A 494,199-nucleotide genomic window follows, 5' to 3' on the forward strand; every position below is an offset into this window, starting at 1 on the left:
AGGAGAAGAATAAAATATTTAAGAAGTTAAAAATGCTTAGATTTATGATATTTTGGTTTAGTCCTAAAAGAATGAAATAACTTACTTTCTTTAAATGATTGGTTTCAACTGAATTTTCTATTTTTGAAACAAGTAATAAAAAAATGCTTAACCCAAAATGAGACTGATAAATTCAATGATGCAACGCTATACGAGAGACTCTAAACAGTGGTTTTGAAAGACACAAATACATGTTTTAAATATCTTATCAAAGCAATAACCTGTGTTATACTATACCTTGTCCAATATAGTGAGTGCATTTATACATGTTTTAAATATCTTATCAAAGCAATAACCTGTGTTATACTATACCTTGTCCAATATAGTGAGTGCATTTATACATGTTTTAAATATCTTATCAAAGCAATAACCTGTGTTATACTATACCTTGTCCAATATAGTGAGTGCATTTATACATGTTTTAAATATCTTATCAAAGCAATAACCTGTGTTATACTATACCTTGTCCAATATAGTGAGTGCATTTATACATGTTTTAAATATCTTATCAAAGCAATAACCTGTGTTATACTATACCTTGTCCAATATAGTGAGTGCATTTATACATGTTTTAAATATCTTATCAAAGCAATAACCTGTGTTATACTATACCTTGTCCAATATAGTGAGTGCATTTATACATGTTTTAAATATCTTATCAAAGCAATAACCTGTGTTATACTATACCTTGTCCAATATAGTGAGTGCATTTATACATGTTTTAAATATCTTATCAAAGCAATAACCTGTGTTATACTATACCTTGTCCAATATAGTGAGTGCATTTATACATGTTTTAAATATCTTATCAAAGCAATAACCTGTGTTATACTATACCTTGTCCAATATAGTGAGTGCATTTATACATGTTTTAAATATCTTATCAAAGCAATAACCTGTGTTATACTATACCTTGTCCAATATAGTGAGTGCATTTATACATGTTTTAAATATCTTATCAAAGCAATAACCTGTGTTATACTATACCTTGTCCAATATAGTGAGTGCATTTATACATGTTTTAAATATCTTATCAAAGCAATAACCTGTGTTATACTATACCTTGTCCAATATAGTGAGTGCATTTATACATGTTTTAAATATCTTATCAAAGCAATAACCTGTGTTATACTATACCTTGTCCAATATAGTGAGTGCATTTATACATGTTTTAAATATCTTATCAAAGCAATAACCTGTGTTATACTATACCTTGTCCAATATAGTGAGTGCATTTATACATGTTTTAAATATCTTATCAAAGCAATAACCTGTGTTATACTATACCTTGTCCAATATAGTGAGTGCATTTATACATGTTTTAAATATCTTATCAAAGCAATAACCTGTGTTATACTATACCTTGTCCAATATAGTGAGTGCATTTATACATGTTTTAAATATCTTATCAAAGCAATAACCTGTGTTATACTATACCTTGTCCAATATAGTGAGTGCATTTATACATGTTTTAAATATCTTATCAAAGCAATAACCTGTGTTATAATATACCTTGTCCAATATAGTGAGTGCATTTATACATGTTTTAAATATCTTATCAAAGCAATAACCTGTGTTATACTATACCTTGTCCAATATAGTGAGTGCATTTATACATGTTTTAAATATCTTATCAAAGCAATAACCTGTGTTATACTATACCTTGTCCAATATAGTGAGTGCATTTATACATGTTTTAAATATCTTATCAAAGCAATAACCTGTGTTATACTATACCTTGTCCAATATAGTGAGTGCATTTATACATGTTTTAAATATCTTATCAAAGCAATAACCTGTGTTATACTATACCTTGTCCAATATAGTGAGTGCATTTATACATGTTTTAAATATCTTATCAAAGCAATAACCTGTGTTATACTATACCTTGTCCAATATAGTGAGTGCATTTATACATGTTTTAAATATCTTATCAAAGCAATAACCTGTGTTATACTATACCTTGTCCAATATAGTGAGTGCATTTATACATGTTTTAAATATCTTATCAAAGCAATAACCTGTGTTATACTATACCTTGTCCAATATAGTGAGTGCATTTATACATGTTTTAAATATCTTATCAAAGCAATAACCTGTGTTATACTATACCTTGTCCAATATAGTGAGTGCATTTATACATGTTTTAAATATCTTATCAAAGCAATAACCTGTGTTATACTATACCTTGTCCAATATAGTGAGTGCATTTATACATGTTTTAAATATCTTATCAAAGCAATAACCTGTGTTATACTATACCTTGTCCAATATAGTGAGTGCATTTATACATGTTTTAAATATCTTATCAAAGCAATAACCTGTGTTATACTATACCTTGTCCAATATAGTGAGTGCATTTATACATCTGTATCGTTTAAAATAATGAAACAAATTTTCTCTAGAAAGTTAGTTGTGTGTTTATGCTCTTGACATAACAGCATATAGTGTCTATTATGTACTACTGATCTGGTAATAAAAAATGTGAACTTAAGTTTCTGGTTTAAAAATCGTGAAATTCATATAGATTTGATTAAATGAAAAGCTAACGACAGCGCTAAAAATTCCCCTTCCGAGATGATATAAAAAATCCATACCTTTCCAAACTTGCTTTAATCTCATTGCATGTTACTCGATGTTCTTAAGTAGTTGAACAGAAGGTACATTTGGTGCTTACAAATGAGCCAGCATTTATGGCGTGAACTCACAAGCAGAATTTTAAAATAAAAATAAATCTAAGTAGTTATTAGCCAAAGGCTAGGCAGAGATATTTAAACGGGGAAGTTGGCTCTTAAGCTTCCTTTATTTGGACGAAGAAAACTCTGAACTTTTCGCTAAACACCTCGCTCATCAGTTTAGCCAAACACCTTCACAGCTGATAGAGGTTCGGACAAGGCGGTCAAAGAATTGAATGCAAATTGGCTTAAATCACCCAATGGGAAGATGGTTCCGAACTTCGCTTTCCCGCACCAGGTGAATAGCATTATTAGGTCCCTCAAATCCAGGAAAACCCCTGGGTGTGATGAAATTAGTAACCTTATATTGGAAAACATGCTATTCAAGATTATCTCCAAGTTAACGAGTATTCTCAAAGCGTGCTTACGCAGTCATTATTTTCCTCATGCCTGGAAGCATGCGAAAAGTTTCATGGTTTTCAAATCCAGGAAATCGCATGACAACCTTGCAAACTACAGGCCGATTAGCCTGTTATACTCGCTAAGCAAAATTCTAGAAAGGTTAATTTACAATAGGATAAAAGTGATCTTCAATGCCTCGCTGACCATCGGCATAGCTTTAGTAAAGGACTTTCTACAAGCTCTCGGCTTGTTCGTATTACCGAATTCATCGGCTGTGCTATACATAATAAAATGAATGTTGTTGTCTTGATGCTAGATGTGGCCAAGGTATTTGACAGCATCTAGCATCCAGGTCTTGTCTACAAGCTAATCAAATTGGACCTACCTAAACATTTAATATTGAAAATCAAATCTTTTTTGGATAACCGCACCGTTGCTGTTAGACATAGGAAACCACTTTCCAGTGTGAAAAATATCCTAGCAGGAATCCCCCAAGGGTCAATCCTGGGGATAATGTTTTATATCCTGTATGGGAAGGATTTCCCTTATTTAAATGTGATATTAACTCGCTAATTGCCTGCTATGCTGATGATACCACGATAACTCAAGTCCAGGAATCCAAAATACCAATTATTGGTGGGTCAACTAAATAAGGACTTCATCTGGTCCATATGACTAACGTGTATGGGAAGGCTTATAGCATGATGATCTGGTTTTTACTTCTTCTCAAAAGTGACAGACTCACCTTAAATCTGAAGAGGAGACTCTATCTCTCTGTCATAAGGCTTATTATTACGTATGCTTTCCCCAACTAGGCAAACGTGAGCGAAGCGGACGTTAAAAACTCCAGGTTCTCCAAAACAAGGTTCTAAGGATCATCACAAACGCTTCCTATTTCATTCGAAATAGAAGCCTGCATTCAGATCTGAAGATGGAATATATTAAAGAATTCATAACCAGGATAAAGGACAATTTCTTCAACAGATCTATAAGGGAAAACTCCGCAAACTTTGCCTATGAGTTTCTGGAGAAGGATATACTTATTAGATCTTATACTGCTCATTTGCTTCATTCAAACCCATGTGACCACGATAACCAATGACAACATAATACTTCTATGCTTCGACAATTTTCTGTTGAAAATTGTGTTTCTTCAAAATTACGACTCTGAAAGACTCTCTCTTGTCTGCATCATATGGAACGTAATGTTCTGAGCATTGTGAGCTAGGATTCGTCGAAGAAACCTATTTGACAACTCTCAAGCTTCCGATCTGCTTTCAAGAGGAAAGTGCTTCAGACTTCTTCCCAAACAAATTTACCTAGAGGATATATTTAATTGCGGGTTTCACAAAGGTACTGATAAGAGCAAGAAAAATATCTTCTGCTGTAAGCCAGTATACCGACGAAAGTATCAAAGCATCAAAGTACATATTATTTATCTCTGCATTTGTTCACATTTCACTCACTGCTGTTGCGTCCTTGCAATGCATGCAAGTGTTTTTGCGATAACATTTCAGAAAATTGTCTTTTATACTATCCTTTTATAAGAGATGTGGGTTTCATTTTCATAGTTTTAAATGATAAAATAGATTGGTATAGAAATATATGAAATCATACATTAGCAGTTTAACATTTTTTAATATTTGCAGGTTATATCCTTTGCTTTATAACGTTGCGCGCCTACAACTTGCACGCAACCAAGGGTGACTGTGAAAGCTTGTATAAACCACAGAGTCTTGTAAAGGGTTTAAGTCCCTTTTTATTCAACGTAATGAATTACAATTGCGTTCTCTTGACGCTTACAAACGGTGCCAACTCGGCAGTCAAAATAAAAATAAGAATCTGAAAAGAAAGTAAAGACAATATTCTAACTACGAGGCTCTCTAAAATAACTAACTCACCGCGTTTTACAAAAGCCGCAGCTAATTCAGCAGACTTGAAGCTCACTGGAATAATTGCAACTACTTCCCGCCAAGCACATAGGCCGCAACGCGGGGTTCTTCAATTCTCGATTTCTACCTCCGCGCTCGCTAAGTAAGAATAACTCTCTCACCGAACTCGTTTCCTTCTATTTAAATCAGAATACTTCCGCTGATAATTTTAATGCTTGCGCGTTCTACTCAAATTTACATATTCTGGCATTGGCAGTTCCAGGGGAAAGTAAGGCTTGACAGGAAAGATAGTTTAAACTTAAAATAAATGTTAGTTAAAATAAATATAAACCCTACATTTGCCGCTGCCAGAATTTGGAAAACTTGGAAGCAGGTCCTACAAACGACCTGTTGTAAGTTTATCTAATTCTGAACTAACTGGCGAAAGCCTCGTTTACACAAAAAAAAATTTTATGTAACAATTATATATTAAAATTCTGTTATTCGTTACAAAGCTTTCTTCTTACAGCCACTTTTCCTGGACTTCATCAATCAATCTTGGTCTTTCCTTCCAGCATCTGGAAGGAATAAGTATCAGTATCTTTCTACATACATTATAATTTACACTTTCTTGACACAATAAATTTTTGTTTTTAACGTTTCGTTTTTCTTAGTTATTGCTTACTTCACATTCATTCAATTTTTCAAGCATTAATTTAACTTTACCCTGGCTCTCCACCATGTGTGGTGTCAAACGGGAATATTCGTGTTTTAGTCTTACAACACTTCCCCTAACCACCATGATTTGTTAGAATTCAACAACCAAATAGACACACCTTACTCGACATTCTACAACTCAATGAGCTACTTTAATATTCTTAAAAATTCAAATGTAGGTGGAGAACCCTACAAAACACATTCATTCTAACTTCCCCCTCATTCATCTTTAAACATGCAGGCTTTCGCTCTAAAGCATGACTTTACAGTTTAGTACTTAAATTTTGACTTCATTGCTTTTAAGCATTCACTTTTAGCATCTACAATTTTATGCTTCTAGACTAAATTCTACTTTTACATAACATGCAAGTATTTACATACATTTACAAAAGTTTAATACATATGCTTTTTACAATTTACCATAAAATGAATAAGAGAAAATAAATTTTTACTTTACTCATTCTTCGCCAAGCTGGCGGCACTGAAACTAAAATTCTTATTAGTACAAGAACACGAAGTTATTTTTATCTCCGGCCAAATTTTGGCTTTAACATAACGGAATTAGTCTTTCGACCAACAGAAAAATGCTTATTTTTAGCTTTTACACTTAAAGAAAATAATACTTTTGCCTTAGCTAAATAAAGTAAAACAAAACTAAGTCTCAACCGAGACATATTGACTTTCGTCAAAACATAGAACTTCGTACTTATGCATAACATTTCGGAACAACAGAGAAAAAAAAATTTATAGAAGGTTTTAACTTATCTTTGAGTTTTCGATGCTTGAAACTCCGTCATCCGTTTTTGACAAAATTGATCCCAAGTTAGAGGTGTCATGGATGTCAATCTTCTCCTTATTGGTCTCCGAGTGTCGTCCCCGTTGCTCTTTCTTTTGCGTCCTCTACATGCTGGCCTCTTGACGGAGTAATCGTCTGGTTGTTGGCCTTTGCGTTTCTGCCTGGGACGGCTGGTCTTGACGTCCTCCGGTCTGGAGTCCTTCTTGAATTTCTTCTGTTCGTCGTATTTTTGTGCCTCCTGTTGGCGTTTCAGTTTCCGGAACGGCGGCCTTGCTGGCACCTGACTCTGTGGCCGTGTGCGCGTTCTCCTTGATGTGTAATTTCTCCTGCCATCTTTTGTAGGTGGTGTTTTCGTCTTTACCACGGTTTCTTTACCCGGTTCATCTGTATTTTTGTTTTTCTTAAACGCCGGAGTTTGAAACTCATTTTTTCTTTTTGATACCGACGTCCGGGTTGTAGAAGTGCTAGGTCTATCTTCAGTTCTCCGTTTCTTGGGTGGTGGAATAGTTGTTGCAGTCTCTAGCCCTTCTATTTCGTTTAGACTTGAGTCCTGCAAGAAACTTTTAAGGATTTCAAAATCATTTGGATTATAGTATTTTTTCACCTGGTCGGGACTTGCTTTACAGATTTCCCTTCTCTCGTTTTTAAGATATAAGACTACTCCTTTGATTTCCTGAATTACATAGGGGCCCTCAAACTTTGGAGCTAGCTTTGCCATAAAATTGTCTGGGGCACTTGATAAAGAAAATTTCCGTTTCAATACTTTATCCCCAACTTTAAAATCTGCTTCACGGCGTTTTCTATCATAATAAATTTTCTGCCTATTTCATGCCGTATCCGAGGTTTTAAGCGCCTGATCAATTAGCTTTTGCACGTCCTTTTGTCTAAATTCCTGCTCTCTTTGTTGCACAAAGAATAATTTATCTAAAGGCGTAATTAACTTTCTGCCTAAAAATAATTCTGCTGGAGTTTTTCCCGTAGTATCATGATGTGCCGTTCTTAAAGCATAAGCTAATTCATTTATGTAGCCATCCCAGCGCTTGTGATGTGTGCTAAAGTAACTGCGAATTATTTTTACAATGTTTTTATTAACTCTTTCTGCTATGTTAGCCTGTGGTCTATACGGAACCATTTTGATATGGCGTATATCAAGTCCATTGCATATGTTTTCAAATATTTGACTAATGAATTGTTTTCCGTTATCGCTAATGACTTTTATCGGTGCACCGTATTTTAAAATGTATCTGTGTAAGAATGCATCTGCGACTGTTTTGGCTGACGCGCGTTTAAGTGGAACAATTTCTATCCATTTTGAAAAATGATCTACTATTACTAAAAGAAAACGATTTTTATTTAACTCGCTCTGGGGGAAGGGACCAAGGAGATCTATGCCTAAAATTTCATTCGGAAATGTAGCGCGAATGCTATTTAAGTACCCGGCCGGGCTGTAATTAATATCATTGATTAACTGACATTGATTGCAGGACCTGACATACGCCGTTACTATTTTGTATAATTGTGGGAAATATACCGCCTCGCGTACCCTTTTTATAGTCTTTCTGACCCCGAGGTGGCCCGCTGTTTTTTTCTCGTGCAACTCCTTCAAAATGCTTAATCGAAGCGAGGCTGGGATGACTGGCTTATACTCAAGATTTTCGTTTGTTGTTTTCGTATAGAATAATAAATTATCTATTATTTCATAGTTTTTTGCTCTATTTCTTATCGCATCGATATCTGTGTGCTCAAAGCTTTCGGGGTCTTTCAAATAAGCATAGATATTTCCAAATTCAGGATCAGCTTTCAGTTCAGTAATAACCGTATCTCTAGAATCTAAAATTTTTGAAGTCAACACAGCGCATTTAAGTTCATTACCTTCATCGTCCAGTTTTATACGAGAAAGTGCGTCAGCTACATTGTTTTCCTTACCCGGTTTATATTTTGTTGTGATATTATATTCTTGGAGTTTTAAAGCCCATCTTATTAACCTGGGCGTTAGGTTTTTTCCCGAGTAAAGTCTACCAACAGCCGCATGATCCGAAAAGACTGTTACTGGCGATTTGCCGAAATAAACGCGAAATTTGTGTACAGCCATTAATACGGCTGATGTTTCTCTTTCTGTAGCTGTATAATTCCTTTGTGTTTGATTCAATGTTTTACTAAAAAATGCCAGCGGATGGTTATTTTGCATAAGAACCGCACCCACCGCATAGTCTGATGCATCTGCCGCAATTTCCAGGTTTTCATCCCCCTCAGGGAATTTTAAAACAGGGGCATTAATAAGCGCTTCTTTTAATCTTTCAAAAGCTGTGCTCGCTTCCGCTGTCCACGTAAATTTACTCTTTTTTCTTTTGATTACTAAGAGTGGTTCAACAACATTAGCGAAATCTTTTATGAAAGATCGATAGTAAGAACATAGTCCAAGGAAAGACGAAAGTTTCTTGGCGGTGTTGGGCGGTGGGAAATTCTTAATAGCTTTTATTTTTGAATCTTGCGTTTCTATACCCTTTTGCGAAATTTTATAACCGAGATATTTAAGTTGTTTAGTTGCGAACTTGCATTTTGAGGCGTTAATTGTAAGACCGGCCTCTTTTAATAATTTAAAAACTTGTTCGAGGTCATTAATGTGTTGTTCCAACGTACTACTCGTTATAATTATATCATCTAGATAAATTAAAGTTGATTTTCCTAGGACAGGCTTTAGAACAATGTCCATAGCTCTCTGGAATGTTGATGGGGCCCCACACAACCCAAAAGGCATGCGTAAAAATGCATAAGTGCCCGATTTTGTTATAAACGCGGTTTTATGTATATCTTCGGGTCTCATAGCTATTTGATAGTAGCCAGACGTTAAGTCCAAAGTAGACATATATCTTGTCGATTTGATCTGTCTAATGATCTCGTCTATAACCGGCAAAGGGTAAACTGGGAATTTAGTTATGCTATTTAGTTTTCTATAATCGATAGCAAACCTCCAAGCCCTTTTATCCGAAGGAGGAAACTCGTTCTTTTTCCTACATAGTACGACTGGACTCGCGTACTCACTATTTATGGGCGTTATTATTTTATTCTTTAACATCTCCTTAATATGTTTTCGATGATTAAGTCTTTTTGTTTATCATAGCGATACGGTTTAGTCCTACAAGGTTTTTCGGCATTTAATTGAATCTTGTGAGTCACGATCTGACAGTTTCCCGGTTTTTCTGAAAACAAATGAGAAAAATTACTCACCACTTGCTGTATTGCTTTATGTTCCTGGTCATTCAAATGGCTAAGGTCCAATTCAGGTGTCTCCACCGGTTCCACCACCCTCTGGTCCATCTCCAGCACCACGGAACTATCTTGAAAATTTAATTTGGCCCTCGCGGCCCTTAAAAAGTCCATACCTAAAATAAGAGAGTGTTGGAGGTGTTTCACCACAAAAATTAATACTTTGAGATTTTCCTCTTTTATCTGTAAGTTTAATGATACTTTCCCGATGCAGTGACATGTTTTTCCTTGCGCCGCTATAATTTCCGTATTTCTGGTTTTAAAGAGTCGTATTCTAAAAAAATTCTTTTTGTAGAACTTTTCACTCATGAAATTTCCTTCTGCCCCTGTATCGATGAGGGCTTCTACTGGTACATCGCCAACCAGGACTTGTATAATTGGCAGCTGTGAGTTTTTTACGATGACTGTATTTAGATGTCTATTTGAGGGTTTTTCTAAAACTTCCGGGGTCTGGACCCTCCCTTTCACAGGCCCCTCTAGTCGTTTAAAGCTTTCCTTTCAATCTGTGTCTTCTGGGTACGCGGATGCTTATTTTCAAATTTTCTTTTTGGGCCTTGACTTTCGAGTTTCGATGCGTTAGCTTGATAGTTCTTTCCCCCATATGAGCGATTTCCATTTCTGGTTTCCTCCTTCCTTCTGGTACTTTGAGAATATGTTTCCCCTCTCGCTCTTTCCGCTATTCTGCGATTTTGAAATTTCACCGCCAATTCGAAAAGTTCCTGCAATGTGGTTGGGTTTCTAATTTCAAAGTAGTCTTGAACAGCGGGTAACAATCTTGGTAATATTATTTCAATAATCTCCGCATCGGGTTTCTTGCCATACAGCATATCCGGTAGCTTGATTTTTCGTAAAATAAAGTCCGTCAATTGTGCTGTATCCCGTTGATAGAAACTATATAGCTCGGCTTCCAGCCGTGCGCGATCTTTCACTATGGGGAAGGCTTTTACTAACGATTTTTTGAAATTTTCAGATGTATACGTCGGGCTTCCAAATTCACCTAGAAGAAATTTGCCTATATTTTTCCACCATAGCGCGGCCTGTCCTCTTAGTGCTGATGTGGCGATAGCAACTTTTTGTCTTTCAGGCACAGGATAGAGCTGAAAGTGGTTTTCTATACCTTCTAAAAATACGGACACCGAATTTTTTCCGTCGAAATAGACGTTTGGCTTGATTGATGCTCTCAAAGTCTGGACCAGGTATCCAAATCCTTCTAACTGCGTTGTCATTTCTTGGTGTTGTCAAGCGGCTTCCATCCAGTTTTCGGCCATTTCAGTTCGATAAGTGTTCGGGCGCCAATATAACGTTGCGCGCCTACAACTTGCACGCAACCAAGGGTGATTGTGAAAGCTTGTATAAACCACAGAGTCTTGTAAAGGGTTTAACTCCCTTTTTATTCAACGTAATGAATTACAATTGCGTTCTCTTGACGCTTACAAACGGTGCCAACTCGGCAGTCAAAATAAAAATAAGAACCTGAAAAGAAAGTAAAGACAATATTCTAACTACGAGGCTCTCTAAAATAACTAACTCACCGCGTTTTACAAAAGCCGCAGCTAATTCAGCAGACTTGAAGCTCACTGGAACAATTGCAACTACTTCCCGCCAAGCACATAGGCCGCAACGCGGGGTTCTTCAATTCTCGATTTCTACCTCCGCGCTCGTTAAGTAAGAATAACTCTCTCACCGAACTCGTTTCCTTCTATTTACATCATACTACTTCCGCTGATAATTTGAATCCTTGCGCGTTCTACTCAAATTTACATATTCTGGCATTGGCAGTTCCAGGGGAAAGTAAGGCTTGACAGGAAAGATAGTTTAAACTTAAAATAAATGTTAGTTAAAATAAATATAAACCCTACAGCTTATTTGGTTTCTTAAGTATTTCAAAACTATGAAAAGTGTTCTGTGTCATTCATCGAAGTATAACATCCGTACCAGCTGAAAATATTATACTTTAAGTATTATATTGCAATTTAATAGGGTTTAAATTGACGATAAATTGAAAATTCGAAGTTAATTTTTTATATCCAATTTTAACCTGTCTCTTTCAATATGATTACCTGTTTCATAACTCTAATATTGTTCACAGTTGTTATTATGTAAATGGATTACGTATTTGTATTTTTCGTGCAATTATGTGAACGTTTAGAGAGCTCTGTGATAAATCCATGGAAGAATCTGAATTAAAAACTTTAAAACTGCTGATTTATTTGATGTTAAACTTAAAATCTATCCATTTACATTGAAATCGAAATTAACAATTAGTTTTGCGGAAAGTGATATATTCAAGGGGAAAATAATGATTAAACTATTACACAGCTGGTCATTTCCTGATGAAGATTTTCGTTTATTTAAGTACGGCAAAGCACATTAGGGCTATCTACCTAAGGGGAGGGATGCCTTCGGATGCTAGGGATGCTAAGGGGAGGGACGTTTTAAGGGAAACTGGCTCGTATACACGTTACACATTGGGAAAGACACGAAAGCGCCCATGCAGCCGGCCCGTTCGCGGGATTCGAACCTCAGACCGAAATGCCAGTGTTCAGCGACTTTACCACTCGGCCGCTGGTGAGCCCATTTTCTGCTGAAGTAAAAGGAGTATTAATATAATTGCTTCGTTCACAATTTCGCAATATATATTTTAGAATGTATTTATAACAGATTCTAAGACATGCCTTAAAATATGTCTTGAACAATTTCAAGGTATTCTAATTTTGGTGGGAAATGAAGGTCATCCGCTTGCAGATTTTGGTGGGAAATGAAGGTCATCCGCTTGCAGATTTTGGTGGGAAATGAAGGTCATCCGCTTGCAGATTTTCAAGCACTGCTATTAACAAATTCATTAGAATATAATGATGACGAAACATATTTGTGAGCTCAACCCCGAGCGCCTGAGAACGCTTTTATTTCCGGAGGAAATGGAAACAATTAAGTAAGCGCTTCAGACTGAAAAAGCTCAAATTTCCAGAGCAACGCAATAAACTGTATTGCAGGAACGCCATACTTACAGTGCCTATATATTTGTAACACATTTAGAATAGCCCTTTTTTTTTTAACGCTTTTGCATTCTACAGTATAGAAGTATCACAATACGAATTTCGCACATTTGATAAGCCTTGCTTAAATGCACTTTATAATGTAGAAAATAATAATGGTCTGATTATCGATATTAAAGATCTTTACCAAAAACTATCCTTATCCTTTAATATTAAGTTTGGCTGGGTTAAATCTCATATCGGAATATTCGGTAATGAGAGAGCAGATATGCTCGCAAAAGAGGCTGCCTTAGGGAATATTTCTGGGACGCTCTATGTTCAGTGTAAAAAAAAAAAATAGCAACCAAAGTTATTTACTCGTATTATTTTAGCCAATGGCAGTTACAATGAAATACTTCTGAAAGGAAAAATCGTTATTTGAAACACTTAGAACTGATTAAGAAAAATAGTATTATTTTCACTGATTTTGAAGTTAACCAATTTCTGACCGGATATCGGCGTATCCTGGTATTCTTCGCAAGGTTTAAGTTACAGGACGACGATAAATGTAAGTTATGTGGCCTGTTTGGTGATGCTATGCACTTCGTCGAGGTCTGTCCCTACTATAATAGCTTAAGAAACAATAAAATTTCATTTTGAAAATCCCCTTTTTATGCTATAAAGATTTCTCAGAATTATGGAAATCTGTGATAATGGTGAGCGCCACTATTTGGTATATTTTACTAATTTGTTGTTCGCGGGTTTTTTTTTTCTTTTTTGTGTTTGGTGTCTGCTTTTGTCTAAATGCTTGTATTTGTTCTTTTTTCTTCACTTTTTATGTTTATAATTATTATCAGCACATGATTATTTTCATTTAGTCATTTTATGTTTATATTTTTTTCTTTTGTTGAAATGGGCGTGGCCTGTTATGACCATGAGACCAACTTGTTTGGTTAGGCGGATCGGCTGCGCCCACTACTGATCCTGATACATTTGATAAGTATTTCTGACCTAAATTATTTCCGACTATTTGTTAAATACGTTGAGGAGATTTATTTAATTTTATTAACAGTTAATTTTTAGTTAAGGCAACTTTCCTTTCATTCTCCTTTTCACCCAGGCTTTCTTGCCTGAATGCTAATTATATAGCGAGCGTTCATAACATTAAAATTAAGATAGAAAGAAATATTATTTAAGTGAAGTATTTGGAAGGTGATTTCAAAGGGTGTTACGCTTGATTGAAGGTCGCGTTGTTACTTTGTAATTAGCGATTTGAATCTGTGGCGTTGAGTGCTTCTAGCCATTAAGCTTGTTTACGCCACTTCTATGAGTCAGAGCCTTTCTGCGTGTTAAATTATCCTGGAGCAGTTAAGCTAGTTTAATATATTTTATTTCAAGTTACACATTACCTGCTTGAGTTAAACCAGATGCTTTGGCTATGTCTATACTGCCTTACAGCTGGAGATATTTTTCCCTTGCTCGTACCATTTGGCTTTACGTAAGACCAAGCGGAGGCATATGTTCAACCATATGTGATTGAATAAAGGGTCTTTTACACCCTTTTCCTGACACTTCTGTTGCAATAAGACCTGAGGATAATTCCTCATACAGTCCTTTAGAGCTCGTTGGTTTACGCTGCCTAAAAATACGAGACTCTATAATGTAAAAAGCTGATTGCGAAAGAAATTAAAATATTTACTATAATATATGAGGTTCTAACCATTGAACGACCTGGTCATATAAACTGAATCCTAAGTTTTGAAGTCGTGTTTGTAGTGAATACAATGTCCAAATATTTCTGTAAATTGCTTCAGTTGTAAGCTTCTTATTATTTTTATTAAATTGTTTAAACATTACCTTCTTTTGTGCTTTCCACAGTTACATCTGTGATGCTCTGAATGTGAGAAGAGTTCAGCTATGCAAATTTTCTGCACATTTAACAAAGCAGTATGAAGAAAATACACTATGCAGTGGTACCTCCGTGTACGTACGCTTGAGGTAAGTCCAACTTGGTATTCGTCCTGTTTGCACGCGAAAAGTTTTATTTGTCATAAAGTATTTGTCTGGAGTACGATTCGAGTTGGATGAATCATGACTTTGCGGCTTTACACTTGTTTACTTCTTTTGAGACAATGCTATGACTCTCCATGAGCGTTCAGTACGCCTGCTGTAAGTTGCATTCCGTAAACAACCCGTTGTGTAGCTCTGAATTTTCAAGCGATTTCGTGTTTTTTGAAGAAAACTTTCGTAGATTCATTAATAAAGAATTTTAGGTAAGTTAATGAGAAGAGGCAAGCAACGAAGAATATTGTCAGGATCACCGTGGAGGAAAAAAAACATTCTTACAAAATAGGAAGATGGCATAAGTATCCAAGGCTTGGTTACTGTATACCGTACGCCGAGTTCGATGATGCTTACTATTATGAAAAACGAAGACGCTGTTAATTGGCAAACGTTGGGAAAAGGGGATCAGTTTAGAAAAAGTCAGAGCGTGTCAAAAAATTGCTTTTGATCTAGATATGAGATATACATATACAGAGTGTTTACAAATTCATGGTATAAACTACAGGGAAGGTACAGAGTAAAGCTATGACTAATATTCACATAGGAAACCCAGGTCGCAATGCATTTGTTTAGTTATACAGGTAAATACAACTTAAAGCGCATTTACAATAAGAAAATTTAAAATGAAACTGAGATCCCATGATATCTCGTATGAATTGCTTCATACGAGGAATAGCGTGTACATCTCAGTAGGGGAAGACGCCATTCGCGATTGTACTGTCGTCGGTGATGGAAGACTTATGTCGTCAGTGATGGAGAGTGCAATAAAGCAAACGACGCCAGGGCTGTGCTACGAGTGTTTCACCCGCAGTTTCCGGATAGACGAATACCGGATCATAGAATGTTTCAGCGGTTATATCGCCACCTTTGTGAAACAGGCTCTTTCCACATCACCAGATAGCATGCTGGTCAACGACGAACTGTACGCGATCCAAGATTTGAAGAAAGTATCTTGAACATTGTGGCTGATAGACTCGAGTCAAGCACAATAGCTGTTGCACAAAACGTAGGTATGAGTTAATATACCATTTGGAAAATGTTAAACGAAAATCGCTTACGCCTCTTTCATTTTCAGTGACTGCAAGCTTTGAATCCGCAAGATTATTCTCTTTTGAACAGTTCTAGTAAACACCTTGTTTCAACTGATGTGAGGCCCCCTGTATTTACAACTAAATAAATGGATTGCGGCATCGATTTCCCATGTGGATATTATTCGCATCGTTTTTCTGAAGCTCCAAGTTTGTGCCATGAATTAGGAGATGCATAAACCAGCAACTTCCAGACATGGCCATTTCTAAACACAACTTTATTCCATGATAAATTGTATGAGCTCATTTTTGGTAGACATAGCCTTTATCCAATAATAGTTAAATATAATAATTTTTTTGTACATTGATTTTTCCATATGATACAGGCATTTTTAGACAGCAAAGCAGCGCGGAGGTGTTAGCAGAGCAGAAGTTAGGAAAAGGGATGATGCAGATTTTTGCGAGCAATATTTATAGTAAGTACGATACATAAGTACAGATAATCTGTAATTGGTTAATTTTAGGCTCTTATGTAACATGGAAAGGTCTCGAATTAGGGAGAACAGATGAATTTAGGTGGGAGAACAATCTAGAATAGTTAATTTTGAAGTCGGCAGTTGTTTTTAAAGCAGCCATCGTATTTTGTTATATCTTACATATATATACAGAGAGAGAGGGCATGTGCAGCTTCATTCATTTATGTACAGCACACTGAATTTATATTTTACTATTGAACAGTGTTATAATAATAACAATAGGAATTTTTTATAAGATTATTTCCCCTTTATTCGTGTATGTCCAAGGATCTGAAACTAATGGCACGCACCGAGGTACCATAACATTTCGTTAATTGCAAGATGGCATATATAGCAAGAAGCACCCTTTAATTTCAGTACCATCAAATTTGATTCTAAGACGGATGGACTGTGACTGGAAAGGAAATTTCTAAATAGAAAAATGCACGAAATACAATACTGAAACAAAATTTACCAAATAACATTCGACTTCGATTTGTAGAGTCATTAGGTTAATTGGAAGCCAGAGAAGAAGAAAAATATGCAACCGCCTTCGCCGGGAATCGAACCGCGGACCTCTGGAATACCGGCCCAGCGTGCTACTGTTACACCACGAAGGCACGCTAGGGAAGTGGGATAAATACTTTATATACTCCCCTTTTTAAAGGGCGACTAGGGTTTTAAGGGACCTAGTTGCCAAATCCTGGGTGCGAAGAATCATCATCCACAACCCTTTTAGTTCGGGCGCCACTTGTAGAGTCATTAGGATTTTTTGGAAGCCAGAGAGATGAAAAATTAGCAACCGCCTTCGACGGGAATCGAACCACGGATCTCTGGAATACCGGGCCAGCGTGCTACCGTTACACCCCGAAGGCACGCTAGGAAAGTGGGAGAAATACCTTATAGATTTATCAACAACAACTGTATTCTCATTTCAATTTTGAAAATAAATGGTGCTTCGTAATAATTAGAAATTTAGAGAAACAGGCAAGTTTAAGATTGTAAATTCATTAGTTTTTTTTGCGGGGGGGGGGAAGAATATGCCAAAAATGTGCAATGGCCTCGCCAGGACTCTAACGTGGATCTCTCGAATACGCGCCAAGTGTGCTACCGTTACACCACGAAGGCATGCTAGAAAGAGGGAGAAAATAGCTTATAAGATGTACCGCTTTCCTTTCAGCAAGACTTATAAGAAAAAAAAATGCGCGTGTCAATCAATGAAATAAGGTGTATATTTAAGAGGACTCATACACCTTAAAACCCATAAGATCTTCGAATAGGTGACTGTTGCAAGAATTGGGATAACTTATTTATTTTAAAAGCAATTACTTCCAACTTTTTACATCTGACTACATAATATAGCTGCTTTCTGAAATAGTCATCAGAAAGTTTGTGTTGCCACAAATATTTTTATAATTTAATCCGCTTTGTGCTAACATTTTTCGTCATTTTTCGTCACCGTGCGCGCACGGTTTAAAATATTCTGTTGCATAATTTAATTCCATATTTAATATATAGCTTTTATAATATTTGGAAACTACTGTGAACCTAAAATTATAAAAATTTCATGTTCAATTTTTATTTTATTTGGAGTTGAGTTTATAAAATGCATTTTATTAAAAAAATTTGTAATGTTTTCGTCCATAAAAGTTTTCAATATTAAAATATTTATCAGATTTTTGGTTCAGTTAGAAAATAGTGCCCTATCTATCAAATTTCAAGTATGTACCATTAGCTATTTTTAAAACATCATGCGCGCAAGGTGGAAACATGGCGAAATATTTTGTCACAAAGAGGATTAAATTACAAAAATATTTGTGGCAACACACACTTTCTGGTTACTAGTTTCTAAAGCAGCTATATTATGTAGTCAGCTGTAAAAGGTTGGAAGTAATTGCTTTTAAAATAAATAAAATATCTCAATTCTTGCAACAGTCACATATTAGAAGATCATGAGGGGTTTAAGGTGTATGAGCCCCCATATATATTGTAGCCGCTTGTAAGGCCAGCCTTCTAAAATAGCTAATGACTTTAATGAATCCAACTAAATTAATTTCAGGTTTATAGCTAGTAGTTAATAATAATTTCAATTAATTTGATTTCATTGCTTTTGGTACCAGACAAAATTTAAGAGGAAGATTAAATATTTTACACTTTGACAAATAGCAACCCACTTACGCATAGAAGATAAAAGTATTTTAATTCGGGCAGTGGTAATACATTTCTTTTAAATAGTAGAGTTCGTTGATTAAATTCGAAAAACAAATACATTGCATTTTGTCTCATTTATTTGATACTGCAGAGTTTACGGATTAAATTTGAAGCATAAATATTTTATGTTTTGACGAGTGGCAAGACATTACTTTTAAGTCGCTGAGGTTTTAGTAAAAAGTTCATTAAATTGGCAGAAATTCAAGATAAATAAGTTCAAAAATTCAAAGTTCAGGCTTCGAGGTAGATGATGGCTGTAGATGTTGCCATTTTCCCACAATGCGAGGTGTGCAGAGTCTTTGTTACTTAATTACAGAGAAGTTGTACTAAAATTTTCTTTAGCAATTGACTAATACACTCTTCGGTTACCATACAATCTATTATATTTGACGTGTCTTCCGTTTGAAAAAAAAAAAAAAAAAAAAAAAAAAGAGGTTTTTGAAAGAATATTTTGGACATAACGTTTAGCCAAGGAATCATTAGTGCCTCTTTCTTAAAATTAAATAGATAAGCTCGACAGAATGGAAAACATATCTATCTATGTTTTGAGCTCCCGTACATTCCAATGAAGAATACTGCGGGGAGACAGTTTTAAATACTGTGTCGAAATTGCCGATAAAATTGATCAGCCACCCGCTCAGCGTATGTAGCAATAATACTGACAGCATTAACACTGATTAACTGCATTCTAATGGAAATTTCGTTAACCTCGTCAACGGAATCCACTGGTTCTTTATTAAACAAATAAAGTAATAAAACAATAGAGTAAGGAAGGAAAATATATACAAAATATACAGATGGGAAGGAAGGGTTGATTAAAAATTTCTCCTGCTGTCTTGCTCTTTACAAATGTAATCAAGGCATGTTGTAAGGATCTTAAGTTTTACTGACGTTTATTTTATTTTAAATCTTTACTATCACTTCTTATTTTCTACTTCCGGCCAGAATTATAAGCGTGAAGGAGTTTATGCAAAGTTGTCTGGCGAACGCCAAGTATTTTAAGTGTGGCCTTTTTGCCAAGAGAGGGAGAGGAAGCAGTGAGTTCGAAGCAGGGCGCTTACCTTAGAAGTTACGCAGTTGCTATTTGCCTTCCAGGCCAGAGGTATTAATCCTCTTGATAAATTAAACGTATTGTAGTGTTCACAGTCTCTGTGCTACATACGCTTCCTGTTATTATAAGGCCAATCTTATTCTAAAGTTAAATTAGAGTTTAGTTTTATTTTGATATCTTTTACGTTAGACCCCGAGTGGAGGGTCATTGTATTCCGAAGTACGGAAGTCATTGTATATAAAGAAAAATAAAGGGTTTTGTATACCCTTCGTCTGTATCCTGTCTACTTACTACAATTAGTGAACATAGCTTTAGTAAGCTCTCTGTTCCTAGTCAGGTCCTTGTATGTTTCCGATAAAGGTTAGAAGAAACATTGAACCTGATAGTGGCGCCCGACGAAGAAGAATAACCATGGCCGAGTTTCAAGAAGAACCTGTGCTGCCTGCAGAAACGGCTCAGAATCCAGAAATGCCAGCTGCCGCCCTGGAAGGATTTGGGTACATCGTCCAGACCATGCGCGCTTCGATGAAACCAGAAGCAACATTTAACGGAAACTCACCGGTAACCAGTTTTTTGGAAACATTGGATGACCACTTCATGCTCTACCCCGTGCACGAGTTTCAGAAAGTTACCTTAGCTACCAGCGCTTTGAAGGGCCAAGCGCTTAACTGGCTCAAATGTATCGGCAGAAGTCTCTTGGGTCAAGCAGGAAGTCCCACCTATACTTACGAAAATTTCAAGACTGCCCTACTAAAAGCCTTCCCTGTTGTAAGGGATCGTGCGAAATTAGAAACAGAACTTTTCAGTATATATCAACAAAGAATGGAAAACCTCTCGAGCTTTATTTTAAGAAAAATTCACGTTTTCAAGCTCTTGTATGGAAACCGTCCGGATCCTGAAATAATTCAAGTGATTTTGCCGAGGTTACTACCCCAAGTGCAAGACTTTATTGAATTAAGAAATCCGACTACACTGGAAAAGTTATTTGAGCTAGCAATCCAGTTTGAAAGTAGAAGAACGGCGGACGTCGAAACAAAACGCCAATATCAACAGCGAAACCAATTTGGTACGCCAAGACTACAGCAAACTCAAGCACATGGCTACGGAGAAAAAGCGAATCAGTGGGCAAGGAAACCCGAGCATTCAAAAACAGCCGGCGAACGTCGACAGTTCAATAGCAACCCAGGAAAAAAGTCTCAAGGCTAGTGGAGAAAGGAGGAAAGCACGGAAAGGAAAAATAATTTAAACTAAAACGGATTTCTGCTGACGAGAGGGTGCGGAAATCCGAAGGCCACGAAAACCCCTCTTCCTACAAGTTAAATACAGTAATGGTGAAAAATTTAACTTTTCCGAAGATTGAAGTCTTTGTAAATAATATCCCGGCCACCGCACTCCTGGATACCGGCGCGCAGTGTTCCTGTGTGGCAGAAGTCTTTTTTAGAAAGTATTTTCGCAAATACCGCATATATAATGCGGATAATACGACAGTATTAGCGGCGCAAGGAAAAGAATGTAAGTGCGTAGGTAAAGTACCTTTATATATCCGTATCAAGGACGAACAAGTAAAGGTGATGTTTTTTATAGTAAAGAATTTGCAAGCACATTTAATCCTAGGAATAGACTTTCTTTCAGACGCACAAGCTACACTGGATTTTAATGAAGCGTCCCTTAAGCTGACGATGAAACCAGTGCGTGTAGAAAAGGTTGAACCGCCAAGGTTAAATCTTGACCACCTGCCTAATGACGAGCAAGATAGAATCCGACAAGTGGTAAGTGAATTTGCTTCCTTATTTAGTGATATTCCAGGATTTACTCAGGTTACTAACCATAGTATTGACACCGGAGATGCATTGCCGGTTCGTCAAAAACCATACCGGTATGATAAGAATAAGGAAAAAATTATAGAATGGCATATTATCGATATGCTACGTAAAAAGATCATAACGCCTATCTCAAGTAGTTATGCTAGTCCGGTGGTTTTATGTAAGAAAAATAATGATTATCCTTTGGAGCATCCAAAAAGGTGGAGATTCGCTATTGATTACCGTAAATTAAATTCCATAACGAAATATCCGGTATATCCGTTACCGATCATAGAAGAAATTTTAAGGAACATAAAATCAACCAAATTTATGACGACTTTAGACTTAACGAATGGTTATTTTCAAATAGGGGTCAGGCCTGAGGACGTGCCTAAGACTGCTTTTATAACCAAGTCTGGCACTTATGCATTTTTGCGTATGCCGTTTGGCCTTTCTGGGGCCCCAGCAACATTTCAGCGATGCATGGACATTGTGTTAAGACCTGTTCTTGGAAAGTCCACATTTATCTATTTAGACGATATCATTATTACTAGTGATAATCTCGACCAACATATACAGGATTTAAGACAGGTGTTTTCTTTATTAAATGAGGCCGGTCTAAAAGTTAATGTCGAAAAGTGCAAATTTGCAGCCCCTGAATTAAAATATTTAGGTTACAAAATATCGCAAAAAGGGATCGAGACAGATGAATCAAAAATAATCGCTGTACAAAAGTATCCGACTCCAAACACGGCTAAGAAGCTCTCTTCTTTTCTAGGACTTTGTTCATATTATAGGTCCTTTATAAAAGATTTTGCGGCTATCGCTGAGCCATTGTTAAAATTAAAAAGGAAAAAGGCAAGATTCTCGTGGACGGCCGAAGCCAATAGTGCTTTCGAAAAATTAAAACAAGCATTAACGCAAGCCCCTGTGTTGAAATTTCCTGAAAAGGATGAAAATTTAGAAATTTCAGCGGATGCTTCGGATTATGCGGTAGGAGCGGTACTTTCGCTAAATCAGCAGCCCGTGGCATTTTTTTAGCCGAAATTTAAATCAAACACAAAGAAACTATTCCGCGACCGAGAGAGAGGCACTAGCAGTTCTGTTAGCAGTGCAAAAGTTCCGAGTCTATTTTGGAAAGGCGCCGATAACAGTATATTCTGATCATGCGGCGGTAACTAGATTGTACTCAGGGAAAAATTTATCCCCAAGGTTAATAAGATGGGCACTCAAGCTGCAAGAATATAATCTGGTAATCAAGCATACCCCCGGAAAGGAAAATATCGTAGCAGATGCCCTATCACGAATTAAATTAGACGAACAGGGTAATACCGTAAAAGTTGAAATGCTTACAGCGTGTACAATAAATTCCCGAGAAACTGTAATAACCGAACTGGGTAAGGATCCTGAGTTTGGAAGTATTTATGAGTATTTGAAGGATCCTGAAAATTTTAGCCACCAAGATATTGTGGCGATAAGAAATAGGGCGGCCCATTACGAACTAATAGATGGTCTATTATTCTATACAAAAACTACGAATTCCAACAACGAATTTCGACCTGTTATCCCAGCTAGTCTTAGATTAAATATCCTGCAAGAGCTCCATGACAGCCCTTTAGCTTCTCATGCTGGTATTCGAAAAACTATCCAACGCGTATGCGAGGCAGTCTACTTTCCTGAACTGCAAAAGTTAACAAGGGCGTATGTCCAGTCCTGCCCAACATGTCAAGCCGTTAATTATATTAATTTCCGCCCGGACGGGTTTCTAAATAGTATTAAATCCGAATTTCCAAATGAAATAATCGGCATCGATTTATTGGGCCCTTTCCCAAAAAGTCAGTTAAACAAAAGTCACTATCTCCTTGTTATGGTTGATCATTTTAGTAAATGGACCGAAATTGTTCCCTTAAAACGAGCCTCCGCGAAATTAGTTACCGATTCTATTTTAAATAAATATATTTTAAAATACGGGGCGCCCCTAAAAGTTATATCGGATAATGGTCCTCAATTTGTAAGTAATATATTTGAAGACATGTGCCAAAAACTGGGCATACGTCATTTAAAAATGGTCCCGTATCGGCCGCAATCAAATATAGCGGAACGGGTCAACAGAAATATAGTGAAAATTATCCGTAGTTATGTTAAAAATTTTCATAAAAGCTGGGATAACTATGTCAATGAATTTGCTTTCGCCCTTAGGACCGCAAAACATGATACAGCGGGCAAAACTCCTGCTGAGTTATTTCTAGGCAGAAACGTTATAACACCGTTAGATAAACTATTTTATGTGCAACAAAGAGCCCCAGAATTTAAAATGGGTGATATAGAAAAACTAATAAAAGAAGCAAAAAAGAATACGGAAGTAGCACAAAGAAAACAGAAGTTATACTATGATCTGAAACGACGGGGAGTAACTTATAAAGTAGGGGATGAAGTTTTAAAAATTAAGCATTCACTTTCTTCAGCACCAGAAGATAAAACTGCCAAATTTTTTCCACGCTTTGAAGGACCATATGTTATAGAAAAAATAACTCACGCTGTTGTAGTGTTAAAGGCAAGAAATGGTGAAACCTGTTCCGCAAATATTGATCAAATTAAGCCCTACTTCGATCGTAATAAAATGCAAATCTTTTCAGATCTTTTGCAGGATCCGGTACGGCAGACACCGCAGGTACAAGTTCCAGAGGTGGGAAAACGACAAGTACAAGGGCAAGCCAATGAGAGACAGAAGCAAGTGAAAAGAAAATTGCCCTGCGGAAAAATTGAAGGTAAAAAGAAAAAGAAGCCGTTCCACCGTCCAGAAAACAGAGTTCACGAACACCCCCAGAATGAAGAAGGGAGAAGGACGACGTATGTGGAAAGGACCGGGAGAAAGGACGGCAACTATAATCCGACTTTAAAACGGAAGATCGACTCATCCGACATAACTCTCCGCAGCAAAAGTCGCCGAACTGCGGAAGGGCCATCAGCGGCGGAGGAAAAAGTACAAGAAAAATTTGAACGGCCAACAACGAGGTCCAAGCAGGATCACGACAGAAGTTTCCCGGTTCCGCCAAGACCAGCTGCCTTCAAACGGCCAAGACCACAAGCAGAGGACAAAAGGAAGGTGTTCAAGGGTGGCCGTACTGGTGAAAAACGGAAGCTTCCAGAGGAAAGCACTGAAGGGCGAGCCCGTACAAGAAGGAGGATCAACCAAGCTACTATCTGCTATACCTTTAAAGACTGGGCCCAGAAAAGGATGTCTGAATATTACAAAGATAAGTAAAATTTTATGTTACTTTGCAAACTTAAGTTAATCTTTCATTCTTACTGCAAGTGGCAGATTTCAAGAAGTTTTACCTCATGCGAGGTCTACCTTTATCGCCGAAAGGGCGAGAAATGAGCTATGACCGATTTTCGTATTATGTTTTTAAATTACTCGTGCGTAAAACTAAAGTTGATGTATAATAGCGTTGTGTAAAAACTTAAATATTGTAAAAAAAAAAAAAAGTTATTGTATAAATTTTATTTAAAACATTCTAGCAAGAAAGAAGTTTTAGTCTGAAAGACTTTTTGAAATGTAGTATTATTTCAATGTAGAAAGAATTGGCACTTGCTTTAAAAAGAATAGAAGTTAACAATGTACTACTAATGTATGTTTTCAAATGTGTAAAATTAACGGCATGTTGATATGTTCTTGTATACATGTGAACTGTTATTTTAAATGTTAAAAAATACCGTGATATGGTAAAAGTGAAAGTAATGTTAAAAATTTGTTATTCGTGTGACTGTAAAGATTAAATCATGGCGAATATGTGGTAAAGGTTGAATGATGTAGTTAGGCTCTCTGACGCTACACTTTAGAGTTAGCCACTTTTAGAATAGTACCTCAGGGTTTAGAGTTGAAAGTAGGGTGTGTTAAGAGGTCTCGCTATGTTGAATTTTAACATGTCAGAGAGCACGGGGAGAGATAATTAAAATAGTCATGAATGAAATAAGAATGTTAAGTGAAATATAATTATACATGTTGCTTGCCATTTCATTGTGTAACATTTCATTAAACTAGTTTTCCTTCCAGATCTCTGGAAGGAACCAGAATTGAATAAAAGCTCCTGTTTAGATGCAGTACAGATGAAAAAAAAAAAAAAAGATTGTTGTATATCCCGGGAGCTGCTATTGTAACAAATTTCTTTCTTTTAAATTTTCTAGTTTCTAGCTAAGTTATGATTGTAAAAGGTTGGCCTCGCGTTAGTTTCTAGAGCTAAAAGTTTTCAACAAAGTCGTTTTAGACCTCAGTTTCAAACTAATTAACTCTGGCGGGAAGTATGTAATGATCTTAAGTTTTACTAACGTTTATTTTATTTTAAATCTTTACTATCACTTCTTATTTTCTACTTCCGGCCAGAATTATAAGCGTGAAGGAGTTTATGCAAAGTTGTCTGGCGAACGCCAAGTATTTTAAGTGTGGCCTTTTTGCCAAGAGAGGGAGAGGAAGCAGTGAGTTCGAAGCAGGGCGCTTACCTTAGAAGTTACGCAGTTGCTATTTGCCTTCCAGGCCAGAGGTATTAATCCTCTTGATAAATTAAACGTATTGTAGTGTTCACAGTCTCTGTGCTACATACGCTTCCTGTTATTATAAGGCCAATCTTATTCTAAAGTTAAATTAGAGTTTAGTTTTATTTTGATATCTTTTACGTTAGACCCCGAGTGGAGGGTCATTGTATTCCGAAGTACGGAAGTCATTGTATATAAAGAAAAATAAAGGGTTTTGTATACCCTTCGTCTGTATCCTGTCTACTTACTACAATTAGTGAACATAGCTTTAGTAAGCTCTCTGTTCCTAGTCAGGTCCTTGTATGTTTCCGAAGAAGGTTAGAAGAAACATTGAACCTGATAATGTTATAATCTTTACTCGCTCTTAAATAATTGCTAATTCACTCATGTAATATGATGAATAATTTATAATCACCGTGACTACGTTTTCAGCAATACACTTCATAATTTAATGAAGCGCAGACACACAGAATAAATCTTTCGCTGGAGTTTTTGTTGCAAATACTGATCAGTGCTTTGTTTTAATAATTGTAAATAATGAACATTGCCAAATACAATGATTAACATCTGATAGATATGCTGGTGTTCCACACCTACATCTTACATTTCTTTCTAAGAATCAATAGGTCCACCACCGGCCGAGCGGTAAAGTCGCTGAACACTGGTAGTTCGGTCTGAGGTTCGAATCCCTCCAACGGGCTGGCTGCATGGGCATTTTCGTGGTTTTTCCCATGGGTAACGTGTAAACTAGCCGGATTATCTTACAAAGTCCTTCTCGAAGGCATCCCTCCACTTAGGCCAATAGCTATGTAGACTTAATCAAACTAAACCAATCCTACGAATCGCTGAAAATAAGATGGAAACTTCTTATGATTAGTTGCAAATTATACAAGCAGGAAAGTTGGTTTTATTCTTTTTAGAGATGTGATTAAGTATATCGATGAAAGACTTTAAGTTATCGTGAGGATAGTTTCGGTGTAGATACTTTACAGAATTCTACGTACCGTGATCTGAACTGAGTTTAAGCAGGAAGCTGTGATTTCTATTGCTCTTCTTCTGGAATGCCTGTGGTCCTGAAGATGGTTGCAGTTCAAAATACGCAAATAATAATGTCACAAGAAGGATGTTTGTGTAAAAATATAATTTTCACTGAGACGGAGAGTAAAACGACGAATGCGGGAAAACATTCAAATCGGAAAACTATTACATGCCGGAAGTTAATGATATAATGTAACTAAAAGAACACTTTCTAATTTTAAATATTGTTACGAATTTTGTTCATAGCTAGGTGATTTTTGTACAATTATATGTGAAATTACTGTATTTTTCTGTGTAATGTAACATGAAAATCTTCAGAGACCAGGCTCTGCCATAAAAATAAAAATACAGGAGCATGTCTATTTAACACTGAGCAAATGGCTATGTCGCTAATTTGGTGATGTATCGCCAAGCTAGCAACGGTTTTGGCGATCAATTTTTGTTGCCAGATTCGGCGAGAATTCACCAAAAGTCGCCACACCTCTCGACCGTTTGGTGACATTTTGGTTCGGTCCCTGTACAGTTGTAATGAGTATTGCAATTGAATAACTTTACATGATTCTAATTTTGTAGGTATAACGCTGATTTTTGTTGTTTGACTTCTGAATTATGATTCTCTATGTTGCGAGAAGCAGAAAGTACTGGAAATATCTCGGCGGCCGGGTTAAAACTATATAAGACTGGAGAGATCATCCGCTGCCAGTTATTATCTCAGCGGGAGTTCCGAGTACTGAGATATTTCTGGGTTAGCTTCGCTGTTTAGATGCGTTTTGCATTGCGCTGTGTTTAACGTTCACAGCAGTTTGAAGTGTAACTACTGATTGTACTCGTGAACACCTGTACGAGTATTTCTGTGGAAAGTTCCAGAACTCTGAAGTGTTTCTTTTGATAAAGTAAATTTTATCAACCTATCATGGAACCTGTGTGCGTTCAATCTATTGCGAACCCGTACGTACGAAACAATATATTCCATTAAAAGTTACCTTTAAATTTATAAGGTATTTCTACAGCCTTCCTAGCGTACCTCCGTGGTGTAGTGGTTCTGCACGCTGGGCCGATATTCCAGAGGTCCGTGGTTCGATTCCCGGCGAAGGCGTTTGCTAATTTTTTATCTTGCCTGCTTCCAAAAAAAAAAAAAAAAGTGCCTAAAAATAATTAATGCAAATTAAAAAATTTCCCCACTGTTTTTTACTTGTTTGTTGAATTTTGTCTCAAGTGGAAAGGAAACGTTTCGAGACTTAAAGTGCTTCCAGTTTGCTCAAAGTGTTCTTATAAAACACTCACTTTGAGCAAACTGGAAGCACTATAAGTTTTTTCGTGAAGCTTTATAAGAGAAACTTGGCAAAGTATCATATTATTCATTTTTATTTTCTTCTTAAGTACTCCATGGAGACTCAAGATAAAAACTAATCCAGAAACCTCTGAAAACTGACAAGAACAAACCAGTGAAAACTGACAAGTATAAAACTTGAACGCGAAACTGAGGTTAAGAGACATGCATTACTGTGGTTTCAACTTGTATAACCTAAAATGAAGGTAACGCTAATAACATTGTTACGGATTTGTAATTAGTTAGCTATTTAGTAGAATTATAATTAAAATTGTTTTATATCCCCGTGCAATGCAGCACGAAACATATTTTAAGGGAAAGCTACGCCGAAAAGGTAAAAATACAAAAGCACGCGTATCTAACATTTAATAAATAGATGTCTCGTAGTTTATATTAATGGACTACTGTGTTAGCTGTGACCGCAATTATACTCTTTTGCTTTCCATCTTCAGGAAACAGAAATTACCAGAACTTTCTCGTGTCGTTTCTCGTGAGAGAAACACCTCATGTCAGTAGTTTAGATAACTTTTGTTGGCAATTGTAGCGAATTCGTGGTGCGATCGGATTAGCTTTCTCTGCGCTTTGGATTGCGTTCTATTTAACGTTTTAGTAGCTTTAAATATAGCTATTGGTTATATTGCGATTATGTACTAATATCTCTGAGGAAAATTCCAGCGTTTAGTTACATTTCTTGTGATAAGAATAAATTTTACTAACTTTTTATCGGACTTGTGCATTCAATCTGTTACGAACCCACGCAACAATATTATAAATAGGTACATAACCTCTAATATTTTCACCGAATAATCCATACGTTGGGGTTTACAAATGGTAAAGATGGGAAAAGATAATTCTGGGAAAGAGTGATGTGGAAATAAATAATGTTACTTTATATGGAACTTCAATTACGAGGAAAACTGGCAAAAAATATAAGCTGGGAATGAGAGCAAAAATTGAAATTTATTAACTCAGATCACGTCCTTGTAGCCTGTAAATATATGGTAATGTAAAAATAACGAGACATTAAAATATTTCGATTAAATACATAATGCTAAAAATTATTTAATCTTTCCCACTATTGAAACTCTCTACTGAAAGTTTGTAGTACCTGTTATTTAACTCATTATATAGTTAAGCATCGCATAAATGTAGAATGTTGTTCCAAGTCTTTTGCTGTTCAAGCAGATCTGGCTATTAAGCCGCTCCAATGGTGCTATCATATGTGGGATATTGCATCGTAATAAAGTGATACACCGTATAAGTACCTCTTTTTAAATTGTTGCCACCAAATATTATTGCTCTGTATTATTTTTATTAAAACTAAATTATGAGGAATCTACATGAATGTGTTTATATTTCTCGCATTCAAAAAAAAAAAAAAAAAAAAAAAAAAAAAAACTACGATATATAGACCCATCTAATTTTGAATAACGTAGACCTGCACCTGAATATGAGCATATGGAATTTCGAATTTTTTTAATAATTTATTTCATATTTTATAAACCTTTAAGGAATTTTTGATTAACTATGTGAAAGCCAGCAGTGGCGACACTGTGCGAAAAGAATATTTTTATCTCCAGCGCGCCAGACTGTGTATCGGAAATTCTAAGGATTTGTTTATTATTAAATATTTTGAGATTTTCCTGTTGAATTGGATTTTATGTGACGTAAGTGCGAAGAAGATGAAACTTTATAAATAAAGTCAACACGTAAAACGATAATAATAAAAAGGCAAAGAAAAATTTTGCACTTCATCATATTGAGAAGACTAAACATTAATATGATAATAAGACTATAATTTTTTTTTTCTTAATGGCGCGCACGAATCATTTTTAGGCTTTCGCCGCTACTAAGACCGGAAGTGGTGGTCATTTTATTACGGATGCATCTAATAGAAGATCACCTTTACCTCCTATGAGGGGACGGAGAATTTGCATCCATGTTTTTTTCCGAGATTCGAACCCAATCGCATCGGTATCGCAGTCAACTCCCCTTACCACTATACCGTTTGGGTAGCCTGTACATCGGGAAGCATATTTCACAAGTGCACATCTGTGTAGCCACAGAGGGAGTGGCTTCTAGGATGGACCAATGAGCATCCAGTAATATTTCTGTCATGTCACGTAACCTTTCACACGCTTTAAGATTTAAACAAGATGATTGAAAATATTTTGCCACGCAATTTTCTGTACATCGTCTATTTCTTCTGAAAATTTTCATTGTGAAGTTAGATCAAATATAAGCAATTATGAAGATTTCACTACCTGGTTGAAAGAATTTGAAATAAATACAAACACATGTTGGATACTCCGCAAAAATATTCATGCGAAATATTACTTAATAAGTGATAAATAAGACGAAAGAAATATGTGATGCACATCTGAGCCCAAATGCTATCTTTACATAACACTATGCATATGAGAAAAAATATTTACACCAGTTATAAATGTAAACAGTCAGCACTTTTTATTGCAGTCTATATGGAAAAGATGTTCTATAATAATAGCCAACATAGAATTTTATTCAAAGTGAACTTTACTAATTTGCAATCGTAATTCAATAATTTGCATATAATGTGTTAAATTTCGCATTTAATAACTGCTCACTCTTAAATATATACTGTCTACACAAGAAATATTCATAAAACCGAATGAATTTATCTATTCCCTACTAACATATTCAATTTATTCACTTATAACTTTTAATGTTAACAATGAATATAATCAGATCATACACAATATGTATTCTGAATCTTACACTTTCAAAATCAAAAGAATGCAAGCACTGAAATAAGAAAACGTTAGAATCATTGTAACATCTGAATCTTACACTTTCAAAATCAAAAGAATGCAAGCACTGAAATAAGAAAACGTTAAAATCATTGTAACACATCCAGTCCTTCTCAGCTCATTAAAAAATAACCATACATATGAATTCTCTTAATCCACATTTGTTAGTAAATGCATAATAGTCGAGGCTAATTATAGCTTGAGTCATTTTCTCGGTCTAGAGAGCGATAATATGCCATGAACATCAATCCAAATATCAATGCGTGATAAAAATCGCGAAATTGAAATGCCAGCGATTCATTAAATTCAGAAAACGAAAGCTCTACAAGATTTTCTGCTTTTATGCATGCATTTATAACTGCGAAACAAATGCAAATTAAAACGTAAACAACATACGCTCACATGCACGAAGATTTAGCTTCACAAGAGCAATAGCAGCTCATTGATCCATTTTCTAAACCCCTCCCTCAGTGGCTACGTTGATGTGCACTTGTGAAATATGCCACCGGGAATTCTAAACAGATGCTGCTATGCAGCTTTTGAAAATCTTGCGATTTTGTTGTTGAACTATATGCATGGACCTTATAAGAGATAGACTAACCCAGTGGGCGGGGCGCGCGTCACCGATATGTCGGCAAGAAAGAGTAGGGACGATCTGGTTTACTTTAACACTGAAACCTATGGCGTTTGTATCACATAAATCTTTTTAATTATTAAATGTGATACGTTGTATAGTGATGAGATTATGAAAGCCACAGTTTTTACCAAATACGATTTAATATATCTCCTTAAAGCACTTTTTACTGCATTTCGCGCATTTTTTTCACGCGTAATTCTTGTACAAACGTCTTTACTTTGGTAAAACGGTAAAAACTCTAAGCACAAAATTTATGAACTTAATTTTGCGTAAAAATAAAGTAAAATTAAATAAGATTGATACTTTGAAATAAATAAGGTAAAATTAAACAAGATCTGATAATTTTTTTTTTTTTAAATTTAATGAACATTTTCAGGCAGGGACTTTCCAACCTATAATAACATTACAAAACGATGATATTTATTTGATTATATGACCATTAAATTATTAACGTTAAAGTGGATTAGTTATTTTAATAATTCATAAAATTCGGAGCATAAAATTTTCTGAACGTAATGAAGGGGAAAAAAAACGATAAAATAAAATCTAGAAGCACTCAGATTTTATATTACGCGCAAAAGGAACCTTTTTTTTAAAGTTTTGTGTGTTACCTATATTTATTGAATATCATGTTCTTCGCCCGTAAACCACATATTTGAAACAGCATATCTTTAGAACTTCCGCACTGGAGATAAAACTGTTATTTTCCGTACAGTGCTCGCTCTGAACTCGTTGAGTTTGTTAATCCAAAGTTCCTTAAAGTTTTACAAAATATGAAAAATATTGAAACAAATTCGAAATTCGGCCGTCCAGATACCCATGTTCGGGTGGAGGATTACATTATTCAAAGTTTGATGGCTCTAGATACCGTCGTTTTTGTCACAGTGCGAGAAACATACATGTATTCATGCAGATTCTTCATTATTTAATTTCTTTACATATAATACAGGGCGATAATATTTGGTAACAACAATTTGCAAGGAGGCGCGGACATTTATAGTAAAACAGCGCAAAATGCCGCTTCGAAACTAACAGCCTTTCTAGGCTACCGCCCCTTTGGACTAATAAATTAAATTAACAGTAAATAAAAAAAAATCTTACGCTGAACTAAAAATAAATTAAAAAAATATAATCACTCTAAAATGCAAGCAAAATTAATTATTACGGTTAAATACAATTTTAATATTAAAATTAAATGTATAAAAATTTTTAAGGCGTCAAAAGTGTTTATCACTCTGATGTATTGTGAAATATAATTGAAATAAAATTCCTTTATAGAAATTGTGTTATAATAATCATCTATAATTTTAAAAAAGCAGCACAATTTAGAATTTTAAACAAAACTTTCAAAAATTCGTTTTGAAATATTTTAGTATTTTTTACTTATTTACACCAATAAAAAACATAAAAATTGCAAGAGAAAATTGCTTGTTTGAAATTGTCTATTAGTTCAGATTTAAAATATTATTTTCTAAAAGAAGTAGTTAGAAATTTCTTTACAGCATAGGAAAAACTAAAAAAATATCCAGTCCTGAAAGCATGCAATAGCTTTATAATTATTTGGAACGTTAATTATGCTAGATAAAATATGCTAAATTTTTAAAAATCAATCTCAATTTCAAAATTAAAAATATGTAGAAATTCTAATTTGTGAAATGAGGCACTACAGACAGCTTTTTCTTGACAATTATACACGCTGCAATAGGCAACCAATGTTAAATTTTTGCATGTCGTCCCTACTCCTCCGGATGTGATCAAGGTGACAGCCGGCAACGCCTCAGACGAGGGAGAAAACCCGTTTGGGTTAGTCTATTTCTTATAAGGTCCATGACTATATGTATGTGACGTAAGGGCGAAGAAAACGGTGCTAAATAATAAAGCTAAAAAGACAAAACAAAAATTGGACTAGCAGGGGTAAGTGTAAGAGCAGACTGGTAGACGGCGAGCTCAGCGAGAGCTTAATAAAACCTTTTAGGCGACCGTTGAAATCTGAAACATTTCATCTATCTATCTATCTATCTATCTATATACATATATTTAAACTTCTATAGTCTGGTTTAAGCTCTTAGTCAGATCTTTGAATCGAAATATTAGGCCATTCTTACTTGTTAGTAAGTGAATTATAATCATCGTAGCATCTTAAGCCTGAAAATTGTGCTGTGATTTAATATGGAGGTTGATATGATAATTCAAAAAGATTTTAAATGTGTGTTTATGCATATTTGTAATGCATATACAAATGCAAGCGTACTTTCCTTTCATGTGCGGATTAGTTGCATTTCAGCATTCGTAATATATTACTTGAGGATACTCATTAATACCGTTTATGAGAAAGCTACATTGCTTGTTAATAAAACCTACAAAATTAATTTCATTTTGAACATTATCGCATGAGTTGTTTGTTCAAACGGTTTCATTTACTAGTATATGAAAAAGAAAGAACTTTCCGATTTGGTAAGTCAAATGGGAAGTGCAGCCATTTAGCTAAAATCTCACATTTTCAAAGCATTCAAAAGTTATTCTCCAAGTTTGCGTTGCTTTTACAAACGACTGGTAACGACTTCTGTCTCTAAAAGCAAAGTTTTTGTATGCATGGCTCAGTGTTTCCGAAAGAATACAATACTAGGGTTGTTTTGACTGAATAACCCATAGAGTTAAATGTTTTCCAGTAGAAGAAGACGTTATGTTTGTTTTTCATTGTTTTGGAGTAGAGAGTGTAATAGCTTCTTCTGAGGAAAAACATTCAGTTCGATGGCATTCAAACACAAATAAATGAAAAAAAAAAAAAAAAAAAAAAAACTTCTGTGAAGCGAAGGTGTGCCCATCTTGTTCAACAAAACTGCTTTCTTTATGTATTTTTAGAGAAAGACAACTCATTAATAATTTTTAATAATTATTTATAAAGGAAATGCAGCCGGTTTTTCGTATCCCTTATATGAAAAATAGGCTTGATTACTCAATTAAGAATGCACCTCAATGGAATAAGAGGCCATAATTTTGTAAGTAAAAATTGCTACCGTATGCGGATGACAATCGTAAATCATCTTAAATTTTTGTTTCAAAAATAATTAACATACGGTTGTAAAATTGCTAAGGTGAAATAAGTATAGAATAAGTAAAAATATACATGCCTGTCATTTATACATTGTAAATATTGTGGAAATAGATTCTCGACATATATTAAATAAGTATACAAAATTCGTTTAAGAAATATTTTAAATTATATAAATTACAAAAGATATAAAAGATTATATAAAAGACAAAAGAATATAAAAGATATAAACGATTCGTACAAAATATATAACATATAAAATATTATTTTGAAAATAGTACTCCCCACACTAGAAAGAGGTTAACGAAGAGTCCGACTTCGAGTACTGGAGAAGGCTTGAAGGAATTGGTGTATTGGTGTATTTAATTATGGCAAAGCACACTAGAGCTATTTGCCTAAGGGGAGGGATGCCTTCGTGGAGGACTTTCTAAGGGAAACTGGCTCGTATACACATTACACATGGGGAAAACCACGAAAAAAACCCATGCAGCCAGCCCGTTCGCGGGATTCGAACCTCGGACCGAACTACCAGTGTTCAGCGACTTTAACGCTCGGCCGCTGGTGGGCAGGCTTGAATGAAAATTGTCTGTCTCTTCATGGGAGGCAACGGTGGTGTACCTATTAGGTGCCTCCATAATAAAGTGACCATCATTTCCGGCCTTAGTAGCGTCCAACGTCTATAATGGCTAGTGCCCGCCAATGGAAAAAAAAATGTTTGAGGACAGTAAGAATTTTTGAAAAGATGTGGGAAAAATTAAGATTACCACAGCTTACTAAATATGCGCTTGATTCTAGAGAAAATATTGCAATAAATAAATAGTGGGGGAATTTTAAAGGACAGAGCACTGGAAAGAAAGGGCACCCAGACTTGTCAAACTCCAAGTTTAACACAGTTAAATACCCCGATTCCTACAGGTGATCCACGGAGGCATACCTACCTGGTCAACCCAGGGGGACAATTTTGTTTCGTCAAGTCTGAGTAAAAGTCACAAAGACTATGGTTGACGACTGGGCATCCAACCGAGAAAGCGACGAACAACATTGATCATCCTCCAGAGTTGACCAAGGGGAAGCAAAGCCCCAACGACAACTTGCGATATCAGAACCATGTAATGTCCCCACAGCCAAGGGGCAGACAAGACAGTAACATATGGTCCCTGCCGAGCCTGAACCTACCACCGAATAAAGGATGGTTCTAGTCACTGTGAAGACTGTTAGAAGACTGGGCATCCACCGAGAAACCATAGAACACAGTTCAACATGGACCATCCTCCAGAGTTGACCATGGGGTGCCAAAGCCCCAAGGACCACCTTCGATATCAGAACCATGTAACGTCTCCACAACCAAGGGGCAGACAAGACAGTACCATATGGTCTCTGCCGAGCCTGAACCTACCACCGAATAAAGGATGTGTGAAATAGTTACTGTGAAGACTGTTAATTTTCTCCCAAAAGTCGAGTCTGTCTAGATATTGACTTAGCCGGAACGCCGGGAATTCTCCCAGTTGACCCCCGGGGGGGGAGGGAGAAATAGTGATAATTTAAAGAGTTTTCTACCTCATGGAAAACAATCTCACAATCAAATTTTGAGAAGTACATAAAGTTTAAAAATTGGACTAATTCCTCTTTAACAAAATTTTTCATTATATTTCGAAAGACCATTTCCTTTCTTCAGTATGTAAATTACTATGCTGAGTTAAATTTTCATTACCTATAGATTTATTAAGATATTACTAGCATACTTGCTTAAATAGGTTTGTGAATAACAGAGACAATGATATTTGATTCTCGAAATTTGCAGAGCTAGTTTTTGATTGTTTTTGATAGTGTTTGCAAAGTTATTAAAGTTATTGTTCCAGTTATTAAAGTTGAAGGTAGTGTGAATTTCTTACTTGCATTAAGTTTCTAACGCGTTTTCTCCTCTCTCTGGACCTTCTTGGTGTATAAGGAAGCATTTCCAGCTAGAAGACGGGTCTGGAGTTCGAAACCGGTAAATACATAATGATTTTTTTTCTTGTTTTCTGTTTCAAAACGTTGACTCTGCAAATGGCGCCCAAACTAAAATGTTACCACTTGTATTTGGTAATTGGATCCCCTCCTTCCCAATCATCATTCACATGGAGGAGAATGTAAGGAGTTTTTTTTTAATTAAAGAAACACAACAAATTCCCAATGTGCCACGTAGTATCACATGGGGCTTACAGAAGTAAGTATGAAACACAATATATAAAAATATAAAAATATATAAAAATAAACAGAATATAAAAAAATAAACAGAAGAAATTATATAAAAATAAACAGAAGAAAAAACTGAAATAAATTTAAAGATGATTACAAAGTTTCACAATAAATTGACAAAAAGTGTTAAAAGCACTTCTCTTGGAAATAAATTGGTAAAATTCTGCAGGCCAATTAATATTAAGGTTTTTCAAGAAATTTTCTCCTTTCTTATTGTGTACCTTTGTAGTGTAAATGGAAGCACATCCGGCTAGCAGTCGGAAGGTCTGAAGTTCGAATCATGGATAAAGAATAGATGATTTCTCCATTTAAGTAAATGCTTAACTGTCCTACAAGATATCTTTTAAGATTTACTTTATGATTCCTCGAATTGTTTTTGACATAAAAGTGGTTTAAACATTATAATCACACTGCTATAAAACAAGGTGTAAATTCAGTTTATCATGCTTAAATATATCAGTCATTTTGTTTCAAGTTAAGCAAGGAGCCATTTTTAACAATCTATATGAAGCTTTTTTTAAAAAATTTAGTCATAAATAATCCTAAGAGAAAGTTATAAAATACCACAAAACAATTTAAAAATCTTAAAAAATATTATGCTGTAAATGTGCCTTCATGTAACTGAAAAAGGAGAATCAGCATTATTTGGGGAAGTTTTGTTACCTTCGAGATTGCTTCCATCCTTACAAGAGCTATTGCATACAAGCATGCAATCTGGGAACTCTCTTTAGCAATGGATATTATTAGTACCTTAAGAGTTTCGTATTTTATTTTGAATGAGTGATGCTAACATTATATATATCCCTATAACAATGAAAATAAATTCAAGATATTATAGCGTATCTTTGCATTGTTTAAAAATCTTCTATATTTAAGGATATAAATATTCCAGATATATTTTCCATTTCTTGTTGCTCATTATATTATATCATAATTTTGCGTAACTTAGCTTCCGGTTCATAAACAGCCAATGAGGCGATAAATATCGCCAAGAGGAACCTATCGATCACTTCAGCGCATATTCTAGCAACCCTCCTCCTACAACCGCCGGAATCTCCGAAGAGCGGCAACATTCTTCTCGTATGCACCACCCCTTCCCCCTTTTCGTCGTCAGTTGCATCCAAGTCATATTTCGGAACGAACGCAAAAATAAAGCGCTTGGCGTCGGGCCACCGTTTTTCGGCAGTTCTATTTTTGAGGACTTTTCCACCCTCGCATCTCGTCAAGCCAAGCGATGGAATTCCTCTCTGCACTCCGTTGTTTTTCTACAGATGCGTTGTTGCGTTCGAACGGCTGTTGATCCGATCGCTTGGTACCTGGATCACTCCCCCCTCCCTTACGAAAGAGCTGCTCCCCTGGGCGGTCTGAATCTCAGACTGTCTTTTGCAAAGGAAAGATTGACATGTGCACTTAATCGAACTGTGCTTTCTTGTTGACTTCGGACAACGTGTTCTTTGACCTACCGCTTCACTGGAATACGACTGGACATCACGTTGAAAAAATTTGTTGAAAGCATTTGGCAACATAGTAAGATATTTAAACACGTTCGACAGCGTAAAGAATAAAAGAAATGCTTAGTTAATTTTATATAGCTGTTACGCAAATAAAAGTATATTATGCATTGAACATAAATGAAAATTATTATGAAATTTAAGTTTTAATGTTTGTTAATATTTAATTGGAAAACTGCTTTTTGAATTGCCGTGCTTTTTATATTCGTATAAAAATTTCAGTTATGAGTTATATATGCATGTAATTGTCGCTAAAATTCAGCGATTGTAAATTATTTTGAAAGGAAATTAATTTAATCGAAAAGTATATTTTTGCTATGAATTCAAATAAACATTTTAGCATAAATTCTTTTTCTGCAATCAGAATTTCATACAAAAATTAAACATTGTTTATGTGTCTTTTATAAAGTGAGTTAAATATTTAAGCTGTTAACATTTATTAATCTTTGCATATACCAAAAATATACTTGTTTTGAGCTCGAAAAAGTGTATAGAAAGATAAATTTCATTCTTAAACAATTATCATTTTAGCATAACTTGAAAAATTTAAGAATTTTCCTCAGCTTTGTACTTTTTAAATTTACAAAAATTACGAATAATTATAAAAGGTTTAAAAAAAATAATTTTCTTTTGTATTTCTGCTTCATTAAAAAGCGTCTCAGCATAATTAAAGAATTTGGATAGAAAATTTTATTAATTAAATGAATGAGATTCTTTTCAAATGAGAAATGCTTAGAAGATGAAGCTGATTATAATGCATTTTAAAAATGTGATTTGAATAATTAACGTACATAAAATTTTAAGATTAAAAAAATTTTAACGAGCTTTTGCTGAAACTGAAAACATATTTATAAATATACATTACGTTGAATTAATGACACTATCAGAAAACGTCAGCTGTGTTTTCTGTACTACTTAGCAGTTTTAAAAAGTGCCAATATCTTCTACAATTTGAGAAGAAAGATTAAAAGATGTTTACTTTCTGAAGGAAGTTAAACACGGATTTTTAAAAATTGTTACGCCTTAAAAAACTTGTTGATTGCATATTTTTACTGAAATTATATTGAAAGAAGTTTACGAAAACATTTTACTCTATTTTTAATGTATGATAACTAAATTCAATTATTTGTTTTTAAATGCAAATTTAATGTTGCCGGTTCAAAGCATTTACGAAATTTTATAAAATTTATGATATAACTATATCTTACGTAACACCGTCCAAAAATTGTAAAGAATTCTTAGCAAAATATTTATGTTTTCCAAAGAAGGTGTATTCTTAAAACAATTTTAATAAGAAATCTCACAAAATTTTAAACTATATATATTGCAGCCTTAGAATTTGGCATAATTTTATTTTACGGTTTCGAACGAAAGAATTTCTTGCGATATGATATAAAATTCATTTTCATATCTGCATTTCTGTAATAACTCGACAATTTGTGTTTTTAAATAGTAGTTCCACCTATAAGTAGAAACAGATAAGGTACTCGTTTTGTCTTAATGAACATTTGAAGTCATTTAGGAGGAACGAATTCAGTGGAAAAGAACATTGCAAAGCAAATTGACAAAATAATTTTCATAATTTAAGTACTGAAATATAAGATATTCTTAATCAGTTTACGCATTGATTCCTGCAGAAAAAATACATTTTTTATTTGAGTGTTAAACGGACAAAAATATGGGAAGATTTTTAACAATTGCTTACTGTCCTGTCTTCCTTTCCTGAGGTTCTCTGGATGGATCCTCTTTAAAAAGACTGCAGCAAGTGCACATGATCTGTACATTATTAAAGTTATCTCACTCACAGTTTCAAAGTGGAGTCCGGTAGTGACCACCCGGACTCAGCTATGGGTAAAGTGCCTAAAAAGACCCGGAAGATATTTCAGAAAAGAACGTCTTCCGGGACAGTAACATCTTTGAAGAAACTGCAGTTGTCTTTATTGAACAGTGATATTTTACGGAAAGCATGTACTGGAAGAGCGTCTGCTGTGCTGTTGCCAAAAAAACCCATAGAACTTTCAAAATACCCGCAATATATGGAGATGATCCGCAAATATGATGTTATTCTGAAAACAGAATTTCAGGTAAGTTCATGTTTTAAACTGCATACTGAATGATTTACCAAAATTTGTGCTTTGTATTATTATTTTGTTTTTGTACAAGAAAAGGACAATACCTAATATCGAAGATTAAGGAAAAAACCTTTCTTTTGTTTCCGCTAGTTTCTTTAATCACACGAGTATAATTCGGCAACCTAAAGAAATTTTCTTTTCAAGGGTTAATTTTTTTATACCTGAAAAGCTGCAAAGTTACTCTTTATTTTACTTGCACACATAAACTGTTTTTATTTCAATGTAAATATCATATTAGTATATTGAGAGTTAAACTGTTTCAGAATGGAACAGTAAATAAGCATTGGTCTTTTCTTTTGTAATAATATTCATGATTCCAAGATGATTGAGGTAAAAATCTCAAATTCTATTATTTTGCATATAAGCTCTTTTAATATTAAAACGCACAGTTAATTCTGATATAACAGTGCTTCTTAGTCTGTGGTTTCACGAACCACAAATGTTCTTCGAAGCCTGTCCTTATGGTTTTTCTAGATTTCCAAAAAAGACTAAAAGCAAAATTCACTATAGCTGAAGATCTCAGAGTTTGGAAATTACATATGATAATCGTATATTACTTTTTCTTTCAAGGTTAACATTCTATGAAATTTATTATTGTTTGCCCTTCTTACGGACTTCCAACTATACTTTTAGTAACAAAAGAGAGATTTAAAGCACTATTATCATGATTGTTCATACCAGCATACATCCAAACATACAACAGCTATGCAGGAACCGACAGGCTGGTTCATCTCATTAATGTGAGTACCAGCATATTTTAGTCTATAAAGTAGACGTTATCCAAACTGTAATTGTATTGAATTATTAAAAACAAATATAAATTTTCTTCTAATAACTTAATTACTTAATATTACATAAAATGAATTGAAAGCTCTTGAATCAGGATAAGGAATATTTTACTTATTGGCACTTTCTTTATAGAGAGCAATAGAGAATATCACTTTAGCAAAATTATCAAAATGAAAGCTATTTGATTAAGTTCTTAAACTCGAACCGGCAGTTACGAAGCAACTTATTGAGAATCATTTAGTCGCACAATCTGTTTGAAGGACTCTATGTAAACCAGGAGCGAAAGCGAATGTCAAGCATGATGTAATCTCCCATTCTAATTTACATTTTCACACTGATTAAATTACCTGTGTGTGAAACAATTCTGCCTGTGTGAAATGCTGAGCAGTACCTTTTTGTAATTTATGCTAAACAAAGCCCAGTTAACTTTAATTTTAAGTGAAAATCGGTAATGTTATTCCTTGGTTATGACTAGGTATTGTTGCTTGTAAGTTCCTCAAATAGTCAGTACGATCTATTTATGTCCAGTATTATCTGTAATCTAAGTAAGATAGTATACCAATGAATTTATGACAGGATTTTGTCTTTGCCCACTGAAGGTATTTTGCTGGGTAATGATGGTCTGGTAAAAAAGAATGAGAAATTTCAAAACACTATTTCCAACAAATCATACGTAACCAAAGCACAGTTCGCATATCACTTGATGGAAGAATGCTCAAAGTCCTTGAAGGATCAGGAACTTCGCATGAGCATTATCCATGTGGAACTAGAACATCAAAACGTGTTCCAATTCTTGCCATATACGAGTCAATAGATACCTGGTTAGGGATTTCCTAGTTTCAAGAATTCAATAGTTCAGATTTTGATGATTAGTAGATTTATGTGTGTGTGTGGGGGGCAAATATCCTTATACTTTTGTATTCTCACATGTAAAAAATGCAAAAAATAAAATTTGGTGCCCCAAAGATGTTCTTAATCTCTCCCATTCAAATATCAAATATCCAGCTATGGTGGTGATGAAGAGGGTTAGTCTTGCATGAAAAGTTATTCAGAACTTCCTGAATTAGATGACAGGTGAAAGCAGATCCAGGCACCCGGGCGGCTTGCATAGGCCAGTGGGGTATCGTCCGGATCCCGCAGCTACCTAGAGCTACACTTCGAAACAACCAGTTTTTAAGCATATTTAAGTACGGAATTCTTCTCATTGGCTGATAAAAAGGATGCAAAAGACATTTGCCTTTAGCGAATCATTTTCATGTTTGATGACTACAGGTGGATTTTCTTAGCTCCATATTTTCAAATTGCTCTTATTAATTTTACAGGAAATATTAAACATTATGTCATTAGAAAAAAAGGTGGTGTGTCAAGTCAATGCACAAACGAAAAACAACTGTGTTACTTAAAATCATCAAACTTCCGCTGTTTGGTGATGTGTGAATTATATTTTAGCCATGTTTATTGGCAATAAAATTTTGAAAGCTGTGTTTTCGCTTTGGCTAGGCTAGTACATTGTGTTTGCAATTCTCGGCTTAGTTTCTTGAATTGTGAGTAAGGATAATATTGAGAGCTATCTACAAATATGACAGTTTATAATTTAAATATTCTTGAACCATTAATATTCACAGTTATGGAAAATTATGATATAATTTCTCACATTTCAGTCCTGCAAGCGAAAAGGAGCCTTAAATTTTAGCCTCATGATTATCTTTAACTCTTTTTACGTTTCTACTTTACATGCTATATTATGTCATTAGTGGTAATGGTATAACACTTCGTAGATGCCTATATTTATTTTCATTCTTTACCTTGGAAATATAGAGGATGGGGCAGAAAAATCTGAAGATATTTCAAATAAAATAATACATGAAATACATAAAACTTTTCCATTTATTCGTATTGTAGATTTGGATAGATCGCAATGCGATTCAATTGAGGGGTAAAAATGAAAAGGCAAAGGGGGATTAAAACATACATAAAACGTTTTAAATTTTAAAAAAAGGAAATTTTGAGATCACAATCTTTTAGATGTATTTTGTTAAAGTTTGTCAGGAATTTTGTCAAAACTTGATTTGAATGTAATGTGTAAAATTTAGGAATTCATGAAAATATTCAAATCAATTTTTTTCTCTAATGAAGAATATTTTATTTACTTTGTTAAAAAATTACAGGAGTTCAAATTCCGGCAGCCCACCAGCAGCCAAGCGGTAAAATCGCTGAACACTGGTAGTTCCGATCTGGGTTCGAATGCCGGCGAACGGACTGGCTTCAGGGCCGTTTTCACGGTTTTCCACATGTATAACATGTATACAGGCCAGTGTCTCTTAGAAAGTCCTTCCCGAAGGCATACCTCCTCTTAGGCAGAATAGCCCTCGAGTGCTTTGCCATAGTAAAGTAAACCAACCCAAAGCTACAAATATTAATTCTTTGTGATTATTTTGTACAGAATCAGCATATCATCGAGTTATAACTGAACTTTCGGTTCGGATTGCTGGAGAAATTTTATAAAATGAATTTAAATCAATGAAATATTGGCTGTTAAATATTTCTTAATATCGCTGTAGATTCTGACACATGTAATTGTGAATACTTAAGATAACTAATTAAATAAAGATGTTTCTTTCCAGAAGGCATAATAGAATTTTAAAAAAAAAATCCCACTTATAAACTAAGAAATATTACATTGACATAAATTATTAATAAACCCAGATCCATGAGTCTATTTTCATTAGGAGTTTTTCAACTGCTTTGCATTTTTACAATTAGTTTTGTATTTGTTGTGGATCTTCAAATCTTCGTTTGTTCGTCAAATGTTTCGTTATTATACTAAAGTATGTTACATTGCATTATTGCGAAGTATTTTTAGTAATTGTAAATTAGTAATTTAGTAAATTCCTGTAATTGGAAGAGATTTACCATAGAGATTATTAGATTTTAATGTTCGGAATATGTAAAATCAACATAAAATCGAAATACGCATTTTCTTACTTCGATTTGAATGTGTTAGCTACTACACTAAAAGATGGCGAACGAAAAAGAACGCCACTTTATCTTGAAACGCAGCTGCTACAAGTTTCTGTGTGTCCTATACCAGTACCTAGTAATTCCTAATATCTGCATTTAGATTGCTTCCTTTATTGTTTACCTTCTTATCCATTAACCACACTTCTTCGGACCCTTTTTGTTGCTGCTCCGTATGACTGTGTTGCGTCTGCCCATATTACTGAGCAAATGATAAGATGGCTAAGTAATTCTTTATTCGACTTTTGAATTTTTTCGTAGTTTCAAATAGGGTTTCCTTTGAATATCTTGGTCAGATTTGAGGTTATTCGAACACAAAAGCTCTAGTGCACATGTGTATTGTCACTAGTGTATTAAGATATACCAATATTTTTCAAATCATTCAAATACAAAACCTTAAATATCTCCATATAATATAAAATGGAACTAACTTCACTTTCAGAGAAAACGGCTCATATGTAAGGTATATCCTTCCAGTGCGGTTTCGTGTGTAATTCAAAGCACACCGTCTAGTAATCGGCAAACTCGAAGTTCGAATCACGACGAGATTATTGGACATTTCTTACGTTTCCAACTTTAACAAAGTTAATGAGTCTACCGTATAACTCTCTTCTTTATAATTTCTGAGAGAAGACAATGGCAATTGTCCAAAGAATAGAAACTAAAGAAAAGAAGATATACTTATCCTTGGTTAAACACTTTTTGTTTTTGTCTTGAATTCAACTAGTCTGAGCGTGTCAATGGATTCTATTCCACCCTTGCAATTTGGTAGAAAAGATAATTTTTCACATTTCAGAAATCACATATTATCAGGTCAGCATATATTTTTATTCCCCAGAATTTCAAGAACTCGAAAACCGAGAATTTAAAATTAAAAAAAAATTTTTTTCAAATTAAAAAACATCTGCAATTTTTTTTTTCCAAAAATCATTTTAGAATCTCGAGATTTCTCTGGAACGCAGTCGCTACATTCAGCGTTTTCTCTAATTATCTACAGGCTTGACACATTTCTTCAAATGATTAATTTTCGTAACGTCTTTTTTCAGTTCCAAAAGTCCTGGAGTGCTCTGGTGATGTACAGATGATATTTACACAGTTTTAGAAATATTTTGATAAATAACAAAAAAAAGCAAATGTTTTGGAAAACAAATTTTTGACGACAGTTTATTATTTGAAGTGATAAATATCGTCTGCTGGTTTTCAATTTGTTCTTCTTTCACAATGTCGCATGTAAACAAGGTATGGATTGAAAAATATGTTTTCGCGCTCTCCGAAGAGAAATTTTCCTTTTCCATAATTCAAAAACATTATGAAATGAATGGTACTAAAATGTCTAAGTTGAAAATAAATAACATTTTAACCGGAAAGTGGAAAACCATCAATCATTATTTCTACATGAAGAAAACTCCAAACGAACGCCCGAAAAATATACGTACTGTTTCTATCTAAAGTTAAATCGTTGGCAGCAAGAGAAAATCCGCCGACGCAGAAATTAATTACATAAAATACATCTATAGCAATAATAAATAAAATAATAAACCACGATTTACTACTTAAAAAGCTAAAAAACATAATGATAAATAAATATATTGTTTAGCAGGAGATACATAGAAATATATTGTGGGTTTTACCGAAATGACTGCAGCAAAGAAAGATCTATTTATTATCGAAAACGAAGAGAAAAAAATGTACAAATGTCGCCCTGTCAATGCAAAGAAATTTTCAGCGAGGGATATATGATTGTCGTAGGATTCTTTTACAATGAGAAATTAAAAATAGGGAGAGTGAAAAAAACTGTTAGAATCAAGTCAACATACTATCAAGAGAAAGGTTTAGTTCAATATTTACAGAAGAAATTACATTCTTTCATCCCAGTGTCTTTCAATGAGTGAAACTTCATCGAGGCAAAGCAAAAAGGCATATTCCGAAAAGTACCACTGCATTCCATGAGAGAAATGAAAACTGATACAGGTATTGCATAATACATTTTCAAGGTATTTCTGCGAAGTCACCTGACATTTCATCTTTTTGTGGCTTGGGTGCCTTGATAAGCTTATGTCTTGAAAGTTCTAAGCTCGAATCCCACCACGATTGATGGACTCAGGACAGTAGTGGAAGAAGAATGGATACCAGTACTCCTGGAAATTTTAATAAAAGTGCTTTTACCATGGAAATCACGATGGAGATTTGTAGTCCAAAAAAAGGCTATTAAATCGACTCATTCAAAAAACAACTCTTTGCATTTTAAACATAAATTAAACGGCCCCTAAAATCTTTCCAAAATCATATAAACACCCTTTATAGATGAAAACACAGTAACGTCCCGGCTAAGTCTAAAAAATAAAATAAAAAATAGCATTAAAAACGATGTATGTTATAGCCCGAAAAGCAAACATTCGACAACATAATAATTGTTAGCGTTATAAGCGTCACCGATGGTATTTAAATATTTACAGATATTTATAACAATATCGATTCTATTAGCGATTCTAAAACACTAGAGTGGCTAACTACTGCAGCTATAGTACATATAATCGACTTTTGATTCGATAAGTAGTGTAGACAATCGACTTTTGATTTGAAAAGAGATATAGACAGAAACGTAATTCAATTCAAATGTGAGAATCGAAAGTAAATAGACCCTCTGAGTCTATAAACATCCCAAATATACTGCAAAGTGGAAGTGTTCTAAATAAATGCTTGAAGTAAAGTTAGTAAGGAAAGTCCCGAAGGAAAAGCTTTGTGAAGGAGTCGCCTTCCAGAATATCAAACTATAGAGTATCTGCGTCTATCAACTACCTCAGGCTGCTTATTTTCACTTCACCAATCGGATGGTTTCACTACAACATGGATTCGTTCTTGTAAACGACGGAGAAACTACCAAGAGTTCCTTATTTACATAATGCAAAAGATGATGATAAATAACTTATAAAACCGTGGATTAAATAGCAAAATAGATGCAATAATAATAAACTTATATGGTATTTCTCTCGCCGTTTTGGCATGCCTTCGTAGTGTGGTGGTCTGTACGCTGGGCGCGTATTCCAGAGGTCTGCGGTTCGATTCCCGCCGAAGAAGTTGCGTATTTTTTATCTCTTCTGCTTCCGAAATAAACCTAATGGCTCTATAAACTGTCTTTCTTAAAAGTTCGATCAAAAAGGCAGAGATATACAATTAATTCGCGCTACTTTTAAACTGTTAAGTGCCGCTTCAGTTAGAAGCAGGAGTAAACCAATAAGTTACTGCATGATTTTTCTAGCCTTTGTGAGCATGGAGGTAGGAAGTAAGAAGGAGTCGCCCTAAACAAGTTTCTCCGTACCCTGCTCTGAAGCACCGGCGATCCCTACGTGGTGACCAAAACATTGGGTCATTTACCATTGAGTTCTATGGGATTTGACGCGTTCGGGTGTAAATATTTTGTAATTACGTCGCAAATATACATATAAATGTATATATTTTCTTTTTCTACAACACTTCAGAGTCCTAAGTATGTGAAAACAACATTTCATTCTGAACGGAATTAAATGCTATACTTTTCTCAGAATGGTTTAATTTAAATGAAATATTTTCACAAGTTTTCGTTAATTACATTAGAAAAAAAAATTAAGGTAGTTCGATTTTATTCGGTTAAGGTACAAAAATTAAGATCAAAGTTTATTGTATTATTAATATTAAAATTATGCATTATTTCTTTTCTATTTATAGAGCTTCTTCCTAAAATACTTTCTTAAATATGACATGATTTTTTGGCTTCTTTTAAATCGAAAAATGTAAGTCAATTTATAATTAATGCTCTATTCGGTTTATTTTAAATTAGAGAAATATTAGGAAAATAGTATTTGACTTTCTCTGAACATTTCTGAAAGGGAATAAAATAAGTTTTTTTTTTTTTTTTTTTTTTTTTTTTTTTTTTTATTATAAAATGTAAAGGGAATAATTCTTTTAATTATACTTATCAGATTTTTTTCTTTTTACCCTTCATTTCAACAATACATATTCCAAAACTCTTTATTACGTTCTTAAGTGCGCATCTCATAGCATTTGCTTTACAATACCTTTTAACAGATTGCTTTCCAATACGAACAATTCTTGCTTAAATAGTTTTATAACTTATTTGTCAACAGGATTTCAATTTATGTTTACTTCAATATTAAGGTTATTATATATTTAGATAACATTTATAATCATTATAAATTAGATACATTTAATCATTAGATTTCTTCACAGTACTATCACAGTTGTTTATAAGTGAATAAATTCTTCATTTCAAATACATTTATAAATAATTTAACGAATATTTAAGTATTTTGTCAAAGGCAGATACATGCTTTTTGCAAGCACATGCATAAATACCCATACATATTTCCTATTTATCATTTCCGGCATGTGCAAATCTTTAATTTCTGTGCATTCACTATATTTTTCGTGTAAAGTAATTTACACTAATTTAGCATACACCCGAAAGTTTTACATAAAAAATATATATGAATATAATTTGAATGAAAATTATAAGTATTATTTTTAATACCCACTCAAAGGTCAGTTTTTCTTCAAAATTCCCCCACGATGGCATCTCTCTCTTTAGGCAGATAGCCCTTGCATGCGTTACTCTATTTAATAAAAACTTAATCTGACCTATGTGCCTAATTACAAATATTTTAACATACATAATTTTATATTTACATTTAGCCATCAAGTTTCAAACTTTTCAAATCTTCTAGAAAATAAATTTTGGCAGATCTCTTTTAGCAATTTTCTTAAAATCTATATTTTTGTAGTGCAACAGCTTAGAATTTTATAAAACAAATTCATAATCAAAATCGCTGTTGTTAGTTATCGAAAAATAACCAAGATGTGATTTTTGCGTAAATGTCACTAAACTATACAAATTGCTATTATCCATCCCACCATGAATGTTTCTTTCATGCGAAACTCTTTATTACGTTCATTAATCCTTTATTACGTTCCCTTTTTCGATTTCTATGGAACTGTCGTGTGTCGAAATACTATCAGAATTTTGTCAAGGGAGCTTCTGAATGTAAACAAAAAACACCCCGTCTGGTGACCCAAGCTTCAAAGCAGTGCTTCACTTCTAGCGCGGAATGGCCCCTCCTCCCTTTCCTACCTCCATGTTTGTGAGAGATTGCTGGAGTTTTACAGCAGTTGCGGTTGCTTCTGGTCAACGTGGGTTTCGCTGTTGAACCCTCTATCCTCAAAGTTCTTTGTGTTGAAATGAAGTCGGAGAGATTGCTTTGGATACTTTTCACAACCTTTCAAACTCCGAATGTGTTTTTCTAGACAATTCATACATGTGTAGACTCAAAAGAAGACTTTAATAGAAGGAAATTAAGAGATTCATGATCGCCGGCACACTTCAAATGCTTCGGGAGGGTTGATGGCATGCCGACTGCAGATGATGAAACTATTGGCAACAGAACAGAGACGAACTCTTGCCCTGGTTTAGTTTGAGACAATCGTAGTCTTAGCTCTGAAAGAGCATTCTCGTTGTGTTTCCCGTCTGTTAATATAAGAGGATTCTATCAAGAATCTGAAGTGAGAAACTTCTCAAGACGTATTTTTGATTGGCTGACTGTGAGCCTTCGTCTGGTTATTCGTTCCCGATTGGTTGCTAAACTTTATTCGGTTCTTCCGCGGATGGAGTACTGTTTTCAGCTGGAGAAAAGGCATCTGCGATGAGTGAAGAAGTTTTCTCAGGAGAAGGTGCTTCCCTCACCATATTTCTGGGTTTCCGAGTAATGAGGATGTCATCATACGTTTGTCATCATTCATTGCCAGTTCTTCCTTTTCCCGTCATTTGGTGGTTTTGATAGTCCTAGTTATTTTGGTAGTATCATCAATATCTATCAATAGAGATTTCGACTCACAGGCGATGCTACTTTTAAGATGGAGGCACTAATCTCTGTGAGTATGGATTTGAAGATAAAAATCTCCGCTATTTCTTGGACTAAGCTGACGTTTGACATTTGCAAATATTGAAGGAACTGACCGGTTAGTCTCAAGAAGATGTAGATTGGTCTCATATTGGGGAGTGAGCTCAAAGACCATTGCGCACAGGCCTCGTATTGGAAAGAACCTTTCTCGAAATCTGACTGAGAGAAAGTCTGGAGAGTAAGAAAGGGCATTCTCTTTGACGAAAGGCAAATCCAAGTAGCACTTTATGCCAGAGATATCGCACAGTTGGTGTGACGTGTTCCAGCTCTATAAAATTAGACCCGAAAGGCACTTCAGTGATGGGTTCGTGAGCGGGGATCTCTGGAGGGCAGCAGTGAGGGGAAGAAAGGGGCCGCAGATCATCAGATTCCAGGAGAAGCAGATAAGAAATAGGTTTTATTCGTTGCTTTTAAACTCAACGAGTGTTAAAGTTCACACACCACTTGCCATGCAAGAGCCAATGAGTTGATCAAGGATAGAGAGAAGTAACAAGAGCAATTGGAATTCGGGTAACATCTGTGAGAGTGGTACGAGATATTATTGGTGGTTCGCAAATTCTGGCTTCTCACACTTTGCGTCAACAACAACCTGAATGCTAACGTTTCACTATACTTATCTCTGAATAGAGGAAATTGCGAGGTTTTTGACAAATAAAGTAGTAGCAAAAACTCAAAATTGAACTCGTGAACAGAAACGGAATATCGAATCCGTAATATAACGCAGTCAAAATTAATTTATAAGCTAGAAATTATTTTATGTAGAGAAATGTGAAAGATTTATGATTAATATTATTATTTTTAAGAAATGTACTACTTGTGTTTCAGTAGAGGTGCTAGAAGCATTTATCACAAAGATACAAATGAATTTGTTTACGCCTGAAATATTATTGTCGAAATAAAGAGTAAAAATATCACCCGAGACAAGGTTACAGAACGGGCGCCAAAAATAAGACGTGTTCATGAACACGTGGAAGATTAAACTGTTCGAGATGGTCGTTTCGTTGAACAGCTGTGAAATGTTAGATAACAACGTTAGCAAGATGTGTCGCATCAGAATTTTTAAAATTAAAACCGCAAAATGAATATTATCCTTAAAAATAAAAATGTTTTCATAAATTTAAAATACGTGTACATATCATCGGGTATTTTGGATTAGAAACATTAAAAATCAATGTGCCTTCCTCGGTATTCCAACCACGGATCTTCCAATTAGCTAGGTGGGCATGATAACCACTTACACCGCGAAAACATGCATGAGGTTATAAGGTATTTTTCCCGCCTTTATAGCATGACTTTGTAGTGTAGGTGTCAGCACGCTGGGAGTGTATTCCAGAGGTCCTTGGTTTGATTCCCGGCTAAGGCGTTGCTTATTTTTCATCACTCCTGCTTCCAAAATACCTAATGTCTCTACAATGGCGTACGTTCTATTCAGATACTATAATAAAGCTAGAACTATGTATAAAAGAAATTAAGCAAATAAAACAAAAAAGAAACAGTTTTTCACAGACGATTGAGTATTTCTCATTTAATTAATTCAGTTCCTACTTCGCGAGAAGGCAAAAATACATAAAAACTCAAAATATCTATATTAAAAATTACGAAGTAAATCTCAAACGCTTATTTCCTCGAAAAAATTCCAGAAAGAATTAAGCATGATTTAATTGGCAATAATAAATGAAGGCGTTTTGTTTGTTGTTGCGAAGCAAAGTTTCTCTAGATTGGCAACAAATCCACTAGTCTCCTGTTTCAAATGTAAACATCAATGGCCGCCATAAAAAAAAAAAAGGCTTAGGGGCACTTAGACAACTTTAAAATTGTTGATAATTCTAAAAATATTGCATACAGATTTACTAAAGGCATAAAAATTTTAACCGGAAGATAAAAACAACATAATATAATCATTTTTAAAGCAAAAAATGTACAATTTACAAACATATAAGAGTAAAGCAGCTGAGATCACTGAGCCGGGTAACAGAGTGGATATATATATAAATATATTTATATACGTTTGGTGCGGCCGATTGCAACCAAAATGCGAGGTGCACATGTACATGTTATAGCAGTCCTATATACAAAATTTCAACGTTCAGAGGCTACTCGTTTTTGAGTTATGCGAGATACGTACGTACATACGTTCGTACAGACGCCACGAAAAATTCTCCTCAGAATTAATTTTAAAGCAGTTTTATAATTTTTTTGAAGGAAAAGAGTATTTTATTCTGTCCTTACGTACAGATATCACGCAAAAACATCGTTAAATTGCATTCGATAGCGGTCAAAATGGATATTTTCGTTGAAATATGCTGCCTGAAACTTTTCGCGATTACAATACTTCCTTTTTACTTCGTGCAAAGAAGTAAAAAAGGATTATTTTTTAAAGCAAAAAAGGATTATTTAAAAAAAAAAAAAAAAAAAAAAAAAAAAAAAAAACGTCAAAATTCTGCAAATTATGTTAGAGGTCCGAAATACATTCACTTAAAAGATTAGTTTTTTTCCTGTATCTGATAATAGAAAGAACGAAATTTGCCGATGATTAGATTTACAAATAAAAAGTAAAATCGAAAGGCTTTCAGATTTCACATTATGCCCAAACAAATTTTTTATCATTCACAGCCACATACGCATTTCATGGGCATCTGGGCTAAAGCCGCATTACGCTAAAACTATTTAAAAGCAGCATATCTTTAGAATTTCCGATGGACACTCTCGCACGCTAGAAATAAAAGTGTTTTACTCCTTACAGTATTTCCACTGCTGGCTTTGACATTGTTGAGATTTTAACCAAAAATTCGTTAAAGTTTTTAAAGTTCCAAATTCAGGCTTCCAGGAGCCCATGTTCGGGTGGAGGACTATGTTATTCAAACTTTGATGGCTCTAGGTATCGCTGTTTTTTTATAATGCGAGAAACATGCATACATTAATGTAGATTCTCCATTATTTAATTTCTTTAAACATTTTACTGGGCGATAAGATTTGGTGGCAACAATTTAAAAAGTGATTTAAAGTGATTCGACGTAAAATGCCGTTTCGCCCTTCTGGGCTAACGCCCATTTGGGTTAAAAAATTTTTACCGAATCTTGAAACCCTAATCACTGTGGAATATTGCATTGTTACCATAAATTTTCAATGGCTTCGGCTTTTCCGATTATGGCAAACCACGTAGGGCTACCTGCCTAAGGAGAGGGATGCCTTCGTGTAGGATTCTCTAAGGGAAACTGGCTCGTGTATACATTACTCATAAGGAAAACCATGAAAGCGCTCATGCAGCCAGGCCATTCGCCTGGAATCGAGTGGCATTGAGTGGTACGAGTAGCCTGGAATGGAGTGGTACAGACAGTGTTCGAATCCCGAAGAAAGTATGGGTGTTTGTAAAAGTATAGTGTATTTGCAGCATGAAGGCACTCTAAATATATAGCGAGCCGAAAGTCCTCTCGAGATGTTGTTGGTAAGGGAAGAGATCCTTGGATTCGTCTCGCTGGGGGGCTCATTGGCGTGGGTCAAAATTAATTTCAAGTCTTGACCCACGCAAACAACAGCAGAAACCAAGTTAAATATAATCGCATTAAAATATTGACTTTGTATACCATTATAATTGTTGCATAACATCGTAATATGAACTATTTGGTGCATATTACAATTTTAAGCATATAATTAGTTATAATCAAATTGTGGACATGACGTTTTGTATTTTGGCAACATTAACAAAATCGTTTGTAATATTTTATGAAGCACAGCTGAAATGGTGGACTTTTAACACCAGTTTTTCAATATTAGAAGTTATCATTTCTATTGAACGTCTGCAATATGAAAGGACTTCTAAAATGAAATAATCTTTAAAAAATGGCACAAATTTAAGAATTTTCTCGAAGATGCATTTCTTAATTTTGTCCAGAGTATCAAATGAAATCATGGCTTAAAATTAAATCGATCTGTTTTACTAACTTAAAGACTTATCCTCATTCTTTCAAAATAAAAATAACTCATAAAGATGTGTTGCGAGGGAAAGAGAGTGAGTTGTTAAATATTGTCAGGTGCATCGGTACAATTGTTGCCAGTTAGTCATCTTGGATGAATATAGCACCGGTCGTAGAAAACAGATTACTGGCTGACATTTAATTCTGCTAAGGTTCTTTTTTGTCAAGAAGGCAAAAATTAAAACAGTCGAATCGGCATTTCTAAATTCTAACTTGCATTAAGAATGTTGTGGTTTAGTAACATCCAGCTCACATGCTTAGAAATCGTAAAATACTTCAATTCTGAGATTTTAATAAACACATTTGAATAGTATTAAGTGTTTAAATACGATTAATTTATGATTTTAGTCTTAAGTGTATGGCAACACGTTCAAAGATTTAAAAAACTTGAGCTTTAATTTAGTATCTGTATCATTAAGCAATTTAATGCACAAGTACTGAGCAAGAATTCGTGTAATTCGTAGAATTCGTGTACGAAATTGCTTAATGAAAGAAAATTGGTTATTTGAGGATCAAAGAAATGATTCAAATGAGTAAGAATTACAAGAAATTGTACGAATGCAAACGATAGAAACTAAAAGATTATTCTATGATTTATGAAAACCAAAATATAATTTAAAGAATTACAGAGAAATATTTAGCTCATTGTGTCGAAACGGGCTAAAGCTTTGCAGTATTGTGTACTTGTATTCGAAAACCTGTGTTTTCAATTTTATTTGTAAATATCAGTTACTAAATAAATGCTTTAGTTAAACTTACTTAGTTTATTTAGTAACCTTAGTTTATTAATAAGGAAATGCCTTAGTTTTTGTTTTCACATATACTATCGATCACCTTTCTTTAAACTTGCATGTTTTCGCAAAAGCTATTCGAAGTGTTTTTGGTAAAAAAAAAAGTTTATTCAGAATATTCTAAAAATAAACTCACTTAAATATTCGGGCACTTTAAACAAGCAGTGATATTTGATATTAACGTGAAGATAATGGTACATCCAGTAACTCATTCTTTACTTAAAATTAAAACTTTTCATGCGCTTTGGCAGGGATTCAACTAAAGGTTTTAGCTAAGAATGTTCCTTTTATTCCATGCCTCAGTAAGAAATACCTTTCTTAGTTTTTCAAAGAAATATCGTGTTTCTTTATTCTTTTGTCCAACTGACTTCATACATAATCGATATATCCTATCGAATAACATAATCATAGCAGATAACTAGCTTTAGCACCTGACGAAATGTAAAGGCAGCAAGCCTTCATTCTTATATATATGTAAATATCTCTAAACTAATTTTTTTTGCTAATATTGCACTAACATACCCAAAACACTGTAAGTTGAGCATTCAGCAAAAGTAATACACTAATATTAAATCTGTTTATTAATAATAAGTTTGAAAAGATAAACAACCAAAAACGGTTGCTGTTGCAACGATCAGGATAACATCAGATCAGACTTATAGTACCCATTGAGAGATGAAACAGGCAGAATAATAATAAATAATATCCTATCGAATATCCGGAGAATATGTTCGATACATCCGTTGTTGTAACAAAAATGTGGAAACCACGTTCGTGTCTTTCCGAATATTTCCTACACTATTTCAGTTTTGTCAATTTGTATTGTGAGTCTTCTATTCCATTGTTTACGAGAAGGGAATCAGTGAAGTGCAGTTAGCGAGTGATTTAAATGGAATATTTAGCAATCCACGAAATTAAATGTATGTGAATTCATGCCAAATTCCAACGCTCCTTGTGACACACACCTTTGCTATTATATTTTGCATATTTAAGAAGGTATTTACTTTCTAAAAATACAGTAATTCTCTCAGAATCACTTAATTTTCATAGATTACGTTTTCCTCCCAGGCAAAGATGTAATTATCAGTTCCTTCACAGGAGACAACAGTGGCTGCCTATTAGGTGCCTCCACAATAAAATGGTCACCACGTCTGAAGGCCTTGCACCAAAGACAGGACATGTTTTTTAGCTTATTTAGTAAGGTTTATCTGAATATATTCACTAGATCCTATTATATTTAATATATCTGGGATTTTCTTTCGCGTTTCTCCCCAGCAATTTCTGCGGAGGTGAAATTTAAGTCACGTCTTTCTCCTTGACAGAAGGCCAAAGGTGACCTTGACAAAAGGGATTCTGTTGTTTATTGCTCAATTTGTATGATACAACGATATCAAGATTTTCTGACTCATTCTTTCGGACTGCACTTGTATTGTGTATTTCTCCTACTTCAGAGATTTAGAAATATCTAGACTTATCATTGAATTCTTTATTACCAGCTGATGAAAGAAAAAATGAATAAAAGTATTAAATAAACAAAAGAATTCAAATATAACGAGCGGATCTCATATTTTAAGCATCCCAGTTGCATCCTATTAATTAATATGTTTTATAGTTATGCAATCGAACATAAGTAGTGCGTTTGTGATTAATTTCGACGTAAAAAAATTTCATATATTCATCTTAATCTTGAACAAATAAAACATTCTGCATTTAATTTTTGCTTGCAATTTATGATTAATATATTTTATGCTTTCAAATTTTAATGAACTAATTTAACAGTTTTTTCGTTCACACCAACTTCTAATTTTACAATTTCTATTATCTTGCTATTGACGTATGTTATATGCGTTGCTAAAACTTTGTTTCCTAGATTATGATTATTAAAATGAAGCTGGCAAAATATTAATACATGCTTCTGCCGAATTTACTTCTATATAACTTAGAATTACTACTGTTCAAATCTCCGCACGATCTCATACTAATGGTATATGATAACTGTGGAACTGCAGTTTCTCTTGGAATATCTCAGAATTCCAGAAGTCAGTTTTAATTTAACTAGATTTGCGATAGTTGTGTTGTAGTAGTAGAGTCAAAAAGTTGTTCATTTACAGAACCAATTTGTTATACAAGGGCCAGACCGAAATATCACCAGATAGTCATCAAGTTTGGCAACTTTTGCCAATTTATCGCCAAATCTGGCTCCAAAAATTAGTCCCAAAACCGCTGCCGGCTTGGCAATATCTCGCTAATTTGGCGAGATACCGCTTACTTAATATTAAACAGACTTGTCCTTGTATTCTTATTTTTCCAGGAAGCTTTGCTGCTCTAGATTTTCATGTTATGTTATACAAAAAAATACAACAATGTCATATATAACTGCTCTAAAATCATCTATTTATGTGCAAAATTCGTAACAATATTTGGCAAAGCAAAAAGCTATTTATAAAAAATGAAAAATAGAAGAAGAGAAAATTCTGCAGCAACAGTACTAATCCCTGTAGTACTAGTCCTTCCATAAAACAGTACTAGTCCTTCCATAAAATCTCAACAGGAAACTTTTTTAACTCAAATCACATTACCAACCATAATAACCCAAATTTCACAAACATGTCAGTTAACACAACATTGTTCTAGTTGAAAGAAATTATAGATTCTGCTTTTATACAGAAGTCTTCTGAAAACGAGCTTCAGTCGGTGAGATAAAAGCATTTCAAATCCAGAGGAAGACGACAGTTTTGCTACTAAAGAACTGCACAACATAATGAAACTCCTTTCAAATAAAAAGGCACCAAGATTGGACGAGATAAAGTCCTAAAATTTGTTTCTATGACAGCATATATCACCCCTTTCACCAAAAGGGGCCTAGATGTAGCAGATCTCTGTTCAGTCTTCTGCCAGCAGTTGGTAAAATTATGGAAAGAGCCATTGTTTGAAGAATAAGGCACTATTTCTATTAATTTTCTGCAAGAATCAGTATGGATTCGTGTCACGTCATTTTACAACTCATGCTGTAGACGAAATCTCAAGGAAAATACAATACAATAAATCACAAAATCTTCATTCTGATCTATTTGATTTAAAAACGGCATTTGATTCCATCTGTTGATCTGCCATACTTGAAGTTCTCATTTCTTTTATTGGGAAGGTCTGAGGTTGGATGTTCAGAAATTTTGTGAGGCATGTAAAGATTTCCATTTGACCCAGATAAGTTAAAACTGCCAATAGGACACCAATCGCCCCAGTAACAAGGCCTGATCTGCCCTTCCAAATTGTAAACATTGATGTGATAGGTCCGATTGATCCTCCCAATTCTAAGGGCCACAAGTACATACTAAGCATGGTAGACAAACATACCAGACAGCTAAACATCCCAGAAAGCATCTTTATTATTATACAAAACTATCTATTCAACTGCAGAAATATAATCAACCACTATAACCGAACAACAGAAAGTGGCATATTAGAAGATGTCCGCAAGGATCCTGCTTGACCGCGGATCTCTAGATTCTTATCTTTAAGTTTATCCTATCAAATCAATGGCCAATAATACAAAAGTCTTGGCAATCGCAGACAAAGCCGCGTTCACCTTCTATGGCAGAACAAGAGAACAGCTTAAGGATAATATCAATCATACTCTCGCAATCTTTAATCAAATATATAGCGATCAAAAATGACCTATTTCAGAGTAAACGACCAAAGCGATGATAATTCACAAGTCTGGTCAAATCACACAAAGAAAATTAACCTCCGAAATTGCCGAAAAAAGAATAAAGTTTATAAACAAATTGAAATTTCTGGGGTTTACAATAGACGGAAAACTCAACTGGATAGGATACCTTCAAGCTATTAGAATAAAAACTTCAAAAATAGCCATCTTAATGAAAAGAATGAATGAATCTGATTGGGACTTAAATCCTCATATCCAGAAGCTACTGTTCAACAACGTGATAGAAAAATTATTAATTACGGAACTGCTATCTGGGTTATCCATATGACAGAAAGGAAAAAAACAACAGCTCCATGCCACTCAGCGATCATTTCTCCTCAACATAACACAATCTTTCCAAACCATTTCTGACGCTGCACTGTTCGTACGCTGGGGAATACCTCTTCTACAGGAGCTAAAGGTGTTTAAAAAGAAAATATTACAGCTTGGTAATAAAGCTTTCTTATATTGACTAATTTTCGATCCGAATAACTTTAAACTTTCCATTTTCTCGATACCCTGCAAAACATCAAAATTTACTTATAAGAGCCTATAATTATCAATGCATTCCCAACAGCATTTACAGATAGTTAAACAAATGGGATCAAGCTGTATTTGCCATAAAGCAGGAAATCTAAAAATACGCTGGAAAGGACGCCTGCGCCTAGAAAATGCAGTTTTTCAAGCGGACATTTTAGCAGTTAGAAAGGGAGTAGAAATTGCAATTTATAATAAGTGCAATCAGCTCAAAACTACACTCATGTCCATAAATTAAGGATAATTCGGAGTCAGTCGGAAATGGAACTCTAAAATACATATATCACCTGTAAAATCACTACACACATCTTCAAGAATCATATGCGAATTTCAGGAAGTAACCTAACCAGATTACACCGATGGTACGTCACAATGACGAGAGTGTAAGAGAGTGATATATAAGGAATAGAGGCAAAGAAGTAAAATTGTTCGCAGGCGCTTTATAAGCATTTCAGTGCAATAACCGAATAGTTATGACACAAAGGACGCATTTGGATGATTTTTTACGTGGTAGAATTATCGGCCGTCTGGAATGTGGGCGTACCCAACTGGAAGTATCAGACGAACTTGGAATTGCCCAGAGTGTCATCTCCAGGCTTTGGCAACGATTCCAAGATGATGGTAATGTGAGTAGACGTACAGCACAGGTCCAGAGTTACAACGCCGAATGAGGACCGGTATTTGGCAGTTACTGCCAAAAGAAACAGGCGGAGCACAGCCTCAGACCTGTCTCGTCAGCTCTCTTCAGCCACTGGTACGACAATTTCAAGGCAGACCGTGTACAGACGCTTAGGGCAGATTGGTCTATATGCTCGTAGACCTGTCAGATGCGTTCCACTTACTGCAACTTACTGTCGCCTGCAGTTAGCCTGTAGTAGAGAGAATGCATTCTGGACACCGCGACAGTGGGCTTGTGTGATGTTTTCCGACGAGTCCAGGTTTAGCTTGCAGTCTGATTCTCGCCGGATTTTCATATGGAGAGCTCCAGGTACCCGTTACCACCAAGAAATGAACGACACTGTTACGGTGGTGCAGGAGTGCTCGTTGGGGGTGGAATTATTCTGGGTTCCAGAAGTGATCTGCATGTTCAAATTGGAACCATGACAAGCCAAATCTATCGGGACGTCATTATGGAACAACATGTACGTTTGTTTCGGGGCGACAAGGGCACACAATTTGTGTTTATCGATGACAACACCCGTCCTCACCCTGCAAACATCGTAAGCGAATGCCTTCAATCGGAGGATATCACCCGTATGGACTGGCCAGCATTCTCACCGGACTTGAATCCAGTAGAACACGTGTGGGACATGCTTGGCCGACGAGTTGCAGCCCGTCAACCTCCTTCTAAATGTCTACCGGAACTTCGGAGAGCATTGCTTTTTGAGTGGTGTAATATCCCCCAAGATCAGATCGATAATTTGATACTCAGCATGCCTAGGCGTTGTACGGACTGTATTGCATCGTCTGGGAGACATACAATGTATTAACAATCATACCAACCATGTAATATTGGTTTTTTGTAAATAGGTTTTTTTTTTGTAATTTGCTCCAGGGAGAAAAAATCGCTATTTTTTTTAATAATATCAAACATACAGTATCATGTTTTGCTCTTTACCTTTTGTTTAATGAATAAGCTTTACAAATAAGTCAAATTTGTTTTGCTTCTAAATCTTCCTTTGCTTGATTTTGCATTATCCTTAATTTATGGACATGAGTGTAATTCAGATTACCTTTCTTCGCTACATGCAATATAGCTTCAAACATCCTTCTCCAATAGCACAAGAAATCTTTCATCTCCTCCAGAAAATAGCCAAATGAAACTTTTGTTTGGTTGGGTGAAAACATAAGCAGGGAAAAAATGGAACAAAGACGTCGGCACTCTTGCTTACAAGGGGTCGACAGGTATTACTTCTTTTCGACCCCTTGTAAACAATGCAGGTACTACTCTTGATTCCACACACAAGAAAACAAATGAAATTTGACAAAGCGAAGGGAAATCTGTTCTTCAAGGCAGTAGGAATATGAACTAATCTACACATGAACTAATCAACTGAATAAATGGGAAATCATGACTCAATAACTTCCTTTTGAATCATTTCATACCTGGACATGGACACTTCTCCACTTATTAATATGAGAGAAATATCTCTTGCTCAGGCGAAAGTGTATCTTCAGAACAGTATATTTCATTGTGCTCATGCTCATGCTCATTATCTCAACCACATCAACTACACACGAGCTCGAATTTCAAAGAAAGATCATAAATAATCCAAAATTTAATCACAAAATCAACAAGACTGTAAAAAACCTTTCGGAACAAGGGCAAGATATTTATAAGCAATAACTGTTACGAAAATGTCTTTCTATTAGTATGAAAAATTTGTACAGATCTTCTATAGAATCCTTCATTAGAATTAATAGTACCACGGAACAGTGCCTGTATTACCATATGAGTAAGTCCCGGTGTCCCGTATACGTGTTCTTGTCCTGTCTTATTAACAAAGAAATTCCTTCTTGCTGATCGCCTTCTGTATCCATGTGCCCTAATGAATTTTCTAACAAGTTTTGAGCTAATTTTTATTACAAACCATTCTTTTAAATCCGCTGCAAGTTTTACAACTCTAACGTTTTAGTCTTATATGATTTTTCTTAGGATAAATCTCTGATTCCTTGGCATTAGCTTGAACTTCGCTCACGGAATTTTTAACAGTTCCACGCAATTTTCATAGTTTTATTACATCAAAGATAATTTGCACGCTTTACGTCAATGATTTTTTTTTGGATATGTCGAGTACATTTACCAGTTTTTAAATGCTGAATAATTAAATTTCTAATACAGCTTTTTGTTAATTTGTAGCGTCGTGCAATGTTAACTTCCGACCCGGAAGTATTAATGTATTTTACTAGACAAGTAAAAATTTCTAAATGCAGATGATAATTCGTGCGATGTTTTTTCATTAAAAACAAAACTGAACAAGAATCATCAACTTGACAAGAAACATCCTATGTCAAAAGATCTTAACTACGCTTCTAAGTGTTCGACTTATGAGTTGTTGATACTTTTTGAATGAATTATTTTATTCAAAGGAATATTTTGCTGGCATTTGTTTTTCAACAAGTAAAGCTTGAAACAGAAGAAAAATAATACATTTCCAAAAAAAAAAAATGAGATTGTAATATTTAGTATAAGATCTTTGCAAATAAACTAAAAAAATACGAATGCTGTAAATAAATATGAGCCATTTTATCGCACCAAATATTCTATACAATTATATTGATTTATTATCTAAAATGTTTACTCATTGGCTAACTCAGATTATTCATTAAGTATGAAATTCGGTATATGACATGAGATTACCTACTGATTGTATCTGAATACAGAAATTCCCCTTTGGTTCAGATCTTTTAACGCAGAATTTATGCATTTCAGTAACTAGCGCTTTAATATTCATAATGACTCAACAGCAGTAGTAAGCATCAACCTCAGATGATGGTAATGGACCAAAGCGTCATCCATGTAGTTAAAAATATATTTAAATGAAGAGGTTTCTGAATCGAGTTTTGGAAGTTGAAAAGCCAGCTGCTAGTGTTGGGAACAAGAAAATTCCGAAAACGTAAAATAATCTAGAAACGTTCAGCCTGAGTTAAACAACTTTGCATTTGATATAAAAGTTATTAAAATAATTTACGTTCTTTAATCCAGTTCTTAGGAAAAACTCTAAAGAAAATGAGATTCCAAATTCTGAAGTAGTTAAGTGTGAGGTAGAAGAGCTTTACGAAACATTAAATCAGTGTGGCGAAGACAGAAGAAACTTCATTCAGAAAGGCTGAGAGAATTAACATGAGCCATAACATTCTCAGATTCATAATTAACATTCTCAGATTTAGAATAAGGCGATAATTTTTCGATTAAGATCTAGCTTAGTGTTTAAGCGTAGTCTTAGACTACGGTTAATTTCGATTGATTATTTTCCTTATTTGCATCACCACGGGCTGTGGTTATTGAGCACAACAGCGTGTCCTCGTGTTTTAAGTTATGTCTAAATAAAAAGGTTATTATAACCTTATTAAGACTTTGTCGTCTATTTCAGACTTAGGGATAATTTACTTCCTGTCTGTTAGGGTTATAGAACTAGAGTAGTATAACGAGATCTTATATCTATGAGAAGCTCTATTAACAATATAATAGCTATGATTCACAGTTAATATTGAATGCATAGAAATCAATTATCTGCAAGATAAGCATTGTCCTTACTATGTGGGGATTTTGTTAGAGGTTAAGAGTGTCTCTAGTCGAAAGTCTAACAGCGTTCTGTCTACTTGCTCTGTCTGGAACAGTTTTCATATTGAATCAGTCATGCTTTTTTTTTTAATTTTCGATTGTGTTTTACGTTATGTGATTCGTTATAGTTGAAGGCCATATCAGAACAGCTACAGGATCATTGTTCCGTCAGCTCTCCTGGAATCGAAATGGCTTTGATGACAAACACAGCGCAGATCGCTAAAATCTCCTGACACATGTCGTGAAATTATGACTCTTTTAATGCCAAATGATGGCATTGCTGCTTCTGTAATAACTTGTTCAGTAAGCATGTCGTCTCACCCTTTTAACACATTTCACATCTCACATGAGCATATCGTCTCAAACTTCATTACAGCAGCGCGAAGACTGTGACTTGTGAGCGGACAGCGGATACGAATTCCTTATTTTTTGTGTAGCCCGCCACAGTACATACAGTACTGTATATAATGTATACAGTACTGCGGTACGTATACAGTACCGAAGTATAAACGTATCAAACATTTCGACAATTCCGTTGCAAAAAGTGCTTTGCTCCTAAATTTGATTCGTCGCATGAAGACTTGGTAAAGCTAAAGTTACATACTTTTATTACAGTTTCTTGGTCGTTTAACTTACAGAGAATATTTTCTAACTTTGTACTTGAAGCAGGTTTGAAATAAAATTGGCTGATGGCTTATTTTACGGTTTTTATGTGAAATGGCATCACTTAATAGTTTCTATAAATAACATAGAAAATGATTAAACATGAAACTTTTTATCACGAAAGGCAGACTTTCTGACGAATTCTGGAAGAATTTCGAAAATGGCAAAACAGCATGCATCGCTAAATAGTTTTTTATTTACAAATTATTAACTGCCTTAATAGATTTTGCAGTTAAATTTTTAACATTATTTATTTTTAAATAAAATTGTTTGTAAATATTTTGTGCTTTACCACAACCACCGATTATTTTAGGATACACGGTAATAAAAGACTTAAGTAAGTAGAAACACACACACACTATATATACTATATACATATGTGTATGTGTAAGATAAAAATATGTAAATCAAAATTATAATTTAAATTAGCAACAGCCCTTAGTTCCTCCTCTCTGTTCTAAAAATGAATCTTCTCTGGACTACGCCATTTCTAGATCAATCCACATCATATGACTTGCTTAACGTTGATGACCTAACTACTTCGGACCTTAAGTTGACACTTTTCTTAATAAGCCGTCATACTGGATAGCTGCGCACTTTTGCTCCTACTCCTATTCTTGTTAAGACGCTGTATCGCTGCTCTCTTTCTATCGCAAAAGTATCAAAAAGGTAAATGTTCTTGGCTCGATTAGAGTGCCATGTAAATTGTGGCCGCAAATGTCAGCTAAAATAAAAATGAAAATTTAATCTTCCTCGGCTTCAAAGTTTGTTTTTGAATATGGATCAAAATTCTACTCCATGACTATTGAAAAATATTCTTTATTACATCTATCTATCTCTATATATTTAATGATATTTTAATTACATAACGTTAAACATGAGTGCATGAGTTACACGTTAAGTTAAACACGAGTGGATGAGCAACGTTAAGCACGAGTACAGTTTAATTACATAAAGTTAAACATGAGTGCATGAGTTACACGTTAAGTTAAACACGAGTGGATGAGCAACGTTAAGCACGAGTACAGTTTAATTACATAAAGTTAAACATGAGTGCATGAGTTACACGTTAAGTTAAACACGAGTGGATGAGCAACGTTAAGCACGAGTACAGTTTAATTACATAAAGTTAAACATGAGTGCATGAGTTACACGTTAAGTTAAACACGAGTGGATGAGCAACGTTAAGCACGAGTACAGTTTAATTACATAACGTTAAACATAATTTACATTACATAAAGTAATCATAATAATAATCTATTTAAGTAAAAAATTTTAAAAGTTACATAACTTTTAATATGTTCGAAAGAAAATATTTTATCAAGTAAAACACGAAAAATACGTCTAACGTATTTATTGAAAATGATTGTTTATCTTGACAAATACCTCAGACGAAAGAAGAATATATCGAGATTAAAGAGCTTAAATTTAAAATAATATAGAGCAAGTTAGTTCCAGTCAAAATAGCGGACGATTTTATTATAAATTATGGTCTTCCAAAGTGGCAACATAAATACTCACAGGCAAGGGAATAAAGATGATTCAGACTATAAAAGAACTTTCTCCGTTAGCACCTCCAGGGATATTTTCATCGTAAGCACAGGTTATAAGGTTTTTTGTCGTCATGGCAATGATTTGAGTGGCACTTACGGAGCCACGAAATGGTGCAATATTTCCGAATATTTTTCTAGTCACGTATACCATATCTATGTTGCAACTGCAGCAGTTTCAAACGAATTTTTCTCTGTGTTATTTAGCTTTCAATGGAAATCGAGGTATAAACAGTGTGTTGCTGCTTTGTATGTTTTGTTATTTTAAACGGAAAGGGAGTTGAGAAAGCTTTGTCTTGAGGTAAATTTTGCCAAATTTGTGTAATTATTTAATCATACGCACTTTTAAAGTACGAAAATTCTAGCATGATTAAATGTAAATGTAAGTCATTTAAATACATTTGATAGGAATGTATTTTATTCTTAGTCAAACATGATTTTATTTTTCAGAAAACAGTTACTTATAGGTATTTTTATAGAATATTGCCACAAGAGCTAAACTAACTCAGAAATTAAAAAAAATCCAATCTGAAGAACTCTAATTATTCTACTCTAATTACTAGCAATTCGAAGAGTTTTCCATCATAATTTCAAAAAGTTAAAAAAATATTTTTAAAATTTAAAAATTATAAAAATAATATCCTTGAAAAGAAACTATAAGCTGATATTAATATGCATATCTCAATACATACCTAAAATAATTTTAAATTAATTAAGATAGACTTATTTGTTTAAGACTTGAGACATCGTCTCCAATTAAAAAAAGTAGATCATGATATTTAGAGTGTCTCGCATTTGCTTTCGAATAATTGTGTTTTTGAAGCTTAAATGCAAAAACATCTGCTAAATATTAAAGAAATGTCTTCTAATTGTTTTTTCACATGCACTCAGACTTATTTGTTTAAGACTTGAGAGATCGTTTGCAGTCAAAAAAAGTAGATCATGATATTTAGATGCATTTTGCAAAAACATCTAAATGGTAAGGAAATGTCTTCTCATTTTTTTCACATGCACTCAGATTTATTTGCTTAAGACTTGAGAGACTGTCTGTAATTAAAAGAAGTAGATCATGATATTTAGAGTGTCTCGCATTTGCTTTCGAATAATTGTGTTTTTGAAGCTTAAATGCAAAAACATCTGCTAAATATTAAAGAAATGTCTTCTAATTGTTTTTTCACATGCACTCAGACTTATTTGTTTAAGACTTGAGAGATCGTTTGCAGTCAAAAAAAGTAGATCATGATATTTAGATGCATTTTGCAAAAACATCTAAATGGTAAGGAAATGTCTTCTCATTTTTTTCACATGCACTCAGATTTATTTGCTTAAGACTTGAGAGACTGTCTGTAATTAAAAGAAGTAGATCATGATATTTAGAGTGTCTAGCATTTGCTTTCGATAATTGTGTTTTTGAAGCTTCTTTGCAAAAACATTTGAAAGAATTAAAGAAATGTCTTCTCATTTTTTCACATGCACTCTCTTTTATATGAGATACGTCTCTTTTATATGTTTATTCTCAAAACCTGCTTTTTTTTTTTCGAAAAAAAATTTAAAATGTCTCTTCAATATAAGATGCATTAAAGGCCTTCCCAAACCACTGTAATCCGCCGATAGATGGCATTGAGAAAAAACCGCCTCCAAGAGGGCGCAAAGGGAAAGAGATCTTGAAGCGAATGCAGTGGCACTATGTTTTGGAAAGACATCTCCAAGTATCCGGCCGGTTTTACATATGTATAAGGACAGTACTATAGAGACGGAACTCAGACCTAGGCTAATGCCCACACACGAATTTATACTCCGGTCTAGGGAGTTCCAAGGGGGCGCGGTCCCTCCGAGCGGCCGGGGGGGGAAGAGAGCAAAGCCACGTTGAAAGTCGCAAATCAAAAGCATCGACTACATCAATCATCCCCAGCATACTTCAAGTCAAAAACAAAAAGCCAAGCTAAGTTCGTTATCAACATATTATATTGATATATTGTTGATTGTTGTTATATTAGTTATCAACATTAAACGCTAAGGCGACCAAGCCACCAAATAGCAGCCAAAGTGGGGGCTAGAATATCGACTATATCAATCCTCTTCAGCACCTCAATAGTGAGAGAAAGGAAAGCCGAACTTGACGCAAGTCGAGGCAACCAGGCACCAACTGATCACCAAAAGCAGTCAAAACCATAACTAGATCGGTTTCCCAAATCACATCAACGGGGGGGGGGTGCGGAGAGGCGATACTCACAGCCTTAGTACCAATACAGTCCCTCTGAGCCTGAACCTCCTACCAAATAATCAATGGTTCTAGTTCTGTGAAGAAAACTTAATTTCTCTGGTGCCGAGGCTATCCAAGAACAAATCCTAGCCAGCATCCGAGGGCATCTACATATGTATAATATAAGTTCTATTAATAAACCAAAACAAATAATCGAGTGTAATCATTTTGAAGAGTTAAGCCAGAGAACAATTTACATTGTTATGCCTGTAGCTCCGTATTTAATAGCAGCAGCAAAGTTTTTGAATCCAGTTCTTCGTTAACATAGTAATTCATTCTTCTGATCCAGACATAATAATTCAGCAAATATTACATCATGCCAATGAGAATAATCGTTACTTACCATGGATTCTGAACACGCTGCAGAAAACTTTTACGGTTCCTAAATTCTACCTCCCGGTGCAGTTGTATCGATTGCAGAGGCTCTGGCGCCAGCCCTGACTAAACATTAAAGAAACGAATTCAAATATTTTTACATATACTTTTAGTTACCTATTTCAAAAGCTTTTGTGCTAAAAAAATATCTAAAATGTTTTTAAACTAGAACAATTCGTTCAAAAAGTACTAAAAATGGACTCGTATAAAAATTCGGACACTGAAAGGTTTTACTAAAATGTTTTTCAGATGATTGTTTTTGTTGTTTTTTTATTTTAAATAAACATTCGTCAAGAAAATAATTGCCTGCAGTTTTGAGCAATAAGCTCTTAAACATATTATTTTAGTAACTTTAAATTAGAAATTAGAATGGGAAGGGAGGATAGAAATGAGTATGCTTCCTAGAAATAAGAAATTCTATTAGAAATTTAACTTACTAACAATGTCGTAAAATCCATTAATATAAAAAGTTGGGCTCTTTTTAATGCTATGAAACGAAGAATATTGGGTGGAACAATCTAAAAAGTTTTAAAATATCTAGGCAACTGAGTAAAATTTCTAAGGTAAGCGGCCTGCTTCGACTAACTGCTTCCTCTCTCTCGCTTGGCAAAAAGCCACAACTTAAATACTTGGCGTTCGCCAGACAAACTTTGCATAAATACGTTAACGCTTATAATTCTGGCCTGAAGTAGAAAATAAGAAGTGATAGTAAAGATTTAAAATAAAATAAACGTTAGTAAAACTTAAGATCCTTACAACTACATTAATTTCAAGTTAAATCTTGTTTGGAATATAAGTTTAAATGCAAGAATTATTCCAATTCGTACGAATAGCTTCCTCAGAAATTATGTGAAACCGCCGTGCTTTACTTCGCTAGTGCATTCTCATTAGAATTGATGAATTTAACCCTTGACTTTGCCTCTTCTATAGTTTCGCCTTCGGGTGAGCGGTGTGATTGCACTAGATGATCCTTCTATATTTTCTGCAATTCAATAATCCAGAGTAGGCAAACCTTCTGTTTACACTGAAGACAAAAATTCATTAAAACCTTGACATTTGCATGTACTATATTATATTCATATATATATATATATGATACAATTTTTCAGAAAACCAATATAGCCTTGAATATTTTATTACTTAGAATACATAAATAATAATAATTTTGTGCAAGCCTGTTTTGGTAAAAACATCGCACATTGTGCATACCATTGGCATTTAAACCTTACAGCAGTGCAGATCCATAAAAATGCAAACGACCCCAAAAAAATAATTTAACGACCTTAATCATACCCTTGACCTTTATATATACCACCTTTATATATACGACCTTTATGTACAATGGTGTGCAAAAATTAAGGACGAAGTCGAAAAATTAGCATATCAACTGAACGAAGAGGCAGAGCGGACAGAAAGACCAATCAGGAGATTAAGTAAGGTGATGTACGGTAGCACATATGCAGGTAGACGTAATGGGGGAATGTCTGAGTAGTATAAAGCATGTTGTCGGTGTAATATCAGTATTTCTGGCAAAAATATTGCACGCCGTATAGCAGTTAAAATCACACCGAGTTGCTGCCTCAGCGAGAAATGGCGAATAATCAATCTTTTAGACGACATCTGGATGCTTCTACCCGAGGTCGAATCATTGGGAAGTTGGAGGAAGGCCGCAGTGTGGCAAGTGCGGCTGCAGAGTTCGGAATTGCTCACAGCATCGTTTCACGAGTTTGGAGACAATTTCAAACTACAGGAACAGCTATCCGGGCTATATGGGGGTTTAGTAGTGGTCGTCCACGAGGAACCACATCCGCAGATGACCGGTATATTGCCTTACAGGCCAGAAGAAACAGGCGGCAGACAGCGGGAGAAATCGCTAGACACACGACGCAGGCGACTGGACGACCGATATCGCGTTTTACCGTGGCCAGAAGACTGCACGGTGGTGGTCTGTTTTCACGACGCCCTGTACGGTGTGTACCTCTAACGCCTGCCCATCGGAGAAGGCGTTCTCTGTGGTGCCGGGAACACCTGAATTGGAGAGACAATGAATGGGAACGAGTACTCTTTACAGATGAGAGCAGATTCAGTCTGAGTAGAGATTCTCATCGCATACTCATCTGGAGAGAGCGGGGAAGCCGCAATCATCCCTCGAACATCATTGAAAGGGACAGGTATGGAGGTGGCGGTGTTCTCGTTTGGGGAGGCATCATGCTTGGTAGTCGTACAGACCTTCACATCTTCGACGCAGGTTCAGTCAACGGGACCCGTTATTGTAACGAGATTCTTCTTGCATATGTGCGTCTTTTTAGAGGCGCTATGGGTTCGCAGTTCCTTTTCATGGACGACAATGCACCATGTCATCGCACAGTAGCTGCCGAACAGCTCTTAGAGAGTGAGGATATTGAACGTATGGATTGGCCGGCACGATCTCCGGATCTCAATCCCATCGAGCATGTATGGGATTTTCTAGGCAGACGCTTGGCAGCTCGTACCTTATCACCAGTAACGATTCCGGAGCTTCGATTGGCGCTGCAAGACGAATGGGCAGCAATGCCTCAACAATTCATTGACACCCTCATTCTCAGCATGGGCAGACGCTGTGAAACCTGCCTAGCCAGTCAGGGGAGATCATATCCCCTATTAAAGACCGGATGTTTCTTGCTGGACACCCATCACAGGCATGTTTCGGCCTTCAGTCGCATTGCGCTCCATGCTACTTTTTCAATAAAGCTTCTTTTTATCCCTCTGATTTCTCTTTTAGTAAGTGTTGCTTACATGACTCATGTCCTTACGTATTGGGGATCTTACGGTATTAAATGTGTTGATTTGGAAAGCTTTTGTACAAAGTTGTATTGAAAAAACCGTCTCGTCCTTAATTTTTGCACACCAGTGTATACAACCAACTCAGATTTTTTAGGATCCAATCTGCGAACCCACTATATGTACATTTTCGCGACTCATAGTTTGAATACCACTGGTATATACATTCTTTTTGCAGTTACTAAAGTGCTGAAATAATTAACTAATTATTTTAATCTTCAAAACCTATAAGCAATACAGTTTTCTTTTTACTTCCTTGTACGAAGTAAAGGAAGTGTTGTAATCACAAAAAATTCTGGGTATCATTTTTCAACGAAAATATCAATTTTGACAGCTGTCGAATGCAATTTAACGATGTTTTTGCCTGACATCTGTACGTAAGGAAAGACTAAAGGACTCTTTTTCCCAAAGCGGACTATAAAATTCATTTAAAATTGATTCAGAAAAGATTTTTTCGTGGCGTCTGTACGTACGTATGCATGTATGTATCTCGCATAACTCAAGAACGAGTAGCCTCAGAACTTTGAAGTTTTCTACATAGAACTGCTATAACATGAATTTCGCTATATATATTACTCATTTACTCGACTCAGTTACCCACTCAGTTACTCAGCTCGGTGAACTCAGTTTTTTTAATTCTTATATGTTGGTAAATTGTGCAATTTTTTTCTTTAAAAATGATTGAATTATTCTGTTCTTATCTTCCGCTTTAGGTTTTAATGCCTTTAGTTAATCTGCATGCAATAATTATGAATTATTAGCAATTTAAAAGTTGTTTAAGTGAGGCTAAGCCTAATATTTGATTATCGTAGCAGCCATATTTGTTTACATTTGAAATTTAGCAGAATAGTGAATTAAGTCAGTTTCTGCACCTTTAATGTTTTTCCGCGGAGTGAGACCAAATGTAAATTTCCAGTTTTGTGCACCGAAAAATATGCTTTCTTGACCGCTGGCAGAATTGCTTGTTTTTGCGTAGAAATTGTATAATTTTTTAAAAATTGTTTTAACTCCATTTGGTATTTTATGTTTTTCTTTATCTTTCAATTTTTAATATAGGAATTTTGAGTTTTTATGTATTTTTGCCTTGTCGCGAAGTGAGAACTGAATTAGTTGAATCAGAAATCTATCTCTAATGAAATTCGAGAAAATAAATTTAAATGAAATGCAGCATAAATGCGTATAATTAAATATTACAAGGAAGTCATGTGGTGTCTCTATCAGATTTTTTTAATCGTCGTATTTCTGTAATATTGTGTAGTATCCGATGGTCACAGGTTCTGCAGTGATTAGCTACTTCAACATAACAACATTCAAATAGTGACTTGAGATGCCTTTTTTTCTTCTGTCCATTAATCTTATAAAAATGAAACTTCTCATCCAACAACAAACGATTTCCGACGAGCAGTGAGTGGATAATCTAAAATCGAATTCAATTACACTGCGAATTTCTCACCTAACACATCTCTCACAACAACCTTAATTTAAGATATATCGATAAAGGCTGAAAGGAAATATCGATATCTCTTTTGAAACACTGTCTTTCTTCTTGGACTTGTTAGCAAAGCAAACATTTCCGTTGCGGATATCGAAAAAAATTTTCGATTTCGGAAAATATCGATATTCAGCTCTCGTGGGTGAAACAAACATTTCCAATCCAGCTTACATGACCTTAAATCTTAGATACATAACTATCGATATATTGATCGATTGCGTCAAACACATCTTATAGCTTAGCATAAAGAGAAGGTTATCAATTTAAATCCTCTCTCAACTCGAAAGAACTCTGACAGTGTCCATTTATCAGAATCGGACGGGGCAAACTGGATTAAGCTAAGTTCTTGACACTTGCATTCATCAGAACTTAATGCTCTTGAATAAATATTCAGGATTCATCTAAGGTTGGGATAAACATACAATGAGAGAAGCACGAGTCTCACATTTACGCTATCATTCATGGACTTTCTTTGACACCTATCAGCAGCAACAGCCCTTAGAATTGTCGACTCAAGGCTATTTGTTTTATGTCCACATTTATGAACATTGCCTCCTAAGGTCTCACAAGTTTGTTTCGACGTAAAGACTAATTCTGGAAAATAATGAGCAGCTATGTTTAGTTGGAAGAATATGCGATTTAGAACATGCTAACACTAACAGTCGATATTATTAGAATCAGGTCATCGAAGTGTTTAGGTTATGTCCATATTTATGAACATTGCCTCTGTAAGGTCTGACAACTTTGTTTTAACGTAAAGACTAATTCTGGAAAATAATGAGCAGCTATGTTTAGTTGGAAGAATATGCGATTTAGAACATGCTAACAGTAACAGTCGATATTATTAGAATCAGGTCATCGAAGTGTTTAGGTTATGTCCATATTTATGAACATCGCCTCTGTAAGGTCTGACAAGTTTGTTTTAACGTAAAGACTAATTCTGGAAAATAATGAGCAGCTATGTTTAGTTGGAAGAATATGCGATTTAGAACATGATAACACTAACAGTCGATATTATTAGAATCAGGTCATCGAAGTGTTCAGGTTATGTCCATATTATGAACATTGCCTCTGTAAGGTCTGACAAGTTTGTTTTAACGTAAAGACTAATTCTGGAAAATAATGAGCAGCTATGTTTAGTTGGAAGAATATGCGATTTAGAACATGCTAACACTAACAGTCGATATTATTAGAATCAGGTCATCGAAGTGTTTAGGTTATGTCCATATTTATGAACATTGCCTCTGTAAGGTCTGACAAGTTTGTTTCGACGTAAAGACTAATTCTGGAAAATAATGAGCAGCTATGTTTAGTTGGAAGAATATGCGATTTAGAACATGCTAACACTAACAGTCGATATTATTAGAATCAGGTCATCGAAGTGTTTAGGTTATGTCCATATTTATGAACATTGCCTCTGTAAGGTCTGACAAGTTTGTTTCGACGTAAAGACTAATTCTGGAAAATAATGAGCAGCTATGTTTAGTTGGAAGAATATGCGATTTAGAACATGCTAACACTAACAGTCGATATTATTAGAATCAGGTCATCGAAGTGTTTAGGTTATGTCCATATTTATGAACATTGCCTCTGTAAGGTCTGACAACTTTGTTTTAACGTAAAGACTAATTCTGGAAAATAATGAGCAGCTATGTTTAGTTGGAAGAATATGCGATTTAGAACATGCTAACAGTAACAGTCGATATTATTAGAATCAGGTCATCGAAGTGTTTAGGTTATGTCCATATTTATGAACATTGCCTCTGTAAGGTCTGACAAGTTTGTTTTAACGTAAAGACTAATTCTGGAAAATAATGAGCAGCTATGTTTAGTTGGAAGAATATGCGATTTAGAACATGATAACACTAACAGTCGATATTATTAGAATCAGGTCATCGAAGTGTTCAGGTTATGTCCATATTATGAACATTGCCTCTGTAAGGTCTGACAAGTTTGTTTTAACTTAAGTTAGTTTGTTTTGACGTAAAGACTAATTCTGGAAAATAATGAGCAGCTATGTTTAGTTGGAAGAATATGCGATTTAGAACATGCTAACACTAACAGTCGATATTATTAGAATCAGGTCATCGAAGTGTTCAGGTTATGTCCATATTTATGAACATTGCCTCTGTAAGGTCTGACAAGTTTGTTTTAACGTAAAGACTAATTCTGGAAAATAATGAGCAGCTATGTTTAGTTGGAAGAATATGCGATTTAGAACATGCTAACACTAACAGTCGATATTATTAGAATCAGGTCATCGAAGTGTTTAGGTTATGTCCATATTTATGAACATTGCCTCTTTAAGGTATGACAAGTTTGTTTTAACGTAAAGACTAATTCTGGTAAATAATGAGCAGCTATGTTTAGTTGGAAGAATATGCGATTTAGAACATGCTAACAGTAACAGTCGATATTATCAGAATCAAGTTATCGAAGTGTTTAGGTCACGATCTGTAACTCTAAACAAAGCTTGTTATATACTTTAAAATATTCACGAAGTAAGAGTTTGTGAGGTTTATCTATTTATTTTTAACTAATAGTCCATTTTAAGTTCACTTTCCTATTACACTCTTTTTTCACCTATGCTTTTCATGCCAGAATTTGAGTGAGATAGCGAGAGTTTTATTCAGATTAAGGTAGAATGAAGCGCTACTTAAGTAAGAGGTTTCGGAATTTATTTTTAGAGCGTGTCTGTCCATTCTAGGCCACGTTGTGCTGTGATTATTAGCGACTTGCTTTAGCGGCGTTGATGTGTTCTCGCAATTAAGCTTGTCTCGCCAGTTTAATACAAACCAGAAGCGTTAAAGTATTTTGTGAGCCGTTAGGCTAATCTACCACACCTTGAAATTATGATTCGTTATGTATTTCTCTTAAGCCTGAAGTGCTGGCTTACTGTAACCCAAGTTGGGCCATTATTTAATTTTATGCTTGAATAAAACGGTCTTATACACCCTTCTTCTGATCTCTGTCTAGTTTCACAGGCTAGAAGATAAGTCCTTTTAAAAGTTTATGTTCCCAAAGAAACACAGACTTTATACGTTCATGTACCAAACAGATAAAACAGTCAAGCCCGGATGAAAAAAATGTTCAAATTCCAGACAGCTAGCTCTTACAATAAGCCAACAAAAGATATTTAAGATGCACCAAAACATCACAATGCCACTGTCTTTTGTTAACTAGATGTTACATTAAGCTTTTATGTATTCTTTCTGCTCTTTGAAAGGGAACTGATTTAGTTCTAAGATTTCAGTCTTTGTTATCTGCTAACAGTGAATTATAATACGAATATACGTATACAATTTAAGTTCGTTATTGATATAACCTTATTTTACAATACGGTGTCCTGCGATACGTATTTAACCGAAAAGGTATACCTACATATCTTTAGCGGTGCATTTTGTGGTATATTTAAGAGTATCTTTAGAGGTATGTGTCTAACAAACATGCGTATAGGTTGAAAAGTTTTTAAATTTGGTAGCGGCAACATTCCGAAGGTTATTTTCACTGAAAAACTACAATATAAAGATTTTCTAAAATCTTAGATATTAGCTACAGTTGGAATACTTAATACGCTATGAGGTACTTTCTCTCTTCTTTCTTCATGTCTTCCTGGTGTAATTGAAAGCACACCAGGCACGTATTTGATAGGTCCAGTGTTCGAGTCGCGGCGACGGCACAGCACATTTTCAAGCCTCCTGCTTCCAAAATCCTAATGATTCAACAGTGGCACCCGAATTAAAAGATAATGTCTTGAGCAAATATTCTTACTTTTCCCACCTGACTGCTCCGTCCGACATAGAATGTATAGTCAACATCTAAAAATTTAAATCCTCTTCCATATTTTTTGAGAATGTATTTAATAGAATTCTAATCATAATTGTTGCGTTTTTTCCCTTTCTGCTTCTGACACCAGTTGTTACGTTATTTTCTTCCTTCACGTTCGTACTTGGTTCGTAGATTTCGAGTGAATAACGACGACACTTGATGAAGTATCGAATAACACACTTTATTTAGCCAATACTGATCAGGACAGCTCCAAAGTCACGTTTTACAGTCGTCGAAGATCTACTATAAACACGCTGACACGATCAGGGACACAGCCTCAAGGTTATCAGGCTATCATGGTGGAGACGGCTTCACGGCAAAGTACTCGAGTACAGCTTCTGACTCTGTTTGGTCGTTCTCGGAACTCCACTTACTCTCGAGACTCTCCACGCGATGCATTCGACGATACACAAAAGTATAGCTCTCGACTCAGCACAGTCTAAGACAAAACTCGACGATGCACTAATTCGCAATGCACTAAAAGACTCTCTCGATGCACTCGACGACCAACTCGGCGCTAGACTTCGAGACACTAGCTCAATGACTGACTATCAGCTCGCTAGACGAGGCACACACACACACTGACTGCGGACCAGCAGGGTTTATATAGCTTTCGGCCTGTGTTCGAGAACATTCTGGGCTAAATCGGTAAGAATTCGTTTCAGAAGGTTCTCCATCCGTCCATGGTATATCGCCAATTTTGTCGCCAAGTATCGCCAATTGGGCAATTTCTCGCTAAATATGGCAACACTGTCTTCCCTCCATCTTTTTATGGCAACCCTAAAACTGCTTTGCGGGGAAGCTATCTCACCGCGCCTGTACATTTCGTAACAATATTTATATTGCAAATTATATGTAACTAAAATAACATAAAATTTCACTTATCTGAATAACGAGAATAAGCCCAGCATAATTTTTTCTAAACTTGAGAAAACTTTTTAAATTTAAATACCGCAAATTTAAACATAGGAGTCCTCATCTTCTCAAACGTGGCCAGTTTGATATATATCACTAATATCCGCAGCGGATTCCATTTCATTCACACCCAAACTCAATTTCGTAACGCAATAATATCGCAAGAAGAATTGACTGCCTTAAAAAACAAAATGTATGTAATCTCATCCATTGTTGCCATTCATGGGATGCACAATTGTTTCTACCACAGTTGTTGCCAGACTTGTTCTCGGTGTATGTGTGAAACATAACAAGTAGTGAACGATAATCCGTCGCCACCAGGATTTGGTGATTGGGTCCCCTAATCTCCAGTCGCCCTTTAAATGGGGGCATACATAAGGCATTTTCCGTCTTCTTTCTGCATGCTTTCATGGTGTAATTGGAAGCATACTCGGCGCATATTCGAGAGGTACAAGGTTCGAGTCCCGGCGAGGGCATAGCACCCTTTTCACATCTTCTGCTTCAAGAAACATAATAATTCTATAACGCAATCATGAGAAAAGTAAATTATACTTACGAGAAATCCTATTGAATTAGACTACGAAATTTCTATGAAATTAGCGTATTTGTAATCTTAGAATGACCGTGAACCATTCTATTCCAGAAGAAAATAATTCCCAACTACACAGTTATGAATAGACACAAAATCATCCTACAATATATTAGTTTCCAGTAGACATAAATTGAGCTGAAAGTGGTACTGCTTAAAATTATCCAGTTTTTTTAATTCATAATAACTTAATCAATTAGCAGCGAGAAAATGTCATTGGTCTAGATCAGAACCCAACACAACTAGCAACTGTTATGCAGTTTGGTTTTGTTGTGCAGCAAATTCCCGATTAATCGAGGAATACCAAGAACATTGAAAGTCAATGCCGAATCAAGCAGCTAAAAATCTCAGGAAAAAGAATCTATATTATAATTAACATAAAAATATTATAAATAATTTGGTGATCTGGTGATGGAACGGAAAGAAGTTAAAGCGGAAATTATAAATGAATGGTTAACGCAAAATAATAATAATTCTACAAAAAAAAAAAAAAAAAAAAAAAAAATCTGAAATGTTTCAGATTTTAAATTACGTCCAAAGGGGCGTTTTTTAACATTTTGTGTGTTACCTTTCTTTATTAAATATCATGTTCCTCGCACTTAAACCATAAGATCCAGTGCAACAGCAATATCGCAAAATAGTTTTAAAACGAGCATATCTTTAGAATTTCCGATACAGACTCACGCGCTGGAGATAAAAATGTTTTTTCTGCACAACGTTGCCATTGCTCGCTTTGAAATCCTTGAGTTTGTTAATCAAAAATTCGTCAAAGTTTTAAAAAATAGGAAATCGATCATAAAACAAATTTCAAATTTCAAATTTGGTCTTCCACATGCTCATATTCGTTGGAGGATTACGTTATTCAAAATTCGATGACTCTATGTACCGTTGTTTTATCACAATACGAGAAATATACATACATTTATGCAGATTTTTCATTATTTAATTTCTTCAAATATAATGCAGGACTCTAACATTTTGTGGCAACAGTTTGAAAAGTGAACCGACATTTATGAGTCCGACGCAAAATGCCAAAACGAAACTAATAGTCCTTCGGGATTCAAATCCCTTTGGACTAAAAACCCATAAACACAAAGAACCTCATGAATTTTTCTCAAAAGGCTGTGGAAGAATAGTTTGTAAGTTGGAAGACCTCGGATTCGATGACCTATTATAGCCTTTCTCAAAACTGTACCAGAAACATGGAAAAATTCGTATGATTACCAATGATATATTTGATGATATCATTGGTCATGCCATAAGGCATGATATGTGCAATATATGTATATTTAATTAAGTGCCTTTTATTTGAAGATAAACTAATTTAAGCAAATGCAATACGTATTTTAACAAAGTAAATATGACCTTATCAACCCATCGATATAGGTAGAAATATAATTTTCATATATTATTAAAAATTTATAACTTATACGCACCTGTTATTGCGTATATTTAATGATGGAAGCTTAATTACGGTATTGCATGTTGTTTTATGTGTGAATGAAGAAGAAAAAAGCAATAAAAGAAAAAAAAATCTCATTACGGTAGAAAATAATACTATGGTTGTTAAAAGTGGTCACGCACGTATGCGCGTTATTGACATTTTGTAAGATTTTCTATAGAAAACAAAGTGGCACTTGATGCATTATTACATATTATATACTAACATGAAACTTTATGACTCAGAATGCACAAAATTTTTATCAGCTGAAGAATTATCTAATCGTTGCCACATGTTCTATTCAAATAATATAATAAATCTAAAATGGTGTATAAAAATTAAGCAAATAAAAAAAAAAGAATAGAAACTGTTTTTCGCAGCCGATTCAGTATTTCTCAATTAATTAATTCAGTTCTAACTTCGCGACAAGGCAAAAATACATAAGAACTCAAAATATCTATATTAAAAATTACGAAGTAAATCTTAAACACTTATTTCCTCGAATAAATTCCAGAATGGCTTAAGCATGATTTAATTCGCAATAATAAAAGAAGGCGTTATCTTTGTTGTTGGGAAGCTTACTTTCTCTAGATTGGCAACAAAGCTACTGTTCTGCTACTTTTCAAATGTGAACAAACATAGCCGCCATGGCAAAAATAATTAGGCCTAGCGGCACTTAATTAGGCCTAGCGGAATTTTAAAAAAAAAGGAGTTTTGAAATTTACCACACTGAAAGCTTCCAAAGGGATTTAAATAGATTTGAACCTAGGGTGTGGGCAATGCATACTTTCTAAACAGTCAAAATAAAATATTGCTTGATGAAATCTTGTATAATATTTTATTAAATGGAATTACGCTCTGGCAACTCTTTTATAATGTTTTATAGCATATGGAGCCCAAATCTCATCTCTATTTCTCTAATTATTTATGGAACTATCTCGAAAGACATGCACGTCAATACTGCTATTTGACATCATTTCATCCGAAAATAAAATTCCAATATTTTTAAATTTTACATTTCCGGAAATGTTTTTATTCTTTAATTTCTTTAGATAATTTAGGATTGCTTTTCGATAAAATCTAGATTCATCCCTGAAACAAATCGGATGCATTTCATGGATTCTACAAAGAATGCTATTTACACCATTGCAAATTTGTAGCTATTATTTGAGGTGAGAACTCATGCATGGGTGTTTGTTTATGTCTAGCTATGCGAGTAAGCTACTGTATTATTGTGGACTTGCTCCTCTTCTCTTTTAAATTCATACAGTGATCTTTTGAAGCATGGACTATCTCGATGAAGTTGTGGATATTTGTAGTCCATGGAATATTTGGACAGTCAGTTTCAGTTTTAACATACGAGAAACCATATCCTAGGTGATGAGACGCTTTTCCTACCTCGTAAAACTGTTTCATAGATGTATAGAAATTAGCAGACTTCCATAAGATATCTATTTATAGAACTAATTATATGTGGCAGACGTAAGCTAAAAGCAAAGAGATAAAGCTGCCGAATATATTAAAGAAAACTGAGCTATGACGTCTTTTATAGTTTCCTTTCTTAACTGCTTTTTTTAATCTCGATAAAGAGAGTCGTTAGTCTGTTATACAAGCTATTTCCCAAAAGACTGCATGTCGTAAAATCTCTTGAAAGACTTGTTGTAGATCCATGGTTCTAATCTAATGAATGAATCAAATAAAATAGTAGGTTCTTGTAGGTACTTGTAGTACTTATAGGTTCTACAGTTATGATAATTTTGATAATGTTATTTCTTTTATCGAAAATATACAAAGTTAAAAATTTTGTGCCCCTATAGGAAAAAGATAAAATTAATAACTTATTTCTTACCCTAATTAAAAAATTTTTGGCGGGGGAGGGAAAGAGATTCGCAGCGTAGAAAACTGTTTATGAAAAGTATATTGGAATTATATGACTTTAAGCTTCTTCTATCTAAGGAAAAAGCGTGGTTTTAGGGGTCATATAAAAATGAATAACATAAGATAGAGTACTTTCAATTTGTAGTTATCTACAAAAATTTGAAACCATCGTTCTGAAATATTTCCCCTTCTTACATTAAAGGTACTTTAAGAAATTTGAATTTTTTTCGTGCTAACATTTCGTGCTTAACATGCGTAAGAGAATTATGCATAACTTTTATTAATAAGATTTATATACAGATCAAAAAACATTTATCCGACCAATGGCTAAATAAATTCAACTGACCACTTGTAGTTCTCATCTTCATGAACGGCTGGCTAGGTGCACGTTTTGGATGTTTTCCCATGGGTAACTTGGACACGAATCAGATTCTCTGAGAAAAATCCCCCATAAAGGCATTCCTTAATGGACTGGTTTGTTTTATTTGATTATGGTAAAGAACTCGATGGCTATCTGCCTAAGAGGAGGGATATCTTCGTGAAGGACTTCCTAAGGGTAACTGGCTCCTATGCACATTACACATTAGGAAAACCACAAAAACGCCCTTATAGCGAGCCCGTTCGCCGGAATTTGAACCCCAGACCGAACTGTCAGTATTCAACGACTTTATGCTCGGCCGTTAGTGGGCCGAAAGCCCTAGTGTGTTTTGCTGTAATCAAAGAATCCAATCTCATTGCTTAAAATTTAAATCGTAACCTCTCACGTGATTTTGATTACATTAGGATTATTTTTCCATTTCCCTAGGTCGATTTTCTAAAATAGAATTACGACCGCGGGCACCACTGCGCCCGCCAGCGATTTTACCTGTTTCCTCCGCTGGGAACCACGATAAAAATGTATTTAAATTTTCAATAAAACATTGTTTAAAACTATGTTACAGTTATTATTTCATTAGCGGAATGCAAGCGTAATTTTTTACAGTTTTAAATAGACTCCCCAGTCGTCCCGGTTTAAACGCGATTGCGCAGTTTGAAAATATGGTTCCCACCAATTTGCCATTTTAACTCGGTTATTGTTAGAAATTAATAAATGTCAAATATCATCGTTTTCAACAAATACTACAAAATCATAATTAATGTATTTTAAGTAATATAAGATATGTTATCTGATCTGGCCAGGATGGTTAGTGGTAAGTTTCGATTACTCTTTTACTTCCTTGAACGAAGTAAAAAGGAAGGATTGTAATCGCGAAAAGTTTCAGCCAGCATATTTGAACGAAAATATCCATTTTGACCGCTATCGAATGCAATTTAACGATGTTTTTGCGTGATATCTGTACGTAAGAAAAGAATAGAATACTCTTTTCCTTCAAAAAATTATAAAACTGCTTTAAAATTAATTTTGAAGAGAATTTTTCGTGGCGTCTGTACGAACAGATGTACGTACGTGCGAACGTACGTATCTCGCAGAACTCAAAAACGAGTAGCCTCAGAACGTTGAAATTTTGTATATAGGACTGCTATAACATGTAGATGTGCACCTCGTATTTTGGTTGCAATCGGCCGCACCAAACGTATATAAATATTTATATATATATATCCACTCGGTTACCCGGCTCAGTGATCTCTTTCTTTACACTTATATGTTTGTAAATTGTACATTTTTTGCTTTAAAAATGATTGAATTATGTTGTTTTTATCTTCCGGTTAAGGATTTTATGCCTTTAGTAAATCTGTGTGCAATATTTTTAGAATTATCAGCAATTTTAAAGTTGTTTAATTGCTGCTAAGCCTTTTTTAATGGCGGCCATTGATGTTTACATTTGAAACAGGAGACCAGTGGATTTGTTGCCAATCTAGAGAAACTTAGCTTCGCAACAACAAAGATAACGCCTTTATTTATTATTTAAATTATGCTTAATCCTTTCTGGAATTTTTTTGAGGAAATAAGCGCTTTAGATTTACTTCGTAATTTTTAATATAGATATTTTGAGTTTTTATGTATTTTTGCCTTCTCGCGAAGTGAGAACTGAATTAATTGAATGAGAAATACTCAATCGTCTGTGAAAAACTGTTTCTTTTTGTTTTGTTTGCTTAATTTCTTTTATACATCATTCTAGCTTTATTATAGTATTTTGAAGAACATGTGGCAACGATTAGATAATTCTATTGTTTAAATGATATAAAGTTTGTGCATTATGAGTTATAATATGAATGAAATATATAAGTTAACTGTTATATAATTATTGGATTATATAACAATAATTAGTTTCCGTTATAAAATTAATATATAAGTTAATTATATAACTTAACTGTTATATAATTATTAATACTGTTAAGTGAATCTAGCGCCAGAGTGTCGCTATGGTAAACAAATACTAGAGTGAATTTTAAAGAATGCATTTATTCTATTGTGGTTTATGCGCTGTCGGCAAAGTAGATTTAATTCAATCCAATAAGTTTAAATGAAATGCAAGAAAAAATGCGTATAATTTAATATTCCAATACAAGGAAGACATGTGGTGTACACATCAGATTTTTATTATACAGGATAATTCTAACGTTTTATAAATTTTTTTATTACTACACTTTACATTATAGTTCAGGAATAATTGTAAGCTCGCTCACATTCTCTAGACTCCCGATTCTCGATTACAATCGTGCGCCCTCTATCGGCGGCTTTTCTACAATGCCATCTATCGGCTCTTTACAGGTAATATCACATTAATTAATATTATATAATTAATTGTTGGAAAATTTGAGAGTATCACAGTACCAAAAGGCAAAGAATTATTTAGACCCAGATATTTTAATCATTTTTCTGCACTGCTGCAGCAATAACCCTAAACGAAGAGAATAATAACATTTGATTCTGGCTCGACTTAATAACCTAAAATTGGATAAAAAATATTGATTTATTCATATACAACACCAAAACATTACGCGTAATATCTTCATCTGTGAAGCGCGTATTTATCCCGAACATTAATGTTGTAGTAGAAATTTACATACACATTTGGTCACAAGAAACCTACATAACACCAATTTATTTACATAATGACATTTGCGAGCTCGTCGTAGAAGCGCAAAACATCGAAGGAAATGAGATCTTGAAACATCCCAAAGTCACTCGTTCAATTTCAACGCCATGCTTGCAGAATACTATAGGACTTGGTAAGAAAGAAAAATATCCATTTATTTTTTAAGTAAATGCGTTGCTTGGTTGACCTAGTTCAAAGTTATGAAAATAAGTCATTATGAGAAGAAGCATGAGGAAAACTGTATCGTCGAATCGGCGTGGCATGAAAAATTACCAGATATGTCTTGCAGCCTTCAACCATGCGTAACACTAAGGAGCGAGAAGGGAAGAACTCCAAAGCCGGTCTACTTACAGGCTTTTTAGCCAACGTCCGTTGTGACAGTCAAAATGGAATTAGTAGTAAAAATGGGAAGCTTGGCTTCACAATAATATCATGCAATTTCAACGAATACTACAAAATCAGCCTGTGGAAAAAAGACGGTAGCCAGAGTGTTTAACGTTGTCTTCCACCCGAAAATGGGCACCTGGAAGCGAGAAGTTTGAATTTTGTATTTCATATTTTGTAAAACTTTAATGAATTTTTTATTCTCGGCGATTTTAAAGCGAGCAAGGACAACACTGTACAAAATTTCATAATTTGTAAATTTTTTAATGAATTTTTTATTAACAAACTCTGCGATTTGAAAGAGAGTAGTGTCAACATTGCACAGAATAAAATATTTTTATCTCCACCTCGCGAAACTGTCTGACGGAAATAGTAAAGTTATGCTGTTTTTAAATATTTTGTGATTATGCTGTTGAATTGAATTTTATGTCGCGTAAGTGCGAAGAACGTGATATTTACTACACAAATTTAGCATAAAGCATTACTAATAAAAAAGAAGCGAAAAAAAGTTTTATAAACCATCTTGCTAAGAAATTTGAACATTGATATGATAAACTGAGAAAATACTGAAAAAAATTAGAATGACATATGCCAACACTGCACTGAGAATTCGAAATATATGCTGCTTTTAAAATTTTTGTCATTTTGCTAATGAATTAACTGTACACTCTTTTGCAAAAAAATCGAAGCACCAAGGACTTTTGCGATCGTGACGAAATTTGGTATGCAAAAATATCTTGAAAGAACATGCAAATGATCAAAGTTTCAAGGCAAATGAACAGGAATTACGATCATAGTGCGCAATTCGCAAAGTATAAAACCAGTAACAGAGGCGGAAAATTTATCTTTTTTGTTGCTGTCATTGTAATTCCGTACAGAAGCAACTAAAGATGCCAATACGAAGATATCAAGCACCTTACGGACAACTAAACGACTTCGAACGTGGTTGCATGCGTGAAGCTGGGTGGTCATACCGACTTGCAGGCAGCCACCTGCAGCGTTACAGACACTGCTGTGCAAAGATGTTGGCAGCGATGGTTGCTACAAGGAGATTGCCGACGAAATGAAGGCTCTGGAAGGCCAAGGAGCACAAATGCGAGGCAAGATAGGATGACTGTTCGTCATTCGAACCGCTCCAATGGTGTCATTGTTGACTATTCAACTCACTACAACCACGTCTATACCTCCCGTGGTATCGTCCACCATCTCACGACGCTTGCTCTGAGGCGGGGTTACGCTCTCTGAGGCCTTTAAGACGTTTGCCTTTGACGGCATAACATCGGCGAAGTCGTCTGGAGTGGTGCTGCAGCCTATCATCATGGCTGCCATCAGACTGTCATCGTATAGTGTTCAGCGATGAATTCCGCTTCACTTTTGAAGCAGATGACCACCGTGTCGTGTCTGGAGAGGACAGGGCCAGCGGTCCCAGTCAGCCTTTGTTTTACAAAGGCATATAGCCATAAGCCCTGGTGTGATGGTGTGGGGCGCTATTTCTTATGACAGCAGGCCATCTTATTCATCCTCCGTACACCTTTAACAGCTCAACGATATGTTGATACCATCCTGCAGTCGGTTGCATTACCCTTCATGGCACGTCATTCTGGGGCCATTTTCCAACAAGGTAATGCCAAGCCACATACCGCTCGCATATCTCTGGACTGTCTCCGTGCGGTTGATACTCTTCCTTGGCCAGCAAGGTCAGCAGACTTTTCACCAATCGAGCAGGTCTGAGACATGGTAGGCCGCCAGATTCGGGCACCACAAAATATCGCAGATCTGGAGCGACAACTGATGAATGTCTGGCAGAATGTGTCGCAGGATGACATTAGAAACCTCTACCACTCATTGCCTCGACGAATTCAAGCATGCATTGCCGCCAGGGGCGGTTCGACCAATTACTAATTTGACCACTCAATGGGTGATTATGAGCCGTGAACAGGTATTATGTACTTGATTTTTTAACCATTTTATTATCTGTGTATGAGCTATACACATGTTCAATGTCATCAAAAACAAACACTTCCTTCATGGTGCTTCGAATTTTTTGCAAAAGAGTGTATATGGCGAAAGACGAAGAAAATAATGCTTCATAATAAAGCTATCGGAAGTGAGTGTCACAATCGACTGGGAGACTTCGAGCTCAGCGAGAGCGGGAAAAACCTTAACAAATCCTTTCGTGTGATCGTTAAAATTCGAAATCGTTTGGATTCTTTTAGATTCTTTTGGATTTCTTTTTTTTTAATGATACTTTTGAATATGGTAATCTTTTAAAACCTGTATTTAGGCGCTCAAAGTTACGAAACGCTTTTTTGTGGGTAGCTGTAGTTATAAAACTGATAATAAAATATTAAAAAGAGTATCCAGAAACAATTTAAATTGCTAAGTCAGATCCATGCTTCAAATCATGTTGTATAAGAGTTTTAAACAGGAAAGTAGAAGTTAATTTTTGTCTTCCCTAATTTGTTTTGTTTGTTCTTATGCAGGCATTTTTATCACACATTTTTGCTGTCAATTTGATCCACATACCGACTCGCATATCTCAACTAATAAGCATATAACCATCCTTGGGTGAAGGCAAAAATCTCCAGCATTTTTATCCTCGAAAGTTCTCACTTAATTATAGCTAGAAAAGTTGCTTTTAATGGTAGCAATAAATAAATAGCTATATTTGTAGCTACGCTATGATCGTAATTTCTGGGGGTAAAGCTGTTTATTTTATTATTATTATTCACAACTCTGGAGTTCGTAATATCGTATATCGGATGCTGCCGAAAGTTTAGGCGATAATGTATATAAATGTGTGAGAAATGTTTTCTAAGCGTGACCTTCAACGTCAAGAACGTGGCGTCATTTATAAACTTTTTTTTTTTCAACATGAATATAAATCCTTGTGGGAAAGAGAACGACTGAATGATAATTAACTCTTGATAAAAGTAATCAGTAATCACAAAAAAATAATACTGTAACTGGAATGCCATAATTATGTTGGGTTTAACAGATAATTAAAAAAAGAAGTACTACCTGTACAAAAGCACTCCACTTGAGTTTTAATTAGTTTTAAATTGCAAAACAGAATTAAGGACATTACAGTTAGGGACATAAAACTTATAAGTACAAAACATTTAAGGTAATATGAGTTAAACATTCAAGTTACAAAATAACTTTCGAGGTAGAACAGCACGTTTAACTTTTGGATTTAGAATAAAAAACTATTGTCTCTTACACTGTTAACTCTTTCGGCGGCTGCTAGGTGGCGCGCTCGAGAGCCGTGTGGTTGCAATAATATTTTTTAATGTTCCGAAGTCATTGTGATGCCAGATTCATTTTTAGGAAAGAATATTCTAGGTAAAATAAAAGAAGTTTTTGCTTCCTTGCATTAACATTATGCTCAGTTTTCTCTCCATGAGTTATAAACATAATATTTTAATTATTATCAATAAACTAAACCAACTGAAAATTCTTTAATAACAAACTCTAACTGACTAAATAATTTAACTAGTTCTAACTGACTAAAATAATTTAATCGAAGAATATGTTAATGCAGGACTTAATATTAGGCAGGGCAGCAATTTTAGAGCAGCTAGCATATAATTTTTGCTTCAGATAAAGAGGGAACTACGTCTGATCGCCTTCGACATCCACAGACTTTTATTCAGTACTTTCATACAAGCCATTTGCAAACGATTGCATGTCGTAAAATCTCTCAAAAGACTTACTCAAAAGATCCAGGGTTCTAATCTAATGAATGAATCAAATAAAATAGGTTTTACAGTTATGATAATTTTGATCATGTTATTTATTCCTTTTACTGAAAATATACAAAATTAAAATGTTTGTGCCCCTTTACGAAAAAGATAAAAATAATAAGGTATTTCTTACCCTAATAAAGATTTTTTTTGGCGAGGGAGGGAAACAGATTCACAGCATAGAAAACTATTTATGAAAAATATTTTGAAGTTCTATGACTTTAAGCCTCTTCTACCTAAGGAAAAATGTGTAGTTTTAGGGGTTATATAGAAGGGTGAATATTAAATGAATTTCATAAAATACAGGATTTCCAATTTTTGGCTTTGTACAAAAATTTAAAACCATCCCTTCTGAATTATTTCCCTTTCTTACGTTAAAGGTATTTTTAAAAAATTGGATTGCTTCCGTGCTTCCTAGTAGTATCTAAGCTAATTTTAGATCGCGGATAGCTTTTTTTTTTTGTCTAATTTTAAATATTTCAGATTTAGTTTACCTGTTCAGAATCTTTAGAATATGAACCCAGTATTATATAGAAAGCAGTGGTTGCAAAGTAAGGAGTAAATAACATCATAAATCACAAGAAAAAGACAAGTTCTAAAAAATGACAGATACGTAAGGAGTTTTGATCTACCTTGCCTTGCGCGCACCTTCCTGTAATTGGAAGCACGTTCGCTTAGCAATCGAAAAGGCCTGAGTTCGAATCCCGGGGAAGGGTTTCGGATCATAAATAAACTGATATACTGCACTTCTGCTTCATTACTTTTCTTTAGCAAATCACAAAATAACTTGACGGGATAAATGCATTTATAGTGCTCGGAACTCACTCTGACAACAAAAACAGAGAGCAGATTCTCTCTTCGGCTTTATATAGTTCCCACCCGTCCGTCGAGCTATTTCTAGTACTTTATGCAAAAGAACTAGAAGGCACTATGAGGGTCGAATTAGGGTTACAACTGATAATAGTGAACAATTATATTTATTCAATTACAATACCTATTATGGTGATGCAAGTACCGAAACAAATTATCGCCAAGCGGTCGCCAGTTTTGGCGATTTCTCGCCAAATTACCGAGATACCTATTTACTCAATGTTAAATTTACGTCCTCCTGTATTCTTACCTTTTCGTCATAGCTTGTCTCTCTTAGATTTTCATATTATATTATACAAAAGAACTACAGCAAATTCACATAAAATTATATTAAAAATCCTCTATGTTATTTCCCCAAATTCGTAATACTATATTTGCTTTTATGACTCAATAAAGCACTGACACGGCTAGAAATGTTGTTATTCATGAGGATTTGCATTTAAGTAGAAGATGGATTGATACATTATATTGTACACACGTTAATATTTTTCTTCGATCTAGAGTTTGCTATCCAGAAACCCAGGCAGCCTAGATGCTTTTGAAAGAAACGCATTGAGAAAAGTCTTTGGTATTCTAAACATTAAAGGCTTGTGGCGACATAGATATAACAACGAATTATATAAATTATCTGAAGAAATAGATGTTGTTAAATACCGTATTTATGCGAATCTAATGCGCCATCGAATCTAATGCGCATCCCCATTTTAAAACTTTAAATAATAAAAAAAATTTTTGTCGGCGAATGTAATGCGCATCAATGATATGAGGAAATTATTAAATATTATTTTATACAACAATGGATTTGTATATAAACTATCAATTAATGGTATGATAATTTTATTTAAATTTAGATACCATATTTTATACAACAATGGATTTATACATAAAGTAGCAGAACATAGAATTAACCTATTAGTGGGCTATTGTCATGTGAAACAATCATTGTTAATTAGCACTACCGTTTATACGGTACCTATCGTAAAATATGAACATGAAATAAATCGTAACATTTCTATCTAGCTAACAGTTTCTACAATCAGTGATTAATAGTAAACGTCTTTATTCACTAATGTTTTCATCACTGGAATCCTCGCAGCTCTCTTCGTCAGAAGCAGATTCATTTCTTCTTTCCTCATCATCGTCATCGTCATACTCGGCGTTCCAGAGCACGTCATCGTCACTGCCATTCAATGAATTTGAAATGCAGCATTTCTTGAAAGATTTCACAATCATTGGTGCTTCGATGGTTTTCCAGGCAGCAGAAACCCAGTGTGCAACAATGTGCGGTGCAGCACGCTTAATTTTTCCTGTCGGGGTCAATACACGGTTTGGCTCATAAAACCATTTTTCGTACTCCGCCTGAACGTACCCCTTAAAAGGTTTATTTATACTAACGTCCAGGGGTTGTAACACAGACGTCACCCCTCCAGGAATGATAACAAGATCACTGCCTAGGCTGTGCATCTTCTTTTTTACGTCGTCGGTGAGATGACCACGAAATGCGTCCAGACAAAGCATTGATGGTGGATTAGAGAGCCCACCGGGACGGCGTTTCCATACATTTCGGAGCCAATCAAGCATTAATGATTCCGTCATCCACCCCTTCTCTTGCTTTCGTATCAGGACATCATCTGGGAACAGCTTTTCATTCTTAGGGTTTTTAGGGCATGTTTTCCGTTTGAAGATTAAGAAAGGGGGAAGTTTGCACCCATCTGCTGTTATTGCCAGCATCACTGTTACGCGTTGTTTTTCACATCCCGAAGTTTTGATGATAACTTCCTTAGTCCCCTTCTCCGTAATGGTGTAGTTACGAGGCATATCAAACCAAATTACTGTCTCGTCAGCGTTGCCAATTTTCCCCATTGAAAAATTCTTTTCCTTCCGAAGTGTGATGACATACCACTGAAATGTTAGTAGTTTTCCCTCAAAATCTGCAGGAAGCTTTTGACATATTGTTGTACGGCGTCTTAGAAATAAACCCATCCGCTTCATAAACCGATCCACCCATCCACGGCTAGCCTTAAACTCTTGTTTCGGTATTCCAAGAACTTCAGCCTCCTCTTTTGCTTTATTTCTTATGGTGTCACTAGTCACAGGTTGTCCATTCTTCCTCCTTTCACGTACAAATTCCAAAACTTTTACTTCAATTTTAGGGTGTCTTCCTTTGCGAGGGCTAGTGAATTTCTTTCTACTAGCTTTAGTTGCAAACAGTGCCAATTTCTGTTGCCGCCACAAGCGAACATTGCTCTCAGCTACATTGAACTCTCTCCCTGCCTTTCTATTGCCATTTTTTCAGCATAAAGAATTACTTTACGTTTGAAAGTAGCGTCATATGACATTCTTCTCTATTTGCCCTCCATTTCGTGACTATGTACTCTGCAGGTTGTATCCTCTATGCAATAATGTGTCAACGATAAATGTAACGGTAAATGTAGTCGAGAAATTTGGTTGACGTCATCGGCGAACTTTGCACTCGAATCTAATGCGCCATCGAATCTAATGCGCACCCCAATTTTGAATACTACATTTGGCCAAAAACGATGCGCATTAGATTCGCGTAAATACGGTACTTTAAAATTAACGCATAAAACCTGCTGATCACACCTGCTTAATATATTCTTCCTTTTTAACCATAAATAAACAGGAAGATTAGTTTTCAATGGTTGAATTGTATCAATAATGACTTTAATGTCATTAAGATAGCCAGTTAGAAGAGGATAACTCTGGCCAGGCGGAATATGAAGTGGAAGAGGGTTTTAACGAAGGCCACTGCAAACCCTTGGCTGATGTGTGATTAGAACAACAAGTGCTTGTTGTCAAAATAACACCATTTTATACTGGAAAAAAGATCGTTCGACATCGAGACACTGTTTGGAAATATTCAATATTATTGTAAAGAGATTTTACGTTGTATTAGAAATATGCTTGAAGCTTGATAATTATTCGCTTAACAAATGCTAAAAGGTAAATTCAAAGTTTTTGCTATAAAACTCGGAGTTCAATTTTTTTATGTTACAATTTTTCGTATAAATTTTCATGAATGCAATGTTAAAACTACTATAATGTGAAAAATTAGTCTAAAATTGCTAAAAATATTTGAGTAGATCTAAAATTTGTGGATTTATTTCATACACATGGAATAATTTAATGTTTGCAAAATGTAAGGCAATCCCCTAAAATTCAAGAAAAAAGTTCCCCGCGCTGCGTAAAATTACGGCTAAGAAAATAACAAAACTGAAAGAGAAGAATACTACTGAGTAGTAGAGAGTACTTCTTTTCAGTACTACGAGCTAGTAGTACTAAAGAGAAGACCACTTTCTAAGACTGGAAATTAACCGGATACGGTTTTGGTTTATTTAATTACGGCAAAGCGCTCGACGGCTATCCTGCCTAAGGGGAAGGATGCATTCGTGGAGGACTTTCTAACGGAACTGGCTCGAATACACGTCAGACATACGGAAAATGACCAAAACGACCACGCATCGGGGCCGTTCGCCGGGCTTAATGGCAAAACGCACATTGAGTTGAGTTGATCAATGTTAACGAATTTCGCTTACTGCGCATGCTCAATGGTGTACCCCTGGCGCGGGAGAAAAGACCGGCGACTAAGCATAGGCAACCCTACACAAGCCTGTTCTCATGTAGGTCTTATCGACTGTTAATTGCAACAGTCTATTTCATTTGCTTACAATAATTTATTTGACCTTTAATTCACTAATTTAAACAAGATTTAATCCTTAATTTGTTAAAGTATATATAAATGGAACGTATGGTAAATACTCAATTGTTTTTATTCATCAGAAGTATAATCAGCTAATGTATCTTGTAATGTTTCCTGTTTTGTAATTCTTTTTAAAATTTGGGTAGTTTACAATCGACATTTACACTCCAAGTAATGAAGCAGCTTATAATCTGACATGTTTTAAAACCTCGAACTGTTTACGCCCAAGATAACACAATATCAGCCATATACCGTATTTATCTTTTTTTTACGATTTCGCCAAAGTGGTAACTGCGCCAAATTCTCTTTTGGGCATGCGCAGTAAGCGAAATTGGTTTAACATTGATCAACTTAATGTGCGGTTTGCCATTATGCGTTCGCCGGGATTCGATCACCGGACCGAACTACCAGTGTGCAGTGACTTTACCGCTCGACCGGTGGTGGGCTCTTTACCGGATACGAACAGCAAATCGTAAACAAGATGAATATGCTTAGATAAAAGCATGCTAAGTAAAGAGTACAAGCTCCAAGTGTTGTAGCAGATGCCACAGTCCCATCCATCTATAACCCACCAACGGCTGAGCGGTAAAGTCGCTGAATACTGGTAGTTTCGATCTGAGTTCAATTCCAGGAGAACAGGCAGGCAGCATGGGTGCTTCCGTGGTTTCCCGAAAATGTGACGATTATAATGATTATAACGTGTATACGAAACAATCTCCCTTAGAAAGTCCTCCAAGAAGGCAGCCCTCCTCTTAGGCAGATAACCCCCGCATGCTTTGCCATAATTAAATACCCCCCGACCCCCTTCATCTACAAGCAATGCAGTAGAAGCAACAGAAATAGCGGGGAGGGGGAGTATATATTGGGTTTTCGAATTTGGTATTTTATATATAATTATATTTTTTTAATAAAGTAAATAACTAATTAATATAAAATATGCTACTTCAGCTTTCATTCGAATACTTTTATTTTTCATTCACACCATTCATTTTTAAGCAGATTTCAAACTCTGCACGTCCACTTTTAATAGAGGCAAATGGGGATGATTTTTTTTCTTCTCCTTGTATCTTTTTCATCCAAACTATTCATTTTGATAAGTGAAGGATGCTTCACTTAAAGATAAATAAACTGTTAAAATCTGCCTAATAATTTCCTTATTTCATATCGTATTTGATTAAAACTTGAAAATCTTTAAATATAATTTCGGTTTGACTCTGGAGTTTTCTCGCTACATAACATAATTTAGGCCTTTTATTTCGTAAAGCAAACAATGTTCGAATCTTATTCTCATTTTTTATTTACTTATCGTTTAGATCATGGTTTTGAAAAAGTAGTGGAAGAGAATTTATAAAAGTAAAATATATATATATAATTTATTGTTAGACAAAAAGGATTAATTACGACTATGTTTCTTAGTTTAATTCGATACCAAATACTTAAATGAAGACAAAAATTGAATAAATTTAAAAAAATGGAGAAGTTTAGATTTTATTTCTTAAAACATGAAGAAAGTATTCAAAAGGGAAAAAAAATCAGAAAGCTTTCAGAGTTTATATAACGCCAAAAGGGATTTTTTAACGGTTTTGTGTGTTATCTTATTAAATATTATGTCCTTCGCCCTTAAACCATAAAATTCAGTTCAACAGCAATGTCACAAAATACTTAAAAGAGCATATCATTATAATTTACGATACACAGTCCCGCGCGCTGGAGATAAAAATATTTTTATTTTCGCACAGTGTTGCATTGCTCGCTTTGAAATCGGTGAGTTTATTAATCGAAAATTCGTTAAAGGTTTACAAAATATGAAATTGATAATAAAACAAATTTGGGCTTCCAGATGCCCATATCCGGGTAGTGACGAACGTTATTCAAAATTTGATGGCTCTAGATACCGTCGTTTTATCACAATGAGAGAAACATATATAAATTTATGCAGATTCTTATGTAATTTGTTTAAATATAGTACAGGGCTCTAATATTCGGTGGAAACAGTTTGAAACATAAACCGATATATAAAGTTTTTAACGCAAAATGCCAAAGCAAAAATAACAGCCCTTCTGACCTAAAAAAATAACAGAAAAAAAATCTGAAAGGTTTCAGATTTTAAATTACGTCCAACGGGGCGTTTTTTTTAACATTTTGTGTGTTACATTTATTTATTAAATATAACGTTCTTCGCAATTAAACCATAAAATTCAGTTCAACAGCAATATCGCGAAATAGTTTTAAAATGAGCATATCTAGAATTTCCGATACAGAGACTCGCGCCTTGTTGACAACTTGAGTCCATGGCTTCATGGGGTCTGCGCCATACTCGAACCATACCATCAGCTCTTACCAACTGAAATCGTGACTCATCTGACCAAGCCACGGTTTTCCATTCGTTTAGGGACCAACCGATATGCTCACGAGCCCACGAGAGTCGCTGCGGGCGATGTCGTGCTGTCAGTAAAAGCACTCGAATCGGTCTTCTGCTGGCATAGCCCAAGGAAGACAAATTTCGCCTCACTGTCCTATCGGACACGTCCCTCGTACGTACCACATTGATTTCTGCGGTTATTTGGCACAGTGTTGCTTGTCTGTGAACATTGACAACTCTACGCAGACGTCGCTGGTCTCGGTCGTTAAGTGCAGGTGGTCGGCCACTGCGCTGTCCATGGTGGGATGTTATGCCTGAAATTAGATACTCTCGGCACACTCTTGACACTGTGGATCTCGGAATGTTGAATTCCCTAACGATATCCGAAATGGAATGACCCATGCGTCTAGGTCCAACTACTATTCCGCGTTCGAAGTCTGTTAATTCTCGTCGTGCGGCCATAATCACGTCAAAGCCTCTTCACATGAATAACTTGAACACAAACGAAAGCCCTGCCAAAGCACTTCGCATTTATACATTTTCTACACGATACTACTGCCATCTGTATATTTGCATATTGCTATCCCATGACTTTTGTCACTTCAGTGTATATATGATATTTTCCCAGCAGTCATGATAAAGCTTGGCATTGCTTTTGCAGAGTGGTAAGGCGGAATCCAAATGGCGAGACAAGATGATTAACTTTTAATTGCACATCTTTATTGAATAGCTTTAATTCAAATTTCACCATAGATCATGCTTTACTTCATATGAAATTCTCCAAATTACATATTCAATAGTGGTTTAATCCTTTTCCTTAACTTGCGTATTTAATTTAACCCTTTCGCCGTCCTCTCCTGTGCGCGAAGATTTCTCCCCAGCGGCCGTCTGTTTTTCGTAACGTGTAATGTTGTTTTCTCTGTACATCATAACTTTCCATACATGACTTTCGTAGTGGATGAATGTCAATGAATATCAAGTCAAATTATAAGGAAATAAAGCATAATGGAAAAATAATAATATCTCTGCTTATTTCTAACAGCAGGATAATTTGATAACATCTGATCCAGGCGGTCCACTCCTCCCATTTTGTTGTTGTAATCTTTTACAATTATTGTTCTTTTCCGTGTCCCAACATCAATCATCGAGTTATTATGGACTGTAATCATCAAACGTACTCATCGTTCTTGTCTTTCCAATTCACAACCTCATTTTTTCTCTTTTTCTGCTGAGTAGACGTCGAAGCCATCTCTCACTGTCTTGTATCTTATGTGAAATGGCGCTAATATTCATCAAACCCGAGGAAAATTGAATTAGAAATAGAATGCCTGATTAGTGCTACCCTCTAGGAGGTATTAGAACAAACAAAAATAAAAACTCAAACATTTAGAAACATTTAGAAAACGTTTTAAACATTTAGAAAGCGTTTTAAACGTTTAAAAGTTTTTAAATGTAGAAGAACGCTTGAGGCGCGTTACAACCGCCCTGCGGAAGTTTCACTTGAACGCGCTAGACGCGTTACGGACGACGAAGAGGTTGGTACTAAGAACGATTGAATTTAAACTTTCTGCGTCATCACTATTTCTAACAAAGAAAGATAGGTTAAGCAGCAGCGAGATGTATAGCACAGGAGGAGAAGCGAGGTTCTGTTCGCAAAATGGCGCGTATTCGTTATTTATAGTAGCTGTTACGTAACGTAATAGGTTAGAATGTTCTCGAAGGTACTGGTCTAGGGAGAGATTCTAAATTGTGGAAAGTTAATTAGAGGTTGCCTATTCGCGTAGAGCAAAGACATCGTATTTTTTATATTTTACACGCACACACACACACACACACACACACATATATATATATATATATATATAAATGATGAAATGATACTGAGGTTGATTGAATTCCTCTTCTATTTTTGTTCATTTTTCACTAAATTTCAAAATAATTTTAAAGTGGGGTTTTGCTTGTTTGAAATGTTTTGGTTTTAACATTTTTAAATTCTTTGTTGCATTTATATGCTTATTTGAAATTTCCTAATTTTGAATTTCAATTTCTAGACTTTGTGAAATATTAGTTCTAAATTTATTACATTGAAGTGACAAAAGTCATGGGATAGTAATATGCAAATATACAGATGGCAGTAGTATCGTGTAGAAAATGTATAAATGCGAAGTGCTTTGGCAGGGCTTTCGTTTGTGTTCAAGTTATTCATGTGAAGAGGCTTTGACGTGATTATGGCCGCACGACGAGAATTAACAGACTTCGAACGCGGAATAGTAGTTGGACCTAGACGCATGGGTCATTCCATTTCGGATATCGTTAGGGAATTCAACATTCCGAGATCCACAGTGTCAAGAGTGTGCCGAGAGTATCTAATTTCAGGCATAACATCCCACCATGGACAGCGCAGTGGCCGACCACCTGCACTTAACGACCGAGACCAGCGACGTCTGCGTAGAGTTGTCAGTGTTCATAGACAAGCAACATTGCGTCAAATAACCGCGGAAATCAATGTGGGACGTACGAGGGACGTGTCCGATAGGACAGTGCGGCGAAATATGTCTTCCTTGGGCTATGCCAGCAGAAGACCGACTCGAGACCTGACAGCACGACATCGCCTGCAGCGACTCTCGTGGGCTCGTGAGCATATCGGTTGGTCCATAAACGAATGGAAAACCGTGGTTCGGTCAGATGAGTCAAGATTTCAGTTGGTAAGAGCTGATGGTAGGGTTCGAGTGTGGCTCAGACCCCACGAAGCCATGGACCGAAGTTGTCAACAAGGCACTGTTCAAGCTGGTGGTGGTTCCATAATGGTCTGGGCTGTTTTTACATGGCATGGACTCGGTCCTCTGTTGCAACTGAACCGATCATTGACTCGAAATGGATACCTTCAGCTACTTGGAGATCACTTGCAGCCATTCATGGACTTCACGTACTCAAACAACGATGGGATTTTTATGGATGACAATGCGTCATGTCACTGGTCCACAATTGTTCGCCATTGGTTAGAAGAACATTCTGGACAATTCCAGCGAATGATCTGGCCACCTAGATCGCCCGATATGAATCCCATCGAACATTTATGGGACTTCATCGAGAGTCAGTTCGTGCCCAAAACCCTGCACCGTCAGCACTTTCACAACTATGGACGTCTATAGAGGCAGCATGGCTCAATATTCCTGCAGGGGACTTCCAACGACTTGTTGAGTCCATGCCACGTCGAGTTGCTGCACTTCAAGTCGATTTGGCAAAAGGAGGACCGAGAAAATATTAGGAGGTATCCCATGACTTTTGTCACTTCAGTGTACTTGTGTCTTATTACTTATGTCTTTAATGATAATTTTTCTGCAGCTTAAGCGAGAAAATTACTAGGGATGTTTGTGTTTTGTTTTCAAAAGAATTGTTTTGTAATTATATATATATGTGTGTGTGTGTTTGTGTGTGCATGTGAGATGTGTAAAGAAGAACAAGGAGAAAAACATTGAAATTAATGAATTTTAAAATTTATTTCAAAAAACTTAAAAAATAAAATTCTGGGCTATTGCTGCAAAGATAAAACTTAATTTAATAGAGACTAATAAATGAAAGTAATTTATTTCCAAATCCCAATTTTTAATTTCCACATAGTACACATTTACTATATAATTTCAAATCACATTTCATAGGAGATAATTTTTCATTTATTTACTTATTCTCTATCATAGAGATATATATAGGTATACATATTATGATTATAATGAGTCCAAATAATACACATTTACGAATCTTAATTAATTATAATAAAGACGATGAACTGTGTTTATTTCTTTTACATTGTTTAGTTTTTTTAATCAGTAAAACACGAGTGTTTAAGTTTGAAAGAATAAATATCTTATGCTTCGCCAAAGGGCAACGCACTGATGGATAAAAGATAAAAATATTTGACTTCGAGCAGATGTAACACGTTTCTTTTAAATCGCTCAATTTGTTTATTAAATATAAAAAACAAAGGTTCTTAGACTTCCCAGTTTGGGAAGACATTTCTTTTAAACCGCCGCGTTTTCTGATTAAATTTTAAAGGAAGTTACACTTTGCTTAGGGGCAATATATCATTTTTAAATCGTAAAGGTATAACGTTGCGCGCCTACAACTTGCACGCAACCAAGGGTGACTGTGAAAGCTTGTATAAACCACAGAGTCTTGTAAAGGGTTTAAGTCCCTTTTTATTCAACGTAATGAATTACAATTGCGTTCTCTTGACGCTTACAAACGGTGCCAACTCGGCAGTCAAAATAAAAATAAGAACCTGAAAAGAAAGTAAAGACAATATTCTAACTACGAGGCTCTCTAAAATAACTAACTCACCGCGTTTTACAAAAGCCGCAGCTAATTCAGCAGACTTGAAGCTCACTGGAACAATTGCAACTACTTCCCGCCAAGCACATAGGCCGCAACGCGGGGTTCTTCACTTCTCGATTTCTACCTCCGCGCTCGCTAAGTAAGAATAACTCTCTCACCGAACTCGTTTCCTTCTATTTAAATCAGAATACTTCCGCTGATAATTTGAATGCTTGCGCGTTCTACTCAAATTTACATATTCTGGCATTGGCAGTTCCAGGGGAAATTAAGGCTTGACAGGAAAGATAGTTTAAACTTAAAATAAATGTTGGTTAAAATAAATATAAACCCTACATTTGCCGCTGCCAGAATTTGGAAAACTTGGAAGCAGGTCCTACAAACGACCTGTTGTAAGTTTATCTAATTCTGAACTAACTGGCGAAAGCCTCGTTTACACAAAAAAATCTTATGTACCAATTATATATTAAAATTCTTTTGCTCGTTACAAAGCTTTCTTCTTACAGCAACTTTTCCTGGACTTCATCAATCAATCTTGGTCTTTCCTTCCAGCATCTGAAAGGAATAAGTATCAGTATCTTTCTACATACATTATAATTTACACTTTCTTGACACAATAAATTTTTGTTTTTAACGATTCGTTTTTCTTAGTTATTGCTTACTTCACATTCATTCAATTTTTCAAGCATTAATTTAACTTTACCCTGGCTCTCCACCATGTGTGGTGTCAAACGGGAATATTCGTGTTTTAGTCTTACAACACTTCCCCTAACCACCATGATTTGTTAGAATTCAACAACCAAATAGACACACCTTACTCGACATTCTACAACTCAATGAGCTACTTTAATATTCTTAAAAATTCAAATGTAGGTGGAGAACCCTACAAAACACATTCATTCTAACTTCCCCCTCATTCATCTTTAAACATGCAGGCTTTCGCTCTTAAGCATGACTTTACAGTTTAATACTTAAATTTTGACTTCATTGCTTTTAAGCATTCACTTTTAGCATCTACAATTTTATGCTTCTAGACTAAATTCTACTTTTACATAACATGCAAGTATTTACATACATTTACAAAAGTTTAATACATATGCTTTTTACCATTTACCATAAAATGAATAAGAGAAAATAAATTTTTACTTTACTCATTCTTCGCCAAGCTGGCGGTACTGAAACTAAAATTCTTATTAGTACAAGAATACGAAGTTATTTTTATCTCCGGCCAAATTTTGGCTTTAACATAACAGAATTAGTCTTTCGACCAACAGAAAATGCTTGTTTTTAGCTTTTACACTTAAAGAAAATAATACTTTTGCCTTAGCTAAATAAAGTAAAACAAAACTAAGTCTCAACCGAGACATATTGACTTTCGTCAAAACATAGAACTTCGTACTTATGCATAACATTTCGGAACAAAAGAGAAAAAAAAATTATAGAAGGTTTTAACTTATCTTTGAATTTTCGATGCTTGAAACTCCGTCATCCGTTTTTGACAAAATTGATCCCAAGTTAGAGGTTTCATGGATGTCAATCTTCTCCTTATTGATCTCCGAGTGTCATCCACGTTGCTCTCTCTTTTGCGTCCTCTACATGCTGGCCTCTTGACGGAGTAATCGTCTGGTTGTTGGCCTTTGCGTTTCTGCCTGGGACGGCTGGTCGTGACGTCCTCCGGTCTGGAGTCCTTCTTGAACTTCTTCTGTTCGTCGTATTTTTGTGCCTCCTGTTGGCGTTTCAGTTTCCGGAACGGCGGCCTTGCTGGCACCTGACTCTGTGGCCGTGTGCGCGTTCTCCTTGATGTGTAATTTCTCCTGCCATCTTTTGTAGGTGGTGTTTTCGTCTTTACCACGGTTTCTTTACCCGGTTCATCTGTATTTTTGTTTTTCTTAAACGGCGGAGTTTGAAACTCATTTTTTCTTTTTGATACCGACGTCCGGGTTGTAGAAGTGCTAGGTCTCTCTTCAGTTCTCCGTTTCTTGGGTGGTGGAATAGTTGTTGCAGTCTCTGGCCCTTCTATTTCGTTTAGACTTGAGTCCTGCAAGAAACTTTTAAGGATTTCAAAATCATTTGGATTATAGTATTTTTTCACCTGGTCGGGACTTGCTTTACAGATTTCCCTTCTCTCGTTTTTAAGATATAAGACTACTCCTTTGATTTCCTGAATTACATAGGGGCCTTCAAACTTTGGAGCTAGCTTTGCCATAAAATTGTCTGGGGCACTTGATAAAGAAAATTTCCGTTTCAATACTTTATCCCCAACTTTAAAATCTGCTTCACGGCGTTTTCTATCATAATAAATTTTCTGCCTATTTCTTGCCGTATCCGAGGTTTTAAGCGCCTGATCAATTAGCTTTTGCACGTCCTTTTGTCTAAATTCCTGCTCTCTTTGTTGCACAAAGAATAATTTATCTAAAGGCGTAATTAACTTTCTGCCTAAAAATAATTCTGCTGGAGTTTTTCCCGTAGTATCATGATGTGCCGTTCTTAAAGCATAAGCTACTCGTAATTCATTTATGTAGCCATCCCAGCGCTTGTGATGTGTGCTAACGTAACTGCGAATTATTTTTACAATGTTTTTATTAACTCTTTCTGCTATGTTAGCCTGTGGTCTATACGGAACCATTTTGATATGGCGTATATCAAGTCCATTGCATATGTTTTCAAATATTTGACTAATGAATTGTTTTCCGTTATCGCTAATGACTTTTATCGGTGCACCGTATTTTAAAATGTATCTGTGTAAGAATGCATCTGCGACTGTTTTGGCTGACGCGCGTTTAAGTGGAACAATTTCTATCCATTTTGAAAAATGATCTACTATTACTAAAAGAAAACGATTTTTATTTAACTCGCTCTGGGGGAAGGGACCAAGGAGATCTATGCCTAAAATTTCATTCGGAAATGTAGCGCGAATGCTATTTAAGTACCCGGCCGGGCTGTAATTAATATCATTTATTAACTGACATTGATTGCAGGACCTGACATACGCCGTTACTATTTTGTATAATTGCGGGAAATATACCGCCTCGCGTACCCTTTTTATAGTCTTTCTGACCCCGAGGTGGCCCGCTGTTTTTTTCTCGTGCAACTCCTTCAAAATGCTTAATCGAAGCGAGGCTGGGATGACTGGCTTATACTCAAGATTTTCGTTTGTTGTTTTCGTATAGAATAATAAATTATCTATTATTTCATAGTTTTTTGCTCTATTTCTTATCGCATCGATATCTGTGTGCTCAAAGCTTTCGGGGTCTTTCAAATAAGCATAGATATTTCCAAATTCAGGATCAGCTTTCAGTTCAGTAATAACCGTATCTCTAGAATCTAAAATTTTTGAAGTCAACACAGCGCATTTAAGTTCATTACCTTCATCGTCCAGTTTTATACGAGAAAGTGCGTCAGCTACATTGTTTTCCTTACCCGGTTTATATTTTGTTGTGATATTATATTCTTGGAGTTTTAAAGCCCATCTTATTAACCTGGGCGTTAGGTTTTTTCCCGAGTAAAGTCTACCAACAGCCGCATGATCCGAAAAGACTGTTACTGGCGAATTGCCGAAATAAACTCGAAATTTGTGTACAGCCATTAATACGGCTAATGTTTCTCTTTCTGTAGCTGTATAATTCCTTTGTGTCTGATTCAATGTTTTACTAAAAAATGCCAGCGGATGGTTATTTTGCATAAGAACCGCACCCACCGCATAGTCTGATGCATCTGCCGCAATTTCCAGGTTTTCATCCCCCTCAGGGAATTTTAAAACAGGGGCATTAATAAGCGCTTCTTTTAATCTTTCAAAAGCTGTGCTCGCTTCCGCTGTCCACGTAAATTTACTCTTTTTTCTTTTGATTACTAAGAGTGGTTCAACAATATTAGCGAAATCTTTTATGAAAGATCGATAGTAAGAACATAGTCCAAGGAAAGACGAAAGTTTCTTGGCGGTGTTGGGCGGTGGGAAATTCTTAATAGCTTTTATTTTTGAATCTTGCGTTTCTATACCCTTTTGCGAAATTTTATAACCGAGATATTTAAGTTCTTTAGTTGCGAACTTGCATTTTGAGGCGTTAATTGTAAGACCGGCCTCTTTTAATAATTTAAAAATTTGTTCGAGGTCATTAATGTGTTGTTCCAACGTACTACTCGTTGTAATTATATCATCTAGATAAATTAAAGTTGATTTTCCTAGGACAGGCTTTAGAACAATGTCCATAGCTCTCTGGAATGTTGATGGGGGCCCCACACAACCCAAAGGGCATGCGTAAAAATGCATAAGTGCCCGATTTTGTTATAAACGCGGTTTTATGTATATCTTCGGGTCTCATAGCTATTTGATAGTAGCCAGACGTTAAGTCCAAAGTAGACATATATCTCGTCGATTTGATCTGTCGAATGATCTCGTCTATAACCGGCAAAGGGTAAACTGGAAATTTAGTGATGCTATTTAGTTTTCTGTAATCGATAGCAAACCTCCAAGCCCTTTTATCTGAAGGAGGAAACTCGTTCTTTTTCCTACATAGTACGACTGGACTCGCGTACTCGCTATTTATGGGCGTTATTATTTTATTCTTTAACATCTCCTGAATATGTTCTTCGATGATTAGGTCTTTTTGTTTATCATAGCGGTAAGGTTTAGTCCTACAAGGTTTTTCGGCATTAATTGAATCTTGTGCGTCACGATCTGACAGTTTCCCGGTTTTTCTGAAAACAAATGAGAAAAATTACTCACCACTTGCTGTATTGCTTTACTTTCCTGGTCATTCAAATGGCTAAGGTCCAATTCAGGTGTCTCCACCGGTTCCACCACCCTCTGGTCCATCTCCAGCACCACGGAACTATCTTGAAAATTTAATTTGGCCCTCGCGGCCCTTAAAAAGTCCATACCTAAAATAAGAGAGTGTTGGAGGTGTTTCACCACAAAAATTAATACTTTGAGATTTTCCTCTTTTATCTGTAAGTTTAATGATACTTTCCCGATGCAGTGACATGTTTTTCCTTGCGCCGCTATAATTTCCGTATTTCTGGTTTTGAATAGTCGTATCCTATAAAAATTCTTTTTGAAGAACTTTTCACTCATGAAATTTCCTTCTGCCCCTGTATCGTTGAGGGCTTCTACTGATACATCGCCAACCAGGACTTGTATAATTGGTAGCTGTGAGTTTTTTACGATGACTGTATTTAGATGTCTATTTGAGGGTTTTTCTAAAACTTCCGGGGTCTGGACCCTCCCTTTCACAGGCCCCTCTAGTCGTTTAAAGCTTTCCTTTCAATCTGTGTCTCTGGGTACGCGGATGCTTATTTTCAAATTTTCTTTTTGGGCCTTGACCTTCGAGTTTCGATGCGTTAGCTTGATAGTTCTTTCGCCCATACGAGCGATTTCCATTTCTGGTTTCCTCCTTCCTTCTGGTACTTTGAGAATATGTTTCCCCTCTCGCTCTTTCCGCTATTCTGCGATTTTGAAATTTCACCGCCAATTCGAAAAGTTCCTGCAATGTGGTTGGGTTTCTAATTTCAAAGTAGTCTTAGACAGCGGGTAACAATCTTGGTAATATTATTTCAATAATCTCCGCATCGGGTTTCTTGCCATACAGCATATCCGTTAGCTTGATTTTTCGTAAAATAAAGTCCGTCAATTGTCCTGTATCCCGTTGATAGAAACTATATAGCTCGGCTTTCAGCCGTGCGCGATCTTTCACTATGGGAAGGCCTTTACTAACGATTTTTTGAAATTTTCAAATGTATATGTCGGGCTTCCAAATTCACCTAGTAGAAATTTTCCTATGTTCTTCCACCATAGCGCGGCCTGTCCTCTTAGTGCTGATGTGGCGATGACAACTTTTTGTCTTTCAGGCACAGGGTAGAGCTGAAAGTGGTTTTCTATACCTTCTAAAAATACGGACACCGAATTTTTTTCGTCGAAATAGACGTTTGGCTTGATTGATGCTCTGAAAGTCTGGACCAGGTATCCAAATCCTTCTAACTGCGTTGTCATTTCTTGGTGTTGTCCAGCGGCTTCCATCCAGTTTTCGGCCATTTCAGTTCGATAAGTGTTCGGGCGCCAATATAACGTTGCGCGCCTACAACTTGCACGCAACCAAGGGTGACTGTGAAAGCTTGTATAAACCACAGAGTCTTGTAAAGGGTTTAAGTCCCTTTTTATTCAACGTAATGAATTACAATTGCGTTCTCTTGACGCTTACAAACGGTGCCAACTCGGCAGTCAAAATAAAAATAAGAACCTGAAAAGAAAGTAAAGACAATATTCTAACTACGAGGCTCTCTAAAATAACTAACTCACCGCGTTTTACAAAAGCCGCAGCTAATTCAGCAGACTTGAAGCTCACTGGAACAATTGCAACTACTTCCCGCCAAGCACATAGGCCGCAACGCGGGGTTCTTCAATTCTCGATTTCTACCTCCGCGCTCGCTAAGTAAGAATAACTCTCTCACCGAACTCGTTTCCTTCTATTTAAATCAGAATACTTCCGCTGATAATTTGAATGCTTGCGCGTTCTACTCAAATTTACATATTCTGGCATTGGCAGTTCCAGGGGAAATTAAGGCTTGACAGGAAAGATAGTTTAAACTTAAAATAAATGTTAGTTAAAATAAATATAAACCCTACAAAGGTATTTAATTAAAATTTCATTAAGTTCACGCAAAACATAAAATAGATCAAAAACTAATTCGAAATTAAAATTCGGGGTCCGAGGTGCACATTCGGGTAGAGGACAACGTACGCACAAAATTTGGTGGTTCTTGCTGCAGCCTTTAACAGTGCGAGGAACATAAGTAACATCCATATAGGTTCTTAATTATTTAACAAGAGAGATAAATAAATATTTTATTCTCCGAAAAATTAAAATAAAAGTTTCATTCTGCTTAAAAATATCCCTTGCTTTTTCTTACTTTAATTCTTGCTGTAATTATCAAAATTTTCAAACTACAGTAAAAGTCCAGAAATCCGCAGAGGTTGTGGAGATTTTAGGATTTTGCGGATTTCAGGGCATAAAAGATAAATCATAATATTCAGACTAAAAGTGCAAAATAAATATGGCGTATTAAATACATTTAATTAAATTATTATATACATTATTGCAATAACTTATTATATGCGTTAAATTATTATTACATCTATAAATTGATTATATTATTCATTGTATTACTATGCAGTACACAGCATCTAAGTTTGCCGATTTCGCCTCATGCAAAGATTTCCGGTTTCGGATTCCGGTGTTAGAATCACTGTTGCTGTAAAATTTCAACAGCTTTTTTTTATTATTATTTTTCCGTATATCATAGACAACCGTGTCGCAATTCCATACCATTCTGCTATAAGCCGAGGAGTAGCACCTGCTTGGCTTTTGGAGAATTTGCACTTTTTGCATTACCGTCAATGCAATGTGTTTACGTTTTTCAATGTTGCAAGCAATACAATCATGAGTGCGTTTCTTATCTGTCATTGTATAAAAAGAGCTGAAATTTAAAATATTCTTAATTTATCCACAAAATATCCGGATAAAAAAAAGAAGGCAGCACCAAATAATCTCGTGAAATAACAAAGCTTATAAAATACAACGTGAATCGTGAACTTGAAAAAGAGTTGAGTGAATCGTCTGCTTTTTTACCTCGATGCAGGTTAAAGGGGGGGGGGAAACTTCTATCATGATGTCAATAATTTAATATTTCCGTTATGACTCATTATTATTCGGTAATTATGACGTCATTATTCGGTAAGTATTTTTTCTTCGATATTTCGTACTGAATGTTCATATTTTGAGAGGCAACGCGAATTTCAGGAGTTGGCGGATTTCAGGACGGCGGATTTTCGGCATTTGACTATATTAGCAAATGCTTCAATTTATAACGCATGAACTATCATACATTTAGGTTACGTAATAATGACTAGGCCGCCCAAAGTCCTCTAGCATAGTTTGGTGGAAGGGTAGAGGGGTGGAAGACGTTCGGACCCGTCCTCCCGGGGTGCTCTCCATCAAAGTTGGAGGCGGAAGTGAGCCAGATCGCACTAACACCTGTAAGGTGCTTAAGGCTGTTGCCAACGACAGGCGAGTGTTTTGTCGTAATTAAATTAGTCAAACCTTGCATCTTTTGAGGTAAAGAAAACTACTTATTACTTTTTTAATTAAATATGCAAGTTTAGGGAGAAATCTTATAGCTCTATTAGGGAATCTTTTGTAATTTAAAATTTTCTTTGACGAAAATTTTCATAGCTTATCGATTAGAAGTTATTTTCGCGTTATCCACAGATGTTTTCCAAAGAAAATATGAAATACATATGTAATAACAACAAAATTAAATTAAAGCGAAAAAGATTAAATTTCTTAATCAAGTTTCATTGAGCAAAATAACTATATTACAAAAAAATTCTCCATTCTAAACTCAATGGTATTTTAATGTGTAGGAACTGAATTTCAATCTTTTCCTCAAAGTTATAAAATAGCAGCAACGAAATCACGCTTTAGTCCTAAGTTAAATTTCTGCAGAATTGGAGTTTCATATTTGTCGTTTTTTTCTGTCATTTCTGTAAATAATAAATTAATAATTTAACGAATAAAATGATTAAACTAAATCGTTTTTTCTGCCTGTAAACCAGAAAGGCAATGCTTGCAATGGCTCCGATATTTCCCTTCAAGCAATATTAAATCGCAATCCTGATATGAATTTTCGAGTTGTTGCATTTAAAATTTCAGAGCATTTCATGATTTGATGCATATCTCTTTGCATCTGTTCCTTGAAGGGGAGAATACCAGATTTTCGTAAAACACACAAATGTTCTGTGCAGTTTTATAGAGAAATCCATAGAACATTTATATAGAAAGAGTATAAGGTTTTTAAAGGCGTGAATTCTTGAAAAATCTGTTATACGCTTCCTGGGATTCGAATCGTGGATCTCCCTGTTAGTTAGTTGAATATCTTTCTACTGTCTTCTTCTTTTCGGAACAAGCACGCGAGGAATGCAATGACTCCGCCCTGTTCAAAGGACTGGTGGTGGTGGGGAGAGGCAGGCAACTCAGTCGACCAGGTGGAGACGATTTATCATCTACAATATTTGTTAGTTCGGGAGTACGGTATGGGTTATTAAGCTTTTCGATATGATAATCGTGAAAAATCACCACTGCGGATGTTCAAACCACGAATCGTCCACATTTCTTTCTTTCCACCGACGGTTATGCGGCCGATCTACTACGGTAGTTAGCACATCGTCCAAGTGCACCCGCTGACGGAATTTGCTGCTAAAGTTCCTGGATTGCAGGCTCCCCCTTCTTCCACCATGCCTTCGTGGTGTAACAGTTAGCACACTCGGCGTATATTCGAGAGGTTCAGGTTCGAGTACCGGTTAGGGCATTGCTGATTTTCCATGTATCCTGTTTCAAAATAGCGTAATGTCTTTACAAGTCCTTTTCAAAAATTCACAAAACATTTCGGAGTGTTTCTTGCAAGACGGGTGCTTTTATGAGTGCTGAAGAGTGCAAAACAGAATCCTGAAAGACTCAGTAGTTCAGGGAAGAAGACGAAGGCAACTCGAGTTCAGGAGAACAATTTCAGTATCCATACTTACAGAACTAGAGGTGGATAGATGGAACTCAAATACTGCTAATGGACTTCCAGTATATGACTAGTTAATGAGCTTCGCAGATAATTACAATACAGATGAAGGTGTGACTGAGTTACAGGGATATACTTGGCATAATTTAACAGAGTTACTGATGCAAAAATATGTAAAACAATACATTAACGAAAGCAATATACATAATTCTTTTTCCTCTATTGGCAGGCACTAGCCTTTATAAGCGTTGACCACTACTATGGCCGGAAGCGGTGGTCACTACATTATACGTTATACGTCACTACATTATACGTAAGAAATACGTTTTTACAAAACTTCTAAAATCGCCAAATTGTCGAGAAATTATCTAACGTCACAGTCTGCAAGTTTCGTCACCAGGTTTGATTAGAAGCGTTCACACCCAAACTTAACGTTGTGCTTGATGTTCTGCTTGTTTATTTTCACAATTTAAAAGATTTGTAATCAAAATTACATGTTTTACAATTCTATACAAGAAATAAACCTCTATATACAAAGTATGTAGCCACAATTTAATTATGCAAAAATATATCTTGAAATTATTATCTAATTGCAAAAGTTGAACCAATAAATAATTAAAACAATTCACGATATTTCAACTATGCAATCAAATAGATTTAAATATTTACAGAAATTATGAGTAACATCTTCTACGTGCAAGTAAAGTTTACCGTTCCTGGATAAAAGGCATAAGTCTAGTATGACTTTTTATTAATAAATTAAGTGCCTTTTTCATTTGTCTTTCAGCATTAGTCTGAAGAGAAGAAAAATCGTTTGATTTCCTTTGATGCTAAATGAATTATTTTTATGCCTCGTTGGCTTAAAAGCGTTGCATTCAAGTTCCAAGAAAATACAAAATCTTTTGTTTGTTCTAAGTTAGAAAGTTCATGTTTTTTCTTAATTTGATAATAAATGTCATTTCAGATCAGTTGCATTTTTCAGACTCATGATTAAATAAAAGCTATTGCTTAGTATGGATTGTTGGCAACATTCTGTGTTTTAGAGGCATGATTTTCTTTTCAAAGTGAAACAAAGTACCTTTTTCAGGTGTTAATTATCTGCTTAATTAAAGATAGAATAAAATGATACGCTAATAACTGAAAAAAATGTATTTTAAGAACTTTTTCTTTTGTTATCTTATTGATACTGCATTATTTTCCCACTGCATTCGGAAAGAACATTGATCTCTTCGAACCTTACGAAATGTGACAGAAAAGCAAGAAACCATTGCAAAAACAATGCTTGCTTGCTTAAGCTCAATAGCAAATGTTGGGAATGGAATATTGCCAAGAAACAGAAAACTTTTCGAAGAAAGGTGTATTTTACATTCAAAAGACAAAGCAAGGCCGTTGAACCAAGCAATTCATTTATTCAGACAAACTTTCGTGAGATTACATCCAAAGAAAACAGCTAAAATGTACTCATTATTTTTAATTTTGCGAATTTGTTTCATTTTCCGTGGAATTCTGAAACACCGGAAGAAAAAAGCATTCTGATTTGATTAGCCCTTTTGAACTTAACTGCAACTGTATCTTTAAATAAAAGATATTTAGTTGAGGAATTCTTCAGAAAAATATTCACCGTTTCAACGAGTTATTGCCCTCAGGCAATGAACTTAATTGTTGAGGCAGCTAAACGGAAGCATGATAAAAATAATGTTTGCTTGCTTATAGTAGCAATGAACTGTTGCCAGTGAAATAATCAGAATTTTAATCCAAGAACGATGGAGTCTTCTTCGAAAAATTACTTAGTTATGTTTTACCGTTTGGGCGTTTGCCAACAGTACAAATACGAATACACAATGAACTTGTTCCAAACTGCGAAACGATGGCATGCTAGCAAAAATAACAATATTTTTTATTTATGTATTCAAATTTTTCATTCTTATTGGCATCCAGAGAGCTTAGAAAATTTTTTCAATATGAGCTTTAGGCGAGGAGCTAAGCATAGTTAAAATTGCTAGATTGTCTGGGAAAGAAATACATCCGGATAAAGACATACTGTAATTTGTTATCCGTCTAGATGTTTTAAATCTATAAGAAAATTTAAACTTCACTCTTGGAACGACGCGCAAGAAGATATATATTATTATATTATATTCTTTATAACCGTTAGAGCATAAAACATATAGCGTTTTTACCATAAATTACATCAATTAGAGCTATTGGCAAACGTAAAGGTATAAATTATTAAAATGTGAATAATGTATAACAAGATCTTAAATTTAAAAAACAAATAATATATCTGGTTGTAACAAAAGTTTTCTACAAAAAAAAAAAAAAAAAAAAACGTTCTTAATGACGTCAGGAAAAAAAAAAGCATGAAAGCAGTATCTTTAGTGCGGTAGTAATCACCACCCAAATCGATCATTTTCTGACAACGTTTTGGAAGTTTTTCAAAGTCTTCGGCCAGAAACCTGGTGACAGCGAGTCCAAAAACAGACCAACCTCATTTCGGACGTCCTGTGCAGAAGGGAAGATAGCTCCAGCAAGATGTAGCTGCAGATGTGAAAAAAGGTAGCAGTCCTAAGGAGCTCTATGGTGGGTGTGGCAAAATATCCCATTCGAGGTTGTACAGTGTCCAGCCGGTGAATGCAGACTTAAGTGCTCTTGCATTATCTTGATGGAACATTACCTTTTTGTGGCGGAACTCACTTCGACGCTTTTCCTTAATAGCAGCGTCAACACGGACTAGCATTTCGCTGTACTACAAAACTGTCGAGGGTTTTTAACTCTTGCCAGTCACTCTGTGTGGATAATAGTGCAGGCTCGAACAAGTCTGTCCTTATCTGCTTGAGTCAGCTCATGCGGCATGCAGCGATTGAACTTGTACATCAAGTTTATGCGATTCATAGCGCGACTAATGGACATGGCACTAGCTTCTATCTCCTTAACAAGTTCTCAAATGGTTACATACTGATCTTCTAAAAATTGCCGTAGGCGGGCCTCATCAACATTAGTAGGCGGGCCAGAGCTCGGTTTATTGAACGTCATGGTCCATGTTTTTGAACTTTTGATACCAAATCTTCACGGTATCATATACAACATTAGTACCTAAAACTGTACGCATAATTCGGTGACATTCTGTAGCTAACTTTTTGCAACAGAACTGGAAGTAAATGTTCTTTCTAATCTTTTAAAACTCGATATAATAAGATTATTAAGATGTAAACAATAAAGATAATTATTAAGATATATTATTTTTAAATTGTTTAGTTCAGAAATGTACTGGAAAAAAAGTAAATACCTACGGATTGTTAAATGTTATGAATTTATAGCACCCGCGGTTAGGTGGCGCACCAGGCGTCCTGTCTTTGGAGTTATTTAACTTCTACATAAAGAAGGAATGTGTTAAGCCTAGCAATACCAAGGGCGTGCTTCTAATAATTATGCTTATAAACATTGTAGTATATATAAATAAATTTATCTGCGATAATAACGAAGCGGAACTTTTACTTGCCGCTGGATTTTATACTCGAAACGAAATCTAATGTAAATAATTATCACAGTAGCAACTCTGAGAACTTGCACTTTCCCAGACCGTATGAATGATAAATGTTTTCTTAACATTATGTAACAATTTCTGTTATTTATTGTTAATAAAATTCTAAGTTATACATGTTTTTAATGTCAAAACACGCAACAAAAAAAATTATTTAGTCTAGGAAAAAAAAAAATGAAAGGATGGGATGGAGGGTTTTTTTTTTTTTTTTTTTTTTTTTTTTTAATGACGCTACATTCATCTTTTTTCCTAAGTAAAATAATAAATTATAGATAAATAGAAAATTTAAAACCAAGCTTTTTACTTCCTTGTACGAAGTAAAAAGGAAGTATTGTAATCGCGAATAGTTTCAGGCAACATATTTCAACGAAAATATCCATTTTGACTGCTATCGAATGCAATTTAACGATGTTTTTGCGTGGTATCTGTGCGTAAGGACAGAATAAAAGACACCTTTCCTCCAAAAAAATTATAAAACTGCTTTAAAATTAATTCTGAAGAGAATTTTTCGTGGCGTCTGTACGAACGTATGTACGTACGTATCTCGCATAACTCAAAAACGAGTAGCCTCAGAACGTTGAAATTTTGTATATAGGACTGCTATAACATGTAGATGTGCACCTCGTATTTTGGTTGCAATCGGCCGTACCAAACGTATATAAATATATTTATTTATATATCCAGTTTGTTACCCGGCTCAGTAATCTCAGTATCTTTACTCTTATATGTTTGTAAATTGTTCATTTTTTGCTTTAAAAATGATTGAATTATGTTGTTTTTATCTTCCGGTTAAAGTTTTTGTGCCTTTCGTAATTCTGGAAGCAATATTTGTACAATTATCAACAATTTAAAAGCTGTTTAAGTGCGGTTAAGTTTTAAATAACATGGCGGACATATTTGTTTACATTTGAAACAGCAGAATTATAGATTTCTTGCCAATCTAGAGAGACTAAGCTTCGCAACACAAAAATAACGCCTTCATTTATTATTGCGAATTAAATCATGCTTAATCCTTTCTGGATTTTTTTCGAGGAAATAAGTGTTTAAGATTTACTTCGTAATTTTTAATGCAGATATTTTGAGTTTTTATGTATTTTTGCCTTATCGCGAAGTGAGAGCTGAATTAATTGAATGAGAAATACTAAATCGTCTGTGAAAACTGTTTCTATTCTGTTTTGTTTGCTTAATTTCTTTCATACATCGTTTTAGCTTTATCATAGTATTTGAATAGAACATGTGGCAACGATAATGCTTCAAATGATATAAATTTTGTGCATTCAGAGTGTCGTTATAGTAAACAAATGTAGTGAATTTTAAAGAGTGCATTTATTCTATTGTGGTTTATGCGCTGTCGACGAAGTAGATTTAATTCAATTCAACCAATTTAAATGAAATGCAAGAAAAAATGCGTATAGTTTAATATTCCGTACAAGGAAGTCATGTGGTGTACAGATCAGATTTTTTCCGTATGATGTTGCGTAATATATAGTGAATAAACATCTTTTATTAATTACGATAATACTGCAAATGTCTATTAAAATTGTTACTTGCCTGTATGATAAATTATATAGTAGATGATGCTTAAATTATATAAATAAGTGGTTAAAAATAAAATTATATAATGTTAAGGAATAATATTGTTTTTAAACATATCCGTTGTTTAGGCTTATTCAAATTTTATTGAACTGGCTTACTGCATGGGAGCGTACGTCGTTTTGCCCATGCGGGTAAAAGAGAATACAAAAAATTTACTTTTCCCTTAAAAAGTTCTCCATGATGACCATCCTTCCCTTAGGCAGATAGATTTTGCATGCTTTGGCATAAACCCAAGCAATTCGAAGCTTAAGTCTGTTAAGCAACTATAGTTATACTTCGGAACAGAAATCAAAGATATTATAGAACATCGAATGGCAACATTCTACGAACTGGGGTTGTATCAGAGTGCACTAAAGATAAATGTAAGAAAGGCTTTATGTCCCTTTCAATATCTGTATTTATCGGATCACGTGGATTGTAATTTCTTTGGTAACGTAACATAATATCGCGTAACAGTCCAAAAATATGTAAAATTCCGCTTTAGGTGTATAAGATGTGCGGAAAAACAGTAAATCATACATTACATAATTATTATTTGTTAACAACTACTGAAAATCGTTTGCCATTATTGACTTTAGAAAAATCCTTAGCAGAGTCAAACCAAAATTTTTAGACCGTTATATTACGTTACGTTACTAAAAATATCATCTCCACGTATCGGTAAATGTTTCCCCATGGAATTTAATTTACATTTCCCGCGATCTCGCCCTTAACAGTTCTCAGAATGTTGCCATTCAACAAAAGGTAAGATTTTCTGATTTATCTATAGAATTAAATTAATCTGTAACTGCTTAGCAACTTGAGAGATATAAAAGCATTTCTTTATAATTCAGGTGATTATACTGTATTTTATTAATTGATATAATTTAAAACACTTTCAACGTTATTGTAATTACTAAAAGATGTGTCTTGGTAATTAACCTAACTGGAACACAATAATTTTGCTTTTTAAAATCTTTGGAATAACATTCAATAAAACGCTATTGCCTGAGAAGACAGAGAATGCTTATTTCAAAACTACAGAAATATTTTTGTTAACATACTGAAAGGGATTTTAAAACAATACCACAAGTATACGGTTCGAATAACCCCAAAAGAAAGCGAAAAGAAATAAAATTCAGAATATAGCGTACAACATAAGAATGTTCGAAACTCAAGGAAAAAAAACGAAAAGCTTAACATTTACATATCTTTAAGAGAAGAGAACGCTTTTGTGCAAAGAAGGAAAAGAATATTTCTTCTGAAAATTTTTAGAGATCGTGAAAAGAACTAAATGTTAGAAAATAAAATGTGAAAAAAAAAACACCTATAAAAAGAAAAAAAAGAGGGACAGGGAACATTCGTAGAAACTAAAATAATACATAAAAACTAAAATAATACGTAAAAAGTTTTGCCTGGCGGATATCGGCAGACGATGCGATGTCTCTGTGAAATGAAATTCATTGAATTTCTACTTTAAAGAAAGCCTTTGGCGAAAGCATATATATTTTTTTATCATTATTTCTCTTTTTTATAACGAAGAACTTTACAATGCATAAAAATACAAAAATGAAAACTTTAAATTAATAATACGTTTCTCTTAGTAACTTACATGTTAATTAGTAATATTACGATTTATATCTATATACTTACGAATTTTAGTATATATATATGTAAATAATTTTCGTGACGTTTAGTTTAAAATTCTAATATTTTTACTTCTTTGTAGGAAGTAAAAAGGAAGTATTATAATCGCGAAAAATTTCGGGTATTATATTTCAACGAAAATATCCATTTCGACAGCTATCGAATGCAATTTAACGATGTTTTTGCGTGACACCTGTACCTAGACAGAATAAAGGACTCTTTTCTCCCAAAAAATTACAAAACTGATTTAAAATGGATTCAGAAGAGAATACGTGCGTCTCTCGCATAACTCAAAAACGAGTAGCCTCAGAACGTTGAAATTTTGTAATAAGACTGTTATAACATATAGATGGACACCTCATATTTTGGTTGCCAATCGGTCGCACTAAAAGTATATGAATATTTGCATATATATATATCCACCCGGTAACCCAGCTCAGTGATCTCAGTTTCTTTATTCTTATATATTTGTAATTTGTGCATTTTTGGCTTTAAAAATGATTGAATTGTATTGTTTTTGTTATCCGTTTAAGGTTTGTATGCCTTTAGTAAATCTGCATGCAATATTTGTAGAATTATTAATTATTTAAAAGTTGTTTAAGTGCCACTAAGCCTAATTATTTTTACCATGGCGGCCATCTTTGTTTACATTTGAAACTTGGCAGAATAACGGATTTGTTGTCAATCTAGAGAAACTAAACTTCGCAACAACAAAGATAACGCCTTTTATTACTGCGAATTAAATCATGCTTAATCCGTTCTGGAATTTGTTCGAGGAAATAAGTGTTAAGATTTACTTGGTAATTTTTAATGTAGATATTTTGAGTTTTCATATATTTTTGCCTTGTCGCGAAGTGAGAACTGAACTAATTGAATGAGAAAAACTTAATTATTTGTCAAAATTGTTTCTTTTTTAAAAAATTTCTTTTATACATAGTTTTAGATTTATTATAGTAATTGAATAGATCATGAGGTAACTATTAGATAATTCTTCAGATGACATAAATTTTGTGCATTCTGAGTTATAAAAATTAAATGAAATGTAACACTGCTATGTGAAACTAGTGCCAGAGTGTTGCTATGGTAAACAAATATAGTGAATTTTAAAGAGTGCATTTATTCTCTTATGGTTTATGCGCTATCGACGAAGTAGATTTAATTAATAGATTAAATTTTAATGAAATGCGAGGGAAAAAAATGCGTATAATTTAATATTCCGTACAAGGAAGTCATCTGGTGTACACATTAGATTTTTTGTATAATGTATCATTAAATACTTGAAAGAGATAATACTGGGTCGAAAAAATAAATTACAGGAGCAAGTCCATTTAACACTGAGTAAATGGCTCTTTTGCTAAATTGGCGAACTATCGCCAAGCTAACGCCGTTTTTGGCAGCTAATTTTTGTCGTCAAATTTGGCAAAATTCGCCAAAACTTGCCTAATTTGGCGACATTTTAGTCCGGTCCATGTATAACTGTAATTGGTATTGTGATTGAAAAAATGTAATTAATTCCTATATGCAACTGTAACCATATCCGGCTCTCATATGCCTTACAGTAATTTCGAGAAATGGAAGGTACTAGAACTTTCTCGTCTGCCGGAGGAAGACTATATAAGACCGGAGAGAGTACTGATTGAAACTTCCAGAAGTGTAAAGTGTTCCTCTTGGTGAAACAAATTTTATAAAACTATCATAGGTTCTGTGTGCATTCCATCTATTACGAACTCATACGCACGCAACAATATTATTACTTATGTATAGTCCTTGTCTCTGTGTCTACAGGATACGTTTAAAAATAAAACTCTTATGCTGTATTTAAAATAATTACATACATTTCAAATTTGTATGAGAATAAAGTACTCTGGAACTATGCACCAAGCAATTCGCTACTGCAGCACCAAGCAACAGATATTTAAATTCCGCATGCCAGAATTATGATATTTAATAGAGTAGCGTAGCTTTTTGTTAAAGAACTAGAAGGCTCCTCTTTTTGCTCCCATCACTTCGCCTTCGCTTGAATTTAGCTTTGAAAAATTTTCTATTTTAGGTAGATATTCTTAAATCTTAACAGGCACTTTGCCCGGGGTTGAAATAATAAAAGATATCAGTATTTTGAATGAGACCAAAGTTTCTTATTTTTTCCAAATTGCTTTAGAATCATAAAATTGGGTGGTAAAATAGCTCAGATTTGTTTTCATACACTGGTGGTTTTTCAGATTTATTTGTAAGTATCAGTTCCTAAATATTAGCCAAATTAATTAATTTTGCTCTCGCATATTGTTGATCATCTTTTTCAAAACCTGCTTGCCTTGGTTATTCAAAATGCTAAAAATACAATTTATTCATAAAGTTGAGAAAATGAACTCGTTTAAGTATTAGAACACTTTGAACAGCTTGTATTTAATAAAAACATGGAAATATGGGGCCATTCAATATCCGTTAAGGCCAAGTCAAATTTTTCTAAAATTTTGAAAACAATATACAAGTATTATAATTTAAATATAATGAGACGAATGTAATTGCGATTTCCTTTTTAGAAGTTCCTTATATTGAGGTTCGAAGTGAGGTGTACTGATTCTAAGCAACGAAGCTTTAAATGCTCGCCTGTCAGTCTACTTCTGACTTCTAATTCTTTCTAAGGTTCTTAGATGAAAACACTTTAGCACTGATATTCTGAGCGTGAAATATTATTAATGTGTGTGTGTGTGATTATGGCAAAGACTCGAGGGCTATCTGCCTGAGGGGAGGAATGCCTTCGTGGAGGACTTTCTGAGAGAAACTGGCTCGTATACACGTTACTCATGGGGAAAATCAATACCTCTTTTGAATAATACTAATTGAGCAGCACCATTTATATCGGTGCTTTCATCTATAGCTATGGAGCAAAATTTAAACAGACCAATCTTTGACTCTAATTGTGCTGTCAAATTTTTACCAATGTCTTCGATTCTAGAAGTCACCGTTTTTCGAGATAAGCTTACACTTTGAAAATTATGTTTCTTCTCTGGTCACAAAACATCACAAACTCGAAGCATGCATTGTTTAACGAACTCCCCATCACAGAGAGCTTTGCTACTTTTAGCAGTATTGTATGCTACAATCTAACTTGCACGTGTAGCTGCTTCTTGGATACTGTTTATCTTCTTGAAACATTTTGTCGACCTGGTAATGTTTTACAAAGACTTTCTGCATTTTTTTTCATATTCGATATTGCTTCGTAATTGGAATTCGTATGATTGGACGTGAAATGACGGGAAATGTTATATTCTTTGAAGACTGTTACAGCTTCATTGCAGATGAGACACACTGGTTTATCTTTTACAACGGTAAAAAATATTTCCAAGTCCATTTATCGTTAAAAGCACGGCACTGTGAATCCTCTTTACGATTTTAGTACCCATTTTCGGGTTGAAATATTTTACACCCAAACAAGCACTAGCTTCGCTATACTTTTAATAATTTTACCACTATTCACAATGATGCTATATGTCCGCAATCTTTCCATACGCAGTCAATAATATTAGAACTATATTTTCTATTTCCGTCGATTTATGTTTTGTAGAACAAAAATAGAGAAAATAAAAAGATTATCAGTCCTTTGAAAAAAGGGGAGGAAAAAATAATATTTAAACAATGTAGAAAAGGAGAGGGATATATAATGTATGAATATATATTTCTTTTAATTTGCCTCGAAGCGGAAAATCAAAATTCTATCCGCAGATTGGATAGAACCTTCCGGCTTGCCCATCCCTGCGGTGGAGGATTTCGCTCTCATAAAACGGACTCTAAGTACTATCCCCGAAGCTAAGAGGCCTCTCACATCATGTTCCTGGTTAGATCCATATAGTATGTCGCCTCTCTAAAGGCACCCAGAAGAGTTAAACACCAATTGACCAATAAATCAACCACGGCCCAGGTGTCCACACATTCATATTGATCCATATAATTTTCTATAAAAAAATAAGTTTCGCATTCCATTCAAGAGCGAAATATCCCTAAAATATTATGTTTCTTTCCCGTGCTAGACAGAAACAGTAGGTGTTTTGGGATTTGGTTCTTCATTTAGCTTTAGAAAAAATTAATTTCGTCCATAAAATTCCGATATATTAAATATTGATTCTTTTTCAACTATGTTATTATTTAAATATGGTAAATGTTTGTTTACCATTTCCTTCTTGATATAAGCTATTATATCCATGTGCACTAATGATTCTTCTATCAGTTTCAGAGTGAATCTTTACTGCGAACCGGTCTTCTAAATTTGCTGCAAATTCTAAAATATTACTGTTTAGGTTTTGTTTGATATTTCGCATGCTAAATCTCCGCTGCCTTGGTATTAGTTTGGAATGTTATCTAGATTTCAATCGTCTTCCAACACATCTCAAGAAAGTTTCCGAGTGTCCGTATTATTATGTGAGTTACTGATTAACACTTTTTAAATACTACGTTATTTTATTGTAAGGAATATTTTATTGCCATTTATTTTGCAATAAACAAGGCTTAAAGTAGAGAAAAAGCTATAATTTAGAAAAACATTTGAAGTCTAATCTTGTAAATTCTTCTTCTTATACATTCAATCTTAATCTTATACATTCAATAGCAATCTTATACATTCAATAGCATGTATAAGATTTTCGCAAATAAATTTCAAAAATACAAGTGTCCGAAAATAAATGCTATCAATTATACATGTACAGACCTTTCAGTTACCAGATTTAGTTCACGACAAAGAATGTATTTAAAATGTAACGTGCTTCGAAACCTATAGATGTTTTTTTTAAAGAAAATATTATTTTTCTTTTGAGGGGAAAATATCATTCATTTTGCAACAGCTATTCTGTAAAGTGTTCGTGAGATATTTAATATTCTCGTATGTAGAAGAAAAGAAAGCTAGTCATTTGCAGAAATATGTAATGAATATGAATGAAATTAAAAGAAATTTTATCTATAGAAAAATTTCATTTTATTTTAGAGAAAGAGCTTGAAATTGCTGGCGGCAAGAGGCACTTTTATGGGATAATAATTTTAAAATCTTTTCATTTTTATATCGATGTTGTTTTCGAAATATACTATATTACACGTTTAAAGATATATTTGTTATCTCAAAATCAGTTAATATTAAATAAGTTGTATTCCATTAAATTATATAGTAAATGATTAATTTGAAAGTCAAACAACAAAAATCAGCGTTACATTTTCAAAGTTTCACAGAACTGGTTTCGATGGTTATACCGAGCATTATCCTCAGCTGCAAAATCGCAAATGAACGATATAAGATATAGTGATTAGATAAGATAAGAAAGACTGGACAAGAGTTAAGCTACTGGCGCCATCTTTTGATGAAACGAGAACTAAAACATAATTCCCATAAAGGCTAAGGCAAAGATGGATTGGAATTAGGCTCATTAATTAGAACAGAAAGTTTTTATCAATATGAAATGCCTCTAGAAAATCTAATTCACCAATAGGTTTTTTGAATAGAAAAATCAATGGAAAATGTTTTTTGAATACGTTTGGTTGCAGAAAAATTGTTAATTGACTTCTCAATTAATATTTGTTCTGAGTGTTATTGTATTTTAATTATAGTAAAGGAATTACAACATAAACATATAAGAGTATGCATCTTTGAAAGAAACATTACTAACAAAATATATAATATTATTAGGAAAATATCTCTTGTGACGAAAACCAAAATCGGATACAAATGATTTTTAAAGGTATTTGAGGTAACCTGCAATACAAAATTAATATTCAGGATCTTCTGTAAACATCACTTTAATACATATTTTTATATAATTCTCAATGGCAAAGCATGGCAGCAAGTAATTTGTGGGAACATGTGTTCAGTTCGGGGAAAATTATGGCGAAAGTCTTTTCCAAGCAAGGATATTTTTACAAACAAAGGAATATAGATGTAAATAAGAATAGGACTGAGTCGTCTTCCCATGGTTAATTCCTCTTTTCAGTTTGGTGATAATATTTATTTTGAAAAACGAAATGCATTTTGATGCTGAAGAAGTTTTTGGCAGCATCTTTGTAACTTGTAGAAAATGAGGAAACCATTAGGAAGCAATGAGGAAACTTGTAGGAAATGAGGAACTTGTAGAAAATGTAGGCATCAACTTGTAGGAAAATGAGTTCAGACCGGAGAAAATTATGACCAAAGTCTTTTCCAAGCAAGGATATTTTTGTAAGCAAAGCAATATAGATATAAATAAGAATATGACTGAGTGGTCTCCCCATGGTTAATACCTCGTTTCAGTATGGTGATAATATTTATTTTGAAAAACAAAATGTATTTTGATACTGAGAAATTTTTGATAGCTAAGGTATAGCACCTTTAGGCAAAACTAAAAATAGAGATAAGGAGCAATTACTGGAGGTTTGAAAGAATGAGCTTAATGTGGAAGGGTTGAAAGATTTTCAAAGCTGTTAAAAGTGGCAGTTTTTAAGCCCTGTTAAAAACATGTCTCTAATAACACCAGAGGGATATTAGACTTTATCCTTCCTACGGATTAGTTACTAGTATATAAACACTGCCTACTGACAAGTTTATGAACAGTATTTTCTGGCAGAGTACAAAGTCTATGATCCCCACTTGAAGGACTTCGGTGGTTCGGGATTTTGAATCTTCACTTTAAATAAAACAAGATTGCAAACTTATGTTATATCATCTCCATTTATTACTTCTTAACGTTTCTTCACAAATTCCATTGATTGGATAGTTTTGCTTTTTATTTGCAATATTCAAAACGATTTAAAATCACGGCTATCAGCTCAACCAGCATCTACTATACAATTGGTGATATAAATACGATTGCCGACGAAAGAAATGTTGTTTACCTTGCTTTTACTGGATAATAAGGAAGTCAAACCTCGACTATATTAGCTATTTACTATACTTAAGCCCTCCAAAGAAGTTATAAGGTAGTTTCCCCCCTTCCTTTCCTTCGTGATGTAACGATAGCACACTCGGCGCGTATTCGAAAGGTCCAGGTTCGATGCTGGCGAAGGTACTGTTCATTGTTCACGGCTCCTGCATAAAAAGAAAATCTAATAACTCTACACTGGCGTCCAAACTAATTCGCCACTACCAGGATTTGGCGATTTGGACCCTTAATTCCTAGTCGCCTTTAAAAAGGGGGAATATATAAGATATTTTCTTCCTCCTTCCAGCACGCCTTCGTGGTGTAATGGTAGCATACTCGGCGCATATTTGAGAGGTCCAGGGCTCGAGTCAGGCTAGGGCATTGCATATTTTTCCCCGTCTTCTGCTTCAAAATACACTAATGATTCTACACGGTAATAAAAGGCAAGTATGGAAGATTACCTTCGAATGAATATAAAGAGAGATAAGATGATCCAGTTCTTTAATCTGCAAAATAAGATAAATTAAAAATGATTATGTAATATATGATCTTGATAAAGCAATAGCAAGTTACAGAGTAAGCATTTTCAATAACAATGCTGTGTCAGACTTTATAATCATTTTGAAACGTTGACAACAATAAATCACATTTCAGAAATTTTGAATGAAACGATCTGAAGCAGAACCCAAAGGGCTGAAGAAGGTATAAAGGAAGATGCTCCATAAAAAGATTTATCTAATTTTGTATGGAAGAAGGCTCCTCATCCAAAGAATAATGTCTCTTTCTTTTCTATTCCTCATCATTTTTATCTTAGGTCACCTACTATTCTTCTTACAGCACGATGAAGTTAAATTTTCCTTTTTTATCCGTTTTTTCATGTTTTAATTTTCTCTTAAATTTAATTATTCCAATTAATTTTTTATTATGAACTTGTACAAAAAAACAATTTGTTAATGCGTAAAGTTTAAATGAGCAATCACCATAAACATTATTGTTGTAAATATAATAAACAATGCTGTAAACTGGGGGTTGTAAAGTTTAAATAAGCAATCACCATAAGAAACATTGTTGGAAATATAAAAAAACACTGTTATAAACATAGGCAACACCGCTGTAAAATTTAAATAAATAATACCATAAGAAATATTGTTGGAAATATAAGCAGCACTGTTTAAAGTTTAAATAAGCAGTCGCAATAAGAAACACTTGTAAATTTCAAATTAGCAATCGCGATAAGGAACACTGTTGTAAATTCCAAATAAATAATCACCATAAGCAACATTGCCGTAAATATAAGAAACACTGGTATAAATATAAGCGACACTGTCGTAAATATACGAAACACAGTTATAAATATAAGCGACATTGTTGCAAGTATAAGAAACACTGCTTTAAATATAAGAAACATTGTGGTAAAGTTTAAATAAGCAATCACCATAAATAATATTGTTGCAAAAATAATAAACACTGCTGTAAACTGGGATTCGTAAAGTTTAAATAAGCATCATCATAAACGCTGTAAATATAAGAAACGCTGTTGCAAATGTAAGCAACACTGTTGTAAAGTTTAACTAAGCAAACAACTGTAGCCTAAGACTTAATGAATTTGGCTTAAGAATTAATGGATCAAGCCACTGAGTCTTGTGATTTTTAAAATGTTCGGTTTACGAGTATTTCAGATAACGAACGACCTTCAAGAACGCATTATATTCGTTAGCCGAGGTTTCACTGCATAAGGTCCGTTTTTATGCATATGGTCGTTATTTTTTTTTTTTTTTTCGAATACAAAAAAATATATCATAACTAAACGGAATAAGGCTTCTGATGCATCTAATAATGTGAATACGAGAGCAAGTTTGCCTTAAAACATCCTCCACGAATATATACCTTCCCTTAAGCAAACAGACGTCTGTGCTTTGCCATAATCCAAATAACTCAATACGAGTACATTAAATAGACTGAAATATTAAGATAACTTTCAAAAAAAAAAATCTGAAACGTTTCACATTTTAAATTACGTCCAAAGGGGCGTTTTTTCAACGTTTTGTGTATTCCCTTTATTTGTTAAATATCATGTTCTTCGAACTTAAACCATAAAATTCAGTTCAACAGCAATGTCGCAAAATAATTTTAAAATGAGCATATGTTTAGAATTTCCGATACACAGTTCGGCGCCCTGGAGACCAAAAAGTTTTTTTTCCCCGTAGAGTGTTGCCATTGCTGGCTTTTAATTATCGTTGAGTTTGTTAATCAAAAATTCTTTAAAGTTTTACAAAATATGAAATCGAAAAACAAATTCCAAATTTCAAATTTGGGCTTTCAGATGCCAATATTCGCAGCAGGATTACGTCATTCAAAACTGGATGGCTCTAGGTACCGTTGTTCTATAACAATGCAAGAAACATACATACATTTATGCAAATTCTTCGTTATTTAATTTCTTCAAATATAATACAGGGCCATAGTGCTTGGAGGCAACGATTTAAAAGTGATACACCGTTTATAGGGAGGGTTCCAACTCAAAATCACAAAACGAAAACAATAGTCCTTCAGGGACAAAGCCGGTTTGGACTAATAATAAACATCAATATCTTAATATTTTAATTCTTTTTATTCAAGGTAACTTAATAATAAAAATTACCATTTATTAATTAGTAATGGTAGTAACTATCATCACTACCATTAGCAATTATACTAAGAATACCAAGTTCGGTAATAATCCAGTTTCTTTAAGCAACGCTATCAAAGGATGATGTTTCACAGTAAATCTCTGTAAGGAATGAGGATTAAGGTAAAGATTCCGTGATCACAAAGAATATTGCAAAGCTAAGTCATCAAAGAAAACCTTCCTCAGCCTGAAGAGAAGTTAAATATTAATTAATCACCGTGTAATTCGGTACATTAAGAACTTAACTCTTTCGCATCGAAGTCGCCCGTAACGCCCGTTCATTCAGGCAACGGTAAACCGCCCCAACGCCTCGTTTATTTTCTACCTACTTCTTTTCCCCTCCACGTTAGTGTATGGCTCATTGGTTTCGCGAGTTGTTAAAAGACATGTCAATCATTCTTTTGAAGCAAATAAAGGAGAAATACGGAAAGCTATTGACGTTCGCAGGTGCAATCCGGCCCCAAGTGAAACTGCACACAATGGATGAAACCGCAGGGGAAAAGGAAATCTATTCCAAGACAAATTCGTAAACACGGGCGTTTTCGATGTTTGTTGAAAACAGATTTGGTCGTCTCTGGATGCGAAAGAGTTAAGAGAAAGGCGAAAACGTAACTGGTTAGTTCTCTCATCAAATGGGAGATGAAAGAGAAACAGAGTGATGTTTTTCTTTCATTTGTGTCTTGCGTTTCAAAAAAATAAAAGTAGAAGACTAAATATCTCGAATATCAGGGACTACAGCGTCCGCCTATCAGTTTCTTGTGATTACGTTTTTCTGAAGGCCAAGGCCATTGTTCCTGTTTTATAAAAGATAGACGTTTATTTCCTGCTTTTATAAGAGATTCCAGAACAATAACAGAACTTTTTTAAAAAGCTAAAAATATTGCTGCTTTCGTATGGGTTTGTAATAGATTAAACGAACAAGTACGATAATAAGTCAATAAAAATTTATGTTTATCAAAAGAAATATTTCAGAACTCTGGAATTTGTCACAGAAATATTCCTACAAGCGTTCACACTCTCGCAACTGAACTCAGATACTTGTGTGTTTTATACAGTCATTTACTGCACCATACAGTACATTCCTGTTCTGTCAGTTTTATCCACACTGGGCCTTGTGATGAAAATTCCTCAGTAAAGCGTTTGAAGCACGAACGTGTATGTGAGAAATTTGAGACACGTTGTCTCAGTAAGAGTTCTATGTCCAGAGAAATCATGAAGTAAACTGCAGATGTGACGCCATCTGCCGGTCAGTGTTTCTTGCAGTAGCTGTTAAACTGTATTTTCAGAAAAAATACAAAATCGGAAATCAAATCAGAAGCTCTCTCTCCAGGATTTTATAGCTTTCAACCAACGGCCGAGATATTTCTAGTCTTTACTGGAAAGCAATAAAAGTGTGGGATTACGGTTACAGCTAATATAGCGGTCAATTACATTTATTCAATTTCAATGCATATTACGGTGACACAGGAACCGGACCCAATGGTCGCCAAATGTGGCATATTTTGTCCAATTCTTACCAAATTTGGCGACAAAATAAGTCGCCGAAACCATTGGCAGTTTGGCTATATCTCGCCAAATTACTGAGATACCTATTTACTCAATATTTATTGTACTTTCCCCTGTAATTCTTACTTTTCGGATCAAGCGTCAGTACGTCAGTACATTGCGTTCAGGTACCCGAGCGTGAAGCGCTACCCTAGATTAACATACTATTCGATTTTCGAGCACATAAAGTTCCTAATTTGGAGTAGGTACGAATACATGCATGAAGTGAAGTTCATGGTGATAATCCTGTGTGATCCTAAGAGACTGGGACACAGCTTTCTCTTGAAACTTGTCTCGAACTACTTTACACAGAAAAGTACAACAATTTTTCTTATACTAAAATTACCTATATAAGTACATAATTCGTAGCAATATTATTGGAGTAAAAAGAGAAAGTTCTGTGTAACGAGTTATTTATTTTTATCTAACCAGTTATTTTATTATGTTAAATTTACGTTAAATGTTATTTTATGATTATGTTAAATGTTATTTATTATGTTAAATGTTACTTTATTATGTTAAATGTTATTTTATTATGTTAAATTTATTATATGAAATATCTTTACTGCCATTCCCCTTTTCCATTTTCCCACCAGAATGCAAATTGTTAGTTTTAGCGTATTCAGATTAGGTAGAAAGAGATAGTACCTAAAATAAGGTTTTAGATTATTTAATCAGATAGTGTTCTGTCTGCTGAAGGCCACTTTGCTGGTTGAATCTCTTCGATAGCAGACTGTCTTCAGCGATTCGTTATTCTTGCAAATAATATTTGTCTTGCTGATATACATTTGAGCCAACTTTCGCGTTATTCATTGCTGTCTAGCCTTCCGCTAACCTATGACTTGACTTCGTTTTAATTTGAAATCATTCCTTTTAAGGTAAGCCGTAAATGCTGGTTGGTTTCACAAGAAATTATTTTCAGTTCTGAATGAAAGGGTCTTTTACACCTTTCTTATGAAATGAACATTAACCTAAATTAATCTTATATATATATATATATATATATATATATATATATATAAGATATATTATCTGTATATATAAGATTTTACCTATATATAAGATTCTAGCTATATATAAGATTAAATGTTGAATGATCGAAAATTCATTTTTGTTCGAAAACAAGTTTTTCTAATACTTGCACAATAGCTGGAAAGTAAGATAATAATAATGTATTTACCAAAGAAGTATTGATCATATTACAGTGGATGGACAAAAATATGGAAACACCTTGTGAAATGCATGTTTGAAAAGAAAGATTGCTTTTAATGAAATATGTAGGTGGCGCTGGCGTTTTTGACTACTGACGCCACCTATACAACTTCGTAAATGTGCTAAACAGTTCAGTTGTTGTCGGAGTACTGTTATGTGAGGTTGTCATTGCATTACGTCAGAGTTAACAGACTTCGAATGTGGGCAAATTGTTGGAGCACGTATGGTAGGTGCTTCCGTAAGCAAGGTTGCCGAGGTGTTTAGTGTTTCAAGAGGTACTGTATCGAAGATTTATTCCGCCTATTTGAAAAGCGGAAAAACATCATCTGCTAAATCACAGCGCGGACGAAAGTGTGTCCCGAGTGATCGTGACAGACGATCATGAAGGGCAATTGTGACGAAAAATAAGAAGACCACAGCTGCAAAAGTTTCTGCTGAAATGAATGTTGTGTTACCGAACCCTGTGAGTACCAAAACAATTAGAAGGGAGCTTCATAAACAGGGAATTGCTGGCCGTGCTGCAATTGAGAAGCCACTCATCAGTGATGCTAATGCCCGTAACAGGAAAAGGTGGTGTTTAAGTCATAAAGGCCTGGACTATAGAGCAGTGGAAGCGAATAATATGGTCTAACGAGTCTTCTTTCACATTGTTTCCCACTTCTGGCCGAGTTTACGTCTGGAGAACGCCATCTCAAGCCTATAATACAGACTGCTTGTTGCCAAGAGTGAAACATGGCGGGGGTTCTGTTATGGTTTGGGCAGCTATATCGTGGTTCTCTGCTAGCCCCATTATAACTGTGTCAGGGCACATGACTGCCAAGACTTATGTGAACATTTTGGCCGATCAAGTTCATCCCATGGTACAAACTTTGTTCTCCGATGGTGATGGTGTCTTCCAAGACCACAAAGCCCCTGTTCACACAGCTCACATTGTCCAGGACTGGTTTTCTGAGCACGAGGATGAATTGTCCCATCTCCCCTGGCCACCACAGTCACCAGACCTGAATATTATCGAACCTTTGTGGTCTACATTGGAACGGAAAGTGCGTTCTCGTTATCCACCGCCAACATCGTTATCTGAACTTGCCACCGTTTTGCAGGAAGAATGGTATAATATTCCCTTGGCAAACATACAGGAACTGTATTTATCCATTCCGAGAAGACTGCAAGCTGTTTTGGATGCCAACGGGTTTCCTACACCATATTAAGCAAAGAAACATGTTTTTTTAAAGGTGTTTCCATATTTTTGTCCAAGCCCTGTATCTCCTAATATAAATTTAGTAGAAGTATCAAAAAAGAGGGAACCCATGTGTAGGAAGTGTAATTCCGAAAATTGTGTTTTAAAGTAACTTGGATGTAAATTATAAAAAAAAGTTTTACGGGGACTTTAAAACACAATTTTCGGAATTTAACTTCCTACATATGGGTTCCCTCTTTTTTGATACTTCTACTAAATTTATATAAGGAGATAGTATAATCAGTTTTTCTTTAGTAAATAAATTATATATAAGATTATATAGATATCTATATATAAGATTGTCATCTATCTCTCTATATATAAGATCTATAAGATAATCTATAATCAATAATCTATAATATATATCTATATCTATATAATCTATATAATCATATATCTATAAGATAATCATCTATCTAAGATTATATAGATAGATGATTTTAGTGCAGTTATATGTGAAACTGTTGCATTTTTCTGCGTAAAGTAACACGAAAAATCTAAAGAGATAAGCTATGCGGGAAAACTAAGAACACAGGGGCTAGACTATTGAGTAAATGGGTATCTCGGTAATTTGGCGAGATATCGCCAAGCTGGCAACATTTTTCGCCATTTATTTTGTTGCCAGATTTGGAGAGAAATGACCCAAACTCGCCAACTTTGGCGACATTTTGTCACGGTCCCTTTATCACCGTAATAGGTATTGTAATTGATCACTATATTAGCTGTAACTCTAACTTTACCCTCATAGTTCCTTCCAGTCATTTTGAGAAGCTGAAGGTGCTAGAAATGTCTCGGTGGCCGGATGAAAACTATATAATGCAGGATAGAGAGAACCTGCTCTCATTTATTTTGTTGTTGCGAGTTCTTAATTCAATCGGAGTGCTGAGATATTGAAGGGTTAGCTTTCTCTTTATATGCTCTTTACATTGCGTTGTGTTTAACGTTCTGAATAGTTTGAAATGTAACTTTTGAAACATAACTCTGTGATTTATTGTAATCTGTGAACACCTGTACGAGAATTTTTGTGAAAATTTCCAGAACTTCGAAGTGTTTCTTTTGATAAAAATAAACTTTATTAACTTCTTACCGGACCTGTGCATTCAATCATTTAAGAAACTGTACGTACACAATAATGTTCTTCAGAAAGTGTATTTACAGTATTACGATTTTTTATGAGACTTAAGTAAAAGACACATAAAATCGTTCTACGTCCAAAGAGGCGTTTTTTTCATTTACGCATATATACACGTTTCGAGAGTATTTGGGCTAACGTCCCCTTGGGCTAAAAATATCAGCATATGTTTAGAATTTAGGATAGACAGTCTCGCGCGCTGGGAATAAAATATTTTATTTTGTTCAGTGTGCTGCCACTACTTGCTGTGAAATCCTTCAGTTTTTTTTAATAAAACATTCGTTAAAGGTTTACAAAATATGAAATAGATGATAAGACAAATTTCGAAATTCAAAATTCGGTCTTCCAAGTGCCCATGCTCTTGCGGAGGACTACGTTATTCAAAATTTGATGGCTCTAGGTACCTAGGGATTCGACGCAAAATGGCGTTTTGAAACTAATAGCTCCGTTGGTATAAAATCTTAAATGCTTTAAAAATTGAAGCTATAAAATATGTTTTTCCCTAAATTTATTTAGCATACACCTATGCATAGATAATATCCTAAGAAATGATATAAATCTGAAAGGTATAAAAACCGTATAAAAAAGCTAAGAAGTTCTGTTTTAGATGGCCGACTACATTACTAGATCATTTTTAAAAAAGCAATTTTTTTCCAAGGAAGCGAAGCATTTTTCACCTAGATGATAGTGATCTTTATATTTTATTTCAAGCGCAAAGAAAATTGACAGGCTGAACTGAGAATTTACACTTCATTGACCAAATGTTTTAGACATATTCCAGCAGACATCCATTTATTTCGATTTCACCCAAGCCATTTTGATGGAAAGTACTTCAAAGAAATTGAAAAATGAAATTTCCCATTAACTCATTCTTTGAATCTAAACCAAATTCGTTTTACAGGAACGGGATGTATGAGCTCATGCCAGCGATCACTAAGTTACGATTATAAATTAATATCACGTTATGAGTTTAAGAAAATTTTAATCTATTTTTATATTTGCCAGGTTTTATTCCTAAAAAATTACACTTTACATTTCACCGAATGCAAAGTAATTACACTTCACCAATTACGTTTCTGCTATACCATTTTACGTCAGGTTACATAAAAATGACTCATCTAGGCTCGTTACTACAGACAGAAGTGGTTTTTCTGTATTATTACTTCGCGTTCTTTTCTTACAGTAATGAAAATTGATTGCAATTACTGTATGAGATTCCTGCTTGCCTTTAGATGTCGAAACAGCTATGGTCTCTTCCTCATCTATTTAAAATTAAACAAGCTAAAACTACAATTCATTTCTTTCAATATTAGACAAAAAATGGTGAAGTTCTTGAAATAAGGTACAGAAGATATTTGCACATTTTTAGCAAGATTTCGAGAAAGGATTTAAAAAAAAAAGCAAATGTTTTGGAATAAAAATTTCTGGCAACGGGTTATAAGGAATTGTTACATTTTTCTTTGTACTTACAGGTTCGTGGATTTGGGTGAATTACGACACTTGATGAAGTGTCAAAACACAATTTATTAGCCAGTATTATTCCAGACAGCGCCAAAAACCCTTTTGCAGTTGTCGAAGAACTATTACAAACACGCTGAAACAATCAGCGACACAGCCTCCAGGCTATCAGGTTATAAGATAGCTTCACGGCAAAGCATCAGAACACAGGTCCCGATTTTGCTCGGCCGTTCTCGGAACTCCACGTACTCTCGAGACTCTCCACGCTACAACTCGCGATGAACTCGACGATACACTAGAGTAAGCACCCGACTCGGTTCAGTCGTTCTCGGAGCTCAACACATTCTAAGATAAAACTCGTCGACGATGCACTAACTCGCGATACACTAAGAGACTCTCCCTCAGTCGGTCTGGGACAGTACAGTAACTCATCACAGGCCACTAAGCTGACGATCAGCTAGCTAAACGAAACACTGACTGACTCACTCGCTAGACTGTCAGTGACTGTTAATTGACTCGACTAGGCACTCTCCGCGTACCAGCGGGTTTTATATAGTGTTCGAGAACATTCTCGGCTAAACCAGTAAGAATTCATTCCAGAAGGTTCTTCATCCATCTATAGCATGTCGCCAAGCGAGCTATTTCTCGCCAAATATGGCAACCATGCCCTCCTTTGTCATTTTCTGAAAACCCTAAATCTGCTTTGTGGGAAAGCTATCTTACCGTGCCTGGACATTTCTTAGCAGTATATTTTCCCTCGTATCTGCATGCCTTCGCGGTGTTACTGGAAGCCTGTTCCACATGTATTCTGGAGCTACGGAGTTGGGACTCCGGCGATAGCATTGCATATTTTTCGTATTCCTACGTCGATATAACTTAATGACTCTATAAGATTATTTTTTAAAATGAGAGAAATATCGTCTGCTACTAAAACATTTATTCTTCTTTCATTACATCGCATTTAAACATGCTGTGAATTGAAAAATATTTTTTTGAGCTTTTCGAAAAGAAGTATTATGAAAGGCTGATTAATCTATAAGATTCAAGCCCACCTGCGTCCAAGCAGTAAAGTCGCTGAACACATCCGAGGTTGTTTGAATCCTGCGAATGGGTTGGCTGCATGAGCGTTTTTCATGATTGTTCTCTTGTGTAACTTGTATACGATGCAGTTTCCCTTAAAAAGTCCTCCACGGAAGCATCCCTTCCCTTAGGCAGATAGCTCTCGAGTGCTTCGCCATAAACAAATAAACCAAACCTGTAACATTCAAGGGCACTAAATGCCTTATTCGGCTTCAGGATCCGTGTTACCGTTGCTGTCTTCTTGACGTTAGGGATGTGTTGGTTGGTATTCTAGAATGATGTTGAATATTTTTTGTCAAATTAAATATCACTTTGGTAAGGAGCATCTATATCTTCTTGTTGTTTATGCAACAGATACCTGTTCACTCATAGATGTTTTACGTAGGCAAACGCTTCCGACGGAAAGAGGGGAGTAATGTTGATTGTGTGTGGTATTGCAGAGTACTAAGACATGAAATTCAAAACGATGAGTTCTGTTGCACTTACCAGAGTCCTGTGGCAATCTCCTGTTGTTGTTACCTCACTTGTCTGACAACGGTCCGCATGAGCCCACGTCATTTATTGTAGCAAGGAGTCATATGCCCCTGCCGTTGGCAAGAAGCTTGACCACCAGGTAGATGACAGCCTGACTTTATCTTAGTTCTGCCCCCAGTTTTGAAAGAGAGCATCTCGGGGGGGGGGAAGGACGGGTCCAAGGGATTTCCCTACCCTGAACTTCTGGAGAGGAGTTTCGGTTCGTCGTATATTTAGACTGTCCTAGTGCTTCACAGACACTATTACATTTACAAACACTATACACTATACATTTAGGTTGGGTGGTTTTCACAGTGTCTTAAATGTTATATATGCAAAATTGGGATTATGAGCTAAAAGATCTGCTTTCTGAGTTTCTGTTTAATGTATCTTTTGAGAGCCTTTATAAGGCGCCGTGATTAGCACTAAGAATTAGCCTTAGAATGCCTCTCCAAGTAAAATTATGGACAGAATGGAGGATGGCAGAGGGGCATGAACACTTTGTCACAAATGCAGCTGTCGACATCGCAACTGGTTGTGTAACTTTCAGATACTTGCGCTGAAAGTTACAAATGGGTGCAAATAAAAGATAAAAATAAAGCAAAATCATTAATTAAATATAGTACATAAATACGCCATAATGAGTAAAAAATGAAAATTTAGTATTCAAAGTCCAGTAAAAGCAGGGTAACAAGTCACAAATGGAGAAATCACGTGATGCACGTGCGCAGTCTTTTCTTAGCAGTAAGAATGGAAAGCATATGCAGTCCTACTAATTTCGAAACAATTAATATAGCTCGTTAGCGAAAGAATATAAATATTTCTTGAGCAATATAGTGTATATACATATTTACAGCACATATCCAGTAGTAATCTACAAGATTGGAATACATAATATTGCTAGATACTTGATGCTTTAGATGCGTATTTCTGGTGTTCAGCAGGAATTTATCTTGCTTTAACCAGAGCTAATCACAGAATTCCACTAGGAGCCTCACACATAACGGCTCTTCATAATTGTTTCACCGTAAAGATTTAGACACTGGAGATTAATAAAATGAGATACGTTTGTCTCTGCAGTCTCATTGGCGGGTGTGAGTGCGATGAGCTGAAGTCCAATCACGAGCGAGAAAATTGTCATATGAATCCTACTGTACATTCGTCAAAAGTAGTAAAGTCCTGAGGACGGTTTTCAATACAAATAAAGTAATACAAGTAATATATGAAAATAATGTAGAAAATAAATCCATTATTAAAAAAAATAACGCTATGCACAACATGTATAAAGATCTGAAGTAAAACCAATTCTCAGCATCTTAAGACTGAGCATTGGCCAATCAGCGTGCTGGAAATGTAACAATGTTAACATTATTATATGACATATTAACGTTAATAAATACACAAAATGAGTGGCAGGTGTAAAAGGCAACAGTAAATCAACCCATTTTTAGGAAAATTTCTTAAAATGTAGTACTGAAAATGTTTAAAAAATATATCTGATTCTTTTTTACAGTATAATTGATAAGCTTTCGTCATTATTGGGTTCATCAACATTTCCCTATTCTTCACCCATTAATTTATTAATCATTTTCTAATCTATAAATTTCATTAAAATTTCTAAAGAAAAAAAACCATCAATAAAAATGTTAAATATTAATATTAGTGGTTTCTATGCGGGAACTTCCATGAGATTTCTTTGCCAGCTGAGAAAGTTGAAAATGGAAAGTAGGCTTAGCAGCGAATATAAAATAGAGGCTTCACTTAGTGGTAAAATTGAAAGCTTTTAGTACAATTCAAAATTTATCTTCGTATCGCCAGATGGCTCTCTTCACACCAGATGCCCAGTTTGAAAATCGTCTGGCACCCGTCCGAAATAGGATGGAAGGCACGTTTTTGACTTTTTGTTTATTTTTCGTCGGGAAAAAGAAAGCAAATGTCTGGTTAATGGATGTATGTTGTTTCTCTGCCTGAAGCAGACATTGAGACAACAAACACAATTCGGAATTTGTGGTACAAGCTAACATTTAAGAAATGTTATGATAAATTGCCAGGATGTAGGGGCAAAAAATTCGAAGATTTTTTTAGTTATTTTGCACTGCGGTATTTGCGGTTACATCCTGCGGTTGAATGAGGCTAAACACAGATTTCGAAGCAGAGTTTCGAGCGACGTGGCAATTTGTATTTCGGAATTCTTTATGTTTCTAATTTCTTCAACTGGGTTGAAATCATTTACCAAGAAACTGCTTGCTGTATTATACGACTGAGCCTGACATAATTTTTTATACTGTTAGAATTCAGCTGACGGTTAGTTCTTTGAACTGAATGTCTTTCACTCAACCTTTCCCACAGGATAAGAAATCAAAATAGTTATTTTTAATTATAAAACCCTTTCCTTTGAATTCTTGTTTTGCATCTACAACTCCCTGTCAGAATGAGATTTTAATATAGAATTTTATGTAAATGAAGTAGAACCAGTATTTAATGGGGAGTTCAGTCACTTCAGTAGAAGAGCTTAAAAGTTCTCAGTAGAGTGTGTTTTACCTTTGGGCCACGTCATTGTTTTAAGCCTATCTTACTACCTACGGCCGTAGTCTTAGTGCCTAATAGTATTCGCCGGTGAGGTTTAATTACGGTCCAACTCGGTTAGTTATCCTTGTAAAGCTTCGGCTAAAATTTAGCTAGTCAGAATTAGTTTAGGTTCTTATTTTCTATCCTTAAGTTAAAGTCCAAATGGAGGCTTTCCTGTAAGCCTGAAAGGGAACATTTGTTAGTGTTTCTTTGAGTAAATAAAAACGTATTTTAACCCTTCTTTGGACTTACATTTTATAGTTGTAAGAAGACCAGAACGCCATCGAATAATCGCTAGACACTTCAATAAAGTTCTAGTACTCAAAGGACACGTAAATTAACTAGAACTTCATAATATAATCAGTATCCTTATGACATGATGATATTCTAGAATAATTATGTACAAATTAAAACGAGTTTTAAACGTTTACTTCTATCTATCTATTCTATTAAACGTTTAACTTGCAGACCGTTTACTTTTAATACCTTTTAAACGTTTAACTTTTAATACCGAATAAATAAAGGCTGATTTATTATAATTCTTTAGGGCCTAAGATTATTTTAAGACTCTAAGGTTTACAAATGATTCATCCAATTTCAAAACGTTATTAATGGTATCTATATGTATAAAGAAAGAGTCTCTCTGTGTGTTTTTCGTTCGTTCTGCGCGTAAGCTAATAGACACAAGGCTACGAATTTTGGTACATAGGGTGCATCTAGACAAAAGCCAGTGCACGTCGAAGCAGGTTTTTCAAAATTCGAATGAGATTTTTTTTTTAGTTTATGTTTTTTGATGAAATCGCATCAAATCGGTAATTCTCTCTCATTATATCAGCAACAATGGCACGCAGCCATTGTTGTGATATATCACTGTTGCCACTCGGAAAAATGAGGGCGATAATTCTGTGCAGTTTTTAATTTTGATGTTTGTCTTGGATACTGGACGTTTCTCTAGAGAAGGCGACGAGAAGTTAGTTAATTTATTTATTAAGATAATTAATATTCGTATTAAAGGATATTGCTTACTTAAATTGTAACTTTTTTATAAATAATACATTTTTTTTTTTTCGTTTCTAGTCCAAAGTGGTTTTGACCCTGAAGGACTATTGTTTTCGTTTTGCGATTTTGCGTTGAAACACTATAAATGTCTGTTTCACTTTTCAAACTGTTGCCACCATATGTTAGAGACCTGCATTATATTTGAAGAAAATAAATAATGAAAAATCTGCATAAAAGTATATATATTTATCTCATTGTGATAAAACAACGGTACATAAAGCCATCGAATTTTGAATGACGTAATCCTCCTACGAATATGGGCATGTGGAAAACCAAATTTGAAATTTGGAATTTGTTTTATGATAGATTTCATATTTTGTAAAACTTTAACGAATTCTTGAGCTACAAACTCAACGATTTAAAAGCGAGCAATGACAACACTCTAAGGGGGAAAAAACCTTTTTTATCTCCAGGGCACGGAACTCTGTATCGGAAATTCTAAAGATAGGCTCATTTTATTATTATTTGGCGACATTGCTATTGAACTGAATTTTATGGTATAAGTGCAAAGAACATCATATTTAGTAAATAAAGGTAACACACAAACGTTAAAAAAAAACGCCCCTTTAGACGTAATTTAAAATATGAAACACTTCAGATTTTTTTATTTTGTAAATATTGTGTTTTAATCCCTGCACTGTAGCCAAAAGTGGAGCAGTCATTGATTTTACCAGCGCAAGATAAATTTCGTTTTCACATTCGCCTCGTTTCGTTCCGCTGATGTTACTTTCGGAAGAAGAGGTGAGCGTAGTTCATTGGTGATATGATAACATGCGATGTTATTTTCAGAATAAATTTGAAAGTGAGGTTACAAGGATGCTATTAATATTTTCACACAAAGAGGAGTCGCGCCAAGGCCAGCTTCAAACAAAGGCTCGGTGAAAAAGTTGAATATGATCATGCTACAAAAACTTCTTTTTCTGTTACGTTAATCACAATTATGTAAATATTTTAATAGAAGTGATTTAGAAGCTTTTCAGTTTTATATTATTAGCCCAAAGGGGCAATTTGCCCAGAAGGGCTATTAATGTTTGGTATTTTGCGTCGGTCCATTACAAATGTCGGTTCACTTTTCAAATTGTTGTCACCAAATGTTAAAGCTCCGCATTATATTTAAAGAAATTAAATAATGAAGAATCTGCATGAATGCATGTATATTTCTCGCACTCTGAAAAAACAACGGTACCTACAGACATTAAATTGTGAATAACGTAGTCCTCCATCCGAATATGGCCATCTGGAAGCCCAAATTTGGAATTGGTTTTATTATCTGTTTCATATTTTGTCAAACATTAAAGAATTATTGATTAACAAATTCAAGATTTGAAAGCGAGCAATGGCATCATTGTACGAAAAAAAAATTCATTTTTATCTTCAGCACGCGAGACTGTATATCGGAAATTCTAAAGATATTATGCTCTGTTAAATATTTTGTGATTTTGCTGTTGAAATGAGTTTTATGGTTTAAGCGCGAAGAACGTGATATTTGATAAGTAAGGTAATACATAAAATGTTAAAAAAAGGCCCTTTCGGACGTAATTAAGAAACGACTCTTTGGGCGTAATATATAATCTGAAAACATTCAGATTTTTTTTTTAAAGTTTTTTTTTTTAAATTTAGGCATTTTTAACTAAAACTGAAATTGGGCATTTAAAGATTTTTATTACCTTTTCAGGTCTGGTATTTCTAAATGAGGACTTGGTTTTCTGAAAAAAAAAATCGAATTTACTCAGTCCAAACATACTGCGGATAGGAATAAACAGCCAAAAAGTTCTAAATTATTTGTAATAATCTGTAATGTTTCACAGGTGTTTATTATTCTCTGAGTAAAACAAAATTAAAGCTACCTATTCGAGAAAGCGATGTGCAAACCATAAATTTTCAAATAAAACAGCATAAAAATATTCGCTTTAAATAAATGAAACCAGATCCTAAAATTTATTCACCTTAAAAATCTTTGTGATCTGAGCTCTTAAGGATAATCACTATGGATAACAGTTCCAAGATACAGGGGTTGGACAAAAATATGGAAACACCTTTAAAAAAACATGTTTCTTTGCTTAATATGGTGTAGGGAACTCGTTAACATCCAAAACAGCTCGCAGTCTTCTCGGAATGGATAAATACAGTTCCTGTATGTTTGCCAAGGGAATATTATACCATTCTTCCTGCAAAACGGTGGCAAGTTCAGATAACGATGTTGGCGGTGGATAACGAGAACGAACTTTCCGTTCCAATGTAGACCACAAAGGTTCGATAATATTCAGGTCTGGTGACTGTGGTGGCCAGGGGAGATGGGAAAACTTATCCTCGTGCTCAGAAAACCAGTCCTGGACAATGTGAGCTGTGTGAACAGGGACTTTGTCGTCTTGGAAGACACCATCACCATCGGGGAACAAAGTTTGTACCATGGGATGAACTTGATCGGCCAAAATGTTCACATAGGTCTTAGCAGTCATGTGCCCTGACACAGTTATCATGGGGCTAGCAGAGAACCACGATATGGCTGCACAAACCATAACAGAACCCCCGCCATGTTTCACTCTTGGCAACAAGCAGTCTGTATTATAGGCTTGAGATGGCGTTCTCCAGACGTAAACTCGGCCAGAAGTGGGAAACAATGTGAAAGAAGACTCGTCAGACCATATTACTCGCTTCCACTGCTCTATAGTCCAGGCTTTATGACTTAAACACCACTTTTTTCTGTTACGGGCATTAGCATCACTGATGAATGGCTTCTCAATTGCAGCACGGCCAGCAATTCCCTGTTTATGAAGCTCCCTTCTAATTGTTTTGGTACTCACAGGGTTCGGTAACACAACATTCATTTCAGCAGAAACTTTTGCAGCTGTGGTCTTCTTATTTTTCGTCACAATTGCCCTTAATGATCGTCTGTCACGATCACTCAGGACACACTTTCGTCCGCGCTGTGATTTACCAGATGATGTTTTTCCGCTTTTCAAATATGCGGAATAAATCTTCGATACAGTACCTCTTGAAACACTAAACACCTCGGCTACCTTGCTTACGGAAGCACCTACCATACGTGCTCTAACAATTTGCCCACGTTCGAAGTCTGTTAACTCTGACATAATGCAATGACAACCTCACATAACAGTACTCCGACAACAACTGAACTGTTTAGCACATTTACGAAGTTGTATAGGTGGCGTCAGTAGTCAAAAACGCCAGCGCCACCTACATATTTCATTAAAATCAATCTTTCTTTTCAAACATGCATTTCACAAGGTGTTTCCATATTTTTGTCCATCCACTGTAACTGTCAGATAACTATTCGCATGAACCGAAGTGGCGAGTAACACTTGATCTGTAAGTTAGGATTCTATGATCGCCGTCTTTTCCACGCAGGAAATGTGAAAAGTTGAGTTTTAATATCTTTGTTCTTGATATTGGGAAATGTTTACTTTTCCTGTATTAGAACTCGTAGAATTCATCTCAAATCTCAGTTTATTATGTCGTATAACCGGAATATGAAACTTTTAATCCGAAAGATTTCTCACCTTATTTCCAAACTGAGACAGCCTTATTGCACTGTCTTTGGAAGATTTTGTAAAGTGAGCTGTAATTCGTTAGATATAGCTACATTATATACTTGAACTGTTAGTTTCCTATAGTTTTATTGACGCCCAGTATAAGCGTCCACTGAAAAAAGAATGCGATTGTCGCAATTTCAATAGTTGCTGATTCACCAATGTCCCCCTTCCTGGCGGTTTCAGATGCTAATGGGATTTCAATATACATTCTAGCGAAATACACGGCAAATTCCACTCTCGAACTGTCTTGATAATTCTGGGACATAAGCAACCTACTACGGACAGATTCTGAATACTTCTAGTAACTCATTTGAAGGTATACAAACGCCACAGACAGACAAATATGCCACAGAAGAAGGTATACAAACGCCACAAACCCTTTGTTTAACAATTGAATTACTCAGATATAACTTTTTAATTTTGAGATGTTAAATAGAAATTTTGCGTTACGTGTAATTAAAGATTTAAGTTTAAAATTTTATTGTAAAAACGAACCTTAATATTCAAGAGTTTTAATCATGAATTTTATTTGCTAAGCTTCATTTGTATTTTCTTCATAAGTACTGATGTACTTTCTGTTTTTAAATATATATTATTTAAAGTTCTTTATAAATTCACTAAGAGCAGATTTCAAATTTTATTTTAAATTATTTATTTTAAGACGTTATTAATTATTTTATTTTAAGATATTTAATATTTAGTAAAAAAATTTCCCTTTGTTATTATTTAAAGGATTCGAGAAATTCATGAACTTTTTATGTCTCGGGTTGGAGAAAATTTAGGGTTAATCGCTAATGAAGTTGACGGAGGAAACAGAACAGGAAAAATTTATCTAAAAAATAATGCGTTAATTAAAATAAACCTTCAAGTATAACACTGAAATTTGTCTAATTTTAAAAGGATAATATGATCATTAAATGTATTCATACATGTATAATTTTTTGAAAACAAGGAAGTGTAACTAAAATGCACTTTTTTACGCGAAATCAAAAAAATCATGGTGTTCTGGATAAAGCATTTCTTTAATTAATGTATTCAGTTTCTTAAATTCAAAATATTAATTCAAAGGCTTTTTCTTTAACTTTCTTTCATAAAGGCTTAGAATGATCATGAAGGTACTTCATTTTTAAAGAACTCGCAATGATTAAAAAACAATCTGTCCTTTGAATCAATGAGAACAGTGCTTTGACTAATGCTTCTTTACTGTAACAGTTTCAGATTATTCATTATAGAAAGCTGTTCGCACATATTTTAGACAATTTTCATTGCTTTTACACAAATATTTTAACTAACACGTTTGTGTTTTAAATTTTCTGTTTGATAACTCTAATTCTTTACTATCTTTCTACATCGTAATTTAAGAGACAATAAGGCCACTTTTAGCATCGTAAGAGGTATTTTATCCCATTCCGCTTCAAGAGCTTGACAAAGTCCAAGGAAGATTGTAAGTCGACGTTTGGATAATCCGCTTTTAAAAGTACAAAAGCGTAAAAATCCATGGATATTATATCAGTATATTTAGTAGGAATATGAGTGGAAGGGTATGGTTTTGATACCCGTTTCTTGTTTCATTTTTCCCAGGAAATTAACAGTGAATTTTTCATATGTGGCTGCTTGCTTTGTCTTGATGCAGTTCTGTTGATTGATGGTACTGTGGGTAAAGAGAAGGTATTTCATATTTGAAAATTGAATATAAATTATATTCCTGGTGATTCCTGGTGGAGTTGATTTTACCCTTTCCCTTCACCCTATTTATTTATAATTTGCAGTTATACGAAAAACCAGCAACAATCATGCATCCCTTAAAACTTTCTTTTGATTTCTTGAACCATGTTTTAAGATTTTTTTCCTCCTCTTTGATGATAATAGATGGATCTCTTTTTATTGCAGTCATCTGAGTACATCCAAGATTCTTGTATTGTGACAACTATTTTTCATTTTTATCCGGATAAATGTTTCTCATAAAGAATTCTACAACTCGCTCTGCTTTCGGCAATATGTCGTGGAAAAAGATGATGCACATTATGTTTTTTCGTCTTTTTAAGTTTCAAATCAGTATTAATCACTTTTTTTACAGTTAACACTGAACATTTTAACAGTTTTCCTACTGCCTTTTCACTTAACAGGTTTTCCTTTAACAGTAAATATCTTAACTTTGGAACACTCAAAATATTCATTGGATATCTAATTTGGAACAATTTTTCCACTTGATGTCAAACTCTGACGTTTTTTCCGTTTCTCATTTATAATATTACCTACCTTGGCTTTAAATATACAAAAACCATGGCTTTCGTAGCGTTTTCCAATAACTAAATACGAATAATTTTCTTCGGAAATAGCACGAACATAGTCTTTCATCCATTGCTTCTTTGGAAGCGCCATTTTGCATGAAAACCAAACTATTAAGTAGCAGACGATAATTTATATTTTCAAAAATATAGTTTCAGTTAAAAAACTTCCAAGCAAACAAACTTTTATAGCAAAACAGTGTCGTATAAAATTGTGCAAACAGCATCTTTATTAAAATAATGTTTATATTAGTAAAATATCTAATGATGAAACAACTACATAGAAATGTACATTGAAATATTTCTATGAAACCATTTTGCATGCAAACCAAACTGTCAAGTAACAGACGATAATTTATATTTTAAAAAATATAGTTTCAGTTAAAAAAATTCCAAGCAAACAATTTTTTATAGCAAAACAGTGTCGTATAAAAATGTGCGAACAGCCTCTTTATTAAAATAGTGTTTATATTAGTAAAATATCTAATGATGAAACAACTACATAGAAATGTACATTCTTAATAAGCAGAGCGGAATATAATCCGTAAGACATTCCATTCAAAATGAAGTTCTTTAATAATTTACATTATTTTTTACCACATTTGTAAACATTCACAAACAAAACTACATCCTGTTAAATGCAATTTTGCAAAATGTCAATAATCCGATAATTCATAATAATGTTTCATTCATTTTGAAACATTTCTTTTATTGATTACGTGTTAGATTTCTCATTAACTCTGTGAAAACTAAAAGCTTCTCCCGGTGTCCTTATTTCTTTACAAATTGCGTCAATCTACACGGACACACCGTTTCCAAACGATTTTCAATAATCAATGCATCAATTACGGAGTTGGAAATTTGTTAAGAGGCGCGATAATTTTGCGTTTCTAGAAAAGAGCCCAGCTATAAGAATGTTTCGCATGTAATTTTTGCAAATTTAGGATTTTAATTTTTGTCTTATTTAATTGATTAACTCAAATTCTACGAGCTGTTTTCTCAGGAACCAAGCTATTTATAAGCATGTTTTTTCTAAAATATAAATATGCATCGCAGGTAAATATCACTAAGTAATTTTCATACTTAGTGATATTTACCTACGATGATTTTTATTCTTCATTTTGAATTACGGACGAAGAGACTTAAAAAAACTGTTGAAAAGAAAGTTTAATAATTTAAAGAATACTGAGTATTCCTTCTCTAAAGCACATTTAAGCTTTATGCAGGAAAATAGCATCGCCTTCGCCGGAAATCGAACCTCGAACCTCTGGAATACGCGCTCAGCGTGCAGATCACCACACCACGAAGGCATGCTAAGAAGGCGGGAGAAATGCCTTATACACTCCTCTTTTTAAAGGATTACTAGGGTTTTTAGAGGACCCAATCGCCAAATTCTGGGTGAGGAGAATCATCATCCACCACCCTTCAAGTTCGGGCGCTATTGTAGAGACAATATTTTAATTGGAAGCAGGAAAGATGAAAAATAGCAACGCCACGCGCCCAGCGTGCAGATTGCCACACAACGAAGGTATGCCAAGAAGGTGAGAGAAATACCTTATAACTTAACTTAAAATTTACATCTTGGCGAGAAAATTCGTGGGGAAGTTGAGGAGTTCAGGAAAGGTATCAAATTTAAAATAATTTGTTATGCAAAATAAGAGAAACCATACAGTGTTAACTTTATTCATGAAATATCAAGCTCTTTGCGCATATACCCCATGCAATTCAGTTCAAAAGTAAGATCACAAAATATTTAGAAACAGCATATCTCCAGAATTCCCGATAGAGTTTTGTTTGCCATAAACATTTTTATATTCGCTCTAGTACTTACTTAAAAACCAGCCTCTTGCATGATTACAAGATAAATAATTGGCATATTTCTTTCCACTATTTCACATTTATTTTATTTTCTCACAGTTTCAATTCTCACAGGCATGGGCCTAATTTACTTCTAATTTCCTTTACTCACAGAGTTTACCACCCGAAGATCTTCATGCGAGGTTTGCCTTACCCAGGGATAATTAAGGTGCTGGTAAGAGCGCGAGAGATATTGCGCTGAGGCCAGCCTAGCTAGCAAGTATCAAAGATTATAAGAATGTTTATTTAAATCAATCACATTGAAACGTAGGAAAAAAATATTCTTAAGAACTATGTCATTGCATATAAATCGCTTAGTTTATTATTCAATAGCTTTCCAGATTAAATTAAAGTATCTTAGGCTGAATGGTAACACACTCGCGCATGCATAACATTTCCGGTAGAGGTCCATTATTAGTAAAAAGGGCTTTGTCCCTGAAGGACTATTGTTTTCGTTCTGCCATTCTTTGCGTTGAATCACTATAAATGCCCGTGTCACTTTTCAAACTGTTGCCACCAAATGTTAGAGACCTGCATTATATTTGAAGAAATCAAATAATGAAAAATCTGCATAAATGTATGCATATTTCTCGCATTGTGATAAAACAACAGTACATAGAGCAATCGAATTTTGAATGACGTAATCTTACTGCGAATATGGGCAGGTGGAAGTCTAAATTTGAAATTTGGAATTTGTTTTATCATCCATTTCATATTTTGCAAAACTTTAACGAATTCTTGATTAACAAAATCAAGGATTTTAAACCGAGTAATGGCAACGTTGTACAGAAAAAACATTTTTATCTCCAGCGCTTGAGACTGTGTATTGGAAATTCTAAAGATATGCTCAATTTAAAATTATTTTGCGATATTGTCGTTGAACTGAATTTTTTAGTTTAATGCGAAGAACATGATATTTAATAAATAAAGGTAACACATAAAATGTTTAAAAAACGCCTCTTTGGACGTAATTTAAAATGGGAAGCCTTTCAAATGTTCTTTTTATGCATTATTATTAAAAGTAAAATAAATATTAAGATTTTTAACAAGCACATTTACTGTTTTTAACACGCGATTTGTGAAGTAAGTACACACTGATATTCGAAAGATAAACTGAAAAAACTTACATTTTGCTGAATGGCAACGCTTTGAGAACGGTCAAACTTTCAAACGCGATATTCTTGAAAGATGAATAAAAATGCCCTACATTTTGCAAAATGGCAACGTTTACCAAAATGAGGACATGATATATTTATCGATGGCAACGTTGGTTAATGTAATGATACGAAAACTGTGGAAAAAAAGCTAAAATAAAATGTTTTAAACGTCAAAAAAATCCATCTGCGCGGGAGTTTGCTTGGAATTCTGTTTGAAAAAAAAAATAAACTTGTTCTATGTATTACAAGCAATTTACAAGCCCAAAACACAGTACTCATTTTAATGAGAACACTGGGAAAAAAATTGCTAATGCATTAAAGTTCAAGAAAAATACATTAAGAAGCAAAATACCATTAAAAAGTTTTGGCGACAGATTCTTCAACACTTTTATTCTGAATCGAATTAGGAGATCCTGAACAAGACTAAGTGGGAAACTAAAAGCATCGATTTTTTTCTCCTCCACTCGAGTTTATCGATTTAGGTAAATTTTGTTAGTTCTTGCCTGATCTCGGATGACACATGTTGTTAAGTAGCAAGAGTGAATGTTCAAGAAATAATAAAAATAAGCATTTTCTTTGAAATATAAGAAGGACAAAGAAGAATATGGAAAGATAAATTCAAATATAAATCCAGGCTTCCTTCTGCGCAGAAATTTAACACGCCGCAGATTGCTCAATTGCTGTCTAAAGCAGCCTTGATATATTGGCATGCGGGAAGAGCTAAAAAATTTAGGCTATGTTCTTGATAACAAGGGCAATTATTCAGTTTTCCAGACAAATAAAATGCTTAACAAAGAAAAAAATCTGAAAGCTTTCAGTTTTTATATTACTCCCTAAGGGGTGTTTTTTTTTAAAACTTTTTGTGTGTTATTATTAAATATCATGTTTTTGTTTTATTATTATAGATCCTCTTTATTTATTAAATATCATGGTTTTTGCACTTAAACCATAAAATTCAATTCAACAGCAACATCAAAAAAATATTTTAAAGAGCATATCTTTAGAATTTACGATACACCGACTCGCGCGCTGGAGATAAAAACATATTTTTTTTTTCGTGCAGTGTTGCCATTGCTTCCTTTGAAATCGTTGAGTTTCTTAGTCGAAAATTCATAAGTACGTTAAATAAAATCCAAAAATTCATGGGAAGCCATTTCGACCATTTCATCTTCGTACGATTTTAATCACTGAAGATATTAATAAAAAAAACTCTGAAAACGCTAATTTTCGCTGTCATTTTACCGAGTGGCAACAGTCTCGCACGTTTTAGATAAGAATGCTTTATTTCAAAAAGTGTTGACACTGTTCACTTTCAAATCATAGAGTTTGTTAATCAAAAATTAATACGTTTTACAAAATGTGAAATAGAAATTGCATAGAAATAGCAAAGATATGTTTAATGCAAATGAAATAGCATTAAACATATCTTTATTATATGCAGCTTAAGTTTCTGTTTGTCGCCGATAGTTTATTGGTTGCTTGCGTAACTGTACTAGCCAATTGGGTGAAGTTGCCACGGCATTCAAATACTCCATATACACTGATACCATACAAATGCAGTTATCATTGTTTTAATTAAATTATCATGGTATTTAAGAACATTTAAATATTTTTAATTCATACAATTGTTGCTTATTATGCATTTAACTATATTTACATATGAATTACCTAGAAACTTAAAAACGTTGAGAAATTAAAGGACACGAAACTAACCAACAAGTTGTGCGTAGTACATCTCGTCAGGTAGGTTTACCCAAACTTCTATGCTAAATATCCTTTCGCGTAAAGAGTTTAAAATTTTGCCCGATTTTATTCCGACATTGTATTTTAAACTGAATTTTCAGCTGAACGCAAATTGAGCGTGTCAGGGGGAACGTGAGCATTGTTTGCATTAGCAATCAACTGTTTTTGAAATGGTTTACAACTGAACGCAAATTGAACTGAATTCAGTTTGAATTAGCAGACACCTTTGCACAAATCATTTTAATTACAATTTATAATATATAGAACAGCGGTCATTTCGTATGACAGTCGGGCTTTCTATTTATTATATAAGGACATATTCTTACTTTGAAGAAAGCAAACGATTGCATGTGGAAACTATTTCGGTAATGTCAGCATTTTAAATAAGTAGCTGCTGTTAACTTTTTTGTTTCAGGTTAGGGTAATTAAGACAACAAGAAAAGATATAAAAAATTAGTGTTGTTGTCACATTAATTTTTTATTGAAATTTAGAAAAAATTTTGTATTACATTAAATTTAAATCATGATGTCATACGTATCCATATTAGCCTGAATTGTGAAAAGATTTTGTTTCTTGTGTAGAGTCTATATGTATTCCCGTTGTATAAAGTCTATGTGTATTCTTTGGTGGCATACACCCTAAATTCTACGTTGAAGACGAAGTAGCAAATTCTCGCTGTGTCTTTAAGAATAAATACTGCAGAAGAACGTTTAAAGTAACCATTTTATTTAAAACAAAATTAAACACTTCGTGCTCACAAATCACCACCACTCGTGGCTACGTAACAGAAAATAAGAATGTAACAAATTACTGGGAAATTAAGATAATGACTGACTCCTTAAACTATTGCTAAATTGATTGCACACAGCAAAGCCGAGCCTAGAAATATCAGTATAAAATGAAAATTGTCGAACACCGAACTACAGAGCTCGCAGCATAAACACTAGAAAACTAATTCTACTACTAAAAAAAAATTTTTTTTTTAAACAAGAACTACTTTTGAACATCGGACATTTCTGGTGGTTCTTGAGGCTTTAACCTCTAAAGTTGGCGTTGTGCTCTGAGACATTTGGCTAGAAATAGAAGAATAATAGCTTTTGCACAACTTAGATTAGTATCTAAGTTAAACAAACATGAAAATGCTATTTGATTATATGGGAAAGGCAAAATAAAGTTGAAACATATTGAAGATAGGTGAAGTAGATTATATATCAAGAATTGTATTCTTGCGTTGATGACTTGAAAATTATTTGCAAAGTATATAAATGCGCTACCACTAGAATAATAAAATGCGTTGGCAGTAATAATATGGGTTGAAGTAAGGCATAAATAAAGTCCTGTTTGTTAATCTTATATAGGAACTAAATCTACACATAAGTTATACAGTTTTATATATATACCATAGATGTTTTGGTAATTTAAATCATTTTTCTTTGAAACATTCAAGTAGGTGTACGATGTTCAAATCGATTAATTATTGTTTGATTAATGTAAGGATATTTCTACGTCTGAGCATATATCTTTAAGTGAGCATTTTTCCATGTGAGCTTTTTTCTATGCGGGCATATTTCTGTGAGGGCTTTTTTCCTGTGAGCATATACACCTTTAAGCATTATTCCGTGAGCATTTTTCTTGTGGGTTTTTTTCCGGTTACCTTAAAAAAGCAATACTAAAAAATGGTATATCCACTTTGGTTTTACTACAGCGTGTGTGAGAATTTATAAATACAAGCACGCTTTTTCTGTATGATAAACAGCCACTTTTCGAATATTATTCTTTTTTCATTTTAGGAGTAAAAATACGCTTTCCATATTTAAACAACTTACAGTTTATAAATACAGTACATTCTTCAGATTTCAGGATGAATGCTTTCAGAGTAACTTCCGTTCACGTGGTATTTGATTTACGTAGCATTACTTAAACTTCCGCTCTTGATGTTAAACAGGCAGACAGTTTCCTTGTTAAACACTTTATTTGACGGAAGACCAAAGAATGTACTAAAAGATTCTTTCATCGGTTGTTAAAGTCACTTTTTTCATCGACTGTTAAAATGACTTCTTTCATCAATTATCGAAGTTTGTTACCATCTTGGAAACCTCTAACTTTCTTGCGGTCTACAACTCCTATGTATGCAGCATTCAGTCATCATATTTTTGAACGCTACTTTCCATTGTGGATTAATGTGGATTAAATGAATGTGAGGCACTAGAATTGTACTTCTAAATTAGCCCTTAAAAAAGAACAAAATGGCGCTCATATTTTTGTTTCGCATTGCTACTTATAGATATACTAAGGCTGTTCGCTCGTTTCCAGATGATTTTCATCGTATTTACAGAAATACTATACCTAAAATTTTTGTGTTTTAAATGCTTCATTTAATAACCCTTATTCTTCACTAGCTTTCTACACCCTAATTTCCAAGACAACAGAGCTTGTTTTAGTAGCGGAAGAGGTACTTTATCCCATTCCTTTTGAACAACTTTCCAAAGTGCAACGAGGATTGTAGGTCGACCTTTGGGCAATAATACGCTTTTTAAAAGTCCAAATAGCAAAAATCCGTGGGTGATACATCAGGAGATATATGAGTGAAGGGTATGGCCTTGATACCCGTTTCTTGTTCCATTTTTTCCCAGGAAATTAACAGTGGAGTTTGAAGTGCAGGCTACTTGCTCTGTCTTGATGTAGTTCTACTCATTGGTGGCACTGTGGGTAAAGAGAAGTTATTTAATGTTTGAAATCTGGATATAGAATATGTTCTTGATAATATGTGGAGTTAATTTTAACAGTTTTCTGCATTCTGTTTAATTTTAATTTGTCGTTGTATCAAAAAACCAGCAACAATCATAAATCAATTTGAAAATTTTTTTACATTGATCCACGTTCTAAGATTTTTTTTCGTCTCTTTGATGGTAATACATGGATCTCTCTTTATTGCGGTCATTTAAATATATTTAAGATTCATCTATTGTGACAATATTTTTACATTTTTTTTTCGAATAATTGTATATCATAGAGAATTCTGCAGCGGGTTCTGCTTTTGGCGATATGTCGTGGAGATCTACAATTCCCATTAAGTTTTTGAGCCTTTCTAAGATTCAAATCAGCATTAATCACTTTATTTTACAGTTTAATTTAACTGAGTTTAACTGAGCATTTTAATAATTATGCAACTGTCCTTTGACATTGAAGATTTTCTTTAAATATTCAAATTCTTACCCCTGCAACATTCGAAACATTCCGTTTTTTCCTTGAATATATACATTGCCCTCCAAAAGTTAAGGAACAGCATGTTTTTGTGTGTCTAATTTGAGAATGAAGCAACATAGAAACAAGAAATTTACAGGACATCTTCACTAAACAGTTCTTTAATGAATGCGACATAGAATGTTTCTAAAGTTCAACAAAAACATGAATTATAAAAAAAATTCACTTTTGGCAGAGAAATCCAGTCTCGGTGAAATAGTATATCACAGTTTTTTGAAGAAAAGTGGGTTGGTAACATTACAAAAAAGGGTTCTAATAAAGAATATGTCCACCCCTAGCTGCATAAAATTGACTGCAGCGACGTTCAATGCTGTCAATTAAGTTGTCGGTCAGTGAAATGGGAAGCAACGACCAGACACGGAGTAATCCTTGCTCAAGCTCATCTAATGACCTTGGAGGAGGACTTAAAGTAGCTACCTGTCTCCCAAGTTAGACCCAAAGATTGATTCAGGTCTGGTGATTGAGCTGGCCATTCCATACGCTCCATACCATGAATCTCAAGACATTCTTCAGCAACCCGAGCTCGGCCGCGCCTTGTCGTCAATCAAAGATATCCAGGACCAATAGCAGTGACATACGGGCGGACATATTGCTCTACGATCTCGTCTTGATATCTCACACCAGTCAAAATTCTTCCATTTGAGCGATTGAGCTAGCCATTCCATCCTCTCCATACCGCAGACCTCAAGATATTCTTCATTAACCCGAGCTTGGTGCGGCCACGCATTATCGTCCATCAGAAGAAATCCGGAACAATAGCAGCGACATATGGGCGCACATATTGATCAAGGATCTCATCTCGATATCTCTCACCGGTCAAAGTCCCCCATGGAACACACACAGGTCAGTGTGACCATCGAGAGATATCCCAGCCCAAACCATTATTCCACCACCTCGGTAACTGTGTCTTTACACAATGTGGGCTTGGTTGTATCTGGTGCGTGGTTCGTTCCAGATCAGCTGATGGATTGAATCACTCTCCTATATGAACCTGGACTCGTCTGTGAAAAAAACAGACGCCCATTATTGACTGGCCCAGGAGACGTATTCTCTTGCCTAACATAAACGGGCACCTCTGTGTCGTCGGGTCAAGGGGACACAAACAACTGGTCGTATTGCATACAGACCTATATTGTGCAAGCGTCTGCGCACTGTAGTAGCTGAGATTCTTGTTCCTGTTGCCACTAAATGTTCTGCCATGAGCTGAGGCACAGTAATGTTACTCCCCCCTTCGGGCCGAGTGCTAAGTAACAGTCCCCTCAGGTCGGCATGGAACATGTCTTTTAACTCCTTCGCGCCGACTGTCACGTATACGTGTCAGCAACGAACGCACTTACCTACCGGCCGACACGCAGGCGTGCCAGAGGATTGTTTCATTCTCTACCGACTGTCACGTATTTGTGCCAGTACTTTGGAACGTTTTTTAAACTATAATTTCTGCCACAAGATGGCACTGTATGTCCATATGGTTTCAGATACATGTAAATTAGACCTTCTACTCGAAATGAGAGAAGCATGACTCACATACACGTGTTTTTGATTATATAAACAAACGGGGAAATAAATGTTTCCGAATGGCGTGATTTATGACGTCTCTTTAAATCGCACTTTATTCGCACGTGGTAGTTGTTTACTGTAAGTAGAGAAGTTTTATTTGCTCTAAAGCGTTGGGTATTTCGGTTTGCAGTTCAGTTTTTAGAAAATAATTAGATCTTGTTAGACGTGAATTCTTTGTTTTTACCGTTGCAATGTCGAAGCGTAGAAAATGTTTAACAGAGCATCAAATAGCAGAAATGATGCAAAATATTTCAGATATTGATTCTGAAATTCTGATATTCTGATATTGATTCTGAAAGATTAACTGAAAGACATTTTCCAAAACTTTGTTCAGAAGAGACTGATAAGAAAATGAGACGACGATGCTTCGTTTGTTCACATTCCCGGAAAAATCCTCCAAAACGGCAAATGAGGTATTACGAGTGCAAGGAATGTAACGTAGGACTGTGTGTAGATCCCTGTTTTCAAATTTTTCGTACGAAAAGAGAATTTTAAGTAATATATTTAGTTTTCAGATGTATAATGTTAAAATTCATAAAATGGTGAGTAATTAAAATAAAATGTGTAAAATATGCATTTAAACAAGAAATAAGGTAATTAAGGTATGTATATATAAAAATATTTATAAAGCATAAGCCGTTTAAATACTCTATAGAGCATTATTAAACAATGCGTTGATACTTCGGAAATTTCATGGATTTAGGCTTAGTAGCAAAAAAGCCCCCGGCCCTGGAGAGACGCTCGCATAAGACACTGCCGGCCTCAGCGATAAGCGCGCGTTTTCGCTACCCGGCTCGAAGGGGTTAAACACAGAATCCTCGTATTCAAACTCATTCCACAGTCGGTGGACCACACTGCGAGAGACACTAAGACGTCTAACAGCATCAGCTTGTGACATCCTTATTTCCATCCATCCGATCGCCTGCCACCTCAATGAATCGGGCAAATGACTCCTTCTGGACAGTGATAGACTCTCCTGGATATTGTCCAGAAAACTATAATAACAACTGGAGATCAGCACTCATGAACAACATTTACAGTTTCTGCAATTTTTCATTTCTATAAAATAAAAGTGCTAGCTATTTTTTTTTGCACTGTAATTTTCTTAAACTTCGTTACTGTTGTGCATATGAACTGTGAATTTAAGCGTTACTGACATTTTTGTAATGGTGAGCTTTAAAAAACATGCTGTTCCTTAACTTTTGGACGGAAATGTATTTTGAACTATATTTTTCCTTGAAATCAAACTCTGACCTTTTCCCTTTCTTACTAACAATAATATCTATCGTTGCTTTAGATACAGAAAACTCACGGCTTTCACAGCATTTTTTGATAACTAAATACGAATAATTTTTTCGTAAAGATTCCAAACATAGCCTTCCTCTATTGCTTTTTTAAAAGCGCCATTTTGCAGGAAATAAAAACCTTCAATTTGCACTTTCAAAAATATAGTTGCAGTTTTTTTTTTTTTTTTAATGTGCGAAAAGCCTCTGTATTTATAGTCAAAAACCAGAAATGAAAATATGATATTCAGATTCAGTCTGCATAAAAATGTGTTATACCTTAAAAAAAAAAAAAAAAAAAAAAATTGTGATATGTGTGTTTTCAATTCCAAAATGCTCTTCATTACAGTATAAAATCTCTGGGAAGGGCATCTTCTTAGAAATATATGGCATCTTCTGGAGATTATGAATCGCAATTTTCACCAGCGGCCAAGCGGTAAAGTTGCTCAAACTTCAGCCTTGATTCAATTAATGCTTTCATGGCTTTCCCCATGCGTAAAGTGTATAAGAGCAAGTTTTCATAAAAAGTCCTCCATGAAGCATCCCTGGCCTTAGGCAGAAAACCTTTCCAATTAAATAAAATAAAGGAAACCAAACTTTATCTGAACTTGAATTTTAGTTCTACAACCTTATTAGACAGGTAATGATTTATTGCTGTGCATGAAATAGTACGACAGATATTTATTTACACAGATTTAAACAGACTTTTTGTTAAACTGAACTTTTAATAATATAAAGGTCACGGATCGTGCTCTTACAGATAACAACTAATTGTGGTATATAAATTAAATAATCAGAATCAAATAGGGCCCAATATTATACGTCTATCGCACTTCTGATTTCCAGAATTAAAATTAACTAAAGCAAGTAGTATTAAAATTTTTTTTGAAGTCAGTTTCTACTTAGGTCAACAAAGAAAAATTTTTAAATACAAAAAAATTTTTTTAAATTTAAATATGTGGGAAAACTGTTTTAACATCAAGTGTCATCCACTACAAGTTTGAAAAAATATATTTGAACTTGATAAATAAAAAGTATTTTATTAACGATTGAAAATTAATTAAATACCAATTAATTAAATAAAACATTTTTAAAGTCAATTCCTTCTTAGGTCAACAAAAAATTTTTTTTAATTAAAAATTTAAAAAATTTAAAAAATTTTTAATATGTGAAAGAATCGTATTAACATCAAGTGTCTTCCACTGCAAGTTACAAAAAATGTATTTGAACTTGAGTGCATGAATAAAAAGTATTTTGTTAGCGATTGAAAACTTGAGCAAAATATAGGGAGAGTGTGAGCTAATAGTAGGAATTAAAAAAATAATTAGTTTCTCACTTAGTTGGAATAATCTGATTTATTTAAAGATGTCATTGCAAATTTCGCAGTCGTTCTCAAAACGCTTCTTGAAAAGTTTAAATTTGCATATATATTTTATTGCTATCTGATATATCAAATGCATTTAATACGGCATTATGTGTAATCTACAGATTTAAAAAAATGAATTAGCTAGCACTGCCTTTTGCAAATGGCGTTCAACCCATCCGTTGCTTTGCCGATGGCTCCTTTCGCAACGCAGCTATACTTTATGTCGTAAAAGATAGAGATATCAGAAGCGTTCACTTTTGCTCTTGTTTATTACAATTTTAAAGTCAGCTTAAATGGAAATCCATATATGCCACGCTCACAAATGATATGGCTTGTCGCTTATTTCTGAGGAAATGATTTTCGGAATTTGAATGTACTCGCATTTCCCTGGATGCAGGAATTTCGTTCAGAAATATCATATTTGTCAGTTATTATGGTTCTTTATACGTTTACAAGTATCAAGGTCAACATGTTTATATCTTAACAAGTTACATTCAAAATTTTAAGCTTAAAAAAGTCTTCCTGAAATCTTTGTTCTAGACTACGGGATAAAAATAAATATGAGATAAATAGCACAAATTCACAGGGAATTATTGAAATCAGATTTTCCTTAATCTAACATTGTATGTGATGACACATCACTGTTTGCTTCGAAGTGGTTGGTAATCTCTAAATTAAATATGTTGCTTACCATTTTATTTTGTAAATAAGTTAATGACTTCATTTAGCTAGCTCAGAAAAACAATTTTTCAAACAATTAAGCAAATTTTTAATAAATGTCTACATGTTTAGAGGCATTTTAATTCCTTTTACAGACAAAGGGGGAATATAAATTGTATTAACGACCATAATTACTTTCAAACCGGAAAAAAAATTATGATAGGCTCTCTCTTTTAGTTTAAAGAGCCGTTGGTGTTTAATTCGTAAGATTACTAAAAGAAATGTGAAGATGTTGTACAACAAATAAAACTAAGAAAGTATTTTACACACGCATGCATTTTATTTTTATCCCAAACGAGTGTTAGCCCAGAAGGGTTATTAGTCTCGAAACGAAATTTGCTTTGAATCTAAAAATCTGAATCATTTTTCAAAGTGTTGCTACAAAATATTATCGCCTTAAAATTAAACAAGGAAGAAACTGGAAGAATGTATGCATGCGTTTCACATTGGGAAAAAACGACATCAAATTTTGAATTACGCAATCTTCAAACGGAACATGTGCACCTGGAAGTCCGGATTTTGAATTTCGAATTTGTTTTATTATCGGTTTCATATTTTGTGACACTTTAACGAATTTTCAATTAACAAATTCAACTATTTCGAAGTAGGAATGAGTACTGCTTAGGCAGTACTTCTCAGAGTCCCAGAATAACGCTGTAATATAGCCAGAGTGTGAACTAAATGCAAATGCAAACGAACAAAATATCTACGTTCAGTTGTCTCTTTCCTTATCATTTATGAACAAGCAAGTTGCTCTAAAAGAAGTAAAATATTTATAGTCCAAAGCGGCAGTTTGCCCAGACGGACTATTTATTTCGTTTCGCCATTTTGCGTCGATTCACGATAAGCGGTGTTTCGCTTTTCAAATTGTTGCCACCAAATATTATCACGTTTTATGACATTTAAAGAAATTAAATAATGAAGAATCTGCATGAATGTATGTATGTTTCTCGCATTGTGATAAAACAACGGTACCTAGAGCCATTAAAATTTGAATAACGTTATCTTCCACAGAATATGGGCATCTGGAAGCCATAATTTGAATTTGAAATTTGTTTTATTATCGATTTCATATTTTGCAACACTTCAACGAATTTTTGATTAAAACAACTAAACAATTTTAAAGCGAGCAATGGCAACACTGTACGGAAAAAGAGGCTGTGTATCGGAAATTCTAAAGATACGCTCATTTAAAATTATTTTGCGATATTGCTGTTGGACTGAATTTTATGGTTTGAGGGCGAAGAACATGATATTTAATAAATAAAGGAAACACATAAAACGCCCCTTTGGACGTAATTTTAAATCTGAAACCTTTTAGATTTTTTAGATTTTTCCCCTAAGTTTAATTTTAAAGATGTGGTGAATAATATGATGAGCTAAAGATACGTGCATTGTCTTCATTTATAAATTAGTATTAAGAAAATAGAACTCCTGTTTCCTTTATCCATACCACAAACGGCTAAAAGTTGCCTACGTGGCGAATATGAATAAAACCATATTTTTTGGCATCATTTATTTATTGGTTTGATTACGATATCATGTATATTCTCTCTCCTTTCAGCATGCCTTTGTGGTGTAATGGTAGTACCCTCGCCCTATATTCGAGAGGTCCAGGTTCGAGTCCCGGCGAGACCAGTGCACATTTTTCACATCTTCTGCTTCAAAATAACCTAATAACTCTACAAAGCGCCTTAGGGCTGTCTGGTTAAGGAAAGAGGTGCCATTGTGGAGGACGCTTCAAGGGATAGGTGCTCTTATTTACGTTACACTTCCATCAAAACCAACCATGCGCCAGCCTGTTACCTAGGTTCGAGCTCGTGTCGAACTACCAGCATTCAGCAGTCTTAACTACTAGGCCACTGAAAGGGCTGCTCACTTCATTATAAAATTAAGGAGTATTGTTTAACTTGATTTAAATTAAGAGTAAAAGGTTGATATCAGATAGAGTTGTTTTATTTGCACTGTGCTTTACTCGGCTGGCATGAAGCCAAATATTGTTCTTTTAATTAATAAACATCCTTTAACGTTTTTAGAGACATTATGTTAGTGCCTTCTGCGGGACTCGAACCTAGACCTCTCGAATACGCGCCCAGTGTGCTACCGTTACACCACAAAGGTATGCAAAAAAGAGGGAGAAAATACTTTGTATACTCCCTTTTTAAAGGGCGACTGGGGATTAGGGGATCCAATCGCAAATCCTGGTGGTGAAGAATCATCATCCACGACCTTTTTGTTCGGGCGCCACTGTAGATTTATTAGGTTATTTTGAAGCGCGAGTCATGAGAAATAAGCAATGCCCTCGTCGTGACTCGAACCTGCTTTAACTTCTCGAATAGGCGCTGAGTGTGCTACTGTTACACCACGAAGGCAGGCATAAAAGCGGGAGAAAATACCTTATATGTTGTTTTAATAACTGATATTAATGTTGTTTAAATTATAGTAAAAACCTGACGCTAAATTACATCATGTGAATATATTTGTGGATAAAAAAAGAACCTAGAATTTAATAACGTTAGTATACCGTCTTGTAACAATAGTTATTTTATTCGTATTCAATTTTACTTGGCGTGTTTTTCTTGTTTTGTCTGTATACTTTGAATATATTTGTGGATCAAAAAAACCGAGAATTTAATAACGTTAGTATACCGTCTTGTAACAATAGTTATTTTATTCGTATTCAATTTTACTTGGCGTGTTTTTCTTGTTTTGTCTGTATACTTTGAATATATTTGTGGATCAAAAGAACCGAGAATTTAATAACGTTAGTATACCGTCTTGTAACAATAGTTATTTTATTCGTATTCAATTTTACTTGGCGTGTTTTTCTTGTTTTGTCTGTATACTTTGAATATATTTGTGGATCAAAAAAATCGAGAATTTAATAACGTTAGTATACCGTCTTGTAACAATAGTTATTTTATTCGTATTCAATTTTACTTGGCGTGTTTTTCTTGTTTTGTCTGTATACTTTGAATATATTTGTGGATCAAAAAAACCGAGAATTTAATAACGTTAGTATACCGTCTTGTAACAATAGTTATTTTATTCGTATTCAATTTTACATGGCGTGTTTTTCTTGTTTTGTCTGTGTACTTTGAATATATTTGTGGATCAAAAGAACCGAGAATTTAATAACGTTAGTATACCGTCTTGTAACAATAGTTATTTTATTCGTATTCAATTTTACTTGGCGTGTTTTTCTTGTTTTGTCTGTATACTTTGAATATATTTGTGGATCAAAAAAATCGAGAATTTAATAACGTTAGTATACCGTCTTGTAACAATAGTTATTTTATTCGTATTCAATTTTACTTGGCGGGTTTTTCTTGTTTTGTCTGTATACTTTGAATATATTTGTGGATCAAAAAAACCGAGAATTTAATAACGTTAGTATACCGTCTTGTAACAATACTTATTTTATTCGTATTCAATTTTACTTGGCGTGTTTTTCTTGTTTTGTCTGTATACTTTGAATATATTTGTGGATCAAAAAAACCGAGAATTTAATAACGTTAGTATACCGTCTTGTAACAATAGTTATTTTATTCGTATTCAATTTTACTTGGCGTGTTTTTCTTGTTTTGTCTGTATACTTTGAATATATTTGTGGATCAAAAGAACCGAGAATTTAATAACGTTAGTATACCGTCTTGTAACAATAGTTATTTTATTCGTATTCAATTTTACTTGGCGTGTTTTTCTTGTTTTGTCTGTATACTTTGAATATATTTGTGGATCAAAAAAACCGAGAATTTAATAACGTTAGTATACCGTCTTGTAACAATACTTATTTTATTCGTATTCAATTTTACTTGGCGTGTTTTTCTTGTTTTGTCTGTATACTTTGAATATATTTGTGGATCAAAAAAACCGAGAATTTAATAACGTTAGTATACCGTCTTGTAACAATAGTTATTTTATTCGTATTCAATTTTACTTGGCGTGTTTTTCTTGTTTTGTCTGTATACTTTGAATATATTTGTGGATCAAAAGAACCGAGAATTTAATAACGTTAGTATACCGTCTTGTAACAATAGTTATTTTATTCGTATTCAATTTTACTTGGCGTGTTTTTCTTGTTTTGTCTGTATACTTTGAATATATTTGTGGATCAAAAAAATCGAGAATTTAATAACGTTAGTATACCGTCTTGTAACAATAGTTATTTTATTCGTATTCAATTTTACTTGGCGTGTTTTTCTTGTTTTGTCTGTATACTTTGAATATATTTGTGGATAAAAAAAACCGAGAATTTAATAACGTTAGTATACCGTCTTGTAACAATAGTTAGTTTATTCGTATTCAATTTTACTTGGCGTGTTTTTCTTGTTTTGTCTGCATACTTTTAATATATTTGTGGATCAAAAATCCGAGATTTAGTGACATCAGTATGCCGTCATGTAACAATAATTGTTTTATTTGCTTTGCGTTTCTCTTGTCTCGTCCATATACTCTGAATATATTTGTGGATCAAAAATCCAAGAATTTAGTAACTTCAGTATATCGCCGAGTAACAGTAGTTGCTTTATTCGTATTGAGTTTTACTTGGTGTGTTTTCTTGCCTTTTCTGTATACTTTGAGATATCTGAGGATCAAAATTCCAAGAATTTAGTATTATCAATTGTAACAATAACCCTCAGGTTAGTAGAAATATGTATACCTATTTATTATTCAGAATGAAGTAACTCTTCTAATCACGAACTTCCCCCCTATAGAAGTGCAGTGATACTCGTAGCTTTAGTTTTCACGTAAAAAGAAGTCGGAAGAAAAGGACTCAACGAATCGCAGAAGTAAATATGTTTCAACAAAGCGATTAAATGGAAGAGGAAGAAGAAGTGGGACTTACGGTATTTCAGTAGCAGCACTTTTTTTATTTTGCTTTCTTTTGCTGAAGATGCACTCAACTCCCAGTCTATTTCTAGCAATAATTAGTTATTTTCAGATGAGGTAGCTGACTTCTTTTCGTGAATATTTTTCTTCTGGTACTCTTAAACGATTACGATAACCTGAAAGATGAGATAATATTTTTCGTATAGATGATACATTCCGAACAGATGATTTTATTCAGCCATGATTTTAGTAGCCCCAAAGGGCAAATTTCCCAGAAGGGCTATTAATTTCGTTTCGGCGTTCTGCGTGTATTCACTATAAAAGATGAATCACGTTTTAAATGTTAGCACGAAAAATTAGAGCCCTGCATGATATTTAAAGAAATTTAATAATGAAGAATCTGCATAAATATATGTATATTTCTCGGATTGTGATAAAACAACGGTAAATTTGTATAACGTAATCTCCCTTAGAATATGGGCATGCGAAAGCCCTAATTTGAATTTGAAATTTGTTTATTATCGATTTAAAAATTTTGAACACTTCAACGACACTTCACGAACAGATTTTGTAACACTTCAACGACTTTTTGATTAAAAATCTAAACGATTTCAAAGCGAGCAATGGCAACATTGTACGAAAAAAAATTATTTTTATCTCCAGCGCGCGAGACTCTGTATCGGAAATTCTGAAGATATGCTCATTTTAAAATTAATTTACGATATTGCCGTGGAACTGAATTTATAGTTTGAGTACATAGAACATATTTAATAAATAAAGGTAACTCATAAAACGTTAAAAAAACGCCGCCTTTGAACGTGATTTCTGGGACCTTTCAGATTTTGTTTAATAAAGTTTTTTTTTTTTTTTTTTTTTTTTTTTTTTTTTTTTTTTTTTTTTTTTTACATTTTGGTATTTTTTCATTCTGATCGGCAAGAGATATTACCGAGTTTCGCACAACATCGGAGGAACAATTTCGGTAACTAAATACAGGGAGTGTGGATATTATGTATATGTAAGATGACATTTTGTAAAGAAAATAAGACCTATATAAGACCGGGGAAGAGCATCAGTTTCAGAGTAGTTTTTCGTTTGATTTAGCGTGAGTTCGAGTTCGGAATACTGAAAGATCTCCGTCCTAGCTTCGCTTATATGCACTTTACAATGTGTTGTGTTTAACGTTCCTAGTAGTTTCAAGTGGAAATACTGATTGTGCTCAGTCTAATACGAACCAGTACGCTTGCAACAATACGTTGAATCTGTTCTGTTCTGTTTTGTCTACAGCGTCAGAATATGTAAATGAAGTAAATTTAAATATGCGCAAGAATCTATGTTAAAGGAAAAAACCGGAAAAGTCAACCTGCTGTTATAAAACTTCTCGATCACTTGCTATTATTTCCGCTCTTGCTATTAGCGGGTGAGTGTCTTTCACTGAAATCAAATTTGTAGTTGTAAAATAGCAAAGGTTAAGTTTTGAGGCTTTAGAAATTTAACCTTTGACTCCGAAAATTTTGAATCTGTTGTTGCTTGTCCAATCAACTTGCTGATTGTTTTAATTTTGTAACAGTTGGCCATTGTCGACTGAAACCTTTGTTACATTTTTTTTAGTTCTTTACAGTAATTCATCAGCTAATTTTAGCTGATAACCGTCTTTATGAATGAAGAAACAGCTGTAATTTTTATAAAACAATTTAAATTTCAAGGTCAAAAGAACTTTTTTGTAAATATTATATGATTGTGAGGTTTATTATTCCAAAGGGGCTTTGTCACAGAAGGACTATTGTTTTTGTTTTGCGATTTTGCATTGGTTCACTATACATGTCCGTTTCACTTTTCAAACTGCTGCCACCAAATATTATCGCCCTGTGTTATATTTAAAGAAATTAAATAATTAAAAATCTCCATAAATGTACGTATTTTTCTCGCAATGTGATAAAACAACGGTACATAGAGCCATCTAATTTTGAATGACGTAATTCTCCTACGAATATGGGCATGTGGAAGACCAAATTTGAAATTTGGAATTTGTTTTATAATCGATTTCTTAAACTCAAGGATTTCAAAGCAAGCGATGGCAATGTTGTACAGAATTTATCTCCAGCGCGTGAGTCTCTGTATCGAAAATTCTAAAAGTACTAAATACATTTTAGATACATTTTAAAACTATTTTGCGATATTGCTGTTGAACTGAATTTTATGGTTTAAGTGCGAAGAACGTGATATTTAATAAATAAATGTAGCACACAAACTGTTAAAAAAAACGCCGCTTTGGACGTAATTTAAAATCTGAAACATTTCATATTTTCTTTTTTCTATTTACTTTTTATTTTACTAGCCCTTGACGCAGCCAGTCGCTTAAATAATGGACGTAATTTGGACGTAATTTAAAATCTGAAACATTTCATATTTTCTTTTTTCTATTTACTTTTTATTTTACTAGCCCTTGACGCAGCCAGTCGCTTAAATAATGGACGTAATTTAAAATCTGAAACATCTCATATTTTCTTTTTTCTATTTACTTTTTATTTTACTAGCCCTTCACGCAGCCAGTCGCTTAAATAATGGACGTAATTTGCACGTAATTTAAAATCTGAAACATTTCATATTTTCTTTTTTCTATTTACTTTTTATTTTACTAGCCCTTGACGCAGCCAGTCGCTTAAATAACTGCTAAAAACGCCAAATATGCACTTAAAAATTAAAACGCATATTTGGCGTTCTTTAGCAATTATTTAAGCGACCGGCTGCGTCAAGGGCTTTACGCACTTAAAAGTTATTGAAAATTATTTGAATGTATGAGAGATGTACCATTTTTTCCGCTCGTGCGGAATGAAGAAAGGCTAAGAGAAATATGTGGATTCTTGGATGTGACGGTGTTTAGGACAACTGCCCTACCCCTAATCGAATGAAAGTTTAAAAGTTTCGAAATCGTTAAAAGAAAATTAGAATTAAAATTTAGATAATTCGAAAAGGAAAAAAAAATTCTAACAGCTTTCAGATTTTATGTTTACATCTAAAAGGTTGCTTTATTTCATTTGCACATACATACACGTTTGGAGAAAATTTGTACTAAAAATATTTAAAAACAGCATATCTTTAGAATTTCCAATAGAATCTTTGAGCTTTCTAAACAATCGTTAAATCGTTGAGTGTGTTAATCAAAAATTCGTTAAACTTTAAAATATATTAAACATATAATAAAAAAAGTACGAAATTCAAGACTCGAGCTTCCAGGGGCCCACCAGCGGCCGAGCGGTAACGTCGCTGAACACTGGTAGTTCGGTCTGAGGTTCGAATCCCGCGAACGGGCTGGCTGCATGGGCGTTTTCGTGGTTTTCCCATGTGTAACGTGTATACGAGCCAGTTCCCCTTAAAACGTCCTCCACGAAGGCACCCCTCCCTTAAGGCAGATAGCCCTCGAGTGCTTTGCCGTAATCTAATAAATCAAACCGAGCTTCCAGGTGCCTATATTCGAGTGGAGTATTATGTTATTCAAAATTTGATGTCTCTAGGTGCCTCTGTTCTTGTATAGTGTGAGCAAAATACATACAGTCTTTTCATTATTTAACTATACAGACTGCATAGTACCGAGAAATTATTAGTATGTTTCTTATAATTAAGGATATATTCATCAACTAAAATTATCAAAATTAATTCCTCTATTCATAAGAGAAGACTGTTATTTTATACGAAACCTCAATCTTGTACTGCCGCAAAGTAGCTGTGAGTGACGGTTGATAGAAGCTCTAAATTGTCTCTCGGAACGCCAAAGCTGTGTTCTTCATTCCAAAAGAATATAACAGTCGTCTCGTTGTTCGCTCTGAAGACAAGACACAAAGACCGCCCAATTCTCGGTGCTGAGTCAGCGAGGAAGCATATTAATAGACCGTGCTTCTGACAAGATGGATTTTGGCATTTGCAAATCTTCTGCTCTACGCTATTGGAGAGCTTGTAATTCTTTTTTCTCTTTTCTTTTCTCATCTCGATATGTACGGATGACATTGAAACGACACAACTCTGTCTTTGAATAAGATCATTAGCAGACGATAGTGTGATCTTTCTCGGCGCAGTTAAGTGCCTGGTATGCAGTGATGACACATTGATAATTAATTACCGATTGTGAGTGGTTGATACGATGGATAAGTGATTTAAATTTGTTCTGTGGGTATTTGTTATCACCATTTAAAACACCTCGTTTTAGAAATATAATACAATATAACATTATATCCTATTTATTTCTGGTAAATTATTTAAGATATGGATAAATCGGGATTTAAAATATCAATTTGCATTTTCGTGAAATACATTTTAAATACTTTTGCTAAGCAAAAAGCGTTCAATTTTAAATACAAGATTCAGAATTTTGTAACTTGTGAATGGCAGCGAACTGAAGATATGTAAAAGCTGAAGTAAGATACTTTAGCAGCTCTGACACGTACTTTAGAATTCTAAATACATGAATAGATATATTTATATGATTGGCAGCTCTGATACATACTTTAGAAGCATTTAATTTAGCAGCCCTGACACATACTTTAGAATTCTATGTACATGAATAGATATATTTATATAATTAATAATTGAACACACATTGTTTTATATACACAGTATTCTAAATTACCTTACGAAACTGCTAAGTAGGCTTACTTCTGTGTTAACATATCTTCAATGCGTTGCCATTCACAAGTTACAAAATTATAAATTCTAAGTATTACAACTAGTTCCTGTCATGCTTATAATACAGTATCATTTTCATGAAAAATTATTAAATATTAGTAAAAGAAATCCAACAAGCGATAAGATAATATTGAATAAGGGACCCTGAAAAATTCGCTATTATGGTAAAATATATTTCTTGCAAAAAAGAAAAAACTATAAAATAATCTGAAAGGTTTCAGATTTTAAAATTACGTCCAGATGGCCGTTGTGTTTTACCTTTATTTATTAAATATCATGTTCTTCGCACTTAAACTATAAAATTCAGTTCAAGAGCAATATCGCAAAATAATTTTAAAATAAGAACATCTTTAGAATTTCCGATACACAGTCTCGAGCGCTGGAGATAAAAATGTTTTTTCTGTGCAACGTTGCCATTGCTCGCATTTAAGTCCTTGAGATTGTTAATAAAAAATTAGTTAAGTCTTACGAAATATGAAATTGATATTAAAACAAATTCCAAATTTAAAATTTGGGCTTCCAGATGCCCATTTTCGCAGTAGGATTACGTCATTCAAAATTGGATGGCTCTAAGTACTGTTGTTTTATCACAATTCGAGAAGCATTTATGCAGATTCTTCATTCTTTAATTTCTTCAAATATAATACAGGGCTATAATATTTGGTGGCAACAATTTGAAAAGTGAAACGGACATTCAGAGTGATTAGACGCAAAATCACAAAACGGAAACAATAGTCCTTTAGAGACAAAGACTCTTTGGACTAATAAAATTCAAATTAACTGCGTATACCACGCGACAGCTGAAAATTTTATAATTTGGAATTCGCAATCAAATATCACATTTTCTTCCAAAAGTAACTTTTTATGAAATTTATTACCGGATACATTATCTACGGACTTTCCACTCTGATCATGCATGATCCTTCTTATTAACGTACATCTAAACACAGAACAGCTATGCACGGCAAGCTCGTTCGTCATATTATTGTGAGAGACAACATTTATTTTATTTTTTGTTAATAAGATTGTAGGGTTTATATTTATTTTAACTAACATTTATTTTAAGTTTAAACTATCTTTCCTGTCAAGCCTTACTTTCCCCTGGAACTGCCAATGCCAGAATATGTAAATTTGAGTAGAACGCGCAAGCATTCAAATTATCAGCGGAAGTAGTATGATTTAAATAGAAGGAAACGAGTTCGGTGAGAGAGTTATTCTTACTTAGCGAGCGCGGAGGTAGTTATCGAGAATTGAAGAACCCCGCGTTGCGGCCTATGTGCTTGGCGGGAAGTAGTTGCAATTGTTCCAGTGAGCTTCAAGTCTGCTGAATTAGCAGCCGTATTGTAAAACGCGGGGAGTTAGTTATTTTAGAGAGCCTCGTAGTTAGAATCTTGTCTTTACTTTCTTTTTCAGGTTATTATTTTTATTTTGACTGCCTAGTGGGCACAGTCTGTAAGCGTCAAGAGGACGCCATTGTAATTTATTACGTTGAATAAAAAGGGACTTTATAAGACTCTGTGGTTTATACAAGCTTTCACAGTCACCTCTTGGTTGCGTGCAAGTTAGAGGCGCGCAACGTTATATTGGCGCCCGAACACTTATCGAACTGAAATGGCCGAAAACTGGATGGAAGCCGCTGGACAACACCAAGAAATGACAACGCAGTTAGAAGGATTTGGATACCTGGTCCAGACTTTGAGAGCATCAATCAAGCCAAACGTCTATTTCGACGGAAAAAATTCGGTGTCCGTATTTTTAGAAGGTATAGAAAACCACTTTCAGCTCTATCCTGTGCCTGAAAGACAAAAAGTTGTTATTGCCACATCAGCACTAAGAGGACAGGCCGCGCTATGGTGGAAAAATATAGGCAAATTTCTTCTAGGTGAATTTGGAAGCCCGACGTATACATTTGAAAATTTCAAAAAATCGTTAGTAAAGGCCTTCCCCATAGTGAAAGATCGCGCACGGCTGGAAGCCGAGCTATATAGTTTCTATCAACGGGATACAGCACAATTGACGGACTTTATTTTACGAAAAATCAAGCTAACGGATATGCTGTATGGCAAGAAACCCGATGCGGAGATTATTGAAATAATATTACCAAGATTGTTACCCGCTGTTCAAGACTACTTTGAAATTAGAAATCCAACCACATTGCAGGAACTTTTCGAATTGGCGGTGAAATTTCAAAATCGCAGAATAGCGGAAAGAGCGAGAGGGAAAACATATTCTCAAAGTACCAGAAGGAAGCAGGAAACCAGAAATGGAAATCGCTCATATGGGGGAAAGAACTATCAAGCTAACGCATCGAAACTCGAAGGTCAAGGCCCAAAAAGAAAATTTGAAAATAAGCATCCGCGTACCCAGAAGACACAGATTGAAAGGAAAGCTTTAAACGACTAGAGGGGCCTGTGAAAGGGAGGGTCCAGACCCCGGAAGTTTTAGAAAAACCCTCAAATAGACATCTAAATACAGTCATCGTAAAAAACTCACAGCTACCAATTATACAAGTCCTGGTTGGCGATGTATCAGTAGAAGCCCTCAACGATACGGGGGCAGAAGGAAATTTCATGAGTGAAAAGTTCTTCAAAAAGAATTTTTATAGGATACGACTATTCAAAACCAGAAATACGGAAATTATAGCGGCGCAAGGAAAAACATGTCACTGCATCGGGAAAGTATCATTAAACTTACAGATAAAAGAGGAAAATCTCAAAGTATTAATTTTTGTGGTGAAACACCTCCAACACTCTCTTATTTTAGGTATGGACTTTTTAAGGGCCGCGAGGGCCAAATTAAATTTTCAAGATAGTTCCGTGGTGCTGGAGATGGACCAGAGGGTGGTGGAACCGGTGGAGACACCTGAATTGGACCTTAGCCATCTGAATGACCAGGAAAGTAAAGCAATACAGCAAGTGGTGAGTAATTTTTCTCATTTGTTTTCAGAAAAACCGGGAAACTGTCAGATCGTGACTCACAAGATTCAATTAAATGCCGAAAATCTTGTAGGGCTAAACCGTATCGCTATGATAAACAAAAAGACTTAATCATCGAAGAACATATTCAGGAGATGTTAAAGAATAAAATAATAACGCCCATAAATAGTGAGTACGCGAGTCCAGTCGTACTATGTAGGAAAAAGAACGAGTTTCCTCCTTCGGATAAAAGGGCTTGGAGGTTTGCTATCGATTATAGAAAACTAAATAGCATAACTAAATTTCCAGTTTACCCTTTGCCGGTTATAGACGAGATCATTAGACAGATCAAATCGACGAGATATATGTCTACTTTGGACTTAACGTCTGGCTACTATCAAATAGCTATGAGACCCGAAGATATACATAAAACCGCGTTTATAACAAAATCGGGCACTTATGCATTTTTACGCATGCCTTTTGGGTTGTGTGGGGCCCCATCAACATTCCAGAGAGCTATGGACATTGTTCTAAAGCCTGTCCTAGGAAAATCAACTTTAATTTATCTAGATGATATAATTATAACGAGTAGTACGTTGGAACAACACATTAATGACCTCGAACAAATTTTTAAATTATTAAAAGAGGCCGGTCTTACAATTAACGCCTCAAAATGCAAGTTCGCAACTAAAGAACTTAAATATCTCGGTTATAAAATTTCGCAAAAGGGTATAGAAACGCAAGATTCAAAAATAAAAGCTATTAAGAATTTCCCACCGCAAAACACCGCCAAGAAACTTTCGTCTTTCCTTGGACTATGTTCTTACTATCGATCTTTCATAAAAGATTTCGCTAATATTGTTGAACCACTCTTAGTAATCAAAAGAAAAAAGAGTAAATTTACGTGGACAGCTGAAGCTAACACAGCTTTTGAAAGATTAAAAGAAGCGCTTATTAATGCCCCTGTTTTAAAATTCCCTGAGGGGGATGAAAACCTGGAAATTGCGGCAGATGCATCAGACTATGCGGTGGGTGCGGTTCTTATGCAAAATAACCATCCGCTGGCATTTTTTAGTAAAACATTGAATCAAACACAAAGGAATTATACAGCTACAGAAAGAGAAACATTAGCCGTATTAATGGCTGTACACAAATTTCGAGTTTATTTCGGCAAATCGCCAGTAACAGTCTTTTCGGATCATGCGGCTGTTGGTAGACTTTACTCGGAAAAAAACCTAACTCCCAGGTTAATAAGATGGGCTTTAAAACTCCAAGAATATAATATCACAATAAAATATAAACCGGGTAAGGAAAACAATGTAGCTGACGCACTTTCTCGTATAAAACTGGACGATGAAGGTAATGAACTTAAATGCGCTGTGTTGACTTCAAAAATTTTAGATTCTAGAGATACGGTTATTACTGAACTGAAAGCTGATCCTGAATTTGGAAATATCTATGCTTATTTGAAAGACCCCGAAAGCTTTGAGCACACAGATATCGATGCGATAAGAAATAGAGCAAAAAAACTATGAAATAATAGATAATTTATTATTCTATACGAAAACAACAAACGAAAATCTTGAGTATAAGCCAGTCATCCCAGCCTCGCTTCGATTAAGCATTTTGAAGGAGTTGCACGAAAAAAAAACAGCGGGCCACCTCGGGGTCAGAAAGACTTTAAAAAGGGTACGCGAGGCGGTATATTTCCAGCAATTATACAAAATAGTAACGGCGTATGTCAGGTCCTGCAATCAATGTCAGTTAATAAATGATATTAATTACAGCCCGGCCGGGTACTTAAATAGCATTCGCGCTACATTTCCGAATGAAATTTTAGGCATAGATCTCCTTGGTCCCTTCCCCCAGAGCGAGTTAAATAAAAATCGTTTTCTTTTAGTAATAGTAGATCATTTTTCAAAATGGATAGAAATTGTTTCTCTTAAACGCGCGTCAGCCAAAACAGTCGCAGATGCATTCTTACACAGATACATTTTAAAATACGGTGCACCGATAAAAGTCATTAGCGATAACGGAAAACAATTCATTAGTCAAATATTTGAAAACATATGCAATGGACTTGATATACGCCATATCAAAATGGTTCCGTATAGACCACAGGCTAACATAGCAGAAAGAGTTAATAAAAACATTGTAAAAATAATTCGCAGTTACTTTAGCACACATCACAAGCGCTGGGATGGCTACATAAATGAATTAGCTTATGCTTTAAGAACGACACATCATGATACTACGGGAAAAACTCCAGCAGAATTATTTTTAGGCAGAAAGTTAATTACGCCTTTAGATAAATTATTCTTTGTGCAACAAAGAGAGCAGGAATTTAGACAAAAGGACGTGCAAAAGCTAATTGATCAGGCGCTTAAAACTTCGGATACGGCAAGAAATAGACAAAAGTTATATTACGATAGAAAACGCCGTGAAGCAGATTTTAAAGTTGGGGATAAAGTATTGAAACGGAAATTTTCTTTATCAAGTGCCCCAGACAATTTTATGGCAAAGCTAGCTCCAAAGTTTGAGGGCCCCTATGTAATTCAGGAAATCAAAGGAGTAGTCTTATATCTTAAAAACGAGAGAGGGGAAATCTGTAAAGCAAGTCCCGACCAGGTGAAAAAATACTATAATCCAAATGATTTTGAAATCCTTAAAAGTTTCTTGCAGGACTCAAGTCTAAACGAAATAGAAGGGCCAGAGACTGCAACAACTATTCCACCACCCAAGAAACGGAGAAATGAAGAGAGACCTAGCACTTCTACAACCCGGACGTCGGTATCAAAAAGAAAAAAGGATTTTCAAACTCCGGCGTTTAAGAAAAACAAAAATACAGATGAACCGGGTAAAGAAACCGTGGTAAAGACGAAAACACCACCTACAAAAGATGGCAGGAGAAATTACACATCAAGGAGAACGCGCACACGGCCACAGAGTCAGGTGCCAGCAAGGCCGCCGTTCCGGAAACTGAAACGACAACAGGAGGCACAAAAATACGACGAACAGAAGAAATTCAAGAAGGACTCCAGACCGGAGGACGTCACGACCAGCCGTCCCAGGCAGAAACGCAAAGGCCAACAACCAGACGATTACTCCGTCAAGAGGCCAGCATGTAGAGGACGCAAAAGAAAGAGCAACGGGGACGACACTCAGAGATCAATAAGGAGAAGATTGACATCCATGACACCTCTAACTTGGGATCAATTTTGTCAAAAACGGATGACGGAGTTTCAAGCATCGAAAACTCAAAGATAAGTTAAAACCTTCTATAAATTCTTTTTCTCTTTTGTTCCGAAATGTTATGCATAAGTACGAAGTTCTATGTTTTGACGAAAGTCAATATGTCTCGGTTGAGACTTAGTTTTGTTTTACTTTATTTAGCTAAGGCAAAAGTATTATTTTCTTTAAGTGTAAAAGCTAAAAACAAGCATTTTCTGTTGGTCGAAAGACTAATTCTGTTATGTTAAAGCCAAAATTTGGCCGGAGAGAAAAATAACTTCGTATTCTTGTACTAATAAGAATTTTAGTTTCAGTGCCGCCAGCTTGGCGAAGAATGAGTAAAGTAAAAATTTATTTTCTCTTATTCATTTTATGGTAAATTGTAAAAAGCATATGTATTAAACTTTTGTAAATGTATGTAAATACTTGCATGTTATGTAAAAGTAGAATTTAGTCTAGAAGCATAAAATTGTAGATGCTAAAGGTGAATGCTTAAAAGCAATGAAGTCAAAATTTAAGTATTAAACTGTAAAGTCATGCTTTAGAGCGAAAGCCTGCATGTTTAAAGATGAATGAGGGGGAAGTTAGAATGAATGTGTTTTGTAGGGTTCTCCACCTACATTTGAATTTTTAAGACTATTAAAGTAGCTCATTGAGTTGTAGAATGTCGAGTAAGGTGTGTCTATTTGGTTGTTGAATTCTAACAATCATGGTGGTTAGGGGAAGTGTTGTAAGACTAAAACACGAATATTCCCGTTTGACATCACACATGGTGGAGAGCCAGGGTAAAGTTAAATTAATGCTTGAAAAATTGAATGAATGTGAAGTAAGCAATAACTAAGAAAAACGAATCGTTAAAAACCAAAATTTCATGTGTCAAGAAAGTGTAAATTATAATGTATGTAGAAAGATACTGATACTTATTCCTTCCAGATGCTGGAAGGAAAGACCAAGATTGATTGATGAAGTCCAGGAAAAGTTGCTGTAAGAAGAAAGCTTTGTAACGAGCAAAAGAATTTTAGTATATAATTGTTACATAAGATTTTTTTTGTGTAAACGAGGCTTTCGCCAGTTAGTTCAGAATTAGAACAGGTTACAACAGGTCGTTTGTAGGACCTGCTTCCAAGTTTTCCAAATTCTGGCAGCGGCAAATGTAGGGTTTATATTTATTTTAACTAACATTTATTTTAAGTTTAAACTATCTTTCCTGTCAAGCCTTACTTTCCCCTGGAACTGCCAATGCCAGAATATGTAAATTTGAGTAGAACGCGCAAGCATTCAAATTATCAGCGGAAGTAGTATGATTTAAATAGAAGGAAACGAGTTCGGTGAGAGAGTTATTCTTACTTAGCGAGCGCGGAGGTAGTTATCGAGAATTGAAGAACCCCGCGTTGCGGCCTATGTGCTTGGCGGGAAGTAGTTGCAATTGTTCCAGTGAGCTTCAAGTCTGCTGAATTAGCAGCCGTATTGTAAAACGCGGGGAGTTAGTTATTTTAGAGAGCCTCGTAGTTAGAATCTTGTCTTTACTTTCTTTTTCAGGTTATTATTTTTATTTTGACTGCCTAGTGGGCACAGTCTGTAAGCGTCAAGAGGACGCCATTGTAATTTATTACGTTGAATAAAAAGGGACTTAAACCCTTTATAAGACTCTGTGGTTTATACAAGCTTTCACAGTCACCTCTTGGTTGCGTGCAAGTTAGAGGCGCGCAACGTTATAAGATCATATAAGCTTTAATAAACTTGAATTATTAAAAACAAATATAATTTTTAATTAACTTAATTACTTAATGTTTATACAAAATTAAAAGAGTTTCAATTAATCGTATTTTAAAAATATAAGTATACTGATAATAACATATAAGATAAAATATAAGTTAAAAAATCTAATAATGTGGCCCCCACATGACTCCCTTGTACGGCCTATTAAATTATACACAATTTTGCTGCATTTCATTTAAATTTATTTTCCTCGAATTTCATAGAGATATATATCTCATTCAACCAATTCAGTTCTCACATCGCGGCAAGAGAAAAATACATAAAAATTCAAAACGTGTTCATTAAAAATTATGAAATAAAGGAAAATATAAAACATCAAATGCAGTTAAAAATAGTTTAATTTGTTTACAATTAAAATTAGACTTCGTTAAGCTTAGTAGTACATTAACAACTTGTTGTCAGTTCTACAACTATTGCATGCAGATTTAGTGAAGGCATAAAAACCTTAACTGGAACATAAGAATAATATAATTCAATCACATTTAAAGCAAATAATGCACAATTTACCAACACATAAGAATACAAAAGCCGAGCTCACGGAGCCGGGTAACCGATTAGGAATGTATATATATACACTCAAGAGCCAAAACATTATGACCACCTGTCAATAACGAGTTGGGCCACCTTTGGCCACCACCTTTGGCGCGCAACACAGCTTCAGCCCATCTTGGCATGGATGCCACAAGTCCTTGATAAATGGCCGGAGACAGATTGTACCAGATGTTGTAGCAACGGTTACGAAAATCTGAGATATTGCATTGGTGGTCTTTGACCTCTGAGCTGCCGTCCCATGACATCCCAAATGTGTTCTATCGGATTGAGATCCAGTTATTTAGGCGGCCAGGACATTAACTGGAAATCAGCATCATGTTCCTGGAACCACTCCAACACAATTGTAGCCTTGTGACACGGGTCGTTGTCCTGTTGAAACATTCCATTTCCAGCTGGAAAAACAGAGGCCATGTAAGGGTGCAATTGGTCCGCAATGATGTTCAGATACCCAGTAGCATTCTGCTGAAAAAGAATTTAAATTTGCATTGGAACTTATGTGTTTTTTAAATAATAATCGTTCTGATGTTGGTATTTTTATTTGATAAAAGTTTGTTTTTAAATTTTGTGTTACAATAATTTTAGATTGAGATATTGGTGTTTATATGGAATTTAGACATAATTTTATTCAGTGCTGTATGTGGTGTATTTTATGCTTTTATATAATTGATGTATTTTATATGTATTTCGTTGTTTTTGATATATTTAATATTTCTTGCGTAATCAATGTTTTTAATGTATAGCTTGTAAGCTTGTAGAGTTGCGCGCCTCCAACCTGCACGCAACAAAGTGATGACTGCTGAAACTGGAAATTAGACAGAGTCTTGCGAAGGGTTTAAGTCCCTTTTTATTCAACTTTAGAAATTACAAATACACGCTCTTGACCCTCACAAACTACGCCGACCCGGCGTTAAAATAAAAATAAGAAACTGAAAAGAAATAATAACAAGAGACTAACTACGAGGCTCTCTAAACGTAACTAACAGCGTTCTAAAGTACCGCTGATAATTCAGCAAACTCTGAAGATTACGTTGGAAGATTAACAATTTGCCAAGGCAAGCACACAGACCGAAACGCGTGGTTCTTCAATTTCTAACTAGCCACCTCCACACTCGTGAAGCAAGAAAGCACACTTCGAACTCGTTTCCTTTTTATTTAACTCAGAATACTTCGGCTGATAATTTGAATCCTTGCGCGTTCTACTAAAAATTTACATACTCTGGCATTGGCAGTTCCAGGGGAAGTAAGGCTTGACAGGAAAGATGGTTTAAACTTAAAATAAATGTTAGTTAAAATAAATGTTAGTTAAAATAAATGTTAGTTAAAATAAATATAAACCCTACAAGCTTAAGGATTTTCAGAGTGTTGCAGCTCTGGTTTAGTAGAACAAAATGATTTGTCTTCTGGTGTCTTTTATTGTATAATTACACTTCCAACCACACATTTATTTTGAGGATATAACATGTTCAGTTTACATCTATTATAGTTTTGTATGATTATCACATGGAGTAATTACCAATGTTAATTGTTGTTTTGTATACTATTTGTTACTGAAAGAGAAAACTTTTAGATAACGTTTACCTTAATGTACACATTGAAACTTTACATACTGCCATTAAGTTTTATGTAATTATTAAATATTAATTTAATATGCCGCTGAGAACTATTGTCTCAGCGGCTTGTTGGTATGATCCTTCCGCTGGTCATATTTAGGCAGATTATTGGTAGTGGCGGTCTCTGGAGTTCTGTGATTTTATTTTTCCGGTTTTGCTGATGGTTTTGTTGGTTGGAGGTTTATACACTCTTCATCGATCGATTTGAAGTGTGCTGATTGGTCTTTTGCTTGTTCTGAGAATGAGTGGTTTGTAATTGTTTTGTCCTTTCCTTATATTTTGTTTATACTAACCACCATTTTGATTAGTTTTTAGTTTTCTTTCTTCTCGCTTTCCTGTTGTGATGTTTTCTAGTTTATTTTCTTGGTTTTCTTTACATGTTTTTTGTTACCCGGAGCCCCTTAGCATCCTTTGGTTTCCCGATTATAGTGTTTTTAAATCGAAGTTCTTGAAGTTTTTAGGTTTGTTTTTAATTTTACTGCCTGTTGCCGGGACATGGCCGGGTTGCTGGATGCCCTCGTTTGTGGTTTTTGCTTGGCGCAGCCCTTGTTTGTCATAAAATCTTGTCGATTAGGTGGATGGGGCTGCGCCCTATTTGTACCCTGTAGCATTCATGGTCTGCTCTACCACAACCATGGGTCCCAGAGACGCCCAAGAGGACGTCCCCCAGAGCAAAATACCGCCACTACCGGCCTGTGTATGACCTACTGTGCATTGAGGGAGCAAATGTTCGCCTGGAACACGGCGTATCCTGACACGGCCATGAGCATGATGAATGACAAACCGTGATTCATCTGACCAGGCAACTCTCTCCCACTGAGCCATGGACCAGTCGCGATGTTCCCGGGCCCAGCGCAGGCGCAGTTGGCAATGACTCTTCGTCAGCAAAGGCACACGAGTGGGACGTTTGCTGCGTAGCCACATATCCAACAGTGTCCGCTGAACAGTGTGCTCCGTTACTTTTCTACTTGGCTCTGCATTGTATTCGGCTGTCAGCTGAGCCATTGTCTGGCTCCGGTTTCGCTTCACCCTGCGAGACAGTCTCCGATGACATTTTATTTATTTATTTATTTATTTTATTTATTTATTTATTTATTTATTTTGTTTTTTGATAGCGTGTGGACGTCCAACACCATGTCGTCTACTGCTGGTTTCACCGTCATTCATCCACTTTTCATACGCACTAACAACTGTAGATCGCGAACAACCCACGAGTCGTGCAGTTTCGGAAATACTTGTTCCAAGCCTTCGAGCCATTACAATCTGCCCTCTATCAAAGTCGCTTAGATCCGCAGCCTTTCCCATCACACACAGAAGTAAGTGAAAGAAGGATTCTTCAGCCTCTCCAGCAGCAGTTAAATACCGCCTCCACCTGATCACGTCCCTTCCACGTCATCCAGGCGCGTTCATCGCAAAATGTAGGGCTGGTCATAATGTTTTGGCTCTTGAGTGTATATTGCATCTGGTGCGGCCGATTGCAACCAAAAAAGAGAGGTGCACAACTGCATGTTATAGCAGTCCCATATACAAAATTTCAACGTTCTGGGGCTACTCGTTTTTGAGTTATGGGAGATATATACATACGTACGTACGTACAGACGTCACTAAAAAAAATCTCTTTTATATCCATTTTATAATCCGTTTTGGGAAAAAGAGTCCTTTATAGTGCCCATACGCACTAATGTCAGATGAAAATTTCGTTGAAATGTATTCGAGAGCGGTCAAAATGGATATTTTCTTTGAAATATGATACCCGAAATTTTTTGCCGATACAATACTTCCTTTAATTAGTACAAGGAAGCAAGAATTTGATTTCCAAGGAGGCAAAAGTAAGGTGGTCAGCAGAACATGATTAATTCATAAAAGTGATCCCTCACTGAAAAGAGTTTGAGAAGAGAGAGACACACACACACACTACTCCAGAAGTTTTCTCTTTTTTTGCTTTCGCGAGCTTTTCCTCAATTAAACAGCCAACCATTGTTTCCATTCGGAATTGTAACTGAGTTCGTAAATCATATTTTTTATTATCATATAGAATAGAGATGACACAAAAAGGCTTGAGTATTGTATACGAAATTTTAAAACTTCTTAGCTAAGAACACACTGTTAAAGATTAAGCGTACAGAAAAATCAATACAATGAAGACCTGTTAAAATTTTTATACTGTACTGCATACGGAATGAAGCGATAAAAATTTTTACGAATGCTAGTTAACGGCTATTCAGAGAATAAAATGGCTCAAACGAATTATCGAATTTCAATCAGAGCCGAAGTTAATCGGCCACAGGATGCAGTTCCGACCTCAAAAAAGTCACTTAAGTTCTTTGCCAGGTCGTTAGAGTCCGACAACAGCACAAAGTTTTGTCATTAGCTGTCGATATTTCTTCATTAAAACTGGCAACTACCACATATGATGTCGACGTGACGTTAACTGCACGAAGCGCGCCAATCGCGGCAGCTGATCAATGTTCATTCCGTTCCTCCCCCCTTTGAGAAATGAATCGAAAATCCGTCCATGTCGCGTCTGGATTTTATCCAAATGAATCCCATGACCCACATTTTGGAAAACCAGAAACTGGAAAATACGTATTTTATATTTTGTTCTTCAGAGAGATGTGGTCTTGACATAGTAATTATTTTAAACTGATAGGCTTTACTTTAATGGCGTTCGTTCTTTAATGGCTTTATTGAGCATATACAGCGGTTCTGATTTCATGTGCTTTCTTTCATCTGCAGTCTTAATATATTTATTATAGAACAATTTTTTTTAAATTTATTTTGCCAATGATACACGTAATATTTTCTTTTTTCTCATTAACTGTAAACCGTGAAAATTACGCAACTGAGTCACATATTTGTTGATGACGTAAATGAAATAGTTTGAATGATGCATTCGTTATGTAAGAATAATCGTTTGGCAACAGATGGAAATACTGAATATACTTTGAACAAATCTAATTAGCTTGGCAACGAAGTATTGTATTCTAAATATGTAAGATGTAGCCTATTACTTTTAAACGCTGTATGTATTTGTATTTTTTATGTGTTTTCGTCGTTACGGATTACGAATGTGCTACTATTTTAGAGTACGAATGTTTGAATATTTTAATGTACCATGTTTTAGAATAACTGGTGTAGAAATGCAATTATATATGCTACCGACAAAGTATGAAACGCCGGCATTCTATTGAATGCCTAAGGCATTGTATATATTGCCGGACATTTTTAGGCAAAGGATGAAATATGAAAATTATTAATGCTTTCCCTAGGCATTGTATATAATACCTAGGATTTCTATAGAATGAAAAATGCTATTTAGGCAAAGTATGAAAGAAAGTGTTGATAAGACTATTACATAAATGACGTGCATTTCTCAAAAATACAAACGTTATTCTGAAAAAATAATGAGAATGGCATTAAATAATTTTTTATTCAAAATACATAAAAAAATTGAAACTTACAAAACAAAATTTACGCCTTTCTTATTAAGGGAAACAAATTTTCATATTAAATATAAAAAAATTAAATTGACCTACTTGTTGCAACATGGTAGGCTTGAATGACATTTTATTACATTTTTCGGGCAAAGACATTTCATATTTTGGCACTTTGTTTTACATATACATTTTACTGATCATTGGCCGCTTAGATAGGACTGAGCAATTGCAACTGACCGGAGAGGAATTTCCTAATCAGGAATATCTTCAATTCTAAGAAAGTTCTTAGGGCAATAAAGTGAATTGTGATCTCGCATATACTTGTTTTAAAACGCCTTCAGAAGTTCCAAGTCGGTAGAAACCGTCCTCTGTCGCACTCATTTTTACAACTGCCAATACATTGCGCGAATCGCCCCGCCCCTTGTCGACGTCAGGAATAGAAGCTCGCGCAGTAGTTTCCAATTTTTTTCCCCCTGAATTCATTTTCATTTCTTCGGTTTGCATTTCCAGACTGATTTTAGAATTTATTTTACCTTCAAAAGCATTTTCAGTTTTATGCACAAAATATTCATTTCATCATCTTTACTAGCAAGGCAACAGAAGGTAAGAGCCTTTAAACGATACATTTGCATGCAAGTGCGTCACTTCTTTCTTTTAAACAGGCATAACAGATGTCAGAAACGAAAATCTCTTCGGTAAGTATGTCTTCATCAAGTTGGTTTAATCCACTATCGACTATAATCTCATGCATGTTTTTAACAGGCTCTTTTACTTGCATAATCTGTTTAGTTTCATCTTTTTTCTATTGCTTGGAAGCTTTCTATTACTTTTTCTAGCTTTCTAGCTGCTGCTATGTATTTATGTCTTTTAAAAGATCCTCAGGTAGAAAAGACGTTGTAAGCCCTACTTTAGGTTTGCAACCAAAAAGAGCTTCGTATGGTTTTCATTTGATCCCAGAATGCTAAGCTCTGTTTTTCATAAATTGAACGAAACGCATTCCTTCTCTCCAGTGGTCAGATTTGTTGTCCTGCATCCAAGTACAGAGCATATTTTCGATACTTGACACTATCCTGGCTTTGTGAATGGCGAGGCTTCCCATGGACGATCTTCAATGATGGCCCAAACTTCTCCAAGTTGGTCACAACACCACTGGCCCATTCCCAACCATTGTCAGACTGTAATATAGATGGCGCTCGAAGAAACGAGAATATATCCACTAGGTTGTAGGCTACTTCTTCAGCTCTTTTTGACGTTAGAAACTTGAGAATCCCAAATTTTGTGAGATCATCTTGGTAAACCCTAATAAATTTCTATTCTCTGTCTGGCTGACACTGAAAATTAGTAAGATCTACCTGACAACGGGAATTAAACTCGAGAAAATCATAGGTTTCAAACAAAAACAGTGCCCTTTTTAATATCTTTCTGTTTTTTTCTGGCAAGGTTCACAAAGATGGATGTAAAGTTCAATATCATAAAGTGTAACGTTTTCGTATTTGGTTGAACGTTCTTTCAACATTCTGTCACGTCCTCCGTGTCCAATAGCCAAATGAGCTTCATGAAGTGCGCGAAATGAATCAGAGTCCGTGGTGTAATACTGTATTAGTACTGACGCCTATTTTAACAGAATAAATGAATTTACTTTTGTTTTTCACAACAATCAAATCATGGCGATTCAGCAACCAATGGTCTCTGGTTTCCTTCTTAGTAGTCATTTTGACTTTTTGTATATCATTTATTAACTTTTGGTAAGTAGTTTCGATTAAGAAAGAACTTTTTGTTCAGCATTAATTTGAATTTTTCACAGTTCATCGTCGAATCGTCTTTTCATGTCCATAGACCATGACTCCATCTGCAGCACTACAGCTTGCTCCACCATTTTAATGCAGTACAGTAAACAACTAATTTTTTATTCAAAAAATTGCATATTTTGATACTCCCGAGCAAAGTGCAACTCACAAACTCTGAGCCTGAGGTTCGCGTTAAAAGTCCCGTGCATTGCCACGTGATATTCGAAACGAACCGAAGATGTAATTCATACCTTGGCGCTTTCTCATTTGGCATTCTATAGAATGCCAAGAAAATGTGTGAAATATGAATTAATCGTTTCATACATTGGCCGGCTAGGTTTTAGGCATTCTATAGAATACTGGATTTCAAACTTACGCTGGTAATATACACACTGGGAAACAACGCTGGTAATATACACAAATCGATAAAGTAAAATGTAACTTAATGTAAAAATTACTATGGTAAATGCAACTTCTATTACATAATCTCTCTTAATCTAATCATGATGTTTATTTTCATGAAAATTTCTTGCATTGAGTTAAAAAGATAGAAAGTATCAGTTGTCAATTTTTGTCGTACGGAAGTGAAAGTTCTTGTACTTTCATTTTTTCATAAAGAGTATAAAACTTTCCCAGATATAAATATAGAAACCAGAAGATCGCATTAAAAGTTAGATTTCTTAATTTGTCGAAAGTTATGTTTGTTAATTTACCATTTCCAAAACATGAAATTTAAAACTATATTTGAAAGTATATGACTAACACCAATGATTCCGAAAATAATAACAGAGTAAGGACTTTTAAAGCGGGTAAGAGTGTGGGTATAAAATTAATAATTAGCATTTCTCTAAAAATCTGCTATTGAGAGAGTCTATCCATTCTAAGGCACACTCTCTTTATAGTGAAGTTGTGCCGAAAAAAACCCTGCATCCTAAACATGGAAGAAATACGACAAAAAAATAATAAAATCTGAAAGCTTTCGAATTATATATTCCGACAAAAAGAACGCCCTTTTGGGCGTAAAATTTTTACTGGCGCAATAGTTTTTAACGTTTTGCGTATTTTAACGTTTTAACTTTATATATTAAATATCATGCTCTTCGCATTTAAACCTTATAAAATTCAATTCAACTGAAATATCGCGAAATATTTAAAGACAGCATATCTTTAGAATTTCCAACAGGCAGTCTTGCGAGAGAGATCAAAATGTTTTTTTGTTTTTCGTGCAGTGTTGCCATTGCTTACTTTGAAATCGGTGAGTTTTTCTATCAAAAATTCGTTAAAGTTTTACAAAATGTGAAATGGATAACAAGACAAATTCGAAATCAAAATTCGGGCTTCCAGGTGCCCATGTTCTGGTGGAGGATTACGTTATTCAAAATTGGATGGCTGTAGGTCCGTCGTTTATTCGCAGTGCGAGAAACATACTTATTTTCAAGCACATTCTCCTTTACTTAATTCCTTTTAAAATAATACAGTTCTATAATATTTTGTGGCCAACGCAAAATGCCGTTTCGAGATTAATAGCGCTTCTGATCTAACGCTTCTTTGGGCTAATCATAAAAGCAAAATTTTGGTTTTGAGTTCAGAGTTAAAATTCAGTAAAACTAAACGAATTATTTTAAATTAAAATAATAATGTTTAATAATTAGTGAAACTCAGTCTTTGGTGTTTATTACAAGGAAAAGATTCAGAAGATTTCGAAAGAAAAGGAAACTTTTTTCAGAAAGGAATTACTCTGCGCATCTTCTTTAATACCTCTTGATCTAAATACAACCAGATTAAAGAGTTTAATTTAAAAAAAAAAAAAAAAAAAAGCTGTTTAAGGTATCTGCCTACGTTCGGAGCACTTTTTTTTTTAAATATAGAATTCTGATGAAATATATATTTATTTAGACAAAATATGATATCAAATCATGAAAATAGGTAAATTTTTAGGAATATTTTCATAAATTTTTGAAATATATGCAATTTTATGCATATTTTTAGGAGAATTTAACACTTGCGTTAAATGTCGTATATTTTTTTCCACAGCATATATTTCTATTTTATTTATACTGTATACTACTACAACACTCATCTGTGTTATGAACTAAAATGTTTATGATATTTCTAAAATTTACTAAAATATGTGTAATTACATGAAAAAACACAGTTTTTTGTAAAATATTTCTTATCGTTTTATATAGAAATACTTATAAAACAATCAAATTAATAAATATAACTTAGATTGTAGCTTAAAACCTAGTAAATAATATAGAAAACACTATAGTAAAATTTAATAGAGATACCTTTAGAACATTTTGAGTAATTACATTTCTTGTATGTAAAAACACTAGAAAAATTAGTTTTCCAGAAAACGCATTTAAAGATTTCACATTAACAGAAAAACTGTTCTGTTGTATTTACACACTTAAAATTCTCCACATTTGTACATCACACCCTCCATATCTTTTATACTTAAGTAATTTTGATTTCCTATTTGATTTTAATTTTTTTCTGGCTGTTTTCGAAATGAGCGACGAATGACGTTTCGAGTTCTTTATTCTTTCGTTATCAATTCCAAAGTAATTTTTAATCATTTCTTGTCCAATTGATATGCCTAAATGTTCAAACACAGGAAGTAATCCAGGATACCCTGAATTAAAAATTAAAAGTGCTATATATGCACCCAGCAACATAGTCTTTATACCTAATCGCAATGTTGCCAGACCCAGTTCAAAAAACCGCAATGTTGCCAGTCCCAGTTCAAAACATTAAGGCAAATAATTATTGCCAGAAACAAAAAAAAAAGTACCCAGAATTAAAATGAAATTTTTTAGCACAATCTACACACAAACAGGTAAAAAAAACACGGATAACAACATCGTTTACCTTTAAGTTGAGCCTTTTAAATGGCACTTCCGGTCTTTCTGCTTTCACTTCCAGTGCAGTTAATTGGCTATATTTTCTCTTCTAATTATCACAAACGTAAAAATTAACCATTTTCGGAATCCTACAAAACTGACCTTTAAAATTGGGCAATTAACAAAAAATCGAATTTTTTCGCCGAAATCGTATTTTTAACATAACCTTAACAAAATTCTTAATGTTTATTTATATATAAATTTAAGATTAAGATCATCCTTTTCATTTTCTAGGTATCAACTACTTAAGAGTTTTTGCCTATATCTCTAGTAAGGCGGAAGCCGTTCACTTTTAGTTTAGATTAGTTAGGGGGCATTAGCACCGCGCCCGCAGGCGAAAATTGTCGAGGTGGCAAGTCATACGGGGAAGATATTCTTTATAGATGAATTAGATCACAGTAAAATATAACAATAAATGGTCGTAAAATTTTGAGAACGTGCTGGAGTAGTTTATCATACTGAGGAACTTAGTGGACTGAAATGAGCATGGATACCTGAGAGTAGCTAATGTACACGTGACTAAAAGTCGCAATCTGATTGGCAGAACATACAAATGTAGCAATTCACTTAGACTTTATAATTGACCGAGCTATTGCGAAGAGCAATGTTGCCGGTTTCAGAATTAAAGCCCAAAGGCACTTGACATAAAGAAATCCGGACCTGGAGAAAATCTCAGATGAGAAAACGGAGAAAAGGGGTAGAAGAGAAGTACCAAAAGGAGCAAGACAATCCAATCGGACAAGTTCGCAAAACGTGACGAGCGACCATAGCTTTCAAGGAGGACCCAAGGCAATGCAAATCAATGACAACAATATGAGAAGATACACTACAGCAATAGTTCCAATGACAAATTCAAATACAACTAAACAACCTCAATCAATAGTGCTAAATACAACACAATACAATACAACTGTACAACACAATTTTAATACAAATATTCAACGCAGTACACTACAGCAACTCAACAACAACCTAAGCAACCTATTTACAACACTACTATATCGTCACAATGCGAAAAATCTCACAGCATTAGTTTTATCAATCGCCAAGAATAATATTCAAGCTACAGAAGAACTTCAATCACAATCAGATGCATTGAATGTATAACATCAATTCACTTCATCGTGGAATATAAAATATAAATCACTTTTAAAAGAAAACGGTTGCTACCGGTGTATTTATTTATAAATAATAATAGCAGTTAACATTACCATAAACTTGCCAATACCATAATTGCATTTTCAAATTTAATAAGTCAGTTCTCAACAAATATTCGTAATTCACTGGAATAGACAAGACCAGATTGTAAAACCGAATGCTTTGTGGGCTCTTCCTAATATATGTCTCAACTGAAACGCTGTCTAGACAAAGCATAAAGGAAAACGACGGTTTCACCATACCGTTATTAGGATTCTGAAAGCTTTGAATGGCAGCACGAAATTCTTTTTAAACTTCTCAATACCGAGAAATAAAACAGAAAAACAATATATTGTTGCCAGAATTTTCTCAGTAAAGAAATGGAAATTGCTTGTCTTCAATAACTAGCTGCACAGAAACAAAATATTGGTATGCAAAAGCATTTTTAAATTCAGCCGGACACATTACGTTACAACAGCAATATTCTGGCAATAGTGATAATGAATGAATGAATTAAAAAGTTTGTTATTCTAAAATAATTCCAAGTTTCAGTTGTATAAAATAGCGTTTCTTTAGTAGAATGTAGACTTTTTAATGAGGATATTTCGTTTTTACTTCCTTGCGCAAAGCAAAGGAAGTATTAGAATCTTGAATTTCGGGTCACATACTTGAACTAAAATATCCATTTTGACCGCTGTGGAATCCATATGAACGATGTTTTTGCATGAAATCTGCATGTACAGACAGATTAAAGAATTTTTTTTCAAAAGAGATTGTAAAATGGGTTTAAAATGGATTCAGAAATTTTTTTCCTGATGCCTGTACCATACGTACGTACGTACGTATGTTTGCATGCATCTCGCTTAACTCAAAAACGAGTAGCCTCAGGGAGTTGAAATTTTATACATGAGACTGCTATAACATGTAGCTGTGCACCTCTCTTTTGGTTGCAATCGGCCATACCAAATACATATATATGTAAATTGATTGTAAAGGGACTTAAAGTTGGTTTGAAATGGATTCAGAATGATTTTTTCGTGGTGCCTGTACATACGTACGTGCGTATGCATGTATATCGTTTAACTCAAAACTAAGTAGCCTCAGAGCATAGAAATTTTATATATGAGACTGCTATAACATGTAGCTGGTCACCTCCCTTTTGGTGCAATCGGCCGTACCAAACATATGTATATAAGATATAAGAAAATACGATGGCTGCTTTAAGAAATAATTCGCGACCTCAAAATTAACTATTCTAGATTTTATGTCCTCCCCCCTAAATTCATCTGTTTTCCCAAATTCAAGATCTTTCCATATTACAAAAAATTAACCAACAGAGCTTAGATATAACGCCAACACTTTTGTTTATAATGCCAACACTGTTTTGCCGTCTAAAGATGCCTAGATTATAGCTTTACGATTGGATAAATGCCTTGTCTACTAAAAAGTGATTTCATGCGATTTATCATAGAATAAAGTTGCGTTTAGAAATGGCTACATTTGAAGGTGACTGTTTTTTTTTTTTTTTTTTTTTTTTTTTTTGCATCTCTCTCTCTACCTACGCAATAAAAATAACAGTTTAATTTTCATATCTGAGAATTACTTGAATATTTTAATACTTTAAATTTTATTTGTTAATTAGCCTTACTAGGCCTCCTTCTTTGCCAATGCCAATGATTTCAAATTACAGACTGCCCTATGGTTTAAAACCATTTACCTCCTCATCAGAATTAAATAAAGTGAGCAGAAATAAGAAAACTGCATAAGTTACTTTACTTAATGCAAGCTAGTGTGAGCCACATATGCTCGAGAAAGGTTAGGGATAGAGATAAACTGGTGTGGTGGTGTATTTAATTATGGCAAAGCTCACTAGGGCTATCTGCCTAAGGGGAGGGATGCCTTTCGTGGAGGACTTTCTAAGGGAAACTGGCTCGTATACACGTTACACATGGGGAAAACCACGAAAACGCCCATGCAGCCAGCCCGTTCGCGGGATTCGAACCTCAGACCGAACTACCAGTGTTCAGCGTCTTTACCACTCGGCCGCTGGTGGGCCTAGGATAGAGATAAAAATAAACAATTAGTAAAATGAAGTTTTATTTTTTATAATCATTTTACAAAATTTTAAACTTTTTTTGTAGTTTTATATTTTAAGATTTTTTTTTTTTTTTTGGTATTTTTCATAGTTTTTTATACACAGTACAAACACTAAAGCAAAAAAGAGGATAGGAAGTATTTTATGATTAATAGGTTCATTGGCATATAGCTCGATATAATAGTAGAAATATAGCAAGGTAATCACGAGAATATATTCAAAGCACAAGTAATTTCTGCGGGAAGATGTGATTTTTAAAATAACAGATGGATAATTATGTAAAAGGCCACTTTTCAGGTTGGTGTGAGCAAATTTTAGCGAAGATGGATAAGCTATTGGCATATTATGGCAGCGTAACAAGAGACGTCCTTCCTTCGTGGAAGTTGGGCTGGAACTTAAGTTGGAGGGGCGTGGTTTCGCATTTTAGCTGGTGGAAAGATGTATTCCCGGTCAATAATAGAGCGAGGACGCTTCTGTGAGCTGTGAATTGCAGGATCGTAGGTAAGCAGTTGTTGAAGCACGTGATTATCAATCTGTTCAATTTTGAGAAATAAATTTTGACTAAGTTTTCTGATTTCAACGTCAATGGATTTAATATTGAGATTCGAGTGAATCACATCTGAACGAACGTTTAGAATCATACTTAGGGTATTACTTTGAAAAGATCGAAGTTTTTTGAACTTTAATTCTTAAATGTTAATACTTAAATGTTAATTTCTAAGGGTACCACTTTATTGGAATTACTTTTGGTTTTGACTTTTACCCTTGCCTGCACGAATGACGAAACACGAATTGAATGATTAGAGAGTTAGGTTTGGAGGCAACTTCCCCTTGATAAGTCTGTCTCCTGCCTACTCTACGGTCATTCACATATGCATTTTTTAAAAAAAATGTTTAATTTAATTTTAATTTATTAAATTAGTAGATTTATTTTCATGGATAGATTTTGCACTTGATTTGCTTATGCTTCTGAATTTAAATGATATTGTAGATTAGTACGAGAATTAAATCTTTTACATGTTTGCACATTTTTTAAAATTATTTTAAATTATTTTGGCTTTTTTCCTTTTTTCAGAATTTAAATTTTTTTACTTTTATACGTATTTGTTAAGAATTTAAATTTGTTTAAATTTAAATTTCATTCCTTGCTACAATGGCGCAAAGAATATTTAATTAAATATGTATTTAAATTTAAAATTTTTTAATTAAATTCAATTTATTCTTATGAAACAATAGGTCTTAAAATAGATGTGTAGAGAAGAGTTTTGTTTTTGATTGACAGTTGGCTGTTACGAGCTAAAAGTGGGTAAAGTTGGGATCTGACTCCCTTTGCATTTTTGATCATATTATCAATTTGATGGTGACAGATTAATTTGGAATCAAGTATAGCACCAAGATACTTGTAAGAATTTGTCCAGAGAACATAATCGTTAAAGAACTTTAAGTTAATGGTAGGGTACGGGAGGGGGCTCGTTTAAAAATTATAGCAGCACATTTAGCGACATTTATTTTTTTTTTCCAAGTAATGAGCCAGTGGTCAAGGCTTGAGAGATAACTCTTAATATTACGAACCAATCTGTCCAGGTGTTTGTGTCTTGCTAGGATAGCTATGTCATCCGCATAGAGAGCTAGGGTGACACTGGGTGATTTTGGTGTATCATTAATAAATAAATAAATTGAACAAAGTTGGTCCTAAAGACAACCTTGCGCTACACCACTAAGGATTGAATGGGGAGTTGAAATGATAGAATTAACTCGTACAGAGAAAGATCTGTTAGTGAGATACGAGTTAATTATGGGAATTGAATGAGGCGAAAGATTACGTCGCATGAGCTTAATAATAATACCAATATGCCAAGTCCTATCAAATGCTTTGGCGATGTCAAGAAAAAGTGCGCCTGTATGCATTTTGCTACGAAACCCCTCATGAATGAACTCCACTGTCCTCAGCAGCTGGTGCGTAGTGCAGTGTTTTGCGCGGAATCTAAATTGTTCGTCAATAAGCACTTTTTGGTTCCGGAGAAAAAAATTCAGGAGTTTAATTAGCAAAAATTCATAAATCTTAGATAATGAAGAAAGGAGGCTGATAGGTCTGTAATTTTGAGGTTTTGAAAGGCACTGTCCAGGTTTTGGAATAGGCACTATAAGTGCGCGCTTTTGGCTTTGAGGAAAATAGCAATCTGGAATCTTTCTTTTCATATGCCCTTAGGCGATAGCGTATTTTGAATTTAGATGAAAGGTGTTCTGTCGTGAGCACCGCGTCCTAGAGACGAAAGGGAAAATGAAGGTGGCTAGGCCATGAGTTCGAGCTGGACTGTCTCCTCTCTATAGTTGTAAATCTCATTACTATCAGTAGCAAACGTTGATTCGTCGGGGCCAGTCACGCGAGTACGTTTCCTTCGGGAGAAGGAAACGGATGAAGAACTGAAGAACCGAATCCGTTTCCTTTCCTTTTCTTTCACAAATTTTGTCTTTTTTACTTTCTCGCTGAATTTCTGTTCAGTTTCTGCTCTGTCCATCACTGCAGATTTTACTAACTGGGGGAAATCTTCAGCTTTTCGAATAAATTCCTTTTTCTTTGGAGGGGCAGGTTTTCTTTCAAATCTCTTTCTGTATTCATCGGCCCTGCGATACATGGCTTCTCTTCTTGTTTTAGGATGCATAAATTGCTTCTATGCCCTTCGCCACATTTACAACATCTTTCTTTATTTGTGCAAAGATGCTGGGATTACTCCCACTCCTGACATCGGAGAAATATATGTGGACCATCAAATAATTTATAAGCATCACTAGGAAAAATAGATAATTGGTGGGTAAAAATTTAATCCTGCGATTAGAAATAGAATCCAACCCTGCAGACGTTTTAGGTTTGAGCTTACCGATATATTTGCTAACTTCGCTCATGGTTGTGTATTGTATGTTTCTCTGAAAGGGAGACGAAAGGAAACGTTCAACATCCTGTTGGAAGGTATTTGCGGTGTTAGCAAAAACTCCTTCATTATGTGGTGTAAATTGAGTTTGGAGACTATCAGCAATTAGTTCACTAGATCTGCTTTCTCCGTGTCTGTGTGAGCCATCGCTGCGTGTTTTGATAAAGACGGAATGTGAGTTTTAGGTTTGCGTAGCCTGGCTGATGCACGCCAAAAGCTGTTAATCATTGGTCGTTAAGGACTGCATGTATTCAGAGTATTGTGTTTGGAAGAATTGGTCACAAGACACATTGACTTCATTCTGGAAGACACGAAGTTGTAATTTTAAGCCAGGACTCCCATGCCTTTGCCAAAGTCTCCGTACCTTGTTCTTTTCACGAATTTCGTTTTTAATTCCTGAAGGAAGCTTACGAAAATTAGGTCTAAGGGTCGGTTTGGATACCTTTTTAAAGGTATCAGTAAGGGTTTTCGTTAATTGAGCAACTGCTTCATCAACATCAGAGCTGGACTTAATTTCAAGGGAGGGCAAATTTTTACTTTTAAGTTTTAATTTAAAGTAGTTCCAGTTGGTGGAGACTAGTGCCGGAGAATTTTGATCAAAAGTAGTATAGTTAAGGTCGATGAGCACGATATTGTGATCTGAGGTTAAACAACTTTCCACAGTCACATGAAAATCAAACGGAATATTCCGAAAAAGAGCCAAATCAATAATAAAAAGAGCTCTTCCTGCATCATAACGACTAGAGGAATTGGGCGCAATAATTTTGATTGGAGCGCACTGTGGCCATTTTAGAAGGCCACGCCCAGCAAGGTCGGATCTTCTGCAACGCCAATACTGGTGATGACAATTTAGGTCGCCAGCAATAATCATGTTATTAGAAATTCTGAGCAGTTTATTAAAATCTTCCACGCGTAATTTTCCTCCTGGGGGAAGGTAACCAGAGATCAAAACTAGAGAGGATGAATTTTGAATGAAAATTTCAACAATTGTCGCTTCGAGTTTGCTCAGATTAGGTGTTTCAGTCCTTTTATGAGAAATACTATTTTTGATATAAATACAAGTGTCATCATGAAATCTATTACGAATATCAGTAGCTTACCTGTCATTTTTATACATAGCATAATTTGCAAGCTTGGGAACTCTTCTTGGTTGGAGTTTGGTCTCTTGGACCAAAAGGATATTAAAGCCCTTCTCTGCTGCATAATCTCTGAATTCCTGAAATTTATTGGAAATGCGATTTGCATTCCAGGTGCATAGTTGCAGATTATTCAACCATTTCAAAGTAATTAATTTTAATGACTGCGGGAATCAGAGAATTGGAGAGTGACATAACTATAAAAAATGTAGTAGGAGGTGTCAGAACCAGGTGGAGCCACTCTGAGCTGAGGCAGAGCGTTTTTGAACGCCAAGAGAAGTTTCTTCTGGTCAATACCAGGTTGGTTATAGATTTGAATAATTTCCAAAAGGATATCGGTACAATTTAGCGTCGAATTAGCTCCTTGGGGGACCGAATAATTTGGAACAATGGGGGAGCAACCTGTTGCATACCCGTGAGGACCATAATTTGGAACAATGGGGGGGGAAGAGCAACCTGTTGCATACCTGTGAGGACACTGGAATATGAAACTCCGGGGTGAGCTAGATTTGCACTGGGGATAGTTGCAGCCAGTCGTGTAGCCTTACTGTTTTGTAAAATGTTGTTTGGGGAAGCATTAACGGAGAGGCTTGAACGAGTATTGGATTTTGATGAGGCATTCTTGGATCCAGGAAGTCTTGGATATTTGCGCCAGTTCGCCGCATGATCTCCAAGGCAGTTTGCACACTTATTTGGTTGATCAAAATGTTTAACACAGTCCCTTACTTTACTTTTAATTATGTTGCATTTTATTTATTATTGTTATACTTTGTATATATTCTTTACTATTTTTTAACTTTAAATGCTTTAGAACACGCAAACATGTCGGGAAAAGGGACAAATATCGTGAGATTTTTGTTAGTTTAAATTTGTTTAAGGAAACTTGAGTTCGATTGAAACCGTTTGGAGTCCCAATGGATTTGTTAGACGAAATATATTTGCATGGTCTACTTAATCAACTTGGTTCGAGGCTTCAAGCACTTTTCCCTTGACAAGTTCTGTTCAAAGCTTTAAACAGTGAAGATTAACAAAATCTGTTTGTACACGTTTTTCATTTTTCTTTAGTTTGAATAGGTTATTTTTTAAATATTTTAGAATTTACTTTATCACTCATATTACATAGTGTTTCTGGAAATTTGATAGGAAACTACAAATTTTTTTAACGGCTTTTATTAGGTTTCAAACTTGCTTTCTTCTTTAATTTCATTTTAAAAAATCATCAGCTAAAAGCGCCTTTTTTGAATAGCTTGGTCATTCGATGTTTAAATTCTTTTTTACTACTCTCTTACTTATATATAGATATATATATCCATTTTGTAACCGGGCTCGGTGAACTCAGATTTTTATTCTTATATGTTGGTAAAATGTGCATTTTTTGCTTTAAAAGTGATTGGGTTATGTTGTTCTTATGTTCCAGTTAAAGTTTTTATGCCTCTAGTTAATCTGCGTGCAACAGTTGTAGAATTATCAACAATTTAAAAGTGGCGTTAGGCCTAACGAGGCTGCCATTTAGTTACATTTGAAAGTCTTAGTAGACTAGTGAATTAAATCAGTTCTTGCACCAGGTTCAGTGTTTCTACCCAGTGCGACCAAAAGTGAAATTTAAATTTTGTGCACGAAAAAAAATTTGTTTTCATGCTTGCTGGCCGAAATGCTTGTTTTGGCGTAAAAACATTAATTTTAGTTGTAAAAACTATTCTTTAAACTGCTTTTAATTGCATTTGGTCTTTTACCTTTTTTTTTTTTTTTTACAATTTTTAATGACGACAATCTGACGATATGTATTTTGCCTTGCCTCGAAGTGAGAATTGAATTAACTGAATGGCAAATATATTGCTAATAAAATTAGTGAAAATAATTCGAAATGAAATGAAGCGGAAAATATGTGTAATTTAATAGGCCGTACAAGGAAGGCACGTGGTGCAACATGTAGTAACATTAAAACTGAGACTTTTTCGTGCAACAAATATTAGCCTTTGTCGCAATAAGTATTAGGCTTTATCTCTCATAAATGTTTAAGAAAATCTGTGATAAGCCTTTACTAACTTTTAAACAAATGAATTCAGCTTATACTGCCAAATCCTTCGGAAATTTAGTTTTTCAGATTTCAGATTTGTTCATCAAATGCTTCTGACGTGGAAACAGGTTTCGAGTCGATGATGCCATGGATTTTTAAAATTATACTTGCAGTTTGAGATTGCAATTATTGTGGAAGAAAGATATAACCAGATTCTTACTGACCAGATTTTTTGTGTGCGTTTCCGTTATATACGTTTTAAAACCTGCAAAATGTTACTTCCCAAATTACTTGTTACAAGATTGTTTTTTTTAAATGAAACTGTTTTGCCAGGTTTAAGCAGAGCGGTGGATAAGCTGCCGTTTTGTATTTAAATTGTTTTTTCTTACTTGCTGGTGACCGTAAAAATTGTAGAGAATGTAATTCAAATATTTGATTTGGAGGTGTGTGCGTCGATGACTCAACACTTGGATGTAAAGTTGATAGAATTTTAATGAAACACTAAAAATCTTATCTAGGGTTGTGTTCTCAAGAATATGGGTAAAGGCACATTCTTCAAGAGAAACAAAATTAATAGTTTGAAAATTTTAAAATTTCCAAAAGAAATGATTTAGACTTTAGAAAGCTGAATTTTACGTTTCATTCACGACCACTTTCTAAAGCCTCACGGGAGGGGTTCATCAGCCTTTATATAACAGAAACTGCTTTCTACTAAAATTTGAAATGTTAAAGCGTATTTAAGTCTAACATGTTAAGAATTAACACAGTTTTGTTTACAAATTTTCAACATTTTTTAACTTTATGTAGATCCATCTTATTTCCTCTTGTGATTCGAAATAGATTAAATTACCAGAGTTCAGAGCAAATTTTCCCGTCGGCTTCTGGTGAGGCCTCCACTGTAAGCAAAAAGACTAAAATGTAAAAAGAAAAATAAAATCTGAATGCTTTCAGATTTTACATTACGCCCAAAGTGGCATTTTTTAACGTTTTGTGTGTTACCTTTATTTATTAAATATGTTCTTCGCGCTTAAACCATAAAACTCATTTCAACAGCAAAATCACAAAATATTTAACAGAGCATATCTTTAGAATTTCTGATATACAGTCTCGCGTGCTGAAGATAAAAATGAATTTTTTGAATAGAATTCAATTCAGCAGCAATATCGCAAAATAATTTTAAAATGATCCTATCTTTAAAATTTTCGGTACAGAGTCTCGCGTCCTGGAGGCAATTTTTTTTTTTTTTTTTTTTTTTCGTGTATGTGTGTGTGTGTGTGTGTGTGTGTCCGTAGAATGTTGCCATTGCTCTCTCAGAAATCGTTGAGTTTGTGTTAATCAAAAATTGGTTAAACTGTTACAAAATATGAAATTGATAATAAAACAAATTATAAATTAGGGCTCACACATGACCATATTCGGGAGGAAATGTACGTTATTCAAAATTTCGTGGCTCTAAGTACCGTCGTTTTATCACGATGCGAGAAACATATAAATTCATGCAGATTCTTCATTATTTAATTCCTTTAAATATAATACTGGGCTCTAATATTTGGTGGCAACAGTTTGAAACATGAACCGACATTTAAAGTTTTCAACGCAAAATGCCAAAACGAAATTAACATCCCTTCTGGACTAACGCCTTTTGGGCTAAAGGAATGGGAAAGCTTTCAGATTTTATATTACGCCCAAAGGGAAAAGTTTTTTTAACGATTTTTGTGTTACATTATTTATTAAATGTCATGTTCTCCGAACTTAAAACTATAAAATTCAATTTCACAGCAATATCACAAAATATATAAAAAGAGCGTACGTTTAGAATTTCCGATACACAGTCTCGGGTGCTTGCTAAGATAAAATGTTTTTTTTTTCTTTTTTTTTTTTCTTTTTTTTTTTTTTTCGTACAATTTTGCCATTACTCGCTTTGAAATCGTTGAGTTTGTCAATCAAAAATTCGTTAAAGCTTTACAAAATATGAAACAGATAATAAAACAAACTCCAAATTTTAAATTTAGGCACCCAGATGCACATATTCGAGTGAATGATTATGCTATTCAAAGTTTGACGGGTCTAGGTACCATTGTTTTATCATAGTGTCAGAAACATATATGCATTTATTCAGATTCTTCATTATTTAATTTCTTTAAATATAATGGAGGCTCTAACATTTGGTGGCAACAATTTGAAAAGAGATGCTCTATTTATAGTTTTTCAACGCAAAGTGCCAAAACGAAATTAATAGCTCTTCTGGGCTAACGCCCTTTTGACTAAAAACTTGTAAAAGGCAGTAAAATGTAATTTTCCATGTACTATAGCAATGAAAGAAGCTGAAAATTTAGTCTGGCCAATAATGAAAGAAAGAGAAGCTTCTGATACTATGATACGCGTTTGAATACAGGCATTCAGCAATATGGCATAGATGCTTCTTTCTGTCTGATGCTTTAATTGAAGTATAATATTTTTTTTAAATTTTTCTAATCATTAAACTCTTAAACAGTGTTCCAAATTAAGGATGAATGTCATAATTACTATAAATGTGTCATACTTTACATTTTTGTCAAACACGCTGAAGCACGAATGTTTAAAATATTTTAATAAACTCCAATTCCATTTAATCTAAAAAGTAAATGATCTCTGAAACATAATAATCTTTTTTAATATATTATACAAACTTATCGTTCACATTAAAAATGCACAAATCCAATTAAGTAAATAAATTAAAAATAGCAGTCTCGCACTTCAAAGAAATATCGCATTTCTTTTAAAACTAAAACTCGTCTCTAACAGGCCCACCAGCGGCCGAGCGGTAAAGTCGCTGAACACTGGTAGTTCGGTCCGAGGTTCGAATCCCGCGAACGGGCTGGCTGCATGGGTGTTTTCGTGGTTTTCCCCATGTGTAACGTGTATACGAGCCAGTTTCCCTTAGAAAGTCCTCCACGAAAGGCATCCCTCCTCTTAGGCAGATAGCCCTAGTGTGCTTTGCCATAATTAAATACACCGATACACCGTCTCTAACAGAATTTCAATATTAAAGGTTGTGGAATTTATTTCTAAAGGTAAATAAAAGATATTTCGTCTTCTCTATTGAATATTCTCTCACGCTTATCTTTGTTTGAAAAGGATAGGAGTTTTTTCACAAACTAAAAACAACAAAGATCTCTTCGATATGTTAAAATTCAAACATGACATTTAAATATAATTATCACTTAAGCTACATTAATTTATAATTATAAATTTTCAGGCGTTATGTCTGCAACAATGTTTAAAAAATCATATCATTCCGTTGCATAGATGTTTATTATTATTAAACTAGTTATTAGCATTTAAAATTAATTGGAGCTAGCTAAATTTCTAAAGAATTTTTCGAGTTATATTAAACGTTTAAAATTAAGAACAAATTAATTAAAAAAATAAGAAAATCTAAAAGCTTTCAGACTTTATACTACGAGAAAGAGGCGTTTTTTTACTTCCTTGTGCGAAATAATAGAAGTATAGTAATAGCCAAACATTTCGGGTATTCCACCGAAAATATTCATTTTGACCGCTCTCGATTCCATCTGAGCGAAGCTTTTGCGTTACATCTGTACGTACAGTATAAAGGCCTCTTTTTCACAAAACGGGTTTGAAAGGCATTTAAAATGGATTCAGAAGAAAATTTTGTGACGTCTGTACGTACGTACGTATATATCTCGATTAACTCAGTAACGCTGAAATTTTGTATATGGGACTGCTGTAACATGTAGTTGTGCATCTCCCTTTTTTTATTGCAATCGGCCGCATCAAAAGTGTGTATATGTATACCCACTCATATATATGAGAAAGGTCAACCGATCAATGACGATAATTACTTAGTTTATTAATTTAAAAAGTTTCCATTGCTATTTTTTAAGATTTAATTTCAAGTACCTTTAAAAATATTATTTTCTTGATTAACTTTCAATGCTTACAGGTTACTTCCTACAGATACATTCTACGCCCACACTTTATATTAGGAGATGGTATAATCAATATTACTTTAGTAAATAAATTATTATTATCTTACAAGTATTTGGAAATTAATTTCGATTTCAATGAATTTCATTTAATTAATTCAATCTTTCATATATCCCCACTCATATATATATATTTATTTATATATACATATATATACTCGGCTCTATGAGCTCAATTTCTTATATGTTGGTGTTGTTCTTATATCCTGGTTAAAGTTTCTATGCCTTTAATAAATCTGCGTGTAATAGTTGTAGAATTATCAACAATTTAAAAGTTTTTTTAAGTTCCTCTAAGCCTAACAACGCCGCCATTTGTTAAAATTGAAACTTAGTAGCATAGTGAGTTAAGTCAGTTTCCTCGCCAACTTCAGTATCTTTTTCCCTAGTGGGGCCAAAAGTTTTGTGCAGCTAAAAATCTGTCTCTCTGCGTAATTTTAATTTAATTTTGATTGTAAATTTTCAGTGTTGTTTTTAACGGTTTTGATGTTTTAGGTTTTTCTGTATTTTACAATTTTTAATGAAACTATTTTGAATTTTTATGTATTTTTCTCTTGCCGCAAAGTGATTGATTGAATGAAAAACATATTTCTGATCAAATTCAGGAAAATGAGTTTAAATGAAATGCAGCAAAAAATGTGCATAATTTTAGAAGCCGTACAAGGAAGTCAATGTTGTGTCCATGTCACATTTATACTCCTTTCGAGAGCATTTGGGATAAAAATGTTTAAAAACAGCATATCTTTAGAAATTTCGTAGACAGTCTCACTCGCTGGAGATAAAAATATTTCATTCCGTACAATGTGTTGCCAGTGCTCGCTTTGAAATGCCTGAAATTTTTAATCAGAAATTCATTAAAATTTAAAAAATATGAAATAGATACTAAAAGAAATTCAAAATTCAACATTAGGGCTTCCAGATGCCCATATTCGGGTGGAGGACTACATTATTCAGAATATTTCTCGAGTTCACCTAGTGATTAATAATAATAAGGATGAAGAATTATGTATGTTGCTTTTAAATTGCTGAGCTAGTGTTGCTTATGCCCAACTGCGGCAAGATAGCTTCCTCGCAAAGCGATTTTAAGGTTGCTAGAAAGACGCAGGGAAAGGCAAGGTTGCCAGACGTGGCGCGAAATCATGTCATATTTGGCGACAAAATTGGCGATATGCCATAGACGGAGTGAAAACATTCTAGAACGCATGCTTAGCGTTTTCCCTCTGGAATGTTCTCGAAGGTAGATTAAGAGCTATATATACCCTGCCTATACGCGGAAAGAGGGATATCTTGAGTTCAGTAGTAAATGTCAGAAATTAGCTTGAGAGTGACCGAACTGAGTCGGGAGCTGCACTTTAGTGCTTTGTCGTTAAAATGTCTTCACCGTTATAGCGTTACAGACTGAAGGCTGTGTTGCTGATTGTTTCAGCGCATTTGTCATAGCTTTTGACGACTGTAAACCTGTTTTTCGAACTACAGTCGAATAAATTGTGTTTTGATTCTTCATCAAGTGTTATCATCAATCACTCATAATCCACGAACCTGTAGAACGTAGCAATATAAAATATGAAAAAAAAAATTTTTTTTTAATCTTACACTTCGCCAATGGACAACGCACTGGTGCGTCGAAGGTAAAAATACTGTACTTCGGAGGCATATTTCTATTAAATAGCTGAGTTTGTTAATTAATTTTAAAGACAAATGTATTGCGCTTTTGTCAGAGACAGCGAATTTCTTTTAAATTGCCGAATTTAATCAAAACGGCATTAAATCCGGTCAAAATATGAAATAAATAAAAGTAACGAACTCGAAATTTAAAATTCGCGCATTCAGGTGCTGGACGGCTGGACGACTGTGTTTTTCAAAATTTGGTGGCCGAGATTTCTACCTATTTTCCATACGTACAGATTTTTCGTTATTTATTAAAAGGGGTTACTGATAGGTTGAGTGTGAAAGATATATTAGATTTCATGTTCTGCCTAATGGCAACATTGTGAAAACCGATCATGCGTGAGTCCTGTATTTGGCGCAGTCCCAGCACTTACTAAAATAAATGATTGTATATATATTGTGCAATAACGTAATGTTACAAATGCAGTCGTGTTATTGTGAAGACCTTTCAATGTTAAGTACATTTTAATGTTAAATCATTAAACAAATATGATTGAATATTTTCGATGCATTAATAAACAATGACACAAATAAATTTAAGATATTGTTACGAAATGTACAGGAGCAGTGAGAAAACTTCCCCGCAAAGCAGTTTTAGGGTTGCCATAAAATAGCAAGGGAAAGCAGGGTTGGCACATTGGGCGAGAAATCCCCCATTTGGCGATATTTGGCAACAAAATCGGCGATATACTATGGACGGATGGAGAACCTTCTGGAACGAATTCTTACCGGTTTAGCCCAGAATGTTCTCGAATACAAGCCGAAAGCTATATAAACCCCTCTGGTCCGCAGTCAGTTAGTGTGTGTGCCTCGTCTAGAGTGCAAGTTAGTTGGTGTCTCGTCTAGCGAGTCAGTCCGTGCGGAGTCGATCGAGTTCACAGCCGGGCAGCGAGTGCCGAGTGGGTCGTCGAGTTCACCGAAGGAGTCTCCTAGTGTATTGCGGTTAGTGCATCGTCGAGACAGCGTGTTGAGCTCCGGAAACGACTGAACCAAAGAGTCGCGAGCCGTGCTCTGGGTGTCGTCATGTGCATCGCGAGTCGTAGCGTGGAGAGTCTCGAGAGTGCGTGGAGTTCCGAGAACGACCGAGCAGAGGCGGGAGCTGTACTCTGGTGCTTTGCAGTGAAGCTGTCTCCACCGTGATAGCCTGATAACCTGAAGGCTGTGTCGCTGATCTTGTCAGCGTGTTTATAGTAGTTCATCGACGACTGTAAAACGTGTTTTGGAGCTGCCCTGACAATACTGGTAAATAAAGCGTGTTTCGATACTTCATGAGGTGTCGTCGTTATTCACTCCAAATCTACGAACCCCATACGAACGTGAAGGAAGAAAATAACGTAACAACTGGTGTCAGAAAAGAAAAAAAAGCAGCAATATATTTGAAAAAAAAAATCATAATTCTTATCAAAAGAAATGTAACAAAACGCTAGGTTTTCCTCAAAGATATTCGTACAATATTACACAATATCACACACATATCATAATATCACTCAGTAGTTATATCTTAAACTACTAAAACTTTAAGTAGAACGCAATCCAAAGCGCAGAGAAAGTTAATCCGACCTCATCGAGTATCCGCTACAATTAACAAAAATAGTTATCTAAACAACTGAACTGAGATGTTTCTCTCCGGCTTTTTAAGCTTTTTAATCAGGCACGAAAATGTTTTGGTAGCGTAGAATTACGGTCACAGCTAACACAGCAGTCAATTACATTTATTCAGTTTAAATATAAATTACGAGATGTCTATTTATTAAATTTTACTTTTTCGGCGTAGCTTTCTCTTAAAACTCGTCACGCGCTGCATTGGACAGGGAAATAAAACAATTTTTATTATAACTCTACTAAAAATAAATAACTAAATACAAAAATCGTAACAATATTTTCAAGGCAGCAACAAACATGGCAAATGATTTTCTGCAGACCTGCTATTTTCTAAACTTGTTTGTGTTACATCGTTGTTTTATTTCTTGCAGGTGGCATCAAAAGGCGAATCTCACAGCACTCGACATGCCTCCAAAGCTGCGAATGAGGCAAAAAATAGCTACAAGAAGTTGGTTCCTTGTGAGTATATCTTACGTAATGTATTTGATTGCAAATTTAATTTGACTTAATAATGACACAGAGGTGATGTTTGGAAATAATGATCATTTTTAATTGATACTTATAATTAATTTTTTATATATTAATATATGTTGAAAATATACCTAAGAAAAAAATCTGAAAGATTTCAGATTTTAACGGCCGTCCAAAAGGGTTTGTTAAGGTTTTTTATACTCTCACTCTACCAGTCTGCTATCACATTCACTCCTACTAACCCTTTTTATTCTGATTATTTAGTTTTATTTATTTTATTAAGCATTTTTTCCTTCGTATTTCTGCCATATACAACAGCAAATTTACGAAAATTTGGTACTATTCCGTTTTGAGGACCGTAAAATTGCTGCGAAAATGTATGCGCAAAAGCGCCAAATCTAGCAAACGCGCCCATTTAACAGCGCGCCAAATCTAGCGTATGCGCTGATTTCAGATTGCGTAAGTTTAGATAGTTCTATATTTCTTAAGACGGAATTGAAATATTAGTTTAATTTTTAAATCCTTTTTTGATTTTAAAGCCTTTTTGATATCCTATTTGATTTAACAATTTCGGAATTGCCTATGACGAAAAGTCTGCAATGGAATTTTTTCAAAGAAAAGGCATCATTCATTATAGAAAATTATGTTTGAACAATCAACGAGATGAAATAATGCTTTAGCGATAACTCGGTAGCGAAATAGCGATGTAGGAATCCATTCAGTTATGTTTAGCCTTTTTAATATAAATTATAATAATGATCTGAAATAGTTATTTACTCTTATGCTTTCATTATGTTTAGCCTTTTTTGTATAAATTATAATAATAAAAAAGTATTATATGAAATTAACCTTTCATCTAAATTAAAACAATAATCTTAAATAGTTATTTAAATAGCTTTAGGGTTGCTACAATTATTTTTGGCAGCAATGGCATCAACAATTAGTTTGGCGATTTTTTACGGTCCTCAAAACGGAGTAGTACCGTAAATTTTAACAGCAGCATAACGATATACGTTTAGAATTCCCGACGTGACATTAAGTGTTAGCATACTTTTTTTTTTTGTTTGTTTGTTTTGTTTTGTTTTTTCCCAGTCTTTTTTTAGTTTTTCATATCAATGTTCAGATTTCTGACTAAGACGGCTTTACAAAACTTTATTTTGTCTTTTTACTATTAAAGTTTCGTGTGTTTATTTTATTTATTAAATATCATATCACATTCTTTGCGTTTACGCCACGTGAAATTCGATTCAACAGCAAAATCACAAAATATTTAAAAGCAGCATATCTTTAGAATCTCTGGCAAACAGTATCGCGTGCTGGAGATACAAATATTTTATGCCGTACAGTGTTACCACTGCTCACTTTCAAATCGTTGAGTTTGTTAATCAAAAATTCGCCAGAGGTTTCCTGAATTTGAAACAGATAATAAAACAAATTCGAAATTAAAAATTCGGGCTTTCAGGTGAACATTTTCGGGGAAGTTCAAATTTGATGGCTCTAGGTAATGTTGTTTTTCAAAATGCCAGAAACATACATGCATTCGTATTTTTCATTATTTAATGTCTTTATATACAATTCAGGACGCTAATACTTGAAGGCAACAATATGAAAAGTGATACAACGCATTTAAGTGTTTCGACTCAAATTGTCCTTTCAAGATTAATATGCCGTTTGTAACTAACGTCTCTTTTGGACTAACAAGAAGTTTATTCCTTAATCCGCAGAGCATTTTAGTCAAAATTCTAATTCCTCAAATTGTGAGGAAAATATAAATAATGATATGATACAAGTTAGCAATACAAATTTCATTTTGTTATAACGGAATTCATTCATCTGATTTTGAATAGTTAAATAAAACCTTTGCTTTATTCATTACAAAATTATACCTGAAATTTATTTGAAAATATACTGCCGGCCATTAAAATTGCAACACCGTGAAGGAAAACCAATACAAAAAAGTTATTTATTGAACGTAAACAGTATGGCATGAACAAAAAATGATTCAATTTGTAAGCATTTTGGAGGTTCACAGGCGTTCGAAATTAGTAGGAACAGCTGCTAGGAGTGGCAGCTGAAACAGCCCTATCCCATTAGGCATGGAGTCAAACTGGGCTTAGTGCCAGAAATGGGCAATCATTCCATGCTGCTTCAAGTGTATGCCACACTTCATCAACGGAATTAGTTGGAGAGGAATGGCGAGCCAGTCTCTCAGCAACCCATGACCAGATGTTTTCAATGGGTGACAGATCTGGAGACCGTGCAGGTCAGGGCAGCAATCGAATACCCTTTGTATCGAGGAAGGGCAGAACACGACGTACAACATGTGGTCTTGCATTATCTTGTTGAAGCATGCCGTTTGGGGCGCTCGAAGATAGGGCACAACCACTGGGCGTAAGATGTCAGAAATGTACCCATCTGCGTTGAAATTATCGTCGATCCGAACTAGAGATGTGCGTGTCGTGTACCCAATGGCTAACCAAACGATCACATCAGGTACAGGGCTCCTATGCCGATATCGAATGCAAGCAGGAGATGTGCGGTCTCCTCGGACATTCCAGACACGCATGCAATCATCAGAATACCGCACATAGAACCGGGACTCGTTCGAAAAAGCGACATTTTGCCACTCCTGTACCCAGCTTTGTTGTTTGGCGCATCAGAGTCGACGTCTCTCTATATGCTGCATTGTCAAGGGATGCCGAAGTGATGGTCCCCCTGCTGATAGCCCACGCTGCTGCAAACGTCGACGCACCTTACGAGCTGATACTGGGCGTGTCGCAAACATATCCATTTCCTGACTAATGGTCCTTGATGTGGTCGTACGGTTTTGCAGAACTGACCTCACAATATATCTGTCCTCTCAGGCGTTAGTCACGAGAAGGCGTTGGATTTCAATATGACCCTCAGAAATCCATTTATTCCATATTCGGATGACAATGGTTGGATGTCGACCAGTGCGATCGGCGATATCACGGAACGATTATCTGCACTTTCGACAGGCAACGATCCTGCCTCTATCGAATTTCGAAACTTGCTGGTAAGTATTTCTTCTTCTTATGCGAGGCATAACGCGATATTCTAAGCAAATTCCAACCTTACACCTTTCCCAATGAGAAATCCACTGCACAACTTTTCTTTTATGCCGTACTTCAGACGACTTTTCTCCCTATTGCGTCGTCTAAATGAGCTGAAATACTATGTGATTTTGACGTTCATCTGAGCATTCCTTCCTGGTGCTGCAATTTTAATGGCCAGCAGTGTTAATTTAAACGCCTTTAATGGGAGCAATGGAAGGAAAGTTAAAAAGATTCTTGCGACACACTTTTTTCAGAGAAATTAACGCTTAACAAAACTGGATATTCTCTTCTGAAACTATGGCAGTGCTTTAAATGTCGTCTGCCTTTATGTGGCAACGATTAGATAATTCTTCAAATGATATAAATTTTGTGGATTCTGAGTTATAATATGAACGAAATATAACGCTGTTATGTGAACCTAGTGCCGGAGTGTCGCTATGGTAAACAAATATAGTGAATTTTAAAGAGTGTATTTATTCTATTGTGTTTATGCGTTATCGAAGAAGCAAGTTTAATTCAATCCAATAAGTTTTTAAAAAATGCAAGAAAAAGTGTGTATAATTTAATACTCCATACAAGGAAGTCATGTGTTGTACACATCAGATTTTTTGTTTTAAAAATGACTGAATTATGTTTTTCTTGTTGTCTGGTTAAGATTTTTATGCTTTTAGGTAATTTTCATACAATGGTTGTAGAATTAGCAACAATTTAAATGTTATTTAATTGCGGCTAAGCCTAATTTTTTTACCGTAGCAGCCATATTTGTTTACGTTCGAAATTTAGCAGAATAGGGAATTAAGTCAGTTTCTGGATCTTTAGGGTCTTTTCGCCGAGTGGGACCAAAAGTAAACTTTCAATTTTGTGCACGGAAAAATATGCCTTCTTGCCCGCTGACCGAATTGCTTGTTTTTGCGTAAATACTCTAATTTGAATTGTAAAAATTGTTTCAACTGTATTTGATATTTTATGCTTTCCTATGTATTTCAATTTTTAATGAATATATTTTGAGGTTTTATGTATTTGTGCCATGCCACGAAGTGAGAACTAAAGTTATTGAATGAGAAACCTATCTCTTATGAAATTCAAGAAAATAAGTTTAAATGAAATGCAGCAAAAATGCATATAATTTAATATTCCGTACCATCTCGTGTCTGCATCAGATTTTTTATTTCAGTGATATAAATCTATTAGGAGAATTCCTAAAACTTCGAATTTTGCTGCTTTCTACTTTTTTCAGGCATAGAAAACGAGGATGAAATAAAACCCAATTCTGAATAAGAAAAGGAGCAGTGGTCAACAAAATCTTATTCTGCGAGATCAGCGTTTTTATTTAGAAAAATTTCAATAAATCTATGTTTAAGTGCTGTAAAATTTTCTGCAGAATTTAACGGAAGATTTGATGTATCAGTTTCTCCTGAAGCACTCGGTTGAATGAAGAATTGTTACATCAGCAGGATATCACTCAGCAATAAAACAATTTTTTGTAAATAAGACAAATAAAGGAAAAAACTCAGTTTTTTTTATTTGCGAAATTAATGAAAAAATAGAGCTATAGCATATTGGGATCAGGTGACCTTTACAGCTGAGATTATAAAATAGTGTTCAGATTTTTATTTGTTTGTGTCAAAGAGGTTAGAGTAAATGGAGTAAGCCTTCCTCATATATCCCGTGCAAAGAAGCCATGAAACGTCACGGTATGACCTCACGACACCTAGTTGGTTTTGTTTACATTCTAATCGGTGTTGTCGACATGTTAGCAATTCATTAACCCACTCTAATTTTAATACTTAACATAAATGATTTTCGTCTTAATATGTAGAAAAATCACAAGTATTGCAAATAATTGTTTCATACTTTGATACTGTTGGATAGGCCTGCGTCAACAGGAACTTTATCCCGCTATTACAGGCACTTCAGATACTCCAATTAGGGGAAACCTCACACGGGTTACCTCAGATGTGGTCATTGATATGTGGAATGATTGTGTACAGTAATATTTCAGGGCCTGACCTGAGAAATATTGTGCGATTTGAAGCACTATGTGATACGAGTATATTAGATGGATCTTACTTGATGAAGTCACATGGGCAGGAGCCATTTGCAATAGACCTCTCCAATCAGGCTGTAACATTGCATATTCGCTTCAAGACGAAGTGGAAATTTTTGCAGAATATCTTGAAGAACAATTTACTCCTAACATGGACCCTAGGGATCCTACTTTTAAAAATACTCTTGAAAGTTATGTGCATTCATGGCTCTATTCTCCTACTGCTCACAATCTAAGTTTGCAACTCCTCTAGAAGTTACTAACATCATTCGTTACCTTAATGTTAGAAAAGCTCCTGGAAAAGACCAAATTTCCGAGATCTCCCGAGAAATATGATTAGTAAACTTGCTAGTATTTTAAATGCCTGTCTTAATCTAAATTACTTTCCTGATTCTTGGAAGTAAGCTAATTTTTTTTTGTGCCTAAACCAGGCAAAGATGTTTCTAAGCCAGGTGGATATAGACCAATTAGCTTGTTATCTAACTTAGGAAAAATCTATGAACGTCTCATCCTCAAAAGATTATAACCTTACTTGCATCTTCTTCCAAACGACCAATGCGGATTTCGTAAAAATCTTAGCACTACTCATCAATGTGTCAGGATTCTGGGATTCATCGGTTCTGCGTTGCATAGCAAGCAAAGTGTTGCGCTCCTTATGCCGGACGTGGCAAACGCCTTTGACCGCGTCTGGCATGAGGTGTTCGTTTTCAAGCTCATCAACCTTGGATTACCTAGAAAATTGATCCTCCGGATTTATTCCTTTTTACAACACCGAAAGTTCATCGTTTCACTGGGCAATGGAACTTCTACTTCAAGACCTATAAGATCTAGCGTACCGCAGGGCAGTATCCTCGGACCGGTTCCTTAACTGTTTTACATTTCGGACTTTCCTTATCCTGGACTGGACAATTACTCTCTGCTTGCATGCTACGCCGATGATACGGCGATAGCTACGAAGTCAATCAACGCAAAAAAAGCAATTAATAAAATGCAAGAATATCTTTATACTGTTGAAGACTGGTGCACCAACTGGAGAGTAAAAATTAAAGCCAGTAAATCACAACTTTTAAAGCTTAGTAAAACTAAAAAACGCACCAATGTTAAAGAACTTTTCCTTTTTCAAGAACCAGTTCCGTTAATCACAAAAGGTAAATACTTAGGAGGCATTTTAAACCAAACTCTCACTTGGACTAATCATATTAAAAATGTAAGAAATAAAGCCATTGGAATTATGTGCAGATTTCTTCCAGTCATAGGAAAATTTTCTAACCTTAGTTTACGAACCAAGAGGCATATCTGCACTACTTGTATCAGTCCAATTCTTTGTTATGCATCTCCTGCCTGGAATATTGCTTCTCCAAATCAGCTCTATCAACTTCAAGTGGTGCAGAATAAATTTCTATGTGTTATTACAGATGCTTACTTTCTCATCCACAACGAACTTTACATAGAGATCTTAAGCTTGAGGCCATAACCGAATATATCAAAAGAACAAATGAGTTCTTCATAAATGCAGTCCAGTGCGACTTTGTGATCTATTCTCAAGTCTTTAACTATGAAATTCTCTTTGATGATCATAACATACGTCCACTGGCAGCACACACTAACGTGTGTGGAGACTACTAGTTCTTCTCTTAGCTCCTCAATCGGTTGCCGTTTATACTTCTATTTTATCTGATTTAGACTGCGTTGTTTTCTTAGTTGTTTGGACTTTTTCTTGTGAGGTTGTTGCTGACTGAACTTGTGTTTTACTTATGCTGTATGGGTTGGATTAGTGTTGTTATGTTGTCGTATTGATCTTTTTGCTGTTTAGTAGTGTTTATTGAATCATGTTTTGCATTTGTCATTTTGATGAACTGTCATTGGATCCTTTAGGATTTTTCTGCATTTTTGTCAAGGTCTATTACCTGCCAGATACCTTTGGCCTTTTTTCTCTTGGTACCTCTCTCCTTTTCATTTTTTCCGTTTTCTCTTCAGAGATATTATTTTAGTCCAGATTTTACTATGGAATGCGCACCAGGGCTTGATTTCATACGTTGCGTCAAGCAATAGTTCAGTATATCTAAATGTCTAAGTCTGTACATATGTATATAATCTATATTTAACCAAGAATATTGTTTTTCAACTATTTATTCTGCATTTTATTTAATATTTTTCTTGTATTCTATTAATGTTACGCTTTGACGAATATTTCAACACCAATCAGATGTCATCTCAGAGCTCACGTGTCTTTGGTCACACCCCTTTCTACATCTCAACTTCTTGCACCGCTCAACTCAAACATTTCTCTACCTTCCGCGCTCTTGTAGCATCTAAATCAAGACAGCCGGAACACAGCACGTAATTACTGCGTGCTAATCGTGGCTTATAGAGGAACTTGAAACTATAATAACCAATGTGTTTTCTATGGCTTTATATCATTCTGAAAAATGAAACAAAAAAATAGTAAAAAAATAGCTCAGGAATTTTTTAAACATGTATAATGTCTATTACACTGAAGTGACAAAAGTCATGGGATATCTCCTAATATTTTCTCGGTCGTCCTTTTGCCCGGCGAAGTGCAGCAACTCGACGTGGCATGGACTCAATAAGTCGTTGGAAGTCCCCTGCAGGAATATTGAGCCATGCTGCCTCTACAGACGTCCATAATTGTGAAAGTGTTGACGGTGCAGGGTTTTGGGCACGAACTGACCTCTCGATGATGTCGCATAAATGTTCGATGGGATTCATGTCGGGCGATCTAGGTGGCCAGATCATTCGCTGGAATTGTCCAGAATGTTCTTCTAACCAATCGCGAACAATTGTGGGCCGGTGACATGACGCATTGTAATCCATAAAAATCCCATCGTTGTTTGAGTACGTGAAGTCCATGAATGGCTGTAAGTGATCTCCATTTCCAGTCAATGATCGGTTCAGTCCACCAGAGGACCGAGTCCATGCCATGTAAACACAGCCCAGACCATTATGGAACCACCACCAGCTTGAACAGTGCCTTGTTGACAACTTGGGTCCATGGCTTCATGGGGTCTGCGCCACACTCGAACCCTACCATCAGCTCTTACCAACTGAAATCGTGACTCATCTGACCAAGCCACGGTTTTCCATTCGTTTAGGGACCAACCGATATGCTCACGAGCCCACGAGAGTCGCTGCAGGCGATGTCGTCCCACATTAATTTCTGTGGTTATTTGACGCAGTGTTGCTTGTCTGTGAACACTGACAACTCTACGCAGACGTCGCTGGTCTCGGTCGTTAAGTGCAGGTGGTCGGCCACTGCGCTGTCCATGGTGGGATGTTATGCCTAAAATTAGATACTCTCGGCACACTCTTGACACTGTTGATCTCGGAATGTTGAATTCCCTAACGATATCCGAAATAGAATGACCTATGCGTCTAGCTCCAACTACCATTCCGCGTTCAAAGTCTGTTAATTCTCGTCGTGCTGCCATAATCACGTTAAAGCCTCTTCACATGAATAACTTGAACGCAAATGAAAGCCCTGCCAAAGCACTTCGCATTTATACATTTTCTACGCGATACTACTGCCATCTGTATGTTTGCATATTGCTATCCCATGACTTTTGTCACTTCAATGTATATCACAATAAGTCCGCAAGATATATTCCTTTCTACTGAAGTAACAAGAAAATGAATATTTCAAAAATGTATCAAAAACTGCATTCTATAATAAAACAATTTTTATAGAGTTACATTTCTCAACATGCGTAACCTTTAGGAATATTTTACATTGATACAAAAATTCAATTCTCGCAAATGCAGAATGCTCTTAATATATGTAACTAGCGGCATAATAATAAAAGGTTATACAGAAAATTTACTTCGCTGCCCTTGTACTCCTTTTGAACCATAGGCACTCTGTATCATTGGCTTATAATCTCAAGATATTGTGGCTTGTACTCCGATATTACTGAAGACTGGCACCTGTGCATTGTTATCAATCTGTTCAATGTTTAATCACATCATGCCCGCAGAAATAATGCCCTGGATATTTCCTCGCGGAAATTTAATTCTTTACTCCATTATGATTAGTGCTATATGCCAGTGAACTTATTAATCTGTAAAATCCTTCCTTTCCACTTTTTGCTTTAGTGCTGTAGTTATGTGTTATAAAATTTAAAAAATATAAAATTAAAAAATACAAAAAAAATTTAAAACCATAAAATTTCCTAAAAAATCAAAATTTGATTTGTTCTATCCTTAAACTTTCTCGAGCTAATGTGGCTCCCTCTAGTGTGTATCATGATAACCAATTATGCAAATTTTCCTATTTCTGCTCACTACTTAGATATTTTCTACTGTGGAGGAACATGGCTTTGAATCATAGGCACTCCGTAACTTTTAATCATTGGCATTAGAGCAAAGGACTTCAGATGTCAGAATTACAATTCTCTGGCATCTAAGACCCTTTTCCATCAGTAGATAATAAATTTTCTGTAGAACTTTCTTTATTATTATACCACTGGTTACGTAATTTAAATGAATTCTGACTTTGCAAGAATTGAATATTTGTATTAGTATAAAATATTCATGAAACGAATGTGGTTGAAACCACATGACCCATGTAATTTCACTAGAAAATTATGTTCCCACTGATAAAATGTGAACAGCTATATCTACATCTGATAAAAGAGACTCTATTTTACGGTCATTCGACCAATTCTCACTTACGCTTCCTCTGCCTGGGCAAACGCAAAAAGACAAGGACTACAAAAACTTCCAAGTCCTTCAAAATAAGTTCTTAAGAATAATCACCGGGACTCCTTAATTGGTTGGAAATCGTAGTCCGCTCACTTGTTACAATCTACCTAGACCGACCAATGAAAACTCAGCATACTCACTTAGAATTTACTTAATTTAATTCGATGCTTTTATGGATTATCTATAAAATTATGAATCTACTGTGCGTTTAAATATGTTGTCCCCATTTTTAAGAACAACTTAAGGAGTCATTTTCCCTATTTGTGACAATTTTTTCATCGTAAAGTACAATCTTTGCTTTTCTACTGCTGTGAACATCCGAACTTTGCAACGCCGCTACTCCTGGCTACCACAAGCGATTTCTGCCTTCAGCCTTCATGGGTGAAGGTCGCTTTTTCTTACTTATGGCTTCAGCCCATGATCCAGCGCCTGCCGGCGCCGCCATCCCACCGGATAAGCATATCACCGACTGGAGCATACCCTGTGATGAAGAACAAAACACTACGGACACCTCGACCGCTTCGGAAACGGAACTGACGGATATAAAACCGGAAATAATTATTATGCTGATCTGAAAACAAATCCACGAGTTAGGAGCTAAAATTGAGCAAACCAAGACAATTAAGAAGCAAATGGATGCCAACAGAGCAGTTTCGGACCCTGATAACTATACTCCACTGACGCTACAAAATATCCGAAGAATGAAGTCTGAAAATGGAGCACCTCAAGGGTAAGTGCGATTATTTCATGTTCTTGTGTGCTAGGAACCCCTCAGAAATCCCCGCAGCTAAATCTATAGAAAGTAAATTAGATAACTTGATTAATAATGACAGTAATATTAACGCAAAAAGGAAGCAACATGACACCTCTGAAAACTCAGACAATTGTAGTGAAACAAACGACGGTTTCCTTAAACCAAACCGATCCTTTAAGCAAATTAAAAAATCAGCTAACCTTAAAGACGCTTCTAGCCACATCACCACTAAAAACAGATTTAGTCCTTTGGATAATGCAAATACTAGCATGTCCTCTCAATCTGATACTACTCCCATTACCCCCTCCCCGCAAGCACCCATACCCCCCCAATCCAAGTCTGTTCCCCCCTCCCGTTATGGTGAAACCACCAGAAAACGTCAAATACAACATCTACCTGAAACAACTCGCAGAACAATCACAAGCTGAATTCCTAGGCCGAATTAACGGCGAATTCTTAAAAATTATACCAAACACACCAGACGACCATCGTACTTTGACACAATTTCTTAAAGAAAAGAATATTCAACATTACCTTATAAACGCTAGGCACTTAAAACCAATAAAAGTGGTAATTCGAGGTCTCCCCATTGACATGGACACAGAAGAGATAAAAGAAATTTTACTGAGCAAGGATTCAAAACTCAGAAAATCACACAATTGACCAGAAACCGAACTCGGCAGCCTATGCCCCTATTTCAAATCCAATTATTACCTACTTCCAACATTGAAGAAATTTACAAAATCACTCACATGTCACTTTTTATTGTGCAAATCTAAAAATATGTAAATAAGAACCTCATTCTACAATGCCATAACTGCCAGAAATGGCATCATTCATCTGACAATTGTTTTCTATCTCTCCGTTGCGTTAAATGCGCTGGGGACCACAGATCTGCAGAATACCCCAATAAAGGTTTTATCGAAAATCCAGTTTGTGCCAACTGTCAAAATTCTCATCCTGCTTCTTATAGGGGGTGTAAAATTCCCCAAACCACGTAATACTATTACACAAGGCCCCAGGAAACTATACTCGGAAATATTAAATCCAAAAACACATATTGTAGAACCTATCTTATCATCCAACCAAGAACCAGCCCCCACTTACAGCCATAAAACAGAACAATTTCCATCAAACAAACCCCCAGCTTCAATTAATTTCAAAAATAACCCAAGCCCAAACACATCCGGATTTCTTGAATTATTTCAAGTCATGCGTGAAATTGAATTTATTTTCGGCTGGCAACAAATTACAAAATTAACGAATCTACTCAAAAATAACCTCAATGACCTTAGATCTGCAGAAACTAAAATGGATAAAATGTACATCTTATTTCTTATCATAGAAGAGCTCAACAAACCTGAACACGAATATATATATATATATATATATATATATATATACAAATAACTTCGCTATTATTTAATTAACTGAACTATGTATATCCAATTGCTTAAACCCAGTAATTCCATGCTCCTTAAGTTAATACTAAAACCTTTTACTTTTATTTCTTTTGAAATAAAATTTAACTGATTGCCTACCAAAAAAAAAAAAAAAAAAAAAAAAAAAAAAAAAAATCCAATTATTTTTCTAAGTCCAGCAGGCTTCCCTCAATTCGTAACCCCTCCCCCCACTACCATTCAGCCTTCCCTCAAAATTAGTATGGACTGAAAAGAGCCTTAGCCCCTCCCCCCTAGCACACATGACTATCGCACTCCAATCAACACTCTTCTCCTGGTCAACTTCAATGCTTTTCTCACTTCAACTCATTCAGCCTTCATCTGCCACCACTGCAGCCTGAGCGTACCTCCGATCGACACTCTCCGATAGTAATCATCCTAAATTGATGTTCCCGTTGCCATATTGCTTATTCCACTTCCCAGACTCGAATTGTATCTCAAGACTCTTCTACAAAATTCATGAAAAGGAAACTTATGCCTTAATTCAATGCTTATATTTATTTTTCCTTCAATGCTTATATTTATATTTATGCTCCAATGCTTATATTTATTCTTTTCTCCTTCCAATGCTTATATTTATTTATATTATCCTCTATTTTTCACTTCACGATCGACAATGTTCGGAAACAGATCCACGTATTCGACTGGGGTGAGGGTTTCTTACCCAGGCGCCCACAGAAACCTGAACTTCGTTCACGCATCGGGCTACCACAAGCCAGCAAACTCACAGTGTTTTGATTGCAGTTAAAAAAGCAGTTTTAAAATTGTGTTGCTACACATAGTTTAACACCATATTATTTCTTCCTGTTATTTAATCAAAAAGCAATCACTACAAATTAGTTGCTGTTTTGTCAGAACAGATTGTTATTTTACATTGTACATAGAATTTGTCTTTAATGTTTCTGCGTACATGTATTGTTTTTCGTGTTGTACAGTAGTTTGCAAGCTCATCAAGTTTCGGATTCGACAAACCTCGTCACGTTCTCCCGCCAACTTTCCCCACCTCCCTATCCTTCTGCAGCTTCCCCAGACATATCTTGCTGATCACTGAAGCTCGGGACTTCATTTCTCGTTTTCTTTTACAAGGCTATCTGAAGTGCAGAAGCTTCATCTTTGACTTTTACATACGTCAGGACCCTAAGGTGACTCTTTCAGGAATCTGGAAAGAGCAGGAGTAGTGTATCTTCCGCTGCATACGCTGCATACCACAATAACAAAGCGTCAAAGCCAAAGTGCATCTTTCAGTTGTTACATTACGAATTCTCGCTAACATAATCGTAAAACAATATGCGAATGAAAAAAAGGAGTCATCATACAAAAAATTAAATGGGCCCTAAGAATTATGTTGTTCTGTTGACAAATTTCACTTTTTTAATCAATATCTGTCCAGGTAAAACTCTAGCAAATTAAAAAAAAATGTTTAATTTACCAACACCGAAAGAATTTGATTACTTTCAAAACAAATCTTTTCTTAGATTAGTTTTAAAACAGAAAATTTCATTAAAAGGAGGAAGCAATTTGTCAGACTGCCGTACCATGATGCCAGGTTTTCTAACTTATTTAAAACGAAAGGAAATGAAACGAAAATACTTAATCAACGCTCTCAAGTGTATTCTTTTCTTTAATTTGACTCCTCTAAAGCGATCAATAATTCTTCATTGATTTTTCTTAAAACACACACAGTGATTAATTTAGGTTATCTTCCTCTCTGGAAACGTGAACCAGTGTTGAGTAATTTTTCACATAAATGTTTTTTTTCTAAACGCACTAAGCTTATATTTCTGCTGTAATTAATTTTAAAGTTTTGTATGGAAGTATAAATATCAAGGCAAATGTAAAATTAGGCTTCGACCATTCTTATCTTCGTACGACTTTAATCAACCGAAATATTAATTAAAAACTCTGAAATGCTAATTTCATACTCTTTTATCCGAGTGGCAATTAGCCTCGCGAGTTAGAGATCAAAATTGGCTTTATTTTAAAAGGTGTTGCCACTGTTCGCTTTCAAATAATAGAGATTGCTAATAAAAATTTGCAAGTTTTACAAAATATTGTTGCGTGCGACGGGTTCGTTACGAAATGAATGCACAAGTGCGGTGAAAAATGAACAAAAATTTATTATTATCACAACAAATATGCTTAAATTTCCTCAAATTATCGTGCAGTATTACAATATCTCACAGTAGTTATCTTTTAACTACTCAAATGTTCAATAGAACTTAATTCAAAACAGCTGAAGAAAGCTAATCCGCGAATTCGCTACAATCAATAAGAGCCGTTTTCAAAACAAACTAACTAAAATAACAACGAACTTATTTATTTATTTATTTCTGATTCACTTCAGGTATACAACTACTTTGAGTTTTGACCTGTACAATCTGTGCAGCCTATAAAGGCCATTCACGGTTTTTAGTACATTAAGGTGCTACTGCACCTCGCCCGTGGGCGTGACATTAGACAAGGTGGAATCATTCCATGGCGAAGTCAAGCTGAATATACGAAAATTGGGAAATTAGTACTTGGAAAACAAAATCTTCCAGCATTCAAGTCCTTGCATGATGCATTTGGTCAGGATAGTAGCGTAAGGTTACTGAGATAGGGTGCGCAGTCCAGCAGGTAATCAGGAGTAGAACCACAGCAGTGGGCGTGGTGAGATCACAGAATACACAGTCCTTAACACCTAGTAATTAATTCAGAGTCTCTAGCCTGCTTCCTGGCAAATAGCTAATTTTGGCAGTAACACAGTACTTGGTTAAATAAGGTTAGATAGAGCACAAAACACAACTTCATATGTACACTATTTAGATATTTACATCACCACCGCGCATTATGGTGAATTGACCGAGGTCTCTTCACCACGCTGTCCACCGTAGGGTCGTAATTACCGAATTCTCTTAGCGTGTGCACTGGAGAATTATCCATTTTTTCGAAGAAGTTGTACGCCTCCATGAGGATTTGTTCAGGAATGGGCTTTATTTTCAAGTCTGCATGAATGATGCTATTTCGTACAAACCAGGGCGAAGTAGTGATGGCTCTCAAAATTTTGTTTTGAAGGACTTCTAGTTTTCTCCTATCCGTCTTATTGGCAATTGCCCACGCTGGGGCGGCGTAGAGCATAACTGGCCTAATCATAGTGAGATAGATCATGCGTTTAGCTTTTAAGCTCAATTTCGATTTCCTACCTATAACAGTATAAAGCGACATGAAAACTCCGTTTGCTTTATTTACTTGGTTGGTTACGTGCTCTTTGAAGGTGAGCCTATCATCTAGGGTAACTCCCAAGTACTTTGCGTACGAGCAAACTGGAATCACATCATTCTCTATTTTGATATCCGTGTTCATAGTGACATTTCTTCTGTAGCGACGGAATTGGACGATTTTACATTTCGCGGTATTAATTTTAATTCTCCAAAGTTGACACCAAGCAGCTACTATGTTGATGTGAAACTGTAGGTTAGTAAGAGCAAGTTGGGGGCTTTTAGATTCCGATAAAATCACCGTGTCGTCTGCATATTTCAGGGTTTTAGCATTCAGTGGGTTGGGTAAATCATTAACGAAAATGTTGAATAATTTTGGGCCAATAACAGACCCTTGCGGGACGCCGCTGGCAATGATTTTCCTTCCGGAAAGGAAGTCTCCAACTCTCACCTGGAAGGTTCTTCTTTTTATAACAACGAACTGAGAGGTTTTCCTCTTTTTATAAGATTTTAAATCGCGCGCGAGAATTTTCTGGAACTTTCTCGAAATCAAAAAGAGATATTTATTTCTTAAATTTTAGATGCACGTGCTCTTGTATTTTTAATTTTACGGCTTAGCTTTCCTTTAATATTCGTCATGCGCTGCACTGCACGGGGAATAAAACAATTCAATTTATAATTCTACTAACATTAGCTATTTAAATACCAAATCCGTAACAATATGAAATAAAAAAGAAAAATCTGAAAGCTTTCAGATTTTATATTACGCCTAAAGGGGCGTTTTCTTTACATTTTCTGATTTACCTTTATTTATTAAGTAGTGTTCATAAAATTTAATTCAAGAGCAATATCGCAAAATAATTTTAAATTGAGTATATCTTTAGAGTTTTCGATGCACTATCTGGCGAAAAGGAGATAAAAGTGTTTTTTTTTTTGGGGGGTAGAGGGTACAGTGTTGCCATTACTCGCTTTGAAATCGTTGAGTTTGTTAACCAAAAATTCGTTAAAGTGTTACAAAATCGACAAAAAACAAATTCCAAATTAGAGCTTCCAGATTCCCGTAATCGGGTGGTGCATTACGTTATTGAAAATTTTATGGCTCCCTTGTTTTATGACAATGCGAGAAACATGCATACATTTATGCAGATTCTTCATTATTTCATTTCTTTAAATATAACACAGAGCGATAATATTTGGTGGCAACAATTTGGAAAGTGAAACGGATATTTAAAGTTTTCAACGCAAAATGCCAAAACGAAATCAATCTGGATTAACGCTCTTTGGGCTAGAAATAGCATTGCCAAATATTAAACATATTACTTCTTATTCCAAAAAGTCATAGGAAGGCATTTAGACTATTCTGCAAAGATTTTTATTGTTTTGTCTAGACTCTAGATCACATCCTGAGCTTTTCCATAGCAACATACGCTATGGAAAAGCTCATTATATTGTTTACACTCGATTTACTTAGTGATTGTTCGTGGTTATTACTTCCTTGTACGAAGTAAAAAGGAAGTATTGTAATCGCGAAAAGTTTCAGGCAGCATATTTCAACGAAAATATCCATTTTGACCGCTTTCGAATGCAATTTAACGATGTTTTTGCGTGATATCTGTACGTAAGGACAGAATAAAATACTCTTTTCCTTCAAAAAAAATATAAAACTGCTTTAAAATTAATTCTGAAGAGAATTTTTCGTGGCGTCTGTACGAACGTATGTACGTACGTATTTCGCATAACTCAAAACGAGTAGCCTCAGGACGTTGAAATTTTGTATATAGGACTGCTATAACATGTGGATGTACACCTCGTATTTTGGTTGCAATCTGCCGCACCAAAATTATATAAATATATTTATATATATATCCACTCTGTTGCCCGGCTCAGTGATCTCAATTTCTTTACTCTTATATGTTTGTAAATTGTACATTTTTTGCTTTAAAAATGATTGTATTATGTCGTTTTTATCTTCCGGTTGAGGTTTTTATACCTTTAGTAAATCTGTATGCAATATTTTTAGAATTATCAACAATTTTAAAGTTGTTTAAGTGCCGCTAAGCCTTTTTTTAATGGCGGCCATTGCATTCTATCTGCCATTGCATTCTTTCACTGCATTCTATCTGCCATGTACATTTAATTCATGACTTCTAACAGAACGAATATACCAGAGCTATAATAATTTTCTGTTGATTTGAAATACATTCTCATCAACAGAATTCAAACTACATTCCCTCAAAGGTTAGGCAACATCAGCCTCTGATTCTCAACCAGCGCCGGATTAAGGCTTCTAGAGACTTAAAGCACTTAAAAGATTGTAGTGGCCCCACGTACACTTAAGCCTAATCCCCAATTTCTTCTCTCTTGACCTTGGTTTAGCTACATAACAAAACTGGCAATGGAAATTTTTATGGTGCCCTTTTTCCTTGAATTCGTAACGAGCTTTTTATGGTATCGCCATTTCTCGATGTCCTAAGTACGTGTTTGTTTTGCGTAATGGCTAATTCAGCTCTCCTTACAGCTCACAGATAGCGATATCATGGAAGATCTGTAGCCGAACTTGTTAATGTAACACTCTGGTCCAGATAGTCCCCATCTGGTCTTAATTTTCGCGGCTGTTGGTCCATAAATAATCACAAAAATGATTCAAATGTAGCAAATATTTATGTACTTGAGATTTTAATTTCTTTAACACGTCAGTTTTGTCAAAGTTACGGAATCTGATGTTATATGCATTCTTACTGGTACCTATATTTATGTTTTCGAAAGCAGTATGCTCATTATAAAATACAAAAACTGTAACTACTATCCAAAAAAACTGCGTCAGATGTTTAAGCGAAATATTTGCATTTGTACGTAACTAAACCTTCAATATTGGTTTAGGAAATGATTTTTGATGTTAATAAATTAAACACCGAGCATTTCTATGCAGTTCGTGAAATATGTTGATCAATGAAATTCTTTTTCAAAACGAAGATTTTATTCTCATAAAACGCGTTGATCAACATAATTTTTTTTTCAAAAAGATGATCTTTTTCTCACAAAATGTGTTAATCAATATAAATTTCTTCAAAGAGAAGATCTTATTCCTATAAAACGTGTAAATCAACGTAATTATTTTCAAAAAGATCTTATTATCATAAAATGTGGTGAACAATATAATGTTTTTCAAAAAGAACATCTTACTGTCATAAAACACGTCATATAAACGTTTTCAAAAACAAAAAAAAATCTCATTCTCATAAAGCGTGTCGATCAATATATATTTTTTTCAAAATGAATATCTTTTTCTCCTAAAGAGTGTTGATGAATATAGACTTTTTCAAAAAGAAGATCTTATTCTCCTAAAACATGTTGATTAATATTTTTTTTTCAAAAAGAAAATTGTTTTCTCATAAAATGTGTTGATGAATAGAAACTTTTTCAAAAAGACGATCTTACTCACGCTATCTTATAGAATTTGTGTTTTAAAAACAATTGCTAGGCTTCGGTTTGGTACATTGCAAAATGATAATACTATTTCCCAAATTCGAATTTAAGAACACTTCTTCTATATTAACGAATTTTGTGTATAATTATTAGATTACGATTATAAAATAATAAAAATTTATGATAATATTAATAACATATTTTTAGTGTTTTGTAATTTATAAATTACTTGTGTGAAAATTTTTTCGGTACACCCTTTGTACCGAAGTCTTAAATTAAAGAATGTTAAACATTTGGAGATTTTTCTCGAAGTTTCTGTAAGTGCGTACTCTCTTTCTTTAGAAAACCCTATAAATAAGGCCCTGTGTATATCTCTATTCTGTTAAATACCCCGCAGACATGATAATGGTTAGTGTCGCTGAATACTGTACCGAAAGGCCAGAGTTCGAATTCCGGAGAAGGCATGGATGTCTGTAAACGTACAGGATGTGTAAGCCTGTGCGGTAAGGGGGCACTCAAAATGCACAGCTAACTTAAATCCTCTCGAGAGGTTGGTGGTAGAGAAGAGGACATGGGGACCCTCGGCCCGCTCCCTGGGATGTTCTTCCTGAAATTCCAACTGAGGCAGAAGTTTAGCAGTTATAAGGTCCAGCAATAATATGCCTAGATGGATGCACAGGTCTCGGCCTAGCTTCAACCTTTATTCGATTGAATCCAGGTTCATATTTGTTGTACACTGTTGAGCTTTCTTGTTGGCTTGTTGCTTGTCTCTGTATCTTTCTCCCTCTTGTATTAGCTATGCTTTTAAACTCTTCTGTAAGACAGTTAATCTTCTCAATAACATTTCAAATACTATGTGGTATAACATTTTAAGGATACTTCTGCAAAACCGTAACATGAAAAGGTTCACGGTTTGCTGACGTAAAAAGTAACTTTTAGGAAGTATGCATTCAAAAACCTTAAAAACACAATTCTGTGCAACAATGGTTACATATGATTTCGAGCATTTTAGGTATGCAAAAGGTGATAATGTTTATTTATTCGATTAGCGGGAACATTCTTCTTAATGGTATGCCTTACCAAAATCCAAGAATTTTAACTTCGTAAATTTATATCAAGAGGTCACAAAAAAAAAAAAAAAAAAAAAAAAAAAAAAAACATAACCAATGAACACTAAACAATGAGCAAAAATATATTCTTAGTCCTATATTATTTAATTCGTTTCTTGGACCATGAGCCTAAACTCAATTGTTCACTAGACAGTGAGCAGTACAATTTTTTTATGAGATTCTGTATACGTATTATATGCTGCTGGAAACTTGCATTTCTGTACTGATGGTTAAATAGAAAACCTTTCTTAGAATTCTTAACTTAAAAAGGTACAAAAAATGTGAAACGTTGTGCCAAAAATATTCTTAATAATGTTGCGTTCTATAGGTTCATGGATTTGGAGTAATTGATGATAACACTTGATGGACCATCAAAGCACAAGGAAAACTACAATAAACTCGCTGAAACAATCAGTAACACAGCCTTCACGCTATAACGGGGAATACAGCTTCAAGAGAAAGCACCAAAGTACAGCTCTCAACTCGGTCGATGCCTCAAAAGTTAATCTCTAAACTCAAAACGCACTACTCCTCACTACTGAATTCAAAATATTACTCTCTCCGCATACAAACAGGGTTTATATACCTTGAACCTACCTTCGAGAACTGTGCTTACCAATGGCCGAGCGGTCAAATCTCTAAACACTAGTCGTTCGGTCCGAGGTTCGAATCCCGCGAAGAGGCTGGTTGCATGATCATTACATGGTTTCCCCTATGTGTAACGTAACAGCCACTTTTCCTTAGAAAGTCCTCCATGAAGGCATTCTTCAGTTGGATAATAACACCCTAATCACATAAGCCAAATCAAACCAAAACCTCGAGATCATTCCCGATTAAATCGCTAAGATTGCGTTTTATGAATGTTCTCGCTCCATCTATGGCGTAAAGCCAATTTTGTCCCTAAATCGACGATTTTGCCCCAAATCTGGCAACCCTGCCTTTCCCGGACACTTTCTGGAAACCTTAACCCCGCTTTGCAGGGAAGCTGTCTTACCGCAGCTGGGCATTCCGCAACAAGAATTAATAGGTAAGTTGCTTTAGTCAATGTGTTATACAAAATGAAATTCCTATATTAAAAAATGGGAAATCTTGCTTAAAAAAATTATTAATAAATAATAGGTAGGTAAATTTAGTCAATACATTACTTAAAGTGCAATTTTAATATTAAGAAATTTCAATTTGAAAGCGCATTAGGGCATTCAATTTTATAACGATAGTTGATTTATAAAGACTGACTGCAACTAAAGTATCAACTGTAACTATGCTGCTAAAGTATCAAAGAATATTTCTTTTTCCTAACAGCATCATTATCTCTGTGTTTAGAGTTTCCTAGATTTCTTTTGAATTATTTTATTCCCTGCATCCAATTAGAAACCATTCTGATTTAACGCTCTTCTTTCGTTACATTCACTCTAAAAGAGCCCATTTGTCTTCTGAACTTTCACTGTCTCTAATTCTATCCGAAATTTCGACTTTCCTCTCTTAACGAAGAACAAAAATAACAAGTCCCACAAAGTCGTTATATTTTTAAAGAGAGAATTCAGGTAAATGATATTCAGCCGTTCATTGTCGAAAATCAACGTAACTGTCTCAGAATTCAGCAGACGATATTTTTTTTTTTTTTGAAGACATGATTCTAATCGTGATTATATGCATAGAAAAGGATTGGGTTAATGATTCTTAGTAGGAAAGGAAAAAAAAGAAAAAAAATCCAGGAATTGAAGAATAATACTCCGAAAGCTTTCTGTGACTTACTTATTGTTATTTCTCTTACATTATATTTAATTTGCTAAAGCTCAAAGCTGAGCTTTCATTGCTAAGACTTTTTTACCTTTATTTGCCCGCTGCTAAAGCTTTTTTCTTTTGTTTTAAGCTTAGAAAAGTGTATTGCTACTAAGCCTTTTTTGTTTTATTCTAAGCCTTTTTTTTTTCCCATTTACTAAGCCTATTCTATTTACTAAGCCTTTTTTTTTTTTTTTTTTTTTTTTTTTTTCCTTATTAGAAAAAGTATATTGATGTTTCTAAGATTTGTTTTTCATTTATATACTAACTATGAATCTTTTAATTTTTATGTGGTTTCATTCTAGAAATTATGCAGTAATATTTCTCTATTGAACAAAAATGAGGCCTGTTTTCATTACTGCTAGTACGAAAATAAAACTGAGCATTAAATTTAAATTTTAAAGTCTTCCTTTTTCTCTTCCTCTCTTTTTTCTTTCTGTGGTGCCATTTAAATTATAAAATTATAAGGTATTTTCACCTTCCTTCTATTATGCCCTTCGTAATGTAACGATAGCACATTCGGAGCGTATTCAAGAGGCCAGGAGTTCGAGTCCAGGCGAGGGCATTGCATTTTTTTTCACGTGTCTTGCTTCAAAAAACAATCTGATGTGTACACCACATGACTTCCTTGTACGGAATATTAAATTATACGCATTTTTTCTTGAATTTCATTTAAATTGATTGGATTGAATTAAATCTACTTCGTCGACAGCGCATAAACCACAATAGAATAAATGCACTCTTTAAAATTCACTCTAGTATTTGTTTACCATAGCGACACTCTGGCGCTAGATTCACTTAACAGTATTAATAATTATATAACAAATTAAGCAAACAAAACAGAAAAGAAACAGGTTTTCACAGACGATTTAGTATTTCTCATTCAATTAATTCAGTTCTCACTTCGCGGCAAGGCAAAAATACATAAAAACTCAAAATATCTGCATTAAAAATTACGAAGTAAATCTTAAACACTTCTTTCCTCGAAAAAATTCCAGAAAGGATTAAGCATGATTTAATTCGCAATAATAAATGAAGGCGTTATTTTTGTGTTGCGAAGCTTAGTCTCTCTAGATTGGCAACACATCTACAATTCTGCTGTTTCAAATGTAAACAAATATGTCTGCCATGTTATTTAAAACTTAACCGCACTTAAACAGCTTTTAAATTGTTGATAATTCTACAAATATTGCTTCCGGAATTACGAAAGGCATAAAAACCTTAACCGGAAGATAAAAACAACATAAATCAATCATTTTAAAGCAAAAAATGTACAATTTACAAACATATAAGAGTAAAGAAACTGAGATCACTGAGCCGGGTAACAGAGTGGATATATTTATAAATATATTTATATACGTTTGGCGCGGCCGATTGAAACCAAAATACGAGGTGCACATCTACATTTTATAGTAGTCTTATATACAAAATTTCAACGTTCTGAGGCTACTCGTTTTTGACTTATGCGAGATACGTACGTACGCACGTAAGTACATACGTTCGTACAGATGCCACGAAAAATTCTTTTCAGAATTCATTTTAAAGCAGTTTTTTAGTTTTTTTGGAGAAAAAAGAGTCTTTTATTCTGTCCTTACGTACAGATATCACGCAAAAACAACGTTAAATTGCATTCGAAAGCGGTCAAAGTGGATATTTTCGTTGAAATATGCTGTCTGAAGCTTTTCGAGATTACAATACTTCCTTTTTACTTCGTACAAGGAAGTAAAAAAAGGTTTAAATATTCTAATCTTAGTCATGTTTTTAGGAAACAATTGTGCATATTACCGAAACCATTAAATTTTTTCAGTACAGTAAGGAACAATTCAAAAAAATAAAAAGAAAATCTGAAAGGTTTTAGATTTAAAATTACGTCCAAAAAGGCGTTTTTTTTTTTTTTTTTTTTTTTTAACATTTGGTATGTTACTTTTATTTATCAAATATCATGTTCTTTGCAATTATATAGAAAATAAAATTCAGTTCAACAGCAATATCGCAATATATTTTTAAAAGGAGTCTATCTTTAGAATTTCTGATACACAGCCTCACGCGCTGGAGATAAAAATATTTTTTCTGTACATCGTTGCCATTGCTCGCTTTGAAATCCTTGAGTTTGTTAATCAAAAATTCGTTAAAATTTTCAAAATAAGAAATCGATAATAAAACATATTCCAGATTTAGGCGTCCAGATGACCATATTCGGGTGGAAACGTACGTTGTTCAAAATTGGATGGCTCTAGGTAGCATTGTTTTATCACAATGCGAGAAACATACATACATTTATGCAGATTCTTCATTATTTAATTTCTTTAAATATAATACAGAGCGATAATATTTGGTGGCGACAATTCGAAAAGAGAATTAGACATCTATAGTGAACCAAAGCAAAATGCCAAAATCGAAAGTAATAGTCCTTCAGGGCAATATGTCCCTTTGGACTTTATAAAAAATATAAAAAAACTAATCACTTCACAAAGTGATTCGTTAGATATCAATATGCTTCTAGCTACAGACCTGAAGTTCCAGCAGTTTTACAATGACTTTGGATTAAGAGCGTCGAATACAACGACATTTAAGCCTATAAGCCTATGCTGTACTCCTGTTTCCCTGTACCCAATTATGCAAGGAGATTTTTGTCTTGTTTTGTATATGTTTTTATTGGATCTGTCCCTATTCCGAGTAGGCATGATATCACAATTATTGAACTTCATCAGGAGGGTTTAATTCTGACCCGTTGGTGTGGTAGTGACTTCTGCTTCACTATCAAGTTGACCGAGCAGCTTTAAACGACATTAAAACAGAAGATTATAGTCAAAGTCCAAATGCAAAAAGATTTTAACATTGATATATTTCTGCAACAATTGAATCTTTCATGGATTAGCATATATGGCAAGAAGAACAGTAGCATATGGAATGAAGAAACGTGAGGAATGTATGCTAATATTTGTATCTACAAAATTCAGCTGGTCACAACGTTTAGAATTAGATCATTAAATTAATTTTTATGGAACTGAGATCTTCTAGTATCTAATAAATGATATCTAGATTAGTACACAGATCCATCAAAATGCATTCAAGAAATGTCGAGAGACATTATATGGCGACAATTACCGACTGATAGAAGAAGTAGATGTTGATAAGTTATTAAAAAACCAGATTAAGGCAAAAAAAGATATGTCATAGGGATACCCTATGTACCTCAGTTTGGAATTCTAAAACTTAGGTACAAATGAGGAGCAGTGCTACAAAAGTAACAGCTGATTTCAGGCTACTTGCCTATGGGTCCATTACAAATAACAAAAGTAATTTACCGTACAACGTTACAATGAATTAAACGTTACAATATTGAACGTTACGGTACTGAAACGTTACAATGTGTGGGGTTCCACACTTTTATCTAAAAGCTAAATGTGGAGGAACCTAATGAACAGCTAAACGAGTAATCTCCTTAGTTCAGAAACAGAAACGTAAACTTGATTAGGGTTAATTACCCTTTATTGCTGAAAATAAGAATTGACAGATGCCAATTGTCTTAGGGCGTACAGCAAAGCCTTGAACTCAAAATAATAAGAAATAAGACTTAACTAAAGAGATATATAACCGAAGCTATCAAAATTATAAATAATTGGCTCCTAAATATCGAATAAACTAGCGAAGTAATAACTTAGAGTTGTAGCCAAAAGGCAAACGCGCGCTAGTGAGAAACTCTGAGGCTCTCTCTCGAAGTCAGTGGAACTTCGACTTACTCTTACTCATTTGCATTAAACGTGATCCTAAAAGCACATTCTGGTAGGAAATTTGCAAGTTGAAATTAGGATGGACAGGAAAGTAGCTTTAACTAAAGATAACTGTTCAAAACTTAGGATAAGCCTTACAAATGTATTAAAACATGCAAAATAATCCCATATAGCCATTATATAGCTTCAATATAACGGCACTAACTACTAGAAGCTATCCTAATAATATCATGTCCGATGTCTAAAATTTGCTTCAGTTAATTTTTCAACTACATGCTTCTCGCATACTACCACGCCATAAAAAGGGTTTTATTTGCTGTTTCCTTATAAGGGCTGCAACGATGTAATACAAAAGACAAGTTTTCACGCGAAAATGATTTTAAAAGGTCACGTGAACAAGAAACGCGTCAAGAGAACTCTTCAATCATTTTCCCTAGAAAATGTGATTTCCGTTGCTTCTTCCTTAGGCAGTTTCTTTTCTTTCCCTATTTATATTTTAAAAAATATTTCTCAGCATCAAAATGTTCCTATTTAAATGTGGATCTTCTTTAAGTAGAAACGAGAATATTTTCAATAGTTAATGTAGAGTATACATTGTTAGATTATATATGTGATTTCCCTACAGAGGCGTCAATAAAAGCAAAACTTAATTTTTATTTTAAATTTATTGAAAAATTTTTTTAAAAAATGTATGCTTTTCAATTAACGTGTATAAGAAGATAACTACACTATTCCAAAAGGAATGCAGTTTAAACATAATTAGGGAAAAGTACTTTTAAGCGTCGCTGAAACCAGTTCTGTAAACACTTCCAGCGAATGCACTGAATTGTCACAGAAGCATAATTCCAGCAAGCTAAATTAAACTTTTAATAGCCTCTAGAGGATTATCTCATTGAGAAACTGGAGCAAAATGAGCTAAACGTTTTCGTTGCCTTTGGTAGAATATCGCGTTAAAGAATGGGAAACGCAATAGAAACACCTCTTACAAATCTATTCCCCAAAAACCAGTTTTTTATTTTTACTTATTATGTGCTCAGCGCTTAGACACTACACAGAAAGAGAGGCATGCCTATGGAGGTGTTTTTAACTGAAACTGGCTCGTATCCATGTTGCACATGGAGAAAGTAACGAAAACGTCAATCAGCCAGCATGTTCCCAGGGACTCGAACCCCGGATCGGACTACCAGTGTTCAACGGATTTTACCGCTCCGCCGCTGGTCCAAAAACTAGTTTGAAGAGTAGATTTGCAGCTGAAGGCTTTTACTCCAGTACTGAAAAGCTATCTTCGACGATATTTTGCAAGTCAACGAATCAGAATAACGTTTCTGCCTCACATGGATGATGGAACTTAGTTCGCTGCATAGCTGCGTAATGCCACTGGTAATTTACTGGAACATGCCAACAGTAATGTACACTCCGCACACACATACAGAAAAAAGGGCAGTTCTATATCTGCACCTTCTACTGTGCCGACTGTAGAAATTTAGCTTGCGCTTTTCATTTCTCGAAAGCTCAAACTAAGATATATATTAGATTTATATATAGCACTGTTCAAACATAGGTATTTTGATATCAAATCGAAATTCTTCTGATAAGAATACCAATTTTCCCATATTTCGATTCTACGAATCAAATTTGTAAGTGCCAAGTTTTGTAAAAATTGTGAAGTGAGAAAGAGAAAAGGGAGAAATTGAAAAGTGAGAAAGTGCCAAGTTTTGTCAAAATTGCACGAGTAGTTTTTAAAAATTTAGCTCTCAAAATGTAAGCTCCTCACTGTTAATAAATTGAATTTGCAATATATTTATTAATATCTCTTTTTTCATTAAACTTACTCGATTCCTTCAGTCACAGCTCAAAATTTAAGTTGAGTCCAAATAAAATTCACAGATTTTTTTTCTGATTTATTTTTAAAATTTGTACTTTCATCATTTTTTTTTTTAATTTTTATTTTCCGAAAAATGTTTTTTATAATAACCTACAGTTAGTAGATAATGTATCACCTTAGACGTATTATATTAGAGTAGACGTATTATTTAATGATGGCATTTATGGTACCCTCTCCTTAATGTAGATGTATTTCTAGGCATACCTGCCAAAAATTAGAATTTTTTTTTTTTTCAGAATTCTTCAAGATACACAATATATCTATATACTGGCACGTTTTGAAATTTGGCCCATTTATCATAATGGATAATAACATCAAATATGGCTTACGTACTTTGTTAAAAATTATATGAAAAAATGAACGAGGAGGTCTTTTTTTTCAGCTCGTGAGCAATGAAAGAGAAAGGAAAATAGGTTACTATAAATTAAGAATTTCGCCAAGTGAATTATTTTCGGCGAAAACTGAAAAAAGTGCGCCAAAATAATTTTTTTAATTTCCTCGTAAGTTTTTTTTTTTTAACCACATTTAAAAAAATTTAATTTTGGGGGCACGATTTCAATCACAGAATCGAAATATGGAAACAAAAGGACATGGTATTTCGCAAAAAGTTCGATTTTGTGTCAAAGTAACTACGTTAGAACGATGCTGTGTATAAATCTAACTTATATCCTAAGTCGTGCTTTCGAGACATGAAAAACTCCAAATTAAATTTCGTCAATTCACTCAGTAGAATGGGAGATATAGAATTTTTTTTTTTCCGCAGTGTACAATGTAAGGAGTGAAGTCAGTCGTGCGGTTAACCCTTTGGTTACATTTGACGTATCAGGACGTCATGCATTTGTTTGGGCAAATAACGCACATGACGTTCTGATACGTTATGAAAATGAGACGAGTATTGCCCTTTGGCTATATTTGACGTATCAGTAAGTCATGCATTTGTTTGGGCAAAGACGAACATGACGTTCTGATACGTCATTGAAACTGAGACGAGATTAAAGAGTCTGTTTTCATTGTAATACTGCTAACCTGAAGTGGGCAGTGCATATGCTGTTCTTTTGATCTAGGTTTAAAAAATATAGCTGTCTTTTTGTGGTTTCTTGATATACTGTACTGTTGCGAACATATGAAATATTAAACCTCATACCGATAACTCAAGCAGCTGAATGCAGTATTTTGGTGCAGAGTGTACCATTCGATTGGATATTGCGGTAATTCGTTTTCTCATAGCAATATGTCATAATACTGGATAGCAGTATACTATGATATTAATATGTGATATTTGATAGTACTGGAGGAGAGGGTGTCTGTAAAATCCTGTATCTCAATTACTAATTAAGTTTTTGAAAAATCAACTTTTTGCATTTTTTGGCTAGGCTGGCGAGCACGTCCTTACAGATATCACAAAAAATATTCTAGCCCGTATATATACGGCCTTGCCAGTTAAGCCTTTGCAGAATTACGTGTAATGCTCTCGGTGATGTACCGGTTAAAATGCCGTTTCATGACCTATGCTGAAACCTTTAAACGAATCTCATAAATACACTGAATAGAATAGCAAATAATAAATTACTAAAATAAGAAATAGAATAACCTGATTGGTAGCTTCAATTTTGAAGACGGTTATTTCAGATATTTCAGAAGATACATGAAATTCTCTAAACAAATTAATGTGATCATACTTACCAAGTATACACGCCTATACCGAAGAGAACAAAGCAAAGTATTTTATCTCTGCTATGGTAATTCTTTCCTATCGAACCATCTGTAAGGCTAAAAATAAGCCATATCGGACCCTATCTATGAGACTATAAGATTATGAAAGAAGTCTACGAGTAGCTTTCGCCCCAAAAGGTCATCACTTGCTTTAATTTTAAGCCCCCTATGATATTTGCTCAGTTATCGTGAAATTAAATAAGAAAAAAAAATCTCCCATTCCCCCATCGTTTCCCTCTCTTGATAATGTAAACAATAATCTTCATCGAATTAACCAGCCCGGAAATATCATTACAAAATTTATATAACTTCTTTAATGTTACTTAGTACTTGTCTCTTTGAATCCGGTTTCTCTACACCTGGGAAAGAAGCCAATGTTATTCAATATTAGAATCAAGAAAGAACCCTGAATTAGCTGCCAATTACAGACTATCAGTGTTTCTTCCCTTGGCAAGCTGTATGACCAAATTATAACAAACAGACTCAAAGAATATTTGAATAAATTACCAAGTACCCAATATGATTTTGGGAAGAGTTTATTGGCCATAGTAAAGGTCCAGAAAATTACCCAGTTTGTCAGCTCGACATTTCAACAAAGAAAGTATGACACTCCTCATACTATTCGTAGTTTAAAAAAAAAAAAAAAAAAAAAAAACTTCTAACCGAGTTTATCATGGCAGCCTCATTTGCAAACTGATTAAGATCGGCATAGCAAAGGGACTCGCTCTGCCCATCGCCGCGTATCTGGATAAGACTGCTTTCCGAGTCAAACATTAAGGCTATTCTTCTACCCAGTGACGTAGTTAGGGTGGGGCAAGGGGGGACATCTGTCCCCGGGCGCAGCATCCAAGGGGCGCCAAATTGATGCTACAAAATTTTTTAATGAAATGTTTTCCATTCTTGGCACACAGGGGCTCAAATTCTTCAGTTGTCCCATTGCGCTGGAAATTCTAGCTACGCCCCTGCGTCTACCTGTAGTAGTCAAGGTTCCCAAGGCCCTATTTCTAGGTTCCTCTTCTATTATTGCCAGGTTTCTATTGAAGAACGAATTCAAGACTTATTTTATGTGCATATGCTTAAGTAACGCCAGACAATATCAACACAGTATGTTATGCATGTGATATACCCATTGCGACAAATAAAAACGGTTCGATTATGCTATCCCCAGACTCACAGAAGAAATCCGACGATATGGTACAGACACTGGAATGTATGCATTAGTATGAGAAAATCTTGATTGCTAATTGTTAGAAAACTAGAAAAAAACCTTTTGACATTGTCAAATTCAAGCAAAATCTGGACTTCGAGATGGTTCACGAGAATTATAGTCTTAGGTCGTATTATTATAGTCTTAGGACAAACCTGGCTAGAGTCCTTCCTATGTAAACAAAATATATGTAAGTCTCTAATAATCAGACAATTAGACTGGATCGAATGTAAAGTAATAAACAGAGAGCGTTATTTAACACAACGTTTATTGACGAACACCAAAGACGAACTGATACATATAAATAATTGTGACATCACGGTTTATTTTTTACAAACACTACCGCCATCTATTGGCAATATAAGGATACATAGTCATAAACTTTACACTATGTGAACACTAAGGCTACAGTGTATTTATTCTGTATTCAAGATCTTCCAGAGAATAACTCTCTATGTTGTCATGGAAACTTCTGTTTTTTTCCCTCTCTTTTCCCAGTTCCCCAAATATCAGATAATCTAAACAGATGTCATAATCTAAACAGATGTATTTTAATTACATTAGAAAGCGTTTAGAGGGCTGTAACATGGCAAAACAATATCAAGGTGTCAAGGTAAAATGACCATTGGATTCAGCATACGCGAAGAAGTCTTCTGAGCAAGTGCCAGGCCATTGTTTTAAAAGCAAATATTTCTAGGTTTTGAGTACACGCATGCCGTTTTAGAACGTTTTTATTCAATAATACTTTTTTTTAACGTTTTTGTTCAATAAAACGGTTTTATTCAATAATACGTTGATTATAATGTTTTTATTCAATAATACGTTGATTATAATGTTTTTATTCAATAATACGTTGAATAAGTAATTAGTTTTGATATTTCCTTTAGTTAATTATACAAATGCATTCCATAATTTATTTTAAAAAAACTTAAATTTGTGAATTTTAAAATATTTTATTACCTTTGAATACACTATACTGCTCTATTCAGATAATTTGAAATTATAAGAATAAATATTTTACTTCTGTGTCCTTGTGCGAAAAATGTTATATATTATGCTTACAATAATATTTCATCTTTACAGAATTAAATTTTTATTAACCTCTACAGTATATTATCTACAGCAATCCTACAGTACGTCTACTGTACAGTATCTACAGTAATCCTACAGTACATCTTCTGCTGTACAGTATCTACAGTAATCCTACAGTACATCTTCAACTGTAGAGTATCTACAGTAAATCTGAAATTATTTTGCTACATTTAGTCCCAAACTAGGCATGTTCGAGAATTTAGGAACTTATATTACATATTTAAGCATTTCTTTTAACCTATTCTAAGAACTCATTATAAACTAATCTTAAAATACTCTTTACCTTTCACTAGTCTTCATATTATACGAATATCTTTTCTCACTTCTTAGGTGCTTAATAAAGCCATAGTTTTTAAGCAAGTTCTGAATTTTCCCAGGCTTAACCGAATTTTCTACATTTTTCTACGCTAAAATTTAATATAGGGAAGAAACTTTTTATTTCACTAAGAACTCTTTTTGCAGAGATTTTAAAAGTTAAAAAAAGCATATTAATTTTTACTTTTTATAGCATGACAATGAGTTCCGTTTCCTCGATTAAAAGTCTGTGAAACTTATGACTCTGCAGTGGTACTGAAAATAGGAAAAGAAAGAGACAATTTCCAAAATAAATGACTTAAAATTTTATTATTTTTCACGTTTCAAAGTTCCAAACAGCTGCAGATGATTTACGTGCTCGATCTTTTGTATTTTGTTTCACATAAAATATGCTCAGCCATTAGAAGATAATTCTTTAATTAATATTCTACTGTATTCTATTAAGATGAATTAAAAATAGCGTATGAAATATTTTCATAAAAATTTAATTGATTTTAATAATTTATTATCATAAACTCGAAATGTAGTAGAGTTCCTAATAATATTATTGTGAAAATTTTTAATTAAATTTGTCTTTAATTTATATAGTCATTAAAAAAGGCCATAATTTTCCCCATCTTAACATGACCATTTATAGAAGCTTCAGTTTCTTCTTCGTTTCTTCTTCCATAAAAAGTTTTAAGAAAATCTGAAAGCTTTCAGATTTTACATTACGCCCAAAGGGGCGCTTTTTTAACGTTTTGCGTGTTGCCTTCATTTATTAAATATCATGTTCTTCTCACTCAAACCATAAAATTCAGTTCAACAGCAGTATCGCTAAATAATTTTAAAAGGAGCATATCTTTAGAATTTCCGATAGACAGTTTCGCGCGCTGCGGATAAAAATGCTTTTTTTTTTTCATACAGTGTTGCCATTGCTCGCTTTGAAATCGTTGAGTTTGTTAATCAAAAATTCGTTAAAGTTTTACAAAATCTGAAATAGATAATAAAACATATTTACAGGAGGGTTACGTTATTCAAAATTGGATAGCTCTAGGTATCGTTGTTTAATCACAATGCGAGAAACATACATACATTTATACAGATTCTTCATTGTTTAATTTCATTAAATATAATACAGAGCTCTAATATTTGGTGGCAACAGTTTGAAACATTAACTGTTTGGACTAAAAATATGTTTTCATTTTGGGATGTTGTCAAATACGATTGAAAAGCTCTTGTCGGTATTTCTAAATCTATCTGTACATAGTTCATATACTATAGTAAGTTTACCGTTTCAATAGTAGAGTCCAAAATTGTGTAAGCAATTTTACACATTTTATTAGTTACATGATATGAAGATTAATTAAACTTTATTCTAAATAAAAAAAATTGACTACAAGCTCTCTTTTTCAGTTTAAAGAGCTGCTGGTGTTTAATGCATAGGATTACTAAAGGAAGTGTGAGGATGTTTTAGGACATTTAAAGCAAACAAAAGTTCTTACGCAAAAATATATTTAATTTTATTTTATATTTTGTTAGTTACATCATTATTCATTCAAAATAATTATTCATTCAAAATGGCTCCATGTAAAATTGTTCGATGAGATGATAAATAATATACATAATTTAAGATCTCTGAAGTTATATTCTTAGTAAATGTTAAATCTATAAATTAATTGCGAAGTGTACGTGGATAGTTACTTGGCACTATATTAAAATTAAAATTATATTTCATGAAATGAAATGCCTTTTCATTTCGCTTGACGTCCTCACTGAAATTTCCCATCATAATAATTATAATAATCTTTATCTACATAAAACTCTTTATCTATTAATGAAGTAGTCTCGGAATATTTCACCAATACACTAAACAAGAGCATCTTCAAACCTCCTGAATTAACAGTCGAATGTATATGTTACGGTGAAACACCGAAATCTGGAGAATGTCGACTTTCACCGGTGCATGTCAACATTCACATAGTCGCTTGGTGTATGTCCGAAATATTTTTCAAATACTCTTATTTCTGACTTACACCGGTCAATGTCGACATTCACCATGTGCCAATGGTGAATGTTGAACATATAACAATATTATATTTTCTTCTCCGTAATTCGGTCACGAAAAAACGCACTTGAGACTTAAAATAAGAACTTAAGAACTTAAAACACACAGTACATTCAATATGAGAAAGGAAAATAATAGAAGTTAAAAACTTACTAAATTATGTGATTCAAATCTTATTTATTGCAACAACTTAAACTATTATGACACTTTGAATTGCACAAGAGGCCCTTGCTTTTACAGCTGCATTTATTTGTGGAACACTTCCTTTTGCAATGACAGCGTATACATATACTCCTCTCTTTTCCGATCTACACCAGACATACACTGGTGAGGGTCCGAATGTACAAGAATGTAATGCAATATTCGATCTTTCACCGACGTATTTGGTGAATGTTGACATTCTCCGGTGAAAGTCGACATTCTCCAATTTCGGCCTTTCACAGTAACATCTATATTCAATTATTCAGAAGTTTCGAGTGCGAAAAGCCACATTACATCTCTTAATTGCTCGAAACAGCGTTCTATGTATTGATAATGAGTTGCTCATTTACAAATCTATTTTGTGGCCCATGTTGTGTTATGCCTGTGCAGTCTGGACGTATTCATGTAAAGCAGATGGGAAAAAAACTGTGCACCTTGGTATATTAGGAACAACGCAATTCGTTAAGAACTTAATGTTGTTAAACTCAAAACCTTTTATTATAACCTTGCCGAAAATTTTCACTGCAATAAAAGAACTCTCAGCAATATATAGTTGAGAATTTATAATTATGAATAAAAGATGTACAACATAAAAAAACGGCCTAGGACCATTCTCAACTCCAGAGTGGGTTATAGAAAATTGAGGCAATATTTTTCTGCTGTATATGTTATTATGCGATGCAATTATAACTGTATTATCCTTCTTGTAAATTTTTTTGATCCAGTTACATTTAGTGTTTTTAATGTGTATTATCTGATTCCAGTACAGCTATAGAATGTTTACCTAACAGAATGTAATTAAGACATACACTTGTACACTAAGCATGCAGCCACAAATCCAATTACAAACAAAATAAAACCTCTAATTGTTATCCTAAAAATAACAAGTAACTAAATAAAACATTATACCATATTATAATGATATGTAAGACCAACAATGTGTTCAAACTAATTTTAACAGTTACAAAACTTACGATATTATTAACTAGTTCCATAATGTAACATTATATTCATAATATATAATAAAACGAATTTTGGAGTATATTCCATAATATTCAATCAAACGAATTTTAAAGGCTCTCCAGCGGCGGTGTGATGACGTCGTTGAACACTGGTAGTTCAGTCTGGGATTTAATCTCGGCGAATGAGCTGGCTACTTGGGTGTTTTCGTGGTTTTCGTGGTCCGAGTGTGTAAAGCGTATACGAGCCAGTTTACCTTAGAAAGTCCTCCACGAAGGCATCCCTCCTCTTAGGTAGATAGCCCTCGAGTGCTTTGCCATAACTAAGGAAAACAAACCAGGCGAATTTATCGCTAAAAAATCTTACCACTTTATTAGCTAGTCCCATAACACCTATAATCTATATATAAATATATATATAAAGAAGAAAGTGTGTGTGTTTGGTTGTCCTCTAATTACTCAGTCACTACTTCTAGATCCTGAAAAAGGTCGACGTTCACTTTTTCCAAAAAAAAAAAAAAAAAAAAAAAAGTAGCTGAAATCAGAGATATTAATTAAAAACTCGGAAAAAAATTATAATTTTCGCCCTCATTTTTTGGAGTGGCAAGATGGAGATGAAAATCTGATTTATTTCGGAAGTTGTTGCCACTGTTTGCTTTCAAATACCAGAGTTTGTTGTAAAAAATTTCTAAGATTTACGATGAAATAAAAATAGCGTTACCAAATATGTTAAATGAATTATTCCCGATTCCAAAAATTCGTAGGAAGCTATTTTGACTATTCCCATCTTCGTACGACTTTAATCAGCCGAAATACTAATTAAAAACTATGAAATCGCTAATTTTCGCCTCCATTTTTCCGAGTGGCAACAATCTCGGGCGTTGGAGATAAAAATGCTTTATTTCAAGTGTTGCTACTGCTCGCTTTCAAATCGTAGAATTTGTTAATCAAAAATTTGTAAGTTTTGCAAAAGCTATACATATAAAGAAGAATGTATGTTTGTGTGTTTGTTAACGTTATTGATTTCTGATCAATTATGATCAATTTTTGCCACATTTAATTGACTAAAATAAATGAAATATTGTATGGAACTTGAGCTTTTACGACCATTTGATCAGAAAGACGAAAATTATTAAAAACTGCTTGCCATTGTTGCTGATATAATGAGAGAGAATTAGTTTATTTTTCCATCGGAATTTTTTATGTGGGTTCCATATTGCATCAGACTGAAAAATATATGACTATGAATCGTATTTTTTGCATCGTTATTAGAGAAGGATTACAGCGGTATCGTTCTGTCTGTTATTAGTTGCATTACTCGCAATATAACTTAACTAGCATCGGGTAGTCCGCTAGCTGGATTGTTTATCTAACCGAATGTAATTACAAGTCCAAAAGTTGTTTACAGTACGGAAGATTCTCCGGTTTCTTTAGAAGAATTTAAGGATTTATGAGAGCTGTCTTTTCAACACTTAAATGATTTCCTCAATTAACTAATCGGTTTAATGACTTGGTTCACCTTAATCTGGTTTCTCAGCACGAGGAATGCTAGGTTTGTACGAAGCCACAAACTTTTTATAGCCTTTATCTAATTAGCTTCTGTTTTTGTACGGAAAGCTCATCTGCAGACGATTTTTATCCCAAAAATAACATGTAATTAAGTTTCAGACATGCGGCTTGAACGTTGAAGCGAAAGCAAGAGACCATTTGTGAATATCAAACAGCTCGCGTTTACATCAAACAAATCAGAACTTTAAAAAAACAAGCAACAATTGCAGTTACTTTAACTACAAAACTCAACTTCGAGTCGCGCTACCACCATGCCTCGCCTTGATATAAGTTGCCTCTGCTGGAAATGTAAGATGAATAATTTATCTTCCGTATCATCTCGTGTTTATTCCAAGAAGGTTAGATTAGAAGGAGGGAAGGTTCAACTCAAACGGTGAAGCTTGGCGGCCATGTTACTGTTATCACTGTGACTTGTGCAAGGAAGTCTGTAATTGTAACATTTTTTCCCCCTTTTCTTTTTGAAGCATGTCTGCTAATATTGCATATGGATGCACAAATAGATTTTCGAAAAATATGCCTGGGATTACTGTTCACTCGTAAGTATTTTCTTTTTTTTTTTTTTTTATGTAATTTCATAAATATGTTAAAAAAATGTCACAATGTCATGTTGTTTTCTTTCCAGATGTGACAAAAAAGACTAAATAATAATCGAAACATGTTAAATACAATACATTTTAATGCTTTTGCTTACAGCTGGTATCTTCGTTCCTTAACATACAATGATATATGCTAGGATTATATGCTTGTTGTATAATTTGAAAGCTTAGATAATTCGTTTTATAATTTTCACGAAAAGTAAGAAATCAATTGTTACTATTTTTATGAATTGTAAAGGTGTTAAATAAAGCAACGCTTTTCTTTATGTATTAATTATTATTCATTCTTAAGTTTTGTGAACTGTTACGAATATAATTTGTGCATTTGATCAAGATAAACTGTTCTGTTGTTAAAATATTTTTGCATAAGCTTACAAATTTCTGGGCAGTATAGCGATAAACGTAAGTAAAATATTTACACAAATGAACATGTGAAAAGATATATCCAAAAATTTATATAGGTATATTCTGTAATTCAGCTTAATTCAAGGTAATTTCTTTGAGATTCATAAATATGAAACGCGCATAAACTGAATTCACATAAATCTGTTTTATTTTATTAATATTTATTTTCTTGTTGATATAAGGTTGTTGATTGTGAAAAGAATCTATTTAAAACTTTCATTTAAAAAAAAAGCAATATGTTACCATTTTTTTAGATAATTATCTGCTATTAATTTCAGGTAAAAATGATTCTTTAATAAATTATAATAATATTGCGAATAAAGCAGAAATATCACTTCTTAAAGAAACAATTGGAAAGTATACCAGAGAAGTTGCTAATAAAACCTAAACAAATTCGTGAAATTATGCAGAAACATAATTTGTAAAGGCTTTAATGTTATGCACATGCATTTAGATTTCGAAATATTTCTTTCTGTACTTAGTAAATTACAGATATCATCTTTATAACTTTAAAACAAAAAACTAACAATAGCGAAGCATTTCATTATAAATTTAACATATTTTTACTGGAAAATTCATGCATAGAACAGCTTACAAACACGTACGTTTCACTACCGTATTGCAATGTTTTGAAGCAACAAACATGGACGCCGCTTGTTCCGTGGAGTTTCATTCCCCGATAGTGGAGGAAACTGCGAACCCTCCCTCCTTCTATTCTAACCTCCTTGGTTTATTCAGTTTTCAGAGTGTTGCCACTTTACGAAACTTAAGATGTTTAATTTAGATTTTAAATAGAGACCTGCTTTAATTTCTTTTAATTTAGTCAATTTTTAATTGCTTGACAACATTACAGATTTAAATGAAATAAACGCATTTGTTGTTAATTTAGATCTGTATCTTACTTTCCAATAATTACCTAATTGATATAAATTAAAATGCATGTAGCATTTTTATAACTAATTCTCTCACCTTATGTTATGTACTATGTTTAGATTGTACATAAAAATTAATTTCATTGTTACATTTTGCTCGGAGCATTGCCACGCGACAAAACTTAAGATGGTTAACTTAGCTTTTAAATTCAGACATGCTGTAATTTGTTTAATTTAGTCAAATTTTACGAGGCGTATTCGGAAACTAAGTACCGTTTTGATAAAAAAAATAGTAAAACAATTTTTTCGAATCCAATTTTATTTTTACATGAAAATACATGCCTTAAACTATTTTTCAACATAGTTTCCGCCAATGATCAAACACTTGTCATAGCGGGTAACCAGTTTTTGTATACCATCGTCAAAGAAATTTCCCTCCAGTTTCGATAACCACGACTCCACAGCATTTTTCGTGTCATCGTCAGATCCAAAGCGCTTGCCACCAAGCTCGCGCTTCATGTGCAGGAACAAGTGATAGTTGGACGGCGCCAAGTCCGGGCTGTACGGCGGGTGATCGAACTGCTCCCAATGAAACTGTCGAATTAACTATTGAGTGACACCAGCAGTATGGGGCCGAGCATTGTCTTGGAGCAACACAATTCCTTTACTGAGCATTCCTCTTCGTTTGTTTTGAATGGCACGCCTTAGTTTTGTTAAAGTCTCACAATATCGTGCCGCATTAATGGTTTCACCTCTGGGAAGAAATTCAGTAAGCAAAACGCCTCTCCTATCCCAGAAGACAGTGCACAAGATTTTTTGTGATGACATTGTCACTTTGAACTTTTGTTTTTTCGGAGAATGAGTGTGTCTCCACTCCATCGATTGTTGTTTCGATTCTGGTGTGAAATGACACACCCAAGTGTCATCACCTGTCACAATTTGGTTTAAAAAGTTTTCTCCCTCATCACTGTACCGCGTGAGAAATGTCAGGGCACTACCAAGTCGCTTTGTTTTGTGAACATCAGTGAGCATTTTTGGAACCCATCGGGAACACAGTTTGCGATAATTCAAGCGGTCAGACACAATTTCGAACAAAACAGTACGTGAAATTTGTGGAAATGCCTCTGAAAGATTTGTCGTTGTGAAGCGTCTGTTCTCATGAATTGCTTCATCAACTTTCCTTACCAAATCATCGGTGACAACAGAAGGCCGACCACTCCGAGCCTGGCGTGGACATTTGTTCGACCTGCATTAAACATTCTTACCCACTTTCTCACCATTCCATCACTTATCGCGTATTCACCGTAAACTTCTGTCACTTGATGATAAATTTCGGCCGGTTTAACATTCCTCGCGTTCAAAAATTTAATCACGGCACGAATCTCACAGTCAGCGGGAGAACTAATTGTCTTAAACATTTTGAATGTGCACAGCAAACTGAAAACACAACATAGAGCAACCAAAATGGCGACAATTGAAAGTCAGTGAACAAGAAAGACTAGTGCGCGGCGCTAGAATGAAACGCTGACGAAAGTTTCCGAATACGCTGCGTAATTGCTTAATAACATTTTCGATTTAAATGCAACAAACGCATCTATCTAATTTTCTAATAATTACTTTATTCTTATCTAATTTTCTAATAATTACTTTATTCCTATCTAATTTTCTAATAATTAATTTATTCTTATCTAATTTTCTAATAATTACCTAATTGATATAAATTAAAATGCATGTAGCATTTTTTTATCTGTTTCTGTCACCCTATGTTACGTACTATGCTTAGAATCATTTGGGTTTTAGAGGTTATGTACAAAAAAAAAAAAAAATAGTTTAATTGTTATATATTGCTTAAAATAAAAATCTGATGTGAACATCACGTGACTTCCTTGTACTACCCATTAAATTATACATAGTTTTCGCTGCATGTAATTTAAATGCATTTCTCCGAATTATTTTAATTAACCAATCTCTCAAAGCAAATTGAAAATGACCTCAAAAAACGCAAATTTTGAAATTAAAAAAAGACATAATTTCTTAACAGCATTGAGATTCTTCTGATTATTCTGAATCTGTTTTCTGCCATTCTAATGTTCTAAATATCATAACAACGTAAAAGAAAATGCTAAAAAAATTTATTTACTGCAGCAGTACCTAGCATGTTCTAAAAGAATAAAAAGCAGCTTTTTCCTCTGTTCTATGAAATAAAAATGAGGAAAACACGTTCTATCGAGAGAATTGCAATCGATTAGCGTGAATCATTGTCGAACAGAACATGTCCACCATTAAGATGGACCATCAGCTGGAAATAAGAACACAAAAAATGATATTTTCCTTCCGTTTTGGTGGCCCTTCATCAAAACAAATGACAAAAACAGTAAAAAGGAGCAATATGAACATATATCAAGCCTTACACAACTTCCGCTTCAGCGAGATAACATACATCATACACAAACAAAACAACAAATCGCAATTCCATAAGCGAAACAAAATGCATCAAAGGACTGGCTTAACGCCAATAAAACCAATCTTTTGAAAGTTTGGTTTTATGGAGAACGGATATCTATTTCCATGAATTTTGAAACTTACAAAAATAAATGTTTAATTCACATTGGACTTTCGATATATTCCATTTTCCTTTTAGCTTTTCGCATTGAAATAGTCAGTCTCAAAAACTATTTCGATGGCAATAATAAATAAAGGAAGAATGTCATAAATTTATTGCAATGCAAAGTAACAGCATTAGAATCACAAAAAAAAAAAAAAAAAAAAAAAAAAATCTGAAAGGTTTCAGATTAAAGGGCGTTTCTTTAACATTTTGTCTGTTACTGTCTGTTGTTTGTCTGTCTGATAGTTACGTTCTTCGCAATTAAACCATAAAATTCAGTTCAAGAGCAATATCGCAAAATAGTTTTAAATTGAGCATATCTTTAGAATTTCCGATACACAGTCTCACGCGCTAGAGATAAAAATGTATTTTTCTGTACAACGTTGCCATTGCTCGCTTTCAAATCCTTGAGTTTGTTAATCACAAATTTGTTAAATATTTCCAAAATATTAAATTGATAATAAAACAAAGTCCAAATTTCAAATTTGAGCTTCTACATGCCCAAATTCACAATAGGATTACGTCATTTAAAATTCGATGTCTTTATGTACCGTTGTTTTAAATTTCTTCAAATATAATGCAAGACTCTAACATTTGGTGGCAACAGTTTGAAAAGTGAAACGGGCACTTATAGTGAACCAACGCAAAATCGCAAAACGAAAACAATAGTCCTTCAGAGACAATGCCGCTCTGGACTAAAAACAAAATCTGAAAGATTTCTTTTTTTCCGTACAGTGTTGCCATTGCTCGCTTTGAAATCGTTTAGTTTTTTAATCAAAAATTCGTTGAAGTGTTATAAAATCTGAAATCGGTAAGAAAACAAATTTCTAATTCAAATTAGGGCTTCCGCATGCCCATATTTTATGGTTATTCAAGTTTTTATGGCTCTAGGTACCGTTGTTTTATCACAATGCGAGACACATACGCACATTTATGCAGATTCTTCATTGTTTAATTTCTTTAAATATAAGACAGAGCGATAATATATTCTGGCAACGATTTTAAAAGTGATACAGCCTTTTAAAGTTTTCAACGTAAAATTCAAAAAAACGAAATTAATATTTCTTCACGGCAAATTGCCCCTTTTGACTAATAACTAACAAAGTTTATTTAAATTTTAATCACTGAATCACTTAGTTTAAAATAAAATATCCGACGTTGCTACCACATAGGTTGTACTTGTACGGCCTAGTAAATTAAACACACTTTTTTCTGCACTAAATTTGTTTCCTATAATTTCGTTAGAGATATGTTTCCCATGCAATCAATTCAGTTCTCATTTCGCGGCAAGGCGAAAATACATGAAAACTGAAAACATCATCAGTAAAAATTGTAAAATACAGAAAAACCTAAAACGCGATACACAGTTAAAAACAGTTTAAAAAACAATTTTTGGTCTTACAATTAGTTTGTAGGCAAAAACAAACAATTCTACCAACGGGTATAAAGACAAAATTTTCGGTGCACAAAACTGAAAGTTAACTTTCGCTCGCGCTTGTAAAAAGACACTCAAGTTGGTGCGCCAACTTACTTAATACAGTATTCTACTTAAGAGTTTCAAAGGTAAACAAATGGCGGCCTCCTTACGCCTAGCGGTATATTAAATTGTTGATCATTGTACAATTCTTGCATGCAGATTAAAGCATAAAAACTTTAACGGCATAAAAACTTTAATCGGAGACGTAAGAACAACATAATTCAACTATTTTTAAAGCAAAAAACCCAGAATTTACCAATATATCAGAATACAAATACTGAGGTCAGCGAAGCGGGTAATAAAGTGGGAATATAAATATAAGTTTAGTTAGTTTGTCTTTCTTACATTATATATATATATATATATATATATATATAATTTTAACGACAAAGGGAGGTGTACAACTAGATCTTATAGTAATCCCATGTACAAAATTTCAACGTCCTTACGGCTGCTCATTTTTTGTGTTATGCGAGATGCATACGTACGTACAGACATCACACACACACAAAACACACACACACACACACACACACCAAAAAAAAAAAAAAAAAAACTTTTTCTGAGTCCATTTTAAATCCATTTTGGAAAGACGAGTCCTTTATTTTGTCCGCAAGTTCAGTTGTGATGGGAAAGAAAAAAATCATTCAAATGTATTCGAGAGCGCTCAAAAAGACACTGAAGGTACAGAAACTGAATTCACTATTCTGCTAAGTTTCAAATGTAAACAAATATGGCTGCTAGGGTAATAAAAAGTAGGCTTAGCGGCACTTAAACAATATTTAAATTGTTGGCAATTCTACAGCTATTACATGTAGATTACCTAAAGGCATAAAAACCTTAACCGAAAGATAAGAACAACATAATTCAATATTTTTAAACCAAAAAATTAATTTACCAAAATACAAGAATAAAAAAATCAGCTGACACAGCCGTGTAACAGACTGGGCACACATATATATATATACACTTCTGGTGCGGCTAATTTCAATCAGAAAGGGAGGTACACAACTAGCAGTTCTATATACAAAATTTCAACGTTCTGAGGCTACTCGTTTTTGAGTTATGGGAGACACATGGCTGTATGGACGTTTCCATGGATATCCCGATGTGCAACGTGTATAAGAGACAGTTTCGTTTAAAAAGTGCCTCCACAAAGGCATCCCTCCTTCACATAGCCCTCGAGTGCTTTGTAATAATCAAATAAACCAATCCAAGCCAAAAACAGTTATACTCTCAGTTTCTAATGTAGAGAAAGTCTAAAATATTTACTGTATGAAAACTGTTCCTCTGTTTAAAGGTAAAAAGGACTTTAGAGGGTAAAGTAATGAATCTGCACTTTGTCAATTTCATAAATTAAAAAAAAAAAAAAAAAAAAAATATTACTCCCAAAGGAGCTTTATTTTAATGTTTTGTGTGTTACCTTAATTTATTAAATATCACGTTCTTCGCACTTAAATGTTATAAAATTCAATTCAACAGCAATATCATCGCAAAATATTTAAAAATAGCATATCTTTAGAATTTCCGATAGACAATCTCGCGCGCTGGAAATTATAATGTTTTTTACCGTACAGTGTTAACATTGCTCGCCTTGAAATCGTTGAGTTTGTTAATCAAAAATTCGTTAAAGTTTTACAAAATATAAAATAAGCAATTAAAAAATATTCCGAATTCGGGTTTCCAGGGCCCCATGCTCGGGTGGAGGACTACGTTATTCATAATTTGATGACGCTAGGTACCTTTGCTTTTTCACAGTGCGAGGAAGATACATACATTCCTGCAGATTTTTCATTATTTAATTTCTTTAAATATAATGCAGGGCAATAATATATAATGGCAACAATTTAAAAAGTTATTTGCCATTTATAATGGAACGTGCCGTTTTGAGATTAATAGCTCTTTTGGACTACCGCCCCTTTGGACTAAAAATTTATATGTAAATATTATATATTTTGAATAAATGCTTAGATTGGAACAGCTTATAAGGTATTTCTGCCGCCTTCTTAGCATGCCTTCGTTGTGTAATGACCAGCACACTCGGCACGTATTCGAAAGGTCCGTGGTTCGATTCCCGGCGAGGGTATTGCTCATTTTTTATCTCTTCTGCTTTCAAAAAACCTAATGACTCTACAAGCTAAAGAGGATGCAAATCTTGGTAGGATGAATTTCTCCTGAAACATGGGCCATTTTCTTTCGTCGGCGCATAGTTTGCGGGGAAGTTAAAAGAACTGTCACTCTGGTATTGTTCTTCGGATTTGGAAAGTTGTACGTTAGAATTATCCTGATTATAATAATATCGAAGTAGTTTAATTCATAGGAGTTGTGTACAAGAATGACTCAAGCGTTGAAAGATCTTCAGCTTTGATTCTACAATCTACTAATTTCTTAACCTAACGTTCTGCCTTATTGAACAAACTTCATGTAATAATACATAAACGGCTATTGATTATTTATTTTTCCTGTATGTGTTTATATAAAACTATTATTTGTACACTTCTATGTTTAGCTTTTAGTGCTTTTTTTATTTAATTGTAGTAAGATTTGTATTTTTTTTCCAGTCGACTACAACAGAGTTGTGTTAGAACCCCTTCCAGGTATTCCTGATTCGGACTACATCAACGCTTCTTATATAGATGTAAGTATTTTATTTTCTCATTTCGCCTTCATTAACTTGCTTTCAAAGGAAAAAAAACATTAAAATATATTAGAAGATTATTATAACATCATAACATAATCTTGTGTCAAACAGGAAGGGTGAATGGTTTCGACGAAGGATCCTCTATAATGTTACAAATAATACAGGTTTAGCACAAATGATTCATTTGTTTTAAAAAGGTTATATTTTCAAAAGTATTTTACGTACACACATGAAAGATGTATATATATATATATATATATATTCTGGCCAGTCTCATTTTTCATCATACGGCCGGCTAATGATAATGATAATGATATTATTCGTATGTGTCGCCCAACCGAGATAGTAGTTAATTACTCTCACTGCCGTACAGAAGGATCCAAGTTCAAATACAGGAGAAGGTATGGATGCTTGCAAACGTATAGTGTCCGTGCGCGATGTGGGCGCTCTAAATATGCAGCGAGCCGAAAGTCCTCTTTGGAGGTTGATAGTAGGGGAAAAGGGATGGGAGACCCTCGCACCCGTTCCCTCCAGGATGCTTTTCTTCAAAACAGAGGGTGGAACTTAGCAGAGTCATACTGTCACCTGTTTGGTGCACAAGGCTCTTGCCACCGACAGACGCAATCTTGTCTCCTTGAAGCGGTGAGCTTCGTGGGCTTTTTTTAATGTCATACAAGCAGGATTAGTCAAAACAGTAACATTATTCATATGTTAAAATCTATAAATGCTGCTTCAAAGTAGTTTGAATATTATAGTGAATAACAGTTTACAAAAGTATGCTTCAAAACATGGAACTTAATACACGAAAATTGTGCAACAATTTATTTCTTTATTTAATAGCTTAGTTAGACTAACTAATTGCACAAATTTAATATTCTTTTCAAAAACAGCATTTATAATGAAAAGATAAATGTATTAGGCATTTTAAATAAGGGATATCGAAAAATCTAGATAAAAATGAAACCTTTCTGTTTCTCTGAATTGAAAAAACGGAAAGTATATTAAATAAAAAGTAATAATAAGCAATGTAATTTTAGTAATTTAGTAAAGGAGAATATGTTGAAAGCAATTTCGATAGTTTTGAACTAATGAATAATCTATTCCGTTTCTTAAAAATTTCGGATAAATGTTTATGCTTTCTTAAATTCTAAACGCATTCACTAATTCCAATTTTGTATAATTTGGGTTTTTATTGTTTTTAGTTTTTATTTCGATTTTAATACAGATTCATTTTTCTGTTTCAGAGTATCCTCAAGCCAAATGCTTTTATAGCAGCTCAAGGTAAATACGAGAAAATTTTTGCTCTAATATTAATAAACTATAACGGTTTTTATTGTATATAACCTCATGCTTTAAGTCTTTAAATTGTTCCTGGATTTATGATTACTGCAACAGAAATTTTTTTATCCAGAAATACAGAAAAAAGTACAGACTAATTAAAAAATTAGTGTATACAGAATATGTAACTTTATTTTTTTTTCCTTTTAAAGAAAAATATTATCTAGTAAGTAAAATGTAAATAATGGTGTAAATAGAAATACTAATGTTGAAAAACTAGAGTGTATACATTTTATAAAAGAAATGTTAAAAAAATTGTACATATTAAAGAAAATTAATGAGCTGTTTTTATGAAAATGATAAAATTTTATAACACTGCTTTGTACTGAATGTTAATGTAATTTTTGTAATTTTTTTCGACCTAAAATTTTTAAACATACTTTCGATTTAAAAAATGAAAAAAGTGATTCTAAAATATAATTACAAAAATAATTGCAACGGAAATAGCTAAGATTTCTTGGTCTTAAGTTTCGAGAATGTAAAAGAGACATTTTTATTTAAAAATCGAAATTACTGATAAAAGTACTCTATTTTTACTTCCTTGTACGAAGTAAAAAGGAAGTATTGTAATCGCGAAAAGTTTCAGGCAGCATATTTCAAAGAAAATATCCATTTTGACAACTATCGAATGCAATTTAACGATGTTTTTGCGTGATATCTGTACGTAAGGAAAGAATAAAATATTCTTTTCCTCCAAAAAAGTTATAAAACTGCTTTAAAATGAATTTTGAAGACAATTTTTCGTGGCGTCTGTATTAACGTATGTACGTACGTATCTCGCATAATTCAAAAACGAGTGGCCTCGGCATGTTGAAATTTTGTATATAGGACTACTATAACATGGAGATATGCACCTCGTATTTTGGTTGCAATCGGCCGCACCAAACGTATATAAATATATTTATATATATATCCACTCTGTTACCCGGCTCAGTGATCTCAATTTCTTTACTCTTATATGTATGTAAATTGTACATTTTTTGCTTTAAAAATGATTGAATTATGTTGTTCTTATCTTCCAGTTAAGGTTTTTATGCCTTTAGTAAATCTGTATGCAATATGTTTAGAATTTTCAACAATTTTAAAGTTGTTTAAGTGCCGCTAAGCCTAATATTTTTTTATGGCGGCCATTGCTTGTTTACATTTGAAACAGAAGGATAGTGGATTTGTTGCCAATCTAGAGAAACAACAAAGATAACGCCTTCATTTATTATTGAGAATTAAATCATGCTTAATGCTTTCTGGAATTTTTTCGAGGAAATAACTGTTTAACATTTACTTCGTAATTTTTAATACAGATATTTTGAGTTTTTATGCATTTTTGCCTTGTCGCGAAGTGAGAACTGAATTAATTGAATGAGAAATACTGAATCGTCTATGAAAAACTGTTTCTTTTTTGTTTTGTTTGTTTAATTTCTTTTATACATCGTTCTAGCTTTATTATAGCATTTGAATGGAACATGTGGCAACGATTAGATAATTCTTTAAATGATATCAATTTTATGCATTCTGAGTTATAATATGAACGAAATATAATACAGTTAAGTGAACCTAGCGCCAGAGTTTCGCTATGGTAAGCAAATAGAGTGAATTTTAAAGAGTGAGTTTATTCTATTGTGGTTTATACGCTGTCGGTGAAATAGATTTAATTCAATTCAATAAGTTTAAACGAAATGCAATAAAAAAGGCGTATAATTTAACATTCCGTACAAGGAAGTCATGTGGTGTACACATCAGATTTTTTGTTCTTCACAGAAATATTTTTAATTATTTTTCTTTTCGCAAAGTTTGAAACTTTAATAGCGCTAATGAAATTAAACCTAATTTGTTACAAAATTGCTAAACTCGAGTTCTTAAAAAAGCTGTTAAAAGCGTACCAATCAGTTAATTCAGGAAAATATTGTTTCACTTTCAATGCGAATAATTAAAGAAATTAAATATTCTAATAACTTAATTACTTCTCCATTCTTCTTTCAGAATTTATTACAAGTTAATCCTTACAGGTTATTTCATTTCATTAAATTAAGAATAGGTTATGAAAGTCTTAGTTACTCGTCAGTAAGTCCAGTAACTAAGACTTAATTTTAGTCATACTTCGAGATAATACTCGGTTTTATTTCTAATGGGATTGAAGCATTGTTTAGCCAAGCATTTGAATCTTCAATATAAATGCATCACTATATGTCCAGATCCTCAGTATTTTCTACTGAAAAATGCAAATCTTACATAACGATAGAACTTTTCAAATTTTTGAAAATATTTATCTGCTCGTTTCGGTTGGACTCTCACTTGTTATTAAAATAACTTATATGAAAGTTTATCGCATTTGCCGTGTTATGAAGAAGATAAGTAGATAAATAATCATGAGTGGAAATATTTATTTTTAGTTCTTAAGTGAATAAACCCATGAGTATCATGGGTAGGACAGTGAGTGCGTTTGATTACCGATAACTCTTATACAAACATCCTCGTAAACAGCCATAAGTGAGACTTTCACTCATCCCAAGTCCTTGAGCATGCAGATCTAGGATTGGTTTCTTTTTGTTTATTTGATTATGGCAAATCACGCTAGGGCTATCTGCCTAAGAGGAGGGATGCCTTCAGTGGAGCACTTTGTAAGGGTAACTGGCTCGTATACATGTCGCACATGAGAAAAACAACAATGCAGCTAGCCCGTTTTCTTGCAATCGAATCCAGGTCGGACTACCTGCGTTCAGCGACTTTAATTCTCGGCCGCTGGCGAGCAGGCAGTTCTAGAAATAATAGTGAAAGAGGCTACGGTCTACTATAGGCGGAGCGGTAAATTCCACTGGGCACTGGTAATTCGGTCCGAGGTTCAAATTCCGGGGAACGAGCTGACTGCATGGGTGCTTTTGTTGTTTTCCACGTGTGTAATATGGATGCTAGCTATTTCCTCTCGAAAATCCTCCATGAAGGCATTGCTCTTCTTAGGCAGGTTGCACTCGAGTTCATTACCAGAATCAAATAAAATAACGCCGCTCAGACGGTATAGTAGTTAAGGAAGTCTACTACGACACCGAAGGAGCGGGGTTCGAATCCCGGAGAAGTCATGGATGTTTGTAAATATACAGTGTCTTTGCCGCATGGGTGCACTCTAAATATATGGCTAGCCGAAGGCCCTCTCGAGAGGTTGTGGTAGAGGAAGAGGGTGGGAAATCCTCGGATCTGTCCCCTTGGGTTGATCTCCGTTAAAATCTCGGTTGGAACTGAGTGAAGTCTCTTGCCAATGGCCGGCGCAACACGTACTTCTGTCAACTCCATGAGCGGGCAATCCCATGAATAATCTTATGGGATAGTAGATGTCTTCCAAATTATCCGACTTGAACAGACTTATGAGTTATGAGTTCACTTATGAGTGTCCTGAGTTTATTAGTGAATAGGGTTACGAAACATCATCAATGGGACTGACTATTCAACTACTTATTCCGAGTTCTAAGTCAGACAGGATCCTGATCAGAGTATTTTTATCCGAATCCTTGCGAGAACACTTTTGTGAATAAACATGAGTGGACTGAGTTTCATCTGCTTGTTCCAAATACTTGAACGAAGAAGCTCGTTAATAATTTTAGGTGAGATGATAAGGATTAATTTACTTATCCTGAACCTAGCTATGAACCTAGCTCTTTGATCCGCGAAATTTGTGCAAAATGGGGTAAACTTTGGTTTGGTTTATTTGATTATGACAAAGCAGTCGAGGGCTATTTGCTTAAGGTTAGGGAAGGCTTTATGGATGACGAACTTCTAAAGGAAACTAGATCGTGTACACGTTAAACATTGCGAAAACCACGAAAACGTCCATGCAGCCAGCTCGCTCGCCAGGATTAGAACCCCAGATCGAACTACCAGTTTTTAGCAACTTTTACCGCTCGGCCGCTAGTGGGTCCAAAATGGGATAAAGTGTAGTATTTCATTTAAGGGTATCTCCCTGCAACCCTCCTTGAAAGGCTAGACCCCTGAGTAAGGGTCAGTGAGATTGAAAGTACATCAGTTTGTCATGAGCTGTTGAGCGACTAGTTTCATAAATATTCATGAGTGGAACACAGTTTGCCTCTTTAGTTGATCAAAGAGGAACATTGCGAACAAGCAGTATCAGTATGATTTTTGCTTCACATTCATTCACAAAACACTTCTGCAGATGCAATCCAAGAATTTCGCACCTTTTTTTTTCCTTCTTAGCAATTTGTGAAAATTCGTCTGGACAGGACAACGAGAATTTCCAGAATGATCAAGTTTTTAGTACCTCTTATTTCATAGCAGGCAATTTGATCGAAAGAATTAGACTGAATTTCCTTTTTTCATGTGAATTGACTGTACTCCTAATATGTAAGAATAACTAAAGACAATTGGTTTCTGGGAAAAGAAAGAAGAAATCAAGATTGTGATTAGAAAATTTATTCATATTATGAAAAATTAAATGCAGTGAAACCTCGAGTCTGGAATTTCATCTGTTCTTGAATGCCATCCAACATGTTCGTAAACTGAAACTATTTTCTCCAAAGAATTAAGGTAAAATAATTTATTCCTGGACCCGTCGTTCCTGGATCACAGGTAATCACTTACTTAAAATTTACAACAACGCTTTCCGCACAAATTCTAAAAACACAAAAATAATGAAAACCATTAAATATAATATGAAAAGACGTGAACACAATATTAAACAGATAACATATATAAAATTTAATTTAATCCTACCCTATGCACTCATGATGAATGAGTTTCTAATTCTCCCTCATGATGATGGTTATCATGAGGGAGACCTATGCTTATCCCTAGTCCTTGAGTAGACAGCAAACGGCATAAATGTAAAGTGATAAGAAATCCATATTATTGTTTGGATAAGGCGTTCTCTTTCATTAAAAAACATAAAGTAACCGTCTTTCTGAGACATATTCTTTTATATTTTCTTTGTCTCTTAGCACCACTAAACTCTGCTTCAGACTCACAAGGCCGCCTTTTCATTCAAAAGTTTGATTATCACTCAAAATTTTGAATCATTATGATTTGCTATTATGTATATTTTTTAAATATTTCTAAAAGAAGGCATGGAGCTGTCATAGGAGAACTTTGCTGTTGCTTGCAGGGAGATACCCTTAAATGAAATGCTACACTTTATCCCATTTTGGACCCACCAGCGGCCGAGCGGTAAAAGTTGCTAAAAACTGGTAGTTCGATCTGGGGTTCTAATCCTGGCGAGCGAGCTGGCTGCATGGACGTTTTCATGGTTTTCGCAATGTTTAACGTGTACACGATCTAGTTTCTTTTAGAAGTTCATCATCCATAAAGCCTTCCCTAACCTTAAGCAGATAGCCCTCGACTGCTTTGTCATAATCAAATAAACCAAACCAAAGTTTACCCCATTTTGCACAAATTTCGCGGATCAAAGAGCTAGGTTCATCTTTTCTTTGTTCCTCTTCCTCTGAAGAGTCTACAATTGCCTTTTGTTTGCCAATTCTGAAAGTACTTCAATTCTCTTTTGTAGAATTCATTTTCTGTGATCCTGTAGTAACTCATCCATGTCTTCAATGTTAACTTTCAAGCCCATGCTTTTATCTAGAGACCCATTATCATAAATACATTCTCATTTCTCAGTTACAAGTTGTCCTTAGTCTCTGCATGCAATACAATCAGGCCGCAATTTCCTCTAGGCCGAGTTTTTGTAAGTCATTTGCTGCTAATCTGACAATGAGTGTTAAGCAAGGAAGATATTAAAATGTTGTTTCTAGAAATCTTTGAGTGTTAGTTCTATGTCTCGTAACTCCAGACATCGTTCTTCATTTGAGAAGATTTTTAATTTGGTAAATTGTTCATGAATCAATGTATTTACACTCAGAGTCTTTCGTAATCCGAGGTTTCACTACTCGAAGTTTTTTTTTTATTTCCAATGCCAGATTAGAAGACAGCTGTAGTCGGAAATACAAACAGAAGGAACGGATAATAAAACTAAAACTACAGTAAGTTCATAAATCGTTCATCTTGTGTCGAGCTCTCCAGTATTTCTTCCACAAGTGTCCCGAGTCCAGTGTAGGGTAGTGACTCAAATGGTTCGCGTCCATTTCCTCACGAATGTGCATGATTGGCTAATGTTGGTCAATTGCCAATTGCGCATATTCAATTGCCATTGTGCCGATGTTGCACAATTGGCAAAGAGGACTTGGCAGTATTTTTATACGATATAGATGCTTGGAAAGGCAGTCATGGCCAGTAGTGAGGTAAAAAGTGGCAACAGATCTACCCCTTGGCCATAGTGGAATATTTATGATCCTCAATCTATTTCTTGTCTTTAATTGCCTCTTTGATTTTTTTCCAATAGTTCTTAATCTACTGTACGAAATATTTCTAAAAGATTTTTAATTAACCGTTTGGCGATATAAAAAGGAATTGGTTTATCTGTTATTTGAGCAATTTTGGTTGCTTTCTTTTGCCAGGGAGTCAGCTATTTCATTACCCTGAAGTCCACAGCGTGCTGGTACCCACTGCAAAGCAACTTCTTTATAGTTTTGATTAAATCATTAAGGGTCAGACGGATATTAAAAACATCTGCTGAAGCAGGAGCTTCAGATGAAGTAATGGTCAGGAGGGCAGCTCTAGAATCTTATCCACTGTTGAAGCAATGATCGGGAGGGCAGCTCTAGAATCTTAATCTACTGTACGAAATAATAGAACACTTTTATGTATTTGCGACCTTTTTAAATGAGCTTCCAAACTAACAATTGCTTATTTCTTTCCGCAAACTAAATCGTACTGTCTTTGAAGGTTCAAATCCTGAAATTTTCTATGACAATCATTGTGCCATTTTTCACTATTCTACATAGATATAATAGTACAAATGCTCATGCCTTATGTGGGATCCTAATCTCAGTTCTCTAATTATAACAGACAGATTTAATATAATCAATAATATAAGTGTGACTCCAAGGCATTCATTTTCCTAGTATCGATCATCGAAAAATTTGATAAATTAATAATTACTACAGTATTTTTCAATGTTAAAAAATGCAAGATAATGTGTGCATCATTAAAAAAATTGCGTTATTTCACGCCAATAAAGATGGCCCTAGGTTTATTAAAAAGCCATAATTTATATATAATGAGTATAATAAAAATACAAGACAAAATTTTATTATTAGTAAATGTGTCCCTCTCTCTTATATGAAACTGCAATAAAAATTTGATGATGCAAATGTAGATTGGGAAGAATGTAGTGACATAAAATATTTTTACGAGTTGCTAGAATTTGATAAGAGTGCTTGAAACTTTTAAGTTCTTATCTTATGCAAAATGTCTGAAAATCTCATCAAAATGGTTTTTTCTTAGGTCCAAATGAGTTCACCATTTCCGACTTCTGGCGAATGGTCTGGGAACAGGATTCATACGTCATTGTCATGCTCACGAAAGTCTTCGACTTCATCCGGGTAATTATGGAAACGTTTTCTCTCTTACTCTCTCTTTTCTCGCATGTGAATAATATCGATGAATACTGAATTACTTAATCGATTTAAAAGTTATTTCTTTTCGATAAGAATAATTTTTTGTCATTGTATAATATTTATTTTATAATTACTTGAGTATGTACGAGTATATTATAATTTATATGCTGATGCTAGAGATGCCTTAAGATATAGCTATAATTATGGCCGGGAGAACACGTTATTTCCTGACAATACAATTTCTCGGCACTGACATAATTATAATTAAACTAGCGCAGAAATCTTGCCTATTCTTGAATAGTTACACTGGTACATTTTTAAGTATTCTAACGACTTGAGACAGAGTAGTACGCAACAGCAATATAGGAAAACAAGGAAGTAGCAAAGGAATGCACAAATTACACTCTAAAGGGTCGTCTGGATAAAACAGATTCAATTTTCGTTCAGCATCATTCTGATTGGTTAATTTAAGTTTCCTTTCGTAAATTCTAATATTATTACTGGCTGAAGTGTCACGTAATAGCCGCGTCATTAACGTTACATAAGAATCATATAAAGTGGGTCAAATTTTAAATAATTCGGTTCAGAGAGCTTTATTATAAGCAATTACTATTTTTAAGATGGAAATGGAACGTAACCTTATTAAATGGGAAACGTATAACAAATGTAAGTTAAAATAATTTCATCTTAGTGTTTTTTTTTTTTTTTTTTTTTTTTTTTTTTTTTTTTTTTTTATGTATATGTTACGGTGAAACACCAAAATCTGGAGAATGTCGACTTTCACCGGTGAATGTCAACATTCACATAGTCTCTTGGTGTATGTCCGAAATATTTTCCAAATACTCTTATTTCTGACTTACACCGGTCAATGTCGACATTCACCATGTACTAATGGTGAATGTTGAACATATAACAATATTATATTTTCTTCTCAATAATGCAGTCGCGAATAAACGCACTTGATACTTGAAATAAGAACATGAGAACCTAAAACACACAATACATTCAAAATGGGAAAGGAAAATAATAGAAGTTAAAAACTTACTTAATTATATAATACGTTCTAAATGAGAAAATAAAATAACAGTAATAAAAAACTTACTAAATTATGTGATTCAAATCGTATTTATTGCAACAACTTAAACTATTATAGCACTTTATGACCTCTCTTTTCGACTTTCACCAGAGCATATCTGTGATTGTCGACATACACCGGTGAGGGTCCGAATATACAAGAATGTAGTGAAATATTCGGTCTTTCACCGACGTATTTGGTGAATGTTGATATTCTCCGATGAAAGTCGACATTCTCCAATTTCGGTCTTTCACGGTAACATATACAGATAGTTGAGCTTTGAAAAACGCGGTTTGAACGGAATGTCTGTAGCTGCACATTGGCTTTTTACTATACAGTTCATAACGGATTTAATGTACACAGAACTGATGATAGCTTAATGAAATTTGTTTTCTCAAAAGAAACAATTTACAGTTCTGGCACTTTTCACAAGAATACGATCAGTAGTCACTACTTCAGGCTACTAAGGATGTTAAACATAAGACAGTATAAAAATGCCTCGAATGCATATGCTCGCACAGCGATCTCTCAATACTCTGAGTTAAACTCTGAACTAAACTAAAACTGATGTTCTCTCCTGTCTTATACAGTTTTCCTCAGTGCGAAGAGAAATTTCTAGTACCTTTGATTTCTCGAAATTGCTGGAAAGTGTACACAGTTACAGTTATATAGGGAATAATGTTTAACCACATTATTCCCTGTGTAATCACATTATTCCCTATTTCCTGTAAGTTATATAGTGACAGGAGCAGTGTTAGGATACAGGTGTCAGACCCAAATGTCGCCAAATGATAGCCCTTGTTTGTCGACATCTCAATTTATCGCCAAAACTGGAAATAAAACATAGTCGCCAATCTCATTTCCAACTTGGTCCTATCTCGCCAAATTTGGTAAGATAGCAGTTTGCTCAATGTTAATATAACCTGTAACCTTATTGTTCCAGCGAAACTTCATTCTCTATACGCCTTTCGTGTTACATTATACAAGAGATGCTAGAAGACAATTTGCCTTACAAAAATTGGACTCAGATGTTATCTTTCAACAATGTTATCTTTCTTATGTTTTTAACGAACATTCATTTATTCAGTTTATCTTCTTGTAAGATTAAAGTATTTAATATGTAATAGGCAAAATCTTTATTAATCTGCAGCTTCTGTTCACCGTAAGCAGTATTTTCGCAGTCAATGAAAGAATACCATGATATCCATAACTATTAAGTTATCATCATTTGCAGTCGATATGAGATAAAACTGAGAATGACAGAAAAGAAAAAAATCGTATTTCTTTTGCAGTAATAGAAGGCTTATATATATATGCTATGTAAATGAAATGATGAGTTTTTGGAATAAAGCGAAACAGATAGGTGTCCAAACAGGCATCTTCAACATGCCAAAAAAAGTATTAACATTAATGCAAAAAGCATTATTAAACTTGGATCTAAAGTATTTCTACTGATAATATTTAAAACACAAGTTTTAAAATAAACTAAAATGCGTTTAATCTGTTGTCCGTGTAGTTTGCAAAATCAATAAAAATTCCAAATAACGCATCCATTATTCCTTGTAGATTCTAGATTAAAAATTTTAAAAACGAAACAGTTCCAAGCTTTTTGCTTCTTCGATGACAAAGTCGATAGCTTTTGCTTATTCGATAACTTTTTGGTTCTTCGACACTGCCAGCTAATAGTATCTCTGAATTCTGTGGGGAATGTTTATCAGTAAGAAGCGTAATTCAACTTAGAAAATTTTCAACCCTGACTTGTTCCATATGGACATTATTAAACACAAATTTTCGGTCGCATTCATCGGCTAGTCAAGCTAGTCGTGTACTTAAGAAAATGGTAGGCACTAAATCGTCTGAACTTCCCTATATTAAAGCGGACCCTTACGGATTGTTCAGGCGAGGTTTTGCCTTTTAGAATTGTCGTAAATACAAAGGCGTAAAGGCCATTAGTTTCGTTCACACCTATGGGAAAAGGCTTAAGCCATAGCCGATCAAGGAAAGTAAATTTGCACATGCATGAATTGCATCTGACACAGCGAAATCATCGACTGAATGCTAGTTCATATTTGCTTGACTGAGTGTTCCGCCGAAAATGCTGCTGAAGAAAATGGTCCGGAGAAAACAACGTAAGGAAAAAACGTCGTTGTAAAAGGAGAAAACATCGCAGTTCTAAAATATCCTGGTACAAAACGTCGTCGTCGAAAATAATGTGTTCAAAAACACCGCATTTAAAAACATCGTCGTCAAATACATCGCTACAAGAAAGTAAAGCAGCCACAAATCATTGCATGACGATGATATCGCAGACATGCGTTTTTTAGGCTTTGAAAACTATAAATGTATTTTCACATAATAATTTTGAGCTTATAAAGTATTTTTCTTCCTTCATGCTTTCGTGGGGTAACAGTTACCACACTCGGCGCGTATTCGAGCGATCCAAGGTCGAGTCCCGGCGACGATATTGTTCATTTTTTAAGTCTCCTGCATAAAAATAACCTAAGTCTCTACTAGCTCAACAAGGAATTATGAATATTTTTATTTTTATATTTCATATTTGTTAACTAACAAATACATTTTTGCTGAAAAAGCAGTCAGAAAACTTAAGCATTCAAAATCTAAAACTTGTGAATTTGATTATTGATTTCATAAATGTTATTTAGCTGAGGTCTTTCGTCATAACTAACAAATCTAAACGATTAGCTGCATGGTGTACGTGAAGATGCTAATGGCACTTTAAAAAGACGAATAACATGACACTAAACAACATTTAATTTCCAACAAAAAAAATTAATCAAGATTTAATTTTTTTAAAGAATTTCAAATGAAAAAAGTGAAAGAAATTAATTTTACAGTTTAATAATTAATTAAAGAATTTTAAGACAGGTAGGCTTATGCAGATACTCATGCCCCTTTTTCTAATCTTTTTATTATATTTTTTATGAAAAAGTAGCAGTAAAACTTTAAAAGAGAGCTTAATTAATTAATGACCTTTATTAGTTAACCATTGTAAGTTTAAAATTCTGTTAACTGCCATAAATAGCATTAACTTTCTACTCATTTTTACTTTCTGAATGCTTAAGTTTCCTGCTTATTTTTTCAACAAAAATTTAATAGTTATTCAAAACATGAAATCTAAAAGTTAAAATATTCTGCATTCCTTCTTCTACTCACAAATCATTATATGAATATGCGTTTACAAATTTTAAAACCTTTAAAATGCCTGCCTACGATGCTATCCTCATGCCATGACTTTTGTAGCGGTACTTTTTACTTCGATATTCTCGACGACAATGCTTTTAAACTATGAGGTTTTTGAACCGCTTTATTTTCAACGACGATATTTAGTACCACAATGTTTTATAACTGCTATGTTTTCTCTTTGCTTTCTTTCTTCCCACAATGTTTTGTACCACGACGTTTTTACCTTGCGTTGTTTTCTCTGCCACGTTTCCGTCCACGATGCTTTTGACGCGATATTTTCGCCTGCAACTGCTTGACTTTGACTGGTTGATTCTTATACCAGTTTGGAGGAAATTTGAAAAGTCAGATCATTGAGACAGATCCTTATATCAATTTCTGAGATGTAGCAAGGTTTGAATGCCTGCCAACTAAAGTTCAGCTTAAACTATTTGTGACCGTAAGCCCTCGTATAAACTCTTTCTTGTATTCTAAAGCTGTCTCAGTAGACTCTCCTTTAATGACATACAGAAAATAATCGAAAGTTCAGTGACAGCAAAGTCCAGTCAAGGAGCTATGTCACCCAATCTTATTTATGTGTCACCAATGTGTGTGTAAACTGCAGCACATAGCGACCGTAAGGATCAGAGGAATCTAATTATATGGAAATTAAGCTGCATTCATCGAAGAATATGAAATATTAACAAAGAGTTCACACTTTATATTATAAAGCCAAAATGTCAAACTCTAATTAAATGTTCTCCCTTTTTATACTAACAGAAAATACAAATAATTGTACATAAACGAAGAAATGTTTCAAAATTTATAAAAATTATAAAATCTCACAGAAATTACAGAAAATTGAACTATGCAGCACAGTTAATGCCAGAAGCAGCTGCACTTTTTTCCCATAATTCCCAAGGCCAAGCGATGGTTTTTAAAAAACATTTTTATATAGGGTTTAGGATTAAATTCTCTTAAAAGCTTCCTTTGAAGGAGAAGTTTGTTAATTCTGGAATATATACTGAAGCGAAAGAAGATCTTGTCATAGAAATATTTCTTATCGAACTGAAAGCTGTTTTAGATATTCCTCAAATAATTTCATTTTTTTTTATGCTTAAACATAAAAGTTAACGTTTGCCAAAGTATGAGTGTGAAACATCAGACATGTAGTTTTCTTGGAACAAATAACCAAGAACAAAAGGCTCGCAAATTAGAAACAAGTTCAACAAAAGGCTTGTAAGGATCCTAAGTTTTACTAACGTTTATTTTATTTTAAAACTGTACTATCACTTTTTATTTTCTACTTCCGGCCAGAATTAAATTTTTTTAACTTGTTTATGCAAATTGTCTTGCTAACGCCCAAGTACTTAAGTTATGGCTTTTTGCCAAGCGGGATAGAGAAGGAGTTTTAGGAAACAAGCACTGCAGTTTTACGAGTTTTCATTCGGTTGCTGGTTGCCTTTAAGGCCAGAGGTTTAGCCCTCTTGATATTTGCAAACGTATTGTAGTTTCAGCAGCTCGGCGTACTACATACGTACCCTTTTTAAATAAAGGCCAGTCTTAGTGCTTGGCATTTGTATACTAATTCAAAGTTAGCTTTTAGTTAGAGTTTTAGTTAGTAGTTTTATATTCTTACCTTCAGACCACAAGTGGTTGGTCTCTGTATTCCGAAGTTCGGAAGTGCCTGTAAAGTATTGAAAATAAAGGGTTTCGTGTACCCTTCCTGCTTGTGTCGTCTGTTATACACAAATCTTGAACATAGCTTGAGTAAGCTCCCTGTTCTTATTCAGGGCATTCCGTGTTTCCAAAGCAAATCAAGAGAAGCACGAGTCCTGACAGGCTTACGTGATCCCTTTTCAGCTCTCCGCTGCGTACATCGAGATGAAATTTTGAGCTTAATGTAACAATCCAGCAAGACAAATATCATCAATATACGCAGGCTTTGATGCCACCCATATATGACTATATATTAATATCACTGAAGTTCCATAAGCGCATAAAGGTATTTTCTTCGTGTATAAAACCTAAAGAGCAAATATCCTTCAAAACGACGAAGCTCATTAAAGAAAATTTAATTAAATAACTAATCTGATACTGTATTTTGTTAAAAAAATAATTTACATTTTTGAATTTAAATTTTTATTCTAGGTAATGTGCGTTCAGTATTGGCCCACAGACTTGGACAAGCCTGAGGAATATGGGAACTTAGAGATCACGTTGTTAGCGGAAGAACAATTAGCGAATTTTTTTATCAGAACCGTTAAAATAAGAAAGGTAAGATTTTACAGTGTTATGGTACTTGCACAACGTATGCATTTTACTATAAAAATAAGGACTAGAAATGAATATTATACATATATCGCTCATAACTATCGCGTTAAGCTTTCATTGTTTTGCTATGACACATTTCTTCACATGTGTCGTTTAATGCATATAATCTTCATTAATATATCTACACTCATGTCCATAAATTAAGGATAATGCAAAATCAGTCAAAGGAAGAGTTAGAAGCAAAACAAATTTGACTTATTTGTAAAGCTTATTTATTAAACAAAAGGTAAAGAACAAAAAAAGATGCTATATGTTTGATATTATTAAAAAAATTAGCGATTTTTTCTCCCTGGAGCAAATTACAAAAAAAAAAACTATTTACAAAAACCAACATTACATGGTTGGTATGATTGTCAATACATTGTATGTCTCCCAGATGATGCAATACAGTCCGTACAACGCCTAGGCATGCTGAGTATCAAATTATCGATCTGATCTTGGGGAATATTACACCACTCAAAAAGCAATGCACTCCGAAGTTCCGGTAGACATGTAGGAGGAGGTTGACGGGCTGCAACTCGTCGGCCAAGCATGTTCCACACGTGCTCTACTGGATTCAAGTCCGGTGAGAATGCTGGCCAGTCCATACGGGTGATATCCTCCGATAGCAGGCATTCGCTTACGATGTTTGCACGGTGAGGACGGGCGTTTTCATACATTAAACACAAATTGTGCGTCCATGGCGCCCCGAAACAAGCGTACATGTGTTTCCAGAATGACGTCCCGGTAGATTTGGCTTGTCATGGTTCCAATTTGAGCATGCAGGTCAGTTCTGGAACCCAGAATAATTCCACCCCAAACGAGCACTCCTGCACCACCGTAACGGTGTTGTTCAATGATGTTTTCTTGGTGGTAACGGGTACCCGGAGCTCTCCATATGAAAGTCCGGCGAGAATCAGACTTCAAGCTAAACCTGGACTCGTCGGAAAACATCACACAAGCCCACTGTTGCGGTGTCCACAATGCATGCTCTCTACTCCAGGCTAACCGCAGGCGACAGTGAGTTGCAGTAAGTGGAACGCATCTGACAGGTCTACGAGCATATAGAACAATCTGCCCTAAGCGTCTGTACACGGTCTGCCTTGAAATTGTACTACCAGTGGCTGAAGAGAGCTGACGAGACAGGTCTGAGGCTGTGCTCCGCCTGTTTCTTTTGGCAATAACTGCCAAATCCCGGTCCTCATTCGGCGTTGTAACTCTGGGGCGACCTGTCCTGTAACGTCTACTCACATTACCATCATCTTGGAATCGTTGCCAAAGCCTGGAGATGACACTGTAGGCAATTCCAAGTTCGTCTGATACTTCCAGTTGGGTACGCCCACATTCCAGACGGCCGATAATTCTAACACGTAAAAAATCATCCAAATGCGTCCTTTGTGTCGTAGCTATTCGGTTATTGCAGTGAAATACTTATAAAGCCCCTGCGAACAATTTTACTTCTTTGCCTGTATTCCTTATATATCACTCTCTTACACTCTCGTCATTGTGACGTACCGTCGGTGTCATCTGGTTACTTCCTGAAATTTGCATATGATTCTTGAAGATGTGTGTAGTCATTTTACATGTGATATATTTATTTTAGAGTTCGATTTCCGCGTGCCTCCGAATTATCCTTAATTTATGGACAAGAGTGTATTTAAAGGCTTGCAGTTTGCGTAAAACAACCCATTCTAAACTGAATTTTACATCAAGCATAGATATTGAAACAAGTATGAAATGAAAATAAATTCTATGGACGTTATCGCGGTATTTTGTGTAAAAACGTCGACTAAAGCTCTTAGCATAAAAAAAATGTAGTTTTTTTTAAAAGTTTAATTTTTGAATTTTTTCTTAAATATTTAAATATGCATCTCATTATGCGATTTATTTTAAATCCATCTACAGTTTTGCTTATGATACAAAATTTGTAGAAAATGTGATTTGTTATATGTCAAAATCTGACTACAAAATATTAATAATAAAGAACAAAGAAATATTGAATGAATTACATTCTAACAAACTATCGACTCGATGCGTTTCAGTTTTCATTAAACGTTGCAATTTTGTTATTTATGACTATTTAAAAATTAATACATTATACGACAAGCAGGTTGTATTTTTCTTATAGTTTTCACAAAAGTGGAAGATTTCGCCTAGAGTAAATGACTCAGTTTCGAGTTACACGTCCAGAAATAAAAATCTCTAAAACTTTAGTTCACCTTAAAGTTTGAAAGCTTGTAAAAATATTCTTTAAAATTCAAAATGGGATGTCGCCATAGTTTGACAAACTATCATACAAGAAAAGGGTCTTGACTTGGGTAAATATTAGACAAGTTAAACTCTTAATTATAAAGTTACACAGAGTCTAATAATGGAACTTTAACGCAAACGGGCATGTAGCGAAATTTCGCTATGTCTGAAATAGACTTAAGAAGACTTACAAAGATTTTAAACAACCTTTTTATTTAAGCTGAACTTTTAACAAAACAGCGTACGACAAGTGCTACAGATAACCTCAGTCCGTTATAATGCAAATTAAATAAGAACGTTATATTCAAATAAGCATTGATCCGTAGTCCAAGAATACGTAGTTAAATATTAAGCTATAATTAAGATAAAATAACACGCCGAACAAATATTAGTTTAGAAGTCAAACAACAAAAATCAGCGTTATATTTTCAAATTTTCACAGGACTAGTTTCGATGGTTTTACCGAACCATCATTGGAAATGCAATTGCGCTTTGGCAGCTGAGGATGGCTTGGTAAAACCATCGAAACTAGTCCTGGAAAAATTTGCAAATATAGCGCTAATTTCTGTTGTTTGAGTTCTAAATTGATACTAAGCTTTTAGCTGAATCAATAATTTAAAGGCGTGTAGATATACCGGCGGCGAAAGAATGCAGAGCTGAAGTAGTTACATTTAACTAGAGCTGGTAGAATCTAACCGCGCAGCGCGCATGCCATAAAGCGGACCTTTTTGCGAAAAGAGGTTGCAATTTAATTCAGTAACCAAATAGAAATTTACCTTTCATTCTTTAAAACTGGAGGTTAAAAGAATCTTCAGACGGTCTTTTCATACAGTTTCTGCTCGCTCTTCCTGTAATAAGTCCTGGAGTGTTCTCCGAACCAATTCCAATCTTATTCCCGATGCCCCTCGTGCATCTACGGTGGTCACTTGTAGACTCTTTACTGGATGCGACTGTCCCCGTGCCCATTTATTTCGTTTTAATATTGTCGACTTCTTGTTTGCATTTTGTATCCAAATAAACAAGATATGACATCTGCTCATATTGACGAATCTATGCATTATTTCATTTTAATTGTTTCGTGGAAAAATAGTGAAGATCACAGTCTAATGACTAAATGAGCAACAGACTGCCATTTGATAAGTAAAAATATTTGCCATAGAGACGCGATAAAATATTTATTTAATACTTGCCGCTACGCGGTTAGCCTTTTTCTGGCTTTTAAATGCACCGTAAAAATGCCTAAAGGGAACACCGAACATTAAATTTAAAACCTGCACAGAATTTTACTCTGCAGAGCAAATATTATAAAAAAATTCAATAAAAATATATCACATATTAACAAAATTACAATGAAATAAGCAATATCCCTTAATACAAATATTAATTAGTCGCAAAATCTTAAGAATTCAAATTGTATAAAGGAAGTTAAGAACTTTGTTTCCTAAACAAATCATGCAAAACTTTGTATATAATTGAAATTATATATAATTAAAACTTAATATAAAAAATTGCAATGAAATAAGCAAAAAATTTCATAGTTTCAAGAGAAAACAGTCAGCAGTCCAGTATCCAAAGCAATGAAGAAAACTGTTGCCAGAACCACATTTCTAAAAGAATGAAACTATCATCAGAAAGCAATAACCAATCAAAACTGTGATTTGTGGATGACCGAATTCAAAATATATAAAACTCCTTGCCATTAGCTAATAAAGAGAGAGAGGGGGAAAAAAGGAAATTGTTTCTGTTGCGCCTCGCGAGAGACATGCGCGTCAGAATAAGAAGATCGGGATGCACGTGTTGCGTGTCCAAAAATCAAAAAATAAGCAGCATGAAATAAGGAATATTTTATCTCATATTTTCAACAGTCAGCAGTCACGTATACAAAGCATTGAATGAAAAACTATTGCCAAAACCACATTTTTAAAAGAATTAAACTATTTAAAATGATGCGATTCCATCAAAAAAGATAAAATAAAATAAATGTGTTTCGCATTTTGAAAAAAAATACCCTTCGAGGTGCACTGGCTCTTGTCTAGATGCACCTATGTACCAAATTTCGTAGCTCTGGGTCTAATAGCTTACGCGCAGCATGAACGAAAGACACGCACAGACAGACTCTGTCTTTTGTTAAATGTAGAGAAGTGTAGAAATTACAAATAAGCTTGAAACGTTTTTTATATATTTCATTAGCTTAGTAATTTTATTTTTGTTATCTATGTCTTTCAAAGGCTTTTTATCGATAACAATTTTAGCGACTATTTGAATTACAGAGAACGTTGTCTTTTAAATATTTTCTGTTGTTTGAGGCGTAGAATCTCTTTTACTATATACAGATCTTCAGCATGTATGTGATCGCAGCAGTCTGGAGTAGTTACATTTAATATTCTTTGAATAGGGAGAAGAAGAGCGTGAGATAGTCCAGCTGCACTATACTAACTGGCCTTCCCATACGTGCCCTTTCCCCAGCGCCCTCCTTGAGTTCCGGAGAAGAGTCCAGGTATACATGATGCGATACCCATCCACAGGACCTGTCGTTGTTCATTGCAGGTGAGTCTCCTTTGCAGATTTTTTCCACTGAATTTACAGCTCTAAAATCCCCATCGGCTTGACTTCCACCTAGGGGCTTCCTTAAGCCCTAGGTGTAAGTCTGAAGAATTAGGTTGCTTAAATATCAAGGCAAATAGTAACTAGCTTATGAAGAGGACTTAAATAACAACTATAAAAATTGTTTGAACCGCAACATGTAAGTGAAGAGTAACACAAAATTTAAATGTTTGCTTTGTAGAGACATTAGGTATTTTTTGGAAAACACCGCCGGAAATCGAACTGCAGACCTCTCAATTACGCGCTGAGCGTGCAGACCACCACACCAGGAAGGCATGCGAAGAAGGCGGGAGAAATATCTGATATACTCCCCCTTTTAAAGGGCGACTGGGATTTTTTAGGTGACCTAATCACCAAATCCTGAGTGTGGAGAATCATCATCCACCACCCTTTTAGTTCGGGCACCAATGTAGATGTTCGGGCACCAAAGCAAGAGAGATGAAAAATGAGCAAACGCCTTAGCCGGGAATCGAACCACGGACCTATGGAATACCGGCACAGTGTGCAGACCACTACACCACGAAGGCATACTAGGAAAGTGGGAGAAATACTTAATATACTCCTCTTTTTAAAGGGCGACTAAGGTTTCTAGGGAGCCCAATCGCCAAAATTCTGGGTGTGGAGAATCCTCATCCAACACCCTTTCAGTTCGGGCGCCACTGTAGAGACATTAGGAAGATTTTTGAAAGCAGGCAAGAGGAAAAATTAGCAATGCCTTCTCCCGCAATTAACCGCGGACCTCTCAATTACGCGCTGAGCGTGCAGATCACTGCACCACGAAGACTCGCTAAGATGGTGGGAGAAATACCTTATAACTTAAGGAGAATGGAGACCCTTCATCAGTTCACAGTTCTAACTATTAAATCTAATGCCTGACACTATCCTAGCTCTCTAATTTAAAATTCAGCTTCCCGAAAAATTGCAGTCAATTAGCAGCACAACCTAACATTCCCAAAAGCGGTTAGTAGATTAGTACTTTGACAAATAGGAATGAATTTTATTGTAGAGTCCAGCATGGTTTGATATTAAGAAACCGCAGTATTTAAACTTAATATTGAAAACTTAAAATTTAATTAAGATTTCTATATTCTGATTTTGATAAATTATCGTCACAGAAGCCAAAAATATATAAACAGTATGAAAAATTTAATAATTGTCACAAATGTGTTATACACATGACCTAGCTTGCGTTTCTTCAATTTATACTAGCATCATAACTCATAAATCTTAGACAGCTATCATACATCCGTTTGTTTTGGAAGAACAACTGTTTGGAACAATTTTTCTGCTTTGTCACAACAGCCAATCGCCACAGATCACTTTAGGATTACCATGTAAAGAGGAAACTGGTTCTCCATTACAAACAAGCTGGTAGAATTCGAAGCTGAAAACGAACAACTCGCAATTTGTTTCGAAAGGAAGGAAAAAATCGCACGTCTTTCTTTCAACAGTAAACCAGGCAGAAAAATTGTGCGAAACAGTTGTTCGTATGAAACAAATGCATGAGTGATATGGGCATAATATGGGGTATCACAGTTGAATATCCTTAGAAATTCCAAATCTTGTCCGATATTGTCAACTCGTAAAAGTTTTATGTTAATAAAGTCAGTTATTTTATCATTTTTACTTTAATTCAAAGTTCGTCATCTTCCACCCGAATGCAAATTAGTTAAAGAGTAAAAAAAAAAAAATTCGGTGTTCTTTGGGTTTCAAAAAGCGCTTGGCAACACAGGTTGATTGTAATTCTTCTTCAGCGTTTCGCTGTTAAATTTAACTGATCACCTTAAGCTTCTGCTAGCCGCTATTGCTTCGCGATGACTTAGACACGTGCCAAAAATTAGTTTAAGCGTAAATTTTTTTATTTCTTAGTCTATTTAATTTAAAAGTGGGTTTCGGTACCAATTTAGTGGAGTTTTTCTACTTTAGTTAGAAGACTGATGAGACGAAAAATCCTCTGACAGACTTTAGGGTTACCTTGAGGTTATTTGGTAACTGAAAGTAATAGTGTAACTGTAGGTTTTAGCTGATTCTATATCTTTTTGTTAAAATTATTAAACAACCATAAAGGTTTCCAGTTTCCAAATGGTGATTTTTAAATGCTATATATTTTATCATCGTCTGAAATCCTGTTGTTTGTTTAATGATGCACGAATTTAAAAGTGCATTCAAATTCATTTACTGAGACAAGCAGGATGCTGAAAAATTTCATATTAGTAAGTATTTCGCACTGTTCCTCCTCCTGACGAAGTGGCATTGAGATTGATTGAATTCCTCTTCCATTTTTTTTTAATTAATTTTTTTAATTGGGGTATTGCTTGTTTGAAGAGTTTTGTTTTAACTTTTTTTATTCTTTTTACATGTATAGGATTATTTGATATATATGACATAATAAACGCGAGGAAAGACGGAGAAGTGATGATGCGTAATAGCTATATAGGTTAGATCCATTTTGAAGAGGAAGAATTCTGATTGCATAGTATGCTAATGTGTTGACTTAGTAATATCTAAGAAACATGGCAGTCGAGGCAGTTTTAATTCCATTTTTATTTTCCAGTTGACGTTTGTGGCCACAGTTGATTTGGCACTGTAGTTGTACTAATTCAAAAACATTTACATTTTGATATTATAGCGATAGCAAGCAAGACAGCGAAATTATATCCTAGCAGTGCAGAGAGCGAAGCTGAAGTGCGTAGTTACGCAAGATGGAACCACACGAAGAGAAAATTTTTGGTTTAAAGTTTCAGTTCCCAATTATTACGTCATCTGCTTTGCGCAGGCCATGCAAAATAGAATGATCTAGAAATGACACAATCCAGAGAAATTATTACGATTTTTAGAAAACAGGGAAAGAATCAAAGGGAATTAGGGGTTAGTTTAAATTATTATTTTGCTTTATATATATTTTATCTCACATATATATTTCCTTACGTTGGACGGTATAGTCTCTTAAGGCCAGTTTTCGAGAAAGCGAGATTTAAACTATTTGGTATGCAAAACAACTTTGTACAGCACATTTTGCAATAAACACTGTTATTTGTTTATAATGGCTAAAATAGTGTACTGAGATTTAATGTGTTTTAATTTCCTGTAAAATAGTCCATTAATTATTATAAATAATGTATTATTTATTATTAAATGTAATAATTATTAATTATTACATTTAATAATAATAATTAATTATATAGTATTTATAGATTTATTAAAATTCCTGTATAAATTTCATATATTTTTCGTAAGAGGAGAAAAATTCGAATCCAGCTCAAAATTTAAATAACCAGAGAATAATCAATGGTCTACTAATTTTGACTGAATTGATTAACTATTTTTGTTCTCCTTATGTAACGAAAAGACTCATTTTATTTCGTCAGCACCAGGTATTAGAAACAAGCCAAAATACCAAATTTTTAAGTTTCAGAATAATTGCGCGGTCTTTCTTTAAATTCGTTTAAGATTTTCTAGATTATTCTGCAATCTGTTGCAATCAATTTAACGTTAAAACTTTATTATTAAATACCGATGACAGCACTTTAATGCCGTGGAAGTTAAGTGGAAATCGATAGAATTTATCACTTAAGCGAAAATCGATATTCCTGTTTATGAATATAATTTATTGCCTGCACTTTATTTTTATCGAATCTGAAGTATGTTTCAATCACATTATGAATAAAGTGTGTTTGTGATTCTACGAAAAATGCCGACAATATAGTAATCTGTGATTGCAGTTCTATTTATTTTGAAATTCTTTAATTCAAAAACATTAATTAACTGAAAATTGCGTTATTTTATTTAGTTCTTCGACTAATGGAATTATGCTAAATTTGCTTCCTTTAAGCACAATGCTTAATTTCAGATTTAATAGATTGGTAATTGCAAAATTTTCCACATATATTCTTTCAGTTTTGATGTTTCTCTGCATAAAGGAAGAAATGATTAACCACCAGTTTCAATGAGTTGTCCATTCCATTTAGTTTATTCACAACTGCATTTATAAGATATACAACTCCTGTTTTACAATTTCTGTAGCCTATAAAAGAAGTTAGAATATGTGGAGTACGTCTCCCTCGTATGTCCTGTGCAATGAAATTGAAGCCATGAAACGTCACTGTGTGACGTCACGATTTATGGCGGCTCCCATAGCGGACTTCTCGGTTTTCCTTACAATCTAATCGTTGTTGTCTAACGTGTTAACTGCTCATCAATGAGCATTTATAAGTCTCCCGTTCTAATTTTGCTAATACTTAATACAAGTGAATTTCTACTTAGTATATAGAAAAGTCACAAAGACTGCAAACAATTGTTTCAAATTTAATAAGATCTAGGTACATGAAAATTTGTAAATGGTGACCATAACAAAAATGTATGTATGGTAAAGCCTAGACCAGTGAAAGTTTTAATGGTATTTTATATAAATTATGCCTATAAACACCTTTCTAAGCCTGAGTACGTTGATATTTGCTCTCAAAATTAGTGCAATTTTATTTAGCAATAATAGTTTCGTAATCTTATATATACTACTACATGATAAGTCGTGACGTCACATTGTTGATATTTCCTAGGCTTCACTTTTGTGATGTCATGCTTACTCCATCTATTCTAATCTCTTTGGTATTCTCCAACCTTTCGGTACAGATTCATTGGCCTTAGAAATTTTAGTAAATTATAATAAAAATTAGTATCTTATTTTGCGAGTTAGACAACAGAATAGTGACAATCAACTACTCTTGAGAAACCTATTCGAAGAATATCTTTTCTGTTATTTCTCATATTTACAAAATTTTATTGGCAACATTCCATAAATAATAAATGTGTTTTCTCTTTCTTTACCGTTCTTTTTTATAACGGCTTTATTAAATCAAATAAAGATTATTGTTCTGATCACATTTGCTTTCAGATACAATGGTTTTTGAAATTTATTTGCATAAAATATCTGCTTATCTGAGCATTAAATAACTGATTTGAAATTTTTGAAGCGTATTTTTGCTTATTTCTTTCAAAATCTGCTTTATACAAAATAATATATTCAAAACGTTCATTGAAAATAAAATAATTTTTCAGGTGTTTAGAATGTACATTATTTAACAAAAATAATCGTATAACAGAATATTTATGGTTAATTTCAAGTCCTTTACCGACAATTGCATTCCATTTCACTAAAAACATAGTTTGAGCATTTTGACCAACTTTTGTACTATTTTTTGTAATTAATTTCGACTAGTTTTATGAATTCTCGACTAACTTTAGCTAATATTTCGGCATTTAAACTAATTTTTTTCCTTCGATTTTGACCAACTTTTCCTTCAGATTTGTTGAAGAAATATCATATTCCTTTTTTTCTTCTGTAGCTCATTCTATATACAGATATTACACAGGGATAACATAAATGATTCATTCATTTTGAAAAGGTTATATTTTCAAACGTATTAAGGGGACTCATACACCTTAAACCCCTTATGATCTTCGAATATGTTACTTTTGCAAGAATTGGGATATTTTATTTATTTTAAAAGCAATTACTTCCAACATTTTACAGCGGACCACATAATATAGCTTCTGTGAGAACTAGTAACCAGAAAGTTTCTGTTGCCACAAATATTTTGTAATTTAGTCCGCTTTGTGACAAAATGTTTCGTCATGTTTCCACCTTGCGCGCATGATATTTTAAAAATGGCTAATGGTACATATTTGAAATTTGAAGGAATTCTTTATATGGGTACTATATTCTAACTGAACCAAAAATCTGATGAATATTTTAATATTAAAAAATTTTATGCACGAAAACATAACAGATTTTTTTAACAAAATACGTACATTTTATAAATTCAACTCCAAAGAAAATAAAACTTTAACATGAAATTCTTAGAATTTTTGGTTCACAGTAGTTTCCAAATGTTATAAAAGCTATATATTAAATATGGAATTAAATTATGCAACAAAATATTTTAATATGTGCGCGCAAGGGGGAAACATGCCAAAACATTTTGTCACAAAGCGGTTTAATTATAAAAATATTTGTGGCAGCACAAACTGTCTGATTACTATTTCCGAAAGCAGTTATATTATGTAGCTGCTTTCGGAAATAGTAATGCATCTTTTTGTAGTAATGCATCTTTTGTTTGTATCATCTGTTGCATCTTTTTGTAGTCAACTGCAAAAAGATGGAAGTAATTTCTTTAAAAATAAACAATTTATCCCAACTCTTGCAACAGTCACATATTCGAAGATCTTATGGGTTTTAAGTTGTATGAGTCCACTTAAGCTTACACACATGAAAGATACAGTGTCTCACAAAAGTGATGGGACACTTGTGCTTCACAAAAAGAAACTGTAATAAAATTAATTAAAAAAACATGTAAAAATTTTTTGTGGATGTGTTTCATACTTAAATTTAGTAACAATTATTACATAACATACATTTTCTCAAAATATTAAAATAGTAATTTAATAAAAATACAATTGTTTGGAAAGGAGCAAAAAATGGCTCACATAAGTGATGGGACACCATTAGATACTACTACGTACTACAATAAAAGTATGTTTGGGGTTTTTATTTTTACTCAAAAGCAATTGGCAATAATTTATAAAATCGTCTGCAGTCTTTCTCTCCAGTTTGTTTTGGAATTTTTGTGTTTTTTAGTTCTGTGCAGCCATGAAAAATAACGAAAAGAAACTTTGCCTGAAATTCGAAAATTAGTTATTAATTTGCATATTGAACGTGGAAAATCTATTAGAGAAACTGCTGAAACAGTTAACATGAGTCATTCAACAGTTTTCAATATCATTAAACGATATAAAAAGAATCATATTATTCAGGATAAAAGAAGACCTGGCGACCATCAAAGTTATCCAATGGAATAAAGCGAATTATTGTTCAAAATATTAAAAAAAATCCAAGAATGAGTGCTCCTAAAGTTTCTGCTGATTTACAAGCATTATATGGAGTAATTGTTAATCCTGAGACCATTAGAACAGTAATTCGATCTGCTGGATATCACGGTAGACCAGACAGGAAAAAATTCTTCGTAAGTGAAAAGAATAGAAAACTCAGACTGGCTTTCGCAAAATCCAACATAAATAAGAACTCTGATTACTGGAATGAAGTTATATTTGCTGATGAGAGTAAATTTAATATATTTGGTTCTGACGGTAGAATCTTGGTGTAGAGAAAACCCAGGAAAGAATTTCGCAAACAGAACTTGGTGCCAACAGTAAAACATGGTGGAGAAGGAGTTATGGTATGGGGGTGTATGTCGTCCGCTGGAGTTGCTAATCTTGTTTTTATTGACAGTATAATGGATCAGTACAAGTATATTGACATTTTAAATCAAAATTTGAAATCTTCATCACGAAAATTGATCCTTCATAACGATTTTAAATTCTACCAGGACAATGACCCCAAGCACACTGCTTTGAACGTTAGACTCTGGCTGCTGTATAACTGTCCTGAAATAACAAAAACACCACCACAATCTCCAGACTTAAATCAATCCCATAGAGAATATTTGGCAAGAATTGGAATCAAGAATTCGCAAAGACACCATTTCTTCAAAACAACAATTAAAATCATTGCTTCAAGAAGAATGGGGTAAAATCACTCCAGAAATCACAAAAAATTAGTCGAATCCATCCCAAGAAGATTAAATCACGTTTTAAAAGTAAAAGGAAATCCAACAAAATATTAAAACATTTTAAGAAGTAAAATTTTTGGATAAATATTTGATGGAAAAGTAAGTGTCCCATCACTTATGTGAGCCATTTTTTGCTCCGTTCTAAACAATTGTATTTTTATTAAATTACTATTTTAATATTTTGAGAAAATGTATATTATGTAATAATTGTTACTAAATTTAAGTATGAAACACACCCACAGAAAAGTTTTACATGTTTTTTTAATCTATTTTACTACAGTTTCCTTTCGTAAAGCACAAGTGTCGCATCACTTTTGTGAGACACTGTATATGAAAAGAGCCACAAACTCATTAAGTTTCCCGGGTAAGTAAAACGTTGCTTCATCGCTGAATATCATCTTGGTGGCGAAATCCTCGTCCTCCAGTGCTTCCTGCATGTTGACGCAAAATCGGCGTAATCCTCCAGCTTTAATTGTTGCAGGAGCTACACATGGTGATGTTTGAAATGCAAACATTGACTCAAAATCTTTCACACAGTTCTTTGTGACATTCCGAACATCTGGTCAATTGACAGAACGAACATCTGGACAACAAAGTTACAAAGTATATGGAATGAGCTCGATTATCGTCCGGACGTGTGTCGTGTCACCAAAGGGGCACATACTGAATACTTGTAGAAGGTGTACAAACTAGATGTTTTTGTGGTTCTTTTCAAATATCTTTCATTGTGTGTACGTGAAATACTTTTGAAAATATAGCCTTTTCAAAATGAGAGAATCCCTTATGCTAGCTTGTATATTCTGTATATCTGTATATTCTTTTGCATGTATTTGATAGAATTCAAATTTAGAAAATGTGGAAAAGTGCTAGTTACTGCAGGGCAGTCATATAATAGTAAATATAAGCGAATATTTAGAACTATTTCTCTTTCTTAAAGATTATTATCCTGATACATCTTAAAAGCGTTTTACTATTCAGGTTTCTACGCAGATAATTGAAGTTTTTCATTCAGATTATTTTGTATTCTTACGCAGATCCATAATATTTCCTGTGAAAAGTAAATTTTATTCATCTTAAATGCGTTTTGACATTCAAGTTTCTGCGCAGGTAATTTAGGGTTTTCATTCAGAATATTGTGTATTCTTATACATATCCATAATATTTCCTGTGAAAAGTAAATTTTATTCATCTTAAATGCGTTTTGACATTCAAGTTTCTGCGCAGGTAATTTAGGGTTTTCATTCAGAATATTTTGTATTCTTATACAGATCCATAATATTTCCTGTGAAAAGTAAATTTTATTCATCTTAAATGCGTTTTGACATTCAAGTTTCTGCGCAGGTAATTTAGGGTTTTCATTCAGAATATTTTGTATTCTTATACAGATCCATAATATTTCCTGTGAAAAGTAAATTTTATTCATCTTAAATGCGTTTTGACATTCAAGTTTCTGCGCAGGTAATTTAGGGTTTTCATTCAGAATATTTTGTATTCTTATACAGATCCATAATATTTCTGGTGAAAACTAAATATGCCAGGCAGCACATTCTCTCCAAAACACTATGCCTGTAAAAATTCTGATTCGTTAACAAATATTACACTTTATTTAAAAAAAGCCATTTATTTACATTATAGTTACACATCAGAGTTACTAACGAATAACTGCAGTTTTACTAATGGGTTATGCATCATAAATTCTCTAGAGCAGAATGTCAACTCTTTAAAGGTTAAGTGTTCATTAAACTAATGTAACTTCACCTGAATGCAATGTAGCTTGTTTACGAATAAATTTTGTGTTATATTTACCTAATTTCTCTTCAGCTTAATACTTGAGGTAATTAAATATTTTAAAATGAATGTAAGCTCTTTAATGCAGGTTTCACTTATGTGGTCTTCAGAGCCACCTCCTGTGATTCTTTTAGATTTACAAGAAAGACAAAAAGTAAAATTCAAATTACTGCGTGTAGGCGAAAATCTCATAGTTTGGAAATGGCACATGGCAACATCCTATGAAGTTCTCTGCTGAGATCAACAGTTAATGAAACTTACTACCAATTATCCTACTCATGGACTTTTTTACTCCATTCTTGCCAAGAAAAAAATTAATAAAATATAATAAAAAAATCTGATGTGTACACCACATGACTTCCTTGTACGGAATATTAAATTATACGCATTTGTTTCTTGCATTTCTTTTAAACTTATTGGATTTAATTAAACCTACTTCGCCGACAGCGCATAAACCACAATAGAATAAAGGCATTCTTTAAAATTCACTCTATTTGTTTAACATAGCGACACTCTGGCACTAAGTTCACTTAACAGTATTATATTTCATTCATATTATAACTCAGAGTGCACAAAAAGTATATCATTTAAAGAATTATCTAATCGTTGCCACATGTTCTTTTCAAATACTATAATAAAGCTAGAACGATGTAAAAAAAGAAATTAAGCAAACAAAACGAAAAAAAAAAAAAAAAAAGAAAAAAAACATTTTTTCACAGACGATTGAGTATTTCTCATTCAATTAATTCAGTTTTCACTTCGCGACAAGACAAAAATACATAAAAGCTCAAAATATCTGTATTAAAAATTACTAATTATTAAAAATTAAATTACTAATTATTAAAAGTTAAGTAAATCTTAAACACTTATTTCCTCGAAAAAATTCCAGAAAGGATTAAGCATGATTTAATTCGCAATAATAAATGAAGGCGTTATTTTTGTTGTTGCGAAGCTTAGTCTCTCTAGATTGGCAACAAATCTAAAATTCTGCTGTTTCAAATGTTAACAAATATGTCCGCCATGTTATTTAAAACTTAACCGCACTTAAACAGCTTTTAAATTGTTGATAATTGTACAAATATTGCTTCCAGAATTACGAAAGGCATAAAAACCTTAACCGGAAGATAAGAACAACATAATTAAATCATTTTTTTAAAGCAAAAAATGTACAATTTACAAACATATAAGAGTAAAGAAACAGAGATCACTGTGCCGAGTAAAAGAGTCGATATATATATAGTATTTATATACGTTTGGTGCGGTCGATTGCAACCAAAATACGAGGTGCACATTTACATGTTATAGCAGTCCTATATACAAAATTTCAACGTTCTGAGGCTACTCGTTTTTGAGTTATGCGAGGTACGTACGTACACGTACGTACATACGTTCGTACAGACGCCACGAAAAATTCTCTTCAGAATTAATTTTAAAGCAGTTTTATAATTTTTTTGGAGGAAACGAGTCTTTTATTCTGTCCTTACGTACAGATATCACGCAAAAACATCGTTAAATTGCATTCGATAGCGGTCAAAATGGATATTTTCGTTGAAATATGCTGCCGGAAACTTTTCGCGATTACAATACTTCCTTTTTACTTCGTACAAGAAGTAAAAAAGGGGTGAAACGTAAAGCGCTATGACTGTGGTGCTTTTATTAGCATATATCCATACAAAACACAGCAGTAGAAAGCCCGCAGACTCATTGATCTCGTTAATGTGAGTAGCAACATTTACCTAATTTTCAGTTAATAAGATCACCCATGCTCTAAAAGCCCTGATTAATTAAAAGCAAATACAAATTTTATTGTACTAACTTAATTACTTAATACCAATAAAAATAAATGAATTTTAATTAATTGCATTTTAAAGATAGAAATGTACTGGTGAAGAGTGAAAGTAGTTCTATTTATGTTTTTCTTTGAAAACGATTTTTTAGCATACGTAAACTGAGCTAAAGAAATTCTATTCTAAAAGCACAAGAAAAAAAGGTAGTCAACATGATATTTTAATTTATAAAAGTGTTCCTCATTTGATAAAAATTTCAGAGATGTTCCTTTTGTACATGGCATCACATAAATTCGAATTTAGTTCGCTTTATTCGTACAGTATTTTGTAAGTATAATGTTACATCTTATTGAGATAATGTAGGTTCATTCCATTACAATGCCAATTTAAGTTAATTTTCCGGTAAGATGTGTAATTTTGCTTTAGCAAATATCAGAGCTTTAACAACTATAATTCTTATGTTTTTCTATAATATCAAATGACAGTTTAGACTATAACTATCATTTGACATTATAGAAAAACGTCAGAATTATAAAAGACGTACTAATAGAATCTTAGCATTTCCCTCCAATTCACTGTTTTCCATTTTAGCTTGAAATTCTGATATTATGAAATGCAGCTTCAAATTAGTCTGCTGTGTAAGTAAAAGATGCCTATCCATTTGATGTCTTGGCTTGGTGCTAGCTTGATTTGAGTATAAGTAAAAATTCTCCTACATAAACATAAAGAAAATTATTCGAACTAAATGCTGAAACTTTCCAAGTGATTTCATACATGCGGTGATTCACTTTCTAAGCATTATAATGAGAAGAATTTCGAGATAGTCACTCACTTCGGTCACACCTATATTGATTATAGATTTCCCTAAAAGACATAGACAAGGGTATTGAACTAATGCGTACATTCTCTCTTTGTCTGCGTAATACAGACATTCTATTATTACACTAGCCACATCCTCGGCCAGCTGCTTAAAATAGTCATTATAAAAACGAATATACATAATGATTTTCATGAGTCTAACTAGCATAATTTCGCGAGCGAAGATAGTAATTATTAATAATAGTAGAGATAAAAAAACTGCCTTTACTGGTTCTAAATCACTTAGTTTGTTAATCACTAACAGATGGAATAAATCTGGAAGAAAAGTTGTAAATCTTATTCTTTGCTGAATGCCAACAACAGACTAGCGAAAAAGTTAAAAAGTATTTTGTTTCGGGCAGTGGTTACACGTCTTTTAAATCGCTGGGAGTGTTCATTAAATTCAGAAGACCGTATCCTTTGCCTAGTATCTAAAAAGTCTAGTCCGAATAAACAATTAAGCACAACTTCAAAGCTTTAAAATAACCATTTTTCTATTTATTTTTAACAATAACAACGGTAAAGAAAAGACTGGTAACCATGGTAACACTTTGCGATTGCGCAAGTAGTCTCGCAGACGATTTTCACAGACGATGTGTTAGCGTCGCAGAACTAATACAAAAATATTAAAAACTTAGAAGCAACACATTGCTTTTAGATCGCTGATTTTGTTAATCAGAAATTCATCAAACTCCAAACAAAATATGAAATAATTTTAAAAACAGATTCAAAATCTGTGCTTCTATGTGCATATATTAAGGTTAAGGAATATTGTTTTTCAAACTTTGGTAGCTGAAGGATCCACTGTTTTTTCCATGCCGCGATTAAACGTACAAACATGCGTATTTACATAAGAATACATACAGATTCTTCATTGTTTTGTAATACAGATAGGATCTTTCCTCTAGCATAATATATTATTTTGCCTTTTTAATTTTTTCCATGGGGTGTAGAAATACTGTTTATGTTTATTACCATCCATATTATACATAAAAAGATTTTATTTTACTTTCTTAGCCCAAAAGGGCTATTAGTCTGGAAATAGGATTTTGCGTCGAAAGAAGGAAGAATCCGCAAAAGCATCAACAGCATTATAATTATGAAAAAATACATTTCCTCCTCCCCAGAAAAGTTGAAAGTAAAATAATTCTTTTGCTTTTAATTATTAGTAATTTTGAAAAGAAATGCACTCGTTGAAAAATTTATTGTTGAGATGCAGAACTCTATCCTTTTCTAACTTGCAATCTAATAACTTATCAGGTTCAATGTTCCTTCTTACTTTCTTTGGGAACATGCAAAGACCCTGACTCGGAACAGGGAGCTTACTAAAGCTATGTTCAATAAATGTGGGAAGTAGACAAGATACACAGGAAGGGTATACGAAACCCTTTATTTTTCACTCTTTTCAATAATTTCCGGACTTCGGAATACAGAGACCAACCACTTGTGGTCTGAACGTAAGAATATAAAAATATTAACTAAACTCTAACTAAACTTAACTTTGGATTAATCAAACAAGTGCCTACTCCAAGATTGGCCGTATATTAGCAAAAAGCCGTATGTAGTACAGAGAACTGCTAACACTACGATACGTTTAAAATTATCAAGAGGATTAAACCTCTGGCCTTGAAGGCAACCAGCAACCGAGTAAAACTACTATGGCAAGCGGCCTGCTTCTAATAGCTCCTTCCTCTCTCTTGCTTGGCAAAAAGCCACAACTTAAGTACTTGGCGTTCGCAAGACAAATTGCATAAATAAGTTAAAGCTTTTAATTCTGGCCGGAAGTAGAAAATAAGAAGTGATAGTAAAGATTTAAAATAAAATAAACGTTAGTAAAACTTAAGATCCTTACATACTTCCCGCCAGAGTTAATTAGTTTGAAACTGAGGTCTAAAACGACCTTGTTGAAAACTTTTAGCTCTAGAATCTAACGCGAGGCCAATCTTTTACAAACATTTCTCACTATAAACTAGAAATTTAAAAAAAAAATTGTTTTTACAATATCAGCTCCATGGACAACCAATTTTTCATCTGTACTGCATCTAAACAGGAGCTTTTATTCAAATCTAGTTCCTTCCAGAGATCTGGAAGGAAAACTAGTTTAATGAAATGTTACACAATGAAATGGCAAGTAACATGAATATTTATATTTCTCTTAACATTCTTATTTCATTCATGACTTTATTTTAATTATCTCTCCCCGTGCTCTCTGACATGTGTTGTAAAAGAAAACACCAAACACGAATGTGTTTATGTATACGTGTTCAACACTGCCGCCTACAATCAAAACACTAACGTGTTAAAATTCAACATAACAAGATCTCGTAACACACCCTATCTTCAACTCTAAACCCTGAGGTACTATTCTGAAAGTGGCTAAATCTGAAGTGTAGCGTCAGAGAGCCTAACTACATTCATTCAACCTTTAACACATATTCACCATAATTTGGTCTTTTTACAGTCACACGAATAAGTTTAAAATATTTTGGCACTACTTTCACATTTACCATATCACAGTATTTCTTAACATTTAAAATAACAGTTCACATTGTATATAAGAACATATTAACATGCCGTTAATTTTACGCATTTTAAAACATACATTAGTATTCTTTTCCAAGCAAGTGCCAATTCTTCTACATTGAAATACTACATTGCAAAAGTCTTTCAGACTAAAACTTCTTTCTTGCCAGAATGTTTTAAATAAAATTTATACAATAACTTTTACAATATTCAAGTATTTACACATTCCTATTATACATCAACTTTAGTTTTACTCTCGAGTAATTGAAAAACATAATACCAAAATAGGTAACAACTCATTTCTCGCCTTTTTGCCGATAAAGGTAGACCTCACATGAGGTGAAACTTCTTGAAATCTGCCACTTGCAGTAAGAATGAAAGATTAACTTAAGTTTGCAAAGTAACATAAAATTTTACTTATCTTTGTGATATTCGGACATTCTTTTCTCAGCCCAGTCCTGGAAGGTAGCGTAGATTCTAGTTTCATTTATCCTCCTTCTTGTGCGGGCTCGCCCTTCAGTGCCTTCCTCTAGAAGCTTTCTTTTTCCTCCAGTTCGGTCACCCTTGAATACCTTCTTTTTCGCCTCTGCCTGTGGTCTTGGCCGTTTGATGGCAGCTGGTCTTGGCGGAACCGGGACACTTCTCTCTCGTTCCTGCTTGGACCTCGTTGCTGGCCGTTCAAATTTTCCTTGAATCTTTTCCTCCGCCGCTGGTGGCCCTTCCGCAGTTCGGCGACATTTGCTGCGGAGAGTCCTGTCCGATGAGTAGATCTTCCGTTTGGGAGCCGGGTTATAGTTGCCGTTATTTCTCCTGGCTTTCTTTGCATTCGTCGTACTTCTCCCTTCTTCATTCTGGGGGTGGTCGTGAGCTCTCTTTTGTGGTCGGTGGAACGGCTTCTTTTTCTTGTTACCTTCAATTTTCCAATGGGGAAACTTTCTTTTCAATTGCTCCTGCCTCCTAATGGCTTGCCCTTGTACTTGTCGTTGTTCCACCTCTGGAGCTTGTGCCTGCCGTGCCGGATCCTGCAAAAGATCTTTGAAAATTTGCATTTTATTACGATCATAGTAGGGTTTTATTTGATCAATGTTTGCGGAGCATGTTTCACCATTCCTGGCTTTTAACACCACTACAGCGTGAGTTATTTTTTCTATGACATATGGTCCTTCAAATCGTGGAAAAAATTTGGCAGTTTTATCTTCTGGTGCTGAAGAAAGTGAATGCTTAATTCTTAATACTTCATCTCCTACTTTATAAGTTACTCCCCGTCGTTTCAAGTCGTAATAAAGTTTCTGTTTTCTCTGTGCTACTTCAGTATTCTTTTTTGCTTCTTTAATTAATTTTTCTATATCACCCATTTTAAATTCTGGGGCTCTTTTTTGCACATAAAATAATTTATCTAACGGCGTTATAATCTTTCTGCCTAAAAATAAGCAGGAGTTTTGCCCGTTGTATCATGTTTTGCGGTCCTAAGGGCGAAAGCAAATTCATTGACATAGTTATCCCAGCTTTTATGAAAATTTTTAACATAACTACGGATAATTTTCACTATATTTCTGTTGACCCGTTCCGCTATATTTGATTGCGGCCGATACGAGACCATTTTTAAATGACGTATGCCCAGGTTTTGGCACATGTCTTCAAATCTATTACTTGCAAATTGAGGACCATTATCCGATATAACTTTTAGGGGCGCCCCGTATTTTAAAATATATTTATTTAAAATAGAATCAGTAACTAATTTCGCGGAGGCTCGTTTTAAGGGAACAATTTCGGTCCACTTACTAAAATGATCAACCATAACAAGGAGATAGCGACTTTTATTTAACTGACTTTTTGGGAAAGGGCCCAATAAATTGATGCCAATTATTTCATTTGGAAATTCGGATTTAATACTATTTAGAAACCCGGCCTGGCGGAAATTAATATAATTAACTTCTTGACATGTTGGGCAGGACTGGACATACGCCCTTGTTAACTTTTGCAGTTCAGGAAAGTAGACTGCCTCGCGTACGCGTTGGATAGTTTTTCGAATACCAGCATGAGAAGCTAAAGGGCTGTCATGCAACTCCTGCAGGATATTTAATCTAAGACTAGCTGGGATAACAAGTCGAAATTCGTTGTTGGAATTTGTAATTTTTGTATAAAATAATAGACCATCTATTAGTTCGTAATGGGCCGCCCTATTTCTTATCGCCACAATATCTTGGTGGCTAAAATTTTCAGGATCCTTTAAATACTCATAAATGCTTCCAAACTCAGGATCATTACCCAGTTCGGTTATTACAGTTTCTCGGGAATATATTGTACATGCTGTGAGCATTGCCACCTTTACCGTATTACCTTCTTCATCTATTTTAATTCTGGATAGGGCATCTGCTACAATATTTTCCTTTCCGGGGGTATGCTTGATTACCAGATTATATTCTTGTAGCTTGAGTGCCCATCTTATTAACATTGGGGAAAAGTTTTTCCCTGAGTACAATCTAGTTACCGCCGCATGATCAGAATACACTGTTATTGGCGCCTTTCCAAAATAGACTCGGAACTTTTGCACTGCTAACAGAACTGCAAGTGCCTCTCTCTCGGTCGCGGAATAATTTCTTTGTGTTTGATTTAAAGTTCGGCTAAAAAATGCCACGGGCTGCTGATTTTGCGAAAGTACCGCTCCTACCGCATAATCCGAAGCATCCGCTGAAATTTCTAAATTCTCATCCTTTTCAGGAAATTTCAACACAGGGGCTTGCGTTAATGCTTGTTTTAATTTTTCGAAAGCACTATTGGCTTCGGCCGTCCACGACAATCTTGCCTTTTTCCTTTTTAATTTTAACAATGGTTCAGCAATAGCTGCAAAATCTTTTATAAAGGACCTATAATATGAACAAAGTCCTAGAAAAGAAGAGAGCTTCTTCGCCGTGTTTGGAGTCGGATACTTTTGTACAGCAATTATTTTTGATTCGTCTGTCTCGATTCCTTTCTGAGATATTTTGTAACCTAAATATTTTAATTCAGGGGCTGCAAATTTGCACTTTTCGACATTAACTTTTAGACCGGCCTCATTTAATAAAGAAAACACCTGTCTTAAATCCTGTACATGTTGGTCCATATTATCACTAGTAATAATGATATCGTCTAAATAGATAAATGTAGACTTTCCAAAAACAGGCCTTAACACTATGTCCATACATCGCTGAAATGTTGCCGGTGCCCCTGAAAGGCCAAACGGCATACGCAGGAATGCATAAGTGCCAGACTTGGTTATAAAAGCAGTCTTAGGCACGTCCTCCGGTCTAATCCCTATCTGAAAATAACCAGTCGTTAAGTCGTCATATATTTGGTCGACGTTATGTTCCTTAGAATTTCTTCAATAATAGGTAACGGATATACCGGATATTTAGTTATGGAGTTTAATTTACGATAGTCGATCGCGAAACGCCACCTTTTTGGATGTGTTAATGGATAGTCATTATTTTTCTTACATAAAACCACCGGGCTAGCATAACTACTTGAGATGGGCGTTATGATCTTTTTACGTAGCATATCGCTGATGTGCCATTCTATAATTTTTTCTTTATTCTTATCATACCGGTATGCTTTGTGGAGAACTGGCATTGAATCTCCGGTGTGAATACTATGGTTAGTAACTTGAGTAAATCCTGGAATATCACTAAATAACGAAGCAAATTCACTTACCACTTGTCGGATTCTTTGTTGCTCTTCATTAGGCAGGTGGTCAAGGTTTAACATCGGCGGCTCCGATTTTTCTTCTCGAACTGGTTTCATCGTCAGCTTAAGGGACGCTTCATTAAAATCCAGCGTTGCTTGTGCCTCTGAAAGAAAATCTATTCCTAAGATAATATGTGCTTGCAGATTCTTTACTATAAAAAACATAACCTTTACTTGTTCGTCCTTGATATGGACGTATAGCGGTAATTTACCTATGCACTTACATCTTTCTCCTTGCGCAGCTAACACTGTCGTATTATCCGAATTATATATGCGATATTTACGAAAATACTTCCTAAAAAAATATTCTGCCACACAGGAACACTGCGCGCCTGTATCCAGGAGTGCGGTGGCTGGGATATTATTCACCAACACTTCAATCTTCGGAAGAGTCAAATTTTTCACCATTACTGTATTTAACTTGAAGGAACTTTCGTGGCCTTCGAATTTCCGCACCCTCCCGTCAGCAGAAATCCGTTTTAGTTTAAATAATTTTTCATTTCCATGCTTTCCTTCTTTTTCCACTGGCCTTGAGACTTCTTTCCTGGATTGCTATTGAACTGTCGACGTTCGCCGGATGTTTTTGAATGCTCGGGTTTCCTTGCCCACTGATTCGCTTTGCTTCCGTAGCCGTGTGCTTGATTTTGCTGTGGTCTTGGCGCACCAAATTGGTTTCGTTGTTGATATTGGCGTCTTCTTTCAATGTCCGCCGTTCTTCTACTTTCAAACTGGATTGCTAGCTCAAATAACTTTTCCAGTGTAGTCGGATTCCTTAATTCAATAAAGTCTTGCACTTGGGGCAGTAACCTCGGCAAAATCACTTGAATTATCTCAGGATCCGGACGGTTTCCATACAAGAGTTTGAAGACGTGAATTTTTCTTAAAATAAAGCTTGAGAGATTTTCGATTCTTTGCTGATATATGCTGCAAAGTTCCGTTTCTAATTTCGCACGATCCCTTACGACAGGGAAGGCTTCTACTAGGGCAGTCTTGAAATTTTCGTAAGTATAGGTGGGACTTCCTGCTTGACCCAGGAGACTTCTGCCTATACATTTGAACCAGTTAAGCGCTTGGCCCCTCAAAGCGCTGGTCGCTAAGGTCACTTTCTGAAACTCGTGCACGGGGTAAAGCATGAAGTGGTCATCTAGGTTTTCCAAAAAACTGGTAACCGGTGAGTTTCCATTAAATGTTGCTTCTGGTTTCATCGAAGCGCGCATGGTCTGGACGATGTAACCAAATTCTTCCAGGGCGGCAGCTGGCATTTCTGGATTCTGAGCCGCTTCTGCAGGCAGCACAGGTTCTTCTTGAAACTCGGCCATGGTTATTCTTCTTCGTTGGGCGCCACTATCAGGTTCAATGTTCCTTCTTACTTTCTTTGGGAACATGCAAAGACCCTGAGTCGGAACAGGGAGCTTACTAAAGCTATGTTCAATAAATGTGGGAAGTAGACAAGATACACAGGAAGGGTATACGAAACCCTTTATTTTTCACTCTTTACAATAATTTCCGGACTTCGGAATACAGAGACCAACTACTTGTGGTCTGAACGTAAGAATATAAAAATATTTAACTAAACTTTAACTTAACTTTGGAATAATAAAAAGGGCCTACCTGGAAGATTGGCCGTATATTAACAGGAAGCCGTATGTAGTACAGAGAACTGTTAACACTACAATACGTTTAAAATTATCACGAGGATTAAACCTCTGGCCTGGAAGGCAACCAGCAACCGAGTAAGACTGCTAAGGTAAGCGGCCTGCTTCGACTAACTCTTTCCTCTCTCGCTTGGAAAAAAGCCACAACTTAAGTACTTGGCGTTCGCCAGACAAATTTGCATAAATAAGTTAAAGCTTTTAATTCTGGCCGGAAGTAGAAAATAAGAAGTGATAGTAAAGATTTAAAATAAAAATAAACGTTATTAAAACTTAAGATCCTTACAAACTGATCTACACTCATGTCCATAAATTAAGGATAATTCGGAGTCACGCGGAAATCGAACGTTAAAATAAATATATCACCTGTAAAATCACTACACACGTCTTCAAGAATCATATGCAAATTTCAGGAAGTAACCAGATGACACCGATGGTACGTCACACTGACAAGAGTGTAAGAGAGTGATATATAAGGAATATAGGCAAAGAAGTAAAATTGTTCGCAGGCGCTTTATAAGCATTTCAGTGCAATAACCGAATAGTTAGGACACAAAGGACGCATTTGGATGATTCTTTACGTGGTAGAATTATCGGTCGTCTGGAATGTGGGCGTACCCAACAGGAAGTATCAGACGAACTTATAATTGCCCACAGTGTCATCTCCAGGCTGTGGCAACTATTCCAAGATGATGGTAATGTGAGTAGACGTTACAGCATAGGTCGCCCCAGAGTTACAACGCCGAATGAGGACCGGTATTTGGCAGTTACTGCCAAAAGAAACAGGCGGAGCACATCCTCAGACCTGTCTCGTCAGCTGTCTTCAGCCACTGGTACGACAATTTCAAGGCAGACCGCGTTACAGACGCTTAGGGCAGATTGGTCTATATGCTCGTAGACCTGTCAGATGCGTTCGACTTACTGCAACTCACTGTCGCCTGCGGTTAGCCTGGAGTAGAGAGTATTCATTGTGGACACCGCAACAATGGGCTTGTGTGATTTTTTCCGACGAGTCCAGGTTTAGCTTGCAGTCTGATTCTCGCCGGACTTTCATATGGAGAGCTCCATTATGGATGACAACGCCCGTTCTCACCGTGCAAACATCGTAAGCGAATGCTTTCAATCGGAGGATATCACCCATATGGACTGGCCAGCATTCTCACCGGACTTGAATCCAGTAGAGCACGTGTGGGACATGCTTGGCCGACGAATTGCAGCCCGTAAACCTCCTCCTACATGTCTACCGGAACTTCGGAGAGCATTGCTTTTTGAGTGGTGTAATATCCCCCAAGATCAGATCGATAATTTGATACTCAGCATGCCTAGGCGTTGTACGAACTGCATCGTCTGGGAGACATACAATGTATTAACAATAATACCAACCAAATAATGTTTTAATTCGTTGGATTTCTCAAAAACGTTTTTATAGGATTTTTAATCTGAGATTTTTCCTCTTTCAGTGACGGCTGTGGCCGAACGGGAACATATCTCTGCATAGAAGCCAATCTTGGACTCGCAGAAGAGGATTTTGTATACGATGTTTTCGGATATGCAAAGAAATTGCGAGCGGCAAGACGAGGCATGATTGAAACGGTGGTACGTATTTCTTTCTCGCATCAAAATTTGATAATGATATGTTCTCGATTCTTCTATGCATCGAAAGCTTTCATCCGAGGACATATACCTGGATGAAGGGATCATATACAGGGTGTTTCATAGATCATGGGACAAACTTGGAGGGGTAGTGGAGCGTACTAAAACATGCATATTTTTTTTATTTTATTTTATTTTATTTATTTATTTATTTTTATAGAAATGTAGGGTCTAAAGTGACGGGTTAAGGCAAGAACGCAAAAAAACGACACAAGAGGACAACACAAAGTGCTTCTTTGCAGCAATGCAGTATTCACAATAAATGTTCAAAAAAGGGAACACTAACAGTAATAGGAACTACAGCTGTGATTGGGCTGGCAATGCAGCTGTAGTGAGCCGCACAAACCACGATCCGATGCATCAGAGGATCATTCGCAACTCCGATGTCGAGCGTGATGAGTGAGTTTGCGCACAGGGAAAAAGCTAACATGCATCTCATGTATGGTGCTACTAATGGGAACGACAGAGCAGCGCTATGGTTGTACCAGGAACGGTTTACGAACAGGCGTATGCCGAAGCACACGTTCGAGAGGTTGTATCGGTTCTCTGTGTGAAAACGAATCATTTGAACCCACCTCTGACACTAGGAGTGGAAGAAGTGCATGAAAACCTCGCATTGAAGAATCCATCTTGAACATTGTGCATGAATCACCTCAGACAAGTACAAGAGCTATTGCACGTCGTCTGCAGCCGTGCAGTCACCGTTTGGAGATTATTCCAAGTCATTCCACCGTTTGGAGAGTATTGCATGAAAATGGTTTGCACCCATACCATTTGCAGAGAGTCCAAACCTTGCAAGAGACAGATTACCCTCATCGAGTTCATCTCTGTCATTCGTTCTTGCAGCAGTGTGCGGCGTAGGCGGATTTCCCATCGGATGTGCTATTCACGGACGAGGCAACTTTCTCACAGAACCGGCATCTTCAATAGCCACAACATGCATGTGTGGACAACTCATAATCCACACGGCACAAGTCCACATGTATTCCAAACACCCGCTTCTACGTGAATGTGTGGGCAAGTATTGTTAACGACTACCTCTTAGGCCCATACCTGCACGTACAAATGGCTTATGTTATCATATTTTTCTGCAAAAGGTGCTACACGAATTGCTTCAGGATGCTCCGGCACTCGTTCGGGATCGCAGGTGGTTCCAGCATGATGGTGCACCAGCCCATAACCACGTGCGGGTCCGCAATTACTTGGATGGGACATTTCCGGGCCGATGGGCTGGTTGTAGTGGACCCATTCGATGGCCCCCCGTTCGCCAGATTTATTCAGCTTGGATTCTTTTTATGGGGCCATCTGAAGAGCATCATTTACGAGACTCTCGTTGACTCACTGGAGAACCTCGTTGCCCGATTATCCATTGCGGCTGCAAGCGGGCGCGAAATGCCTGTTGTTTTCAAAATGTTCGTCAATCCGTTCTGCGACGTTACCAAGCATGTATTACTGCTGGTGGTCGCAATTTTGAACATTTATTGTAAATACTGTATTGCTACAAAGAAGCACTTTGCGTTGATTTTGTACATAAACACATTTTCCTCTCGTGTCCTTTTTTTTTTTTTTTTTTTTTTCGCGTTCCTGCCTTAACCGTCAATTTAGACCCCACATTCCTATGAAAAATGCATGTTTTAGTACGCTCCGCCCCCCTCCAAGTTTGTCCCATGATCTATGAAACACCCTGTATTTACTAGACCTTGTTATAACCACTAGACATTATAAACATAAAGAGCAATAAGTGCCTATCATATAGATCAGAAACTCCAACGTGACCTCTATTGACCCTTTGCGGGTCGATGAAAATTTCATACAATTGTGAGGATTCATCTGTTTACTTTTGACTCATAGTTAATTTTGTGTTAAAGTAGCTTTCGCGAAAATGTAAATGAAATAGCGGACATTTACTCAGATTGAGGGAAAAAGAAGTGGTATCTAAGCGAAGGTTTCGCAAGTTGTTTTTAAAGCGTGTTCTGACTACTTGAGGCCACGTTGTTATCGTGACTAAATAGTGAACTGATTCTGTGGCTTTAAGTGCTCTAGCCATTAAGCTTGTCCCACCGGTTTTATACAAACCAAAGCCTTTCTGCGCATTAGTTTATCCTGTAAGCCGTTAGACTCATTTAACTAGATTTGATATTAGTATAACATTACTTGTTTAAGTTAAGCCAGAAGTTTTGGCTTGTGTAAAGCCAAGTTGGGTGATTGATGTTTCTTTGTGTTAAAATAAAAGGGTTATTTACACTCTTTTTCTGTCTTTGTCTGTCTACAGTTTAAGACAAGAGGATTATTCCTCTATAGTCTTTTTAGAGTTCGTAAGTTTATGCTACCAAACAAAGTGGGACTTTCTAAAGTCATCCAACAGAAATATCCCCAAATAAAATTTGTTAACGAACCAGCATTATTGATAAACCCCTCTTCTTACCGGGTAGAAGTAAACTTTAATAACATCAACAATTCACTATGGAAAACAAGAAACGGAGTAAATGCTTTTAAAGGAGGATATTTAAGAATTACATTAAGCAGTTTTATGCCAAAGATTAATATCTGTGGTTTTGTTTCTGAAAACTTGTTTAGATTTGCAACATTAAAAATAACAATAATATACTTTTTTCTCAATGTTTTTTGACATTCTCATAAGTTATTTACGTATAGTTACTTGTATTTTGATTATGTTGTATGCTGTATGTTACAGAGGAAAATGCAAAGGCATCGATAGAGAAAGCCATTCTTTTAAAAGGATTCAGTGTAATAAAAAGATTGAGAAACAATTGTATAAAAGAACATTTCACTGTTCGTGATGAACAATTTTGACCGACCAGGCTACAGTAGAGGTACTTTACAAAGTTTATTTTTGTAGACTACATCAGCATTTCCCGAACAATGCTAAGCCCCCCCAGCGGCCGATTGGTAAAGTCGCTGAACACTGGTAGTTCATTCCGTATTGGAATACTGTAGAACTGGGGGCTGCATGGCATTTCCGTGGTCTTACCCGTGTGTAACTTGTGTACGAGCCAGTTTCCCTTACAAAGTCCTCCACGAAGACATCCCTCCCCTTAGGCAAATAACCCTCGAGTATTTTGAAACAATCAAATAAACCAAACCAAACCCAAACAATGTTCACGACCCAACCACAGAGTATATTATGGTTAGTCGTCTAAAAAGGAACTAATTTTTTTTTGAGGGGGGGGTTCTCACTTTCCCAATGAAATTATACAATACAAGTAAACAACGTTTTATCGAATTTATTTAATAAAATGAAGTAATTGACGGAGACGAAAAACTCCCTTCATCCGAGACTGTGCCATCAACACGACATTCGCAGTAGAGCAGCTTAAATCATTGAAAAGGCAAAGGGCTTTGATGGGCTACAATTAAATATTGAAGAAGTGATTTATATTTACAGCATTACGAGTTATTTGATAATAATTAAATAAGTAATAAAACAACAAACAAAGAACTTACCTGTTAGAAAATTCTTAGCACCAATGAACAATTGAGTTATGCGTAATCGTGCTCGAGTTTTGAGAAATGGCATTAATGAAAGGTCTCACGACGCAGTGTCTAGTATTTTATAAGAAAAAAAATATATAAAAAGGAAACACCCTGAATCTGAAGGAATTCAGAGATTAAAAAAAATAATTTGAAAGCTTTCAGATTTTATAGTGTAGAGACATTAGGTTATTTGGAAGCAGGAAAGACGAAAAATATGCAACGCCTTCGCCGGGAATCGAACCACGGACTTCTGGATAACGCAACCAGCGTGCAGACCACCACACCACGAAGGCATGCCAAGAAGGCGGGAGAAATATCTTATAATATTACATCCAAATGGCTTTTTAGCGCATTGTGTCTTACCTTTATTTACTACATATCATGTTCTTCGCTCTTAAACTACATAAAATGCAATTCAACAATTTAAAAAGAACATATCTTTAGAATTTCCGATAGACCGCGCTGGAGATATTTTTTTCCGTACCGTGATGCCATTGCTAGCTTTGAAATCGTTGAGTTTGTTATCCAAAAGTTTTACATGTTACGTAATGTTTTACAATTTAGTCTTCCATATCTCCGGGTTCGGGTGAAGGATTACGTTATTCAAATTTTGATGGTGCTCCAGGTACCGTCGTTTTTTCACAGTACAAAAAAAGTAAATACATTCATGCACATTCTTCATTATTTAATTTCTTTAAATATGATACAAGGCTATAATATTTGGTGGTAACAATTTAAAAAGGAATACTCTGTTTTTAGTGAACTGACGCGAAATGCCGTTTCGTTTCTACCATATTTATTGGCGTTATAGTCGCACCCCCGATTTGAAGCAGAAAAAGTCGTCAAAAGTGTACAATATTGTGTAGTTAATTTCCCCGCATAATAGTCGCACCTAGCCTTTCACAATAAAAAATTGGCTAAAAACATGCGACTATTATGGAAGTAAACACGGTAATAGCTCTTCTAGGCAATGAATGAACTCATATACCACAATATTGCATTTCTACATGTATTCGCAATTTTTTTTTTTAATTATTTAAAGTATTTACAATAATTACCAATGTCACTTTTGCAGGAGCACTACAAATTCATATACGAAACTCTAGAAGAAGCCATGATCTGTGGTTCAACGTGGTTTCCTGTCAATGCACTGTCTCAGCAGCTGAAGTACAAATCTATGAAAAACCCGATCACACGCATGAACGAATACCAGAGAGAATATCAAGTAAGTATTCCTCATTTATTTCAATGTAAAAGATCGCCAGTAGAAACTGAAGAATTTTAACCAAATGTAGTAATTTTAGAAAGATTTTAAGCAGCTTCTTCCTGAAATCACCAAAAGCAAAATTTAAGTTGGAGTTTTAAAACGGTTTCAGTTTGGCCAACAGTAAAAGCTAAATTACGTGCTCGCTCGCGTTTTACATAAGATGCGACACTGTTTTAGTATGAAAACAGCAGTAAATTTCAATCCACTTTCTTCAAACTGAATTGTAAATATAAATGCAACTCTAAACTCTTGATGAAACTTGGTGATTACCATCGACCGTCAGGTACAAGGGCATTTCGAAAAGTAAAGATACAGAGGAAAAGAAAAGTTTTGGTGAGCAAGTTGGCAACACAGGTGTTAACCTTGAGCCGTTAGCTTTCTCCTCGCGGTCGTTCGGTATTTCAACGTTGATTCTGGTTGGAGTAGGTCGTGTTTAAAATGGCTGCGCCTATTCAGAATCCCACTAAATGCGAAGTGCGCTCCGTCATGTTCTTCATGCAAAAGGTCAGCGACCAGCTGACCAAATTAATTCACAAAGAAATTATTTCTGTTTATGTGAACATTATGAATCGTCAAAATGTAACAAAATGGTGTCTTCTCTGAACGTAGGACCGATGTTCATGACGAACAAAGACAGGTCAGCCATCTGTGATCTCTGATGCCCTTCTTCAGAGCACAGAGGAAGCAATTCGTGCGAATAGACGTCTCAAATTGAAAAAATTGCATCAGATCATACCGGAAGTGTCAATGACAACTCTTTATGAAGTTGTGACTGTCAAGTATGGGTACAGGAAATTGTGTGCGCGCTGGGTTCCAACAGGCGGCAACCTTCTATGACTGTGGGATACAAAAGCTTGTGCACCGACTTAACAAATGTTTGGATAACGGGGTAATTATGTCGAAAAATAACAAATAATCTAGTTAATAAGATGTAACTGACGTTTTCTAAGTAAATGTTCTTTTAAGAAATGCGAGCCATTATATCTTTACTTTTCGAAATGCCCTCGTATAATAGAGTTGGTTTTAAGAAACAGTGATGTGGTTACTGGAGCTTAGAATAAATTTTATCTGAATTTTAATCTGGACCTCTATCGGAAAATATTCAGGTATGAGTACAATAACACCATGAACCCAAAATTTCAGATCGACACTGCATCACTAAGCAACTACAAATAACCACGATCTACCAATTTTCCAAACACCAGAAAACAAGACAGCCAACAGCATCGCAGCAAAATAACAGTTCCTTCTGTAAGTTGTAATGTTGCGCGCTCCCAACCTGCATGCAACAATAGTGGTGACTGCTATGAACTGGAAAGTACACAAAGTCTTGAGAAGGGTTTAAATCCCTTTTTATTCAACTTTAGAAATTACAGATGCGTGCTCTTGACGCTCACAAACTACGCCGACCCGGCAGTAAAATAAAAATAAGAAACTAAAAATGAATAATAACAAGTGACTACCTACGAGGCTCTCTAAACGTAACTAACCTAACCGCGTTCTAAGATACCGCTGACAATTCAGCAAACTTCTGAATATTACGTTGAAAGATTTAACTATCTGCCGAGGCAAGCACACAGGCCGAAACGCGTGGTTCTTCAATTTCTTAACTAGCCACCTCCACGCTCGTGAAGCAAGAAAGCACACTTTCGAACTCGTTTCCTTTCATTTAACTCAGAATACTTCCGCTGACTATTTTGAATACTTTGCGCGTTCTACTAAAATTTACATACTCTGGCACTGGCAATTCCAGGGGAAAGTAAGGCTTGACAGAAAAGATAGTTTAAACTTAAAATAAATGTTAGTTAAAATAAATATAAACCCTACATTTGCCGCTGCCAGAATTTGGTAAACTTGGAAGCAGGTCCTAGAAACGACCTGTTGAAAAGTTTCCACAAGTCTGAACTAAAATTTAAGAGCCTCGTTTACATAAAAAAACTGTTTTCTCACAAAAGTTAGAATAAATTTCTGTAGATACTTATTTAACCCTCTCTTCTTACAGCAACCTTTCCTGGACTTCAGCAATCAATCTGTTCTCTTCCTTCCAGCATCTGGAAGGAATAAGTATCAGTATCTTTCCAATAATTTCCTCCATAACCGGCAAAGGGTAAACTGGGAATTTAGTAACACTGTTAAGTTTTCTGTAATCGATAGCAAACCTCCAAGCCCTTTTATCCGAAAGAGGAAACTCGTTCTTTTTCCTACATAATACGACTGGACTTGCGTACTCACTATTTATGGGTGTTATTATTTGGTTCTTTAACATTTCCTGAATGTGTTCTTCTATGATTTGCTCTTTCTGTTTATCATAGCGGTAAGGTTTAGTCCTACAGGGTTTGTCGGCAGTTAACTGTATCTCATGCGTAACTATTTGACAACTACCAGGCCGTTCTGAAAACAAGTTTGAAAAAGTACTCACCACTTGCTGGATGGCTTGGCTTTCATGGTCATTCAAATGGCTAAGGTCGACTTGCGGTTGTTCCACTGGTTCCACCACCCTCCGATCCATCTCCAGCACAATAGAACTTTCCTGAAAATTCAGTTTGGCCTTCGCGGCTTTTAAAAACTCCATACCTAAAATAAGTGGACTTCGCAAGTTTTTACTACAAAAATTAATACTTTAAGGCTTTCGTTTTGAATCTGTATTTTTAAAGATAATTTTTCTATACATTGACAAGTTTGTTCTTGCGCCGCTATGATTTCTGTGTTTTTATTTTTAAATAATCGTAACCTATTAAAATTCTTCTTAAAAAAAATATCACTCATAAAATTACCTTCTGCTCCTGTATCGATGAGGGCTTCTACTGGTACATCGCCAACCAAGACTTGTATAATCGGTAATTGTGAGTTTTTTACGATGACCGTATTTAAGTATCTTCTTGAGGGTTTTTTCGAAACTTCCGGGGTCTGGACCCTCGCTTTTACAGGCCCCTCTACTCGTTTAAAGCTTTCCTTTCAACTTCTGCCTTCTGGGTACGCAGACGGTTGTTTTCAAATTTCCTTTTTGGGCCTTGACCTTCGAGCTTTGATGAGTTAGCTGGATAGCTCTTTCCCCCGTAAGAGCGATTTGCATTTCTGGTCTGCTCATTTGAAGATTGCCTTCGGATACTTTGAAAATACGATGCCCCTCTAGCTTTTTCCGCTATTCTGCGATTTTGGAACTTGACCGCCAATTCGAAGAGCTCCTGCAATGTGCTTGGGTTTCTAATTTCGAAGTAATCTTGAACAGCAGGTAGCAATCTTGGTAAGAATATTTCAATAATCTCCGCGTCGGGTTTCTTCCCATACAGCATATCCGTCAGCTTAATTTTTCGCAGAATAAAGTCCGTCAACTCTTCTATATTCCGTTGATAAAAACTTTACAGTTCTGCTTCTAGCTTTGCTCGTTCTTTCACTATGGGGAAAGCCTTTAATAACGATTTTTTGAAATTTTCAAATGTACATATGTGGCCAGACATATAACAGTATGAAGCTTTTATATGTCTGGCCTCCGAATTCCCCTAATAAAAATTTGCCTATATTCTTCCACCATAGCGAGGCCTGTCCTCTTAGTGCAGATGTGGCCATGGCAACTTTTTGTCTTTCAGACACAGGGTAGAGCTGGAAGTGATTTTCGAGGCCTTCTAGAAATATCGCCACCGAATTTGTTCCGTCGAAATTGGCGTTTGGCTTGATTGACGCTCTCATCGTCTGGACCAGGTATCCAAATCCTTCCAATTGGCTTGCCAGTTCTTGTTGTCCAGCAGCTTCCATCCAATTTTCGGCCATTTCAGTTCGACAAGTGTTCGGGCGCCAATGTAATGTTGCGCGCTCCCAACCTGCGCGCAACAATAGTGGTGACTGCTATGAACTGGAAAGTACACAAAGTCTTGAGAAGGGTTTAAATCCCTTTTTATTCAACTTAAGAAATTAAAGATGCGTGCTCTTGACGCTCACAAACTACGCTGACCCGGCGGTAAAATAAAAATAAGAAACTAAAAATGAATAATAACAAGTGACTACCTACGAGGCTCTCTAAACGTAACTAACCTAACCGCGTTCTAAGATACCGCTGATAATTCAGCAAACTTCTGAATATTACGTTGAAAGATTTAACTATCTGCCGAGGCAAGCACACAGGCCGAAACGCGTGGTTCTTCAATTTCTAACTAGCCACCTCCACGCTCGTGAAGCAAGAAAGCACACTTTCGAACTCGTTTCCCTTCATTTAACTCAGAATACTTCCACTGACTATTTTGAATACTTTGCGCGTTCTACTATTAAAATTTACATACTCTGGCATTGGCAATTCCAAGGGAAAGTAAGGCTTGACAGGAAAGATAGTTTAAACTTAAAATAAATGTTAGTTAAAATAAATATAAACCCTACAAAGTATGAAGCTACTTCGGGTATTTCTTATCAAAGAATATAAGAATAGGCCTCATCTTATTCTGTCCAATTTATTTCAGTTCGTAATATGCGAAGAACATGAAATCTGGATTTTAAACATTCACTCGATTTTACCTGTGCAAAATCTCGATCATTATGATGTAAAAACTAGAAATTTGTGCAAAAATCAAACTCATAATTAGGGTATGTGACAAAATTTTCTAATAATTCATAAGTGACGAAGTATATTTCCATGTGCCGTGTTATTTCATCACACAAAACCAACTTTAATTTACTTATCTGCTAGCAAATCGCTTTGTAGACAAAAAGTGACCATTTACAGGATTTTAATCAAATTGAGTGCTCTTAGCAACAAGAAACTTGAGAAGAGTGTAGCTGTTATTCTCTGGTCTTCTGAAAATTTCAAGAAAAAAGTCCAAACAAGAACTAATACCCTTTTATTTAACTCAGAGTGCATTTCCCAGTTGGCCCGTCTTGGGCTTACAGGAAAGCCTCCAGTTAGGATTGAATATATAAGAAACTAAGCTACGTCTAACTAACTAAACCTTAGTCGAAGCTATACAGAAATAATAAACCGAGTTGCCCTCACCGACGAATACTAACAAAGGCACGTAACATAGAAATATGCCAGGAAGCGATGACGTGGTCAGAAAGCAGAACACGATCTACTGAGTACTCCTGAGATCTTCTACAGAAGTATAGTGTACTATCTTCAAGTACACTATAACGGAAGTCTTGAACCTTGTATCTAAACTTGACTCAGTACTCTTCGACCCGTAGGCCTTTAACACAATGAGTACTGCGCATGGCATACGATGAAACCGGTTTACTTTTTTCCCTTATGCATATCATACAATTTATACTACACATTTTAACCGTTACATTACTTTTAATTATGTGTGAGTTTTCAGCTTTTGCAGATATTTTCAAATATAAGCAGTTCATTACTATTAAATCTTCTTCGTCAGAATAATAACACAATTTTTTTTAATAAAATATTTTCATGCAAAAGGTTAAACCTTCTTTCTCGCATTTCTTAACTAACGTATTTTTAACGGCACCTGTTTCAAATTCCGCAATTGACAGAACTATATTCTTCATTTCCTTATTATGATTTGAACATAGGTAAAGGTAAAGGTAAAAGTATGGGGGACACCAGCGATGTACCATAGGTCAACTGGTAATGCCTTCCCATACTAACTCTTTGAGAAAAAAAAAATGGGGTGGGTAATTGCAAGTTTTACGAGGGTTGGAACTTTAATAGTGGCAACACAGCTGAAAAAACGCTACGCAACAAAACCAAAGAATATCGCGTATACCACACGTAAACTACATACCTACCTTACCTCTCAGGAAAAAGACTCGTCCTGCCTACGTCACGCGCATGCGGAGTGACGCGAAGTACGAATCCTTGTATTAGCTCGCGCTCTAAAGTAAGTGTTGTCAGGATGTTTTCAAAACAAGAACAACGATGTTGGATAAAAATTGAATGTGCCAGAGGTCGTACAGCACGACAGTGTCATCAAGGGCTTCAAGAGGCTTGTGGGGAATCTGCATTGCCTTACAGAACCGTAGCAAGATGGGTGAAAGCATTCAATGAAGGACGCCAAAACGTGGCAGACATGCTGCGGCCAGGTCGTACGAGTGTCAGTGATGCAGTCGTGCAAGCTGTTCCCGCACTAATGGACATTGATCGCCGCCAAACGATTCGTCAGCTGGCCGGACAAACAGGATTAGCGCATACGACTATGCTGCACATTCTGAAGGAACACCTGTCCATGAGAAAAATTGCTTCACGATGGGTTCCCCATCAATTGACGGAAATGCAGAAATGGCTACAATACGATGCTGCCCGAACCCACCTGGAGCGCTATGAGCGCGAAGGAGATGCATTTTTACGCCGTATCATTACGCTGGATGAGACTTGGACCCGATCGTACCAGCCAGAACTGAAACGCCAATCAAACGAATGGCGTCATCACGGGTCACCACGACGTTCGAAATTTCGTCAGAACCCCAGCAATGTGAAAGTTATGGTGATTCTCGTGTACGACTGTGATGGTGTCATCCTAACGCATACCGTTCCCCCACAGAAGACCGTCACTGCACAGTATTACTGCTCATTTCTTGAGCACAATCTCCGACCAGCTTTGAGGAAAAAAACGGCGATACTTTCTGCAGAACGTTCCTCTCATTTTGCATGACAATGGTCGGCCGCATGCAGCGCAAGCGGTGACTGATTTGTTCAAGCGATGGGGCTGGGAAGTGCTTTGCCATCCACCATACTCCCCAGATCTAAGCCCTTGTGACTATGACTTAATTCTTAAGATGAAGGAACCACTTCGTGGCACTCGCTTCCAAACTGTTCCTGAGATTCTTGCGGCAGTAGACCGGTCCATTCAAACTATCAACAAAACAGGCGCTGCTATAGGTATTCTGCGACTTCCACATCGTTGGAAACGAGTTGTACACAATGCTGGCTACTATATTGAAGGACTGTAAAACATGGTGACATGAATCACTTTTGTATTCCTTGTAAATAAATAGTTGCCACTATTAAAGTTCCAACCCTTGTATAAGAATTTGCATAGACTGAAGCTTTTCAAAAGGTCTAAGGTTTGCCTATTATGGTACATTGTGCAATTCCACAGTACGCCCCGCATCCAATATTTATTAAAAATAATGGTGTAGGGGATAAGTAGATTACAAAATAGTAGGAACACAATTTGAGATTCACAAGATAAATTGAACGTCTGATTTGGTGCAACAAAAATAGGAGATAAACATAATTAATAAACAAATAAACATAATGATATAATTATAATTAGTACTGGCAACACAATGCTAAATAAATTGTTATAATAATGCTAAAGAGGTAGGTGTCCATGGGTTATTTCAGATATATTGGTTTATTGCAGTTTATAAAATTCACGAGCGGATCCATTTTGTCCATAATCACAGCATGTAAAAGTTCACTAAGTTTAAACTGTATGTGGACTTACACTTGACAGATATCTAGGGCGTACGAAGAGAGTCGTTGCATAATTTTCTGAAACTTTGGATATTGATGTTTATCTTTAATTAAAAATCTTTGGAATGCCAGGAGGTTAGTTCTTGGGGATTTTATAGGAATATCCTCAGTTAAGGGGTATGAGAAAACGTAGTGATCAGGACTTCCCTGTTCCCCGACACTGATCGTTGTTATAAAATCGGGGGGCATATGGTATCCACAGAATTTCCATGCTCGGTTATAAGAAAATGTACCCCGGCCTCTTCCCAAAAAATCATTTTGATGCTGTTGTTTTTTAAACTAAATGAACAGATACACGGGCAGATACAATGAACAGATATAAGGGCAAATCTTATATATGAAACGTCAATTGTTGATCTCCCGACTTATTTTTTATTATGTTTCTGACAAATATACGTTGCAATTTTTTCCCTGCGGATTTAAAGGAATTAAAAAAAAAAGAAAAATGTCATACTTCGATGTGTAATAACTATTCCAAAGTTCTTTAATATTTAATACCTCTTTAATACCTTCGTTCCAACAGATACCTCTTTATATAAACGAAGCGATGAGCGTTTACTTGGGAGTTTATATGAAAATAAATTTTTGAAATAAAACAAAACTGTTCTAGTACCCGTTTCATTTTTTCTACGATGATCTAATCGCAGATAAATTTATAAGAACCACGAAACACTTTATACTTTTTTTATTAAAATTTGTTAACATGCAAAGTTCGCCTCGATGAAACTTACATTTTGCTAAATCAGCCCATGCAAATAACTAAACATTCTTAAAGAATAAATATTTGAAAAACAATCTGTGTTTCTTTTCTGCGATGAATTTGTGAGCTAATTTTAAAAATTGAACGAAAGGAACGGTCTCCGAGAGTTCCATCATGAGATAGATCGATAAAAGATTCATCGAACTGTGTAAAGAGACGAGATAAAAGTTCTATAGATTGATTCGTTTTTTAATGGAATTTTAAATTTTTGTCCTTACTGTTCAAACAAGAAGGTTTCATTCCTGAAGCTCTGGAAAAGAGTAGAAGTATTGGAAATATTCTAGCTTAACACGTGTGAAAGTGTTTTTGATGCTTTAGTTTTGCGAAGAACATAATGTGCGATCAGAAATAGGAAGTTGATGCCAATTTATTTAGAATAAAATCTTCTAGTGTTTGTTAAGTAGATTTTTTCACCAGAGTAGCAGAGCCATTAAAAAGATAAAAGTACACATCATACGAGGGAAGCAACGATCTCGGATTTACTAATTCTCTCAAATTCTGTATAATTACAAAAGACCTCAAAATAAATGTTTTTTCAAGCTTAGAGCTAAAACGGGCCTGACACAGTAGAGCGGACTGTTCAGAAATAAGAGAGAAAATCGAGTCTAATTTCTTACTTCAATGTATAAAGTAAAAGGAGTATTAATGGTGAAAAATTTGTGGTTTTAAATTTAAACATAAATATCTATTTTGACAGTTCCGGAATCCATATTAGTTATTTTTTGGAGTGACGTCTTTATATGCGGAGAGAATAAACGACCCTTCTAAAACTAATTGTAAAATGAATTCAAAATTTTTTGTGACGTCTGTACGCACGTATGGACGTATGCGTCTCACATAACTCAAAGCTTAGACGTCCCATGTTGAAATTTTGTTTATGGAACTGCTGTAGCATCTAGTTGTGCACCTCCCTTTTTTTATTTCAGTCGGCAGTATCAAATATATATATATATATACTTTTGGTCTTCTGGTTTCTGTACTTACATTTAGGAAAGTTTTATATTCGTTACGATAAAATAAAAATACAAGAAATTTGACTCCTGTACGAAAACAATTGGCCGAGATACTTAATTTCAAAATTTGTAATATTTGATGTCATTTTCAACTTGCTTTGACAAAATTAATCAAGTTAGAATTATTCGAGGGAATAAGTTTAAATGAAGTGCAGGAAAATAATGTATGTAATTTAACAAGTGTACAAAGATGCCATGTGATGTCCACATGAGATTTTTTTAATATCATTTATATTATTTAAGTCACTGATAAATTTTATCCGAATAGGAGATTTGTTATCACTTCACATATATTAATTCTTTAATTAATATATTATGCTTTTATGTAATTTAATATTCTAAATATCATCATAATGAAGGAAACCGTATGGAAACAAAAAGTAAAATTAATAAAATGAAAATTAAAACTAATTTAAATTAACAACAAAGATCTAACTAATAAAATCTGTTTAAATACTGCCCTTCAACAACATATGGAAATCTTGCCGCTCAGGGCATTATGTTTACCCTTGCATTTGCTGCATGCTCAGGTATTCTTGTTGGCAACACACAACGCTTTAGACGCGAATATCGAATTATGTCCTACATCATGTTTCCCTTTTGAGGTTTTCTTCTGGAAAACATTCTATTTCATCCTATTATTATTATAGGACAGGTAACACAGATTTCCATTTCAGCCTTTTCAGAGTCCTTGCTAAGGCGCAAACGAGAACGATTGTGAATATGAAGGAACTGAACCATTTCTATGTAGCATCATTACAACATCATAATCACGTCCCATGGGACGTGATTATGAGAATTGAGATGAACTTGAGAACTTGAGATGATGATTACTTGAGAAGAGTTTCTGCCAATTAGAAGTTGCCCACATGTCAACTTCTAGTTGAGCTATCTTAAACTTCAAGCGTTGATATATTCAGTATTCAGATTCAGAGTTACTATTCAGAGTTACTATTCAGAGTAATGCACAACATTAAATGTCTATTTACAGACATAACAATTAGCCACAAATTCGATTAAACAAAAATACGCAGTAAAATTATGACATAAAATGCAGCAAAAAAAAAATTAGTAACAATAATTAGAAATTTTTATGTTGCCATATTTTTATGTTATTTGCTTAAAAACATTTATCATTTATTTTCTTGCTTTCTGTAAGAACAATGTTTTTTAAACGCATTCATTTTGGCAGCACATACAATTGAAATACAAAGCCGGCAGATAGATGCATGTATTTAATAAAAACTAATGAAACAAAAACATCCACAAGGACAAATACAAAATTTTCAAGTTTTTGAAAAACAAAACATTTATTGAGTTTTGGGTAAATAATCTGATATTTTTCTTTGCATTTTTTTTAGCATCAAATTGTTCAATGTCAAACATTTTGCTATTCACTTCACCATTGGAACGTGCATCTAAATAACTGTCCATGCTTTTTATGATATTCCTCATTTCGGATGACGTGGGAACAGGAACTGCACTCATTTTATTTTTGGCATCAGAATCTGCATCAATGATATCTTTTTAGCTTTGAACAAACTCCAAAATAACTTTGTCTGCCATAATTGGGGCTGTACCAACGCCACCTAGACTACAAAGCCGGAATACTGGTGCGAGAATGAAGCTATGAGTCATCAATTGAAAACAGTAATTAAAACATACATACAATTGTACGATTAAATAATGAGACTACATTTATAGAAAAAAAAATATTTCTCTTTTACTTATAATATATCCTTTTTCTATATCAACAGCCTGTAAAGTCTTGAACGGCCTGTGCAAATGATACAGACACGATGTTATAGCTTTTAGTGAGATATACATGAAGTCAAAATTATCCTTTAAATGGTAATTTCAATTTAAGGACAAAACATAGTTTCTAAAGACATAAATCTGGAGAGTCGGTAAGATTATTTAGTATACACATTAGTTTTTGGCAAAAACCTTCTGAACTATTATTGCTCAATGAACCAATGCATCACCGTAAAAGAGACACAAGCTGCCTACTGCTGAATATCAGAATCGATCTTGGAGAATCCTCTTACAAAATTGTCCCAAAATGCTTAAATTGACTACATTGACAATTTGTCCCTGGGAGATAAAGTCATGATAAATCAGCATTAATTAATTAATTCTTTTGACATTATATTATTTTGAAAAAAGAGTTGTTTGTGAAAAATATTTTTAAGAGAATAACGCAAAAATTATTGCAACGTACAGCAAATCAGTATTCGTAAAAATCTTATATTAAATATGTATATATTTGTATAATTTTTTTATATTTTGCATTTATATAGAAAAATGTTTTAATAATTTATATTCTACACTTTGCACAATGTTTTATGTCTCCCGTTCTACAGAGCTGGTTGACGAAATTTACCTGGTGTATTATATATCTTAAGAGCGCGATTTGGGATATATATTAGATATATATTTAGCATTATCCTAACATAGGTATTTGGACACAAAATTGGACACTTTCTGAAACGACATACCCATTTTTTCCCCATATTTCAATTCTACGCTTCAAATTATACCGAAATATTAAACTTTGTAAATTTTGATAAGAATCTTTTCGCTAAAAATTTTGTAATTTATCTTTTTTTTAGTTTGCTCGTTCATTCCTCGTTCATTCTTTCATATAATTTTAACAAAGCTTGTCAACTATATTTGGCGTTATTATAACAAATATGCCAAATTTCAGAATGTGCCAATATATAATTTCAGACATATTTTCGGAAATTTTGAATAAAAAATTCTAAATTTTCGCAGATATGCCTGGAAATGTATATATTTTACGAAGATAGCAAAACTTTTATAGGTTATATTTAAAAAAAATTTCGAAAATTTTATAAAAAATTACTAAAAAATACAATTTTACATATAGCTAGGAATTTTATTTGGATTGAACCTAAATTTGGAATTGGGAAACAAGGAATCCAGTAAGTTTAATAAAAAAGAGAGTTCAAAATCATGCCGTCTGTTTCGATAGTTTTCGATGGCAAAACACTTTATTTAAATTTATACCATTCGCTTAAATCCTGAAAGATACTGATAACATATATTACATATTTTAGTTATAGTACCTTTCTTTCTAGCACTTTTACTTATGTGTTTATCGTCAACAAAAAAAATCTTAATCAGAAAAATTAAAGTCTTTCGCAACCTTTAGATTGCAATCATAAACGTAGTTCTTTCTTTTACAAATTGATTTAAAGTGTAATAACTTAGTTCGTCAGATAGCAATATTAGATGCATTAATAAATGACTAATACATTATTTTTTGAGTTCTAAAAAATAATAATTTGTTTTTCTTTACTGATTTCCACGTTTTTAAATTCAAGATTGCAAATTTGTATTTAGTTACTTATATTAAAAAAACTATAAAATTCAAAATATTCGCAAATTTATAAAAAAAAAATAAGTCAACATTAATAATATTTTTATCTGACAAAATATTGTAGTGTATGAAGTAAATTATATTTTAGTATGTCACATTATAAAATGCGTTATTTACTGATTTGTTTCTTTTTCATGCAACCAAACATGCAGTGTTTGGTAAGTACGAAGAGTATGTATGTACGTTATGGGTGTATATAAACGTAGTGAAAGTAGACTATTTTAGCGTAGTTTGATAACAAACGCTTGAATTATTGTTAAGATCTACAAAAATATTTTGGGTTCATTTTCTCTTAATACGGATTTTTATTATCATCGAAATCTGAATAAACATAGATTCACAAATAATATTCAAATATTTATTAAAATTATAAACATTTGAAATGGTTAAGAAAGCTGTGTCAAATAAAATCAGAAGATATTAAGAAATAAAACAACATAAATATTTGGGTGCCTATATTCGGGAAAAGGAAACAAGAAAATTATCTGTTGCATAGCATTACTGGGAATCTTAATGTTCCACTTTGTTTCGGCGAATCATCCAGCAAACTTCTTCAATTGGTAAACTGGTCCTATTCGAAACTTTTCACATTTCGAACATTCATTCATATAATGGATCAGACATTATTCCATTTTTTATCACAGATGGTTAAATATCTGATTCATATTCTGCTCCTCAAATTCACGCTTCGAGAACCGTTTCAAGAGCATTTGGGCTAACGTCCTTGTGGGCTAAAAATATTTAACAAAAGTATATCTTTATAATTTTCAATTAAGGAGGTTAGAATAAATGGAGTAAGCCTTCTCCGTATGTCCCGTGGAATGAAAATGAATCCATCATACGTAACGGTATGATGTCACGACTTATCATGACCGCTGCCATAGGCGAATTTCTGATTGGTTTTGTTTGCATCTTAATTGACATTGTCTGTATGTTAGCTGCACATCATTGAATGCTTATAGGTCTCCCGTTCTAATTTTAATATTATCCATAACTGATTTTCTACTTGGAAGAAATAAATCTATAGAAAATCGCAAGGATTGCAAACAACTGCTTCAAAATTAATAAAATCTATGTTGATGAAAATGTGTTAATGGTAACTACAAGACAAATGTATGCATCGTAAAACCCTGTAAACCAGTGAAAGTTTCAATGACATTTTATGCAAATTATGCCTAAAGACACTTCTCTCAAAGGTCAATGTAATTTTATTTAACAATCTCTTTTGAAATCTTATCCGTACGTTGTATGGCAGCCATGATGAGACGTCCTGCCACCTTGTTGACATTTCTTGGTTTCACTTTTGTGACGTCATGCTTACCTCATCTATGCTAAACCCACAGCCGACTGCATCATGGCCTTGAAGCAAAATCTGTTTCGGAAGGTCACGTGATCAAAATAGTCGATCTCTTTCTCTTTACCATAATCCCAGAGTTAAACTTTACCGAAAATAGTAGTTTGTCTTAAAATAAATATAAGTAAAATTAATAAACGTGAGTAGGTCGTATGGTTTACATTAAATTTTTCACAGTGCAATATTTTTACAGGCGGTAAAAATGTATATCTTCAATAATTTTTTAAACAATTTGTACTTCGTTTATGTAACTAAAAATATCATTGAGAATCACCACATGCGAACTTTATTTATGTAATTTTGATAAAAATGAAATTCATTTATGTAATTTGAATCAAATTTATTGCCAAAATAATATAAAATCCACATAAGGGGGGGGGAATTCAATAGATTTATGGATGCAAATTTTAGATTTTCAAACTAGTAAAATAAATATTAAGGGAAAAATTATTTTGCAAAACTCCATGCCGCTACCATCGCATCAGCTATATAAATTTTTAGAAGTCAAATACCCATAGTCATCTCTCTTCACTCCATTCACTAATAAAATCTGCATATCTCAATTTTATCGAAACAGGGAAATGAATTAAAATTCCTTAAATGCTAGAAAATTTGAATATAAAGATGAAATTACATGCACGTTATACTATAAATAGATCTTTCAAGATAATTTCAAAGAGCTAAATGCTAATTGCATTCATAAAAAAGGACAGCCATCATCTATTTGTACCAGTTCCAATTTTATGTTGAATCACTTTTTCCAAACTATCCAAGAGATAAGTGATTATCCAAGAGATAAGTGATATTTTATGCGAATTTAAGTATTTTCCCAAATTACAGGCCTATTCCACTATTAAAAATAAATTCATAAAATTTGGAGCTGTACCATATACATACATGCTACATATTATTATACATAATCTATGCAGAAACAAAGCATAAATCAAAATAAACAATTGAGTTATTAACTGAAATTAATTAATTTTTTTAACATTTTTATATGAACATTTTATATTAATTTTGTCATTTTTATATTTTGTACAATTATTTAACATTATTTTGCAAATTATCAAACATATTTTCTAACCGAGTTTGTAAATTCATTCCACAAGTGCAAGAATCTGTTAAATTAAAGTAACTGTATAGTGTAATAACTGTATGCAAGATAACTTATATAAAATATCCGTTTGCTTTCCTGGCATAAGAAATGCATTTTCCATGTTTTTAAGAATTTCACCAAATAAGAAATAGACAATTGAAGATTTTAATAGAGTAACTTCAGATGGAAAATTTTTAATTTCCCCCTTATCTAATTCGTTAAGAAAACCAAAAATATCATCTGCTGTATCTACTGAATGAATACTTTGCAACAAGTCCTGGCAAACATTGCATTTTATCACCCTTAATTTTTTCATGGCATCACAACCTGAAACATAAACTAGCACTGCTAAAATATCAGAAGAAACATTTTCTATAAAAAAATCATTAATTAGTAAATTTGAATGATCAATTAATATTCGCAAAAGTAAAGATAGAATCCTTATCCTAATCTGGTAAAAGGGACATTCCTATTTGATGATGAAATTATAATATTGTTTTTAAAACGAAGCTTCTTCTCATTTTCTAATAATTGTAGGTCATTTATTTAATAATCTGAACCTGACATTTGCCGATACATTTCAAAACGTGATTCAGGAGCATCAGTTTGAAATTTTCCTAACAATATGTATTCAGCTTCATACTTTTGAAACAAACATGGAATCAATTGAATGAATGCATCTGTAGTTGTTATTAATGCCTGAAATGTTTGTGGTGATAAAGTTTCTTTTATTGGGACAGAATGTCAAATATGCTATTAGAAAGAAATAATCAAAATAAGGAATTCCTAATGTACTGTTTCAAACAAATATTCAAAACAACACTATGCGAAACGTCCAAACTAATGTATTCGATGTTATGTTAAAACGAAATACTTGAATAGGATTGAGAACAGCTACAAATTTTCCTAAATAAATCTAAAAATTAAAAAAGTATAAAACGAAGTATAGATAAAAATATTATTTACCTTAGCGTTAGTGATTTAAAATCACTTAACAGCAAAATATACATCCAAAAAATCTACGACCACGAGTTCACAACCACAAAAACACATCGACCATCTCGATCACGTGACTTTTGCGCTTCAAGGCCATTATAGAGTTGGCTGTGTGCTAAACCATGGACCTTATAAGATATAGACTAACCCAGTGCGCGTCACCGACATGTCGGCAAAAAAGAGTAGGGACGATCTGGTTTACTTTAACACTGAAACCTATGGCGTTTGTATCACATTACTGTTTTTAATTATTAAATGTGATACGTTGTATAGTGATGAGATTATGAAAGCCAGAGTTTTTTTCAAATAAGATTTAATATATCTCATTAAAGCACTTTTTACTTCATTTCGCGCATTTTTACTGAATTTCGCGTAATTCTTTTACAAACATCTTTTCTTTAGTAAAACGGTAAAAACTCTAGGCACAAAATTCGTGGACTTAATTTTGCGTACAAATAACGTAAAATTAAATAACATAACAATGACAGTACGTGATGCTTTGAAATAAATAAGCTAAAATTAAACAAGATCTGATAATTTTTTATTTATTTATTTATTTATTTAATGACTATTTTCAGGCAGTGATTTTCAAAACTACAATAACATTACAAAACAATCATTTATTTGATTATATCATCATTAACTTATTAACATTAAAGTGGAATATTTATTTTAGTAATTTATAAAATTCGGAGCATAAAATTTTCTGAGTTTCCCTTCATTACGAAGGGGGAAAAAAGGGTAAAATAAAATATAGAAGCTCTCAGATTTTATATTATGCCCAAAAGGAATCTTTTTTTAAGGTTTTGTGTATTACCTATATTTATTGAATATCATGTTCTTCGCCCGTAAACCACATACATTTGAAAACAGCATATCTTTAGAATTTCCGCACTGGAGATAAAACTGTTACTTGCTGTACAGTGCTCGCTCTGAACTCGTTGAGTTTGTTAATCAAACATTCGTTAAAGTTTTAGAAAATATGAAATAGATTAAAACAAATTCGAAATTCAGCCTTCCAGATGCCCATGTTCGGGTGGAGGATTACATTATTCAAAATTTGATGGCTTTAGATACTGTCGTTTTGTAACAGTGCGAGAAACATACATGTATTCCTGCAGATTCTTCATTATTTAATTTCTTTAAATATAATAGTGGGCGATAATATTTGGTAACTACAATTTGCAAGGAGACACGGACATTTATAGTAAAACAGCGCAAAATGCCGCTTCGAAACCAACAGCCTTTCTAGGCTACCGCCCCTTTGGGCTAATAAATTAAATTAACAGTAAATAAAAAAAAATCTTATGCAGAACTAAAAATAAATTTTAAAAAAATAATCACTATAAAATACAAGCAAAATTAATTATTACGGTTAAATACAATTTTAATGTTAAAATTAAATGTATAAGAATTATTAAGGAGTCAAAATGTTTATCACTATGATGTATTATGAAATATAATTGAAATAAAATTCCTTTATAGAAATTGTGTTATAATATTCATCTATAATTTTAAAAAAGCAGCACAATTTAGAATTTTAAACAAAACTTTCAAAAATTCGTTTTTAAATAATTTAGTATTTTTTACTTATTTACACCAATAAAAAGCATAAAAATTGCAAGAGAAAATTGCTTGTTTGAAATTTTCTATTAGTTCAGATTAAAAATATTATTTTCTAAAAGAAGTAGTTACAAATTTCCTTACAGCATAGGAAAAGCTAAAAAAATAATCCAGCCCTGAAAGCATGCAATAGCTTTATAATTATTTTGAACGTTAATTATACTTGATATATATGCTAAATTTTTAAAAATGAATCTCAATTTGAAAAATAAAAATATGGAGAAATTCTAATTTGTGAAATGAGGCGCTACAACCAGCTCTTTCTTGACAATTATACACGCTGCAATAGGCAACCACTGTTAAATTTCTGCAAGTCGTCCCTACTCCTCCGGATGTGATCAAGGTGACAGCCGAAAACGCCTCAGACGAGGGAGAAAACCCATTTGGGTTAGTCTATTTCTTATAAGGTCCATGTTCTAAACTCCTTGTTTCCGATAGCCAATCTCGCGCGCTGGAGCTAAAAGTACTTAATATTTGGTGACAACAGTTTGAAAAATGATTCAAAGCTTTTAGTGATTTGACGCAAAATGCCGTTTCGAGACTAATAGCCCTTTTGGGCTAACGCCCCATTGGGCTAAAAATGTCTGAAGATTCATTTTGGTTCTTAATTCTGTTTTCATCGGAACCGGTTTCATCATATAGATGTCTCTGTGTATTTTGTTTCCTTCCACCAAAAAGTGTGAAAACTTCATTGGTCTCATTCATTTGTTATGGGCATTATTTCATTGATTAGCTAATGAAGAACAAAGTAGTTCTGGTTTCTGATTAAACTAATTTTTAACGTCTATTTACGCTGTTTTATTTCTTAACTCTTAACGATTAATTTCACGTGATTGCAGGCTTCCTGATTAATTAAATGCTTGCAAAATAGTAACGATCGCGACTGACAGAATTATGTAATACTTCAACTGGCGTATTAAATTAATTTCTTTTCATACAATGAAAACTTTTTTTCTCATAATGATGAAATGATAATGAAACATAATGAAAAGCATTTTTTCACATAATGAAAAACTTCGTTCTCATAATGGAAAACTCATTTTCTTTTCACATAATGAAAAACATTTGCACAAAAAATAAAACTGCTAAACCTTTATCTGACACTCGACTTTTTTTTTGGGGGGGGGATCACATTTAAAAATATTTATAGAGCATAATCTTTCTCTTAGGATTTAAAAAAGAATTATGTAAAGAATATTCTAATGTAATGAAGAAATTATGAAATATAAACTTAGATATATAGTCTTAGAATTGAAACAGATGCGATTTTAAACGAGATAACAAAATTTATAACTCATAATTACATAAAATATTGAAATTGTTCAAAATAGTTTGGAATATATATTTATCATTAAAACTGCTGTCAGAATAAATGTTCTTCATTCTCTGTTTATTCGAAACCTCTCCGTCATCATACCCTTATTTTATTTATAAAGACTATTTTGTGTATAAAATATATCCCCGAATTTTAGTCTCGAACTTAGTCACTTAGCGTTTCCCTGCTTATATTCAGGGCTTATGTAACAAAAACTAGACATTTAACTATGAGAAATGACGTCATGAACACTCCGTCCATGCGCACATCGCAGTCGCCGTTAATTGAATGTTGTGTCGTTCTTTTAATACCGCAGTACATATATTCTTCATACGTCGTACAGAGATAGTTAAAATAGAACCATTAAATTCACATTTTTTTAGTTTAACAATTAACAAAACAGAATAATAAATGTTATATGAATAATACAAAGGGAAAATGTGTAAATATATAAACAATAGAGGGCGTTAACTTGTTGTTCAAAGTTCTTTATGGAAGAAAAGTAAAAATTGTGCCCAAATTAGCACAAAGCATTTTGCCATTTGCAGGATGTTAGACGGTCGCAATGGATCAGATGACTTCGTTTAAGCAGCTGGTCTTTTAGTATCTCTGGAAATTAAACCTGCAGCTTCTTTTGGAGTTAAATGAAAGAACAAATATTTGTACCACCTAAGCCTAAAAGCCAAAACGACTGCTGCTTTAGAAACAGTTACACCTGAAACACTGGAATGTATTTTGCAAGAATATTTTTATAGCCTTGACTAAAGAAAGTCATACCAAACATTTATGAACGAAATTTAAACGTTTTCCTTTTACATTCATGTGTTACTTATCATTCTCTGTTACTAATTTTTAATATTACAAAATTTTGAAATTGGACGATGTTTTCTGAATATTATGAATTTGCAGCGGCTCACATTTGTTTTCGATCACTTGTATTTTTGAAGTATATATTTGCATAGATAATGTATTAAATGTTGAAACATAGGCTTTAAGTTTTATTTTAATATACTATTTTTTCTCTATTTTAAGGCTTGCTTGTTGTCAAGTAAATATCGTTAAAATATTCTTTGTAATAAAATAATTTGCTCAGATCGTGTTAATCAGTAACTCACATAATAAATCGGACACTCTAAATTTTTGTTGAGATGTTTTTGTAGACAATATTTTTGTTAGATTTTTTTTTTCTTTTAAATAAAAATACATTACAAGAATTATCGTCTGCATTTGGAAATTTCAATTTGTTTAGCAAAACATGTGAGTTGTTTCATATCTGAAGTGAGTGTGACAAAACGCTACAAATTAACGACCGGTTCTATGATAAATTTAATAATTCATCTTTCTTAAAGATGGCAAAAGTATTAGAAATATCCAAAAAACCCTTAAAGCATTTAACTATCTGTGAGGTAATAAAGAGATGCAAACTCCATGAAACTGTTGAAAATGCACTGAAGTCAGTAACACATTTCAAGCTAACACCAAGCAATCGCAGATTTATTCAACGAAAAATCAAACAACACTTTCAAATTAGTACTGTAAAACTTTCAGCAGTCATTTAAGACACATTGATACAATGGGTCATCAGCAAGAAGGAAATTGTTCGCCAACAAGACAAGAAAACAGGGCAAATATGCCTGACACTCTGAAAATCTTTTAAAAGCGAACTCCTGCCATATTGGAACAATATTTGTCTGCAAAAAATTCAAATTTAATATATTTGTGTCCCATAGACAAATTAATAGGTGGCAAAATTTGAATTAACAATTGAATTTGGAAAGCCTGTCTCCTAATGTTACCGTGGTTGAAATATAATGGTTTGGTAATCTTTCGCTGTGTTTGGTACAAGAAATATAGCGTGTATAGTAAATGATGTGGATTAGTATACTACATATATAAATATTCTTAATGAAAACCAGAAAGAATCTGCGAGAAACTTGGAATGGAGTCTTAATCATGCAGTCCCAAATGTTCGCTTGTAGTTATTGTACAACTGTCCTTAAGTTATCAAACTTCTCCATATTCTTCGGACTTAAATCCTATGGAACATACATGAAGTGAGTTGGAGAAAGAATATGGAATACCACATTTCTTCGAAAGCTGTACTAATAGTAATTCCTGTGGAGGAATAACACAAAATAGTATATTCTTACACCAAATAAATTAATTAGATCCATGCCAGTGCAAGAAAAGTGTAATATTAGCTAAAGGATATGGAACAAAAAATTGAATGTCCCATTATTTTCGTGTTTTTATAACATATATGCGGTTTATTCGAAGTTTCGAATACTTATGTGAGTTCATTTCCAGAACATTTTGAATATTTTTTTGTCAAAAACGTTTTGAATAATTTTGAAAACTGTTTTGAAAACAAGCAGGTTTTAAAATAGAGGATCGATTTTACATGGGGTTAATATATATATATATTTAGCCGCATGTACTATTAATTGTCTTTTATAGCCTTCATTACCTATACATATATATATATAATTAAAGTGATTTTGCTAATATTTAGTAATTGATATTTTCAAATAAATCTTAAAAACATAAATGTCCGAAAACAAACGTGAGCCACTGTAATATTCCAAATTCTAGTAAATTAAACTAATTTTCATCATTAAAAAAATTACATTCTAAACTAAATTAAAACTTATTTATGCGATAAAGAATTGTTTTAAAGTTATTCAGGAAATCTTTTATAGGTAAACAGTTTAATTAATTACAATAGGTATCCAAATATTCGAATTAACTGACAACACCGACATTTGCATATTCTTAAAATAACGAAATAATTTCATTTTTTCCCTGTAAGGTAAATACATGTTTATTGTAATACAGTTGAAGAAAGTTTACGTTTTCATCTATCGGGTTTAATTTCAGTAAAAATTATATAATTACTAAAAAAAATATCTTTATTTCCTTAAAGCAAATTAATTATTAAAATTAATGTTTTCAATAAAATAAAACAAAACAAATTGTTTTTTATTTGCATAAGCACAAACTTATTTCTATTGAAACAAAAGTAAAATAGTGAAATTTATTTTCATTCAAGTATGCTTTAGAATTAAACACTTACCTCAGGTAAAAGCTTCATCATTCATGCTTACATATTGAACACTGTAGACCAGTCTGAATTTCATGCATCTTGGTTTAAATTAATTTAATATTTTCTTAAAAGTGCTTATATATTGCATTATCTTTTTATATTATTTAAATCAACGAAGAAATAAATTAAAAACAAGCTTATATTTGCTTGACTTTAAAAAAAAAAATTGAAAACAAAGAGATGGAGATCGGAACCTCGGGATTACATTACATGTACTACATTTTAGTTTGCTTTTTATTTCAGTAACTTGGGTAGTTTATGTTAAAAGAATTTGAATTGAAATTATCTTAGACAATTTTGCTACTTTTTAGAAAATCTGTAAGAATTCGTCTAAGCTATCCATCGGCGATTGTGCTGGAGGACACAGACCGGAAAATCGGGATAAGAACAGGGATGTTTCAATTGTACCACGTGAGTATTTTTAGACTTGTTTTTCTCCTTCTGATTTTCTCGGCATCTGAATTAGTGAAATGTGCACCAAACTTGTAATCTGTGCTCATTTCATCATTTCAAATACCTGTTTTATCTATGCCATTTCATCAACTCTATTCAGAAATCTATTGATGGTAAATTTTAAAAATAAATTGATGGCAGGCTCTCTCTTTAATTTGAAGAGCCGCTGGTGTTTAATACATAAGATTACTAACGGAAGTAATCTTATGCATTAAACACCAGCGGAACAAATAAACAAATAAAAGACTTTACGCACACATGTATTGTATTTTATTTTATTTCTTATTTATTACATTTACTCATTAAAAACAAACAAAAGACTTTACATACACATATATTGTATTTTATTTAATTTCTTTTTTATTACATTGTAGTGGAACATAATTTAATGTTTCTATATAATTATTAAGATTTCCTAAGTGGCAACATGATGTAATGTTTTGAATAGTTATTAAGATTCGCCGTGTGGCAACAACGAGTCGAGCTAAAAACGTCGTTACTTGGAGTGTTCCTTGATAAGCGTTGCGTAAACTTTATTTCTTAAAAGTTTGTTCTATTTTTATGTAAAAAATAAGTAACATGTTGCAAACAAGACTGTAATTTGTAAAAAATAAATATACTGTTTCTTTTAAGAGCAAAATAAGCATTTATTTCACTTATGAAATGCTCTGGCTGTTCAGTTTCGATTTCGCTTATTCATCAAATACACAACTTTTATTCATTCAAAACAATAAAAACAAAACAAAATACTTTACAACACATATATTGTATTTTATTTTATTTCTTATTTATTACATTTATTCATTCAAAACAATAAAAACAAACAAAAGACTTTACACACACATATATTGTATTTTATTTCTTATTTATTACATTTATTCATTCAAAACAATAAAAACAAACAAAAGACTTTACACACACATATATTGTATTTTATTTTATTTCTTATTTATTACATTTATTCATTCAAAATGACCCTATGTAAAATTGCTCGATGGTATGAGAAATACGATTTGTAATTTAAGATGTCTGCAGTTATATTCTTAGTAAATGCTAAATCTATAAATGAATTGTCAGGTATATTTGGATAATAACTTGGCACCATACTCAGATTAAAATGATGTTTCATAAAATCAAATGCCTTTTCATTTCGTACAAAATACAGCAACAACCACCCGAACAAATTGACTATCTACGCAAGACTCTTGACCGGACGACCTTAACGAAATAAAATAAAGACCAGTAAACACCATCCGAACGCATATTTCGTAAGTGCACATCTGTATCGCTACTGACAGAGTGGCTTCTAGAATGCACCAGTGGGGTTCCAGGAATATTTCTGTCATTTCACATGACCTTTACCGCGCGTTAAGCAAGGCGGTTGAAAATGTTTTGTCACGAAATTTCCTGTACAAAATAATTAAAGCATCGTGGATTGCTTGTGAAAATTTTCGGTGCGAAGTTAGATCAAATGTAAACATAATTATATATGTAAATAGTAGAAGACTTAATACATTTTATTGCAGTCTGTATAAAAAAGATGCTCTGTGATAATAACTTATGCACAGTTTTATTTAAAGCGAATTTTTCTAATTTGCATTCCTACACATTTAGTGTGTTTAATTTCACATTAATAACTGTTCATTCTTAAATGTATTGCCTGCATGAGATATACTCTTCAAACAGAATGAATTTATCTTATTCACAACGAATATATTTAATTTATTCATATAAAACATTTAATAAGAAGAATAGGTATAATCAGTTCATTGTAGCTTGAGTCATTTTCTCGATAAAAAGAGCGATAACACACTGACTACCAATAAGTATTTGGACACCTATGCAAATGACGATATCTGCGGTCCTAAGGTACGTCACGGACTCCGCCGGTATATATCGTGTAGGAAACTGCATCGGCTTTAGTCGCATGCAATATGCCTCGCAGTTCGGAGCTCTCTGATTTCGAGAAATGTATAATTATCGGGTATCACAAATTTGGCCGATCCTTAAGGGACATATCTAGCGATTTGAAGTACCCAAAATCGACAGTGGCCTATGTGATGAAGAAGTGTAAGGTGAGCGGTTATTGTCGGAATGTTCCCCGAGTCGGCAAACTAACGAAACTGGGAGATAGAGACCGACGAGTGCTGTCCAGAGAAATTAGGAAGAACCGCACCCAACCGATGGCCCTCATCCGCGAGGAGTTTCAACAGGCATCCGGGAGTATTGTTTCAATGAATACCATCCGTACAGAAGCACATCTGCTTGGTTTTCATGGTCGCGCTGCTGCCCATAAAGCCTTTGATCACAAAGACCAACCGCACTGCTCGGTTAATGTGGTGCAAAGCATATCAAATTGGACCGTAGATCAGTGGAAACGAGTTCTTTGGAGTGACGAATCAAGGTTCACCCTTTACCGTTCGGATGGCAGGGTCTGGGTCTGGCGTCTACCTGGAGAACCTTGGTCCCCATTCATAAGCTCAACTCCGATGCCTACTGCACTATTTTGGATGACAATGTGCTTTCTACGTTGTGGCAGTTTTACGGGTTGAACCCCTGTTACTTTCAGGACGACAATGCGAGTTGTCATATTTCGACGTTAACCAAGGCTTGGTATGGTGCCAATGGAGTTCATCGAATGGACTGGCCTGCCCAGAGTCCAACCTGAACCCTATCGAGAACCTCTGAGACGAGTTGCATCGCCGAATTCAGGGGTGCACTACCCGTGCAAAATCGGTGAAGGAACTTCTATGTCTTCTCCAAGCCGAGTGGAAGAAAATGCCACTAGCTGTCATACAAAGACTTGTGAAAAGTATGCCTCGGAGGGTCCACGCTGTAATTACCTCTTGTGGAGGCTCTACCAACTATTAATTTTGAATAAAGTTAGTTTTTCTTTTCTATCACAGTTGTCCAAATACTTATTGGTAGTCAGTGTATACCCCGAACATGAATCCGATTATCAGTGCGTGATAAGTTTCGCGAAAGTGAAAGGTTGACGATTAAATAAACTTATAAAATGAAAGCACTACGAGATTTTCTATTAAGATGATAGCAGCATTTATACGTCATATATTTAGAACTGCGAAACAAATGCAAAATAAAACGTAAACAATAACATGTGCTCATGTGTATAATTTCGAAGATTCAGTATCACAAGAGCAATAAGACTTCATTGGTCCATTTTTGAAACCCCCTTCGTCAGTGGCCAAACTGATGTGCACTTGTGAATTATGCCACCCGAACAAACTGATTTTCTGAGGGCGACTGTCTGCCAGACAATCTTGCTACTCACACGCAGTCGCGCATGCGCACGGAGATTTGACTTCGTCAAATTGTCGGTACTTTTGACGCGTTATTATGTATATGCTCTTTGTCCAATTTAAGAATTTTTGTGTGTGTGTGTGAGAGAGATACTCCAAAGATACTTTGACTCTAAATTTAATTACAGATGGATATATTAATTTATAGGGGAAAATCTGTTACTTTTTGTTTGATGGTTTGATGGAAAAAATCTGTTACTTCTGTTTAATGGACCAGTTAGTTTATTTATTATGTTACACGCATCTAGTTACAGATTTCATAACCTAATTTTTTCCCTTAACTTATAAAATAATGGAAAAACTAATAAATTTTATAATTAGGCTACATAACGGGACAAAATATTCCCTCACGATAAATATATAAAACTGATATTATTCATGAATATTTTCTTACAATTTTAATTTCTTATGAATTTTATAGACTTGATTTGAATTTTTTAATTTGTAGATTTGATTTTAATTTATTTTTTAATTTTAAATACCCAGCAGCAGAATATAAAGAACTGTTATTTATAAACTATTTTACTTTATAACAAACACTTCAAGGCCATAGCGACCCACTCCTCATTTACGATTGTAACGTGTGCCATCATCACTGTACAGAAGGAATGAAAAGATTTTAGCAAATCAGAGGATTCGACCATGTTTCCTCAGCAGTTGTTGCCATGGTTATAAAGCACAGTTTGAGGAGGGGGGGAGAGAAATAACATTGAAGTGCCTATTCTACAGTTACTGATTAGAGTAAAATGCTCTTAAATTTATTTTGATGAAAAGTTGTAGTTTATATCAACTATTTAATATACTGAGTATGCTCTGCAACCTGAAATTTAAATTTTAAGATAAGTATATGTACATCTGGTGGAAATGAAATCTTTTGTTCCTCCTAGTGCATTGTATATTTTGTTCACCTGTCTTTTTTAATTTTTTCAGCTGACAATTTTCGTCCCTATCTGACATCTTTCCAGAGCAATGACAACACGGACTATATAAACGCTGTTTTCGTGGATGTAAGTTAAAATGAGCTATTTTGCTAATGTATTTAAACACAGCTTAGTTATTAACGTCTACTTCGTATTTCTAATAGCAATAAAAATTTCTTAAGTGTCCGAAAGAACTCGAATTACTAATTTTAGTTTCATTTCCAACGAAAATGAGCCCTCGAAATATGCACAGAAATATTTAGCAAAATTTGTATGTACGTGTTTAATGAATGATTAATGTGTATTTAATGAATGTTTTCATGCATCCGGAGACATTCTTTGGCAATATTAATATATTACAATTTCCAGTTTGTACTAAGTAAATACGAAGAACAAGCATAGTCTGAACTCCGTTTAAATGCAGTGAATAAAAGAGCATTTAGCTGTGTCATGGAACTAGGATTTCATCTGTTATACTCCTCGAGCTCCGTTCTGAACTTTAATGTACGCTCTTTGATCGGTACTGTAGTTAGTGTTAGTGCCAATTATATCGTTGGGCTTCCGTTCGAATCCCCTAGAAAACTCAGAGGTTGTAAGTGTATGGTCTCTGTATGGAATGGGAGCGTTTAAAATACATGGCGAGGAGATTTCCGTCACCAGAGGCTTGATATTAGAATAAGATAAATGGAAAACCCTTAGATTTGCACCCCATGGGATTCTGCTTCAGCAAATGAGATAAATCCCAATAATATGTTCGTACCTTTAGTGCACCGTTGGAAAACTGGAAGTAGCATGGCGTATTTTGGAAGCTCGTAATTCCTTTCCTAGGGACAATCTAGGCCATGCCAGTAAATGGCAATAGAACTACAATATTTATTATTTATTTTAAAACATTTCTGTACATCTGTGACATATAATTGCTTGCAATATTTAAGATTTCTAGCTGTCTTTTATTCTTTATTTTCGTGCCTTAATCTGCTGCTGTTTTTCACAGATTCAGAGCAAATTTATGGAGTTGATACTACGCAATACGGAAGTTTTTAAGTATTGGACAGATTAACTGGACGTAAAGGAAACCTCTTAACTGAACTAGAACATACAGGCTCTCATTCCTTTGCAACCTCTCTAACCCAACATTGGTATTATTTGTCTTCTGCTTAAGAACATAAGAATACAGGGTACATTAGAAAGGTATATAGCGGGTCCGGAACACGACAACAGGTAATAATCGTGCAGGAACGTAAGATCACATGCGAAAACTTGTTGCATTACACGCTCACAGAGACAGAAAGACGCAAAACAGATCGCAAATAAAGAGGATTTATTGGGGCTTTTGAGGATTTATTAATGTTTTGGGGGTCTGAAACGCCGTCGCATGGACTTCCGACCTAAGGTTCTACACCAATCAGAGTTATATCCATGCAACGTAAAAGAATCTACCATACTGATTTAGTGAATACTGCTGGCAGCATTCACTAAATCAATGATACTAATATTACAATGCTAAATTGACAATGTCATCTATACAATAATTGTTACATAATAATCCGTATGAAAAATAAATATACAATCAATTAATAATTACATTGTCATGGATAGATTCTATATTGTGGAGAGTGGAACTTATATATTAACCAGTTTTTAAACCTATATCTTCTTCAATACGTCATAACTTCATATTCTTATCAGTTACACACCTAATGATGTGTATCCGTATTATTGTTGAAGTTATCCACAGAGTAGGCCAATCACATCAGTTCAGGTAGTTGATAGTTCAATAGTCCAAAGTATATGATGTTGTGTAGACTATTCTATGTTCATATAAACTGGATTCTAAGTTAACTTTTGATAAATTCGAAGTACACTTTTGTTAAGTTCATTGTTCACGTAAATACTACTTGTCCACTTCGATACATCGTAACCTCGTGTCCTTAACAGTTTGCACACCTCATTATGTGTGTCCATAGCAATTTGCACACTGTGTCGCAGTTATCCACAAAGCAATCCCGAAATTGCAGTTGGGAAGTTCATTGTAATATGTACACTATTTTACTATTATCCGCAGAAGCAAATGTTTTGCAAATAATAACTTGGCTCCCAGATTATAAAAAAGGAAGGAAAGAAAACTAATTCTTAAATTTTTTCAATACAACTCTAAATTGTGCAAAACTACAAATTTATTATACAATTCCAGTCTATACAAATTGACTGGTATTCGAACAATATAAAGCACATATTCTACTAAGTGTAGTACATGAAGCCCTTATGGAATGGGACATGGACCTAAATTGTGCAAAACTACAGATTTGTTATACAATTCCAGTCTATACAAATTGACTGGTATTCCAACAATATAAAGCACATATTTTACTAAGTGTAGTACATGAAGCCCTTATGGAATGGGACATGGACCTAGTCGTAAGTCGTTGTTGCAAGGCGTATACTGCATTTGTTCGCCACAACTTCGAACAGTTTCATTTCAAACAATAATGTTGTATATATTCTTTTGTATCTAATTAATAAATTTTGGGATCTGTCTTGTGCCTCTTTCTCATTGTCTTTGTGGGCGCCTACTGCATGCAATCCTGTGTTCCTATAAGATTATTGCCTCTTATCGTGTTCCGGACCTCCATGCACATTTTTAAAGAATAGTTCTGAAATATCTCGTAAATAGTATTTTGAAGCTAGCTCCAGGAAGTAGCCCTCTCTGCTCCATTGCAGACAACAGGAATCAGATGTTTTTATGATTTTCAATTGGAATTATGATATTTTAATGGTGTTTAATACTGTAGTAAAAGCTGAGCAGTTTTTTTTGGGGGGGGGAAATGTATTTTTGGTGAATTTTGTGGTTGTTGTTACTAATCCCGCTTGTCTGATGTAATTATATCAAACCCACGAATTAACAGCGTGGCAAGGAGTATAAGATTGCATCTCTCGTCGTCCAGAGCCGTGAACACCATATAGGTGACAGTCCGACTTATGTTCATTTCCGCTCCAACTTGAGCAGCCTGGAGGCGAATCCGAGGGTCTCAAACACCCTCTTCCTCTCACCAACCTCTCGAGAGGACTTTTGGCTCGCTACATATTTTGAGTGCTTCATTGCCGCACAGACATTATGCATTTACAAGCATCCATGCCTTCTAAGTAATTCGAACCGGGCCCTTTGGTATAGCAGTCAGCGTCGCAAATCTCTTTCCCGTCTGGGGCGGTAGTAATGTACTATTCCTTATAAACCAAATAACATTGGATGTGTTCCTCAAGCTTTATTTTGCATGGTTTGGGTTGTATAGAGTTTGTTACTGCAGCATGTTTCCATATGGAGGAGGTATAAAGTATGGCTGCATGGATTATTATTTTATTAAATATATATATATTATGAAGAGAAAGACTGCTACGCTTCCCGAGAAGTGGTCTTAAGTTAGCTATGGAAGTATTAAATTTATTTTGAATTTATAACAATGTGGTTTAAAAATGCCAATATTTTAATTATTGCCAATTTTGTCAAGTTTTATTGCCAAGTATTGTTTAATGTTTATTTATTGTTTATTTGCCTAGGTATGTTATTTCTTATTTCCAGTGTATTTTGTTCTTCAGATAACTTGGGAGCAGATAATAAATTGAGTGAATAACTTTTCCGAAATAGGACCACATTTGATTTGTTAACATCAATAGAAATTCTCCGATATGAAATTCATGCCTCTAGCAAAACAAGATAGTGCTGACTGTATATGTTTTCAAGTGTTCTGGTTTATGTCAGAAGAGCTGTATCGTCAGCAAAGAGTACTAATTGAACTGTAGAATAACATAAATATATATGTTATATAATAAGGACATAGAACTAGGCTTTGGGGTACACCTGCTTTAACCGGCCTCTGCGACGAGTATGTATTTCCAGTTCGAATGATCTCTTGTGAAGAAAAGTCGTGATAATTCGAATTAGATTTCTTGGAAAACTAAGTTTTATTAATTTATAAATAAGACCACAGAGCCAAACGCTGTCAAATGCTTTTGCAGTGTCAAGGAAGGCCGTGCCTGCGGGCAATTTCCCATTGAAACCTTGAGTAATAATATTGAAGCCGAGAAATTATTGTAAACCCAAATTGCCCGTGTGCTAGGATGGAGAAAGTTGGAAGATTAGCGTGAATGTGGAGGAGTATGACATTTACACAGTTTTAGAAAGACAGCTCTAAGCAAGCTAATCAATACAGTTTTGGCGGAAAATGCTATCTTATCTTAGTTTAAGACAGGTAATTATAACTGCATGTTTCAAACAATTAGGGAAGTCACAGAGTTTGAGAATGGCATTAAAAACCTGGTCCATTTCTGCTGTTAAAATCATAAATATCAAGTCTTTGGTTGTTTAAGGCAGTGTATTGTCTTTTAATAGCGGTATCAGATGTATACTTTGAGAGCGTTTACATAGTCTGTTATGCATTTTGATATTTTGTCGCGTATAAGATGGTAGATTGTGAACATACTTGTTTACAGTAAATACTGACTGCATCATTAATGATTCAGTTCATTCATAAGTCGAGTGTTGTTAATTTTGGGATTTCCCCTGATGATGTGCTCCGATTAGGAGATTAATTTACCATTTTCTCACACTTAAGTCATCTGTAAGTCCCTTCTTTCTATTTATTCTAACGCAATCTTTTAATTGCGCTATTATAAGCAACGGGTGTACTCCAACTGCGCAAATGAAAATCCCCCCGGGTCCTGCTATAGTCCAACTGCGCCAATCAAAATTTCTTCCCCCTGTTGCCTACAGGGGTCTAATTTAAATTTTCGAAGCCAATTGTAGCCAAGAGGAAAATAAAATAAAGAAATAGGATTACATATCACAAAAACAAGTAAAAAAATATCTAACAAGCAGGCTAATTACTTGAATAACAGTAATAAATGCGAGAGCTAACAAAGAAAATAAAAAGTATTGGTAAACATACATATTAGCATTACAAACATCTTTCATTTATTATAATAATATCATAATTAAATAATTGTAAAGCATACCAATTATATTTTTTATAAATTACATCAATAAGAGTCAAGATGTCTGAACTAGACTGGAAAATTTAATAGAGTTCACTGGCGTGCAAAAGATTATTCCATATCAAAGTTTGTTAAAAATATTTTTGTTAATTAAAGTACTCATGTAAATGTTTGCAGAAATTAATAGTTAAATTTTAAAAAAGCTTAACGTGAAATCTATTATAACAATATTACTATGCGTTTCGAACACTGACGTAAAAATTGTAAATAAATTTAAATTATTATGCTAAGAAGTTTTTTTCAAAAATTTATCTAAAAGAAAAGAATTAGATAAACAGTACTGCAAATTAATATAATCAATCAGGTCTCTCAATAAATAAAAGTTTATTTTTTAACCAAAAATTAAAAAATGGGATGCAAACGTTTGTGTAATATACTTGGAAATATCTGAACATATAATTAATTAGAAATGTATAATTAAATTAATAAATGAGTGTAAAAGAAATTCATTTTTACTTTAGCACATGCCAGACTTTAAATTAATATTTTTTTTGTATGCACAATTTTTATAATATTGATAAAAGAAAATAGAGGCTTGCAGTCTCAATAATATGTCCCATTAATGGCGATAAATGACTTTTTGTAGCACCCAATCTTCTTGATCAAGAAAGAGGGGACAGGAAACGTCGCGCAGTTCGTGGATTAGATAAAAGGAAGGAGGGGATTTTCGATCAAATTTCGCGCAGTTCGTACTCTACCATAAGCAACAAAAGCGTTATAAACACCCGTTGTTATGTTTTTGACAGTGCCGGCTTACAGTAGTTTTCTATTTCTCATATAGGTTTTCCTGTAGTTATGATAAATTATTGTGCATTCAGATAGAGTATGTGAGAAATAAGCCTTCTAATCATTTTCATTTCTCTTTAGGGCTATACACGATCAAAGGAATACATTGCTACGGAATGGCCTCTGCAAAGGACAGTTCAGGATTTCTGGTCCTTGGTATATGACCATGAATGCAACACAATAGTTGTTCTTTGTAACCCACCTCCTTCAAATGTAAGTGGTACACTTCCTTTTTTCCGTTTCTTTGGAAAATGAAAACAATTTCTTCCTTCCTGTTTGATTAACACAAGAGACGACGCTCACGACTAATCCGAAATCACAGTTAAAAACATGATAGTAGTTAAAAAAACTCAGGAAACAGAAAAATGTTATTAACTATTTGTCTGTATTTTTCAGCAGTTTAATTTGGAGAATATCATTTGGCAATGCAAATTGAGTCATCATTCTAAACTGGAACGCATTTTAAAGTACAAAGAACAGTCATTTCGTTTATACTACAGTCGCATTTCGATAGAAGTCTATGAGAAACAGGTGTTTAATGGTTGCACTCTTAATTTATTTTTGTATGATTTAGCAATCAGTTTTTAATAGATGATTTAGCAACGTCTATGTATTCCGTATTATGTGCAATTAAATTGCATACTGCAGTGAACAAAAACAATTCCTAAATACTGTAACATTCTACATATTTTCTTCTCCTCTTTCTTTAGTCTGATAGTTTATATTAGCAATTTTTTCGTCGTTTCTCAATAAATATTTTCAATAAATATTTTTACACAAGTCCCGAATGTAAGTGTTGTAGTTTTAACGATGGATTTACTGGTTTGCTTGAAGTATTTTCAAGGTTAGATATGTGTCCTGGATTTTACACTGAGCAGGGATTTCGAAAACTTGACAAAGTGCGGAATCACGACTATAGGCGGCATTCCACAAGTTTTGCGAAAACCCAAAGAAAAAAATTACGTGCCGTTCAAAAGAAAAAGCACGATGTGTGTGAAAGAAAGCAAGTTGTAACTTACAAATCAGGAGAATTTAATTGTCAGGAACTTTTCTTTCATTGAGATATTGTGTTATAAAAACTTTAAACTTGTTTCATGAAAAATGCAATTTTTTGTAAATATTGCTAATCGTAACAGTGACAACTCAAAATTTTATGGATAAAATTAAATGATACTTTCCATATATGTTTTATATAATCTGATGCATGCTCTGAAGCAGAAGATTTTACAAATATTAATTACAAGTTGAATTATGACTTTTTCTTTTTAGATTTTGAATGCGATAACGAGAAAATATACACTAAATACTATACATTTTGGCATATCTCAAGAATATATGAATATTTAAGTATTTTGCTTTATTGCATACACAACAAGTGTAGACATAAATACAAATTTAAAAAAAAATTCTATATTTATGCATACATTGTTCACTGTCGTTGTTGCCGTAAAGGCAAAATTTAAGCAAAAATTATCACTTTTTTAATAATTTTTCAAAATTAAAATTACTTAGCATTATTTTTGAAACTGTTTTTATTCTTTAATATGCTTATCCTCAAATTAATATGTTTATATTTTAAATAAGAACTATTTTTAAAAAAATGGTACCCGAACGAGGTCGGATACCTTAATTCACCCCTGGTGAATCGGAAGTTGGCTGTATTGTGACCTCATACTTCTAAAAGTTAATATTGTTGCATTCTACGGGTTCGTGGATTTGGAGTGATTGACGATAACACTTGATGAAGAATCAAAACACAATATATTCGTCAGTATTACACAGGACAGTTCCAAAGACACATTTACAGTCGTTAAAAAAGTACGCTAAACATGCTGAAACAATCAGCAACACAGTCTTCAGGCTACAACAGTGAATACAGTTTCGCGGCAAAGCATTAAAGTACAGCTCCCGACTCGGTTCAGTCGTTCTCAAGTTAATCTCTGAACTCAAATTACTTCTAGTGAACTCAACGTACTCTCAAGAAACTCTCCTACTCCGCGTAGAGTATATATAGCTTTTGAACTGCCTTCGATAACATTCTTGGGAAAACCGATAAGAATTAGAATTCGTTCTAGAATGTTCTCGTTCCGTCTATGACATAGCTCCAATTTTGGCGCCAAACGGGAGATTTCTCGCCAAATTTGGCAACCTTGATTTTCCTTGCGACTTTCTGCCAACCCTAACCCCATTTTGTGCGGAAGCAATCTTACCGCAGCTGGGCATTTCGTAACAATATTATGAAAATAAGTATTAGCTACAAAATATGATTAGAAGATGTGGTAAGAATAAATACATTCTTTCCCAACTAGGTGATGCAAATTTTCAAAGAAGAACGCGTTCATCGTTTCCATCAGCAAAATTTACAGTTATCGTGGATGAAAATATGCAAATATTAAATATTGTATCAAAAAAATGATTTGCTTCTAAAAAAAATATTCAGATTGAGCGAAATGTGAAAACTAATCGTTTGGGTCTAACCTTGGAATTGTTCAAAGAAAAATTTTCGAGTCAGCAATTTCATCCTGTGGACATTCTCTGATTCTCATTCATAGAAACTTTTCTAAACAAGTAAAACAGTCATCCAGAAGACCCATCCAAGTCGTCATAGGGTATCCTGTGTTGATTTCTCTTACCTTGCTAAACTTTAGAATCCGAAGCAATTAATTTATTCCAAATACCTTTCTCATTAATATTACAAACTCCCATTCACTTCTATGTCTTTAAATTTTAGAAGAGTTTTGATATAAATTCGAGGGACGTTAGCTAATAATTATTTTAAATTTTAGAATATGGTAAAAAATAAAGAAAATATTCATCTCAAAATTTTATATTTCTGAACAGATCAATACCAGATATTTTGCAATCTTATGCAGTTTAGAATTTAGAGTCCACTTCCGATTAACTTCTGGCGGATTAACTGGGCTACGATTAATTCTCCCCGGCTTAAGAACAATAATTAAAAAATAGATTAATTTATTGCAGTATAAGGTATTTCTCCCACCTTCCTAGCGTGCCTTCGTGGTGTAGTGGTCAGCACACTGAGCCGGTATTTCAGAGGTCCGTGGTTCGAATCCCGGCGAAGGCCCTTGCACATTTCTCATCTTGCCTGCTTCAAAAGGGTACCTAAAGTCTCTACAGCAGAACGATAGGAAAATCACTGCCACAAACCATCAAAGTAAAACAAATCTATGTGTGGAAAATACAAAAAGGTAAGAATCGTGAGAGCGAATTCTGTTGTAAATGTTGTTAAAAAATGCCGTTTTAATTTAAGTACACCATTTCTATCATGATTATCCTTCGTTATTTACAGGGAACTATTTTCCTCCTTGAATTCTGGATTTAATAACATGACTTATTCCCCAAATTAAAATTCTTAAAAATAGAAATAAATTTTTAATAATACTTTCCGTTGCTCTTTCCCATTTTTTTTTTAACTTCCCTCGTATTAACCGCGATTTTAAGTTAATCATTACCGAAATATTGCCGTGGTAGATCCAGATATGATTGCATGTGGATTTCTGTCATGTATATTTATGCTATGCTTGCACCTTGAAAATTGTATAGATCTACACTCTGTTGAGATCATTGTTCCTACATAACTTCTATTATTTACACACAGTTTTTTTTCAACAGACATATCCTCCCTTCTGGCCCACAGAAAGAGACAAAAGGAAGAAATATGGTCCAGTTTTTACGGTGGAGCTAGTATCATCTAACCACTACTCTAACATTAAAACCTGGATTTTCAAAGTCCTTAAAAGAGTAAGTACTTTTAAATTCAATTCGAATCTTTAATTTTCCTATTATCACTGAATCTACCATTTTTTACCCTTTCTTCTCAGTAATGAAATCTCCAATGATGATATTTGTAAGAATTTCGCAATATTCCACATTAAAAAATTTCCCAATATTCCACCTTTTTTTTAATTATTTCAAGTTTGTTTAAATATAAAATATCAACAAATCCGTAGATAAACTGGATACATTTCTGAAAATTTACATTAGTATATTTCCTTTTACTTAAAAAGATCCTAATCGATAGAAAACGTCACTGACACAGTCAAAAACAAAAAAAATTCCAATAATTATGCACGGAAATTAAAGTTTCATACTTAAAATATGAGCTGGTAAGAAAACTATTTTGTGAAAGAACATCCAATTATATTGCGCAGCTTGTTTGCATCAATCAAAAGTGCCTGAGTCGAAAGACCAATGAATTTAATATCAACACTACTCTGTATCACCAGTATTCCTTACTTTACCTTCCCCCTTATGCCAAATGCTAAGATTTTATTCAAACGAGGTAGAAAGAGACAGTATTTAAAACAAAGTATAAAACTTTGATGACATGAAACTTTTGATTGATGTAAACAATCAAACTGCGCAATATAATTGGATGTTCTTCACAATATTAGCTTTACGATTGCTAATAAATCAAAACGGTTTTCTAACCAGCTCATATTTTAAGTGTGAAATTTAAATTCCCTTGCATAGTTATTGGAATCTTTTTATTATTTGTTTGACAGTGTCAGTGACGTTTTCTATCGATTAAGATTGAATCAGAGCGTGTTCCACCTGCTGAAGACCACGTTACTGTTTGAATCTCCGGATAGCAAGCAGTCTATTTGCGGCATTGCGTTGTTCTCGCCATAAGGCTTGTCGTACCGGTGTTAGGTTTAAGCCACCTTGCGCGTATTCTTTCTGCATAGCCTTTGGCTCTTTTACGACTTACTTAGTCTCAGTTTCAATTCATTACTTTTGGAGTTACGCCATAAATGCTGGCTATTTCTCTAAGCTCAAGACAGGTCTTCTGTTAATCAACTGAATTTAATAAAAGGGTCTATTACACGCTTAGTACTGCTTAGTACTGCAATTTCCAAGACATAGCGATAATTCGATTGCGTATTCCAGAGTCTCCGGTCTCTATAATTTTTTTAAGGAAAAGTTAGCTTCTTTTGAATCTTTCGCTTTCTGTGCTCTTTGTTTCCCAAAGTCATCAATTAATAATTCAGTAATTTAAGAATTGTTGTCGAAGAACCATTCTTACGAACCGACGAACCATTCGACGAAGGCTCTTATACCATTTTATTCAAAAATAATTAAAAGTTTTCGTTTTATCGGATAAAAAACATTCTTTCTTTCCAAGTGATCATAAGTATTTGTAATTATTCCAGTCTTTCCATCGATTAGTTACAAAATATCATATCTTTAGCTTTTGTGTCGTCTTTTCTCTTAATAAAACATTGCATTTCTGTCCTTTAAAGACCCAGCCCAATATCTTATGTTATTTAAAGTACCCCTTCTCAGAATTGCTTAATATAGATACCTCAGACCTCATGAGCTTTAAAATGTTGCATCAAGAAACACGAAACTTCTGCTTAATACGAAGGAAAATCATAAATCATCTATGCACAACACTGTTGGTCAGAAAATCACACTTTCTACTTCTTTGGTGTGAAAATTATTTTTTTTAATTCATTTGGCGAGTTCAGGTTTTTGGAGGTCTTTCTGCTTCGCTCTAAATTTTAAACTGTTTCTATTAGCTTTTAAAGTATCCGAATCTTCAGCTGTTGTTTATTCACAAGCCCACCTATAAGTAAATGATGATAAGTGTCTCGCTTCCTATCCTCTTAAAAAACTTCCTCTTTCGAAGGTTCAGAACTCCTTTTTTTTTAAATAAGGCTAGTCTGAATCGGACTTTTTTGTCTCATTTTTCAATTCAGATCAGCCTATTTTACGTATATCATACGTTTCTTTTTATTTTAATTTTCTTGTTTCCATAAGTAATCTCTGCATGAGCCTCACACAGAAAGATTCATAGTGAATTTCCTCGGTCGTGATCATTCTTCTTTTTCAACACAGGTCGTCTCGCTGACAGAATTGATGGCGGGGGTGAAAGCTGAGCCCAAGACCACTCAACTCTTCCAGATTACATGCTGGCCTCTCGGCCATAAAGTGCCCACTTCGACTAATGCCTTGGTAGAGCTTATGAATATGGTGGAGAGATGGCGACAGAGATCTGCCTACGGACCAGTGATTGTGCTCTCCACGTATGAATCAATTCCATATTAAGTCATGATCCATTTAATGTTCTCATCATTTTTCTGTAAAAACAGGAAGACTTATTGTCATGGTTGTCATCATATAAATTATCTGAACTAATTTTACTTTCTTTAATAACATAAAAGTTAGTTTCAGTTAGCTGTTGATAAAATGTAAACACACTCAAAATAGACAGTGCGAAAAAAATATGGAGTTAATTCAGCAAATCAAGTATCTAACTTAAGAACTTTCTATTCAAAATTATCTTCCAAATCAAGAAGAAAGTTTATTAAATCTTGCAATCACCGATTCGTGATATGATACTACCATAAATGTCTCTTCAAATAATAAATAAATGTAATAAAAATATCTTGTTAAATTAAATATTTATTTATTCTTTCAAAACAATTTTGAAAGTTCTTTATGCCCTATTACTTTTACTGTAGGCAGGTAATGGGCTTCCTTAAGGCATAAGTAGACATTCTAGCAACTCGAATTTCAAGCCAATGTTCAAGAAACTGCATGTTTTCAAGCTGTTTGAGTAACTGCATATGCAATGCTGCGGGAAACACCTGCGAGTTTTGTTATTGTTGTGACCAATGTCACTTTTCTGGCAGGAACGTCAGAACAACTCCACTAATATAGCAACGTGAGTGCAAGAATACATCTGCCATTAGCATGGAAGGCCTTAAGCACTTTTACAGGTACCATTTTGCCGATTTCCTGCCAATTTTGAAGGAAAATCGCCCTCGGTTGATGGAACCAAGTGCCTTCCTTACCACCAAATCACTCTAAGGGGCCTATACCTCGCTGTGTATTTAAATTGTCTCTACGTTACAAAGGCATTATACACTTACAATCTCAAAGCCTCCTCCAGAATTCGAGCCCGGGCGCAATGATACGGCATCCAGGATCGGCAACCAACATATACCAGAGGTTCTCAACCTATTTTGCTCCATGCACCCCTTTCACCATTGCTATAAGATCATTCCCCCGCCTCCTCCTTTCCAGAACTTGAAAAATACATGTACATTTATTTAGATTTAGATAATTTTTTAACGCATTTTATAAATTAATCAACAAAATGTACAGAAATGTTGTTAAATACCAAAACTTTTAAAGTATTTTTCTAATTCATAAAACTAAATACTTAACAGCTAAATAAAGGGCTGACTGCATCCCCCAGAAACTACGAAATACCGCTTAGGAGGGATCCCCCTAGTTGAGAGCACTTGCGCTGTATCCATCAGGGAAGCACACGTGAGTTTTAATAATGATAACAAATGTCATATGTTCTTCACATCTACTGCAAAACAAGGCTGAAGTAATAGAAATAGTACTATAAATTCCTTACAGGAGCTTATTTTTTGCTTTATTTATTTTCTTAATGGCAGGCAATAGCTATTTTAGGCTTTGGTCAATAGTAAGGCCGAAAGCGGTGGTCATTTTGTTAAGAAGGCACCTAAAAAGCGGGCACCGTTTCCTCCTATGAAGGGACAGTCAATTTGCATTCATGCCTTCTCCGGGATTTGAACCCGGGCCTCATTCGGTACAACAAATCACTAACTGTTTTCGCATCTGGGTTTTACACTGACTACCAATAAGTATTTGGACATCTGTGATAGAAAAGAAAAACTAACTTTATTCAAAATCAATAGTTGGTAGAGCCTCCACGAGAGGTAATTACATCGTGGACCCTCCGGGGCATACTTTCCACAAGTCTTTGTACGACAGCTAGTGGTATTTTCTTCCACTCGGCTTGGAGAAGACATAGAAGTTCCTTCACCGATTTTGTACGGGTAGTGCCGTCACCATCGAGATAGATAAGGCCTGCGCGCTGAGTTACTACGTCACTGCTAGGGGACCGGTCTTCGCGCAGTTTAGCTTCCTTACTAAACACCTGTTTTTCTAAACCTATTCTATGAAATTGGTATCTCATACTATAAAATCAGTCTAAAACAAAATTACAAGCAGCAATATAATATTTTACAAAGCTTATACGAATATGAAATATTTTCATTTTCTTTTGTTGGTATTTATTTTCAAAACAAAATTATTTGAGAATGGTTGGTCCTTTTAAAAGCAAATCATTTCTTTGAAGAAAAATTGGTTTTAAAATTCAAGTAGCTAAAATTTTTACTTTGATTTTCCTGCACTGTCTTTGTGTCTCTTGTTGATTCTCATCACCGCATCAAATTTTTTTGTTTCACCCACTACTTTATCAAAATGTTTGCCATTGGGAACACATGTTATCTCTCATTCTATAATTATTGTATATTTTTATATCTATCATATTAATGTAGCAGGATTATAAAACATCAAACGAATGCAAGAGACTACTTAATATTTATACTAACATTTAAATGCCTTATATCAGTCAGAAAATTTTTCTGAATGTAATAAATTACTAAATAGTCTAGTATTAAAATTATTTCTTACTTACATATTGTATGTTAATCTGTATTACAGTTAATGTTTTCCTCTTAATGCTACATAATTATTCGACAGAATCTGTAGTTAAATTGAGATAATGTTTATTACATAGCTCTGAAGACTATCAATATTAAAATTCCAAATAAGACAGGAAAAAAGTTTTTTAAATAAAGTTATACACAATTTTTTTGAAAATATTTTTTAAATATACGAAATACTTAAAAAACTTTTAGAAACTGAAATTTCTTTACATCATACCTATTTAACTATAAGCGTTACCTCTGTTCTGAAAATATTTTTTCTATTAATATCCACATGAAAAGAAAATATAAATCCTAACATCATGTTCAAAACTTTTCTGAATAATGTAAGCAATAATTTTAACTTAACTTACATAGCTTTTGGTGGTGCCACGTACTCAAATTAAAGATTGCAATTTAAAAGATAATTAAAAAATTGTTTTTAAAATTGCATTGAATTGAAATACAATGAAAACAAGTATGTCTACATATGAATTCAATTACTACTGCTTCTTCAATAACTGTACATTTTTAAAATTTCATTTTGCAGTTTCGCAATTTAATTACCTTAATATGAATCTTACATACATTACTTTAGAAACTTTTCTATCATTCTCAGAAATATTTATATTGCGTAATAAATTTTAAACAAACTGATTGCATGATAATAACATATATAAAAGTGAACAGAAGCTATATTAGCTAAACATATGCATTTAAGTTTCATCATAATAAAATATTTAATGATTTGCAAAAAACATTGATATTTAAATTTAAGAACACAGTACTCTGCCAAGAAACAAATTTATTCTGCATTTGATATTCTACATATTATGTAATGAAATAAGTGTTATGCTTTTAACCCCTTAGGACAGTTATTTCATATAAAATTAGTTTCCAATTAAAATAAATAATCATAAATTTTGCTGACAATTTTTATATTACTAGTGTTAGTAATTATTACAAGGGATGATGGTTCAGGTGTCAAAAGTAAACATAAATTCAATTCTTAAAACATAATGAATAAAAAATTACAACTTATAAAAGCCGATAAAAAGTTCCCTGAGGGTCCCTTAACCGTGACGTCACAAGCCAGTTTCGTTTCAGAGCGCAGGCTTTATCTATCTCGATGGTGACGGTAGTGCACCCCTGAATTCGGCGATGCAACTCGTCCCAGAGGTTCTCGATAGGGTTCAGGTCTGGACTCTGGGCAGACCAGTCCATTCGATGAACTCCATTGGCACCATACCAAGCCTTGGTTAACGTCGAAACATGACAACAGGCATTGTCGTCCTGAAAGTAACAGGGGTCCAACCCGTAAAACTGCCACAACGTAGGAACCACATTTTCATCCAAAATAGTGCAGTAGGCATCGGAGTTGAGCTTACCATGAATGGGGACCAAGGGTCCCAGCCCATATTAGGAGAAACACCCCCAGACCATAATTCCACCTCCGCCGAACTTGACTTTTGGCACAATGCATTCTGGCAGGAGACGTTCTCCAGGTAGACGCCAGACCCAGACCCTGCCATCCGAACGGTAAAAGGTGAACCTTGATTCGTCACTCCAAAGAACCGGTTTCCACTGATCTACTGTCCAATTTCGATGTGCTTTGCACCACATTAACCGATTGCGGTTGGACTTTGTGATCAAAGGCTTATGGGCAGCAGCACGACCATGAAAACCAAGCAGATACCATACGGATGTTATTCCTTGAAACAATACTCCCGGATGCCTGTTGAAACTCCTCGCGGATGAGGGCCATCGGTTAGGTGCGGTTCTTCCGAATTTCTCTGGACAGCACTCGTCGGTCTCTATCTCCCAATTTCGTTGGTCTGCCGACTCGAGGCACATTCCGACAATCACCGCTCACCTTCCACTTCTTAATCACATAGGCCACTGTCGATTTTGGGTACTTCAGATCGCTAGATATGTCCCTTAAGGATCGGCCACATTTGTGATACCCGATAATTATACATTTCTCGAAATCAGAGAGCTCCGAACTGCGAGGCATCTTGCATGCGACTAAAGCCGATGCTATTTCCTACACGATATATGCCGGCGGAGTCCGTGACGTACCTTAGGCCCGCAGATATCGTCATTTGCATAGGTGTCCAAATACTTATTGGTAGTCAGTGTATTATCACTTTATAAAGCGCGTAGAGTCAGCAGCAGCCAGGACCAAGCTAGTTGACTGTTACGTGATTTGTCAGATTGGTTAAAAAAAATTTACATGTGCGACGTTTCAGATTCATTTGAAATGTAGGATTATAATGCACTAGCATGTAACTAATGCATAATGGATTAATATTTATATTATTAGTGAATTATAAGGCATTGTTAAACTATTAGAGTTTTTCAAACCGAGTATTTTAAATATACATGAAGAATTAATGAGCTGTCTAGAATGAAATTGCATATGTTCACAATCTTCAGATCTCTTCATACATCGAAACTACGCACATAACCAAGGAGCACTTACTAAGTATTTAAATAATAATAACATTTAGACAATAAAGTATGCCTTTTCAAATTATTTTTCGATTTAATTGCTGGAAATGTTTGATTAAATTTAGAAATTATTATAAACCATAAAGAATACTTCAACATTTTGAAATGTATGTCATCAATGAATGAAAACCACAAAAAATAAGAATTCTAAACATATTTTGGCTTTTCTTTTTCACTTTCGCTGGTTCCATCATAACTTTCCAAGCAAAGGATCTAAATAATGATGCGGAATTATAATTCAGTTTTTAAATTCTAGTAATCTTTATTAATTCTTAAGTTATAAATTCGAATTTCTTTAGGAATGGACGCAGCCGCGTTGGTGTTTACTGTGCCGCCTGCGTTGCCATCGAGCAAGTCATTCAGCACGGTGAGGTGGATGTTTTCCAGGCTGTGAAAACTGTTCGCAGACACCGACCCCAGCTGGTAGAAAACATGGTAAATATAATCTGTTTATTTAACTCAAAAATAAAAAATAAATTATAGATAATTAGAGTATTATAAATAAATCCTCTCTGAATAACACAAAAAAAATCTGAAAGATTTCAGATTTTATATTACGAAAAAAGGTTTTTTAGCCCAAAGGGGCTTTGTCCCTGAAGGAATTGTTTTTCGTTTTGCGATTTTGCGTTGAATCACTATAACTGTCCGTTTCACTTTTCAACCTGTTGCCACCTAATGTTAGAGTCCTGCATTATATTTAAAGAAATTAAATATTGAAAAATCCGCATAAATGTATGTATATTTCTCGCATTGTGATAAAACAACGGTATCTAGAGCCATCCAGTTTTTATTGACGTAATCCTACTGCGAATATGGGCATCTGAAATCCCAAATTTGAAATTTGGAATTTATTTTATTATCGATTTCATATTTTGTAAAATTTTAACGAATTTTTAAGTAACAAACTCAACGATTTAAAAGCGAGCAATGGCAACACTCTACCGCGGGGAAAAATAAACCTTTTTATCTCCAGCGCCGTCGAACTGTGTATCGAAAATTCTAAAAATAGACTCATTTTAAAATTATTTTGCGACATTGCTATTGAACTGAATATTATGGTTTAAGTACAAAGAACATGATATTTGATAAATAAAAGAAACACACAAAACGTTAAAAAAACGCCCCTTTGGACGTAATTTAAAATCTGAAACCTTTCAGATTTTTTTCAAAATTTTGCTGTTGTTGTCCATTTGCACATATATGTACATTTCGAGGTCATTTGGGCTAAAAATATTTAAAAACAGCATATCTTTAGAATTTCCGATAGACACTCTCGCGCGCTGGAGATAAAAATATTTTATTCCGCACTGTATGCTGCCGCTGCTCGCTTTGAAGTCGTTGAGCTTCTTAATCGTTAAAGACTTACAAAATATGAAATATATAATAAAAGAAATTCAAAATTCGGCCGTCCAGGTGCTCATGTTCGGGTGGAGGATTACGTTGTTCAAAATCTCATGGCTCTAAGTATCGTTGTTTTGTCACAGTGCAAGAAATATACATACATTTATGCAGTTTGTTCATCATTTAATTTCTTTAAATATAATACAGGGCGGTAATATTTGGTGTCAACAATTTGAAAAGCGATGCAGCCGTTTATGGTGATTCGAAGCAAAATGCCGTTTCGAGATTAACAGCCTTTTGGGGCTAAGAAACCGCAATTTTTGCCAATCCTTTTTCATCGATCTTAAGGTCTATAGCAAATACATGTGTCATTATTTTAGTTTTGGAGTTGTTCGATTTTGAATTAATTTTTGAAATATGATCTCAAAGAAGGTTTCTTTCTCTTTGAGTAGACATAAATGAAAATCTAATCACATTCTAACTATTCTAACAATGATTTTAGTATCATGATTGCTATTTATTTCAGTTGTAATATAAATTACAAAACGAAAACCATCCCTTAAACTAAAAATTCAACAGTCCATTTTTAGCGTAGATTTTCGCAGTCTACAGCTTTTTTTGTTCACGCGAATACGTATTAATATTTAGAAACTTGTATCGTACTTACTTGAAAACGATTTCTAAACAATTTATATCTTCCAGCAAGTGTCCTATTTAAATCCCGAAGTATTATAATATGTTCTTTTTCACTTGTCTTCAACTTTCGAGTCTCACACATATTCTTACCCTTTATATATGAGCCAAAAGTGACGAAAGACGCATTAAACATTGATTTTGATGTTCTCAGGCTAAATTGTGAAAGGAATTTATTACAAGTTGCTTGTTAAATAAATTGTCCTCAATTAATGTTTGCTGCATGCTTCGCAATTTGTGTTATATTTATATTTCGAGATTATGATAAGGCTCAACATATACTCTATATTACATAGAATCAATAAACTGAATGCATAGATAATATAATTAATATTACGTGTGTGTGTGTAATAAAATAATCAAGACAAGTAATAAGACTAATAACTATTGATACTTATCGAGCCTTTCCTAATTTAAAAATTAACCAACATTAATTAATTAACTGCTACAAATGCATGAAATTACATATTCATAAAAGACGCAAGTTATGCAAATAATTTTTAATAGTTTTTTTAAATGTGTAGTTGAACATTTTATGTAAATATATCGTTTTTCACGTGTCACTAAAATTTTTTGTTTTCTTTTTCAGACGGAGTATAAGTATTGTTATGACTTAGTTTTGCATTATGTTCTCCATTATTTGAACAGTTTGTGAGACTGTCATTCTCCTAAATCCCTATCAGAGGTCCAAATGTTTGATACGAAGAACACAACGTTTGATACTGCCGTTGAACGTCTTTGTGAAAAGAGGATATATTTTGCACTCGAAATTTTAATACTATGCACTTCACTCAGGTTTAAGTCTTAGAACCTTGAGCCAACGACACCCTTCTTATTACATCATAATGAGTTTTTAGTTGACACTTCATCTTAATATTAACCTCCCAGTTTCACTATAACGTAACGTAGTATAATGTAGTATAACAATAAATACAAAGGAACTCACCTTTTTCTTTATATCAAAGTTACGAGCTAAAAAATTTCTTCCTATCTTGAAATTCCATTTTAGTTTAAGATTAGATGTATGAAATGGCAACAAGTAGAGCCATTGAATGATAAGATGGGAAGAAATGTTCCAGTTCAATGCTTCGGGACTAAAACTCGATTCCAAAGAATTCTTGCAGATGTAGTAGATATATAATATAAAGGTGATTCTTGGGGAAAATTGTATATTCCTGGTAAAAAAAAACAAAAGATGCACAAAGCACCACACTTATTCTACAAAAATCATCAGATAACCTACAGAAATATTTTTCGATCTCCTATTTTGTGCACTTCTTTTTTGTCTTGCAACTTTCCTAGTTGCTTTTCACGATATAGAGCCGATGTACCAGTTCATACCGAAAACAAGTTTGTAAATTGAGGACATCATAGATTTACAAAGCGTGGGAAAGAATCTGTTTGTACAATGTAATGCAAAATCACAAGCTAATGTGTTAGAACCAAGACGATAAAATAGATTGCGAATGAACGATCTTTTGGTGTATGTTACTGATAGCTTACTTGAAAAGGAAAGTAAGAATGTTATGGTTTCAAATCAGTTTCGGTGCATCTGCCTTTCAGAATCATTTAACTTTGCAATAAAGAATTATTTGGCTTGTGGTTTTGCTGATATGAAGCAGAAGAAGATAGTACAAATTTAGAAGTAAATGACATCCTGATTTGAATGTCACCATCTGCTTGCATTTATTAATTAGCAGGTTTATCTCCGAAGTTAAGAATTACTAGCAGGAAAACTGTTAACTTATATTCATACATTTTAACTTCACAAGCGAACAAATTTCTAACTTTCACTTAAAAACTTAAGAGTAGGGCACGCTCAAGTTTTTGATCATCATTGCCCCGTTTATAGTTGGCATATCATAGCAACATGGAACCATGGGCCACATGAATCGGTCAAAGTGTTTTCTGTTGCACATATTGGTGTCAACAAATATCTGCTCAACTGCATTATGCTATAGCCATCTGGCTAACGTAGCTCTAGATCAAAATAAGTGCTTCCACTGAGTAGTATTACATGTGCACATATAAAGCTTATGAAACATTTAGGTCAGCTTTTAGATCACATGCAACTCTATATGAAGAGCAATTTTCTATTATTTCAGTAAGAATTCTCTGATCAATTAATTGGATAACTGCATTCTTGAGCATACGAAACTTAAGCGATTTTGGGATGAAGATTGGTAACATACTATGACCAACAATTAAGTTTCTGAATTTTCAAGTTTTATACAGTGTTTATTTCTGATGAGCTTTAGCGCATCTAAAGCTCAGCTCTTACGGGATGAAACTTGATAATGTCACTTATGGATAGTCTAAATTAAATTAAATTGCGTTTATTTCAACCCACTTAATGTCAGCATTAATAGCATCATAGAACTATTTGAAGTTTTGCTATCACACCTTTATTTTGATTACAGCAATATCTTGATTAATGAAAACTGCGTTTCTATTTTTTGAACTTTTTATCATTTGCTATTATGAATATTATGAATACTATCTTGACCAATTATCACAAGCTGCAAAATTTAATAAATTTTCAAATTGCTTTAGTCATTTCTAATTGAATTTATCACCTGACTTCATGCTATTTCTATAATTTACAAGAAAGTCGTTTTCGGAGTTTCCGTTCCTGAACTATTTCTGGAAACTCTTTTTTATTTTCCATAAACCACGCTAAAATAATAATTAAATGCATTGATTGCCTGTGCTTGCATAATTTACAATTTGAAAAAGTTAATATTCGATAGAATATTCCATTTTGTTATGACTCATCAGATTTATCATGCACTGTTACGTATCCTGATGAAAGTATTATAAATGCAGATAAAGAATTATCAATAACATTTCATGTGCAGAGTATTTTAACAATTTGGATCAACCGTAAAAAGTTTTTAAATTTTATATTATTACCTTTTTTTGCCCTTACACGGGCTTTGTTAATGTCAATTTTAATAGTCCACAACTTAAAATATAAATTTTATTGCTATTTGAAAAGAATTTTTGCTGTAGAAAATATCAGATGTTACACCTCCACAGTATTGAAAAAATAAAATTTTGGTTTGTTCTTAAACCAGCAAATGATTAAAATGATAGCTGATACCATCATTTTAATCATTATTGTTTCAACCACAATGTTACAAAGTGATACAAATTACAAAGTATGTTATAAAGTGATACAAACTCTTGACTCAAGCACTAATTTCTGAAATCGAAGATAATATTTTGCAGTATTATATAGATTATCATTAATTAAAATATTTCCTCTTATTTATTTTCTTAAGGTGACTTTTTAGAAGTAACTGGAAGAAGCTGCCGAACAATTGTTATAAATTTGATAAGAATTTTTTAAAGTCAATCGGTTTAGTATTATTCCCCCTGTTAAACCGTTTGAAGATTTATGCTAGCTAAAGGGAAAATTAAATTACACCTGGAAGAATTGAATAAAATTCAATCATATTTGGAAATTATTTCGGCTGTTCAACGAGATATGTGTCAAGCTACTGTATAGGTTTACCTCAGAAAAATTTGAAATGCTGTACTTACCTTGAGGTAAATGAACATGAACCATTTTACTGAATAAATAATGGAATAATAAAAGAACCATACTTTTTCACATCAACAGAAAGTATTTTTTTCCTGTAGAATGTCATTCTATCATGTTACCACTAACTTTAGTTTTCAGGGACCCCCCCCCCCCTTCATTGATTCGGGAAGTGGAAGATAAGGATTTAAATCGTTGGCTCGTTTCTCAACAGATGGCAGCACCGCTGTTGTTTTAAAAAATGTTTAAATTTTTTACTTGTAATTCCAGCTAAGAATGTCTGTTAATGAAAAGAAATAAATTGAATTTAGTGATTGTAGTTATTCTTTTCATTCATAAATAAATTAACAAAGCTGAGAAATATCTTTAATTACCTAGGTTATAGGAGGAAAAACTTTGAATTGTTTGTGATTATCTACACTTCATGAGTTGAACTGAGCATAGCATTACCTAATTGTGACTTTAACATATTAGTAACGATTTAAACTGTATTTCTCATAAAAAGAACGATAGTATTAATCCATATTCCTTCTGCTTCTATGATATGTTTCTGCTTTTAAAAATCCTAGGCATGTATTCTTAAATTTTAAATTTAAGCCATTGATAGTAGCAATTACTTAACTTCATTTTTTCTAAATGATTAGGATCAATTATTCCTTCCAACATAAGGGAATTCAGTTATTCAGATCTTCAGACAAATATTTAATTATCGTTTAATTTATAGTTGCTTCAGTATCAGAATTAATGTGGAGAAATTCTTAATTTTTCAAAATAACATTTCCTAACATGCTAAGTAGGATTGTCTGGATCCACTCTTTTTCCCTATCCCTCAATTTTATTTTATTTTATTTTATTTTATTTTATTTTTTAACTGAATGGACTTGAATAAATTTTCAGCGCCTGCAGAATTCATATCATTACATTGTACTCAATCTTTACAGGATATCTAAGGGTAATAATAATCGAAGAATATACTTCAATACACTCCTTAAAAATAAACAATTCAAGCTTTTCTTTAGTTTTTTAAAGTTAAAGGTTTAGTAACTGTCACTTCAAAAGTCCAACAATTCAGCAACATCAATTCATTCTTCACAAACTCTCTTACTTTATGGCAAAATTGTTGCAAAAGGAGATTTGACCTTTTCGAGACTTTATGCACTAGATCAGGGTTTTTTAAACTGTGGGTTGTGACTCCCTTGGGGGGCATGGGACCTACAGCAGAGGGTCGTCAAAAATTTTAGCAGTTTTGATATTTCTTTAACTTATTATAATAATTTTACAATTACCAAATATTTTTTACACAATGTATCTGAAAATACATAAAGCTAAGACAATACAGACAAAGAAAAAATGAAAACATTTCGACACATTCTTTTTATAATACAAATGTTCATTTTCCTTGCTTTGCACGTGAAGTTGTCATTTCGTCTGTTACTTATTTAAAATTTTCACATTGTTCTATGTCTTAAAATTAGAAATTAAAGTTAATGACCTAAAACTGCAATAGTATATTATAGTACAAGTGAAAAAAACAGACAGTTTCACTCATGTGTGTGTCGGATTTTCGCTATGCTTATCGGGGTCCCACCAAATTTTTGTCAATATTACGGGGTAAACTGAAAACTCACAATGTTCACTGCTTCCTCTTTCCCTGAATAGCAATAATTCCCATCATAGCATCAGCCTTGAATAAGTTCTGTATGGCAGCTGAGTCAAAGAATTTGAATGGAATCAGAGAACCCATTCATGCTTTTTATTTTAACAATCATCTGATCTCCTGTGATATGAAGTACTGGCTAGTATCTGTACTTAGGAAGTCTCGGCTGTGGGGGGGGGGGTATAAAATCAGTTTTCAGAGGACCAGAACCGGAGTTTATTCAGGGGGTAGGTTCAGGCTCAGCAGGGATCATATGGTACTACTGTCTTGTCAACCCCTTAGCTCTGGGGATGGTACATGGTTGGATTTTTAAGGTTGTCTTTCGGGGTTTGGCTCCTCTTGGTCAACAATGGGTAATGCAGTCTTTGACACTGCTGTTCGGTCTCCTTCACGTAACTACGTTTGGAGTTCTCAAATTGATTCTGGCAATATGTGGTGGCTATTTTCTCTTTTTATATAGTAAAAGTGACGGTGTAATAGTCAAAAAATATAAGATATCCTTGCCTCCATGATGAAAAACATTTTGCACTTTATATACAGTGGAAAAGCAGATACTGTGGCAAAGAATATATGCATTCTTTTAAAACTGTTTGAGAGCGTCAAGTCTTTCAAATAAGTCCCCCACAGTTCACAAATGACTGCTGCAATCTGCCTTCCTTTACTCAATGTGGCACTGAAAGTTAAGCAATTAAACATTATAATTCCCATTTGTAAGCCCATTTCGCAAACATTATATTTGAGAAATTTTGATCAGAATTCAAAAAGTTTTTTGCTGAAGTGTTTGAACATTTAACCAATAAAAATAATTTAAATAGATAAAGCAAAGAAATAGTATGGAATGTAATAGCATATTGGGTTCATTTCATAAGGGAAAAAATCATTAGTCCAAGAACTGATACTTTATCTTCAACTTAATGAACTGAGAAAAAGAGTAATCACTGACATCCTTCATCACAATTTAGTTCTAATAAAGCTATGTTATGAAGAACCATAAATTGATAAAAGCACTTAAAACTGATATTCAAAGGTTACAAAATCATATTTAAAATGCAATTCAAAACTACTGAACCTTAAATTCCACAAAAGTACACATGTATATCAAACTCTGTCTAAATTACAAAAACATTTAAAAGCAGTCAGAGAGAATAACATTACAATGAGACTATCCACAAATGGAGATACACTGACAAAAAAGTATTTAGACCTAAATTTTTCTCTCAAGCATTTGGAAATATTCTTTTGCTTGAAATCAACAGTTCACAATGGACTTAGTTGCCAAGAAAGTTTTGTCTCAAATAGATAAATAAATACTCTACAATGGAAATATTGTCTTGTCCAAACCGTAATTTCTGATTTCCACCGATGGCTACTTTTTTATGCTCTTTGGTAGAAAGCTTCCTGGAGACTCTTGAGTACACAATTTCACTAACGACGGAATGTTGCAATGTAACAAATAATCACTAGCATCAAACAGCATGTTTGCCTTCCTCAAAGAAAGAGCTGCTTTAATATAAGAAAGAACAATATTTTGTCTTTAAAAAGGACTATCAGTTTTACCAGCACAGAATTCTTACTCAATAATACAAAAAACAAATGTCAACAACGCGGCACACAGAAAAAAATGTGAACAAATTTGTTGCATAGAAAAAAATACCAACAACTTTGTCACATGCAATTTTTCCTAGAGAGACTTTTGAGGCAAAAACAAACTTTGCCTTTAACAAAGTCCCAACTACTCAGGTAGCATAAATTTTTCCCTCAAAACACTTTTGTAGTAAATAGATACTGCCATCAACTATGTCCAAACAACTTTCCTCAAATAGAATTATTCCTCAACAGGCTACTGTAGCACAGATTTATTTCACCTTTAACAAAGTTAGGTTATAAAGACTTGTTAAAAAGTTAGATCACCTTTTACCCAACCTCATTATAGTACACAATACAATAAAATAAAATTTTAACAAATATAATTTAATTTTCTTCCATGTAGATGAAATGTAAGATAATGTCAGTTTTCCTCAATTAGTCAAATTTCTTAAAAATATGAAAATAAGAACATCTTTTTCAAATATGAATGCAAGTGATATTTTCAGAAACAAACAAAAAACAACAGCAAGTTCATTAATGTTTTATGTTTCTATCATCAGTGCTGCTTTTTGAGGGTATACTCAATATGTTTATTTTCAACTCTCCTACAGAAATTCTTACCCAACCTCATATGAAACATCTACTGACTCTTATATATATCACATCTGAAAACTATAATATACCATTTACAAATACAGTCAAAAGTCGTTAATTCGGACACCCACAATCGGGAATGATCTATAATCCGGACCTCAAATCTACAAACTTTCTGCGCATGCGTCAATGCGACGCATGCGCATAAGACGTTTACGGCTGTGAATATGCGTGTGCGCATGTGCATATTACGTTTACACATGCGTGTTTAATGCATAATGGACGGTGTAAGCTAAGCTGAAATTATCTAATTCAGTTAATGTTGCAGATTGTGTTGTTCCTTAATCTTCAAATTGGATCCGGCTTATTATTTTTTGCAGACTGTTAGAGCAATTTTATAAAAGTAAGCTTGAACTTTCGATTATGTGAAATAGAATTTCCGATATATATTTACTAATATGTAAAGGATCTACAAAGCGAAAGTATGTTTCGAAGTCCATTAAACAAAAAGTGGAATTGCTGCAAAAAAATGGATAAAGGCATATCCTTTGTTTCTCTAACGATTCCGAACTCTGTTTATCAATTTCATGCTGCTCTGCGGTGGGGGGGGGGGAGGACTCCGCAGCGCACAATGAATTGGAAGTTGATCTGTCAGTAGTTGTTCAGGGCAGATGTTTTTATTTTATTTGGCTTATAATTCCTTACTAAATGTAGTATTTCATTTCGATGTACTCCGTCTTTGATATGATTTAAATCAAATTCCTCCTCATTATAATTCGCTTCCGATAGTGAAGAAAGTGACACAGAGGTTATTGAAAATGAAAAAATTTCGATTGACAAATTAGTCAGTATTCTCAACACAGCAATTATAGGACTTGAACAGCGGAACTTTGTAACTGAAGAAGAAATTATGTCTGTTTATAGAATTAAAGAGACAGTATTATCACATAAAACGAAGCAACTTAAACAACTTACATTGAAAGAAATGTTTAATAAAAAAAAATAAAAAAATAAATATTAAGCTTTTTTTTTTTTTTTTTTTTTTTTTTTTTGTAAATTTTGATATCCTTTAGATCATAATTGTTCTTTATTTCATAAATTACGGTTTCATATTTCTAATTTTATAATTTCTGCATGCCATCTTACCAGATTTAAACTGATGATCTATAATCCGGAAACGCCGAAGTCCCGACGAGTCTGGATTAACAACTTTTGACTGTATATGTAATCTTACATGCAGTTTATACTAACATATTACAGCTTTTACTTTGAATAAACAGCTCTCCTTTAATTTGAATCAAGTCAAAACATCCAAGTTTCTTAAATAACAAAATAATAATAATAGATACTGATTGAAATTTAACTTCCTCAATAAATTTTAAAAAAATATATTACAATAAAAGAATTTAGATGTGTATTTGTTGCAAAGCACTGACCCAGAAACACACTGATATTTGTCATATAGATTCCTCAGGAAGTGTCTATATGTTCCTCAAGGGAATGTTTCCAAAATGCGTTTTAGACTTATTATTTAATTTAGAAGCAAATTTTTGCAAATTTTTCTTACATATTCTTGCTTAACAGTTGAACTAAGCAACAGAGAACTCCTTTTATATACCATAAAATATCTCCAAATGAAATCTATTCATTATCACTCATAAAATTTACCTAATTTTTCCAAATTCAATTTTTTCTGGTTAATATACATCTAAAATTTTTTAATTTTGATATGATGAACAAATATTACTTAGTTTTTTCCCCACATATTTTAACACATCAAGTTATGGCTTGACTGCATAAGAAATGTTCTTTCACTTGGAAATGCCATTCTAATTTCACATCATGTATTTTGTACTTAAAATGCTAAAGAGTTTTCTTCATTTATCCTTGTTTTATTTCCTTCCCACAGGATTTATGAATACTGGTATATATATTGCCTAGCAATATCTATCTAAGTTTTAAATAAGTATGTAATAACTCAGGTACACTACCCAATCAATTTGTTTTATGATTAACTTTTATGTAAGAATTTTATTATACTTTAAAATTTTATTAAATGTATTAATTATATAATCAAAAGTAATAGTATATTGAATCTCAATCTGAACCCTTCAGTTAATGAGATTTCTTTCTTTCATTAAGTATAAAAATGTACCTCATAGACACATATTTCATAACATTTTTAATCAATATGGCGTATATATGAGATTTACTATGCTGACTGAAATGTTCAGGGTTCACAGAAAAACTGAAACTTTTATTTCTTAGAATGGCAAAATGAGATTGAAATAATAAATTAGGCAGTAAAGTATCAAATTAAATTTAATTGAAGTACACTCATCTTGAATCTATTCATTGCTTCACATAAAAAACTGCATAGAATGATTTGCTGAAAAACAAATAAAAGCATGATACATGATCCTTTGAGAAGTGCATTTAACACTTTTGTGGCTACGGATGAGATAGATCGTCTTCCAAGACTATTTGCTGAGCTCTAGTGATGAAATAACTCATCTTCTGTACAAGATTCTATATTATTGCAGTATGTCAAGTGACTTATTTATTAACTTTTCAGCCACATCCCAGTTTATGCTATTTTGTTTCCACAAAATTTACAAAGAATAGACAAAGGGTACTATTGCAATGATGAATGTGTTAAGTAGCATTTATTAGCCAGGTTTATATAATTACTTTGTTTTCACAACCTTCCATTTGTTAGGATAACATTCAAATCATTAAAGGATATAAGAAAACAAAATATTTCAAACAGAAAGACAATACATACCAAGTGACAAAAAAAAAAAACCTATGCCACATAAAACTAGTTACAGTTCTCAGAGATCTTTAATAACCTCATAATTCACAATGACATGAAAAAGAAAATTTTCAGATGCTTGGAAACCAAATTCAGTTTTAAAATAAGCAATGGTTTTGGCATTCGAAAAACCATTATTTTAATCTTAACAACAGTGAGCTATTGTAGGATGTTCACTACCTTTTGTTTAACTAATGGCATATTGTCACTGGGTTAGAGAAGTTAAACTAGTCCCCTAACATTTTAAGCATTAACACTTTCAAATATAAATAACACTGAATCTTTTCAGATGTAACTTTTTACCTAACATATATAAGCATTAAAAGAAACATCATTTACCTCTTTTGAAATTGCATACAATTGTGTGTAGTTGGGTTTTCATTCTAATTAGAAGAATTCGAAATATCTCCAAATCTACATTGGCTTTAAGGAAGAAACAGCTAGTTTGGTCATACTTGTTTCTAATAGCTCCACAGAAATGTTAACTACTGGTCATAAGAAATTTTAATTATCTTCGGATTCTTAAAAGGGAAATTAATTTTTATTCATTACTTAACTGCACAAAGTTATTTTCTTGATGGTAGACACCAAGCTTGATATTGTTCAATAAATCATTTAAAATTAACTTAAAATTTAGTTTAAAGTATTACATTCATATTAGTTTATAAATATAAAGACCAAGACACATTTATTAAAAATTCTAACAAATTTATGAAATAATTTGCATGTAGTAAAAATACAGCATGAAATATTTACACTCTCAAAATTCAAACAAGTCCACATTAAACAATATTTACAATTAAGCTTAACTTCATGGTAAGCGTCCTTTAAGCCACAATACAAGGAAGGAAATATTGGATGGATACATCATCATGCAGAAGAAAGAACTGAACCATTTGATGGTGTGTTACATCTGAGGGGAAAAAAAAAATAGTTTTAATTAAAAAAATTATTTATTATACTTCTTAATAAAAAAAATATTTTTTATTAAGAAATATAACTATAAAGTGGCATTTTAAAACTAAAAAATCAGTACTTAATATATATTTCTCAAATAAATAATAAGAATTAATACACTTATTACTATTATTAACAACAGTATGATACGATCTCATAAAAGCATAAGAAACCATGAAATCATTTTGAAAGAACTTACTGCAAACTACTTTAGCTGGATTAATTTGCTGCCCCAGTAGAAATTGATTAAATTTACGAATATCAATCCTGCATTCTGCTGTCCGTTTATTTGTACACTGAGCAGAAACTAAGAAACAAAATGCAAAATATTTATGATCCTTATTTAATCACCAAATTTAATTATGAGCATTAAAAGAATCATTCACATCTCAGTGAACAAGATCACTGAGAAGATCAAGTCACATCTTGGCAAGAAAAACTATTTTTTGCACATATATGAAATAAGCATCACTTGATTTCATTAGAATATTGAAAACAAAATTAATTTCTATATGAAAGACAGCATTATTATTGCACTGGAAAACAATATTATCAGTTTATATGTTAAATGATTAATTTTAACATTTCCCCTTTTCTTAAGCCTTTGATGCACAGTAATATCTAAGATATGTCATTTATTATTAATGTCAAAGCAGATTTTGTAATTTTCCAAAAATAAGCTTAGACTTTAAGTGTATTTATATATTTTGATACTCTGAGTTATTTTTACCAAGTTTTTGTTCCTACAGTATGGCAGTATATATTAATATCATCATAAGAATATGAAGATTTCTATCCATGTGAAAATGCTGATTCAATTGATAGTGATACTAGGAGTAGTATTTTGAGTTAATACAATATCCACCAATGTCCAAAACCAATATCTAGTAATGAAGCTAAAGATTCCATCTCATTAGAAGAATGGGAATGCTCCTACTATAAAACTTTACTGAAACTCATTTGTATGTTAAGAGTATCATCATAGATGAATCATAATAATAAGAAAAAAAAAAAACCTGATGCTAAAAAGTGATGTAAAAAAAAAATCATTCTTTTCATGTGAAAAAATAACCTGGTAACAGGAAAATTTTGGATCTAAAAATATTTACACCATATTATAAACAAATCTGAATATTGAATTATACTGAAATTTTTTGGGTTACTGATACAGCAATGACATAACATGTGCAATCAAAAACTTGAATAATTTTACACAAAAAGCTTCTATTACAACAATATTAACCATACTTATATAAACCATTATTTATATCAGCATTCTTTCTCACACTATATTAAGCAAATGTTCAGTTTCATTAAATGATGAGATTGTTTCTATAAATACATTAACCAAACTTTTAAAATTCTGCTTTTAAAACAGTCTGAATAACAGTCTGGCTTTTCATTTATTTTTTCACTTCAATTTGCAGTTTCTAAACAATGCAGTGAGCCCTCTAGCTATAACCACCTAAGACAAACATCTTTGAAAGTGGACACTAGTTTTAAGAAGTGCTGAAAAATCTCCAAAACGAACACTTCCACAGAAGACAAAAATCATCTGGAACCAATTGGTGGTTGTCTTAGAGGAAGTTCACTATAATTTCTATTGCCAGCTTTATTATATATAATCAATACTATGTCTCATATTTAAAACATTTTATTTAATATTCCAAAGGAATAATTCCTAATAAATAATGCAATTTTATTAAGCAACAGAATCATTTGGCACAGGAATATGCTACCCAAGATTTATCGCTTTTTGGTCCATATAAAAAAAATGAGCTTACTCTATTTTATAATTTTTTTCTTAACATATATTTGAATTTATAAGCAGGCATGCAGATTTTAATAGATATATAAAGAAAGAAAAGTAAATTTTAAATTTAACGCATAAGTAGTACCTTGCACAGCAAATACTGTTCATTTCAGGATGACATTTGTTACGTGGAATGTTGTTTCTCATATATTACTAATGGAATCATTTTAGTTCATTCCTGAAAGCAATCCAAAATTGCCAAACATCTTAAATATTTTCAGAGAATGTTAAATACATCAACAAAACTGAAAATACTAAATTTAGCAGCTTATTTGCTACAAAACATATTTACATACAGCATGTTGATCTATCAGATGATCTAAAAGTCGACACATAAAAATTTCAAAAACTGTGGAAATTCCAATAAAGATATCCAATGGCAAACTGTTTCAGTAGATGACACTCTTATACTATTAGAAACAATACCCATCATTTAAAATTTCAATTGCAGTTTATGCTGTTAGCTTGAATAACTGTTTCTTTCATGTAACAGGAAGATAAGCTTTTTTCAAGCAGCATGAATTTCTATGATTGAGCAACACATAAATATGATTGCAATGCCACCTTTCTCCCACTCCATGTTCAAGACTGCAATATTTTATTGACTAATGAAAATAAGCTTGAATGAAAATGACTAATGAAATGAACTGAATTGAAATGAACTTATTGACTAATGAATGACTTATAAAAAGTCATTTTCTCTGAACCTACAAGAGATACAAAGCAACTTCATTTCTTATGGTAAATATGCCCAGCTTCTCAAAATCAGGTTACCAAGAAGAAAATGATGGTCTTGTTATGTTCAAGACCATTTGGTAAGGTCTCTAACAAAATTTTCACAAGAATGAGTTTCAAAATAATTATTGTATTCAGTCACAAAAATTGTTCTGGTTGGGAAAAACTCATTAAACAGCTTTTCTTTTCAAGTTAACAGCACAAACTGCAATTACAGTTTCAAGTGATATATAATTTGCAGTGTGTCGTCCAATGAGATGAATTGCCATTAATATCCATTCTGGAATTTTCAAAATTTTTTATAATTTGATGTGCATGGCTTTTGAATTGCCATGTATTTACATACATACCATATCAATATTAACATACACTATATTGTTTTAAAAATATATAATAGGCAGAACAAAAATATTTACATGCATGATCTCACAGACTTTTAACTCAGTTTAGTGTGCTTCAGGATTTAATTATAGATGGAAGACAGGGTTATCTGTGATATTTTTGGTTTGGTAATTCCAGATTTTAGATGAGTTGAAGAGGTACGCTTCTTCTTCTTTAAGATCATCTTTATGTTGTACATGACTTTGTCACCGAACAGGTCTGTCTTCTGCTCTGCTCAATTCAGCTTGATTTAGTTGTCACTGCTTGAATTGGTCTGGACCTTTTCCCACCTTTTGAAAAGGTCCTCGCTGATTGCAGCTTTTGTGTCTTCCTCCTCCATTTTCTTGTATTCTGTTTGTGTCTTCCACCTGTGTTTTCTTGGATTCTGTTCCATTCTTCCGCAGTAATATAATATTGAAAATTTTGTTTACATGGCTGCTCTTCTATTCCTTATCTTTGTTTATGCACAGATGCATGTTTTGCATTTATATACTACCTTAACAGAAACTAAAACAAATTTAGTCCTTTGTTTAACATGTTAATAATGTGTAACAATATTATGTATCAGTATTCACGTATATTGCAGGACCAAATTCATTTTACAGAACTTCTCCTTGGTCCGTGCATGCATTTGTTATGAAGAATATTCACTGTCCAAGGAATTCATTATCCAAGGCATCATTGTAATAACTTTTCCAAGCATAAGGAAGGATGAATTTTTATAAATTAAAATTTTAACAGTTTACCATTATAATTTACAATCAAAAATAGCTTTCCAGTGAATCAAAAATACTTGAAGGGCCAAGAAAAAGTAAATTAACCTCCAAGGATAATATGGAAAAAGGGACCATCATCCCTCTAGCATGATGAGCACAGAAGCTGTAAATAATAAATAGGAAAGCAAAATATGGCTAGGACAGTGTTTTATTTGGTAATATCAAGCTGTAACTAGGGTTTTCAGCACATGGGCACAACTGAAGATTTCATGCTCCCTCTAGTTCACCAGGAAGGAAAAACATTTTAATTTTAAAATTTTGTAATATCAGTTTGGGGCGCCCGCCCTCCCTGTCCTCCCGCAGATGTCTCTCTTGCTTCCCTCTAGCTACACCACTGGACACCAACAGCTGGCAGAAACAGCTGCCAGCTGGATGAACAGCTGGCAGAAAGAAAATTGCTATGGCCTCTTCCAAAGGAAAAAAAAAACAGCAGTACTAAAAAGGTAGGTTCTGAAATACTCTATAAAACATATCTATACAGATCTATATATACAAATATAACTATACATTATAAATATACAATTACACATTAAATATATAGATTACATTTGTGCTTTCTTATAACCAAATTCTATAGTTACATGAATATGACTACAAAAAAGATATGAGGATTATTTTTCGTATGACGGGTGCATTTAAGGGGAACTTTCTAAAGAAGAATGATATGCATTTATGACAAAGCATATGTAAATCCTTTCATAAGGTATTCTTGAATAATACTTAATATTTAAATATTTTAAGCATGAGTACTTACCTGATGTTAAATTCAGATCTTTAAAATGTGTTGTTATAGTTACTGTGTCAGTCTCACAGCACAAATCAATTTCTCCATCTGAGCTTGCAAGCATTGTCTAAAATGATATAGAAATATAACTCATTTTGCTTGAACTACAAAAAATAATGCTTTATACAAATCTTAATTCGAAACAAGCATTTTTTTTAATCATAATATCTTCTACTTAAAAAAAAAAAAAAAATCCGGATGGATAAGATTAGCTGGCATTAGCTGATAATTACCATTCTACATCTGGATATTTTATATTTGCATTAAACTTTTTTAGCAAGAAATTTGACGTTTTTACAAAATGGAAATGATAATAAGTTTACAATAAGACTGTTTAAATAAGGGAAAATCTCCTTTCCTATCTTCTATAAAATTTAGATACATTATGTGAACCGCATTATGTGAAGTCTCAACTATCCGAACGACATTACAGTGAAACCTTGGTTCACAAACTTAAAGAATTAATGCAAAGATTCCTTCCTTCCTGGATCACATATAGTTGCTTATGTTTATTATCAGTGCCTTGTGCACAAGTTCATAATCCAAAACAGATGGGAATCATTAAATGTAGATAAAACAGATGAAAACTTAATTTAATTTTACTTTACTTGTGCAAAACAGAGTGTACAAAGAAGACTGCATGAAGAGGAGAATGAAGAGGAAGATATTATTATTTGGATGTAAATTTTTTTTCCAAAATATGTCAGATAACTCTTTTTTAAGTAACACTGAATAATAATGTAATGTCTTCTACTATAAAAAAAAAATACGACTTCATAACAGTATAAAAGTTTTCTTAGAATAATAATGTCATTTCTTCTGCTACAAAAAAAATATATGACTTCATAACAGTACAAAAGTTTTCTTAATTTAAAGTAAAAATGAGCACAGCATTTGCACTAATCTCAAATTTATTTCAAAAGTAAACATAATAAGATATTAAACAAACATTTATACCATACAGTTTCCTATGTTTTTCATTCTCTCCACAACACTCCTCACTACTTTTAGTGATGGCATATACAAGGACACCTAAGAAAAATCAGTTTCAGAGACTTTCAAGAAGAATAAAGAGATTCAGACTTCATTAAAAATATTAACAAAACCCTTCAACATATTAATTCATTCTTTGAAAACTTCATTTGTAAAATAAAGAGTATGTAATATTAAACATTAATATGAAAAATCAATAATCTCATTAGCTATAATTTTCTAGCATAAAAAAAGTATTAGTATTAATTAAAGTAAATACAGTCTCATTGCTGCTTTAAAATTCAAATATATGATTAATTTCATTCTGATTTCTACAAAAAAAAGAAAAAAAAATTACTTCTTTAAACAATGAAATCTATACACACTGACTTCATAAAATATATAATATATTCTAAACTTTACTCCAATTCACATAATTCAATCACAACTTTTGATAAAAATCTACTAACTGCCAATTTACTGTAAAATTAAATACAATACTTTTCATACTTTAAAAGTTGTTCTTACATTTTCATTAAAATTATTTGTTTTATTCAAAATATTGTGATACTTCTAAATATGCATATTACAAAATATTGTATTTTAAAATATGCTTAAAAGCATTTTAACTCTAGTCTTATTCTTGGAGTTCTTGATTGTGCTCACTGAGACATATTTAGTGATCTTGGCACTTGGGAGAAGGGCAGATGTACACGTACACACACACTAAGATCTTAATTAAGAATCCTCCAGGCAGGAAGCACTACACACACCAGAGTTTGTTCATTTTTTTCTTTCTATCCTTAAGAATTTGAAAAGACCTGCCATGGTTTTAAAACAAAGTTCAGGTTTTTACCCAGTTTTCTCCTTTCACCAAATATGGATTTGAAACTCCATAACTGTTTTCATTCAAAGGAGTGGGCACAAAATTATATTTAATTCCAATTATAATTTTAAAAAGTAGTTTTATAGGTATTTTTAGTGGCTACTGTGGGAATATTTTCCCAAAACATTTTATCTTTAATTTTTCAAACAGAATTTAATTTAATATGTACTAAACATCTTTCTTACAGAATGAGAACATTACATACCAAATTTATGAGACATAAAGCAAAACAACAGTACAACATACACATATCCTATCTTTTAGGATAAAAAAAAAATCATACAAATGCTAAACAACCCAAGACATTTATTAGGAAACAAACAGCTTACATCAAACTCTATCATTGATGGTTCCTGAAACTGTTCCCAAAGCCTCCTGGGAATTACCAGAATAGGTACATCATGTACAACAAATCGTGAATGGGAATGCAAGGATGGCTGAAATTAAAAATAAAATATTGCAATATATAATGGTTAATACTTTTCCAAAATTTAACATTCAGAAAAAAGTACACAACACAGACAAATTTTCTAAAGTTAATAATTATTAAAAGAAAAAGGAACTTTTTGAATTTTTTGTGGAAGCATCTGAAATAGCTTACATTGAAAGAAATGTTTAATAAAGTAAACAAACAAATATTAAGCTCTTTTTTTTTTTTTTTTTTTTTTTTTTTTTTTTTTGTAAATTTTGATACCCTTTAGATCATAATTGTTCTTTATTTCATAAATTACAATTTCATATTTTTAATTGTATAATTTCTGCATGCCATCTTACCAGATTTAAATTGATGATCTATTATCCAGAAAAATCCCAAATCCGGAATTCCCAAAGTCCCGACCAGTCCGAATTTCGGACTTTGTACTGTACAGGATCAACCCATACACATTTAAAATTCAAGATGAGTGAAAACATTGAATAGGTTAAATAAAAAGAAGTGAAAACATCTAGCATAGCATCCCATTATTGGGATAGTTTTCAATGTTCAGAGGACAAAATGGTTGATTGAATTAACACAAACTTCAATTTGGATTTCTTAGATGCCTCTAAAATTTTCCTGCATGGCAATGTCATAAATGATGTATTTTACACTCCATTCCAAGCAGTAAAATAGCTGAACACTGATAATTTGATCTGGGTTCAAACCTCAGCAAACTGGTCCATTATATGGAAGAATGTGTAATGCGAATAAAAGCTAGGCCCTCTTAAAATTTCCTCAATGAAAGCATTTTACCCCTTACGTATATGGCCTTTGAGTGTTTTGCCATAATCTAAATAATCCTCATCTGTTATTGTCATAATCTAAATAATCCTCATTTGTTAAGTCTAAAAAGTTTCAAAATTATCTCAGTTTCTTCCATTGCTGAAAAAAAATTCCACAACTGAATACTTTAAAAAAATTATTAATAATTTGAATTAAAAGTAAAAATATATCATGATTTGTCTATAAAAACCACTGGAACTTAAAATATAACAAAAATGAATTAAAAATGACACTGTTGCAGTACTGAAAGCTTGTCTTAAGTATGGTTGCCTGAAGAATGTTTAGACTCGGTGGACACAATATTTCCAGAATTCGGAGCATTCTGATAGTTTTGTGATTTCTACTAAAGTGGTTGTGATAATTCATAAGTACCAAAACAAATCTAAATATCATAAGGGAAACCAATTCAAAATTCTAAAGTTAAACACATATGTAATCAGATTTAAAACAGCAACAGTTGGAGATTGCTTTTAGTATCTGTCACCAACTTGAACTACAACAGTTGGAGACTGCTTTTAGTATCTGTCACCAACATGAGAAAAATTTGGCAATCATTTGACAACAGAACAATGTCTCAAATGCTGTACATATTTTCTAATGAAAAAAAAAAAAAAAAAAAAAAGAACAAACAACATTTCTTGCAAAAAATGAATATTTACTCACCAATTCCACTTCAAGCGTGAGACACGGAACATGTTTTTTTGTCAATTTAAGCTTGACAGATTTGGCAGCTTGGGCTGATCTAAATGCAGTTGCAAGGTTGTCAAGCTGAAATTCTAAATAAATTTCATTGTGTTCTTCAGAAAGGCCCTCCATATTGAATTCACAAAAATAATGATCCTGAAATATTGACATAAAATATATACTATATGTTTGGGGAGAAATAAAATTAAAAAAAAAAATTAAAATATATTCAAAATTCACCTTCAAAGCCAAGTTAATTAAAATCTTCTTTTACAGTAAATCATAAAATTCATTAAGGGAAATATATATTATATATATATATATACACACAAACACATATATATATATGAATGTTTTACTTTTAATTTATTTATATTTACTTTCATTTTAGAATATCTAAATGCTAGATATCATTTTGCTGGCAAATATGGTTACTAAAACTGGCTAGCAATTAATTAACCTGGTCCCTCTAGTCCAATGCTGAGCATAACACCGATTTGGGTCATAAAAAAAAAAAAAGTCAGAATTATCTATTACACAAGAAAAAGGATATTAAAGAGTCTGAGGTCCACACACCAAAATTTTATACCCCAGATTAAAATTTATCTTGTCTGTCTCTCTACTTGTTTATTTCTGAAACAAAATCTCTTTCCTCCTCTATCCTCAAAATTATAAAAAATCTAACTATAGATAACTAAGTTTTTGTCTCCTCCCTTGTTTCCAGCATATTATATACGATATGCTTCGATTTCCCTCCATTGGTCAACCTATCAAATGTGATACAGGAACTAAGTGTTTCATTGTATCATATTAGATATGCTAAAACTGAAGAATTTACTTATTTTTAAAAGTGCATTGATGATTTGAGAATGACACGAAACGTAAATAATGTGCTGAGCTTTTATCTTGCTATTATGAGTGCTACTTATGATTTTATTCATTGGATGTAGAAGGCATGATTATTGCCAATGTCCAAGATTCAGAAAGTTTCACACAAGTCAAATATTTTTTTTATTTTTATACATGCATGCACTTATAATATATGTAGACCTTCTGAATTTTTAAATGTTCTGCTTCATTTACATATAATTTTAATGCATAAGCAAAACCATTAATTGTAATATTGCTTTTTGTGTTATTTTAATTGTACAAATCAAGACTCTTAGTTAATTATACAAAATAAACTTAATAGCATAAGTAAGAATCAAGATATTTTCAATTAAAACAGTCTGTTAGGCTTTGCACCTGTAGGCACAGCAATATTCAGCACTCATAAAGTCATAAAGTTTCATTCTTCCCACACCAGGAACAAAAAAATTAATTTTAGTGTAAAAAATATTCATTTAGTGAAGAATAAAAGGCATTCTTGTATCGTAACCTTGTGATTTAATGATCATCACATCCAGCTAGCTTATAAATTTGAGTCTTGAATTTGACTCTTGGTAATAGTATAGTCGATTTTTCATAATACTTATAAAAAATCTTAATGATGCCCATAATGGCAGCTAATGACAATCATTTTGATTGGCCACCTCAATCTTATTTCAATCAGTCAGCCTCAAAATAGTGAGTAAACTACGAAATTAAAAGCTGGTACATAACAGCTACAGTATATTTGTTTAATTAATAAAGCTATTTATTTACCTGCGGGATCTCGCACCACAAACTTGAACCACCAGCAGTAATTCTCTCATTAAATATAAAATACATATGAGTAGGCACTATTCGCAAAACACCAACTTTTGTCAACTTTGCAACTGTTTGCAATATTTCTGAAACATAGAAATTATTAAACCATTGATAAATTTATACATATTTATATAAAAAATAAGAGAAACAGAGAATTAGAAAATAGAAAATTATTAGGCTGAAATTCTTAAGCTATAAGTTAATAAGATCAAGGAAAAATTCTAGGAATTTCTGTGATCTTACTTCTGTTTATATATTTATATGTAACTTATTTATAATTCATTAACACAGAATATTCAAAACATGATTTTTTCAAGTCAAAATATTTATATTTAAATTAAGAAAAAGAAAAAAATTGATATAAAAAAACAAGTTAAAATGCTTTTACAGTAAATGAAATTACAAAAACAGTGAAATAATTTGTTTCAGTTTCATACACCTATCAACAGCCTTTAATTTCATAAAAAAAAACATTGTTGTTGAAGAAAAGGTCTAAAATGCTAACCTAAGACACAATTTTCAAAGTTAAATTAATTGGTACTTTTCCATTTTGCCGGCGCAGGCGATCATGTCGCCAATAATGGTACAACTGATGCCGAACGGAATATCCTCGCTGGTAAACTTTTACGCCTCATTTTAAAAACAAGTTGCAGCCATTTCTTATCAGATTGATTGTTTCTTTCAATACTGGCATACAATTACATCGAATTTTTACCAATTTCACCCGAAGGCAAAAATATAGAAAAAGCAAAGCCAATTCATTAAATCTAATGAGAATACACTAGCGAAGTAAAGCTCTGTGGTTTTACATAATTTCTAAGTAAGCTATTCATACGAATTAAAATCATTCTTGCATTTAAACTTGTATTCTAAATTAAGATTTAACTTGAAATTAATGTAGATAGATTTCTGAAGTAGTTTACATGAGATGAGATCACTTGGGATCACGTGAATCAAGATATTGTACCATAGTAAATTCTTAAATTAATGACTTTTTACAAATTTATTGTCTTTTTTTATTGGTTTTTTATAAAATTTAAATGATATTAAAATGTTTATGCCTTCAAAATAAAAAATTCTTAGAACCAACATTTGTTAACATTTTATATGTGTATGCTATGTGTTGTCGCCAATAAAGTATGCTTGGAGAGATTTGCGCTGGCGAAACGGAAAAGTACCAATTAATTATTTTATATTTGATATGCTAAATGGTTAGAGTTGTCTTTAGGGTACCCCTTGTATTATCCCCAAGTTGTTGTTTCATTTAGCGTCAAGTTGTTGTTTTGTTTATTGAAAACTTGTTGTTTCATTTATGGTAACTAAGTTGTTGTTTCATTTATGGTAACTAAGTTGTTGTTTCATTTATGGTCATTTATGATATGGTTGTTTCATTTATAGTTCAATGTTATTGACGTCCTATTATGACATAATCGTTTGCATTATTACGTCAAATTTTGAATCATGATATGTTTTGTAAGGGCTTTTGTGGTGTGTGTGGTTAGAAAATACACTGCTTGTTTCATTGTTAAGACGGTAGAAAGGTTGAATGTAGTAAGATTAATTTGAAGTTTCTGTACGATTTGGAACAAAAGGGGAAAAGTGCATTAATAGACTGGTGTTAAATGAAGGTTTACTTAGTAGCCATTTTCCAGACAGTCTGGAATATGTAAGATATTTTTTACTCGTATTTTTGTGAATTTATGTGGTGTCACCAATATATGCATTCTAGCTCAGATAATTTTACGAAGTTTTTGGATGCTGTTAAGGAATTTTGTGTGCCACAAAGGTAAGTGGATATTTGCTTTGTGTAATGCTTAAATGCATAATAGGTTTTTCCTTTTTTATGTTATTTTATTGTTTGGTTTAAAATGTAGTTTATTGAGATTATGTATTTTTTGTTTGCCTCTACTATAGAATTGGGTGCTTCTTTGACTTTTTAAGTGAAAATATATTGATGTGTACATGGATAAACTCAAGGGAGTGTGCAAAGCCTAGTTAGTGCAATTCTCTGATTTTTTTTTAAGTGAAAATATGTCGATGTGTACATGGATAAAGTCAAGTGAGTGCGCAATGCCAATTTTGTGCAATTTTGAGATGTTTTTTTTAAGTAAAAATAGGTTGATGTGTATATGGATACTGAGTTTGTGCAATTCTTTGTCTTGTTGTTTAGGCTTTGTATAGCAGTGATATTTGACGCAAAAATTGCCGCTATGCAAGCCAAGCCAAAATAACAAGTCAAGGACTTGCACAAATTTGGTATCCATGTACGGCCAAAAATCGCCAAGTTTCGTCAAAGTGTGCCCTAAAATATACTTTTACCTATTAAATCAATAGGGTGAAAACAAAGAAAAATATTAGACTTCTAATTTTGAAGAATTAATTATTATATATAATATTAGTCTTCTCATTTAAAATTTTGAATTATACCCTGAAGAATCTTTCATGATTCTTCAAAGTGGATTCTCCCCCCCCCCTTTAAAAAGTAAATGACTAAGGAAAAACAAATGTTCTATTTCAACCCAAGAATTAACTAAATTTTCTCTAGCAAATAGAATTGATTACTAAATTCCAATGCTAAATTAAAAAATTATTTGACTAAGACCAGCTGATAAAAATTCAAAAATTTTTCTGCAATTGGTTGTGTTAAAGATGGTATACAAAGTAGTATGTAATACTCATTTAAATCTATGTACTCTATTTGTCACTCATATAATATAAACAGTCTTATTTCTCATTTATAACTCTCATGAGATCAACTCGTAGGATTTGGAGTAATATGGGACCATTATCAAAATTATCCTCCTATTTTAAGAATTCAAAGAATCAGGAACTGTCTGTTAATGGAGAATGTCTGACAATAAAGGTCTACTATGTATGCATGTAATCACAGCAGCTAAATCTATAATAAGCTTTAAAGGAATAGTACAAAATAATGTCCATACACTCCATATCATTGATATTTTTATAGCTGTTAAATAATGAAATTAGAATAAAAATATCAAGTGGCATAAATTAGGCAAATATTAATTAACAAATAAGTTAACTAATGTAAGCTTTTACGTTTAGTAATGTACAGATAGGTAAACCAAACATAAAAATAATAGCATTAAGGAATATTTTTCATACATGATACACAAAGGATAATAAAAAAAGTAAAATCTGAAAAATTTAAATTACACAAAGGATAATAAAAAAAGTAAAATCTGAAAAATTTTAATATATAAATATAATTTTTTAAATATTTTCGGAATAATCTGAATGAAATAGTAGCAATTAGTAAAATGATCACATTTGCAAATGGTTCTCAAAATATTTTTCTGAATTACTAACAAGCTTTTAAGTTTATCTAGTAATCGCGCGTGAATCAAAGTATTAAAATTAACTAGAAAATAACCATAAGAATCTGGAGAATTTTGCAAAATTCAGAAAAAAAATAATAATATTTACTCGTAAAATGTTGTATGCTGGATATTTCAACCATTTTCCCGCGAAACTTCATGATTTATGAAATTTTTTATACAAGATTTTAAAGAAATAATTCTAGAATATAGTAAATATATTTTGATTTCCAAAGATGCAGAAGAACTTATTTTATTAATTGAAAAATCCTCTGTTTCGTGCTTTTCTAAAATCCCGCTATAGTAATTACAATTATTTGTATTTTCAATTACACTTGTTGCCAAACTTTCTTTGTTAAATTCTTCGTCCAAATCCAGGTTTCCATAATTACCCAAGGAAGAAACTTTAGTAAAGTACTAAATTAATCACAGTCCAAATCACAAAGTACAAAGATAGTTCGTAAGCAGATACATCTCTCATAATTTTAGGAATGAAAATTATGCAGTCTTACATACTACTCTCCTGGATGAATATTAACCGCTTTAAGAAAAAATATCTGGCAACACTTTTAAACGAAAACAAAAACTATTGATTTTTCGAAAAGGTTTAATGTTCTGAGGAAACAAATATCAAATTTCGTCTGAAAAATTATGTAAATGTATTTCAGTTTTGTACTTTCAATTTATATCATGTGTACTTGCTTAATTTCCCTTTTTTCATTAAATCGAAAATCTGACGTGATAGCTGATCATATTTCCCTGAGATAATCGGGCACTCGTATGACGCGATAGTGGCAAGAATTTTTCTCGCAAAGAACGATAACAGAAAAGATTTTAAATGTAAACATATGAACCTATCACTATTTTTCAGTAGTTAGAATCCAAATAAAATTTTCAGTACACTTACAGATGAATTTTCGGTGCTCTTCTGGTATCGGGACCGGATTCAGAAATGAATGTATGTATGCACCTGTGTAAAGATGTATGTATTCCAGAGCTTAAATTGCCCCGGAGCCCACCCAGGACTTAGAAGAGATCCCCGAGCCCTATTCATCCCTGAACCCACCGCTGCCTAGTTCCGGTACTTCTTAGTTTTGGGGATAAATCTTAATTCTAGCCGGAGCGCACCGGAGCCCTAAAATAAGAAAGCTCCGGCTTTTATGTAACTGAACAACAATTTCCTTACAAATTTTATCTGGAAATTTTTTTAGCTATAAAATTCTATTAAAAATCGGAGTAAAAAAAAGTAATATCGGGTAACAGAAACCAGTTTTTTAGTCAAATCTTCGATGACATATATTCAGGGCTTGGCATACAGCATTTTAAGATGGTTCCTGATAGACCACGGTCTAATACAGGGGTGGCCAACCTTTCTAGGAAGAGTGCCACTATTTGAAAAAAAAAAAAGTTATGCAAAGTTATGCGTGCCACTTTCAGCTTTTCCGACATATTAAAAAATACAAAAAGGTGAAAAAATGTTATTTATAGACTGTTATAGGATTTTTACACAAACAGCATATTTTTTTATGTAAGCCTGCGCAGTGAATATTTAAAAAATAATATAATAAATAATATAATAAATAAAACAAACGTATAGACTGAGATTTTATTGTTAATAAACAGTTTTAAAGGTTCAATCAATTATGTTATGTATATCCCCCCACCCCGAATAGCGGGGATTTGCCTTTTTTCGGCATTGACAACTCCTAAGGCCATAAAAATGAATAATTTGAAATATTTAATTCTAAATAACTATTAAATAGCCAGTACTTAATTATTGCGGTTTTTGAATATAAATTTCTTTTATTAAGTCATCTATATTGGGATTAGTTCTTGAAGATGTTAACAAAATTGGGCATTTTAGGTACGTATCCGATTAATCTTGAACGATATTTTGATTTTATAACTTTCATAATGGAAAAAATTTGTTCACAAACATATGTTGATCCAAGCCTACAACAATAGCGTGATGGCATGTTGATATAATGAAATAAACCTAAACTAAAATTCAAAGAGTTGGGAGGGGGGTTATATTTATTCTAATGTGTTTATGTGTGTATCTACCGAATAAGTTTATACAAATGATATTATTTTTTCCAAACCTTTTAATTTTTCAATAAGTATTAGCGTGTCACTGTTAAAACTCCGCCGTGCCACATTGTGGTACGTGTGCCGCGGCTTGCCCATCACAGGTCTAATATTACAGAGCGGATGAATAAAATTTTTTCAAAAGCACAGTTAAAAAGCTGTGCACAGTTAAAATTATTCGCAGCTATGTAAAAAACTACCACTGGCACTCAGAAGAGAGTCAATGAACTAGCATTTGCGGACAGCTAAACATGTTGCTATCAGGAAGAACTCAGCTTAATTATTTCTTAGCAGAAAATAAACTGCGCCTCCTGATAAACTTTTTTTTTTTTTTTTTTTTTTTTTTTTTTTTTTTTGTTCAAAAGAGATCTTCGGAATTTAAGATGGCAGACATCCAGAAATTAGTAGACGAGGTAATTAAAAATTCGGATATGTCAAGAGTGAAACAAAAATTTTATTATGACAAGAAAAGGTGGGAAGTTGATTTCTAAGGTGAGAGATAAATTTTGAAAACGAAGCATTCTCTTTCATATACACCAGATGGAAAAGTGGGAAAGTTTCCTAATAAATTACCCTATTTCTGATTTATATTGAGCAAATAAGGAAAACTGTGGTATATTTTAAAGTTCAAAATGGTGAAACTATAAAATCGAATGTAAACCACATTAAGTGCTATTATGAGCGCGCTGATATGTCACTGTTAAAAGATGTTTTGCAGGGATCATCTAGCGTGCGCAAAGCTAATACAGTCAAAAGTCTTTAATCCGGACTCGTCGGGACTTCGACTCCGGTTTATCGGTTTTTCCGGATTATAGATCATCAATTTAAATCTGGTAAGATGGCATGAAGAAATTATAAAATTAAAAATATGAAACTTTAATTTATGAAATAAAGAGCAATTATGATCTCAAGGGTATCAAAATTTACAAAAAAAAAAAAAAAAAAAAAAAAAAAAAAAAGCTTAATATTTATTTGTTTACTTTATTAAATATTTCTTTCAACGCGCGCATGCGTAAAGCATACATTACGCATAGTCGAAATTAGAAAATTGCAACCAGAAAACTATTTGATGTGTATTCGTGATATTTATATTGACGAGGAATTTGATTTAAGTCATATCAAAGACGGAATACATCGAGATGAAATACAATATTTACTCGTAGTAAGGAATTAGTAGTAGTTACTCGTAGTAAGGAATTACTCGTAGTAAGCTGAATAAAATAAAAACATCTGCCCTGAAAATAACGTAGTGCTGACAGATCAACTTCCAGTTCATTGCGCGCCACGACGTCCCCCCCCCCGCAGAGCAGCGTGAAATTGATAAACAGATTACGGAATGGTTAGAGAAACAAACCACCTCTCTGTCACTTTCTTCATGCCTTTATCCATTTTTTGCAGGAATTCCACTTTTTGTTTGATGGAACATGCTTTCGCTTTGTAGATCCTTTGGCAACTCCAGAATTGGAAATTCTTTTTGACATAATCGAAAGTTCAAACTTACTTTTATAAAATTGCTCTAACAGTCTGCAAAAAATAATAAGCCGGATCCAATTCGAAGATTAAGGAACAACGCAATCTGCAACATTAACTGAAATTAGATAATTTTAGCTTAGCTTACAACGTCCGTTATACATTAAACACGCATGCGTAAACGTATTATGCGCATACGTATACGCATATGCGCATGCAGAAAGTTTTTAGCTTTGAGGTCCGGATTATAGATCATTCCGGTTTATGGACGTCCGGATTAAAGACTTTTGACTGTATAATGAATTTCGGTAGTTAACGGTTAGGCTCTCCAGCCAAGACGAAAATTTAATGAAATTTAAGCTTAGCACATTAGGTATACCCTTAAAATAAAGTGTTCGTTGAGGTTTACTAGGTCTAAGTTTTCAACACGCAGGATTTAGGTTAAAAGGTACTTTTCTTTAGTTACGCGCATTTTCTCATTACTTAGCGTACAGCGCGGCCTGTTCCTTATCCTAAAATCCGTCATATTAGATGGGGAAGCAGGAAATCAGACAGTATGCCACCTTATTCTGTTACTTACTGCCTCCAGTCCAGTTACCACCCATAGATATTTTGGTTTCTCTCTACCCACCACTCGACCCGGAGCATATAATTCACAAGTGCGCATCAGTATCGCCACGGAGGGAGGCGTTTTAAAAAGGGACCAATGGGCTTCTATGATTTTTGTGACGCTGAATTTTTGGAACTGTGCATATGAGCGCATTTTATAGTTTACGTTTTATTTTATATTATAAATGTATGGTGTATAAATGCACTTTCGCAGTTATAAATGCATGGTGTATAAATGCTGCTATCATTTTAGTAGAAAATTTCCTATGGTTTTCATTTTATAAGTTTACTTAATCGTTAACACTGCATTTTGATGATCCGTATTACGGACTAATATTCGGATTAATGTTCGTAGCATCTTATAGCTCTTTACATGGAGAAAATAACTCAAGTTACAATTAGCCTAGATTATTATGCATTTATTAAAGGCTGTGGATAATAATAATGGCTATAATTTTTTATTGAGTTGAAAATAACTGGAAGTGTTACGATGAATCCGAGAGAAAGCTATGATTCAAAATATATTTTGTGACTGATCTGAATATACAGGGTGGGACAAAGCAGTTTGCTTAATCTGAAATTCAATAAAACAAAAGATAATGCATATATATGTTTAATTCTTTGAACGGCGTCAAGTACACCATGTAAAGTTTATGTTCACACTGTTTTAAAAATAATGTCATGCGGATGGCCACACTACGTTAACAGAACTTGAAAGTTTCGTTCAACTCTTTCCAGCACATCGACGGGTATGTTGACAGCGTTCCCTACATTCAGAACGTGTAACTGTTTGGTGTGCAATATCGAGAGTTGGAATAATTAGGTCATGGTTTTCTGAAGAACACAAACGGTCCGTTTCAGTGACTTCTGATCGTTATGTACACATGATTGAGGAGTTCTTCTAACTAAAACTCAATGAGATGAATGTGGAAGATGTATGTTTCTAGCAGGTTGGTGTCATGGCACATACAGCTTGTGTTTCAATGACTGTTTTGCGATCAAACTTCCCAAGATGTCTCATCTCTTTGAGAAGCGATTTGCACTGCCCAGCACGATCGATTGATTTAGCCCCCTGTGATTACTTTCCATGGGACTATCTATAATCACTTGTTCACAACGATCGTCCTAACACACTGGCTCACTTGAAATGCAGCATTCGTCAAGCTGTAGCCAACATATCCGTCGTAGTGCTGGAAAGAGTTGAACGAAACTTCCGAGTTCGATAACAGTGTGTTGACAATAATGGACGCCATCTGCCTGATATTTTCTTTAAAATAGTGTGAACATAAACTTTACATGTTGTAGTTGATGCTGTTCAAAGAATTAAGTATATGTATGCATGACTTTTTCTTTTATTGAATTTCAATATAAGCAAACTGCTCTGCCCCCCCGTGTACCTACTGTTAACATTAAAAGTTATATATGAATGAATTAAATATATTCGTTGTGAATATGATAAATTCCTTCTGTATGGAGAGTATTTCTTGTGTAGGTAATACATTTAAGAGTAAACAGGCATCAATATGAAATTTAGCACACTAAGTGTGTAGGAATGCAAATTAGGTACACTTTGAATAAAAACTGTGCATTGGCTATTATTATAGAGCACCTTTCTCATATAGAATGCAATAAAAAATGTTAAGATTTCTACTATTTACATATACAATTGGTATAAATATTGTTACGAATTTGGTATTTAAAAAGCTAATGTTAGTTCAATTATAAATTAAATGGTTTTATTTCTCGCGCAGTGCAGCGCGTGACGAATATTACAAGAAAACTAAGCCGGAATTAAAAATACAAGAGCGCGTGCGTTAAATAAATAAATATCTCTTTTTGATTTCGAGAAAGTGCTGGAAAATTCTAGCGCGTGATTTTAAAATCTTATAAAAGGAGGAAAACATCTCAGTTTGTAGTAGTATCGCTTCTCGGCCTTTTGGCTAAGATCAAAGTGTAGTATCAAAGTGTAGTTTGTAGTAGTTGCTTAGTTTGTTGTTGTTTAGAAAACTGCTCTTGTTGATTGTAGCGAATTCGCGGATTAGCGTTCTTTAGCTGTTTTGAATTACGTTCTATTGGACATTTGAGTAGTTAAAAGATAACTACTGTGAGATATTGTAATACTGCATGATAATTTGAGAAAATTTAAGCATTTTTGTTGTGATAATAATAAATTTTTGTTCATTTTTCATCGGACTTGTGCATTCATTTCATAACGAACCCGTACGCGCGCAACAATTTTTGGTGTCAGAAGTGGGATTTGAATGCCAATCACAAGAGCGATGGAAGGGCAGTTAAGACAGCTGATATCAGCCTTTGCTGCATTTAAGGAAGAAATGAAATTGGGCCAGGAATCCGTTAAGGACGAAATGAAAGCCGTTCAAGTTGGTCAAGAAGAAATGAAAAGAGAAATTACTTGCATAATAGAAAATAAATTTGAAGCTATGGAAGGCAGAATTGACGCAGTTGAAAATAAAGTTGGACATATTGAAGAAAAAGTTTCTTCCGTAAAAGATCATATTGAAGAAAGAGTTTCTTCGGTGAAAGAAGAAATAGAAGAAAGAGTTTCTTCTGTAAAAGAACATATAGAAGGGAGAGTTTCTGCTGTGGAGGAACGAATTGAAGGAAGAGTTTGTGCCGTCCAACACCAAATCGAACAACAAATTGATGATAGGTTTCTGCAGTAGCCAATGAAGTGGATATTTTAAAGAAATTCGTAGCGACGGCAGGGAATAATAGTGATGGTTTTAAATTCTTACCGATGCCTGCTCGTCCATCTTTGAAGCTATCCACATATGATGGGAAGACATCCTGGCAAGTGTATAAAACACAATTTTCTATAGTTGCGAATGCGAATGGATGGGATTCCCAAGCTAAGGCCTGTCATCTCGCCGCTTCTCTGCGAGCAGACGCAGCGGATATACTGCAGACGCTTCCCGAAAACCAAAGACTTGACTTCGAAGCTCTATCCGGCGCATTAGAGCTGCGCTTTGGCGAGAAATGTTTAAAAGACTACAGCAGGCTTCAATTAAAATCCCGTCAACAGAAGCCCACCGAAACACTTCAGGAGCTCGCCACGGATGTTGAAAGGCTGTCACATCACGCCTTTTCGGAGTGCCCGACAGAAACAAGGGAAATCCTGTCCCTGCAATATTTCATCGATGGAATCCGGGATCCCGAAATACAAAAGGCTCTACGAATGGCAGATGTAAAGGATGTAAAAAGTGCTTTGTTTTACGCCGTGAAATAGGAGGCAGCCCAGCAAGCAACTCTTAGAGATCGCTACCCAGTCAGAGCTGTGCGAGTCCACGACCCAGGGGACCAATTGATGGCTCGTTTAGATGATTTATCCAGGCAAGTCGATGCTTTGATACGGAGTAGCAGTGAGAACAAAGTGGCTATAAGATGTTGGAGATGTGGTTCTGAAGGTCACCTACGACGGCATTGCAGAACACCCCAGGGCACGGATAATAAAACGGATGAGTTGACAAGACCAGTGAATGCTTTAAGACGGAATAGTGGTGAAACGAAACCGACCCTAAAGTGCTGGAATTGCGGTGTTGAAGGCCACCTACGAAGGAACTGCAGAACTCCCCAGAGCACGGAAAATAAGGCATACGATTTAAACAGACAATTAAATGTCACGGGAAGGAAAAGGACTGACAAGAAACCAAAGTGCTGGAACTGTGGAGCAGAAGGCCACGTACGAAAGAATCGCAGAACACCCCAGGGTACGAAAATTGAGACAATTTCTGAGCAACGACGCAGGAAACAAATTAATGACCATATCAAGGAACGGAGGTTGCCAGATAATGAAAAACCTTGTTTTAAAGCGCTTAAGATCTCTATAGTGAGTGGCAACAATAACGGACTGTCCATCAATGGGAATATCGATGGAGTTCCTTGCAATATGATCATTGACACAGGAGCTAATGTTACCATCATTAGGAAAGATTTAGCTGAACAGTTTAAAGATAAACTTATTTGGACGCCATCCTGTGTTACCCTTCAGATTGCGTCTGGTGACAAGATCGACATAACTGGGAAGTTAAGCGTAAACATCACGTTTGGAAGTGCCGCCTACCATCAAACGGCATATGTGGCGGATATTACAGATCCATGCATACTCGGATTGGACTTTTTAAGGAAATACAATTTTTCCTTAGACTTGAAAAACAACAAACTGCTTTCAGGATCTGAAGACATGACTATCCATCCTAAGAAGGGATCCTCACCTGGAAATGCCGACGCTTTGTCCGAAAGAACCAGCTCGAGAAACAGCCGAAATCATGCTAGGGTCGAAAAGAAACACCAGACTACCAGCTATTCTCCATCTCAGATGCTCTTCGGTCGAGACCTTCGTCTGCCTTGTGACCGCCTGTTTCATCGCCGTACGGATGCGCCTTCATCGCCTGAGGAACACATCCAAGATGTCAAGGCCCGTTTTGAAGTGATGCACCGTTCCGCACGAAAGCGAGTGAACTTGGCGACGGAGAAAGTGAAGACCAGATACAACGCGAGAGCTACTGGACATAGATTCAACAAAAGAGACAAGGTGTGGTTGTGGAACCCGATTCGGCGAAAAGGAGTCAGGCCTGAATTACAGTCACCTTCGGATGGTCCATATACAGTCCTGAAGAGACTGAATGACGTCATGATCCGTAAGTGTTCGAAACATCCGATTTCTAAACCTAAAGTCGTTCATTACGACATGTTAGCTCACTACAATGGCCATAGTACATAATGTAAATAATTGTAAATAGTATGAGACCATGGTCCATTTTGTTTTTAAATGTGTATTTGATTCGTATTTGATAGCATTTGATTTGTTTTATGTATTGCATTTATTGTTCATGTTGTTTATTATTGTAATGTAATGCTTATTAATGCATTTATGCCACAGTTGTAAGTTTAGCTTCCTGTCCAGGGATTGTACTGCCCGGGACGTGCAGTCCTTGGGAAGGGGGGCAGTGTTACGAATTTGATATTTAAAAAGCTAATGTTAGTTCAATTATAAATTAAATGGTTTTATTTCTCGCGCAGTGCAGCGCGTGACGAATATTAAAAGAAAACTAAGCCGGAAAAATTAAAAATACAAGAGCGCGTGCGTTAAATAAATAAATATCTCTTTTTGATTTCGAGAAAGTGCTGGAAAATTCTAGCGCGTGATTTTAAAATCTTATAAAAGGAGGAAAACATCTTAGTTTGTAGTAGTTGCTTAGTTTGTTGTTGTTTAGAAAACTGCTCTTGTTGATTGTAGCGAATTCGCGGATTAGCGTTCTTTAGCTGTTTTGAATTACGTTCTATTGGACATTTGAGTAGTTAAAAGATAACTACTGTGAGATATTGTAATACTGCATGATAATTTGAGAAAATTTAAGCATTTTTGTTGTGATAATAATAAATTTTTGTTCATTTTTCATCGGACTTGTGCATTCATTTCATAACGAACCCGTACGCACGCAGCAATATTTTTCTCATATGCATAATTTTATATAAAGATAGCGTTTAGGCTCAGATGTTTATCACATATTTTTTCTTTTATCACTTGTTTCTTTTTTCATGTGCTATATTTAAATTTTATAAATAACAGTACAATGAATTCTCGAAAGAATGTGAATGTCATATAAGTCCAAGATTTGGGTATTTGGTATTTGGTATTGTCTGCTGTGTGCCGATAAACTGCCAAACAGTACGATCCATGGTTTCACTTTCCTAAAAGTGTTATAGGAACCCGAGAGATTGTTGTAGACTTTAGTAAAAAGATGCAATTTTTAATTTCTTTTATTTTTATTCTTGTTCTACTTTTGGCTAAGACATGATGGGGATAGTATCCGTCCCATTTCAAATCAACTTCAAACCATTATCAGGGGATATCTGCATTTCATAATATGGGGAGAGGTGTAACTTTTTTCCCATGTAATGTTCTAGGAATCTTGTTTATTTATATTATATTTTTACTGTAATTATTTATTACCCATAAGACGTTAGCCCAGAAGGGCTGTTAATTTCGTTTTGGCATTTTGCGTTGTTTGACTATAAATGTCGATTCACTTTTCAAATTGTTGCCACCAGATATTAGAGCTCTGTGTCATATTTAAAGAAATTAAATAATGAAGACTCTGCATAAATGTGTGTATGTTTCTCGCATTGTGACGAAACAAATGTAAATAGTGCCATCAAATTTTGAATAACGTAACCTTCCACTGAATATGGGCATTTGGAAGCTCGAATTTGGAATTTGAAATTTGTTTTATTATCGTTTTCATATTCTGTAACACTTTAATGAATTTTGGATTAATAAACTCAACGATTGCAAAGGGAGCAATGGCAACACTATACGGGAAAAAAAATACCTTCAGCGTGCGAGACTGTGTATCGGAAATTCTAAAACTATGCTCATTTTAAAATCATTTTGCGACATTGCTGTTGAATTGAATTTTATGGTTTAAGTGCGAAGAACATGATTTTAATAAATAAAGGTAACACAGAAAACATTCAAAAAACGCCCCCTTGGGCATAATGTAAAATCTGAAAACTTTGAGTTTATATATATATATACATATATAGTTACTTGTTTAAGTCTTATTTCAAATTTAATATGTCTACTGTCGATAAACAAACAAAACAGTTTAAAAGAAACAGATACAGTTCTTCATCTCTATTCTAATTAAATCGCGGCTGAATTCGTGAAATTACACTATTTGAACTTATTAAAACCGTTATTTCTATTTTACTTTTTAAAATTACTATTTTAGGCGGTTGACCGCGAAAGCAACCAGTCAAAGAGGAAAACTCTGCAGAATAAGAACTCATTTGATTACGTAATTTAAATCAGCATTCAAAACAGAAACTGTAAAGACTGTAAAAAACCTGAGTTTAAATAGCATCACAAAAGGTAAATAAAACAAAAAATTAACAACCGCTTAAAATAGTTATTGCAAAAAAGAAAAATATATAATGATTCTACTGAGTCCAAATAGTATAATTACATGAGTCCGGTTAGTCATTAATAATAACAAAGATGAAGAACTGCGTTTAGTGCTTTTAATTGCTTAGTTTGTTAACCAATTAAGGACAAATTAAATTCGGTAGTAAAATTAAATTTCTTTCCGTTTGAGGAATGGCAACATATTTAAAACAACTTTTCTTTTAAATCGCAGAGTTCGTTGATTAGATTTGAAAGAGATTAAGAAAAATGTTGCACTTTCTGTGGTGGCAACACATTTCTTTTAAATCATTGTTGATTAAATTTGAACGGCAATATCTGTATGCTTTGCCGCGATTTAAAATATTCCTTTTAAATACTAAGTTTGCTGATTAAATTTGACAGACAAATAAGTATCTTATGCTTTGAAGTAATTTAAAATATTTCTTTTAAATCGGAGTTTATTGATTAAATTTGAATTCTTTTAAATTGCTAACTTGATAGAGAAGTAAACTTGAAACATAAAACATCTAACGCTTTGTGGTATAGCAAAGCAATGCTTTTAAATCACTAAGTTCGTTCATCAAAATTTCATTAATTCCTATAAAATTAAAAAATTTTGAAGTTCAAAATTTGACTTTGAGGAGTGCTTGTTATCTCTACATATAATAAAAGAAAGAGTCTGTCTGTGTGTGTGTGTCTTTCGTTCGCGCCGCGCGTAAGCTAATAGACCCACGGCTACGAAATTTGGTACATAGGTGGATCTAGACAAGAGCCAGTCCACCTCGAAGCGATTTTTTCGAAATTCGAATTAGGTTTTTTTTTTTTTTTTTTTTTTTTTTTTTAATGCTTTGTGACGAAATCGCGTCATTTTGAGACATAATGGGCTATAGGAAAGCGAGATTTTACTCTACACACTCAATTTTCACATCGTCATGAAACGTAGGCACTTAGCTATTTTACGAACTTAAAATAAATTTCATGTTTCAATAAATCGATTAAATACGAATTTATTTAACAAAGTGAGCTTAACACCTTTTCATCGGGATTTTTTCTAAAAAAGTTTATTTTTAAAAATGTACAGTTTATTTTTCTTTGATTTTTGGACATGTTAAACTTTTATCCTTACGACTGCTTTTACAAAACGAATTTTGGAAAAATGATAATATTTTGTATTTTTAAAAAAATTTTTAAATGAAGCTTTCGAGTACACTTCGAAGCTCACATCTCACATCTTTAAAAACGTGATTTTGGCAACAATTTTCCTTTCTTATTGTTGTTGATAGATTTTTGATGAAATCGCATCATTTTGAATAGTTTCATTCTCTTATAAATATGGGTTTGGCAAAAATTTTTCATCGTAATTCTTATGTCACTGTTTTTAAGAGATTGGCATATTTCATAAAATTCTGCGCGGATTTTTTAAGTGTTTTTAATGTTATATTTAATAAATAAAGGTAACACACAAAACGTTAAAAACCGCCCCTTTGGACGTAATTTAAAATCTGAAACCTTTCAGATTTTTTTTAGTCCAAAGGGCCTTTGTCTCTAAAAGACTAAAGGACTTTTTTTTTTTTTTTTTTTAAATGAAGTTGTTCTGCACAGTAAAATTCTGCGCAGTTTTTAAATTTAAAGATTTTTGTTCCCTTCAGACATTTTCTGGTACTTTAAAAGCCAGACGAAGGCTGGCAGCGTAGCTGCTAGTATATATATATATATATATATATATATATATATATATAGACTTACAGATTCTTCATCACACAATAATCGATACAGACTTAAAGACATCTTACTTTTAACGGATGATTCATATTACGTATATATTTCGGATTACTCACAATTAAATTGAGTTAAGTTCGTAACATAATTGTCGTAAACGTCGTGGATAAAAACAATTTACAAATAAGAGGGGAGAATGGTGCTATTGTTTCCCTTTCCTTTTTGTATTTTCCGTATATAGTTTCACTGAAAGTTTGTGATAATAATCTTTTCTCCGTCACTCAATATGCAGACTTAACTTTTCCTTAGTCAGAGTCTAATTAATGAGCAATCATATTAATTTGCTCTCAGTTAATTAAGAGTTGTTAGTATTATTAATATAATTTTTTTATCCTCATAACTTTACTGCTAAGCAGAGGCATTTTATTCGACGACTATGAAATTTACTGTTTTATTACGTATACTTTGATAAAAACTAGAATTTAATAATATTAAATTAATAAACAAAATTGTAATAATTCTTTCATATCTAATTTTAAAATACGCTTTTATAAAGAAATGAGATTAAAATAAAAAATAGGCATTTTAATTTCATAAACTAAAATAAAATAGAAATCTAATAATTTCCTAAATAAATTGTTTGACATAAAGATCTGTGTTTATACCGCGTACAAAATTATATAAATAACTGCATGAGATACAATAGTTATTTTCTGACCAGCTTTTATTCTATCAACAGCGGAGAGGAGGTATCTTGGGCAAGAGAAGCCCTTCTAGTGAGAAGAATAAGGAAGCCCCAGGTTGATAGCCATAAAATCGATTGAACAATTCCGCGCTACTGCTTTTCTGTCCGACGTAAGAATTTTCGAGGGATTTCTTTAGGGATTTTTTGTTTGCTCTGGAAAAACACATTCTGTCCGCACAAGGGAGGTACGTATTTAACGCTAAGTATTGTGTCATCAGACCATTCCCCTTCCTTCACCACAGGTGAAACTAATCGACATTATTTCTTTTTTAAATTCCGGTTAATAAGTTATTCTTTATTGAAATTATTAGTCTAAAGGAATTTGAGTCCTGAAGGACTATTACTTTCGTTTTGGCATTTTGCGTCGAACTCTTATAAATTCGGTTCACTTTTCAAACTGTTGCCACAAAATGTTAGAGTCGTGCATTATATTTAAAAAAATTAAATAATGAAAAATCTGCATAAATATATGTACAGTGTCTCAAAAAAGTGATGGGACACTTGGGCTTTACAAAAGGAAACTGCAATAAAATAAATTTAAAAAACATGTAAAATTTTTTGTGGGTGTGTTTCATACTTAAATTTAGTAACAATTATTACATAACATACATTTTCCCAAATATTAAAATATTAATTTAATAAAAATACAATTGTTTAGAACGGAGCAGAAAATGGCTCACTTAAGTGATGGGACACTTACTTTTCCATCAAATATTTATCCAAAAATTTTACTTTTTAAGAGGTTTTAATATTTTGTTGGATTTCCTTTTACTTTTAAAACATGATTTAATCTTCTTGGGATGGATTCGACTAATTTTTTGGGGATTTCTGGAGTGATTTTACCCCATTCTTCTTGAAGCACCGATTATAATTGTTGTTTTGAAGAAATGGTGTGTTTGCGAATTCTTGATTCCAATTCTTGCCAAATATTCTCTATGGGATTTAATTGTGGAGATTGTGGGGGTGTTTTTATTATTTCAGGACAGTTATACAGCAGCCAGAGTCTAACGTTCAAAGCACTGTGCTTGAAGTCATTGTCCTGGTAGAATTTAAAATCGTTATGAAGGTTCAATTTTCGTGATGAAGATTTCAAATTTTGATTTAAAATGTCAATATACTTGTACTGATCCATTATACTGTCAATAAAAAGAAGATTACCAACTCCAGCGGACGACATACACCCCCATACCATAACTCCTCCTCCACCATGTTTTACTGTTGGCACCCAGTTCTGTTTGCGAAATTCTTCCCTGGGTTTTCTCCACACCAAGATTCTACCGTCAGAACCAAATATATTAATTAAATTTACTCTCATCAGCAAATATAACTTAATTCCAGTAATCAGAATTCTTATTTATGTTGGATTTTGCGAAAGCCAGTCTGAGTTTTCTATTCTTTTCACTTACGAAGAATTTTTTTCCTGGCTGCTCTACCGTGATATCCAGCAGATCGAATTACTCTTCTAATAGTCTCAGGATTAACAATTACTCCATATAATGCTTGTAAATCAGCAGCAACTTTAAGAGAACTCATTCTTGGATTTTTTTTAATACTTCGAACGATAATTCGCTTTATTCCATTGGATAGCTTTGATGGTCGGCCAGGCCTTCTTTTATCCTGAATCATATGATTCTTTTTATATCGTTTAATGATATTGAAAACTGTTGAATGACTGAAGTTAACTGTTTCAGTAGTTTCTCTAATAGATTTTCCACGTTCAATATGCAAATTAATAACTAATTTTCGAATTCCAGGCAAAGTTTCTTTTCGTTTAGCATTCATGGCTGCACAGAGCTAAAAAAACACAAAAATTCCAAAACAAACTGGAGAGAAATACTGCAGACGATTTTATAAATTATTGGCAATTGCTTTTGAGTAAAAATAAATACCCCAAAAGATATTTTTATTGCTTACTTCAGACGATTTTTGTTGCATAGTACGTAGTGTCCCATCACTTAAGTGAGCCATTTTCTGCTCCGTTCTAAACAATTGTATTTTTATTAAATTAATATTTTAATATTTTGAGAAAATGTATTTTATGTAATAATTGTTACTAAATTTAAGTATGAAACACACCCACAAAAAATTTTACATTTAAATTTATTTTATTGCAGTTTCCTTTTGTAAAGCACAAGTGTCCCATCACTTTTTTGAGACACTGTATATTTCTCGCATTGTGATAAAACAACGGTATCTAGAGCCATCCAATTTTGAATGACGTAATCCTCCTGCGAATATGGTCATCTGAAATCCCAAATTTGAAATTTGGAATTTGTTTTATTATCGATTTCATATTTTGTAAAACTTTAACGAATTTTTGAGTAACAATCTCAACGATTTAAAAGCGAGCAATGGCAACACTCTACGGGGGGATTAAACATTTTTATCTCCAGCGCGTCGAACTGTGTATCGGAAATTCTAAAGATAGGCTCATTTTAAAATTATTTTGCGGAATTGCTATTGAACTAAATTTTATGGTTTAAGTGCAAAGAACATGATATTTAATTTAAAATGTGAAACATTTAAGGTTTTTTTTTTTTTTTTTTTTTTACAATTCAAATCAAGAGTAGCCTTGACTTTCTACTCTGCTTTTTTTTTTTTTTTTTTTTTTTTTTTTTTAAATTGAAGTTTTGTTGTAACTTTGCTAGAAGCAAATCGCTTGGTGTCAAGTTAAATCTCATATTTAAACGTTTCTTGCGTAAATATCATGTTAAGGTAACTCTTAACATTTCAAACTTTTCTACAATATTATATAGGAATCAGGTTAATACTGCAAAGCAGCGTCTAAGCATTCAATTGTATGGTTCTACACTATTTTTCAGAATGCCAAACACTAGAACCGTAAAAACAATCAGAAGATCTATAGTTCCGTTTGCCTTCTAACAACAGTAAATACAACTCAAATTGAAGGTTTAAAACAAACTTGTTTATTAATACATAAATTTGACGATTAAAAGAAAATAATACAATAAAAAAATACAATACACAGCTTACGAGAAATGTAGAACAAACATTTAAAGTGAAATCGAAAATATAAATTAATATGAGTAAATATGAAATATAAATTAACGCACGCTTAAGTAAGTCTTCGCTCAAGCTCTAAATATTCGCCAAACAAATGCGGGTTGCCCAAGCTAAATCCGATAAATCAATTAAAGTAGCCGAGAGGCATAAGCATTATAAAGGTAAAACGAGGCTGTGAAAGCTATCTCAATAAATCTAAATTTATATACATTTACTAATTTGAAATTTAGAAATAAAAGTACAAGCAATCTAAGAAAAATCACAGGGTTAATTAACATAAATCCTTATACAGTATTTAAATATTGAAGCGAATTATAGTTTATATTGTTGCGTTATTTTCTTCCTTCACGTTCGTACGGGGTTCGGCCCACCAGCGGCCGAGCGGTAAAGTCGCTGAACACTGGTAGTTCGGTCCGAGGTTCGAATCCCGCGAACGGGTTGGCTGCATGGGCGTTTTCGTGGTTTTCCCCATGTGTAAGGTGTATACGAGCCAGTTTCCCTTAGAAAGTCCTCCACGAAGGCATCCCTTCCCTTAGGCAGATAGCCCTAGTGTGCTTTGCCATGATTAAATACTCCAACTCCAACTCCAAAGTACGGGGTTCGTGTGGATTTGAAGTGAATAACGACGAGAGCACTTGATGGAATACCGAAACGCACTTTATTTACCAATATTGATCAGGACAGCTCCAAAACACTTTAACAGTCGTCGAAGATCTACTATAAACACGCTGGAACAATCAGCGACACAGGCTTCACACTGTCAGGCAATAACGATAGAGACAGCTTCACTGCAAAGCATCAGAGTACAGCTCCCGATTCTGCTCGGTCGTTCTCGGAACTGCCCGTACTCTCGAGACTCTCCACGCTACAACTCGCGATGCACTCGACGACACACAGAGCACAGCTCCCGACTCTTCGGTTCAGTCCGTCGCGGAGCTTAACACACTCTCCGACAATGCACTATCTCGCGATACACTAAAGACTCTATCGATGCCCTCGACGACCTAGACTTCGAAACACTCGCTCAATGACTGACTATCAGCTCGCTAGATGAGACACTAACTCTCCGCGTACCAGCAGGGTTTATATAGCTTTTGGCTTGTGTTCGAGAACATTCTGGGATAAACCGCTAAGAATTCATTCCAGAAGGTTCTCCATCCGTCCATCGCATATCGCCAATTTTGCCGCCAAATGTCGTACAGTGGGCGATTTCTCGCCAAATGTGGCAACCCTTCCTTCCCTTGCCCTTTTATGGCAACCCTAAACCTGCTTTGCGGGGAAACTATCTCACCGCGCCTGTACATTTCGTAACAATATGTTTCAAAGACTTCAAATTAAAGATTTATAAAGTATAAAAAACTTTTGAAGTATTTTTCTATTTTAAGTGAATGTAAGTACATATAGTAAATAACACTGTAAAGTATTATTCTAAATTATTTATATTTCATGCATATACATAATTTACTGAGCAATTTTAAAATTCTCGTCCGTTAGAGACACTTTCAAAAAATGTCTCTAAAAACCCAACTAACACTCTCAAAAAAGTATGCCATGTAGTACTAAAAAAGAAAAATCTGATGTGGGCATCACATAACTTCCTTGTAGGGCCTATTAACTTGTACATATGTTTTGCTTTAAATAACTCGGTCAATTTTTGTCGCAAAATTCTTGCGATTTTATTTTTTCCTAACGAGTATAAAACTTTTTCAAATATACGTATAGGAACCGGAAGACCACATTAAAAGTTAGATTTCACTTCTGCCGAAAATTGATTTTTTTTTTAATTCGACCTTGCCAAAACATAAATATTTTCGTCATCTAAAACACTTCTGTAGTTGGAAGTTTATGACTACGGCCAATGATTGCGGAAAAAAGGCCGGGTAAAGGGGTACACCTACCTTTTTTATTGCAATCGGAAGTACCAAATGTGGATACATATAAATATATATATAATTACAAAATATATATATAATTACAAAAGAATTCTTCTGAAAACAAAATTTAAACATGCCTAATATTTTCGCGCATTAAGCTGCAGAAAACTTATCATTAAAGACATTAAAGTAAGACATTTAGAACTAATTTTTCACAAATACCAAAAAAAAAAAAAAAAAAATGAAACATTTAAAAGCGAAAAAAATGAAAGATCCCAAAAAAATGATTACTAAATTACTAAGATTTAAAAATTTTTCACTGAAGGTTTTCGTTTTTTCACTTGAGTTTTCAATTCTTTTAATAAAATAGAATTCTCTTTATTTAAGATTTTATTATTTATTTTGTTTTTACCTTGCTTTGGGGAAGAGCCAGAATTTTCGGGTGAACTATTAAAATTAAAAAATACATTGAAATGGTTCATTGGCTAATTCTGGATAAGAAAAGCAAGGTTTTTGTAGAAGAGAGATTTCAATTGATTTCAGACCACCAGCGGCCGAGTGGTAAAGTCACTGAACACTGGTAGTTCGGTCCGAGGTTCGAATCCCGCGAACGGGCTGGCTGCATGGGTGTTTTCGTGGTTTTCCCCATGTGTAACGTATATACGAGCCAGTTTCCCTTAGAAAGTCCTCCACGAAGGCATCCCTCCCCTTAGGCAGATAGCCCTAGTGTGCTTTGCCGTAATTAAATACACCAACACACCAATTGATTTCAATGTTCCTCCTCCCTGTCGAAGTAACATTGAAGTTGATTGAATTCCTCTTCTGAATTTGTTAATTTTTCTTTAAATTTCGTTAATTTTTAATGGGGTTTTGCTTGTTTGAAAACTTTTGGTTTTAACTTTTTTTAAATTCTTTGTTGCATTTATAAGATTATTTAAAATTTATTGATTATGAATTTCAATTTTTGGTCTTTGTGAAATATTAGTTCTAAATTTCTTACTTTACATATATATATACATTACTCGGTTTAAAAGTCGAGGCTTTATTTCCCCAATCGTTGGCCATAGTCATAAACTTCCAATAACAGAAGTGTTTTAAATGACAAAAATATTCATGTTTTGGCAATTTGGAGTTTTAAAAAATATGTATTTTTGTCAAATAACAGACCGTATAAGGAAGTCGCCGTGGTGTCCAAAATCAGATTTTTCGTTTCAGCGTCACTGCAAATTTCACTGCTCTCGGAATGTATGCTTACATGATTTTTTTGTCTCTCAAAACTTGAAAATTTGATCCCCAATACTCTACATTTGCCCATTCCGAAACGTCACTATTTTAACGTTTGAAGCATGCCAACGGATTAATTGTTAGCATTAGCATTGCTTTCATTTTTAATGCATGTAACCCACACCCTTTTTTTTTTTTTTTTTTTTTTTTTTTTCTGTTCAATAGAAAGTTCGTTAAATGATCCATTACTAATGATAACTGAAGCCAAAAACATCGATATAGTGTGTTACTGCATTTTTCTCCTAGTATTGCTAAATTTTTCTCAAGTATTTTTTTAAACTGATTGCCGGCTCCGTTAAATGAGACTTCGGTTGATAAATGCCCGGTTAACAGATGTTCTGCTATATTTTTATATTGTTATTTAATTTCATTACTTAAAATTAATTTTTATTATTATATTGATTTTCTAAGAGCTTTCCTTTCTTAGAGGTACAAACCAATACTCATGTTTTGAATTTTACAGTCTGCCGCCCAGTCGGTATAGGGGTCAGGGAAGCTGACTGCGATGCCGAAGGGCCTGGTTCGAATCCCAGAGAAGGCATGGTTGTAACTGTCCGTCCCTTCATAGAAAAGGCGATAGTGGCCCACCTGTTAGGTGCCTCCATAATAAAGAGACCACCACATCCGGCCTTGTATAAATTAATGGACTGGGTTACATTTGTAATTGTTTACAATCTGCAATTGGAAAAAAAAAAAAAAGTATTTACAGTCTTCGTTAAGAGTTATAATAAGTGTCGCTTTTATTACTATATTGATTTTCTAACAACTTTCCTTTCTTAAGGTACAAACCAATACCCAGGTTTTGAATTTTAATTTTTTAAGTATTTACAATCTTCGTTAAGAGTTATATTAAGTGTCACAATGTGAGAAGTTTTGTATTAACCGGCTTCTGCTACGTTTTAATTATTTCAAATTATGACTCTTTTCTTCTCGACGTGAAGTTATAAGATATTTCTCCCACCTTCTTAGCGTGCCTCCGCAGTGTAGTGGTCAGCACACTCGACGCGTATTCGAGAGGTCCGTGGTTCCTGTCCCGGCAAAGGTGTTGCTCATTTTTCGTCTCTTCTGCTTTCGAAATGCCTAATGTCTCTACAAAGTTATGGTATTCAACATTCATATGGCCCAAATGAATTTGGGCCATATGAATGTTGAATTATAATAATATTAAAATATACATTAAAATAATAATATATATTAAATAATAATATATATTAAATAATAATAATACATATTAATAATAATGTATATTAAAATAGTGGCATTTAATATGGCCCAAAAAATAATATAGGGGGGAGGAAAGGGCCTATAGAAAGAAAAGGAAAAGAAGTAGAAAATATCCTAAAATACGATTAGGCATATCAGGGCTGAATTACGGTTACAGCTAATATCGTGATCAATTACATTTACTTAATTACAATATCTATTACGGGGATACAGGGACCGGACCAAAATGTTGCCTTCTTTGACTTCTTTGGCAATTTCACTCAAAATCTGGCGAAAAAATTAGTCGCCAAAACTGATGCCAGCTTGGCGATATTTCGCCAATTTAGCGAGATAGCCGTTTACTCAATGTTATACTCAATGTTGTTGCTGTTTATTCAATGTTGATAGCCGTTTAATCAATGTTGTATTCTTACTTTTCTGACAATCTTCGCTCCTTTAGATTTGCATGTTACACTATACAAAAGTAATACAATAATTTCATATATAATTGCACAAAATAATCTATGTACAAAATTCGCAACAATATTATGTGCAACTTGATGCAAATGGTCCTTGAAACTGATGTACAGGTATGTGCAGCTTGATGCAAATTGTCCTCTGTCATACTTAAATTAATCAAGTTAATTAAAAACTCGGCTAACAGGTTAAGTTTTGGTTTCTTAATCTCAAAAATGTGCGTCAGAAAATGATCAACGCAATTTGAGATTTCACGAAAAGGCGCAAAAAGGCGAAAGGAAATTTGATGTTTCTTAATGGAAATAATTTCTGCTAGTCTTAATTTCTGCTATCGAGTACCACATTTAATTCTTAAAATTTTACTGCTCTTGAATTCTGCTGCGTAGTTTCTTCTAATTCCTTTTACTGCTCCTAAATTCTGCTACTTAGTTTCTTAAATTCTAAAAATTTTGCCATTCGTAAATATTGCTGCTCAGTGATTCTCTAAATTCTTAAAAAAAATATTGCCTCCTTTTATGCTTTCTCTGATGCGGCCGCATCGATTGCAGCGGTTCTGTCACCGGCCCTGCATTTAATACCAAAAGAGTACTGTTATTTTGACTATAACCCTTTACCAAGATACGTAAATAAGGTGTCCGCCGATAACATCGCGGCAAAAACATCGCGGACGAAAACGTCGCGGAGAAAACAACGCAAGGCGAAAACGTCGTGCTACAAAACATCGTGGGAGAAAACATCGCAAAGAGAAGACATCGCAGTTCTAAAACATCGTGGTACAAATCATCGTCGTCGAAAATAAAGCGGTTCAAAAACTTCGCAGTTTAAAAACATCGTCGTCGAAAATATCGTGGTAAAAAATAAAGTATCTACAAATCATCACATGACGATAACATCGCAGACATGCTTTTTTCAGGTTATAATAATTATAAATGGATATTCCCATAAATGATTTGGGAGCGCAAGATGTAAAGAAGGATAATTTTTTTTATTAACTAATAAATTTTTGCTGTAAAAGTAAGAAGGAAACTTAAGCATAGAAAATTAAATGCAACTTATAGATTGTACTTCTCATGAAAAATTACCAGTAAAAACTTCATAAAAAATGATTTATTGATGGTCTTTGTTAGTTAACTATGTCGGTTTAAAATTCCATTAAGTGCTATAAATTGCATTAATTTTCTATGCTTAAGTTTCCTTCTTATTTTCTGAGCAAAAAATTTATTAATTAATAAAAAATATGAAAGTAAAAATGCCATGCTAAAGCCTGAATAAAGCATGTCTGCGATGTTATCGTCAGGCGATGACTTGTAGATATTTTATTTTTTACCGCGATATTTTCTACGACGATGTTTTTAAACTGCGAAGTTTTTGAACCGCTTTATTTTCGACGACGATGATTTGTACCGCGATGTTTTAGAACTGCGATGTCTTCTCTTTGCGATGTTTTCTCCCACGATGTTTTGTAGCACGACGTTTTCGCCTTGCGTTGTTTTCTCCGCGACGTTTTCGTCCGCGATGTTTTCGGCTGTAACCGTAAATAATGCATGTCTTTTCCCTGCAAAAGACATCTTTCCTTTTAGAAAAGGAATTTTTCCTACTTTTTAAAGTTTTTTTTCGGAAGTACAATAATAAACCGAAAAAGAAAAAATATGTATTACCATATTAACCATCAGTTAATCCATCAACAAATAAATCACAAGTAAATGAACTGAAAAGCGAAAAAGAATTAACACATTGGCTTATTAGGCATTTCGATAGCACAAATATGCTCTTATACAATAGCGCAGGGATTTTTCAGAAAGAAAACATATATCATTTTCAAATAAAACATTTGAGAAGACGGTAACTATTTTATTTAATAAATTTGAAATAAAGAATTTGCTTGGCATAATAGAAAAGAAAAGTGTTATTTTCTAGTCCTAAATGTTTTAGACCAAAATTTAAAAAATCTATTATTTAAACTTCTTTTTGCGCCTTCGTGGTGTAATTGGTACGCGTATTCGAGAGGTCAAGAGTCCGCAGGCTTTTGGTGTAACTGGAAAACGTGTATTCGAGAGGTCCAGGATTCGTGTCCCGGCAGCCTCTAAACATTATGTATCTCGCCACGCGCATAGGGAAAAATACGTCTTCGTGATTGGATATGACTTCCGATGAGATCAAGCTTCTTGTGGAACTGCAGTGCGGTGAATTTTAAGTAAAAAATGTAGCGTTTTTCCCCCTAGAGAGAAAACTTATTATTTCTTCTAGTGTACTAACGTCGTAAATACATTCTGATCATTAATTTATTATTTGATATTCATTAAATATCCATTCTCTGCAGATGCAATTTCAGAAAGCAGGAGACAAATCAATTTTCGCAAGAGGCAAAAACGATGGGACCTAACATAATACACAGTAAATTCGTAATATTTGTTGTCAGTCTGAAAAAATAAAATTTATTTTTTAAGACTATTATTGATTTGGAACAGAGAAATATAGCTACCCCCGTATGTTGAAACCGAATAATATTACTTTATAAATACTGCCTACTTTTTAATATGTAACAAATTTTGTATCTTTGTATGAAAATAGTGTGTAAAGAAGGAAGTTTCTTTTCTTGTACATGTATATTAAATTCAGCGAAAATACAGAATCCACTTTTTCTTTCATTTAAGGCACCAGAATATTAGAAATCTGAAAGATATGAACATTAACATGGAAATAACATATACATTTTCAAAGGAAATATTTTCTGCAATGTGAAAGGTTTTCTGCAATGCAACAAAATTGCAACAAAATAAATTTTTATGAATCCATAGTTAAAATTGTACAGTGAAATTTTAAAAGCAAAATTTGCATATAACTAACTGAAACAGAAAAAGTAATTAAAGACAATCGAAAGCACCCTAAAATAAATTGAAAACACTGAAATACAGTATAATTATCTGACAACAACTTAAAAAAAAAATTACCATGAAAACTTTTAGACAATTATTTGGAATGACCATTATGAAAACCAAGAGCAAAGTTTGCACCCAATAGCCAAAACCATTTCACTTACAGCATTACATTTAAAAAGTCTTCTAAAGAATTTCACATAACTATGTAATGTTGCGCGCTTCCAACCTGCACGCAACAATAGTGGTGACTGCTAAGAACTGGAAAGTAGACAAAGTCTTGAGAAGGGTTTAAATCCCTTTTTATTCAACTTTAGAAATTACAAATGCGTGCCCTTGACGCTCACAAACTACGCCGACCCGGCGGTAAAATAAAAATAAGAAACTAAAAAAAAAAGAATAGTAACAAGTGACTAACTACGAGGCTCTCTAAACGTAACTAACCTCACCGCGTTCTAAGATACCGCTGATAATTCAGCAAACTTCTGAATATTACGTTGAAAGATTAACAATCTGCCGAGGCAAGCACACAGGCCGAAACGCGTGGTTCTTCAATTTCTAACTGGCCACCTCCACGCTTGTAAAGCAAAAAAGCACCCCTTCAAACTCGTTTCCCTTCTATTTAACTCAGATTACTTCCGCTGACAATTTGAATTCTTGCGCGTTCTACTAAAATTTACATACTCTGGCATTGGCAATTCCAGGGGAAAGTAAGGCTTGACAGGAAAGATAGTTTAAACTTAAAATAAATGTTAGTTAAAATAAATATAAACCCTACAACTAGAACCAAGTACCTCTGACTACAACAACAAAGAACCTTTTCGAACAACGCGGTAAAAGATTGCTAATATGGCCGACACGGCATGCTGGTTTGCCTTGATGTTATTTCGCACATGCGCAGTAAGGTACGGAGGGTGGATGGATTGCCCCTTTAAAATAAGCTTCAGGGATATACATAATGTGTCTCTTCGGTCTGACGGAGCCACATTTGCGTCGGGGAACATTTACTTCTTCTCCTTAGAGATTCTTTGTCTCTTATAAGGTTCATGGCCAAGACAAAATGATGTCATTGGAAAGTTTGTCCAATCACAGGTACTGATTTTTCCTATGCGCGAGGCGCGGTACAGAATGCCTATATGCGTCCCGGCGATGGCATTTTTCACATTTCCAGCATCAAAAACCCTAATGACTCTACAAAACTGCAATAATGACCTAGTGGTGGTTCGAGGGTCACATCTGATCCATCAATCTATTTATACATCCAGTGTATTTCTAGCATTTTAATTCAATTAATTTTTTTTTTTTTTTTTTTTTTTTTTTTTTTTTTTTTTACTTTACTGCTCTGTTGTAACTTTAGTTCGTATACGTAAAAGAATCTGCAAAATAAATGTTATACAGTGTACGCTGAATTATCCCGGCTAATGCGGCTAAACAGACCACGGATAATTAAAAAACACAGATAATCTAAACTAGCAAATTTGCATACATATTTGTGTATGTGTATTTCTTTAAAAAAATCAGTAATTTTATTTTATTTTTGAGAACGTTTAAATATTTTTTGAATTGTACTACATGTTTTTCTTTAAGTGCTATTTTATCAGTGTATTCGAATCATCTTTGGTCAAACGAAATCCAATACAGTTTTAACAGAACTCATTGGTGTCTTTTGGCTAATTGTCAATATCTTTTTCACTTGTAATTATAGTATTAATCTCTGTCTCTTCTGTTCTCGTGAAATTTTAAATGATATCCCTATCACTCAAGCACTGAACCCTTGCTCAATGAGAGCACGGCCAAGCTTGGTTTGGTTTATTTAATTACGGCGAAGCACTCGAGGGCTATCTGCCTGCCGCAAAGCATTAATAATCCGGAAAATGGAAAATTGAGAATGCATTGTATTTGATCAAAACTAACGCGCCTCGGAGCTTCCACATAAGGATTTCAGATATGTGATAAGGAGTTTTGAAAACAAAACATAATACTCACGTTAAATGGAATGTCAAATCACTTTCAAAAATAATTTTTTATTCAAATTTATTACTGACTGGTGGAAGTACCTGATATTAGTTTAGTTAGATTAAGAATAATGCATCTAACAACAGAGAGAGTGATACCGCTGTAATTCTTCTCTAATAACGATGCAAAAAATACGATTCATAGATATACATTTTTCAGTCTGATGTGATATGGAACCCACATAAAAAACGTCGATAGAAAAATAAGTTCATTCTCTCTCATTATATCAGCAACAATGGCACGCAGTTTTTAATGAGTTTCGTCTTTTTAATCAAATGGTCGTAAAAGCTCAAGTTCCATCCAATATTTCACTTATATTCCATTTTAGTCGATGAAATGTAGCAAAAAAAATTATCATAATTGATTAGAAATCAATAACGTGAACAAATAAGTAAACAAACGTTCTTGTTTATACGTATAGATTTTGTAAACTTACAAATTTTTTATTAACAAACTTTACGATTTGAAAGCGAACTGTTTTTGAAATAAAGTATTTTTATCTCCAATGCGCAATCCTGTTGCCACTCTAAAAAATGAGGGTGAAAATTACCGCTTTCAGAGATTTTAATTAATAGTTCGGATGATTAAAGTCGTACGAAGATGGGAATAGTCGAAATAGCTTCCCACGAATTTTTGGAATCGCGAATAATGTATTTAATGTTTGGCAATGCTATTTTTATTTCATCGTAAAACTTCGAAATTTTTTATTACCAAACTCTAGGATTTGAAAGTGAGTAGTGGCAACAACTTTCGAAATAAAGCAGATTTTCATCTCCAGCTTGCGAGACTGTTGCCACTCGCAAAAATAAGGGCGAAAATTATCAATTTTTCCGAGTTTTTAATTAATATCTCTGATTTTAACTAATTTTTGAAATGGACCCAGAAAAGAATTGTAGAAAGACTGGTGACGATAGCTATAGAAGTGACTGAATTATTAGAGGACAAACAAACATACTTTCTTCTTTATATATATAGGTAACTAACCCTGAAGTCTGGATTAGTTTGCAATGAATTTTTACCATCAGTTTTTTTTTAATAAAATTCAAAAATAGTTTCAGAGAATGTATAATTATAATTTTCTATACTATTTCGTGTGCTTTGAATCAGTTTTAATTAAATTTCGCTGTTTTATACGATTAAAGTAAAGAGTAAATTATCTTTATTGTTAAATAATGTAGAATCTGTATGTATATTCCAAGCACTGCAAAAAAACCGCGGTACCTAGAGCCACTAAACTTTGAATACACATAGTTCTCCTCCCGAACATGTGCACCTTGAAGCTCAAATTTTGAATTTATTTTTTGAATTCTTTCATATTTTGTGCAAGCATAATATTTTGTGCAAGCATATTTTGTGCAAGCATTTCTGAATATTGCTATTCAGCAAATCGTCAGATCATTTTAAAAAATAATTTTTTTTAATTAAAGCTAATTACTGATAAATAATTCTGACATCTGAAACAGTCTGCAATGAATTTTTAACATCAGTTTTATTATAAAAATTTTAAAAAGTTCCAGAGAATGTGCAATCATAACCTTCTAATAGCAACCTTTCATTTCAAATTTAATTAGAAAACTTGACGAGTTAAAAGAAATGTACTACCACTCTGCAAAGCGTAAAATATTTGTCTTTCAAATTTAGTAAAAGAAATTCTAAAGAAAAAAAAAAGAAAAAAATAAAATCTGAAAGGTTTCAGATTTTAAATTAAGTCCAAATATCCCTACATATAAATTATGAAAACATAACAAATCAAACCGCAAAAATACCATTCTCTAAACTGATATAGAAAGTATTTCTCCCTAAGGGAAAATTTAGGGATTTTTCCTCATCCCACAGCGAGAGACCGTTATTATGGAGCAGAAGCATCTGATCTCTCATCGTCGAGTCGATCGAATCTCCGAGCATCTCGAAGGAGGTTTCTCTTTCGAACACGGAGAACCAAAATGACAGACCAAAATGCTATGTTCAACAATGGCAGCGAGAAGGTTAGTATGTCGGACGCAGCACCGGACAATCCGATGAAGCCAACACTATCTAAACGGAAGCAGCATAAAAAGCTGGTCCGACTACTGACCGTTATAGCCTACGTTTTTTCTGTATCATTGGGCGCCATCGTGCTTTCGCTCTATTATGTTTTCCTATGGGATCCCCAAATCCAGAGGGATGGAAAGAAGTTGACACCGTTACCTAGTCCTGAGGCATTGAAATCGTTGCCATCCACTCATCATGATTCTGTCAATAATGCGACGTGGACGGCCGCCGAAAACACTGTTTCCACTACATCTAGCGTCATATCAAACTGGTGAAATCACTGAAAGGAAAATGCATTGAGTTAACATTGTGGTGAGTATGGACTTTTAACGATTCTCATTAAATCATGGACTGAAGAAGTCCATGATTCTTTTTATACTGAAATTCATATAAAATTAACTATTAATTTTATATTTTTACATATTCAAATTTATTTTATGTTAATGTGGAGTTTTAAAAGACTTGATTTCAATATAAAATTAAAATTAAGACACTAGAAACTTCAGAATTTATATTTACTCTGAAAATAAAGTAGGAAACATTTTAACTCTTTTTAAAAAAACTCAAAAGCATTTTTTACTAATGAGAAATTAATAAATGCTCTATTCAATAAATTTGAAAATTAAATATTCAAAAGTTAGACACAAGGTAATTTAAAATTACAATATATGATATAACGAGAAATATTTTTAGCTCTACTAACTTTTTTGTCAACTCTTAGAACAACTGAAACTGTATCACAGATCCTGAGGATTTTTGCCACAATATTTAGAGCTCACTGACAATATTTCGCAATAATTTTTCCCCGTAAATTTCTGTAATTTGTTTTAGGTTATTATGACAAAGCACACTACTGCTACCTGCCTACGAGAAGGGATGCCTTCGTGGAGTAGTTTATAAGGGAAACTGGCTCGTATACACGTTATGCATGTAAAATCTGCAATATTGGGAAGCATTAATTAAAATATTATAATCCAGTAAATGTGTAACGTAACAGTAATAATAAATTAAATTTAATATATACAAAGAAAGAAATTATACGGAACTGATATCCTTATATAATGGTAAACTTACTACCAGGAAAGCATGAAATAATATAAATTAATCTCTGTATACTATATAAAGAAGAAAGTCTGTGTGTTTGTTCGCTAATAACTCAGTCAATATTATAGCTATTGTCACCAAACTTCCGACATTTCTTTTCTGGGTCCTGGAAAATGTCGATGTCTACTTTTTCTAATAAAAAAAAAATCTAAAATCAGAGAATGAGAGAGAATTATTTTATTTTTCTATAGAAATTTTTATGTGGGTTCCATATCGCATCAAAGTGAAAAATGTAGAAGTAGTGTAAATAATAACGAAAAATGGAAATTGAATATAAAGAATTTACATCTCTCGGCAAATCGGTCATCAGAGGATTAGTATATCGATAAAAGTTAATGGAACAGCTGGTTTCTGAACTGGTATTCACACAAATTTACAATTTAAATTTTAAAACTCCAGTAAACTATAAAATAATTCTTGTCCTTATCAGTCCAATCTTTACAGGCTGAAGCAAGAAAAGCACAACTGCACAATTTTCCACAAGTCTCAAAATCATAAATCCAAATTATTGTAAAAAACAGCATCAAAAACAAGTATTTTATTAAAACACAAAACATGTCAAGCAAACTAAGAGTAAATTTAAATAAACAATTAATTTAACAATAAAAAAATTATGTTGCCACTGGGGAAAACGAAATTATATTAATTTGTCTCGAATTTAGTAAAAAAGTTGTGTTATTTAAGAGAAATAAATGTGTTGCCACTGAACAAATTAAACACACATGAAACATTAAACATAGAAAACAGCAAGAATCGGTCCTTAGTCAGAACAATCTAGTCAAATGGAGGGACCAACTATTGTGCGGAATCTCTATATGTAAAAAAATGAATATTTGTTTGTTTTTTATTCAAATCTACAGTTTAGTTCCAACCTTTATGAAGCTTGCCACGCTCGACCTTCAGAACAAGAGGATAAAAACCAGCCTATGGAGTCTTTACATACTTAATACATAATCTTATGCTAATTTAACGAGCTTTTAATTAAAAACTCAGCGATTTAAAGTTTTACGTTGCCATTCTTCAAAGCGTATGACGTATATGTTTCAAATTTAATCAGAAAAACTCGGCGATATAAAAAAATTGTGTTGCCACTCGAGAAAACAAAATTAAATTAATTTGTCCAGAATTTAATAAAAAAGTTGTGTTATTTAAGAGAAATGTGTTGCCGCTGAACAAATTAAAATATTTTAAAGTGTGTTATCGTTCAACAAAGCATAAAATATTTAATTTTTCACTCATTAACATGCTTGTCATTACGTCACACGCATTTTCTTTGCTTTTCGGAAATGAATTTGTAGCAGTCGTCGCAAAGCATTATTTTCGCTGTGAAAATAGTTATGCCACGCTATGAAAATAGGTTAGCTGTAACCGTAATTCCACCCTTGTATTGCTTTCCAGTAATTTTGAGAAGCAGAAAGTACTAGAAATATCTCGCAACCGGTTGAAAAACTATTTAAGGCCAAAGAGAGAGCATCTGCTCTGGGTCGTTTAGTTAGCTGCTCTTGTTATTGTTGCGAGTTCAGCGTGAGATTGGATTAGCTTTGTCTATAGTAGTTACGCTTCGCATTACGTTTCGTTTAACGCTCTTAGTAGTTTGAAGCGTAACCGCTGTGATACTGTGAACACTTGTACGAATATTTCTGTGGTAAATTTGGCTGTTGGCGCTAGTTTGTTTTTGACGCTGCCGAGTTTATATATACAAAAGTGATACTAATTTATTCTAACAAAATAATGGCTCAAAAATTTTTTTAAAATACAAAATTCCCTAAAAAATAGAAAAAAATCACTAAGAAAGGTATAGTTATTATGAAAACAAAATTCGCTTGAACTATAAAATAATCGTTAAAAGTATAATTAACAGCAATAATTATGAAAATAAAATTCGCTAGAAATATAATTGTTGAAAAATAAAATTCCATTTAAATAAATAATCCTTAAGAAGATAAACTTCTTCAAAAATGCATAACAGTTAAGAAGTAAAAATAATTCAAAAATAAAAAAAAATTTATGAAAACAATATTCACTAAAAAAATAATAGTTTAGAATATTGCATTTTTGACTTCGAATTTATGACTTCGTTATCTGGAATAAAAGGAAAATTTATTTAAAAAGGCCTGGAGGTGGGATTTTATTTTTAGGAGAGATAAAAATTACAAAATATATTTCCCACAATTTCCTACCGACATTTTACTGCAACATTCCTGGTTCAATTACTTTCCGTTCAGTCTGTCTCCTAATACTAGTTTATTTTGACTAATTCTTTTTTAGAATGGGGAAACTATAAATCAAAGTTACAGTTAGCAGATGTCATGCAACTTGGATGAAAACAACTTTCCAGTTCTCTGTAATGTGCGTGGGAAGTTAAGCAGATCCTGAAAACTCTGTTTAAGTGCATCTCCTTTCGGCAAATCGATTGCCGTTCTCTTCGTAGAAAACGTGTATTAGTAACCTAACTGCAGAAAAGCGTGTATGTTTGCCGTAATTTCGACGCTACATGAAGTAAAAACCATACAGATATAAGATGAATTCTTCGTGAAATCCCGCTCTTAATATATGTTATTTAACTCTGTAAACAAGCATATTATTCTAAAAAGGAAAATTTTATTAATTCACTGCGAGGCTTAATCATCAAAAGAAACATGTTCAAACTGCCAATTTGAATTAAATACATAACAACAAATGTCATATAAATATTTTATTATTTTATAAAGGAATAAAAGGTTTTTCTTTTTTTAATTTTAACTGACATTAAAATAACATTCGATATTATCATTATTGTGTGATAATAAAAATATTTATTTAATAATCGATATTACGTTCATAATATATTGCAGAATGACGAAATCAGTTTCTTCCTTTATCTCTCTTAATTAAAACTATTCGGTATAAAGTTAAGAGTTAAATGTAAAACAAAATCACCATCTTAACAAGGCTTTTGTAACAGAATGAATTTAAAACAGAATAATCTTCCCTAAAACTGAATTACAGAATAATATTTCATTATTTTATTAGGAAATAATTTTTGCTTCCCGCCAAACAGGCGCAATATTATCGATCCAAAAATTCGATAGCGAGTTGTTAGTGAGTAAATATAAATTTAAGTTTCTCTACGATATGATTTTACTATTTTTACAATGATGTCTGTCTATATGCGTGTGTAGATTTTTTCATCCATAGTAGCTCTTACATCAAACTTTCGAAAATTTATATTTTTCCTATTTAAGCTTTCTGTGTTTATACAGGGTGTCTGAAAAGGTCATTCCTAAACTTAACATAATGGTCTATCATACCATGACAAACAAGATTTGCATAGGAAACTGTGTCCGAAAATGCGCACTACGGCCCCTAAGTCTGCTATCACACAGCCATAAGTTTCGGAAGAACAACTGTTTGGAACAATTTTTCTGCTTTGTCACAACAGCCAATCACCACAGATCGCTTGATTAACACATGTTAAACTATTTTTCCATTACAAACAAGCTGATAGCTAATTGGTTGAAAACGAACAACTTGCAATTTTTTTTTTTTTTTTTTTTTTTTTTCCTCCCTCGAAAGGAAGGAAAAAATCGCGCGTCTTTCTTTCAATAGTAAACCAGGCAGAAAAATTGTCCGAAACAGTTGTTCGTGTGAAACAAATGCGTGAGTGATATGGGCCTAAGGCTCCGTTCAGACGAGGCTATATATGTCATAACTGGTTTAAGTGGAGCTTCGTTGCTAGGTAACTAGATCTTACAACGTCACAAAAACTGGTTTGGAGAGCTTTGGCATAAAGTTCGAAGTTTCCAACTTTATGCGGATTTGGTATAAGAGTGACCAATCAGAACGAATGCGCGAAACCTGAAAGGGAAAGCAAAGCGGGAAAGCTGTAGACACACCCAAACGCATGCGCAAATTTAGCTTCTCTAATTGGTTACGACTTATACCCTGTCTCATCCCCGGGGGGGTCGATGCAGAGCGCTCTGTGCAGTACTGGTTAGGATCTGTACCTAGGCAGTCTCGGCCACTGGGGTATATAATTCACGAACTTGGCGGTTCCCATGGTCCATGGGGTGGAGCCTATCTTCACTCGTCATGGGGCGGGAGGTGTAAGTCCTCTTCTACCGGGGTATTTTTTGCCAAATAGCACCTGGGCTATTGAGCGTTCAGTCACTGCTATCCTTAATATTCCATGTAAAGCCTAAGGAGAGGGGCAGCTCGCGTAGTGCGAGCAAGTAGCCGTAAAGAACGGCCAGTCATCGCTCGAAGTTCTCATTACCCACCCCACCGTGGTCTCGGTTCAGCTGGAACGGTGGTTTTGGTTGGCCTGTGTTTAGCGGTGGGTATGAGGGAGCCTGAAAAAGTTGAGGTTCTCGGGGTTGTAAGGCCTTGGTACTCAACAGCGTGTTTCAATACCATCTTAGGGTGGTTTCTGGCTAAAGCTTTGTATCAGTCCCCAGAACGTGATTTAGTTCACGAGCTGGGTACAAAGATAGTACCCAGTCTCGCAGGTTAAAAGTTATACCCTGTCTCGCAGGTGTAAACGGAACTTATGACTAAGCTTCTGTGGCATTTATACCACCGTCTGAACGGAGCTTAAAGAGCAGTGTTCGCAGGCTTATGGAAGAGTGGAAAGGGTAATTATTTCAGGCGAGGACATTGCAGAAGAAGGATGAATTGATTCATTCAGTTCTTTATGGACATTTTGTGAAAGAGTGTTGCCGGATCTCCTGGTTGACGTTCCAGCAGCTACACGGCTTTTAGTATGATGGAGCACCTGCACATTTTAGCAGCACTGTGCGGAAATACCTCGGCAGGACATATCTTGATAGCTGGATTGGCAGAGGCGGACCAGTCCCATGGCTACCGTGATTCCCTGATATGTCTCTCCTAGATTTCTACCTGTGCGGATACATAACGTCCGTGGTGTGCGAAACGACCGTAAAGGACCGTTCCCACTGGGGTTTATCTGAGCTAATGGAGTCAGTTTCTTGTGTCGGTTAGCTCCGCTATGCCTGCAGTTCAGACTTTTCTACTTGCTGCCTTATGGGAAAAAAGTGGTTTTAGAGATGGGTCGGCTATCTCAACTGTGTCCGTTAGCTCAGAAGGGCCGTTCCCACTGGGGTTTATCTTCAGCAAGTTGAAAATTCTGAATAAGGCAGCAAGTTGAAAATTCTGAATAGGGCAGCAAGTTGAAAAATCTGAATAGGGCAGCAAAGTGAAAAATCTGAATAGGGCAGGAAGTTGAAAATTCTGAATAGGGCTGCAAGTTAAAAATTCTGAATAGGGCAGCAAATTGAAAAATCTGAATAGGGCAGCAAAGTGAAAAATCTGAATAGGGCAGCAAGTTGAAAATTCTGAATAAGGCAGCAAATTGAAATTCTGAATAGGGCAGCAAGTTAAAAAATATGAATAAGACAGCAAGTTGAAAATTCTGAATAGGGCAGCAAGTTAAAAAATCTGAACTGCAGGTATAGCGGAGCTAATCGACGCATGAAACTGACTCCGTTAGCTCAGATAAAGCCCAGTGAGAATGGCTCTTAACATCGGACATGGATCTCATCGCCAAGTTCTTGGAAACGGTGATACATGTTTGTGACACACCTACCCATTTTGAACGGATCCGTGAAACCATGCGTCGACGTTGTGAAGCATGCACTGTGGTAAATGGAAGGAATTTTGAAGTCATATTAACATTTCTTTTGATATCCTTTCTTTCTTCCCCTTTACGCTTGCGAACATTGTCGTCTAGAGGTCACCATCTGCATTTTTGGGACACAATGTATAATCCATAACATAATTGTTGCAGCTGAACGAGTATTGTTTACTAATACCTAAATATCGTGGAGATATACTAACATATCAAAATGAATTTATATTTCTTGATGTAGAGGCAATAGATATTTTTGAAACAGGAATCATGAAAAATGAGCAATGCCCTCGCGGGGACTCTAACCATAGACTTCTCGAATACGCGTCGAGCGTGCTGACCACTACACCACGAAGGCGTGCTAAGAAGGCGGGAGAAATACCTTATATACTGCTACTTTTAAAGAGCGACTGGAGATTAGGGGACCCAGTCGCCAAATGCTGATGGTGGAGAATCATCATCCAACACCTTCTGTTTTTAGTTCGGGCGCCACTGTACAGGCATTAGATTATTTCGAAGCAGAAGACTTGAAAAATGAGCAATGTCCACGCCGGGAATCGAAGGACGGTCATCTCGAAAACGCGTCGAGCGTGCTGACCACTACACTACGAAAGCATGCTGAGAAGGCGGGGAAAATATATTGATGCTATGGAAATAATATAACAGAAAATTAAATCATGGTATTCGTTTCAAAGTATTTATTTTAAATATATTATAAACATTTAATGTTCTTTAATTAACCAATTAAATAGTAATAAAAAATCTGAAAGCTTTCATATTTTATATTACGTCCAAAGGGGCGTTTTTTTAACGTTTTATGTGTTACCTTCATTTATTAAATATCATGTTCTTCGCATATAAACCATAAAATTCAATTGAACAGCAATATCACAAAATAATTTAAAAATGAGAATATCTTTACCTTTTCCGATCAAACAAATCAAAATTAAAATAAGAATTCATCATTCAGAATTCATTTAAGTAGAATAAACCCAAAAAATAAAAATGCGTTATGTAGGAAAAATTCTGGATACATTTGAGATTCGAATTTTAGGTTTTAAGTGAATTTTAAAGTTTTAAATGAAAATCTAATTAAACGTTTTTACAGTTTTTGATCTCAAATGAATTTTACAGTTTTTGATCTCAAATGAATCAAAAGAACGGAACATGTATTTCAAACATATTACTCGACTTTTATGAAACTTGAATTCATTTTCTCCTGATAAATTCGGAATTAAGGTTTCAGAAAAAGGAGATTAATTTTTATACATCTTTTTCCTTTTCACCTTTTTATTTTTCGGGTTTATTCTACTTATGAATTCTTATTTTAATTTTGATTTGTTTAACTTTCACATTCTAAAAAATTTTTCTTTCATGGTTTTAAATTTAATTTGTGTTCCTTGGAGATGGTATATGGAAATATTTCTTATTATAAATTATCTTTGTCTATATATATATATAACTTTATTTTGATTTTGCAACGTATCTTAAGCTTTTACTAAAAGTTCTTGAATAGATAGCATATTTTTCAAGGAAGAATTTAAATGCAGATGCATATTTTAATTTTTTCAGAAGAGAAAAAAGTTCAGATGGAGCCTCATGTACGTCTGAATTTAATTCTCAAATATTACATTTAGCTATTTAAAATACAAGAAAGAATGTTTAAGGACAAGAAATATATATAGACAATATACAGAGATATTTACTACTTTTTTGAGATCCCTTCAAAAGACCCAAATTTTTTGGTTTCTGTATTTTTCCAACAATTTCATGTTTAAGTTTTTTAAATTTTTCTCGCTATAGAAAATTTATACAGCTGATATTTCCCGCGAAAAATGTAGGCAAGTGAGAAAATAAGAGACTTTGTGACGCACATTCGATTTGTCCCGAGAGAACTTTCTTTCTCAAAGGGAATATGAGACTGGCTTTTATTATTTAATGTAATCTGTTCAGCAGATTTTGTATTATATTTTAATGTGTGCTTTTACCAGTTTTTATATGACTTCATCCTCTGGATTTGGTACATGTAGCTTTTAAAATTTTTATTAATAAGTATTTCATTCCATTAAATTAGGTAATCCCACCGTTTGTTTGGCGCGTCATAATCATCATTGGTTTTTGCGCCAAAAAAACTCACTCACTCACTCACTCACTCAAAGGGAATATATTATACCGCGCATTTCTTTCTAGAATTTTATGTTTCGTACGTTCTAGGGAGAAAAAAAAAAAGTATTTACATTTAGTTCATTTAAAGTCACTCAAGAGTTGTGAAATATCAGTGAGTTATGTCTTTCAAAACTTCATCGCCTTTGCTATTAATAGCACAAACCTACGAAGATTATCAGAAACATCCGCTGTAAACGAAAGGAAAAGAAACCCGAATGTTGAACTTTCAACGGAGAGTTTGAGTTACCAGACTTCTCTTTGGGATTTTATGGGGTATGGAATACAAAACGTATAAATATACAAAATAGTGAAATAATAAAAAAAATTACTAATAAAAAAAACTGAAAGGTTTCAGATTTTCAATTACGTCCAAAGGGAAGTTTGCATAACGTTTTGTGTGTTACCATTATTTATTAAATATCATGTTCTCTGAACTTAAACCATAAAATTCAGTTCAATAGCAATGTTGCAAAATAATTTTAAAATGAGCCTATCTTTAGAATTTCCGATGCACAGTTCCGCGCGTTGGGGATAAAAAGGTTTCTTTTTCCCCGTAGAGTGTTGCCATTGCTCGCTGTGAAATCCTTCAGTTTGTTAATCAAAAATTCGTTAAAGTTTTACAAAATATGAAATCGATAATAAAACAAATTTCAAATTTGGTCTTCCACATGCCCATATTCGCAGGAGGATTACGTCATTCAAAATTCAATGGCTGTACGTACCGTTGTTTTATCACAATGCGAGAAATAGACATACATTTATGCAGATTTTTCATTATTTAATTTCTTCAAATATAATGCAGGACTCTTAACATTCGGTGGCAACAGTTTGAAAAGTGAAACGGACGTTTATAGTGATTCAACGCAAAATCGCAAAACGAAAACAATAGTCCTTCAGGGACAAAGCCCCTTTGGATTAAAAAAAATTTGAAAGTTTCCGAATTTTATAGTAAGCCCAAAGGGGAGTTTTTTTAATGTTTTGTGTGTTCCTTTATTCATTAAATATCATGTTCTTCGCACTCAAACTATAAAATTCAACTCAACAGCAGTATCACAAAATAATTTAAAAAGAGCACATCTTTAGAATTTCTAATGCATAGTCTCGCGCGCTGGAGACAAAAAAATTTTCTTTTCCGTACAGTGTTGCCATTGCTCTCTTTGAAATCGTTGTATTTGTTAATAAAAAATTCTTTAAAACTTTTTAGAAAATATGAAATAGATAATAAAACAAATTCCAAATTAGGGCTTCCAGATGCCCATATTCGGATGGAGAATTACGTTATTCAAAATTAGATGGTTCTAGGTACCGTTGTTTTATCACAATGAAAGAAACATACATACATTCATGCAGATTCTTCATTATTTAATTTCTTAAAATATAATGCAGAGCCAGCAATTTGAAAAGTGACACGCCGCTTACAGTGATTCCAAGCAAAATTTCAAAGCAAAATTAATAGCCCTTCTGGACCAACGCCCTTTGGGCTAATAAAAATTAATATAATAAAATCATATTTTAAAAGTTCGTATTTGAGTAATGCAAATAATCTGGAGTAACATGATTATATTTATCACAAACGATTCTTTATTCCCGCAAAGTCCTGTTAAAAACAATATATTTTACTAGCAGCTTCGCTGCCAGCCTTCGTCTGGCTTTTAAATGTACCGAAAAAATGGCTGAAGGGAAAACCAAACGTTAAATTTAAAAGCTGCGTAGAATTTTACTCTGCAGAACAACTTCATAAAAAAAGTTATTACGTATAACAAAATTACAATGAAATAAGCAATATCAATGGGAAAACCAAACGTTAAATTTAAAAGCTGCGTAGAATTTTACTCTTCAGAACAACTTCATAAAAAAAGTTATTACGTATAACAAAATTACAATGAAATAAGCAATATCCCTTATACAAATATCAATTATCCTAATAAATAAATTAACCAACTTCCCTTTGCAAAATCTTAAGTACTCAAATGGTATAAAGGAGGTTAAGAACTTTGTTTCCTAAAAAAATCACTCAAAACTTTTCAATAGCTCAAAAACAGTGAAATAAGCAATAAATAACATAAAAGAATACAAAAAAGAAAAAATTCTGAAAATAAAAGTATAATTAATGATATTTTATCTTATATTTTCAAGATAAAAAAATTACAATGAAACAAGCTATATCCCTTAATACAAATATTAATTATCCTAATAAAAAAATTAACCAACTTTCCGTTGAAGAAAGCAAATCATGCAAAACTTTTCAATATCTTACAAGCAGTGAAATAAGCAAAAATTAACATGAAATAAACTAAAAAAAAAAAAATTCCACGCAGAATTTTACTCTGCAGGGCAACTTTATCAAAAAAAATCAATAAAAATGTATTATATATATAAAATGACAACGAAATATGCCAATCTCTTAAAAACAGTGATATAAGAAATACGATTAAAAACAGTGACATAAGAAATACGATGAAAAATTGTTGCCAAACCCATATTTCTAAAAGAGTGAAACTATTCAAAATGATGCGATTTCATCAAAAATCTATCAACAACAATGAGAAAGGAAAATTGTTGCCAAAACCACATTATTAAAGATGTGAGATGTGAGAAGTGTACTCGGAAGCTTCATTTAAAAAAAAAATTTTTTTTAATACAAAATATTATCATTTTTCCAAAATTCTTTATGTAAAAGCAGTCGCAAGGATAAAAGTTTAACGTGTCCAAAAATCCATAAAAAATAAGCTGTACATTTTTAAAAATAAACTTTTTTAGGAAAAATCCCGTTGAAAAGGTGTTAAGCTCACTTTGTTAAATAAATTAGTATTTAATCGATTTATTGAAACACGAAATTTATTTTAAGTTCGTAAAATAGCTAAGTGCCTACGTTTCATGACGATGTGAAAATGATGACGCGGTTCCGTCACAAAACATAAAATAAAAAAAATTCGAATTTCGAAAAAATTGCTTCGAGGTGCACTGGCTCTTGTCTAGATGTACTTATGTACCAAATTTCGTAGCCGTGGGTCTATTAGCTTACGTGCAGCGCGAACGAAAGACACACACACACACACAGACTCTTTGTTTTATTATATGTAGAGATAACTCGATAAATATTGTCACTTTATAAATCTTTAAGTGTTGCCACTTTAGATATCTAAGTAGCTTGATTTTGTTTCAGCTCAATAAGTAACGTTAATCTATAAGGTATTTCTCGCGCCTTCCTAGCGTGCCTTCGTGGTGTAGTGGTTCTGCACGCTGGGCCGGTATTCCAGGGGTGAGACTAAATTTCAACTTGGCAGGAAATTTTGATTGGTTGGCTCTGGTGACGTCATTTCAAAGTATTTAAACTCCGCCTCTCATGTGGTTTACAATCAAAACTCATCATGCGCCATGTTTGGTCATGACCAAAGATGGGTTCTTCTCTTGCTTTACCAAGATATCCGTATAGCCAGGGCTTAAATTGCGTCGGAGCCCACCGGAGGCTGGCTCAGATACTTCTTAGTTTTAGGAAAAATTCATAATTTTAGCCGGAGCCCTAAATAAGAAGGCTTTGGCACTTCTTTTATGTAACTGAACAATAATTTCAGTAGAAACCTGGTCTTGGAAGCTTTATTTTTAATAATAAAATTATATTAAAAATTGCTTATTAAATTCTAATTTATCACTTTGCATTTTATTAAATTTTAATTATTTAATTACTTTAACCATTAATTTTTTTAATAATGAATTATTTAATTTTTTAATTGTTAATGATTTTATTAGTCATCTTATTCTCTTATTTATTCTTGTTCCTCTTTCCTGAAGGTCTTCTATAGGGCTCTGGTACTTCTAATTTTTGAAATTAAACCCTGTGTATAGCTGACCGTTTTGTTTTTCTAATATGCTTCCTTAGGAATTATGACAGCCATATACTGGTAAAATGCCTTAGACCATTTACCAAAGCAAAGATCCGAAATGGTTTATATGGTAAATAAGAGAGTTCGTAAGGAAGGTTATATTGTAAGAATGTCGTTTGGTATGAAAACTTCAGTTTTCATAAAGGAAATTGGATAAAATGCAGATATTTTGTCCCCATGAGAGAAAAGTCCTAAAACTACTTCAACTGTTTTATTTTGTAAATGAAGATAAAATAGCGCCTGATATGTGTATGTACTAAAGAGGACTTCAATTATTTAGTGAAAAAAATAAGGACAAAATACAAAATTTGAAATTGTAGTTTAAAATAGGTTTTTATTTGATTAAAGCACTCGAGAGCTAACTGCCTACAGGGAAGAATCTTCCTGGAGAACTTTCTAAGGGAAACTGGCTCATATACACGTTACACATGAGGAAAAACACGAAAACGCCTATGCAGCCATCCCAAATCATGTTTAGAATAAAAATTAATTTGTTATTTACTATCATTTGCGATTATTAGTGGTAAATATGTATTGAAATCCATTTAGAGCAAGATCTGCAAAGAAATGAATGCGGAAGAATCTAAATTCTCAGAAGAGATATGCAATTTTCTGATTATAATCAGTAGAATGTGCTTTGAGTTAATCCATATTATGTAACGTTATCAAGTGGCTAAAAGTATAAAACACTGGTAATTAATTCTCCTTTCCTTGATTTGTAGTAGTTGAATGAAATGATCATAAGGTAATTTCATGACAAAGAAGCACTTAAAAGTCTCATGCCTGAAATCTGTTTGAATGTTTAGTCATAAGGGTACAAGATCTCAAAATATATGTTAGAATGTGTCCACGGTCAAAAAAGGGTTGGAGTAACTCCTATACATTTTGTGTTCATTAAATAATCTTGTACAAATGATTAGGTAAAGGTTTTTAAGTCTTTTGCCATTAGTTGATCCATTAGCATGCTAATATAGTCTAACTTCATGCTTATTTTTACCCTATGTATCAATGATTTCTTATTATATACAGATAATATTAAGTTTTGGTCGTTATTCATACTGTCAATAAATCAATATGAAGAATACATTTGTGATTTAAATTAAAAACGATTAGTTCAGTGTTTACAGATTCATGTGATGTAATGAAAGTTTATAATAAAATTAAGAATATTCTGTGGTTTATTTTCTTAAATGAAACTTTGTTTTTCCTCTGGAAAAAAATCCAAATAGCTTTATGTAAGAATCATTAAAGAGATCTTCATCAATAACAATGTGTTAATTAATGGAAACTATATACTTGTGTCTATATCAATAATATTTTCCTTTGAAATCTGTGTATAAGCCTTAGTAATCTCAAGGTGTGAGATTTATAATGTTGTAATATTCTGAAAAGTCACTTGACTTTAATATGTATGCAAGTTTCATGAAAAATTAAAAGCTGTATAATTTGCATCCATACATAAAAGCAAGAACTATGTATACATAAATTCTACAGTTTTACTGTGTGGAGCAAATCAACAAAAGCATTATCAAAGCATCACTATTAACAGTTTCATCACAAAACAACTACATTGCAGAGCATGTTTCCAAAGTATATCAATTTTTTAAAGTACTGATTCTACTGAAAATGTATTGTTTACAAGATAAATAAATAGCTCTTGCATGCTTCGCCACTTCATAAAATTTTTAAAGATTTTATTTTTATTTCTGTTATTGGTTGTCATATATCTGCATACTTTTGCAGCCCAATGATTTATTTACTGTATGAAATTTATTAATCAATTCTCTTGGAATAATTTAAGTTTTCACTATTCATAAATTGTTATTGTAATAACTAGCGATTCAAAAATGCTCAATAACAAAATACAGTAGCATTTTCAAAAACACTAAGATTTACACTTATATGAATTTAAGAATTTTAAAGCACTTATTATATTTTTGTGGCATTTTTAATCATTTATTTAGAGAAATACCAGCACACTCTCATTTGTCAGCAGATACTAAATTATGATTTTCCTTTGTAATAATCAAGTGCAATTGTTATTCCTGTTATGTTCTCTATCTGTATATGATGTTACTATCTATATTTGACTGAATCTGTAACTGCATATTTCATGCTGAAACTTTTAGTTCTTTTGCACATATTGTTGTGATACGTCCTAATAAACACATTATATGTCGATGTTTTGTAAAATGATGTTGCTAACTGTACTGTATGTGTACCATCAACTGGAGAACTTTACACTAATAATTTAGTAGTGAAATACTGCGACAGAATATGCAGATCAAAAATTGATTAATAAATTACTTGTGTAACTAGCAAGGATGAAGTAGTGACAAGATTAAGAGCCTTTTAAATTTATATACTGTTTTTAATTCATCATATTTTAATTTATAAACTATTTAGAGATTATTTTATATACAATATATTTACATGATGAGATATCAATATGCATGATCAAAAGAATCATGAATTATAAGAGTTTCATTATTTCCAATGGCATGTATAGCAGCTTTCTTGTATGAAGTTGTTGCAATATTTTCAGTACTGCATGGACGTTTTCTTTTCTTTCTCGTAGAAAAGAAATTCTTTTGTTTCTCTGCTTTTTTATTTGTAGGTTCATAGTTCACCATTTTCAATTTCGGCTTTTCGTTCTTTAATTTTGTAATCACTTTATTCAGTGTGTTTTCAATATCTCCCAAAGTTATATTATTTACTGTTGTTGATGTTACAAGTTTTGATATGATACTCAGTTGATCTATAATATGGTGCTTGGTTCCTGATTTTTTAAATTTTTGTGCTGATAGATCAAGAAAGGATTTTACATCATTTGATTCTTTAGTTTTAGCTGGCTGTTCTCTATTAGGTAATCTTGTCTTTAAAATTATTGCATGTATATGTTTACAGACACTTCCTTTAATCGTGGCATCTGTGCATGTGCATACAAATGCATCGTTACAAATTTTGCACCATTTACAAACAATGTTACAATTAATGCATTGTGTATGTATTTGAGTAACAGTATATTCAAGAGTAGGGTCACTTTCTGAAATCACATGCCAAGAAAACTCATTGATTTCTGTGATATTATTAGCTGGAAAATTTATTGCTCTGTTGTGTCGTAAATTTGTTTGGTTGATCTTTGATGTGTTTGCCCCTTTTGTTGTTTTGATAAATCTCTGGAACCATTTATCTTGCACCATATTAATAAGCTTCGCAACGCACCTATCAACCCTCTTGTTTTTCAATCCATCAAGATAAGAATATTTTAAAACTCGATGCAGTGCTTCAAGATGATTGTTAGTTGTGATGTTACATCTTTTTCTATAACATTTAGCCCACAACTCACATCTGTTTGCATAATTTGAAGCAAAATAATTAGCAAACTTGTCTGCATCTCTATCAGCAAAGAGTTTGCTGAGGAAATCAGATATCAGTGCTTCAAATTCTTTTATATCATGACATTCAGATACTACATTTAAAAATTTCAAAACTTCCTTTCGTTTTGAGGGGATAATTGAATTTGCTGCTTGCAGCCATGCCTTTTTAACGTGCCAGGTGCATAGAATCCTAAATTTGGCATCACACATTACTGATGTCCATGCAGTATAATATACTGGTGCATCATCACTCATAAAGCAGTTTACAGACAGCAGTCCAACTTTGTCCCTAATACACTGAAAAAATTTTTGCATTGAACCTAAATTTACTCTATTGCTTAGGCAAAAAGCAGCAGGAAATCCTGAATTAAACTCGTCTATGACTAAAACTGTCGATAATTGAAAATCGTAAGCATTAGTCCCATGTGTGCTATCGATGCATATGCTATCGGATCCAAACTTTAAAAGCATATGCTTTTGAACGTTTGTCATTATGATGATGCAGAAGTCACTAATTTCCAAGTGCTGATCTGCTGCTTCTCCTTGGAATTTTACAAAAAGAACTGGATTATCATCTAAACATTTCATTTTTTCTATCCAGATCCTTAAACTGACAGCATCAGTTGGATGATATTGTTCATCATTACCAATACAGTAAGAATTAGAAATGTTATGTATGTCTTTTTTTGTCAATAAATGCTCCCTGTAAATGTCTTCTTTAATACTATTCCTTGTGGAATCTAATATTTTCTGTGGTGGAATGCCTTCATTTAACTTACCTGAAAATATTGCATTTATATGATAATGTTGTATAATAATGTCTGTTTTATATTGAATTTCACAATCAAGTTCATAAAGAAACTTACCTGCAATCACTTCTCGCAAATCTTTTGTTAATGGCAAATGTTCTAGATCTACTGTGTGTCCCACGTGTGTTTGGAAATATAAAATCTTAATTATGCCATTACTGGTAACTTCAATAGTAGATGGACAGTGCCCCTCTATTTTGCAGGTACCTTGTGATTTTATAGCTCTTACACCTTTACTTTTAGAATTATAAAATCCAGATTGATTACAAAGGAAGTAACTCTTTTTCCCACCTTCTTTAAGAGTTATTGTACTTCTCAAAAAGAAAGAAATTTTTTCTCTTCGTTCTTCCTCACTTTTCCATTGTAAGAAATCTAAATTTGAAGGGTAAACATTAGCCTACATACAATATAAAAGCCCATTATAATTGTGAACTAGTGAATCTTTAAAACAAAATTACTAATTTAAAACTAACCAAAATCTTATTTTGGCACTGATTGTAAATAGATACTGGTCACTTTAGCAGAATATTTTTTCTCTTCAAGAAGAGGAACCTATGTCTAATTGCTCTCAAAACTGATAGTTTTATTTAAAATCTACACTGAAATAAAGTTGCCTAATTTTAAGTCAGAGGCGTAGCTAGAGGGGGGCATCTGTCCCCGGGCGCAGAATCCAAGGGGCGCCAAACTGATGTTACGACATTTTAGAATTAAATGTTTTTCATCCTTGGCAAGCAGTAGAGGGGCACGAAACCTTTAGTTGTCCCTGGGCGCTGAAAACCCTAGCTACGACTCTGTTTTAAGTTATACATTGGCATATTTTTCTTCCTATTTGACAGTTACTAGTACTCGTGTTCCAGCTAAACAAGACTTAAAACATATTCCCCAAAGTTGTATAATAATGCAAGAAATTTATTCTTAAGAGACAAATTGTCATCAGACATTTTCCATAACATGAGTGTCATCTGGCCTATGTCTAAAGTAAAAAAACATTGTAGCCTGTTTCTTGATAACTGATACAATGTGTATAGGTTATTAAAATTTTAAGACATCGAATAAATTTCTTTAAGTAGTTTTAAAATAACATATAATAAATTTTAAGCCTCATTTACATATAATAAAATAAGTGTCTATCATTATGATACTAAACTTACAATTGAAGGTTGCCACTTTAATAAAGATTTTACTAATTTTTTTATTAGGTCCACATCATTTTTGATATCTTCAATATACATATGCATTAAGAGATCCATTTGTGTAATAACAGGATAGTCTTTTTTTTTTTAATGAAGCACTGAATTACACGTATAAATAATTATGCAGCAGTGCATCTCTATATATGTTTTTATTATTTAGAAAATGTTTACTTCATATTTCAAATAGTTGAGGAAGAGAAATATTACTTTGAAATATTTTTACTGAAGAATAATGGGGGTTTATCAGGCTAACAGAAAAAAGCAAGATGCTAAGGAAATTATTCTGTTATCAATTATACTCACAAAAATAGATGTATTTTATTCCCCAGCTTGATGAATGAATTTGCAAAAATAGTAATTTGTACTCAGTTTGGGGCTATTCAAATTAAAAACGTTTATCGCAGAAAATGCAAATTTCTAATATCTTACCTTCATATGTATTAAATGTCATTTCAACGGAGTTAAGAGTGTATCCATGTTGATCTCTTGCGTGATTTCTTAACTCTTCAAACGTTCTACATGAAAAATTGCAGGCATTAATAGGACATTTCAAATTTCCTTCAGCCACAACAGGTACTTTATGTACTTCCCGAATGTGTTCATATAAAACCTTTTTCTTTTTGTACTTTTTGCAGCAGTACATACATTCAAATACTGCTATCTTTTCATATTCCATTGTTATAACAAAAAGTTATGTACTGCAATAGAAAATAAAAACTTATTTTGTCATCAGATATATTAAGAAATGAATAAAAACTAGTAGCATATGATATTAAAATATTTAATGTTTGACACAAAAAAATGGTAGCATATGATATTAAAATATTTAATGTTTGACACAAAAAATGGTAGCATATGATATTAAAATATTTAATGTTTGACTGAAACTAACACGGCTTGCTATTCTGAAACATTTTTCATTTTTCTTTGTTCAACAAAGGAAATTTCCGCTAAATTTATCTGTTCTCAAAAGGCAATATATGAAAAATAAATAGATTACAAAAAGTTTGTCTCAAAAATAAATACTTTACAATAATTTGTAATCACATGTTTAATTACAAGCAAACAATACCTAAATTACCAATTAAAATATTTTATCAAAAAACACTTTTAGCCCGCCAAAAAATATAACTGCAGAGCTCAGCAAACATGCAACCGAAAATGGCAGGTAATCCTGTGGGGTAAATTTAAAACATCCCGCTTTTGACGTCACATGTGACGTGTACCGTTGACCAATCAAATTTTCCTGCCGAGTTGAAATTTAGTCGCCTCCCACAAAAAATGGTAGCATATGATATTAAAATATTTAATGTTTGACTGAAACTAACACGGCTTGCTATTCTGAAACATTTTTCATTTTTCTTTGTTCAACAAAGGAAATTTCCGCTAAATTTATCTGTTCTCAAAAGGCAATATATGAAAAATAAATAGATTACAAAAAGTTTGTCTCAAAAATAAATACTTTACAATAATTTGTAATCACATGTTTAATTACAAGCAAACAATACCTAAATTACCAATTAAAATATTTTATCAAAAAACACTTTTAGCCCGCCAAAAAATATAACTGCAGAGCTCAGCAAACAAGCAACCGAAAATGGCAGGTAATCCTGTGGGGTAAATCTAAAACATCCCGCTTTTGACGTCACATGTGACGTGTACCGTTGACCAATCAAATTTTCCTGCCGAGTTGAAATTTAGTCGCTCCCGTATTCCAGAGGTCTGTGGCTTGATTCCCGGCGAAGGCGATTGCTCATTTTTCATCTCGTCTGCTTCCAAAAAATACCTAATGCCTCTACAATTGCCAGTGATTACATAGCTACTTATCTACAAAGAACAAATTTGAGATTATTTTTGCTAAGTAGAAAATACGAGTACAAAATTATTAATTTTTCCAATTGGTAAACATTTTTGTTTTTAATGTGTTTATTTTCAGTCTTGTTTCCCCATTTATCGCCTACTTCTGAACAATCATATGAGCAAAATATTATTCGATACAAAAGAAAAGAACTTATAAGAGTTAGTATATTAGACAGTGTATATGTGCAGCTCAGATTGAAATTTCAGGTTCTTCCTGACTAGTGTACGCTTTTAGCCAAATTAATTTTGAGATTTTTATTATTTGTAAATTTTCTGCCGTTTCTACAAAAGAAAGTTTGTTAAATTTGAGTTAGGGAAGTATCAAATAAGAACTTCTAACATAACAACTTAAAATTTGCTTCATATTCCTGGTCCGGCTATTTCAGTGGACTGTAACTCTTAATTAAACTAAGTAACAAACTAAACTATAATATCTCATAATCTTTATTTTACTGATTTGTAGAAAACACTCAGGCTTCCACACTCACTCTACTTCGCCATTGAAGCAAAAGTCTAAAAAAGTAAAATAATAACATTCTTTTGTAAACAGTAGCGATGGCAGCGCCATCTGGCTTCAAAGGGATTTAACACTTCCCTGGATTGAAATTACAAAATTTCAAGATATTATACAAACATTCTTAAAGCAAAATTAATATACTTATAAACAACATAATACTAGGTACTTTTCCGTTTCGCGTGCGCAAATCTCGCCAAGCAGACTTTATTGGCGACAACACACGGTATACACATAACAAATGTTAAAAAATGTTAGTTCTAAGAATTTTTGATTTTGAAGGCATAAACCATTTTAATATCGTTTAAAGTTTTGTAAAAAGACAATAAATTTGTAAAAAGACTTTAAGAATTTACTATGCTTTCACGGTTCAACATCCTGAGTCGCCGGTTCATATCACGTGACCCCAAGTGATCTTATCTCACGTACACTTTGCTATAAAAATCCAGTTCTCTCAGTAATTATCTACATTAATTTCAAATTAAATCTTAATTTGGAATACAAGTTTAAATGCAATAATTATTTCAGTTCGTACGAATAGCTTATTCAGAAATTATGCAAAACCGCAGTGCTTTACTTCGCTAGTGCATTCTCATTAGAACTGATGAGTTTAACCATTGACTTTGCTTTTTTTATATTTTTGCCTTCGGGTGAGTGGTGTGATTGCATCCTAATTGACTTAATTACCGCGAATGGCCTTAGAGCATACAATTGAACCATTTAGGTAAAAATTCTATGTAATTGTATGCCAGTATTGAAAGAAACAATCAATCTGATAAAAAATGGCTGCTACTTGTTTTGAAAATGAGGCGTAAAAGGTTACCAGCGAGGATTTTCCGTTTGGCATCAGTTGTACCATTATTGGCGACTTGATCGCCGGCGCCGGCAAAACGGAAAAGTACCTAATGCTGTTACTAAAACTACAGCTATCACAATACTAGAACAAAATAAAATTTTCCTTTTACATATGCAAAAACATCAGTTCAGTTTTCTATAAGAAGCAGGGCGATCTTTGTGATTGCTGTTTTTAATTCTCCTGATTTTGTTTTGATTTTAACAGTTCTTACTTTATTGTCAGATCCATGATAGACTTTAATAATCCAATCTAAAATCCATTTGCAAACTGGCAGATAGTCTTCCTTGACGAGTACCCATAGTACCAACAGAAATATTGTCCTTCTCTATTATCCATTTGTTTCTCTGCTGCAGAGTTCCTAAGTAGTATTTGACCATTTCTTCCAAATAATCTGAACTAATTTCGTTGTTCTCTGCCACCGGCTTATCCGATTTTCATTTACGTCCATTATCATTCGCTCCGGAATCGCGTGTATCGATATCCCTATTAAGAAATGACCTGGGGTCAAAACTTTATAACAATCAGAATCAATGGAATTAGGTGTAAAAGGTCTCGGATTTAGTATTCCCTCTACCTGCACAATTATAGTTTCAAACTCCTCGTATGTAAAACGCAAATTTCCTATCGTTCTCTTTAAGTGATGCTTTACAGACATTACACCAACTTCCCATAGCCCTCCGAAATGAGGGGACTTGGAAGGAATAAAGGTCTATTCTTTCGGACGGTGAAATATGAAGCCAAAGTTTTGTCAGGAAAATTAATTACATTGTATAATTTCTTCAGCAGAGAATGATTTACGTATTATAAAAATTGACCTTTTTCAATGCCTAGATGGCAGCACAAGGTATAGTGACCCATACGTCCCGAATTTCCCGAGATAGTCCAGAATTGTTTCTGTCCCTATCCCGATATTTTACAACTCGATTTTTTGGTCCCGAATTTGCAACTTTTGTCCCGAATTATAGCGTCTCAATATATCATCTAAAGTGAGAACGTAAAAGTTTCAATGCATATACAGTACAACTCCAATTATCCGACTTCCGACTATCCGAATCGCTGATTATCAGAATCGCTCTCAGAGTTTAAGAAAAAAATTAAGACGGAAACGTAGTGTTGGACAATCAATGATTTCAGACATTAAAAGGAGCAAACCTACACTTTTAAATTTCATGTCAACTGCTTGAAAACGAAGATGGAATTTCTTCAAGAAAATCAATGCAGCAACAAACTAAAATTTAGAGGATGTCGTTTTCAAGTGGTTTTTGCAGAAACGTTCTATGGGAAACCCAATTTCGGGTCCGATTCTTTGTGAAAAAGCTAAGAACCAAGCTCAGAAGCTTGGTTGTTCATCTTTTCAAGCAATTAACGGCTGGCTAAGAAATTTTAAGTGCAGGCACTGTGTTTGTCAAACAGCTTACTTTGACAGAGATGTTCAGCAAGCAATGACTTTCGGCACTTGTAAGTACTGTGCAGTACGCTATATAACATGTACGTAAAAGTGTTGCTTTTGCATTTTAATTAATTAAAACCTCTTTTTCTTTAAAAATAGTTCTTTTCTCCCATTTTCAACATATAGTACGTACAGTAATTAATTAAAGTGTATGTAGACCCTTTCTTCGGAAAAATCCAATTATCCGAATTTTTGATTATCCAAATAGGATCCGGTCCCAATTGATTCGGATAATTGGAGTTCTACTGTATTTGTTTTTAGTAGTTTAGATTGCAAACTGAGAATGCAAGCATAAGTCAAGAGACGCGTTGTATACCGGCCGCACAAAACAGGGGATTCTCCATCTAACATTTACCTTAGAAAAACTGCAATGAAGGAGTTCTGTTTCTCATTCCTATATTTCTCCACCCCCCCTCCCAACATACACGTAATTTTAGCTCACAGCTCACAGCTGGAGTTCAGGCTTTCACTTACAGACAGCACAACAGTTTTTAATTGATATATTAATTCGATTGTGATTTGAATTTATAATACATACATATATTTTTTAATTACCAATGGTGCATTTCATACGTGTTCAATGATGTACTTAATATGTATGCTAATGTTTATCATCCCCTTAAACATTATTACACGGCATCTAAAAGTAGTTCTTTTGTCATCTGCTCAAATTCATTGTAGATATATCCATCTAAAATCATCTTTCTTTTGTCACATTTAGATCGTAAAACTTTTACTCCGTCGTCATTTTGATTTTACGTACGGTTTAAAAAAATTTTTTTAATCTGCCGAAACGATAACGTGTAATGACTTTCCCGTTTGACAAGGACATATATCTTCTAATAATCACCAGTGCATTACATACGTCTAAAGATATGTTTTACTGCAGTTTAATTTAATTTATTATTTATTTTTAGCCATTGATTTTTTTTTTAGTAATTTGGACAAAAAAGTGTGCATTTAATCAAAAACTTACAGAAGGAACACCCGTTTATTGGAAAAAACTATAAGCAATTCTGATGTACGATGCATTACGTGTTCTTCAAAATTTTCAATAAGTCATGGTGAACGTACAGATATTAAACACATAAATAGTAATAAACGTAAAATATTAAAATCTCTTACTGCATCTAGCTCTCAGTAAAGAATTTCTTCAAACTGGAGAAAATGGCTGATAAGGAAGAAGAATTAATTGCAGTGGAAAGTACTTTTACATATCATACCATTTGCTACAACACCTTAGCTTTAGGTCTATGGATTGTACATCTGATGCTTCAAGTGGCATTTGAGCCTAAATTTACATATGTGCAAATCAAGGCCGAAGCAATAATATTAAATTTATAGCTTGAAATTATAAAATTAGAATAAAAATTTTAGAATTTAAATCCTTACCTGGTGAAACATCCGATATTGTCAGCAACTATTTAACTAGCATCTTGAAGCAAATAATTTAAAAGAAAAAGTTATTGGTCTTTGTGCCGATAACACAAATTCTAACTTGGGAGGAGCTGACAGACGTGGAGAGAATAATGTTTTTATTAAATTGAAACAAAAAAAAAACCATGATGTGATTGGAGTCGGATGTGCAGCGCATATTATCCATAAAAGTATAAGAACATCAGCTGATTGCCAGTTGATACAGAAATGATTATAGCTTAGAAGTACTTATGCTTTAAATCTTATATTGTTAGAGTAAAAACATTGAATGGATTATTGTTTTCGTTTTGCGATTTTGCGTTGGTTCACTATAAATGTCCGTTTCACTTTTCAGACTATTGTTACCAAATGTTAGAGGCCTGCATTATATATTTAAAGAAATTAAATAATGAAAAATCTGCATGAATGTATGTATATTTCTCGCATTGTGATAAAACAACGGTATATAGAGCCATCGAATTTTGAATGACGTAATAGCAACATATGGAAAAATATCGGCCATGTGGAAGGCTTAATTTGAAATTTGCTATATTGTCGATTTCATATTTTGTAAAACTTGAACGAATTCTTGATTAACAAACTCAACGATTTCAAAGCGAGCAATGGCAACACTGTACGGAAAACAAAATTATCTCCAGCTCGCGAGAACCGTGTATTGGAAATTCTAAATAAAATTATTTTACGGTATTGCTGTTGAATCGAGTTTTATGGTTTAAGTGCGAAGAATAAAACATTAAAAAAACGCTTCTTTGGACGTAATGTAAAATTTGAAAGCTGAATGAGACAACTTTTTGGAATATAAAGTGCTAGGTTTATTTTAGAATCCATCTCACAAGCGTTCTCCTCGTACCTCCAACTCCAACTTGCTTTATTTGCCGCGATTAACCTGCGAAATTGCAGGTTGTGTTCCAGCTATAGAACTTTGGTGCTTCTAGGAGCGCTGCAGGTAAGAAAATGCCGAACGTAGTTCTCGTGGAGACAGGATAGCAGATGCAGGGGGTGTGACCAATGTCACGTGATGAGCGATAAGACATCTGGTTGGCGATGAGGTATCCAGGCATCGTAGCGCTGTAAATCTGAAGTTTTACAATACATAAAATAGTACTAAATCAGTTCATAAAAGGTGTGTGTTGCAGTCATAAATGCAGAAAATAAAATACTATTCCATAAAGTATAATAGTATAAACAGGAAAATTATAAGTAATATCTTGTGGGAGTGGCTGTGTCACATGATCATCCGGCTAAGATTTCTATACATCATTATTTACAAGTCAAATAACTTTTCAGAGTACTACATACTTAAAAACACAAATTATGTTGGAAAATCCTGGTTTCCACTGAGTAGAAAAGCGGCATACCTTGAGCAGAAGCCCTACTTATACATATGTGTGCGTCACGAGGCTCATCCAATCAGCGATATTAATTGAAATCACGAGGTGACGCTATCTTCTCATCAGGAGTGTTCTTAAGGACTTTATGTAATATGACAGATTTATGACTTTGGCGATTTGGCCGGCGCCAACAGGTTAATATATTTTATACTAAAGAAAGGATTTCGCCAAAATTTAGGAACAGGAATGCAATTTAGGTAGAGAATCGCCAACACATTATTAAGCAATATTATTAGAATTTAATTTAATCAATTGATTTAAAAATATCATTACATATATATATTTTTTTCATCCTGTTCTCCTGGTCAGCCTCAGAAAATTAACTAAAAGCCACATACAGCTCATGCTTGGACTACATTATAATATACAAAATTATCTGGTAATTTCACAGGGGTTCAGATCACAGCTGCAAGCGAGTTTTCATAGCTTACAAGCCAGTTTTTCCTCAAAAGTTGCATAAAGCCATCTCTTCCCACAGGCCTTGAGCTGCTTTGCCTTAAACAAATTATCCAACCCGATGCAAAAACATCCATTTTTGTAAATGTTTAAAAATTAATTCTTACTATACTAATTAATTGTTCTATGAATATTTGTTAGATTAAAAAGTTAACTGTAATATCAATATCTTAGACTAATATCTTAATATAGTATTACGCTAAAAACTATTTATGCCAGAATAATTAGTGAAAATGTATTTTAGAAATGATAAAAGGCAGGTGAACTGCCTTCTGACATTGTGTCAACTCTAAGTTCTGTTTTCTTAAGGTTCTTTCTGAAATTCAAATTGAATTTCCTTGATATTCCATGACTAAACTAAGCAGTTTTCCCGATTTAAACATGAAATAATTCTGAAATTAAGTGTCCGTTACTCAATAGCTTTATGCATTCAACTTTCAACATACAGTGAAATAACTAAAATCTAATTCCTCATACTCATTACTATGGACCAAATGAAAAAAGTACATATCAGAAAATATCCATCTAAAACCATAAAAATAGGCAGATATTTTAAAAAGCAATATCAAATCATAAAAAAACTGCATTTTCAAAAGAAATTTCGAACACTAAGAAATTAAACTAGAATTTTATAAACCATCATTATATTATAGCTATTTTCTTAGAGAGCAAAATGTAGTAAATACGCAAGTAAGATAATGTTCTCATGGTGGATCTAATGATGTAACAATAAAATTTTGTAAAAATTCAGGCAAATAATACTATTAATGAAACTGCTAATATACTGAAGCACAATAGTGATTATATACGTTTGTTACAATGATTTAACTTGGTCAAACCTGTTTTGGGGTTGGTTCATTATCGCGAAGCACAGATCTGTCTAAGAGGAAGGATGCCTTTGTGGAAAAAGTTTCCCTCGACTTGTATACAAGTCACACAAGGGGAAAATCAAGAAAATGACCATGCAGCCAGCCCATTCAATGGGATTCAAATCGCAGTCTAAACTAGGAATGTTCTTGACCACTGGTGGGCCGTTTTTAAAGGTGAATCAGTTTCATCACAATTCACAGACAACAAAACACTTAATCAAAAATATACATAAAATGATAGTTTACAACAAAAAATATGAAAAGGTTTAGATCTTAACATCTTCCAGAAAGGCTATTTTTAGGTTTTATATACTACTTTCATTTAGGTCGGTCAGTTTATGTTAGCTGTTGGATTTATGTTAGCTGTCAGTCAGTTTATGGTAGCTGACTTCTATGGATTTTTATTACTTATACAACAGAAAATGTATATTCTGACGTTTCATCACACTCATCGATTTAAAAGCAATGTGTTGCCAGTCAGGAAATCAAAATACATGTCTCAAATGTAATAAAAGCTCAGTAACAGGGATGATTGTAATCCCATTTTGAAAATAAATTGCGAGATAAAAACTTTATGTATGTCAGTACAATTTTATTATTAAATTTCATTAGAGAAGCTATATATATATGTGTAAGATAAAAAATATGTAAATCAAAATTATAAAATAAGTTAGCAAGTTCTCAATTCCTCCCTATCTATTCTTTAAAAATCGAAAAATCTTAACTTTTCTCGACTGCGTCATTTCTAAATCAATCCATCTTACATAGCTTGCGTAATGCTGATGATGGCACTAATTCGTAACCTGAACTCAAAATTCGAGAACTGCAACCTTCTGTTGGTGAACTTCCATATTGGATAACTGCACACTTTTGCAGTCAAGAGCACTACATCGTTCTCTGTGCTTTGTTGTGCTGCTAACTACAGCATTATCTAAAATGTGATACTCTGCATAAAATAGGGTGCATAGTATGCATGAGAGAATCATGTTTCACATCATTTTGCACAACTGCCTACCTTTTTGGTTTCTCACTATTTAAAAAATAACATTTAGATTTCACTTGTTTTGATTAGCATTTAATTTCTGGAAATTGCTATGTTAATATTTTTCTTTGCTAACAATCCAAAATTCAGTAAGGTATTTAAGCTTTTCACTTAACCCCCAAGTATTAGATTAAAACTTGAAAAATGCATATTAATTAGCATTAGAGATGAGGAATTGCTAGAAGGAATAGAATGCTTCATTGAATTTGGTAAGGTTAAATCATTAAATTATTCCTAGAATCTTTACCAAGAAGATCTGCAAAACCAGAAGCTTCACATTGTTTTGGCTGTGTACGAGAATGTTTCATGGTCTGTGCATATCTAGATTGTAAGTGTTCAAGGACTACATTCTGTCATTAAGGACTTTTGAAAAGTAGCACATAGAAGCAAACAAACCAATTTACTCTTTTATTAACATTGTTTTATTAATTCCATTTATTAATACTGTGATATATCAGAGGGGTATTTTTGCTTTCAATCTTACAGCCTGAATGTTTCAGCACTAAACTTCACCTCCATTTCTGTATAAAACAGCAAAAATATAATTTCTGTACTAAAAAAATGCCAGACTGAATTGAACGAACTTACGAGTACATGGAAGAAAATTAAAAGATTTAATCATTGTCAACATTGGATATTTTTGCTTTCGATGTTTAAGCCTGAATGTTTCAGCTGCTGTCTTTAATTTCGCTCAATTATCTTAAGTTTTAAATTTTATATAATACCCGAGTATTTACTCCAAAGGGAAATTTGAGTCTTGGGTGAGTTAAATATATTGAAATTATGGAAAAGTTAGTTAATTCCAAATAAAAGCATTCACCGAACATAAAACCAACTATTGTAATTCCAATGGCTGTATGTATCAAATTAACAGGGACATGCATGTCCCCTGACATATACATATGCTTTTTTGATTTAAAAACATATTGAAAAACTTAAAAATTTGAACTGCCACTTTTTCTATATTAAATTATGTAAAGTAAATGAACTGCAAGACTAGAATTTTAATTATTTTATTTATTCCTTTAATTAAAGAGTAGACTTTTACAGCTTTTACCCCCATTCTTAATTATTATTAAATGATGCATTCAGAAACTTACGATTTGTCAAATTTCTAGTTCTTGTAAACTTAGCCATTATTCATCGCATAGAATTAATACAGTGTGTCCGTAAAATCATGGTGCACTTTTGTTCGGTCACGGGAAAGCAACAAAACAAGATAGAAATGTGAAATCTTCACCAAACAAAAGGAAAACTCTCCAAGTTTCCATAGTATCATGTGCAAGCATGTGCACACATACAGGTGATGACGCAGCACCGCGAAATGCAAAGGCACGATCGGCTCGCCCACGCCAGTCAAGAAGTGGATCGTACAGAGGAAAGTTGTGTTCTGTGGCTTACCAAATTCGAATCCGTGACCAAAGTGCAACATGAAAATCATCGCGTGTACAATGAACCACCACCACATAGAAATAACATTAATCGGTGGGATAAGCAGTTGAAGGATACCGGCAGTTTGGCAGGCCATCGGTCAGTGACGAGTCTGTACAGTCTATATGGAAAAGAAACTACTCTGCATGGGCTATATGGTCATGCCCACGTAGAATACAAACGTAACACAGGGTTCGTAGCCACGTTTTAGTTAAAAAAATAAGCTCATTTTAAGAAAAAAAAAAAAAAAGCACCTGCCTAATTACATTACACACAACTGCATAACCTTAAAAGAAAAATTAAGATTTGTAACTTAAAATATGAGAAATTCAGTATTTATTAAGAGAGAATGAGCTTACTCAACCATGGAAAACAATTACTTTCTTTTTTTAAAAATTTTAAATAACAGTTCAATTTACAGAAATAGTTTACAATGAGAGGAAAAAAAACTACGCAGAACTAAATTATATTACAAGATTTAATGATCAAATTTCAATTCAAAATAGAGAAAATAAATAAGCCATATTTATTACATTCGCTTGGCACCTAAAAATCAATACAATTTATTAATTTTTTCACTCATATTAATATTTAAATAATTTAACTTAAATCAAAATTTCTAAATTTTCATTGTGCAGTCAAAAGTCTATAATCCGGACTTCGGCGATTCTGGATAATTGGTTTTTCCGGATTACAGATTATCAATTTACATCTGGTAAGATGGCATGCAGAAATTATAAAATTAAAAATATGAAACCATAATTTATGAAATAAAGAGCAATTATGATCTAAGGGTATCAAAATTTACAAAAAAAAAAAAAAAGGTTAATATTTATTTGTTTACTTTATTAAACATTTCTTTCAATGCGCGCGTGCGTAAAGCATACATTACGCATAGTCGAAATTAGAAAATTGCAACCAGAACACTATTTGATGTGTATTCGTGATATTTATAATGACGAGGAATTTGATTTAAATCATATCAAAGACGGAGTACATCGAGATGAAATACTACATTTAGTAAGGAATTATAAGCCTAATAAAATAAAAACATCTGCTCTGAAGGTAAGGACAGTGCTGACTGATCAACTTCCAGTTCATTGCGCGCCGCAACGTTACCTCCCCCCCCCTGCAGAGCAGCGTGAAACTAATAAACAGATTTCGGAATGGTTAGAGAAACAAAGACTCTGCCTTATCCATTTTTTGCAGCAATTCCACTTTTTGTTTAACGGACATCGAAACATGCTTTCGCTTTGTAGATCCTTTGGCAGCTCCAGAATCGAAAATTCTTTTTGACATAATCGAAAGTTCAAGCTTACTTTTATAAAATTGCTCTAACAGTCTGCAAAGAATAACAAACAGGATCCAATTCGAAGATTAAGAAACAATGCAATCTGCAACATTAACTGAAATAGATAATTTTAGCTTAGCTCATGCCGTCCATTATACATTAAACGCGCATGTGTCAACGTATTATGCGCATGCGTAAAGTATTATGCACGTTTACGCATGCATGGAAAGTTTGTAGCTTCGAGGTCCGGATTATAGATCATTCCGGATTAAAGACTTTTGACTGTATAACAGTTTTCCCTTAGCAGATATTGCAAGCAAAGTAATTTAAGTACAAAAAGGAACTTTTCTGAAATCAGAAGACGGGAAATTGCTTCATGCAGTCATCCTTTAACAGTAAAAGCTTAACTAACGGGCATACTTAAAAATTGCCGAATAACTGAAAATTCCGGATAGTCGAATGTAACTGGTAAAAGTGGAAGGGAGATAGATTGTAGCCGTTCTTTGGATTTTTCAGATAAATAATGCTTTTGACATTTTGATATGTGTATCATAAAAAGTAGCCCAATAAAACTGAAAAATAATCTGCTTAACAAGCACAGTAAAACTCTTTTATATCTGCGAAATATCACAAAGGTTATTGCGCAATACTTACAATCTTAATTCTTCCGCACGTGATGTTATGCAATCGGAATCAACAGCTCCCGGTATTCGAAAAATAAATAACTAAATAAAGGAAAACGTGGGTTAGCTTCGTCCGGTTTTCACTGTCATGAGCCCATGTGGCACATTTATCACTGAGCAGGACACATCGCGCTTCATATTGATTAATAAAGAGATTTACCAATCTGGGATGTTTTTCTTTCTAATTTTGAACAGACTGCATTAAATTTCCAGAACAGAATCATTCTTCGCTTCGAATAGTAGAATGCAGAACTTTTAGTCCTATTCAATCCAGATTGGAAACAGACCAAAAAAAAAATATGTTGCTTGCTTTGCTGCGAACTACAATGTTTTCAATATTCAAGATTTTGTGGAGAATCTCCAACTTTTGTATTGTATAATGCATTTGAAATATATATATATATATATATATATATATATATATATATATATATATATATATATATATATATATATATTACGACTATTTGATTACTTTATTTATGCCATTCCGAATATTATTCCTTAGAAGACTAATCTGTGTTAAAACACTTACCAATTTTTGAAGTTTATCTATACTTCAGCAGTTACTGCAAATATATTATAAACATTCATACATATGCTCATAATATAAGTATACCAATCATCATAAACGCGAATATGAACTGACCACGCGAAACGAGAATGAAAATTATTAAAATCTTGATAGAAATTCAAACGTGTGTAATATTGGGGGGGAAGCAAAAGAATACGGAATGTAACAGAATTTTCTACCGCTTTCGAAATTCTTTGACCAATATAACGACGTGCACCTGTCTATACTCACGCGCACCAAAGCTTATGTTAATGCAGAGAAGGGGGAGAAAAGCCATTTCTGGGAGTATGATTTTCCATCTGATGTTCCATATAAGGAAGTTGTTTATTTAGTTTCGGCTTTGGTACAGGGAAAAAATGTGTATTCATTAAAAAAACAAACAAACAAACAAAAAAGTGCTTTAGAAGAAAAGTAAGCACCTATAAAGGCATTTATACTTTATTTTCAAATATAAGGACCGCTACGAACCCTGTAACAGCCCTAAAGTGACCCCTGTAACAACAAAGTGAACGTGTGATGTGGCCTGACGAATGATATAGTCAAAAGTCGTTAATCCGGAATGATCTATAATTCAGACCTCAAAGCTACAAACTTTCTGCGCATGAGTGAATGCATAATGCATTAATACGCATGCGCGTTTAATGTATAACGGACGGCATAAGCTAAGTTAAAATTATCTACAGTGGATGGACAAAAATATGGAAACACCTTGTGAAATGCATGTTTGAAAAGAAAGATTGATTTTAATGAAATATGTAGGTGGCGCTGGCGTTTTTGACTACTGACGCCACCTATACAACTTCGTAAATGTGCTAAATAGTTCAGTTGTTGTCGGAGTACTGTTATGTGAGGTTGTCATTGCATTATGTAAGAGTTAACAGACTTCGAACGTGAGCAAATTGTTGGAGCACGTATGGTAGGTGCTTCCGTAAGCAAGGTAGTCGAGGTGTTTAGTGTTTCAAGAGGTACTGTATGGAAGATTTATTCCGCATATTTGAAAAGTGGAAAAACATCATCTGCTAAATCACAGCGCGGACGAAAGTGTGTCCCGAGTGATCGCGACAGACGATCATTAAGGGCAATTGTGACGAAAAATAAGACCACAGCTGCAAAAGTTACTGCTGAAATGAATGTTGTGTTACCGAACCCTGCGAGTACCAAAACAATTAGAAGGGAGCTTCATAAACAGGGAATTGCTGGCCGTGCTGCAATTGAGAAGCCACTCATCAGTGATGCTAATGCCCGTAACAGGAAAAGGTGGTGTTTAAGTCATAAAGCCTGGACTATAGAGCAGTGGAAGCGAGTAATATGGTCCGACGAGTCTTCTTTCACATTGTTTCCCACTTCTGGCCGAGTTTACGTCTGGAGAACGCCATCTCAAGCCTATAATACAGACTGCTTGTTGCCAAGAGTGAAACATGATGGGGGTTCTGTTATGGTTTGGGCAGCCATATCGTGGTTCTCTGCTAGCCCCATGATAACTGTGTCAGGGCACATGACTGCCAAGACTTATGTGAACATTTTGGCCGATCAAGTTGTTTCCATGGTACAAACTTTGTTCCCCGATGGTGATGGTGTCTTCCAAGACGACAAAGCCCCTGTTCACACAGCTCACATTGTCCAGGACTGGTTTTCTAAGCATGAGGATGAGTTGTCTCATCTCTCCTGGCCACCACAGTCACCAGACCTGAATATTAGCGAACCTTTGTGGTCTACATTGGAACGGAAAGTGCGTTCTCGTTATCCACTGCCAACATCGTTATCTGAACTTGCCACCGTTTTGCAGGAAGAATGGTATAATATTCCCTTGGCAAACATACAGGAACTGTATTTATCCATTCTGAGAAGACTGCAAGCTGTTTTGGATGCCAATGAATTTCCTACACCATATTAAGCAAAGAAACATGTTTTTTTAAAGGTGTTTCCATATTTTTGTCCAACCCCTGTATTTCAGTTAGTGTTGCAGATTGCGTTGTTCCTTAATCTTCAAATTGGATCCGGCTTATTATTTTTTGCAGACTGTTAGAGCAATTTTATAAAAGTAAGCTTGAACTTTCGATGCTGTAGCTGCTAAAGGATCCACAAAGCGAAAGTATGTTTCCATCAAACAGAAAGTGGAATTGCTGCAAAAAATGGATAAAGTCACATCCTTTGTTTCCCTAACCATTCCGCTCCATTTCAATTTCACACTGCTTTGGGGGGGGGGGGTAATGTCGCGGCGCGCAATGAACTGGAAGTTGATCTGTCAGCACTATCCTTATTTTCAGAGCAGATGTTTTAATTTTATTCGGCTTATAATTCCTTACTAAACGTAGTATTTGATCTCGATGTATTCAGTTTTTGATATGATTTAACCCTTTGCGACACGCATATTTAAAATATATTTTAATCTTTAAAAAAATGCCTTAGAATAAGTCAGATGGACTTACTTAAGTGCCTTTAAGGCTTGAAAAAAATTCTGCGCTTTTATTTTTTACGATGGAACGGGGGATACCGTTTGTCCCACCATGCAACTAGCACATCTTATAGCATATTGATGTATAGCAGGAAAAAAAATTATATGTGGAATGAATAAAGAAAATAAAGCGTGCATTCTAAAATATTCATAATAAACACACTAGAATGCATTTTGTACTTATTGCATATATGCATGACTTGTAAAATTTTGCATATGCACATTTTGCATATAGTATATATTTAATATTTTTAAATTTTAGGAACAAAAGAAAATATTTTCTTGAATATTATTTTAAGATTAAAATTTGATACTCGTACATATGATACTAAATAAAATATTAAAACTGGCACTTGATTAAAAACATTTATATATGATTGAAATTGAAAAAAAGTCATTTTTCATGAAACGTTGAAAAACATGTTGTTTCATTCTTTTGTAAGCATAGAGGCACTTCACACGTTTCACACATCCAAAATGTTCGTCGTTCTTTTTTCGATATGCTGCAATATGCACATCTTCTCCTGCTCGTTCTCTTTGGCGTTTTACTTACATTTTTTAGTCTCTTTTCCGGTTGTACGAATGGGTTTTTAGTTTTTATTTGAACTGGGGGTTTCAGTTTTCTTTTCAGCTCTTTCTTGCCTGCAAGTGCCATTAGACCTTCTGTAACTGAGAGAAGAAAATCTTTCATTGTTTTTACATCATGATCAGGTTCGCAAACAAACTTGAATAAATGTGTTTACTATACTCGCATCTAAAAAGTAAAAAAAAATCATGTGCCACCATTTCTTGCTTTTGCGGTCTATTTCATATAGTCCTTTCAGTTGATCAATCAGTCGACATATCCCATATTCTTATTGTATGAAATAATGCTGTTTGGGCACAGTACTTTTTTTTTTTTGTCTTTCATCTCGTTCTTTTCTATTAATTTCTTTCATTTCAGTTGCCTTTTCCAAGCAAGACAGGATAGGAACGGATCTTTTATCCTTCCATTTTATGCAATAAATTGAATCATCGCTAAATGAAAAGTCTATATATTCTCTTGACATAAATTTGTCTTTTAAATTTTTGGGTAGATACTTCCGATCCATATTTACAGTGCCACATGCTTAAATGGGTCTGCGTCTTTAAAAAGCGAAACAAATTATAACTACTTCCCTTTCTTTTTCAGCAATAACTTCAAGCTCAGTTATTCTCTCCTGGATTTCAATTTCATCTGAATCAGAACTGACATCTGAAGCATTTGAGTCGCAATCAGATGGCAATTCAGCAAAAAGATCCAAAGCTTCCTGAGTTGTTAATTTTTTTCTAGACATTTTATAGCATATCAGAGCATACAACGGATGTAAAAGCGCGCGCAATCACGAAAAAAGTAGATCCAAAAAGAAAAGAAAAAATAATTGTGAGTGCTGCCATCTATTGAGCGGAAATTCATGTGTGTGGTGGGACAAATTTTAACCCACTTATTTCAACTGCAAAATTAATGTTATAAAATATTGAATCCAATTAAGATTTTCGAAAATAAAATACCTTTGAATATTAAAAAGAATCATACATATCATAAATTGTATACAAAAATTTGTAAAATATTGAAAAATGCGAGATATATGGATATCACTCTTGTGATCCTATTTTGAATATTTTTTGCTTATAAACTTAAGCCCTGGTATAGTAGTAACATTTACTGAGAAAAATAATAACTAAAATAGATTGTTTTTAAAAAATTAGAAAATTTCTAACGGAAATTACTAACTGAGAAAATAAATATTAATTAGGTGGGACATATATTGACCCACCATGCCACAAAGGGTTAAATTAAACTTCTCGTCATTATAAATATCACGAGTACACATAAAATAGTTTTCTAGTTCCAATTTTCTAATTTCGACTATGCGTAATGTAGGCGCGCGCTGAATAGGTATGAAACTTAATATGTTTTTTTGTTTGGTAGATTTCACATTTCTATCTTGTTTTGTTGCTTTTTTGTAACCTATCAAAAGTGAACCATGACTCTACGGACGCACTGTATATTAACTCCAAATACTACATTAGGATAAGTGGTACATTAAATATTCTTCAACAGTTTAAAAATGACTGACTTCTAATTACTGTACATTCCCTAATAATGAACAATACACAAAGTTCTGCAACTGTCTGCTAATGATAGATTTGACCCTATACACATATGTAATGCATTAACTATTCATATGGACCGATTAAAACACTAAAAACTCTGAATAGAAGAAACACACGTCATAGTAAAACCTAAAATTAGCGGCATTGACTAAAATCTATACCAAACTTGCTTTGCTAATTGTATATATTCTAAAAGACTATTTTCAAACGCTTCACAAAAAGAAACATAAAAGGAAAAGATATAGTCAGAGGAAAGTTCACGGGATTTAATTTGAAACATTGTAGCCAATATGAAAAGCCATGGTGCGAACACATGCATATCCAATATCAAAAGGCTTCCAAACTGACAATTTTGACTCTTACTCTATAATACATATTTTAATTGCGAAATTAGTCAATGATTAAGGTAAAATATGAAATGAAATATTCAATTTTCTTTATGTATTATAATGATGGAAATCTAAGTAGGAAATTAAGGTTTTTCATTTGTATAAGTTCTTTTATGGGTATGAAAGTATAAAAATGTGTATATGCACAATTAAAGATGTAGATGTAGACTAATAATATTTACTTATTAAAAAGTGCTTAATTAAAGATGTAGACAGAAAACTAATAATATTTACTTATTAAAAAGTGCTTTACTGAACTTTATAATAGATCAAATCTAAATTATTAAAATCACGCATTTTATTGCAACAGTGGGAAGGGGTTAGAATTTTCACTAAATGGGGGGAAAACCCCTTATAGCTTCTTTCAAAAACTTAGCATACTCTTTACAGCTTAAATACCTAGCAGAAACAATTCTTTTGGATCTCTAATTCAGACAAATTTAAAGTGAGACTGAAAGATGAGACGGGAAAACAGGTCTCCCATTTTTTACAGGAAAGGGTTGCAACACTTCTCAACTGATATAATTCAATTTTATTAAAACTGTCCTGTAATGTTCAATTTTATTAAAACTATCTTTTTATTGCAGGTTCAAAAGATACCATATTAAATGCTAACATCTCACAAAAATAAGCAATACTATGGTAAACACTCATTGGCCTCTTTCTTCCATCATCCCGGACCACAACCATCAACTGCCTTACCTGTCAGACCCAATAAAAGTTACAGGCAAGAAATTATTTTCTTATGAAAATGTCCTTTATAATATATAAAGTTAATAAACTAGACATATTGAACGAGTAATTTTTATTTCAACAATGCTACACAATTACATACATGCTAAACTGTGTAAACTGATACACAATGAATGATGAAATAAATCACAAAATGTTACTTTAATGGCATATCAAAACAAAGTTTGGTTCACTGATACAAAAACATTTACTGATCTAAACAGTTGTCTCCATGATTTAAAAACACCTGTGAACTTCACAAATGCATCACATATTGGCATGTCACAAGTCCAACATATTGGCATGTCACAAGTCCAACGAAGGAAATTAATAAGGACCTCCACGGGGACCACCTCGACCTCCACCAGTTGAAGAAAAGCATAACTTCAGAATGTATGGGAATTTTCCATCTGCAACAATTGAAAAATAGTTATTTAGTGCTTTAATTTTACATACAGAATATAAAATTCTCCTCTAAAAACTACTGAAATCAACAAAATATAAAAATAATACCTTAACAATAATTGTTAATGTAAAATACCTGCAAATATATTTACATCATTGGAACTGCAATGTTCTTTGGCAACTAAGTAATTGCGGTTTTTTTTTAGAAAATCAAAGACAATTTTTTCATGGAACTAAATAACTTTATTCTGTAATGTATTGCCCATTTTGATCAATGACCTTTTGCTATCTTTCAGGCAGCATCATAATCCCACGTTCATAAAACTTCTGGTTTTTATTAGCAAAAAACTGAATCAGGTACGATTTGACATCATCATCATTTGTGAAAGGTCAGAACTATATGGTGGATGTGGCAAAACATCCCAACCAAGCTCCAATAATTTTTGCCGAGTGACCAAAGATGTGTGTGGCCTTGCATTGTCATGATGAAATACAACACCTTTTCGATTTGTCAATTCGGGCTGCCTTTCTTCAACTGCATTGTTTAATTTCGTTAGTTTTCAATGTAGACATTAGAATTGATCGTTCGGTTGGGTGGTAAGAGTTCAAAGTAGACAATTCCTTTGTAATCCCACCAAACTGATAATAAAACCTTCTTTTGATGAATATCAACTTTTGATGTTGTTTGAATTGGTTCACCTGGCCTGCTCCACGATCTTTTCCGCTTGATATTGTTGTAAACAACCCAGTTTTCATCGCCAGTTATCAGTCGTTTTATAAATGGATTATTTTCATTACGTTTCTTTAGCAAATTGCAGCTGTTAATGAGTTGCGTTAAATGCGTTTCTTTCAGTTCGTGAGGAACCCGTGTAGTTTTTTAACATAGCCAAGTTGTTTTAAGTGATTTTCAATGCATGTATGTAATACATGAAGCTTCTCTGCAATCTTACGTGTTGTTCTGTGATGATCCGAATCGATTATTGCTTTGATTAGGTCGTCATCAACTTCAACTGGACGACCAGAGCATTTTTCATCTTTGAGTGAAAAATCGCCAGAACGAAATTTGGCAAACCAATTTTGACACTGCCGTTCTTTTAAGGCTTTGTCACCATAAACAGCACATAACTTTTTACGAGCTTGCGATGCGTTTTTTCCTTTGCGGAAATAAAAAAGCAAAATATGACGAAAATGTTCCTTTTGATTTTCCATTTTTCAACGAAGGCCAAATGAAAACTACGCAACTGATCAAAAAAATTTTTTTTACTGATAGACAGCTGAATTGCCAACTATCAAATAACAAGATGTGTTTTACATTTGTACTACGTCTGCAACCCTAAAAATTCAACTGAAGCCATCTATGAGTGAAATCCGCAATTAATTAGTTGCCAACCCAATATTTAAAACTTATTTTACTTTCACTAAAAAGGGAGAACATACATGCAGGGAATTAAAAAACCGACTTATTCAAAGATACAGTTTCAACCATTTATAGCATGTGTCAAAAAATTCTGATGGTATGCACACGATCTCTCAACTTCATTGCAGCTATGAATTATGCTCATCTTTTAACTATCAAGAAATTGCATATTTTCCCTTTAAGACTTGGCAAGCAGTTAATAAAAATCATGTAAGATAAAATGGCAGCTTCTAGCAAGTGGTGCTCCTCAAGCTAATAAATTACATACATGCTCAAAAATCAAAATTCACACAAATACGATATTTCCTATTAAGTGTGGGTGGCACAGCTTTTTAAATCAAGTCCCCCCCGTAAGATAAACTGAAATTTCAAGGCAGCAAAACTATTTGAATTAAAAATATTTTAACCTTACCTGGAAGAAATTAACTAAAAAGATGAATAAAAATGTGGTACATAAAAACTTCTAAAGAAAACGATACTGTGTACCATAAAATTCCATATTTTAACCAACATTAACAAGTTTTAATTGAATATAAAGTTTGTTGCAGCTTATATATATCTATTATATAAATTATCAAAGTATTTTACATTAAAATGATATAAACACAACAATGTCTCCAAAAAAATTTCCTAACACAGCTTCACAAAATGATACACGACTTCTAATGCTTTTCTTTCCAGAGAAATGGCAGCGGGCAAGTGTAGTGGTGATGTATATCCTATCCTGTCATCAACGTCTCGTTGCCTATTTATACAAGACTGCAAGTTAGCTTTCTTATCAACACAGCTTCTGATGTAAATTTAATTTCTGCTAATAAAAATGAAAAAAGACAGAATCCGATTTAAATTTTTGTGCCGCCAATGGCAGACGCATTCAGGTTTGTGGTCCAAAATTGTTATCACTAGATTTTGGTTTAAGAAGAAATTTTGTTTTATCTTGAATAATGTAACTGGATGTTCATTTGCTGCAGCCTATACATCTTAGTCTATACTTAAAAAATAATGATCATTGACGAATAAGTATTTAAGCAGCAAATGCATCAACATCCTTCCTTAGTGCCTGTTGTAACATCGTATTGTTAAAAACTGTGTATATGTAATTAATTTTTGTGTAATTGTGTGTAAATTGTAATAGCTTGTATAACGCAACATGAAAGGCCTCAAAAATCTAAGCTCCACTGGAAAAATAAGGTTACAGGAGCAAGTGGATTTACCTAAATGTTAACTGGATTCACCAGAAGCAATACTGGTGATTGTTTGTCGCGAAAAGTACCAAAACTTGATTATTTTGAAACATTATGGTCCGATACCTACGTAACTGTACGCGTTTCAGCATTTTTGAGAAATCAAAGGTATTGAAAATTTCTCAGTGAACTGGAAAAAACTATACAAGACCAGAGAAAGTAAGAGTTCTTAGTTTAACTTGGATTACAGAAAGTATTGAGAGATCACTGTGCAAGATTGAGAGTTAGTTCTAGTATCAGAAAAGTTAGTTGTACAAGTACTTTTGTGAAGAAATTTAATCATGCTATTGTCGGTTGTGTGCACTACGGACCCACTAGTATGTAACAACAATACATAACAATGCTATTGTATATTCAGACATATGCATCAAATGTTAGATTCTGGAAGCGTACAAAAAATTCATACGCCTGTTTTGTCAAATTTATTCTGTTGATTCATTAGTCTTTAGTCACCATATTATTACTTCTAACAAATGTATTTAATTTTTTCAAATGAGCATTTATATTAGCTCAACTATTTCTGCAATATGCAATTTCTTTTCTTTTTCTTCATTAAAGATTTCCAAAATTGAAGTTTCATGTTTCCAATCTTAAAATTAATTTATGAAGGTAATTGTAATTTATTTGAAATGTGTAAGCCTAATGCCACATTTAAATTGCTAAAATTTTGCTTTCACAATCTTGCACAAACAATCATAATCCCCAACCTGAAAAAATTGAAATACTGTAATTTTAAAATTTTGCATTAGTTTTAATTTTAATTCCATTCCATGTTTGGATTAAAAAAACTACTTACTATTTGCTTAAATCTTTGTTTTATTTTATATATACCACAAAATGTGGAGTATTATTAAATTTACGTGTACAGTTAATCATTGTAAAAAATTAAGATTAGCATGGGCTTTAACTCAAAAACCAAAAAACCCTTAGCACAACTACCTTATCCTTTCTTTTTAATCTGTAATACAAAGATGTTGTCTCTTTAAAATTGGAAACAACAGATTCGAAGATCTTTAACTATGAGAAAACTCCAGTACGAATAACAGTTTTAAAACTTTAAAACATCTTTCGACGGATCCCTATTTTTTAATATTGTTTACTTGCATAATAACCAAGAGAAAAGATCAAAGGTTTACGTACGTCCTTATTATGTAGTTATTTATATTTTCACTGCTATAGAAAAATTACATAAACATTTATTTTTTAGACGATTTACCTTGTAATAATTAAAAAATTTACATATAATGCAATTCTTGTGTACATTTTTTTTAAATTCATAAATTTTGTCATTTATTGGAAATGCTCACAGGAAAAGTAAGTTCCCCCCTACTACCTCAGTAAGTCCTAGACACACATTGGCTTCACAGTATAACCACCACCCCCAGAACAATGTGCAAGAGTTGATTTTTTTAAAATCATATATTACTTGTCTCTAGGATCATAATATTCAATTTCTAGAGTTTTTAGTTAAAAAAATTATAAAAATAATACAACATACGTTAAAGGGTTAAACTTGCTAGCCTATAAAATAAGTTTTTAGCATACATTTATTCTTATTATCTGACAATACCCTTCTTAGAAGGCTTTCTAAGGGAAACTACGGAAAAACCCAAAAATCTACCAGTTTATGTTATAGAAAATGTATCATCTATATTGAGGATATTGTTATTTAAACAATATCAGACAGGGAAGATGATTTACTATAGTGAGTTTAAAATTGAGATACATCATAGAGATCTTGTAACTCATCGTGCAACTCACAATACATACTAAAAACCATGAAAATTTACCAACCCATTCTAGCAAGAAATAGTGTTTAGCAGCTACAACCCATGTGGGTATCTATTCTGATAGATAGAAAATGTATCATCTTTAATGAGGATATTGCTATTTAAACAATATCAAAGAGGAAAGATGATTTACTATAGTGAGTTTAAAATTGAGGCACATCATAGAGATTTTGTAACTCATCGTGCAACTCACAATACATACTAAAAGCCATGAAAATTTACCAACCCATTCTAGCAAGCAATAGTAGTATTTAGCAGCTACAACCCACGTGGGCATCTATTCCGATAGAAAATGTATCATCTTTAATGAGGATATTGATACTTAAACAATATCAAAGAGGAAAGGTGAATTACTATAGTGAGTTTAAAATTGAGGTACATCACAGAGATCTTGTAACTCATCGTGCAACTCACACGCATCATTCAGAGTCTTTTTAAAATAATGGTAAGCATTCAATAAAGCAAAAATATGCAATAATGATCAAGTGCTAAAAACCTGTACATACTTGGATTTGGGATTGGGACATGGTTACAAAGAGCGAGACCTTCCAAAGATTCTGACACAGAATCAAATTCCAACAATCCAGATGAACTCCTTTCAGCTAGAAAAATATATTTAAAGATAAATTTTCTTGAATAACTAAAAGCACAAGTTTCCTTTTTAACTATATTAAATTAAAATATAAAACAAGACCAAATAAAATCTAAAATGTTCACTTACATTTATTTTTTGACTGAAACAGTTTCACACTGTTTGGAGACTTTGCCTCTTTTTCTTTAAACACCTAAAATAATTACAATGCATTTCAATAAAAATATGTATAAAAAGTATTTCATGTATTCCTACAACTAAAGTAATCAATATATAATAGCACAAAATTTTTTGGTACCTACATATTATTCCAGCAATCGAGAATCACCATAACATACCTACATCTATGCTTATCGAGAATGAATCAGAAAACAGATTCACTCTTGATATGCCACCTTCATTTTTATGAATAAAGAAATAAGCTGTTACTGCTGTATTTTTTATTTAGATTATTTAAAATGATTAAAAGTTTGGCACCTTCCTCCTAAGTACACTGCTGGTCACCCAAATTGCAACACCAAGAAAGACAAGAGATATCACAAAATTTATTTAGTAGATAACATGTTGACCAAGTATCAAATGATTAAATTTATAGACTTCTGTGAAGTGTGGTTCCTTCCAGAATCAGTAAGAGCCACCACCATTGTTGGAGATTACCACTGCCACATGCCTCGGACTTTGGATGTGTTCTTGGGGTACAGCAGACCAAGCAGCTTCCACACGTTGCCAGGCTCCAACACCTCGGAGATGTAGTACTGGCTGTTTAAAGTACCGGCAATGCGTACTAGAGGAGTGCGAGAGTGATATCGAATACCACCCCATACTGTAATACCCGGTGCAGGACCAGTGTGGTGGTGCATAATGCAGCTGTTCAGCATCCTCTCTCCACGGTGTCTCCAGACTCGAATTCGACCATCGTGGTATTGCAGACAGAAGCGTGACTCATCAGTAAAGACAATTTCATTCGATTCTGCCGTCCACATCCTTCTTTCATTGCACCATTGGCAGCAAAGACGTCTGTGGTTTTACGTCAAGGGTAGACGAAGCAATGGACATCTTGTGGACAGACCACTCTGCTATAAACAGTGTCGAATGATATGCACAGACACTGGATGATGCGTTACAGATTGAATGTGCTGTGCTATGGTTCGTGATGTGACTGAGCGATCCGTCAAGGCCATGTGCACAATGTTCCTGTCATCACATGAAGTGGTGCACTGAGGTGGATGCGATTGAATACGTCAGTTCGTCATACCCTCCTGCATCCAATGGTCACATATCTGCATTACAGTACCTTTTCATTCAAAAATTAGTTCAATATAAAAACAAAATCTGTGACACAATGAAAGTTTCAAAGAGAAAATTTAAGTGCCCAACTAACTGGTATATCTGAAGGCACCGAAACCATATCTGAATAATGTATCAAGACAAAAATTGTATTTACTGAGAAAATAGTAAAAATATTAACAGCCAAATGAATACTACCAATATGTAACAAATATGCACACATACAAAAAGAAGGGGAAATAAAAAAACAGTACCAGGCCTATAAAATGTGGAATGTAAATCAACCTTCATACTATCCTCTTACACATGTCAAATACTAGTAAAAACCTACAACCCAGACTATCTTTTGCCTAAAACAATGCACTGCCAAAGCAATTTTGAAGAAACTGCCATAGCCATTAAATTCTTGGTTGATTTAACATTAAGTGCTTTTCTAGTAAATTTTCTGGCAACTGCATGCTTTATATATATATATATATATATATATATATATAAAAGAGATAAAACTGACCATTGTGAATGGAAAGTAACTTTATCGAATAAGGCTATCAAGGAAGCGACTGCCTTTGTAAAGGTATACAAGCATAACTGATGGCTTTTTGCCTATCAACAGGATTTCTAGAAAGTATTAGAAACATACATTAAAGACATCTAACAGTAGCCTAGCTGCTTCTTATTTAAGGACAAATCCTGCCTTATGCTTCTGCTTTATAAGTAACCCAAAGAATATTGGCATGCAGCAAGATACCTCTGTAGATACTAACAGGATGTTCTGCCTAACTGCCTGTCATACAATCACTTATCTACAATATAGTAGCTGATATGACACAGTAATGATTTATGCACTATTTTGCCTATAAACAAAGCTACACAAAGATCAAATACCAAATTTAATGCCAAATAAATAATTTTCTACACAAACCTTTTTCATTTCATCATCTGCGATACCAAATGGAGCATTGAAGAAATGAAGCATCTTTGAAGGTGGGAGAATTCTGTTTTTGCTGGCAGCTTCAGGGTTTGTAAATCTGTTATTCCTGTTGCCCATATAATCCTTGAAAGATGGAGTTCCATCAGGTAAAGTAAATGGCTGCTGAACATCATTTAAGAAAGCCTGTTTAGAGTACCTAAAAGAAAAGAAAGGAAGTCAAATTAATCACTTAACCAGTTTCATTTTTCTGCCATAGTGTGACCAAAATTTAGCATATTTTTATAAATAATTTTGCATTCTAATCAATTGCATGAATTCAAATCAGTAATCAAAACTGTTACAAAATTAAAGTATTATTACTTAATTTTCTGGCAAAACTGCAAAGAACACTTTACAGGTGATAACGGTGAAAGAAGTAAATTCGCTGTGAAAGGAAATCACAGTGGTGTAGGAAGATTACTAGTATCCATATTACAAAAATTCCAAACCTGAACTTTCAGTTTCCTCATCAGCACTAAGGAATTCCATTTAAAAACTTTCAGGACTATCACAATCATTTACAGAAAATTCAGATTCACTATCTGATCCTGTATCAGAATTATATTCTGGTACGAGTCATTTACTGTCACCCATCGTTCTTTTATGACAAAATTGGGAAGAAATTTTATTCGCAAAGCCTAATACACTAAACACGTGCAAACTCGTTGAATTTCTCTACATAACGAAAAGTGACTGCCTTTGAGCTGGTTTTACAATCCAATCTCTCCTGCACCACTAGAGACACCCTTAGAAACACAGCAAAGTAAAAAATGTGGAAAAGCCAGAAAAATCAGTGGATTGGTGTAGGAAAGTGGTGTACGGGCAAATAAAAAAGTTCACTTTCACAGCACCCGAACAGTTTGGGCAACACTGTTAGGTGGTTGAGGGAAAATACGCATACATTAAGTATTTAATCTTCAGTGTTTAACTTACTACAAATTAAAATGAAACTCACCCCAACTGAAGCTTAGAATCAAAAAATATGGATCCATTGAGATTTGATATGGCCCTTTCAACAGATAATGGATCACCCATCTGGATCATTGCACAGCCTTCTTTACTTTTTAGAAACTTAATCTAAAATATATAAATAAAATGATTTTCAGAGAGCAAACATATTACATGTAAGTATAATCTTATATCTGATATTTAATTAACAAACTATTTTAACAGAAGAAAATGACTAATTTTTAGTAATTAAAAAGTCTTACTCTCACTATATTTCCAAACAAGCACAAGATATTAAAAAGCTTGTCGCAGTTCATTTTTTCATGGCTCAAACCATATGCCATCATAACAGAGCCTTGTTGATTTGGACCTGGGGGGTTCATTGGACCACCAGGACCATAACCAGGTCCTCTTGGAGAAACAGGAGGTCCATCACCACGATAAGGATCCCGTCCAAACCTTTAATTAAAAAAAAATGCAGCACAAAATCACACAGTACTGAATCACATTAGAATTATAAAATATTAAAAATAAACTACAGCAAATATGTGCAAGAAATAAATACTGTGAAGAGATAAAAATTAGGAAGTTGTGCATAAAATAAATGTACAGCGGAATTATTTTTTGCAGTTAGCAATGCCAATAAACATTTATCTTCAGTAAGGTATAAAAATTATTTTATAACTTTATATCAAAACTAATTACCTATCGGGTGGAGCAGGTCCACCATACGGATCACGAGCTGGGGGACCATATGGATCAGCTCTGGGACCCCGTGGAATGTAACCATCATCATAACCACCATCATAGGGTGGTGGTCCTCTGCCATCTAAAAAATAAGATTTTATGATTTTCAAAAATTGTTAAAATAAAAATTCAGTTAAAACCCTTGTAAAAGTAAACAAAAATCCCACAACTAAAGATAAAGGAGAAAAACCTTAAGCTTGATTTTAAATGTAAACACAAATTCACACAATGATAGTGAAACAACGTATCTGAGTACACACTCATGCAAATTACAATTTTTTAAAAAATTTTTGGTACTAATTACATACTTATAAGATAACTACACATACAATGAAGACAATAAATAACTTATTTTCCCTATCATAAATATTCTGCAATACTACTTCAAGCCTAAAAGTTTAAGTATGGAAATTATGTATTCAGTAATCTATATCACTTTATAATAGTATGTTACTTTACTTATTCTGTGATTTAATTTTTTAATTTATTCTGAAATAATAAAAGGGCTTTTATTAAAACTTAACCAAAAACTAACTAACTCTCATCTGTTTAAGAGAATAAAAATTTATCTTAAAAATTTGCAAGCCAGACGGCCTACAGATAACATCCTTTCAGGGATTTTCATTGCTTTGTTCTACAATTTTTACAATGGAAAAACAGAATTACAATCTGAACTGGGAGCCACAAGAGAGTCTTGTACGTTCAGATCCTATAAATACCACATATATCTTGAAAGTCTGATATTCATTTTTTTACAAGGTGTAGAGGTAATCAATCATCACTTTAAAAATTTAATTATAAAAATTATTCCTGAATCATGAAAATTAAAGTGCTCAGCCAGAACTCGCAGAAAACTAGCATATTCATCAATTCCCATACCATGCATTTGAATGCACACAGTCATCACTAGGTCAACTCCTAAACAAAATAGTTTGGTTTACTTTGCCTGAAAAGTGACGATTCAAAATTTGATTTTAAAATTACAGAATTTACTATAAATGAACTAAAAGTTCAGCAAGAATCCATAGCCTTTTAGTTTTATTGTGAAGTATAAATCTTTCCAAACAACGATTTAGCAGTCTCGCCATTTAAGCAAAGTATATATTAGTTCATTACTATGCATTTTATTTCTTAATGTTCATATTTATTCATGAATACCAGACCTTATGGCATTTAATTCATTGGCCATCTTGCTTACCACTTCTGGACAAGACAATTAAAACTACTAAATGCAAAGCATATGCTTAAATGTTATTTGTCAATAGGTTGTCCAGATAATGGACAGAATTCTCGATTCTCATATAAAAAACTGAAGCACACACTGCACATTGGAGAGAATCCAAGATATTGAACCTCATTTTATCAGTTGCCAAGCCTTTTGTGCACTAATTTCAGGTGCAAATCTTGCTGAATTCCATATATATTCCAATCTCTCAGTAAAATGAAACTTGAAAAAAATTCTGGGTTTTGGTAGTAGACTTTTTTTTTTTTTCCAAAGAAATCTACATTTTCATTTCCCTGTACTCCATAATAAGCTGGCACTGACCAGAGTGCTGAGTCTGTAAAGAGTGTTGAAAAGATGCTGGCACTTGTCTTCAGCTGCAAATTCAGTTACTGGGAAGAACTTTAAGAGGACATACCTACAGTGTAAGAAAATGGCAGGATTGGAAAAAGAGATTCCATGACAGCAAAGCTGTGAGAAGGCAATAACATTTTAATATAAAATTGTTACCTAGTTTTTAACACAAAAATAACCAACTACCATCAATTTTAAAGATTCTACCCTAAAGTAAAATTTTTGAGTTTTATTTAGAATAAGGAGCAACAGAGGACTTTAAAGATTACTTTAGCACATATACTGCTGCCTGGAACCACTACAAGCATCTAATTGGGCTTTTCTTTTACATTTCAAATAAATATAGTCTAAATGTCAACTATAACAAAACACAATACTCCTATCTTATTTTCTACAGTATCTCTTCTCCACTAAGATATAATTTCATGCCATATGAATTGGAGTTCAGCTAACATTTTACAATTTTGTAAACACTTTCATTTCAATATTAGAAAATCTTACATGATCATAGTTAAAACTGAAACAAACTACATCTATTTAAAGCCTGTGCCAATGGTTTTAAACATAATAAAAAGATGCTTATTGGTAAATTATTACTATTTTTTAATCCCAATCACATCTCCAGGTTTTCATATAAAACAACTTGTTTATATAAACAAAAGACAAAAATAAAAAATTTCTCAAATGTATTAAATTTAAAACTCTCCCACATACCATATGGAGGCGCATTACCAGCAGGCCCATAACCGCGAGGAGGTTCCTGAAGAAGAGCAGGACGATCTCCACCAGGTGTTTTCCCTAAGAATATGCATACGTATATTAGAAAATTGTTACCTACCACATAAACAAAGGAAACCTCAAAAGTATTACCGAATTTTTAAATTTCCACTGCCAAATTTTAAAGACAATATGGATATTTCAACATTCATACTCACCAATACTTCTTGGCTTAAAAGAACCTATAATAAAACATAACAAATACACTTTTATAAATATGAGGCCACCAGGCCAATCTTAAAATAATTCAGACAAGGAGCAAACCTTCCTGTCTTTGCAATTATCCCAGCAACTTAAATGGATAACGAGCCTGCATCAGTGCGGAGACAGTATCTGTCACAGAAGCTCGCTTGAAAACCCAGACGTAGAGCATAGGCCTCCGCATGTTCTCCTGTATACAAGATTCACAGGATTAGGATAAGCAGATAATCATTTTTTAATTGACTTGTATATTGTTGTTTTGTCTTGTTGTTTTGTCTTGGCCATGTCTTCTCTCTTGATCCATGTTGTAAGATTATCAGTTCATGCTCGTATTTCTTGAGTGATTTATAAAAATGTTATCTGTTGTCAAATTCATTATTTTTTTATCACAGCCACAGAATGCAACTGCGTATCCGATGTATTAAGTGCATAGTCACTATGATTAATTTCTTGTACAGCACAAAATTCAAAGCATTTGTTTTATGGGTTGCTTTTGCTCACTATTGTGGTGCAATGTGTGCATATTTCTTTCATGTAAAGCCATCACATTTATTAAATCGGTAAATATGGTCACAATTCAGCATGTTTTATCTGATGTATCAGCCACTGATTGATTTAGAATTTCTCATTTACATGACTCCTATGTAATGCAATCAAGTGTTTTTGTCTGATGTATTGACCACTTTCAGATTTATGGGAAAACCCATATAATGACAACTGACAGTGTAACATAAGCAAATCATTATAATGTCAGTGAAGAATTTGACAAATACTGGAATTGCATTTTCCATGTTGTGTGACTTTTGCCAATACATCTTTCTGGATTGGTTCCTTAATAAAAGCATGTAAATCACTCAGCAGATATACATTTAAACATTTAAAGCAGCATACTGCTAGTTTTCAGAGTTCATATACTGGATAGAATGAAAAATCTATTTTCTACACAAACTGAAAAAAAGCAAAAGAATTGAAAGCATATCTGAAGTTATTAATTTTTGAAATTAAAAATATGTGGTAGGTTCATTGGCATTCATGCACAAATACTAAATAATATCTCAATGCTGGGAATTTAAAGGCATATAAAGTCAATCATAAGATGCCTGTCCCCAACTTTTGTTAAGTTTGCTTTCTTCAGCCAAACATATCTAAATTTTATACATCAAATACAGCCGAAGCTGCAGTATGACATTTCATTAGTTCACTTTTTACAATCAATGGAACTTTTTTTTAAATCTATCCACGTGGAGGTACGGAATATTTGGCCTGTCAACTTTCTGTCACAATTTCCAATGTACTCATATACAAATTTTAAAAGCTTTCGGCAGCAACTGTTATTAGAAATGGTATGTGACTTGGTATGTCTGTACATATACTTCTTGAAATGTTCGTGTCTGGCTTCATTTTCAATTTTTTTCTGTTAATTTTCTTTTCTATATTTCAATATCCTACAGCATGTGTTTATTTTTTCACAATATGAGTAAAATTGTCATCTGTCATCATGAAAACATTTTGTGCACTGCTATGTCAAATGTATTAAACAATAGAATTAAATAAAGGATCAAATGTGAATAAATTATGGAATGAGATTAGTATATAAAAGGTAATTATGTATTGCATGTATAATTTCAGCAAATAACAAATACATATTCATGCAAAATAAAAATGACAAATTTAAAACATTCAAAAAGTTTTTTAAAAAATCATTCACATTCCGAGATTTTATTTTTATACAGAAAAACAATTATTCAATTGTTCTATTGCAAATTTATAAAATTTAAATTATATAAAATAGCTTAAAATTTACAAAATAATTATTACAATATTGCTCTCTTAAATTTAATTCTATTTAAAGCATTAACAAACTGGTTTATATATACAATGATTAAAACATACTAAAGTTTTAAAAAATATCAATAACTTAACAAGCTAAACAAAAATTTTAAAAGGCTACAAAATTAATGTAAAAAACGTGCCTACTAAATTTAATTAAAACTGATAATAACAAATGTTGCATTTTATTATATTATTTATTAATCTACATTTCATGTGACATTTGAGCCTGAACTATAGCTTCTTTTAACTCTGATAAATTACACTATAAACAAAAGCTAGAAATTGCAATAATGGTTTCCAAATTGTGCATTGCTGCATATTGAATGGCTTGTAGCAAGAATGCAAAATAATCCAATCCAGGTTTCATATAAATTATGTTGAGCTCAAATGGCTTTAGAATTCAGAGCACATTTACTGCTGTTTAGAACATGTAACCGGCCAGCTCCACCTTAGCAACTAACTAATTTTCAAGGCTTTACTAGCCTTGAAAATAACTTACTAGCCAATAATAACTACAAGTTCACACATTCAAAGCCTTTTCACAGCCAAATTACATCTGAATTTACTCTGCAAGAAGGTTAAGTTATTTGAATCTGGCAAGCTACAAGGGGTGTCTGCCAAAGAGGAGGGATACTTTCATGGGGACTTTGAGGGAAATGAGCTTGTCTTCACATTAAACAAGGAAAAAAAAACATGAAAAACTATCATGCAGGCAGCCAGCTTGCTTGCCTGGATTATAACTCTCAAGTCAGGGCAAACTATCAGCATTTGGCAGTCTTTAAATGACTTGACTAATAAGGAACACACTCTTTAAGAAATCTCAGAGCTACCTTCCGATTATACACTAATAAAAGTTTCACAGTGTGAAAACTGTTCAGATATTGTTGAAAGATGAAAATGCTACACATATAGTCAAGTTTGAGCAAAGCTGCAATCTCATCATAAAAAGCAAGTATTCCCTGAATAATCAACATCAAACAAGCCACATGCAGTTCTACTTCAAAACTCCCCCCCCCAAAAAAAACTCTTCTTTTCTAATTTGCAATTCATTTATTTTATAGCTACTTAAATATACTTGACATAAACTGCTGAATTTTAAATATATATAAGTATTCCAACATTATTGGTGCATTGTAACTTCAGTAGACCTTTGCTTTGATTTTGAGTACAGAGAAACGTACTGACAGTTTTAAAGTGTTGCAAACAGAAAACATTAAATCACTAAACTGAGAACAAGAACACAAAATTTCAATAAATATAACTACATGAGAGAAATGTTACTAAAAATGAAAGATTAGACTCAAACTGCATATTTGAACTTGGAAATAGAATTGATAACATGCGTTATTTAAGCCTAGATTCATAGTTATATTAGTAATTTATATCAAACCATTTTTTAGATTTCAGTTCTAAAACAATATTTGCTAATTCACAACTCCACAAAACTGGATTTCGGAAAGTACTAAAGACTACAAAAGGATTTCTGAAGACTAAGAAAATCCATTTTACTAAGAATAATATATTAAACTTAAGTTTTTACATGTAAATAAACTACATACCTAGAGCATTATTGGTATAATCCCAACTTTCATTATCATTTTTGTAAACATTGAGTCTTGTTGGCTGAAAACACATTAAAAATTAGACAAAAATCATGTTATAATCATTTATGTTATATGCCATTAAAATTTATAAAATTAAAAATACATACCTTAGCAAATTCAATTTTCAAAGTACAGCAACCTGAATAAATGTCACAACCATTTAAGGACTGCTTTGCCCTTTCAGCAGCTTCCAAACTATCAAATTTATTTACGAGTTAAAGAAATGTTTTTTTAAACTTTTAAAAGAACAGTAATTTTTGAGAAAAGGTTTATCTTTGTGTACATTGCAATACATGGTTTACAATTCTTTGTGTACATGACAATACATGGTTATTACAAATGATCCTTTATGTTTCAAAGCTTATATTTTTCAAGCTACAAGTTGCCTTTTTTTTTTTTTTTTTTCATTTGCATAGTGAAAGAAAACATTTTTTAATTCACAAGTGTAAATCATATCGTGCTGCAGAACTCAAAACATCACAAAATGAACATTATTATTACTGGATAACATGTATATTAAAAGGCAACACAATACTCACAAAACCATTCTTGTTTCACACGAACAACTGTTTCAGACAATTTTTCTGCGTGGTTTACTGAAAGAAAGACGTGCGATTTTTTGTTTCCTTTCGAAAAAAATTGTAAGTTGTTCATTTTCAACCTACCAGCTTAATTAAGATACAATAGCATGGCAAACAAACATTAATTTAGAAGTCAAACAACAAAAATCAGCATTATATTTTCAAATTTCACAGGACTAGTTTCGATGGTTTTATCAAACCATCATCCTGCATGCAAGATTTTACCTACCTAATATACAATGATGCCTGTCATCTCTGCTTGAGGAGATGAAAAACAAAACAATCTCTGCTTAAGGAGATGAAAAACAGTCATTTGCATTAAACAGAAACAGGATTCACAAAATAAAATGATCTCTAACACCATTTCACAAACACTGAGAGCCTAACTTCTAAGATCTTTCATGCTGCAATTGTGTTTCCTTTCCCCTTAAATGAAGGACTTTCAGTAAATTTCACATTCCAGATAAATGATCCATATACTTGGCACACTGAGATATATTACTACCTGAATGAAAAACTTCAGTTTAACTGGTCGACTTGGGCAATATGGCATTATTCAGATGGTCATCAATGCTTTTACACTACCAATGACGTTTTCCCCTTTATGGAGATATGTTAAGGACAATGTTTAAATGCCCTCATTATCAGCAACATTATAGGAGCTTAAGGATGGCTTTCAGATGATGTGATGGTTATCAGCAAAGAAATGTTACATTACCTGTTTGGATGTGTTGTATAGTATCGAACCCTTGTAAGTTAGGATTGATTTCTGTACGTTTTTTGCTTTTTGAAGTGCAGTATTTTACAAACAATGCATTCTGAAACCTGATGGATCATTTGTAATAATCTTACATAGCTAACATGCTAAATAGCCTAATTCATATTTACATGAAATTAAACAATTAACATACACAACCAAACACATTTTAAGTGCATCAAAACTACAAAGGATATTCAACCATGGCTTGAACGCCATTCTTCTTGAAAATGACAATTCTCAAAACCTTTCCACTAGGACTACAGATAGTATGAATCACATCCTAAAAATATAAGTAATATTTAGTTTTGCATCAAAACTTTTAATGAAAAGAAACAAAAAAACTTTTAATGAAACGAAACAAACTATGACACGCTAACTTACTGTTGTTATTGGGTATGCAGGGTTTATGACAGTTATCAGCAAAATATGATTTGGCTTTTCTTCGTATCTGCTTAACATACAAAAAATTATAACACATATTTAATACAATATTCTACAATCCTGCATAAAGAAAGAATACATTTTAAACATACAAAGAAAAAAGCATTCAATATGAAAATTTCTTACCCAGCTCTTCCACCACTTCCCCCTCCACTTCGATTATTGTAATTGTTGTAGTAATTTCCTCCTCCACCTCCAAATGATTGGTCCTAAAAAAAAGTTTTTGAAAAATTTCCTAATAATATGATAAAAATTACTTATAATTTAATAAGTCTAAATTTCCAAACCCAAACCTCCTCTTAACCTAAGCCTCCATACTGGAAACAAAGCATTTTTCTTGCTTAACACACACCGCTTGCTTATCTGCATCATCTACTTCATGTGTATGTCATCATTTCATCTATGTAGTATAGCCTCTCCAAGTATTACAATACAATAAATCATTACTAATCTATTATAGTTATCTTCAAATTTATAGGATAATTATTACTATTTTTTAGAATAGAGTGTAAATACCTAAATTAAAATGAATCAAGCAAATATTGCTAATTTAGTTTTTTTATATATATGTATAAACACATAGGCCATGTGTTTACATGTAAGCATGTTTGCTTACACGTAACTTTAAAATGCAAAGAACTTGCACATATTTAAAAAATTACCGTATTTAATCACATTTAATCAATTACCATATTTAATCAAGAAGTACCGTACTAATCATTTTATCTTTATTATTTACCCAAAAATTTTTCATGTTATATATTAACAAGAATTATATTACTACTTCTTTCAAGAATGCCAAGAATTGTAATGTACATTTAGTCAAGTACCTTCAAGAAAACGTTACTTATCCCAAAACACAAATTTATTTACTTTAAAAATAAGAGACACTACTGAGCTTATTCGCAAGTTATGATAAATCACATAAACCTTGCTACAAAAGGTTAAGAAATATGCATACTTGCCAACATATCACACTCAAAAATCAGAAGATTTTTTTAAGAAATCAGGAGATTTTTGACAACGTTAAAAAGACTTTTTAAATGATAAAAATATAGTTTTTAATAATGAATTAACTTTAAATAGTAACTAATTCTTAAATGCAAGCAACACAAAAATATCTTACACATAAAAAACATTTTTATTACTTGCATCATTTAAGGGGAGTAAAAAACACTTTAATCAGTTTTCATACAAATGTTATAAACAGTGGCAGATTTTCCTTTCTTTAACAAACTTCATAATTTTGTTCACAGCAATTGCCACGTAGGCCTGCTTTCACTAATAAAAGTTTTTCTAATGTGTCATCACTAATATTAGATCTAAATTTAGTCCTCGTTTTCGCAACAACACTGAGAATCCTCTCAAATTACTATGGGGAACTATCAAGATGGCCAACACAATTCTAGACAGTTCACTCACTATATTTTAAAATTCTATCAGCACCTTCCAATTAAACTCTACTGGGTGTCAATCCTAGCTGATTTTATAACTTCATCCAAGTTTTCTAATTGTAAACTGCTGTTATGCAGCTGTTGGAACTGTTTCAATTTTTCCTTCCTTTTAGAACTCCTTTCAAGATAGTAATAAATATCAACAATGTGTTCATCCACATTTATTTTTAAAGAAGCTGCCCCTTTTTCAGCTGCTAAATTTAAGAAGTGACAGGTGTGCACCTCATAATCTGAATTTTCCTTTCTTAAGATGCCTGCAACACCAGTTTTCCAAGCCTACCAATACTGGTGCATTATCGACACCAAGTGCTAAGCAATTATCCAGAGGGCCTGCATTTTCTTTTAAAGTTTTAATAATTAGCTGTGCTATATTAAAACCTGTCAAATGTCCTTCTAAAGTGGGAACATAAAGTAAACTGCACTCAATTTCTGAAGACTCTGGATCAAAAAAAGAAACAATTGGATACAGTTTTGAATCGGTATTACTGCTTCCATACGGTATCTCTCCTGCTGCTTAGAGGCGTATACACACCTCGCCTTTTCAGTTGCAGGCCCGGCGCCGCGAAGGATTGGACGTCTTACTTTTTTAAAATCGCCACTACTCCCCGACTATGCCAAACTGCCATCTTTAACTGAAGTTCAAATGAAAAATGGCATTCTTTGCATTGTTATCAATCTGTTCCTTTAAAAATCACATCATGGCCGCTTAATTTCTGCCTTGAATTATTTTCTTGCGTTTTCACAACTTTACTACATTCTGATTTAGCGCCGTATGCCCATGAGCCTTTTAATTTCTAGAAGCTTTCCCCTCTGTTTTTGCGTTTGTGTTTTATTAACGTTATAAAAATATAAAATGCAAAAAAAATTATAAAAACCCCCAAAAAAATCTATAAAAAAATCAAAACTTTTGACTTTATGATTTTAAGACGGGTAGATTCCGAATGAACAACAAAATTAACAACGAAGGAATACAGCAGGGGCGTCCAAAGCGCGGATCAGTGCGAGACAAGAGAACAGCCAGAGAAATGTCAAGACGTCACTCCAAGAATATATTTAGTCTTTGCAATCGTGATTCAAGATGGACGGACCGGCTTCCATACCCTTCGAACAGGCGCCCATCAAATAAAAGGAACTAGTTGAGGCTATAATTGTTTCCTGGCATCATGTAATAACGAAAGAGCTTAAAACTCTTGTCAGCTTAATGAAACATCGATTTGAAGCTGTAATAAAAAATAAAGGGTACCCTACTAAGTACTGATAACTCACTGCAATCATCACTATTTAATGTATATCGATAAATATTATCGTTTAACTTTTTTGTATTGCAAATACAGTCAAAAGTCGTTAATTTGGACACCCATAATTCGGAATGATCTATAATCCGGACCTCAAAACTAAAAACTTTCTGCGCATGCGCTGTGTTGACACATGCGCATAGGCGTTTACGCGTGCGCGTAAGACCTTTTACGACTGCCCATATGAGTGTGCGCAAGTGCAGAATACGTTTTCGCGTGCGCGTTTTATGTATAATGGGCGTATAAGCTAAAATTATCTAATTATCTATTTCAGTTAATGTTGATGATTGCGTTGTTCCTTAATTTTCGAATTGGATCTGGCTTATTATTTTTTGCAGACTGTAAGAGCAATTTTATAAAAGTAAGCTTAAACTTTCGATTATATCAAATAGAATTTCCGATATATATTTGTTAATATGTAAAGGATCTAAAGCGAAAGTATGTTTTGAAATCCGAAATCTGTCTATCAATTTCACGCTGCTCGGCGGGGGGAACGCCGTGGCGGGGGCGTAATGAATTGGAAGTTGATCTGTCAGCACTATCCTTATCTTCAGCGCAGATGTTTTTATTTTATTTGGCTTATAATTCCTTACCAAATGTAGTATTTCATCTCGATATGCTCCGTCTTTGATATGATTTAAAACAAGTTCCTCGTCATTATAATTCGCTTCCGATAGCGAAGAATGTAACAGAGGTTATTGAAAACGAAAAAATTTCGATTGACAAATTAGTCGGTGTTCTCGACGCAGCAATTATAGGACTTCAGCAGCGGAACTTTGTAACTGAACAAGAAATTATGTCTGTTTAATAGAATTAAAGAGAAAGTACTATCACATGAAACAAAGCAAAACTTAAACAACTTATATTGAAAGAAATATTTAATAAAGTACACAAATAAATATTAAGCTTTTTCTTTTTGCAAATTTTGATACCCTTTAGATCATAATTGTTCTTTATTTCATAAATTACGGTTTCATATTTTTAATTTTAGAATTTCTGCATGCCATCTTACGAGATTTAAACTGATGATCTATAATTCAGAAAAATCGATAATCCGGAATCGCCGAAGTCCCGACGAGTCCGGATTAACGACTTTTGACTGTAATTGAATTTTGTGTTTTGTATTGAATTCAGTAATAAATTCTCTTTAAAATGATATATACGAGTTTGCATTTTGTGAAACGTAACGTTTTCTATAAGTATACAAAGTTCAAAAACATAAAAATTTCCAAGTGTCCACAATTTGGTCAATTTTGGTAATGCAGAGAAAATTCAATTGCTTTCAGACGTCCAAAAGCACTTTTTTTTTTATTCATATAAAAAAGTATTAATCCAAGTTGCATAAAAATTGTGAGAAGTTTTAAGAATAAGGAAAAGACGGGAGAAATATATTGTAAATCGGGTTGGCGGGAGAGCGTTCAAAAATCGGAAGAGTTGGCAACTCCGAATATGGTATCCCAGATTACAACAACAGATAGTGGCACTTGCTTAGCGCAGCTTAGTTCAACTGGAACTCGAGAAATGACGTGCAAAGTCTCTACTGATCATTTAGGAGCTTTTAATTGTCATAGATGACAATATCTTACATATAGAAAACAACATAGATTGGCAAAGGCTTTCACAGGTTGTGAACCTCTACAAAAGCGATGGTATATGGTCTTTCTACTTCACACATAACTCACATAGCAACTAATTGAAATGGACACACCAAAGGTGCTCGGAGTTGCTTGTTGTATTATAAAGTGGGCAGAAGCAGAATCAAGTCATTGAACTTGCCAGGTCTTAGGGGATGTCGCCTTTAACGAACGAACCGCAAGGCAATGGTCCAGAAGTTTAGGTCAGGAGATGTCTATTAGTGATGTACCACACAGCGGTCAGTCACAAATGCTAGACGATGAGGGCCTGAGAGCCACCATAGAGTGACAGTAGCCAAACATTTGGTGAGCTTGCTGCACACTTCCAGGTATCTGAAGAAACGATCAGACTCCATTTGCAGCGCATAGGAAAGGCATATAAGCTGAGCAACTGTCCAATGGAAACTAGCAACAGCGTGTCATTGCTCGCTCGGCACCGCAATGCATCCATTATTTGATCCAGTACTCATCAGCTATGAAAAGTGGGTCCAGTATGACAAACCCAGGCACTGTCACCATGAGAACCCTGTGCCCTCGCACTACGAGACCTCTTTACCCACGCAAGATCATACTCTGTATCTAGAGGACTAATCGCCAAGTGATGCACTATGAGCTCCTGACAATGGGCCAAACTATCACGGCAGGCCTATACTCACAGCAGTTGGAATGTGTGTATCAGGCACTGATACATAAAGGACAAACATTGATCAAATACGAAGCCAAATGCAACTCAGAAGGCCAGGGACACGATCCAGTGACTGGGCTGGGAGACACTACCCCATACATCATACTTCCCAGACCTCGCACCAAACACCACTTTTCCCATTGCCTGGACAACCATCTCCATGAGAAATCCAACAACTGACCAGACCTCGAAAAGGCACTAACGGTCTTCTTTATGACCAAGACTCCAGAGTTTTACTGTGATGGCATCGCACGCTTAGCCACTCTTTCACAAAAGGCACTGGATGCCAATGGCGATTACTTTGAGGATTAGCAGTAATTATTACAGTCAAAAGTCGTTAATCCAGACTTGTCGGGACTTTGGCGATTCCGGATTATCGATTTTTCCGGATTATAGATCATCAGTTTAAATCTGGTAAGATGGCATGCAGAAATTATAAAATTAAAAATATGAAAACGTAATTTATGAAATAAAGAACAATTATGATCTAAAGGGTATCAAAATTTACAAAAAAAAAAAGCTTAATATTTATTTGTTTACTTTATTAATCATTTCTTTCAATGTAAGTTAAGTTACTTCGTTTTATGTGATAATACTTTCTCTTTAATTCTATAAACAGACATAATTTCTTGTTCAGTTACAAAGTTCCGCTATTCAAGTCCTATAATTGCTGTGTCGAAAATACAGACTAATTTGTCAATCGAAATTTTTTTTATTTTCAATAACCTCTGTGTCACTTTCTTCAATATCAGAAGCGAATTATAATGACGAGGAATTTGATTTAAATCATATCAAAGACGAAGTACATTGAGATGAAATACTACATTTGGTAAGGAATTATAAAACAAATAAAAACATCTGTCCTGAAGATAAGGATAGTGCTGACAGCAAAGACGAAGTACATCGAGATGAAATACTACATTTGAACATTATAGCTATATACTATACATATATCGAGATGAAATACTACATTTACATTTTGCTTTGGTAAGGAATAACAAATAAAAACATCTGTCCTGAAGATAAGGATAGTGCTGACAGATCAACTTCCAATTCATTGCACGCAGCGCCCCCATTGAAATAAATTATATGTAGCATTAGACATTTAGTTTACGCTTTGGCCGACAGATATCGTTAGTTGTCCACTAAATTGCGGCATTTGAAGGCACGTGGTTAATACTGCTTAAAATTCACTTTTTGCCATCTTTCTTACAGAAATGGCTAGAAAACGTTCAGCGATTATCTCGATTATTTAATTAAATTATTGAATTAATAATTAGATTGATCATTAATTAGATTTAATGAATCTGATGCAAAGACTGAGTTGGATTTTGACTTGAACCCTGTTTTGAACTATCATCATTTCTAAGGTAGTTATTCCTAAGTGCTTTATATCTTCTTAAATTTTATACATTTTGCTTTTTTATATTATGCAATAAATAGAAATTAACTGTAATTCGACTGAAATTTATTAAAAAAAATTTCTTTTAGGTGATAACATCTGAAATTGTTTTTTCTGGCAACTTAGTTTCTCATGATAAATAATCTATATAAAAAGTATTTTCTAAAAAGAAAAAGTTCATTTTTCAATTCTCCAATATATATAGATAGATTTAAAACATGCAAAAAAAATTTACACAATTTTTGAAGCGATTTCGGTTCACAAATTGAGTAGTCAGAAGGTTTAAGCGTGGTGTGCCTAGTTTGTTGCCTAGGTTGTGCAATTCATAGCTGTTTTTTTAAGTTAAAACATTTCGCTGTGTACATGGATTCTTGATAAATATTTTTTGTTAGAACCTTTACGTTTTTGCTATCTAAATTTTTTTGTTTTTGTTTCGGATTTTTAGCTTAAATTGTGTGTTGAAAACGTGGTTTTTGCATGTGCGAAAACGGCGTTTTTGGAGACATTTTGGACTTAAAGTTAGAAATGAAGACAAAAAATATAGATAGTAATATGTCAGCGTGGAGTTTCTCGCCAAAAATGTTTGCTGACCTGAGGGCGTATATAAGAGCAGTTCCCTTATAACATTTACATATAACAATTTAAAATGCACTCATTATAAAAAAAAATTCTCTGCATCTTTATCTGAAACATGTCTTTAAAAATTCTTTTAAGAACAAAAATTTAATTATTACATTAACATATAGATGGCAGACAAGGCAGATACCATTCAAAATTTGGATATACCGAAATGTAACCTTTTTTTGTTAGCAGTGCACACACATTTCTTTCTTTTATTAAAAATTTACTTTTTGTGTTACATTAATATTTAAATTAAAACTGAAAAACTTAAAAAAAAAAAAAAAAAAAAAAAAACTTAAAATGTGTCGCCAAACGACCATGGTAAGAAAACGTGTAATTTTACAAGAGCACCAAGATGGCAGTAAAGGCATGATTATACTGTAACACTTTTATTTTCCGTTTCTCCTGCTCTTATACAATTATTTTCACTATAAAATGACAAAAGTAAAGGTTAATGATTTAGAATCAGTTAGGCGACAGACATGCATGTACACTTTTTACTGCAGTTTTCATTCCCAAGACGTAATCTAGCATTTTAAATATTTATTATACTTTTCCTCTGTAGTAACTGAAAATTATACAAAACAGAAAATCTGATATACGAAACTTCAATTTTTACTGAAACATTTATATCACACACCGCTACAACTAAAACGCAACCGAACATGGAAAAAGAAAATGTATAAGGTGAGCCAACATTACTGTAGAGTCACAGCAGACCATTTTATTTAAGATTAACAGAAGACACTTTATTGGAACGTTGTAATAAGACTTTTACGGCTAAGTATACTACACAGAAAAAGAAATTAGCATCACATGTGACTGAAAACCGAATTAAATCGTTGGATAACAAGCAGATATTATTAAAAGTTAGTCGCAAACTTTCAAAAACTGATAAATATTTATTTCATTTATAAAATGTATTATATTTTAATCTTTACTTAAACAAAGCTATTTATGAAGGGGTCTAAATACTACTAAAATAAAAATGGCGCTACCGGCCGCTATCCACTAAATTTCACATATCAAATAAAGAAGAAATACTCACTCTTCCTCCTTCATTATCAGTTCTTTGTCTCTTGGCCGCATGACCATCAAATTGAGCCATTTCTTATAAAAATTATGGGAGTAATAAAGATCAACTGCAATTTTTTACAACAGCACGAGTAACGTTCACCAACATACGCAAATGGTTCGAGAACTACCAAAAGGAAGGAAGGAACTGAATCGATACGATCGATATTTTAATCGCATAGTTGTAGTTAATGCCCGAAATTAAAAGCAGGACAAATTATTTCAGAAACCATATTGTGGGTACATTTCTGTTAAGAATAATAAAGAAAACAATTAAAAGACGTTTCGTTTTGTTATTTTTAATTACGAATCAAACATTTAAATACCTTGCTTTGTAATATACAGTACCATAATAGTCTTCTATTAATTAATAATAAGCCAGCTGTTTTCGTACACTGCGCAAAAAAAAAAAAAAAAAAAAAAGTGTCAGTTCTTTTCTCTTGTTCCACTGGACCGCTTTACGAAATTCGAATTGCGTTTTTCATGTTTCCAAAGCGCAAGTTAGGCTACAATGCTATATATTAGCATGCTATGCTATATATTAGACAACATAAATTAATCTAATATATAGCGACAGCATTGTTTTAACATAGGTATTTTGACACAAAATCAGACTTTTTCTGAATTAACATGCCAATTGTTTTTCATATTTCGATTCTGTGACTCAAATTATACCTAAATATTAAATTTGGATAAGGTTCGGAGAACAGCCTTAACGCCAAAAGGGGAGAAACAGCTTATTATGGTAGCCCACTTTATGGTTGTCATCCGATGACGTACTTCTTCTAGGAGGACAGCGTGATACTTTTTCCCTACTTAGGGATTATCCGTAGCAGCAGATCGGTCGATTTTGCACTCTTTCTTTTATTCCCATCAAAGGCGTAGCTAGGATTCCAGCGCCCGGGGTCAACTGAAGAATTTGCGCCCCTTTCTATGTGCCAAGAATGCAAAACATTCATTAAAAAATTTCGTAGCATTAATTTGGCGCCCCCTGGATGCTGTGCCCGAGGAAAGATGTCCCCTTTTGCCCCACCTTTGGCTACGCCACTTCACTCATGGACCCAATCGTATTTTAGGAAATTTTCTACTTCTTTTCTTTTGTAAGATTCCTGTCCTTAAGTTGAAGCGGAAAATGAGGAACCTTAAGAACTAGTAAGCGAATAATCACTTAGTTCAGCGAAAAAAAAAGCAGAACTGAATAAGGGCTAAATACCCTTTATTATTCAAAATAAATTGAGCAGACGACTCCTTCTTGGAGTTTATAATAAAGCCTCCACTTGGGCTTGAACTGAGGAATACTAAAAAATAAAACTTAACTAAACTTAAATATAGCCGAAACTATCAAGATTATAACAGAGTTGGCCCTTTAACGCAAACTAACGGCGAAGCTATCAGAGGCCTAATGTACGGCCGAGCACACTAATAGCTTAGAGAGATAAAGAGTAGCCTAATAAAAGGCGAACGCGAGCTGCTCAGAAAATCTGGCTCTTTAACGAACTCAGTAGAACTTCAAAGTTAAATACTTCTTCCCCTCATTTGCATTTGACCGCGATTCTGAAAATACGTTCTGACCGGAAGTTGTAAGCCGAAATTAAGAATGGAAAATAAGTTTAACTAAAAATTAACTGTTAGATAACGTAAGATAAACCTTACACCTTTCCTTTCTATAGGCCCTTTTGTTTTTCATCTGTTACTTTTGGGCTATTTATTTTGGACATCAGAAAATGTTAATAGATTACTTGCAATCAATGCACATAAATAAATGCTAAAAAGGGATAAGTTTCGGAGAACAGCCTTAACGCCAAAACGGGGAGAAACAGCTTATTATGGTAGACCACGTTATGGTTGTTATCCGATGACGTACTTCTTCTAAGAGCACAGAATGATACTTTTTCCCTGCTAAGGGATTATCCATAGCAGCAGATCGGGATGCGTATTCGGAAAATATTATGTTTGCTTATCAAGCAAAGAGTATTAAATTAGAAATAGCACATAATTGAATAAAATATTGATAATATATGTAAAAATAAGTGTCTTGTACCTGTAAATATTTATTTAATGCTTTATTTTCTGTTTTCATTTGCTTTGTTATGCTTCCCTGTACTCATCGATGTTCAAACATGGTTTATTCTATAACTTTTTAGTATTTATTTTATGTGCATTGATTGCAAGTAATCTATAAGCATTTTCTTGTTCTTTCTTTCTTGCAATGTGTGCTTTCATATCATATTCATAGTTATGTACAGTAATCTGAATTCAGAGGAACTTTAAATGTGCCTATAGAGTGGCAGTTTTACTTCACAGTTGCTAGAAATATCTTGCTTAAACAGACCTTAAGTTCTCAGACTAAACATATTTGCAGTATATTTGTTCTGGGACACTTGTAGCCTCAGTCTGATATTTAGTTTATAGCACATTTAATATTTTTAGTATTTATTGTACGAATTAGAAATAATAATAACTTTTTAGAAATATATATGCGATAAATTTGTGTGCTGTTAGACATGGTAATGCTCTCAAGTCTTAATTGTTCAAAATTCGACAAAATGCAATGGTATTGTATTTCATTTTTTAACTGCAGTATAAATATAAAAATTTTATTAAACCTGCTAGAAGGATGCATATTTTGTAGTATTTAAACACATATTTAGTTATATGCAATATGTAATGGAAAGAGTAATTTGCATTAAACATTTCTTCATCTTTATAGTATTTTATATATATAACATGAAAAGTCACGATAAATTAATATTTCCTGATGTCATAAAATAATGCTGAATGCAGTTAATAAAAGTGGATTTAAATGCTATAAAAATAAACTAAAAATATTTTGTTTCATTTTTGATTTTAATTGTCATAAATACATAAATCATCTCCAACTTACAGAATGTAATAGTGAAAATTTTGCAGTATTTCCTTCATGATTTATTTAATTTAATTAAATAAACTGAAGTCCTTGGTCATTGTTTACAATTACAGCAAGATATTTCAGAATTATTATAAATGAATTGTACAAATAGATAATGCAAACTTCATGCATTACAATAACAGTGAATCTTGTTTATGAAACAGAGATTGATTCTACTGCAGACCTTGTCAGCCAATTAGCATCACTGCAGCAGAGACTTGCTGAATAGCTTTCAAAGTAGTATATGCCAATCACTTCTTTGTCATTGTGATGCATGTATTGCAGTTAGTAACAGTTCATCTGAACAATTCTGATAAATATCAAGCATTATTTCTTGTAAATATCTATGATTAAAATGGCATTTTATTCTCTATGTTCTTTGCACTTAATATACGAGGGCCATCCAGGAAGTAGATTACGTTTCCGTCTGTGTCCGCTAGGGGCGGGGCTAGCGCGGCCATCTTGGGGTCAGAGCGTTGCGCAGCTCAGTCTGCATCTAGTCGTGCTAGTGAGAGGTTCGTGCTGTGCTCCGTTCAGATACTGTGACGGTTTGAAATGTCTGCGTTAATTGAAAATCCCGCGAGCTGCGAGGTGCGCTCAGTAATAAGGTTTCTGACTGCAAAAAACTGTAAACCGATAGAAATCTATCGGCAGCTTCGTGAAGTGTATGGGGACAACATTATCACTGAAGGTGGAGTGCGTCAGTGGGTCATAAGATTTCAAAATGGCCGAACCAATGTTCACGACGAAGATCGAAGTGGGAGACCCAGCATAGTGACCGCCGAACTTCTCGAAAAAGTCGATGCTAAAGTCCGTGAAAATCGAAATTTCACAATAACGGAACTTTCTTTGAGTTTTCCACAAATTTCGCGAAGTTTGTTGCACGAAATCATCAGCGAAAAGCTTGGTTACCACAAGTTTTGTGCAAGATGGATTCCAAAAATCTTGACAGAGGACCACAAAAACCAGCGAATGGCTGCAGCGTTGAACTTTTTGGACGCTTACCATAAGGATGGTGACTCTTTACTCGATCGCATCGTTACTGGTGACGAAACATGGGTGAAACATGTGAACTGTGAAACGAAATTGCAATCAATGCAGTGGGGGCACACAAGTTCTCCCCAAAAACCCAAGAAATGCATGCAAACAATGTCGGCAAGGAAGATGATGGCGACTGTTTTTTGGGACAGAAAAGGTGTAATTTTGGTGGACTTCCTGGAAAGAGGCACTACAATAAACTCTCAAAGGTATTGCCAAACTCTCCAAAAACTCAGAAGAGCAATTCAAAACAAGCGCAGAGGAATGTTGAGCTCTAAGATCTTGTTGATTCACGACAACGCCCGGCCCCACACGGCAAATGTCACTCGTAAAGTTCTTGAATCTTTTAAGTGGGAGTTGTTTCCTCATCCGCCGTACAGTCCCGACCTGGCACCGAGCGACTTCCACCTATTCCCAGCAATGAAGAAGTGGCTGGCTATGCAGCGTTTTGATGACGACGCACAGCTGCAAGAAGAGGTAACGAAGTGGTTGAAGGCGCAGGCGGTCGAATTTTTCGACGAAGGAATTTCCAAGCTCGTACATCGCTACGATAAATGCCTTAATTTGTATGGTGACTATGTAGAAAAGTAGTATTTGAGTGTGGCTTTCATCTGTATATAATAAAATTTGTTTCCTATACTTTGTTTATTTTTTTATTCCAAAACGTAATCTACTTTCTGGATAGCTCTCGTATTTCTGTATTCATGTTTCACATTCCACAATACATTGTATTGCGAAAATTATTACTTAAGCCATGCTATATTTTACCTTAGAGGGTTGACTGTAGAGGCAAATAAAAATTAAATTTTATGTATATTAGGAATAGTATTTATATGATAGTTGAATATAGAGTTCATAAGTCATATACATAACTACCTATCAAAATGTTTTGCAATGAAATTTATTATCCCCCTTTTTACTAAATAAAAACAAAATGAGGCATTTAACACCTGCAAGCTATGTAAATAATGAGGCATAAAAAATCTGTAAGGCATGTAAATAATGAAACATGCAAAATCTGTTACTCATGTAAGAGCAATACAGTTATTCAACTAATAAGTTTAACAACAATATTGATTCTAGATTAGCTAATTTCCCCCCTTCTTGGAAAAAAAAAACATATAATGCATAGGGCATTTTACAGAATTACAGCTAAACTCAAATTACATATTTTTTAATTTACTTATTTAGTAATAGTTTGACTTATTTTATTGTGATTTTCATTTTCATTTTGATTTGGTTTGGTCTGCATGATTTGGTTATGGCAAAGTATGTGAGAGCTATTTGCGTAAGGAGAAGCATGCTTTCATAGAGGACTTTCTAAAAGACATTCACTCGTATCCTTATTACACATGAAGCCAATCTGTTTACCTAGAATTGTAGTTAGGTCAAACTACCGGCTTTGAGCAACTTTACTGCTCAAGCACTGGTGGGCACATTTTTGCTATGATGGAATAAATTTTTGCATTGTACTTTTACATTTTTCTTTGAAACAGTTATGGACTTATTTTCTGTTTTTAAGCTGTGATATTGAGACTATTGTGGTGTCATTGTGCAAATGACTTGTATTCATACATGTGCCCCCAATAATATGTGTGTAATTAAAAACTTGCTCAATACTTATTATGCAAAGTATTCAGTTTAAAAGTGTACCCTTCATAAAAATCATAATTGTACACATTCATTAGACATACCTTGTATATATCATACATTCAGGTTTCAGCCTTAGAAGGCCAGCGAGTGATGTTGTTCCATTTGAAAAGATTGATTGGAATGAGCCTGTGCATAAATACTTCATAACAAGATAGATACTTCATTTACTGAAGAATATTACTGAATTATATAGATATTGAAACTATCAAAGTGGTAGTACAAGAATTGGATCAGAGTATGAAATCATTAATCAAGGTATACTATGTATGGCTCCATAGATTGATCTTTTCTTAAATTCACCTTTGAAAACTGCCAAAAATATTTAACAAAAAAAAGGGGGGAGAATTCTTAATGTTATGCAATGAAAGGAATGGGTTTTTATTTCTATAGCAGGCTACACTTCCTGACAATAGATAAATTAATACACAAAGTAATGAAATCTTGCATCTTAAAAGGAAACCAGATACTTTTTATGGTTGTAATGAAGAAAATCTGAAGGTATTCCTAAAGGCTTTCTAAAATTGCCAAAAGAAAACTTCCAAAAAATGCTACTAAATATGTAACTAGTAAAAAAAAGGTTGTCATCTTGATTCATCTAAACCCCAAGATAGCAATCAGCCTTCTACAAGTAATCCAGATAATCCTAATAGTCAAACAGAATTTGTCACCTCAACCTAGTTCAGTTTCATGTATCAAATCTCAGAGAAGACATGAATGTCATATTCTTTCTGGCATGTATGCATTTGAATTCTGCTGAAGCAAAAGTTTCCTAGAGCAGCCGATGATAGAAAAAGATAAATACAAGACCATTGGCTGATGAGTTGCACTTTATTTTGCATACACAATCTTATGCTTTCAAATATATTTTCATTTCAGAGCATGTTTGTCAAAATGGGACCTTCATTTATTACTTGCTTAATTATTACTTATCATTTATTATTTTTAAAAATTGTATTTATTACAGAATTTCAAAATTTTAGTGATCAGTTTATTAATTAAACTTGCTTAATTTTTACAAAAGTAATTGAGATATCTCAGGCTATTATAAATCTCAGTATATCATAAATTTTAAAGTATGTATATATCTGAAACTGATAATAAGAAATTAGGCACATTCACATTATGTAACTAAATTCATTTCATAAACTTGGTATATTTTTAATATATTAGATGTTGTATGAACTTAAATCCATTTAGTGCGAATACAAGTTATTATTACTTGCGCAATTGCTGCAAAGTTAGTTAATAATAATTTATTTCCTAAACAGTATTGATTAATTGATTATATTATCTCCTAAGTTTAATTAAAGTAGAATTATTTTAAAAGTGTGCATCCATACTGGTAAGTTATATTTTGAAAGATGTTTTGAAGTAATTTGAAAGCAAAATGTTAATAATGTTTTAACGGGGACTGGAGTTAAATCATCACGAAGAATAATATTACAATTGTAAAAGGAAAAATTAAAACATGTAATTATTGTCATTGATCGGAAATTAGTTGACTTTTCAAGGGGAACAAACCAACTCCCGTTCAATGAACAATAATTGATAAAAATACGTAAATATGAAAGTGTTTCGTCTTTACTCGAGTTATAAGTTAAAGCCAAACCGGCAATTCTAGTCAGGCCAAATATTTCCGCGAATAGTTGCTACTCAAAGAACTTATTCTCATGAAGCATTTTAGTCAATTCAATTTGAGTTGATTATTGCAAAGCAAACTAGGGTTCTCTTTCTAAGGGGAGGATGCCTTCGTAAAGGACTTTCTCAGGGAAACTAGCTCATATACATGGTACAGGTAGGGAAAACCATGAAAACACCCAATTCTTCTGAAATCGAATAGGAACTACCTGTATTCAGTGATTTTTTACCACTCAGCCACTGGTTACCTGTGAGTTATAAGACATGTGCTGTCATTTACACTGAGTAAAATAAATTCTGCTTTATCATAATTGACGACACTTTTGTATGTCTTGCATTAAACTCGCATTTAAAATTCTTTTACCATAAATGCAAAATTCAAGGAGGGGGAAAAACTATCACTTTCAAAAACATTGAGACTAATAGTTTTAGAAATTTTTATAATAGCAGGAGTAATTTCTTGTAAATAGTTATTTAGAATACCAAGACTAGTAAATTACAAATTACAATGTTATATAGAGAAGGGAATGAAATTCTAAAATAAAATGTGTTATAGATAGAACCATTGTACAGTATAGATTATCTTGTATAAATAAAGCAACAAGAAGAAGAAAGTTCACAAGGCTTTCAACTTTACACGTCAGTATTGGAAAACATTCTACAAAAGGATGAGAAGTTTTACACTGAATTTTGACCATGTGGTTTAATGTTTTATTAATCATAAGCATATGCATTTCAAGTGGTATCTGCCTAGAACAAGATGCTTCTTAGCACCAAAACCATGGCAGCAGTTCAATTGAAAGCATCCTTAAATCTTCCATAGATCTAAAGATGAAATTATATAACTGTTTCTAAAATTACTTACATGCACAGTATGTAAAATTTAAAACAATTTAATGCTTTACTTTCAGATTTATAGGCATCTTTATCAAGAACTGCAAAAGAGGTTAATTTGATTGTCCTATCAATGCAAAACTGAAGTGTTATAGCAAATAAAAAAAATATTGTAAATAATTTTTATTACAAAAAGAAGATAGAATTTATATAGCTAAAGTATTTTTCATAAACAGCTGACGGACACTGAAAAAAAGATCTGTCTTAATATGGGAGAAATTGCACTTGTGCTGCCCCTGGTATTTAATGAATAATAAGAGGAAAGTTAAGCATTTAGGTAGTGAAAGAATTATTTAGTGTAGGAAAAACCAATTTATGAAATCAGCCTGTGAAAATGCTCTATTCTAGCTATAAGATATATAGCAGTCTATGTAAGATTTTATTAGAAAGCCACACAAATAAAGGCCATTATTGGTTTTCGTGGTTTCCCCATGCGTAACGTAAATATGAAAGCATCGTTCCTCTTAAGCAGATACCTCTTGTAAACATCGCCATATTCAATTAATTTAACCTACAATTTCAGTTGCATTTCTGTAACATATAAAACGACACACCAAAAAGGAGTTATCTGAATTAGACGAAAATCTGTTGATGGATTGAAAACGAAGCTATAGTATGATAGGAATTTAATTTTTTATTTAGGAAGTACAGCTACAAAAGCAAAATAAATAATGCAATGGTTCACCTTTAGCCCTAATGCAAGCTCTAATCCGATTAGGCATTGACTCGTAGAGTTGGCGGATGTGCTCCTGGAGGATTCCTTGGCATATACGTTCAAAATGGCAAGTTAGATCGGCGCCATCCAGGGAGGGTCGGACATGGCTCCTCAGAGCCCAAACGGGCTCAGTTGGGGAGAGATCTGGAGATCGCGTTGGCCAGGGAAGTGTTGGAGACGCACGAAAACAATGAGTAGAAAGGCATGCCGTGTGCGTCCGAGCATTACCCTGCTGAAATGTAAGCCCAGAGATCCGTAAAAGGAAGGGCAAAAATAAAGTGATAGAATCACATCGAAGTGCTGCCGTGCTATAAGGGTGCCACACCATACAAGGCCGGCTGTCAAATGAAATGGCACCCCATACCATAGCTCCTGGTTGTCTCGTTGACAGTATCCAGATCAGTATGCATTGCTGTTCTGAACGTCTCCAGACATGTCTTCACTAGTCGTCGGAACTCACTTCGAAGCAGGACTCATCGCTGAAAGCAATTATATTCCAGTCGGTTAGATCCCAGGTCGAATACCTCCGGCACCGCTGCAAACATGCTTAACGGTATGCAATGACGATGGGTAGCGGACGCAATGCCTTCTGTGACTTCAGCCCCCATTCCCAGAGTCTCATTATCACTTGTCATTGCACTGATGTTCCGACTACACGTCAGATTAAAGCATCAGAGGCTGAGGTTGTGAGCGTGTTCGGACGATCACTTTGTCCTTGCGTTCTGCCGTCGCTTTTGCTCGACCGTTACATTCTTGACGCTCTCTACAACCATGATTCACCCATTCCTGTCAACATCATAGAATGGTCGCATCGTTCGGATCCAAATATCTAGCTATCCTGCGGCCACCCTCATTCCTTAATAGTGACATCTGCTCATACTTTTGACGAACCCGTCTACGAGATGTTGGTACAGTCCACCTAGATCGACGGACCCATACTCGCATGGAAGTTATGCATTATCAGTGGAATATCTTTCGTTTTATGTACCATCCGTCCATAGCTTAGTTGCAGAGTCGTAGCTGGGGTTTTCAGCACCCAGGGACAACTGAAGATTTCGCATCCCCTACTGCTTTCCAAGGATGGAAAACATTTAATTCTAAAATGTTGTAACATCAGTTTGGAGTCCCTTGGGATTCTGCGCCCGGGGACAGATGCCCCCCTCTAGCTACGCCCCTGCTTAGTTGGTAGAGCAGTGGAGTGTAGAGGGTGTTGACACAGCTATCCATTTCATCTATATGCTGCGCTGGAGCTCCATAGCTTGTCAATCATTCAACACTAAATGTTAATCATTTCCATATTTCATCATAAAGTATAGCCATACGCAATTTCTATTTGGATAACTTTTCAATGAGTCGATTTCTTTGTTATAGGCTGTATGTATACCTGTATGTACGTACGATAGATTTCAATTTATTTGCAACAGTATTTATTTGTCAGCTGATAACATTACGCTACTGCCTATTAAAATTGCAACATCATGAAGGCGACATGCAACAAATGTCAAATTTGCATGAACCCCAAGTACTGCATCCTGGATATAAGAACAATTAGCATTCCAGCTCATGCGCGCAAAGCGTGTATGAGTAATACCATCTGCATTGCATATAAATGGGGGAAAAATTGAACAACGGGTTTTTCATTTAGAAATCGTATTTAAGCGTTAGTTGCTCGGATTAAGATTGTATTACGTTCCCTATAAAAAGAAGAAACTCTTACCAGTATGCATTGGAATTCGACCATGGCAAGATCGTGGACTCTTTGGACTACAATTCATTCTTCAGCGACATTGCTGCCCGTGTTGGTTGGGATCCCATGACTGTAAGGCGAATATGAGATCAATGGGTTCATATTGAACGCCGTGCAAAATCTCAGCGGCCTTGGGGCATTAAAACCCGAGAGAACGTCGCAGGCAGTGAGATGACGTCTGCAGCACCACGAACAGTCAACACGGTGACCACTGTTGCTGCTTCCAATGACGCTACAACAGAAACAGGCGCACCCGACGACATTGGACACAGGAGTGCACAATGTCGTGATTCAGACGAAACCCATTCTGTGTACAGATACGAACGCATTCGTGTGCGGAGCTACAGAGAAGAATGGCGTTGCCAACTCTCATTCATGAAAATTATATGAGCCCAGAACCTGTCGTGCTGGTATGAGGTGCCATTTTGCCTTCATCCTGGTTACGTCTTGTTCCCATAACTGGTAATGTGGGCAAACGTCTTTATATTTGATGTGTTAATGCCCGTGGCTGTGCCCTGTCTTCAAGGCTTGCATGACGCCATCATTCAACAAGATGATACACGACCTTATGTTGTCTGTGCTGTCCTGAAAGTTCCTTGAGACAGAATATGTTCGAGTGTTGTCCTAATCAGCCCATTCTCTAGATCTCTCACTCATCTTATCATGGGTTCACTCATCATATCATCTTATCATGGGTTCAGAGATTGCCGTGCCATCAGTGGCCAGAAAATAGAATTGAAGCTGCATGGAAAAATGTACCCGTGTTTGCCATTCGAGCTTAGTTCGATTAGATGCTCAGCCGGATTACAAATGTTGCTGCTGCCGGAGGTGTTAGCTTTATGTACTGAATTGCGCATGTTATTAACCACATATCACTTGTTAATTTAATCATATCTTCCTCTTATTACATTAATAAATACGACGTCTGCAGCACCACGGACAGTGACCATTGTTGCTGCTTCCCATGACGCTACAACAGAGACAAGTGCACCTGCAATGGACGTCATCGACGACACTGGGCAACAGGAGTGCACCATATCGTGATTCAAACGAAACCTATTCTGCGTACAGCATGAGAACGAACACAACCATGTGGGGAGGCATAGAGGAGAATGAACGTTGCCAGCTTGCATTCGTGAAAGTCATACGGGCTCAGCACCCGGCGTGTTGGCATGAAATGCCACTCCACTTTCATCCTGGTCACATCTTGTTCCCATAACCAGTAAGGTGGGCAAATGTCGTTACATTTGTGATGTCTTAATGCCCGTGCCCTGTCTTCAAGGCCTGCTTGACGCCATCTTTCAACAAGATGATGCACGAACTTATGCTGCCTGTGCTGCCCTGAAGTTCTTTGAGACAGAATGTTTCCGAGTGTGGCCCTGATCAGTACATTCTCCAGGCCTCTCCCTCATTGAGAACATCTTATCATCTTAAATTTATAATATCTTCACATTATAAGCCACCATGTGCATGGATGTTTGTCAGCTTATAATGTGAAGTTATTATAAATTTACAGTCATCCATGCTTTCTTCATGCGTGAAGCAAGCGAGCACTCAAAATACAAGGCCAGCCGAAATTCTCTCGAGAAGCTGATAGTAGAGGAATTAAAAGTTGGGAGACCCTCGGAACACCCGCAGGGCCATCTTCCATTAAAAACTGAGATGCAGCTTACTAGTTAACAAGACTCAGCAGTACACAATGTACTTTCGGGAATGGACGGGTGCTTACCAATTAACTTAACCTACAACTGCCTTTTCCAGTTGGGATGTTATGAATGAAACTTCGATATGATAGAATATGTGAAAAGATTTATTTCCATAAAATTAAAGAGTGTTTTTAAACTTAATAGTCCTCAAATAATATTAAAAAAGATTATTAACGGAAACATAGTGATACCTAAATTTATTTACAGCCTCTCCTGTATTCCCGAAAATTCTTAGAAATGCTGTTAGTACAGGAAGTTTCCAAAGCTAAAAATTAAGAGCAACATAAATAAATGTACAGTGGGGGGGGGATCCAAAATGATTTATATAGTTTTTTTTTTTTTTTTTTTTTTTTTTTTTGTGGTCAGTACAAAATCTTAATTCAAAGTGAATTAGTTTCGACATTGTTTGACTGATTGATAAATAGCGCTCTAAAATAATATTGGCTGGTTAAGTTTCGAATTACAAAACATCACCAGCATTATGTAGACAGACTAGACAGACATTACTAGAAATGTGTATGTAGGAAATCACTTGACATGGATTAATAGAGGAATGATGCAGTCCAGAGAGGTTTATTATAAGCAGTTACTATTTTTAGTACAGAAACTGAAAATACCTAAATTAAAATGATGAGTTAAGGGCAAAACAAATTTAAATTAGAATCTTGATTTACATAGTTTTTATCTATCAATCTCTAGATATACACTTAACAATATACAAAAAACATTAAAAAATTAATATTCTATTTTCTGAGGTATTTTTTAATTATATATAAAGAGAAAGACTTTAATATCTATAGTTCAGATTTCAGACACAAACTGTCTGCCTAAAGAGATATAGATTTATTAACTTATGGAAAAGTATGCTAGTGTATATTCCTTGATGGAATAATGCTGTCAAGGAGGGCTTTCTGACGAAAATTGTCTTGTACTCATGTTATGCAAGGGAGAATCTATGAAAACATGCATGCAGCCAATCTGTTCCCTGGAAATTGAACTTGGACTGAACTATCAGTGCTCAGCTGTCTTACCTGCTGGGCTGTGAAGGAAAAAAGATGCCTTCATGGATAACTTTCTACGAAGAACTTACTCTGTTCATGTTATATATAGGGAAAACCACGAAAGCATCCATGGAGCGAATTTGTTCACCATAATTTGGACTTTGTCTAACTATCAATGTTCAGCAGTCTTACCCACCAGATTCCATGGTAGGCTGTATATATTACAGATACAGTTGTTAATCACATTTATGGATTTTATGCCATCTCAGTGTGTTTCCTTTGTTTCATTCCTTTCCAGTGTGTATGATTTCAAACATGAAAGCAAGATTTCCATATGCAAGCAATAAAAAAATTTTAATACATAGCACTAATGCTGTTATATGAGAAAATAAAGCAAAGATTATACAAAATTCCTGAAAAAAAATTCATATGGCAGTAAACTACGTAACACATTTCACAAGTGACAGTGTGTTGTTTTCAGAGATTGTTTAAAGAATCTACCTCGCAATAAAAAATTTTTCAATTTGCGTGAAAACTATCACTAAATTTAGTTTGGTAATGACACAAGATTTTCAATGTATTTTGATAATATAGAACTTTGTTGTTCTACATGTGATAGGATACAAAATCAAAATGTTCATGTTATGTCTGAAGGCATGACACTCACACATACAGGCAATAGTTAAAAGAGGCAGAAAAATAGGTGATAATTCCTTATTAATACCATAGACTTGAGCCACAGTTATATGGCAAAACTGTTGTTAATAGATATTTTTTTACTAAATTAGGTTAGATTATTTATATTGCACAGCATATGAGGGTTATCTGCAGAAGGGAGGGTACTTTTGTGGAGAACTTTCTTAAGGTGAGCTGGCTTGTATTACGTTAAACATGTCCAAAACCACAAAAACTCTTATGCAGCCAGCCCATTTACAAGGATTTGAAGCATCCATATTTAGGGATTTTGCCACTGGTGGATGTTTGTTTATAGTATGGAAGACGCAAACATCTACAGAATCCAGGTATGCTTAAGATTTCAGTCTCCATAGGGGTATACTGATAATCAGGGTTAGGTCAGATTAATTTATTAAAGCAAAACACATGAGAATATCTGCTCAAGGAGACATATATCTTCGTGGAGGACTTTCTAGAGGAAACTGGTTTGTATTTATGTTTCATATGGAAAGCCATCCAAACACTCATGCAGTCAGCCTGCTCATTGGGATTTGAACATGAGTCAAACTAACAATATTCAGCTTTCTTGGTTGCTGGTGGGCTACTTAGAAAAACTACAAGAAGTAGGTACGAAATGTCAAATTTGTATTTCAGCTTTTTATCAGAATTAGTATTTTTATCTCATACTCTTGCAGGGCAGTGATATTTTTTAATAAAGACTAATCAAAACTATATCAATCTCCCTTTTTCAACTGACCATTTCTGTTAAAATATTTTACTTACTTAAGCATTTTTTAAAATTTTAATTGATGACTATTTAATTATAGAGATATAAAATGAACTGCCACCTTATTCATTTAAACTTTTATATAATAAATTATGAAAAGCAAAATAACATGATTTCTTAAACAATTCAAAATTAATTTTTAAGATGGTTTTAATATATAAATACCAAAGGAAGATTCATTAGACAAAATTATTTCTTTCACAGTTGAAAAAAAAAAACTTTTTTAATTTTATATTTTATTCATAGACTTCGTTATTTAGTTGATAAATTTAATTGCATTAAACTGTCACATATCTGTAACTTGATAAAAGTTTAGCACAAATTCAGTATGTATTTTAAAGTACTTCCCATTTTCTGATTCTTTCAGATTAAAAAAAAAAAAAAAAAAAAAAAAACTGCGTTAAAAATGTGTAAGTTTATATTTAATACAGTAGATAATAAACTGAAACCATAAAAACAAAACATTCAAAAAGGTGACATATTTTTTTCTTTAAATAACAACAAATTAAAATTCTTAAATAATATACGGCTATTTCACAAATTACTTTATATGCAAATGTACTGTACATTATTTACATGAATAATATCATTAACATGCATTAGTGACATCTGCCACATTCAAAACATCAGATGGCCTCCAATATTTTAAATCGAGTCCTTTATAACGGTACCAACATCATTATACTTGGAAAATAGAGCTGGATAATTTTAACACCATTAAATGCTACAATGTATTACATGTTACAAATATAGATTACTGATTTCAAGAGAAGTTAAAATTTACTGTATTACCATGATTGTTATTAGTGATACTTTGATCCAGTATTTATGGTGTCACATACACTGAATGTGTACTCATAATTAAACAAGTTAATAATCATTACTGAATATCCAGTAATGTAATTTCATCACTGTATATAACAGGTAACAACTGCTAATGCTTAATTGAAACTTTCTAAATATTTTATGAAATTCATCTCCATTAGCTAAAATATTTTTCAAAATATACTTTACTTGATGAAACATTCACTTCCCAGTGGCGAAAAAATCAACATACATACATATTAATAATCCTTAGAAAAAACCCTTTAGCCAGGTATATATTTCATAGCAGCCATCCTTTGAATGCTTTTGTGAGGTAAACATTCAACTTGATTTGAAAAATATATTACTTTTTAAAAAAATTTCTTTCCTCTCCTATCTTGATATATCTTCTACAACAGGGATTTTCAACCAAGGGGGCTTCAGGGAGAAGAACATGGTCAGCCTTTTATTTATATGTTAAGTATTTAGTTTTAGTTCATGAATATCAAAATCTACTTTTGCTCAAGTTTTGACACTTATCAACATTTTCTTCACTTTTGTTGTTTAATTTATAAAACAAGTTGAAACATAGTCTGAATCTAAATAAATGTATATGCATTTTTCAAGAGTTGGAGAGGGGGGAAGGATTTTCTAGGAATGGCGAAAGAGATGCATGGGGCAGAATAGGTTGTTTTATTATTTTTAATACATCTATGTTATAGTATTTATTATAATTAAAGGCATTCCTTTCAGATACTTTTATAATTGATGAATGAAAGTAATATCCTTTTAATCTTCATTCAAAAACACATTACCATCATAAATATTCATCTAAAATGTGTACGTAGGAAGTATTTTTGTGTTTTTTGCGAAAGGGAAGGCCATAAAGTACTGTACTTCCTTTGTATCCTCAGATTAGCCATGCTACTGTAACATTTATGTTATCAAAACCTGTGCACTATATTATTATTTTCCAGGTTACAACTTTAGTTTGACTAAAAAGAAAAATAAATTCACAAATGTTTTATTGTGCAGAACTTAAGTTCACAAAATGTTGAGTAGATACTAAAAATTAAAAAGAGTTGTAAACAGTAAAAATCATACTATGCAACCAACTCCAGAAACCACCTGTTGGTGTTTAATGATCTTTTGCAAATGTTGGTTCATAAAGACTGGGCAAGTTGCACAAAGATTTAAGAATATTTGCATAGGCAGTTATATTCCTGTATTAGCTAATTCTGTTTCAAAGTCATCAGACATCATGTCAGTAAGAATTGCATGTTACAATTCAGAAATACTTATATTTAAGAAACACAATTAGGTGTTTATCATGTTTCAAAATTAGCAAAGCTTTTCAATAAAAAAGAAATATTTTAAGTAAATTGCCAAGATTTCTTATTTCAACAATAATGCTTACTTACACGAATAAAGAAATATCGGGATCAAGTTCAGAAATGTATGTATGCGTTTATGTATGCATGTACGTGTTCATTGTATGCATAAATACAAATATATGTGTGCATACAAATACACATATAAGCACATACATACCAACACTTGTTCATACATTTCTAAATCCAGTCCCTTGATAATAGAACAGTACCAAAATAACTGTAACTGCTTTTGCTCAGTATCCGAGGAAGCATATTCCTTGGATGTACGAATTGTAAACTTTTCTATACATTACTTTTTATAGCTAATAAATAAAGCTTTTCCTTCAGATTTTCAATTTTTCTTTTTCGGTTATAATTAAAAATATATTTTAACAGCAGTAAACTGAAAATAAGAGAAGCAACGTACTGTTTACAATAATGTAAAAATAAAGCAGTAATTTGAAAATACACAACTATGGATTTTTACTTGACTCTTAATCTATACAATCTCCTCATGGTAATGGTAAAAAGCATGGAAAAAAACGAGGGGAATGAGACTGTAAGCTGTCAAACTATTGGGGTTATAGAAAAGTATAGTTAGTTTTTTGCTACTGCATGGGCCTTCAGCCCACTTCAGGATCAATATAGGGATCAAACCTCACTACTGCATCACATAACAACTAATTCGTTGGAAATTTGGTTCATTAGATATGTTTTGTATTTCCTAATGCAAATCACAGTACAGATATTTATAGGGCATTGAGTACGATTTCAGGTACATTATGAATGCAGGTGCTACCAGGATAAAAACATTTATCTTTTCTGCTATGCTGATGACCACTACACATTTCAAGAGTAATATCAACATGGTAGTTACAGATATGGCACTGTTTGACTTTTGTTTTTACTTATCAGAGATTAGAAAATAAGGCATAGTTTGAAATTATTATACACATAATGTGATTTCAAAACATTAAATTAGTAATTATTAAAAAGACACACAAATTCTGTTTCAAATGACAATTATGTTTCAAAAGCTAAACAACGTTAGTTGCTTATTACATGAGTAAATTACGTGAGTAAATTATGAATACAACGTGAGTAAATTATGAATTCCGAGTCTCAGTTTGGCCATGCTTAATCTGTACATAAAGAATATGGCACATAATTATAAAAAAAATAACTTCTAAGAAACAGTATATTCTTTAATTTGTTTTAAGAATATGTTCTGAAAATTATTCAGATTTTTGAAGTTTTCAAAAAACAACACTTTTTTTTCACTTTCATACAATATATAAATTGCTATTTCAGTGTCGATGAAGTATCAGACTTTCATTACTCAGCTACATAAATTTCTATCCATAAAAATTGTTTTCTTACTTTTTCATCAGCAACTAATAACAGATTTTATTTTAGATATAAAAAATGCAATCAGATACATATGTTCTGCTTTACCACTCAGAAATAATACTTAAGTGAATTTTATGGCAATGGGCTATACTTTCACATCATTTTGAGTTTATTAACTTTCTTTAGAATATGGTCACTTTTATCTGGTTGCATGTGTAGTCTCCCTTTTATTTTTTGTTTATTATGTCTGTCTTTAAAATATATTGAACTCGCATTCTCTACACTGATTATATATTGTTTATGAAAATTAATATTTAGACAAAATAATGCATAAGACAATTAACATTATATAATATTACAGAACTAATTCTAGAATGGCTACTATGTGAAAGGCTATCAAATACTGCATTTTTAAAGTAAATAATAGAAGCATATTTCTATCGTAGTTATATGAGAACTGAATAATATGAGATTATAGTATAGTTATACGAGAATATCTGAAATAATATTTTCACAAGCCTACACATAATGTTTCAATACTTGGGTTTTCAAAGAAGAAAAAGTTGTAAAATAATACACATCCAGACGTAAGTGTCAAAAGTAGCTAGTTATCTGATATATATGTAGATCATATGAGCAGGAATGTGATATATTAATACATATATAAAATTGGATCGAAAAGAAATTGCCCTGCGATTTCATAATAGACGCACATTACTCGACTTTTAATGCTAATTTAGCAACATAACAGAACAAAATTAGAAGATACCAAACAAATATAAACACATCTTAATCCCGTTTTTCCCCATGTATTTTCCTTTTCTCCTTAGCACCTATTCCCCACACGATATTTACTTCCGTTGGCATAATGAAATGTCGCCCGTATCCTTAAAGGAGCCAAGTTGGCGCAATCAAGGCTGTTCTCCGAACCTTATCCGCTAAAAAGCTATAGAATAAACCACGAACGTCGATGAGTACAGGAAAGCATAACAAAGCAAATGAAAACAGAAAATAAAGCATTAAATAAATATTTACAAGTGCAGGATTTTTACTTTTACATAAATTATCAATAATTTATATCTAGAATTATATTTTATTGAATTATGTGCTATTTCTAATTTAACACTCTTTGCTTGATAAGAAAACAGCAAATAGAACAATACGTATCCCGACCTGTTACCACTAGAGTTACTAAAGTTACCACCAAGGAGATTAGAATAGACCTCCTATTCTAACCTTCTTGGTTACTACGGATAATCTCTTAGCAGAGGAAGTGTATCAGACTGTCCTCCTAGAGGATCTACGTCATCGGATGACAACCATAGCCTGGTCAAAGAATCCTTACAGATTCTTTGGCCTGGTCTACCATAAGGCTACTATAATGAGTCCTCTTTTTTACTCTTCTCTGAGATATGAAATTGCCCCATTTCTATATGCCTTTTCTCCCCTCCTAAGCTTGATTTTTCGCCCATCGGAGCAAAAAAAAAAAAAAAAAAAAAAAAAAAAAAAAAAAAAAAAAGAACTTAGCGGGCGCAAAACAAACCATCTGTCTGTCTGTCTAATTTTCGTATCCCCTCTTTTCTTTAATAAAAGTGCAGAATCGCCCACTGCTTGACGTATTTTTAAGAACTGCACATACTCGGTATCCATGTACACATCGACCTATTTTCACTTAAAAAAAATCTCAGAATTGCATTAAAATGGCATTGTGCACACCCTTGACTTTATCCATGTACACATCGACCTATTTTCTCTTAAAAAGTCAAAGAAAATTGACAAAAATCCAATTCTTCTTACTCTTGTAAAAAGCGCCAAACAAATAAGTGGGCAATTCTGCACTTTAGCCACGTCTGTCACTTCTTTATTTTTACTTTTAATTCTTATAATTTAGTTCTGTTATAAACTAACTCTTGAGAGTTTGATTTTTGTTTGGTTTTCATCCGCAAAGAATCCCTTAGCGCTTCGGCAGAGAACCCGTTGGCACCGTTGCAGTTTTCCTCGCCAAGTTCACCAACGTTTAATCGACGCCGAGGATGATCCGCGTAAACGTGGTATTTAGCACATATAATCAAAATAATTAAAGAATAAGTAACATAAATTCAAGTTAGCTGAGAAAACAATATATTAAGCAGATGAAAGTGAAAATTCAAAATTAACCGGTTAAATGCGATATACGAGAATAAATTTGTATTGCATTAAAGTTATCACAGAAAACAAAATATAAAGCGCAACGGAAGTAAAATAATCATGTAATAATGACCCTTTTTCTTAGCAAAGTTATGTATTTAATGCAAAAAAATAGTAAAATTCAGATCTGTCATTGAATATCTTTCATTGAATGTCTTTATAAAATTCCAAAATATTCCTGTTTTTAACAGTGCAGTTTCTAAAGAAATTGTGAAAGTATAAAATCAAAAAGCCACTTTTAGGATTAGTATCTTAATTGCATAATTTTAAAGTACTTCTATGACTGCATAATTTTAATGTACTTCTATAATATTATGATTGAAAATCCATTACCATCACATAAATGAAATCAACAGATAACTTAATTGCAACTATTTGATTACATAAAAGTTTTTTTAGTAATAAACTGTATTCTGCTCTGACTAATTTTTAAAAATTTTATGTACAGGGTGGCGCAGGGAAACGGGAAATTTCGAAATAACGTCATTTCCACGAATAAATTCATAAAACTAGTAATTTATTAACGAAAGTGCATGTATTCAGCATGCCATTTATGTTTTTTACAATCAAAATGTCCAAAAGTGTCTCTTTACTTTTTAAAGATGACATCGGAAAGATGTGCTTCCATTCGGCTTTCACACTCAAGCAGCCTGTTATGAAAACTCTGGAATGCGCGGTGTAGCAAATCTTGGGGAATGGCAGTGATTTCTTTTTCAATATCTTCCTTCAGTTCATGGATTGTTGCAGGACGTATACGGTACACCTTGCCTTTAAGATATCCCCACAGGAAGAAGTCGCACATACTAAGATCAGGGGATCTCGCAGGCCATCAATGTCACCGTTACGAGAAATAATTATGCAGCACCGATCTGGGGACATGCAGCTAAAACCAATATTAAACAATTACAAATTCTACAAAATAAAATTTTACGAGAAATTATCAATGCTCCTTGGTATATTCCCAACATCTACATCCACAGAGACCTTCGAATGGAACTTATTCAAGAGTATATTAAACGATTAGCGGTCAACTTCTTTTATTCAGTACAAACCCACAGTAATAGCCTTATTAGCACTCTAAGACACTCCCCGCGTCCCAGAGAAAAACTCGCTACCCTTGTGATATCCTCCCCACATAGAATTCACAACCTTAATTGACTCATTCACGCAAAACTGACTCTACGGTTTTACCACCCGCGGCTACATCTTATAACGACACTGAACTTGACACCTCCGCTTTTTTCGCCGCCGCTAATTCGGACCTCACTCTCTTTCTTCCGCCTCCCACACTCCTTTCACCTTTCTCTTTCTCCCCCCTCCCGATCTTTCATGGAGGTAGAAAAGGGTTTCATGGAGGTCTTACTTCCTACCTCCATGCGATCTTTATCAGAAGTTGAGTAAAAAGATGTTTCTACATCTTGACTACGGACTCATTATACTCCGTGATCTTGACACTTGAGAATAAAATACGATCTGTGTATGTGTGTGTGGGAAATAATGCGTCGGTCGCCGCTTTTTCAGATGGCCCAGACTTTCAGCTATTCGTCATCGATGGGGAACATCGATGACGAATAGCTGATAGCTTTACACTTTGTAATCGATTACGAAGTCTCCATACTTTGTTTACGTTTTATGCGGAATTGTGGTAAAGTTGTATGTGGAAAATCTTGCGGAATTGATAAGGGCCGCTCTTCATATTTAATTTTTTTTCTTGCTGTATACGAGAGTGAACGCAATACGAATAAATCTCTATGCTACAGTCAATTATTTCCATTATTTGAATTAATTAATCGTGAGAACTTTAAAAGTCTTAATAAACAAAAACTTACTCATATTGCTGATACAAAAGTATTGATATGCTTTGTTCAGTTCTCTTGTTAATAAAAAACAGCAATTGTGCATGTAATGACAGTAAAAAATAGTGAAAATTTATATATGTCTGTATTGTTGTCTAAGTAGTAATAATGCATGATTATAAAATAAATATTAGAATCTACTGAAGTAATAACCATAATTACATATGTTAGAACACAAGAAAAGAATCTAAATTTTTATTTATTTTAGTGATCTGTATTTTTTTTTTTTTTTTTAAATTATATTCACAGAGTTCTATTTTAAGTTTCCTCCAAACAGCAGAGATGCATGTCCTAAATTTTGTACTGAAAAACACAAAATTATGTTCAAAGAAAAGAAATTCATAAATTCTGCATTGCCTACGATTGCTAGTTAAAAAAATCATGTTTTCCATTTCTCCACATCGAAAAATTATAAATTATACTTGGGGGGGGGGAGACACCACTTCATTTGACATTTGATGTTTTATATCAATAAAAATCCTATGGTTTTAACCATTGAGTCTAATTTTAATACCTCTTCATTGTTAGCTTTTAAGGAAATTTGCTTCTTATTTGCATTTTGGTCTCTCTCTGTCAATAGTGGTATTAAGGATTTGGTTTTTATCATTTAACCAAACTCTCCAGTTTCTTCTGTTGCTTCTCTTTCCTTACACCCAGTGTGCATGCCGTGCTGAATGCCTTATTTCAGATTCAAAATGTATAGACAGAGAACATGTACCAGGACGACAAAAGTGGTAATTTAACAACATAAATAACATTGGCATCAATTATCCTCTTTCTAAGACAATCACTTCTGTAGAAAAAATTTTATAGCAGCTGTGCCTGGCTGTCACTGTATTTTATGATTTAAAATTAATTAGCTCGTTTTAATACTGATGCAATTTAAAGTTTTTTTCTTAGTTCAAACAACCCATGTTACTGATCAAAAAGTAGTATCATACGATTATTAGTCATATTATTAAAAATTTCAAAATTGATTTTGGAAATTTACCTCCTTACACAATGATTTGCAGTTTGGCAAAAAATCTTTCACAAGTTGGTCTTACTATGGGCAAGTATTGAATTTTGTTTCCGAAATGATAACCAGTAATTTTGTTTAGAGTTAAAAATCATTTCTATGGTATATGTACATCTTTTTAGTTCTTAATGTACTTCAGAAGTTCCTTTTCTTATGCCATAAGGCATGTGTAAAATAAGCTTATTTCCTTGTATTATTATTATGCCATCTAGAAAAAGCTTTTCTGACAATTGATCACTGAAACTTTCTGTTAATTCGAAAATAATTTTGGATAATAAAATAAATAAATTAGAAAAGTATTATATTATTAAAATATTTTTTAAAATAAATTAATATATTAGAAATCTCTATAATTTAAAGTAAGCTTTCATTCTTCAACTACATGTCTATTTCCAATACCCAAAGGCTAATTCCATCATAATAACTTATCTTTTACCCGGTCATTATTCAGCGAAACCTTTCTATTTGAAAATTCTGTGATCATCCTTTGTAATAAAAGCCCAAGATACAACCTCCACCACCTGCGAAATGTTTAGCTCTCTTTGTACAGGATCTCTGTGGCTGTTACTAGAAGGCACTAAATGGGCTTCCTTATTCTCTGTTTGTTATTAAGTGTGTGATATATTTTTGTGTATGTGTACTTAATAATGTTTACATATATATATATTTTTGTTTACCATTGGAAGTAAAAATATATGCATTACAAATCTGAGTTATTAAGCACATTAAGGCTGTTTACACCTTTCGTTCCAAAACAGATATTCAAATTAAATACATTAGGCAATTTGTGTTTATTTACATTTGTTTCAATAATAATGTTTTTGTTGGCATTAATTTCTCTATTAGTTGTTTAAGGCCATTTTTTATCCATTCATTTATTGAAATATTTACATTTATTATTTTTTTTCCGTTAGATGATCCAAGAATTTTATATATGGTACAATTTATGGTATAGGCTTGTATATATGCAATATGAATATTTTTTAAAAATTTTCCAGAAGAAAAAAATTCTTATCTTCTATTTGTGATCTTATTATCAGATTGTGTTATAAGGTATTTCTCTTGCCTTCGTAGCATGTCTACATGATCAGCACACTTAGCACATATTCGAGAGGTCCATGGTTCGAGTCGCGGGGAGGGCATTGCTCGTTTTTCACGTCTCTCAGCTTCCAAAGAAAAAAATCCTAATGTCTCTACAGTGTCTTCTTCAAAATAAACAATCTGATGGAATGAAAATATTTTGGGATTAAAACTTTTTAATCACTGCTGTTTACATCTACATTTCTTTTTTTCACATAATTTGAAAGTTTTCAAACTATGTTTCAGAGAAATTTTAGATCTCATGCAGCTCCTCTGGGGCATCTGCAAGTCAAAATTAAAACTTAAAACTATTTTTAATATCACTGGACATACTTAAAGAAATATTTTTTATTCTATTGTTATTGTTACAAAAAATAATATTAAGCAGATTTGTTTTTATGATTAAAATTATAATGAAATAATGATTTTCTTTTCACTTTCTGCATAAAATCCACAAATTTTGTATTTCAATTCTTTTTTAACATTTATTTTTCTGAGGATGGAAATGCTTCTCTGGAAAAAATTACAATTTTAAAGTTTTTTCTGATTTAACACATTTGAAGACAGTTGGATAGAAAAGCCACAATTTTTGAAATGGATGAATAAATACAGCGCTGGCTTTTGTTATGTCTTATGCATTTAACAAATTTCCGCCCGACTGTTTATTCTTTAATTCTACCTAACACAATCAATCGATACTTGTTTCTAATATAGAATTTTAGCATCAATTCTACATAATAACATGAGTAATCTTTTTTAATTGAATTTTATCATTATTAACAAAATACTTTGGCACTATGAACTGAGAATTTTTTCCTTGACTTTTATCTTTCAATACTTTAGGAACTGGTCATTGATTTACATCTATAATAAAAAGAAATAAATGCTTGTATGAGTTTTAACATATTGTTAAAAGTGCAATAAACCTTAGCTCCTTTGTTCCATGAATAATGTTAAACTGCTTGTTAAGTATTTTTTTAGCATCTGCTATGTAACAGTATAGACTCCATGATTATTCCTTAAAATTGGAAGTATCAGAAATAGATGTAAATATGTATTGTCTTCTGCATTAACTTACAAAAATAAAAGTGTGAATATCTGAATGGAATTATACAGAAAGAGCTACAGGACACTACGTTTTCATGGTGGTCATTCCACTATACTGAAAATATTAAATCAAACAATAAGTGCAGGAAAAGATTCAGTAAGAGGATATACTCTCTTCTGAAACAATACATTTGACTGTAGTTGTTCCATATGATATTTTTATACAACATCCCAAAATCTTGGTAAATAACTTTGTAAACCAAGTAACCTTTGTAAAACTTTGTAAAACTTTGTAACTTTGTAACACTGTAAACCAAGTTTACAGTGTAAAAAAAAGTAGTGGAAAAATGTTGTAGTCATGTAACTGGGCTACCACACATAAAAATTAAGCAATGTTAAAAGTGTTTTTATCTTAATTGCCTGTTACAACCAAATAACTAGATATGAGAAAGAACATGCAGTGTCAGTACAGCTAGATGATCCCTTTTACAGAGTTGCTAATTTTAAAACAGGTTAATCTGTCAAACTACCCTTCATACTGGTTTGCTTTAGATTCATTTGGTAACAAATATGCCATTAAAGTCTGTACCAATCAATCAATAAATCTTGTTACAAGCAAGTTTTTGTTGTCAGGATGCTGTTCATAATTAGTTTTCTTTTGGTGATATAACAACAACAAAGGGAGGAAGATTCTGGGTAATTTAAATTCAACTAACATAGCAAATTCCATTCTTGTGTAACTTTATAATTTGATAGAGCTTTATTTTTTCATAATTTTATTCATACTACTATTTCATCCATTGCAGACAAATTCCACAAGTGCATATTTTAAAATTAATTTCACATTTAAAAAAGTATGATTTGTTATTAAAATAAAAATGAGTTATAAAAAATCACTGTAACTTGGTCAAATACACACAAAAAAGGGGGAAAAAATGGTAATGCTGTGTGGTGATGGCGATAAGGAGCGCGCCTTGCGCCCTCCGATAAGTGTGGCAACCCTAGAGGAGAAGTTTCTTACGAGTAGCGAGCAGAGCGAAACAGGCAGGCTGTCGGGCAAATTTTTATTGTGCACTATGTCTTGTTAATATTATATTAATGCAGTAAGAACATAATCTGTGATATGGAATTTGAGGATTGGTGGTAAAAACATAACCGGAAATTTCCATAATGGTAACCTGGACTGTGTTAAATCGTATGAACAGTTCTCAAGCACTTTCGGTTTTGACTACAAGCCATCACTCAAGATCTCCAAACCAGAAGTAATGGATTACATCGGTTTTCATCCTCCGGATCACAGATGAGTAGTAATTATAGATCATTTTATAATTACGTTTTCTACTTATCATTTAATTTCATTTTCTTTAGTTAAATTTTTCCTTTTATTTTGGCTTAAAAACCTTGCACAATGTCTGATGTTTATGCCGTCCAAATTCCGGTTTATAACCGATCAGACCCATCTTTATGGTTTATTATGTGTGAAAGTACTTTTGCTCTTGCCACCCCCAAACCTATCACAGAATCCATTACTAAATATAATTATGTAGTTTCTCATCTTCCTCCAGATATCGCATCACTAGTACGGGATTTACTTATGAAACCAGACCCTATTGATCCATATGCAAAGCTTAAAACTGAGTTAATAAATCGTTCAGGAGAATCTTCTCAGCAAGAAATTCGCCAATTATTATCTGGAGAAGAATTAGGTTCTCGAAAACCTTCCGATTTGCTTAGAAATATGAAACGTCGAGCAGAATCTTTAAATGTTCCTGATAACTTAATGTTAGAATTATTCCTTCAACGTTTGCCTTCGACTGTTCAGTCTATTTTGGCAGCGGTTTCCAATTTAACTGTAGATAAAGCTGCAGAAATTGCCGACAGAATTTTAGAAGTAAATCCAACCCCAGGGACTTGTGCCGTTTCTCGCACAGTCGATCAGTCTCTTGAGGATAAATTATTTAAACAAATAGAAAAATTAAACAAACGTATTGATCGCATTTCTCTTTCTCGTGGTCGCTCGCCAAATCGCGGAGATCGCAATAAGGAAAGAAGCAATTCCAAAAGGAGAAATTATTCTGTTTGCTGGTATCATAGACGTTTTGGGAAAAAGTGTAGAGATGACAAATGTACAAAACCTTGTTCATGGCAGGGAAACGAAACCAGCAAAGAATAGAGGCGACTTATTCTTTGCCTCAAGTTTCACGTCGCCTGTTCGTTCGTGACCGTAGAACAAACCTTTCATTCTTGGTCGATACCGGCTCTGACGTGTCCTTACTTCCAGCAAATAATTCTCAAAAACGGAATTCGTCCCAACAAACACTTTTCGCTGCTAATTCTTCTACTATTCATGTTTATGGTCAAAAACACTTTCTTTGGATTTCAAATTAAGACGACAGTTTACATGGACTTTTCTTATAGCAAATGTTAGTACACCCATTCTTGGAGCAGATTTTCTCCATTTCTTTGAATTGGTGCCTGATCTCAGAAACAAATGTCTCAAAGATTTAAAAACGCATTTTAAAACCGTCGGTTGCGTGAAAAATGCAAGCATTTATTCAGTAAAAACTGTATTTAATGATACACCATATCACAAAATTTTAAAAGAATTTCCTTCAGTTACTAGATTACCAGATCCTAACCAACCTGTTAAACACAACACCGTTCATTATATCATAACTAAAGGTCCACCTGTGGTTGCAAAACCTCGTCGGTTAGCTCCAGATCGCTTAAAAATAGCAAAACAAGAATTTCAAACTATGATGCAATTGGGGCATTTGAGACCTTCGAGCAGCAATTATGCATCCCCACTTCACATGATTCCAAAAAAGGGAAGTCTGGAATGGAGACCTGTAGGAGATTATCGAGCATTGAACGCTCAAACAATAAAAGACAAATACCCTATTCCATGCTTAGCCGATTTTACTGCTGCATTGCACGGTACTAAAATTTTTAGTCATGTCGACCTGATTAAGGCATACCATCAAATACCAATTAACCCAGCCGACATCCACAAAACCGCCATATGCACACCATTCGGTTTATTCGAAAGTACCCGTATGCAATTCGGCTTATGCAATGCATCTGCGACTTTTCAACGTTTTATAGATGAAGTCACGCGGGATTTAGAAGGTGTTTACGCTTTCGTCGATGACTTGCTCATAGCCTCTAAAGATTCTGAGGAACATTGCAGGCATTTGAAAGCTTTATTTTCCAAACTTCAGGAATATGGACTTTGCATAAATGTTTCAAAATGCACCTTTGGTCAAACATCTATTGATTTCTTAGGTTTTCACCTTAGTGAAAACGGAATTGAACCTCTTCCTGACAAAGTCAAATGTATTTTAGATTTTCCTCAACCTACCACTCTCACTCAGCTTCGCCGATTTTTAGGCATGTTTAACTTTTATAGATGTTTCATACCTAAAGCAGCACATATTCTTTCTCCTTTAATAAAATTGTTAGAAGGCTATATTAATAAAAAGAAATCTCGTTCTCGTGTTCAGGATTCATCCCCACAATTAAATTGGAACGAGAATGCTGAACAAGCCTTTATTGCTGTCAAAAATGCCATTGCTCAGGCTACCCTTTTGAGACACCCTATTCCCGGAGCCCAGCTAAGCATCTGGGTAGATGCCTCAGACGTCGCAATCGGCGGCACACTTATGCAGTTGTCTCAACAAACATGGGAACCTATAGCATTTTTCTCTATGAAACTCAATAAAAGTCAACAGAAATGGTCCGCGTACGATAGGGAATTATTTTCTATTTATTCTGCAATTAAGAAATTCCGACACATGTTAGAGGGCAGAAATTTTATAATTTATACGAATCAAAAACCGTTAATATACGCTTTTAAACAGAACCCTCATAAATGTTCACCTCGACAATTGCGCCATTTAGATTTTATTTCTCAGTACTCTACTGATATTAGGCATGTGCAAGGTTCAAAAAACGTCGTTGCTGACGCTCTTTCAAGAATCGAAATTGATTCCATAACAAAATCTCCATTTTTGGATTTTAAAAAATTTTCGGAAGCTCAAAGGCATGCTCCGGAGGTACAAAACCTTCTCAAAAACAACACATCATCTTTGAAACTGGAATTTAAACCGTGCCAATATTCTGATGGTAATATTCTGTGTGACATATCAACAGACATTCCTCGTCCATTTGTTCCAAATTCCTTTCGCAGACTCATCTTTAATCATCTGCATAATCTGTCACATCCAGGAATTGCAGCTACTACGAAGCTTATTTGTTCTCGTTATGTATGGCCCGATATGAAACGTCATATCAAAAATTGGGTGAAATCCTGTGAATCTTGCCAAAAATCGAAAATTACTAGGCATACTAAAGCACCACTGGGCACATTCTCTCTTCCTGATGCACGTTTTTCAGAAATCCATATGGATATCGTTGGACCGTTACCTCCATCAGAAGGCAACGTGTACCTTTTGACTCTAATAGATAGATTCTCCAGATGGCCTGAAGCCATTTCCATCCCGGATATGAAAACGCAAACCATTTGCAGAGCCATCTTCAACTGTTGGATATCTCGTTTTGGCTGCCCATCGATCATAACAACAGACCAAGGTTCTCAAATGAGATCCGCACTTTTTGCAGAATTCACGCGCATTTTGGGTACGAACAGAATCACAACAACAGCCTATCATCCAATGTCAAACGGCATTGTTGAACGATTTCATCGACATTTAAAATCTTCTCTCAAGGCTCACGAGACCAATAACTGGACTGAAACACTACCAGTTGTTATGCTTGGTATTCGGACAGCCGTAAAGGAAGATCTACAGTCATCTTGTGCTGAACTGGTGTACGGCACAACTCTCAAGCTGCCTAGTGATATGATAACGTCATCTAAGATATCTCCGTATGACACACAATTTATCACGAATCTTCGGCATAGAATGCAACAGTTGAATCCAATAGCAACATCTGCACATTGCCAAGAAAAATGTTACGTAAGTGCTACCTTAAAGTCGTGTACGCATGTATACTTACGTGTCGATCGAGTAAAGCCACCTCTGTGCCAACCATATACAGGTCCGCCTAAAGTCCTTTCTAGAACGGACAAAACTTTCACAATTGATGTTAACGGTCTGAAATCTACTGTGTCTATAGACCGTGTGAAACCAGCCTATTTGCTTTCGGACTCTAATTTGCCTGAACTGAAAACAAATAAAGACTTAAAGACAGTTCAGCAGAATAAATCTGCAAACGAACTCTCTAAGACACAAACTGTCACCAGATCGGGAAGACATGTTCACTTCCCTAAGAAACTTGCTTCTTACATAACAATTTAAAACATTTTTTTAAATTCATATCTTAACATATTTCTTGTTATTTCATGTTTATTATATGTGTCAATACCTTGTTATATATTGAATTTCATTTTGATCTTTTCTAATTTTATATTCTAATTTTGTAATCATGTAAAAATACCCGACAGTTCGGATACTCTGAGATAATTTCATAACCTATGTCGTTCCTTTGAATAGCCATTAAAGGAACTGGGGGGAAACTCTGTGGTGATGGCGATAAGGAGCGCGCCTTGCGCCCTCCGATAAGTGTGGCAACCCTAGAGGAGAAGTTTCTTACGAGTAGCGAGCAGAGCGAAACAGGCAGGCTGTCGGGCAGTGTGCGCGAAGTTCCTAAATAAAGCTTAATTTTTATTGTGCACTATGTCTTGTTAATATTATATTAATGCAGTAAGAACATAATCTGATATGGAATTTGAGGATTGGTGGTAAAAACATAACAGATTACCATAGCTGCTTATTAAAAACGGAAGAATTGTTATATGCACATACACATGGTTGACACAGTTTGGTGCATACTGCGAAATTTGTTGTGGTAATATGGTAGCAAAAAAAATTTTTTTTTTTTTTTTTTTTTTTTTTTGTCATTTTGTATTAAAATTATTAAGGTGTTGATGGCTATGCTATGTTACACAAAGCAAGGTAACGTACAGTAAGAGCTATGTATCTTAGGTAAAAGGATGCCTTTGAGAAGGTATTTCTATGAGAAATTGACTTGTATTCACATAATACATGAGGAGAAACAGGAAAATTCCCATGCAGCTATCCCATTCACCAATATTTGTACTTGGATCAAACATCCAGTATTCAGCTATCTTATCTGCTAGTCTACTGGTGCCAGTCAAAATAGACAGTAATGTAATATTATACAAGCTAAGTAGCAGTGACTTATATATACATCATTAAAGAAATAAATACACTTCAGAAAACTTTCCTGTTTTCCGAAACTGTCAATATCTTCATTATTATAACTTCCTGATATTTCAACGCATGTAATTTTATGGTGAACTATTAACTTAAAAAAGAATATTTTTTGAATTGGTTGTGTTTAATTATAAGATTATTTTGAAAAACATTGTTCGTGATAAAATTAAAGAATGAATTTTCTTTACACACTGACTTTTAAATTATTATATTTCAAATCAACAGATTGCAATTATACAATAAGACACGATGAAAAATACAGTAGTCATTGAGGCAATTGTTGAGTTTCTGAAGAAACAATAAAAATTTTCAAATCTAACACAGTATACCCTGTTTAATGTTTAATATAGTATGGAAGGTTTTGTAAACCATCAGCTATTTAAAAAAAAGCATGCAATAGCTGACAATGAAACCAAATAAAAATCAAATAGAACTCTATTACAGGTTATGCAACAAAATTAATGAATATGAACGTCTATAAACATTTTTTTTTTTACTTGGACCAGATCTCGAAACATCAACTAGATCTTAGGCAATAAAATTAATAAAAATTTATGTTAATAAATACTTAAGAACAAATAGAACAAAATGACCAAACTTTCAACTATATAACCAAATAAAGCATTTGCATTCTAGAGGATTTTATTTACTTCACATACATACATACATTATCTTTACATTTACTTTCATAACTCGCACCATACATAACATACTTCATAACATACACTTTTCATCGAATGATTATGATTTTCTATAGTAGTAGTAAGCAAATTTTTTTAACAGTTTCTACTTCGTGTCTGCAGAGTATTCCTTTAATTCCAAGGTTTCGCGATATTCATATTCCTTCTGACAAAGTTCATATACGAATCCAAAACATCAAAACCTTCGCAATCGATAAACTACGGCCATTTCATTATCGATGACAAAAGTCTGCCTATTGCTAGTAAAAGGAAAGTCTGGGCCATCTGAAAAAGGGGCGACCTAATGCGTCTTCCAAACAATTGACGAACTGCTGCCATCGATTGTCGAACAGTGTGTGACGTGGCTCCCTCCTGCTTAAAACCACATGTTTTCGATGTTAAGATAAAGCTCGTACAGTCTCGGTGTAAAGAATGTTTGAACCGTTGAAATGCCACCTGTTGGTTTCTTTTTCAAGGCAGATCCTGTTTCTTCAAAATTATGCCCCCACGTTGTAATCGCATGCGCAGATGGGACAGGTCCATGACGTCCAAGCTGGTAATGCTGTCAAAACCTCTGTGCAGCAGTCGCACTATCACCATTTTTATAAAACGCACTCACAGCTACTGTACCTTCCACACCAGTCCAATGATCCATGATTACTAAATGGCAATGCGCAACAATTGTGCAAAGTTTTGAACAACTGCCGGCTCTACAGTGCTGCCAACTGTAACGTTCAAAATTTCCCGTTTCCCTGCGCCACCCTGTCTATGTTCATATATTGCACAAACAAAAAAACATATTCACTTTAGATTTGACATATTAATTTTTATTAAGACTTGCTTTCTTACATGTAACTCATAACAGGAACCAAGGAATATATTTGTTGTTCACTGCTTTGCAACTGATATGCAGCCAAACAGTAAAGTGACTGAAGTCTGGTAGTTTGGTTAGCCACGCTAATGGGCAAGTTGTATGACTGTTTTCAGGGTATTCCCAATATGTAACATGGATTTAAACCAGTTCCCTTCAGAAAGACATCCTTGAAGACAACTTTCTTCTTAGGCAGATATCTCTCCTATGCTTTTCCATAATATAAACAAATCAAACCCAACTGATGTATGCTGCTAAAAATTTTATTTAAAGTCCACATTTAATAACATTACAAAAATTGCAAATATGATCCAAATCAGATCATTTTAAATGCATATATTAATTACATTAATTGCATATATTTATTATATGAATATTGTTATGAAATGTACAGGAGCGGTAAGATGGCTTCCCGGCAAAGCAGTTTTAAAGGTGCCATAAGTTTGGTTTGGTTTGGTTTATTAGATTACGGCAAAGCACTCGAGGGCTATCTGCCTTAAGGGAGGGATGCCTTCGTGGAGGACTCTTTAAGGGAAACTGGTTAGTATACACGTTACACATGGGGAAAACCACGAAAACACCCATGCAGCCAGCCCGTTCGCGGGGTTTGAACCTCGGACCGAACTACCAGTGTTCAGCGACGTTACCACTCGGCCGCTCGTGGGCCTAAAGGTGCCATAAAATGGCAAAGGAAGGCAGGGTTGCCACATTTGGCGAGAAACCGCCCATTGACAAAATTGGCGATATGCTATGGACGGATGGAGAACCTTCTGGAACGAATTCTTACGGGTTTAGCCCAGCATGTTTTCGAATACAAACCGAAAGCTATATAAACCCTGCTAGTCCGCAGTCAGTTAGTGTGTAAATGACTCGGCTAGCGAGCTGGGAGTTAGTATCCAGTGTGTGCCTCGCCGAGTGCGAGATAGTTAGTATCGAGTTGGTGTCTCATTTAGCGAGACAATTCCTGCGGAGTTGATTGAGTTGACAGCCGAGCAGCGAGTGCCGAGTGGGTCGTCGAGTGCACTGAAAGAGTCTCGTAGTGTATCGCGGTTAGTGCATTGTCGAGAGAGTGTGCTGAGCTCAGGGAACGACTGAACCGAAGAGTCGGGAGCTGTGCTCTGTGTGTCGTCGAGTGCATCGCGAGTTATAGCATGGAGAGTCTCGAGAGTATGTGGAGTTCCAAGAACGACCGAGCAGAGTCGAGAGCTGTACTCTGGTGCTTTGCAGTGAAGCTGTCTCCACCATCGTGTGAAGGCTGTGCCGCTGAACGTGTCAGCGTGTTTATAGTAATTCATCGACGACTGTAAAACGCTTTGGAGCTGTCCTTACAGTACTGGCAAATAAAGTGTGTTTCGATACTTCATCAAGTGTTGTCGTTATTCACTCCAAATCCACACAAACCCCGTACGAACGTGAAGAAAGAAAAAAAGTAATAACTGCTGTCAGAAGAAGAAAAACGTAACAATATTTTAAATGTATTTTATCATTAATTATTATTATATTTATGGACAACATTTTTTTTCTTGTACTGTTCAATTTATCTTTGACTTTAATTTCACCTTTAAATTGTCACACCATAATTTTATCAAAATCTTCTGAAATTTAGTCTTTCACTCAATCAAATCTGACAGTATAGTTCACAGATGCAGCATAAAAACTGTGTCAAATATCAGTCACTAAGGATGTATGGATTAGGTTTTTCATGCCATCTGTTTTGTTTATTTCAATCCTATGACTGCATGAGAAAACTTGCGTGAAACAAATGTTGTGTCACAAGCAGTGCCACTGAGATGTTATTTCACATATAACTGAGATCTACAGCACTAATTAGCACTGTAATTATTAAAGAAAGTATCCTAGCTTTTAAAAAGCTTCTTTGCATGCAATGTGAACTTAATTACTTTATCATTAAAAATAACCTGCACAGACAGCTTGTTTATCAGGATTTGAGCCAAGATTAAACTACCAGTATTCAGCCGTCTTAACCACTCGTAGGACAAATCTAAAATTTCATGTAATTGAACATGTAATATTATGTAATCGATTGTTAACTATGTGTCGTATGGCAGGATTGCTTTCTCAAGTACCCGAGGTAGGGAATACTTAATCTATTTTTTTTTAAGTGTTTGGTCATGGTATTATTCATTACATTGTATGTTCCATAATTCATATAAAATACTAATATTTCTATTACGAGTGTCTTTTTTTTTCATTTTTAAGTGTTTTCCTTGTTGATATTCTAAAAATTGTATCTGATAATTAGTATAATAGATCAGAGGTGGCTAAACTTTATGTCAGTGAGAGCCACAACAGCATATTTACATCATTCTAAAATAGGTGAAATAGGTTTCAGTCAGCAAGAAAGGTCCGATTCCAAACAATAATTCAGTGACAGTCTTAGTTCAATAAGAGTCACGCCCCTGTAAAAATTAATGAATGCATGACTTTTAATACATCCATTTTACATATACAGTTTTTCAGTGTTATTTTTTTCAATTTACTTGCAAACAGCTTAAAGCATTTTATGTTGAAACAACAGCCTTTCTTTTTCATAACGTATTTGACAATACCAATAATCTTCAAGAGTACTGAAATTTTCTTCAGTAAGATTGTTAATAAAACTAGAAAATTGTACATTTTATTATTTTTGAAGAGTCATTTGCACTTGGATTCATTACACAAGTAATGGTTTGCTAATTTTGATGACTTTGGGGATCCATAAACTATTGTCATTTTAGAGAATTAATAATATTTTTTATTTCAATTTAATAATCTAATTGTGTGTCACACCTGAAATATTCTCAAAGGTTATTGTTATAAAAGCATTAACAATGTATTATCTGGTTAAAGTTTTGAGCCATAACTATTGTTTTTTTCATTATTTTAGATGCCGATAACTAATAATAAAAATAAAAACATTACTTAAATAATTATTTAAAGTGCATGTTTTGGCGGCCCATGAAATCAAAATATTTTAGGGGTTGGAAACCTTATGGTTCTGTGCCACCGGAAACTTTCTTTATTATACAAAAATATTTCTAGCTACCATAAAAAATAACGTGAAAATACGAAAAAATAATAATAAATAAGTGAAGAATAATTTAAATCAGCAAATGCGAACAACGATGGTGATAATTCAACAAAATGAACGTAAGAGGAAGGGTTGCAACCTTCGAATAAGCGAATAGGTTGAATCCGCTGGGTTACCAGGTTTGAACTATTGTCGCCAAAGTTGGCGATGTTTACATTTACTGGGTTCTTTGCAGAAGTGCTTCCATTAATTCTTTTTAGTTTCAGTTCAGATGCTTTAGGCATATTAAGCTATTTATTATTTTTCATCCTTTATAATGCACCTTTTTCTTTAAGCTTAATTTTCTCATTCCTCAAAAGTATTTCCTCTCATTTTCTGAAAGGACAGATATAATTCTCTTATTATGGCTGTCTGTTTATATCAAACCACACTAGGATTATGTGCTTAAGAGAAATGATGCCTTCGTGCAGAATTTCCAAAAGAATATTATTAACATTGACGTTCACATGGAGAAAAACACAAAATAAGTAATGCAGCCAATTTATTCTTCAGAATTCGAATTTAGATTAATCCCTCTGTTAAGTATGTAGCATTATGTGCTACTAAAACAGTTTGAGATGCTAATGATTTATTTATTTCTTCTGCTTTTGCAGAATTTCATGAAGATAATTTAGTATGTAAAATTCAAAACTGACTTGCTTCACACGGCTGTTAGTTTCAGTAAATTCCTATGATTTAATTTTTTAAACTTTTGTATAAATACAAAACAATAATAATAAACTGAAAATTGTAATAAACACATGAAAATGTTTTCTTTCTCTCAATTTAAATAGTTAATAATTAATTAAAAAATTTTTTCCCAGCGGCGAGCTCTAGTTGTTTATAGATGTTGGCCACTACAAAGACCATAAGCTGTGGTCTTTTTATTATGGAGGCTTTCAACAGGTGAGCCGTGGTTGCCTCCTATAAAGGGATGGAAGAAAAAGCTTGCACGTGTTACCTAAATAATAGATGGATGCCTCGCAGTGGACTTTCTAAGAAAACCTGGCTCTTATTTACTGGAAAACACTAAAACAAACCATTTTGAAATAACAATGTTCTTACGCTTTCAATCGAGGAATAAAAAAATCTTTGATCAGAATTATGTTATATTAATTAAGTTATGTTTTGCCATCAGAGAATTGGCTCGTAAATAAGTTGAAAAGCTAAAAAAAAAAAAAAAAAAAAAAAAAAAAAAAAAAAAAAAAAAACTTACTCAAATAAATTTGCCGTTTATTACATTGACTGCTGTGTCAAACGTAACTTAGTAGAAGCCATAATGATTATGCAAACTAATTAAAGAGAATCAGAAAATCGGCCTTATGACACAGAGAATAAAAGTTATATCAAAATAGAATACTTTTAAATTATCGTAAATAGTACTAAAACGTTTTATTGTTTTAAAGATATTTTAAAACTATACATGTTAATACATTACACTTATAACTTTTAAATAGCTAATTTGGAGCTTCTTGTAGCTAATTTGGAATCTCTTCTTGTTGTTCATTAAGTGCTTCACTTGCCATACCTTTGTCCAGACTCCGTCTTTCTTTGACGATGACAAATTGTCACCATTTACAGAGGATACATGTCTGTTAAAAATGGATGTTTCTGATTGCAGGACTTGTAAGTTTATTAATTAACCAGTTATTTATAATTTCAGCCTTTGCTATAACTTCTTTCGGTTCCTACACTAGTACATAAAATTCAGTTTTGCGTTTTACTGCTGCTGACATTTGAATTTGATACACCTGTCGAGTTACTGAGCCAGCTTAGAGTAAGATTTAAATTATGTAGTCTTTGACTACTAATCTATGTTTTAACTTGAATCTGACTGTTATTTTAGTTGAATCACCTCGAGCTGTTTTTAATACTGTTAGTACAAAAATGTGTACTTATGTTTAAGTTCTGTTTAAAAAAAAAGTTTATTTAAGCTTTCCCATGACTTGTAGTTACTTTAGACATAGCAATAATCTGCTTCGCATCTGACGTGGTTAGTAGTTCCAGTTCAAGTAGAACCCCCATAGACTTCTACAAATGTAAGCTTGTTAAACTATCTCAAAATCCACGGAAATTGCAATAATAATAAGTCAAAAGAAGTATGGCGGTGTTTAATAATCTAATGAAAAACTGTGATCTACTGAACAAATTTATACCGGACAGCTGATATAGTGGTTAGTAATGCTGCCTGCCATACTGATGATACCAGGTGGAGGCACAGAATTTTAAAAGTGCATAGCGTCTCTGCAACAAGGGGGCACTAAAAATAACAGTGAGAGAAAATACTTTCGAGAAGATGATGGTAGGGGAGGAGAAATGAGAGATACTCAAACTGCCCCCCGGGTGTTCTCTCTAAAAACTGAGGTGGAACTGCATAATTAGTGCAGTGGGACTTTGCACTACAGAGGAGGCTCAGACGTGTGTCATGGAGCAGACCACACGATTCATGCCATTTTCTAGAGACAGGCTCAAGGGGCATGAAGCCCCAAAGGTTGACCTTTTATCTAAATACTTGTCCGACCAATGATGAATTTGTGTCTTACTCATTTCTACATGCACCTGAACATGGAAAATTTTTGTTGACGACAGGAAAGTAGTAGTTATTCTTCCTTTCCTATTGCTCATACACTTGTGGCTTACAAAAGCTGTCATTCTTTAATCACATGGTACAAGACGATTAGAAAAAGAACATGATCTGACAAGGTTCAAGAAGTAGCGAGCAGTCAGTGTTGTGTTTATAGTACCATTTTTAGCTAACTGCTAGTACTCTCAGTATTGATCTACCAGCTTATTAGCCACAATGCTAATTCTCCTCTAATTCACTAAACTTCACATAGGCTGTCATTCTTTCAGATTGTAAATCCTTTATTAACTTACAAAAGGACTTATGTTTTCTGCTTCTGTGTTGGAAGAATTGCCTGAATAAAAATTTTTCGTTATAAATAATAAAAATGACCATTAGAGATTATTGATGTAACTATTGGGAAATATACTGTGCGCCGTTGCCACAAGATCAGCAACAGGTTTTCAGCAAAGAGGAAGACGTACTAAGTTCTTTGCAATACAAGGAAGAAGGTTGTTTGCAGTTTTTTACTTATAATTGTTTTAGGTATTGCATATAGGTGGTCTAAGATAGATTTTCAGAGAGAATGACTTCAAAATATTTCATTCACTAATGTATTATCAATGGTTACTATCAATGGTAATTTTGACATTGAGAGAACTAAATCTGAACAGAGAGTTGAGGCTCACCTGTTCGTTTTACTTTAAACATGATAAATAACTTATAGTTTATTTTCTGCAAACTTTAATTTCAGATCTATACAGCATTGGTGAAAGAGTGAAATGCACTTGTTTAAAACATTTTCAAGTAGAAAAATCTTTTACAGATAACCCTTATGTACTCTGTTTGTGCTTAAATATTGCATGTGTGTGACCTTTATCTGCTCTGCGATACTTAACTAAACAAACAACTCGGCATACTTCAGATGCATTTACATGCCATCAATTTCTACATCACCACAAATACAGATTGTTATAAACACAAACACCGAATTTTGAAGCACTGAAATACTAGAACAGAACTGCTATAGGACTGTTTTTTTTGGGGGGGGGGAAGAG

General features: G+C 33.9%; 3 protein-coding genes across 4 annotated transcripts; 1 reads left to right on the top strand and 2 right to left on the bottom strand.

Moving 5' to 3' along the window:
• Positions 1-38,106: 38,106 nt before the first annotated feature.
• Ptp36E (protein tyrosine phosphatase 36E) lies at positions 38,107-342,203 on the top strand. Its single transcript, XM_085827038.1, has 16 exons — positions 38,107-40,625; positions 201,119-201,206; positions 246,028-246,104; positions 247,352-247,388; positions 254,781-254,878; positions 261,300-261,425; positions 266,107-266,258; positions 287,732-287,867; positions 292,495-292,644; positions 315,084-315,183; positions 319,476-319,552; positions 325,382-325,513; positions 328,934-329,062; positions 331,163-331,350; positions 336,606-336,741; positions 338,930-342,203. The coding sequence occupies exons 1-16, from the start codon at positions 40,389-40,391 to the stop codon at positions 338,993-338,995; spliced, it is 1,929 nt and encodes a 642-aa protein (XP_085683164.1). The 5' UTR covers positions 38,107-40,388; the 3' UTR covers positions 338,996-342,203.
• A 6,157-nt stretch (positions 342,204-348,360) lies between these two features.
• Hus1-like (Hus1-like checkpoint clamp component) lies at positions 348,361-363,219 on the bottom strand. The gene is made up of 8 exons (XM_035369561.2): positions 362,923-363,219; positions 359,431-359,558; positions 357,766-357,942; positions 356,171-356,278; positions 354,941-355,015; positions 353,954-354,050; positions 349,694-349,801; positions 348,361-349,450 (listed from the first exon to the last, which is right to left on the bottom strand). The coding sequence occupies exons 1-8, from the start codon at positions 362,972-362,974 to the stop codon at positions 349,365-349,367; spliced, it is 831 nt and encodes a 276-aa protein (XP_035225452.1). The 5' UTR covers positions 362,975-363,219; the 3' UTR covers positions 348,361-349,364.
• Positions 363,220-428,941: 65,722 nt separating this feature from the next.
• Positions 428,942-454,369, bottom strand: sm (heterogeneous nuclear ribonucleoprotein L). Of its 2 annotated transcripts, none has more exons than XM_085827040.1 (14): positions 454,198-454,369; positions 446,185-446,267; positions 445,999-446,065; positions 445,810-445,897; positions 444,384-444,478; positions 444,232-444,295; positions 440,576-440,659; positions 438,244-438,367; positions 437,802-437,997; positions 437,546-437,667; positions 436,543-436,747; positions 434,463-434,526; positions 434,248-434,343; positions 428,942-429,295 (listed from the first exon to the last, which is right to left on the bottom strand). In XM_085827040.1, exons 1-14 carry the CDS (start codon positions 454,255-454,257, stop codon positions 429,213-429,215), a joined length of 1,431 nt encoding a protein of 476 aa, XP_085683166.1. In that variant the 5' UTR covers positions 454,258-454,369; the 3' UTR covers positions 428,942-429,212. The 2 variants fall into 2 exon arrangements, with proteins under 2 accessions (XP_085683166.1, XP_085683165.1); XM_085827039.1 differs by having other exon boundaries at positions 445,999-446,068.
• Positions 454,370-494,199: the final 39,830 nt, after the last annotated feature.

Source organism: Stegodyphus dumicola, chromosome 11, assembly GCF_044657685.1.
Source record: "Stegodyphus dumicola isolate Sdum_Otavi_A_Nest chromosome 11, ASM4465768v1".
Lineage (NCBI taxonomy): Eukaryota > Metazoa > Arthropoda > Arachnida > Araneae > Eresidae > Stegodyphus > Stegodyphus dumicola.

Bases quoted from the DNA above. Each gene is read 5' to 3' on its own strand.
- Ptp36E (XM_085827038.1), top strand. From the start codon at position 40,389: ATGGGTAAAGTGCCTAAAAAGACCCGGAAGATATTTCAGAAAAGAACG. The intron at 287,868-292,494 runs GTACGTATTTCT...TCACTTTTGCAG, and splicing joins GAGGCATGATTGAAACGGTG to GAGCACTACAAATTCATATA. The intron at 319,553-325,381 runs GTAAGTTAAAAT...ATTTCTCTTTAG, and splicing joins TAAACGCTGTTTTCGTGGAT to GGCTATACACGATCAAAGGA.
- Hus1-like (XM_035369561.2), bottom strand. From the start codon at position 362,974: ATGAAGTTTCGCGGGAAAATGGTTGAAATATCCAGCATACAACATTTT. The intron at 357,943-359,430 runs GTAAATAAATAG...TCAATATTTCAG, and splicing joins TGTGGTGCGAGATCCCGCAG to GATCATTATTTTTGTGAATT. The intron at 355,016-356,170 runs GTAAGCTGTTTG...GATTTTTCTTAG, and splicing joins CATCAATGATAGAGTTTGAT to GTGTCCTTGTATATGCCATC.
- sm (XM_085827039.1), bottom strand. From the start codon at position 454,257: ATGGCTCAATTTGATGGTCATGCGGCCAAGAGACAAAGAACTGATAAT. The intron at 445,898-445,998 runs GTAAGTTAGCGT...TTATATTTTTAG, and splicing joins CTGCATACCCAATAACAACA to GATGTGATTCATACTATCTG. The intron at 444,296-444,383 runs GTATGTATTTTT...ATGTGTTTTCAG, and splicing joins TGAAAATTGAATTTGCTAAG to CCAACAAGACTCAATGTTTA.